The 530,847-nt window shown below is 36.1% G+C and overlaps 2 protein-coding genes across 2 annotated transcripts; both read right to left on the bottom strand.

The window, feature by feature from the left end:
- Nucleotides 1–33,742: 33,742 nt before the first annotated feature.
- Nucleotides 33,743–34,351, bottom strand: LOC150093787 (general transcription factor II-I repeat domain-containing protein 2B-like). Its single transcript, XM_090412516.1, has one exon. It carries the CDS (start codon nucleotides 34,349–34,351, stop codon nucleotides 33,743–33,745), a length of 609 nt encoding a protein of 202 aa, XP_090268642.1.
- Nucleotides 34,352–44,379: 10,028 nt separating this feature from the next.
- LOC150093786 (uncharacterized) lies at nucleotides 44,380–419,282 on the bottom strand. The gene is made up of 13 exons (XM_090412515.1): nucleotides 419,049–419,282; nucleotides 386,878–387,091; nucleotides 365,345–365,490; nucleotides 338,347–338,464; nucleotides 313,642–313,896; nucleotides 300,847–300,939; nucleotides 176,585–176,802; nucleotides 154,575–156,195; nucleotides 142,058–142,166; nucleotides 117,599–117,818; nucleotides 99,622–100,408; nucleotides 74,410–77,089; nucleotides 44,380–45,080 (listed from the first exon to the last, which is right to left on the bottom strand). Exons 1-13 carry the CDS (start codon nucleotides 419,094–419,096, stop codon nucleotides 44,990–44,992), a joined length of 6,600 nt encoding a protein of 2,199 aa, XP_090268641.1. The 5' UTR covers nucleotides 419,097–419,282; the 3' UTR covers nucleotides 44,380–44,989.
- Nucleotides 419,283–530,847: the final 111,565 nt, after the last annotated feature.

Below are 530,847 nucleotides of genomic sequence, written 5' to 3'. Positions count from 1 at the left end.
ACTCCCTGCGCTTCTATAAACAGCGTGGGCGAGTTTCCGAAATGAAGGAGAGAGTATTGTATGGTGACCCGTTATTAAGAGGAGTAATAGATGGGAGTGTAACTAAATCGTACTTGCCGGGTGCGAAATTTAAGGATGTAAGTGAGAGCATTAGAGTGCAAAAGCAGAGGGTGAAAGAAATAACAATTGTGGCTGGTACGAATGAATTGAAAGGTGATAAATTTTTTATGAGAGAGGACTTGAAAGTATTGTTAAAGGTAGCGAAAGCAAAGAGTGACAGAGTTAGAATGGTGAGTCTGTTACCGCGGTATGACAGAGAGGAGTTTAGAAGGAGGGCCATAATCGCAAATGATATTATGCGCAGGTTATGCGGACGGTGTGGTGTGGAATTTGTGGACGTGTGGAATGAGTTTGATGGGCGAAAGGACTTATACAAGATGGATGGACTGCATTTGAATGGACTTGGTGTGCGGAGACTGGAAAAAGTGTTGCTGAATGAAGTGAAAATGGATGTGCAGAACCAGGGAAACTAGAACTACCAAGGAGGGGGGGAAGTGGATATCCAGACATCAGTGAGACAGTTGAGTGTAAAAATGTATATAATGTACCTGAGCCAGCAATAAGGACAAAAAATGGGAATGGGATATTTAGAATAACGCATCAAGATAGGGGTGGGACAAAGGGAACACTGCAATTCATGTATACTAATGCCAGGAGTATTAGGAACAAGAAGGAAGAATTTTTGGCCTTGATTGGCTCTTCCTGGCCACAGGTTATTGGCATTAGTGAAACATGGCTGACGGAAGATGATATAGTTAGTGGGATAGAATGTGTAGGTTATAGTATGTTTAGGAGGGACAGAGAGAATAAAATTGGGGGAGGGGTGTTATTGATGATAGCTGATGAACTGCAGCCAAGGAGAATTGAAGTATTGCAGGATAGTGAAAGGAGCTCATTTGAGGCTATTTGGTGTGAGAATGATACTGGCAGAATAAAATATACAGTTGGGTGCTGCTATAGACCAGGTGATGGAATAGATGGTGGAGATGGTATGCATAAACAAATTGATGAAATGAGTGGAAGGAGGGTAATTATTATGGGGGATTTCAACTATGGTAACATTGATTGGAAGGAGGAGAGGACACATGTGAGGAAGGAAATGGATTTTATTCAGTTATTAAGGGATAACTATCTGAAACAGCATGTAATTGAAAATACTAGGGGTGTGAGAGTGCTTGACCTGGTAATAGTATCCGAGAATTTGACTGTAATGAATATGACCATGTTGCCACCTATTGGTGAGAGTGATCATAAGGTCTTGACCTGGGAGGTGGCTAAAGGTGTGAAATTTGTGATTAAGACAGGGCATATGTGGAATTACCGTGCTGGCAAATATGACAAGCTTAGGAGATTGCTTGGATCAGTGCCATGGCATGTACAACTGCAAGGGCTGGACGTCGATAGAGCATGGAAAGTGATCAAAGAGCATTTACAAGAGGTTATGGCTGATTGTATACCTAAGGTCCGAATAGTGAAACAAGGAGGGGTTAAATGGATGAATAACACCATTAAGCTTGAGCTGCAAAAAAAGAAACAACTATGGAGGGAATTTAAAGAAAGGGGTGACCTGCAGGCACACGAACGGTATAAAGTACAGGCTAGAAGGGTAACGAGTGTGGTAAAAACAGCAAAAGCCGATTATGAAAGAAAACTAGCTATGCAAGCAAAAGAGAATCCCAAACAGTTCTTTCAATATGCTGCAAGCAAGAGAAAAACCGTACATGGCAAAATGATTTTAAGGAATGACGATGGTAAAGAGTTCACTGAACCAGTCGATATAGTGGAGTTACTGAGCGCGCACTTTGCAAAAGTATATCATCCAGGTGGTGACGTTGAAAAAATGAAGGAACCATTAGTTTATATGGGAATTGTGATGAATGAAGTGGAGGTGAATAGTCTATTACAGAACCTTAATGTGAATACATCTGTGGGATTGGATGGTATACCGGCACGGGTCTTGCATTAAGCGGCTAATGAATTATCAGTGCCCTTGACCATGTTGTTTAATCTGAGTCTCAGGTCTGGCTTAGTCCCGAAGGCGTGGAAAGAGGGGAAAATAGTTCCACTGCATAAAGGAGGATCCAAGACTATGGTTGCAAATTACCGACCGATCAGCATATCAGGAGTCATTGTCAAGGTGTTGGAGAAAGTAGTCAAGGGAAAAATACAGGAATGGATTGATGAAAATGAGATACTGTACAGAGGACAGCATGGCTTTGTGAAGGGTAGATCATGCCTCAGTAACTTGCTCAAGTTTTATAACAGGGTGACGGCTGAACTGGATAAGGGAAATGGGTTTACAGTGATACTGCTGGACCTGGCAAAGGCGTTTGACAGGATACCACATGGAATTCTAATCCGTAAACTACAACATATGGGAATGGATATAGGGTTGGTGAGATGGATAGCTGGGTGGTTGATGGAGAGATATCAAAGAGTAGTTTATTCAGGAGTAGAGTCCAAAAAACGGCCTGTGACTAGTGGTGTGCCACAGGGTTCTGTTCTTGGACCACTGCTGTTTAATCTGTTCATTAACGATATAGGGAATGGTCTAAGTGGGACAGTTCATTTGTTCGCTGATGATGCAAAGTTGGGTAGGGCGATAGTGAATGCAGAAGATGTCAAAGTCTTGCAAGATGACTTAGATAGATTGGAGTTCTGGACTAAGGAGAATGGATGTCAATTTAATGTGACAAAATGTAAGGTTATGCATTTCGGAGTGAAAAGATTAGCAGCAGTATACCACATTGGTGGAACTGTACTCCAAGAGATTGATGAGGCCAGGGACTTGGGAGTGTTGGTGGATAGGGAGATGAAGTTTAGGGGGCACATTGCGAAAGTAGCTAAATCAGCTCATCAACTCACTTGGTTGTTGAAAAATACCTTGACGAGCAGAGAAAAACAAGTTATTGTACCTCTGTACCGAGCCCTGATAAGACCTCATCTCGACTACTGTGCCCAGATTTGGTCACCTCGGTTCCTTCTTGATGGGGAGGAGGTTGAGAGGATCCAGAGGCGAGTGACTAAGATGATAGCAGGTCTATGGAATGCACCATATGAGAACAGGTTGAAGATTTGTGGGTTGCAGAAACTGGTTGATAGGCGAAAAAGGGGAGATATGATTGAGACATTCAAATTGCTAAAAGGATTCTATAGGATTAATTCAGATGATATTTTTGAAATCAGGACTGGTGGTGGGAGAACTAGGGGACACCCATGGAAGCTGGGCAAGAGCGTGGTTAGCAGGGGTGTTAGAGCTGGGTTCTTTACTTTTAGAGTTTTAAATGAGTGGAATAAGCTGCCAGAGTCTGTTGTGGGTGCTATGACAGTGAGCGAGTTCAAGGCAAGGTATGATAGATACTGTGAGAATGTTGAACAGCTGTGTGAACATGATGTTTAGGGCCTCCCTCGATGAGTCTAAGGACTCCTGGAGTAGCCCGTGGTAATAATAATAATAATAATATGATTATGATATTAATCTGGGATGACCCAATTTTTCAACAATTTTCCAAACAGATAGGCCTGCAACATGGTATCCTATCACAACACTTACACTTCTTTCCAATTCTGTCAGTTCCCTTCTCACAGCAAATTCACCTAGACACAGTTGTCCTGAGTTGAGAGTATCATATTCCTCCAATTTATACCTGAAACAAATACTTGACTCGTTATATGACACAATGAATCTTGAGGTGTCTGTCGAAAAGTTCCTGTAATTGGCAATTAGACTGAAATTTAAGTCAATTTCCTTGGCATAGCACAGAGGATGCAAATGCTACATTCCCAAGACAATTTTATTATTCCAATAGTATATATATTACATCATAGTCAATAATATTTGCGATATATACGGCTGATTTTACCGTGAAAAGTATTAATATCAGTTACAATTATTTAATTTTGTGACATATCAATAGGAGGTATTGGATAGGCAGCTGGTGTAGATGAAATTCGATCAGAAATGCTTAAGTATGGAAGTATGAACGTTTGCAGTAGCTATGCTGCATAATTCAGATGGCCTGCTCAGATGGATTAATTCCCAATGATTGGAGTAGAGCTCTCATAGTACCATTGTAATAAAAAAATGGATAAAACTGCATGTATGAATTACAGAGGAATTTTGCTGCTAAGTGTTTCAGGAAAGATTTATGAAAGCATACTTGAAAAGAGATTGAAAAAATTGTGCAAGAGAAACCTGGAGAAGAACAAGCTGGGTTCATACAAACAAAGATTGTCGAGATCAAATTATGACTTTAACACAAAGTTGAGAAATCGTGGGAATATGCTAAGGATCATCATATAGAGCAATTCATAGTCTATATTTTAGTTTGTCAGTCAGGAATTAGATTTGAAGGAAATATAGGAAGATTGTTTGATGTAAATCAGGAGTAATACAAGCATGCACCTTATCTCTACTCTTATTTATCATCTATATGGATCACGATATGAAAGAAATTTGATTCAACCTCATATAAAGAATTGGAGATGTCAATTAGTTCCTTACTTTATGCAGATGATGTTTTACTACTAAACACATCTCTTGCAAGTATCCAGGATTTACTAACTAAATTGAGTTACAGCTGAAACAAATTTGGCATGAAAATCAGCAAAAGACCAAAACTATAATATAGGCTGGAACATAGAAAATTTCAGCTCAATTCTGAATGGAGATCCTATATAACAAGAAAAATATTTCAGCTATTTAGGCACAGTTTTTAGTGAAGATGACAAGTTAAATTTGGAAATAGAAAACAGAATAAGAAAAGCTGGTATGGTGAGTAACCAACTGAATAAGTTTATATAGAATAAGAAAGAAATTAGCCGAAACATCAAACTAGCATTATAGAAGACAGTGTAAGTTATTTATCTGAGAGATGGGTTAAAAATAAAGCAATTGGTCAAATACTAGAGACCACATATATGAGGGCTCTGAAAATAATTAGAATGAATCGATGTCATCAATAGCAGAGTCATAATTAAAATGAAGATATTAGAAAGGAACTTGATATTATTAGCATTCAAGACTATGTCAGCAGAGCTAATCTAAGGCGGTATGGTCACTTAAATAGAATGCATAAAGAAAAATTAGCAAAGCAAGTATTTGATGCCAAGATGGCAGGAAACAGATACAGAGGAAGACCAAGGTCTATGTAGATAGATTCGGTCAGAAGTGTCTTAGAAGTACGAAATATTAGATATGACAATACTGGAGTGCTCACAAGAAATGCATTGAGTTGAAAGAAAATTGTTAATAGGAGATTAATAATAATGTCAACTTATCACGTAATGCTGTCTTAATAACCTGAACACCCATTTAAGGTACATATCAGGAAACTGATTATAATTATTATATTAGTAGTAGTAGTAGTAATAGTAGTAATAGTAAAAGCCTGTGTAGCTTAGTGGAAGAACGTTTCTATCCTATGTGCTAGTGAACCCGAAGAAAGACTTTAGTGATAATCTAGTTGCCGACTAGGGGAACTTTTTTCTAACATTCCTCGAGCGCTCTTGCTCTAAATTACGGGTAAGTGGACTTTTTGCGTTCAGAAACTCCGGATTTTCGAGAAGCTATATGAAGCTATCATTGGAGATTGAACTGTCCACTCAATCTACAAAAGTTAGATATGGCTAAGACTATTTACCCTAACACTAATATAGATTTCGGATGTTTCATTTTCAGATTATTCCTCCAGAATAATAAATCTGGTCAAAAATATATGTGCCAGTTTTTGTGTATAAAATAAAAGCCTAACTCACTACCTTTTAAACAAAAATGAAACACTAGTTCTCAAGACAGTTTCTCTGCCACGAAAACTATGGTTTCTCGTGACTTAGAACCCATAGAGATAGAGAGCGTAACAGGGGTGTGATATTAGAAATCAAAGGTAATATAATAGGGCACGTTATTTGAATAATATTTTTAGGAATAGAGTAAATAATTATGGCATCATACAAAATGGTGAATAAGTTTAATAAAATCTAGAAGAATAACGAAGTGCCTCAAAAGTCTCATTTGGATGAATAAGAAAACAGGCAATGAAAAAAAATTTCAAGTTGTCTGACCAGAAATAATATATTCATCAGCTATAAAAATGAGAAAAATTAAACAAATCATTGAGATGAAAACATTAAGAAAATGTGATGGTATAACAATTTAAATAAAACTGAGATTTTCTAATCGGATAAAATTTTAATTGTCCTTTAAGAAATATTTTTATTATTATTAGATGACACCTCCATGGAGTCCAAAGACGCATCGAAGGAGGGGACCTATTCCACAACTCCCCGTCTCCGCTACTACTTTCACATGTACACCAACGCCATTTACCGTCAACCACCACCACTACTAGTATTTTTACAGACAATCACGATCATCCATGCCCACGTCGGGATTCGAACCCTCAGCCTTTTGACTGGAGAGTGGATACGCTAACCACTCGGCCAACCAAGCTGGTGTAACATAATTTTTTATCAGACAGACGATAACACAAGGAATGAAGTGTAAAATGTTTGTTCAGAAGCCATATATTTCAGCTTGAAAATTAGAGGTAAACTTCAGTGGCAACGTTAGTTAATTACAAAGTAGAATGATAACAATGAATTCATTTGGAAAAGTGAGAGTTATGTGATGTTATTCATAAAACAAAATAAAAGTGTAACTGCATTATTATTTATTAATTAAATATAGTATTAATTAAAAAAAATTATGGACATGGGAATTCAATGAGACTCAGATATCTCGGATAGTGAAAGGCAGTTATTTTGATTCAAATTCCGACGGTGAAGGAAGGCTTCCGTGCTTTCTTTAAATAAACATTTCAATTTATAGCGAAAGAGGTGGAGTAAGTGCAGTGGCGGCTCGTCTATGAGAGCTACAGGGCTGCTGCCCCTCCAGTATAAAATGAGAGTTCCTGTTTTATTATCAACGATCTTAAATTTTTATATATTTATCCAAAAACCGTTACTTTCTTGTTTGTAATACAGTATCGTTAGATAGTATTTTATATAATTCATTTTTTAGCATTAGTTGTATTTTGCAATAATCAGTGTGCTGTGCGGGACAGGGCGAGTATCAGTACTGACTAGTACACTCAACGCTGGAGCTGCATTCAATGTAGATCGCACCAAACCGCTACCTAGCGGGGGTAACGCGTGATTTACCTGCAGTTTGGGCGCTGGTAGAATTGCAGCCCAAGATAAGTTGCTACTACACGAGCACAAACAACACAAATTATCGTCGTTGTCGTTATTGTAAGTAAATATTATGCGGTTTTTCTTTTTTCTATTTAATTCTAGCAAGTAATTTATATCTTTGTAGAAATGAACGAAGAGAAGAATTCTCTTAAATATTGTTAAATTCTGTTATATTTTAATTTTATGAATGATATTTTTATGTTGCTTTTATTGCTACAGTTCCACCACTACAAATTCTTACCAGCTGCCAATGAGTAAGCGCTTTTCAGACTAAATGATATTTTAGCGTGCAATTCTCACATTTTCAGATTTCCTTTTGATGATGTAAAATTGGTGTTTGTGTTTTCTCTTTTTTAACGAACGGTCAGTTTATCCGAAGTAAGAAAGGGAAAAATCACAAGGAACTTGATAAACGCAAGAGAAGAACGTTTATCTTTTGAAGATAGAAACCACTGTAATAGTTGTTTATAGATATAAATGTAGCCACAGCATAATATTTCTTAAGTATGCTGGAAATAAGACTTCCTACCAGGGGTTTCTCGTGCATAGGCATTGCTGAACTGCAGCACCCCCAATTTTTCTCGATATAAAAAAAAATCAGCTAACGCCTTTTTATTCCCGTATACGGGGAGTAGGCGAGGCCATTTAGCCCTATCTAACTTTTGGAGACTGAGTGGGCAGTTCAATCTCCAATGGTACCAATCAGAGATAGATGGCCCAAGGCTATCACTAATTAAGCGGTACTCAGTGAAGAGAGACGGCTCAAATGTGCCGCCATCTCGTGGTCCCTAACCCAAACAATATATTTAATGTCTGAAAAAAAGTGGGTTCTACGGTCGATTTTCTTGAGTTTACAGGACGAAAAACCCGAGTTTCCGGGAGGAAAAACCTGCTTGCCCGTGCCAGAGATCGACTAACTCGGGAACCGGTCGAAAAAAGGCTTAGAAAAATTTCCTCTAGTCGCCGACTAGACTCGAAACCAAGTCTTTCTTCGTGCGGCCAAGCGCTGTGGATGGCAAACGCCACATCCACTGAGCTACATAGGGTCTTTATATTTATTAATTTATTTATATTTGCTTGTAATATTTAATTTTATCATCAGCAATCCTATACAATTCTCTTATTTTGTATAAAAAATAAAAAAAATTATCTTGTAGCACTTAGGAGGGTGAAGGATGCTAGCAGCACTGTGTTTACCACAGTGTCATATTGCTACGCGCGCAAGCATATGCACGTCATAGTGAGATGCGAACTATTAGCGTAATGCGGCACTGTCCCTCGCGCAGTTCCACTGTTGTCTACATGCAGTTTGCGCCAGTGGTAGAATGTTCGTAGTGCTTATCGTGTTTACTCCGTCTCTATAAATATTTGGACATTACAATTAAAGGATTTAATTGTCAAGTCCAAAAATTGTAAATCTATTCCTTTATTTACAATCAGTGGCGGATGGTGGCTTGAAGTCGTGGGAGTGCCGCAACATTAGAAATATATATACACACTGTACAGTGTATACGTATTTGGATGAAATATCAAAATTATGGCAAAAATTAAAAAAAAAGAAAATTAAACATGAAAAAATATTGTTTATTATCAAGTTATTATCGATAAAATTATGCAGTTTGGTATAATTCAAAATTACTTAAAAATAAAATCCATTCTTCTTGTTTTGTTTCGAGCGAAAAGGTCAATAACTTTTTCCTTGATGTTTGTGTGACTGTTGAAGAATTTTTTTTCTCCGTTGAAATCATCGCAAATGCATTTAACCTATCCTGATTCACAGTGCTCCTCAGAAATGTTTTTATTCTCTTTAATGTTGAAAAACAGCGTTCAGGCTCTGATGTAGTCATAGTAATTGTCAAGAGAATTTTTATCAATACAGTAATTTCACTAAGAATACAATCTAAATTATTTTCTGTTATAAATTTTAACAAGTCTATTAATTTACAATAATCATGCATGTCGGGTGTACTGTAGAATACTCGAAGTTTCAAGTTTTTTCTTTGTTGATCATGGGATATGCTTCAGTGGTCAATTTTATTTCTTCTGTAGGCAATTTATTCAAAATTAGCTAATTTATCCTTGTTAAATAATTTAGCAGTTACTAAATGTTTAGTGAAAGAATAATACCTTTCCTCCATATCAAAACATATGCAGTCACATACTTCCTTTGATTCAGCATTGAGTGTCTTTGAAGGATTCTCACAGTACTTTGAATTTCTTATTGTCAAAATAGCAGTTATAAAATTTGCTATATATATTCATGTACTTTCAATACATCAATTTCACGATATTGCATTTGATTGTAAATCACTTCAACATAAGGCATTATCTGATGAAACTCTCTACTACTGGCATTTACTACTGGCGCAAACTGCATATAAACAACAGTTGAACTGCGCGACGGACAGTGCCGCATTACGCTAATAGTTCGTATCTCCCTATGACGTGCATATGCTTGCGCGCGTAGCAATATGACATTGTGGTAAACACAGAGCTGCTAGCGTCCTTCGCCCTCCGAACTGCTACAAGATGGCTTTTTATTATTTTTTATACAAAATAAGAGAATTGTATAGGATTGTTAATGATAAAATTAAATATTACAAGCAAATATAAATATATTAATAAATATATTTATATATCGACAAAAATTGGGAGTGGGTGCTGCAATTCCGTAGTGCCTATGCACGAGATGTCCCTGATTACAATTAAAGGAATGGATTTTATTTTTAAGTAATTTTGAATTATACTAAACTGTATAATTTTATCGATAATACGCAATATTTTTCATGAAACAAAACAAGAAGAATATATTTTATTTTTAAGAATTTTGAATTATACCAAACTGTATACTTTTATCGATCATAAACAATATATTTTCATGAAACAAAACAATGGAATGGATTTTATTTTTAAGTAATTTTGAAGTATACTAAACTGCATAATTTTATCGATGATAAACAATATTTTTTCATGAAACAAAACAAGAATAATATATTTTATTTTTAAGAATTTTGAATTATACCAAACTGTGTAATTTTATCGATAATAAACAATATTTTTTCATGTTTAATTTTTTTTTAATTTTTTACCATAATTTTGATATTTTATCCAAACACGTATTGTTTATTATAAATATACATACACACTGTACTTACAGTGTGTATGTATATTTCGAAGTTGCAGCACTCCCACGATTTTAAGACACGAAATCGTCGGGAGGTGGACCACTCTGGGAAACTATACAGTTTCATATATCGTTTTGATGTTAAAAAGTGTTTGCTGTAGTTGATGCGGCATAGAACATATAATGTGAGCACCTCGTAATAAAGTTTTGATATTGCCATCTTCTGTGAGAGATGGTGAGCAGATTACTGTTGCATGTAAAGTCCAGTGAGAGTAGGCTTTCGACAAACGGAAGTAATTTCTTCACTTGATGATTGCTAAGAAGGATGATGTCTTTTTCTGTTTCCATGGAAAAAATTAATTCTCGGATATAGATTTCTTTATCTTTGATTAAAAAGTAGATAATGTTTTTTTTTGTTTTTTTTTTCCATTATTGGACCAAATCGCAAAAACGTAGTGTGTATAGCGACTGCAAACTGAAGGTTGTGGGTGAATGGATCAGAAAATAATGTAGTCTAAATATTCCAAATATATCTTGAAAAGAGCAGGGCAGGACACAGTGGACTTCCCATGGCAATTCCTTCAACTTGACTACAAAACTTGTTTTGACATAGAAAATATTTCGAGTGCATAAAAAAATCGACTAGTTTCACTATAGCTTGCGGAAAGGCTTGTGAAAGCAGATGTACTGTGCACCTTCTAGAGATAAGTTGATAAAGAGCGATTCTATATCGAAGCTCACAATTAAATCAGAGGGAAGATTTTTCACTTTATCTAGAAAATTGACTGAATTTTTTTATGAAAGAGTGGGCGTAACCAACGTGCTAATATGGCAATGTGATAAGTAGGAGAATATGTGTTGTCAACAATGGCATCAACTGCCGCAACGATTAGCAAACGTAGGGTGTAATCTTTCTTTTGTTGGCCTGGTGGTGGACGCATCGGGAAAAGATTTGGGCCCTACATTTGAAAAAGGTGCCGACATTCTTCTTCATCCCATTGTTGACTTTATAGATTCTCCTACTTCTTGTACGTTCTTCTGTGATTCAACACGTTTATGTAAGGCTCAGTTTCGTTGTATCACGTACGGTGAAAATCACGCAAATATTACATCGAAGGAACCGAGCACAGGACCTGCAAAATACATCAACTGCGTTGGATCACACCCTGCGATCTACAAAGTGTGAATAGAATAGCTGGTCTCCAAGAAATTGATAAGCCAAACCAGGGATTGCCTGACAACAAGATAGAGAATAAGCATTCAACATCCAATCAGAAAAAATCCGAAGACGTACGAAAATCTATACAAGCACACGCCTCATACAAGGAAGTAGTGGCGTGTAAAAAAAGGAACAAAATCTGCACCTCAGCAAAAACCGGAACCCACAGGATTCGATAAAAGTGTCATGTTTGCAACTATTCTGCCAGACATAATACTCCCAACCTTAGTCAAGATGCCAGAAATATCTTCGTGAGACAAATGCAATTCTCATACTAAACAATGATGGTTATGGAATGTAGAATCCTTATTCCATTCAGATCATTTTCTGGAATATCAACCGCCTAGGAAACAAATGCATGAGCCTCAAGAATTTACAACGCGCCATAAAACCGACTAATCCTAGTAAACGACATGCATCTCAGCCCAGCCGTCAATCCCAAACATGGGAATTACGTTATGTCTCGTGAGGAATAGGAGATGTGGGATGGATATCTTTATCAAACAGAGCATTGACCACAGCGAAATCGAAAAATCCTCAACTGCTAACGTTGAGATCATGGGAGTGGAAAAATCCAGGTAGCCAGTGCAAACAGTCTGTAAATCTACTGTGTGCACGAGTTGCACCTAGCAGCAGCACCTAGCATGGATTCGCAAGACCACTAATCGAAATGGTAAAATCCTCAACGCTTTCGCCACCACAAGGAATATCGGGACTGTGGGAACTCTAGATCCCCCCCACACACACACACACTGTAGCACAATAGGACGTTCCGATGCTTTAGACATAGCCATATTCCGAAACATCGCTCACAATACAAGGCGAATTCAGTGAATGACTTCGGTTCCGCCCACACTTGAGTACTATCTCATTTAGGCTTAAAACAGAAAAATATACCTGCTCATCCATCAGTAATCAAATGGAGAATGCTACTGGAAAACTGATAAGAACAGCCCTCGAAACTGATACCTCCGCCATGACACACTCAAACACCAACCGCCTGACAATCAAGAAGCTTATCTGCGAGAAGAAAAGAGCCAACACTGCTATCAGAGGACGCTGGCCCCTGCAGACTGACACGCCCTCACCAGAGCCACCTATTTAGTTCGGCAATCACTGAAAGACCATCGGCGCCAACAGGGGAAAAGAAACTGGTGTCCATAAATACCGTTGATCACTCACTATGGAAGATGACAAAAGCTCCCAGAAGGGATTACAAATCCCTCCCACTAATCCATGGTGAAACAAGTTTGTTCTATCATGATGCCGAGAAAGCAGAGCTTTCACCAACAGCTTATAAAAACAGTGCAGCTCAAACTACCAGTATGTATATTTAGATTTCGTGAGAAAAGTTCACCCCAGCGTACGCCACACGCTAAGTCGCGCAAATAATCCGAATGAAAACCATCTAATGTAACGAACTGAAATGTTTCAAGAAACTGAACAACAGGGAAGCACAGAGCGTAGACAGGATTTCCAGCAAGATCATTAAATTACTACCTAACCCGTAAACTCTTTATGCACTTTATAGCGTGATTAATGAAATGCTAAGATTTCACTACTTTCCCCAAGCCTGAAAGACGCTGATATAATATTAATCCCCAAACCAGAGAAAGGAACGTAGTTCCCTTAGACCTACCGCCCTATTAACCTGATCTCCTGCCTAGGAACGATTGCGTAACGGGTGATGCTGACAAGATTGCAGTACTTACGAGAGAAAATATCTGATACTCATGAACAATTTGGCTTCTGTGAGAAACACTCCACTGTACAACAAATCGTCAGGTACTGGAAGACGTCAATGTGGGATACAATTAGAGAAAGCACACTGGTGCTGCCTTTCTTCTCATTGCAAAAGCTTTTGGCGAATTCTGGCCTAGAAGGGCCACCATTTAAACTAATCGCTGTCAAACTCCCATCAGACCTGACTAGCCTCATCGGTTCCTGTCTTGAGGATCAGAAGCTTCGTATGAAACTGCAAGGAATCAGATCATCCAAATGCAGAATTACGGCAGGAGTTACCATACTATCACCATTGCTCTTCATCTATTGGCTGACATCTCCCCTCACAGCCTCCACAATAGTGGCTCTGTACGCTGACGACACTACAATAATTGCCTGATCCCTGAGGCCAATATTGGAAACTCAAAAGCTCCAGGCTGTTATCGCAGAATTAGAACTGTGGTTTAGGAGATCACGGGTCGACGTCAATGGAGACAGTAGTGTTACTGTCCTGTTTACGAGGAAATGGGGCACACCACGAAGACCAGGTCATCATGCTTGATATCCCTTGGCAGTCAGTCCCCAAATATTTAGGACCTGTACTGTATACAGCTAAACAAAAGACTCTGTTTTGCATCCCAAGTAGATTATTCCTGCTCAAAAGTAAACAAGCCAGAGGACAACTTCACCCGTTACTGAACCCATACAGTCGAATAGGTACGAAACAACAGCTGTTCCATTACAAAACGGTGACTCACCTATACTGACGTACAAATCACCAAACTCGGGAGACACGGAGGACTCGAATTCAAAATAATACAAATCATACAACACAAGTGCATGCATCTGCATGGCGTTCAATGCTCCATGGTTCATGAGGAGCAAGTGCTTAAGGAGAAAGATGGAACTTCTTAATATGTTTAATGAACTGCTGGGGTATGTCTGTCATAGGAATAATATTGTGAGGAGGTACATACATTTCGTATGGGTTCAATTTGTACAAATAGAAAGATAAAAACAAAATATATATATATATAAATATATATACTAAACCTAGATACTAAAAATCACAAATTTAAGTTCAGATTGTCTCTAATCCATTGGACTGCGTCAGGGGAAGTCTGGAACAGGTCCGTCAATGTGCCCTTAAAACACCCAAGTGTGCAGTGTTGGATAATATGATTGACGGTCTGTTGATTGTCCTATGTTGGGGATTGATGCAAACCCCAATTGTACATCATGGTAGCACATCTGACATGGCCTGTCCTCAGGCGGTTGAGTGCGCTCCATTGCCGTCTGGGCAGGAGCTTTGCCCTGCCCAGGAGTATGTAATGAGGTGTCCACATTTTATTGTTGAAGTAAGCCAGCGATATGTACCTGGTTGCTAAGCTTACCAGATCGGGTTGCGGGACTTTAAGCAAATAGGTGGTAGATTTTGGAGGTCTTCGTGGATGGGTAAGTTGCTATATCCCATACATTTTATCTGCTCTCTGTTAGCGGAAGCTTTCCTTCTTATGTCTGGTGGTATGATGTTAGAGAGTGTTGATAGCCATTCAACAGGTGTATACTTTATGCAACCGTAATAATTCTCATGGTATCGTTAAGTTGCACATCGACATTGCTGAGATGGTGACTCGAATACCACACTGGAGCAAAATATTCTGCACAAGAGTACACTACGGCATGGGCAGCAGATTTTAAAGTGTTGGCTCCTGCGCCCCCCCCCCTCCCCAGCCCGAACACGCAACTTACTGATGATATTATTCCTAGTTTTTAGCATTTCAGAGACATTCTTCAGGTGTTTCCTAAAGGTTAAACAGCGATCTAACGTGACTCCGAGATATTTTGGGTTGGGGTTGTGCTTCAAAGTTTATCCTTTGAATGAGACCTTCAGCCGTTTATCAGCTTGATGACTGTTCAAGCGAAATGTGAAAACGTCAGTTTTAGTGGGATCGGGCAGAGACGCCATTTGGTGTAATAGTTGTACATCACTTCATGGTCAGAACTGAGCAAACACACTAAGCTCAGTTCTGACTAAACAACAGACTCAGACTAAACAACACCTCCTACAGATGTTGTTTAGTCTGAGTCGCCATCGCCAGATCGTCTGCGTATGTGAACTTTCGGATAAGGTTTATGGCATGTAACTAATACATAAATTAAAGAGAAGTGGAGCTAGCAGAGTGCCCTGTGATAGTCCATTTTTTTAGTACTTTAAAGGGACTATTTTACCATTCATTTGTACCTTGAATTTCCGCTTTGATGTTATGCACTTTTGGATGTTAATCATCTTTGGGTCTTGTAATTTGTAAATTTCAGTATGAATCCATTCACCCAAACTGTCTCGTATACAGCAGTCAAATCTATGAATGCTACTGAGGTCTTAAGGCCTTTTTGAAAACCAGCTTCTATATGTGTAGTAAGAGTAAGTACGTGATCGCATCAGCTGCGAAAGTCTCTGAATCCGGCTTGTTCATGTGGTACTATAGCATTAATCAATGGGTAAATTCGATTATAGATTAATCTTTGTTCAAAAAGCTTATAGGGGAATGCTTAGTAAAGATATTGGTCGTTAATTTGCTGCATCAATGGGCCCTTTTCCAGGTATCTTCAGGAATTCCTTTGGGATGTTCTGCTTTGTGGAATATTACAGAAAAACTGCAAAAGCCATTTCTGAGCGTTACTTCCAAGATGTTTAAAAAACTCAGCAGCTTTGTCTGCTGATTTGTTATTTTTCAGTGATTTAATTAACTGAATCAGTTCGTTTTCGGTGAATGGCATTGCGACGTGGTTTCGCACGTCTTTGTTTGGCACTTCTATATAAAAATGGATATATTTAGTCCTAATTTCTTAGGAATATGATGCATTAATCTTTACGTTGTTAGATGTTTGCTGGATTCTAGTTACTATATCTTTAGGAGTAATCTCCGTGACTACTTTCTGCTTAGAAACTGATGCAGCTCCGAGTTTTCGAAGTAAGGCCTAAGCCTTGCGGCTAGAGTAGATGAGGTCTAAATTTACAGTTGTGGTTTACCAACGTTGGCGTCGTTGTTCATGAAGCATTTCTAAAATTCTTTTTTCCAATTCCAGGATTTGGATCTTTTTTATTTTTTTAATAGCTCCTCAGTTTCAGGAGCTCAGCATGGGGTTTATTGTTTTCGGAAACCTCTTGGTATACATCGATTTACAGCACCTATCAGTACTCCTACAAAACGTTTGTAATTTTATAACATCCGTTGGGTCCAACCTGAAGTTGGACCCAACGGATGTTAGATTCAATTTGTTTAGAGAACTGTTTCCAGTTAGCTTTGCGAAAATTCCATCTTGGTCTTTCCACAGATTGTATAATCGGGATTTGTATTCCTATAGTGACTATAAGAGGTCGATGTTGAAATCATGGAAAGTTTTCAAGTACTTTCCTATCAGTGGGTAAAGGATTTTCCTAGGTGTTACAAGTGACAAAGTAGAGTTCAGGGGTTGAGTCAATCTTCCATCTACCTGATTTAAAAGTTCCAGAGTCTTTTGCATCAAAAACCAGGATAGCCCAAGACTTTCAGCCAATTTCATCAGTCTAGTACCGTTGATATCATTTATAGAATAGCCCCAGGAGTAATGTTAACTATTAAAATATTCTATGCAGATTTCTGGATGTTGGTGAGCAGGAAGAGCTGGGATAGACCAAGTTTGTTCTGATGGTTTGTAAACTGACACTATGGTTGTGCCAGCTGCCTTTGCCGTGATGATATCGATGTTATTATGATTAGAAAACGATAGTATTTTGCAGTTTTCCATGTTCTCTCTCATGTATATAGCAGAACCATATATTGGTGATAGGATGTAGCCTAGTGACCTGTAGCCAGTGATATTAACGTTTGTAGTAATCTCATCTTCTTTGCTGATATATAGTTCCTGGACAGAGATTACCTCAATTTTATTTGTGTTGCAGATTTTCCCAAGTAGTTCACTTTTGGCTCAGGAGCCACCGTCTATATTAATTGCAGTAATTGTAGTTAATTCAGTTTCCCTTTTTTTTTGGTCAGTTTTGAAACCTTCTCGAAAAAGGTCTGCTTCGTTTTTTCCTGTTAGGGTTCCTTTTAATTTGCACATGTTAGTCGGAAGGTCAAAAAAATGACAGGATAGGCTCTCAATAGTCGTGAAAGTTTAGCCGCCAAAGACGTTGTCCATGTGCACCTCCTTGTGGTGCACCTGGACGACCTCCTTGAGTGCAATTCTATCTCGCCTCCTTATGGTGTACACTGAGTCATGCTAAAGAGCTAGAGCAACTGGTGGCTAGACCATTGTGCAATCGTACAATCTCCTGACCATACTTACACGTGGATATTCAAAACCATCACAATGGTTCTTCCCAGAACCAGAAGACAAGGAACATCGGACATAGTATCTGTATCGGACAGTTAAATATTGAGGGTATTAGCGCAACAAAGTGTCAGTGTCTTTCTAGACGCCTACGTGGCGAAAACATCGATCTACTTATTCAAGAATCACATATCGAATCTGAAGACCCAGCTAAATTTAGAGCAACAATCACTGGTTACGATATTCTTGGAATAACTTATAGTTATTGCTACGGACATAACATATGTCCGAAATTATATTGAGAATGCTGTGCTGATGACCTCTTCTATTGATGACGAAATCCATAATATCGCTGTTAGAAGAGGACATTACGATTGTGAATGTGTATAAACCATCTGCAACCACTTGGCCAAATGATGTCTTACATACATATCCCCATCCAATGGTGTACTCTGGAGACGTCAATAGTCACCATACTTTTTGGAAATATAACTGGAATGATCAAAATGGGGAAACATTAACGGAATGGGCGGACCTACATCGTCTCCACTTGGTTTTTGATACCAAGGAAAAAGGCACCTTTAGATTAAGAGTCTGGAATAAGTAATATAACCCTGATTTGACATTTGTCTCCACTGATAGTGAAAATCAACTTTTATAGGTCTCCAAACGTATTCTTGATGTTTTTCCAAATAGTCAACACCGTCGATCTTAACGGAATTAAGCACCCAAATTCCAGTGATAACATCATTTCCTAGACCAAGATGGAATTTTCAAAAAGCTGACTGGAAAAATTTTACTTCGGACCTTGATACACGTCTAATAAGAATTCCCCCAACCCACAAAAAATATATACGGCTCACTGGAGTAGTCATAGCAGTAGTAAAAAGATACATTCCTCGAGGATACCGAAAAGAATATGTGCCTGGATGGACTAACGAAAGCGAATCCCTGTATCAGGAATTCCTTGAGAGTACGGCTCCTGAGATAGGAGAACTGCTTCATAGCCTCAGTGCTGCTCGTAGGGAAAATTGGATGCATTTAACTGAGAACATGGACTTTAAACACTCTAGCAGAAAACCAAGCTCCTTTGTACTAAAGAAATCTTGATCTGTTGACCCAAATCAGATAGCTGCTTTTATTGTTTTGCTTTCTAGAACCCCTATAGATAAAGAACATACTAGAGAGGTAACTGGAACTCAAAAGAACCTACAATTCTCCTTGCCTTTTTCTTCTGAGAAAATATCCTTGGAGCTTTAAAACATCATGAGGGAAGGCTTCTGGATTCGATAATATACATAATGGATTCCTGAAACATTGTGTACCTTATGCTGGATTGTGGTTAGCCAAATTCTTTAGCGACATATTTAAAAGTGGTTATGTCCATAGGAAATTTAAAAGGACAAAAATCATTGCTATGTTAAAACTTGGTAAGCCAGCAGACAGAAGTGAAAGCTATCGCCCCATAGCCCTTTCAAGTGCAACCTGCAATGTTCTGGAGAGACTGATTTTGAATAGGATCAGTGGGAAAATTTTGGAATGCATTCCAATAAAACAAGCGGGGTTCAAAAGAGATCATAGCTGCACATATCAGGTCCTTAGCTTAACAACTTACATTGAAACAGAGTTTCAAATGTGTCTGAAGCCTACTGCAGTCTTTGTTGACTTGACAGCAGCCTAAGATACTGTCTGGAGGGAGGGACTCGTATATAAATTCCTTAAGGTCATCCCATGTAAAACACTGAGCCACCTCGTAAACAAATTACTGTATTATGTGATGGATATTTCAAGATAGTAAATGGGGTCAGTATCAGTAAATAGAGAGTGCTTAAAAATGGGCTACCACAGGGCTCGGTGCTAGCACCACTGCTTTTTAGCCTTTACATGGCAGACATCCTTGAAATAGTTAGCAGATACTTTGCTCATGCAGATGATTTAGCTTTGGTGATCAATAACAAATCCATAGAAAGAACTGAAGAAATATTGATGATTGAAATGTCGGCCTTATAGCAGTTCTATAAAAAATTGAGATTAACACCAAATCTGGTAAAACTGAATGTTCTTGTTTTCGCCTTAATAATAGACTTGCAAATAAAAAACCACAGATATATGTTGATGGGATATTAATCTCGTTTAATCCGACACCTAAATAATTGGGGATAACTTTGAATAGAGCTCTGTTATATAAACAACATATGATTATTATCGCTGATTTGTACGTACTAGAAATAATATAGTCCAGAAGCTCTGCGGTACTACATGGGGCTCAAGCGCCACAACTGTACGGTGCACCGTTTTGGGACTGGTTTACAGTTCAGCAGAGTAAGCAGAGTTCAGCATGGTGCCCCTGTTTTGCCTAATAGTTACCATATCAACAAATTAGATGTTAAACTTAATTTTACTATGCGTTTTTAATAACGGGTTGTATCAGAAGCACACCCTTCCAATGGTTCCCCATTCTGAGCCATATTTCTCTTCCAGAATTACGACGACAGGAAGCTTTGCTTCGTGAATATAAAAATAATCTTAAATAACAAAAACCTCCCAATACATGAGTTTATTCCAGATGCTTTATCTGATAAATTAAAATCCAGAAGACCTGCCATGAGGATCGCCTGTTATCTTTTCAGTCAGAATGTCAGCTAGATGAATAACTGGGACACACTGTGGACTCAAGCAGTATCACCTGAAGTCCGTAGCTATAAAGATTCTTCAAAAACCATCTGGATTTGACATGCCCAGGAATATATGGAAAACTGCTAATATGATCTATACAGGTCACGGTGTATGTGGAGACTTAGTGTCAAAGTAGGGAAAGATATCGAATCCCCACTGCTCTTGTGGAGTCGAGACAAACCACCAATTATTTAGTTCAGGAATGTGAGTTAATGGCATATCCAGGTGAACTAACAGATATTTTTGACCTATCCCCAGAGGCGATCAATTGGATTAAAAATCTAAATGTAAAAATATGATTAAATTATTGTTTGGTGCTTGTCATATATTTAATGCCTGTATTTTATCTGCTTGTCTATGTTTTACTTTATATTTATAATTTTATATATTTGTATCTTATCCATATTCATATGTATTTCATGTTATTCCCTATCGTATGGCATATAACCATGTGTATATGCCAGACGATAAATAAATTAATAACCACAAGGAGGTATTTCACGACAGTCCAGCACCTGTGTTTATTTAAAAGTATAGTGGTTTCAAAGGGAAGTTTAAAATTTGGTTCTGTAAATTTGTATGCCATACTCGGACTCCTGAATAACTTATTTATTGATAGTTTTGGCCCGCTATCAGTGAAGTGAGGATACTGTATTAAAATTCAGATATCCGACAAGTTAAAAAATAAAGTAAATAATTTAGAGTTAAAAACTTAATAATAAGGTGTTTCGAAATGTAACTTTAGAAACTCTGAAGTTACACGTATGTTTTCAATTTGTATGCCATACACTCACTTCTGAAAAACTTTGATTTATTGATAGTTTTGGCCCACTATCAGTGAAGTGTAGGAGTCTGTATTAAAATTCAGACATCCCAAAAATTAAAAAATAAAGCATTTAATTAAGAGTTAAGAACTTATTATATATTGGGTTTTATCCTTTATCCAAGTGTTAGCAAACAAAGTTTGCGCCTGAAGTACTTTCAAGAGTGAGTCAACTCTTGGTAAAGGTGGTATAATTCTCATCACTTGCTTAGTATCTCCCATATTGCAAAGCACATCTCCTTGCAGACATGTACAATGCTATGCATTAAGGGAAGGACCACTACCCAGACCGGTTTCGGCCTTTATTTAGGTATCATCATTAGAAGCTAGACCCAGATGTGGTGGTGGTAGTAAGGTGGAAGTAATGGAGAAGTCATATTTACTTATCCGAATTGATAAAGGGTGTCACACCCTATTATTAAAATTCTCTGGATTAGAAATAAATTTATGGAAGTTTTTTCCCATAGCTATACTTCAGGTGCAAACTTTGTTTGCTAACACTTGGATAAAGGATAAAACCCAATGTATAATTAGTAGCATAGTCATGTGAAAAAACTTCCATAAGAGTGAAGAAGTTAAAATACGGTGTTTGTAAAGTTATTAGTTAAACGTATCTTTCAATTTGTTTGTCACGAGCAAGATATTTTGCGATATTATTCTTATTTTAGCTACTAAATCTTTTCTTGTAAAATAAATGCATTAAAATTTGATATTAGAGTTAGTTATAATTTTGTATGAGTGCAGCAAAATGTTGTAAGGTGTTGTATGTTGACAAACATTGATTACGAAATGTTAATAATTAGTGAATGTTCCGGTTTAATTCACGTTGCCTTAATTATTAAATGAGATTACCTCAGTGTGAACAAATTATATTCTAATTTCTGGCTGTTTCATAATGAAATTATAATTAAAAAAACGTTTCTGCACTGTGAAGAAAGAATTTGTTTCAAACCCAACGCTGGAAAGTAGTAATTGCATTACACAATGGTGAACATGAGCAGAATTTACTTACTTGCTTATCCGAGCATGAGTGGTAGCGAAAGGAACGTAATCGAACGTTTCCAGGTGTTCATCTATCCAGGGAATATAAAAGGAACACAGCAGAAGAAAGCCGAAAAGTTTCTGTGTCTTCAGTATATGAAGACTGGGCAGATATTAGAAGAAACGTTAAAAATAGAAGACTAAGAGAGAGGATATCCTTATATGAGCAAGTTTGAGTGCGTATAAAGAGATAAGTATGAAGTTTTAGTAGTGATTAATCCGTATAGGATATATATATTTCAGTTGACGCTGAAAGGAACTTTATCCAGTTCGTATAGAATGGGCCCGGTTAAGTTTATTTAGAATTCTCAGTCTGATATGCAGGACCGTACTTCGACTATTCCTGAGGCGCTAGAGTGCTCCGGACACCCCTCCCTCCTTGTTTGGGCTCTTAAATTGGCTCTAATTTTTGGGGCCTCCAGCTAAAGATTCGTCCGCCTGTGTCTAAGTACGGCCCTGCTGATATGTAATTTCTAACTGTTGCCATGTTCTAGTTATTTCTGCAGACGCTTTCATATAGAAAGCAAAGATTGTTCTGAAGTGTTAAACTGTTAATATGATCTCGAGAAGAATGTTGACTTTTTTAGAATGACTTAACTTTCACATGGAAAGTTAAGTCATTCTAAAGTGATGAATTTTTGGTAGTTTATTCAATGGAGTTTGCTGTTGATTTCATATAGAAAGTGAAGGTACTGGAGTGCATTGGGTGAAGCTATGATATATTTTCTTCAGTGTTATGTGATTTTAAGATGCAAAAAGAGTTATCTTATGTTTCTGTCATATAAAGAGCAGTGTTTGTAGTAGTTTTTCTTCTGTGTAAAGTCAAGAAAGAATAAAAATTCTGTAGGCGGTTCCAAGATTCAAGACGTTTTGTTCATAGAGGATAATAAGGGTTCCTTTATGTGATAGAGAGGAAATTATGCACATTTAAGTGTTTTTCTTGTTGTTATTTGAAGAAAATACACTGGCAACTGCGTCCACTATTTCCCTAGGTCTTTGGTTTTATAAACTACTTGATCAAATTTCCATTACTATAACACTCAGTCTGCAGTATCTTGAAAAATAATAATTCTCCACTGTAGCCAATTAGAAATAGCTGGCTGAAGACTCTCCCTAATTTTTAAACTGCACCTGCTGAAGAGAGACAAATAAATGTCACCTTCTCGCGGTCTTAATGCAACGTGAAAGTACTCGCATGAAATAATGCGAGTGCTTCGGTCCATTTTCTTAAGTTTTCGGGATGAATGAAAAATCCGCTTGCGTGTGCCAGACATTTGCTAAATCGGGAATAGTTTTGTTCAGACAACATAGTCAGTGACTAAAATCGAACGTCTTTCGATTTTCGTCGTTGACTATGTTTTCGATTTCAGTCGTTGACGTTCTGAGACATTCGGTTTTAGTCTTTCGACTAAAATCGAACGTCTCAGATCGTCTTTCTACAAGCTTTCTAGGGCTGTGGATGCAAGTGTTATTTCCACAATGATAAACAGGCCTTTAGCTTCAACCCAAAATTGATAATCCTGCATTTAGCAACATTAAACTAACACTCATTAATATTTCATCATAGAATCATCCTGTTCAATCAGTCTGCTGGAATTTGCTATCTGAAATGTTTCTTATAATACGTGTACTGATATCTCATCCAAAACAAATGGATAACCTCTACCTTTTTTCAACCCTATCTTATCATGTAAATCTAGCTCAGAAACCTAACGAGTTTAATGGAACTGTATACGTTAATAAAAGCTATAAATTATTAACTTTGCTGTGGCAACCTTGCATTCGACATTATTCCAATGCTATCTACCGCGATCGTTTTTCTTTTTACTTGCCACATAGCAAAGGAATTCTCTCAGATTTAATTTAACCATTTCAACTCGTCTCATTTTGCAGTATAATGTCCCTTCCACACCATTTTTCACTTCCCTTTAGTGTCCGTACTGTTTATGTGATTTTGCATCAACTTTCATGCGATATAACATTTCATTTTTCTTTACCATGGATTTCTTTTTTTTCTCAAGGAATGCAGACAGTTATAATTTCCTTCAAACACCTCCTGGCCCACATTCACGCACTACTCATTTATCTACCATCTAGTTTCTCATACTATGGCACAACTGCAAATTGCCTTAGCAGTTTATCATAAACAGCTGTGATATAGTTCTGGATACATATGTCTCTTCTTAGTGAAAGCAGTCACTTCCCAATGCAGAACTGAGTTATCACTTTCCTGTGCCAGTTAGAGGCAAAATACTCTAATGTAATATTTATGCACCACAAAAGACCCTTTCCTAACATGCTATATAAGGATGTTCTGCCTCAGTAATTTCATCAATTTCTTTCCTTCTGAAGTACGGTTTCTGATCCTTCCTTTCTCTATCCCCATAGCCCTTCCTGTATTGACAAGGTTAATTCATCTGTGCAGTTTTGAGTTCTCTACAGTTGACACTTCTCTGCAGCAACTTCCGATTGAGTATTTTGTCTCACAAACAAAAAAGCTAAATCTATTTATTTATTTATTTATAATTTTCTTTTTGCACACAAAGCCTCAAGGCCTACAGTAGGACTAGAGCCACTATCACTCTTAATCCCATTTTCTACTCCAACTGGCTGTAATGAATCTGTAATCACTTGCAATAATCCCCATCTTTTTATTGTCTGTCTTCTCATTACATTAATTCTTTTACATTATTTTACACATTAGATCTTTAACTTTTTACTAAAAACTCCTAAGTTTTTCACAATATTCTAAACTATAATACGCATTGATTAGCTAATTGTTTCCGTGTATATTTTATTATCAATATACATTTGAGCACACTATGAGCATTATATAGGAAGGATTTTTTGAAGGCATGATAAAAATAATTATACAGGGTGGCCATAAAATAACTTTCCCTCTTTGTTGGCATCTTTAGCTAAAACCAATAAAAGGAATGAGACCAAACTTTATATTGAGAATTTTGAAGGCATGGGGAGATGATTTCAGTGAAAAAAAGATTTAGTATCAAAAGTCGCCGATAAGGTAAATTTTGGCGCTGGCAGAGCCGAAAGTAGTCAAATATTTACAGTAAACGCAGGTAAAAAGGATTATGCAAATTTTACTGTGCGTACGTGATAGCAGCGCCACCAGTTCCACTTAAAAAGGGATTGGGAACATTTAGGCAGTTATCCAAATGACTGACGAATTGTGGTCAATATGCGTCCTACCTTGCCTCAGTGTGCTTTACTTGTTAAGTTGCTTTACCTTAAACAGTGCAATGCCGTAGCGGCCCTTCGGGAATTTAGAAGGCTTCATAACCTGCGTACAAATCCTGTTTCAGCTGTAGCACTGAGAGCTATGATTAAGAAGTTTGAAGAAACTGGATCACTAAGAGTTGACCTGGCAGAGGACGGAAAGCAGTGCAAGATAGGTCAGCACATTCAAAATCGTGTATGTGGTCCAGGGGACCCGTGATTCTGATGAATAAAACATTATTTCCTGTGAGTTAAGTCGCTACATTAATTTCTGTGTCTCTCGCAAGTTGTTGTTTTAGTTTAATTATTATTATCATCATTGTAACGTGCCACATAACCAGCAGGAATGAGTAAAGTGGCTGTCGCTTACACCATCGAAATGTTATTATTCCATTTTTTCTGCCTTTAATGTAATTATCTGCTTGTTTTCGGCTCCCCCAGCGCCAAAATTTCCCCTATCGGCGACTTTTGGTACTACATCTTTTTTTCGCGGAAATCATCTCTGCATGCCTTCAAAAGTCTCAATATAAAATTTGATCTCATTCCATTTATTGGTTTCAGCTACAGATGTCTCCAAAGAGGGAAAGTTATTTTATGGTCACCTTGTATTTTAAATCAAGGTATATCAAATAAGTTAATGTTTAAAATCATCGCAAAAGAAAAAGGAAAATCAAAGAGTTTATTTATCTAGGAAGCTTAGTGGAAGTGTCATGTGAATCACCTGAACTAAGCGGCTCGAAGAACGACCTAGGTTCGATTCTAGTCACCAACTAGAGGAGCTAAGCTTTCTAAGCCTTCATTCGAATAATTCCCTATTTAGTCGAACTCTGACACGGAAAAGTGGGTTTTCTTTTGGAAACTTAGGTTTTTCATCCTGTACACTCATGAAAATCGACGGCAGAATCCATACTATTTCACACAATAACATATTTTGTTAGGGTTAGTTGTCTCTATGTCGGATGCTGCTTATAATTAGTAAGAGATTATAATTAGTGTGTAGCTCAGTGGAAGTGGCGCTTGAATCCTCTGTGCTTGGCTGGTCGATGTTAGACCTAGGTTCAAGTCTAGTCGCCGACTGGAAGAACTTTATCTAAGCCTATCTTCGACTGATTCCCGAGTTGGTCGATCTCTGGCATGGGCAAGCGGGTTTTTCCTCCCGGACACTCGGGTTTTTAGTCGCGTAAACTCATTATTTCAGACAGTAACATATCCTGTTAGGGTTAGGCGCCAAGAGATGGCAGCACTTGTTTGCCTGCCTATAACTAGTGATAGACATGGACTATCTATATCTGATTGGCTACCGGTGGAGATTGAACTACCCACTCAGTCTCCAAAAGCTAGATAGAGTATAAAGGTCTCGCCTACTCCCTATTAGGGATAAAATGCATTAGCTGATTTTTTTAATAATCAGTGTTGGGCCAGCTATCTCTGATTGGCTACCTTTCAAGATTGAGCTTCTCCAATTAGTGTCCAAAAGATAGATATAGACAAGGCTTTTATTCAGCTGGAAGAACTGTCCGGAACGCATTCTGGTAAACTTTTCTGGACCGTTCTGGCTAAAAAAAAGCCATGAATATAGATATGGCTAAAATATAAGGCTATAAGGAAATAAAAGGCATCAGCTGACTTTTTTTTAAATAAAATTTTCCTATTAAGATAAAGTCAGTGGAATTTGAAATGTATTCTCATTGCAATTTAAGATTTAAGGTAATATGTAAGAATTAGGTGAAAATTCTGTTTATATTTAAATATTAAATGAGTAAGTGTTCTTCTTCGTCTCTTTGATTGTCTGATTCCAAAGATCTCACGCCTTTTATTCTTTTATATGGAGATATACTTTTAGATATTTAGTGGGCACAATTCAAATCCACAGGCAGTAATCTAGCGTTGATGAAGCAAACGCTACGTCCAATGAGTGATCTACACTTGCCTCTTGCATTCTTCACAGAAAAAATATTTTCCATCAAGTAAATGGAGATGTGATCGAAAATATTGAAAAACAACTCATTACTTGCTCTTCCAAAGCAAATTGAAAAACAAAACGAAGTAAACGGTTTCTCTTTCTTGGAAGAAGTAGATAGTCCCCGTATAATTCTTGCAAGAAAGAAGCAGCAATTTGAGTCTCTTCCAGTATCTTTTAATAATGGAGAACCCCAGATACAATGGGGTTTCTCTTTTTTAGAGAACATACGCGTCTAGTCTTTTCAATGACGACTTCAAATTCGACAATTATATATCACAGTTGCTAATCCTATGCCAATGCAAAGTCCACCCACTGTTCTTACATTAGAATAGTCACGTAGAAATTTTCTGCACTAAAATTTCTCGATGCTGTACAAGAAAGGATATTTCATTTAAAAGATAACCACTCTTTTTTTTCACATATTAACTTCAGGCAAAATCTCACAGATGTTGGTTTTCCCCTCTCTTTTTTAAAAAATCTGCATTCTCTCAGGTGTTTTTCACAGAACTGAAGTATGAAGTGAACTGCATCAACTTCTATATTTTCCTCATAACATATCCTTGTGTTTACACAATTCATGCAAATATGAGGGTGGTCTAAAGCGTTTTCGGCTTAACAACGAAAAAACGAATTTATTGGTCGATTGGTAGTAGAGCTCTGCTACTAATGGCTCAGCAAAATGTTAAGCAAGTTTGAGCGCGGTAAGTAGTTGGAAAGGGATCAATCGTTCGATGCTGTTGGCACACTCTCCCTCGATGAGTCTTTGGACTAACTGGAGGTCACAATAATAAATTCTTCTCATAATCTGATTTTGCCTTCCTTGCCATGCTGGTAACCTTCCTCTTTATACGGAGGCTGTTGAATGAGTTATGAATATATTTAAACAGAAAACAGATTAGCTTTAATCGTCATCTTTACATGTTCTTTTTTGAAGTAACTACCGTGAGACGCGATGCATTTGTCCCAACGTTGCGTCCACTTCTTAAACACATGTGAAAGTCCGTTTTTTGAGAGTTCTTTCAAAACCGCCTCCGCAGCTTTTACACATGCTTTGTTGCTTTCGAAATGGCGGCCTCTTAGTGGTTTCTTGAGCTGAGGAAACAGCCAGAAATCGCACGGTGCGAGATCAGGACTGTACGGAGAGTGTGGTATGATATCTATGTTGTTCTTCTGCAAAACGTCCACTACTACACAACCAGCAATATGTGGCCTTGCATTATCGTGGTGAAAGAAGAAGACATTCTTCAGCAATGGACGCTTCCTTTTGACGTGCTGTCCCATTGTTCGTAAAACATCCGCATTGTATGAGCCGTTTACAGTATTCCCGGGTTCTACAGCGTGTTGGTAAACAATGCCTTCGTAGTCAAAAAACATTATGGTCATAACTTTACCAGCCGATTTTACAGTTTTTGCTTTCTTGGGGGTAGGCGAAGACGGATGCTTCCATTCACTGCTTTGTTGTTTCATTGTAGGGTCATAGCGATACAACCAAGCTTCATCTGCTGCAATGATGCGTTTTAAGAAGTTGTCGCCTTCTTGTTCCAGTCTTTCTTCCCATTCTGTGCACACATCCACTCGATGCTGTATTTACTCCGGTGTCAAGAGTTTGGGAATCCATTGGGCGCAAACACGTTTCAGTCCCAAATGTTCAGCCATGATTGAGTGAACACTTCCCACAGAAATATTCAGGTCAACATGCAGCTGGCGTACTGTAATTCTGCGATCCTCCTTGATGATAATCGCTGCTGTGTTGATCATTGTCTCTGTGATGGACGTTGAAGGTCTTTCCTCACGTTCAAGATCTTCCACATTTTGCCTTCCTTAAAAGTTTTATGCCAGCGAAAAACACTAGCCCTCGACATTGCTTCATCGTGGAAAGCTTCGCGTATCATATTAAAAGTGTCCGATGCCGATTTTTGCAAACGCGCACAAAATTTAATCGCATAACGCTGTTACAAAGACGCTTCCATTTCGATGACTGGTCGCGGTTCGTAGGCGCGCCGAAACAACCTTGCGTTTAGTCACGTGACACTCTGGCACATCAGCCTGTATACGCCATCTATCAACCTCTTTTGTTAATACAGACAGCAACATTTCTTTATTCCACAGAAATTAATATTGTGATGAGTGGTTTCGCGACAGTAAAATTAGTCTTATTACTTATTGAACATCCCTAGTATATATACCTTCCACAGCATTTTCTTCTGCAGCTTGTGCTTAATGATATTACTCATCCATCTAACTCCTATCCAATTAATCCTCCTTACAAGGTATACAATTTAATATTGCTTCCTCTAGATGATCCTTAACTATATCCCATGCACTACTAACATCCTTACCCTGCAGTGTTTTATGCCATAGTACAGATATAAACTTCTTAAGCATGTCATAATCACCTGCCTTGAAATTCTCAAATATCCCTTCTTAATAGAACATTCCTCATGCTTTACACTTTCCGAAGTCAAGACCAAATGAATACTTTCACCAATTGAAGTCAATGGTGTCACTTTGGTTATGGATAACTCTTTTGATCCTATGAGCAGGTCCAATACATTCCCTCCTCTAGTCCTCTCAATCACATGCTACCTTCTGTCAGCTGGTGTATAAATTCTATTTCCTTTCTGCCATGTGATCTTTCTTCCTTCCAGTGTATATCTCCATAGTTGAAGTCCCCCATAGTAATCACTCGACCTGTACTCACTGTACTAATTTGGAGATGCATGTCTTCCAGATCATCTGTAAATCTCCCTGGCCTATAGCAACAACCAACTGCATATTTCGTCTTACTGGTCTTCATCTCACACCAGATTGCTTCAAATAAACAGCCATTCTCCCACATGTCTCCTGTTCTTTTCGATTGCAATTCATCTGCTATCATCAGCAGTACTCCTCCTCATCCTATCTTCCCTGAAAATGCTAAACTCTTCACCTTCGGTCCCTGTAACTTCATCATCTGTTGTTAGCCAAGTTTCACTAATGCGTATAGATTTTGGCAAGGTTGCAGTAATCAATGCCAAAAATTCCTCCCTCTTGTTCCTGATCCTTCTCACATTAGTATATAAAAACGGCATCATCCCTTTATTCCCCCACCTACCTTTGTTTTATGGATTGACTACCGTATTCAATATTTTTGCTTAAGAGTCTAGATTGCTCACTTGGTCATACTCACACTCACTTGCTTCCACCCTAATTGCTTACGTTTCTCTGAATTTGCAAGTCAGCATGCTCGGTGAACAAAGCTCTCTCAAGACACCTAACACCAAAGCCATCATTACAATTACCATCACCATGATTACAACATTGTAGTATGACAAATAACACGTATCAAACAAATGAAACTAAATAAAATAATTTTCACCTCCTCAAATCCTGCAGAACAAATTAAAAAAATAACACAGATCGATAAAGTTTATGGATCTATGTTATTGTTAATAGGCTTAATTTTAGTCACTAACACGATGAACGTTTTCGTGCCTATACTTTTTATAGAAGAGTTCCGAGTTATTTGATCTTTGGTATAGGTGGGTGAAAGTATTACAATTTTTCTGAACTGTAATTAACATGCATTTAAGAAATTTTGTACTTAGAAGCCGTTCAGTGTAATAGTAATAGTTAGAATTGGGAACATCAGTAATGATAAAGTTGGAGACCTGCTTGCTGTTATTACTGATAGACAGAGCTCACTATTCCTTGGGGGGGGGATATAAAGACATAAGAGATTTATTTTTATGCAGTTGATTAATATTTGCGGCCTTAAAGATAACGTCAATATTGTGGATCATTTTAAAATAAAGCCCGTTTTCTATTTTTAACAGAAATTAAACTATTAGTTAAAATTACTGTTAACCTTACCTATCGAACCACACATGATGTGTTATCTCATTAAATCCAACATATGACAGATTGCAAAACCAAGAATAGATAAATGTCATGAACAATAAGAAGAAAGGGAATTATCAACATATTTCTTGGCAACTTTGAATTCTTAAAAAAAAGAAAAATACGCTGCCATTGGTATTTGTATCAAAGAATAAAAGTGTATGGAATTAAAATTGAAGTTATAAAGTTGGTGTAGATCGGAGAGAGAACCTGGGTTCGATTCCCGTCCGTGACATGAGGAACATTTATCTGGTCTCTTTCGACTAAAGGTGAGTTAGCCGGTCTCATACGGAGATATAGGGGTTTTTCGTCCCCCAGAACAGGAAAACTGGCCCCCGTGAACACACATGGATTGTTGTTGTTGTCGTCTTGTCCTTTGAGGAGTCTTAGATGTTTCCGTGTGCTCCTTGTACTGCTTTGGCTATGTCGATGATTCTCCCCCCACCACACACACATGGATTACAGTCATGAATACATCACAGCCATATGCCTGTTCTGAACCTGGAAAAAATTGGGGGATTGGGGAAAGTAATGGTGAACTATCCTGTAAAAATCTCACCAGGAATGCTTTGTGGGCAATGCCCACTATGGTCGGCTGAAAGGGAATATCAGAAGAGTAGATTTGAGGTTGGATTGAGAGTGGGCTTTGTGCTTTGCCAGTTTGTACGAGGGTGGTCTGAAACGTTCTCGGCCTCGACTATACATGGCAACACTTCGGTACATCTGTCATAAGCATCCATGTGAAATTGCAAGTCATTCTATCAAGTAGTTTGTTTTATGCAGCTGTCTGAGGCAAAAGTGTTGTCTGAATCCCTTGAAATGGATAAAATTCTTTGTAAAAGAAGGTTTAACGCGAAAAGAAATTCCTTCGAAGTACAGAAACTTTTATGGGCACACCTCCTTTATTTTCGACAATTAAGAAATGGGCTTCCAAGTATAAACGTGGCCGTACCAGCCGTGAAGATGATCCACGTGAAACACGTCCAAAAAGTGTAACACCACCAGGAATCATTAATCAAGTGCATGGTATGGTATTGGATGTCCGGCGAGTCAAAGTGCGTGAAATTGATGAGACTATAGGCATTTCAAAAGTACATGTAGGATATATTTTGCATGAAGAATTGCAAATAAAATTTTGCAATGCATCTTGCGCAAATGAAGCGTTGCGCAAGATGGGTGCTGCGCTTGCTCACAACAGATCAAAACCGCCTTCGCATGAAAATATCTGAACAGTGCATGGAGGATTTTAACAAGAATAAAACTGATTTTCTGCGTCGATTTATTACTATGGATGAGACTTGGATTCACCATGACACACAATTCAAACAACAGTCAAAACAGTGAAAAGAAGCCAGTTGTTCAGCGCGAAAGAAAAAGTCGGTTCCATCAGCAGGAAAGGTCACAGCATCAGTGTTTTGGGATGCTAAAGGCATTTTGTTTACTAATCATCTTGAAAAGGGTAAAACAGTAACTGTGGAATATTATTTGTGGAGAAAAATTTGTGAGAAAAGATCCGGTTTGCAGAATCAAGAAATCATCTTTCATCAGGACAATGCAACTTCCCACAAAAGTGTTTTCACAATGGGAAAATTAACGAATCTGCACTATGAATTGTTGGAACATCAACCCTATTCCCCAGATTTGCCTACCTCTGCAGAGGCTCTACCAATCGACCAACCTTTGCTGGCATAAACCTGAGCAGGCCAAAAGAAATCCCAAAGAGTTCTTACGTTATGTAGCAAGGAAGAGGAAGAATGACTATGGAAGATGAGTGATGGTGGTCATGAGGAGACAGAAGCATATAAAATAATTGAGTTACTGAGTGACCACTTTGCAAGCATATATCTTCCTAGTGAGGTTACTGCTTCAGCCTATGTAACAGCACCAATGTGGGGAACAGAGGTGGATGAATTGGAGGTTCTTAGGATATTGCATAATCTCAAATCAAAATTGACAGGATATTAGCTAGGGTTTTTGCAAGAATGTGCAAGGGGAACTAGCAATGCCTTTCAAATTTTAGGAGAAAATTTTTATTAATAGGAGGAAAAGAGGGATATGATAGCAACATTTAAGTTTCTATCATATCTTATCTTAAAGGGTTTTATGGGATAGATGCAGGGGAAATGTTTCAGCATTTGACAAGAGGGACCAGAACAATAGGGTCATCCCTGAATGTTTCCTCTTACTTAACTTCCACGGAATTCCCCTTGTACTCTCCCATTTCTTATAATGAAAAATTTATCATCCGACATCCTATAACGCCCTCTCTGAAGGTTATTGATCTCTAATACATCACTCCTCTTTTTTCTGTCTTCCAATAATCATCTTTTCACCATATCCATAGCTTCATAATCCCTTTGGAACCCAGGAGACGAAATCGACGCACACTAGTCCAGATGTAGTCATTAAGAGGATTTGTAAAAGCTAGAGTCGCTTTATCTCAGAATTCCTGAAACCTTTGAAGAAAAGATTCTCTCACGTTTAAAACTACTGTCTTGAATACTCTTTGTTAATGAGCGCATTGTTTTCTCGGCGATATTGAGAGAAGTTTGGGAAATGAACTAAAGTTCCCCTCTCTAATTCTTCAGCGAACAGAATCAATTTCTTTTCAAATGAAATAACTTCCTCTAGCATTGAAAAAGCAGTATTGCCTTGTAACTTACAACTGAGATGATTCAGTTGTGATGTAACGTCCACCATAAAGTACAATTTTTGCAACCACTGATCTGTTAATTCTGGATATTGAACATCACTGTTGCCGAGGAATAATTCGATTTCATTTATGCAAGATGCAAAACGCTTTAACATGTCGGCTCCGGAAAGCCATTGAAGCCTGTTGTACTGGTGATCTGCATACTCACTCTCTGTTTCACTTAGCAACTCTTTAAATTGTCGATGGTTAAGTACCTTTGCTATAATGGTGTTGGTAATCTTAATTATCAATTCCCTAATTTTACCAATTTCTTCTGTAAATGTTTGTGCACAAAGTTCTTCCTGGTGGTGTATACAATGGAAAGTAATCACTTCATGATTAATTTCTCCTTTTGAAATTGAAACAAAACCCTTTTTCTCTCCCGTCATAATTTTTTGCACCATCGTTGCAATTGACAATTTTATTGAGTGGGATATGATTTTTTTTTCCATGCAATCAAGGATGGCATTTTCTGTCCTCTCCACGCGTTTGGCCCTTGAGTGGCAATAATCCCAGAAGTTCTTCTCTCGGACTCACAGATGATATATACCGCACAAAAAGGGATACTTGGGCTGTGTCCTTGATGTCGCAAGACTCATCTACCTCAATTGATAAAGCTGAAGCCAATTTAACGTCTTCAACTTGTTGGTCACATTTGAGGACATTGTAACTGTCCTATCTGCTACTGTTTTGGCAGATAACGGTATGTTTTTAATTTTATTTTAAATCTCTGCTGTTTTTGAAATCCCGAAAAAGTTCTTCAGATGCATTAATAAAACATTTTATGTATTCACCATCTGCGAATGGTTTTCCTCTCTTAGCGATCTCCAGACTCACTACGAAGCTTGCAATGTTAACATCATTGGCAGACTCTTTCCAATAATTAAATACAGAACTTCTGCTCTCTTTCTCGTGTCACCAACAGGATATTTTCTGACAAAATATCCACTTCAAGACAAAAAATGTTTTGTCTTGAAGTGTCTTTCCAAATTTGACTTTTTGTTGTGCACCAGCTTTTCTTGGCAAATAAGACAGGTTGGAAGGCCATCTGAGTTCGAGATAAATGCGAAAGATTCAGTCCATTCAGTTTTAAAGTCACGATGTTCATCTGTTGTTTTTCTTAGTTTTTTCTTCGTAGCCGTGTTGAAAAGCACCCTAAACACATTTTATTTAACACGTTATATAAATACATTATATAAAAAGAAAAGAAAAAAATAAGTGATTATTCAAAATAATAAATGACAATAATTCGAAAATATAATTAAAATAAATCTCACCAGTAACACGTTTTATTTAACAGTTGCAAGTGAAATAAAACACACCGCGGTAAATCGCGACCGTCAACGTAACTAAATATAATAAAACCAATATATATATATATATACATATATATATATATATATATATATATATATATATATATATTTAAAATAATTGCCAGGTTGCCTTTATCACCTTAATGCAGTTTCTGGATGCACCCAGCCAAAAGAGAATACTAAGTTGCAGAAACAGCAAAGCGACACAGACTCCGCTTTCATATTTCGCCATTGCCAACGTTGCCTTTCCCAGTAAAGGCAGCCCGTGCACTCACTTATTAGTCACTTTGTTGCCCTGCAAATGACCTCAGATGTCGAGGCACCCTAAAGCCTAATCAGTCACTTTGTTTGGCTGCCCTGCCTACCATGTACTCAACCATCCCCTCCACGCTCGCTTTCCCCTCCGACATCGCGCATCTTAGTGCCACAAAGTTTTGCGCGACCTATAAAACAAATGAAATCACCATTATGTGAATAATAAATAAATGAAACTATGATAGTTTTATTTTCATTTTTACTTCAGAGCCACATGTACGTACCCAAAGAGCCGCAGTTTGCCGACCTCTGGTCTAGTAGATATCAGTGAAAAACCTGTCTAATAGAGAAGATGTGAATGGATACTAAATTGGTGATATGGATAGGAAAATGGTTCAGGGAGAGATATCAGGTGGTGTATGGAGGAGCAGAATCCAGGATGAGGCAGGTGACCAATGGTGTGTCTCAGGGCTCTGGGCTAGGGCCATTGTTTAATTTGTATACAAATGATATAGGAAATGGCTTAAAGGGAGCATTCGGTTGTTTGCTGATGATGCAAAGTTTATGTTGAAAGTTTGCAGGATGATTTAAATAAGCTGGTAGAATGGGCAAAAGGTAATGGATGCCAGTTCAAAGTGGAAAAGTGTAAAGCTATGCATTTTGGGATTAAAAGATTACCAGCTGTGTACTACACTGATGGAACAGTACTCCAAGAGATTGATGAGGCTAGGGACTTAGGGGTGTTGGTAGATAGGGAGATGAAGTTCAAGGGACACATTGCTAAGGTGTCCAAGATTGCACACAGGATTACTTGGTTGTTGAGGAACAAACTAACATCCAAAGATAAAGAAGTTATTATTCAAATTAAACATATTTGGTCGTTTGGAAATTAAAAATACAAACTTATTTAATACTGACCATTTACAAATATCTTACATTATACACTACCAGTTTCGCTAGCAAACTGTCTAGCTTTTTCAAGGCATTCACAGAAAGACATGAAAACTACAAATGCAAATTAAAAGGATAAAACCGTTGTAAACAAACTAGTAGCTAAGGTTACACGTTCGCGTGACAGAAACTGAAATGACTTATTCTTATTATCACGCATGTGTGTTTGTTGTAAACAATGTAATGTGATTACTTGCTAGCTGTAGTTCAGATGGATTTAGAGAGATCAGGTTTTTCCACGAAATGTTTAGGATGGTACCCTGATTTCTGTTGAGGTTTCCGCCAGTTTTTAACACTATTGTAGCTTCCTTGAATAAACAATGTCTGTAGTCGCCATCCAGATATGGCATGGAGCTGTTTTACCACGCTATCATGTGGTTACACGTACAGAAATGATGTGCTAAGCCGGAAGAGATACTTCTGTTATGGTTTACATCACCAACATGTTCTTTTTGTCTGATTTCTAAACTCCGTGAAGTTTGTCCGATGTAGGCAAGACCACAGGAGTAAGGAATGTAATATACTCCTGGATATTTGTAGAATGGCACTTTATCTTTTGGGGATCCTAAAACCTGCCTGATGCTGGTGGTTGGTTTGAAGACCACTCTGATGTTGTAGGCTCTTAGTATTCTGGCTATTTGATAAGAAATTGACCTGATGAAAGGAATCACTACAGTAGAAATGTGCTGAGAGCTTGATTCTTCTTGTCTGGGGTTGTCACTGTATAGATATTTTTTGATGATGTCTGGAGGATATCCATTTTGTGATAATGTGTTGGCTATTAGTGAGAGTTCAGTCTGTGTATCCTCCTCTTCTGATCTAAACTTTCTGGCCCTATTTTTCAACATGTGAATAATGTTCAGTTTGTGTGTCTTGTGATGTTTTGAAGTATAATGAAGATATCTTCCAGTGTCTGTAGGCTTTCTGTAAATAGATAATTTGACACTATTTGATTGTTTCTTTATCAAGATGTCTAAAAAATGCAGTTGGCTGTTGTTTTCCACTTCTAGAGTGAATTTTATCTATGCCCTTGATGACATTTCTAGATGCTAGCCAGTCTAGATGTTGTATCCCTTTTCACCAATGTACCAGTAGAAGAGGTAATAAACATCATCCAAGATATCTTTCCTCTAGACATCAACAGATGTTTAGACACTGCCTTCAATCTAATTTCTTCAAGGTTAACAACACTATATACCAACAGTTAGAAGGCCTAGCAATGGGAAGCCCACTATCACCATCTTGTGCAGACCTTTTCATGGAAAAACTTGAAAAAGAAATTCTCTCCACAATCTCCCCTAGACCATCTATATGGTGGAGATATGTTGATGATATTTTCATTATATGGCAAGGCAGCTTAGAAAACCTAAAATCGTTTGTGGATAAAATCAACTCAATACATAACAAGATAAAATTCACTCTGGAAGTGGAAAACAACAGCCAGCTGCATTTTTTAGACATCTTGATAAAGAAACAATCAAATAGTGTCAAATTATCTATTTACAGAAAGCCTACAGACACTGGAAGATATCTTCATTATACTTCAACCCATCACAAGAAACACAAAGTGAGCATTATCCACATGTTGAAAAATAGGGCCAGAAAGTTTAGATCAGAAGTGGAGGATACACAGACTGAACTCTCACTAATAGCCAACACATTATCACAAAATGGATATCCTCCAAACATCATCAAAAAATATCTATACGATGACTACCCCAGACAAGAATCAAGCTCTCAGCACATTTCTACTGTAGTGATTCCTTTCATCAGGTCAATTTCTTATCAAATAGCCAGAATACTAAGAGCATACAACATCAGAGTGGTCTTCAATAAAACCACCAGCATCAGACAGGTTTTAGGATTCCCAAAAGATAAAGTGCCATTCTACAAATATCCAGGAGTATATTATATTCCTTGCTCCTGTGGTCTTGCCTACATCGGACAAACTTCACGGAGTTTAGAAATCAGACAAAAAGAACATGTTGGTGATGTAAACCACAACAGAATTATCTCTTCTGGCTTAGCACATCATTTCTGTACGTGTAACCACATGATAGAGTGGTAAAACAGCTCCATGCCATATCTGGATGGTGACTACAGACATCGTTTATTCAAGGAAGCTACAATAGTGTTAATAACTGGCAGAAACCTCAACAGAAATCAGGGTACCATCCTAAACATTTCGTGGAAAAACCTGATCCTCTCTCTAAATCCATCTGAACTACAGCTAGCTAGTAATCACATTACACGTTTACAACAAACACGCACGTGTGATAATGAATAAGAACAATAAGTCCTTTCAGTCTCTGTCACACGAACGTATAACCTTAGCTAGTAGTTTGTTTACAATGTTTTTATGTTCCTATTAATTTGCATTTACTAGTTTTTATGTCTTTCCTAAATGCCTTGAAAAAAAAAGCTAGACAGTGCTAGCAAAACTGGTAGGGTATAATGTAAGATATTTGTAAATGGTCAGTATTAAATAAGTTTGTATTTTTGAGGTTATTATTCCCCTTTATAAAGCGTTGATACTTTCACATTTGGATTACTGTGCTCAGGTCTGGTCACCTGGATTCCTTGGAGATGAGGAGGCTGTGGAGAGGGTTCAGAGAAGAGTGACTAAGTTGATAAGCAATGTAAAAAATGCTCCCTACATTGAGAGATTGAGAGCTTGTGGATTGCAGAGGTTAGTTGATAGGTAGAGAAGAGGGGATATGATAGAATCATTTAAATTACTGAAAGGTTTTTATAGGATTGTAATTTTATATCTTCCATCACTATCACACAGCTGAAAGTGATGGAAGAACAAGAGTATCATCCCTGGAAATTAAAGAAGAGTGTGATTAACAAGGGTGTGAGAACAAGGTTTTTTTTTGCCTGGAGGGTGGTGAATGAGTGGAATTCATTGCCTGACTTAGTTGTGAGTTCTTCGTCTGTAAATGAATTCAAGAAGAGATATGACAGATATTGTTTTGCTAGTTTGGGTCTTCTGTGATGAGCTACTGACTCCATGGAGATACCCGTAATAATAATAATATTTTATATTGTCTATCCAGTTCATTCTAAGTCGGCCTCTTTTTTGAGTTCCTGGATTGTTCTTCAAGAACCTGTATTTGGAGACCATTAGATTTGCTCATATGACCAAGCCAGATGAATTTTTTCCTTCAAATCTTTATGTTATCCTTTGTATCGGCGAAAGAAATGATTCTTTGCCTTACGTCAAAACTTGACATGGTCAGCGTATGGTATCTTAGGAGTCGTCTATAGCACCTTATTTCAGATGCCAGCAGCCTCTTTTCATCTTCTTTTAATGCATTTCTTACACAACGTAAACTCTTTTAATCTACAATTCAGAGGGCTGAAAAACAAGATGCATCAGCATTTGAAGTCAGAGCTGAGATTGAAATTTTTATCGACAAAATTAAAATGAAGCAAAAATGAAGGATATTTACCTGCCACTACTGAAAACTTACTGCATAATTTGATTAATGACTTTCTGCGATATTCACAACTTTAAAATGAATTTTATAATATAGTAATGGAATACATAAAAGAATGGATTCATTCTTTCAAACAATTTAATTCTATGCCATGGACACCACCAAATAAAACTATCAAGTGGAAAAATGTTACAATAGCTTGACAACAATAAATTTAGTGTCCACATTAGTACAGGTCGTAGACCCAGATAATTAAAAAAAATTCTACTACCTGAAAGTTAGACTGAAGAAAAAATTGTATTTTGGAATGACTGTCAGACTTCTGTTTGTGTTTAGATGGAAAGAAATTTTCCAACATTTTTATAATGAAACATTTCTTTTAAAAATATGAAAACCTTTGTTAAGTTTATTTTGATACTGCTTGGATCAATTGCTTCAGTAGAAAGTTTCCTATTTAGTATTTATTATGGAACTAGGAAAAAAATAAACTGCATATTGAGTGCCACTGTAGTGCAATTTGAAGAACAGTGGAGCATTGCACACTTTGATTGGAAAAGACATGGGATCAATTCTTGTCATGACGAAGGGAATCTTTATATGGGCTTTTTCAGTTGAAGGTGAGTTAGCCGATTTCACACGGAGGTAGCAGAGTTTTGTCTCCTGGAAATTTGTCAATCCCATGTACAGATATTATATGGGCTTTTTCAGTTGAAGGTGAGTTAGCCGATTTCACACGGAGGTAGCAGAGTTTTGTCTCCTGGAAATTTGTCAATCCCATGTACAGATAAAGCGGCCTTCAGAACAAATGCAATTTACAGACAAAAAAAACAACAACAACTGTTGTTGGTAATGATCAGCGGTACATGGCGATGGCAGTAGCGTCATAGTAGGAGAATCAAGTAGTAGTGGAGAGAACGAGATGTATTATGTATTTAGTGAAGTAGAGTGCCCTCCCGTGATGAGTCCTTGGACTCCCTGAAGGTGTCGCATAATGACAGCAAAAGTAAAATCATTGATTACCATTGATACAGTAAAATCAATGGTAATTATAACAACCTATGTCTAAGGAATAAATGATGATTTTCATGAGTATGAGCATAAAGCAAAAACAATATTGAAAAGACACATTCTCTTGAAAAGTGTATAGGAGACAAGAACACACCAATAATAACTACAGCAGAATTCCAAGAAACAGAAACATTTGGGATTTCAGGTGTGATAATGGGTAAATTTTGAGGTGATTTTATGTATTTTTATTGGAGATTTCACTTTATTATTAAAAAAAAAAGACAGTATTTTGTTTTATTTACCACTTTAACTCTTCATTACTTATTACTTAAATAGCTGCTACTACAAAAAAAAACACATAGCTACTTTTTTAATCATAATAGTTGAAAAAGAGCAGTTTGTTAAATATCTAATTTTGCTCTAATTTGTATTAACAATTTTCATAATATTTGAATATTTTATTTATTTTTATTTTTTTTTTTTGGGGGGGGGGGATCTCGAACCCATCCCTCCCTCCACAACTGATATCCCATTTTTTTTTTAATTTTTAAATTATGGTCACCCAAAACTATAGGACAACTTGTATTTCTTCTGTAGTTGTTAAGCTTTTGGAGAAATTGGTAGGAACTCGTATACAGAACTGGGCAGCTTAGGGCAATATTATTTATGCAGGCCAGCATGGATTTGTTAAGGGGCATTCCTGTTTTAGTAATCTGGCTGCCTTTTAGAATAGAGTATCAAGAGCAGCAGATAAGAATAAGGCATATACTATCATCTTTTGAGATTTTGCAAAGCCATTTGACAGGGTGCTACATAAGTGGGTTTTTGAGTTGCAACATATGGATTTGGATATCAGGTTAGTGGATTCATTGGTAACTAACTTTATGATAGGTATCAGAGAGTTGTATATAAGAGGGCAGTATCAGTGAGTGGGAGGGTCACAACTGGAATTTTACAGAGTTCAGTACTGCTCAACTTTTATGTCAATGATATTGTCATTGGCCTATAGGAAGATATTCAGATGTTTGCAGATGATGTGAAGCTTGGAAGAGTTAAGAGTGCAGACACCTTGGTTCTTCAATAAGATTTGAAGCTGGAAAGGCAAACAATTAATGGTAATGTCAGCTTAATGAAACTAAATGTAAGGTTTCAAAATTTGGGACCCACAGATGAGATGCTTCATGCTCACTTAGTAGAGATATACTGGAAGAAGTGGAGGAAGCAAGGAATCTTGGGATGATTGAAATAGAAATTTGAAGTTCAGAGGACTTATTGCAAAAGGCTTTGAAGACAACTCAAAGAATTGCTAAAATATTTAGGAAGTAATTGACCATGAGAGATAAAAGGGTATGGTCCATTGTATAAAGGTTTGATCACAAGAATATTTGTGCTCGGATCTGGTCACCAGGATGTAAAGGGGAAGAATTATCCTTGGAGAGGGTGCAGAGCTGCAAAACAAAAATGATATCAGGATTATATAATGTTGGTTATGACAATAGACTGAAGGCATGCCAACTATACAGTTTGTCTGGTGGTAAGGCTTATATGTTGACTTTATAGCTGTATTTTTTAAAGGAAATTATAACATAGACTACTATATTAACTAAAATAAATGTAACTAATATTTCCATATTTCAGCAAAGTCAAACTGGCATCATCAGGGAATAAAAATCATAAGATATATGTATGCAGATACTACACTAAGTAATATGTAGTGTCTGGATGCATGAAGCATGTCAACTGAGAGTAGACCTAAAGTCATAAATAATGTCCCCTAGTGTGGAGGATGAGAGTTTCCCAAATTTGTGGCAGTTTCAAGCAACTAAATTTGTTGAGGTTAGGATAGTTTTGTAAGGTAGAAGCAGATTATTATTATTATTATGTGACACCTCCAGGGAGTCCAAAGACTCATCGAGGGAGAATGTGCCAACAGCATAGAACGATTGTCCCCTTCCAAATACTAGCTGTGCTCAAACTTGCTTAACTTTTTGCTGAACCATTAGTAGCAGAGGCTCTACCAATCGACCAACCTAGGAAAAGTTTTTCATAATCATATTTGCTGTGATGAAGTAAAGTAGCTTTTTTCCAGTGTATTCTATGGCTGGTGTCTAAAGCATGGTCAGCAAAGTCCTGAGTGGCTGCAGGGATGGAAACAGATATAGTCCTTATGTTCAGCAATTGTGATGTTGGCTGTCCTGCCTGTTTGGCCATAGTAGGATAGTTTACAACTACAAGAGACCTGGTAAACACTGGGTAGGTCTAGAGACTGTGGCTTGCCTTTGGTGGAGCAGATAAGGGATGCTAATTTTTTATATGGTCCGTAGGTGGTTGAAAGGTTGTATTTTTATAAGAAAATACAATCTTTTTATAAGACCCTTTCACACATCTGGGTAAATACACTATTTTCACTTTCTCACTCTTCACTTCTTCCAACAGTACATACTGTATTTATTGCTATTGAAATCATTTGAACTTGGGAGAATTATGGTTTCTTTTACTTTTCTTTTCTGTTCTGTTTTTCAGTTACTTCCATTAAATTTCTGATTTCAGCACCTAGAAAGCTAAGTAGTGACATGGTTATCAATCACACATTTTATGAATGAATCTCCATACCACATAATAAATTTAGTTTAATCCTTTATCCAAGTGTGAGAAAGTATCTTCAGGACTGGGGTAAGGTATACCACATAATATCCTTATTTTTATAAACCTTTTTACCTATCTGATTATTGTGAAATTTTACCTGATTCAGTGCTTTTTTTTTGTTTTGTTACTTATTCTTCTCCCTTCTTATCCTGATGCATCTCAAATCGCTTTTCAACTTTTTTTACAATTCCCTTGTCTGTCCAATAATTTAATTTAGTCTTGATATTTCCAAAGTGGCATGATTCTGTTTAGTGGGGCAAGCAACCTTGTTAACAATTTCACTAATATTCCTTTTGTTGCTTATTTGTTGTTCTCAGCAGGTTTTGGTGCAATTTTATAGTACTACCTTTAATATTATAGTATTCCAACAAAATATCAGGGAATACATCAAATTCTTTTTAAACACAAGAAAATCAACAGTAATATTACAATAAAAAAAACTAATTATTATAGGAAAATAGAATGTTAAAACAGACAAAAATCACTAATTTCACAGCAGTGTTAAATATATTGACCACATAACCTCGAAGTATAGTTTTTCTTTGTCCCCCCCCCCCCCCCCATTAGCAAAGTTTATATTGTTAATTTTGGAGGATGTCATCATGCAGCATTAAATAATGTATATTTGGTTTTGGGAAGAGGAAGGCATTTTTCTTTATTTTATTAATTTTCTATTAAAAATCAGCAACAATTTTCTTTTATAATATAACCATTGTGTCAAAAAAAAAAAAAAAAAGTATACATTGTTACTATGTTACCAACTGCAAGCACAGTTAATATAAATAATAATGGAAGTTTTGTTAACAGATAAAGTTTAAGGTAGCCAAGGGATTTCTTGATATATAAAAAAAAGAAAATACAGTAATCTCTCACTTATCCAATCACATCTGGAAATCAGTTTGCTGGTCATATATAGCTAAGTGTATGACTAACTAAAAGTACAGTTACCTAGCATTGTGCTATAACAGAAGCTGGTTGACATGCTAACCCATTCAAGGACTGGTTAACTGAAGGTGTTGTAATATGAAGGTCCGATAATTGAGAGATCATCATATATATGAAGTTAAAGGCAATACAAAAGGAAAAAAATGCTGAAATAGCACTTTATAAAAATTAGGAATAACAGACTACAATAAATACTATGCTTTGCATTAGTTAAGAAAAGAGAGATCTGAAAATATTTGGTTTCTGTGGATTTCACAACATTCTATTTTTTTTTTTTTTTTTTTTTTTTTTAGTTAGTTGTTGCACATTTGATTTTTCATATACATTTGCAAAACAGTATTATTGGTCCTGGCTAAAGGCCTATTTGAATTTGCCATATATCTGAAAATTCTTATTTCTGGCACTTGGTTTAGTTGTATAAATACAATTCTTTACACTTGTTTTTCATGGAAAAAAAAAAAAAAAAAAAACGGAAGTTCTAAGAAACAGGCTTCTTTTTATCTTTAATTTGTTTCTTATCTTCTGACAGCTTCTTGGTTGGTGAAGTCTGTAAGCATGAAGTTAGTGTCCTATTAAAGAAAATTATATTAAATTATTGCTATTGACATCATTATCACAGGAAGATAACTATACCACACATATCATAGAAAAATTCTTTCAAATTTCTTGAAATATTCATTATTCAATTTTTATTCAAAAGCTGATATTAACTTCCATGCTCACTAAAACCTTTGTGCCATTTCAAGAATGGTGCATTTCTAAATCTTGATTCCCTTTCATCCTGTTAATAATCTCCTACACATGTATCAAGAAACTTCTCTGACCAACTTTTATTTTAATCGGTATCTTTTTATATAATATTTGCCAAGCCCTGAAAATCAAATTCCTTCAAATTTATTCTTGTAATTAGCATTAATATTCACCATAACATAACTAAAATTCAATGATAATTCTGGTTGACCATTCTTCTAAGTAAAACAGAGAACATATTATTATTATTACATAACACCTCCAGGGAGTCCAAAGACTCATTGAGGGAGGGCACCTATGATGCTGCAGAAAACATAGGAATTAACATTTCATATTTACTGAAATATTGAATAATTTTAAGCAAGTCTGCAGTGCTTGAGTGACAGGTGTTTCTGAAGTTTTATTGTTATACATTGTTATCTGAACATAAGCAGTTCAGCAATGACTCCAAAGAATGAGAAAGCAATGACTGCTGAGATGATGTTTTTCAGGAATTTTGTGAGAGGCAATGTATTCATTAGTGCAGGTGAGAGGATTGTGGATGGTAGGCAAAAATAGTGAAAGAATGAGTTAGTGTTCCAAAAAAAAAGTGCTAGAAGTGTCAAAAGTAGGAGAGAGAGAGAGAGCAATGAGTGGTAAATGCTATTGACGAAAGGGGTAAAAATGTGTGTTGGGGAAATGTAGACAGGAATACAGCTACAGGACAGAGTGAAGGAGAATGAAATATGAATAATGAGAGATAATAATAAATTTAGTTTAATCCTTTATCCAAGTGTGGGCAAACAAAGTTTGCGCCTGAAAATATCTTCAGGACTGGGATAAGGTAGTACAACACCGGGCAACTCGTAGCAAAGGTGCACCAAGCTAACATCACTCCTATCTCAGTATCTTCCATAATGCAAAACACATCTCCTTGCGGATATGTATAATGTTAAGCGTAATTTAATAAAAAGGTGGCACACCTTTTGGCAACTCCTATAGGTAAAGATGACCTTGCCATTGCTTCTGCCTGGTATCTCCACCTCTGTGCCTGGCTCCTACTGAAGAGACCTCAATAAAGGTCGAAACTAGTCTGGGTAGTGGCCCTTCCCTTAATGCATAACATTATACATATCTGCAAGGAGATGTGTTTTGCATTATGGGAGATACTGAGATAGGAGTGATGTTAGCTTGGCCCACCTTTGCTATGAGTTGCCCGGTGTTGTACTACCTTACTCTAGTCCTGAAGATATTTTCAGGTGCAAACTTTGTTTGCCCACACTTGGATAATGGATTAAACTAAATTTATTATAGTCTAACCAAGTGAAAAATAAACTTTCAAAATAATGAAAGAGAGATAATATGGAAGAAATGGTGAAAAGTGAGGAGAATGGTGAAATGGACATTCTAAGAGAAATTGCAAGCTTATGCAGATTCTTTTCACAGAAGAAAGCATGCATTATACAAAAGAAGTCTTTGATGAATCCTAAAGCACAGAAAAGAAAGGAGAGATGAGAGGAAAGAGAATGTAGAATATAAAATAGCAAGAGAAGATGAGCACACACAGAGAGAGAGAGAGAGAAAAAAAACACTGTATGGCAAACTGATGATTAAGAGTGTGCCTAATGAATCATGATGAAACTGTGTTCTCCTGGTGAAAAGACTGCAGATGATAGGAATGTAAAGAGGGGGAAAATGAAAGAGTCATAGTTCTCACAGGTAAAAATAGGAATGATTTAAAATGTAACTAGTAAGGAATAAGAAACACACACACACACTGGATTCCAGTTAAATGGACCACATTGGGAATAGCATAATTTGGCCCAATTTAGCAGCTGCCCCAATTAAATGAAACTGCATGAACATAAGACAAAATACAAGTTTTTTGTTTATTGTATAGCAAAATTACTGACTTAAACAATTACTTTTAATTAAAGTCAAACATGTACTATAAAAATAATTTCATTTATATATTTATTAAAACATGCATGCAGTTTTTAGCAGTCAATGGCATTGCAGGAATTGACCAAGTGTCTTTTTTTTTTTTTTTTTTTTTTTTTTGATGGGCTGCAATTAAACAAAATCAGCATATGTAAGGGTAAGCACAGATATAATATTGCCTTACTGCATGAAACAGCATCATAATCCAATAATAAATTTTTTAGCATCCTGAGTAGTCACTCATTCCAGCTAGAGAGTATCATCCTCACACACTCTCTTTTCTTCTAACGTCCTCTGATGTTTTGCTTAAATTTCCTCCTCAAAATCTTCATTTTCATTATAGCATTGAAAACTACCATCAATGGATACAAACATTTCATGGTTTCTGATGTGGTTTACGTCTAATGGGATGTCATTTTCACTAAACTGCACTACCTGTAAATGATAACTTAAGTGTTGATCACCTTAGCACCTTGCCCTGTCCTGATTATATTTTAGGTGCAAAGTTTGTTTGCTTACACTTGGATAAAGGATTAAAGCAATTATATAATTTCTTGGTATCTTTAATTTATAGTACAAGCAAGTGGACAAACTTCCAACAACTACCTCTAATCCAGAGTATTTTATTAATAAGGTGAGACACCTTTTGGCAACTTGTATATGAAAATAAGACTTCTGCATTACTTCAATCTTAGTATCACGGATTGAACTGAGGCTCGGCTATTGCTGTTACCCTCCTGCCATGATCAGAGCTTTAATTGCTCAATAACACCTTATCCCTACACTGTCCTCTACAGATAACGGGGAAGATGAAAAGCATTTTTGCTTCGCCCCTTTAAGCCAGTCCTTATAAGGACTTAGTATCACCTAAAAAATTAAAATTTGGTGATATGCGATCATGGTCAGTGGTGATTAGTGAGTTTTGGATTTTGTGAATGTTCATTGATAGTGGAGTGCAAGGTAAGGCTTTTAATGGAATTTTCCCAGGCCCTCTCCTGTTCTCTACCATGTGCCCGTCAGTAGTCTTCCGCCTCTTGTAGGAGATTTCGACTGGCGGTCTACACTTGGTGGAAAGAAGGGACAAGACAAGTCCTAAATTTCACAGCCCCCCCCCTATTAATTGCTACTGCTTTGTGTGTTTAGCCAACGCTCGATATTACTGGTAGTCCTCTGCGGCTGCAGGATTCTGTACAGAATTTCTGCTGGCAGGTCTAGACCCGTGGGATTTCTACTTGCATTCATACGCAATTAAATTGATATGAGCATACCTGACCTAGACACTATCACTGACTTGCTCGATGAAAAGCTGACTCTTATACTCATAAATAAACTTCAAAAAAAGTTCAAGCTTAAATGGCCTGCAAGTATGATCGATCCCGACATCATCATTGACTCGCTCGATAAAGAGCTAGCACTCACTTTCGTTAAAAAGCTTATTAAAAAATTTGAACAAGAATGGTCCAGCTACCTAAACTTATATTCTTTACCCGGGGTTGATGATGAGGAGAATGAAGACTCTCCTCAAATGGAGGAAAAGCTTGATCTAGTGGTGTCTGCCTATAATCCCTCTGATCAAGGAGAAACCCACGCTCGTAAGAAGCACAAAACTCTCACTTCTGAACCAACAAATGATGTTGGTATGGATGAAGACGCTCCCAATTCAAACTCCTCTGCCTCCCCCAAATGAGAAGGTGCCACCAATCATCCTGATGGAAAAGCAGAGATAGACAACCCTAAGAACCACCATGGCTAACCTGCAAATAAATTATAGATTGGCCAAAAATGTAGATGAGGGCATAAAAATTCAGCCTGCCACAGTGACTGACTATAGAAATCTTATAAAGGAAATGGATGCAAGAGGAATACAATATCATACATTCTCACTTACCTCTGAAAAAAATCTGAAAGTGGTGCTTCGAGGAGTTTCCGAAGTTATTGACCCGGATGAAATAGTCACTGACCTCAACTTGCAGGATCTGCCTCCCATAAAGGTCAGTAGAATGTTTAGATCAAATAAGACCCCTATGCCTCTAGTTCTTGTAGAGATCCATAATATTTACAAAGACATATACAATCTAAAGTCAATCTGTGGACTTAAAATCACCCCAGAACCACTGAGAAAGAGAGCATCTTCTGGGCAGTGCCACAGGTGCCAAAAATTTGGCCATGCCCAGAAGTTGTGCAAAGCCCAGTACAGATGTTTAAAATGTGGCGAGAATCGCCCCACAAACACTTGCACCAAACCAAAAAACCACCCCCCGGCTAAGTGCGGTGGTCCTCATCCCACTAACTATAGAGGGTGTATTCATCACCCCAAAAACAGTCAACATAACTCATCATCATGGAATGACCCAAACAGTCAATATAACTCTTCATCTAGTGCGAGAGCTCCAGAAATTCAAACTCCCCAGTCCCTTAAGAGTGAGAACATGGCAACAGGTGCTCACCCACCCTTAACTGAGCCCCTCAAGAGAATGAATCCTCAACATCAAACGAGAACATATGCTGATGTGGCCCGCTCCAAACAGACAGTTCAAAACCAGAACCTGGCTAATCCACATTGAAATCTATCAGCTATTATCACCTGGAAATATGCTGCAGGATTTTAGCAACTCAAATCCATCCACAATCCTTCATATTATCTGCACTCTCTGATGCATAGGAAAAAACTCACTCCAGATTCGCTTAGGATTATCGCTTGGAATGCAAACTGTCTCAAAAACAAAGTGTTGGAAATCCAGGAATTCAATAATAGATATAACCCAGATATATTACTAATCAACGAAACTCACCTGAGGCCTGTTGACAACCCCAAAATCAGAGGGTATCAGTTTTATAGAAATGACAGACTTCAGTTTAGAGGTGGAGGTACAGCCATCCTTATCAAAAACTATATAAACCATCATTCAATAGCCAACCCTGCAACTACCTCAAAATCACAGGCATTAATGTCATCACGAACTCAGTTGGAAACCTAACAATGTTTGCTGCTTACAATCCTCCATCAAAAACATTGTTGACCTCAGATCTGGATGCCATCCTTGGAGTAAAAGGACCGGTCCTCATCACTGGAGACTTCAATGCAAAACTTCTTGCCTGGAGCAGTAAATCTACCAAAAAAAATGGCCACATACTCTTTAACTACTCAAGTTCCAATTGTATATCTGTGGCTAGTCCTTCAGCCAACTCATCTCAGTCCAATTGGCTCCTCTGACGTCCTAGATATAGTTGTCCTCCAAAATGTCAAATTGCAGTACAACCTGGATTCACTAGACGAATTAACCTCTGACCACAACCCTATTCTGCTCCAATTAGGCAATTAGAAGGGACTATTCTCCCCTGCCTCAGACCTTGAGAAAAATTATCCAATTTGCTTCCAGACTACATCGGCCCTGTTCCTCACATTAACTCCAAGGAAGAAATCAAATCTGCAGTCAATAAACTTGCTGAACAAATCAATGCAGCCTTATCATCTGTCACATCAAATACACCTGCTTCTAAGCCTAAACGACTACCAGAAGATATTATGAACTTAATCAGGGAAAAAATAAGGCAAGAAAGCGATACCTTAATACAAGGACTCCCCAAGATAAAAAGTTACTCAACAAATTGAAGTGAGAAAGAGAGATGCACTAAAAGCCCACAGAAGCAAACTATGGGAAGATAAATTAGCTTCCATTTCACCTGGTGATCAAACTGCTTGGAAACTATTAAGAAATATCAAAAACAAAAATAAAACTCTTCCCCCTCTCAAATCGAATATAGGCATTGTTCACTCAGATGTTGAAAAAGCCGAAACTATAGTTAAAAATTTAGAAAAGCAGTGCAGTCCTTCATATGATAATCTGAACTCCAATCATATTTATAAAATCCACTGCCAAGTCAGATACATGCTAAAACGGTGTGATACCTGTACCAGCCAACTCACACCTACTTCTCCAGCCAAAATCCATGACATCATACAGAACTTAAAGAATAAAAAAAGCTCCTGGACCTGACCACATTCCTAATAAAGTTATTAAACTGCTGCCCCGAAAGGCCATCATTCATCTTACAACAATAATAAATGCCATGCTCAGATTTAAATACTTTCCCTATGCTTGGAAGTTGGCAGATGTGGTTCCTATTTATAAGCCTGGTAAGGACCCACAGCTGCCACAAAGTTATCGTCCCATCAGTCTGATTTCCAATTTGGGCAAAATTGCCGAAAAAGTCATCCTTTCCAAAATTCAAGTTTCTGTAAACAAATTAAATATCTTTCCTACAGAACAGTTTGGTTTTCATAAACTCCACAGCACTACTCAACAAATCCATATACTAATTGAATACATTACCACCAGCTTCAACTGGCACCAATACACCTGAACAGTTTTTCTTGACTTAGAAAAGGCTTTCAACAAACTATAGCACTTTTGACTCCTATACAAGCTGATTTTAGCCGGCATGCCATTGGATCCACCTCATAAAGTCCTTTCTTTCTGGAAGACGCATGCAAGTTAAACTAAATGGGATATTATCTACCCAGCGATGGATCTTGGCTGGAGTGCCTCAAGGATCCCTCCTGTGCTGATACTTTTCTCGATTTACATGGCAGACATCCCGCATAATCCGATGTCATCTATCATTGCCCTCTATGATGACGATACAGAAATACTGACTGGATCTCTTAAACTGCATCGTGTCACCAAGAAACTACAAGATAACCTACTGAAATTGGAGCATTGGTTCTCCATTTGGAGATTGCAAGCAAACCCTCAAAAAAAAGCAGTGCTCTGCTGTTCACTAAAAGTTCAATATCTCTTAAAGAAGACATCTTCCTATTTAACATCAAAATTCCCTGGAAAACTGAAGCCAAATATCTTGGTGTACCTGGATAGAAAACTAACCTTCAGCCCGCATACAAAATCCTCATGTGCAAAGGTATCAAAAGTCATCGCTCAGCTCTATCCTCTTATCAATAGGAACAGCAAACTAGATATTAAAATCAAATTGCTCCTCTACTACCAGTTGATGATTCGTCCCATTACCACTTAGGCGTCCCCCACCTGGAGCCATACTTCAAATTCAAATATCCTTAAACTGCAGAGACTGCAAAACAAATGCTTATGCATGATTTTAAATGCACCATGGTACATTAGAAATGTTCAACTTCATCGAGACACAAATATCCCTTACATCTAATCTTTCCTGCAATCTCTAGTAGTAAAGTACTTCTCAAAATCGTCCTCACACCCAAATGAATTAGTTCAACAAGCAGCAAATTATGATGAATTGGATTTATGCAAATATAGAACACCTAAGGCCATCCTAGTTCCCTTTAAGGATCTATATAACTTGCCCAACTCGGGCAGAGCACGTAGCTCATAAATTTTTCCCTACACAGTAACCTTATCAGATAGCAGGGATTCTAAAAGCATTATGCCTCACCCTTAATAGACAGTAACGTTCTGCATTTCTGCTTAGTATCACCTCTGGGTCTGGCTGACAAGACCTCAATAAAGGTCGAAATTGGTCTGAGTAGTGACTTTTCCCATAATGCACAGCATTATACATGTCCATGAGGATATGTGTTTTTGCATTATGGGATACTAACACAAGTGATATGAAGTCATCAGCTTCTATATGCGAGCTGCCCTGTCCTGATTATATTTCAGGTGCAAACTTTATTTGCCAAGTATATAATTTCTTGGTATCTTTAATTTACCTCAGCAATTGTAAAGAATTAGAAAGATTTTCTTGATTTCCATTGAAATTCCATGTCCCAACTCATGCGAATTCTTAAAAAATTCAGATATTATCCAAGCATCTCTCCATCTAATCTCTTTAAAACATCAAGGTCTAGCTTTTTTTTTTCCCAATAACTAGCTTTAGTTTACTAGTTCCTGACATATTTACATCAGTAAATATGGTGGAGTGAATGTGTGCAAAAAGTGTAAAGAATGTGAGAATTTATTATTATTATTATTTGACACTTCCAGGGAGTGCAAAGACTCATTGAGGGAGAGTGTGCCAACAGCATCGAATGATTGGTCCCCTTCCAACTACTAACCGCACTCAAACTTACTTAACTGAGCATAAAGAGTGCTTCAGGTCGTGTGAGTGATATCGTGGTTGAAAGTGAGAATCTAGATAACAGTGATATTCGAGGTATGAATGGTGATATTTGCAAGGTAGTACCTGATATTTGTGAGAGTGGCGTTGAAAGTGATAATGAAGGTAAACATACAGAACGATTGAATGAATCATCAGAGGATAAAAATGATGACACTGATGCAATGAATGAGATCGCTCTATTACGCAGAGCGACATAGGGCAAATCAGCAGCTGGAGTGTTGGCAAAAATGTTACCAAGTGTACCGACTAATAATCGGCAAAAGTATTATAGAAAAAATAAGGGTATGATAATGAGTGTAAACAAAATGAAATAGCGTGTGTTGTATGGAGATGCCTTAGTAAGAGATGTGTTAGTTGAGTTTAACAAAATCGTACAACCCTGTGTGAACGTTAAGAATGTAAGCGAGTCAATTAGAATGCAAAAGCAGTGGATGAAAGAATTGATAGTGATAGCAAGTACAAATGATCTGAAAGGAAACAAAAAGGCTATGAGTGAGGATGTGAAGGAACTGCTTGAGGTAGCAAAATATAAGAGTGAGAGAGTTAAGATGGTGAGTCTGTTGTCGCAGTATGACAGTGAAGAGTATATAGAAGGAGGACCATAATTGCTAATGACTTTATGCGTGAATTATGTTTGATGAGTGGTGTGAAATTTGTGGATGTGTGGAATGAGTTCGATAGGCAAAAGGATTTATATAAAATGGATGGTTTACATTTGAATGGATTTGGTGTACAGAGACTTGAAAAGGTGTTGTCGAATGTAGTGGAAGTGAATGTGCAGAATCAGGGAAATTAGAGTTATTAATGGAATATTAGGAATAGAAATTAAAAAATTAGACCAGGTGATGGAATAGATGGTGGAGATAGTATGCATAAGCAAATAGAAGAAATGAGTGGAAGGAGGGTAATTATTATGGGAGATTTCAACTATGGTAACATTGACTGGAAGGAGGAGAGGACACATGCAAGGAAGGAATTGGATTTTATGCGGTTATTAAGGGATAACTATCTGCGACAGCATGTAATGGAAAATACTAGGGGTCAGAGAGTGCTTGACCTAGTAATTGCATCTGAGAATTTGGCTGTAACGAATATGTTACTACCACGTTACCACCAATTGGTGAGTGTGATCATAGGGTCTTCACTTGGGAGGTGGCTAAAGGTGTGGAATTTACAATTAAGACAGGGTACATGTGGAATTATCGTTCTGGTAAGTATGACAAGCTTAGGAGATTGATTGGTTCAGTGACATGGCATGTACAAGGGCTAGAAGTTGATAGTGCATGGGAGGCGATTAAGAAGTATTTGCATGAAGCAATGGCTGACTGTATACCTAGAGTCCAAATAATAAATCAGGCAGGGGTTAAATAGATGAATAACACCATTAAGCTTGAGCTGCAAAAAAAGAAACAGCTATGGAGGGAATTTAAGGAGAAAGATGACTGGCAGGCACATGAACGACATAAAGCACAGGCCAGAAGTGTAACGAGTGTGGTAAGAAAACCGAAAAAGGATTACAAAAGAACATTGGCCATGCAGGCTAAAGAGAATCCTAAACAGTTTTTTTGATATGTTGCAAGTAAAAGAAAAAATGTATATGGCAGAATGATTTTAAAGAATGCCGATGGTAGGGAGGTAACCGAATCAGTTGATATAGTTGAATTACTGAGCGAGCACTTTGCAAGAATATATCATCCAGGTGGTGACATTGCAGAAATGAATGGAGCAATAGATTATAGGGGAATTGTGGTGAATGAAGTGGAGGTGAGTAGTCTATTACAGAACCTCAATGTAAATACATCTGTGGGATTGGATGGTATACTAGCTCGTGTCGTACGAGAAGCAGCTAAAGAATTGTCAGTACCCTTGACCATTTTGTTTAATTTGAGTCTCGTGTCTGGGTTAGTCCCGAGTAGGTGGAAAGAGGGGAAAATAGTTCCACAGCATAAAGGAGGTTCCAAGACTGCTGTTGTAAATTACCGACTGATTAGCATATCAGGAATCGTTGTCAAGGTCTTGGAGAAACTAGTCAAGAGAAAAATATAGGACTGGATAGATGAAATGGGATACTGTATGGGGGACAGCATGGTTTTGTGAAGGGTAGATCATGCCTCAGTAACTTGCTCACATTTTATAACACAGTGACGGCTGAACTGGATAAGGGTAATGGGTTTACAGTGATTCTACTGGACCTTGCCAAGGCCTTTGACAGGATACCACAAGGAACTCTAATCAGTAAACTGGAGCAGATGGGGATGGATATAGGGTTGGTGAGATGGATAGGTGGGTGGCAGATGGAGAGGATACCAGAGAGTGGTTTATTCAGGAGTGGAGTCCAAAAGACGGCTTGTGACTAGTGGTGTGCTGCAGAGTTCTGTTCTAGGACCACTACTTTTCAATTTGTTCATTAACGATATAGGAAAGGATCTGAGAGGAAGTGTTCATGTTTGCTGATGATGCAAAGTTTGGGTAGAGCAATTGTGAGTGTACAAGATGTCAAAATTTTGCAGGATGATTTGGATAGTTTGGAGGACTGGGCTAGGGAAAATGGATGTCAATTTAATGTGGCAAAGTGTAAGGCTATGCATTTTGGAATGAAAAGATTAGCAGCAGTATATCACATTGGTGGAACCATACTCCAGGAGATTGATGAGGCCAGGGATTTGGGAGTGTTGGTGGATAGGGAGTTGAAGTTTAGGGGGCACATTGCAAAAGTGGCTAAATCAGCTCATCAAATCACTTGGTTGCTGAAAAATACTTGAACAAGCAGAGACAAACAAGTTATTGTTCCTCTATATCGAGCCTTGATAAAATGGAATGAATCTTACGAGAACAGGTTGAAGATTTGTGGGTTGCAAAAATTGGTTGATAGGTGGAAAAGGAGTGATATGATTGAGACATTCAAATTACTGACGGGTTTCTATAAGATTAATCCAGAAGATATTTTTGAGAATAGGATTGGTGGTGGGAGGACTAGGGGCCATACATGGAAGCTGGGCAAGAATGTGGTTAGCAGGGGTGTTAGAGCTAGGCTTTTTACTTGGAGAGTGGTGAATGAGTGGAATAAGTTACCAGAGTCTGTTGTGGGTGCTATGACCGTGAATGAGTTCAAGGAGAGGTATGATAGATACTGTGTGAATGTCAAATAGTTGTTCTTCACATGATGTTAGGGCCTCCCTCGATGAGTCTGTCGACCCCTTGGAGTTGCCCGAAATAATAATAATAACAATAATATTTGAACAACATAACACTGTTACATGATCCATACAGTGTAGTGTGTTTCATAAAACTGGGAACTATTCGATGTGGCACAATAGCCCTATTTAATCAGTACTGCAGGTGTCACCAGCACTAACTTTTTGAATCAAGATTATGTAATTTTTCTAACACTCCACGTGGTGGAGGTTGCTGGCCAGCCCATGGCATATAAAGGAAGCAGATTCTTGTTATATTTTTATTCTTTTGGACATGTCTAAATATGGCTACCACGATTAACCAGTGGAACAATTAAGTGAAATCTACCGTGTGTGTGTATCATTTTATTGTAATATCATACATCAGAGGGTGTTCAACCAATTGTACATTAGTACTATGGATGGGTAGAAAGTTGAGGAGAATGAAGAAACTGTTAAACTTGAATTTGAAGACCTGTAGATTGTATGTCTATGTGATTTTCCAGAAAAAGCTGTGCAAGAAATTAATGAAGAACAAAGATCGCTTTGCTGTGAGTAAAAGCAAAGGATTGTTGAATAGTAGTTGTACATCAGCAAGAAATTCAAAATAGAGTAAACCTGTTAATTGACAGATCATTAATCAAGTATTTTTAGGAAGCTCTTAGGGGTCCCACCCCAAATGTGAGAACAGTATTCAATGGTTGGAAAGATTTGTGATTTGTACAGAGTTACCTATTCCAAGATAAAGTAATGCCTTGAGCAAAAGAGGAAACCTAATTTTTTTTTTTGGATATTGAAGAGAGAGAGAGAGATAAAAAAAAAAAAAAAGAAAAGAAAAGAACATTGAGTTTTAATAGCAATGAAATTAGCATCCCACTGAAGAATCAGATTTTGGATTGAAGAAGTTGAAAAAAAGAGTGCAGTGAACTAGTGTCATCAGCAAAATTATACTTCACAAGAAATCGTATTCTTGTTTTTACACAAGTGTAAGCAAACAAAAGTTTGCAAGTGGAGTATCTTCAAAACTAGGTTACTTGTATGTTGAAGCTGTTGACTTCATATCAATTATCTTGGCATTCCATAATGCACAGCACTTCTTTTATGTGTATTTTGCTATGTCACTATCTGGTTTTGACATTTACTCAGGTCTCATCAGTAGGATCTAGATCCATAGTTTTAATAATATGGTGATACAGTAATCCCTTGATTATTGCGCCTCTAAAATTTGATTAGTGTGCTTATATACATCTTAAAAATAAATGTTACAGATTTTAAAAATTTTCTATCTATGCATTTTTATGGCTAACTATTTTAAAAAATAACTCACCAGAATGAATTAACTTAGTTACCGATTTAAAATATTTTACAAAGTTATTTTTAATGGCATACTACACTACTTCCATGTACACTATGTTCCAAATTTTTACCGCCAAAATTTATATCGTCTCTGCTATAGTATGCCCACAGATTCGAGACCCTTCGACACTTCTGTGCATGCCACAAAAAGGAGAATCCATTCCGATAATAGGGTAATCAATCCATCTTCTGGGATGAGTTGTTTATTATTACACGTCGGAAAATTAACTTCGCTTTTATGATTGTTGTAGTTTTTAAAGTGATAACTATTTTACTTATATAACAGTTGGGAAATTTTATCTATAAAGCACGTGATTTCGCATGTTGGCGACCAATTCAAACGTGCTTCATTTCTTTCTCTCCTTCAATGATAACGTCCAAGAGTTAATTAAATCTCATTCTGAAGAACTGAGTGATTCTGACCTGCTAAATTTAGATGCACAGCGGGAAGATCCCGAAGAATATGAAGAAAATTTAACCACTGATAGTCAGCCAAAATAGATTTCACAGAAACAATTTGAAAATATTTTTTGTAGAATCGAAGTTTTTAAGCAGCAGAGCTTAGAGGCTGACCCTGATGAAGAGAGAAGCAGTAAAATTTGCAGAAGAGTAGAAGAGGCAATAGGGCCATACTGTCGGTCATATGAATAAAAGAAACAAAATGCCCGCCAAACTAGATTAGCTCAATTCTTTGTTAAGAAGTAGAATAATAACATTTATATTCTGAATATGTTTTATTGTCTTTCAGCTATATGGTTTCTCTTTAACTAGGCCATGAGAAATACCTTAATTCTTTTTTAAATTAAAATTTTAATTATAATTCGTTTTATATAAAACGAATTATACTCTTTCCCATAGGTTATTGTATTCGATTAATGTGCCTGTTTAAAAGAACGCATTAGGCGCACTAATCGAGGGATTGCTGTATTATTAAAATACTCTGGATCTAGAGTATTTTAATAATATGGTGATACTTCATTTTACTACTATTATATTATTATTATTATTACTCGAAGACCTCACGGAGTCGAATATTAACCTGGGAGGTCCTTTTATCACACACACAGCTCACCATACCATGTCTTAAACACACTCAAACTCCTTGCAGACACCACGCTCTCAGGCATGGCATTCCGATCATTCACAACTCTGCATGAAAAAAAACCTGCCTCTCACTCCCCTACTCACACCCTCTCAGTTTCCAGGGATGATCTCTGGTTCCTCCCACTATTTTATGTAGAACTTCCCAGCATTAATCCTATAACAACCCCTTACCAACTTGTAGGTCTCTATCATATCTCCCCTCTTCTTCCTGTCCATCAGACTCTGCAAATTACATCTTCTCAATCTTTCCTCATACTCGACATTCCAGAGGTCAGAAACTACCTTAGTCAGTTGACTTTGGGCCCTTTCCAACATCTCTTCGTCCTTCTGAAAGGTGACCGAATCTGAGCCCAATAGTCCATGTGTGGCCTAATCAATGCCTTATACAACAAACAAGAATCTCCCTACTTCAACACGTCAGTGTCCTCCGCATCATTCCCAGAAGAATTTGTGTTGTCTTCACAATTTTGGCTGTGTCCCATAAATTTCAGATCCTTATCCACTATCACCCCCAGATCTCTTATTTCCTCCACCTCCAACAATATATCCTGCATCCCTTCTTTGTTTTCCAAATTTTAAAACCTTACATTTTGCAACATTAAACTCTCATCTCCATTTCCGTGCCCAATCACTCAATTTATTCAAGTCTTCTTGTAAGGCCGCAACATCTTCACTACTCTTCATGGTTCGTCACAACTTTGCATCATCTGCAAACAACTGAATATCTCCATTCGAATCTTCACCAATATCATTAATGTACAAGTTAAACAGTAATTGCCCTAAAACAGACCCCTGAGGTACACCACTAGTGACTTTCCTTTTCCTGGATATCGCTCCCCCATACACAACTTGTTGATATCTATCAGATAGCCAGTCTCCAATCCAATGCACTAGTCTAATATCCAACCCCATTTGCTCTAGTCTGACTGTCAACTTATCATGAGGTACTCTATCAAAAGCCTTTACGAAATCCAAGTATATTACTGTGTATCCTTCTCCTCTGTCCAAGGAAGCAGTCACTTTATTGTAATAAGTAAGTAGATTACTAAAACATGACCTCCCTTTAGCAAATCCATGCTCTCCATCAAAGATAATACCATTGTTGTCAAACCAACTCTGGATTATAGTTCTCACAAGCTTCTCCAACAACTTACCACAACACCTGATGCACACATAGGCCTATAGTTTGATACTTGAGTTCGATCACCTCCTTTATGAAGTGGCATAATCTTGCCCTCCTTCCTCTCCTTAGGAACTTGACCAAATGCAAGACTCGTATTAAAAAAATATGTCAAGGCAGGTGTCAACTCTCTGGCACTTTCCTTCAGAATACGCGGTGATATATTATCAAGTCCCACAGCCTTATTAACATCTAGTTTCCTCAACTCCCCATACACCTCTTGCTCACAGTCAGTCTCTTCTCCCCATCATCAACTGCTCTCAATCTCTCCATGAAGTCACATTCACAAGATTGAAAGACCTTTATGAACTGCTCATTAAGTATCTCCACCACACATTCTGCAACAGCCATCTTTATACCATTTTCTCCAATCAATGTCATCCTTCCATAATCATTCTTTCTTTTGCTGGCTACATATCAAAAGAACTCCTTAGGATTCTTTTTGGTTTCATTAGCCAACTGCTGTTCATACCTCTCTTTAGTTACCCTCACCAACCAAGTCACCCTCCTTGCTTGGTTATTTCCACTTCTCTTATTGCTGCCTCCACAATTCCCTTTTTCTCTGTATCACATGCTTAATCTCTTCATTCATCCATCTCACACCTACCTTATTTAACCTTCTCACCCTTGGAATCCATTTAGACATTGCATTTACTAGATAGTTTTTGAAAATTCCCCAAGCTGCATTGATTTCTTTTCCAGCTAACTCCTCATTCCATGCTACACCTGCAAGCTGTCTCCTGAGCTCTTCATAATCACCCACCCCCTTGTAGTTCCACATATACCCTTTTATATCACACTGCTGGCAGCCACCAGGTAATCACCAATTGGTGGATGATTTGACACCTCATTTATAATTACATCCTCTGATGAGATGATCAAATCCAAGACCCTCAATCCTCATGTGCCCCTCTGTTACATACTGTCTGAGGTAGTTATCCCTCAAAAACTCAAGAAATTCATTTTCTTTACTTCCAGTTGCTATCTCATCATTCCGGTCTATGTTGCCATAATTAAAATCGCTCATAATGATCACCCTTTTCTTATTTGCTTGACTAATTTGATTATACATTTCATTATCGCCACCATCCACATTACCTGGTCTATAACAACATCCAACCAAGTATTTGATTCCATTCACCTCTATCTCATACCATACTACTTCAAAACCACTGGCACTATTTCCCTCTTGCATATCAACTTTGAATGAACATAACTCTTTCTCTATCATCAATAGCACCCCCCTCCCTCTTTATCCCTTCTACCCTCACAAAACACACATACCCTTCCATCTCTATTCCTGTCAGGATGTCGTCCTCTTCCAACCATGTCTCACTAATTCCGACAATCTTTGGGTGAACAGACGCAATTAATGCAACCATTTCATCTGCCTTGTTTCTTATACTTCTAGCATTTGTATACAAACACAACAGCTCATTTCTGGATCTACAGCTAGTTCCACTCATATCACTCACTCGATGTGATCTCCCCATGCTTGACTGGGGTGATTTCCCTTTCTGCTTATTCATTTTAAAACCCTTTTCAATTCCAACTGTTTCCTCTTGATCCCAGGCCATCCCATTTCTTTCCTGTCTACACATGCTCTCACCTCCTCTCAGAGCATCCACCTTTCTCACGCTGTGTACCCCTGTCCAACATGAGCCTCCCCATTTGCCTGCTCCTCTTGCACACCCATTCTCTCATTTTCTATACTCATACCACTCACTTCCCCATTCATAACCACCTCTTCAATCTATCCTGCTCTTACACATCACTTCCTGCTTATTCTGATTCATTCTCTCTACTCACTTCTCTACCTTCCAGTAGCAGTCTTTCTAAGCGACTCGCACCATAACCACTCAAATGCAGTCCATCGCTCCCATACAGTTCACTTCATCCTTGAAACTCATTCCACACATTAACAAACTGTACTTCCATGTCCACACACATTTCAGCCAGCATATCATTCATAATCCTTGCTCTTCACCTCATCTCACCACACTCATACCTAGGCAACACGCTCACTACCCTTCCTGCACTATTCTCTTTTATCCTTCTAAACAGCCTCCTGATATCCATTCTGATGTGTTCTTTGTCCTCTGTCAAATCATTCGTTCCTATTAAAATCATCAACTCCTTTGCTTGCTCCCTCCTCATCACCAATGCCTCAATCACTCTACTCATTTTACCACCTGGAAAATATACCTTATGCATCCTATCATCCAGCACACCTTTAATAATAAAGTCGCCATACAACACCACTCGCTCATCTTTCGTTAACTCTTTCATGATATCAAGATTTGTTTTAATAGTTTTTACCCAAATTTTCTTAATTTCATTCCACATCCATTTCATCTCCTGCCTCATCCAATCCAATTCAACTTCTGAATCTCACGTCACATTCTCTCTATTATTCAAGCTTTCTAATTTTCTAACTCTCGACCCCTCCTCTTCTCACTTTCACTCTCATTCATCCTTCTGTGTTTCTGTACTTTCGGTTCAACATGCATCCAACTTTCGTTATTATTCATGCTTTCGATTTTTTCCACTTTCGATTCCTGCGTTACGCCATTTCCAGTTTCATTTGTTATCTCAATTTCATTCCCTTCCACCACTCTCACCTCACTTTCGTCCTTTTTAACATCCATTATGGTTTTCAGATCACTCGTTTTCTTTTTTTACTGATTTTTTTAACATTTTTTCGCCTCTCTCTCTCACACCATCCTTCTCTTTCAAATGTGCTCATTTTCCCCATGACATTCTTGTTACTAACCCTTTTTGTCATCAATTTCATGTTAGCATTCATCAATTCCTCGTTCAGGTCACCCCTTGCACACACCCTCCTTCCAACTGCCCTAAACATCCACAAATCATTTATGTAATCAAAAGAGTACATATAGCACACCTCACACTTAATGAAACGACTGAAGTCTAAGTTAAAGTCATGGAATGACAAAGCTGCTGTCGTGTGTAATCTGCCGGTTACCACTCTAAAGTCTAATAATAACAACGAATTTGTAATTAAGTTTAAGCAAAGCAAAATCCCCCACACTAATAATAATGGTAGCACACAACTTTTAGAACAGCTCTTACTCAAACAAGCACTCATATAAACTTAATTATTTCAAGAATAACTTATCTGAATCTGGAGCTCTTCTTACACATGTCTGCTAATCTTGACTCAGAGCACCCTCCAACCAAGTATTTGATTCCATTCACCTCTATCTCACACCATACTGCCTCAAAACCACTGGCACTATTTCCCCTCTTGCATCTCTACTTTGTATTGACATTCCTCTTTCTCTATCATCAATAGCACTCCCCTCCCTTTTTACCCCGTCTATCCTCACGAAACACATTATACCCTTCCATCCATCTCTATTGCTGTCAGGATGTCGTCCTCTTCCAACCATGTCTCACTTATTCCGACCTGAAGAAACCTTCCAATATGGAAGGTTTCTTCACTGAGTATCTTCTTGGATCTAGCTTGCACTGATGAGACCTCAATAAAGGTTGAAACTAGTCTTGGTAGTGACCTTTTCCATAGGTAAAAGAAAGTGTGCTGTATTATGTTATACCAAAACAAAGCCTCTTTATATAAAGAGCCTAGTTGTGAAGACACTTTATGTGCAAACTTTACTTGTCTGTGCAGGCCTGGTTGGATGAGCGGTTAGCATATCTACTCTCCAGCCAAAAGGTTATGAGTTTGAATCCCACTGTGAGTATGGATGTTTGTGATTGTCTGAAAATACTAGTGGTGGTGGTGGTAGTGGGCAGTAGATGTTGATGATGTGGTTTGCTGTAGTTGATGGATTTGAGTGGTAGAAATGGAAAGTTGTAGAGTAGGTGCCCTCCCTCGACAAGTCTTTGGACTTCCTGGAGGTGTCAAGTAGTAGTAATAATAATAATTTATTTAGCTATCTGTACTGAACTGATAGTCATGTTAATTAATCCTGATTAAGTGTATGTACTTAGGAAAGTCCTCATTTCAAAGTTCTTCCAAAACAATTCTGTGCAGGAAGAGACAAACAGTATGATGACTCATGAAGAAGTGAGTTAATGCCCACTCCAGCCATAATATTAACTGCAACAATGAAAGACTAGCTTAAAGGTGTAATCTTAGCTATCAGGCTAATTTCAGTTCAGAGTTTTAAATACACAAAGGCTTTATATTTTATTTTTCTAAGTTATATGCTTAGATATTTCTGCAGAAGCTTGTAGTTATAAGATTTCTGAAGAAGAGAGCAAACGTTCTCAGCCAGTTTACGAACAAGAAGAAAACCTCTGAAATAATCACTATAAAATTTGCCCTAAACAGTAAGTAACAAATATTTTAACTGGTAAATGGTCATAGATGTTTTAATTTATTGAATGACAAGTATATTTGTAAATTATTAGGTGAATTATATTTATTTATTTGTAATCAGTAAAAGCCCCAAATCGACAGAAATGTACTACTTCAGAGTGAACGTCTTTTACTGATCTCAAAGTTAAATGCTAGTTCAAATAGTTTAGACAGTTTTATTTCTGCACTATGCCTTTTCTATAGATATTTTTATGGGATCCACTAAACTGAACATCATTTCTTCACATCATTCTTTAATTCAAAGCATATAACAATACAAACACTTGGGGACAAACAGAGCTATTTGTATTTTTGTTTGTACAAACAGTTCAGCTTCAAATTTATAAAGCAACTTCTCATTCTCCTCTTTCATTCCATTTACTATTTATGTTTTCTGGAAAACAGCCTTTCTAATGTTTTTTTTTCCCTCTAAGGACCTCCAGCTGTTCAAGAAACACAAATAGGTTCATTCAGTTAACCATTTGCCAGTACATGCACACACATATACATATATTAAAAATTAATCTCAATATTTTATTTTTTATTTTATTTCAGTTCTTTGGAGTATTACAATCCAATGCTCCTGGTATCAGATGTTAATATCATTAATATATTTAATGATATTAAATATAAACAAATATATTAATATATTTGTTTTAGTCTAACAGTTAAATTATGACAGGATAAATTGTAAATATGTAAATGAAAGTGAATGATTATAGCCACATCCAATATCTAAGGGTAGTAGTAGTAAGGCTATCACAATACTATCAGTTGGGAGGTTGATCATGTAGTTTTGACACTGGTGGCCAGGAAGGTACAAGCTTAATGGAACAAAAGAGATGATGTGAAATGACAGAGCAGAGGACTATGATAAATTAAGTAAACATACTGGTGATATGGTGTGGCTTGATCAATTGAAAGGGAGAGAAATCAGCAGTAGCTGGGAGATGAATCTGAATTCAGTTACTTACGGCAATATCAGATTGTATTCTTAAGTTAGGAGAAAAAAATAAAGTGTGGGTGCAATAGATGGATTATGCAGGAGCTTCTGAGAAAGAGAATGTTATTGAGAAGATAAAAATATCAGGATACCACTCAGCAGCATGAGGAGGATAAGGGCCAGGCTAGGACAGTGATGAGTGTATTAAAGAAGGAGAAATTAGCATACAAAAGGAGACTAGCTAAAGCAGTAAAGCAATCCCCTAGAGAATTATACAGTTATGTTGCTAGTAGAAGAAAGGGTGAATGTGGAAGACTGATTTATGTAGGGAAGCAGAGTTAGGAGTTGTGCTGAAAACAACAGGAAGGAAGAGTGACAGTTCAAGAATGAACTGTAAGTCTTGTTGAAAAAACAAAAGTCTGGCAACAGAAACAATTCTAAAAGATTACAAAGGAAAAATAGCGCCACTATACCTGGTCAACGGTGGCCAACTATATGCTAATATGCATATCAGGTGTAGCGGTGAAGCCAACATGTGACATAATATGGTGTCTGTGACTAGTGTATTAGATAGTGAAGATGCTTATACAGTGATTTATCTGGATTTTGCAAAAGCATTTGATAGAAGTACCACATGATACACTACCATTATAACTGAGCAAGATGGGGATGGGTAATACACAGTTAATAGCTTGATTAGAGAGATGGTTGATTGGCAGAGGCCAGAAAGTTGTGTATGGAGGTGCAGTGTCCTGAAAAAAAGAAATGACGGGGGGGGGGGGGTACCAGAGGGTTCTGTTTTAAGACCACTGTTATTTAATTTATGTATCAATGATATAGCTCAAGGTTTGAGAGGAAATATTCAATTGTTTGCTGATGATGCTACAATTGATAACAGTGAAAATGCCAAAGGAAATTTATCACAGTTGCAAACTAAAGCTGCAGCATATAAAGGAAAACTTCTCACAGAATCAAAGCAGTTTTTTTTTAATACTTATATTTGTTAAAAGTCAATCCCACTCATAAAAGGTTGCGGATCTATAACACATTGGATGGGGCAAGAGTTCTCTACACCATAAGCTCTATTCATAAGCATAAAATGTTGTCAAGCCACTCCAGGCTTCCAGTAATCAAGGATCTCACAACAGGCAATGGACATCATCTGCAAATAAAAGATATTTGAAAAAATCCATGACATAGTTGGCATGGATTTTTTCATGGATTATCCAAAGTGACAAGAAGGATAAAGAACAGAGTGTAGAGTGCAAGGTGTTGACAGTTCATCTTAAGATTTTCTTGTAGTTTAATTCACAACATAAAACAATTATAAGAAAATGAATAATATATTAATTCACTTAGTTGATATGTGGTTTCATACCCAGCATCTTCAGAACATAATGTTTGTCTCAATATGCAAACAACAATAATTAGTTAATGGAATTAGTTTAAAACTGTAACAGACAACATAGAGCACTGAAGTCTTAACTGGTGCCATCTGTTGTATAAAGAAGAGAGGTTTATAGGTATTAATTTGATCTTAAAATGATCATCTCCCAGATTTTTGGTAAACTGATAATAGCTATATTTGTTGAGATTTTGAGAAAGTTTTTATGGCTGCTACTGATTCTCAAAACAGCTTCTCTGACTTTAAATGACTTCTATGCAGCACTTTGAATTTTTTCTCAATCTAATCCTGTGATGGGGAGGGGTGTCCAAAGCACGGTCTACCAGCCCCAACTTGCCAAAACAATGGTGGCAAATGTATTTTTTATGATGAACCCATAGTTGTCCCATCCAGTTGTTTGTATATCTTTCCTTTTCATGTGAAATAACAAGCATGTACTGTAAATTTTAATAATTCAAATTTATCAAATCAAGGATCTCAGTTAATGGTACTTTAGTAAATAGTGAAGTAATATCGAAGATAATCATTGTCTAAACTTTTTTTTTAGGATATGTTTTTTTTTTTTTTTTTAAACACACATTTAAAGTTAACAGAATATTTTTTACAAAGAAGGAGGAGCTTGTGGGGAGGGGGAAGTGATTTAGATGACTGGTGATCAAATTTGTTGGTAGGAATGCTTATACCAACAACTAGGCATGGGGATAAATAAAGGTTTGTGAATGTGTAGTACTCCATATATTTGGTAGTTTTACATGAAAAGGCTTGTGCTTGTTAACAGTTTCTTTGGGTCAAGATGTAACTTTCTTCAGTAATTTAACAACTTAATTCTTTTGTGTATTAGAAGGATCATGATCTATGATTTTGTATGTAGAATTACCATGTAGAATATTATGCATTTTGTTATCATATTCCATTTGGTTAATTATTACAACAGCAGTGTTCCCTTTATCTGCTTTGGTTATACCAATGTTCTTGTTACTGTACAGCTCTTTTGAGGCTGTAATTTCTTTATGTGGAATACAGCTTTGGGAAGTTTGGATTTGGTCAGGATGTTTGCTTCACCCAAACGAATGTTACTGACTATTAAAATGGGTGGGTCGTATATATTTTTAATATTTTACTACTAATAATAATAAGATCCCACATAACTCAGCCATAGCCAGTCCCAAACCCAGCTGAGAAAGGAGGAGGGTTTGGCAAAGGGTTAACCCCGTTTCCAATAAAAACCAAATGATTATGGAAACTAAGAATCCTGAACAAACCATAAGTGATGAAGGGAACAGAATACTCCACAAGACACCAGACAGCAAGTATCTCAGCTGGGAAGTTAAAACAGCAAAAATGAAGTCTCAGAGTCTCAGAAAAATAAACAAAGAATGGATAACACAAAAAACTTGGAATTTAACTGAGGAAAGGAAAAGAATAAAAATACTATAAAACAGTAAAAAGTCCAAAAGACTATTAAATATATAAAGAAAAATATAATTCTGTTGACAAAGTAAAGAAATTAGCCAGAATAGATAAAAGGTTTAGTATAGAAAATCTGGCAATGGACGGGGCAACTTAATACATATATGAAATAACGCAAAAATTGTCTGGAAAGAAAAAGAAATTGGGAACTTGCATAAAGGATAAAAACAGAAAGTTGTAAACAAAGGAACAGGAAGTAAAAGACTTCTGGAAATAGTATTTTAGTGAAACTTTGACTGTAACAGAAAATGATGACAAAGTTAACACAAACAACTAAAACAGTTAGAACAGGAAGAATGACATAAATTAAACATAAGCACTGAAAAATCACCCCAAATGAAATAATAAACGCAATAAAGAAACAAGTCTGGAAAAACATGGAAATGACAACATATACATTGAATTACTAAAAGCAGATAAAGGCATTGCTGTGAATGAGTTAACTAAATTATAAAATCTGATTCTGGAAACTTAGAAAATACCAGATTTGTGGAAAGAAGCAGTGATAATGAAAATACCAAAAAAAAGAAGACGTGACTGCCTGGCTAGTTGGTCGAGTGGTAAGCGTATCTGCTCTCCAGCCAAAAGACTGCGGGTTCAAATCACACCGTGGGCATTGATGTTTGTGATTGTCTGTGGAAATACCAGTGGTGATGGTGGTGGGCGGTAGATGCCATTGAGGTTAGTTGTAGTTGGTGGAGACAGAGAGCTATAGAGCAGGTGCCCTCTATCGATGAGTCTTTGGACTCCATGATTTGGACTCCATGTCACGTAATAATAACAATAACAAAATATGAAAACTGAAGAGGAATTAGCCTTCTATTCTGTGCCAGGAGAGATATTTAGCAGAGTATTAATGGAAAGAATGAAAAATGAAATCGAAGTAATACTGAGAAAAAACAAGCAGACTTCAGAACTGGAGCTGTAACAATACAACAGATTTTCATTTTGAGAAACATTAAAGAACAAACTTTAGAATTGGATGTCCCCTTGTACTTGAATTTTATAGACTTTGCCAAAGCCTTTGATTGCATTAACAGAGAAATCCTCTGGAAAATTCTAAGCATGCATAGCATACCAAATAAGATAATTAATGCTATCAATCAAATGTATGAAAACAGATCCTGAGTTTTGGTGCAGAACTCTGAGACAGAAGCCTTTCCCATTGTAACCGGAGTTTGACAAGGATGCGTACTGTCTGGCCTACTTTTCAACATAGTGATAGATTGGGTTATGACCAAAACCAAAAAAATCAAAGCTGGCTTAAGATGGAAAAATATAACTTGCCTTGAAAACCTAGATAATGCAGATGACAGTGTTCTGATTTCTTCTCGTTTCACTGATTTGCAACAGAAAACAGACAGATTAAGAGAAAATGTATCTTCAGTAGGCTTAAAAATAAATAAAGATAAGACTAGGCAACACAGAAGTGAAAGATGTGACAGACATCTTGGGGCAACAGTCAGCCAAAATGGTGGCACAGATGAAGATATTAAACAGAGAATAACTAAAGCATGCAATGCTTTCAGAAGTTTATAGCCAATATGGAAATCTGCAGCATACAAGATTAAAACAAAATTGAGGATCTTTTTAAGTAATGTTAGATCTGTTTTGCTCTATGGAGCAGAAACTTGGAAAATAAGCAAAATGCAGGAACAAAAGTTAAAGTTTCCAAACCAAATGTCTTAGAAAAATTTTAAAAATTTATTGGCCAAACCAAATATCAAATAAAGAACTATATAAAATAACTAACATAAAAAGTATTCAGGAGGAAATCAAATTGCATAGATGGAGATGGACGGGATATGTACTCAGGATGAACCACAATGACATTCCGTGGGTGGCTGTGACTTGAACCCCTGAAGGAAGGCATAGGAGAGGAAGACCAAAGCTCACATGGCAAAAGATTATTATTATTAACCCAAGATCTCAAGGAGTCAAAGAGTCATCTGGGAGGATGATGGAGAAGGAAAGAAATGAAGCTGGATGGGGGAGCTGGTTAGAAGTAAGAACACTGGCTCTGGACAAAAAGTTGTGGAAAGAAAGGAACTTAGCCTTATGTGCCATTGGGATGAAGAGGATAAATAAATAAGTAAGATCCCACATTCAATGGAAGACATTATTTTAAAAAATTTTGGAACCTGTCTAGTTTAATGGCAAAGTTATGATCTTGACTTCTTCTGTTAAGGTTACCAATTATAAGTTCACAATAATGTGATCCTGATGAAGTTGCAGTCAGCCTGTTGTACAATATTAGAGGATTTTTAATTTCTTCAAGTTATGGTGTTCTTGTTGAGGTTTGGGCTTCACAACTTTCTTTATATATAATCTTTCAAGAAGAAAATAACTTTTGCGTAGGACTTTAGTTTTGTTCCAATGAATTCTATGCCAAGTGGATAAGGAATGGCTAGCAAAATCACTTATCAGACTTTGAAGTAAAATATACTCTCAATGTTATTCTAGAAAAATCTGAGCTGACTGATCCATTTGCTCATAATAACAAAGGCCACATGAACAAGGGAAATTCCAGGAAAAGAGAGAGAGGAGGATATTTGTCTTTCAGAAAGGCTAGGAAAGAATTTAGTTTTTGAACTGGACAAAAAGAAACTTATAGGTCCATTTGGCAAAGAATTCTTTTAATTTTTTCTGACAGTCCTTTAATATATGGAATTGAAATTCTACAAACTTCTTTTCAAGGAGGATTAGGATGAAGGCCATAATTATTAACTATTTTATCAATTATTTAACCATTAAAGATGATCGTAGTTCTAATAAATGACAATTCATTATTTAAAAGAGAATCAGGAGAACATAGCTTATGTGCACGGTGAACTGAAGCTTTATTTACCAATGTGAATTAGTTTCCTGTATATAGATATATATACTGAGAACTGTAGACTGTCATTAGGAATAAAAACATCCAGAAAGAGAAGACAATTCTTATCTTCTGCTTCAAGTGTAAATTTAATTCTTGGGTTTACTGAATTAATTTTCACAAAAAATTCAAGAAGTTCAGAAAAGGAAGAGTTCCATAAAGCAAAAACATCAATAAGATATCTGTATCAAATAAATGGCTTAGGAGAAAAAAAATGTTGAGAATATATTATTGAAAACATTCCATAAAATAATTTGCTTGAGTAAGGGAAATGGAAGATCCCATTTCAGGTCCTTCTGTGGAATTTTATGACATATTTTCCCTTAAACTTCCCTACATTCCATATTGCTAAGTAGATCCTGACAAGCATGACAGCATAAATAGACGATATAAGATGAGTGTTAGTTCTGGAGTGCAAATACCGAGCACAACTGGCAGGAAGGCTCATATTACGAAAATTGTGAGAACATCACAATGGATTATGGCAATGATGATGAGAAGGACCTTAACATACAGAAACAAACAGGTTATGGTTCCCTTGCCTTGATCAGAATATCTTAGAGAAGGTCTAGAGAAGATTCACAAAATCGGTGTTAGGTCTAGGGAATGTGAGATATAAACACAGATTGAGGGAATGCATTGCAGATCTCTGTGAATAGAAGGGTTATGACCGAAATGCACAAATTGGTGAGAGGTTGTTACTAGATTAATGTGGATGAAATTTTTCATAGCGACAAGGGTAACTTTATTGTTTCCCTGGAAACTGTATAAGGAGGGTGTGAGAGTGTGGTAAGTGGAATGCAATGAGTGAAAGTGCAGAAACTGTAAATGTGTTTAAGGCATAGCTTGATGATGTTTTTGCGTGAAACGTGTGAATCTTTACAATGAGTCTTCTGATTCACTGTAAAGATTCGCATGGATCATAGGAGGTCCACATGCAATAAAAAAGATAATCAAACTGTGCCTTGAACCTATTCACAGTTTCTGAACTCACTACACTCTTAGGCAATGAATTCCACTTAATGAGGATATTTTTGATGAAAGAACAGAGAAGGCATAATGGTGAGCTGTTCATGATATAGTGGGAAGTGATTCTCCTTGGTCATTCACACAAGAGGAAAAGATCAATGCAAATCTAGATGGCATCATATGAATGTGTGTGTGCGCGTGCATGAGAGAGAGAATTTCAACAGCCTAGTGAGACACCAAAAAGCTCTACTGCTACCTTAGCAGGATGCAAACCCTCTGCATCTGGTCTCTCTCAGTCTGATTTTAACCCACTGATGGCAATTTGACAGATGTTGCAGACTAAATGTAAATCTGATATCTGATGACTCATTTGAGATCATCATACTGGTCAAGGATTTAGACCTAGAGTGGCCTGCTCCAGCCTCAGAAGTCATCGTTGATTCTCTTAAGAGGATAACCTGGTTTTCTTTTATCTAATGATTTGTAGTTTAAGGCTTGTTTTGGTAATCTTTCTGTTCCATCCATTTATGTTTATATTTTTTAATTTTTTTCTATTACTGATTCCTGGTTTAATTCTTTCAACATTTCTTCTTTGCTTTTGTGATCAAATAGAGTATACTTTATAGTTTTTCTCATAAACTTCATTTCAGCTGTTATTAATCTTTGTCTTTTTGTTTTATTGTCCAGATTTCACTTCCAAACAATAGGACTGGTAGGGCTAATGTATTGCATACTTTTAGTATGGTTTGTTTTTGTACTAGGTTAGGTTTAAATATAGAATTAATTACGCCTGTTATTTTAAAATATTTTGCAATTTTTAGATTTATATCTTTTTCATTTTCATATGTAATCATACATCCTAGGTAGTTAAATGAATTCACCTGTTCTAAAATATTATTATCTATTACTATTTTAGTTCTTACTGAATCTTGTCCTTTAAGGCCATCATTTTTGATTTTTCCGGTGATATATCATTCCATAATCTTTGGCTATCTCATTTAAATTTAAAATATCTTTCTGTAGTTATCTTCAGAATTTGTAATTATTTGGCCATCAGCAAAAAGGAGAGTGTAGGAGAAAGTTTAATACCTTGATGGAAATTTTTATTCCATTTTATTATTATTTCATTTAGATACGTATTAAAAAGAGTTGCTGAAAAGAGACATCCCCGTTGGACTCCTTCGTTTATCTCTCTCGTATATGATAGCTCATGATTTAATCTAATTTGTATTTGATTATTTTCATATATACTTATAACTTTTAGAATATTATTTGGTATTTGTCTTTCTTTTAATATTAAATAAAATGCTTCTTTTAACTTTGTCAAATGCTTTTTCAAAGTCAATAAATGTAATACGTGTTTCTAAATTGTATTCTCTTCTTTTCTCTATTATTAATTTTCTGCAAAAGGCTGGGTCTATACATGATTGTCCTTTTCTAAATCCATTCTGTACTTCTAAGATAAAGTTTTCATTATATTTTATTAGTTTGTTATTTAAAATTCTGCTATATATTTTGTATTTTTGAATTTTTTTTATTAAGGAGTTCTGTGTGGAACAAGGAATGAAGGTCACATTCAGCCATTCAGTTAGAGCAATTGTTTGATTCAGGAAAGTGGAAGCAGCAATCAGAGCATGAAAAAGAGGTGCAGAAAATGCAGAGTCGCTCTACCAAAGTGTCAGAGATAAACTGAGGGAATTAACTTTAACCCATAAACACCAAAATTCCTAAGGAAGACAACCTTGCTCACTGAGTAATCACAATGCAGAAATCAACCCTCCAAGATAAATAATTAAGGAGGCCAGAATGGTCACTGGAATTAAGAGAACAGTAAAGGAAGCATACAACAAAGTGTGTGTGGCAAGGAAATCCCAAAGCAGAGCAGATCACAGAGGGGGATCCTAAATATAGTCATTTCTGGCATGTCACATCAGATCTGACTACTGTCCAGAACATAGTCTAACAGCTGAGGCAGCCAGTAGCTGCTGAGGCATTAACCAAAGCTCCATGAAAAACAACACATCAAACCTTAGTGCAAGCAAGAAACCCGAATCAAGGACAAAAATGTTAGTAAAGTGGATGTGATTTTTTTAAAAATATATTTTTTTATTGATTTTGTTAATTTAGTATTCAATGAACTCAATTGATTATATACTTGGGTGGGTGACAATTATCCAATGTTTACATTAAATGAGAAAACATAAAATTATCACCTTTTTTTCTTTTCTTGAAGATAATGAATATACTCAATATAACATAACACTAATCACTGCTTGTAAGAAAAATGAGTTCACCTTGTTGTCTCTGTTGAAGTTTTTGTTACTTCACCACTGAAGCTTTTAGATGAAGAAAGTTTCCTGGAGGTGGTACTGGTACATGTGGCAAACTGCATATTGGATGAAGTTATTTTGTTTCTTTTCCATAAATAAGCAATTTTTGAGTTAACTTCTTTCTTCTTGGGAAGAGTTGAACTTTCTACAAGTGCTACTTTACTAGATATATCTACATTATTTACTTTTGCTAGGCTGACAGAAGTATCAGAAAGAGAAGCAGGGCGTTCCTTCTTTCTACTTACCTCATGCCTACACATACAAGAACTATTTGATTTTTTAACAGTTTTACAAAGTTCTTTCCTTTGAGAAGATAAATGCATTTTTTTCATAGTACTGTCAACACTCTGAGAGAGCTCACATTTTTTTGAAGTTACCTTCCGTAACATGCCACATGGAGATGTATGAAGATCAGGTTCACTCTTTTGTGATCGAACCATTGATGGTACATTACTTAAGTTAATAGGAGAATTTGAGTCTGATGAAGACCCTATATCACATGTTTTCTTTGTAAATGTTCCTTGTTTAATTAACAGCTTGTTATGCTCTTTTGAAAGAACACTATTTTTATTGTTAGCACCTGCAACGTGAGTAGAATTTTTTACTAAACTTGTATGAAACGAATTCACATTTTTCGGCAATCCTTTTCTCAAAATGCAGTAGGTTCTTCCCTTCATATTTCTTATATGTTGTTTAGTTGCCATTTTTGTACTATAGTGAATTGTCGATCTTGTATCAAGGGATTTCTGATTATGAGATGCTCGAAGTGTCGATGCTCTCGTTGGTCTTACATTTGATGCAGGCATTCCATCACCATTCTTTGTAGGTGATTTGTTTATTTTAGTTTCTGCATCACCTTTGTTTAAAACCAACTCTTTATCACCATTTCCTGTAATTACTTTTGCTAATTTTTTTTGCACTTGAGTTTCTGCAATTCTCCGGATAACTGGCTTCACTATTCTAGCTCTGCCCTGAATTACTTGCTTTTTTGTTAGTGATGACTGCCGGTTATCCTGTAATGTATCAAAACTACTAATCAGATTTTCCATACTGTCATTTTGATCCTCTTTACTTAAAGAACTATGTAGTTGTCCATAAACAGTATCAGTAGAGAGCATGGAACCTTCATCATCATGTGGAAGTTCTTCTTCAACATCAGCATCTGAAGCTAAAGTGTCTGATCCACCTTCTTGACCATCTTCAACAGTTACTTCTGCAATATCTTGATAACCAGATGGTGGTTTTACATTATCTAAATAATCTGAATTATAGCTACTTTTCATGCTACCAGTCATAATATTTGACAGTTCACGAGAATATACTTGCACCATAGCAGTCGCTGCATTAAGTCTCTCAAATAATTCTGTGCTGTTCTGGGCACTTGAGCCATTAGCCTGTGATATGCTTCCCAATATGTCTGAATTAACACTACTTATACTACAACAACTATTTGTCATGGAAACTTCTTGCATTACAGATGGTGGTTTAATGTTGTCTAATACTTCATATGTATCACTATTCCTCATACTACAATTTTCTGCCTCATTATTTGATAGTATCTTTCCGTAATTTGTAGAAATTTCAGATTCTGTATGTTGTATAACTTGGGCTGCTTCTGATTTGTAGTGAGTTGAAACAATTTTTTTATCTTTGTAGTTTTTAACATTTAGATAGTCATCATCACCAAATTTGCTACTCAGTGACATCATATCTGATAATCCACTACTTGTCATACTTAGTGCTGCTACATCACTCATCATGGATGGAGGATTTAAATCAGGTAGGAAACTGCAACTACTCTGAGTAAAATCAGTTATAGAATCTTCCATCTCATTTCCAACTCTTTCTGCTATTTTAGAGGCCTCTGTTTCAATCTTATCAAATTCATTTAACCCTTTAATAAGCATTTTTGGATCAATGTGATCACTTGTATTAGGAATAATAGAATTTTTAGGTTCTGTAAAATAATCACTCCATAATGGTACACACATTTTTTGTTGTATATTGTTATCTATTTGAGTAACTTCTTCAGCTGGTTCTGAAATTTTGCTAGTGAAAACATTTTCAACTTTGTTAATAGAAAGATGATTTTCTTCTTCTTCTTTGATATTTTTTTCAAATGATGTTTCATTATTTAAATAAACTGCATTACTATTATAACTTAATTTAAAATTATCTTTTGGACTTAAATGTGATATATGATTACACGACATATGGGATAATATTTTTTCTTTGACATCTGTGCTGCTATCAATTCCAATTAGATGTCTAATTCCTGGAATCTTTGCAGGCATTTCATATTTGTATAATTCTCTCTGAACATCATTAAATGTTAAAGATTTTCCACTCTCACATTGAAAAAATGCATCAGATAATGGTGGTAAACAGTTTTCATCAAAGGTAATTTGCGACCTTTTTTTCATTTTTGCTATATTTGATATATTATTATCTGCATATAATGCTGGAGATGGCATCTTCTCTTTAAATAAATGCATTTTGTTTTGATCATTAGAACTTTCCAAGAGAGTATTTTCAGAATTAATAATTTCCTGATGATTTGGAACAGTCACTTGATAAATAACATCGATACCATGATCTGATAGTGGTTGTTCCACTTGAAATTTCAGGATTTTATGCGGTTTTCCTGAAACATCAAAAAAAGTTAATGAAATAAAGAGACCAGGTAAGGATGTTCACATGTTAGAAAGAGAACTAAACTAATGTTTAAACTAAAATAAATGAACTAAATGATGTTTATATATATAAATATTTAATTAATTTCGATAGAAAATTTGCAATTTATAAATCACATCCAATGAGAAATAATCAGTATAGAATAAAAACAAATATAATTTTATTATTTATGAATTACTCACAATAATTTATATTTGAATCTGGACTATATTATTATTACTGCTAATAACAAACCTCCAAAAGCACCAGCAGTCTAATCACAAGTTGTCTTATTTATCTTATTTAACCAGCAATATATCATATTCAATCTTAATTTAATTCACACTCCAGAACATACTTATCAAACATGTAAATAAAATCTACTCCTTACTGACGTCTTTAGCATCCTAATACAACTTCCAGGTATGGCCCTCTTGTGCTCCACTCTATGTTTAATTCTTCCAAATTACTTCTGTAAGATACCTTCACCAACTTGAACATCACAATCATATCACCTCTTTTCTGCCTTCCCACCAAACTTTGCAATTTATATTTCCTTAACCTCTCCATATTACCTAACTTCTCAGAGTTTTTCTATGCTGATAGAAACCAAGTGACTAAACAACTGTGCACATAAATAGCATCCAGCAAGTATCGGTTCTTTCACTTATCAAAATACCCTCCTCTCCATGCAACAGCATACTGTATATGCTGATATATGGGGAGGTGGGAGTGAGAGAACAAGCAAATGATATGATTGTATTGAATATTAGTTTTAGAGAATGAAAGACATTTGGCAGGCATTCCATTACCATTCTTTGTAGATGATTTGTTTATTTTAGTTTCTGCATCACCTTTGTTTAAAACCAACTCTTTATCATCATTTCCTGTAATTACTTTTGCTAATTTTTTTTGCCCTTGAGTTTCTGCAATTCTCCGGAGGGAAAAAAGTTACTAATCAAGGTAAAAATTATGAGCAAAAGAGTCAAGATCGTGACTCTTTTGCCAGAGTATGACAGAAATGAGGGTTCAGTCCTTGGGCCATTTATTGTTCAATCTATACATTAATGACATCAGGCAGGGTCTAACATCAGATGTGCAATTGTTTGCTGATGATGCAAAGAAGATAAGAGCAGGGCAATCAGGAATGCTACTGATATTCAGCACTTAGAAAATTATTTGAATAGGCCTGGAAATTTGGGAAAACAAAAATGGCTATCAGTTTAATGTTAGTAAGTGTAAAGTTATGCACTTTGGTATGACAAGATTTCCAGCAGCATATTATATTAGTAAGGTTATGCTACAAGAAACAGAGGAGGCAAGAGATCTTGGTGTATCGATGGAGAGGAATTTGAAGTTCAAAAGTCACATAGCAAAAGTTGCAAATACAATTCAGAGGACAATTGCGATGTTGAAACAAAGCTTGACATCTAAGGATAAGGAAGTCATTTTGCCTTTATAAGACCACACCTGGACTATTGTGCTCAGATTTGGTCTCCGGGATTCCAAGGGGATAAAGAAGCTGTGGAAAAGGTGCAAAGAAGAGCTACAAAGATTATATCAGGATTATGGGATTTAGATTATGAGGACAGATTACAAGTATGTGGATTACAGACTCTGTTAACAGGAGAAAGATATAATAGAGGTCTACAAACTTTTGAATGGGTGTTATAAGATATTTTGAATTTAAGGACTGAATCATTTGCAATTGCAGCTCTCTACCTTAGCTCACTTCTGTCATATAGTGTGGCAAAAGACTCAAAATCTTGACTCTTTTGCTCTTATTTTTAACCTCACAACAACTTCTTTTATAAATTAAAGATGCCAAGAAATTATATTCTTGGCTTAATCCTTTATCTAAGTGTAAGCAAGCAATGTTTGCACATAAAGTATCTTCACGACTCAGCTACTTGCATATAGAGGCTAATGACTTCATATTAATTGCCTTAGTATTCCATAATGCAAAGCACACACTCTTTCAGATGTGTATAATGTGATGCATTATGGTAAGGGCTACTACTCAGACCAGTTTTGACCTTTACTGAGGTATGTTTAAGTGCTGGAATATATCCCCTAAAACTCTGAATGATCTACAAGATCACTTTTAAATCTATGTGATCCTAAAGGATCACTACTAAACTCATTACTCCTGAACTCAATCACCCAAGGGCAGGAAAATCAGAAGTGGTTCCATCCCCAGTTACAGGCAAAAACTTAGCACCAAGTAGAACCTCTCTACTCTCCAGGAAGTAAGCAAACTCAATGACGAACATTAATATATTTCATCAGTGGGAGCCAGACTCCCCCCCCCCCAAGAAGAGATACCAAGGTTGATATAATGTAGAAGTCATACATTACCCATATATGAGGGGGGGGGGGTCTGGAAAGTCTGATACACACCTAGAACAAAAATGATATTAAAGCAAGTGATATAACCACAAGAAAGAACATACTAGTAGCAGAGTTATGAAGATAACTTTATGTTCTTATATCTTTTGCATGTCACTTGCTTATATCACTTGCTTTAATATCATTTTTTTTTTTCTTGGTGTTCATCAGAACTTTTCGGAACCCCCCCCTCTCCCTCATACAAGTAGCAAAAGGTATCACAACTTCTTATTAGAATACTCTGGACTAGAGATAGATGAAAGTTTTTTTCACTTGGTTATACTATAAATTAAAGATGCCAAGAAATTATATTCTTGGTTGAATCCTTTATCCAAGTGTAAGCAAACAATGATTGTGTGTGAAATATCTTCACAACTGGACTAAATTGCATTAAACCTGATATATAAACCAGCGATATCAAACTCAGCTTCTTGCCCTTATATACAGGGTGTTCGGGATAAATTTGACATATTTATAATTAATTATATTTTTCCGTAAGTTACATGTATTAACACACACTTCTCTTCATTTAAAAGTTTGGACCCTTCTTCATTCATATACAAGATGTCAGAAAGGATGGATAGCTGGAACCCACCTGAATCATGGAAGAGAATAACTTGTATCATGATGATTCGTGCCCGCCATCAAAATAAGGATATTACGACTGTTGCCCAATGCTCCCTGAATACAGTAAAAACAATCAGGCATGAACTAGAGACTTGCAATGGTGACTACGAGGATGTAGCAAGAAGAAAGATCCCTAGCAGACGATCTGATTGCGTTCGTACAGCAGAATTCCTCGCAAATCTGCAGGAACAGGTGTTGAAGAACCCTGGCATTGGAATTCGGGCTTTGTTCGTGGAGTTGCTAACTGTAGTCAAGCCCTGGATAACAAGGGTAGCCAATGGTAGGCCGTATGTATGGCAGCAGGATTCGGCCCCTTGCCACACCTCTGGGAAAAGTCAAAAATGGTTGTCTGAAAATTTCTACGACTTCACCAGTCCAAATGTTTGGCCTCCAAACTCCCCAGACCTTAACCCCATGGATTATTTTGTATGGGGTGCAGTTGAAAAAGACACCAATCACACTTCCAGTAATACAAAAGCCCAGTTAATGGATAAAATTAAAACAGTTTTTGCGGCCCTTCCCAGGGAGACTGTAGCATCAGCTTGTTCGAGGTTCCGAAGCAGAATTGAAGCTGTGATCGATGCTAATGGTGGTTATTTTGAGTAAATCTTGTTGATAGTATTGTAATTAACTCTGCCTGTAATGTTTTTTTGTCAATTCATTAAATTTAATAGATACAAAGAAGATTTTCTTTTTCCTTACGAAACTGTCAAATTTATCCCGAACACCCTGTAGATGATGTTGCACTCCTAAACACATCCAGTAAAAGTCTCCAAGATTCTCTAACTAAATTGCAAATATATTATCCATATAACAGCTGTAACAAATTTGGCATGAAAATCAGCAATAAAAAGACAAAAACTATGAAAATAGGGAGAAACACAGAAAATTTCAGCCTCATTCTCAATTAAGCTGAAGGCTCAACCTATATAACAAGTAAAATATTTCAGCTATTTAGGCACAGTTTTTGGTGATGATACCAATAAAATGTGGAAATAGAGAACAGATTAATTCTGAATGGGAACTAACAGGAAGCAAATTTCAAGTTGGTGAAATGCTAATTATCAAGTTTCCATAAAGAGTTTGAAATCTATTCATTGAAGTCTCAGGAAAGATCCACAAATCTGTACTTTGAGAGAAAATGTAAAAATGCATTAGTTATTTTATTTATTTATTTTTTTTGGTGGGGGGGGCTAGGGGATAGTTTGCAGATTAGTATTTACAACAGCATATGAGTTTGTGCCCACAGTAGAAAACCAAGACAGAAAGAGCACCAACTACTTTGAGAGCATATGTTGCAATACAGGTGGACAGGAATCATATTTAGTGGGAGGATGATAAAAGTCTTGGTAAGTAGTCTGTAGATCATTTGCAGTCTGTGAGAAGTTCTAGTCACATAAGCCATAGCAGTAGCCAGCATAATTCAAAAACCTTTATAAATTGTGATTTTCTCAAAGAATATTGAAAATCATATTTATGTATGTCTAAAAAAAAATGAATATTTTTCTAGGCTGCATTCTTTGAACCTCTGTCTTTCCCCATCCTCATATGTATGCATGACAGTTGATTTTGTAAGCTTTGTCAGTAACTGAGTTTGAGAAGAAGACTCATCCAACAATAAGCCTTTGGCTCCAAGGAGATGCCCAAGAAAATGGTCAAGTCAAAGGCATTGCCAATTCCCTAACACATTCTCATAATACACAAGCTGATAATATCACCTAATCCCAAAGTTGTATTCACATCAAGGTTCTGTAATATCCTATGCACCATCAAATCATCTATCTCCATTTCCACATCAGCCCTTGCCCATGTTACTGTATCCTCTACCAGGATGATATACCACAGCAAAGTGATCACTTAATAATTTAACTATTTCATCTGTTTCAGTTGTCTCTCTGAATTAGCATTTAACAAAATTATACTACTGTAATCGCTCTTTCTTTTTACTTGCCACATGCTGAGAGAATATCTCTGTGAGAATATCTGTTTGTATCCTGATTTTGCCTTGTTTACCATACTGGTTACTCTTCCAACATGTGCTTTACACTGCTTATGTGCTTGTGATCACCTTTCTTGCCTCACTAACTTTTTTTTTTTTTTTTGCAGCTTCTGTTAATGATGTTATTCATCTATTTAAATTCCACTTGATTTATCCTCCTTTCTCTAGGCATGCAGTCTATGATTTTTTTCTAAACACTCCTTTACCGTCTCCCACGAACCATTAACATCCACTCTTTGCAGTCCCCTGAGTTTGTCATAATTACCAGCTCTGTAATTCCACATACATCACTTCTTAACTAAAATTTCACATTTAGCCATCCCCCAGGTCAAGACTAATCACTCTCACTGATTGGTGGCAATGTGGTTATCTTGGTTACAAACAAATCCTCTGATGCAATTACCAGACCTAGCATGCTCAAATCTCTGGTACTTTCCAGCACATGCTGCCTGAGATAATTATTCCTTAGTAACTGCATATATTTCCTTCCACCAATGTGTTCTTTCCTCCTTCCAATCTATAACCATACATATAAACTTAGCTTAAAAGGTCCCTTGTCAACTCACTGTTGACACAATCACATACACCACAGATACTTATTTATATTCTCTGTTTCTTGCTCCCGATTTCTCCTTCCCCCCACCTGTAGATCAAGTTTATAAGATTCTAGACTCTAATTCAGGTTCAACACAGGTGACTAGGTTGGACAGACTATATCCCTTATCACTAGTCCAAACTAACTCTGCATACAGGCTACCTACCTATAACAGGTCATTATACATCTCCCATACCCTTGTGTGATTTTATGGTGTTCTCCAACTTCTCTGTCTATAAATGGAATCTGTCATCCAGAGGAGACCAAGATATTCATCTTTGAATTAAACTTACCAAAGAATTATATTCTTGTTTAATCTTTTATCCAAGCGTAAGCCAACAAACTGTGCAACAAGTTGTGAAGTATCTTCCCAACTAGGCTACTTGTAGAGGCTAATTTATTTATTCGTATGGAGTTTCCTCCCTTTTTCTCTCCTGTCCCTATTGGGGCAAGTTGAGCCCCCTCATGGGGGGGGGTTAAGTATTTATGGCTGTAGATCCGTGCGTGTTTGCAAGCCGGCAAACAGGGCCCCGGTTTGCCTGCTTGCAGGATGAAAAACGCCAGATAAGCTGTCAGAAAAAACCCTACTGCCCAAGACCGGCTAACTTGGCTATGGCTGAGGAAGATCCTCAAATTCCTCATGTCTTCGACAGGAATCAAACCTGGGACACTCCTTCCCCAGTCATATGTTTGCGAAGCACAAAGCCACTATGCTAACCGTGTGGACTACAGAGGCTAATGATTTCACATCACTGCATTAGTATCCCATAATGCAAAGCACACACCCTTTCATATGTGTTTAATACTATGCATTATGGGAAGGGCCACTACCCTGCCTAGTTCTGACGTTTATTAAGGTACTGTTAAAGTGCAAGGGTATCCCTCCAAAAACTCTGAGTGATCTACAAGACCACCCTGAATCTCACTGAGTGAATTGAAAGGATCACTGCTAAGTTCATAACTCCTGACTAGAATTATTCCAGGGCAGGAAATTCATCAGTGGCTCTACTCACATACCACTCTACTCTTCAAGAAGCAAATCACATTAGCAGGAGCCAGACCCAGAAGAGATACCAAGGTTGAATTAATGCAGAAGTCATATATTTCCCATATACAAGCAGTGAAAAGGTGTATCACCATATTATTAAAACACTCAGAGATAGCAGTAGAAAGTTTTTTCAGTTGGTTATAAATTAAATTAGCCAAGAAATTATATATATATATATTTATTTATTTTAAAATATTTTATCCAAATATAAGTAAACAAAGTTTGCATGTGATGTATCTTCACGACTAGACTTCTCTACACAGAGATACTAAGGTAGTGATGTGAAGTCATTAATTTATGTATACAAGTAGCCTAGTCATGAAGATACTTCACATGCAAACTTGTTTGCTTATACTTTAATCATATATTTGATTAAAAAAAGCCCTTTATTTGAAAGAAATATTCATCATGTCAGTAAAGAGAATCAAATATGTCTTTTTTAGAAATGGATAAAGTCATCTGCCAACTTAACACTATAAGTGGCATATACATATCAGATCTACTGGATAACAAACTAAATGATAAGATTATTTATGAAAGCCTGTATTGTGATTTATATTCATAATATTAATACAAATGGTATATCCACATATAAAAGAATATTTTTTAATTCAGCAAGATTCTTCTTCTCGCAGGAAACTTAAAATTGTTCACAAAGATTATTATAATAAAAGAAAATATCTTATAAACCGATGTTAAAAAAAAAAAGCAATAATATCAACAATGAATTGGACATTGGAAGTTTAATTTTTCACTTGGTTAGAGTATAATAAATTTAGTTAAATCCTTTATCCAAGTGTGAGCAAACAAAGTTTGTGCCTGAAAATATCTTCAGGACTGGGGTAAGGTAGTACAACACCGGGCAACTCCTAGCAAAGGTGGACCAAGCTAACACCACTCCTATTCCAGTATCTCCCATAATGCAAACACATCTCCTTGCAGATATGTATAATGTTATCCATTAAGGGAAGGGCCATTACCCAGACCTTTATTGAGGTCTCTTCAGTGAGAGCCAGGCCCAGGAGTGGAGATACGAGGCAGAAGCAATAGCGAGGTCATCTTTAATTATAGGAGTTGCCAAAAGGTGTGCCATCTTTTTATTAATTACTCTGGATTTAGAGAAAGATGTTGGAAGTTTAATTTTTCACTTGGTTAGACTATAATAAATTTAGTTTAATCCTTTATCCAAGTTTGAGCAAACAAATTTTGTGCCTGAAAATATCTTCAGGACTGGAGTAAGGTAGTACAACACCGGGCAACTCCTACCAAAGGTGGACCAAGCTCACACTTGGATAAAGGATTAAACTAAATTTATTATAGTTTAACCAAGTGAAAAATTAAACTTCCAACTTCTTTCTCTAAATCCAGAGTAATTAATAAAAAGGTGGCACACCTTTTGGCAACTCCTATAGGTAAAGATGACCTCGCTATTGCTTCTGCCTGGTATCTTCACTCATGGGCCTGGCTCCCACTGAAGAGACCTCAATAAAGGTCGAAACTAGTCTGGGTAGTGGCCCTTCCCTTAATGCATAACATTATACATATCTGCAAGGAGATGTGTTTTGCATTATGGGAGCTACTGGATAGGAGTGATGTGAGCTTGGTCCACCTTTGCTATGAGTAGCCTGGTGTTGTATTACCTTACCCCAGTCCTGAAGATATTTTCAGGCGCAAACTTTGTTTGCTCACACTTGGATAAAGGAAATTTATTATAATGAATTGGACAATAATATGTTCCACATTATTATTATTATTAGAGAAGATGGATAGATACAAGATGTATAGGAGGTGCTTTTATCCAGAATGTCAAATGATCTGGGGATCTTTGCAGACAGGAAGCTAAAGTTCAGGAGACACGTTACAAAAAGTTATAAAGGTTATCTAGAAAATTCCTGTCATAATGAGAAGAACACTCGCCAGATTTTGGATAAGATGTTAGTTCCAGTATATAATTTGATGTGATTTAAATAGTGATAAATATAGTATGAAGGAGGATATGAAAGGATAGCTATGAGAAGCAAGAAAGAAAAGTGAGAGAGAGAGAGAGGGGACTGTTAGTTTGTTACTGAGATATGATAGCACTGAGTTAAGAAGGATGGCATGATAGTAAATGATTTGGTGAGCATGACTGTGCAGAAGAAATGGGTGTATGTTTTTGAATATGTGGAATGAGTATGATGGCACGAAAGACTTATATAAGAGGGATGGCCTGCATTTGAATGTATTTGGCACCAGGCTCTTGGAGAAATTATTGTGGTGAGATCTAATTAGATCTTAGTTAAAGGCCAGTGAAAGTTACTGTTGAAAAGAAATTTTATTTTTATAGTAAAGTAGTGATTTGGATTTATGTTTTGGTGTAGCATTGTTTACTTTTTATAGATTAGCATAACTGAGTGATTGTGGAGATTTGTGTGTTTGAAACAGGCTTTTATCATTATTATTTTTGAACTTTGCAGTGAATGATGACAAAATGGCAGTATAAACGAAATTGGGGAACATGAAAATCAATCATAATTAATGGTGTGGACTTTTCAAGGGTGGTGCATTGTCATGAATGCTACATGTATGCATGATGAAATGTGAATAGTGTGTTTGTGGAGAGACTGAACATGAGATGAGAGAGAGAGTATGGATATATCGAAAGTGTAATATCCTGTTGGACTACAAGTTATAAGTAAATGCAAAACTTGCTAATCATGGAATGTAAGAGTGTATTATTGCAAGAGCAAATGACTGTACGAGTTACAGAATGGAAGCAGTTACAGGAGCAAATGATTGTATAAATCACAGAATGGAAGCAAGAAGAACTACAAAAATGAAAGCAAGTGCCACTGTGGAAGCAAAGGAACATCAGAATGAGGAAATGAATGATAGAATGACAGATAGCATAACTGCCTGAATGCAAGACTTGAAAAATGAGTTGATCAGAATGAGAGGTGAAATGAAAATTATGCATAGTGAGATGGGAAGTTTGGTGGATAAGAATGGATGAGTACAAAAAGTTAGAACAAAGGAAAGCAGAGAAAGAGAGGTGATGAATGACTTGAGAGGAGATTCCATTATTAGAGGTGTGATAAATGAGAGATTCGATGAGGTGTGTTTTCTAGGAGGTAGAATTAGCAGAATAATTGAAGCATTAGATATGAAAAGCAGGCAAGCAACTGAGTTGGTGGTTAATGTTAAAACAAATGACTTGTTTGGACATAAAGTGCATGTAAGAATGGATATCAGTATACTGTTCAGGAGAGTGAAAGATAACAGTGTGTTGTCTAGATATGTTTTCAGTGAAGGTGGCAAATTAAATAATAGAATGGACAACAGAATTTGTAAAGCTGGTATGGTAATAACTCAACTGAATAAATTTATAGAATAAGATAGAAACTAATCAAAACACTAAACTAGCTGTACAAGGCAAGACAGATGTTCAAACCAGTTTTTACTTATGAATCTATGAGCAGGGTTAGAAATAAGTACTTGATCAAGGACTGGAGACCACAGCTAAAAAAAAAAAATTAGGGGATTGAACAGATAGCATCAATGGTATAATCACTTTAAAAATGAGGATATTAGTAACTTGGCTTTGTTAGCATTTAGAAACCTATGAGTATATCAAAACTCAGGTGGTATGATCACTTAAAGAAAGTGGGAGAGAAAAAATTATCAAAAAAAGTATTTGTTTCCAGGATGGTATAAAAAGACCTAGAGGAAGACCAAGGTCTAGATGGATTGATATGGTAAGAAGTGACTTAGAATACCAAAATATAATATATGACAGTGTTGGAGTCCTGACAGATAACAGATTTATTTGGAGGAAAACTGTTGATAGAAACTCAGTAATGTTGTAAACTTTCATGTAGTACTATCACAGTGCCAGTGGTTTTGAGGCAGTATGATTTGAGATAGAGGTGAATAGAATGAAAAACATGTTGGATGTTGTTATAGATCAGGTAATATGAATGGTAGTGACAATGAAATGTATAATCAATTTAGTCAAGCAAATAAGAAAAGGGTGATCATTATGGGCACTTTTAATTATGGCAGTATAGACTGGGATAATGAGATAGCAACTAGAAGTAAAGAAAATGAGTTTCTTGAGTTTTTGAGGGACAACAAGGACACACGAAGATTGAAGGGTCTTGGATTTGATCATCTCATCGGAGGATGCAATTATAAATGAGGTATCAAATCACTCTCCAGTTGGTGAGAGTGACCATGAAATGATTATCTGGGTGGTTGCCAGAAGTGTAAGGACCTCTATAAGAAAATGGTATTTGTGGAACTACAAGGCTGGTGATTATGAAGAGCTCAAGAGACAGCTTGCAGGTGTAGCATGGAATGAAGAGTTAGCTGGAAAAGAGATCAATGCAGCTTGGTGAATATTCAAGAACTATCTAGTAGAAGCAATATCTAAATGGATTCCAAGGGTCAGAAGGTTAAATAAGGTAGGTGTGAAATGGGTGAATGAAGTTATTAAACATGTGATGCAGAGAAAAAGAGTATTATGAAAGCAGCATAAGAGGAGTGGTAATAATTAATTCCATGAGGATTACAAAGAACAGGCAACGAGGGTGACTTGGTTGCTAAGGGCAGCAAAAGTGAAGTATAAGCAGCAGTTCCAAGGTAGCTAGCAAAAAAAAATGATTATGGAAGGATGACATTGATTGGAGAAAATGGTATAAGGACAACAACTGCAGAAGATATAGATGGGATATTTAATGAGCAATTCATAAAGGCCTTTCATTCTTGGGAATGTGACATTATGGAGACTTTGAGAACAGTTGAATGATAAGGAAGAGAGACTGATTGCAAGGGAGCAAGAGGTGTATGGGGAGTTGAGCAAACTAGATGTAAATAAGGCTGTGGGACTTGATAATATATCACCATGTATTCTGAAGGAATGTGCCAGGGAGTTGATGCCAGCCTTGACATATTTTTTTTAATACGAGTCTTGCATTGGGTCAAGTTCCTAAGGAGTGGAATGAGGGCAAGATTGTGCCGCTTCATAAAGGAGATGATAGAACTCGAGCATCAAACTATAGACCTACCTGTGTGTCAGTTGTTGTGGTTAAAGTGTTGGAAAGGCTGGTGAGAACCACAATCCAGAATTGAGTTGACAACAATGGTATTATCTTTGATGAACAACATGGATATTCTACAGGGAGGTCATGTTTTAGTAATCTACTTACTTATTACAATAAAATGATGGATTCAATGAACAAAGGAGATGGATATACAGCCGTACACTTAGATTTTGCAAAGGTTTTTGATAGATTACCACATGATAAGTTGATAGTCAAACTAGAGTGGATGGAGATGTGGATATTAGACTAATGCATTGAATCAGAGATTGGCTATCTGATAGGTATCAGCAAGTTGTGTATGGAGGAATAGTATCCCAGAAGAGGAGTCACTAGTGGTGTGCCTCAGAGTCTGTTTTAGGGTCATTGCTGTTTAACCTGTATGTATTCAGTTGTTTGCAGATGATGCAAAGTTGGGACGAACTATGAGTAGAGCAGATGTTCTAGCTTTACGAGAAGACTTGGTCTATTGTGCCCAGATTTGGTCACTTGGTTTTCAGAAGGACGAAGAGATGTTGGAAAGGGTCCAAAGGCGACCGACTAAGGTAGTTTTTCTAACCTCTGGAATGTCGAGTATGAGGAAAGATTGAGAAGATGTAATTTGCAGAGTCTGGTGGACAGGAGGAAGAGGGGAGATATGATAGAGACCTACAAATTAGTAAGGGGTTGTTATAGGATCAATGCTGGAGAAGTTCTACAGAAAATAGTGGGAGATCGAGGGAAAACCAGAGGTCATCCCTGGAAACTGTATAAAGAGGGTGTGAGTAGGGGAGTGAGAAGCAGGTTTTTTTCGTGCAGAGTTGTAAATGATTGGAATGCCTTGCCTGAGAGTGTGGTGTCTGCAAGAAGTTTGAATGTGTTTAAGACATGGTACGATGAGCTGTGTGTGGGATAAAAGGACCTCCCAGATGAGTCTTTAACTCCATGAGGTCTTGGGGTAATAATAATAATAATAATAAAAACATGAATAGATTGAGTGAATAGGCATGGGAGTGTGGATGCTAGTTCAATGTTGCAAAATGTAAGGTTTAAAATTTGGGAAACAAAGATGAGATGCAGAATTTATGCTTGGTGGGGATATATTGTTCGAGATGGTGGAAATAAGAGATCTTGGGGTGATGGTGGATAACAATCTAAAATTTAGAGGACATATTACCAAAATTAAAAAGACAACATAATGAATTCTGAGGATGATGTGGAAGACACTGACTTGTAGAAGTAAGGAGATTCTTATTCCGTATAAAACTTTGATTAGGCCACACATGGACTACTGTGCACAGATTTGGTCAGCTGGTTTTCAAAAGGATGAAGAGATGTTGGAAAGGGTCCAGATGTGACTGACTAAGGTAGTTTCTGATCTCTGGAATGTTGAATATGAGGAAAGGTTGAGAAGATGCAATTTGGAGTCTAGTAGATAAGAAGAAGAGGGTTGATATGATAGAGATGTATAAGTTGGTAAGGGATTGTTATAGGACCAATGTTGAAGAGGTTTTTCATAAAAGGGTGGGAAAGAGGTCATCCCTGGAAGCTGTATAAGGAGGATGTGAACAAGGGAATGAGAAGCAAGTTTTTTTGCATGCAGAGTTGTGAATGATTGGATAGCCTTGTCTGAGAGTGTGGTCTCTGCAGAGAAACTGAAAGTGTTTAAGGTGCAGTATGATGAGCTGTGTGTATGACAAAGGGACCGCCTAAATGAATCTTTGACTCATGGGGGTTCTTAAGGTAATAATAGTAATAATAATAATATGCTATACATCCTTAACAGTACGTATCAGGGGTTTGATGATGATGACTTCTGTGACATAAACTTTGCAAGCAGCAGATGCTAAATGTCTATGGGAAAGAGTGGAGTGAACTAACATGAAAAATATCATTAATCAGCTTAATTGTTTGCTACTGTAAAGTATTTTTAGTGAGCTCTTAGGGACATTATCATAAATGTGAGAACAGTATTCAGTGATTAGACATCTAATTACCCCAACAGAGGTAATATAACCTTGAGTGAAAGAGAAAAAATGTAATTCTTGTATGCTGACAAGATATTTATAACATGCTTATACAGAGAAAGATTATCTTAAGAAGAAAAATTTCATCTTATCCAGAGATTTGTGCATGTTTCAGAAATAATACTGGAAGAAATAAATTTTTTGAGAGAGATAAAACAGGATTGAGTTTTAGTAATGATATCAGCAATGTTATCAAAATCACACTACAGAACAGTTTGGAGACCAGATTTCTGGATTGTAAAAGTTTATTTCTGGAAATTTTTTGTGAGTTGTGTAGCTCCAGTTGACTACAAATCCAATAATTGTGTATTGGATTTGTAGTCAACTGGAGAAGGCCATTAATATATAGAAGAAAGAGAGTAGATGAAAGAATAACAGAGCCTTGTAGAACCCACCATTTGTCACAAAGTTTGATTGTAATGATCCATCACATTGCATTCAGTGTGCATCCAGACTGTATTCTGACTTCTGCAACTGGCAAGTCAGTTGAAAAAGCTGCAATGCAGACATCTCTGTGCTAAATCCAGTGACATGCTTTAGAGATATCAAGAGTTATGACAAGATTTACAGAATTTTCTAAAGCATATGTTCATTGGTGGGTGCTCTAAGCAAGATCTCCATTGACTGACATTGGCAGATTCTATGCTGTCAATCATTTTTTAGTTAAGAGGCTTTCAGGTAGTATAAAAGTTGTGTTAATGGTTTTCTCCTTCACTTTAGAAAGAAATAAAGTAAGAGAAATTGGATGGCATTTAGATAATAAAGAGATGTCACCTTTCTTAGGAATAATGATCTAATATGGGCTATATTCCAGACTCCAAAATAGTGGAATAAGAGACAAAAAAGGTGAAAAAGAATAGGAGTCGTCTCTGGAGCATTTAATATTGACATTGTGTGTGAAGAGAAGGACGAACTATACATGAAATACCCACAAACAAAAATAAATTGATTAAACACCTGGGGGCCCCTAGTCAAAAGAGATGAAAGATCAGTTATTATCAAAACATCCTATGCTCCCAAGGATCTGTGAAGCAACCCAATTATTTGCAAACGACATTCCTTTGGGACATTCCCTAATATGTATAATTTTTTATGTAGGTAAAACAAATTTAAGGACATCATCTTAAAACTTACAGATATATTAATAAGTGTGGAATTAGCAAGCCTTTTCTCCAATGAGTGCCCAAGTGAAAAAACTTCACTACTTGGACCATACTTTTTTTTCCCAGTTTGACAAGTACTGTGGGCAGAAATATAATCATCTATTTTGTAATGGCTAGCAGATATGTTCCAGGAGACCACTGAAAGGTATCATCATCATCAAATTCCTGCAATGTACCCTCAAGGGGTGTACAGGATATGATAGTACTACTACATGAAAAATTTACATCGTTACTAACTTCCTATCTACAATTTTCCTCCAAATCAGTCTGTTACTTGTGAGAACTCCAACATCATCAGATCTTATATTTCTATCGTCTAAGGCACTTTGTACCGTATCAATCCACCTATATCTTGGTCTTCCTCTGGGTTGTTTTGCTGCCAACCTGGCAGAGAACACATGTTTTGCTAATCTTTCTTCGCCCATTCTGTTTAAGTGACCATACCACCTGAGATTAGCTCTGCTAACGCATTCCTGGATGCTGACAATGTCAAGTTCTTTCCTAACATCCTTGTTTTTAATATGATATTGCCATTGATGCCATTTGTTCATGTCTATAATCTTTCTCAGGACTCTCATATCTGCAGTCTCTAGTCTTTGGTCAAGTGTTTTACTTCTGACCCAGCTCTCAGATCCATAAGTTAAAACTAGTTTGAACACTGTCTTGTATACAGCTAATTTAGTGTTCCGACTAATTTCTCTTTTATTCCATATGAATTTATTCAACTGACTTCCTACCATACCAGCTTTGTTGATTCTGTTGTCTATTTCCATATTTAATTTACCATCTTCACTAAAAATCGTGCCTAAGTAGCTGAAATGTTTTACTTGTTCCACAGGTTCTCCATTCACAACACAGTTGACATTTTGAATGATTCTGTCTATTTTCATTGTCTTTGTCTTTTTATTGCTGACCTTCATACCATATCTATAACAACAGTTATTCAATTTAGTCAGAGAATCTTGCAGACTTGTAGCGGATTTATTTAGAAGTATAACATCATCCGCATAAAGCAAAGAGCTGACATTAACATCTCCAATTTTGATATCATGTTTAATACCACTTTTCTTCAGAATATGATCCATATAGATAATGAATAACAGAGGGGATAATGTACATCCTTGTCTCAGACCAGATTTAACATTAAACCATCTTCCTGCACTTCCTTCAATTCTAACTGCTGACTTACAACTCAAATAAAGACTAAGTATTGCTTGATATAATGCCCCATTGACACCATATAACTGTAGCGTATTGAATAGCTTCTCTCTTGGCACCTTGTCATATGCCTTTTCCAAATCGACAAAACTTAAATAATACAGATCTTTGTTATATTCCCATGCTTTCTCGACTATTTGTCGTAAAGTGAATATCTGATCCTGACAGCCTCTATTTGGCCTAAATCCAGCTTGTTCTTCCACAATTCTTCTCAACCGTTTCTCAAGTATACTTGCATAGATCTTACCAGGAACACTCAGTAGGGAAATACCTCTGTAATTCTCAAATTCAGTTTTATTCCCCTTTTTATATATGGGTACTATGAGAGCTCTACTCCAATCATCGGGAATTCGTCCCTCTGTCCAGGCTTTCTGAACTATGCAGTGCAACCACTGTAAGACTTTTATACCACCATACTTCAGCATTTCTGGTCGAATATCATCTACTCCTGCTGCCTTTTCACATTTCAAGTCTTTGATGGCTTTTTCTACTTCAAGTATGGATATGTATTCCTGACTGCATGCTTGGTCAGTGTTTTTCACATTGTGATGTCATCACTGCCTTGTTTCATTTAGCAGTTTTTCAAAGTAATTACTCCATACTTCAAGGATATCTTTTTCTCCCGTTTTCATGTCACCTTTATCATCTCTAACTCCTTTTACAGCACTCTTTACTCCATTTTTACGCTTGTTAAAGATACCAAGCAATTTTAAACCTGGTTTTACTACATTTCTCCCAATTGAGCAAACAGACAAAATATCAAGTTTGCACCTGCAATTGATGCAAGACTAGCTGATCCCACAGGTAGTGCAAGACCAAGGCAACTCGTGGTAAAGGTGGAGCAAGCTCTGATCACTAATCTTAATATTTACCCTTAATGCCAAAACACATCTCCAATAAGGGGATGTATGATGTTTTGTATTAAAGGCAAGGGGCCACTACCCAGACCGGTTTCGACTTTTATTGAGGTCTCATCAGTGGGAGCCAGGCTAGAAATACCAAGATTTAGTAATGCAGAGCTTATAAGTATTTTACCAAAACAAGTTGCCATAAGGTGTTTTAACCTAATTAAATAAAAATCACCAGGAGGAGATCTAAATGTAGAAAGTATTTTTAACTTGGGTATAATTATGTTAAAGATACCAAGCAATTTTAAACCTGGTTTTACTCCATTTTTCCCAGGTAGTGGAAAAGGTAGTGTTCCAAGGGTAGTGGCCCCTTGCCTTTAATACAAAACATCATACATCCCCTTATTGGAGATGTGTTTTGGCATTAAGGGTAAATATTAAGATTAGTGATCAGAGCTTGCTCCAACTTTACCACGAGTTGCCTTGGTTTTGCACTACCTGTGGGATCAGCTAGTCTTGCATCAATTGCAGGCGCAAACTTGACATTTTGTCTGTTTGCTCACTTGGGAAAAATGGAGTAAAACCAGGTTTAAAATTGCTTAGTATCTTTAACATAATTATACCCAAGTTAAAAATACTTTCTACATTCTTACGCTTCTTCAACAACCTCCAGAATATTTTGCCACCTTCTTGATAATTATTTTCTATATTCTTGCCAAAGTCCTCCCATGACTTTTGTTTAGCTACTTTTACACAGTGTTTAGCATTCTTGCATTTGTCTCTGTATTCTCTAAGAGCAAAAGCTGACTAATTTGCCAGGAACTTTTTAACTTCCTGTGTCCACCATGGAGTTCAAATTTTTCTATCCTTGCAGACAACTTTACCACATGCCTCTCTAGCTGAATCAATCAGAGCTTTCTTCAAGGCTTGCCACTAAATCGCCAAGGTTTGATTTCTGTTTTCAAACTCTTTCATTTTTTTTTCAATAATCTTTGTGTATTTTAGTCTACAGTTCACATCTGAGAGCTGCTCAACTTTTATTCGCTTTAAAACTTTCTTACATGTTATTCTTTCAATATGAAATTCAATTTTATCCTGCTCAAGACTAAATAGTGATCACTTCCAATTTCAAATCCTCTGTACACTGTGGTGTCCTGCACCAGGGAGAAAACATCACTCTCAACAATAACATAGTCAATGAGACTTTTCTTATTCCTTGCCTCTTCTCTCCATGTGAATTTGTGCACATTTTTATGTTGGAATATGGTGTTAGTAATAACCAGTCCATGTCCTGAGCAGAAATCCAACAGATATTTGCCATTATTATTAGCTTTGCTCTTTTCTCCAAATTTTCCCAAAATATTCCTGTATGTCTCATAATCATTTCCTACTCTGCTATTTAGATCTGCAACAAGGACCAACTTTTCCTTTTTCATTGTGTCAGTTGCTTTTTCTAAAGCCTCAAAAAATTCCTCCACTTCTACCTCAGTAGAACCTTCTGTGGGACCATAGGCACAAATAAGTCTCATTGTCCAGTTTCCCATTCTCATATTTGCCCACATTACTCTACTTGAGACTGACTGCCATTCAAGAAGATTAGCCTCGTACTTTGTGTTGAATACTATGGCTACTCCTTCTTTTCCTTGATTGTCATTGCCTGAATATAACATTTTGTATTTATTGCTCAGAAAGATCTCACCAGTTTTTGTCTTTTTTGTTTCAGTCACCACTATTATGTCGATCTGGTACTTATCTAATTCCTCAGCTAGCTCCATTTCTTTGCCATTCAGGCTTCTTATATTGATAGTACCGATCTTTAATTCTGGTGATGTTGAGTTGGGATTTGTTTTCAGATTTGTTCCAGTAGCTGACTTTTTGCTGTTTGCCCTGGTTCCCTGGCGAAAACAACGGGGCCTTTTAATGTTTAATGCTGGGCGACGTCCCAGCCGGCATGAAATTTTGTTATGTTGTACCATCATTTTTTATTTTGGTTTAACCAATAAGAATACAATTTGGTTGGCTAAATCCCAAATTGCCAGCCCATCCTCGTTCGTTCAGTATCCAAGTAGATAACCAACAGGGTGCTCCACGAGAAGGTGAGGATTGGGCATTAGGTCAGAGGCCCTGGTCGGTTCTCCACATTCCTTTAAAGGCTATGTGGAGGTCTCCTCTCAGTCATGCAGCTTTGACCCTTAAGCACCTCTGAAAGGTATCATACAAAATATGGTTTTGTTATGTTGGTGATATTTTCTTCATCTGGCAGGGAGCCAAAGAAATACTTAATTATTTCACTACTTATCTGAATGGTTTAAATCCTAAAATTCATCTTTCACTGGAAATTGAAGAAAACAGGTTACTTACATTTCTGGTTGTATTCATTTCAGTAACCAAGAAAAACAGATGAACATTTGCAGGGGGGGGGATTCAACACTCACCAATATTTACATTCCACTTTCCACCATTACCCTTCTCTGAAATAAGATATAAAAATCCTTATATATAGATCATGTACTATAACAAGTCCTTGTGTAGAGGCTTAAGTGCTGTGAGGACATTATGTGAAGGTTTAATGGATTTTTTACAACACTCAAAAAGAATTAAAATAGAATTTAATACTTCCTATATTTCGTCCTAGTCACTAGGACATCTACGGGGATTACAAAAACAATTAATGTAACATGCACACAAAAACTTACAATACTAAGCCCAACCACGTGGGCGACACTAAAGTCCTAAAGGGCGCTCCACCTAGATAGGACTTTAGTGTCACCCACGTGGTTGGGCTTAGTATTGTAAGTTTTTGTGTGCATGTTACATTAATTGTTTTTGTAATCCCCGTAGATGTCCTAGTGACTAGGACGAAATATAATAAGTATTAAATTCTATTTTAATTCTTTTTGAGTATAATAATACTATAACCTACTAAAAAAATGGTTACAGTTTTAAAACAGTTCATGACATCCTACAAAAATTATCCAGTGACTCTTCCAACAGTCAAGAAGAAGAATGAATGCAGAGGTAGAGTCATCTACTGTACATTAAAAACACAGATAAAATGGCTATAGTGCAGAAACAGATGCATAGCCATGAAAAAGATTTCCTCAATCCTAGCTTGTTCTTCTCCAAGTCTCAATTCAACAATTTTTCTTGGTCTATTCTCAAGTATGCTTGCATACTTAAGAGGTTAAGAAAAATCTTGTACACTTAGTATCTCTGTAATTATCATATTCAGTTTTTTTTCCTATTTTATAGGTTTGCACTATAAGAGCTACTCTAATAATCTGGAATTCAACCACTGTAAAGCTTTTCATTGTCAAATATACCTCTATTTGAGGCATTCACTGAATATCATCTACTGCAGCTGCCTTTCCACATTTCAGTCTTTTTTTTACTTTACTTGACTATTCTCATTGCATTTATTTTGAAAATTTTCTACCATTGTTTTGTCACTGTTTTTTCATTTAAGGTCTTTCAGAGTAATCATTCCATGCATATGCAGAATGTCTTTTACTTCAGTTTTGTATCACATTTTTCACCTTAGATCCCGTTTGCTATACTCTTTTTTCCATTTATAACTGTTCAGCAACCCTAAGAACATTCATTTTGCCACCTTTGTGATATTTATCTTATATATTCTCTGCAAAGTTTTCCCATGACTTTTGTTTAGTTACTTTTACACACAGCTTAACTTCCTTACATTTTTCTCTGCATTCTCTTATAGCAGCATCTGCTGACATACTTATTGTGCTTTCTTTTTTCCAAGGAATGCCTTTTTAAGTTCTTATTTTTTATTCTTATAGACAACTTCCCCACACTCCATAGCTGAATCAATCAATGTTTTCTTGAGATTGTCACTGAGACTCCAAGAGTTGGTTCTTGTTTTCAAACTCATTCCACTTTTTCTTAAATAATATAGTTGGGTCTACACAGTTCACCTATAAAAGCTGCTTCAATGTGACATTACTTTTATTCTGCTTAAAACTAAGTTATGATCATTTCCAATTTACCTCTATACTCTTGTATCCTGAATTGAAGATATCACCTAGCAATGATAATAAATACAATCAATAAGATTTCTTTTCCTTGTATCTTCTCTCTATGAGAATTTGTGCATATTTGTGTTAAAACATTGTGACAGTGATAGCTAGTCTGTGTCTTGAACACAAATCCAGCAGGCACTTACCATTATTATTAACTCTGCCATTTTCTCCAAATTTTCCTGAAAGCTTTTAATATGCTGGGGATTTATTTTCTACCCTGCTGTTAAATCTCCAACATGGACCAGCTTTTCTGTTCTCTTTATGTTAGCTGCCTTCTCTAATGACTCAAAAAATTCCTTCACTTCCTTAGGAGAATAGAATATTCTGCTGGACTGCAGGTGAAAATAAGTTTCACTGTCCAATTCCCCATTTTGAAATCTGCCCACATAACTGTACTTGAAATTGCCTGCAAATAAAAAAAGAAGTTTATCTTTGCATTTGGAGTTGAAAGATGCTGCTGCTGCTACTCTTTCCTTTCCTGATCACTATTGCCTGACTACATCTTATATTTATTATTTAGCAGGATCTCTCTCCTGTTTTAGTGATCTTCCTCTCAGTAACACCAATTATGTCCACATGCTACTTTTCTCTTTTTTATGCCAGTTTGCCTTCTTTTCCATTGATGCTGCTTATGTTGATTGGTATCTATGCTGAATTCTGCCATTTTAATTGAATTAAAATGGCAGAATTCAGCATAAATACCATTCAACATAAGCAGCATCAATGGAAAAGAAGGCAAACTGGCTAAAAAAGAGAAAAGTAGCATGTGGACATAATCTAACATTAGCAAGGACAATGCTAAGTAGTAGGTGAAGTAATGCAATGCACACCACTGCCATTGAACTCTGGAACAGTGGAAGCACATTCTCTGGAGTGGTATCATGCTTCACCATCTGGCAGTCTGGGTTTGGTGGATGCCAGGAGAATGCTACTTGCACAAATGTGTTGCACCAACTGTGAAGTTTGGTGGAGAAGCTATTATGGTCTGGAACTGTTTTTCATGGTATAAGCTGGGTCCCCTAGTTCCAGTGATGGGGAATCTTAATGCAGCAGTGTATAATGATATTCTAGACAATTCTCTGCTTCCAACTTTATGGCAACAGTTCAGTAAAGTCTGTTTCTTGTATCAACATGACAATGCCCCAGTCCACAAAGTGAGGTCTGTGCAGGAATGGTTTGAGGAGATGGGTGTCGAAGATGTGACAGGCCTGTACAGACCTGACATGAATTCCACTGATATTGGAATTGGAATTCCACTGGAATGCCAAATGCGAGCCAGGCTAAATCACCTGACATCAGTGACTAACTACTGTTTGAATTATGATGTATCATATATACACACAAAGCAATCTTCATATTTTATATATTTTATCTTTAATGCCATTTATTATAATTTTTTATCTATTTAATCTAACATGTATTGATTATGTATACTAAAATTCTTACATCTATATTTCTTACAATAAATTTTATATTTATGACTTTTAACATACCATCTAGCATATGATTTTCTATTTGTTGTCGTTTTTCCCCTGATAGTAATAATGCAGCTTTTTGGAGTTCAGCAGAAGAAATCATGTTAGGTTTTAATTCAACATGTTCTTCAATTTGTAATTCATAAGGCAAATGATTTTTTTGCAAAAAATAATTACTTTCAGAAGGCACTAATGTGTTCACAGCTGCAGCACAAGAAAATTGTTCTTGGTTAGGTTTCTGATATTTATGGATATCAAGAAATGGAACCGTGGAAGCATTATTTGCATTTTCATCAGGATATTCACTCTCTTTGTTGAGATCATCACTAACAGCACCTAAAGAACCATCTGCTTTGTTGGTGATTACAGCTGGATCATGCAGATGTGTAAATGCAACATTAGATTCAGATTGCCTATAAATGTTTTTAGAAGTATGTTCAGGAAACATATTGTATATTAAATTTAACGATTTATCATTTTTGCTTGATGTAACTATGCTCTCTACTTGAACACTAGAAGCCGTAGTCACTACAAGAGTTGCACTGGAAGACACGACGGAGCCAGATATGTTATAAGCTGAACATTTTGCTCCATCTCTAAAATGTTTCATGTTAGAAGAAATTTCCCCTTCCTGTAGGCAAATGTGATTTTCAGAATGGTTGGGAGAAATGTGAAGTTTATCACAGTTGTTTGGCATGCCTCTTTTCATATTCAAAGTCTTCTTTTCTCCTTGGGCTGTTAATTCTGACAGATGTGATTTTCTTTTTTCTCTTTCTTTTACAGCAAATGATTCACAGTCTGGTTTCTGAAAAAGTGTGAAAAACATAAAAAGTTTATCTTAATTATCAAATCAAATTGTATTCATTGAATACATTCATTTATTGTTAAGTATTATAAGTTCATTATAAATAAAAACAGATTAAACTGGAGAGTTTTCAAACTTTTACAACTGAAACCTCCTTCAGAAAGATGTTTTAAGTATCACTCCCCTCTTTAATAATAAAAAATGCTACTTCATCAAAAATGATTGGCACTGGCTATTTCAAAAAAAATACATGAAAATAAATAAATAAAATAATGATATAAATAAAAATTAATATATGCTTTAAAATATGCTTCCAATTCTTTTCTTTCTTAATCTGTGATATATGCAATATACCTAATGAAATATTAACTAAAAAAAAATTAGTCATTGTGGATGAAATATATCAACCATCTTAAACTTCGTACCCATATTATTTCAATGATATATTAATTCTATTTCAATTTAATGGGGCAGTGAGATGGATTAACACATATTTTTGCTCATATTTCTGATACATAAAGATATATGTTATATATAATATACCTAATGGATTTTAAGAGAGAATGTACAATGCACATTAATACTCTTAACTTCACATGCATGTTATGATGGCAAGTCTTCATGCCATGCTTAATATGTGATGATATTGAATTTTTACACAAACTGTTCTCTACTGCACTTCAAGCTGTATTTGAACCAAATTTTAGAACAAACAAAGGTTTTTATTCTAGCTTGTAGAAAATGCAAATCAGATTTGTCATTCAGAGTATTTCTCAATAAACAACAGTAATAGTGAACATTAATTCAATATTTTAAATGTATGTGAGATAATATGCATGACATGTAAAATACAGTGTAATTAAATTGAATTGATTCTTCAGTTAGCAAAAAAAAGCTTGAAAATTAAATCAAGTTTAACTCACTTTAAGTATTAAGATGATTTTTTCTATTAAACTACATTCATTTTTCATAAAGTACATACATTTTTATTTGTTCAACAAACTCTGAGCTAGAGTTTCATATTGCTTTATGGCAGTTATAAAATATTTAATTATTTGGCAACTTTAAATGATTTAAGCAATCATGAACCCTTACACAGATCCCTTCTTTAATATATAAGGCTCAAGTACATGTGAGAATGGCTGAATCCCCTTTATTTCCAAAGATCTTATGGGATTTGAGTGCACTACAGAGGTATCAGCTGTGCAAATGAGTAAAAATCCAAATGCGATCTAACATAGAGCTTATTATATAGAGCAGGGGTCGGCAACCCGTGGGCCGCACACAGCCCAAACGTGTATTTTTGGCGGCCCATAAAAGGTTGACCATACTTACATGGCATGTGGCCCGTATGTTGAATTATTTAAATAATACATTTTATAATATGAATAATAAATTAAAAATAATTTTATAGCTATACTTCTTGATATCGCCGTGCAACTTGGTGCGAGTCAACCTTGTGATCATCATGAGTGGGGATAACAAAGGGACTTCATCCGATGACAACTGAGATTTTGGCACACATTAAAGAATGCATTTTCGTTAGAAAATATCCAAAAATTTTATTGATGCTTACCAAAAAAGCAGGGAAACACACATATTGTGATGCACAAACTATATTACTTTGTTTTTACATGATAATAATTTTTCATTGAGTTTCATTTTCATGCTTGTTTCATATCTCGTACTATAAATATTTCTGTTTTTTAAGACTGATATAATAAAAATTGATAGCTCAAATATTTTTTCACTTACTATTTTCACTTAATTAAATGCTTGCGGCCCGATTATTAAAAATAAAAGTTGAATGTGAGTCTGAAAAGGTTGCTGACCGCTAATATAGAGCATTGGTTCCCAACCAGTGCTATGCGTACCCTTGAGGGTATGTGCTGGGTCGTTCAGGAGTATGCAACAAATAATCAGTAATGGCGGAAAAACAAGTAAAGTAAACATTTTACATTAAGATAGGCACTGAACAAAAGTGTCAGTATTTAAAAACAGCTATTTTAAAAACAAGGGGTACAATTTATAGAAATGGGTTTAAAAGGGGTACACAAGTGAAAAAAGGTTGGGAACCACTGATATAGAGTGTAAAGTAACTTCATATCAATACCTTAAGATCTTGTTCCAGACCTTGTCATTCCCAGTCCAAAATGTCATGTGAACATGGGTCTGATTCATAATTGTTCAAGAGCCATGATTAATTAAAATCTAGCATGGCAGGCATACTAAACATATCTTAGGCAAGTCACATACACTTCAGCTAGTAAACAGAATCATACTGTGCTGTTTTTGTACAGTCAAACAGCCAGCCTGGTTGGCATATCCGCTCTCCAGTCCAAAGTCTGTGGGTTCGAATCCTACCATGGGCATGGATGTTTGTGATTGTCTGTGGAAATAATAGTGGTGGTTGGGTGGACAGTAGATGCATTGGTGTAGAAGATGCAGTTTGCTGTAGTAGGTAGATTTGAGAGTTGTAGAGTAGGTACCCTCCCTAGATGAGACTCTTTCGAGGTGTCATGTAATAATAACATATCACGAGACTGTTTTTATTACTGAAGGCAACCACGATCCTGTTGCTGTCATTTCCAATGAAAAATATAGTCACCAGAAACATGGCTGCTGCCATTCACTGACAAATATAATTGGTAGCTCCCAAGATGAAGTCCACAATAAGTTTGTAATGTTTAGTGACAAGAGCAAGTAAGTGGTTTACTTCTAAGTGTGTCAATGAATGCTGAACTTCTGGTTTGAGGGAATGTGGATCAGGAGGGAAAACATTATTTGAATGACACCATGTAGTCAACTTGCTAATATCCAAAGAATTTTTGTCAACAATAACAGCTGTCATACTGCACTAAGCCAAACAGCAGTAGTGAAGGTAATCATAAACAATAATAAAGGTAAAAATTAGTGTATGTTATTATTATTATCTGAGACCTCTAGGGAGTCAAGGACTCATTGAGGGAGGTTATACATCACTCAAACCATGCCTTCCCTTAAATTCATTCACACTACATGCATTCACTACTTATTCTACTCAATCACTGCTCTGCGAGAGAAAAACCTAGCTCTTGCTCCTTTCTTGATTGTGAACAAACTTAACTTCAATGGATGCCCATATGTTCTCTTTCCATATAATGAAATAATACCATTTCAGAAATTTATAGATCTCTATCATATCATCCCCTCTTTCTTGTTAACCAGTCTGTAATCCACAAACTCGCAATCTGTCTTTATAATCTAAATTCTATAATCCCAATATATAATCTTTGTAACTCTTCTTTGTACCCTTTCAACAGCTTCTTTATCTCCTTGGAACCAAGGACACCAAATCTGTGCACAATAGTCTAGGTGCTGTGTTATTAAGGCCTTGTAAAGAGGCAAAATGACTTCCTCATATTTATATGTTAAGGTTTGCTTCAACATTGCAATTATCCTCTGAGATGTATTTGCAATTTTTGCTATCTGACCTTTGAACTTCAAATTCCTATCCACCATTATGCCAAGATCCCTAGCCTCATCAGTTTCTTGTAGCATAATCCCGCTAATATAATATACCACTGGAAATCTCATAATTACAAAGTGCATAATTTTACACTTACTACCATTAAACTGATAGCTATTTTCATTTGCCCAAATTTCCAGCCTATTCAAATCATTCGGTAAATGCTGGATGTTTAGTTGCATCCCTGATTGTCCTGCCTATTTTTGCATCATTAGTAAACAGTTGCATACCTCCTGTTAGACCCTCTCTAATGTCATTAATGTAAAGAATTGAACAGTGATAGCCCAAGGACTGAACTATGGGGTACACCACTAGTAGTCTTAAATCTGACAGATTCACACCAACCACATACCACTTTACGATATTTGTCTGTTAACTATCCCCTGATCCAAGTCAAGAGTTTATATTCTAATACCATATTCTCCAGTTTATGCAACAGCCTTTCATGTGGCATCTCGAATGCCATAGCAAAATCCAACATTATCAAAGTGTATACTCACCTTCAATAGTGTTGTGTCAACTGTTTATGACATTTGTTTCATTAGAAGCTGAGTTTATAGTGCCAAGAATGACAGTGTGTTTTGATGAACGTAAGTCGTCATGATATTCATGCTGTACGTGATGAATTCTCGCTATCAATCGCTTCAAAACTTCGAGATAAAACTCACCATTGACCATTTGGCCAGACGGAACAAATTCTTTGTGGATAATGCCCTTGGAATCATAGAAACAAATCAGCATCATCTTTACTTTTGATTTCTCCAAGCAACTTTTTTTTGGATGCCCTTCTTCTGGTGGTCTCCACTCAGCACTCTGGCGTGTTGTTTCAGGCTCATACAAAATTTTCAGTGACGAAACATGGTGGGGGAACAAATCGCGAATTCAATTTACGAAGGCCCAAACTCTCGGTCAAAATGTTGTGCACAGTTGATTTTGGAATCCCCAATTCATCTTCAATCAATCTCACGGACGATTTTGGATTTTCTTTGATGAAATCACACACTTTTTTGGATGTTAACCGCTCAGTCCAGTTTTTGGACGGCCCAGCTTTTCCTCGTCCTCAAGTGTCTCACAATCACTTTAAAATCGCTTAAACCACTCGTAAACTTGAGTACAGGATAAGCATTTATCACCAAATGCTTTTTGAAGCATTTGGTGCGTTTCACTAAAACCTTTACCAAGTTTAACACAAAAGTCAATTGCAGCTCTCTGTTTGAAACTCATTTTCTGATTGTTCATCAAAACACACTGTCACTCTTGGCACTATAACTCGGCTTCTAATGAAACAAATGTCATAAACAGTTGACACAACACTAATGAAGGTTGCCACTTTCGACAACAAAAAGATACAACATGTGGCGCCACTAGTTTCTTCTATTTTCGAAAAGTTCAGTTTCTTTTTGGACAGAGGGTGTATACGCTCAATATATAATTAAATGTATTCATATAAATTAATTCATTTTAAAAAGTTAAAAACTTCATGCAATTTATCTGCATCTAAAACCTGTCTGAGGATATATGGCTCAGACAGATTAGTGAAAAAATCATTCCTTTCTTGAGTTAAGTGCTGGCACTCCACCAGAACACGATGAATGGTGGAGTGCCAGCACTGTTAAGTGCTGGCAGTGCAACAGTTCATATACAAGTGGGTCATAAGCCCCAGTAAATACAAATTCAGATGTAAAATGACTGTGACCTATGTGTAGCTTAGCAAGAACAACTTCTTGCTAAGTTGTTCTTGTTGGTTATAAATTAAATTTAAGATGCCAAGAAATTATATTCTTGGCATCTTAAATTTATCATTTATTTAGAGGCCAGAAACTACCTTAGTCAATTACCTCTAGAACCATTCCAATATCTCTTCATACTTTTAAAAACGAGGTGACCAAATCTGTGCACAGTAGTCCATATGTGGCATAATCAAAGCCTTACACAATGGAACTAGAATCTCCTTACTTCAGTGTCTTTCACATCATTGGCAGAATTCATTGCATTGTTTTCACAATTTTAGCAATGTGCCTCCTCTAAATTTGCCTATCATTAGATCATCAGACTAGAGTAAACTATCTAGAAGTAAACATGGGAATGGGTCAAGGATCAAGATATGAAATATACACCCCCTCAGAGGAAAGGCTAACCAGAATTCTATGGTACTAGGTGGTAAACCAGTTTCATTAACTGGTGAAATACCATCACTTTGCTTATGTATAGAGAGCTGTTGGTCATTGTTCATAACAGTGCTTCACAGTACAAACAACACCAGAGAAAAATAATTTATTCATCTTGCTGATATTTCACTGGATTTCTTACTACCATCCTCAGACCACAAAATTTCAAATGTAGTAGACACTGCACCTGGGTTTCTTGTCAATGAGTTAAGAGGTGAAGAGGATACAGAGGTGAATGACCAAGCAGGTCTATAGAATGAACCTTATGAGAACAGGTTGAAGATTTGTGGGATACATGTGTGAAGGAATGTCAACACATTCCTTCATACAGGAAGGAAGGTTAGTTTAATGTGGCAAGGTGTAAGGTTATGCATTTTGGGGTGAAAAGAATACCAGCTGTATACCACATTAATGGAACTGCACTCCAGGAAATTGACAAAACCAGAGATTTGGGGGTGTTAGTGAATAGGCAGTTAAAGTTTAGAGGGCACATAGCAAAAGGGGCTAAAGCAGCTCATTAGATTACTTGGTTACTGCAAAAATACTATGATTCGCAGAGGCAAACAAGTTATTATTTCTCTTTATTGGGCCTTGATAAGACCCCATGTTGACCATTCTGTGCAGATCTGGTCACCTGGGTTTCTTGTCAATGAGTTAAGAGGTAGAGAGGATCCAGAGGTGAATGACCAAGATGGTAGCAGGTCTATAGAATGAACATTATGAGAACAGGTTGAAGATTTGTGGGATACAGAGTTGATGGGTTAACAGGCAGAAAAGGGGTGATATTATTGAGACATACAAATTACTGAAGGGCTTTTATAAGATTAATAGAGAAGAAATTTTTTAGAACAGGTCTGGTGGTTGGAGAACTAGGGGCCATCCTTGGAAACTGCAAGTGTGTAGTTAGCAAAGGTGTTAGAACTAGGTTTTTTGCTTGGATGAATAACTGAACTTCATAGAGATGCTTATACAATAACCATAATAATGTGGCATTTTTATAAAAATACAAGTATATCAAAGGTCAGAATGCCTTTTATTAAAATTTTGTCCCACTTTTTGCTTATATCCTTGAGATATAATTTTGTTTGAAACAAAATTATATGAGGGTGGTCTGAAAAGTTCTCAGCCTCAACCATAGATGGCAACACTATCAACAAGATTTTTTTTTTCTAAGTTGGTACATCTGTCATAAGCATCCATGTGAAATTGTAAGTCATTCTATCAAGTAGTTTGTTTTATACAGCTGTCTGAAGCAAAAGTGTTGAATGTATCCCTTGAAATGGATAAAATTGAGTATGCGGTTATAAAATTCTTTGTAAAAGAAAGTTTAATGCCAAAAGAGATTCATTCTTAATATGATTCTGCCATTGATGATCAGTTCACTCCCCTAATTTTTCTCAGAACCCTCATATCTGTGGTCTTTGATCAAGTGCTTTATTTCTAACCCAACTCTCAGATCCATAACTAGTTTGAACACTGTCTTGTAAACTGCTAGTTTGGTGTTTTGGCTAAATTCTCTCTTATTCCAAACTACAAGCCTTCAATGAGAGAAGTGGTGGTCTCACCACCCAAAGACACTCACGAACATCTATATTTGCACTGTAATTCAAACTTATAACTTGGGATGGTAGAAGCAATATATGAGGGTGGTCTGAAAAGTTCTCGGCCTCAACCATAGATGGCAACACTATCAACAAGATTTTTTTTTCTAAGTTGGTACATCTGTCATAAGCATCCATGTGAAATTATAAGTCATTCTATCAAGTAGTTTGTTTTATATAGCTGTCTGAAGCAAAAGTGTTGTCTGTATCCCTTGAAATGGATAAAATTGAGTATGCGGTTATAAAATTCTTTGTAAAAGAAAGTTTAACGTCAAAAGAAATTCATTTGAAGTATATAAAAGTTTATAGGCACTGTTCTCCTTCGTTTTTGACAATTAAGAAATGGGCTATAGAGTTTAAACGTGGCTGTATCAGCCTTGAAGAGATCCATGTGAAGGACGTCCAAAAAGTGTAACAACATCAGAAATCATTGATCAAGTGCACGATATTGTATTGGATGGCTGATGAGTCAAAGTGCATGAAATTGATGAGACTATAGGCATTTCAAAAGAACGTGTAGGATATATTTTGCATGAAGAATTGCAAATGAAAAAGCTTTGTGCAAGATGGGTGCCGTGCTTGCTCACAGCAGATCAAAAACACACTCGCATGAAAATCTCTGAACAGTGCTTGGAGCATTTTAACAAGAATAAAACTGATTTTGTGTGTCAATTTATTACTACGGATGAGACTTGGATTCACCATGACACACCAGAATTCAAACAGTGGACAGAAGCCTGTTGTTCAGCACCAAAGAAGATAAAGTCAGTTCCATCAGCAGGAAAGATCATGGCATCAGTGTTTTGGGATGCTAAAGGCATTTTGTTTATTAATTATCTTGAAAAGGGTAAAACAATAACTGGAGAATATTATTCCGATCTTTTAACCAGACTAGATGAAAAAAATTGTGAGAAAAGACAAGGTTTGCAGAAGAAAAAATCATGTTTCATCAGGACAATGCACTTGCCCACAAAGGTGTTTTGTCAATGGGAAAATTAAGGGATCTGCACTATGAATTGTTGGAAATAGGGTTCCCAAATCTGGGAACTCTATTTCCCAGATTTGGTTCCCTCTGACTTCTATCTCTTCCCAAAGCTAAAACTCTTCTTCGCTGATCAGCGTTTTTCTTTGAATCAAGAGGTAATTGTAGCTGTAGAGGAATATTTTGCAGATCTTACTGAGAACCACTACAGGGACGTGTTGGAGCATCACTGGAATAAATGTATTAGTCTTAAGAGAGATTATGTTAAAAAATTAAAATAATTTTGAAATTATAAATTCGTTTTTTCATTGTTAAGTCAAGAACTTTTCAGACCACCCTTTATGTTTGTTTCAGTAGCTGTTCCAGTTACTGGAACAAACTCTAACTCATCAGCTAGAGGAAGAAAAAGAACAATAAACCCAATGTCAGAAGAGCTAAAGACAGGAACCATCATATAAGGAGAGTTAATGGAAATGAAATTAATCTTGCATAAGAACTGAAACTTACAAAACCATGTGAGACCACAATGTATGAGTGTGGGAGGTTGTTATATTCAGGCAATAACAATCAAGGAAAGGAAGAAGTAGCGATGGCATTCACCACCAAACAGGAAGAAAATACCTTTTCTTGAATTCATTCACACTGCTTGCACTCATCACCTCCAAAGGCAAGACATTCCAATCATGTACTGCTCTATGAGAGAAAAATGTAGCTCTCATCCATTCATGATTGGATTCATTCTCAACTTTCATGGATGAACTACTGTCCTTCCTTACATAAAATGAAAAATTCCAACTCTTTGTATCCTTTCAGATGTTTGTAGGTCTCTATCATATCACCCCTCTCTCTTCTATTTGATAGTATCTGCAAATCCAGAAATTATTATTATTACGCGACACCTCCAGGGAGTCCAAAGACTAATCGAGAGAGGGCACCTACTCTACAACTCTCTATCTCCACCACTCAATCCACCAACTATAGCGAACCACAACTACACCAATGGCATCTACTGCCCACCACTCTAGTATTTTCACAGACAATCATAAACATCCATGCCCACAGCGAGATTCGAACCCACAGCTGTTTAGCTGGAGAGTGGATACGCTTACCACTCAGCCAACCAGGCCGACAAATTCTCAATCGGTTCTCATAATCTACATTTTGCAATCCTGATATGATCTTTAAACACTTGCCTTTTCAACTTCTGCATCACATTGAAAATCAGATAACCAAATCTGTACATAATAGACCAGGATGAAGTCATATCAAAGACTTGTAAAGAGGCAAAATAACTTCCTTATCTATGTTCATTGCAGCATTACAATTATCTGAGTGGTATATGCAATCATTGCTATACCCCTGAACTTCAATTTCCTATCTAATAAAACTGCAAGATCCCAAACCTGATTGGTTTCTTCTTGCATAATCCTGCCATATAATATACCGCTGGACATCTCATCACACCAAAGTACATAAATTTAATCAACATGAACAGAAAGTCATTCTAACATGCCTGCAATTTCAGACTATTTAAACCATTCTACAAGTCTACAAATGTAAGGAGTATCTGAAATAAGAGAGCTGAGTTTGTTGCATTGATTGAATCATTGATTGAAACCAAATCTGTACATAACAGACCAGGATGAAGTCATATCAAAGACTTGTAAAGAGGCAAAATAACTTCCTTATCTATGTTCATTGCAGCATTACAATTACCTGAGTGGTATATGCAACCATTGCTATACCCCTGAACTTCAATTTCCTATCTAATAAAACTGCAAGATCCCAAACCTGATTGGTTTCTTCTTGCATAATCCTGCCATATAATATACCGCTGGACATCTCATCACACCAAAGTACATAAATTTAATCAACATGAACAGAAAGTCATTCTAACATGCCTGCAATTTCAGACTATTTAAACCATTCTACAAGTCTGCAAATGTAAGGAGTATCTGAAATAAGAGAGTTGAGTTTGTTGCATTGATTGAATCAGTATGCCCATAGATAATAGGTGTAAGTGAAACATAGTTGTCTGAGAGTGAGGTGATGTCAGGAATAGAAATGGAAGGATATACAAATCAGTATATCAGTTGTTAATGATTGCAGAAGAATTGTGTTCCACAAAATGTGGAAGTTGATAGTACATGTGCAGATTTTGAATCTGTGTGATATGATGTTGAAATTAACAGGCTAGTATATCTGATCAGATGCTGTCTTAGGTCAGGGAATGTAGAGAATACTGTTTGCAAATTGGGCAATAAGGTGATCTTGATGGGAGACTTTAATTATAGGAATAGGGAATGGAAGGAGGAGATAGTGTATGGGAACAAGGAGAGCAAGTTTGTTGAATTTCTGAGGGATAAATATCTTAAGCAGCATGTTACTGAAGCAACTAGAGGCTTTAGCATTTTGAATTTGGTGATAACTTCACAAGATGTAGTTGTTAATGAGGTATCGATACTGCTGCAAGTTTGTGATAGTGATCATGAGGTACTTGTGTGAAGTGGTGAAAGAAGAAAAGGTTACTGCCAAAACAGGATACATTTGGAATTATAAAGTAGGTGATTATGGAAAGCTCTGTAATTAACTAGTATCAATATGTTGGGTAGATGAACTGTGCAGAACAGATGTTGACAGTGCAGGGAAATTCACAAGGCAGAATCTGACATAAGCAATGTATAATTGTAAGATAATAGGTGTAAGTGAAACATGGTTGTTTGAGAATGAGGTGATGTCAGGAATAGAAATGGAAGGATATACAATTTTCCGGAAGGATAGGAAGATGAAAAGAGGAGGGGAGTGCTGTTAATGATTGCAGAGGACAAAAGAAGACAACTTCAGTGGTACGGACATGTCGAGAGAATGCCATCAAAAAGACTACCCAACCTTGCTCTGTATGCAAGAATAAAAGAAAAAAAGAAAGACCAAGGACTAAATGAATAACAACAATAAAGGTCAACTCTGGATTACAAACATATAGACAGCTCACCAGCCACGCAAGAAACCAAGACTCCTGGAGGTTGTTGTGGAAACATGGAAGATTCAACCCATCCCCGACGGAAGAGGACAGTAAGTAAGTAAACTGTATGCCAGGGTTAAGTGAGTAAATAGAGTAGGGGTGAAATGGATGAACAGTGAAATCAAGCAAGCTGGGTTAGAAAAGAAAATGTTATGGTGGAGGTAAAAACAGCTGGTGGCAATCAGATCCATGAAGAATATGAAGTGCAGGCTAGGAAGGCGATGAGTATGGTAAAGAAAGAAAAGGTGCAGTACGAGAGGAGATTGGTCAGACAAAGGTTGAATAAGTACTTTATTAGCATATATCATACTGGTGTAAATTATGCCTACTACTAGAAATGTGCACAAGAGATAGCTATACCTTTGACCTGGTAATTTAATGAAAGTATTGTACTGGGTAAGGTTCCTAAGGAATGGAAAGAGGAGAAATTAGTCCCACTCTACAAGTACAGGGTGTTCGGGATAAATTTGACATATTTATAATTAATTATATTTTTCCGTAAGTTACATGTATTAACACACACTTCTCTTCATTTAAAAGTTTGGACCCTTCTTCATTCATATACAAGATGTCAGAAAGGATGGATAGCTGGAACCCACCTGAATCATGGAAGAGAATAACTTGTATCATGATGATTCGTGCCCGCCATCAAAATAAGGATATTACGACTGCTGCCCAATGCTCCCTGAATACAGTAAAAACAATCAGGCATGAACTAGAGACTTGCAATGGTGACTACGAGGATGTAGCAAGAAGAAAGATCCCTAGCAGACGATCTGATTGCATTCGTACAGCAGAATTCCTCGCAAATCTGCAGGAACAGGTGTTGAAGAACCCTGGCATTGGAATTCGGGCTTTGTTCGTGGAGTTGCTAACTGTAGTCAAGCCCTGGATAACAAGGGTAGCCAATGGTAGGCCGTATGTATGGCAGCAGGATTCGGCCCCTTGCCACACCTCTGGGAAAAGTCAAAAATGGTTGTCTGAAAATTTCTACGACTTCACCAGTCCAAATGTTTGGCCTCCAAACTCCCCAGACCTTAACCCCATGGATTATTTTGTATGGGGTGCAGTTGAAAAAGACACCAATCACACTTCCAGTAATACAAAAGCCCAGTTAATGGATAAAATTAAAACAGTTTTTGCGGCCCTTCCCAGGGAGACTGTAGCATCAGCTTGTTCGAGGTTCCGAAGCAGAATTGAAGCTGTGATCGATGCTAATGGTGGTTATTTTGAGTAAATCTTGTTGATAGTATTGTAATTAACTCTGCCTGTAATGTTTTTTTGTCAATTCATTAAATTTAATAGATACAAAGAAGATTTTCTTTTTCCTTACGAAACTGTCAAATTTATCCCGAACACCCTGTATAGTTCTAGGATAGAAGTATACAATTATAGACCAGTCTGTATAAGTGCAGTTTTAGTCAAGGTGTTGGAAAGATTGGTTAAGAACAGAATACAAGATTAGGTTGATGAATATAGTATTCTTTATGGTCAGCATGGATTTGTAAAGGGTGGATGTCCTGTTTTAGCAATTTACTTGCATTGATAAGGTAACGAATATGTTAGATAAGGGAGAATCATATACAATGATATTCTTGGGCTTTGCAAAAGCATTTGATAGATTCCCACATAAGTTAGTGTACAAGTTGCAGAGAATGGGAATAGATGGTGATTAGATGGATTGGTGATAGGCTCTCTCTCTCTCTCTCTAAACGATACCAACAAGTTGTATATGATGGAGCAGTGTCTCAAAAAAAGGAGGATAACTAGTGGAGTACCCCAGAGTTCTATTATTAAGTCCCCTGCTGTTTAATTTGTTTGTAAATGATATCATGTGGACTGACTGGGAATCTTCAGTTGTTTGATGATGATGATGCTAAGTTGGGGAGAATTATAAATAGCACTGCTGATGTTAATTCCCTTCAAGATTTGAAGAGACTTTGACTTGAACACAGGAGTGGGGCTGTAGTTTTAATATTAAGAAGCGCAAAATGTTGCATTTTGGAGTGCAGAAACAAGGCTGTGCACTATATTGATGGTCAACAATACAGTACACAGAAATTGGATGGGATTCGAGATCTGGGGATGATGGATGATAGTGTACTGAAGTTTAGGGGCAACATTTCAAGTCAAGTGTTATGAAAACAATACATTGCATTGCTGCTGTGATAAGCAATATGTTTACATGTAGGGATAAGAAAGTGGCTGTTCCACTGTATAAAGCACTGGTTAAATCACACTTGGACTATTCTGCTCAGATCTGGTCACCCAGTTTTTCAATGCAATGTGAAAACTCTGCAGAAAGTTGTCCAGAGACGAGAGTAGGACAATATTAGTACTCTGAATGTTGATTATGGAGAGAGATTAAAAGAATGTAAATTACAGAGTTTGGTTGATAGGAGGAAAAGAGTCGATATGACAGAGATGTTTAAGTTAGTGAGGATTTTATTCGATTAATCCAGAGGGGATTATAAAAACAGTAGAAGGTGAAAGGGGAAGAACCAAAGGTCATCCCTGGAAGTTATGTAACAGTGTGGTAAGAGGGGAGTGAGGAGTGGATTTTTTACATGGAGAATTGTGAGTGAATGGAATGCATTACCAGAATACATGGCAGTTGAATGAACCTCCCACAATGGGTCTGCTCACTTCATGGAGGGTGTAATAGTAATAATAATAAAGTTGGTTGCATTCCTGATTATCCTGCATATCTCTGCATTATCAGCAAATAGCTGTATTTTTCCTCAAATCCTTCCCAATGTCATTAATGTAAAGATTGAATATCATTGGACTAACGACTGATCCCTGGGGCACACCATCAGTCACCTTAAATTTTGCAGATTTGCACATATACATTACTTTTTAATATCTTTCAGTCAACTACTCTCTTATCCAAACTAACATATAATAATCCAATTCCCCCTTGTCTAACTCAACTGTAACATTATTATAAAATGTGAGCATGTTGCTCAAACATGACTTGCCCTTAGTAAACCCAGGCTGTTCACTGGGTTTACTAAGGGAAATTATAGATTCTGTTAATCCATTTCTTCATGTGATCTCTTATCGATTTTTAAAAATCGTCATCACCACCACTCCAATAATACCTGATAGGTTGATAATTAGACATGCTAGTCTTTGCATAATCCCTTGTGCAATGGTATTATTGTACATTCTTTCCACTCCTGCGGAATCTTTCTTGTGTTGAGACTCAAATTACACACCTGAATCAAGGGCACAGTCAGTTCAGCTAAATACCCTTTTAGCATCAGTTCAGTGTTGAAATCCCACCAGTTCCTATTTGTGAATTCTTATTCAGTTTATGCATCAGCTCTAGTACGTACCTGTTCCTCATACACTTGGGTCTCTTCATCCAGTTGGGCTCCATGTTGTACGAGATACTATCAAAAAGAAACCAGGCTGTGCAGGATACTTAGCAACAGATTAAGTTACACTCTCATGCTGCCAGGTGTCAGTGGCATAGACATTATTGAGTTAGTCAGCCTTCCATGTGGCATTGAGCTGTGCGCACTGGAACTCATGTAAAACATGTTATACTTATCTTTTTTGTGGCGTTCTATGATTTTGGCATGAATGCAAAATTAGAACAAAGGGAAAATGTACAATTTTGCATAAAACTGGGGAAATTTGTCACAGAGACCTATGAATTACTTTGGGCATATGAAAATGAAGTCATGAGCCAAACTCAATGTTTTGAGTGGCACTCATGTTTTAAGAAGGGCAGAATCAGCTTGGAGGATAACCATCCACCAGCACAACCCATGAAAATGTTGAAAAACTTTGACAGATCATCCATGCAGATCGATGCATCACCATCCAGGAAGTTGCTGACAGAGTTGGGATTTCATATGGAGCAGCTCAAGCAATCATCACAAGAAATTTGAACATGCATTGGGTCACTGCCAAGTTTGCTCCCCCCCCCACCAAATCTCTTGACTTCTGACCAGAAGGAGCATTGTGTGAATGTTTGTCAAGATCTTCGTCAAAAGGCCACTGATGACCCAACCTTCAATTCAAGGGTCATTACAGGGGATAGGACTTGGGTTTACAGCTATGACCCGGAGACAAAACAGCGCTGTCGCAGTGGAAGAGTCCACATTCCCCATGACCAAAGAAGGCAAGACAAGTCAGGAGTGTGACAAAGAGCATGTTGATTGTCTTTTTTGACATTAAGGAGACTGTGCACTAAGAATTTGACCCATCCAGTCAGACAGTCAATGCAGAATTCTACTGAAACATTTTAAGGCAGTTGAGAGAAGACATTCGTCGCCAAAGACCACAACTGTGACGAAGCTGCAATTGGCTCCACCATGACAATGCTCCCTCCAATAACACCTTAATAATGTGAGAGTTTTTTGGTGGCCAACGGCATGGCAGTTGTTTTACATCCTCCTTACTCGCCAGAGTAAGGAGGATGTAAAACAACTTCTTACTCACCAGAGTAAGAAGGATGTAAAACAACCCCTTATAACTTCTTTTTTATTTCCAAAAATGAAATTGAAGCTGAATGGGCAGTGGTTCAACACTGTTAAGGAGATCCAAGATGAAGCACAACGTTTTAAAGTGCTTGATGCGCTTCAACAAAAAGACTTCTAGGAAGCATTTGGAGCATGGCAAAAGTGGTGAGAACGCTGCATGAACTTGGAAGAGGACTACGTTGAAGGGGTTGTGTCCAAATTTAAATTGGGTAAGTTGTAACAATTTTATTAGCCTAGTCTGGTTTCTTTTTGATAGCACCTCGTATATACAACAGGTTAATAGCTTTTAGCATAATAAGCCCTCATTAGTTGAACAATCTCATCTGCATCCACCACCCACAAACAATATTTTCTTGGATTAATAAGATATTTAATTAGTTCCAATGGTGAGAAACTTAACATTTAAGATTCTGATAAAATATTTCTTTGGCCATTTCTTAACTTGCCTGAGAACATAATGAATACAAAAAAATTAGTTTAAAGCACAGTTTGATGAACTTTTTTATATGACAATAGGGAACTCCTACAATGAGTCTTTTAACTTCATAGATGTTAATTTTTGTTATACAGGTAGAAAATTACAAATCTGAAAAAAATAGAGTTATTAAAATCTAGTAATTTTTAAAATATGACACTCCTTAAAAAAATTGATACTACAAGATGAATTCTACTTCCTCTTCACCATTGAATGTTAGGGAAAAAAAGATATTTTAATCAATTAATAAATAAATAAATATTAATTAAACAATCAATTTAATCAAGATTAGTTTTAATTAATTGCTGAAGTTTTCTGCTTGCTCCTTCATCCTCATTTTCTGCTTCTGTCTTCATCAAAAGATGTATTCTGATAATTCAGTACAATTAAAGTTCCATTATTAGCATCCTATTAACAATGCAGACAGCTGATACTCTGCCAAAGAGAAAGGATAGCAATTGGTTCATGTACTGCATATAGGCACAAAGTCCCAACCATTCTGGATTTTTACTTGCGCTATAAATATGAATTTAATGTTGAAAGAATGCAGAAGAATAAAAAAATATGTTGCTATAATAAAACAGATAAACACACAACCAAATTATACTTGACAAGAAATCACATTCTTGTTTTTATCCTTTACTCAAGTATAAACAATTCATAAAAGTATTAGCATGTTATATATCCATGGATGAGCGATATGTAATTATACAATCAGTCAACTGCACCCATAATTTAACCAAACTAGCAAATCGATTCACTAGAGAGAGTGGTTTGGATGATTGAAGGAGTACTGTGTGTGTGTGTTACCTTAATTTGCATGCTGGCTGACTCACTTAAGACATTATAGATACATCCAAACTTCATGGTTTTCTTTATTTATCCTATTCTATCCAAAGACTACATGCATTTCTTGTGTGTGTGTGTGTGTGTCTTACCTTAATTCTTATGCTGGCTGATTCACTTAAGTCATTTAAAGGCATATCCAAACCTTCATAGTTTTCTTTATTTATCTTATTCTGTTCAACAAGTACATGCATTTCTTGAACTCCACTTATGTTTGGAATGTTAAATTCAGGTTTTAAGCACTGTTTATTATCCATGATACTCGTTTTCTGCATTTCACTTGTAGTGCCCATTTCCAAATTTCTTGAAGACCTAAATGGGATAAAGAAGTTTTAAAGAATAATAGTAATCATATTACTATGATTTAAAGTAACATTAATGATGAAAAATTAAGGCTAATCAAATGAATTAATTTTATATATAACTTTACTACTTCAGTATCTGTTAGTAATCCTGAACATCTTTCTCAGAGGAAAGACAAATTAATGCTATGTAACACCAGGAGTAGAGGGAAAATTTCACTGCAAAAATTAGTTTATGATTTGGCATAATTTTAAGTAGTAAAAATCTCATCTCTGAGCCACAAAATTTGGATCCATTGTAGGATCCAAATTGGACCCAATAAATTGCACATAAAGCTTAATGTCACATGTTGAATTTTGAATGATGTTAGGGAGTTAATCATTGACGTCATTTTTAATATCCAAGCGATATGCTCATGTGTACAATTACAAATTACGATATAACACTAACTCGTTGTGGAAGATTTTCTCCAGTTTTATAGTATAAGAATTCATCATTCTTTTTTTTAAAAAAATTCTTCTTCCCATTCACTCAGCTGTATACCATTTCCGGCCCCTCAACTTGGTGGTATCAGAAAATTTATTTCAATGAATGCACTCTTATCATGCTGCAGTCCCCAAGTATCCTATTTCCCAATTAATTGGTTCTTCTAAATCATTTTCCCTTTTTTATTACTATTAACTAACTTTTTTCCACACCATTTATGCATTGTATTCTTATTCGGACAAAAGTTTCACGCAAGAATAAAAAATCCATAAAATATTCTATTTGAGATCTGAATATTTTTCATTGAAAACATACAATTTTTTATTAAAGTAAACACATTTACTTACAATTATAATAACAGAATTAACTCATGTAAAATATTCTTTATTAGTAGAATTTTCACCTGAGTATCACAGGCATCATCAGTACAAAGGCTAATTAAACAATAACTGACATATTCACAAGGCACCACCTAAGTAGCTAAAGTAAGATAACTAAAAACGGTCCTTAAATTTCCTAAACTTATTTAAAAAAAAAAAAAAACTGTGTGTGTGTGTGTATTTCACATGTATATACAATTACAAAAGTTAGGAAAGATTAGCTGATTTATAGAGTACTATCTCCCACAAAGGGGATAGACGTAGACCATCGGATTTATTTACGTCAGGGGAATGAAGTAATGTTTCACATGTTTCTTTGTAAAGCTGTTCCATGAGGAACCGACTTTTGTCTTGTTCCAATGAACTCTATGTCTAGTTTTGATGGCATGCTCTGCAAGTCCAGACTGTTCAGATTCGAGGTATTGAATATACGACTTGTGTTCTTCTAGCCAGATAAGAGCAGATCTTCCTGTTTGTCTGAAATATGATAACCCACAAGAGCAGGGAATCTGGTAGACAACACCTTTATTGTTTAATTAGCCTTTGTACTTGTACTGATGATGCCTGTGATACTCAGGCAAAAATTCTAATAATAAAGAATATTTTAAGTGAGTTAATTCCATTATTATAATTGTAAGTAATATGTCTACTCATGGTATTTCCTTATTGAAACTTATAACTACATTTAGTTTAGTAAAATAGTTTATTAGTTCTGCAATGAGCTGCAATAGCTCAGTCATTAATGAGAATGTCCTTTGGTTGGAAAGACCTGGGTTCAAACCTCATCTAGGATGTAACGAATCGTTCTAAAGGTTTTTTTTCAACTAAAGGTGAGATAGCTAGTCTCATAAAAAGGTTGTAGGGTTTTTTCTTCCAAAATTACAGGTTGAAATCCCACAAAACAGACAAAATTACACAGCCATACCTGACTGCAAGAGGTCTTACAGATCATATGCTAAATAAATAAATAAGCTCTACAACCTTCAAGAGATAAGATCATTGTTTATTCAGTATTACAATTTTGCATTTCTAGGGTTATTCATTGGTGAAAGTGACAATGAACTGATTACTTGGGTAGTGGCTAGCCATATAGGACTTCTGTGAGAAAGGGATAAATGTGGAACTATAAGGCTGGTGATTATGACAAACTCAAGAGAGACAGCTTGCTGCTATATCATGGAATGAAGAACTGGATAGAAAGGAGATTAATGCTGTTTGGGACAGGAGGTCAAATAAAGTGGGTGTGAAATGGATGAATGAAGAAGTGAAGCATGCAATCTGGAAGAAGAAGACATTATGGAGGTGGCACAAGATGAGTGGTAGTAATAGTCAGTTGCATGAGAAGTACAAAGAGCAAGCAAGAAAGGTGACTCACTTGCAACAAAAGTGCAGTATGAGCAGCATTTAGCTAATAAGGCCAAAAGAAATTCTGGGAGTGTTTTCAATACATGGACCACAGAAGAACGAATGATTATTATTATTTTATGGGCACCTCCATGGAGTCCAAAGACTCATTGCAGGAGATCCAACTATCCACACAAAATCATACCTCTCGTTGAGAAAATGGTAGAATGATAGCCATGATAGCCACTGAGAAGTATATAGTTGTCCTTGTTTCATCCCTCATACCATTCCACCAAATGAAATCTCCCCAGTGTCAATATAGTACATACCTCTCAATAATTTAAACATCTCAATCATATCACCTCTTTGTCTGTTTTCTACCAGACTCCTTATAATGCCTGCAGTACTAATATAATTTTTGTTATATGCCTCTGCACCTTCTCTCTATAGTAACTTTATCATCTGCAAATCCCAATAACCAGATGTGACTATAGTATTCCAGATGCAGCCTGATCAAGACTTTATACAATGAAATTACAATTCCCTTATCTTTACTAATCAGCATCCTCCTCAATACTGCAGCAACCCTCTGTTATCTTCACAACCTTTGCAGTATGTTCTCTGAACTTCAAATTTCTATCACCTATACCAGGATCCCTTCTATCCTCCACTTCCAAGTATGCTATCTCCCATCTATAGATCCCAAATTTCAAAATCTTATATTTAGCTCTGTCAAACTATGATCAGTTCCTTAGCAAACTACTTTAAAACACATGGTAAAATCCCATCTAGTCCCACTGCCACTAAGAGTGCTCAGTATTTGAAATATATTCATTTGCTTCTAATTCTTCAATCTTGCCTATCTTACAAAGAATAAAACTGGCTTTATCATGATGAAACATCTTAATAAAGAGATCATGTGTCTTCCATAATCTGATTTTTTATCTACAATTCCTGTTGGATTTCTCCTAGTCACCCATTTTATTTCAAATTGCTTTATCACTTGAGGTAACAATTTGCCACCACTGCTAAAAATGTTTCTTAACTAGCTTCCTCTCCTGCCTTATAATTTGACATAAATTTCTTTCTCCTTGATATTTTTGTATACCTATTCATCCTCCAAGGACTAAATGAACACTCTCCACCAGGGGCAGCATGGTAACTCAGTCATGATCACATCCAATGATGTTATGACTAAAATTCTTGATTTTCATGTTTATTCAACTATATGCTGCCAAGTTATCTGTCCCTCAAAAAAGTTCTATTTAATCATTTATTTTTAAAAAAATACAAACAGATGTGCATGCAGAAAATGGATATATGGCTGTAAAGTTAATATTAAAAAAAAAATAATAAAATTCCACTGACAAGTTCTTTAGAACTTTAAAATGGGCTAAAATATAAGCAATTGAAAAGCTTTTTTCCAAACATCCTCTGGTCACAAAAGCACATCTTATAAATCAAACTTTTAAAGAAACCACTGTGATTAGCTGTATATCTTCTGTATGATGAGGTATTGGCAAATTCCAGAACAAAGAACTAGAATGAAAAAAAAAATGGTGTATGGCCACAACTAATCCATGCTATGTTTCACACTTGATTATAAAAGCAATTTTATTTTATCATTTATTTATTTTTTATATCTGACCTACACATAAAAGGTTACAAGTCCTATAGCACTGCAGTGCTGTGTGTATGTGAGAAAGAGGGTAAAAAGGGAAGAGAAGAAATTTGTGCAAATTATTATTATTTTTTTTTTTAATAGCTGAAAGTTATGTTCTTTGGGGAAGGCAGAGTGGAGGGGGATTGTTCCACAGAATAGTAGATGGAATGAAAGAAGAGGTAGAGAAGTTAGTTCAGAAAATCTCAAGCTGGAATGTAAATGAGGGTTGGTAAGTAGCAGCTTTTTATGATTTGGGAGGAAAGTGGAGGGATAGTGGTCAATTCAGCAGAGTCTATGAGAGTATCTGTAGAACAGGCATAAGATAGAAACTGAACATCAATGGGGGAGAGCGAGAGAGAGAGACACTGAAGCATATCTGTGAGTGGGATTATTAATTAACCAGATTTCCCTCTTTTTGATAGCATGGTGCAATCTTAGAGAGGATTTTAGTGTGCTGCCCCATATATCTGAGCAATATTCCATGGTTGGATAGATTTGGAATTTCTATACCGTTAGCACCTGTAAAGATGTAAAGTAGTGTCTTGAGCAGAAAACCACACCAATTTTTTTTGGCAGCTGAAGAAACTATGGATTGAAATGTGTTTGTGCCAGGAAAGTTTGGAGGTATAAGTCAGTCCAAGGAGGAAAATCTGATTGTATCTGGATATCATGTTATTACTGAAGGTTAGGGAAAGGAATGATCTCTTTCTAGCAAGCGATCAGACAAGACTGAGTTTTTTGTGGCATTGAGGTCTACAAGACTGTTCTGACCCCACTGAGATATAGCTAGGAGATCAGAGTTTAGGAGATTGATCATGGTGGATCTTGAGGGTTCTAATAATTGGGGGCACTACAAATGAAAAAGGAGGAATGCAATGTACTGACAAATCCATGAGAAATCAATCTGCAAAGCCATGGAGAGGATTTGAATCTGTCAAGTCATTTATATACAGGAGGAAAAGAGTGAGAGAGAGTATAGAACACCCAGGTACTCTGGCATTGGTGGGGAAATCTGAGGAGAAGAAACCATGACCCGCAATGAGTGACTAGTGAGAAAGTTGGTGATCCAGTTACAGAGGGTGAAAGGCAAACCATAAAATGGCATTTGCTAAGTAGATTCCTGTGCCAAACAATCAAATGTTTTGAGATGTAGAGAACAACTACATTGATTTTTTCCATGGCTTGAGTCCAGAGGTGGATGGTGAAGGCAAGATCAACTGTGGATTGAGAGTAGTGGAATCCATATTGCTGGTCACTAATTAATTGGTGGGTCTCCAGATGGGATGGTGGTGGTGCACAAGTTGGCTGTTTATGACCTTCATAGTTTTAGAGAGAACAAAAGTGACAGCAATGATAGTAATTTGGTGGCTGACTTCTATTCCCTTTCTTTGGAATGGGCTGGTTGTGGGCCTGTTTCTATGCTGTAGGGTAGATGCCAGTTGAATAAGATAGACTGAAGAGGTGATACAAGATAGGTGTTAGCTCTGGGGCACAAGTTTTTGACGCAACAGGCAAGATACTATCAGGACCAGATGCATTGTTTGTGTATAGGTTATTAACGATTCTTCAGATTTCTTTCTAGTAGGAGAATATGGGTGATATGGAGTGAGTGTTTCTCAGTAAGGTGGGGGATGCTTTGTCCTGGTCATCAATGTAGGAATTTGAAGAGAAGAGATAAGCCAGTAAGTCAGCCTTGTCTTTGGCTGAGGCGGCTATGGCCACCTGGATGTGAGAGCAGAGGAAACATGGATGAACACAAGTTGCACCAATGACCTTGACAAGAGTACAGAAGGCATGACTGCCAATTGGATAAGAGGTAAGTTTTGCTCATCTGGCCCTTTCAAAGTCTAATTTGCATTCGTTGATTCTTTTACAGCTGTTGTGAGATGTGACATAGTAGAGTGAGCAGATGGAATTTTGGTATTCAGCCACTCATGGTATGCTGAGTTATTTAATTGTACTGCATTGGCACACTTTTTTAAGAACCAAGGCTTGGATGGTGGCCAAGGATTTAGGTGGAATGAGGAATGAATACTTTCATTCCTGTAAGGTGGGTTTCTATTATTCGGTCTGAACAGGTATTTAGATTGACAGAATTAAAGCAGTAGTCAGACCATGCATGATATACTGCTTCAAATATATTTTACATGTATGATATACTGTGGATGTCAGTTCTCTAAGATGAGAACTGACGTTTACAGTATATTTGGAAGGGGGCTTGTTAAGAAGAGATCTAGTGTGTTGGGATTGTCAGATATTTTGGTAGGGAGAATGATGATCTGCATTAAGTTGTTGCTAATGGCAAATAACTTGGCATCTCTGCCTGTTTGGTTGATGAAACTGGAGAAGATAATTCAAAAAGGAGTAGTAACAACAATGGATTTCATAAGACAGAAATGAATTACATGCATACTAGAGTGATCACAGTACAGTACATGCAAAACTGATAGATAAAAAAATTACTGTTTTAGCTTGGACGATATAGAAATGCTTCAGCACTCCTTTCAAATAAGTGCTCAAATCTGACATAGCATCTGTAACCTATTGGTTGGGAGAGTGATGTTCTATCTATTTGTCCAACCAGGCTAGCATATAAGGGAACTCCATTTTGGGAAATGCTTAGATACAAATGTTCTAGGCAGCATATAATGGAGAAACACAGAGATAAAGAGTTTTTGGATTTGCCTATAGCATCAGAAGGTTTGAGTGAGACTGAGATGTCAGCCTGTCCCTAGTTAGCAGTATGTATCTAACATGAGGAAGAGGAGTGAATAGTAAGGTAGAAGTCTCAAGGAGAAAAAGAATTTACATGTATTAGAAGATACATGATGCTAACAGAGAGCAGCCTTAGAAAGAAGAGAGATCAATGATGCATGGGAGCTGGTGAAGAAATCTTTGTTAACAACAATGGAAAATTGTATACCTTGAATGAGAAAGAAGAAAAGATTTGGGATAAAATGGATAACTAAGAAATCAATTAGGACTTGCAGATGAAAATGAGGTTATGGATAAGAGACCACTTACATGAGGAATATTAAGATTCAATCTAGGAAAGTAACTGGCATGGTAAAGAAAGAAAAACTGGAATATGAGAAAAGACTAGTATTATAGAACATGAAAAATCCCAAGGAGGTCTTTCCTTTGTGAACAGTAGGAAGAGAAAGGAGTGTGAAGAGAAAGATCTGTATGGAGCAGGAAGTCAGATTAATGAAGATAACAGTCTGATACTGGTGAAGCAATTTTTAGAGCTGTTTAATTCTAGTGAAGCAGGTTTTATACCAAGAGGATGAGAAGTGAATAAAGTAGAGGCATTTTACAATATTAAATACATCCATACTCACTGCTTTGTTGACACCTACCATTCTGCATTGTCAGCAAAGTGGCAGATCTGAAAGAATAAGGAAGTGATAATCACAGTGACCTGAATGTTTAAAGAAAGCCTTGCAAATGGAAGTGCTAAGGGATGAAAAGGAGAGTGAGATGATGATGCCACTGCATAAGGATGACAATGATATCCAGTCTGTAGCCTGGGCGAGGACCTCTCCCATTTCAAGAAGGTTGTGGCTTCCCCCATGGTGATCCACTCCATATTAGGAGAGTGTAGCTCAGTGGACGTGGCATTTGCATACCACAGTGCTTGACCGCATGAAGGACGACTTGCTTTCGAATCTAGTCAGCGACTAGAGGAAATTTTTCTAAGCCTTTTTTCGACCGGTTCCTGAGTTAGTCGATCTCTGGGATGGGAAAGAGAGTTTTTTCCTCCTGTAAACTCAAGAAAATCGACCGTGGAACCCACATTCAGACATGAAAAATATATATTGTGTTAGGGACCACGAGATGGTGGCACTTGTTGAGCTGTCTCTCGTCACTGCATGCGGCTTAATTAGCGATAGCTTTGGGCCAGCTATCTCTGATTGGATACCAGTGGAGATTGAACTGTCCACTCAGTCTCCCCAAGTTTCATACGGCTAAACGGCCTCGCCTACTCTCTATATGGGAATAAAAAGGCATTAGCTGATTTTTTTTTTAATATATATTTGTATGAATGATAGTATGAAGGTGAAAGATAATCACAAACATCCCTGCTCTAGTTGGGATTTGAATCCACAGCCTTTCGGCTGAAGCGCAGATACACTAATCACTCATCCAACCAGGCTGACTACATAGGGGGAGTGGTTGTAAAATGGAAATATTGAACTATTGAGCAGTTTTATGTCTTCTGTGGTTGATAAGCTATTTTAGAGAAATTAGTATGAGCTTGTACACAGAATTGGACAGATTACCAAACACAAAACCACTTCCATTTTATAACCACTATCTATGTTAGTGGTTATAAAATGGAAATATGCTTGTGTGATTAATGTATTATTCCTGCCAATTCCTTTGTTCTATTTCCTGTCATTTCTTTTGTTTTATTTATTGAAAGTTTTTTCACTTGGTCATCATCATCAAATTCCTGGCATGTACCCTCAAAGGGGTGTACAGGATATGATAGTACTACATGAAAAATTTACATCATTACTAACTTCCTAACTACAATTTTCCTCCAAATCAGTCTGTTACTTGTCAAAACTCCAACATTATCAGATCTTATATTTCTATCGTCTAAGGCACATTGTACCACATCAATCCACCTATATCTTGGTCTTCCTCTGGGTCGTTTTCTTGCCAACCTGGCAGAGAACACTTGCTTTGCTAATCTTTCCTTGCCCATTCTGTTTAAGTGACCATACCACCTTAGATTAGCCCTCCTAACGCATTCCTAGATGCTGACGATGCCAAGTTTCTTTCCTAATATCTTCGTTTTTAATAAGATATTGCCACTGATGCCATCTGTTCATGCCTCTAATCTTTCTCAGGACTCTCATATCTGCGGTCTCTAGTCTTTGGTCAAGTGTTTACTTCTGACCCAGCTCTGAGATCTATAAGTTAAAATTGGTTTGAACACTGTCTTTTTTTTTTTTAATTTAGTGTTCCGACTAATTTCTCTCTTATTCCATATGAATTTATTCCGTTGACTTCCTACCATACCAGCTTTGTTGATTCTGTTGTCTATTTCCATATTTAATTTACCATCTTCACTAAAAATCGTGCCTAAGTAGCCGAAATGTTTTACTTGTTCCAGGTTCTCCGTTCAAAATGCAGTCGACATTCTCAACGATTCTGCCTATTTTCATTGTCTTTGTCTTTTTATTGCTGACCTTCATACCATATCTATTACAACAGTTATTCAATTTATTCAGGGAATCTTGCAGACTTGTAGTGGATTTATTTAGAAGTATAACATCGTCCGCATAAAGCAAAGAGCTGACATTAACATTTCCAATTATGATATCATGTTTAATACCACTTTTCTTCATAATGTGATCCATAAAGATAATGAATAACAGATGGAATAATGTACATCCTTGTCTCACACCAGATTTAACATTAAACAATCTTCCTGTATTTCCTTCAATTCTAACTGCTGACTTACAACTCAAATACAGACTAAGTATTGCTTCAAATAATGGCACCTTGTCATATGCCTTTTCCAGAGCAACAAAACTTATATACAGATCTTTGTTATATTCCCATGATTTCTCCACTATTTGTCGTAAAGTGAAGATCTAATCCTGACAGCCTCTATTTGGCCTGAATCCAGCTTGTTCTTCACCCACCTTTTCTTCCACAATTCTTCTCAACCGTTTCTCAAGTATACTTGCATAGATCTTACCAGGAACACTCAGTAGGGAAATACCTCTGTAATTCTCACATTCAGTTTTATTTCCCTTTTTATATATGGGTACTATGAGAGCTCTATTCCAATCATTGGGAATTCGTCCCTTTGTCCAGGCTTTCTGAATTATGCAGTGCAGCCACTGTAAGACTTTTATACCACCAGACTTCAGCATTTCTGGTCGAATATCATCTACTCCTGCTGCCTTTCCACATTTCATGCCTTTGATGGCTTTTTCTACTACAAGTATGGATATTTATTCCTGACTGTAGCCCTGTTGAGTGTTTTTTTACCAATGTGCTATCACTGCTTGTTTCATTTAACAGTTTTTCAAAGTAATTACTCCATACTTCAAGGATATCTTTTTCTACCATTTTCATGTCACCTTTATCATCTCTAACTCCTTGTACAGCACTCTTTCCTCCATTTCTAAGCTTCTTCAACAACCTCCAGAATATTTTGCCACCTTCTTGATATTTATTTTCTATGTTTTTGCAAAAGTCCTCCCATGACGTTTGTTTAGCTAGTTTTACAAAGTGTTTAGCTGATTTATTTGCCAGGAACTTTGATATGCTTTCTTCTTTTCCTTCACTGCCTCTTTAACAAATTTTATTTGTCCACCATGGAGTTCTGATTTCTCTATCCTTGCAGACAGTCATACCACATGCCTCTCTGGCTGAAACAATCAGGGTTTTCTTCAAGGCTTGCCACTGAATCTCCAAGGTTTGGTTCCTGTTCTCAAACTCTTTAATTTTTTCTTCAATAATCTGTATTTTAGTCTACAGTTAACATCTGAGAGCTGCTCAACTTTTATTCACTTTAAAACTTTCTTACCTGTCATTCTTTTCAATATGCAATTCAATTTTATCCTGCTCAAGACTAAATAGTGATCACTTCCAATTTCAAATCCTGTGTACACTGTGGTGTCCTGCACCAGGGAGAAAACATCACTATCAACAATAACATAGTCAGACTTTTCTTATTCCTTGCCTCTTCTCTCCATGTGAATTTGTGCACATTTTTATGTTGGAACATTTTGTTAGTGATAACCAGTCCATGTCCTGAGCAGAAATCGAACAGGTATTTGCCATTATTATTAGCTTTGCTCTTTTCTCCAAATTTTCCCAAAATACTTTTGCATGTCTGACAATCATTTCCTACTCTGCTATTTAGATCCCCAACAAAGACCAACTTTTCCTTTTTCATTGTGTCAGTTGCTTTCTCTAAAGACTCAAAAAATTCCTCCACTTCTACCTTAGTAGAACCTTTTGTGGGACCGTAGGCACAAAAATGTCTCATTGTCCACTTCCCCATTCTGATATTTGCCCACATCACTCTACTTGACACTGCCTGCCATTCAAGAAGATTAGCCTTGTATTTTGTGTTGAATACTATGACTGCTCCTTCTTTTCCTTGATTGTCATTGCCTGAATATAACATTTTGTATTTATTGCTCAAAAAGATCTCACTAGTTTTTGTCTTTTTTGCTTCAGTCACCCCTATTATGAAGATCTGGTACTTATGTAATTCCTCAGCTAGCTCCATTTCTTTGCCATTCAGGCTTCTTATGTTGATAGTACTGATCTTTAATTCTGGTGATGTTGAGTTGGGGGTGTGTTTTCAGATTTGTTACCATAGCTGACTTTTCGTTGTTTTCCCTGATTCTCTGGCAAAAACAACGGGGACCTTGTTTAATGCCGGGCGACGTCCCAGCTGGCATGAAATTTTGTCATGTTGTACCATCATTTTTTATTTTGGTTTAAGCCAATAAAAATAGAATTTGGTCGGCTAAATCCCAAATTGCAGCCCATCCTTGTTCGTTCAGTATCCAAGTAGGTACCCAACAGGGTGCACTACGAGAAGGTGAGGATTGGACATTAGGTCAGAAGCACTGGTTGGTTTTCCGCATTCTTTTAAAGGCTAATGTGGAGGTCTCCTTTCAGTTATACAGCTTTGACCCTTAAGCATCCCTTGGTTATACTATAAATTAAAGGTGTCAAGAAAACAGATGGCATCAATGGGTATCACATTTAAAATGAGGATATTAGGAAAGAACTTGCCATTGTTAGCATTGAGGAATGTGTTAGTAGAGCTAATCTCAGGTAGTAACTTAAACAAGTGTTCTTTGCTATTTGGAAATTTGACCAATAACAGATTATTGTTATCAGAAGTTAGTAATGGTGTAAATTTTTCATGCAGTACTATGATAATTATTCTGTACAACCTCCCCCCCCCCAAAGGTACATATCAAGAATTTGATGATGATGATGATACTATGGAAATGTCTCAGCTTAAGTCTCATAGATCTAACCAATAATATTTGAAACTCATTATTGCAAAAAGTAAAAGCTGAAATCTTCACTAAAGTGAACTGAATTTTCTATGAAATGACATCGCAATCTAAAGACAAAGAAAATGGTGGGAAATCATACACTGAGGACAGAATACAAGGAGTGGCAAGAAATATTCATGACACAAAAAATTGCAACCTGAAAAGTACAAATGCAAACAACAAGATACAAGAAAGAACTAGAAGAGCATGAAATTAAACAAATCTAGAATTAATCTTAAAATTTTCAAAGATTACATTAGTTAATGTCACTTACCTGAAATTTAAATGAACGTTGAATCAATTACTGCAAATATGTGTAAGCTGAAAATTTTATGTTTTTACAATTAAAATTGAAAATTTAAGTCAAAAATTCTAAATTAGAAATTTAGAATTTTTTATCTTATATGCAATTTTTTTTATGCATAGCATTGTACATGTCCATGAGGATATGTGCTTTTGCATTATGAGATACTAAGGCAAGTGATGTGAAGTCATTAGCCTCTATATACAAGTTGCCCAGTTGTGAAGCTACTTCACGTACAAACTTTGTTTGCTTACACCTGAATAAAGGATAAAACCAAGAATATAATTTCTTGGCATCTTTAATTTATAACCTAAATCTGTTAAGGTTTTCTTGTTTCAATGATCTAATTGCCTTTTATGATAAAGTAACAAGAGTGGTTGATGAGTGAAATGTATATACTGGAATTCTTCAAGCTTCTGCAAACAATTTGACATATCATCACATGACAAGTTGATATGAGATCGTTGATATTAGGTGACAGTTTTATCCCACTTCTCCCTTTCTCCATGCAATGTGAGTAATATATTTTAAGGGCATGATGGAGGCTTGGGGTCTCTGATTATATTTAGAGACCCAAACCTTTTCCATTTGAATTGACCATTTTAGCAACCTGCAGTAAAACATTGATGCAGGCTGGTCCGGTCTACAGCTAGTACATAGGCAAAAACCTGTCAGCGATAAGCCAGGAGACTTCCCGGTCAGCTGGAACATAATCCCATTGTCACCTATTCTGCCAGGTCATGCCTGGAGGGGAAGTCTAAATAGTGGTATATAAGAGGCATGCTATGTGTCATAGAGACTGGTTGCTCTATGTATGGATGTCATATCATACTTCATCTTTTCATCTATTTCATAATCAAAAATGATACATAAGCAATATAAAAAAAAATCCTTAAAACTAATTTAAACAAACATGACAAATCAAACAAAATATATAAAACATGCCAAAATTCCCACCAAGACACCAACTTGATTAACATCTGTGGCACAAACAACTCTATAAATGAATAGACATCTGAAACCAAACTTACTATTCTTGACAGAAACCCCCTCCCAAACTGCAGCTACAGCAACTTAGTACACATCAATGTCCAAATTACACGCTGAATGATTCTTTTCTCCACAAAGTTGGCCCTGTACACTTATGAGATACTACATGCTTTCAAGGGTCTAAAAGCTATGCTGCTAGTCTATTGGAAACAGAACAGGAAAGCTTGGGTTACACAAACATTTTTATAGATTGGTACATAAATTATTTTTGTCCTACTGTGCTTTGCTTCTGTAAAGAAAATGATTTGCCAGCCAAGGCATTGCTTCTCTTGGATAATGCCCTTGGACATTCTCAAAACCTTGCTGAAGTAAGAACACCATTAGATGTCAAGGTTGTTTACATGCCCCCAAACACAACATCGCTTTTGCAACTGATGGATCAGGGGATTATATCAATCTTTAAACTATTACTTCATATAACATTTATGGAAATGGTAAGAGTCTTGGACATTCAGGAAAAACTATTAAAGACTATTGTGGTCATTCGATATTTTGAAAGGCATTAACAACAGCAAGGCAGCTTGGAACGAAGTGTCAGCAAAGTGTTTAAAAGGAGCATAGCGAAACTTCTTTGCATTTATGCACGACTTCGAGGAATTAGAGCAAGAGGAAAATGTTATTGAAGACGTTACCAAGCTTGCAAGAAGTGGGATTGGATGATATTACAGCTGAAGATGTGACAGAAGTCTTAGAGAGCCATGATAAACCACTTTCCAATGAAGATTTAAAAGAATTAACCACACAATTAAGTCAACATCCAAAGGAGGAGAAAGAAAACGAAGAAAGTCCTCTGAGAGATATAAAAAAAGGCCGATTTACAGCATATCCTTGCAAGCATGGAGACATTGACTGATGAATTCTGTGAAATGGACCACGATTGGGAACGGAGTGCGAATGTAGAAAGGAATGTAATCGCATCTATTCGACCTTACACCGAACTCCTTAAAGAAAGAAAAAGAAAATCTAGGCAGTTAACACTGGATACTTTTTTCAAACAAAATGCAGGTGATCTGAAACCAGGAACTTCAAGAAAGAAATATGTAATATCTTTTCGAAGTTTCATATTTTTTGTATATAATTTTGTTTTGTTTTTGTTATTAATAATTTTATTTTAACAAATATATGTATGTATTATCAAAGCTTTAAATATAATAATGTTACACATACTTCATGTGCATATTTTCTGCGTGGAACATAACTTTGTACCTCCCATTAAAATTGAGTTTTATGCCAATTCGGTTTACGGCTGTTTTTTCAGGAACGGAAGTGAGGCGTAAACCGAGGGCTGCCTGTACAAAGTTTCTTGGATGCTGAGAAGGCTATTGATGTGATGTGTTTTTTGCCAGGAAAGACTGGAGGTAAATGTTAATCCAGGCAAAAGATCTAATCTTGTCTGGTGATTTATGTATTATTGAGGGTAAGGATAGGTGAGTTGGGATCTCTCTCTTTTATGTAAGAAAAGGCAAGACTGTGTTTGGTGGCAATGAACATGACAAAGTTGTTCCTTTCCCCATTGAAGGATAGTATGTAGATCAATGTTTAAATCTTTAGTTATAGATGATCTTGTAGCCTGAGATGTCAGAGTACTCCCTGGTTTGTCAAATGAGTAGGATGAGTGGAGAGTACTATTGTCTGCAAAGCTGTGGATAGGATTAGTGGGTATTGTGAGGAAATCATTTATGTACAGGATAAGAGAGTAAGTGATGGGACAGAGCCTCAAGGCACTTCAGCATGGGTGGTATAACTCAAAGAAAGGAAGCTATCTACCATGACTCACAGACGATGACCAGAAAGAAAGCTGGCTACCCAATTACAGAGGTGGCAGGGAGACCAAAGGATGGCAATTTGTTTATTATGCCTCAATGCTACACACAGTCAAAAGCTTTGCAAATGTCGAGGGAGACTGCACAAGTTTCTCCAAACTTTCCATGGCATGTGTGCAATGGTGGGTGATGTAAGCAATGAGGTCAGCTGTGGATCTTGAATAGGAATCCATACTGGTGGTTGTTGATTAATTGGCAAGCCTCTATGTAGTAGAGGAGTTTGTTATTGATGACTTTCTCCATTATTTAGGAGAAGACAGAGGTGATGGCAATTGGTCAGTAGTTTGATGGTAGCCTTCTATCGCTATTTTCTGGGATAGGATGGATATGAGATTGCTTCCATGCATTGGGATAGGTACGAAGTATGTATAATAAATTATAGATGATTCAGGATGGGTATCAGCTCTGAAGCACAATGTTTGAGAACAACTGGAGAGATGTAATCAGGATCAGAAGACTTTTTAGTACCCAAAATATTTAGTAGTCTTCTGTCGTTTTGGCAAAAAACTATAGGAAGCATACACAGCTTGGATTCCAGTATGAAGGAAGTGATTTCCCTTGGTCATCTATGCAGGAGTTCAAGCAAAAGAGTGATGATCCTAGCCTCACAATCCTCTCACAGAAAATAGCGAACAAGAAATACAGGCAACAAGATCAGTGTAACAGACATTCAAATATGCCATATCATATCCTTATAAAGAGGGATAATAACCTCTTTACTTCTGATTGTGCTTCAGCAATCAGAAGTAGAGACAACAATCAAGAGGAATATTGCAATCCAATGGAGTGCAATATTCCTTCTGACCTTCAACTCTGATCCCATTATACCCAAATGTCTAGCCTCAACCATTTCCTGCAGTGTAGTTAAATTACATTAAAGTAGTGCATGGCTCAAATTTTTCATTCTTGGTGCATATTTGCACTTTGCCTCATTAAACTGGAAGCTTAGCCTTGCATCACCAACAAACAACTGGATATTATCTCCTCTTCCCTCCAGTCATTCTCAGTATCATTAATGACACTAATGATAACAATCCAAAAAAGTTAAATGACAACAGTCCAAACAGCCATTCAGCAATTTGTAAATTCCAGCTGTATTATCATGTGGCCGTTCATTATCCAGCTCAAATGTGTTTTTATTATAACGATTGCTAAGCAAGTCTTAGCCTTCACAAAACTGTGCTGTGAGTACCAATATTCCTACCCATACATTCCTGAATTCTGCTTTGATTAATGCTCTAATACTTTAACCACAACTTTTGAGATACTGATAGGTTTGTAATTCAATACTTCTGTCTTTTAGCCTCTTTTATACAATGGAACTATTTTGATCTTTTCTGCTCTCCTGGAACTGTACCAGAGTTGACTTAAATTAAGCAGTCTGATTAGAGGCACTATTAATTCTCTAGCACATTTTCATAATACATGTATCAATATCCTATAAATTTTTTCTCTTATATCTAGTCCATAAACAGAAGTTCATAAGATCTATAGCACATCAGTGCCGAGTGCAGATAAACAGATAATAAGAAAGATGAAATTTTTTTACATGTTTTTTGAATAGCTGAATGTTGTAATCTTTGGGAGAGAAAGAGAGCAGAGGTAGAAGAAATGCAAGAGGAGGAGGAGTTGGCCTGATAAGGTTGGAGGTGAATGGTAAACGTATGTTGACTATAAGCTGCTCTTGTAATTACAGTTTTGGAAGAAAGTGGATGAATGAGTTGCCAATTCAGTAGAACACTGACTGTGAACATACCAGTTTCTCTCTCTCTCTCATTCACACACATATGCTTGGTTTCTATCTTATGCCTCTTCTATAGGTACTACGAGTGATTTTATGAGAAAAGAGTCATCAGTTAATATGATTACTTCTTCTGAACTGCATCAAGTAGTGCAAGTAAGGTACAGGGTAAATCAACCCAAATGTGTGACAAGTATTTGATGTTTGGGTGGATTTGAGATTTATACTATGCAAGTAGTTATACGGGTGAAAAACAGCACATTGTACAGAAAATACACTGAGTTCTTTAGTGTATAGGCAGAAGATAGGCTGAGATGTGTTTGTGCAAGAAGGCTGGAGGTGCATGTCAGTCCAAGAAGAGAAATTTGATCACGTTTTAACATCAGTTATTGAAAACCAATGTGAAAACTTTCTTGTGGAAATTATACAGGATTGTGTTTTAGCAGCAGTGAAGTTCACAATGTTATTCTCACTCAATTGCAGTTGAAGTGAAGAGATCAAAATTAAATGCATTTGTTATGGAGGATCATGAAGCTTCTAATGAGAAATGAGTGGGAAGAGTAGAGTATGCTGTCATCAGCATGGTGATGTATAGGATTTGAAATCAGTGGCAGCAGATCATTTACACACAGAAGGAAGATAAAGGTACAGAACCGTGAATATTCTTGCATTGAAGGAGAAATCAGAGGAGAAGAAAACTATTTATAATGACATACAGTAAGCAACAAGAAAGGAAAATGGCAACATAAACTCAAATTATTGAAGGCAGGCCATAGGATAGTGGTTTGCTAAGCAGACCTGTGCCAGACCTGATGAAATGATTTGAAACGTTGAGTGACCATGTGAGTTTCTTCAAACCTTTCTGTGGCTTGAATGATAGAGGATCAGCTGTGGATAGAATCTGTCACTAATTAGCTGGTAGATGCATTGGCTGCTGATGATCTCCACAGTTTCTGAGAGAATGTAGATAAGAGCAATTGGATAGTAGTTTGTTAGCTGACTTTTATCCTTTCTTTGGAATGGGATGTATGCAGGCTTCTTTCTAGAATGTAGATAGATAGATAGATGCTAGTTGAGTAGGAAGTATTTAACAGGTGATATAGGTACTCACAGTTCTGATTTCTTTCTGACAAAAAACTATTGGTAGCATGGAGCAAGTAGTTCTTGGTAAATTGGAGGTACTTTATCATGCATTGGAATTGGAAGAGAAAAATTATGTTAGATCTGCCTTGTCATTGGTGATGTCACAACAGTATCACCTGGATGTGAGAGTGCTGGAAGTGTGGGTAGAGATGAACCCGATGGCCTTGTCTAGGAACCAGAAAGCTCGAATACTATTAAAATAAGAGGCAAGTATAGGTAAGGCATTTCAAAATTGACTTTAGATTTCTAGATAGATTTTTTGCATTTGTTAGGCTGCAACTTAGGCTAAGTATGATGCTGGTTTTTCATGGATTGCCTTAGAACACTCACTGAAGGACAAGGCTTGAAAAATAACAGGAAATAACATAAAATAAATTATGAAAAACATAACAAAAGCAATCACAGAAAACATAAAGAAAATCAAGGGAAATAACAAAAAATCACCACAAATAAAACACATAAATTAAAGATGCCAAGAAATTATATTCTTGGTTTCATCCCTTATCCAAGTGTAAGCAAATGTGTGTGTGATGACTGGGCTATTTGTATATAAAGGCTAATGACTTCACATCTAATTGCTTTGTATCCCATAATGCAAAGCACATATCCTTATGGATAAGTATAATGCTATGCATTATGGGAATTTTGGGTGGAGTGAGGGATGAAGACATTCTGTCCAGTTATAATTATTTCTATTATTGGATCTGAGCAGGTGTTTGGATACAGAGAAATGAAGTATTCAGACAATGGAAAAGAGGAGTAGAAGTGGAAAATATTTTATGTACTTCAATTTTTTTTTTTTCCTGGCTGGATTTTTGTTGCTTTTTTCATTTTTTTCATTGTTTTTCATGCTTTTATTAAAAATAATTTTTGGGCAATTTTTTGTAATCTGAAGTATAACAGTATCTCAACAAGATGTCCTTTTGTATGTGTTGGAATACAATTAAATAAAGAGTAGAGGCATGCGATGGAAGGCGAAAGCCTCACAGACATATCACCCGCATAGATGAAACTCAGTCTCCTGACCATGCACATGGCCTGAACAATCCCCCCCCCCTGCTTTCCACTATACTTAAGATTCCCTTGTAGATAACAACTGGCAGAGTAAGTGCCAGCATTTATCACTAGATTAGCAGGAACCTTCAGATTTGTTAGTATTAGGTTCAGTCCCATGTACTAATTAGTAGCCATCGGCAGAACCATTTTACTGCTGTGCCCTCAAATGGGGAGGATCTAGGTTCCTAGTGTATTTTGCATGTTCTTGGGGACAACCATAATGCAAGTGAGAAGAGAGGGAGATGAGAAATGGAGTCATTGCTCTGAAGACCAAACACAGCAGTAAGCCATTTCAGGTCTTCAATAAACAAGATGGTGGTGGTGTTTCACCAAGCAATGAAAGACATCTACCACCTAGAGGGTTTAGCTGGCATTTTCTTAAACAAGGAAGGTGTGCCTTTGCAGCAAATACTTCTGGAGAGGGGGGGGGGGGAAGGATGACTTGACTACGAGAGGCTAAGGCCATACCATAACATTAAGATTCTGCATGACCTCAAATTCATCTACTTCTATTATCACATCAGTCTGTATCACATCTCAGAGCAATATCTCTGCCTGACTAGTATACCCTTGAAAAGTGTCCACTAAGTAATTCAAACTACTTTTTTTTTTTTTTTTGTATAAGCACGTTAACTACTTTTCTTATTATACATTCTTCACATTTTGCTTTTTTGGTACTCCTGCTTATTGATGCAACTCATCCAGCTAACTGATACCTTGAGTTACACTTGAATCTCAGCATACATACAGGAGGTGATACCTTCCTTCCAACACCTCTTGACCTTCCCATGCACTGCTTCAAGTTGTATCCTAAACTTTTTCAATCTCCTGTTCTGTAGTGGTCCCTGATACACCTTTTCTTAACTGAGATTTACAAATAACTGGCAACCTCCCAAACAGTGGCAAACTGGTGAACAAAGCGGGCGTGGGAAATTACTTGAGCACAGCCGATGAACCATTAATTCATATATATATATATATGTTTTTTTTTTTTTTTTCAGAAAGAAACTGCTTTTTGACATAGCAGATATTTAGGTCCATTCATACATCAACCCAATGGGAAATTCCTGGTTCAGCAGGCTGGATCAAGTCTGCATAATCACTCCCCCCCCCCCCTAAAATTAGAGGCAATAGTTATCTTGGTTATCAACATCTCTGATGCTATTGCCAGATACAGCACTCTTAATCCCTGAGGGTCCTCTCCATCACAAACTGTTTCAAATTACTTCTTATAGTTGTATAAATTGAAATTCCTTCCTTCCAAGCTCTTTCTGTTTTTCAGCATATGTTCCCATAGTTGAAGTTCCTGTAATAATTTGCTGATTTGCTAGTTCATGCCTCCCCCCCCCCACCACACATACTGCTTACAGCAACAAATGAATATGTTTTTATTGTGTTGGTTTCATGCCGGGCTTCAAATATTCTGCCTACCATATCTTTGCTCTCCTGCTCTTCTATTAGCAATATCTCACCCGCAAATCTGTTTTTTTTTTCTCTCTCTCTCTCTTCTTCCAGTTGAAAATACTACACCCTTTACATTCTAATCACCGTCCATCAACTATCTATGACCTAAACAATGCCAAAAATTCCTCTCCCTTATCCCTAATTATTTTTTTAAAAATTACTTCTGGTATCCAATGCAGTATCCAATTGGGTCTGCAACCACTCTTAGATCTTGTACTGACTATTGCATTCAAATTTAGGACATGAAAAATGATGAAATTTCTCAAATCCCAAATTTCAATGCAGTAGTAGTCATACGAGTAGTTATCCATCCCTGAGGAGAAAAGCCAAACTACTCCCCCCCCCACCTCCAAGAGCTCTAGTTTTTCTGAGTCTGCACTACCAAATTCTCATGAAATGACACTTTCTCCAGACACCTAACTCCAAATTCATTTCAGTGAAATCCATCAGTCATCCATCCATATAATTTGTCCTGCACAGTGGTGCATTCAGGATTTAATCTTGGGGGGGGGGAGTTGAGTAGATGATTTGGGAATACACAGTGCACATCACATACGACCTATACTGAGCATCTGCAATGGTCACCAATACATGATACCCATGATCTCCTCTGGCCCAGCTCGGGCAAATCAAGTAGCACTCAGTCCATCCAAGCACTACTTCATTCAGCTTGTGTTCACAGCGGCCATGATTCCCGAAAGCTATAGGGTATTCCAACCTTATGTAGCAGCAATTCATAAGTAGTATAGAAATAGAAGACACAACACAACATAAAATTTTAATTAGGAAAAGATTTTTGGAAAATTTTCTAGAGTTTTTTCCCTTTTTCTGTGGGGGGTGCCAGGGCCCCTTGACCCCCTCCAGGTGCGGCATTGCTCCTGTGCAACTAATACATTTAAATATTTGCTCTTCTTCTCAACTTTCCTCTATCATACTATGGCAGCAGACTCACAACCTTTGTTCTCTCATTCTTTTTTTTTTATAACTCATTTGGGAATAAGTAAAATTAATTTCTCTACAAATTATCCTAGGCAGTATGTAAAGGAGGGCATGTGAAGATCAAGTTTTAAATCTGAACATTTCATCAGAGGATGAGATTACGAGTGTGGGTTCGCACTTCCCTCCAGGTAATGAGAGTGATCACCTGGGTAGTGGCTAGCCATATTAAGGCTTCTGTGAGGAAGGAATTATAAGGCTAAGGATTATTAGACAGCTTGGAGCTATAGCATGGAATGAGAAGTTGAGCTGTGCTTGATCAATCTGTGAATGCATTCCAAAAGTCAAAAGGCTGAATAAGGCAGGCATCAAATGGATTAATGAAGGGATTAAGATAAATAATGGTAATAATCAGGTGCACAAAGTGTATAAAGACTAGGCCAGGAGAGTGAATCAGTTGGTTAGGACAGCAAAAGTGCATTATGAGAAGAAATCAGGCAAGAAGAATGATTATGGCAAGATGATGCCAATGATAAAATTGGTAGACTGGTAACAATCTATCAATTTCATATACTAGGTTTTAACTTCATACACATACACTAGGTTTTAACTTCATACACATACACTAGGTTTTTGTATTTCATACACATATACTAGGTTTTAACTTGTATGTGTTTTTTTTTATACTAGATGTATTTGCTTGACATGTTTTGCCATCTATATGGCTAATAACATTTTCAAGAAGTTGCTTAAAATAAGTAATAAACCTACAAAAAAAAATAAATGTTTTCCAACAGCAGCTAACATCTATAAATTGAAAGGATTAGAATAATAGTCCATCAATAGTCAGTCAATAATAATCTATCATCAAATCCCATCTGCTCCAGTTTAGTTACCAACTTAGGTTTTGTAGCATCCTATCAGAAGCCTTAGCAAAATCAAAGTATACCACTGTATATGCATCTCCCTAGTATTAGACAAGGGAGATGCATATACCACTGTAGATGCATCTCCCTTGTCCAATACTAATGGTAGCTATCATTATGGCAAGTCAGGACTGGCAGACTAAACTTTGGACACCCCTTCACACAGGATTAAATGGAAGAAAAACTAATGTGCTATTTAAAATTCGTTAGAGATCCGAAAGATTATTTTTTGAGTCAGCCATGGCTATGAAGAATTCTAACCTGAACAAATATGGTTGCATTAATTTGCCAACAATTTGGGAGACTGTTATCTTAAGAGCAACTCCTACATAGCTGTCATTTTTTAAAAAAATTAATTATTTATTTTACAACATTACAGGTATCAAAATAGGACTTTAGATCTTTTGTCCATTACAATTGTATTGTTTCACTTATTCACTATCGTGTATGGCTATGTTGTGCTCTGATGATGCTGATTTGAAATTCAGTGAAATATAAGCAGTTAATAAACCATCTTTTTTATAAAAAGATGGTTTGTTTGGTGCTGCAAATCAAGTTATACAAATAAGTAAAAGGCCTAGCCAATTCGGCCAAACATTTCTTTAGAAAAAAAAAATGCACACACACACACACACACACAACCTTGCTAAGTGCAAGGTTATGCTTCTTCAAATATAAGGATACTGAAGACAGAGTACTGTTCCATTCCATCTTCCTTTTGTGTTAAGCTTAATAGCCAGGTCATGGCCAAGTAACATAACATCTTCAAAAGCAGATTACTGCTTATGATAGGAGGGTAAATCCTATCAGCATTGTTGGATATGTTTGTAAATTGTGTGTTCTTCTGGTCAATTTGCCTCTTTTTCAGAATGAAAAATCTAAGTTTATGAGAAGAAAAACCTGCCAGTACTGCATGGGACGGGTAGCTCCTACATGGGATCTGAACCCAGGTCTTCCCAAACAAGGAGCATCATCAAACCAACCGAGCTATGGAGACTCTTGTAGAGTATTCTGTTAGTGGTAATTTTCTACAACTGATTAATGAAGTATTCAAATAGTCCTGGGGTGATGGTAGCAGAGTTAAAGTTTGGGGGGGGGGACACTGCTAAAGTGATTAAGTCATAACATCACATAACTGCAGTATTGAAGGGAATACTAAATAGTAGGAATAAGGAAGATTCTTCCACCGTATAATATAATCTTTGACTACTGTGCTGCTTGGATATGGTCACTTGGATTCAGAGAAGGGTAACTCATATGATATCTGGAATTGTGAATATGAGGTGAGACTGAGGAAACAGTCTTCAAAATTTGAGTAATAGATAGGGGAGGGGAAGAGAGAGAGAGAGTGGATATGATAGAAACATATAAGTTGGTGAGGAGATCATACAATATAGACACATATGGGATTTTACAGCTCATGGTAGGTTAGAAAGAACTTGGGATCATACCTGGAAACTAAGTATGGTCAAAACACATCAGTCCAGGTTCTTCACATGGCATGCAGAAACTATCTGAAACGGGCTACTAGTGGATGCTGCGAGTGCATCGCATGTTTTCAAAGAAAGAGATGATAGGTAATTAGATATTGTATGACCTGGAAGAGGTCCTCTCTCAATGAGTTCTTGATTCCCTGGAGAATTTGCACAACAGTTTTAATAATAATAATTTCTTTCCTGTGAATTTTAACCTTGTGAAAAATAATTTTTTGAGTGTTGCATATGTTATATTACTTTTATCTTCATTTTATGATCCTGATGAATTTGTTAAGAGAAGTCAAAGAAGCCATGTAAATTTAATTCTTCATATGAAATAGCACTATCATTATAGCTACTTTTCTGTTAAGTAATTAGAATCTCAAAATATGAAAACAATACTTACTCTTTATGTGCAATAGAGTTATGACCAATTTCAGAAAGAAAATATTCTTTAGAGCAGTTTGCTAACTCATAAATCTCTTTATATGAACTGACTTCCTTTACAGATTTTCCTATAAAATTTTAAGAAAAATATGTTTTCAATGCATAGTATCATAAATACAGGAGTCCTTATTAGTCAACAGTTTGCATAGGCTGCAGACAATAGTTACTATGAAATTCACATGTAAGCATGAAATCTATCCATTCAACGTCTTTTATATTGGTGTGTAAGTTGACATACTTAGAGAAATTAAACATGGAAATTTTTCCTTTCTTCACCTAAAGACAAGCTTTCTGCACTCAATCTTCCAGATCCCACGGCATCCATTATGAATAACATAAATTTTACGCCAAGAACCATGAACGGAAACTGTTTGGCCTAGAAGAACATGCTATCTATACTAAACATAGTTTTCTGAAAGAAAACTAAGATTTTACATGGCAGTAGATTCCTTATAGAGCACTTATATAAAGAGAGTTGTGAAACTATTCTACACCGACCTAACTTAAACAGATCTGATGGCCTTCGGTTATCCCTATAATGGGAAATATTATTGCATCATTTTTATGCAAATTCCTGATTATTATATTATTGTATTTTTTAAAATAAATAACTGGGAATTTTAATGCCATAGTGGTGCTTTTTGAAAATGATTCTTTAACTGTAATTTTATATTGTGTTCCATTTTCAATGTACTGAGAATTCCTATGATACATGGATGAAAATTTTATAGCTAATAAATTTATTTCATGCAAGTTTAAGTTTCCGTGTTTAATTTTTCTAAATGCGCAAAAATGTTCATCAAAGACGATCCCGAAATATATTATTCATACATCAAGCCATCATGATGCCGTACATAGCATCATGTATGACTCAGTCACTTTCAGTTCTAATGGTGAGATTGCACAATGCATACTTGTTGCATTCTGCTGTTCTGTTATTTGTTTTTATTCTAAATAGACAGAAATAAATAGTGGATTACCTAAATGGGAAAAAATTTTTAAATTTATATTTTATTTAAAATAAGATTCTGACCTTCCATAAGAACTCAACTCCTATTCAAAAGCACAGTTTCGTATTCAAAAATGAATGGTTCATTAATGAATAATGATGAACCATCAAATTGAAAAATTCAGTGCCAGATAACTACCACTACCTATGCAATTTTACCATACAGAGAGCAGTCTGTATTAAATAATTTTCTTGCCATGTTAAAAGCTATCACAAATATAAGATGATATAGTGTTATAAAATCACAGTCATTGACCAATATACATTTTTGTATATTGGACAATGGCTGTAATTTTAGCAGGTACTATTAATCAAATATAATTATCTTAATTTTTGAAAAATAATTCTCATCTTTTCTATATTACTATTTCCAATATTAAAGCTAGATATGTAAAAAAAAGTAATGATTTTAATCTTAAGAAATAACAGGATTTCTCTTAAAGATTTGTTTCAGATTTACTGAGATAAACAAAAGAAGTGAAAATTTTACCTATACTCTAAATTTAAAATACATCCCTTTTTTTATGACGACAGATACAATAGGGAAAAGAAAAATTTTGACGACAAAATGGGAAAAGAATATGCCAGCAATTTCCCAATGATCAAAATAAATTGATTATAACAGTTGAAGAAATAGTCTAAAAAGGCTTAAATTTAGCATTGTAAAGTTATAGAAATAGAGGATATTATAAATCTATGATTATTACTTAATCAAATAATTGAAACTGAATTTTAAATTGAAAAAAATTCCAAATTGATTATACTAAAATTTTATATTTTATTTATAATTACAATCATCATCATCATCATGGCCTCCATGGAATCGAAAGAGTCATCACGGGGAATAGGAGGTTCCACCATCACAGATTCATGCATGCACACACACTCACCATTCACTTTAGATGGATTCACTTTATCAGCTAGGGTTTTGTGAGAATGTGCAAGGGAACTGGCAATGCCTTTGACTAGGCTCTTTAATTTAAGTTTCAGCTCTGGCAGAGTTCCAAGAGGGCAAAATAATTCCTTTGCATAAGGGAGGTTCTAAGACTGAAGTAGCAAATTATAGACCAATCAGTATCACAGGTGTGGTGGTAAAAGTACTAGAAAAATTGGTAAAAAAGAGAATTTTCAAGAATGGGTAAATAAAATACAATACTGTGTGAAGGTCAACATGGCTATGGGAAGGGTCAGTCATGCCTTAGTAATTTACTAACTTTTTATAATAGAGAAACAGCTGAGTTCAATAAAGGAAATGGTTACATGATGATTTTGCAAAGGCATTTGACAGAATACCACATGGAATTCTGTTACTCAAATTAGAAGAAATGGGGATGGATATGATACTGGTTAAGTGGATAAGAGGGTGGCTGCTGGAAAGTTTATGAAAAAGTGGTATACGGAGGGTCAGAATTGAGGTGAAAACAGGTGACTAGTGGTGTGCTTCAAGGTTTAGTGCTAGAACCATTGCTGTTTAATTTGTACATAAATGATATATAGAAAATATAACCTGAAAGAAATTATTCAGTTGTTTGCTGATGATGCAAAATTAGGCAGAGTAATAGTTAATCAAAGCGATGTGGACAGCTTGCAGGACGATTTCAATAGGCTGTCAGTATGGGTAAAAGTTAATGGGTGTCGGTTTAATGTCAAGAAATGTAAAGTTATGCATTTTGGGATTACAAATAGACTACAAGCTGTGTATCACACTGGTGGCACTTTACTCCAGGAAATAGATGAAGGTAGAGATTTAGGGGTGGTGGTAGACAGAGAGTTAAAGTTTAGAGGGCATATTACTAAGATAGCCTATAAGATTACTTGGTTATTGAAGAACACATTAACAAGTAGATGTAAGGAAGTTGTTATTCCTCTTTATAAGGACTCGATACACCCACATCCGGATTACTATGCTCAAGTCTATTCCCTTGGGGTTTCTTGGGGATGAAGAAGTGGGCGAGAGGATTCAGAGGCGAGTGACCAAGATGGTGAGTGGACCGTGGAATGTTCCCTATGAGGATAGATTGAAGGTGTCTGGACTGCAGAAGTTGGTTGATAGGAGAAAAAGGGGAGAATACAATAGAAACATTTAAGTTGCTTAAAGGGTTTTATAAGACTAATGCAGGGGAAATGTTTCAGCACTTGGCTAGAGGGAGCAGAACAAGGGATCATTCCTGGAAGTTGAATAAAGGTGTGGTTAGTAGAGGTGTGAGGACTAGATTTTTTGCTTGGAAAGTTGTGAATGAGTGGAATGTGTTGCCAGAGTCAGTTATGAGTGTTTTGTCCTGTTAATGGGTTCAAGGAGAGGTATGATAGATTGGGTCTTCTGTGATGAGTATTTGGATTCCATGGAAGTGCCCATATAATAATAATATTTCCACACTCAAAACATCTAATCTTCACCTCCCCTGCTCATACACTCCTTCACAATTCCAGAGATAGTCTTCTGTTATAGTCCTATTTTTCTCCATTCTATGAAAAATCTCACCCATGTTAACCCAGTAAACAAGTAACTCAATACACAAGGCTGCAAACTGTATTTCCTCAATATTTCTTCATACTGAACATTCTAGAGAGAGCAGAAACCACCTTAGTCAATCATTTGTATACTGTTAGATCTGAAACAGGCGACCTCGTTCTACATGACATCACCATTCCAGAGTCTAACAGAAATTAACCATAATTTGAGCATACGTATCATTTAGCACAGTGTAACTATGTTTTTGAAGGAAATAACATCTTGCAAACTAAATTTAGAACTGTTTAAAATAAAGTTAATGTATCTATATATCAAATGTAACTGTAAGTCAATAAAAGGGGCAATTGTAAGAGTGATTTTCAGTAATATTCTACATGTAAAAGAATGCCAATAATTCGGCAGGATGGGCAAAGGTTGCCCAAACGCTACAAGAGCAGCGTAAGTGCCCGTGGGTGGTACATCTGAGAAAATTTCATGATGCATACATTCCCGGAATTAGAAAGCCTCGTATGAGGATCCGTGAAGTCACCCAGTCGGGGACCAATCGGCAGGACAATAGGAGAAATCAAACGCGGAAAGGTGGCACTCTTGGGGAGTGTATAAAACCCGCAACACTGAATTGACCCCCTCCCATTTTGTTTGTTCCTGTATTCTCACCATGTGCTTCAAGTGTTCATCGTGGTTCAGTTATTTTTAAGAGCTGACCTTTGAGAAGTTCCAGCATGGCACCGCCACAGCAAGATTGAACACAGGCCGTCAATGACAAGAAGCGTTGACGTAAATTCACAGCAAAGAAACAGCGCCCAATTCAGGAAGAGCACGTGAATCCCACGTGGCGGTAGAATCATGAATCGGGCGCTGTTTCTTTGCTGTGAAGTACTTATCTACACTGTTTCGGTTTTTCTCGGAGAGAACTCCGAGAAAAACCGAAACAGTGTAGATAAGTACTTTCATATGTTCTAGCCCCTTTTAGAGAAATTGACTAACAGTATGGAAAAGAGTGTATTTTGAATTTGTGATAAAAGGAAGTATGAAGAATTGAAATTTATGTGAATAACTGTATACCTTTGAACTGAATTTTAAGAACTATTAGTTTATTAGATATTTTGTCATGATCCACTCGAGGGAAAATATTAATGTGCTAAATGCTTAGTTGGCCTAATGAAATGCAAGCTAAAATGTTAAATACGTTGAGGAAATTGAATTGTAAAGATTTAGAAATCAATGTTTATTTTTAAGAATGAGAGAGTGAGAGGAAAGTAAGAGTTTAACTTAGTATTTATATCTATTTTGTTCCTGTATTATATTAAATAATGAATTCATTAAAATTGTTTGATAACTTTCATGGTTGTATTTCTGACCATGTTGCCTGACCCAGACCTTTCATAAAATTACGAACCTGTGATCATATATGTGCGTGGGGATATCCCAATCAAGAAAGGAAGGGGGGGGGGGGGCACGACTGCAAAAAAAACTAGAAAACCTAAGGCTTCTGAATTTTAGTAAATGATATTAGTAGCACCTGATGCCCTATAATTATCCTTAGGCTGAGTTTAACTCTACCCTTAAGGCCCAGGCTGGTGCAGTAAATAAATTTGCCTGAGTGAATAAGGATAGCTTATAGTGATCAGGGAACAGGTATTTCTGGGGACCCAAAATTAAGAAATTTGCTAGATAAGCGATAAGATCACATATTCAAGTAAGATAGACGACTTAGGGATACATGAAGTTAAAGATAGCAGATAGAAGCCAAAGTATATATAAGAAAGTAAATCATGTAAAGAATAATATAAAGGGATAAAGATAGCGATATAACAAATGGCCCAGATTAGAAACGTAACAATACCCTTTTCAATATATTTTCATCCCCTTGAAATCCTGATGACCAAATCTGAGCAGAATAGTCCATATGCAACTTGATTAAGGACTTGATACACAGGAGCCATAATCTCTTTCCATCTACATGTCAAAATCCTTTGCATCACTGATATAAACCATTTGTGATGTCCTCACAATTTCAGCATGTGATCCCTGCACTTTAACTCACTATCCACCATTACTCCCAGAACCCCTCATTTTCTCAACTGTGATCAGAATTTTTTCCACCAATTGCATACCTGATATCCCATTCTTGACTAACAAATTTGAAAACCTTACACTTTGCAATATTGCATTGGCAAATTTGCATTATCTGCAAACTATATACCTTTATTTGAACTTCTCCCAATATCATTAACATAAAGATAATGGGAGAAGTTTAAATGGAGTTTTTTTGTGTGTGTGGGAGTTTCATTCTCATACAAAAATAAATAATAATAATATGCACACTGCTAAGTGGGTAACCGATACTGAAATTTGAAGCAGAGGTAGCAGCTAAGGGCAACACTGTCAGAGACCCCCTAGTTGTATAAAAATTGTCAGTTCATTTCCTGCAACATGTGAATTTATGCATTCTTGGTAAAGTTTGAAGTGAAAAGAAATACTAAGAATTCTATAGAATGGAAATGAAGGAATACTGAAAATTGCAAAAGGCAACATAATACATGTGTTGATGAGATATTTGGTTGTCTGCTGATGTCAAGTCCATTCAAGAAAAAAATTAAGTTTTTATCTTAGAAAAATGGTAGTTTGTCATTTTAATATTACCAATGCAAAATGAATATTGACTTTGGCATGCAAAGTGAATTTTGTACTTTGTGTGCAATCATGTGCCCTTCACACAGTTCTTTTGGTGGAACTATGCTTCAGGAAGTGGATGAGATTTTCAATCTAGAGTAATAGTTAATAGACACCACCTGAAATTAATGAGGGAACATTGCAATAACTGCAAAGACTACATATTGCCAGAAAGAACACTGACAAGAACTGATATACAGAAGTTGTGATTAACCAAGATTTTGTACCAGTATATACCTGCACAAAACTTTGATCACACCATACCTTAAATTACTGTAAGCAAATTTAGTCGCACAGTTTCTAGGGCGATGAGGAAATATAAACTACAGAGCCTTGTGGATAAACAAAGGAGGTTTCCACTCCAACCTCCTAATATGAACCTCCACACATCAGAGGTTTGCAAAATATATAACACTTAAGTATCTATGTGCGTGTGTGCGTGTGTGTGTGGGATGAATGAAAAAAGATGGTGACCTTTCATGGTTGGAGAAGAGGATTACTAGATTAAGAAAAAATACTAGATAGAATGCAGAGAGAGACCTTGTTCTGATGAGCCAGCAAGGAGTGGATTTTTTGCCACTCTACATATCATGGGTGAGTGGAATATAATGCAAAAATATATTTGAGAACATGAAGAGTGCAAATGAGTTTATGGTAAAAGATCTAAGAGATCTTTCAAACTGTGCCATATGTTTCTTTTTGGATCTAAGAGACCCACCACAATGAGTCTGTTGATTCTAATGAGGTCTCTTGAAAGCAGAATGCCATCAGAAAAATATGAGTCAAAATTATTATTATATGGGGCATTTCCATTAAGTCCAAAAAAAACCCCATCACATGAGGCCTACATTATTCACACAAAACTATCATATACCTTTCCTTGAATTCGATCACGTCTAAATACATATGGCTGTTACTGGCAAAACATTCCACTTGCTCACTACTCTCCAAGTAAAAAATGTAGTCCTCTAACAAAGTTTAAAAATTTCTTCAGCATCAATTTTTAAAACCCTTTTATCAACTTACATGTTTCTATCATATTCCCCTTTTTATAGCTATCATCTAAAATTTGTAACCCAGAAACTTTCAGTCTATCTTCATGGAAAGAAGAGTCCTTTGGGATTCTCCTACTTCGGGAGAATCCTGAATTAAGTGACCATCATCTTGGTCACTTCCTTCGGGATTCTTTCCGCCTCTACCTCATTCCAAATGAAGCATGCAACCAAATTTGTGGCACTCACAGCAACTTCTAGCAATCCACTGCACTCATTCGCCATTCTCCAAAGAAAAAAATGTAATCTGCACACCTTTACTAACCATATTCTTTTTCAGGGGTGATCCTTAGCCGTCTCTATTCATCATGTATTGAAAAATTTCTTTTGTGTCAATCCTACAAAATCCTTTTTCGTAATTTATAAGTTTCTATCATGTCTCCTCTTTTTCAATTATCAACTAAACTTTGCAACCCACATAACCTTCAACCTATCCTGGAGCAATCTGCAGACCTGACACAAGCTTGGTCACTTGTATCTGGATCCTTTCCATCACCTCCCAATCCCCAAGAAATCAAGTGATCAAATCTGTGCTGTAGTTAAGACACAGCTTAATCACAGCCTTATAAAGAAGGATAATATCCATGACACGCTGTTTCAGGTAATTATGCCTTAGTAAATGTATAAATTCCATTTTCATCTCACCATAGTTGAATCTATGGCGAGATGTGTAGTCTTAGTCTCCCATAGCTAAGGCTACACTCATTGTGCTACTCTGCCACTGCACTGCATCTACATCTTTCTGTTGTTCCCCCCCCCCCCCCCAAGTCTATAACAGCAACCAATAATATATTTTTTCCTATTGGCCTGTATCACACACCAGAGAATCTCAAATGAACCACCTCTCTCAAGCCAAAAATCCACCTTAACTTTTATTTTTACTGGTTAAAGTTCATCAGCAGCTGATGAACTCCTCCTGTCCTATTCTGTTGTCCCTGATAATACAATACCCCTTACATTATATCACTTTACTAACCATTCAGATTTGAAACCTGTGAAACTGCATTCAGCATTGCATAATCATTTTAGTACAGGCATACTCATTTGTTTCAGGGATGGCTGAGCTCACACTTGACTGCATCCTCCCCTAGTCTCTCTGATTTTGCACTTCCAACCTCCCACCTGTACAAAAATCTCTGTCCAAATATCTAACTTCAAAACCATTCAAATGCAGTCCATCAAGCATATACAAGTCCTTTCAGCCATTTTGACTACTGGCTTGGATCAGTGGGTGGTTGAGGATAGATATCAAAAAGTGGCGTGTATAGGGTGTGGATCTGCCAGATTTAAGGTGCCCAGTGAAGTACAATAGGGATCAGTCCTTGGAATATTGTTGTTCAGCATTAATGATATTGTGAACGATCTGACAAGAGATGTTCAACTGTTTGCTGATGTTGCAAACACAGGAGTAAATGATAATGGTTGTCAATTCAATGTTAATAAGCATAAAGTTATGCACTTTGGCATGAGGAGATTTCCGATAGCATATTATATTATGTTATGCTATGAAAAACCAATGAAGCTAGGGATCTTGGAGTTATGGTGGATTGAAATTTGAAGTTCAAAAGTCACATTGCAAAAACAACCCAGAGAATAATTACAAAGCTAAAATGAACACTGATATGTAAGGGAGTCATTTTGCCTCTTTACAAGGCCTTCATATGACCACATCTTGACTACCGTACACAGATTTGGTCTCCTGGGTTCAGAGGAGAATAAAGAAGCTATGGAAAGGGTACACAGATTTGGTCTCCTGGGTTCAGAGGAGAATAAAGAAGCTATGGAAAGGGTACACAGAGGTATAAAAATTCAAGATTATATTGGGATCATGGAATGTAGATTATGAGGACAGATTGAGAGAATGCGAGCTGCAGACACTATAAATTTCTGAATGGGTGTTATAGGATATCATCTGATGGAATTTTTCATTAATGGAAGCTAGGGAAAGAACATAGTAGTATCCATGAAAGTTAATTTGTATAGTTAAGAAAGGTCTGAGAGCTAGATTTGTCTCTCACAGAGCAGTGAGAGAGTGGAACAGTTTGCTTTTACAAGTGGTGAGTGTATTCAGTGTGATTCAGTGATTTTAAGAGAAGTATGATAGCTGATGGGTAATGTATAGCCTCTCTTGGTTGATTCCTTGCCTTTCTTGAGGTCTCAGATAATAATAATAAATTTTCTTATCCCATTTCTGTTGCATTCATTTGCTTATCTTTGATTTATCTCTACAGCTTAATTTCCTGTAGTCCAAATATACAAACAGTGAGGTTATCTTGATTAGAAACTTCAATGTTCACAGCTTAAACTGACTTTCATTCTCTATTGGTCAAACTGGAAGAAATGTGGAGTAATGATGTAACGCATACTATCTACCCACTTGAATACCAGATAATCCACTGAAACTTTTCTTAATCAGGTCTCCTTTTTGATATCAGCTCTCCTTTCAGACCATAACCTCATCTACGTTTCCTTTTCTATAGAATGGCTTCCAATTTCTCTCTCAATAATATGCCCTTTTGCACAACAATAATGATAAATGGGAATCATCTCTGATTTTCATTACTTCTTTCCATGGTCTGGTAGCTCTGACCAAATTTCCATATGTGAACACAAGCAATGGATAAGTTTGGAGAAACTTATGCAGTTGCTTTTGATATTTCTAAGGTATTTCTTTGCAACTGGAATAGAGGTCCACTTACCAAGCTACTATCTCAGGGTTGCTAGTGTCCTCTCCAGTCATTCCATACTTGTCATCATTGTGGATGAGTTCCTCCATATTTTTCTCACCACTGCAATAGTACTCAAGAACTTAGTATTTTCACCTATATATGCGTCATTACCCTGAAATTATATCCATGGTTTTGTTAATGACAATACACACCACTCTTTGTTTTACAACCTTGTAGTACTCAAATGATTAAAAAAAAAAATCTTAGATCTTTCATAACCAATGCTTTAAATACTGTTCTTTTTGCCATTCTCCAATGCAATAAGGAAAACCTTATTAACATCAATGTTAGCAAAACACAGTCCTATCTGCTTTTTTTCTTTCGGGCAAAAAAGATTTCACATCACTTCCCCTTATCTATGATAATAACCAGATCTTCAAGACAAGACTAGATTTCTCTTCTAGAACCTTCAGCTTCCAAAAAATTTGGTGTTGTTTTCTGCTCAAGACACTACTTTTTATTTGTACAACTAGTATTGCTACATAAATCCCAAGTTCACTCAATCTTATGATGTTGTTCTCATTCAAAAAACTAAAAATGTTTGATGCTGTCCAGAAGAGGACATCATTCCCCCACTTCCATTAAGCAAGAAGACATGCAAGCAAGTTGGTCAGCATCCATTCATTATCAAGCTTCAAATTTGGTGAACCCACTTCTTGTCCTCTTTCATCCCATTTACCCTTACTCACTGGAACATCACCCCCCCTTTTCCCCCTCATTTCCCCAAGGATTACAACCAATCTCCAGATGTTCAAGAAACACATGAACAGGCCTTCCCCTTAACCATTTGCTCATAATAGATTAAATTAGTGCTTGTGAGTCATGCGAAATCATGTTGTATTAGACTTCAGGGTCAGGCACCTCACATGACATAATTTACATTGACAATTCAATAGAATAAAAACAGCATAAATAAAATGATAGCTTAATGAATATTAAACTGCCATTTAATTCATTAAACTCCAATATTTAGTTTAGATCAATGAGACATCATTGGCAGTACAACATAAAACTAATAAATTATATTCTTACAACATAAAACTAATAAATTATATTCTTATTATAATCCTTTACCCAAGCATAAGTAAACTTCATGCACACTTTTATTTACTTATGATAAATTATTAAAATAAAAATATAATTTCTTGTCTAGTGTAAATTTCTAACCAAGTTAAAAAAAAAAAAATTTCAACTATCTCTGTGGTCAAGAGTATTTTAATAATATGATGATACTCATTTTGCTGCCTGCAGATGTATATGATTTCTACATTGATTTAGCTTTCAAAATCTTCACAGATCTAGCTCCCATTGATGAGACCTCAACAAAGGTTGAAACCAATAATAAATGTTAGTGGCCCTTTCACAGAAAACACAAAGTGACTAGACTTAAAGCCTGAAGTTCTGTGGGTGCTAGTAGGAAGCCCTGCCTGCTAAACATATCAAATAAGTTCAGTTCTTCATATCTTGGGGAGTTTCACACAACAGTATTTATTTAGGATAGGTTTTTTTTTTTTTTTTTTTTTGTTGTTGTTGTTAAAAGTTGCATGCTTATGCTTGTTTTAATGAAGCATAGTTTTTTTTTTTTTTCCTGCATTTGATTCTGTGAATGGTGTCCATGGTACACTCTGCTTGACTGTACATAATTGTGATGGTGGATTTTTTATGTTCTTCCAAAGAGATGTTGGCAGATCTTCCACGTGCCCATAATAGGCCAACTTGTAGGTGCAAGAAACTTGTAACCAAAAGAGGAAAGATTTGGTCTTTTGGATAGCAGATAAGGGCAGCCAACTTTACATAGGATTTGAAAACAGTATAGGAAATTATTTCTGTAAAGACCTGGTTATTTTTTCTGAGGTGCCTGGATACAGGAAATTGCACTAGCATTATTGTAATTTGTATGTTGAGGATTTGTTAATTCTGTTAGAGCTGCATCCATTAAATAAAGTGTGGCACATATGGTTAAGTTCAGATGTGAAGGATGTTTAGTTAGAAAAGAGGGCTGATGGCTGTTAGCTAGTTTTTATTTATTTATAATACCATATTATTAAGAGGATTGGGGATGATGAGAATGTCTGACTGTATCTACCTGTGTGCATAAGTTTTCATACCATTAAACTGACAACATGGAAATCATCCACTCACTGGTATTATATGCACTTACTTACTACTACTGCTTTCATTTGTTTTTGAATTTTTTAAATTTGAATTTTATTTTATTTATATACATATTTATACATCAATGCAAAATTGTAATCATTCCAAAATTTAACATTTAGTGTTTTTTTTACCCTCTTTGTTCTAAATTTTCATGCAAATATGTACTTTAATTTCATTTTTTAAAATCTTCACTAAATAGCCTAAACAAACAGACCAAGAGCATGTTTTGCACATCTGTGTGTTTTGATTTGCATTTTTCACATGTCCATATAAGATATGTGAAAAATGCAAATCAAAACCAAATTGTGACCTGATTCAGCAAAATATTATGCCTTTCTAATATATATATATAGTAATCTGTTTATCAAACAAAAACTTACCATGCCTGCTAACAATGTTATCTGAAAACAGAGGTCTTACTCTAGTTTCTTGGCTACTTTTTGTCTCTATATCATTTGCTACTTTGTGTGTTTCTTGTTTTGCTTTGGAAGCCTCATTTTGATGTTCTGCTACATCATTTTCCTTTCTGACACCATTTCTTTCAATGGAACTACCATTAGATTCATGTAGTTTTAATGCTTCATTATAGCATTTTAGACGATCCACAGACTTAGAAACAGCAACATCAGTGACTTCACCATTCAGAACTAAACTACACAAGTTAGGGACACACACCTTATTAAAACATTTCCTGTTAGGTGAATCTGTAAAATGTAAAGAATTTTCTTCAAAAGGATTAAATGAATGAGTTAATGCACTTATATCATTTGCTGCATCAAAAGAATTAGAAACTTTTTCAGACTTCACTGAATCACAATGTCTATCATATTTAGATCCTGCCTCAATTTGAGATGTATCGCATGGCATATTTATTTCTGAAGACTTACTACCATTTGACATGCATCTGTTAGATAATATTTTGGAAACATTATAGTTTTTTGAAAGTGATGTGTCAAGAGCTATTTCACTTTCCATAAAGGATGAATCTCCACTTTCTTGAATATCAGGAAGCCTGTTTGTAAGGAACCTCATATTAGATGAAGAATATCTAGCACCTTTTGCAAACATTTTAGGTGTTTCTCTGCAATTATTATAGTATAGGGATTCCAAATTCATATTTCTTCTACCACAATAATTATTAATTTGTGCAGGTGATAATGGATTATCACCTATATTTTGGCACAACCATGAAGACACAGTAGGAAAGCAGTGATCGTTATCTGAATCTGAAAAGTCTAAGGAATTTTTTTTATAACTTAAAGTATTAGTATGATTTTCTGAAGACTTATGGTCAATATCTGATTCTAATGCTTTTTGTTTCCTGGCAAAAAGACAAGGCAAATTATTGGTACTAGTACTCCCTTTATTGACACATTCTCCACTCATATGGTCACTGCTAATATTTAATTCCGGGGCACTACCGAATGACTTATTTGACAAAATGTTTTTTAAAGTTGCTAAACTGCCCTTTGAAATCATTCTGTGTCTAGAATGAACTAAATTTTTTAGCATACCTACTGCTCCCATCTCCCATAAGGCTTGCTGATCCTCGATGCAATGTGAGGATAAATTCCATAAAGTCCCACATGAATTGCTGACAATTGTCAAGCTTGGAGATCGTAAATGTCCTAATAATATCTGAAAGCATTTGTGTGTCCTAAGAATAGCCCTATAATCTTCTCTTAGTGCAATATAACTAGATATGTTTCTCAACACTCCACCACCATTTTCAATAATAGATAGTGTCTGTGATGAACTCTTGTATGTAAGAGTACCAATAAGAAATGTTAATGATCCTTCCACATTACAAATATCAATTTTATTCTTATTGCAGTGAGCAGACAAATTCCATAAAGCAGAGAGCATGCTTTTTAAAGTTGTTTCTTTTGTAACCATTAAAGCTGCTTTCATTAAAGCTGTAACTACACCAACATCTCTAAGTGATTTCTTGCTACAGGAGTCTGCTCTCCAAGAGAGATTACGTAGCACACTTGCAGTTACCTATATATATATAAAGATATAATAAAAAATGTCAGGATTTTATTAAATTTTAAATCAGTTATATACTTAATTGTGACATTTTAATGACCAAACTCAATTTTACACTTTTCTTTAAAGCTTAATCATAACACTGGCAAAAAAAAAAAAATAATAAATTCAAAGCATTAAATGTTGGATTAATAATTTTATGATAAAGTTTCTGTGAATGTTAATGTTCCTTCCACATGATGCAATATGCTAAGTGAAATTAAAATAGTCAAATCTCTAGGCAATTAGTAAAAATATGAAATAAAATTAATAAAACATAAAAAATAGTATGCCTAAAAAAATTTGAATAATCTCGCTTTACCAAACATCTGGGAGACAAAAGACTTAAACAGCTGAAAGATCAAGATTCTCTCATTTTATCAATATAGGGCACTAGTTTGGACAACAGGATTACATCATTTTGAATCCAGTCTGTTTAATTTGTACCAGCATGCACATACATATCTTTACATCCATGGAAATGCCTTGGCAGCCAAGCAGAAATATAAGTTAATAATTTAATAAAAAGTTATTATCCCTAGCTATGTGTTTCTTTCTCAATCAATTTCATGCTGTGCACTCCCATCAATATTGTCCCAATTAAACCTGTCCCAATAGGATATTGGGACAGGTTTAACTAAGGATCAGTGCCCGCTAGAGGGCCAGACGGATGGTTGTGTTTTCAGAGAGGTCCCGAAAGCTAAGTACAATTTTGAGTAAAAATTAGAATATAGGTTAAAATCATAACGTAATATTGCCTAATTTTGGTAGCTTGTTGTGTCTGTGGGATTTTGGTGTGAATTCCGTTATTTAATTTAGTATATAACGTTACGTTTCATAGATTTGAATATGACGCCAATGCGACGTAAGATAATGGCGTCCAAAAATATGATGCCATTGTTCAAAAACTAGAATGTGAGAGAGTTTGTCCAATGTGATGTGTGTGGGATGCAGGCATTCCCGAATGAGGCTGGAATTTGGATTGAAAGTGATAGTGGTGGGAGAATGTGCAGAAAGTGTAAGCAAAGTGAGGAGTTGAAGTATGTGTCAGGTTGTGAGATAGTTATGGTTGAAGAAAGTCAGAATTGCCAGAATGTGAGTGAAAATAGTGACTTGATAGGGAATTGCGATGTACAAGATGGCAATGAGAGCGGTGATCTAAGAAAGAGTGAAAGCAACCATACAGAGAGAGAAAATGGTTTAAATGATAAAAATAATGAGGAATTATTTGTAGGAAGTAAGATCGCTAGGTTGCGCGCAGTGATACAAAATGCCAGCGGCAATTAGAGCACCTGCAAAACTCTTCCCAGAGTGATTCGGCTAACGTAAATAAACAGCGTAAGAATGGGAGAGTTTATGAAATGAAGGAAAGAGTATTGTATGGTGACTCGTTATTAAGAGGGGTGATAGATGGCAGTGTAACTAAATCGTACTTACCGGGTGCGAAATTTAAGGATGTAAGTGAGAGTATTAGAGTGCAAAAACAGAGGGTGAAAGAATTAATAATTGTGGCGGGTATGAATGAATTGAAAGGTGATAAATTTTTTATGAGAGAGGACTTGAAAGTATTGTTAAAGGTAGCGAAAGAAAAGAGTTACAGAGTTAGAATGGTTAGTCTGTTGCCACGGTATGACAGAGAGCAGTTTAGCAGGTTATGCAGACGGTGTGGTGTGGAATTTGTGGACGTGTGGAATGAGTTTGAAGGGCAAAAGGACTTATAAAAGATGGATGGCCTGCATTTGATGGACTTGGTGTGCAGAGACTGGAAAGAGTGTTGCTGAATGAAGTGAAAATGGATGTGCAAAACCAGGGAAACTAGAACTACCAAGGAGGGGGGGGGGAATGGATATGCAGACATCAGTGAGACAGATGAGTGTAAGAATGTATATAATGTACCCGAGCCAGCACTAAGGACAAAAAATGGGAATGGGTCATTTAGAATAACGCATCGATATAGGGGTGGGACTAAGGGATCACTGCATTTCATGTATACTAATGCCAGGAGTATTAGGAACAAGAAGGAAGAATTTTTGGCCTTGATTAGCTCTTCCTGGCCACAGGTTATTGGCATTAGTGAAACATGGCTGACGGAAGATGATATATAGTTAGTGGGATAGAATGTGTAAGTTATAGTGTGTTTAGGAGGGACAGAGAGAATAAAATGGAGGGAGGGGTATTATTGATGATAGCTGATGAACTGCAGCCAAGGAGAATTGAAGTTGTATCGCAGGATAGTGAAAGGAGCTCGTTTGAGGCTATTTGGTGTGAGATTGAGACTGGCAGAATAAAATATACAGTTGGGTGCTGCTATAGACCAGGTGACGGAATAGATGGCGGAGATAGTATGCATAGGGAAATTGATGAAATGAGTGGAAGGAGGGTAATTATTATGGGGGATTTCAACTATGGTAACATTGCTTGGAAGGAGGAGAGGGCACATGTAAGGAAGGAAAAGGATTTTATTCAATTATTAAGGGATAACTATCTGAGACAGCATGTAATTGAAAATACTAGGGGTGTGAGAGTGCTTGACCTGGTAATAGCATCAAAGAATTTGACTGTAATGAATATGACCATGTTGCCACCTATTGGTGAGAGTGATCATAAGGTCTTGACCTGGGAGGTGGCTAAAAGTGTGGAATTTTCGATTAAGATATGTGGAATTACCATGCTGGCAAGTATGACAAGCTTAGGAGATTGCTTGGATCAGTGCCATGGCATGTAAAACTGCATGGGCTGGATGTCGATAGAGCATGGGAAGTGGTCAAGGAGCATTTACAGGAGGTTATGGCTGATTGTATACCTAGGGTCCGAATAGTAAAACAAGTAGGGGTTAAATGGATGAATAACACCATTAAGCTTGAGCTGCAAAAAAAGAAACAACTGTGGAGGGAATTTAAAGAAAGGGGTGACCTGCAGGCACAAGAACGGTATAAAGTGCAGGCCAGAAAGGTAACGAGTGTGGTAAAAAAAGCAAAAGCGGATTATGAAAGGAAACTAGCTATGCAAGCAAAAGAAAATCCCAAACAGTTCTTTCAATATGCTGCAAGCAAGAAAAAAATTGTACACGGCAAAATGATTTTAAGGAACGACGATGGTAAGGAGGTCACTGAATCAGTCGATATAGTTGAGTTACTGAGCGCGCACTTTGCAAATGCATATCATCCAAGTGGTGACATTGAAAAAATGAAGGAACCATTAGTTTATACGGGAATAGTGATGAATGAAGTGGAGGTGACTAGTCTATTACAGAACCTTAATGTGAACACATCTGTGGGATTGGATGGTATACCGGCACGGGTCTTGCGTGAAGCGGCTAAGGAATTATCAGTGCCCTTGACCATGTTGTTTAATCTGAGTCTCAGGTCTGGTTTAGTCTCAAAGGTGTGGAAAGAGGGGAAAATAGTTTCAATGCATAAAGGAGGATCGAAGACTACAGTTGCAAATTACCAACCGATCAGCATATCAGGAGTCGTTGTCAAGGTCTTGGAGAAAGTAGTCAAGGGAAAAATACAGGAATGGATTGATGAAAATGAGATACTGTACAGGGGACAGCATGGCTTTGTGAAGGGTAGATCATGCTTCAGTAACTTGCTCAAGTTTTATAACAAGGTGATGGCTGAACTGGATAAGGGAAATGGGCTTACAGTGATACTGCTGGACCTGGCAAAGGCGTTTGACAGGATACCACATGGAATACTAATCCATAAACTACAACATATGGGAATGGATATAGGGTTGGTGAGATGGATAGGTGGTTGGTTGTTGGAGAGATATCAAAGAGTAGTTTATTCAGGAGTAGAGTCCAAAAGACGGCCTGTGACTAGTGGTGTGCCGCAGGGCTCTGTTCTTGGACAACTGCTGTTTAATCTGTTCATTAACGATATAGGGGAGGATCTAAGTGGAACAATTCATTTGTTCGCTGATGATGCAAAGTTGGGTAGGGCGATAGTGAATGCAGAAGATGTCAAAGTCTTGCAGGATGACTTAGATAGATTGGAGTTCTGGGCTAAGGAGAATGGATGTCAATTTAATGTGACAAAATGTAAGGTTATGCATTTTGGGGTGAAAAGATTAGCAGCAGTATACCACATTGGTGGAACTGTACTCCAAGAGATTGATGAGGCCAGGGACTTGGGAGTGTTGGTGGATAGGGAGATGAAGTTTAGGGGGGCACATTGCAAAAGTAGCTAAATCAGCTCATCAATTCACTTGGTTGTTGAAAAATACCTTGACGACCAGAGACAAGCAAGTTATTGTACCTCTGTACTGGGCCTTGATAAGACCTCATCTCGACTACTGTACCCAGATTTGGTCACCTCGGTTCCTTCTTGATGGGGAGGAGGTGGAGAGGATCCAGAGGCGAGTGACTAGGATGATAACTGGTCTATGGAATGAATCATATGAGAACAGGTTGAAGATTTGTGGGTTGCAGAAACTAGTTGATAGGCGGAGGAGGGGAGATATGATTGAGACATTCAAATTGCTAAAGGGATTCTATAGGATTAATTCAGAGGATATTTTTGAGATCAGGACTGGTGGTGGGAGAACTATGGGACACCTATGGAAGCTGGGCAAGAGTGTGGTTAGCAGGGGTGTTAGAGCTGGGTTCTTTACTTTTAAAGTGGTAAATGAGTGGAATAAGCTGCCAGAGTCTGTTGTGGGTGCTATGACGGTGAATGAGTTCAAGGCAAGGTATGATAGATACTGTGAGAATGTAATTGCATAGTTGTGTGGACATGATGTTTAGGGCCTCCCTCGATGAGTCTAAGGACTCCTGGAGTCGCCCGAAATAATAATAATAATAATAATAATAATCTCTTCAGTCCGAACTGTGCAAACTTTCCTGGCCTCATTAGCATATCAGATCTTCAATGATGAGGATGCAGGTTCAAATCCCACTATGGACATGGATGTTTATGACTGTCTTTAGGTGGTCAATGAATTTCATGGCGTGTGAGATCAATGCTCCACTTACTGAAGGCATGAAGTGGCTTGAAAAAAAGTTCCATGTTGTCTCCAGAGCACAGTTTCTGAACTATGTAAAAAATAAATAAAAATAACAAAATATAAATTTAATAAGAACATTAAAAAAAAATCTTCAGCCCACCCATGGTACTAATGTATTGTAGGTTTCCAAAATTTTTCATGGGTGGAAGCCACATAAAAATATACTTTGCAACACACACTGAACTGGTAACCATGACTCTTTTCAAAAGCTGAATATTCCCAATGTCATTAATGTACAAACTGAACAGCTGCAACCCAAGTAGAGAGCTCTGTGGCAGACCACTGGTCACCTGTCTTTACATTGATTCAACTCTACCATATTTTAATCTCAGATGACTGGCCACCATCCCCTCCCTATCCATGTCACCATCTTCATGTCCATACCCATTTACTCCAAGTTAAATAATATAATTCCTTGAGATATCCTGTCAACTCCCTTTGCAAAGTCTAGCAATATCATAATATAGTCATTTCACTTATTCAACTTAACTATCACTTTACTGTAGAAAGGAAATAAATTACTTGAGACAGTCCTTCACAAAGCTATTCTGCAATCAACAGAGTATCATATTTGTATCCATCAATTCCAGTATTCTGTCCTTAACAGGTTTTCCAATACCTCAGTGGCTCTGGAGATTAACTGATCAATCTTTGTGCCTGTTCAATGTAAAGGGACTATTTTCCCTCTTCCTACCTCTTTGGGACTATGCCAGTGCTGAGACAAACAACACTGCCATTTCTCTTGCACTTTCCTGCAACACATGAGATAATATATTCCAATTCCATAGCTGTGTTCAAATTTTGCTTTCTTAATATTCAAAACACTCCACTTTATCAATCCTATCAAGAACCAGATTACAAAGCAATCACTCAGTAATGCAACTATTTCTTTCATTTTTGATCAGCATTCATTACAGTTAATTTTTCCACTATCATTCTTCCTTTAACTTGCATCTCAGTGATGACGAGGAAGACAAAATGATATTAAGATTTTGCCTTCCTTACCATCTGGCACACCTTGTGTAATGATGCTACTTTGTACTGCTTGTAAGCCTGCTGATCACTTTTTTCCTTATATTCCCTTCACAATATTCTTTTTTTAGCAGCTCCTGTTTCATGATGCTACTCTACTTATAAATTACAGATCCACAATTTATTCTCTTAATCCCAGATATGTATTCTGATGCCACTTCTCTTAAAAACACTCCCTGACCATTCCCTATGCCCTACTAGCATCCTTCTGTTAAATTGTGATTGATTGAAAATATAGAAATTCCAATCTATTCATAATTTAACAATCAGAATCAGAGAAATTGAGTAGATATATGTGTTTGTCTTTGAGTATACAGTAGTGTAACCTTGTAAATATGTCCAAGTTCCATACTGTACAGTTTTCCTTGCTAATTATGTTAATATATAACTGAATAAGTGTATCAGACATTGTTTAATTCACATTATATTATGATATCAGCAAGCTATCCATGACCGAGTAAAGGTCCGAAAATTGTATGATTTGCATTGCGTCTTGTTATAATTAATTATCTATGTGAAATGCCTTTGTCAGCCCAATACCAGTATCAACCAAGGTCAGGGTCCTGTCATCTTTGTTCACAATGAGTTACATATGGCAATTTTGTCCCACCCTTCTGCTTGGGTGGGATCGGTCAAGTTTTCAGACCGTTACAGCATAACTTGCGTGGAATTCGAAAGGGAGTGTCACCCAAAGTCCAGGAGTAGCAATATGAGAAGGACAGTTCGCCCCGGCGATCGCATACCAACGGTGCATGAGAGGGATAAGAAGAGAAAGTGGCCGTTACGACGTTTGACCCACGTGAGTAAGGATTTCAACGTTATGTGAATATCGTGGAGTACGGGAATCCCCGTGACCAGCAGGAAATAAAAAGATCAGGAGCACCCCGCTCGCTCTCTTGTTCCTGGATCGAGTCGCATTGAGTTTCCCAAGGTCATAGGTTGGATGAAGGTGGCAGAGCCTCCACTCTGGAGCTGGTTGGATGATGCATGAGGGAGACAGTAGACCCGAAATTCCGTAGATCTGCAGCCGAGCCAGTCATCCATAAAAGGAGGAGCCATGCACTCATCGTACGAAGACTCAGAACTGTCGACAGCCAGAAGAGCCACTTGCCACTGTTCTCAGCTGAGGAAAGGAAAAGGGACATCCCATTGAAGAGGGCCATTTTTCAACAGGACGACAACGGAGATAGATAAGTAGAAAATTTTCATTGCTAGTTGTGGATGAAAGGAACATGGTTAAGTGATTAAGTTAAAGAGAAAGAATTAATGATATCTTAGGACAGGACTGTAGCGATTAGACGATAAGGACCCTGAAAGATAATATGTTGTAGTTTCTTAGCAGTGCTGAGTTGTTGTAATGATTAAGGGAATGTTGAGATAGCTAAAATATGGTTTTGAAGATTAGCTTAGAGAATTAAATGATACTGCTACTAAGGATTTGTAATAATTTAATGATAATGTTGATACACAAAATGGCATGTTGGTATCTAGTGTAGAGCTGAGCATTACCACTAGTATTTAGCTGTGTAGCAAGGATTTATTGATTAATGTTATTGATAACGATAATGCTGATGCACAAGGTAGTCTGTTAGCTTTCAGTGCAGAACTGAGCATTACCACATGTATCTAGCTGTGTAGAAGGATTTATTGATTAATGTTATTGATAATGATAATGGTGATAACAGTGCCGATGCACAAGATACTCTGTTAGCATTCAGCGTAGAACTGGGCATTACCATATGTATTTAGCTATGTAGCAGGAAATTATTGATTAATGTTATTGATAATGATAGTGCTGATGCACAAGAGTCTGTAAGCTTTCAGTACAGAACTGAGCATTACCTTACGTATCTAGCTGTACAGAAGGAATTGTTTGATTAATGTCATTGATAATGTTTAATATGGAATGATTGGGCCCAGTCAGAGTTTAATATCCTAATTTGTATGTATAATATATATTGTTTATTAAATCTATGTTTTCTTTAACCTAATCAAGTTGTCTGTGTGTTGGAATCTGATGCACTGCTTATAAAAAGATTAATAAGAACCTCAGAAGGAAGTTAAGGAATAAGATCTTGGCCACGTCTGCAAACTTAGGATAACACGGGTGTTCTTTCCTGAGATCATTTCTCTTTTAATGTAACTTACAAAACTTATTAGTCCTAGGAGGTGCCGTTTCAAAAATAACTATCTTAGAACTTCTTAAGAAGTTGATCTCAGGACCCTGAGACATCGGGATTGACTCCTCCCAGAGCCAATTCTCTTGTAAACTAGGCCTGTCACGTGTTATCAAAGAAAGTCTTATCTATATCGTTACATGAGAAACACGAGAGTGAATTAAAGTAAAGACATACGTTGTAACACTTCCTTCGCAAACTCTCACATTATGGCACTGCTCCAAGCTGTCTCCTGAGCATGTCATAATTGCTAGCTTTGTAATTCTGTATATATTCTTTCTGAACTGAAAATCCTCCTAAGTCAAGACTGTACGATCACTCCACCAATCAGAGGTAAAAGTGGATAGATACCTCAGTAATGGAAAAACACTAGGTCCCTTCTATCACATGCTGTTTTAGTAACTTCCTTACAGTAGTTGCATAAATCCCCTTTATGTGCCCTATATACCATACCTCCTTCCAATCTATGTTTTCATATTGTTGAAGTCTCTCATAATGATTACTTACCCTCCCTGATCTACAGCATCAACCGACTATATATTTTATCCTACCAACTTTAATTTCACGCTAGATAACTTTAAATGCACTCCTTCACCCCACTTTTACACCTGCTAGTTGCCATTTTTTCTACTATCATCAGCAATATTCTTCTTGCTATCCTGTTCTTTCTATGCTTATTGAAAATTCAGTATTTATTCATTTTATCACATCTCTGCAACAATGTCTTTCTCCGTCAACTAAGTCTTGCTATTGCCTAAAATTTTTTTTTATTATCAGTTCCCCCCCCCCACACACACACAACACACACAAGATGTTCCAAGACTCTCATTTTAAAAATTTATGGAATTTACAACCGTGTTAAAAAAAAACTTTTTTATTATCCTGACATTTTGATCTTCACATCAAGATCATCATCATCTGGAGCATACATCAATATACAAGACAAGCTGAGTTACATTATTAACTGTAAGCTAAAGAAACATTGATTCGATCACATGTTATTCTACTGGCATGACCTCTAGTGAAAAAAAAAAAAAAAAACATCAAGCTAAATTCTATTATTTACGATGACAGGAATAAACATTCTTTCAGATGGTTTTCTTTCAGAAACAAATTCTATTTTAGTGTTACAATTCTTATTTTTGCTTTTAAGATACTGGATTTTCTACAGTCCTGTTTATAGTTGTTCTTAGTGACGAACGTTTTGTGGGTCGAATATATACCTTCCATATGTTTAGGATTTTTAGACCATCGTTATTGTTCAGATTGGGTGGTTGATAATAATCTCACGTGATTCCTTGAATTTTCATTCATACCATGTTTTAGTGCGATGTAGACAGCTAGTGCTTCTCCAGTCAATTCTGTGTAAGGAATTCAGGGCATGATCAGAAAGGCCAGCTTCACCATAATTATTATATTTAATGTGTCGTTTATGTTCTTTTTGTCTGATAGGAATTGTGCATCCTGTTTCTCCTATAGTTTTTGTGTTGGGTGGTGATAGGAGGTCATTCCCCCTCCTATATCAAAAACACACAACACTTCTTAAACATGATCAAAGACATTACATTAAAAAAAGAATATTTATTAGTCAGTTTTGATATCTCTGCCCTCTTCACGAATGTCCCAATCAATGACACAATCCTTCTCCTACAGAACAAATTCCCTCCAGATATCACAGCACTCTTTGCGCATGTATTATGGTCGGGTTATTTTGCATGGCAAAACGCCTTCTACTTACATAAAGAAGGCACAGTCATGGGCTCACCATTATCCCCCCCCCCCCCAATGCTAACTTTTACACGGAACATTTTGAGCAACTTGCCTTAGGTTCCTCCCCTTTAAAAGCCAAAGTCTGGCTTAGATACGTTGACGATGTTTTCGCGATCTGGTCCCATGGCCGCCAGACATTAGACACATTCCTTAGCCACATAAACAAACAACACAAACGCATACAATTCACAACTGAAATTGAAAAACACAACACACTTCCGTTTCTGGATACGCTTGTCACATGTCTTCCCTCTGGCAATCTTTCCTTTACTGCTGTTTACCGGAAACCGATACATACGAGACAATATATACACATAAACTCCTACCACCACCCAACACAAAAACTAGGTGTCATCAACACGCCAAAAAACAGGCACAGAAGATCTGTTCCAACAAACAGGCACGGAAAGACGAATTTAAAATTATCTTTAATACTTTTCAAAAAAACGGATACAGCCATTTGGCAACTTGGCAACAGCCCCTCACAAAATTCTCTACAAAACCTCAATAAGAAACAAATACAAACCAGACTACAGTAAAACTATAACCATTCCCTACATTAAAGGAACATCAGACAAAATAAACAGAGTACTACGAAAATACAACCTCAAAGCCATCTTTAAACCTCCTGCAAAATTAAAAAGCTTACTCAACTCATCCAAAGACCCACTTCCTCCACTAGCCACCCTGGAGTATACCGGATTTATTGCACTTGCAACATACCATATATAGGAGAAACAGGATGCAGAATTCTTATCAGACAAAAAGAACATAAATGACACATTAAATATAATAATTATGGTGAAGCTGGCTTTTCTGATCATGCCCTGAATTCCTTACACAGAATTGACAAAGAGCACTAGCTGTCTACATCACACTAAAACATGGTATGAACAAAAATTCAAGGAATCATGTGAGATTATTATCAACCACCCCAATCTGAACAATAATGATGGTCTAAAAATCCCAAACATATGGAAGGTATATATTCGACCCACGGAACGTTCATCACTAAGAACATCCAGTATCTTAAAAGCAAAAATAAGAATTGTAACACTAAAAATAGGACATCACTGTTTCTGAAAGAAAACCATCTGAAAGAATGTTTATTCCTGTCATCGTAAATAATAGAATTTAGCTTGATGTAAATTTTTTTTTTTTCCACTAGAGGTCATGCCAGTAGAATAACATGTGATCAAATCATTGTTTCTTTAGCTTACAGTTAATAATGTAACTCAGCTTGTCTTGTATATTGATGTATGCTTCAAATGATGATCTTGATGTGAAGATCGAAACGTTGGGATAATAAAAATGTTTTTTTAACACGGTTATAAATTCCATAAATTTTTAAAATGAATGCTGATCACTGTGTAACTCTAAAAGAAAGGATGTTCCAAGACCCGTGATACGATATGATATAACAGTGTTGTGTGTGGACAAGTGATTAAAAGAAGAAAGGAATATATTCTTGACGATACATTTCACTCACCAATCACTCTCCATGGAAAGAACTGCTTCTCACACCCTCCTTATACAGCATCCAGGGATGGTGGCCTCTAATTCTACCCTTGTTTCTCTCTACTCTATGAAAAATCTCCTCCATATTAACTTGGCAACAGCCCCTCACCAACTTATGTCTCAATGATATACTCTCTTCTTTTTCTACTCAAAAGTCTCTGAAAGTTGCATTCCTTCAATCTCTCCTCATATCTGACATTCCATAAACCTGACACCAACTTAGTAAACCTTCTCTGATTCCTCTCCAATACATCCTCATACCTCTAAAAACTAGGCAACCAAATCTCTGCATAGTAGTCCTCATGTGGTCTGATCAAAGCCTTACACAGGAAACCATAACCTCTTTGCTTCTGCATGTCAATGCCTTCTTCATTACTGCCATAATCTGTTGGATGTTCTTACAGTTTTAGCAATATAACCCCTAAACTTCAAGTCTCTGTCCACTATCACTCCCAGATCTCTCATCTCCTCTGCCATCTTCAATATAGCACCATTAATTGCATACTCTGCATCTCAACCTTGCCTACCAACTTTCTAGACCTTGCAAAGTGCAGGGTCTTTTTCTTTTGCAACATTAAACTGATAGTCCCATTCATTTTTCCACTCACAGTCTGTTCAGATCCTTCCACAAAGCCACAACATCTGCTTTACTTCTCATAGCTCTTGCCAAATTTGCATCATCAGCAAACAGCTGTACATCTCCAGTTAAACTAGTTGCAATGTCATTAACGTACAAGTTAAACAATAATGGTCCCAAAACAGATCCTTGTGGCACTCCACTAGTGACCTTCTTCTTTTGGGATTCCAGTTCTCCATACACAACCTGTTGATAACTGTCTGACAACCAATCAGTAAACCGCCATATATGCATCTGCTTTATCAAGTGAATTTGTCACTTTGTTGTAATAGGTAAGCAGATTGCTGAAACATAACTAACTTCTTTAACATTTTAATAACAAATCCAGACACACACAGATTAGCCTATAATTTGTAGCCCCATCCTGCCCCCCCCCCCCCATTGTGAAGTGGAACAATTTTTACCACCTTCCATTTTTTTGGGATTTATCTCCAGTTGCAAGACATGTTAAACAGGTGTACCAAAGGTGCTATTAACTCCACAGAGCATTTTCTTCAAGACATGGCAATATGCTGTCGAGTCCCATTGCCTTATTAACATTGAGTTTACTTAATTCCTCATATACTTCCTGCTCATTCAGCATCAGTCCCTCCTCCACCATACCCTCTACACTCCAGCTTTTTATGCTGTTCCCTTCACAAGGATGAAATACACTGATCAACTGATCATTGAATACTTCAACTATATTCTCCGCATAGATTACCAATTTGCCAGTGTCATCAACTAGCATCATCCTCCCATAGTCATTTTTTTTCTACTTGCCACATATCGAAATAACTCACTAGGATTTTTCTTAGCTTGATTGGCTAATTTCTTCTCATACAGCACTTTTTCTGTCTTTACCATCTGACTCACATTTCTGGCCTGTTCTTTGTATGCTTCATGCAATCAATCATTATGAACATTCATCTTATTCATCTAACATTCTTTTTGAGATTTCATGCTTCATTCATTCATCCATCCATTTCACTCCTACCTTGGTTAGCCTTTTCATCTTTGGAATACACTGAGGCATTGCAACTTCTCCCACTCAACTTCTCTTTTCCCTCTATAGCTCTCAGTTGTCTCCTGGGCTTTTCATAATCCCCAGAATTGTAGTACCACATATATCCCTTCTTTATAGAAGTTCTCATATGACTGTAACCCAGGCGATGACTTTATGGTCATTCTCACCAAACAGGAGAAGATTAGAAACCCCATTCACAGTCATCCTTTGATGATATAACCAGATCAAAGACTTCCCGCATATACCCTCTGTTACATATTGCCTAAGATTGTTGTCAGTTAAGACCTTGAGGAATTCATTCTTCTTATTCCCTGATGCTATCTCTTCATTTCAATTGATACTGTCATAATTGAAATCATCCATAATGATCATCCTTTGCTTGCCATTACGGCAAGTTGCCTATACATTTCTCCCTGGCCTGTAGCAATACCTTACTAAATATCTCATTCTATCAACCTCCACTTCTTACCATACTGCTTCAAAACCACTGCTGCTTTTTTTCCTTGTATCTCAACCTTGTGCAGACATAATTTCCCTGCTATCATCAGCAGCACTCTCCCTCCCTTCTTGCCTTTCCTATCTTCATGAAAAACATCATATCCCTCCATTTCTATTCCCATGAAGATGTCATTCTCATCCAACAATGTTTCACTTATTCCAACTATTTACAAGTACATAAACTCAATCAATGCAACAATTTCATCTCCCTTATTCCTGATACTCTTGACACTCATAAATAAACATAACAATTCACTTCTTGTCTATAACCATTCCTACTCATGCTGTTCCATGTCTACCATGTCTCCCTGACCCCACTGGCTCATTCCATTTCCCTGTCCAACTTGCATTCTTGTTCTCCCATTCTCCTCTCCATTCACAACCACATCAGTCTCACCTGGTCCACTCTCTTGCTCATTCACATCATTTCTGACTTCACTGATACCTTGTTTGCATAACTCATTACATTTTCTTCTAGCAGCAACCTTTCCAAATGATACACTCCAAAACTATTCAGATGCAGTCTATCGTTCTTATACAGTTCCATTCGTACTTCGAACTCATCCCACACATTCAAAAACTGCACTCCTTTCTCTTCACATATTTCCGCTAACATTCCATTTAAGATCTTTGCTTTCTGCCACAACTCATTATTGTCATACCTGGGCAACACACAAACTACCCTTCCTACCACACTGTTGTCTTTCACTCTCCTCAATAATCTCCTGATATCGAGTCTCACATTTTCCCCGTGCCCAACCAAATCATTTGTTCCAGCCACAACCACTAACTCTCCCGGATGCTTACTTTTCATACACAGCACCTCAATCACCCTGTTCATTCTCCCTCTTAACAGAGGGAGATTGAACTTTGTGCATCCTCTCATACCATAATTTTTATGGTAGAATCTCCATATAGTGCTATTCTTGAGTCATTTGCTACCTCTTTCTCCCCACTATCTTTTATTTTATTCTTTCACACTCTTCCATTTGTATCCACTATATATCTAATTTCATTCTGTACATGCCTCATCTCATTCCTCATCTTAATAATTTAATGCTTTAATTCTTGCATTCTGGCCATCGTTCCCACTGCTGCATCATCGCTATTGCAACTTGTAACAGTAGAGAAGTAATGTGTAGAATGAATAAAATACCAAACTCGTAGTATGGTGGCAGTGTATTCCAGCAAGCTCTCTGGTCAATTTTCCCACAAAACTTTTATAGTTTCTGCACGAAACTTTTATAGTTTCTGTATTTGGCTTTGAAATGATGTTGAATTTAACATCCGCTTAATTTATATAATTTTGCATCGCCGAAATGAAGCCTTTAGCTCTTTATTTTAGTAAATACTTTACGCACCAACCGAGAGTTCACTTAGAAATTACACCTCTCCGATGCTTTGAGTTCCCTAGTACTGAGAGTTCTTGCTCTCTGTTAGGTTTCTGCCTAGTCAGACTAGTGAAACCTATCAAAATGGACCAATGGAAGGCAATATATGGACGATTTTAGTGTTGGTGCTTTTCCTATGAGGTTCAGCTAGGGCATCTCATAGCATGGCAGCGGTGTATTCCCACAAGCTCTCTGGTCAATTTTCGCACAAAACCTTTATAGTTTCTGCACAAAACTTTTATAGTTTCTGTATTCGGCTTTGAAATGATGTTGGATTTAATATCCGCTTAATTTATATAATTTTGCATCACCGAAATTAAGCCTTTGGCTCTTTATTTTAGTAAATACTTTATGCACTGACCGAGAGTTCGCTTATGGAAAATACACCTCTCTGATGCTTCAAGTTCCCTACTACTGAGAGTTTTTGCTCTCTTAGGTTTCTTTCTAGTCCCTGATGAAAACCAATGAGTTTGAAACAGCTGTCAGACTAGTGAAACCTATCAAAATGGACCAATAGAAGGCAACATACAGATGCTTTTAGCGTTCGTGCTTTTCCTATTAGGTTCGGCTAGGGCAACTCGTAGTATGCCAGTGGTGTATTTCCACAAGCTCTCTGGTCAATTTTTGCACAAAACTTTTATAGTTTCTGTATTTGGCTTTGAAATGATTTTGGATTTAATATCCACTTAATTTATATAATTTTGCAACGCCAAAATGAAGCCTTTGGCTCTTTATTTTAGTAAAATATCAAGATTTTTTGAGGTAGAAGAGGCTGTGGACCTGATGTGCTCATGCCAGGATACAATACATGGGAAAGTAAACCTAAAAAGAGAAAACTGATTGTGGGTGATTATCAAAAATGAGAAAGACTGAAGCATGGTCTTTCTTCTGGGCAATGAGACATGACTACATTTTGGTGGCATTAAAATTCACCAGGTCATCCTCATCCTACTCAAGAATAGCAAGGAGATCATGATTTGTAAAAGCTGGCAATCTGTTCACAAAGGGAAGGAGGAATACAAGAGAAGATGGAAGATTCAGAAGAAGAAGGCCATGATGCCAGATCTGATCAAATGCCCTGAGAATATCAAGAGCAACTACTTGAATTTCTCCAAACTTTTTCATGGCCCATGTCCAAATGTAGGCAAGGCTGGTTAGGAGGTCTGCTGTGGAACAGGACTGAAAGAATCCATATTTGTGATCATTAAATAATTGGTGTCCTTCCAAGTTGTGAAGCAGTTGCTGTTGATGAGTTTTTCATTATTTTTGAGAGTAATGAAGTCAGAACAATTGGGCAATAGTTTGATTGATTTTTATTACCCTTTTGGAAAGTGGCCGGATAAACATTTGCTTTCAAGTTGCTAGCTAGATACCAGATGAGTATGACAGCTTGACGAGATAATACAGGATGGTTGGAGCACAATTTTTAGTACAACTGGAGGAATACAATCAGTTCCAGGAGATTTACTGGGATCAAGGCTACAAAGAATTTTTCTGATGTCCCTGTGGCAAAATTTCAGATAAGGCATATGTGGATAGTTCATGGAACAGTGAGAGGAGATTTGCCTTTGTCATCTATACAAGAGGTGTAGGAAAAAATTGTTGCCAAAAGGCCTGCCTGATCATTAGGAAATGTTACCATTGTAAGTGAGAAAGTGAAAGTGAGAAAGGGATAAATGTGGAAGGATGGAAGTTACATCCCACAGTCTTGGTGAGGGATGAAAAGAGACTCAACTAAAATATAAACAAGAGACAATCCTAATCCATTTGGCCTTTACAATGTCTGCTTCAGATTTGTTGATTTTGTTTGCAGTTGTTATGAGGTGTAGTATAAGGTGAGTGAAAGACTGGAGTTTTTCACTCACCTTAATTATGAACATCATACAGCATATGCCCAATGACTCCAGTCATTGGGCATATGTTGAATTTTTTGCTTGGGCATTGGCACAATTGTTGGAGTACCAAGGTTTGGATAAAGATTGAGGATTTTGAGTGGAATGAGGAGTAAAAGAACTCTTTCCAGTGAAAATAACTTATTAGGTCAGAGCAGGTGCCAGGATCAGAAGAACAGAAATAATAATCAGAATGGAAATAAGGAATAGAAATCCAGAAGGTTGTACTAATTATTACTGTTGTAGTGCTACAGGATATAGGGGTGAGAATGACCAGGAGAAGGACAACCTGTAGAAAAGGAAGCATGGATAATCGACCTGCCAAGAGAACTAACATGTTCATATATTTAGAGGCAGAGCTGGTTAAGAAAAGGTCCAAGGAAAATGAATAGCCCAACTTCCAAGTTGTTGGATAGATGCCATATGAGTATGACAACTTGAATATAAAATGGGTTTAAGCACAAGCTTTCAGTGCAATGAGAGGAATACCATCATAAGGCCAAAAGACTTATCGATATCAAGGCTACTTGAGTATTTTTCTGATATCCCTCTGGTGAAATTTCACGAGGTACACTGTGAAATGGTGGGAGGAGATCTGTCCTGGTTATCTATACAAGAGTCGGAGGAAAAATCCTGATGTCTCATCTCTGTGAGACACAACCAATGCACCACGAGGATGAGAGAGAGAGAGAGAGGTGAGGGTGGAAACACAGAAGGATCAAACGTTTTTTGCAACAAACAGCCTTGGCTAGGAACTAAAAGGCTTGACTGCCACTTAGATAGAGAACAGTCTTTACTGAATTTAGTCCTTACAAAGTTTGCTTTGGATGTGTTAATGATTTTTTGAAGTTATGAGCTTACTTTTAGATGAGTGAGTGGCTGGAGTAGACCATTCAAGCCATTGGGCACATTTTGAAACTTTGCATATGACCTGAATTTTTAATCACAACTGATGGCAAACTGGAGGTTGGATGAAGGTTGAGAATTTTGAATGGAGTGGGGAATACAATTATTCATTGCACCTACCAGAAATGAGATGTTGAAATCCTGAAGCTAGCCCCCCCCTTTTTTTTTTTTATGATGACTTCCACACATGAAAGGTCATAAGTGCCATTGTAGTGCCGCAGGATACAAGGCTGAGTATGACTGGGAGAAGAACAATCTGTAGAAAAGGAAACATGAACACAGTTATGATCAAACATCATAATCAAAAATCAAAATCTGACAAGAGTTTGAAGCATTCAAACTCTTGTCAGATTCATAGGGAGAAACTTCTTCATAATGTGTTTACATCATTTATTACCCTTGAAACCTTTCACACTCCTTCCTTCAATGGAAAAACTAAGTTTAACACCTGCCTAGATTCATAATTTTGGTTATCAGTTATGGCCTTCAATATGCTAGTGAAATGTCAGCAACTATTCTTATATACTGTGGAACCATCTGACACTCGTGTTAATTGTTTGCTTTGAACTTCAAACATAATTTTTAAAGACTCAAATAATTTGGACTTTTTTCTTGAAATGCTTGAATGGGAACAGAGACATTTTCTTTATTTTGATGAATCCATGAAGCCATACTCCTTTCCATTTTTTCCCATAATTGCTAACTGAATAACAGAAACTCAAGATGCTTTCACAGGCATAGCACTATCATATGAACCTTTAATTTTTTTTCTTCTTTCAGTATTTGTTTTTGATGGTATGAAGTGTTCATTCACTAATTTCATATCTTCAATTTTTTACTCAGCTTTTACTTCTTTTTCTAAGATAATAGCTTTTCTTTATTTTCTTTGAAGCTTTATTAGCATTCATATTGCAGGGTTCACTAAACTGGAAAAAATATACTATCATCTACAAAATGTAAATTAAAATCTGAAGATAAGCAATGTAGAACAGTTCTACTCAAAGTTGAAGTGATATTAACAATGAATGCTGTAAGGCTTTCGAAACAGACAGTTTCTTGTACAAAGTTTTTGTGTGAGGTAACTTCCTGACTAGGCTACTTGTACAAAGAGGCTGGCATATTTGCAGTCAGAAGTGTATAATGTTATGCATTATGGGAGAACTTAGACTGGTATGACTTCTACTTAGGTCTGGCTTCTACTGATGAGCTCTCATTAAAGGTCGAAACTAGTCTGAGTAGTAGCCCTCCCATAATGCTATGCATTATGGGAGGGATACTAATAAGCTAATATTTAAGTTGCAGCACATGGGTTTAGATGTCAGGTTAGTCAACTGGATTCAGGATTGGCTGTCTGATAGGCATCAGAGAGTTGTGTATGGTGGGGAAATTATAAAGGAGGCAGAAGGTTACAAGTAGTGTTCCACAGGGCTCAGTACTGGGACCTGTATTGTTTAACCTTTATATCAATGACATTGTCAATGGATTGCAGGGGGATATTCAGTTGTTTGCAGATGATGTGAAACCAGGAAGGGTTATTAGTACTAGTGCAGATGTGGCAGCCCTGCAAGAGGATTTGAATAAACTAGACAGATGGGCAAATGAATGGGGGATGCCAGTTTAATACAGCAAAATGTAGTCTTGAAGGAAGCTATTGAAGGGAGGCTGCATGCTCGATTGGAGGAGCTGTACTGGAGAAAGTAGGGGAGACAAGAGATCTGGGGGGTGATGATTGGTAGAAAATTGAAATTCAGGGAGCATATTGCAAAGGTGGTGAAAGTAACCAAGAGGATTGCTACAATACTGAGAAGGATGCTGATCTGAAGTGGTAAAAGAGTTATCATTCTGTTGTATAAGACCCTGATCAGACCACACTTAGACTACTGTTCTCAAATTTGATCCCCTGGATTTGAAAGGGATAAATTAACTGTGGAAAGGGTACAGAGGTAGATAACAAAGATGGTTTCAGGACTGTACAATGTTAGTTATGAGGATTGGCTGAGGGAATGTGGATTGGATAGAAGAAGGAGAGGTAATGTGATCGAGACTTTTAAACTGCTGAGAGGTAGTTACTGGGGAGTTCTTTTGCTTGGTGGAACAGCGGGAAGGAGTGATGACAAGGGTCATCCCTGGAAGTAACGAGAGGAAGCTGTGAGCTGTGAGGAGTGGTTTCTTTGTGTGGAGGGTGGATGAACCGTGGAATGCATTGCCTGATAGAGTGGTGAGAGCAAGAACAGTCAATGAGTGGTATGATAGACTTTGTGTTTCCTAGGAAGAACCTCCCACGATGAGTCTCTTGACTCCATGAAGGCCTGAATAATAATAATTATGGGATACTAAAGCAACTGATGTGAGGTCATCAGCCTCTACAAACAAGTTGTCTAGTTGTGAAGTTACTTCAACACACAACTTTGTTTGCTAACACTTGAATAAAAGGATTAAAAAGAATATTTTTTTTCTTTTCAAGCTTAATGTAATGTAACAATGATAAAAGTTTTCAAAAGAACAGATATACAAGAGGCACTCACCTGTTTTAGATCTTCACTTGTTGATTCCAGCTGCACAACTAATGCATTCATAAATGACTTCATGGAACAAAGTAATGATTTATTTGTATTACTTCCAAAAGTCAAATTTGTCAAAGCCATTGCTGCATAACGTCGAATAGTACAGCTGTATCTGTCACTGGTATTACCCGAGATCTTATGGTCAGCTTGAACCAACTCTGCTATTGCTTGAATACCACCTATAAAAATTAGTATTGTTCATTCTCAATGTCTATTATGGTTAATAACGTATGCGTAAAATTCACTGCAATTTTTCAAAAACATCTTATGATCCATTATGTAGTCAACTAAATGAAAAGCTGTTTTTATGTTGTCCAATCTCCATGGACTCAGACTTATTATGAGAAATCTCACTCAATAAGCAGCATATCTATTTTGTTGAACCTTGAACTCATTCACACTCCCAAGCATTCACAACAAATTACAGTACTGTACCATTTACCAACCATTGCTCAGCCAGTAAAGATGATCCCCTTTGGCTGGAAAGAGATGCATTCGAATTCCATTTAGGATATGAATGTTCATCATAAGGAGTTTTCAACTGAAGATGAGTTATCTATGTCTCATAAAGGGGTGGTATATGGTTTTCCATCCTGCAAAAAAGACAAATCAGCCACCCAAACACATGCAATTAAAAGACATAATACACTGGATTCCAAATCCAAAATAAACAACCAATCTGTCTTCTTTGCCACTCCTTTACACAAGTATCAGAGATATCCTGTTGTTCTTCCCCTCACACCTCACTCTTTTTATAATCCACTTTGTATTAAAATGGTAAAATCCCCTCACTAACTTAGAAACATCTGTCATATCACCTATCCACCAAACTCTGCAATTTACATTCCCTCAAGCAATATTCAAGAGTCCTGATATTGACTTAGCCATTCTGGACCTTTTCCAGTGTTTCTATATTGTAATGGAAACGGAGTGACCAAATTTTATCACAATAAATCCATGTGCAGACTGACCAGTGCTATGCTTTATATAGTGACACACCAACTCCTTTTCCCTGTGTGCTTACACTGTGCTCTTTATCATAACAACAGGCACTGTATATGTTTGAGACATTTACAATGTACTCTCTAAATTGTAAATGTCACTCTGTTGTCCTCTACATCTCAAATCTCATCCGTTTCCTGAAAGCCCACTCTACCAATACTGTAGACAGTCTTATATCTCTACACTCCATAGTGCAACATATTGCACTTATTAACATTAAAACTGCATCCCCACTCAAATGTCCAAGCTAAAAATCTATTGAAATCATCCTGAAGGGAGTTAACATCAGCATCACTTATCTCTCCCAATTTATCAGCAAACAACTGAAGATCCCAGTCAACCCACATAAAATATCATTAATAAATAAGTTAAACTGCAAAGGTCCAAGAACCATGAAGTATACCACTAGTTGCCATCCTTTTCTGGACCATGACCTATTACATGCAACTCGCTGGTATCTTCTTTCAGAAGGCCAATCTCAAATCCATTTCTTTTTTTTTTTTTTTTATGTAACTCCCACCCATATGAAAGGCTCTAAAAACATATACATCAGGATGGATGAGCAAAGGGTTGTACCTGCTGTTTTGTACTCCATAACATCTTCTTTTCCCATACTACTGGTATGATTTCAATATTAATCAATTTCACTCCTACTTAATTTATTTACCTAACTTTTGATATACAGGCTCAGCTATACATCTTGTGTCATATGTATCCTAATCAATTCACATACTCTGCCAACCTCTTTTCCTCACAGCCTATCGATCAATTATAAAACTTCATTTTGTTTCCTTCATACTGCAAAAAACAGTTGCTCTTTTGTTAAATGGCATCTATTAAACTGAAACTGAAAATGGTACATGAAAATGTGCATTTCAATCTGTTTCAGGAATAATATTTTCCCACCACATCTAAAGCAAGTCGTGAAAGGCACAACAAAGTTAGCAATTTTGGATATGATAATAAAACTGGAGGGGTGGGAGTCTTTGTGAATTAAGTACTAAATGATCATGTGGTCTGAATTGGGGGGGGGGATGAGAAGAAACAGTATCAATGAGAAAAAGACAACTGTCAAACTACAAGAAATAAGACTGTGAGAGAGAGAGAGTCAGTGGAATTATCACAAAAAAGGCAATTAAGAGAAAGGAGTTTCCAAAACTCATATACAACTTTCAGCACCTATTATATCTCTCCTTAAGAGATTCACTGAAGAAGCACCTATCATAGCTCACAACACTAAATGGGTATACCTTACTTTGTCCTCTTGTATTTATTCCTATTGCAAATAGAATGCTTCTTACATTCTACATCCATAAATATAATATCCTCCATCATCTAAGTCTTGCTAGTGCCAATAAAATTGAAACTAATGACAAACTTTTTATTCTTATTCCAGATGCTTCTGGTATTCATATTATTATTATTACCCAAGACCTCATGGGGTCAAAGACTAATCTAGGAAGTCCTTTTATCAAACACACAGCTCATCATCATACCGTCCTTTAAACGCGCTCAAATTCTCTGCAGACACCATGTAATCAGGCAAGGCATTCCAAGCATTCACAACTCTGCATGAAAAAAACCTGCTTCTCACTCCCTCTTTATACAGTTTCCAGGAATGACCTCTGGTTCTCCCCTGAACTCCCACTATTTTCTGTAGAACCTCTCCAGCATTGATCCTATAACAACCCCTTACTAACTTGTAGATCTCATCTCTTCCACCTGTTCAGACACTGCAAGTTGCATCTTTCCTCATACTCGACATTCCAGAGGTTAGAAACTATCTTAGTCAGTCACCTCTGAACCCTTCCCAACATGTCTTCGTCCTTCTGAAAACCAGGTGACCAAATCTGGGCACAATAGTTCATGTGTGGTCTAATAAAAGCCTTATACAATAGAACAAGAATCTCCCTACTTCTACAAGTCAGTACCCTCTGCATCATTCCCAGAAGCCTTTGTGTTGTCTTCACAATTTTGGCGATGTGTCCCCTAAATTTCAGATCCTTATCCACTATCACCCCCAGTTCTCGTATTTCTTCCACCTCCGACAGTATATCCCCACCAAGCATAAATTCTACATCTCATTTTTGTTTTCCAAATTTTAAAACCTTACATTTTGCAACATTGAACTGACATTCTCATGCCCAATCACTCAATTTATTCAAGTCTTCTTGTAAAGCCACAACATTTTCTCTGCTCTTCATGGTTCGTCCCAACTTTGCATCATCTGCAAACAACTGAATATCTCCATCCAAATCTTCACCAATATCATTAATATACAAGTTAAACAGCAATGGTCCTAAAACAGACCCCTGATGCACACCACTAGTAACTTTCCTTTTCCTGGATATCGTTACCCCATGCACAACTTGTTGATACCAATCAGATAACCAATCTAATATCCAACCCCATCCGCTCTAGTTTGACTATCAACTTATCATGCCGTAATCTATCAAAAGCCTTTGCAAAATCTAAGTATATTACTGTGTATCCTTCTCCTCTGTCCATGGAAGCAGTCACTTTATTGTAATAGGTAAGTAGATTACTAAAACATGACTTCCCTTTAGCAAATCCATGTTGGCCATCAACGATAATACCATTGTTGTCAACCCAATTCTGGATCCTAGTTCTTGCAAGCTTCACCAACAACTTAATCAACACCTGACACACAGATAGGCCTATAGTTTGATGCTTGAGTTCTGTCACCTCCTTTATGAAGTGGCACAATCTTGCCCTATTTCCACTCATTAGGAACTTGACCCAGTGCAAGATCGTATTAAAAAAAATGTCAAGGTCAGCATCAACTCCCTGGCACATTCCTTCAGAACATGTGGTGATATATTATCAAGTCCCACAGCCTTATTTACATCTAGTTTGCACAACTCCCCATACACATCTTGCTCACTTACAGTCAGTCTCTCTTCCCCATCATCAACTGCTCTCAATCTCTCCATGAAGTCACATTCATAAAATTAAAAGACCTTTATGAACTGCTCATTAAGTATCTCCACCACACCTTTTGCAACAGCTGTCTTTATACCATTTTCTCCAATCAATGTCATCCTTCCATAATCATTCTTTCTTTTGCTGGCTACATATCAAAAGAACTCCTTAGGATTTTTTTTGGCTTCATTAGCTAACTGCTGTTCATACCTCTCTTTAGCTACCCTCAGCAACCAACTCACCCGCCTTGCCTGTTCTTTGTAGTCCTCATGGAATCGGTTATTTCCACTTCTCTTATGCTGCCTCCATAATGCCCTTTTTCTCTGTATTGCATGCTTAATCTCTTTATTCATTCATTTCACACCATCCTTATTTAACCTTCTCATCCTTGGAATACATTTAGACATTGCATCTACTAGATAATATTTGAAAATCCCCCAAGCTGCATTGATCATCTCTTTTCCAGCTAACTTCTCATTCCATACTACACCTGCAAGCTGTCTCCTGAGCTCTTCATAATCACCCCCTCTCCATTGTAGTTCCACATATACCCTTTTCTTACAGAGGTCCTCACAATGCTGGCAATCACCCAGGTAATCACCTCATGGTCATTCTCACCAATTGGTGGGTGATTTGACACTTCATTTATAATTACATCCTCTGATGAGATGACCAAATCCAAGACTCTCAATCCTCGTATGCCCTCTGTTACATACCGTGAGGAAGTTATCCCTCAAAAACTCAAGAAACTCATTTTCTTTACTTCCAGTTGCTATCTCATCATTCCAGTCTATATTGCCATAATTAAAATCACCCATAATGATCACTCTTTTCTTATTTGCTTGGCTAATTTGATTATACATTTCATAGTCACTACCATCCACATTTCCTGGTCTATACCTACATCCAACCAAGTATTTCATTCCATTCACCTCTATCTCACACCATACTGCCTCAAAAAACCACTATTTCCCTCTTACATCTCTACTTTGTGGACTTTCTCTATCATCAATAGCACTCATCCTCCCTTTTTACCCCTTCTATCCTCACAAAACACATCATACCCTTCCATATCTATTCCTGTCAGGATGTCATCCTCATCTAACCATGTCTCACTTATTCCAACAATTTTTGTGTGAACAGACCCAATTAGTGCAACCGTTTCACCTGTCTAGTTTCTTACACTTCTAGTATTTGTATACAAACACAACAGCTCAGTCCTAGATCTACAGCTAGTTCCATTGATACCACTCAATCGATGTGATCTCTCCATACACGAACTGCAATATTCCTTTTGGTCCACAACTACTCTTTCTTTTTGTAATGACTCTTCCTTTAAATTCGACTTGAGAAACTAGATTCAGCATTTTTTATTTTTATCATTTCTATTCTCACACTTGCTCATATTGCTCAAGGGTGTCTGTATGAAAGTTGTTTGCATACCCCCCCCCCCCCAAACAACAACTATAATTTCACCAGTTTTTTCAAATACAATTCATTAGTCATATATAAGTCCCTTTGTCCATCAAATTCACTTCATATGTCTACAAAATGCACACCATTTTCCTCCTTGACAACTCATGCATTGACTCATTAGCAATCATGGCAATGGAATTTCACTTGCACTTATATCATGACAACAGAATTAAAATCTTTGCTCTCTTTCAAACACATTTCTTCCAGTTCTTTCCTTCTCTCATTCCACACTTGTTTTAAAATTATTCATACCTACCAACACAATCAGTTCTTTCAATTTCCTTCTCTGCATTCTAACAGCATTACTAAGATCCTTAATCTTTCCACCAGAATTTCATCAAGAGTATCATGGTAACACTGATACAATATTCTCTTCTCACTTTTCCTCTCTCACATTTTCCATTATCTTCAATCTCAACCTTGTTTCTTTTCCACTCACGATGCTTTCCTCAGTTACTTGCACTAATGTTCTGTTCTATAAAAGCCTATATGTTTTATTATGATGACATCACCAGTCTCTGATCTTTCACTACATTGCACAAAATCTCTCATGTTAAATTCTATAAACAATGGCATTATACTTGAAATTCAAATTACATGTTTAATGGCACATAAGATAAGGCCTAGACATAGTAAACAATAACAGATTCACATAAACAGTTTCAATACAATTCTGAGTTATTTTCAAAGAGAATAACGAACTTTTCAAAAATAGAAGAAATGAGTGGCACCACCTGTTGTATCTTTTTGTTGTCGAAAGTGGCAATCTTCATTAGTGTTGTGCCAACTGTTTATGAAATTTGTTTCATTAGAAGCTGAGTTATAGTGCCAAGAGTGACAGTGTGTTTTGACGAACGGTCGGAAAATGAGTTTCAAACAGAGAGCTTCGATTGACTTTTGTGTTAAATGTGGTAAAAGTTTAACCGAAACACATCAAATGCTTCAGAAAGCATATGGTGATGAATGCTTATCCTGTACTCCAGTTAAGAGTGGTTTAAGCGATTTCAAAGTGGTCATGAGACGCTTGAGAACGACGAAAAGCCGGGCTGTCCAAAAACTGGACTGAACGAAGTTAAAATCACAAAAAAAGTGTGATTTCATCAAAGAAAACCTGAAATAATCTGTGAGGTTGATTGAAGATTCCAAAATCAACTGTGCACAACATTATGACCGAGAGTTTGGGCCTTCATAAATTGAATTCCTGATTTGTTCCCCAGAAGTTGACTGACGACCAAAAAATGTATCGAATTGAACACTGCAAGGACCTCATTAAAACTGCTCGTAAGGACTCAAACTTACTTGAAACGATCATTACTGGTGACCAAATGTAGTGTTTCGAGTATGAGCCCAAAACGAAGCACCAGAGTGCTGAGTGGAGACCACAGGAAGAGGAGCATCCAAAAAAAAGTCACTTGGAGAAGTCGAAAGTAAGACAATGCTGATTTGTTTCTACGATTCCAAGGGCATATCCACAAAGAATTCGTTTCGCTTGGCCAAAAGGTCAATGGTGAGTTTTATCTCGAAGTTTTGAAGCGACTGATAGAGAGAATTCGTCGCGTACGACATGAATATCGTGACGACCAATCGTTCATTAAAACACACAGTCACTCTTGGCACTTTAACTAACAAATGTCATAAAAAGTTGACACAACACTAATGAAGGTTGCCACTTTCGACAACAAAAAGATACAACAGGTGGCACCACTAGTTTCTTCTATTTTCAAAAAGTTTGGTTTCTTTTTGGACAGAGGGTGTATTATTTTGTCACCAAATTTCCAATTCCACTAATTACAATTCCACCCTATTATATTATTGAAACATAGTACTTTATGTCAGTGAGATACTATTATATGGGAGTTTATTTTTTGTGTACGATTCTATTTTTTTTTTTTCCCCACAAGATATCAAGTTAGTAATGTAGCTTAACTTTAGAACACTTAAAAGCAATAAAAACTCTAATTTCAAGTCATATGGAGTCACATTTTTAATAATTTTCTTTTTTTTTTATCAAAACATCTAATATTTTCATTTAGTATCTATTTGCTGTGAAATTTTTGTTTTTTCCAAGAGGGTTGAGACCAAAAACAGTAATTTTATTTGCTAGTGCCTTGTCAGTGTCTATTAAAACACTGAAGTCATACATTTACAAACTAATTACATCATGAGTATGTGTTTCAATCTTCTTAGCCATACCATCAGTATCTTTTATTGCATTCCAAACTACAAATACATTGCTTCCAAATGGTCAAACAGAAAAAACAACAACAACAACAACAAAAAAAAAGATTGACTGGAGCCTCATAACTTGGTGTTAAGTTGCTCATTATACTTATCGACAATTTAAAACATGTAACTGAATTTAATTGAGGCAATTCTAATATATTTTGATATGTTGAATTCAAACCTATGAGTCAAATAATACCATCATTTATTTATTTTTAAAGATGCATATGCTCTTAATTTTTTGGAATACTTTATTGTGAATTAGTCAATAATAACATCAATTATCTTTGCTTAATTACCCTTTTGAAGATGTAACTCTCAAGGTACAGCATTTAACATAACTGTATAATGAATGGAGGCACATGGTTTGAGCATATTTGAACTTCAAGGAATACTGCAACACAAACTCTGTCTCTTAGAGTTTCCACTGGCACTCAAGATGGCTCTAAAGTTCTTATTTCTATAATTATATTACATTGTTATGTGTGGTTCATTTATAAGTGTTAATCAATGATAGAATACTTGGATGACAACACAGAAAGAGCAGCATACTTTCATTACTTAGGGTGTGGAATGCAGAATTACAATAAAAGTAGGCTTTTCATTATTGTTGCCCATCTTGTAAAGTTAACTGGACTTAATGAATTCAAAGAAAAGGCACGTCTATGATTTTAAGTATGTCAATGATTTTGATAAAATAAAAATTGCACCCAAACTTAGAATCTCTCTCTCTTGAGATCCCACAGTACCTACCTACTTCACTATCATTGCAAATACTGCAATGATAAACCTTCTGCTTCATAAGGACAAGAACAGAAGAAATTAAAAGATCTTGCTATTGAATTTATCTAAACAACAACCTGAACTGCTTGGATCTCATTTTATTAGCTCTAAAACAAAATTCTAGCTCCGTATTCTGAGCCAAATATTGAAATTTGTAACTATCATGATATCATTTTATAAAAATGAATTAAGCTCATGAGAAGAGGACTGGCACTTGTTTGTGGACTTGTCTAATAATAGTAACAAGGAGCATTCTGTGTCTCTTAAATGTGCACTAAGTTTGAACAAGATTTTACATCAAGTTTGTGGGTGTAGTGATGGTGAATAAACACTAACATTAAACAGGGTTTTATCCATCTGCTCGAATGAGCAAGCCCTTACAAGTGAATGCCAAGTATTGTCAACAACTTATTTGAAAGAAACACTGACCATAGTTTGGCTATAGCCATCCCCCCCCCCCCCAAAAAAAAAGTTTAGAGAAAAATAAATCAAGCACTAGAAAAGCGACTTTCAATCCCTGTCAAAATTGAAAAATTTCTTTAGTTCTGCTAAAAGATCTATTGTACATTTTGCATTCTTGACACAGCTGAAAAACAAAACAATCCTAATTAGACAAAAGGAGTATAAAAGCCATATAAATCTTCTACATTATGAAAAATAAGTCTCTCTAACTATGACACTGATACTGAACATATAATCAACAAGCAAGCACAACTATTATAACTGACCAAGTTATGGTGTAATCTCTGATTTTCCCTTTCAGTCGTTTCTGACCGTAGGTTAGGTGACTCTGTAGGCATTGCCCACAAAGTATTCCTGGTGAGATTTTTACAGGGTAGTTCACCATTGCTTTCCCCAACCCCCAATTTTTTTCCGGGCTCAGGACCGGCATATGGCTGGGAAGTATTCATGACTGTAATCCATGTGTGTTCACAGGGCCGGTTTGCTTGTTCTGGGGAGACGAAAACCCGAGTTTCTGGGTGAAAAAAACCCCTACCTCAATATGAGACCGGCTGACTCACCTTTAGTCAAAAGAGACCAGATAAAGGTTCCTCACATCACAGATGGGAATCAAACTGAGGTCTTTCTGACCAAAGGGCTTCGTCTATACTGACTAAGCTACAGAGGCTCTTATGGTGTAATAAGAAGTTTAAATAAGTTTGTGAACCCATAACTCTCTCAACTCTGTAAATCTCCACTCAACCAACACAATGCCGGCCTGGTTGGCCGAGTGGTTAGCGTATCCGCTCTTCAGCCAAAAGGCTGCAGGTTCGAATCCATGGATGTTTGTGATTGTGAAAATACTAGTGATGATGGTGGACGGTAGATGGTGTTGATGTCGATGGTAGTTGTGATTCGTTGGTGGATTGAGTACTGGAGACAGAGTGTTGTAGAGTAAGTGCCCTCCCTTGATGTGTCTTTGGACTCCATGGAGGTGTCATATAATAATAACTAAAAAAACATTCAGGATATACACCAAGGATACCATGAGCCCAAAGAGCACCTTCTACAAATAACGTTTTATTTGTTGAGATATTTAATGTAATTTTCATGAAAGTTCATTTCTTTTTGGTTAAATGATCTGATTAGAGTTTTCCATATATCTGGTAAGATTAGGCCTTGATTCTTATTTAAGTTACCTGTTGAACAGGCGACTGCAGCAGCTTCTTTAAATGTTCTGGAATGGTAGTTGTCTTCTATGTAGGGCATATGACTCATATCCCATTCAATATTATGGTTGGTAGAGGCAAAGTGTCAAGAAAGGCCTGATATACCCTGTCTGTTATTCCTTACATGGCCTATGTGTTCTTTCTTTCTTGTATCAAAACTTCTAGATGTCTGTCTGCTGTAATTAATACCACAAGAACAAGGTATGCTATAAACTCCAGAGCATTTGTAGAAAGGATGGCTATCTTTCGGTGATCTTATAAACTTTTGAATGGTCTCAATAGGTTTGAAGGTTACTCTGATATTATATGGTTTTAGAAGAGCTAATTTTCTGGATATGGCACTAACAAATGGAATTGTTATAGAGCTGATGTATTGGGTTTCTACTCATTGTCTTTGCAGTATGTCACTAAAGAGAATCTTGTTGAAGATTCTTGTAGGGTAGCCATTTAGGGATAGATCTTTGGATATTTTCATTAATTCTTCTTGTAGGTTGCCAGGGTGTGTGGTACACTGTATAGCTCTTTTTTTGAGCATATGGATAATGCTGAGTTTCTGGGATATGTGGTGAGACGAGTCAAAATGGAGGTAGCATCCAGTGTAAGTAGGTTTTCTATATACTGACAGGTTGATGCTATTGTCAGTTTGTTTCTTAATAAGGACGTCTAGAAATGGAAGTTTATTATCTTTTTCTAGTTCCAATGTGAACTTGATGGTGTTGTGGAAGCAATTAATTTTGTTTAGATAATCTTTTAATTCTTCTTTTTTGTGATTCCAAATAATGAAGATGTCGTCAACATACCTAAACCATGTGGTTGGTTTTGGGGTAATTTGGGATAAAATTTCAGTTTCTAGATTTTCTAAGAATAGGTCGGCACAAGAAGGAGAGAGAGGGCTACCCATGGCTAATCCAGTGAGTTGTTTGTAGTAGGTTTTTTGCCATGTAAAATAATTTGAAGTAATTTAAAATAATTTTCTAATCAGATCATTTAACCAAAAAGAAATGAACTTTCATGAAAATTACATTAAATATCTCAACAAATAAAACGTTGCACTTGCAACACGTGTATTATATCATTGTATCACACACAGTGATAACTTTATATAATTTTTAGAATTGTCGGTTAGTTTCCTAGTTTTTGTTACTTTCTATTGCTTACCAGTGTATTCCTTTGAAAATGCTGACAGATATCAGTAAGTGAAACGTTGGATATTAAACTAATATTTACTTGACTAACATACAGAATTAATACTAGTAGTCAAGAAAAAGGTCATAATATGCATAAGTTTAGTTCGTTACTATTTTTGTTTTTCAATATATCTAAGAGTAAATTACACAATTGTAGTATCTTTAAATTAAAGATGCCAAGAAATTATATTCTTGTTTAATCCTTTATTCAAGTGTAAGCAAACAAAGTTTGCATGTGAAGTATTGTAAAATCTTTTGTGGTGAAAAATAGAAATATTTTTCACCTATATCGATTTTACATAGGCCATAAAATGCATATAATTAGAAATATATGTAACCTACTGTAAGGTAATAAATTTTGTAATATAATGTTAGAATAACTGAATGTAGAACCACAAGCAATTGTAACTAAAAAGCTCAGACAGGATCAGGTCAACAACAGTCTCAAAGGTCACTGAATTAGTTTTGCCACCAAAACCTAACATAAGTGTGGGTGATAAGGGCACTTCCAGTAAATCCAGGAATTTTTTTTTGGAGGGACGGCCAATGATATAAAAGGCGGAGATTGAGGGGCGAAAAGGCTCTCTCTTATTTTTTGTTCCTGTGGCAAGCTTTTCGAGGACAGCAATAGTCACGGTGTCCCACGAGCAGCAGTTCCAGAGATCATGGGGAGTTCACTGGCAGTATTACAAGATATCCCTCCATGAAATTCTTCGATGAACGTACCGATCCACACGCGTGCATGCTGATTTGTAGCAGCCAACGAAGTTCCTAACATCGACAAAAAATGCATTAAAGTTACAAGGAAGGAATCTGCAAGACGACAACTGTCGGATAGTGTCCGATCACAGCCGTTGTGCAAGGAAAAAAAAAGGAGCCAGCGGAATTCACCCTTAACCCTTTTGGATTCAGGACTGTACAATGATATAGTGAGCTTGTAAGTAGATTGCTTTATGTTAATAGATTGTGTGTACAGATGATAGATATTGATTCTGTTTAACTAATGGCATAATGTGTTGAAGAGGTCAGAAAGCTGAACGTGAGTTTGAATGCACTTAAAAGAATACTGTAGACTTGAATAGTGCTTGTATTACATAATGCTTAGAACATGTCTAGTATAATTTTGCCTTATGTTAGTTGTAATGAGAGTAAGGTTATGCGTGCTAAAATCCATCCACGTGTCTAATTGAGTTTACTATTTATTTTGTATATAAACTGTCTTAGTTAGAATAAACATGTTTGGTTTTGTTAATAGCTTGCCTGATCTTTGCTAGCCAATACACTGTCTCATAAAAACAAATTGAACCTATGTGACCTAAGTAAAGTAACAGCCACAACTGAGTAATTCGGAGTTGCTTGAGAAAAAAATTGATTTAAGGATTATTATACGCACTTAGCTAAATTATTCTCTTGTATGTAAAGGAAAGATATAAAATTCTTTTACACGATCCTTAATGGTGTAGTCGTTAACAAAAATAAATTTTTAAGGATTAATACATTTGAATTATAGCAACGTAGATTAATTATTTGGTCGCAGCCAGAGGCTTTTCTTCAGTCTACGATACTAGCATGTGTGAGAGTATACTTTACGGCATTAAGAGGGGGAAGGGGGAATAAGCTAAGTAGATTACGAAAGGACTAAAGTTAAATAATTGTATTATACGTGAGTTAGAGATTGGAGCATATTGGCATTTTGTGCAAGCTCACGCAATCACGAAAATTACAAAGTAAGAGGGGAAACACACTGAGTCAAAAAGTAACGTAATTAACAATATCATAAACTATAAATAAAAATACGTATATAAAAATGTTACTGTATCTTCACAACTAGGCTATTTGTATATAGAGGCTAATGAATGACTTAACATCAATTGCCTTATTATTTCATAATGAAAATTACACACCCTTTCAGATGTGTATAATGCTAAGCCTTAAGGGAAGAGTCCAGACTTTTGAGCTTTGTTGAGGTGAAAAAGTAAAGGGATGCAAATGCCTCTGAAATGTATTGGCAGTAAATCCACTGAATTTTTCTAAAATACCAAAAAAAGATGCATCATAGGTGTCTATTAGTATAGTGGTGTAAGAGAGCCTAATAGTATTAAGAGAAAGAAGACAGATAGATAATATTGCATAAAGTTGGTGGTCTACGCCACCTAGCCAAAATTTGATATCTCCTAGAATCAGTGGTGAGCTTTTGCAGCCCCCTCTCAACACACACCAAAAATACTACAAAAAGTCAAAACGACGTATAGGGAAATAAATTAAAACACTATGTTAATTTTTGAAGTAAAACTTTAATTTCATTCTAAAATGTTATTTTTTTTTGCTTTTCTGTTAGCAAAATCGTCGATGACATTGGCAAAGTCTATTTCATAGTGATATAGGTAATTCTTAATCAATTTTATTTAGAAAAACTCCTCTCACAACTAGCAACACTTACAGCAATTGTGAGGAAAATTTGCAGTAGTATTACAATATTTGAAAATGAGTTCTCGAGACTGTATTTTAGAATTAACTGCAAAAGTTCAAAAAGGTTCAAGCGTAGCTTGTGGGGGGGGGGTTCAAAAAAGGTTCAAAGTGCTGAACTTTGAACCTTTCTGAACAAGCTATAAATGAACCCCCCCTACAAACTATAAAGAAGCTTCATTCTAAATACAAAAATCGTCTGATTGAACAATGAAATTTCCACAATGCAATATTGTAAAGCATTTGCTTGCTGGTTTTCAAATTTATGTTTCTTTCTAACCTTCCATAAATAGTATTTTAATTCATTAATTATAAAAATCAAAATTCTCTTCCCATTACTGATAGGTGGTGGGTACTGCAAAAAAGGAACCTGTTCTGTTGTAAGTAATGGAATGCTCAACACATTACATAACCTGTTCCAAATACGCAGCGCAAGAAGGTAGCTGTAGAATACATGTTCTACAGTTTCCAATCAGTAATAGATGTCATAAATTGGATCTCTGATGTTCAAGTACTTCCATTTTGACTTTTATTGAGGTCTCATCAGTGGGAGCCAGACCCAGAAAAGATACTAAGGTTGAAATAATGCAGAGGGTATATATTTCCCATATACAAGTAGTGATAAAGTATATCACCTTATTATTAAAATGCTCTGAATCAGAGATAGATGTTGAAAGTTTTTCCACTTGGTTAGACTATGAATTAAAGATGCAAAAAGCTGTGCACCAGAACTAATACACCTGTCCAATATCATCCCTACACTAATTTTATACTCAGCTGGCTCTTATCCCAATATGTAGAAGAAAACGTGTATCCAACCTATTTCAAAAAAGGAAGATAAAAGTGTGCCAAATCACCTATCACTCTCACTTTATCGCCAGTCAACTCACAACCTAGAGACCCACATATTAATTCACTGACCACCAGTATGGATTCTGTCACTCTAGCTGATAGCTTAGTCTACATCATCTCCCATTGGAGATGATGACATGTTATAAAAAGGTTTGGAGCAACATGACATTTCGAGGACATAAGCCTGCTCAGCAAATTATAATCCTTCAGTCTATCTTCTCTGTAATTGGATAGCCAACTTTCTGGTTATTCAGTGCATGTTATAGTGAATGGCTTCATCTCTTTGAGCTTCATCATCAATGCAAAGTGCCTCCAGAGCTAAGTTCTGTCACTTGCCAGAACTGTTATGCCTATACATAACAACCTCTGCTCTCAATTACCAATAATCATATCCAATGCTTTGCTTATGATAGTAATACACCACTATTCATCCTATTTAAATGACAAATGATGCAGTTCAGAAACATTCCAAGCTTCATGATCACCTGCGACCAGTTCCTTAAACACTGATTTCCATTGTCAGATATTGTGAAGAAGAAAAGTTTCAATGGGAGGATAGCGTGTGTGCTGCCTCGTTTTGACAATTATGAGTTAAGTAGACGAGCGATGATAATGAATGATATGACTGCAAGAATGTGCAAAAAAAGAAGTCTGGAATTTGTTGATGTCTAGGGTGTGTTTGGGGTCAACAAGGTTTTGTTAAAAGTAGATCCTGCCTTAGCAATCTATTAACTTTTTATAATAGAATGACATCTGAGTAGGACAAAGGAAATGGTTACACAGTGGTACTTCTGGATTTCGCAAATGCTTTTGACAGGATACCCAATGGAACGCAAATTGGAGCAGATGGGAATGGATACTAAACTCGTGATTATGGATAGGAGAATGGCTCAGAGAAAGAGAGAGAGAGATACCGGAAGGTGGTGTATGGAGGAGTAGAGTCCAGGATGAGGCAGCCTCAGGGCTCTGTGCTTGGGCCATTGTTGTTTAATTTGCACATAAATGATATAGGAAATGGCTTGAGGGGAGATATTCAGTTGTTTGCTGATGATGCAAAGTTGGGTGGCGCAATAAAAAATCAAGCTGATGTTGAAAGTTTGCAGGATGATTTAAATAAGCTGGTAGAAGGGCAAAAGGTAATGGATGTCAGTTCAATGTGGAAAAGTGTAAAGTTATGCATTTTGGGATTAAAAGATTACCAGCTGTGTACTACATTGATGAAACAGTACTCCAAGAGATTGATGAGGCTAGGGAGTTAGGGGTGTTGGTGGATAGGGAGATGAAGTTCAGGGGACACATTGCTAAGGTGTCCAAGATTACACATAGGATTACGTGGTTACTGAGGAACACACTAACATCCAGAGATAAAAAGATTATTATTCCCCTTTATAAAGCATTGATGCTTCACATTTGGATTACTGTGCTCAGGTCTGGTCGCCTGGATTCCTTGGAGATGAGGTGGTTGTAGAGAGGGTTCAGAGGAGAGTGACTAAGTTGGTGAGTGATGTAAAAAATGCTCCTTACATTAATAGATTGAGAGCTTATGGATTGCAGAGGTTGGTTGATAGGCAGAGAAGAGGGGATATGATAGAGACATTTAAATTACTAAAAGGTTTTTATAAGATTGATGCAGGGGAAATGTTTCAGCTGTGTGATAGTGATGGAAGAACAAGAGGCCATCCCTGGAAATTAAAGAAAAGTGTGGTTAACAAGGGTATGAGAACGAGGTTTTTTGCCGGGAGGGTGGTGAATGAGAGGAATTCATCGCCAGACTCAGTTGTGAGTTCTTCACCTGTAAATGAATTCAAGAAGAGATATGATAGATATTGTTTTGCTAGTTTGGGTCTCCTGCGATGAGTCTACTGACTCCATGGAGATACCCGTGATAATAATAATACCATCAAATGCCTAGGTCAAAGATAACTTGGTCACCTACATTACTATCAAAACAGAGCCTTGTTTCTCCCCCCCCCATTTTTCCCTTTCACCAAAGGATTTTTGCTCAACTATCCTTACCTTCAAGTAATGCACAAATCAATAAATAGGATCTGATCTCTTTCAATGAATTAACAATAACCTGCAGTCTCTCCTGACATAAACACATTATATCAATAAGTCCTTTGACCTCCACAAAACTAGGCATTCTGAAGATGCCTACTTTTCATTCAGATGCAATGAACTTGTTCTCCCCTCCTTCTATTATTCCATCTAATCTCTATCTTCCAAGAACAGTCTTCCACATGAAGTGTTCTCCAACAACCAGAACTTTCAACTACCAAACACGAACAAGAGGAACTTATCACACATCTGTGTTGTGTGTCAAGAACTGAAGAAATATTTCTCGACACATGGCACTGATAAAGAGTAACGAACAAATTAATCCGAACATTCACATTTTAAAGAAAAATTTTAGTTTTGCAAGAAAATAAGTACAAAAATTAAACTCCAACTTTACCTAATAATTTATGTGTGCTCCTCTGTTCCTAATAAGTTCATTAATTTGCCTAGATATGGACTCTACCAAAGTAGAACACATTTTTCTTATTTCTGCATCGCGAACCCATACTTTTATAATGAATTGTATTAAGTTATCCTTTGAATCAAAATTTAATTTTCTAAGTCACTTTTTCAGTATAGCCCACAAATTTTCTATTGGGTTAATGTCAGGCACATTTAATACTGTCAACAGGCACAAGTGATCCTGGACTGTCATGTGTAAAAAAAAAAAAAAACCAGAACATTTTTATATCTGAGTGTTTAGGATGTTGAAGGTGGGTGGGAGATGTCTTCTCAGCCACTGATTTGTAAACATAGGGTATTCGCTCTCCTTGAGCAAAGAAATGGCTCATCTGAGAATATGACTTCCTTCCACTTCTCAATAGTCCAATCTTTGTACACTCTTGCCCAGTGGAGCCTCTTTTTCCATAGCCATCGTCAAGTTGTTTATCTTTTTGGTCTGTCGGCAGTCCTCCCCTGCTTCCAACACTCTTAGACAGACTGTCATGTCAGAAACATTAATCCTACTAGCTGCCAAGTCTCTATTTAAGTCTATAGCAGACGATCTTGGATTCATTTTGCTTTTCCTAACTAGTAAACGATCTTGAGTAAGTGTAGTTTTCCTTTTTTGCCCACATTTTCGTTTTCTGTCAGGAGAAAAGGTACCTGTCTATCTAAACCTCTTTAAAATCTCATTAACAGTACCCAAATCAACACCACACATTCATTGCCAATTTGACTTTGAGTCATGGATGTGCGCCGAGAAAGAGTACATATTTTTGAATGCTTTCTTGGAGATGTATCCATTTTATAATTAAAAGAAACACATATTAACCACAGTGAAAATTATTTAATTGTAAATATTTCATCCTAAGTATCTTAAGACATCATCAGTACAGTAGTTTAAAACAATAATAGGAATAACATACAGTTAGGGCACATGATTAAATATTTACAATTAAATAATTTTCACTGTGGTTAATACGTGTGTTTCTTTTAATTATGATCGCACTACAGATTTCGTTATTTAAAAAAAAATATCCATTGTATAGCTACACAAAATGAATAAAACACTATGAATGTCAACTTGTTTACACTATTAGTAAACACTAGAATGTTTATTAACAATAGAATCTCATTAAAATTATTTGCGGATGATGGATGATGAGCGGAATCACAATTCCGCTCATCATCCAGCTCAGAAATCTGGCATTATTAAATCACTAGTTTCCAGAGCACACAAATTCTGCTCCTCTGAAGAATCTTTATACCAGGAATTAGAAGTAATCAAAAATACAGCCATCCTAAATGGATATAATCCAAAAACAACTCAAAAAATCATAAGTCACTTCTCCACATATCAAACCAGACAGGAAAAAGTCCACAGGATTCCCATACCTTACGTCAAAAGCATCTCCGAACGTCTTTCTAAAAATTGTGAAGAAATACAATTTTGCCACTACTTACAAACCTATCAACCAAATTTACAACTTGTTACCTTCTCCTAAGGACAAACTCTCACCATTGATGTTGCCTGGCGTTTATGAGATTCCATGCTCATGCAAATTGTCTTACTTTGGACAGACAGGTAGGTCTGTTCAGAAACACATCTCGGAACATCAAGAACACATTCGTCTTTTTAAACCGCAGAAATCTGGCCTCTCTCAACACGGAATTGAAAATCCAAACCATAGGATCCATTGGGAAAAGTCTAAACTTTTACATAGATCTTTATATAAACATGAACGTTTATACAAAGAAAGTTCTGAAGCCCTACTACACAGACCAAACTTAAACCGCAACGACGTTCTTACTATTTCTAAAGTATGGGAAATTGTCATACAAAATTGTGTTAAATAATTTTTTTTTTTTAACTTCTGTAACAGGTTATGCACGTTTAATGAGATTCTATTGTAATCATGCACCCTAACTGTATGTTATTCCTATTATTATTTTAAACTACTGTACTGATGATGTCCTAAGATACTTAGGGTGAAATATTTACAATTAAATAATTTTCACTGTGGTTAATACGTGTTTCTTTTAATTATGATCTCACCACAGGTTTCGTTATTTAAAAAAAAATATCCATTTTATAGCTACACAAAATGAATAAAACACTATGAATGTCAACTTGTTTACACTATTAGTAAACACTAGAATGTTTATTAATAGTGTATATAAATATCTAAAATATAAAAATGTATATAAATATATAATATATAAAATATGCAGAGACAATAATTGTAGAGACAGTTAAAACATGCAGCATCAAAATAGTGAACTAAAACCAAAACTGAAAATAGTAAACTGAAACCAAAAAAAAACCAAACCAAAACCAAAAACTTGGCTTGTTTGAATTAATTTTTCACTATATAAGTTACTTATGTTCATTTTTGGGAATATGATATATATATATATATATATATATAAAGAAGGAAAAAAAAGAAACAGAAGAGTTAGCAAAATTGCATGTGGATTTAGTCAACTGAAGAAAGTCATTGATGTATGGAAAGAAGAAGAAAGTAGGTAGAAAAATAGAGCCTTGTAGTTGGTCAATTAATTTGTGGTTTATTGGCACAAGGACAGCAAGGGTCGAGCCTTATGGAACACTAGCATTAGCTGCGAAGTTCGAGAATCAAGATTCATCTACTATCACAAATCTGCATCCAGACAGAAAGCTAGCAACCCGGTTGAAATTCAGAATACAGACCACACAAAGGAAGCTTACTTAATAGGCCTTTGTGCCAAGCCTAAACAAATGCTTTAGATATATCAAGGGCAACCACTTGATATTCCCCAAACTTTTCCATGGCATTTGTTCAAAGGTGGATAACATACGTAAAAAGAGCTCCAGCTGATCAACAGTACTGCTCATCATTTATTAGGAGAGTGTATTCAAGGTAGCATAGAAGTTTAGTATTGTTTCCTTAATTACTTTAAAAAGAACAGAAATGAGTGAAAGTGGATGAAAATTAGGAATGGATTGGATATGAGTAATTTCTAGTCTGCAAGATATGTACTACTAGAATAAGAGTGAATAAAAAGGCAAACAAACACAGAATAGGAGTCAACTCTGGAGCACAAACATTCAGCATAAGCAAATGCCATCAGGACCAAGAGACTTTTATTGGAATATAATCTGGACAATTCTGATTTCTTACTGGCAAAATATTAAAGGGAGTATTGAACGTTGTGTGTTAGGAATGGTATAAGCAAATCACCAAGGTCACGGATGCAAGAATTAGAGGAAAAGGCACCAGGAGATTGGTTTCTTTATCTGTGAGCAACAATTCAATGGAACCATCTAAGGGCAAAAAAGGTGGAAGTACAGTTATATAAAAGGAACAGCAAACAGCTTTGGAAAGAGACTAGAAACCAGGATTGTAATTATGTGATGCAAGTTTTCTTGCTTTAATTCTTTCAAAATCAGTTTTTAGATATGCTAATAATTTGCTTGCAGCTATTTCAGGTTTTAGTAATAAACAAAAAAGGAAGATTGGAAATTTGATGAAAGTCAATTATAATATGCTTAGTTCTTCTCCTGAAATGCTTTGCAGAGCAAAGCTTAGAAGTGGGTGGAGGGAGCAATGGAAATTTAGAATGGACTGGAGAATAAATTTCTTTGGTGATTAATGTCAAGATCAGAAGACAGGAAACATTAATTTGATCAAGGAAATGAAGCAGTGAAGTCATAATCTTCCCACTTGACATTCTTTTAATAGTAGACAACATGCTGATGCAAATGACTATGTTAGTGTTGCTTCATGGAAGAAAAAATTAACACCAGTTTGTGGTCTAAAACTACCTTGAAGACATACACAGCATATTTAAAAGGACCACTAGTGAAGAAGTGATCTAGATCTAATGTCATGGTTAGATAGTGGTTAGGGTTACCTAATATTTTGGTAGGCATGTGAACCATTTGTGTAAGATAACTGATAACAAATATTTTGGCATCTCTATTTGCTTGATTTGTGTGGTTGGATTAGAAACATTTATAGAAAGGAAATGAAAAGATTCAGAGTGGCATTATGAAAGTAACAGACAAATAAATATGACAGAATGCGGTCAAGAGATTTTAGCTAAAGAAGATCAAAACAGGAAATTCTAAGTTAGAAACTCACCGACATGGTATACACGTAACATATGCATGCAACTTTGAGATGAAAAGAGACAAACTGTGTAACTAGGAAACAGACGAGATCAATGAAGATGTAAATATGATTGAGGCAGAACTAAGATCACAATTTGCAAAGAGAACAAAATGATTTTTCAGGAGGTTCATTTTTATTAAAACTGAATCCATTTCTCTTTGTTTGGCTTTTCATGATCATTTAGAGATGATACTGTAAAAGACATGGAACAAACAGTAACTGATTCCTCCAAGTCATACACATGGAGATTCTTTCAGCTTTACACTGTGATTAGCATTCAATGCACAGAATTTTGGAACCAAACTACCATGTTTCGTGTACTTACTGTTAAAATAAAATAACACTCAACATTTTGGCCTTAATATCAAGGTCATCATCAGGAATACATACGTGTGAGAGAGAGAGCATGTAGACTTTGCCAGTTCACAAATATGCGAGTTTATAAGGCAGAAAACTGGAATAAGTTCGTAACAATTATTTTAATTCTCGTATAAAGGCTTATACATTGGTTGCACATGATTACTAAATAAACTTGAGGAATTCACAATGTATACTGGAATATAAATTAAAATAAACTTTAATATATTCTTCCTATATTTCAGCGACGTCACATTGCCATCTTCATGGGAACATAAGATTAAGACACGTGCACGCAGGCACTAAAAACAGCAAATGAGGTCGAAGCGAGGAAACTACTGTTTTTCCTAAAGTCCTGATGCTGGCCCCTAGCAGGCTATATTAGGTATTCTTGGCCATTGCGCTGACGTTCTCAAGATGTATGTCTCCCAAATTTGGGGCAGTCTCATGCATCCAAATTTGTTGAGGTTTGGCATGTTTCTTAGGGCTGAGGCCAATTCTATGAATAGTCTTTCAAATTTATACTTGCTGCGGTGTATTACTGTGGCTTTCTTCCACCATATTCTGTGGCATTTATCCAGAGCATGGTTTGCAAGCTCAGAGTGGCTGTACTAGTGAAATCGGATGTAGTCCTTGTGTTCTGAAATTCTGATATTTGCTGTCCTGCCTGTTTGGCCAAAGTAGGACAGCTTGCAGCTGCAAGGGACCTGGTATACACCAGGTAGGTCTAGGGGAAGTGGTTTATTATTTTTTTTTAGGTAATTATTTTAGGTAACAACATAATTTTTTCGTTCTAATCACACACGCTTTCTTCAGGTGTAAACATACAAACTAGTAGATAAATAGTAAAGGCTAACAAAGGTGCCAACCACTATGTAGTTATAGAAGAGACTGATGTATTTTAAAACATTTCTAATTGTGTGTGCTGCTGCTTTGTTCAGTAAGTTGTGTGTGTCTGTGCATGCGTCTGGCTATGATGTATTCAAACAAGTTCATATTTGGACTTTAAATGTTTAGGATCTAATGTCATTTCCAATGATTCCTAAATTTTTATCTCGGTTATGTCACAGCAACTGTGTAATAGTTAATCCCATAACACTTGATATCTCATTGCTGAAGCATCTTATGGGTCAGATGAAGAGTGCACATGTGATGACAAAGGTGAGGCCTCACCACTTCTACAGTAGTCAATCAGCTAAAGAACCTGTGTAGCTCAGTGGATGTAGCGTTTGCACCACGGCGCTTGGCCGCACGAAGGAAGACTTGGTTTCGAGTCTAGTCAGTGACTAGAGGAAATTTTTCTAAGCCTTTTTTTGACCGGTTCCCGAGTTAGTCAATCTCTGGCACGGGCAAGCGGGTTTTTCCTCCTGGAAACTCGGGTTTTTCGCCCCGTAAACTCAAGAAAATCGACCGTAGAACCCACATTATTTCAGACAATAAATATATTGTGTTAGGGACCACGAGATGGGGGCACATTTGAGCTGTCTCTCTTCACTGTGTACCGCTTAATTAGTGATAGCCTTGGGCCATCTATCTCTGATTGGTACCAGTGGAGATATCTATTATTATTATTGCATGGGCACTCCCATGAAATTCTAATCACTGTGGGAGACCCAAAATATCAACACAATATCTGTCATACCTCTCCTTGAAACCATTAATAACAAAGCACAACTAACTCAAGCCACCCATTCCATTTCTGAACATCAACACCACATCTGGCTCATCTAATTACACAAATCAGGTCTGGCACTGCAAGGAATTGAAAATGAATGCTTTCACACAGATCTATGTAAAGATATGAAAGAATATTCAAAGAAAGTACTGAAGCTCTCTCCATAGAGACCATATCTTAATCATAATTACTGCCTTAGAACAGTATGCGTGCTGTACTGTTCTTTTGTTCAAATTCCTGACCACTGTTTTTCGCTCTCACTGATGATGTCCTACGATATGCAAGAACAAAATATTTATAAAATAATTTTTTTTTCTGTGACATATGTGTGACTGTTTAATTAATATTTTATGTAAACTGTAAATGAAAGGGGGCATCAACTTGTGTGTTAAGGTGATGTGCAACTGACAATGATTCTGATCAGCTACTATTTAACAATAAAGCAAATAAACAATAACTCCTAGCATGCTTTGACCAGAATGGTCGAAGGCATGCACAACCCTATTTTGCGAATGTTATTGCATAATGGAATTGAATAATGCCATCATGAAATAACAGTGCCAAAATAAGTGGAAAATCATGGACCTTTTATTATTTTCAGAAGAATGAGAAAAGGTCTTGGACAAGTAGATTAGGGACAGAATGTCTTCGAATCCACAACCTGTTGGTTGTGTCCCAAACCCAGTGCGAGCAGGAATGTTTGAATGTGTTCAGGTAAAATATGAATTTGATTGTCTGGCATGAATCCACCACTATGCTTATCAGAGGGCTGAATTGGCTTGGAAAAGTTCCAAGTTTGGTCTCCAGATTATATAACACTTAGCCTTATTGTAGTTATGTGCCATCCAGTAGTTTTCGACTCTTAGTGATCCTGTAAACCAAGGCTCTCCATCCCACTCGGTCTCATCCTTTCTTTCAGTAAATTAAGTTCAAGTTGGTAAGTTCTTTTATGTTGTTCATCCAACTCTTTTGTGGTCTTCCTTTTTCTTTTCATTCTCTCCATCTTCTCCAACATAACTGCCTTTTCCAATGATTCATCAGCTCACATAATGTGACCAAAGTACAGGTATCCCTTGATTAACACGATTAATTAATTCCTCAATGTTACCGCATATATCAAAATCGCGTTGATCAAATATAATAATCAATGGTAAAAATTACAATTTGTTCATGATCGATTACCTTATTAATAATTCGGAAAGATAAAAAATGAATACAGTGTAAATGTTAAATAAATGATTTTACCTATTAGTTACTGCAATTTTTTTTTTAAAAAAACGTTATCAGAGAAATATTCCATCCAGTTCTTTGATTGTTATCTCCTTTGAAACATCATCTTCACATTTCATTTGTGAAGATGATCGAATCAAACACGTCGTTGTTCGATTTCAAGACGATCGTCACTGAAATCTTTTGAATCCAATAATTCTTTAACATCTTCTGCATCAACACCATCAAAACCAAGGTCTTCACCAATTGCAACAATTTCTTCAACCATGTTGATCACAGGATTTTGAAAACCACCTAAGTCATTAGCACATTCTGGCAAAAGGTTTTTCCAAACAGCTCTCATGCAGCTAGAAGACACTTGCTCCCACGAGTCATGAATGTTTTCAATTGCGTGTTTAATGTTAAAATTTTTCCACAATTCTTGGAGCGTAATCACATTTTCTTCCTTTGTGTTTCTACTGCCTTTGAGAATTTCTTTTTAAGAAAATAGGCATCTGAAAGTTGCAATATTGTCCATGGATTGTAGAAATAATGTCGTATTTGGTGGAATTTTGGTAAATTTAAAGGCGCACGTAATTAAAACTCTTGCATATATAAAGGGATTGTCGCAATTAATTTTGCTGCGTTAATCAAATACCACGCTAAGCAAAACCGCGTTAAACAAGGGATACCCTGTACATCAACTTCTGTTTAGAGATCATCGCCTCCAAGGAGCATTCTGTCTTTTTATTCCCTAAAAATCTCTTACTGCTCATTCTTGCAATCCACGAGTTTCTTCATAGTCTCCTCCACACCCATAATTCAAATGAATCAATTTGCTTTTTATCTTTCTTCTTAATAGTCCAGCTTTCACATCTATACATCACTACTGGAAATACCATTGCTTTGACAATTCTAACTTTCATGGCCCTTACTCATGCTTCTATCTTTCATAATTTTTGCCAGGCTTAACATCACTTTTTCCCCCGTGACTATCGTTCTTTTAATTTCATCTTCACATTTACCATCATTTCTGATTCTGGACCCAGTAAATCATAACTTTCAATGATTTCTATTTTATTTCCCACTATTATAAATTCATTGAAATTGCCAGAAGCCATCACTTTTGTTTTGCTGATGTTTAAATTAAGCCCACTTTTATTACTTTCCATCTTAATCAATAGAATCAATTGTTCCAGATCTTCCTTAGTGCTATGAGGGTTGTATCATCTGCATATGTTAAATTATTTATTTTTCTGCCACCAATCTTAATTCCAACTGGATCTTTGTCTAAATCAGTCATTCTCATAATATATTCACTATAAATATTAAAACGGTAGGGTGACAGTATACAACCATGCAGCATCCCTTTTTCCACTCGAACACTGCATGTTTCTCCAAAGACTGTTTTTACTGAAGTTTCTTGGTTGTCATACAGCTCTCATATCAAGAGAATTAGATGTTCAGGTATTTCCATTGATCTCATTACAATCCATAGTCTGTTGTGATCCATGAAATCAAAAACTTTCTTATAATCAAAACAGACTGATCTCTAGTTCCTCCACCTCTCCTAAAGCCTGCCTGTTCTTGTGTCATTTCTCTATTCACATATGGTTCCAACCTTTGTTGGATCACTTTCAGCATAACTTTACTTGCATGCTGATTCAAGTGATGGTTCTATAATTCTCACAATGTTTGGGATTTGATTTTTTATTTTATTTTTTTGAATTGAGATGAATACTGATGCTTTCCGATCACTAGGCCAGTATATTTTCTTCCAAACCTATTTTTCAATCAATATATTCACTACTTCATCCCCAGCTGTTCTCAATAATTCCACTGACACTCCATCAGCTCTTCCTTTTGGCAGCTGTTCTATTGTCGATATCACTTAACTTTTCATCATTATCATGAGTTCCTCGACAAATTCTGCTTAAATATTATCTTTCTTGTACAAATCCTCTACATACTCTTTCCATCTTTTTTCCACTGCTTCTTCTTCCATCAGATATTTTCCCGAATTACTTTTTACAACTTCTAATCTAGGGATAAACTTCCCTGTAACATTATTTATTTTTCTAAACAGATCTCTTTTTCTACCCATAATATTGCTTTCCTCAATTTCCTTGCAACTTTTGTTTAAATGTTTTTCCTTATCTTTCCTAGCCCATTTTTAAAAATCTGCACTCAGTTGTCCAACTCTTTCTTTGTTTCTCTGAAGTTTCATTTTTCTTCTTTCCTCTGCTATTTAATAGCTTCTTCTGACAACCATTTACAACCGTTCTTTCTTGTTGCTTTACTTAGTCTTCTCTGCTGCTTCTATGATGGTACATTTTGTTTCCTCCCATAGTTCTTCTAATTCTCTTCCTATTTTCTCCGAACTTTTTAATTTCTTTCCTACTTCTACTTTAAATACTTCACTTATAGGATTTAAATCACATCTGATACTGTTCTTTTGTTTCTTCTTAGTCCTTAATTTCAATTTAACTTCAGTTATAATAATTCATGATCTGTCCCACAGTCTGCACCAGGTAGTGTTTCTGCTGCTTGGATAGCACTTTTCCACCTTCTGCTGGCAACGATATAATCTATCTGATTTCTGTATTGTTCATTAGGTGAAGTCCATGTGTACAATCTTCTTTTATGTTGTTGAAAGCAAGTGTGTTTGCAATAAAGCAACTCTTTTCTCCTGCTTCATTACTCAGTCCTAAACCAAAATTTCCAGTGATGCCTCATTCTTCTTTTTCTTCCACTTTTGCATTCTAATGACCTAATATATAGAGAGAGAAAATCTGTTTTATCAAGACTGTATTCTACTTGTTGCAGGGTGCTGTAAAATTCTTTAACACTCATTTGGTGCATATACCTGTATAAGTGTAACATTCACTGGATATGCCTTTATTCTAATTAGAATTATTCTATCGGACACTGGATTGTAACCCACAATGTATTTTCTGTATTCTAACTATGAATGATACTCCTTTCTTCGAAGGTTTTCGTGTCCAGAGTAATACACCATGAAATCATCAGTATCAAAGTGACCCATTCCTGTCCATCTCAGTTCACTGATTCCTAACATCTTAACTCGAGTTCTTTTCATTACTTTCTTTATCAGTTCCAGTTTTCCTTGATACATGCTTCTTACATTCCATGTTCCTATTTTATGTAAATCAGTAAAGTGGAGGCATTTTCTTCTGAGATTAACTCTATCAGAAGTTGAACTTCCAAAAGGTTTTGATCCAGCTTCACCATTCTTGTTAACGTCACTGGAAGTTCCTCTCTTATAAGAGAAACACTTAGTTTGTTCACAGTAATAATACTAATGCTTTTGTGGGTAGGTGGATAGTAATATAAATCTTTATGAGCAGGGAGTTGTTAAAGTGGAGGTGTTGTTCTGATAATTTACTCATACTTTACTATATAATAAAGTGACAGTCAAGTTGTATACGTAATGATGACTACAGAACTGGCTATAAAACTGGCTGGCTATAGACTACAATATGGGCTAGAGCTACAGCTGTTTAACTTGTATATTAATGATATTGTTAGACGAGAATGCAAAATTTGCATATGATAGATACTACATGAAAAGAGAGCAGTGATCAAGAATGAATCTGCTTTGGCATTCGTTTAGTAGTACGAGTGGACTTTGGTATTGCTGTTAAAGATGTCAGTTTAATGATGCTAAGTGTATGGTTTCAAGAACCTGCTAGCCACATATTTTACAGGATGAAATCAACTGCAAGAAACTGAGGAGACAGTTTCTTGCAGTTGAGGAGCATATAATGCAAAGGACAACAGATTATAGTAAGTTGTAATCCTTTGAATTATATGCACCATGTGTCTTATACAGTGTGTTCCCCTGAACAATGCAGTATGGCTAACACTGATGAGTAAGGATAAGGAGATTACTCATTACTACTCATCAGAGTAGCTCCTCTTTATAAGGACTCGTGATCTAACTGATGAAACAGCGGGGTCATTGTGCACCATTATCTTACATCTGATTTTATATTAAACCTTCCTATGGCTCCTTCAATTCTAACAGCTGTCTTACAACTTAAACATGGACTATATATATTTGCTCTGTAGAAGTCTGTTTATCCCTTATAGTCATGCAAGTGCTGCAAAGACTGCACATCATAGAGCTGCTATGATAAGAGGTATGCTTACATGTAGGGATAAGGATGTGGTTATGCCACTGTATAAAGCACTAGTCAGACCACACTTGGACTATTATGATCAGATTTAGTCATTTAGTTTTCTCTGAAGTGGAAACATTAGAGAGGGCCCAGAGAGGAGTGACTCTTGAAAGAACGTGAATTACAGTTTGGTGGATAGGAGGAAAAGAGGTGATATGATAGGGATGTTTAAGTTAATGAGGGATTTTATCAGATTAATCCAGAAGGGATTATAAAAAAAAAAGAGCAGAAGGTGAGAGGGGAAGAATCGGAAGCCATCCCTGGAAATTATGTAAGAGTGTGGTGAAGAAGGGTGTGAGGAGTAGATTTTGAACATGGAGAATTGTGAGTGAATGGAATGCATTACAAGAATATTTCCATGTTAACTGAGTTGTATAAGGTCTACACAACTCAGTTAACTGCAAACAGAAAGATGGTATGATTTTAAATAGATTTTGGCATATCAGCATTAACAACAGGAATCACCACAAAGAGTGCCACTGTTGCCATACATGTACGTGACTACCCTTGTTATCTGGGTCATTTTAGTTTGTGTCTCCACTGACTATGTAGTATTAAATTGCCTCTGATAATACTATCTTAAGTTAGCAAAATGTTGGCTGTAAATAATTAATTTTAGCTAGTATATTATTTATTTGCATTCTAGTGTCTATTGTAGTTTTCTATTCCAAAAACTTTGACATGAATAATAGCATTAGTGAAATATGTTATTAACGCAGGGAGTGTTAAGGATCCTAGGATTCAGTACAATAAATATGTTGAATGAACCTCATACGATGAGTCTGCTAACTCCACGGAAGGTGTAATAATAATAATAATAAAAAAAAACTGTAGGTTTTTTGTCTTAAAGTGAAAATCTGATCATGGTTACCTCTATTTGGCCTGAACCCAGCCTGTTCTTTCCAAAGCTTCTCTTCCACAATTTTCCTAAATATCTTTTCAGATACGTTTGCATAAATCTTACCTAGCTCACTATTGAAATTTCTTCATAATTTTCACATTCAATTTATTTCTTTTTTAGAGATGGGTACTTTAAGAGCTCGACTTCAAGCATATGAAATCTGATCTTCGAGTTACACGCTGTGGCCAAATCTTCTATACCTCAATATCTAAGCTAACGTAATTTACTCCAGCTACCTTTCCATCTCAAGTATCAATATAAGTATACTCCTAATTGCATTTTTCTATTCTTTCTACCACTGTTCTGCCACTGCTTATTTAACAAATTTTAAAAAAGTTACTCCAGACATCCAGAGTAATTTTCTTGCCAGCTTTTAAATCACCTTTACCATATGTTTCTTTGATTCCTTTTACAGTATTCTTTCCCACATTTCTAAGTTTTTTCAATTACCCTTGGAACATTTTGTAACCTTCATTATTTATCTTCTATATTCTTACCAATGTCTTTCTGCAATCCCTGTTTAGCTGAGTTGGCTTAGCTTCTTTTTTTTCCCTTCTCTCAAGGCACCTGCTGATTTATTCACCTGCTGGATAGGAAATCTCAATATGTTTTCTTCTTTTCCAGGACTGCCTCTAACTTCTGGAATCCGCCCCCCCCCCTAAGTTCAGATTTTTCTATCCTTACAAAATATTCACTACATGCCTCACTGGCCATTAGAAACCTGAAATGTGCAAGGGCAGCCAGAATAAATGATATTCAACTAGAAGTGCTCAAATATGGAGTTATAAAAGTTTTGCAGTGGATAGATATACTGCATAATTCAAAAGCAGAATTACATATGACCAAAATTCTCATAGCACTACCTATAAAAAAAAAGGAAACATCTTCAGATTTTGTCATTAGGACTTCAAAGGTTGGTTCTTGTTATCAAACTCTCATTATTTCTTCAATAATATTAGCACTCAAGACTTGAGGTCTACCATTCACTTGTGAAAAGCTGCTTGATCAATTGTTTTTAAAACTTTTGTGTATATTTTTCCTTTGAAAAGAATATTCAGCTTTACCCCTGCTCTAGACTAAATAGTAATCACATCCATCCCCCGTATACTTTTATCCTGAAACAGCATGAAGATATTGCTATCAACAATAAGTCTTATTTCCCATATCTTCTCTCTCTCTCACCCCCCCCCCTATATTCTTTATGTTTGAACATGGGATTAGTAATGATTAGTGTATGTCCTGAAAGAAATCAAGCAAGTGCTTTCCATTATTGCTATTTTCTTCAAATTCTTTTTTATATATACTTAGCATTCATTTCCTACTCTGCTGTGTAAAATCTTCAATAAGGACTAGCTTTTGCTATTTCTTACAAAAAAAGGGCTATAGGATACACAAAATATCAAAAACAAACTATTATTTGCTCCCTTGCTCACTATACTGAATACTTTTGTGACCAGTCATGTTCTTTTCTCCTCTACAATAATCTGATAATAATATGGAAGGGATTATTCCATATCTTGCACTTAAAGACAACATTTCAGTGTTTTGATATTGACTTTCTTATTAGTATATAAACATTCTCCAGAGTTTTCTATCACAGCAAAAACTAGATGACAAAATCTGTGCATGACTATCTAGATGCGTTCTGTTTAAACTATTATTATTATTGTAACGATGTCTCCATGGAGTCAAAAGACTCATCGTGGGAGACCCCACATTGACACACTAACCATTATTTACACAATACCTATCATACTTCTCCTTAAATTCATTCACAACCACCTCTGGCAATGCATTCCACCCCTTCACAACCCTCCAAGTAAAAAATCTAGTCCTAACACCCTTGTTAACCACACTCTTACATCATCTCCAGGGATGGCCCCCTCATTCTCTCCCTTCCTGCAGTGGTCTTAAAATTGTGAAGTCATTAACCTCTATATACAAGTATATAGAGGTTAATAACCTATCATATCTCCTCTGCTACATCTATCAGCTAGTTTTTGGAGCCCACAGATCTTCAATCTATCCTCGTAGGGAACATCCCACAGACCTGCAACAATCTTTGTAACTCGCCTTTGAATCCTCTCCACCATTTCTTCATCACCAAGAAATCCAGGTGACCAGATCTGTGCACAATAGTCCAAATGCGGTCTTATTAATGTCTTATAAAGTGGAACAATAACTTCCTTATCCCCGTTTGTTAGTGTGTTCTTCAACAACCATGCAATTTGATGTGATGTTTTGGCAATCTTTGCAATATGCCCTTTAAACTTAAGTTCTCTGTCCACAACAACTCCCAAGTCCCTTGCTCATCAACTTCTTGTAGTTCAGTTCTGTTAATATAGTAAACAGCATGTGATCTCATTCTCCCGAAGTGAATCCATCACCTTACATTTAGCCACATTAAACTGACAGTCATTTACCTTAGTCCATACCGTCAGCCTATATAAGTCATCCTGAATTGACTATAGCTCTTCCTAATTTTGCATCATCAGCAAACAAGTGGATATTTCCTTTCAAAGTATTCCCAATATCATTGATGTACAAATTAAACAACAGAGGACCAAGCACTGAGCCTTGAGGTACACCACTAGTCACTTGCCTTCTCCTGGACTCAGCTCCTTCATAAACCACTCTTTGATATCTATCCACCAGCCATTCTCTAACCCAAATCACCAGCTTCGGATCCATACCCATTTGCTCTAATGTATGCAATAGAGTTCCGTGTGGAATCTTGCCAAATGCCTTTGCAAAGTCCAGCAGTATCACTGAGTAAGGATTTCCTTTATCCAACTCTACTGTTACTTTATTATAGAAAATAAGCAAGTTACTGAGGCAAGACCTACCTTTCACAAAACCATGTTGCCCTTTATAAAGTATCATATTGCTGTCCACCTAGTCCTGAATTCTAATTTTTACCAATTTCTCAAGGGCTCACCCGAGGTACCTGATGCTGGACCATACCTTATTTTATGTAATATACATCTGTTATATTATCTATAGGATGGTCCCTACTCTTATTTCTTTCTATCCTTTTCTTCTTTCTTGTATCAGAGTAGTCTATTAGAGTAATCGAGGGCTAGGGGTGATTCTTTCAATGTTTCTACTTTTTTCTCTTCATGCATAGAAGGCAACGGGAAACCACTATGCTTCTACTTTTTCCCTAGTTTGGATGAGCAGTAAAGATCAAAATGACGAGCGATGCACAGCTCAGGATGGGTCCCATGGGTCCGAAACTGCGCAATTGGCTACTAGGGAGGTCACTTGTTCCCGTATGGATATGGACCAGATTGTATGTCAGTCATATGAATCTTCTTTACTAAAGCCTGCGAGAGGTGGAGAAGTGGAAGATGGAAAGTATTCATGTGGAAAAGGGGCTAAAATTAATTTTCGCATTGGATCTTGGAATGTGAATACCTTACATCAAACTGGAAGATTGTAAAGATGGAGATGCTAAGATTGAAAATAGATGTTCTGGGAATGGCTGAGGTGAGATGGAAAGGAAAAGGAGATTTTAGAACAGAGGAATAAGAATAATTTACTCAGGAGGAGAAGAGCAACATCAAGCAGGTGTTGGAATAATATTGAATAAACGAGTGGCAGGATGTGTGGAAGGCTACTGGCAAATCTCAGACAGAGTTTCAGTGGTAAAGTTGAAAGCAAAACCAAGAAATATTCTACTTATCCAGATATATTTACCTACTTGTGATTATGAGGATGAGAAGGTAGAGAGAGTTTATGGCGATATAGAACAGGGCTTGAAATGTAAAGAAACAAAAGATATAATTATAATACAAGGCGATATGAATGCAAAAATTGGAAGAGGAAGGGAGGAAGATATTGTTGGGATATTTGGATTGGGAATGAGAAATGAAAGAGGAGATATGTTGTTGGATTTCTGTAGAAAGAAAGCATGATTTAGCAATTATGAACACTTGGTTTAAGAAACATCCAAGAAGATTGGACACATGGAAAGCCCCAGGGGAGGATATAAATAGTAGAAGAAATCAGATAGATTATATTTTGAAAAACAAAAGATATAGAAACATTATAAAAGATGTGACAACATATCCAGGAGCAGACTGTGATACAGATCACATATTGTTGTCAACTAAGATAAGGATTAATCTAAAAAAGGTAACTACAAGGAAACGGAACAAATCATGGAACATGGAGCGGCTGAAGATACCAAGTACTGCGAATGAATTCTCAAAGAAAGTAGAGGAAGAAATGAACGAGAGAAATATACAAGAAAATGATGATGCAAGTGAAAAATGGAAGATTCTGAAGGAAAGCATAATTTCTGCTAGAATTGCATTTAGTCAAAAAAGAAGAGGAAAGAGAGAAAAGAAAGAAACCATGGATGACGAAAAATATTTTGAGGAAAATAACACAAAGAAGAAAGTTAGTTAATAGTAAAACAGAGGAGAAAAAAAAGCAGTATAAAGACTTGAGTAGGGAGATACAAAGAGAGATAAGAAGGAAAAAGGAAGAGTGGTTAGATGAAATAAGTAAAGATACAAAGGCAGAAAGAAAAAACATAAAAGGTGTTTATAAAAACATTAATATGATGACAGGAAGGAGAAAGATGCTAAGGACTGGAGCAATCAAGAATGAAAGAGGTGAAATTCTGATAGAAAAAAATAAGATATTACAGAGATGGGAAGAATATGTAAGTAAACTTTATGAAGACAGGGAAAGAGGAGAAAATCAAAGGAAAGAACATAGTGGGCAGAGACTGTGCATCATGAGGGAGGAATTGAATCTAGCAATTCAAAAGATGAAAGAAGGAAAATCGCCTGGAATAGATGGTATACAGATAGAACTTATAAGGAATATAGGTGAAAAAGGTATGGAAGTTTATGGCAAATTATTAATGGAATTCATGAAGGACAAGAATTACCAGAGGAGTTTAGAAGATCAATTTTTATCCCCATTCCAAAAAAGACGGGAGTTTTAGACTAACATTTTTAGAATGATAAGTCTTATAACTCACACAGCAAAAATTCTGGTGCAAATAATTTTAGAGAGAATTAGGAATAAAATAGAAAAAGAAATGAATGAGGAACTAGAGAGGCTATAACTTGTCTAAGAATTATTGGGGAGAAGACACTAAACCATGGTGGAAAGTTGTTTTGGGGATTTCTAGATTTTGAAAAGGCATTTTATACAGTGAAACATGAAAGGCTTTTTGACATTCTAGAAAATACTGATATTGACTCTTATGACTTGGAAATTTTAAAGAGATTATATTGGTCACAAATAGCATCAGTATGTGTAAATGGAGAGGAAACAGGAGAATTCCCGGTGGAGAGAGGAGTCAGACAAGGATGCAAGTTGTCACCATTATTGTTTAACTTTTATAGTGAACAAATGTTTAGAGAGGCACTTGAGGGGGTAGAAGAAGGAATAAAAATAAACGGAAGAATCATTAATAACTTAAGATATGTGGATGATGTAGTGGTGATGGCAGAAAGTGAAAATGGGTTACAACAAATTATTCAAAGAATTGAAAACTCTTGTAAAAAGTATGGACTAAGAATTAACACCAAAAAGACCAAGATAATGATAATGGGTAGAAATATAGGAGATAATGTAAAAATAAGATGTAGAGGAAAGATTTTTCAAGTGGAAAGATTTCAATATTTAGGTAGCTGGATCTCAGAGAAAGAAACTTCAGAGTTGGACATTAGAAATAGAATAGGCAAAGTTAAATCGGCATTTATGGAAATGAAGAGAATTTTAATAAACAAGAACACTAAAATAGGCGTTAGAATTGGAATAGTTAAAGCAACAGTTTGGAGTATTGCAAGTTATGGAAGTGAGTCATGGACACTCAGAAAGAGAGATATGGAAAGAATTAATGCATTGGAAATGTGGTGTTATAGAAAGATGGAAAAGATTAGCTATACAGAAAGAATATCAAATCAAGAAGTTTTAAGACGAGTTGGGATGGAAAGAACACTGCTAAAGAATGTTATGCAAAGAAAGACCAGATTTGCAGGATATCTTCTGAGAGGTTCTTCGGGACACCTGACTATATTACAAGGGAAAGTTGAGGGAAAGAGAAGACGTGGAAGACCAACTAGAGAGTGGTTTAATGACATTGCGGAATGGACTGGTTTAAGAATGATGGAAGCGATAGACAGAGAGAAATGGAGAGGCGCTGCACATCTGCTGCAACCCTCTTGCTAGAGGATGTTACCAGACGACGATGACCAATTTCTCCAAAACCTTAACCACCACTCCAGATATATTGATTGGTCTATAATTTGCAACCTCGGTCTTAGAGCCTCCCTTGTGCAGAGGAATTATTTTCTCCTCTTTCCACTCTACTGGTAGCCTGGTTAGAGGAGGTGCTAATTCTCTTGCACATTCTCGTAACACATAGGCCGATATGCCATATAACATAATGGCAGTGTTGGCATTAAGGTTCTGTAATATATTAAGCACCTCAATTTCGTCTATCTCTACACTCTCATCAGTCAATAACACGTTTGACACTGCACTATCACAACCAAGATGGTACATGTTGCAAAACGATCACTAAGCAACTCAACTATTGGATTTACTTCTGTAATTTCCCTACCATCAACACTTTTTAAAGTAATCTTTCCATGGTTATTCTTCCTTTTACTTGCCACATAGTGAAAGAACTCCTTATGAGAGAAAGCTAGTGGATTCATCCGCTAGCTTTCTCTCATAATTAGCATTGGCGTTCCTTACCATACAGGTTACTCTCTTTGCCTGTATCTTGTACTGCTCATGGGAATGCTCATCACCTTTTTTCTTTATACTTCCTCCACAATCTTTTCTTTATCTGCAACTCTTGCTTAATAATATTATTCATCCATCTTACTCCTACTTGATTTCTCCTTCTGACTCTGGGAATACAATCTGATACAGCTTTCTTTAAATACTCCTTGACAATCTCCCATGCACTATCAACATCTCTCCCATTCAAATTCTCATGCCATAGCACTGCTGAAAGCTGACTTCTCAGCTTGTCATAATCACCAGCCTTGTAATTCCACATATACCCCTTCTTAACAGAATATTCAGCACATCTTACAATCTCCCAGGTCAAGACCACATGATGATCGCTTTCCCCAAGTGGAGACAGTGTAACTAAATTACTTATTGATATGTTCTCCGATGTTATGACCAGTTCTAACACTCTAGAATCTCTTGTCCCTTCCATTACATGCTGTCTCAGGTAGTTATCTCTTTACAATATAAACTCCATTTCCTTTGTTTCTTGTGACCATTCCTTCTTCCAATCTATGTCCCCAAAGTTAAAATCCCCCATAATATTACTCGACCTTCACTCATAGTGCTAATTTGCCAACACATACTATCTACATTCTCCCTTATAACCCTTGGATTATAGCAACAACCGATTACATATTTCACCTTGTTGATCTCTATCTCACACCAAACAGCTCTGAATGAACTGCCCTCTACATACCTGTCACCTTGAGGCATGTCTACCTTTTTTGGCTTTAATGCTTCATCTATCATCGGTAACCCCCCCCCATTCTGTTATCTCTGTCCTGCCTGAAAATACTGTACCCCTTACATTCAATCCCTATAACTATATCATTCTTAGTTAACCAAGTCTCACTAATTCCTATAATTTTTGGCCAAGTTGTACTAAGAAATGACAAAAATTCTTTGCACTTATTCCGAATACTTTGAGCATTAGTATACATAAACTGCAATACTCCCTTCCTCCCATAATCCCCGTGTGTGAAATAGCCCACTGTTAATTTTCTGCAAACAATTAATCCCAAATTCACAGCGATTAATGACTTAACAGCTGACTCTATCACCTGCCTCCCTAGCAAATCCCATTTCCTTGTTTTTGACCATTTACTCTATCCTTTATCAATAAATGTTCTAAATACCAAGCACCCAATCCATTTAGGTGCAAACCATCTCTCTTAAAATACTCCTTCCTTTTATCAAACTCATCCCAGACATTCAAAAAATGAATATAAACTAGAACTAGAATAAACTAGAATAGCCTTTCAAGTCTCTAACTTTTCAACTTCCTCCTTATCATAGCAGCAACATGCTATATGACTTTACAACTTTTGTAATACATTCTCTAACCTTTATGTTCCTATCAATTATCCTCTTGCCCCCTAGATGTCAAATCATGCAGGGCTCTGTAACACCATGGTAAAGTAACACCATGCATGCAGCATTGCATTGCACTTCAGGATACAAACCCTTGCACAATGAAAATGTTAAATGGCAATCCACTTACCTCTCTAAGCTACCAGCTTTTAAATCTTTCTGGAAAAAACATAATGGTTACATAACTCTTCTCAACATTGCTTACATCATCAGAAATAACTGAATATCCAGTTGCAAATTACATGCAATATCAATAACATCATATAATAATAACCTGCAGTTTGCTTCCTTTTCTGCGATATTGTTCTCCCCACCTACGTCACTATTGATTATCTATTTCCAACTAATCTTGAACGCAATTTGACAGAGCAATTGGTCAAATAATTTCATGAGCTACAAAAATATCACTGCATACAAGTCTTTCTTATCAAGTGAATGTATCACTTTTGTTATAAAATATGAGTTAATTGCTGAAAGCAAGCACTCCCTTTTATGAACTGAAGCCAACCTTCATAGAAAATTCTGCACTTCTTTACACTCAATCTTGGGATTTAGTCCTAACCAACCTTTTCAATACATTAACCACAACTGGAGACACTAGTCTATAACTGGAAACCTGTTTTAGCATCACTCATGTAAGCACCACAGTTTTATTACCATGAAGTCCACTAATATAGATCCAACTGATTTCATTCTAGTTGCTAAAGCATTTCTATTCTTTCTTCTCCACAATATATAGAGAGAAGTATGAAATACTCTCACAGAATACTCATCAAATAATCCCGCATCCTCTGAAACTGATCACTATGTTGATGTTTGGCAGAAAAAACACATCTAGAGATAATTAACCAACTAAATTTATTTAGCTAATTAAATTAAGAAAGTATTTCACCTTGATCATCAATGCATTTTTGCAAGCACAAAGAAATTCACTAAGCACATGAATTCAAGCATCAAATGAAAGGCAAATACAGACTGGATGTGAAAGGCTAGATACTACAGCCCCTATACAGGACTGTGGGATCCTGCTTTTCACATTAAATAATTTAATATTCCACCTTTCCAGTTTAATATGTAGATGACATGCATGTATAAACAGACAGTCATATGTACTCCAAAACTCTATATTTCAATAATATTGTATTAATATTATAATTTGGTGCACCACCCTTTGGGTGGTGGACCAAAAAAACATTTATATAGTATAAGCATGGAATTTATATAGCATAAATCCCATGATATGAAAGAGCAAAAAAGTAGGGTAGGGAGAGGTATTTGTTCACTTGCAAATGGAGAGGTGAATATTATGAATGAAATAAATGAGAGAGTGGAGGTACAACACGAACAGGGAAATGGGGGGAGTCAGGGTGGATGGGGAGAAACTTTATGAAACATGCAGGTGCTGAATTCAGAGGTGAATGTGTAAGCGGACAAACAGATTGAGATGGCCTGGGATGGGTGGGAAGAGTTTAGGTGTGAGGAAAGTTGTAGAATTGGTGGTAATATAGAGGAAGTGACTGGGGAAGGTATTGAAGAGTCACATCATAGGAATGACGTTCGAAGGACTTGTAGAAGCAGTAATGATTTCTTATGTTTACTCACTAATGCTAGAAGTATTCGAAATATGGGGAACGAAATTGTTACTTTGCTTGAGTCTGTTCACCCCAAAATTGTTGGTATAAGTGAGGCGTGGTTAGATGACGATGACATCCTGACAGGAATAGAGATGAACGGATATGATATTTTTCGTGAAGATAGACAGGGAAGAAAAGGAGGAGGAGTACTGTTAATGGCAGCAGATGAGTTGTGCCCATCTAAGGTGGAATTGCAAGGTGCAAATAGTGATCACGGTTTTGAGGCAGTATGGTGTGAGGTAGAAGTAAACAGGATGAAATATTTAGTTGGGTGTTGCTATAGACCTGGTAATATGGAGGGTAATGAGAAGAAAATGTATAGGCAAATTGGGCTAGCTAGCAAGAAACGAGTTATCATTATGAGCGACTTTAATTATGGTAATATAGACTGGAAGCAAGAGACTGCATCTGGGGGTAAAGAAAATGAATTTTTGGAATTTTTGAAAGATAATTACCTTAGGCAGCACGTAACGGAGGGTACACAAGGATCAAGAGTATTGGATTTGATCATCTCATCAGCTGATATTATTATAAACAAGGTGTCAAATCTTCCACCAGTTGGTGAGAGTGACCACGAGGTGATCACGTGCAGGGTGACCAGTCATTCGAGGATGTCTGTTAGAAAGGGATATATGTGGAATTATAAGACTGGTAATTACGAAAAGCTCAGGAAACAGCTTGCAATAATAAATTGGAAAGAGGAACTGGATGGAAAGGATATCAATGCTGCTTGGGCCATACACAAGAACTACTTGGTGGAGGCAATATCAGAGTGTATTCCAAGGGTCAAGAGGATAAATAGAGTGGGTGCAAAATGGATGAATCAAGAAATAACGTATGCAATCTGGAAGAAGAAGGTATTATGGAAGAAACACAAAATAAATATTTATAACAACCAGTTGCATGAGAAGTACAAAGAGCAGGCGAGGAAGGTGACTAGCTTGATAAGGGTAGCAAAAATGTAGTATGAGCAGCAGTTAGATAAAGAGGCCAAAAAAAATCCTAAGGAGTTTTTTGATATGTCGCCAGAAGAAGAAAGATTGTTGAAAACAGAGGAATGATAATCGCTGCGGAGGATATAGTTGAGATATTTAGTGAGCAATTTCTAAAGGTATTTCATTCTTGTGAATGGATGTGCAAGGAAGGCGGAAGCGTGGGCGGCCAAAGAAGAGTGGAGGGAGCTGGTAGAAGAGGACTTGAAGATGAAGAACTTGGATGTGGTGACAGCCCAAAACAGGAAGGTGTGGAGGAGACTCATAACAAACAGTGACCCCACTTAAGTGGGAGAAGCTGTAGAAGAAGATTTCATTCTTGTGAATGTGGCATCATGCAGAACTTGAAAGCAGTGGGAAAGGAGGAGGAGGAAGAACTGTTAGTAAGTGAACAGGAGGTATATGAGGAATTGACTAGACTTGATAAATAAGGATGTGGGACTTGATGCTATTTCACCACGTGTCTTGAGGGAATGTGCCAGAGAGTTAACAACAGCTTTTGTACGTAGGCTGTTCAATAAGTAATAAGACTAATTTTACTGTCGCAAAACCACTCATCACAATATTAATTTCTTTGGAATAGTATTAACAAAAGAGGTTGATAGATGGCGTATACGGGCTGATGTGCCAGAGTGTCACATGACTGAACACAAGCTTGTTTTGGCGCGCCTATGAGCGATTAAATTTTGTGTGCATTTGCAAAAATCGGCATCAGACAAGCTTAAGAAGTTATCGCCTTCTTGTCCCAGTCTTTCTTTCCATTCTGTGCACACATCCACTCGATGCTGCATTTGCTCCTGTGTCAAGAGTTTGGGAATCCATCGGGCGCAAACACGTTTCAGTCCCAAATGAGTGAACACTTCCAACAGAAACATTCAGGACAACATGCAGCTGGCATACTGTAATTCTGCAATCCTCCTTGATGATAATCGCTGCTATGTTGATCATTGTCTCTGTGATGGACGTTGAAGGTCTTCCCTCAAGTTCAAGATCTTCCACATTTTACCTTCCTTCCTTAAAAGTTTTATGCCAGCGAAAAACACTTGCCCTCGACATTGCTTCATCATGGAAAGCTTCGCGTATCATGTTAAAAGTGTCCGATGCCGATTTTTGCAAACGCACACAAAATTTAATTGCATAACGCTGTTACAAAGATGCTTCCATTTCGACGACTGGAACAACCTTGCGTTTAGTCACATGACACTCTGGCACATCAACCCGGATACGTCATCTATCAACCGCTTTTGTTAATACAGACAGCAATATTTCTTTATTCCAAAGAAATTAATATTGTGATGAGTGGTTTCGCAACAGTAAAATTAGTCTAAAGGAAGATCGTGCTTTAGCAACCTGCTTACTTATTATAATAAAGTGACAAATGCGTTGGATAAAGGTGTTGCATATACAGTGGTATATTTAGATTTTGCAAAGGCTTTTGATAAATTGCCACATGATAAGCTGGTAATTAAATTGGAACGGATGGGGCTGAACAGTAGATTGGTTTGCTGGATTGGAGATTGGCTGTCTGATAGGTATCAGCGAGTTGTCTATGGAGGAGCGATATCCCAGAAGAGGAAAGTTACTAGTGGTGTATCTCAAGGGTCTGTTTTGGGTCCATTGCCATTTAATTTGTATGTAAATGTTATCTGGAGAGGTCTGAATGGTGATGTGCAGTTGTTTGCAGATGATGCAAAAGTTGAGGAGAGCTATCAGGAGTAGAGTGGATGCTATAGCTTTGCAAGAGGACTTGAATACACTGGCTGAATGGGTAAATAAGTGAGGATGTCAATTCAATGTTTCAAAGTGTAAGGTTTTGAAATTTGGGAAGCAGAGATGGGGTGTAAAGTACACAATCAATGCAAATATCTTGGAAGAGGTAGAGGAAATGAGAGATCTGGGAGTGATTGTAGACAAGGACCTAAAATTTCGGGGACATGTTACTAAAATAGTGAAGACAACACAGCGGATAATGGGAATGATGCAGAGGACATTGCCTTGTAGGAGTAAGGATGTTATGGTTCCTTTGTATAAGGCTTTGATCAGGCCACATATGGATTACTGTGCACAGATCTGGTCACCTGGTTTTCAAAAAGATGAAATTGCATTGGAAAAAGTTCAGAGGCGATTGACTAAGGTGGTTTCTGGTCTCTGGAATGTAGAGTATGAAGACAGATTGACAATGTCGGGGAGGTTTTGCACAGAATGTGAGAGGATAGCAGGAGAACAGGAGGTCATTCCTGGAAGCTGTATAAGGAGGATGTGAGCAAGGGAGTGAGGAGCAGGTTTTTTTGCATGGAGAGTGGTGAGTGATTGGAATGCTTTGCCCGAGAGTGTGGTGTGTGCAGAGACAGTGAATATATTTAAGGCACAGTAGGATAAACTGTGTGTATAACAGTGGACCTCCCACGATGAGTCTGACTCCATGGAGGTTTTTATAATAATAATAAAATAATAATAAGCAGTTGTACAGATGATAAGCAGTCTTGGGCAAAAAAATGATACCAATTATAAAAATCAAGTGGATATTAGACCCAGCATTATTTCAGCCTTTTGGCTCTTTATTTCAGTTAAAAAAAAAAAAAAAAAAAAAAAGGATAAGTTTTTTTGGGGATGAACAGGCTATGGTTCTGATATATTTATGCCAAGAAATTCTTAAAGTCTAAGTCAGGCCAAGAGGAAAAATGTGATTTTGTGTGGAGATGTCAAAGTACAATGAGATCTTTCTGGCCAGATATAAGAAATAACTCTCTTTTGAGCATTAACTTTGGTTTGGTCTAACTGAGGTTATTTTATTCCTAAAGCAGTTTTTAACAATTTAACAAAAAATTGTTAAATATACAAGTAATACACTATGCTTTACATTCATTACTGAATTCTGCTTTGGTTAATAAAGAATCACACTGTGTGTACTATCAAGAAATTTTCCATATAAAATTCCATATACTTCTCATGTGATAAATAGTTCAGAGATAGTTCACTGTACAGAGAAAAACTCTGTTCAAGTGGATTCTTCATCATGCAAAGACAAAACTCGTTGTAGACAATTCAAGTATAATACTCTTTGACAGATAATAAGTGATTATTATTATATATATTTTAAAAAGGTTAGGATGACTGCTCATAAACCACTATGAATAATATACTGCAGCCAAGTCATGAAAGCTCAAAGATCACGGACCCAAAAGTTTATATTACATTTCTTTTGAGAAAACATGAATGAAAAAGCAAAATACAAAGAATACTAGTGAGTCTGAAAATACAAAGAATACTAGTGAGTCCTCCACTTTTCTGCTATCTTTATTCTAAGGCAAGCAAAATGAATTCAGAAACAGTAAATCAAAATACAAAGCAGTTATTCAGAATATGAGTCCTGGAATGCATGCACATTTTGATTAATCTGCAGTTCAGTGAATCAAGTTAATGGCTACAACAAAATTTATGCTGTAAATAGAAAAGATTTTTAAAATGACAAAAAGTTAAAATTACATAACACTGAATTAAAAATAAGTATTTTTCATTGAATGACACAAGATATTTTCACCAAACAAATTTAAAATTTGTCTGATTGGCAAAATATATATTCAAGTTCAATAATGCACAAACAAAATATCTGTTGAACATCAAAACATCACAGCATGTAAAGAATACACTCATAATTTATTAGTTTCTTTCCATTTCCATTGGGCATGGATGTTTGTGATTGCCTGTGAAAATACTAGCGGTGGTTAGCGGTGGATGGCATTGGTGTAGATGATGATGGTAGTTGCGGTTCGTTGTAGTTGATGAATTGAGCGGTGAAGACAGAGTTGTAGAGCAGGTGCCCTCCCTCGATGAGACTTTGAGGATGCTAAAGGATAAGTACTCTTGGACTCCCTGGAGGTAATAATAATTTCTTGAACATCACATAATTTATATGGGTATTTTTTAAAATGACATGATATGATATCATAACTAAAATAGTAATTATTTCCTATATTTTACCAAAGGTCAAATTGGCATCTTCAGGGAACAATACACAAGTAAAAATACATGCACCAAAACATTTATTGAGTGAGCTGAAACAAAGGAAAAAGGGTTGGGGGAGAGAATGATAAGTACTCTTGGCCATTAGGCTGAAAGACTAAAATGAAATGTTTCCCAAATGTTAAAGCAGTTTTATTTATCCACATTAATTACAGCTGGGATAAATTTTTGTGGCGGAGACAAACTCAACAAAAAAGTCTTTAATCATCATCAAATGCCTGATATGTACACTCAGGGGATGTACAGGATAATTATGATTAGTACTATGAGGGTGGTTTGAAAAGTTCTCGGCCTCGACCATAGATGGCAACACTATCGGCAAGTTTTTTCTAAGTTGGTACATGTCATAAGCATCCATGGTAAATTGCAAGTCATTCTATCAAGAAGTTTGTTATGTACAGCTGTCTGAAGCAAAAGTTTTGTATGTATCATTTCAAATGGATAAAATTGAGTATCGTGTGGTTATAAAATTCTTTGTTAAAGAAGGTTTAATGACAAAAGAAATTCATTCGAAGTTCATGGGCATGATTCTCCTTCGTTTTTGACAATTAAGAAATGGGCTGTCGAGTTTAAACATAGCTGTAATAGCCTTGAAGATGATCCATGGGGTGGACATCCAAAAAGTGTAACAACACCAGAAATCATTGATCAAGTGCACAATATGGTATTGGATGACCGGTGAGTCAAAGCGTGTGAAATTGCTGAGACTATAGGCATTTCAAAAGAACATGTAGGATATATTTTGCATGAAGAATTGCAAATGAAAAAGCTTCACACAAGATGGTGCCATGCCTGCTCACAGCAGATAAAAAACGCACTCACACGAAAATCTCTGAACAGTGCTTGGAGCATTTTAACAAGAATAAAACTGTTTTTGTGCAACGATTTATTACTATGGATGAGACTTGGATTCACCATTACACACCAGAATCCAAACAGTGGACAGAAGTCAGTTGTTCAGCACCAAAGAAGACAAAGTCGGTTCCATCAGCAAGAAAGGTCATGGTATCAGTGTTTTGGGATGTTAAATGCATTTTGTTTATTAATTATCTTGAAAAGGGTAAAACAATAACTGGGGAATATTATTCCAATCTTTTAACCAGACTAGATGAAAAAATTCGTGAGAAAAGACCCAGTTTGCAGAAGAAAAAAATCATCTTTCATCAGGAAAATGCACCTGCCCACAAAGGCATTTTGGCAATGGGAAAATTAAGGGATCTGCACTATGAATTGTTGGAACATCCACCCTAATCCCCAGATTTGGCTCCCTCTGACTTCTATCTCTTCCCAAAACTAAAACTCTTCCTTGCTGGTCAGGCGTTTTTCTTCGAATCAAGAGGTGATTGCAGCTGTAGAGGGGTATTTTGCAGATCTTACTGAGAACCACTATATGGGATAATGTAAAGGATGGGATAATGGTGCTGAAGCATTGCTGGAATAAATGTATTAGTCTTACAGAAGATTATGTTAAAAAATAATTTTGAAATTATAAATTCGCTTTTTCATTGTTAGGCTGAGAACTTTTCAGACCACCTTCGTACATGAAAAAGTCACACCATTACTAACTTCCAATCAACAAATTTCCTCCAAATTAATCTGTTGTCTGTCAAGATTTCAATATTATCAGATCTTATATTTCTGTCTTTTAAGGTGCTTTTTACTGTATCAATCCATCTACATCTTAGTCTTCCTCTGGGTCTTTTCCTTGCCAAACTGGCAAAGAACAATTATTTTACAAATCTTTCCTCTATTATTGTGTTTAAAGAAATAAACAGAGATTAATTAAATCTGAAATTAGCTGTACCAACACATCTGAATGCTAACAATGGCAAGTCCTAATATCCTCATTTTTCATGTGATAATGCCACTGATGCCATCTGTTCACTTCACTAATATTTCTCAGAACTCTTATATTACAGGTCTCCAGTGTTTGATCAAGTGTTTTATTTCTAACACAGCTCTCAGATCTATAAGTTAAAATTGGTTTAAACACCATCTTGTATAGGGCTAATTTCTTCTTCTTCTTATTATTATATTCTTATTCCATATAAATTTATTCGGCTGACGTCCTACCATACTAGCTTTACTAATTCTGTTGTCTATTTCCATATTTAATTCACCATCTTCACAAAAATTGTGTTTAAATAGCTGAAATGTTTTACTTGTTCTACAGGTTCACATTCAGGATACAGTTCATGTTTTCATACCAAATTTATAACAACAGAAATAAATTTGCATATTTTCATACCAAATTTATTACAACAGTTATTAGTTTAGTTAGGGAATTTTGCAGACTTGTACTGGATTTATTAAGAAATATAAGATTATCTGAATAAAGTAAAGAGCTAAGATTAACATCACGAACTTAGATATTAGATTTAATATCACTTTTCTTCATAATGTGATCCATATAGATAATAAATAATAGTGGAGGTAATGTGCACCCTTCTCGCACATCTGATTATACCTCAAACCTTTTTGAGGTGTAATCAGATGTACCTGTACCTACTTCAATTCTAACTGCTGAATTACATCTTAAATAGAGTATGTATTGCTTGATATAATGTTCCATTTATTATTATTATTACATGACACCTCCAGGGAGCTCAAAGACTCATCGAGGGAGGACACCTACTCTACAGCTGTCTCTAGCACCAACGACAGTGAACCACAACTGCACCAACGTTGAGAGTTTATTTTTCACTTGGTTAGACTATAATAAGTTTAGTTTAATCCTTTATCCAAGTGCGAGCAAACAAAGTTTGCACCTGAAAGTATCTTCAGAACTGGGGGTAAGGAAGTACAACATCGGACAACTCGTTGCAAAGGTGGAGAAAGCTCTCATCACTCCTATCTCAGTATCTCCCATAATGCAAAGCACATCTCCTTGCAGATATGTGTAATGCTATGCATTAAGGCAAGGGCCACTACCCATACTGGTTTCGACCTTTACTGAGATCTTGTCAGGGAGCCAGCCCCAGTAGTGGAGACACCAAGGCAGAAGCAATGAGCGGTCATCACAACCTAATAGGAGTTGCCAAAGGGTGTACACCCTTTAGCAACTCCTATACTGAGTAAGGAAATACCTCTGTAATTCTCGCATTCAGTTTTATTTCTCTTTTTATAGATGTGTATGAGAGCTCTGCTCCAATCATCTGAAATGTAACCCTCTGACAGGCCTTCTGAATTATGAAATGCAGCCACTGTGGAACTTTTATACTCCTATATTTGAGCATTTTTGGACAAATTTTATCTACTGCAGCCACCTTTCCACATTTTAAGTTTTTGATCACTTTTCTACTTCAAGTATGGATATGTATTCCTGGCATTTCTACCATCATGCTGATACTGGTTGTTTCATTTAGCAGTCTTTTCAAGTAATTACTCCAGATATCTATATATCGTTATCTTTACTTTTCATGTCCCTTTTATTATCTCTGATTCCTTTTACAGTACTCTTTTTCCCCTCTATTTCTAAGATTTTTCAATACTCCAGAATATTTAGCCACTTTCCTGATATTTATTTTCTATGTACTTACCAAAGCTTCCCCAATGACTTTTATCTAGCTACTTTTACATAGTGCTTTGCTTTCTTACATTTTTTTCTGTATTCTCTAAGAGCATAAGCTGACATATTTGCCAGTAACTTTTGATATGCTTTCTTCTTTTCCTTCACTGCCTCTTTAATTTCCTGAGTCCACAATGGACTCAGGATTCTGATTTTTCTGTCTTTACAGACAACCTCACCACATGCTTCTCTTGCTAAATCAATATTTTCTTCAAGATTTGCCATTGAATCTCCAAGGTTGGTTCTTGTTTTCAAATTCTTCCATTTTTTTTTTTTTTCAATGATGTTTGTGTATTATTGAAACAGTTCATCTCTGAAAGCTGCTCAACTCTGATTCGTTTTAAAACTTTCTTAGAGATTCTTCTTTTCAATATGAAATTAAATTTTATCCTGCTCAAAACTAAATAGTGATCACTTCCTATTTCAAATACTCTGTATACTTTAGTGTCCTGCACCAGTGGAAAAAACATCACTATCAGTAATAACATAGTCAATGATACTTTTCTTATTTCTTGCATCTTCTCTCAATGTGAATTTGTGCACTTTTTTATGATGGAACATGGTGTTAGTGTTAACTAATCCATGTTTTGAACAGAATCCAGCAGGCATTTACCATTATTATTATTAAATTTGCACTTTTCTCCCAAACATTTTTATATGTCTGGTAATCACTTTCTGCCCTGCTGTTTAGATCTCCAACAAGGATCAACTTTTCCTTTTTCATTGAGCCAGCTGCCTTCTCTAATGCCTCAAAAAATTCCTCCATTTCTTCCTTGGAAGAACTTTCTGTTGGACCATAAGAACAAATAAGTCTCACTGTCTAGTTCTCCATTCTGATATCTGTCCACATCACTCTACTTGATATTGCCTGCCATTCAAGAAGATTATTATATTTAGTGTTGAATATTATGGCTACTCCCTCTTTTTCCTATCGTTATTGACAGAATATAATATTTTGTATTTGTTGCTTAGAAAGATCTCACCTTTTTTTGTCTTTTTTAGTGTTCTGGGATCTGTTCTGGTAGCCAATTTTTCACTGTTTGCCCCGGTTCCCTGACAAAAACAATGGGGGGGGGGGGCTTGTTTAACTTTGCGATGCCCCAGCTGGTATGAACTTCTATCGTGTTGTACCATCAATGTGACAAAAAGTCTTTAATATGGATATTTACTTCTATGAGGTAAGGTGGCTCTTTCTCAACAGATTTGAGCCAGTATGGATTACAGTATGTATGGTTTACAAGACTTCAGTGGTCATAGTGGATAACCTTTAAGTTAAACACATTTGAGACTAAAAGATAATAAAAAATAATAAACAACTTATGTATATTGTGCAAGCAAATACAGTAATTTACACAATAAGAAATTGAGATCTAGGCTGACTTAGTTCTATCTTTTAGCCTAATGCCCAGTCATGCCAAAAGAACAACCACATCAGTCTTTTGTCTTTTTTTTAAAAAAAAAATTGCTCATTTGTGTATGCGTGTGTAGAGCTCGATATGTAAAATTCTGCATTGCTATGCAAAAAATATACTCACCCAAGACTCTCCTGCATTATTTTTAGTGATACCTATCTTTGATATCTACTAACAAAGAGCAGGGTAGTATAATTACCTTTAATCATGGCAGAAAAAAAAAATGCATAATAGTAATACTAATTTGCTATATTCATGGAAGATATGTTATAATGGTGGAACTGTTTGTCATTCTAAAAAAAACTTCTCAGTTTTTCAAGTTAAAAAGATTCTAAGTATAAAGTCTGCAGCTACTCACCAGCTGGCAAAATCTACTCACCATATGCAAGTGATCAAGAATATCTGTCAGCTCTGTGTGTGTGTATTAAAATTGTTGATTAAAATTATTTGTTGTCAGTTATTTATTTATTTTTTTTTGTTTCACATTCAGTAGCCGACTATCATATCTTGCATTTGTGGCTATAGCCACAGTCATCATCATAAAGGTTTTTTGTTGGCAGTGTAGGTAGACAGTTCACTCATGTTTAGAAGCTTAATGGAGTAAAACAACACTGGAAAAATTATGAAAAATATGATTTAATTCTTCCAATATTGTGTCTCAGTCACAGAGACATCTTCAGGCAGTACAATATAAAACTTGTGGCACACAAACAAAACCAACTGAATCATATAAGTGAAAGTCTAGAATCCTAATAGCCCCCCCCCCCACTGGAGGCTTCAGATGTAAACTCAGATCTTGAATAACGTTTCCTATTTATTCCATTTTTGGAAGTTTTATGCATTTGTGTTACAAAAAAACAATTGTATGATATATTGTTGACCAGGAAGGGGCGGAGGAGGGCTGATGGGTACATTTGTGAATATATCTGCCTGTATAAGTGGGTTTCCTGTATACTGTGCAAGAGAGATTATCATTAGGAAGGCAAGTCTCTAGGATGGCTAAATTATTGTTAGGTTAATTTTTCTACCATGAATTGGATTCTAGGATATCTGTCACTGATGTTCACAAACATCCTCACATATTAACAATATGGTATCTTTTTCTTCTTCTTGAAAGTTTATTTTTCACTTGGTTAGACTATAAGAAATTTAGATTAATCCTTTATCCAAGTGTGAGCAAACAAAGTTTGCGCCTGAAAGCATCTTCAGGACTGGGGTAAGGTGGTACAACACCAGGCAACTTGTTGCAAAGGTGGAGCAAGCTAACATCACTCCTATCTCAGTATCTCCCATAATGCAAAACACATCTCCTTGCAGAGATGTATAATGTTATACATCTCTGCAAGTCATCACCTTACCTCAGTCCTGAAGATACTTTCAGGCTCAAACTTTGTTTGCTCACACTTGGATAAAGGATTAAACTAAATTTAGTATAGTCTAACCAAGTGAAAAATAAACTTTCAACATCTTTCTCTAAATCCAGAGTAATTTAATAAAAAGGTTGCACCGTTTGGCAACTCCTATAGGTAGAGATGACCTTGCTAATGCTTCTGCCTGGTATCTCCACTTGGGCCTGGCTCCCACTGAAGAGACCTCAATAAAGGTCGAAACTAGTCTGGGTAGTGGCCCTTCCCTTAATGCATAACATTATACATCTCCGCAAGGAGAAGTGTTTTGCATTATGGGAGATACTGAGATAGGAGAGATGTTAGCTTGCTCCACCTTTGCAACAAGTTGCCCGGCGTTTTACCACCATACCCAAGTCCTGAAGATACTTTCAGGTGCAAACTTTGTTTGCTCAACTTGGATAAAAGGTTAAACTAAATTTATTGTTTTCTTCTTCCTTTTCCCCCTCTTTTACCCTGCAGTGTCAAGGGGTTTCTATTCATTTAACCACAACCATACACAAAGATAAGGTGGTTAGCCGTATGCCTAACTGGTGTATCCTATGCCTATAGAGGCATTGAGTTCTCAAGGCTGGTTTGCCTGTTTGCAGGATGAAACTCCCCCCCCCAGATAAACTGGGGAGAAAAACCCTGCAGTCCACGCCCCAAGACCGGCTAACTTGGCTATGTCTGAGAAAGGCCGGTTTGCCTGCTTGCAGGATGAAAAACCATGCAGTCCAAGTCCAAGACCAGCTAACTTGACTATGTCTGAGAAAGAGCCTAAGCTCCTACGTCAGCGATGGAAATCAAACTCAGGACATTCTTTTCCCAGGCATATGGTTGTGAAAACATAGTTACTCGGCTAACCACATGGACTCAATATGGTACCATGAAAACTAATTTCAAGTGGGGCTTAAAAGCTGTGCAGAGGTTATATTTCTTTAAAATTCTAACTATTTTTTTCTGATGTGCTTCAGATGTAGAGGAAGGTGATGGCATTGCTAAAATCCTTTTAAAGAGACGGTTGTGTATTGGGAGGATTGAATATTTTTTTATTTGATTCTGTAGGAATTCTTAGCCATTAGATGGAAGGGTATTGGGTATATATGCTGGTGTAAGAGAGATCTCATTGGAACAAAGAAGAATGTAGACTCTATAGGTTAGTTTTGATGATACTATATTGTTGACGGGGGGGGGGGGCTGATTGAGTCATTTGTGAATGTATCTACCTGTATTATTATTATTATATCCCCCCCTCCAGGGAGTCCAAAGACTTATCGAGGGAAGGCACCTACTCTATAACTCTTCGGCTCCACCAACCGCAACTACCTTCATCTACACCAACCACCATCACTAGTATTTTCACATACAATCACAAGCATCCATGCCCATGGCGGGATTCGAACCTGCAGCCTTTTGGCTGGAGAGGGGATATGCTAACCACTCGGCCAACCATATAAGTGGATTTCCTGACTATGAAGGAGAAGTTATCATTAGGAATGTGTGTGTGTTTGCTAAAGTCTCCAGGATGGCTAGATTATTGTTAGGTTCATTTTCTATCATAAACTGGATTCTAGGATATCGCCAGCTGATGTTCACAAAGTCCCCATATTTCAACAATATGAAAACTCGTGAAAACTAACCAACAATACAGAACTTACAGTCTTCTCGTACAATTAATGTTTCCCAAACTGGGAGACATTAATTGTACAAGATACTTGTTTAGAACTAAGTTCTCATGTTGGAGAACTTAGGATTTTACACTGCACTCCCTGAAGAAGTCTCTGTGAATGAGATGCAATATTGGAAGAATCAAATAGTATTTTTAATCCCTTCCTGGTGCTGCTTTTACTCTATTAAGTCTCCAACATGAGTTGGAGGCTTAATGGAGTAAAAGACTAGCCTTTACACACAGCTGGGTAGACAGCCATAGCCCATTCAAAAAAAAAAAAAAGTAATTTTTATAAACTTTACAAAATACTGAATGTTAATGCCTCACCCAAAATGCATAATATTTATTTATTTTTTATTTTTGTCAAAATAAGCTGATTTTTTTTTTGTAAATCACATATGCTGATTATCAAAATGAAACTTGTAACATATAGTTTTTATTATGATTTCATTTTTATATGTATTCAAATTATATCACTTATTATGTGCTTTAAATTCCTTAAGTGATAAAAACTAGAATTACTATTAAAATATCACTGAAGGCTAAAATTACAGTTGCAAATAAAAACAAAGCAAGCAACACTGGAAGTAACATTCTGATTCTAAATTCATTACACAGAATTCTTTTTATGCCTATGAAAGTAATATCTTCCATTTGCAAAACTAATCACCTCATATCAGGATTCCCACCTTTCTTAATAGTGTTGTTCATGGTAATAATATCTTATATCTTGGTGGAATCTTTCACCAATGATGGAAATTCATCCTCATCTGAAAAATGTGTATGGAGACTTTTCTGTTGAGGTGAGTACAGATGCTGGATCAAACACTAAGAGTAGTGAAACTGAGGTCAGAGGCCTTAAAGCAGCCAGCCAGATAGTAGTGACAACATACAACAAGAATTGTATTCATCAAGGGGATCACTTAATCACAACTCACAAATTGTGCAACACAACCGGTCTTAGAAAATCAGCGACGACTATCATTAATGACCTCAGCCATAGCAAAGTTTGCACATGGTAAGTCTTGAAAATGCTTGGCAATGAACACAAAGCAACCTGAAAAATGATCTGTATGTAACTTCTCTAGTGCTATGAGAATGATGCAGAGGCTTTCCTGTCATTCACTGTTGTAGATAGATGATAAAATATAGGTTCAACATTACAACCCTGAAAAAATCAGACAGCTGAAATCACATCTTTTCAATTCACCATGCAAGAAGAAATTTTCAGAAGGCAGCCTTCTGTGGACAAAAACATGTTTTGGAACAAAGAAGGAATCTTGTGAACTTTTTGGAGAGAGGCACCATGATAAATACAGAATGGTACATGGAAACATTACATAAACTGAACAATAGATCTGTAGAGATGTATCTGTGTTTGTGCTAAAGAAAAGTGCCCATCAGAAACACAAAGGAAGTCTTCATGATGACTGATCACAGAACAGTTTGTAAACAAGGGATGCATCTTCAACATTTCGCTGTTGATCTTTCTTATATCACTTACACTACCACCCTCTAACTACCATCCATACGGTCCTCTGAAGAGTGCACTCCAAGGATACCATTTTGAAGATTAGGAGAAGCTGAAAAAGACTGTTCATGAAGAGCTCCAACATTCAGAGTAAAGACGTTTATGGGGTCAGCATACCAGTATGTCATGTAGCAAAAGCAAAGTGTATAGAGCATGATGGCGATATTGAAAAATGGCAGAATACTTATGAAAGATGAAGGGTTAATCCATGTAAAGGCCACTGTTAAATAAATTATAGTTCCTGTAATGCCCCCCCCTCATATATATTTATAGAATATCCAAAGAGGTAATTCAGTAGAGTTTAACATACATTCTATTATTGCTATCACACTTTTCTTTTTAAATCCAAATCTTTTACAAAATTCTCTACTAGGCTCAATTTTTCGCATAAAGTATCAATGTTCATTATATTTAGGTAAATAGTTATAACATTGCTGAGAATTCTGATGACAATTAATGCAGAAAATGAAGATATGGAAAATGGTCAAGGAGTGTAAGATGGAAGTGATATCAAACTGCATGCATAGGTTATTGAGGATGAATTGGATGGGAATTAAATGGATGAGTAGCAGCATTATTAAACAGAAGCTGCAAAGAAAAAAAAATGTTGTGAAATGAATATAAAGAAAAAGTGTTCAGCAAGTTCATGAGCAGTATAAAGCATAAAGGCAAGAAGGGGTGACAGCACTGTAAAAAAGGCAAAATCAGATTATAAGAATAAAGTACTTTGCAATGGTCACTTCCAATTTCAAATCCTCTGTACACTCTTATATCCTGAAAAAGCATGATGACATCACTATCAACAATGATGTAGTCAATGAGGATCTTATTTCTTGTCTCTTCTCTCCATATGAACTCGTGCACATCTGTATGTTGAAACATCGTGTTAGTAATGACTAGTCCTTGTCCTGAGCAGCAGTCCAATAAATACTTACCCTTATTAGCTTTGCCCATTTCTCCAAATTTTCCCAAAATGTTTCTATATGCCAGGTGGGATTCATTTCCTACTCTGCTGTTGAGATCTCCAACAAGGACCTCTTTTTCCATTTTCTTTATATCAGCTGCCTGTTCTAATGACTCAAAAAATTCCTCCACTTCTTCCTTAGAAGAACCTTCTGTGAGACCATAGGACAGATTAGTTTCATTGTCCATGTCACCATTTTGAAGTTTGCCCACATAACTCTACTTGAAACTGCCTTCCAATCAAGTTTATCTTCATGTTTGGTATTGAATGCTATTGCTACTTCTTCCTTTCCTTGATCATTATTGCCTGAGAATAACATCTTATACTTATTATTTAGTAAGATCTTACCTGTTTTTGTGTTCTGTGTCTCAGTAATGCCAATTATGGTTCTTTTCCAATCCTTTTGCAGTTTGATTTCCTTTCCATCAATACTCCTTATATTGATGGTTCCTATCTTCAGTTCTTTTGATGTTGGGTTTACTCCTCTAGCTCTTGAGTTGGAGCTTGTTCCAGTAGCTGACTTTTCACTGTGACCTGGTTCCCTGACAAAAACAGTGGAGGCCTTGTTTAACCGGGCAATGCCCCAGCCAGCATGAAATCTCATCACGTTGTACCATTATATGCATTTGTGGTTTAAGCCAATAGAGAGAACAATTTGGTCAGCTAACTCCCAAATTGCCAACCCATCCTTGTTCATTCAGTATCCAGTAGATACCTATAATAGTGAGCACCACATGAAGGTGACGATTGGACATTAGATCAGAAGCCCCAGTCAGTTCTCCGCATTCCTGAAAGGCAATGTGGAGGTCTCCTCCCAGTTACTTGGCTTTGATCCGTAAGCAATCCCTAGTTTAGCATTAATATAATGAAATATTTTGGGGAATAAATACTTCTTTCTCAACTTTCCAAGTTTTAATATCCACTATTAATGGACAAATTCTGCACCTTCACTGGGCTAATTACCACTGTCTGCTGCATATCTATTTTAGGTTGCTGTTTTGCAATTACTTTGTGGTAAAACAAGCACTCTATACAATAAAATGATATGTGTACACCTGTCCTATCTTCTAATTAATCATATTCCATTATGACAAAATAAGAGATAATTGACAAAATATTTGTAATGACCAGCATCCCTTACTTATTGCATCAATATGCAATAAGTAAGATAAACATATGAAGAACTATTTACAACATAAAACATGAAACAGAAGCAGCATTATGTAAATAAAACCGATGATTAAACAGAATCTTCTGACCTTTTTTTTTTCTTCTCGACTAAAAATGTTCACTCATCATGAACAAACAGATGAGTGCATTTTTCAAGCTCTGAACATACATGTTACTAAAAGGATTTTATAAATAGATGCTGAAAAAATTTTTCAAAACATGACAAGAAGAGTGAGAACAATGGATCATCCCTGTGCAAGAGTGTCACCAGGAAGAATGTTGGGACTACATGTTTATCTGGGGAGTTGGGTGGGTTGGCAGAGATGGTCAGGAGTAATTTGTCAGTGAATGATAGGTATCATGGGAATAATGTTAATTGTATGGGTCTCCTGCCTGAGTCTTTGAACTCCATGCAGATAACCATAATAATAATTTCAATTGCATATATGGTACAGAAACACTCATTGATAGGATCTGCTATTTTTATTTTATTTATTTTTTAATGTCAATCCCACTCATCCAAGGTGCAAACCTCCAGTACATTAGTATCTTAGAGAGACTAAGGGGTTAAATAATTCTGAAACTCTGCCCTAGAGATCTAACATGGAACTTTTCTATGTCACTTTCGATCCAATAAGTTAGTGCCATTACAACAGACAATGAAAATCACCCATTACATAAAAACAGCAAACATCCATGCCTCAGCGGGATTCTAGTTGGAGAGTAGATATGCTACCCACTCAACCAGGGTGATGAGGCCTTTACAAATAATGTTTTCTTGCTCAATTATCCATCATATAAGCAAAGTGAACAGCAATGCAGCAAAATTCCTTATTATGCCATTTTTATGGCATTAGTGGGATTTGAGTGATGCTGGCATAGTGGATGTTCCAGAATGATACTGTTGGAAACAGTCACGTTACTTTTACTTCATATTTTTATGGTTTATATGTTATAAAATAACAGTACAAATGGTAATTTCATTAGCACCCCATATCTGGGAACAGTGTTTCATTATACTTACTATTATTAGATTCATGTCTCGAGAAATTATCTACAACAGAATATTAGTGTGAGCATAATAAAATATTGCACAAAATTGAAGAAGCAAGTACAACTATGAGAATGAATTATTTACTTATTTTGTTAAGTTTTCTAAATTTTATTTACATTTTTTATATTCAATGTTCATTATTAACATAATATAAATTGTTCAGTGTTTAATGTTCATTTAATTAAAGAATGAAATTGTATTAAGTATTGAGGTATAAATATGAATTTAGGATATTTGTAGGGTTCATTGCCTTTGTTACCATACATTGTACTTAAGTCTATTGGTGAAACTCTAATAATAATACCTGTTAGTCATAAGTTTAATAATAACTTATGCAATTTATTATTTCAGAAGCACTGGAACAATAATGGACAGAAAATAAAGTATCAACATAAAATGTGGTTTTGGAGTTAGGTGCTTGGAGAAAATGTTGTTCCGTGAGAGATCGAATGTGTAAAACCAGGGAAACTAGAGAAATGGGAGGGTTGAAGCAATTAAGCATATGTCTTCTAACCACCCTTTGGACTACTTATTGTGAGTGCAGGAATCTTCTTCTTCTTCTTCTTCTGCAGCTTCTCCCACTTAAGTGGGGTCACTGTTTATTATGAGTCTCCTCCACACCTTCCTGCCTTGGGCTGTCACCACATCCAAGTTCTTCATCTTCAAGTCCTCATCTACCAGCTCCCTCCATCTCTTCTTTGGCCGCCCACGCTTCCGCCTTCCTTGCACATCCATCTGCATGACCCTTCTTCCCACATATTCGTCCTCCCTCCTCATCACATGACCAAACCATCTCAACCTTGCCTCCTGTATTTTCGCTCCTAAGTTCGTAACTTTCACTGTTCCCCTGACATAGTCATTTCTCAGATGATCCTTTCTGGTCACACCGCACATCCACCTAAGCATTCTCATCTCTGCTACTTCCATCCTGCTAATGTTATTTTTCCTCAGGGCCACAGTTTCTATAGCATATGTCATAGCTGGCCTCACTACTGTCCTATAAATTTTGCCTTTCAGATTGATCGGCACCCTCTTATCACATAACACTCCAGCCATCTCCCTCCAGTTCCTCCAACCTGCTTGTATCCTGCATCCCACTTCCTTCTCACCTCCTCCATCTTCTTTCACTGTCGAACCTAAGTATCTAAAGCCTCTCACCTTCCTGATGACATTTCCTTCCAGCTCCAGGTCTGTCTCCTGGCCACCGCCCACTGCGCAACACATATACTCTGTCTTACTTCTGCTCAGTCTCATACCTCTCTCTTCCAGTACTTTTCTCCATCTTTCCAGTTTAGTTTCCGCTTCTTCTCTTGAATCTACACACAGCATTGTCCAAGGTGCATCTTCTCTCACCTTCTCTGTTACCACCTCCATCACAATATTAAACAGAAACGGACTTAATGCTGACCCTTGATGCAAGCCAACTGTTACTTGAAAACTTTCTGTCTGTCCCAAACAGGTCTGAACACTTGTCTTCATATTTCTGTACATTTCCTGCACCAACCTGACATTTCTCCGGCACCTTCTTCTCCCTCAGACACCTCAAGACTTCTTGCCTTGGCACTCTATCGTATGCTTTCTCCAGATCAATAAATACCAGATGTAGCTCCCTTTGTTTCTCATGGCAGGAATGACAGTGTCAAAATAGCCACCCCTGGGATAAGTAAGTATGAGTACAGGAATGAATGTAGAGCTGGATGCAGTTTCTCAGGTTTCGAATCTGAATGAGTAGGTAATAACATTATGTAAGAGTAACTGTTAGCCCAAGGATATGCATGTACACGAATGTCTGAAGTATTAAAAATAAAGGAGAGGAGTTTTAGCATTGGTCAGCTCAACTTGGTCAAAAATTATTGGCATTGGTGAGACCAGGACCTGGGCAGGAGGAGGGTATTATTAATGATAGCTGAAGAACTTCAACCAACAAAAATAGAAATGAAGAAAGATTGCAGATTTGATGGAAATGGTTCATTTGAGGACGTCTGCTGTGAGATAGAGGCCAAGGACAAAATATATCGTTGATTACTGCTATAGACCTGGGGATCCAGAAGATGTGGACGACATGCATCAGCAGATTAGCACGAGTACAGGCTGAGCAATTATCATGGGAGACTTCAACTAGGGTGACAGAGATTGGAAGAAGGAAAGAGCACATGGCAAAATGGAAATGGTATTTATACAGTTACTAAGGGATAGTTATCTGAAACAGCATGTGATGGAAGGGACTTGGGGGGGGGGGGTTGAGAGTGTTGGATCTGGTAACAGCATCAGAAGATCTAACTATAACTGCGGTAGCAACTCAACCTCCAATCAGAGAAAGTGACCATGCACTTTTGTCCCGAGAGGTTGCCTCAAGATGTGGAAATTTCAGTCAAGAAAGGGCTGATGCTGAACTACAAAACTGACAAAATTCAGAGGCAACTTGGAACAGTGCCATGGCATAAGAAACTACATGGAATGAATGTCATTAGTGCATGGGAAGTGCTCAAGGATTGTTTGAGAGAGGCAGTATCAGAGTGCATATCCAGGGTTAGAAGGCTAAACCAAGTATGGATTAAGTAGATGACTAACAATATAAAGCAGGAGTTGCAAAAGAAAGAAAGCATTGTGGAAGGAATATAAACAACAAGGCAGCATACCAATGAGCAGTATAAAGCATAAGCAAGAAGGGTGACTATAGTATTGTAAGGAAGGCTAAATCAGATTGAGAGAATTAGCTAGGCAGGCCAAAGTAAATCCAAAAGTTTTTTTTTTTTTTGCTATGTAGCAAGTAAGAGAAAGAATGATTATGGAAAGAGAGCTTCACTCAGTGCTAATGGCAGTGATCACTTTGCAAGGGTATATCATCCAGGTGGCAACTTTGCAGTTACTGAGGTAACAGAGACTGCTGTGAGCATTGAGATAGATGAACTGGAGGTAACTTGGTATATATACTGAAAAACATTAATGTGAGTACAGCAGTGGGACTGGACAGCATGTCAGCTTGTGTGCCATGAGAATGTGCCCGTGAACTGGCAGTGCCTCTGACAAAGTTGTTTAATCTAAGTCTCAGCTCTGGCAATGTTCTAAGGAAGTGGAAAGAGGGTAAGATAATTCAATTACATAAAGGTAGCTCCAAGACAGAAGTAGCAAATTACAAACCAATTAGTGCCTCTGGAGTGGTGCTTTAAAGTACTGGAAAAGTTGGATAAAAGTAATATTCAGGAATGGGTGAATAGAAATATGATACTCTATAGGGGCAGCATGGCTTTGAAAAAGATAGGTCATGCCTTAGTAATTTATTCACATTTTATAATAAGGTGGCAGCAGAACTGCATAAAGGAAATGGCTACACCATGATACTGTTGGACTTTGCAACGGCATTTGACAGAATACCACATGGAAAACTATTACATAAGTTGTAGAAAATTGGAATGGATATGAGGCTGGTGGCATGGATGGGGGGGGGGGGGGCTGATAGACAGACATCAGATGGTGGTGGTGTATAGAGTGGAATTAAGGCAAATGAGGATGACTAATGGAATGTCCCAGGGCTCTGTACTAAGACCATTACTCTTTAATTTGTACATTAATGATATAGCAGAAGATTTGAAAGGGGGATGTATCCACTGATAATGCAAAACTAGGTAAGGCAATAGTTGATACAGATATCTTAAGGATGATTAAAATAAATTGGGAGTGTGAGCAAAAGATAACAGTTGTCAATTCAATGTTACAAAATGTAAGATAATGCACGTTGAGATGAAAAGATTACACACTTCATATCACATATTGATGGTACTACTTTAGAGGAAATTGATGATGATAGGGATCTGGGGGTAGAGATTTGAAATATTCAAATCTTTATTCATGCTGAATGGATACTAGATTGGATGCTGAAGAACACATGACAAGTAAAGATAGGGATGTTATTATCATCCCTCTTTATAAGGCTATGATTCGGCACATGTTGACTACTTTGCACAGATTTGGTCATTTGTGTTTCTTAGGGATTGGAAGGTGGTGGAGAGGATTCAAAGACAAGTGACCAAGCTGGTGACAGGTCTGTCAAATGTTCTCTATGAGGATAGACTGAGGGTGTATGGGATGTAAAATTTAGCAGAGAGGCAAAGGAGAGAAGATATGATAGAAACTTATAAGTTACTAAAGGTATTCTATAAGATTGACACAGAAGAAAAATTTCAATACATGAGGAGTAGGGACAAAACAAAGGGTGTTTGGAGGTTGTCTAAGAGCATGATTAGTCAAGGTGTGTGGACTAGGTTCTTTACTTGGAGAGTGGTGAATGAGTAGAATGGATTTCCAGAGGTGGTTGTGAGCATCCCAACAGTGAACAGGTTTAAGGAGATCTATGGTAGGTATTGTGTTAATGGATAAAGTAGACCTCCCACGACGAGTCTTTTGACTCCATGGAGTGCCCATATAAATAATAATAATCTAAATTTCAACTTCCTTTCATATCAAAGAATCCACTGCCATCATTCACTCACATGGCTCCCTCACAGAAACCAGGGATTCATCTTAAATGATGTACTGAATAATAATCTAAATTTCAACTTCCTTTCATATCAAAGAATCCACTGCCATCATTCACTCACATGGCTCCCTCACAGAAACCAGGGATTCATCTTAAATGATGTACTGAAGTCATTAATCAGATCTCTGATACATGTGTGCATGCATCATTGAGGCATTGTGTTTATTGTGACTATTCTAATTATTTATCTGAATTTTCTTTCATTTATAACAATTTCTTCATTTATCACCCTGAAGAAGCTACTGGTCCTTAGTATGCACATCTGTATAATTGCTTGTATATAACATTGAAGACCACTAAACCCAGTTCTTTGTTTTGTTCTGTTTTAATAATCTAATTTTATTATATAAATAATGCACTCATATTTTTTCATAATTAATTATTAAAAGTAGGCATTTGGCAAACCATGATTTGGTCAAATAACTGGATACCAAATATTCGGCCAAAGTATATTGAATTAAATTTTGTAAACAAATGTTAAAAAAAAATATACTCATTAAAAACTGATAAAAATTTTTAATGTGGATATATTTTTGTTCAAAACTTTTGATTATAAAATTTAATTCTGCATGCTTTGGCCAAATCATGCAGAATGAAGAAAGATTGAAAGATGTAAGCAATAATACTTTGCCTAATGATGTAAAAAATAAAAAAAAGAAAAAGTACCATTCTTATTTCATAACCAAACATATATAAAAACTTGGAAAGTTTTCAAAAAACGACAAGACAGCTTATGAGAATATAAACCAATGTATCAAAGTTGCCTTAACTTGCACTACTTAAAAGACAAAAGTGTTGCCTAGGCACCCATATATTCACCTTTTATTAAGGATTTTAATTGAAGTGTCACTAGCATGAGAGCTGCTTCAAAATTTGGTTCCCATACGAGACAAAAACTCCTATTCAATACCAAAGCAATTGTGTGTCAAGAGTAGTATTTTTCGTAAGTGAGCCATGGTTAATGTGTAAGATTAATTATCATTTCGGCCTATATATATATATATATATATATATATATACGAGGGTGGCCTGAAAAGTTCTCGGCCTAACAAGGAAAAAACGAATTTATAATTTCAAAATAATTTTTATTTTTAAACATAATCTCCCTTAAGACTAATACATTTATTCCAGCAATGTTCCAGCGCCATTATTCCATCACTGTAGTGGTTCTCAGTAAGATCTGCAAAATACTCTCTATACCTGCAATCACCTCTTGATTTTAAGAAAAATGCTGACCAGCGAGAAAGAGTTTTAGTTTTGGGAAGCGATACAAGTCAGAGGGAGCCAAATCTGGGGAATAGGGTGGATGTTTCAATAATTCATAGTGTAGATCCCTTAATTTTCCCATTGCCAAAACACCTTTGTGGGCTGATGCATTGTCCTGATGAAAAATTATTTTTTCCTTTTCCAAACAGGGTCTTTTCTCCAAATTTTTTTTGTCTAGTCTGGTTAAAAGATTGGAATAATATTTCCCAATTATTGTTTTACCCTTTTTAAGATAATTAATAAACAAAATGGCTTTAGCATCCCAAAACACCGATGCCATGATCTTTCCTGAATGGAACCGACTTTGTCTTCTTTGGCGGTGAACAACTGGCTTCTGTCCACTGTTTTGACTGCTGTTTGGATTCTGGTGTGTAATGGTGAATCCACGTTTCATCAATGGTAATAAATCAATGCACAAAATCAGTTTTATTCTTGTTAAAATGCTCCAAGCATCATCATCTTCAAAGCTGGTATGGCCACATTTAAACTCGGCAGCCCATTTCTTAATTGTCAAAAACGAAGGAGAAGGGTGCCCATAAACTTGAATGGACTTCGAATGAATTTCTTTTGGCATTAAGCCTTCTTTAACAAAGAATTTTACAACCGCACGATATTCAATTTTATCCATTTCAAGGGATACAGACAACACTTTTGCTTCAGACAGCTGTATAAAACAAACTACTTGATAGAATGACTTGCAATTTCACATGGCTGCTTATGACAGATGTACCAACTTAGAAAAAAAAAAAAAAAACTCTCTTGCCGATTGTGTTGCCATCTATGGTCAAGGTCGAGAACTTTTCAGACCACCTGCATATATATATATATATATATATATATATATATATATATATATATATATATTTGGTTATGAGATTTCTTTAATAACCCTCATTTCTGTTTATTAAGGATTATATACATCGCTGAAATGAAGACTTTCAGGCTCTTTCAAAATGCAAAAATAAATTTCTTGCTTTCCATAAATTTATAAATCTATCAAACATTAAAAGCAGAGCCAAAATTCTTCAATTTGGCATTAGTAAGATACTGAAAGAAAGAAATTATGGATCCATCCATATTTTATAACAAAATGAGAAAAATTTACCAGAGCTTATGAAAACATAAATTTCTCATCAGCTGTTTGGTATATTTTCAAAACTTTTAAGCTTTTTGATATTTCATTATAAATTACAAATGAATCTATAACATCCTCCATGAATTTATCTCACACATTCTGAATTAAAGTATTTGCTCAATACTTGAATATTTAGTCTCCTTAATTGTTTACTTATGATGAATGTAACTTTTTTTTTTCTGACATGAAATTGCTGTGGTGTATTTAACATAGGGTTGATGATCTTTTAAGATTTCTGTATGGAGAACAAATTCATAACACCTATCAGGCCTGTGAAACCTAATCAATGCAATAAAGAACAAGAACTTGTGAAAAGCTCATTTCCTTTAAACAGTGCACACCAAGGCAACTGCGATGGTGAAGGCTATGTTCACATAAGCTCTCTGGTAAATTTTAAAGCTTTTAAATTTCTTTCTACATGTGACTATAAAATATGATTGGATCCATAAAATTATCTATTTCAATATAATAAAACTTTAGATTTGTTTCTATATGTAACTATAAAATATGGTTGGAGCTATGAAATTCTATTTCACTATAATAAAAGTATTATTAAATTTTATAGGGAATATTTATAAAAAAAAAACAGCATAAAATCAGATCAAATATTTCACTTATTTCCTCACATAACAAAATAAAATATTGTTATTAGTGTATTGGCACCTCCATGGAGTGTCTGAAGACTCATCATGAAAGACCTAAACTATCCATACAATCTATCATACCTCTCCTTGAACCCATTAACAGACAAAGCACTTACAACTGACTCCAGCAACCTATTCCACTCATTCACAACTCTCCCAGCAAAAAATCTAGTCCTCACACCCCCTACTAACCACACCTGCAGTTTCCAGGGAAGACCCCCCCCCCCCTGTTCTGGTCCCTCAAGCAAAGTGCTAAAACATTTCCCCTGCATCAATCCTATAAAACATTTTAAGTTCAATGTCTCTATCATATCTCCTTCTTTTATTCCTATCAATCAACCTCTGATCCACACATCCTGAATCTATCCTCATAGGGTCCCACAGACCACTCACCATTTTGGTCACTCGACTCTAAATCTTTTCTACTGCTTCCTCATCCCTAAGAAACCCAGGAGACCAGACCTGAGCACAGTAATCCAGATGTGGACATATCAAGGCCTTATAAAGTGGAATAACAACTTCCTTATCTCTACTTGTCAGTGTGTTCCTCAATAACCAAGTAATCCCATGAGCTACTTCAACAATCTCAGCAACATGTCCTCGAAACTCCAAATGGAACTTTTATTTTAAATAGTAAATTTAGGGACTAATTATGGATTTATTAATTAAAATGGATTTGTGATAAATTACGATATAGGAAAAGAAATTTTCGGAGTTTTTGGGAGAAGCCTACATCTGGTTTCTTCATAAATATTCCCCTTCTGAAAAAATTCTTTCGATGAATATGCTGGTAGCTGGTGCCAATAGAAATTTTCTCTGAGAAATTGTACTGTGGAATAAGTTTATTCATTAGCCCTGGAAATTTTTTTTTTTTAACAATTGAGTATGGCCTGTAATCCAATGTAATCAATTTCAATCACAGCATAACTCAAAGATTTTGCCTATTGTTGGAAGATTTTCCATTTGGTTATACTATAAATTAAAGATGTCAAGAAATTATATTCTTGGTTTAATCCTTTATACAAATATCTGTATCCTTTTTTTCCTTCTTTTTTTATGATTATTCTTTAATGCCAAATAATGTTTGCTGTTTAGGTGGATTTACTTTAGACTTTGACGGCTTACTTGCACTTGCATTGAGGTTTAATATTTCAGTTTCATTTTGTTGTACAAATTCATTGCTATGCTTGAATTTACATGATTAATCATAGATGTGTACTTCAATTTTCTGTATCAACTAGATATTTTGTTGTTTGCATATTTTACATCTTCACATAAATCATAAAACTTTCATCAAATATTGATTTTTTTTATTATTATTATTCACAGCCAGGTAATTTTTTCCATTTTAATAGTTTATAATATAATCAACTTTTAAGACCGCATAATATAAACTAAAATAAACACTCCAAAGAAAGTGCTGATTTGTCACAATCTTTCTACTGATTTGGCTGAAGCTAAATATTTGAAAAACATGCTAAATCATCAAAATACTGAAGCAAAATAAATATTTGGTACATCCATAATTAAAATCAACTTTGGTTGCTTGGCACAACAGAATGAAGCACTTCTGTATACCTTAGAAGAGGTGAGCCTATGTAAAGTGATTCCAAATAACATGATTAATTTCCTGACATGCACCCAAAAGGGATTTACAGACTACGATACTTCTGCACAAATAAGCTTACATTATTACTAATCTCCTATCAACAAATTTTTCTCCTAATTAGCTATTACTTGTCACCACTCCAATATCATCATAATCTAACATTTCAGTCTTCTAAGGCAGCACTTCCCTAACTGCGGGCCATAAGTTTTGTTGAGGGGGTGGGCCGTGAAATAATGAAAACAAATTTAAAATATTTTAAAACTAAGTAGATTTTTTTTTTTATCTTAAAAAAATCACACATTGGTGTTGGTTCACAAATTTTGCTTCCTGCAAAGTTTTTACTTGCTCTATAGGTTCTCAACTGAGAATGCAAGTGAAGTTTTTCTGTTTCAACCTATTTTCATAGTTGTTTTTCTTCTTTTTTTTTTAATTGCCGATTTTCATGCCAAATTTGTTACTGGGTTATTCAATTTAGTTAGTGAATCATTGCACTGGATGTGTTTAGAAATACAACTTCATCTGCATAAAGCAAAGAGCTAAGTTTCATATCTCCTATTCTAATATCAGGTTAATGCCACTTTATGTCAAAATGAGATCTATATATATGATAAGTATGAGTGGAGATAGTGTGTACCCCTCTCTTGATGGATTTCTCATAACAAGTCCTAAGATTTTGGAGATGCCCAAAAATAATAAGAAGAAATGTACAACATGCTCTGCTTTGAAGTGAAAAGGTTAATAATTCCATATACAATCCCCATTATGGAAAATAATGATATTCTCATCAATCAACTCTATTTTACAAGGCACTACAATGCAATCCTGCTTATAATTTGTGTGTACAAATTAGTTGAGATTTGAGAGCAAACTTCCCCACTCAAAAAAAAAAAAAAAAAAAAAAAAAAAAAAAAAAAAAAAAAAATCAGGGAAACTGATTACAGAAATGAGTTATTGGGGAGATTATAAGTGCAATATTTTTGTTTGAACTAAAAGCTAACAAAGAAGATGCTATTATTTTGACTATTGCTGTGTACCAGAAAATAGAGAAATATCTTTGTTATTACAGCAAACACATGGAGAGAATAATCACTAGGCATCCTTCAAAAACACAAAACAGTTTAACACTGTAAAAATAATCGTAATTAAAATTCTGAATATTTTTATGAATTGTTTATGTTAAAATGTTTATTAGTTTTAGTTTCATAACACGCATTGTCGGCACTTGTGATGTGCCCATTATTGAAATTGTTTTGTCAAAAGTGATATGTAAAGAAGTAAAAAAATTGATGTACTTACCAGATTTGATATTTGTATTACTTAAAAGAATTTTATTGTAATTTAAAATTATCAAAAGTTGTGTTTATATGAAGACATTCTCTCGTCACTAATGGAGACAATGTGTCAGCCATTATTTATACCTAACTTCTTGCTTGGATGCTCGCCGAGAAGCTGGATGTGTGATTGACAGCTGACAAGGAAAGCGTTCGGTATCTGAGTAACGGCTGTAAACAAGAGAGCATTTGGAAGGAATTTAGAACACAGGCCGGCAGATATTTAGGTTCGGAGGAACTTAAGTTTTTTATGTGACAGTCGGAAGAAAATTAATAGTATATTCCTAAAAAGGAATCTTGGAACTATTAAGTTTTAATGTGGAATAAGTATGTGGATAAATAAAAGAAAATATTGCTATATGCATTTTAAACGGAATATTGGAGAAAACGCTAACTGAAAGATTTATAGGAGATTCCGAAAAGGAAATCGTAGAACTGCAAGTTTTTTTTTTAAATGGAAGAGTTAAGACTGTAAATAAGCATTAGTGAATAAAAGAATAAATTGCTATTTACGTTCTAAACGAATGTTCGAGAAAACTCTGATTAGGAAGTTTCATCTGTATTAAGGACGCCGGATCTAACTATTATTTCTACTGGAAAAGAGACAGAATTAAGTCAGGAAGAATTAATGTGTGCTACATAAGTGATGAAAAAGGAACCTGTGAAAATGAAGAATAGAGTCAATATATCTTTGGAAAAGGGCCTTGACAAAGAGAGAAACTGGCTATGAACATTTTGTCATTTTGAAAACAAAGTGTTTAGTCTTAAGTGCAAGTTTATTTTAAAAAGGCCTTGGATCCAATTAATTTGTAGTTATGTAATATTTGTTTGAAGTGCATATATATTGTTTTTGTTATATTAAATGTGTTTATTTTGTATTTTGGTCTTGAGTCAGTGATTATTTGGATTCTGAAAGAAAGAGTTAAGGTCATTGCACCAATTGGAGTGAACCCTTGTGAATATAATAATATATAGGTACACTCAGAAATAAAAAAATAATTGTTAGAAACAGAGATCATCTCTATGGTAGGATTAATATTAAGATAATATCAATGAATATCATCTATATAAAAATCCACCAATTATTAACACCACCATTAACTTGAACTAAGGAAGTGCTTCTCAAACTTTCAGTGTCTGCATACCCCCTTTTAAAGTTTTAGTAACATGTAGTTCCCCCCCGCTGAAGTAAAAGCAATTTGAGAGTCATATTTCATTCAACCATGAATAATTATAAAAGAATTTATATTTTAATATTTGCATTATAATCAATTATTAACATGAAACTTTCTTTTAAAATTATTGAATATATTTTTAGTTATATGAATCAAATATACATACAGTAGCAACAAAATTTATGAAATTTAAATTTTCAATAATATAAAAGTTTAATGAGATAACAAATTGTTTCTGTTTACTGAAATTCAGTAAAATTTGTTATTTTCAGCCATAGACGAGGCTCCACATCAAAGTTTTTTTTTTTTTTTTAATGAGGTTCACAAGCATGAAAAGTATCAATAAAAAGACTAAAACTAAGAAAATAGGCAGGAGCATAGAAGCCTTCAGCTGCATTCCGAATGGAGATCCTATAGAACAAGTAAACTATTAGCTATTTAGGCACTGTTTTTAGTGAGATGGCAGGTAGACAACAGAATAAGCAAAGCTGGTATGGTGGGTAGCCAGATGAATAAATTTATATGGAATAAGAAAGAAATTAGCCAAAACACCACACTAGCAGTATACAAGACAGTGTTTAAACCAGTTTAAGTTATGGATCTGAGAATTGGGTTAGACATAAAGCACTTGATCAAAGACTAGAGACCACAGATATGAGGGTTCTGAGAAAAATTAAAGGAATGAATTTATAGTATCAATGGCAGAATCATATTAAAAATGAAGATATTAGAAAGAAACTTGACATTATTAGCATTCAAGAATGTGTAAGCAGAACTAATTTAAGGTGGCATGGCCACTTAAACAAAATGGTTGAAGAAAGATTAGCAAAATGGATTGATGGCAGGAAAGCACCCCAGAGGAAGACCAAGGTCTAGGTGGACTGATTCGGTCAAAAGTGGCCTTAGAAGCACAAAACGTCAGATATGACAATATTGGAGTGCTCACAAGTAATAGATTAATTTGGAGGAAAATTGCTGATAGGAGATTAATAATAATGCAAGCTTAATCATATAGTGCTGTCATAGTAACCTGAACACCCCTTGAAGGTACATATCAGGAAATTGACTTTAAATTTTTCAGGAAATGACAACGTATACTAAAATATTAATTAAAAAACTTTAATCGATACCTTCCAATATTTCGGCAATGTTACATTGCCATCATAACATAAAACTGTGATATGTGCATGCAGGCACTAACAACGAGCAAATGAGGCTGAAGAAGCAACTGGCATTGGTCCTAGAGTCCTAAAGGTGTCTGCAGTGGGCTAAATTGGGTTGTCTTGGCTGTTGGGCTGCTGTTCTTAGGATGCAAGCTTCCCAAATTTGGAGCAGTCTCATGCACCCAAACTTGTTGAGATTTGGGAAGTTTTTTTAGAGCTGAGGCTGATTCAGGAACAATCTTTGATATTTATATTTGCTGCGGTGTAGTAAAATGGCTTTCTTCTAGAGTATTCTGGGTGGGTATCTAGTGCATGGTCCGCCAAGTCCTGAGTGGCTGTATTGGTGAAATCGGATGTAGTCTTTGTGTTCGGATAACCTGCTTGTTCGGCCGTAGTAGGACAGTTTACAACTGCTAGGGACCGGGTATACTCCAGGTAGGTCTAGAGAAAGTGGCTGGTCTTTGGTGGAGCAGATAAGGGATGCCAATTTCTTATGTGGTTTGTAACAGGTAGTCAGGTCATATTTTTTTTAGGATTTTTGTGAGTTTTTCAGACATGCCCCGGATATATGGAATGGTGATAGATTTAGAGTAATCTCTGTTATATATATATATGTGTGTATATATATATATATATGTGTGTATATATATATATATGTGTGTATATATATATATATATATATATATGTGTGTGTGTGTGTGTGTGTGTGTGTATATATATATATATATATATGCAGTTGAAACATTTAGATTTGGGGCAGGGTAGTTGCCATCCAAGTGACGGTATGAACCACACTGCAGGCACTGCCTCTGTACTTTGGGATAGTTTACCATAACTTGGGTTATACCAATGTTGACAAAATTTGGTACAGGCATCTTCATATCCACATATCCACTGTGAAGGTGACATCACCAAAAAACCAGTTTGGATCTTCACCTGATAAATGCTTTTACATGTTACTAATTTTACTCCATTTTGAGAATGTATGTATAAGAATTTCATTACCGTTCTCTATATATTCCATTGGAAATCTTTCGATTTTTACTGTTTTAACCTGGCTTTTCACTATTACAGGAATTGCTGTGCTACCTTCAAAAGTAAAACCCTGTAATAGTTTATCCTTTGTTTCCACATCTTTAACTACAATTAAATATTTCCCTGTGCCATATGGCATGAAAGAATAAACTTACTAGCACCAACTACTAAAATTCCCTTATCAATAAATGGGGGAAACGCTGTGTTTGGAATTATGGCCATGACAGACTATATATGATGCCCTATAATTGTATGAATGTTTTACTAGCCAACTGACTTGTTTCGTGGTGTGAAAAACCCTACAGCTCTAAGGCTATTAAAGCAGAATGTTTGCTATATTCCAGAGGATTAGTTTAAAAAAAAAAAAAAGTGTTAGAAATCCATAGAATGAACTTTCCCAAACTTTGTCATCATTTCCACTTAAGTTTTTTTATTTTAATATTTACCCCTCCCCCCCCAAAAAAAGTCGAAATATATCGAAATGAGTATTAGATTAATCTACCCTATATATATAAAATGATAAGTCTTTTTATGTAACGTTTTTTGTGTCACGTTTTTTGTCAAGTCATTTGAAATGTTTTGAAACTCAGGGGCTACCCTGAGTGTCGAGTCTTCGAAATTCGAGTTATCAGAATTCAAGGAAAACCGGCGGCCTACCAGTCCGGAACCGGGGGGGGGGGGGGAGAACACACCAAGGTTACAAAAACCTTGATGTTTTTGTAACCTTTCTTCTCCCCACCCCTCCCATTTTTATATGAATCTGGAATCCTCCTACTGAAAGACTATAAACCTATTATACTAATGTGTGATCTAAAGTGTTGTTATTATTTGGTAATCTCCATGGAGTCAACAGCCTCATTGTGGGAAGCCCACTCAACCAGTAACATGTCTATCATAATGAGCATTGAAGTTATTTACATTACCTGCACTCAGACAATGCATTCCACTCACTAACAACTCTCCACAAAAAAAAAAAAATCTACTCCTCACACCCTTCTTCACCACATCTTCATACAACTTCCATGGATGACCTCTTATTCTTTTCCATCCTAACATCCACTCTTTTTATAATTTCTTCTTCTGTATTAAGTTAGTTAAGGGATTTTGATAGAATCCCTTAACTAACTTGAAGGCCTCTATCATATCTCCTATTTTCCTCCTATCCACCAACCTCTGTAATCCACATTCTCTCAAATGCTCTTCATAACCAACATTCCAGAGTTCTGATATCACTTTGGTTATTCATCTTTGAACTCTCTGTAGTGTTTCCACATCACAATGAAAACTAGGTGACCAAATCTGAGCACAACAGTCCATATGTGGTCTGACCATATAGAAGCACCACCTTCTTATCAGTACATGCCACTGTACTTTTTATCATAGCAGCAATACGATGTGCAGTCTTTGCAATACGTGCAATGTGCCCTCAGAACTTTAGTCCACTGTCCACCATCACTCCAAGATCCTGAATCTCATCCACTTTTCGAAGTACAGTTCCACCAATATAGTATGCAGCCTCACATCTCTGTATTTCAAAGTGTAACACCTTGCATTTATTAACATTAAAACTGAAGCCCAACTCAAAAGTCTATTCAAATCTTCCTGTAAAGAATTAACATTAGTGCTACTCCTGATAATTTCACCTAACTTTGCATCATCAGCAAGCATTTGAAGATCCCCAATCGATCCACATGAAAAAACCTACTGTTTAACAAAAGTTAAACAGGATGGGCCTAAGAACAGAACCCTGAGGCATGCCACTGGTCAACCTTCCTTTTCTGAGACACAGCTCCATCCTTATCCACAACCAGGACAAAGGCATGGCTAACTCTTTTGTACATTTTTTTAAAAATATGTGGCAATATGTCATCCATTCACGCAGCCTTATTAACATATAATCCGAGAAACATACACCTCCAATTCTTTCACATTTAATTCTCCTAATTCTTGCCTCCCTTCTACATGTTGCACAGCATCATTCGCACCACTATGATATACAATGATGAAGTGTTCGTTAAATAATTCCACTAAATCATTTGCTATGGCTACTTTGCTACCATAGCTCTCCACCAGTATCAATCTGCCATAATTATTAACTATATTGCACTTCTCTCTTTGTTCTGACCATCCCCATTTCCCTGATCCTGACTCTGAATTTCATTTATATTCTTATGATCCTCACCATTTTGCACTGCATCACTTTGATCTGCTATATTCACTTCCTCAACTTTGTATCCATCCTCTTCCCATCCTTCCACAACCTGCTTCTCAACCTCTCTCTGACTGTTAGTGGTACTTATTTTGTATGGATCCTGTGTACTCTTATTAACAATAATCACTCCAAGTGACCAACATCAAACCCATTCAACTGAATTCCACCAACTCATTCTAACTTCCTTTCAAATTCATTCCATACATTAACAAATTGAACATTCTCCGCCTGAAACAATCCAGCCATTTTGTCATTCGGTATCATTGCTCTCCTTCTCAGTTCACTACTGTCAGATCTGGGGCAACAAATTAACCACTTTCCCAATGACACTATTATTCCTCACTTCCTGCAACAACTTCTTTAAATCCCTTTCCACATTCTTTGTCTTACTATTCAAGTCATCTGGATCCTCTACTACACTAATTCTGACACCCATTCCTTCCTTCTATGCCAAGCATCTGATTTGTTTTATTGTACCACCTGTAAAACATGTCTTGTGCACTTCATCTTTTACAACACCCTTAATGATTGAGTTGCCACATAAAGCAATCAAATCATCCTTAGATATTGGTTTCTTCTTATTAACTTACTTATTATTTACACCAGTTATGCTCTTCTTTAAACATTCAATTTCTCCTCATTACATTTAATTTGACTCTTCATTTTCAGTAACTCTTGCCTAAGCTCTTCCACATCACTTCTATTATTAATGTCACAAGCACTCGCTCCCATCTATTTATTGATTATTCCTGGTAACACAGTTCTCATTTTTGGAAAGTCCTAACTTTTCATCGCAATTCTCACATACTATAATATCATTCCATCTAACACTTCATAAGTGTTTAATATTTTTTGGATCCATACATGAAACAATTGTCACATCTTGTCCACTGCAAAAAGTCCAGGGAAAAACTTGATCTCCAAGTTGACACCTTCCACGCTGCTTCCACTGCATACACTTCTTTGCTGTCACTGCTGCTATATTTTGTAATTAATGAGCACTTCCATATTAATCAAGAAAAAAAAAGAAGCGAACACTTTCGGAACCACAATACAATGATAATATCTAGTCTAGCTATCACATAAAAGCACTATTATACAAATCTACACCAATATAATTTAGGAAAAAAAAACACTTTCATAATTTATTAGTACAACCTATCATTCCAATGAAGATGAATTATAAGTTATGATAGGTATAGAAACCATATTCTAGAGACCACATATGGTAATTTTTCCCCAAACTACATCATCAATTTCCTGATATGTGTCCTCAAGGGATGTTCAGGTTACTATGACAGCACTACATGATTAAGTTTACATTATTATTCTTCATCTCCTATCAACAATTTCCCGTAAATCAGTTAATTACTAATTAGCACTTTGGTATTGTCATATCTAACATTTTGTGTTTGTAAGGCACTTCTGACTGAATCAATCCACCTAAATCTTTATCTGGGTCTCTTTCCTGCCATCTTGACATCAAACATCTGTTTTGCTAACCTTTCCTCTCTCATTCTATTTAAGTAGCCATACCATTTTGGATTAGTTCTGTGCCAACATGTTTGTGAATGCTAATAATGTCAAGTTCCTTTCTAATATCTTCATTTTTAATACGATTCTGCCATTGATGATCGGTTCACTCCCCTAATATTTCTCAGAACTCTCATATCTGCGGTCTCTAGTCTTTGATCAAGCGTGCTTTATTTCTAACCCAACTCTCATAGTTTGAACAATGTCTTGTAAACTGCTAGTTTGGTATTTTGACTAAATTCTCTCTTATTCCAAACTACAAGCCTTCAATGAGAGAAGTGGTGGTCTCACCACCCAAAGACATTCACAAACATCTATACTTGCACTGTGATTCAAACTTATTTATAACTTTAGATGGTAGAAACAATATATGCGGGTGGTCTGAAAAGTTCTCGGCCTCAACCATAGATGGCAACTATTTATGTTGGAGGTTTAATGGATTTTTTACAACACTCAGAAAGAATTAAATTAGAATTTAATACTCCTATATTTCGTCCTAGTCACTAGGACATCTACGGGGATTACAAAAACAATTAATGTAATACAGACATATTGGTAAGCTTTGATATCTCCTCTTTGTTTACCAATATTCCCTTAACTGACACTTTATCTCTCTTAGAAAACGTTTTCCCCTCTGACATCTTAGATCTCTTTTCTTTTGCCATCAACTCTGGGTATTTCTCTTGGAATAACAAAATCTACAAGCAGATAGAAGGAACCGCCATGGGTTCCCCCCTCTCACCCCCCCTTACCAATTTCTATATGGAAGATTTCGAAAAACGAGCCATAGACTCAGCCCCACTCAAACCTTCTATCTGGCTAAGATATGTAGATGATGTGTTCTCCATTTGGCCTCATGGCCCAGACACGTTAGACTCCTTCCTCGGTCATCTCAATAGCCTACATCCAAGAATCCAGTTTACTATGGAAAAGGAAAAGAACAATTGTTTACCCTTCCTAGACACCTTAGTCACGCGCCTGCCCAATGATACACTTGCCTTCACTGTATACAGAAAACACACACACACAGGCAGATACATTCACAAACTCTCCCACCACCACCCCTCACAACAATATGGCATCATTAAAACCCTTACCAAGAGAGCCCACAATCTTTGTTCCAGTGGAACCGCCCTCACTGCTGAGCTTAACCACATACACAGAACTTTCCTCTCCAATGGCTACAGTGAACATAGTATCAAAAAAATAATCAATTCCTCCCCCATTCCCCGTCCCTCTCGTCAACAAGAATTTAAAAATGCCATCACCATACCCTACATCCGAGGCACTTCGGAAAAAATAGCCAAGATACTAAAAAAGTATAACCTACACACAGCATATAAGCCCTACCGCAAACTTGCTACCCTTATCCGTTCTACGAAAGATCAGCTCCCCCTCTCTCTCTGCCTGGAGTTTACAAAGTACCCTGTTCCTGTAAGCTTGCGTACTTTGGACAGACAGTCAGATCAGCATCCATCCGCCTAGAGGAACACAAGTCGTACATCGTTAAACACAACTATGGCCATTCAGGCTTGGCTGACCATGTTTTGGACACCACCCACAGAGTATCATGGAAGAAAACCACCATGCTCCACCACAGCAAATTCAAGAAAGAGAGACTTTTCTTAGAAGCAGCAGCAGCTCTCAGAAACCAACCAAATCTTAACAAATACGGTTGCATTAAGCTTCCGAAGATTTGGGAAACACTCATCACCAGAGGTCCCACCTTACATTCCAGGCCACCTACTACCGCCCTTAGAGGGCGCTCCACCTAGATAGGACTTTAGTGTCACCCATGTGGTTGGGCTTAGTATTGTAAGTTTTTGTGCGCATGTTACATTAATTGTTTTTGTAATCCCCGTAGATGTCCTAGTGACTAGGACGAAATATAGGAGTATTAAATTCTAATTTAATTCTTTCTGAGTGTTGTAAAAAATCCATTAAACCTCCAACATAATGTCCTCACAGCACTTAAGCCTCTACACAAGAAGCATAGATGGCAACACTATCGACAAGATTTTTTTTTTCTAAGTTGGTACATCTGTCATAAGCATCCATGTGAAATTGTAAGTCATTCTATCAAGTAGTTTGTTTTATACAGCTGTCTGAAGCAAAAGTGTTGTATTGAGTATTTTACAAATTTTACAAAAGTGTAAAATTGAGTACGCGGTTATAAAATTCTTTGTAAAAGAAAATTTAATGGCAAAAGAAATTCATTTGAAGTATATAAAAGTTTATAGGCACTGTTCTCCTTCATTTTCGACAATTAAGAAATGGACTATAGAGTTTAAATGTGGCTGTACCAGCCTTGAAGAGATCCACGTGAAGGATGTCCAAAAAGGGTAACAACATCAGAAATCATTGATCAAGTGCACGATATAGTATTGGATGGCTGGTGAGTCAAAGTGCGTGAAATTGATGAGGCTATAGGCATTTCAAAAGAACGTGTAGGATATATTTTGCATGAAGAATTGCAAATGAAAGAGCTTTGCGCAAGATGGGTACCAGCTTCTCACAGCAGATGAAAAACGCACTCGCATGAAAATCTCTGAACAGTGCTTGGAGCATTTTAACAAGAATAAAATTGATTTTGTGCATCGATTTATTACTATGGATTCTCCATTACACACCAAAATCCAAACAGCAATGAAAACAGTGGACAGAAGTCGGTTGTTCAGCGCCAAAGAAGACAAAGTCGGTTCCATCAGCAGGAAAGGTCATGGCATTGGTGTTTTGGGATGCTAAAGGTATTTTGTTTATTAATTATCTTGAAAAGGGTAAAACAATAACTAGGGAATATTATTCCGATTTTTTAACCAGACTGGACGAAAAAATTTCTGAAAAAAGACCCTGTTTGCAGAAGAAAATGACATATCAGGACAATGCACTTGCCCACAAAGGTGTTTTGGTAATGAGAAAATTAAGGAATCTGCACTATGAATTGTTGGAACATCTACCCTATTCCCCACATTTTGCTCCATCTGACTTCTATCTCTTCCCAAAACTAAAATTCTTCCTCGCTGGTTAGCGTGTTTCTTCGAATCAAGAGGTGATTGCAGCTGTAAAGGGGTATTTTGCAGATCTTACTGAGAACCACTACAGGGAATGGGATAATGGCACTGTAGCATAGCTGGAATAAATGTATTAGTCTTAAGGGAGATTACGTTCAAAAAAAAAATTTTTTTTTTGAAATTATAAATTCATTTTTTCATTGTTAGACCAAGAACTTTTCAGACCATCCTCGTATATCCACTTAATTAACCAAGAAAATATTAAAGGTTGCAAATCTGTTATGCATTATTACTGTGGGTTGACTTAGGATTAAATAATCTGAAATGCTACTCTACAAACTAAACATGGAACTTTTAAAAGCCATTTCATGCATTCAATAAACAGGGTGGCAGTTTCACAATGGATGATGAACTTCGTCTAACCACCTAAAAACATATGTAGTGTAAATATGTACTTCAGATGAGAGCCCTAGTATGAATGTTGAAAGGGTTTAATAACTTGAATCAAATTTTCTTTTTCAAATGTTGTAAAACTCAATAAATTTCCAATATTCTGATTTCTTGAAAAGTGTATAACATTAAAAACAAACACTTCTTAAAAATAAGAGATCAATGTAACAATTTTACTCAAACCAAAAGTATTCACCAAAAAAATGGTTTCAGAACAGATTCGGCACCTTCAGTCCTGTTTTCTAGTCTCAATTTTTAAAGGAGACATGAGGTCTTCTTTTCTTCCTTTTAATGAGCAGCATTTTGTAACAGGTGAAAACATTTAGAAATAAGTAACCTAAAAATGGATTTAGATATATAAGTTTAACGTTTCTCTCTCTCTCCTGTTCTATCTGTTTATCTATATATGTAATACATAAAATAATGTGAAATTTTTTCTTGCTTATTAACAAATAACAATTCATATGGCAAAATAAATCAAGCTGCAATGACAAAAAAAAAAAAAAAAAAAAAAACCTATGTTATAAAATAAAGAAACTAAATTAATCAAAATGGTAACCAGACAAATAGCCAATATGTCATGCATTATTACAATTTGAAATAAAAACAAAGAAAAAAAAATTAAGATAACATGTTCAGTAAGTCAACTGATTATCATAGACTATTATCATATGTATATAGTAAGAATGTAATAGGATAATTCTTAAAATACTTCTTGTATGTGAAGTCTTAAATATTACAAAATGCTTTTATACATGATTTTACAGTACACAAGATTGTCTGTTTTGGTGTTTATTATTATATAGCACTTGTATAATGTTCCTAAAGTGCATTGTGCTCTCCTTAATCCCTGTAAAACAAGAATTATGGAGAACTCTTCAACATAAATTTGGCAGCAAAGTAGTACACAAGCAAATTCACACTGGGTCAAATATTATCTACATAATATATATATATATATACATATCTATATCTATATATATAGATATATATGTATGTAGAAAGTTTTTTACCTTGGGTGTAATATACATTAAAGATACCAAGAAATTTTATATTTTATACAGAGAGTAGTTTATTCAGAAGTCCAGAAGACGGCTTATGACTAGTGGCATACCACAGGGCTCTGTTCTTGGGTGCTGTTTAATTTGTATATTAATGATATAGGAAAGGATCTGAGAGGAACTATTTTGCATAATCGGCAAACAACTGTTCAGTTGTTTGCCGATTATGCAAAATTGGGTAGAGCAATAGTTAATACTGGTGATGTTAAAATTTTGCAGGATGATTTTGATAGGCTGGCAGTCTAGGGGCAAAGGAGAACAGATGCCAATTCAATGTGGCAAAGTGTAAGGTTATGCATTTTGGGGTGAAAAGATTACCAGCTGTATACCACTTTGATGGAACTGTATTCCAGGAAATTGATGAAGACAGAGATTTGAAAGTGTTAGTGGACAGGGAGTTAAAGTTTAGAGGGCACATCTCAAAACTGGCTAAAGCAACCCATCAGATTACTTGGTTACTGAAGAATACTTTAATGAGCAGAGACGGGCAGGTTATTATTCCTCTTTGTTGAGCATCACTTGGATTTCTTGGTGATGAGGAAGAAGTGGAGAGGATATAGAGGCAGGTGAACAAGATGGTAGCATGTCTATGGAATGAACCTTATAAGACAGGTTGAAGATTACAGTGGTGTTAGGAACACCACTGTAGAACTGGAGGTGATGTCATGATGTGGGGTATGTTCTGTTGGTTGCAAAGGAATGGGTCCCCTGATATTGCCACAAGGTTGGGTGTCCTCTAAGAAGTATCTGAACATTGTTGCTGATGAAGTCCATCCTGCAATATTGACCTTTTATCCAGCAGGTGACAGTTGTTTCATGGATGATAATGCTATTGTCCATTGGGCTAGAATTGCTCAGCAGTGGTTCAGTGAGCATGACAGCAACTTCTACCATGTTCCATGCCACTATAAACCTAGATCAAAACCCCAGTGAGAATGTATGGGACATGTTAGAAAAACAGATTCAGGATCAAAGTCCTCTTCTGCCAAATCTGGACCAGTTTAATGACTGCCTGGTGAATGATCTAGATGCAAATCAACATCTGTGGAAGCATGTGGAATCCATGCCAAACTGCATGTGGTTTAATTCAGGCTAAAGGAGATCCAACATAGTATTCAATAAAAGTTTCAGTGGGCAGTATGTGTAGTTAAGAATATTCAGTGAACAATTCATCAGGGTGTTCTTCAGCATGAAAATCTTAATTAATTCCTCATATACCTCCTGTTTGCTCACGTAGATGCAATTCAACATCTGTGGAATTGCATCTACGTCTACAACATTTGCATCTAGATCATTCACCAGGCAGTCCTTAAACTGGTCCAGATTTGATGGAAGAGGACTTTGATCCTGGATCTGATTCTAACATGTCCCATAGATTCTCACTGGGGTTTTGATCTAGGTTTATAGTGGCATGGAACATAGTAGAAATTGCTGTCATGCTCACTGATATTTTAATACGTCTTAATGTTCCAGAGTTGGTGGTAGACTTGGCATGCCTGTTTAACAAGTCTTCTCTTGCAAAGCATAGGAACAAAGGGAGTGGAAAAAAGATAAACTTGTTCCATTTCACAAAGGTGGTGATCACTGTGGCTACAAATTATAGGCCAATCTATATATCTGGAGATATCATTAAGATACTGGAGAGGATTAATGAGAGCTAGGAATACAGAAATAGGTTAATAACAGCAGTATCTGTAATTCTCAGCATGAGCTTTTTCAAGGGAAGCCATGCTTTACAAATTTGCTTATGTACTACGACAGGTTAGTTCCAAGGGGTTGAAAGAGGGTAAAATAGTTCCACTACATAAAAGAAGCTCCAAGACTGATGAAGTAAATTATCAACCGATCAGCATATCAGGAGTTGTTAATGTACTGGAGAAGTTGGTCAAGAACAAAATACAAGAATGGATAGGCAGAAATGGGATACTATATGGGGGGTTGGGGGGGGGACATGGTTTTGTGAAGGGCAGGTTGTGCCTCAGTAACTCGCTCACATTTTATAATTCAGTGACAGCTGAGTTGGATAACGATAATGGGTTTACAGTGATACTAGTGGTGTACAGATGGGCTCTATTTTGGGGTCGTTGTTGTTCAACTTGTACACATTAATGATGATAATGGGGCAAGTTTAAATGGATATATAAAACTGTTTGCAGATGGAGTTTGAAATTTAGGAGAACAATGAGAAATCAAGATGTGGCCTTATAGGAGTACAGGTACTCCATAGAGTCAAAAGACTCACTGCAGGAGACTCACACTATCCATTAACACAGTGTTTTTCAACCTTCTTTCATGTGTGTCCCATTTTTTAATATTAATTTTTGTGGTCCCCCACCTTCCCCCCTTGCAATTCTTGTGTAGAGACATGCTGACAAAACTCATAAAAGTTAGCAAAACAAGAAAGACTAGGAATTAATTAAATTTTTTAACTATTCATACAAATTTAAATATGCTCTAGGCATTACTGCACAGACTGTTGAATTGCATAGGCCTTTCGGAAACATTCATGATTTCATCATGGGAAGTTTCAAATGTTCTGGAAATGTTTCTGCGAGTATAAATAAGGCTTCAAATGGCAAGACGGCAGTAACATTGCAACAGTGACCAAAAGTGAGAAGTCGATGGTCGGTGTTATTTTCCTCCTATGCTCCTACACAGCAAAAGAGCAACACATCAAAGTTTTATTTGTAACTATTGAAAATCATTTAACAATCCTGATGAAGAATTTTAGAAACTATTTTATAACCAACAATAACATAATGACAATGTACAAGTGGGTTAGAAACCCATTTCAAATTAACGCTGAAGGTTTCTCAATTGAAGAGGAATAATTTATAGACTTCACATCAAGTGGCGAAATCAAAAGACAATTTGCATTTAAATCGCTGTTTGAATTTTGGGCCGGTGTTGATGATGAATTTTCTGCACTAAAGTCAAGAGCTTTTCATGTACTTTTGCCATTTCTAATATCTTATCTTTGTGAAATCGGGTTTTCTGCAGTGGCTGCCTTAAAAACAAAATATAGATCTCGGTTAAATATAGAAAGAGAACTAAGAGTATCAATTTCCAATGTATCACCATCATATGAAAAGCTTTGCTCTGCAACACAGTCCCAAGGAAGTCGTTAATTTTTAGATTCATTGCTATTGTTTAGTTTTAATTAGTTGCTCGGTATATTTTGCAATAATGATATGTTCCTGTAAGCATAACTAGTTTATTCAATACAGTGGATTTTATACATTTTATTATTTTATTTTCAGAGTGTATTTTATGTTTTTATATTGTTTTTGTGTCATAAATAGTTTCATTAAATGGTTTCGTTTCAATAAAGTAGTTTTTCCTCTGATTTCAACTTTCTTTGTGCCCCCCCCCCAAAGGGGGGTGCATCCCACAGGTTGAGAATCACTGCATTAACACAATACCTACCCATACATCTCTTTAAACTTATTCACTGTTGCGACACTCAAAACCACCTCTGGAAAATCCATGCCACCCACTTACCACTCTCCGAGTAAAGAACCTAGTCCACATATCCTTACTAATTACACTTTTAGACAACTTTCAAGTGTGACTCATTGTTTTCCCCATGTACTGAAAAATTTCTTTTGTGTCAATCATATAGAATCCCTTTAGTAACTTAAATTTTTATCATATCCCCTTTCCTCCACCTGTCAGCTAAACTCTGCAACCCACACACCTTCAATCTATCCTCATATCCTCAACAGACCTGTCATGAGCTTGATCACTTGACTCTGAATCCACTCCACCACCTCCCAGTTTCCCCTAGATAGGACAAATATATCTCAATCATATCTCTAGGGGTTGTTACCTGGTTAATGGGGAAGACATTTTTCATAGAATGGGAAAAGTGATAGAACTAGAGGTCATCTCTGGATACCGTATAATATTTGTGAGCAAAGGAGTGAGGAGAAGGTTCTTTATATGGTGAGTGGAATGTATGGCCTGAGTGTGGTGAACACAGACACACTGAATTATTTTAAAGCACAGTTTGATGAACTTTGTGTGTACCTTTCACCATAAGTCTTTGACTCTGCCATTAACTATAAAAGAAAATGAAACGATGAAAAATATAAAAAAAAACCACTAGTGCCTATTATTTCCCATAGAGAGTATGCAAAACCATTTTGCAGTCAATCTATACTGGTAGCAAAGACTATCACTAATTTTAAATGGTATCCAGGGAAGAGGCTATAGTGCTGCCATCTCCTCATCCCCCAATCCAAACACAATATATTATTGTCCAAAATCATGTTCTTATGGTCAATTTTTGGCTTGAGTTTATGGGATAAAAAACTGCTTGCCATGCCCAGAAATTGACTAACTCAGACTCACAAACTTATTGAAGACAGAATTAGAAAAAATTTCCTCTCTTACTATTAATAGTAGTAGTAATAATAATAATAATATATGATAGGAAATAATAATAAATAATTATTAATGGAATTAAAATAAGGATATGAAAGAGGGTGAAAATGAAGTGAAACAGTTAAGAATGAGTGAGATTGAGAGAAATATGAAAGACTGTGGTATCAGAAAAAGCAAAATGGAAGACATGCAAATTGAGATAGGTTATGTAGAATTTAATGCTAGACTAAGTGAGTGAGAGAGAGAGAAATGAAAAACAACTAGAGAATGGTTTGAAAGAGAAGGCAGATGAAAGAACAATGTGCATGATGGAAAGGATGTAGCATGGTATGGAGAATCAGTGATTTGAGGTGTAGTGGATGAACAATATATACATGAAAGTTAATAAAGTCAATATTTTCATTTTAATTAATAAAATATTTTTTATTATATCAATATATTCATTGATAAATATATAAATATCAATAAAAGATTTCAAATGAATGTAAAGAGCAATATGATAATTTGAAATCTTGTTGTTATATGGTTACTCCTTTATTTAAGTAGTTGAAATTTCTGGAACAGAAAACTATGTAGACAATGGGATGTAAATAAATAATTTACTAATTATTTACAACCAAAGTTTTGCTAGTATTATCAGAGGCAATTTAACACTACACAACTCATTGAAGACAAACTAAAATGACCTTGATAACAAGGACAGTCACATGCATGGAGGGCAACAGTGGAGCTCTCCATGGTGATTCCTGTTGTTAATGCAGATACATGGATAAGTGTGCCAAAATCTGTTTAAAATCATGCCATCCATTCTGTTCCAGTTAACCGAGTTCTGCAGAACGTGTGCTGCTTCCAGGAACAGTCTCTGTGATTTGAAATGGGATTTGTGAAGTAGCCTGGATTTCTTCATTCTTATGAAATAGTCTTTCTCTATGGCATGTTCAGATAGTCTGCTTTTTTTGGTTCTCCATTCTGGATGTAATTTTTGTGTTCTTTTCTTCCTTACTAAAGTAGTTGATCCTGCCTGTCCAAAATATTGAGTTCTATACTGGCAGGGGATGCTGTAGTCACCTGGCAAGGAGAGAGGGTCTAGGCAATCCTTAATTTGTCTTAGGCAGGGTAGAATCAGAACAACAGTTCTGATTAGTAATTAATAAAATAATCTGTTCAACACGTGTGTTTTTGTGTCCCTAAATTTACAAATAAGAGTTCGGATTCTGTGTACAAACCACTCAGTTTACTGTTGTGCCTTTGATGTAAGGCAAAGATATAGTGAATATATAGTATGGTTTAAGGGGTGAGTTTGTTGTTCTTTTTAAGGAGTCCGGCCAGAATTTTTTTTGTTATATCCATTTTGTTGGAATAATGTGAGTAGAGCCTGTTGTTCAAGGTGCAGTGTTTGTCTAAATGATGAAATTTGCTCTGCCCTGGAGGCTAAGGTTTTAAAAATTCCAAACTTCTGGACAGGATGGTGATATGAAGTGGCATGTTGGTATCTTGCTGTGTGTGTATGTGGACTTACGGTAAACTGAACATATGAAGGACCCATCTGCTTGCTTTGTACCTAAAGTATCCAAGAAGGCAAGAACTCCTTTTTCTTCTTTCAGAGTGCAACTGATTTAAAGATGGATATTATTGAAGAAATGTACGAAGTTAGACAGAGCCTGTGGCCAATGTGACTAAATGGCTAAGACATGACATCACTATACACTTCAACTATACTTTGGGGGGGGGGGGGGTAGAATTAAATGCCAAAGGCATGGAGCCCATTGCTACGCTATCAATTTTGGACAAGAAGACTAATGTGTTATCTACTGGAACATTTGTAGACACAGCCTATGGGCAATGTGGCTAAATGGCTAAGACATCATCTATACACTTCAATGATACTTTGGGGGGGGGGGGGGCAGAATTAAGTTCCAAAGATTCAAATGATTCCATGTATAAGTCTACAATAGGTGGTGAAAGCAGGGACCCCCATTGCTACACTTTCAATTTGTTTAAAGAGCTGATTGTTCCAGCTAAAATACACTGATTTAAGGCAGTGCTTAAAGAGTTTGCTCAGGTGGATAAATTTTGGACAGGAGGACTAATGTGTTATCTACTGGAACATTTGTAAAAAGGAATGTCATTTTATTTGATGTCTTCATTGAGTTGTGTAGTGTTAAATTGCCTCTGATAATCAAACAGCTTAAGCTAGCAAAATGTCAGCTGTAAATTATTAGTAAATTTTTATTTACATCCTATTTACATCCATCATGTTTGACATGAACAACAGTAACAGCTATGGAAATTTAAGCATGGAATTTCAAAGTAGGTTTTTTTTTTTTTTAAAGAGTGAAGTCTACTGGAATAAGTGATACCCAGATGCCCTTTCTACACAGAATGAGTAAAACAAACATCCATTTATCTGCTCAGTCAATCACACTGGCTAAATGTTATTGACATCAATATTGAAATAAATCAATTTACTAAACTGCTAATATTCCACTGGATTTGAAACTAATGTCAAAGTTTAGACAAAAATATTTCTTCCTATACACAAGGCACTCATAAATCAGGTATTTGCAGAAATAATTCAAATTGTAAGGACATGATAAAAGAAATTTGCATTATGTCAGAGGTAGTCTTAAAATTACCATCTCCCACATTTTTTGGTAAATTTATTTAGCCATACTTATTGAGATAAGTAAAGTGCTTCATAGTTGATGTTGACTCTTACATCAGTCTCTAAGACTTATGAAAATTTTATACTGCATTGTAGTCTTCTTCCATTTAATCCTACGTGATGTAGGATTTAAATCCAAAGCATGGTCTACTCATCTTGTCTTACAGTAATGATGACAACAAAAGAAATTTTTATCTTCTTTAATGCAGATATTAACAATCTTCCTATCTGTCCATAGTAAGCCAAGATACATGCAGAGGGAATTTTATATACTCCAGAATGTGCTAATGAAGTTAGTCCTTAGAAGAAGGTGAAAGTAGCCAGCTGGATGCAAGGTTTAAATGTGGTATGGATATTATATTTGTTAAGTGCTTGGATTATCTTTTCAGATGTACCTTGAATATACATGGGAAGAATAGTTGGATTATGATTCCATGTGCCAGGTGAGGAATGGAATGTAGTATTTTACTTATTTTATGGGGGTTGTGGCCATTAATTTGTAAAGGTGAAGCAAAGGTAACTAAGTAACTAACTTCTGTCAAGAGCTCTATCATTAGAATAAATAGATCTGGCTCTTTGTGTCAGTTCTTGAATAGTACGTTATTCTTGGAATGAATGATTACTTGTGTAAGAATCTCCCAGTATTTGCAGATTTTCAATTAAAAAAAAAAAAAGGAAAATAATCATTTGAGAGATGTATAACTAATTTGTCTGGAGAAGTCTTTTTTTTTTTTTTGTTTGCTTGTTTCTTTATTACTGTGAAGAGTATTTTAAGATTTCATCTGTATGAATGTACTAAACATGTATGTAATGTGTCTAGGCCATGGAACCAAATCACCAATGGGCCTAGACAATTTTTTTTTTGTCTCAAAACTGTTAGTGTGGCTCTGGTATGGAGATAGCAGTGTTGAGTACTGCTGCACTTAGTGTTGAGTGTATGAGAGTACAGAGAAGCAAGATAGTAAAGTTTCAGATATAACTAAATCAAGAAGTGATATACTGGAGAATGAGGGTGATTAGAATAGGCTACACCTTATGTAGGTAGACAGATAAAATATGAGGATAGAATGGGAGGGTTTTTTGAGGGGAGGAAAAAAAAGATGGGAGGAAGTTGTTTAAAGTTCAGAAGGAAGACAAAAGCAGGGTGAGAAGCATTTGTTTCTATCTGGTGTGAGACGGAGGCCAACAGGCCATCAGTTGTTAATGTCAGGAGATGCAAAGTAAGATAGAGATAAGGTGTATTAGCAAATTAGTTCAATGAATGCAGCACAAGTAATCAGGAAGATTTGCTATGGGGAAGATGGGAATGAATAAAATGAAACATGGGTGGAAAGATGTTGAAAGCTTTTCCACTTGGTTATACTATAAATTAAAGATGCCAAGAAATTATATTCTTGGCTTCATCCTTTATCCAAGTGTAAGCAAACAAAGTTTGCATGTGAAGTCACTTCATGACTTTTATTTTATGGGTGAAAAGAAATGGAATTCATAAGGAATAATTACCTAAAATAGCATGTAATGGAGGGAAAGGTGGAAGAGCATTACATCGAGCAGTTGAAAGTTTTTCCACTTGGTTATACTATAAATTAAAGATACCAAGAAATTATATACTTAGTTTAATTCTTTATCCAAGTGTAAGCAAACAAAGTTCATGCCTGAAGTATTTTCAGGACTGGGGAAATTCATGGTAAAGGTGGTATGACCTCACATCACTTGCCTTAGTATCCCATAATGCAAAGCACAATTCCTTGCGGACATGTGTAATGCTACACACTAAGGGAGGGGTCACTACCCAGACTGGTTTCAACCTTTATTGAGGTCTCATCAGTGGGAGCCAGTTGGGCAACTCAGTATGACTTCTGCATTATTTCAACCTTGGTATCACCTCTGGGTCTGGCTCCCACTGAATGAGACCTCAATAAAGGTTGAAACCGATCTGGGTAGTGACCTTGGAAATGTTTATTATTTATCATTTTTCTTCTCTGTAATGAAATTGTTTTACACCAAGCATTAAGTAATTACACAAGAATTCAATTTTGATTGGTGCAATGGCTTTTAACTCTATTCCTTTTAGAATCCAGAAAATTATTGACTCAAGACCAAGTAAAAAATTATATACATTTTAAATAAAATTACATAAATAACTACAAGACTAATTGGATCCAAGGCCTTCTAAAATAAGTCTACTTTAGATATCTCCTTATCTTAAAATAATACAGTCATTCACTCTCTGACTTTTTCTGTAACTGATTTGTTTAACATATACTTAATCATGTCAATCAGACTAAACACTTTGTTTGCACAACAACATGGCCATCAATAATACCATCCATAGTATTATTGATGACCATATTGTGCCATTCCTTCTACTAATTTGACAAACTTTGCTGATCTCAAACTTTTCAAGATTCGAGATCTTTTACAAGGAGTGCCTAAAACAATCTCTACTTTTTGTGGGGGGGGGGGGGAAACCTATCTTAACTTGGATAATAGCCAGGGTGCTAGATAAGACTACTTTCTTCTTAGGCTCAAAATCTGCTACTCTAGCCTTCCCTAGCATAAATAATGTCTTTCACTTCCTCAGGCTCAAAAAAATCTGGTATTCTTTTACCATGCAGCTACAACTTAATCTCAATAAATACTAAAATAAAGAGCCAAATGCTTCATTTCGGAGATGCAAAATTAAATTATTGATGACCATATTGTGCCATTCCTTCTAGTAATTTGACAAACTTTGCCGATCTCAAACTTCCCAAGATTCGAGATCTTTTACAAGGAGTAATATTCACTTAATTTATATAATTTATATACTACTCTCACATGTGTAGTAGTGTACCAGAACCAACAGTGGACAGTTCACCCAATTAATGATCCTTTTCTCAGAGATTTACTCCAGTCACTTTAAGCTTACTCTAAGTACTGTTTCAGTTTTGTTTTTGCTGGATACTTACATATTTATTAACATACCCACACATGACCACTTATTGGTACCTGCATAAGCAGTTACCACTATCCGTCCCAGCAGTAGCTCATCCTTAAAACACTTATACTCAGAGCTAAGGCTATTTGTTCTAATGACACAGATCTCACAAAAGAACTGAGCAATCTTCAAGACTTTTTTTTTTGAACATAAGCTACAAATCACCAAGAAAAAAGGACAGGCTACAGCATGCCTCCCCCCCCCCCCCCAAACCCTTCGACACCTAAGACACAAGATCACAACAAAACTATTCCCATTCCTTACATCTCAGGGGCATCTGAAAATATAGCTGAAGTTCTTCATAAATATATTAATCATGTTACTTTCAAACCAGGTAGCAACAATTATCTGTTCTCTGAAGAATCAGCCTCATGATCTTGCAGGGTTGTCCAAAACACGGCCCGTGGTGCAATTTTGTGCGGCCCGCCTGTAGGTTTTGATTTTCACAAACAAAAAAATAAAATAACAATTTGAACCGAATGCATATTAGATATTTTAATTCTATCACTAATGATGATCTCGATGTGGTTATTTTATTTGGTGTTTTTACATCACTATATACCCACGTGTTTTTCAAATATTAGATGTGTCAAAGAAGTGTTCTTACACTGTTTTGTTCTAATGCACATGCTCCGGGTGCTCACGGGGAACGTGAGCACACGATTAGTGCACAATTAGTGTTGTTCATTTGTTCAGCTATCGAGGTTGTGTTGCTGCTGCTCACTAAATTACCAGATATGAATTGGATGTGGCACTTGGATAATTTTTTTTTTTAATGTAGCCCTCAAATTACCTAAGGTTGGATGGCTTTGCTTTAGTGTATAAGGTTTCTTTGGACTGGCAGATCATGCTATGGATACTCCTTCACACAGACTAAATGTGAAGACAACTGTGCAATACAGAAATCCCTATGGGTTTGCAACTATTTTAAGAATCAGCATCAATTATGAAACATATTTCTATAAATATGGCCCATTAATTTGCCTTAGATCTAACAAATAGTCAATTCTAAGAGACCACATTTAGCTTGACTTCTCAGTAACTTTTCTTTTACTTCAGACCTAGTGCTTTGATAGGGAATTAGTTCCTTTTCAGTTACCATTTTAAATGTTTCTGCACTTGGTTAAAACTTAGTTTTTTACACTTGGTTAAAAATTAAATTAAAAATGTGAAGAAATTATTATTATTATCATATAGATCTCCATGAAGTCAAAAGACACATTGTGAGGGCTCCATTATTCAATTGATATCTAGCATACCTCTCCTTAAACTCATTCACCGATAAAGAACTCACAACCACGTTTTGCAATAAATTCAACAGACTCACCACCCTTCATGCAAAAAAATCTAATCCTAACATCCTTGCAAACCATGATCTTATACAATTTCCATGGATGACTCCTTGTTCTCCCTTCCTGTCATGTACTGAAAAAAAAGTTGTGTTAATCCTATAAATCCTCTAACAACTTATATGCTTCTATCATGCTCCCTCTTTATTGCCTATCGGCCAGTTTCTGAAGGCCAGGGACTGTCAATGTATCCTCATTGGGAGCTTTCTGTAGACCAACAATGATCTTTGTCACTCGCCTCTGGATCTGCTCCACCACTTCTTCATCCTCATAGACTCTGGGTGTCTGGATCAGTGCACAATAGTCCAGATGAGGCCTTATTAAACTGTTATATAGGGGAACAATAACCTCTCTCTATATCGCTGCTTGTTAGTGTGTTCTTCAACAATCACATAATTGATATGCTGTTTTTGCTACCTTTGCAATATGCCCTCAAAACTTCAACTCCCTGTCCACAAGACCCTGGTCTCATCAGTTTCCTGCAGTTTTCATTTCTATTAATATAATATAGTACACAGCTTGTGATCTCAAAGCTCATCATGTTACTGGCCACATTAAACCAACAGCCATTTACCTTTGCTTATACTGCTAGTCGATTTAAGTCTTTCTGTGAGATTGCTACATTATCTTCATTTACCATCAACTTTTACCAGTTTAGCATCCTCAGTACACAACTGAATATTTCCTGTCATATCATTTCCTATATCACTAATGTACAAATTAAATAACAGAGGACAAAGTACTGAGCCTTGTGGTATGCCACTGTTCACCTGCATTCTCCTGAACTCAACACCTCTATAAACCACTCTTTAATATCTGTACATCAGCCACCTTCAAATCCAAATCACCAGATTCATATCTACCCCCATTTGCTCAAATTTATACAACAGAGTTCTATGTGGAATCCTGTCAAAGGCCTTTGCAAAGGCTAGCAATATCACTGAGTAGCCATTTCCCTTATCTAACTCCATTGTCCCTTTATTATAAAAAGTAAGCAGATTACTAAGGCAAGACTTACCCTTCAAGAAACCATGTTGTCCCTTACAGAATATGATATTTCTATTCACCCAGTACTGAATTCTGCTTTTCATCAATTTCTCCAATACTGTGACGTTGGTCACAGTATTGGAGTCAAATGATGACTAGCTTATCATTTGCTACTTCTGTCTTGGTGCCTCCTTTATGCAGCGGGACTATTTACCTCCTTTCTATTACATTGGCACCTTCCTGGTACCGAAGCTTAAATTAAATAGCTTGGTGAGAAGGGTTGTTAATTCCCTTGCACATTCTCATAATACATGGGCTAATGCACCATCTAATTCCATAGCTTTGTTCTCACTGAGGTTTTCAACCTCTATTCTCCCATCACTCAATGTCACATTTGGCATCGCAACATACCACCTAGATAGTTGTTGTTGACATGTGCCATCCAATTGTTTTCAACTCTTGCTGATCCTGTGAACAAAGGCTCTCCCATTCCACTTGGCCTCTTGTCCTTTCTTTCAGTAATTGTAAGTTCAAGTTGGCAAGTTCTTTTATGTTGTCCATCCAACTCTTTTGTGGTCTTTCTCTTCTTCTCATTTCCTCAATCTTCCCCAACATAACTGCCTTCTCCAATGATTCATCCGCTCACATAATGTGACCAAAGTACATCAACTTCTGTTTAGCGATCATCGCCTCCAAAAACTCACAAACAGTCTTTATGACTGGTTGTGAGTCAGAATCATAAAGACATTCCATCTTTATATTCTCTAAAACCTTCTTATTGGTTATTCTTGCAATCCATGAGTTTCTTTATAGTCTCCTCCATGCCCATAATTCAAATGAATCAATTTGCTGTCTATCATTCTTCTTAATAATCGAGCTTTCACATCCCTACATCACTACTGGAAATACCATTGCTTTGACAATTCTAACTTTCATGGTGTTATTCACACCTCCATCTTTCATAATTTTTGTCAGGTTTAGCACAGCTTTTCCCCCCATGACTACCTTTCTTTTAATTTCATGTTCACACTTACCATCATTTCTGATTCTGGACATAAATTAACTTTATAATGATTTCTATTTTATTTCCCACTATTATAAATTCATTGAAATTGCCAAAAGCCATCACTTTTGTTTAAATTAAGTCCATTTTTATTACTTTCCATCTTAATCAATAGAATCAACTGCTTCAGATTAGTGCTTTAGTGCTATGAGGGTTGTATCATCTGCATATATTAATTTTTTTTTTTTTTTTCTGCAACTGGATCTTTGTCTAAATCAGTCATTCTCATAATATATTCACTATAAATATTAAAAAGATAGGGTGACAGTATACAACCATGCTGCACCCCTTTTCCTACTCGAACACTGCATGTTTCTCCAAAGACTGTTTTTACTGAAGCTTGTTGGTTGTCATACAGCTCTCATATCAAGAGAATTAGATGTTCAGGTATTCCCATTGATCTCATTACAATCCATAGTCTGTTGTGATCCATGCAATCAAAATCTTTCTTATAATAAATAAAACAGATGAATACTTCCTTCTGAAATTCTCTTGTTCTTTCCATAATCCATCTCATGTTTGCTGTTTGGTCTCTAGTTCCTCTACCTCTCCATAAGCATGCCTGTACTTGTGGCATTTCTCTATTCACATATGGCTCCAACCTTTGTTGGATCACTTTCAGTATAAATTTTATTGCATGTGAAATTAAAGCGATGGTTCTCTAATTCTCACAATCTCTGGGATTTGATTTTTTTTGGAATTGGGATGAATACTGATGTTTTCCAATCTCTAGGCCAGTATATTTTCTTCCAAATCTGTTGACAAATTTCAGTCTTCATTCCTAACTGCTCTCAATAATTCCACTTACACAACATCAGCTCCAGCTTTTCCTTTTGGCAGCTGTTCCATTGCTGATATCACTTCACTTTTCATTATCATGGGTTCCTCAACAAATTCTCTACTTTCAAATTCTGCTTAAATATTATTATCTTTCTTTTACAAATCCTCTACATACTCTTTCCATCTTTTTTTCACTGCTTCTTCTTCCATCAGACATTTTCCCAAATTACTTTTTACAACTGGCCTGGGTTGGCCGAGTGGTCAGCATATCTGCTTTCCAGCCAAAATGCTGCGGGTTCGAATCTCGCCATGGGCATGGATGTTTGTGATTGTCTCGATAATACCAGTGGTGATGATTGGAGGTTGATGGCGTTGGTGTAGCTGATGATGGTAGTTGCAGTTCGTTGTAGTTGGTGGATTGCGTGGTGGAGACAGAGAGTTATAGAGTAGGTGTCCTCCCTCGATGAGTCTTTGGATTCCCTGGAGGTATTACATAATAATAACTTCTAATCTAGGGATAAACTTCCCTGTAACATTATTTATTTTTCTAACCAGATCTCTTGTTCTATAAAATTGCTTTCATTAATTTCCTTGCACCTTTTGTTTAGAAGTTTTTCCTAGAATGTTTTTGAACTCAGTTTTTGGGTTAGACCTCAGTTGTTTAACCCTTTCTTTGTTTCTCTGAAGTTTCATTTTTCTTCTTTCCTCTGCTATTTAATAGCTTCTTCTGACAACCATTTACAATCTTTCTTTCTTGTTTTACTTAGTCTTCTTTGCTGCTTCTATGACTGTACATTTTGTTTTTTCCAATAGTTCCAATTCTCTTCCTGTCTTCTTCAAACTTTTTAATTTCTTTCCATATTCTCTCTTAAATGCTTCATTTATAGGATTTAAATCAAATCTGATACATTTTGCAGGGTTGTACCTAGATGGTATGCCCCTGCAAAATGCAGTTTGGTTTGCTACTGTTACTTTCCAACCATCAGCACTTTTTAAAGTCATCCTTCCATAGTCATTCCTCCTTTTATTTGCCACAGGGGCTCTTTAGGATCTAAAGCTAATTATGAGAGAAAGCTAGCTTCGCCAGCTAGCTTTCTCTCATAATTAGCTTTAGAATTTCTTTATATCGTACATGTAACCCATCTTGCCTGTGCTTTGCACCACTCATAGGCATGCATGATCACCTTTTTCCTTACAATCCCTCCACAACCTTTTCTTTGCCTGCAACTCCTGCTTAAAGAAGCTATTCATTCATGTAACTGCTACCTAATTTATCCTTCTGACTAGGCATACATTCTGATATTGCTTTCTTCAGACACTCCTTGACCACCTCCCATGCACCACCATCATCTCTCTCCAAATTCTTATGCCATGGCAATGCTGAATGCTGACTCCTCAGCTTTTCATAATGACCCGCTTCATAATTCCACACATACCACTTCCTAACAGCACATTCTGAATGCCTGGCAATCTCCCAGGTCAAGACTACATACATAATCACCTTCCCTAAGTGAGGCAGCTTAGCCAGATTGTTTACTGTTATTTGATGCTATGATCAAATCCAACACTCTTAAACCTTGTGTCACCCTTACATGCTGCTTCATGTGATTATCTCTCAGCAGCTGTATAAATTCCATTTCCTGTGATCCTTTCTCCTACGAATCTATGTTTCCACAGTGGAAATTGTTTATTATTATTATTATTAAGAGAGGCATCCAGGGAGTTAGAAACTAATTGAGAGAGAGGCCACATACTAAATCACCAGCTATGATACTTGTTCTTGAATTCATTCACACTGCTTGCACGCGCACGCACGCACGCGCGCACACACACACACACACCATCCAATGGCAATCCATTCCAATTATGCACCACTCTATGAGAGAAAAATCTAGCCTCACCTTCCCCCTCCCCCTTTCTTAGCAGCATTCATTATCAGCTTCTAAGGATGCCCTCTTGTTCTTTCTCCAACCTCCACAAAATGAAAAATTCCATCAGCTGAAATCCTATATAACCATTTCAGAAGTTTGTAAGTCTTAATCATATCACCCCTCTTTCTCTTGTTTGTTTGCTAGTGTCTGCAGTCTATAAATTCTAAATTTGTCTTCATAGCCAGTATTCCACAATCCTGATATAATTTTTTAACACCCTCCTCTGCACTGCATCAGAATCACAATGGAAATCAGGAGAACAGACCTGTGCACAGTAGTTCATGTGAGGTCTTATCAAGGTCTTGGAAATTGGCACTCTTATCTTTATATGTAAAAGTTTGTTTCAGTATTGGAATTATCTTTGAGTTGTATTTGCAATCTTTGCTACGTGGCTTCTGAACTTCAACTTCTTATCTACTAATCCAAGATCTCTAGCCTGATCATTTTTTTCTAACATAATCCCACCAATATAATACGATATCTAATCATGCCCAAGTTTGTGACTTTACATTTACTGACATCGAACTGACATCCATTTTCCCATGCCCACAATTTCAGTCTATTCAAATCTTTCTGCAAGTACTGCATATCAGCAGCATTCTAATTACCCTACCTATCTTTGCATCATCAGCAAATAGCTGTATGTTACTTGTCAAATCCTTTCCAATGTAATTAAATGTACAGATTGAATAACAATGCACCAAGGACTGATCCTTGTGGTACACCACAGGTTACCTTAAATCCCTCATATATCACTTTTTGATATCTATCACTCAGCCATTCTCATATATAACCATGCTAATATTTTATAATCCAAACCCATATTCTCAAATTTATGCAACAGTCTTCTATGCTATATTCTGACAAAAGCCTTAGCAAAATCCAAAAGTATCATAGTGTATCTATTCCCCATGTCTAAGTCAGTGGTAACATTATTATAAAATGTGAGCAAGTTGCTAAAATACTGATTGGTCATTGGAAGTTTTTTTTTTTTTTTTTTTTTTTTTTTTTTTTTTTTTTTTTGTGGAGCTTTATCCACCTTTACCATGAGTTGCCCCAGCTCTGAAGATACCTGAAGGTGCAAACTTTATTTGCTTACACTTGGATAAAAGATTAATTAAATATATAATTTATAGTCTAACCAAATGGAAAAAAAAAACTTCCAACATCTTTCTCTAATGCAGAGTAATTTAATAATAAAGTGTGACACCTTTTGACAACTCATATAGGTAGATATGATTTCTGCATTGCTTCAACCTTGGTATCGCTTCTGGGTCTGGCTCTCACTGAAGAGACCTCAATAAAGGTCGAAACCAGTCTGGGTAGTGATCCTTCCCATAATGCATAGCATTATATGCCCACAAGGAGATGTGCTTTGCATTATGGGATACTAAGACAAGTGATGTGGAGCTTTATCCACCTTTACCACGAGTTGCCCCAGTCCTGAAGATACTTCAGGTGCAAACTTTGTTTGCTTACACTTGGATAAAGGATTAAACTAAATATATAATTTACTGATTGATTGATAGTTGGATATATCAGTCTTTGCACCACCCTTGTGCAAGAGGGATTACCATATACTCTTTCTGCTCCTGCAGAATCTTTCCTGTTCTGACTCAAATTATATAGCCTGGTCAAAGGAATAGCCAGTTCAGCTGAACACTCTTTTAGCACTCATGCTTATATCCCATTAGTCCCTATTGGTGAATTCTTATTCAATTTGTGCAACAGCTCTAATACCTCCTCCTCATAGACCTGAGTTTCTTCATTCAGTGAAGAGGTAACAGTGAAATCAATGTTGCATACACCAGATTGATAGCTTTTAGCAAAATGTGCACTTATTAGTCGAACAACCTCTTCCTCATCTGTCACCCTTACATCATCTGCATTAAGAGTTATTCTTTCATATTCATTCTTTTACTTGTAGCATATCGATAGAATTCTTTGGGATTCTCTTTAGCTTGCAGAGCCAGTTTCTTTTCATACTCAGACTTAGCTTTCCGTACATCAGTTGCGACTCCTCTTGCCTGCTGCTTATAATGTTCATAAGGACATCATCCTTACGCACACGGTATTCCTTCCACATACTTTTCTTATGATTCTCTTGCTTAATAAGATTACATATCCATTTGACTCCTACCCTATTTATTCTCTGAACTCTTGGGACACATTCTGATATTGCATCATTTAAGTATTTTTTAAATGCTTCCCATGCACAGATACTCTTCCCATCCAGCTACCGATACCATTGTGCCAAGCTTCCTGTTTTGTTAGCTCAGCATGTAGCCTTTTTTGAATGGAAAATTCATAAACTTAGCCACTTCCCAAGTAAGTACCGGGTGATCACTGCCACCAACCAGAGACAGAATAGTTATGTCTCTTAATGAAATGTCCTGTGACACTAACACTCTTTGGCATCGAGAAAGCTGGTTGAGAAAGTTGTCTTACAACAGCTAAATAAATTCAATTTCATTCTTCTCATGAGATTTTACTGCTACCCAGTCAATGTTTGGATGATTAAAGTCTCCCATTATGATTACTCTTTTCGCACCCATCATCTTTATTTGGTGATGCCTTTCTTCATCACTAGCAACCGATCCAACAGGTCTGTAACAACATCCCATTATGTATTTGATATTGTTAAATTCCACCTCACACCAGATAGCTTCAAACTCACTGCCACATGAAATACTGTTACGAGTATTACAATCATAGGTCTCAACACTAACTGGATTCAAGGCATCCAACATCATTAGCAGCATATCCCCTCCTCTTCTATTCTCTCTAAACTTCCTAAAAAATACCGTACTCTTTACACTCGATACCAGTCAGTAGATCTGATTCTGATAGCCAGGTCTCACTAATACTTACAATCTGAGGTCCCAACATATTGACCAAGGCAACAAACTCCACTGTTTAATCCCCAATAATAATTACTCAACCTGCACTTATCGTGATAATTTGCCAGTGCATGTCATCTACATTCTCCCTTATATCCCCTGGATTATAGCAGCAACCAATTATATTTGTCTTGTAATTATATATATATATATAACCTCAAATGAATTACCCTCTGCATCCCTTCTATTCTTTTTAACTTCAATTCATCTGCTATCATTAGCAAATCCCCCCCCCCCCCATCCTGTTCCTTCTGTCCTCTCTGAAAATACTATATCTTTTGCACTCTATTCCTATATCATCCTCGGTCAATGTAGTCTTACTAATGCCTATAAATTTTTTGCCGAGTTTGAGCTAGCCAAAGCCAAAAATTCCTTACCCTTATTTTGAATACTTCTGGCATCAGTATACATAAACTGCAATATCCTCAATCCAACAATCTCCTTTACACTTTGTGTTGCTTAGCCCACTAAAGTTAAGAACCTGGGGTGCTACATTTAGCATCGCATGATCACTCTCCACTTACTAACCTCTAGGTCTCCTGGACCCACACTCACCTATATTCCTCCTAAACATTCTAGTTTCCCTGACTCTGTGTTTCCAAACTCTCACCGAACAACACTTTTTCAGGATTCCTGACCCAAACTCCATTCGAATTCAAGCTAACGACTCTGTATAAATGCTTTGTTCCTTCCATCAAACTCACTCCACGCATCCACAGCATTCCTTCTGCACAATCTGCTCACTGTGCAGAAGACTCATAATCATAATAATCACTTTGTCTCAGCTTGCCTCTATCATACATACATGGCATCAATCACAACTTTCTCACTCTTATTTTTCGCATGCACCAGCAACACTTTCATATCTTATCGCATACCAAACTTGCCACCTGCTAAATCACTTCTAACAGCCAAAATAAACATCTCTTTCACCTTCATGCTTTGCATCCTTACAGTATCAGTAACATCCTTAATCTCTGTATCACGAAAGCACTATTTCATCACACTCTCCTCAAGCACTCGTCTTATCAATGAATCGTCTTACAAAATCCGATCCTTATTCTCATGCTTTCACTCACTCATACTCTGCTTTTTCTCCTGTTGCATCTCCCTTTCTTTCACTTCTGTCATACCATTCACCATGCATTTCTCTAACCACTCAATCTCAAGTTTTGTTCTGTGGAGAAATTCACATAAGTTAGCTATCGTTTCCATTACCATCTGATCATTCTCTTCATTTTCCAATACTTCATTCATATTCATACCACTTATAAACCAACTTTGACAATTGCATTATTATGCATTTTGTCTTTCAACTCACTGCTATCATTCATTCTTCTTACTCTCTTCACACCTCTGGCATTCGTTCATGAAGCACTTACAACAAACACATCCTCCAGTTTCATTCTCCTTCCTTAAATCTCTCACTCTAGCAGTGCGCATACATTTCACATATACTGTAGCAAACAAAATCATGTACGTTAAAATTTGCCTGTCAATGGTTCGCACATCTGTGCCATTCCTCAACAATACAGCATAAAATAAAACAAAACCTTTGAAAATTACAGAATTAGGAACACTAAGCTTACAGTTAATCAAAGAAATACTCATAAACATAGCAATACAAAAAGAATGTGTTAATTATCACTAAATACTTTCAAAAAGAACTTATCTTTCAACATCAAAAATCATATGTGCACCTTCTGCTCTCTTGTGGAAAGTTCCCAAAAAATGTATTTTGTATTATGGGACACTAAGGAAATTAATGTGGATTCATTAGCCACTATATACAAGCAGCTTAGTCATGAAGAAACTACACATACAAACTTTGTTTGCTTACATTTAGATAATGAATTATACAAGAATGTAATTTCTTTGCATTTTTAATTTACTTTATAACAAAGTGTTACACCTTTTAATTACTTATATAATCAAATTTCTGATATATACCCTCTGGGGGGGGGGGGGAATGTACAGGATAATTATGATAGTATTACATGAAAAAGTTACACTATTACTAACTTTCACTCAATAATTTCCCCCCAAATTAATTTGTTATCTGTCAAGACTCCAATATTATCAGATCTTATATTTCTGCCTTTTAAAGCACTTTTTATTGTAGCAATCCATCTACATCTTGGTCCTCCTCTGGTTCTTTTTCCTGCCAACCTGGCAAAGAACACTTGTTCTGCTAATTATTCCTCTCTCATTCTGTTTAAGTGACCATACCACCTGAGATTAGCAGTACAAACACATTCCTGAATGCTAACTCTGGCAAGTTCTTTCCTAAATAATATATGCATGTAAACACAAGAAAGATATTTATTTAACCAAATATTTCAGTCTTGAAATAGCAGACCATCTTCAGTGGCACTACAAGAACAGTTTTAAAAAAAAACACAAGGTGGAATCCACACCGAAATATTTGGTTAATTAAATATCTTTCTTGTGTTTACATGCATATATTATTCAGTCTTTATGTCACAAGTATCCTTAAAACATCAAGTTCTTTCCTAATATCCTCATTTTTGATGTAATACTGCCATTGATGCCATCTGTTCACTCCGCTAATCTTTCTCAGACCTCTCATATCAGGTCTCTAGTCTTGTATCAAGTGTTTTATTTCTAATCCAGTTTTCAGATCCACAAGTAAAAACAACTTTGAACACTGTTTTGTACAGCTAATTTAGTGTTTTGAGTAACTTCTTTTTTACTCCATATAAATTTACTCAGCAGACTTCTTACCATAACACTTGTACTAATTCTGTTGTCTATTTCCATATTTAATTTACCATCTTCACTAAATATTGTGCCTCATCATCATCATCAAATTCCTGTCATGTACCCTCAAGGGGTGTACAGGATATGATAGTACTACATGAAAAAAATTACATCATTACTAACTTCCTATCTACAATTTTCCTCCAAATCAGTCTGTTACTTGTCAAGACTCCAACATTATCAGATCTCATATTTCTATCGTCTAAGGCCCTTTGTACCGTATCAATCCACCTATATCTTGGTCTTCCTCTGGGTCGTTTTGCTGCCAACCTGGCAGAGAACACTTGTTTTGCTAATCTATCTTCGCCCATTCTGTTTAAGTGACCATACCACCTGAGATTAGCTCTGTTAACACATTCCTGGATGCTGACAATGTCAAGTTCTTTCCTAATATCCTCGTTTTTAATATGATATTGCCATTGATGCCATCTGTTAATGGCTCTAATCTTTCTCAGGACTCTCATATCTGTGGTCTCTAGTCTTTGGTCAAGTGTTTTACCTCTGACCCAGCTCTCAGATCCATAAGTTAAAAGTGGTTTGAACACTGTCTTGTATACAGCTAATTTAGTGTTGCGACTAATTTCTCTCTTATTCCATATGAATTTATTCAATTGACTTCCTACCATACCAGCTTTGCTGATTCTGTTGTCTATTTCTATATTTAATTTACCATCTTCAGTAAAAATCGTGCCTAAAGTAGCTGAAATGTTTCACTTGTTCCACAGGTTCTCCATTCACAACACTGTTGACATTTTCAATGATTCTGCCTATTTTCATTGTCTTTGTCTTTTTATTGCTGACCTTCATACCATATCTATTACAACAGCTATTCAATTTAGTCGAGAATCTTGCAGACTTGTAGCGGATTTATTTAGAAGTATAACATTATCCGCATAAAGCAAAGAGCTGACATTAACATCTCCAATTTTGACATCATGTTTAATACCACTTTCCTTCATGTGATTAATATAGATAATGAATAACAGAGGGAATAATGTACAGCCTTGTCTCACACCAGATTTAACATTAAACCATCTTCCTGTACTTCCTTCAATTCTAACTGCTGATTTACAACTCAAATAAAGACTAAGTATTGCTTGATATAATGCCCCATTGACACCATATAACTGTAGCGTATGAATAGCTTCTCTCGTGGCATCTTGTCATATGCCTTTTCCAAATCGACAAAACTTAAATACAGATCTCTGTTATATTCCCATGCTTTCTTGACTATTTGTCGTAAAGTGAAGATCTGATCCTGACAGCCTCTATTTGGCCTGAATCCAGCTTGTTCTTCACCAAGCTTTTTTTCCACTATACTTGCATAGATCTTGCCAGGAACACTCAGTAGGGAAATACCTCTGTAATTCTCACATTGTTTTATTTCCCTTTTTATATATCGGTACTATGAGAGCTCTACTCCAATCATCGGGAATTCGTCCCTCTGTCCAGGCTTTCTGAACTATGCAGTGCAGCCACTGTAAGACTCTTATACCATTTCTGGTCGAATATCATCTACTCCAGCTGCCATTCCACATTTCAAGACTTTGATGGCTTTTTCTACTTCAAGTATGGATGTATATTCCTGACTGCATGCCTGGTCAGTGTTTTTTACCACTGTGCTGTCATCACTGCTTGTTTCATTTAGCAGTTTTTCAAAGTAATTTACTCCATACTTCAAGGATATCTTTTTCTCCCATTTTCATGTCACCTTTATCATCTCTAATTCCTTTTACAGCACTCTTTCCTCCATTCCTAAACTTCTTCAACAACCTCCAGAATATTTTGCCACCTTCTTGATATTTATTTTCTATATTCTCGCCAAAGTCTTCCCATAAGTTTTGTTTAGCTAGTTTTACACAATGTTTAGCATTCTTGCATTTGTCTCTGTATTCTCTAAGAGCACAAGCTGACTTATTTGACAGGAACTTTTGATATGCTTTCTTCTTTTCCTTCACTGCCTCTTTAACTTCCTGTATCTACCAGGGAGTTCTGATTTTTTTATCTTTGCACACAACCTCACCACATGCCTCTCTGGCAGAATCAATCAATGTTTTCTTTAGAGTTTGCCACTGAATCTCCAAGGTTTGATTCCTGTTCTCAAACTCTTTCATTTTCTTTTCAATAATATTTCTGTATTTTAGTCTACAGTGTATATCTGAGAGCTGCTCAACTTTTATTCGCTTTAAAACTTTCTTACATGTTATTCTTTTCAATATGAAATTCAATTTTATCCTGCTCAAGACTAAATAGTGATCACTTCCAATTTCAAATCCTCTGTACACTCTGGTGTCCTGCAGCAGGGAGAAAACATCACTATCAACAATAACATAGTCAATGAGACTTTTCTTATTCCTAGCCTCTTCTCTCCATGTGAATTTGTGCACATTTTTATGTTGGAACATGGTGTTAGTAATAACCAGTCCATGTCCTGAGCAGAAATCCAACAGATATTTGCCATTATTATTAGCTTTGCTCTTTTCTCCAAATTTTCCCAAAATATTTTTGTATGTCTCACAATCATTTCCTACTCTGCTATTTAGATCCCCAACAAGGACCAAATTTTCCTTTTTCATTTTGTCAGTTGCTTTTTCTGAAGCCTCAAAAAATTCCTCCACTTCTACTTTAGTAGAACCTTCTGTGGGACAATAGGCACAAATACGTCTCATTGTCCAGTTCCCCATTCTCATATTTGTCCACATTACTCTACTTGAGACTGACTGCCATTCAAGAAGATTAGCCTTGTATTTTGTGTTGAATACGCTACTCCTTCTTTTCCTTGATTGTCATCGCCTGAATATAACATTTTGTATTTATTGCTCAGAAAGATCTCACTAGTTTTTGTCTTTTTTGTTTCTGTCACCCCTATTATGTCGATCTGGTACTTATCTAATTCCTCAGCTAGCTCCATTTCTTTGCCATTTAGGCTTCTTATGTTGATAGTACCGATCTTTAACTCTGGTGATGTTGAGTTGGGGTTTGTTTTCAGATCTGTTCCAGTAGCTGACTTTTCGCTGTTCGCCCTGGTTCCCTAGCGAAAACAACGGGGATGCTTTGTTTAACCGGGCGACGCCCCAGCCGGCATGAAATTTTGTCATGTCGTACCATCATTTTTTATTTTGGTTTAACCAATAAGAATACAATTTCGTTGGCTAAATCCCAAATTGCCAGCCCATCCTCATTCGTTCAGTATCCAAGTAGATATCCAACAGGGTGCACCACGAGAAGGTGAGGATTGGACATTATGTCAGAAGCCCTGGTCGGTTCTCCGCATTCCTTTAAAGGCTATGTGGAGGTCTCATCTCAGTTATACAGCTTTGACCCTTAAGCACCCCAATATTGTGCATAAATAGCTAAAATGTTTTGCTTGTTCTATAGGTTCACCATTCCGGATACACTCGATGTTTTTAGTGTTTTGCCAATGAAAATAGGCAAAACACTATTTTCAATGAAAATAGTGTTTTGCCTATTTTCATTGTCTTTGTCTTGTTATTGCTGACCTTCATACCATATTTATTGCAACAGTTATTCAATTTAGTTAGGAAATCTTGTAGACTTGTACTGGATTTATTCAGAAGTATAACACCATCTGTACAAAGTAAAGAGCAAAGATCAGCATCACCAATTCTGATATCAGATTTAATACCACTTTCCTCCACAGTGTGATCTACACAGATAATGAAACAACAGTGGATATAATGTGCACTCTTGTGGAACATCTGATTTTACATCAAGCCATTTTCTTGTATCTCCTTTGACTCTAACTGCTTACAGCTCAAATAAAGGGGACATTATATCAAGCAATACTATGTAGTGCTTGATATAATGTCCCCTTTACACCATACAACTATTTTGAACGTTTTGAAGAGCTTTACTGTCGGCATCCAGTCATATGCCTTTTCCAGGTCAACAAAACTTAAATACAAATCCTTGTGATGTTCCCAAGATTTCTCAACTATTTGTCTTAAAGTGAAAATCTTATCCTGAAAACCTCTATCTGGCCTGAATTCAGCTTGTTCTTCACCAAGCTTCCCTTCCACAATTTTTTTAGTCATTTCTCAAGTATACTTACATAAATCTTATCAGAAACACTGAATAGTGAAATACCTCTCTAATTCTCACATTCAGTTTTATTCCCCCCCCCCTTTTTTATGAGAGTTAAGCTCCAATTCTGTGGAATTTGACCCTCCGAATTATGCAATACAACCACTGCAAAACTTTATACTTGCATATTTGAGCATTTCTGGTGAAATTTCATCTACTCCAGCTGCCTTTCCACATTTTAGGTTTTTGATGACTTTTTCTGCTTCAAGTATGGAGATGTATTCCACTGCATTCCTGTTGGGAGTTTTCTACCATCATACTGACACCACTTGTTTCATTTAGTAGTCTCTCAAAGGAACAACTTCAAATATATAGAATACTGTTATCTTCAGTTTTCATGTCACATTTATCATCTCTAATTCCTTTTACAGTACTTTTTCCTGAATTTCTAAGATTTTTTAATACTCAACATATTTTGCCACCTTCCTCATATTTATTTTCTACGTTCTTACCATGACTTTTCTCTAGCTAGTTTTACATAGTTCTTTGCTTTCTTATATATTTCTGTGTATTCTCTAAGAGCACGAGCTGACTTACTTGCCAGGAACTTTCGATATGCTTTCTTCTTTTCCTTCACTGCTTCTTTAACTTCCTGATATCTTCCATGGAATTCTGATTTTTCTTTCCTTACAGACAACCTCACCACATGCCTCTCTAGCTGAATCAATCAATCAATCAACATTTTCTTCAGGATTTGCCATTGAATCTTCAAGGTTTTTGTTCTTGTTTTCAAATTCTTTCATCTTTTTTTCAATGATGTTTGTGTATTCGAGTTTACAGTTCACTCAGAAAGCTACTCAACCTTCATTCATTTTAAAACTTTCTTACACACTCTTCTTTTCAATATGAAATTAAATTTTATACTGCTCAAAACTAAATAGTGACCACTTCCTATTTTAAATCCTCTGTATACTGTTGTGTCCTAAACAAGTGGAAAAACATCACTATCAACTATAACATAGTCAATGGGACTTTTCTTATTTCTTGCATCTTCTCTCCATGTGAATTTATGCACATTTTTATGTTGGAACATGGTGTTAGTAATAACTAATCCATGTCCTGAACAGAAATCAAGCAGGCATTTACCATTATTATTTTCAAATTTTCCCCAAACATTTCTATATATCTGGTAATCATTTACTACTCTTCTGTTTAAATCTCCAATAAGAACCAATTCTTCCTTTTCCATGGAGCCAGGTGCCCTCTCTAATGCCTCAAAAAATTGCTCAATTTCTTTCTTGGTCTCATTGTCTTGTTGTTCAGTTCCCCATTCTGATATCTGCCCACATCACTCTACTTGATATTGCCTGCCATTCAAGAAGATTATCCTCATATTTAGTATTAAATACCGTAGCTACTCCCTCTTTTCCCTGATTGTAATTGTCTGAATATAACATTTTGCATTTGTTGCTTAGAAAGATCTACTTGTACATGGGATATATATATGACTTCTGCATTACTTTAACCTTGGTATCTGGAATGAGATCTGATCCACAGAGTGGAAAGGTATCTGATCTGGTATCTGATCTGATTGTATGGATTGATCTAATTAGGTATCTGAGTCATCTGACACTTGGTTCAAGATAAGGTAAGTCATCATCTCAGATTATTCACTTCACATCATATTGTGAATCTCTCTTGGATCGATTTTTTTATTTTGGATCATGATTCACTATTCCACCAACTTTCTAGCCTTTGGATATTGTTAAGAATTCGGTAAGCATATCTTAAGCATATTTTAACTGCTATCTTTCCTTACTTTAACCATTCCCAGCAAAAGCAGGAGTGAATGACAGATCTGAACTTGGAACCTGGACAATGAACAGGAGCTCAAGATGCATGAGCAGACTAAGATGGTCCTCGAGAAGAAATGGCCACACTGTTTCCCAAACACAGTACCCAATCCAACTCTCAATACACCAAACCCAGGCCAACAGCAGGCCTCAGAAGAAGCTAGCACACCTATATGGTTTTTAACAAGTTCATGGCAGAAAAAAGCTCCCAGGAAAACTAATGAAAACACAGAAATCAACAGAAGAGCAGAATACCACTCGTCATATTGCGAGACAAGGTATACAATGGACTACAGTAGTCTCAGCTTTAAAAATCTGTTCAACAACAGGCAGTCAGTGACTGCCACGTAATCACCAGATTCATGGATGAAAAGAGTCACACACCTTCACCTTGAGAGAGAGAGAAAACCTGAAGGTGGTGCTGTGTGTTAATACTGAACCAAAGAAGTGGTAATTAATCCTCAGAATTGCAGACTACAGCCCACTAAAGTAAGCTGCTTGTGCTGGTCAAAATCAGTAAAAAGCAGTGCGAGATCTTTGACCTAACTACTGTCCGCAACCTGCTCATCAAGCCTAGAATCTATGCTGAAGGGCATCCAATGATCAATGCCATCACTGTCAAAAATTTGACCATTTACAGAACTGCTGTAAGGAGGAATTTTGCTGAGTCATGTGGGGGAATCTTGCAAAGACTATATGCAAGAAACAGAGAACTACTAATTACAAAGGATTCAGAGTATACCCAATCTCCAATTGGCCAACCAACCCAGGCCCAAGATGTAGTAAAAAAACCTACCGCAACCTGCATGGGAACATGCCCCATATATGTCTAAAAAAAAGCAATAAAACTAGAACCTCGACAAACAAATGACCCGGGGGGGGGGGGGGGGGTGAAATAAAACTGCCAAGTTTGCAACCATTCTAGCAGATGATGTTTTTTATTTACTTTATTTTGTATGATGATACAATGGGCATGAGCCCCTTTCATAGGGAGGTAAGGAACCATCTCAATCATCCCTATTATCCCGGCTCGGGACCAGCATAGCTGACAAATCAGACCTATGCTGGAGAGACAACCATAAGTATTCCTTGCTGTAATCTGTGTGTGTTCATGAGGCCAGTTTGCCTGTTCTGGGGGGCAAAAAAAATGAGTTTCCGGGTGAAACCCCCCCAGCTCCGTATGAGACCAGCTAACTCACCTTTCATCAAAAGACACCAGATAAACGTTCCTCACATCACGGATGGGAATCAAACCCAGGTCTTTCCAACCAAAGGGATCATAGATGACATTATTCCATTCATATCATTTTTTTGGAATGCCAATGGCCTAGGAAACAAAATGCATGAGCTTCAAGAATTCACAATGCCCCATGCTGCTGACCTAATCCTGGTAAACAAAATGCATCTCTGCCAGATGACAATACAAGGTTCAGAAACTACATTTCATATCTTTGAAAATAGGCCTAACACCAAAGGCGGTGGCACAAGTATCTTTATCAAATGCAACATTGAGCACACCGAAATTGAAAACCCTCAACCAGTATCATTGAGATCACAGGAGTGGAAATCCAGACAGCCAGTGCGGGGAGCCTGGAAATCTACTCCATGTACAACTCTACACAAGTAATTTGTACTCTGAAGATGCTGATTTGATATTTAGTGAAATATTATTATTATTACCCAAGATCCTATGGAGTCAAAGACTCATCTAGGAGGTCCTTTTATCAAACACACAGCTCATCATACCGTGCTTTAAACACACCCAAATTCTCTGCAGACACCATGCTCTCAGGCAAGGTATTCCAATCATTCACAACTATGCATGCAAAAAACCCTGCTTCTCACTTCCCTACTCACACCCTCTTTATATTTCCAGGGATGACCTCTGGTTCTTCCCTGATCTCCCACTATTTTCTGTAGAACCTCTCCAGCATTGATCCTATAACAACCCCTTAATAGCTTGTAAATCTCTATCATATCTCCCCTCTTCCTCCTGTCCACCAGACTCTGCAAGTTGCATCTTTTCAATCTTTCCTCATACTCGACATTCCAGAGGTTAGAAACTACCTTAGTCAGTCGCCTCTGGACCCTTTCCAAAATCTCTTCATCCTTCTGAAAACCAGGTGACCAAATCTGGGCACAATAGTCCATGTGTGGCCTAATCAAAGCCTTATACAATGGAACAAGAATCTCCCTACTTCAACAAGTCAGTGTCCTCAAAATCATTCCCAAAAGCCTTTGTGTTGTCTTCACAATTTTGGCTATGTGTCCCCGAAATTTCAGATCCTTATCAACTATCACCCCCAGATCTCTTATTTCTTCCACCTCCAACAATATATCCTCACTAAGCATAAATTCTGCATCCCATTTTTGTTTTCCAAATTTTAAAACCTTACATTTTGCAACATTGAACTCACATTCCCATGCCCAATCACTCAATTTATTCAAGTCTTCTTGTATGGCCACAACATCTTCTCTACTCTTCATGGTTTGTCCCAACTTTGCATTATCTGCAAACAACTGAATATCTCTATCCAAATCTTCACCAATATCATTAATATATGGAGGTGGAGGAAATAAGAGATCTTGGGGTGAGAGTAGATAAGGATCTGAAATTTAGAGGACACATTGCAAAAATTGTGAGGATAACAACGAATTCTGGGAATGATGTGGAGACACTGACTTGTAGAAGTAAGGAGATTTCATTGTAAAAGGCTCTGATTAGGACATACACGGAATGCTGCACACAGATTTGATCATATGGTTTTTAAAAGGAGAAGAGATATTGGAAAGGGTCCAGTGGTGACTGATTAAGGTAGTTTTTGATCTTTGTAATGTCAAATATGAGGATAGGTTGAGAAGATGCAATTTATAGAGTCTAGTGAACAGGAGGAAGAGGGATGATATGATAAAGGTCTACAAGCTAGCAAGGGGATGTTATAGGATCAAAGTTGAAGAGGTTTTACAGAAAACGGTTGGAGATCAGGGAAGAATCAAAGGTCATCCCTGGAAGCTGTATAAGGAGGGTGTGAGAAACAGTTTTTTTGCATGCATAGTTGTGAATGATTGGAATGCCTTGATTGAGAGGGTGGTGTCTGCAGAGAATTTGAATGTGTTTAAGGCATAGTATGATGAGCTGTATGTATTATATGACAAAAGGAACTCCTAGATGAGTCTTTGACACACTATGGGATCTTAGGATAATAATAATAATTATAATGCTTGATTTGTAAGTTACAAGATAAAACTAAAGGATATACAGGAATATGATTTAATTGAGAAAAAGTGCTGCACATTACCTCAAAATGTGATTTATCATCTATATGGATCACATTATGAAGGAAAGTAGCACACCTGGTATCTTAACTGCAGATGTTAACTCAACTCCAATTTATTCATATAACATTCTTATACTCCTAAATAAATCCAGTACAATCTGCAGGATTCACTAACTAAACTGAATAACTGCTATAATAAAATACGGTATGGAAATTAGCAATAAAAAGGCAGTGACTATGAAAACTGGAAAACACTAAAAACATCAGCTGCATTCTGAATGAAGAATCTATAAAACAAGTAAAATATTTCAGCTATTTAGACACAAGTTTCAGTGAAAATGAAAAATTAAACATGGAAATAGATAACAGATAAGCAAAGGTAGTGTGGTCAAAGTCAGCAAAATTGTTTATTAAGGGATAAAAGAGAAATTAACACTACACCCTCTGTCCAAAAAGAAACCGAACTTTTCGAAAATAGAAGAAACTAGTGTCACCACCTGTTGTATCTTTCTGTTGTCGAAAGTGGCAACCTTCATTAGTGTTGTGTCAACTGTTTATGACATTTGTTTCATTAGAAGTCGAGTTATAAGTTGCCAAGAGTGACAGTGTGTTTTAACGAACGGTCGGAAAATGAGTTTCAAACAGAGAGTGCGATTGACTTTTGTGTTAAAGTTTATGAGTGATTTAAGCGATTTCAAAGTGGTCATGAGAAGCTTGAGGATGATGAAAAGCTAGGCCATCCAAAAACAGGACTGAGTGAAGTTAACATCCAAAAAAGTGCGTGATTTCATCAAAGAAAACCCAAAATCGTCCATGAGATTGATTGAAGATGAATTGGGGATTCCAAAATCAACTGTGCACAACATTTTGATTGAGAGTTTGGGCCTTCATAAATTGAATTCACGATTTTTTTCCCACAAGTTGACCAATGACCAAAAAATGTATTGAATTGAACACTGCAAGGACCTTATTAAAACCGCTCATAAGGACTCAAACTTCCTTGAAACGATCGTTACTGGTGATGAAACGTGGTGTTTTGAGTAAGAGCCCGAAACAATGTGCCAGAGTGCTGAGTGGAGATCCGAAAAAAAGTCGCTTGGAGAAGTCAAAAGTAAAGACAATGCTGATTTGTTTCTATGGTTCCGAAGGCATCATCCAAAAAGAATTTGTTCCGTCTGGCCAAACGGTCCATGGTGAATTTTATCTTGAAGTTTTGAAGCGATTGATAGCAAGAATTCATCGCGTACGGCATGAATATCATGATGCAGGCAGCTGGTTACTTTTGCACGATAATGCACCATCTCATCATTTGAACATTGTGAGATAATTTTTGAGCAACCAAGTCTGTGTGTTGGATTACTCGCCATATTCACCTGATTTAGCACCCTGTGACTTCTTTCTCTTCTCCCGACTTCATTTGCCGATGAAAGGAAAGCGATACGACACCACTGAAAACATTTAAGCGGCAGTAACTATGACCCTCAACAGTATCCAAAATACTGATATAAAAAACTCATTTAACGAATTAATTGACCTTGGCAAATGCTGTATCGAAGCTGTGGGAGAGTATATTGATTGAAATAAATGATTTGAATAATTATAATTGGCCTGTTTTTTATTTTCTTTCTAAAGTTCAGTTTCTTTTTGGACAGAGGGTGTAAATTAGCTGCATACAAATGCTCAAACCAATAAAACAGTTCATTAAAGACTGCTGATGAAAGCTCTCAGAAAGACGACTAGGGGAGTGAACAGACATCATATTAAAAATGAAAACATTAGGAAGGAACTTGGCATTCAGGAGTGTATAAGCATAGTACCATATTTGAAAAGGGATATAAAACAATGTGAGAATTAGAGATGAATTTCTCTACTGAGCATTCCTGGTAAGATTTATGTAAGCATTCTCCATAAAAGGCTTAGAAAAATTATGGAAATGAAACTTGAAGAGCAGGAACAAGCTGGATGCACATTATACACATTAAATATAACCATTATGGTGAAGCAGGCCTCTCAGACCACGCACTCAACACCTTACACCAAATCAACTGGAAAAGCACCTGCTCTTTACACCGCACAAAAACCTGGTACGAAAGGAAATTTAAGGAAACCTACGAAATCCTGATAAACCACCCAAATCAACAACAAAGATGGCATGAAAATTCCAAGGATCTGAATGACACACATTCAGCCTACCTAATATATAAGATCCAGCATAAGTCAGGACTCTAGCCAATCTACAGCTAGTATTAGAAACCATTCCATACCAACTGGCTGGAATGTACATGATGTTAATATATGTATATAGATACTTATTGTGCCCAATGTATTTCTACAACCAATAGATAACACCAATAACAGGACTCTAGTGTTGATGTATAATTTTTTTATATTTTTTATTTATTTATTTTTTTTTTCACCAGAGGTCAGGCCAACAATTGTTGTAGCAGTTGGTCAATGTCTTTAACAAACCAGTTTGATTGTAGTGTAGCTTGTTTTCTGTGTATAGTTGTCTGCTCTAGAAGATGACCTTGACATAAAGGTTGAAACGTCGAATGTAGATTTTAGTTATATTAAACTAAAGTTTTTATTCAAACATGGTAGTTGTCTCCATAATTTTCAAAAATGCATTCGGATCACCGTGTAAGCTTAAAAGAAAGGATATTATAATCAGATATATATCAAACTTAGCTCTTTGCTTTATGTAGATCATGTTATACTCCTAAACAAACTGAATAATAGTGGTAACAAATTTGGCATGAAAATCAGCAAGAAAAAGACCAAAACAATGAAAACAGGTGGAACACAGACTTTCCATTGTGATAGTAGTGAATGGATATATATATATATATATATATAATTAAAGCACACAACTAGTTTTATCTTCTTAGAAAACTTCATCGGGTGTATTATATGAAAAGAGACATACAAAAGAACACTGCAAGAGAATAGCTATAAATTAAATAGCCAACGTATTGCTAACATTTGAGGCATCCCGGATACCACAGTATTGATAGGCATACATACGGAATTTCCTCTCTCAAACTTTGGCATTCAAGAGATCATGAGTGTGTGTACATGCCTAACAATATTGTGGTATCTGGAATGCCTTCAAATGCCTGTAATACAGTGACTATTTAATTTATAGCTATTCTCTTGCAATAATTTTTTGTACATCTCTTTTTCATGTAGTTTTTATTTTTATCTCTCAGCTTCTAGTAATTTAATAATGCTCTTACTCGGATTAATGATTTACTTGATCCTTCAGTTGAGTAAATCCATTATATATGTATGTGTGTGTGTGTGTGTGTGTGTGTGTACATGGTGGCTATAATTAAAGAGGAGGTGTTCAGAGCTCTGAAGCAAAAGTATTGGACGAAATTCAACCAAACTTGGTGTAAGTACACTCTGGAACATAGAGTTTTGATTTACACAATAAAAAAAATATTACACATTTCTGCCATCAGGGGACATTTGGCATATAAGCACATGTTATGGGATTAATTAAACAGTAATGGCTAGAAAGACACAACAAATCAATTTTCGTGACATATTGAACCACAACTTACAGATGTGGTTCAATATGTCCTCCTTTCAGATGTTCTAAGAACGGCATTCTGTGAATGACGACAGCAAAATGCAACAGATCCGTATTGATTTGCCTCACATGCTGCGTAATTCTGTCTTTCAAGGTTGCTAAAATCAGAAACATGTCCTTAATACATGATGCATTTCAGATGGCCCCACAACCAAAAGTCACAAGAGTTGAGATCAGGTGAATGAAGTGGCTATGCTGTGAGAAATGCACAACTAATACTCCGTGTTCTGTGAAGTATTTTCATAACATTCACTGTACTGGCAATCCAATGTAAGTTGGTACTCCATCCTGCAAGAATATGGTAGAGTCAAGGCATCTTTGCTGCTGCAGTTGTGGAACAACAAAGTTGTGCAACATCTTTCAATACCTAACAGCAGAGACAGTAAAAGTCACTGGTCCTATCAGCAAAATTCTTTGAGAAAGTATGGACTGATAATAAACAATGCAGTAAAAAAACACCACAGTGTGACTTTCAGTGAGTAAAGGGGTCTGATGGAACACGAGGATTATTCGCAGCCCAAATGTAGCAATTGTGTGAGTTAACATTACCATTCAGCTAAAAATGTGTCTCATCACTCCACAAGATCTTCCACAGCCATGCCTCATCCACCTCCATTTGAGCTAAGAATATCAGAGCAAACTGCAGTCAAGTTTCTCTGCACAATGAAGCAAAGCTTGAGTATGGAAGATCTTCTCGGGGGAAAAACCTCAACATTTGATGCAGGATTTTCCACAGCTTGACTAGCAATGCACATTCTGATAAGGTAAGATCCTTAGCACTTCAGTCTTATGAGAATGATGTGAATCTGTTTTGGTCTTCCTTATATCTACCAACTCGTCAGTAGAAACAGTGAGTTTATGCAAATATCATGTGATTCCAGTGCCAATTGTCTGCTGATGGCAGAATTTTGTACTGTTTTCTGTAAATCAAAACTGCATGTTTCAGAGAGCCTCCGTAGCTCAGTCAGTATAGACGAAGTCCTTTGGTCAGAAAGACCTGGGTTCGATTCCTGTCTATGACGTGAGGAACCTTTATCTAGTCTCTTTCGACTAAAGGTGAGTTAGCCGGTCTCATACGGAAGTAGAGGGTTTTTTCACCCGGAAACTCGGGTTTTTCGTCCCTTAGAACAGGCAAACCAGCTCCATGAACACATATGGATTAGAGTCATTAATACTTATGACAATACGTGGAAGAGATAGGTCCTCACCACATGTCGTTATGACCGTAGTTAACAATGAGTCGCATCGTGGTAGTCCCGTCTAGATAGGAGACGACACATAAATGGGAATGTTCCAGAGTGTACTTGCACCAAATTTGGTTGAATTTTTTCAAATACTTTTTTTGCTACAGGGTTCTGAACACTCCTCTTTAATTATGGTCAACCACCCCCACGTTCTTTAAGGTAGAGGAAAAAAATATTTTTTTTTTTTGCTCATGAGCTTTGAAGACAACACTTAGTTGAAATGGCTCTTACCCCATAATTTTTTTTAATCTTCTCTTTTTAAAATTTTATAGCTTATCCTTGATACGAGACCATCATGAAATCACTATGTATCTTTCGATTTTTAGTCTGCATATTTCGATTTCTGCATTTTTAGCTTCCATATATATTTCTCTCTATTTTGACTCCCTTTTTTGAAAAAAGTTCTAATTATTAATTCAAATAATAGTTCTAAATGGTTTATAGTTCATTTTAGTGATTTAAAGTTCAGTTATATATATGTGTGTGTGTGTATGTGTGTGTGTGTATCGATATATTTCTGATGCTGTTCTATACGAGACCATCATGAAATCACTATGTATCTTTCGATTTTTAGTCTGCATATTTCGATTTCTGCATTTTTAGCTTCCACATATATTTCTCTCTATTTTGACTCCCTTTTTTGAAAAAAGTTCTAATTATTAATTCAAATAATAGTTCTAAATGGTTTATAGTTCATTTTAGTGATTTAAAGTTCAGTTATATATATGTGTGTGTGTGTGTGTGTGTATCGATATATTTCTGATGCTGTTCTATAAAAAATTAATCTTGAGGATTCTATAAAGGTACATCAAAAATTATTCATTTCATATTACTTTCCTTTAAGTTATGTCTATAAAATACACATCATCAATGTTTTAATTTAACTGGAGTAAAAAAAGCCAATGATGTAAAATAGGCAAAATAGCCATAAGTATCAATATCAATTAAAACAGTTCTAGAAAATAAAACACTATCTACAGCTTCAATGGGACACAACTCATCCCACTGGACATGACATATAATTATCCAATTTCTCTTGCATGTTAGGCCCAATAGCCTATCATAGCCAAGAATGGCTTCTTGTAAACCTATGCAGTTTGCACACTACATTATGGCTGTCAACCTGCATGTGTTTACATCGCCAGTTTTTGCCTGTCTTGTGAGATAAAATCCCAGAGTTTCTGGGAAGGGAAACCCCCGGCAAAGATTTTTCCTGTCCTAGATGGGATTTGAACCTAGGTGTTTCCAACCAAAGAGTATTGCTGAAACTGAAAGGGCTACAAAAACTCTCCACATATATGATTATATATGTTTGTTTTATTTTCACACCAATAACATAATATCAACAAATAATTTTCTGTTTTTTTTTTTTGTTTGTTTTTTTGTCATTCCAGCTATGAGACAGTAAAGAGAAAATATATCTAAATGTGATAACAGTTGCTAATGGGTACTTATATCTACACACACACACACAATTCATAAACTAACTATTGTTAAGAAATATATAATTCAGTTGGAACACGTTTTAAATGAGTTGCATTTCAAGAGAAGTCACACTATGTGTATCTGGGTATTGTATATGTAATATGAACAGGGCTTGAAAAATACATTTGGTAGTGGTGATGTTCTGACAGCTGACAAGTAGCTCCAGACTGTACAAAATGGAATGTTTTTTGTTTAATAAAAAATTTCTAAATGTTTTTCCTTAATTTAAGAACTACACTTAATATAAAGGATATTTTAGTAATAATAATAACGTATCAAGTTATATTTTCCAAAAAAAGAAAATTAAATTAATGCTGTTGTCATTGTTTTTCCTATTCATATTTTTTATGACTTTGCCAGTTTGGGTCACTTTATGGAACTCCTATTGACCCATTATGACATATCACTAAAAAAATGGCAGCAGGAGAGGAGGGAGGAGTCTAGTGAATAAACTTTTTTTTTTGTGGTGAGTAGGTAGAATTTTGCAAAATTTGTCGAGCCCTGTATATGATATGTATGTGATATCTGTTATTAATTCTGGTAGTACTAGAATGACTATATAAATTCCACACCAGGTATTCTTTTTTTTGGAGGATGATTGTGCTACCGACAACAGATAAATGAAAGCCTATGAGTGTATACATTATTACTATTCATTAAAGAGTAACTATTTTGTCTTATACATGTATATAGGAATCTTTGAATTTTTTAAGTTATAAAAAGTTTACTGAAAACTGAAATCCATTTGAAGACAAATAAAAAAATAAAATAAACTTCACAAGACAAAAAAAAAAGTATTTATCTAATCATGCATACAAATGCAAACAAGCAGTTTAGGCAATAATGAAATACAGGTGTGCATTATGACACAGCTACTCACCTCATTCTTACTAATTTTTTTTTTTTTTTTCATTGATAGCCTCCAAAGTCAACTGGTATCTGAATGAAATATTATTATTCTGTTCCTTGTAGATCAATTTTTAACACTGATTCCAAATCAACACTCATAATTACAATCTATGTATAACATCTTACGAAGCATATCATTAAAATATCTTCATCATTTTAGTCTTTTTTTTTTTTTTAATTTGGATATACATATGTAACAAATATCTTGCAATGTAAAAAAAATAAATAAATAATATTACCTCTTAAGAGTATTATAAAATATTTTTCCTGTTTTAAGATAATGAAATATAAAAAATATTAGATCAAATCCCTTGTATTTTCCAGAAATTCAAGACAGTTAAAGTTTACATAAGAATAATACGTAAAAGTATTATTCCTATCTAATTCAATAATTTTCCTTTTTTCAAAAAACTATATTAAGATTGATTTGATCAGAACTCACATCAGAAGAGATAAGAGAAGACAGTTATACAATCATTAAATAAAACTGATCACTACTAAATTAAACTGATATTTATGCTCTTTTGTTTACTCATAACACGGTAAATGTAAGTGTACTGAAAAACATAAATGATGATATTTTGCTATTCATTAATAAAAGTGGATATTCTTAACATTAACCTAAGTCAATGTGTATAAATGTCTTTTGCTACAGAGGTTTTTATAATGAAACTGTATGCTATCACAAATTACCAGTTTGTGACAGAGGAAAGATTAGCAAAACAAATGTTCTTTGACAGGTTGGCAGGAAAAAGACCCAGAGGAAGACCAAGATATAGGTGGATTGATACAGTAAAAAAAGACTTAAAAGACAGAAATATAGGATCTGATAATATTGGAATCTTGACAGATAACAGATTCATTTCGAGGAAAATTGTTGATGGGCAGTTAGTAATGGCATAACTTTTTCATGCAGTAGTATCATAATTATCCTGATACACTCACTGAGGGTGCACATCAGGAATTTGATGATGATGATGTGATTTATTATCATCCAAAACATAAATACGAACTCTACTCCAGGAACCCACAGTACTAAAGTATGACAGATTTCTAACCTTTTGGGAGTATGATGACCATTAAAAAAAACTATATTTTATAATGGAATATTCTTTTGTTACCTACACAATAAGAGCCAAATATATGTCTAAAAATTACACCTTATTTCTTTATTTATTTACCAAATTTGTTGAGTAGTTCATTTAATTAAAATCAAGCAACTACACATCTGACTGAGTACAGGACTACAGATTTGAACTAGTATTTGTCATTATGAACTGTTTAATTTTTTAGAGGAGATGAATTCTGATGGAAAGCACATTTCATATTTGCTAATTATTGCTTGTTTCAGATTTATGATGAAAGAAGAGATTTTTAACAGTATGTGTTATATTCTTTTGGCTAACTTATTCACAAACTACAAAGGTCACTGTCGCTTACTTTTAAAGAAAGCAGTAACACTAAAAGTGAAACAGTCAATCAAAATGAATATTGGTTACAAAAAATAAATCACATTTTACTGTGACAGGAAATATAAATCGCATTTATTTTACTATGAGTGTCCTTATAATCATCTGAATTGTAATATTTTTAGGAAAAGTCATGCAAAAAAGGATACAATGTTCTTGAGCAGTTAAATAAACAATTAATAACCGTTTGTTAAGTAATGAAAGACATTATATGCAAAAGTAAACAGCTTTTTATTTATTAATTTGTAGAAACAATAAGTAGTCTGAGATCAGAATTCTGTAATTTTTTTTAAAATTCTTATAAAAAATGAAAGATAATGTGCACTATTGAAATTAACATCAATATTTTCTCAAAGCAGATAGGTATACAGTTTTCATTAATTTTAAGAATAATGAATAGTTTTAATAGGTTATTCTGAAGTTGTTTCATTTTATTTTTTCTACTGTATGCATTTTATATACAGGTAACCCTTGTATAACACGGTACTTATACAATGCGGTTTCGATATAACGCGGTCTACAAATTGTAGTAACCCTTCTTCAAAATGGTATACTTATACAACACGGTTTCGACAAAAACACAGTCTAAAAATTGTAGTAACCCTTTATCTTTTCATATATTTTTCACCATGCGACTTAAAAATCAAATTTTATCTTCGTTAAATTTGTATCTGCCAGTATCGCACATGTAGTTATAAGTAGCGAATGTATATTCGAATTTATATTTATGCATGCACATCAATTGTTTACCATATAAAGTGTTTATTGTTGAAATTTTCTGTTTTCTGCCAGGCAAGCGCATTAAAAATCATAAGTGTGTTAATCTCAAGCTGAGCACTTTATTTTCTGGTGAGTTACATAGATAATTAATATGTAATGCTCTTTTTCATGTAAAAAATGATTTTTATAGTAATGGCCACAAACTGCAATAACCAACATTGAAAAGAAAATTCATTTCTCTCGAAGAAAAAAAAAATTAAAATCATGGATCGGTTGAAAAATGGAGAGAAACCAGAAGTTGTTGCAAGGACTTTGAATTTAAATGAATCAACAATTCGAACAATCAAGCAAAATGAACACAAAATCCGAGAAAGAGTTATGCTGGGTCAATGGTACGTGCAAAGCGCATTGCTCGATATTCTAATGGAAAAAAATTGAGACATCTCTAATGATTTTGATAGAAGAATGCACTAAAAAAAAAAAAATTCCTTTGGATGGAAATCTTATTAAACAAAATTCTCTCAAAGTTTATAGACATTTATAATGCAGACCAGGTGTTCGATGTGGGTTATATTGGAAAAAAAATGCCAAAACACATGTATATTTCGAAAAATGAAAGATCAGCTCCTGGATTCAAAGTTTCCAGAGACAGAATTACTCTACTGTTTTGTAGTAATGCATCAGTTGATTACATGACAAAACCAACGTTTATCAACCGATCCTCAAATCCTCGTGCTATGAAAGATTAAAATATGCACTTTATTTTATTTTGCCTAAAACATTTATGCATTATGTGCAATGAAGTTTATGTACAATTTGTAATTTTTATAATTTTATGCTATGTATTTGTTTCATAGTTTATATGTTTTCTTAACTTACATGAATTACCTGAATTAAATAAAAATATATTTTTGTTGGGTATGTAATTGTTATTTATATAATATATAAAAAAAAACAATTTCAGAACATAACCCTACTTTTTCTATATGATCTGAGTCTCGCATAACATGATTTATATAACGTGGCATTTCTATGGAACCTAACATCCATATTATACGAGGATTGCCTGTACTTTATAAAATGCATACAGCTGACTCCGATCAGCAAACTTTCACTGGCCAAAAGAATAGTTTGTTATAGAGAAAGGTTAATTATAGTGAATTTTCCTTTAACACAGTATCAAAGCTTTGGGGCTTTAGTTGGGACAAGGTTTCAGTTTTTTACTTTGTAATAGTGAGTGAGTGATGTACAACAATAATTAACAATACAGAATTTAAAGTATTTCATCAAAATGTACACAAATCCACCACCTTAAATCATGCAATGAACAATACAGCAAAAGCTATTAGTTTCAACGTAGCAATAAATTATTAAGTTTGTATAAGGAAGGGGTGGGACTATCTCAGTGAACAGTTACAGGATAAAGCAGCCCAATTAGTGCTACTTGCACATTCTTCAATGTCACTAATACCTAATTTCTTTCTGAGATGTCCCTTTTTAATGTTTCTGAACCCAATACCATCTATTCATTCTTCTAATGGTTCTCAAAAATTCTGATATCAGTGGTGCTGTCTTCAATTATTTTGTCGTCGTCGTCATCATCAAATTCCTGATATGTACCCTCAGTGTGGGTATAGGATAATTATGAAAAAGTTACACCATTAGTAGCTTCCAATCAATAATATTCCTTCAAATTCTATCTTTTAAGGCTCTTTTTAGTGTTATACTTTACTATTATGTTTGACTTTTATCAATCCATCTGCATCTTGGTCTTTTCCCTGCCAATCTGGCAAAAAATGCTTATTTTGCTAATCTTTCTTCTTCCATTCTGTATAATTATTTTGTTTCTAATCTAATTAAAATTACAACAGTCATAAATAATACCAGTACACTTTGTAAGAGGTGAAAAAATGATTTAAGTGCCTCAATGGTAATTTGGTCATTAAATGTGGATTCAAATCTCATTATGAGGTGAATTATGTATATAAAGGAAGGTTTTTTCCCCCTCCAAGTGAAAGTGAGTTAAGCCAGTCTCTTATGAAGATTTTTTTCTAATAAACAATAATTATTTATTGTTTATTAGAAACATTTTTTCTAATAAACAATAATTTTCCTCCTGCAAAGAGCAAATGTGTCTATAAACACTTGCAATTAATAAATAAAAACACATTTAATGGAAGAAGAGGGAATTAATGGATTGTGGAGTTCAGATGAATTGATGAGAGGCTTCCTGCAAACACACGGATATCTCAGGTAATACTAATAATCACATGCAAAGAATGATAAAAGTAAAAAGCATTATTAAACACCATATCTCTGCAAGTGATCTATATTTTTGACAATAATTTTGTGTATGTATAACATAACACATGGTCTGATCATTCAATAACTTGCTGCCAGAGCACTGCTTTTAATTGAGTCATGAATGGCTTAAGATTTCAAATTGCATTTTCTGAGATTTCTGCCTTTAAACCTTCCCCTCCCCCCTTTCCACGTTTGTTTAATTACTAGCTTGCAAATACTGCAGTTGGATATAAGCAAGAAAATACGAAATTAAACATGATGTTGCATATTAATACATCAAAACAGTATATTGAAACACTGAGAAATATATTATAAATTTTAAATAGAATTTCAATATATTATAAATACTTATATTATAAATTAAAAATTAAGAGAAATGAAGGATGGTTTCAGAATTAGCAAGTTTTTCAAATAGAATAAGTTGTTTCTCTTCATGCTAAACGGGAGAAAAAAAGAAGCTTTTGTTACTCTGACAAATTCAAGTGCATAAATCATCCTTTCCCTCAATTAAACTGTTTCTTTTCAATCATGGAGAGATCAACAAAATTTATCATATCTGTCAAAAGAAACTACATAAAACATATCAAGTAATAAACATGAAATATAATTTTCAATATAATCTTTATAGTTTAATTATGCATTACCAAAAGTAAAATAACATGAGAATGCACATTATGAGATTTTCTCTGGTATCTGAAAAGAACCTCAGAGCACATATAAACAAAAAATAAAACCAAACTCTGATATAGGCAATTAATAAGATTTATATAAAAATACTATTAATAAATTATATTTATACAATTTCCAATAAATATATGGCAGTTAGTAGTCAAACATTATAAATATATGACAATTAATATTCAGAAATGAAATCAGAATAATGGATATAGATCCTCATCCATACAACTATAAAAATGATCATTCTACTAGGATGGTTCCACACTTTTATTCATTCATTTATTTATTTAAACAAAAAGGCTGTAATATACTGGGACAATAATAATTAAGATGTCTTTCAATTTTAGGAATAAATAATTTAATTGCAATCAGAATTAAAATAATAATTTTGTCATATATATGTTGAAAAAAAAATTGTATGAAAGACACAATTCCTGTTGATGGCTTAGAAGAAGAAGAACCCGAACATAAAATTCCTATTTTACTCTATACAAGGAGAATAGTTCTATAAAATGAATAATTATATGTTATTGCATTTGTAAGATTTTTAAAGACAAATGCTAATTATGCATACAATACCACAACCCTTTTCCTGAATTAGAAACACAAATGCAGCAAAATGCAGGATTTAGAAGTATTAATACTAATCATAGATACTTTTTTCATATGTTCCAATTTCATTCTTTAATCAAATAACCTCTTTTTAAGTTTAATGCAGTACTATAGTCTATAATTTTTGTTTAGGATACCAACTATTTCTTGTTTGGTTTTATATATTATATTCAATTCTGTTTTGTTTGTTCCTATTTTTTTAGGAACTATTTTGTTCCTATTTTTTTTTTGTGACTTTTTCTTGCAGTGTTAATATCCATGTTTCACTTCCCCAAATAGAATAAAAACAATTATTATATTTATTTAGAAATGCATTTGTTACATTTAGAAAATATTCCATTTGTGTTGTTTAAATATAACAAAAGATGAATACGGCATTTTGACAAAATAGCATAACATGAACATGACAACAGCAGCTAAAACTATATGGCTGAAATATAGTTACGTATATGTAAAAATATGTTATATATATATATATATATATATATATATATATATATATATATATATATATGTATGTATGAGTGTATAACAGTCACAAGGCAACCTATTTTTCATCCTGTATACCTGAAATCTAGATTATAAAACAGAAATTACCACTAAATCCATTTTAAAAAAAAAGAAGCTATATGATGACTAAGAGTAAACCAGTGAAATCATTAAAACACAGATATATAAATGTTTTTTCCTTCAAAATAAACATCGTATCAAAAATACTTCAAAGATTACCAATACAATGGTTTATTCAAAATACACCAAAATATTTAGAAGGTATTACTGTTCTTTTTGGCTGAAAAGTATTTAATGATAACATGCTATAAAAGTCTAACAAAGTGGCATTACTTCGCATGAATGTCAGGATGTTCTGAACAATTAAGTGCAAAAGAGTCAGACAGACTTACCTAACTGACATATTGTCCGCCTGTGATCTTCATCAAATGAGAGTTTCATTATTGCTGCAACTGCAGGGACAGGACTGTGTTCAATTGCTAATCCTTCAAAAAATATTAAGTAAAATCAGGATCACGACATCTAAATACTGTATATTACTTAGTATTATCTTTAAATGCAACAATTTAGTATGACTCTATATATTTTAAAATATGTATAGTATCCAGAGTTATTCCCATCAGATTAACTCTCTCTCTTTTGTTTGAAATATTATGGAATGCTTCAATTATCTGTACCAAATTTAAATCCTTTTTTCGAATTTTATTTGAATAAGAAACAACAAATCATAAAGCATTCAGATGTGGATGGAGAGCAATTCACTTAAACAAAGTGTTTCACCAATATGAAAATGAATGAAAAGGATTTTTCAATAATTTTTGCACTGGATTAAATAAAATTTCAAAAGCCTAATTCTGATTAACTTTCAAAATATAGTTTATGTCCATATGTGCTGCTCTAATGCTGCCTTGAATTCGCATAAAATAATTATAATTTTAATATTCTTCTGCTTTAACATTCTAAAGCAGAAGAATCAAAGTTGCCAGAGGCTTTACACTACTATTTGCCTTGGTAAATAACCAAATGTAACATTTTTATGGCCTCACATGAGACCATACAAAATGCAAATATTTTTTCAAACCATTGCAATAATCTATGCAATAATATTAGATAATTGTTTGCCTGCTTAAGAGTTTGTATTCCCATCCCGATCTAAGTAGTTGTCCAGACACAATTCAACAAAATGCTCAATGTTGTAGAAAAAAAAAGAAAAAAAACTATCAGAAATCTGAAACACAAAAAAAAAGGCACATGATATCCAACAATTCAGAAGTCCTGATCAGATGGCTAGATTGACTCATAGTACCCATATTCAAAAAAGAGAAATAAAACTGAAATGTAAGAATTATATCCAAGTAGGATTTACACAAGTATGCATGAAAAGGAGACTAAGGAAAAATGTTCAAGAGAAACTTTAGGGAAAAACAAGCCTGTTTCTTGCCAAACAGAAGCAGCAAGACCAGATCTTTACTTTAAGACAAATGACTGAGAAGTTTTGGGAACATAACAAGAATCTGTGTGAAGTTTTCCTTTAGTTTACACAGTGATGAGAATTCATTTCAGTAAATTATGGAAACAACCATGTTAGGAATAATTACTTTAATTTCCTCACATTTTTAATATAAAGGTCAAAATGTCAGGAAATTAAAGTAATTATTTCTAGCATGGTTATAGTCTCCATAATTTCCTGAAATGAGTGTACTGAAGTTTTGTAGATCTGGAAAATGCATATAAAGAGATGGCAAGATAAAATCTGTTCAAAGCACTACAATTATGAGGTGTAAATGGGACATTATACAATAGCTTGTAAGGCAAGCTAAAACTGCAGATGTACAAAGAAGATGGTTTGATATTATTACTATTATTACACCCTCCATGGAGTCAGCAGACTCATCGTGAGAGGTTCATTCAACTGAACAACATATATATCATATAGAATCTTAAAATCCTTAACACTCCTTGCATTAACAACACATTCCGGTAATGTATTCCATTCACTGACAATTCTCCATGTAAAAAATCTGCTCCTCACATCCCCGTCCATACCACATTTTTACATAACTTCCAGGAATGACCTCTGGTTCTTCCCCTCTCACCATCTATTCATTTTATAATCCTCTCAGGATTAATCGATAAAATCCTCTCACTAACTTACATATCTCTATCATATCACCTCTCTTCCTCCTATATCCACCAAACTCTGCAATCCACATTTCTTCAACCTCTCTCCATAGCCAGAATTCCAAAGTCCTGATATTGTCTCAGGTCTTAGTTACTTGCCTCTGAACCCTCTCCAATGTCTCCACATCACACAGAAAACCAGGTGACCAGATCTGAACACAATAGTCCAAGTGTGGTCTGACCAGTGTCTTATACAGTGACACAACCACTTCCTTATCTTTACACGTTAGAGTACTTCTTATCATAGCAGCACTACAATGTGCAGCCTTTACAACGCTAGCAATATCCCCTCTAAACTTCAGTCTACTGTCAACCATTACTCCCAAATCTCTAATCTCATCCACTTCCTGCAGTACAGCATCATTGGTATAGTACACAGCCTTATATTTCTGCACTCCAAAATGCAACACCTTGCACTTATTGATATTAAAATTACAACCCCACTCTTTTGTCCAAGTCTATTCAAATCTTCCTGAAGGAAATTAACATCAGTAGTGCTACTTATAATTCTTCCTAACTTTGCATCATCAGCAAATAACTGAAGATCCCCAGACAGTCCACATGATATATCGTTTACAAACAGCAGGGGCCCAAGAACAGAACCCTGGGGCACACCACTGGTTACCCTTCATTTTTGAGAAGGGTAAACATACACAACCTGCTGGTATTGTTCATAGAGCCAATCTCTGATCCATCTAATCAATATCTATTCCCATCCTCTGCAGCTTGTACACAAATTTATCATGTGGTAATCTATCAAATGCTTTTTGCAAAGTCTAATAATATCACCATATATGATTCTCCCTTATCTAACACACTTGTCACCTTATCATAAAATGCAAGTAATTACTAAAACAGGATCTATCTCTTACAAATCCATGCTGACCATCATAAAGAATGCTATGTCCATCAACCCAATCTCTCCAACACCTTGACCACAACTGCAGTTATACAGACTAGCCTATAATTGGAGACTTCTGTCTTAGAACCATGCTTGTGGAGTTGTACTATTTTGCCTTCTTTCCACTGTTTAGGAACCCTGTCCACTGCAAGACTTTCATTAAATAACCAGGTCATTTTATACTCTTCATGGGGTCCGATCACCACATTGTACCTACTCCATAACATTTTCTTTTCTAGCAGCACTTGCTTAATTTCACTGTTCATCCATTTAACTCCTTCTCTTATTTACTTGCTTAACCCTTGGTATGCAGTCATACATTACTTTTGTCAGATACTGCCTTATGAGTTTCCATGCATTGTCAACATCTTTTTTGCTCAGTTCATCTATCCAACGTACTGATGCTAACTGACTACAGAGCTTCTTATAATCACCTGCTTTATACTTCCACATGTATTCATTTTTGGCAGTGACCTTTTCTTGTTTCATCACTTCCCAAACAAATACCTCATGATCACTCTCACCAACCGGCAGCAGTGTCAACACTTCATTAACAACCACATCTTGTGAATTTATCACCAAATCCAAAACATTAAAGCCTCTAGTTGCTTCATTCACACGCTGCTTATCTCTCAAAAATTCCACAAACTCACTCTCCTTGTTCCCATACACTATCACATACCTGTCTTGCAAAGTATACCTGATAGGATGCTGTTATTGGCCAGTCTATATTCCTGTAATTAAAGTCTCCCATCAGGATCACATTCTATTTACATGCCCAGTTAATTTGCCTAAACATTTCACAATTGGCATTCTCTGCATTCCCTGGCCTATAACGGTATCCTATCAAGTATACTAACCTGTTTATTTCAACTTCACACAGATTCAAAATCTGTGCCTGCATAACCAACTTTGCAGATGCGATTTCTATGCAATCATTAACAGCACTCCCCCCTCCTCTTTTCACATTTCTATCCTCCTTCTGGAAAATTATATATCCTTCCAGTTCTATTTACAACATTACATCCTCCTCAGACAACCAAGTTTTGCTTATTCCAATTATTTTTGGACATACCGTCTCAATCAATGCAACAAACTCAGCTCTCTTGTTTCAAATGCTCCTTATATTTGTGTATAAACATAAGAATCACTGCTGTGTTTGAGGCCATTCTACCAGCACAAACATTCTCTATTCTAGCTGCTATACCACACCTCTCTCTCTCTCTCTCTTTGGTTTGACCACTCCTGTTTCCCTGATCCTGACTCTGATATCCATTCCTACCTTTCTCATCCTCACCTTTATGCATTCCATCATCTTGTGCTGCTGCAATCACATCTTCTATCTTGTATCCATCTTCCTCCTGCCATACAATCTGTTGATTTGTGCTATCCTGCTTCACAGGTAGACTCTGATCATTTGCTACATTAACTTCTTGATTCTGTGCCTTCTCAGAAAACAATAGCCTTTCTAAAACACCAAACCCATTAAAATGCAATATATCAGCTTTATACCATTCCAATTTCCCTTCAAATTCACTCCACAGATTTACAAATTGAGCCCCATTTGTCTCACACAACTCAGCCATCTTACTATTCATTATCTCTACCCTTCTTCTCAATTCACTGTTGTCATATCTGGGCAAACATGCCTACGACTTTCCCAATAACACTATTCTTCTTTACCTGCTGAAACAACTTCCTCAAGTTTCTATCAACATTCTTTTTCTCCCAACTAAGTCATTTGTGCCCACGACTCCCACTAATTTTGATGCCTGATATTTCCTTTTCTGCAACACACCAGTTATTTGCTTCATTGTTCCAGCAGGAAAGCATGTTTTGTGCACTTTATTAATAATCACACACCTCTAATGATCGAGTCCCCATATATACAACTTTCTTCATAATATTAACTTTCTCCTTCTCCATATAATCAGTCAATCTCTCCTTTAGTTGCTTAATATCGTCTTCCAGATGTTTCATTTCGCTTTTCATTTTCACTAACTCCTGCTAAAGCTCTTCTACTATGGTCCTGATGTTTATTCCCATTTCTAATCGCTCTAATCTATCCAGACACTTTTCATACACTTTCCTTCTTCTCGTTTACCCAAACATCCCACAGATCTTTCACATTTTTTGGTGCATACATATAGTAGTTTTTGCAACACATCCACTGCGAAAAATCTAAAACAGAGCCACACTTTAATACAGAAGTCTTCTGGACCGTTAACGTACATTTCTTTATGGACACCATCTTTAGAAGCTGAAGCAGAACACCAGACAAGTAGCAAAACTGAATGACCTAATTCAATAATTTACCACTCGACTTTTGTGGCCAATAGTGGATAATTATAGTGATGTACACCTTATGTGAAATGATATTTTCATCATAATAATAACACACATAAATTTGATTTATAATTTTCATTATTTATGTAACATCTAAGCAATATTTTGACCGAATTTGTTGAATTTTGACCACTAAAGAAGTAAATATAAGTAGAAACTAATAAAAAATTAACTTTTTATTTTTTCAAAAACCTTGATTTCTTGTAACTCATTTCTGGAGCCCATACCACATGTATAACTAAAATTTTTGTTCCAATTAACTGACAAATATGCTAACTAAAAGACAAAAAATAATATTTGGTTATTCCACAGAAATACTGCAGAGCCTTTTTTTAAATAGAGCTAAAAATGGTCAGGACACAGGGTTCTTTAAGTCCCAGTAGGTCTAAGACTCAAAGTGTTAAGGAATGTGGAGAACTGACTAGGGCTTCTAACCTAATATCTAACCCTCACATTCATGTGGCTCATTAGTAGGTATCCACTGGATATAAATAAAAGAGAATGGCTAACAATCTAGGATTAGCTGACTAAATTGTACTCTCTGTGGGCTTAAAGTAGAAATAAACATGATGAGATTTCATTGGCTGGGGCATTGCCTCACTAAACAAGTCCATTTTTGTCAGGGAACTAGGGTAGATAGTGAAAAGTCAGCTACTGGATAATACACAAACACAACATCAGAAAAACTGAAAATAGGAACCATCAACATAAGGAGAATCAATGGAAAGGAAACTGAACTTGCAGAAAAAACAGAAAAGTACCATGTGTATATAATTTGTGTTACTGAGACAAAGAAGAGTAAAATAGGTAAGATTCTAAAAAATAAAAAAAATAAATATAGAATGTTATATTCAGACAATGAGGATCAAAGAAAGGAAGGGATAACGATAGCATTCAACACCGTTGGAAGGAAATTTCATGTAAATTAATGTGGGCAAACTTCCAAATGGAAAAATGGACAATGAAACTTATTTGTGCTTATGGTCCCACAGGAGGTTCTCCTAAAAAATGGAGAAAATTTGCAAGTCATTAGAAAAGGCAGCTGACATGAAAAAAAAAACAGAAAAGCTAGTCCTTGTTGGAGATCTAAACAACAGAGTAGGAAATGAGTCCCAAGCAAACAGAAACATTTTGAAAAAGTTTGGAGAAAAGGGCAAAGCTATTATTATTATTATGGGTATCTCCATGGAGGCAGTAGACCCAAACTACCGAAACAATATCTATCATACCTTTTGTTGAATTCATTTACAGACGAAGAACTCACAACTGAGTCAGGCAATGCATTCCACCCTTTCACCACCCTCCAAGCAAAAAATCTAGTTCTCACACCCTTGTTAACCACACTTTTCCTTTATTTCTAGGGATGACCTCTTGTTCTTTCATCACCATCACACAGCTGAAATATCTCCCCTGCATCAATCTTATAAAAACCTTTTAGTAATTTAAATATTTCTATCATATCCCATCTTCTCTGCCTATCAACCAATCACAAGCTCTCAAGCTATCAATGTAGGGAGCATTTTTTACATCACTCACTAAATTAGTCACTCTCCTCTGAACCCTCTCCACAACCTCCTCATCTCCAAGGAATCCAGGTGACCAGACTGGAGCACAGTAATCCAAATGTGGAAGTATCAATGCCTTATAAAGGGGAATAATAACCTCTTTATCTCTGGATGTTAGTGTGTTCTTCAATAACCAAGTAATCCAATGTGCAATCTTGGACACCTTAGCAATGTGCCTTCTGAACTTCATCTCCCTATCCACGAAACCCCCAAGTCTCTAGCATCATCAATCCCTTGGAGCACTGTTCCATCAATGTGGTACACAGCTGGCAATCTTTCAATTCCAAAATGCACTTTTCCACCTGAACTGACATCCATTACCTGTTGCCCATTTTGCCAGTTTATTTAAATCATCCAGCAAACTCTCAACATCAGCTTGATTTTTTATTGTGCTGCCCAACTTTGCATCGTCAGCAAACAACTGAATATCTCCCTTCAAGCCATTTCCTATATCATTTATGTACAAATTAAACAATAACACAGAGTTCCAAGGCAGACCACTGGCTACCTGCCTCATCCTGGACTGTGCTCCTCCATACACTACTTTCTGGTATCTCTCCATGAGCCATTCTCTTATCCATATCACTAGTTTAGTATCCATCACCATCTGCTCCAATTTGCATAACAGTGTTCCATGGGGTATCCTGTCAAATGTCTTAGCAAAATCCAGAAGTACCACTGTGTAGCCATTTCCTTTGTCCAACTCAGATGTCATTCTATTATAAAAAGTTAATAGATTGCTAAGGCAGGATCTACCTTTTACAAAACCATGTTGACTCCTATAGAGTATCATATCCTGATCCACCCATTCTTGAATTTTGTCTTTAACCAACTTTTCCAATACTTTTACCATCACTCCCGAGATGGTGATTGGTCTGTAATTAACTACCGCAGTCTTAGAGCCACCTTTATGCAAAGGAACCACTTTGCCTTCCTTCCACTCCCTTTGGTTATTTAAGTTAAATAACCAAGTGAGAAGCATTGATAATTCCTTTGCAATTCCTTCTAATCCTACAGCAGTGTTTGCATTTAAATTCTGCAATATACTAAGCACCTCTGATTTATTAACTTCAATTCTCACATTAGTTATTGCTACAGGTACAGAGATATCCTCACTTGGGTGATAAACTTTTGAAAAGTGATCACTCAGTAATTACATCTGAACTGGTCACCTCAATACCATCAGCACCCACTAAGGTTATCCTTCCAAAGTCATTCTTCCCTTTACTTGCCACATAGCAGAACTCTTTGGGATTACCCTTGATCTCCTTGTAAGGTCTTCTCAAAATCTAATTTAGTTTTTCTTACTATGCTGATAACCTTCCTAAGCTTAAGCCTTTTACTGCTCATGGGTGTACTACTGATTGCCTTTCTCCTTGTAAATTCTCCATAACATTTTATTTTTTTGCAGATCAAGCCTGATACTACTACTCATCCATCTAATGCCTACTTTTTTTTGTCTTCCTGACCATGGGAATACATTCTGATATTGCCTTCCTCAGACACCCACTGATTATATCCCATGCACTGCTAACATCTTTCCCCTGCAATATGTTCTGCAAACTGTTGAAATGATTATCTTAGTTATATTTTTCTGGCACTCCTAGGCCCGTTGTTGACTACAGTCAAGCAAGTGCTGAATGGCAAATTTATAATGAAGCAAATCTATACATTAATACTATGATTCTTTTTTATTATTTTATCATGGATTAAAATACCAAAATATTTTCATCATCATCAATTTCTTGATATGTATCCTCAAAGGGTGTACAGAATACTAAGACAGTACTACGTAATTAAGTTTACATTACTACTGATTTCATGTTAACAATTTTCTTTCAAACAAATCTACCATTTCTCAGCACTCCAGTATTGTCCTTTCTAATATTTTGATCTTCTAGGACACTTCTGACTGAATCAATCCACCCATATCTTAGTCTGAAAGTGATACCACTTTCTTTTATAATGTGATCCACATAAATGATGAATAAGAGTGGAGATAGTGTGCACCCTTCTCTTAGATCTGATTTTATATCAAACGATCTTCCCTCATATTTGAGGATTTCTGGTCAGATATCACTACTCCAGCTACCTTTCCCATTGCAGGCTTTCAATAGTTTTTCTACCTCAAGTACTGATATGTGCTCCTGTTTTTGTTACTCTTAAATATTTTCCATAACTGTTCTGGCATTGCTTGTTTCATTAAGAATTTCAAATTAATTACTCCAGACATTACAATATCTTTATTTTTCATGCCATCTTTATCATCTTTAATTCCTTTTACAGTATTTTTTTCTCAATTTCTAAGTTTTTTTCCAGTCTCCAGAACGTTTTGCCACCTTTCTGATATTTATTTTCTATATTCTTACTATATTTCTATATGAAGTCATGGGAAGAGAAGTTTCCCATGACTTTTGTTTAGCTACTTTCACATTACTTAGCTCTCTTACATTTTTCTCTTTATTTTTTGAGGCATCTGCTAACTTATTTGCTGGAAAATTGCAGCATTCTTTCTTCTTTTCCAGGAACATTTTGTGTTTGCCATGATGTTATTTTTTTTCTCCTAGTAGACAAATTTACACATGCTTCCCTAGTGGAATCAATTAATGTTTTTTAGAGTTTGTTTGAATAATGTTTGTATAGTTGAGTATACAGTTCAATAAGTAATAAGATTACTTATAAGTATAATATACAATAAGTAATAAGATTACTTATAAGTATAATATACAATAAGTAATAAGATTATATTTATACAGAAAACAGATTACCTTTAATTGTCATCATTTACATGGTCTTTTTCGAAGGAACTACTGTGAGACGCGATGCATTTGTCCCAATGTTGCGTCCACTTCTTAAACACATGTGAGAGTCTGTTTTTTGAGAGTTCTTTCAAACCGCCTCCTCAGCTTTTACACATGCTTTATTGCTTTCGAAATGGCGGCCTCTTAGTGGTTTCTTGAGCTGAGGAAACAGCCAGAAATTGCACGGTGCAAGATCAGGACTGTATGGAGGGTGTGGTAGGATATCTGTGTTGTTTTCTGCAAAACGTCCACTACACAACCAGCAATATGTGGCCTTGCATTATCGTGGTGCAATAAGAAGCCATTCTTCAGCAATGGACGCTTCCTTTTGACGTGCTTGATGATAATCGCTGCTATGTTGATCATTGTCTCTGTGATGGACATTGAAGGTCTTCCCTCACCGTCAAGATCTTCCACATTTTGCTTTCCTTCCTTAAAAGTTTTATGCTAGCGAAAAACACTTGTCCTCGACATTGCTTCATCGTGGAAAGCTTCGCGTATCATGTTAAAAGTGTCCAATGCTGATTTTTGCAAATGCACACAAAATTTAATCGCATAACGCTGTTCCAAGGACGTTTCCATTCCAAAGACTGGTCACACCTCGTAAGCGCGCCGATGAGCACTTGCGTTTAGTCATGTGACACTCTGGCACATCAGCCCGTATATGCCATCTATCAACCTCTTTTGTTAATACATACAGCAACATTTCTTTATTCCACAGAAATTAATATTGTGATGAGTGGTTTCGCCACAGTAAAATTAGTCTTATTACTTATTGAACAGCCCATGTACTTATTCCCTTGCAGTCTGTGGTTATACTGTATGATCATTTGACCAACTGCAACCTTTATTAATCCTTGAACAGCCTCTCACTTTATCAATGAGTTGTTTCCAGTCATGAGTCTCACTTTATCAATGAGGTGTGATAACCACTGCTGAGGTGGTTATCACACCTCAACATAAAGAATGTTATACTCAAAGCACTGCTGTATGTGATCATCCTAGGATTTCTGAGATATTATTAAAAGCCCATCTGATTCCCATTACTATCAATACAGCTGAATACAGATACTCTCTCCGGTAGTGAGATGTGGAACTGGACATTTCATTTTTAGTGAACACCATTTAGCATGGAGATATTTCTAATAGTTTAGCAATAAAATGTGTATAGCTTCTTTTCAGTCATATAAAGACTCATCCTGTTGTTTGTCAGCAGGTTTCGTACTATAATTGCAATTTATGTATAAGGCACAACTTAATTACCTATTGAAGTTGTACTACAGTATATTGCAAAAATTATATGACTTCTGCTAAACAAACTTATTTTCACAAACCCTCAAAACACCACCTCTGTGATAGATGATGTCACCCTCCTGGATAATTTCCACTAAACATTAGACAAATTTGTTACCAAATTCTTCAACCAAAAATGGCATTTGGATTCTTCTAGTGATGATAGACATGTGTTGGTTTCAACCTACATTATAATTCCAAAAGTGCTCTATAAGATTCTGACTAGGACTCTGTGCTGGTTAGCATGATCTTTCACTCCTATTGTTTCAATTTATGTTGTATAGCACTTGCACCATGCATGGTGTATTACCATATTGACTTACCAGAACACTGTCAACTTGGGAGACTGTCATCCTAAGAGCAACTCCCACATAGTTGCAATGTTTAATTCTACAATGTATAATTAGCTATTCACAATTCTGCATAGCATTGTAAATTGGCCATAATTCCTATAGTATTCCAGCATCATTGCCAGTATGCAAAATTAAGCATCACTTAAGGTGCATGAAGTATTCATAAAAAAATTACTATCATTCAATTTTTCTAATATCTGTTATAACTAATGGCAAAAGATGGTGGCAGTTGTTTCTTCCAAAAGTTAGGGTTAAAAGAGCTCTGCCTACTTCCAATAAGAATAAAAGATATTAGAATTTTTTTTTTTTAATATAATTTTTCTAATATGCTAGTTTCACTGACTGGGTAAAATCTCCTTTTCTATTAATGGAGTTGAATCACTGAGATGAAACGTCCAAAATATATGAAAATTAAGTTAAGCACAATGCCTGTTATCTGTAGGTCCAGTTATTTTGTAACATTGTATATGTAAACGATAATCTTGAAAAAGTTAATTTTAATACACAAATGAAAGTACAGTTAAATTCTTCTCTTTTTGTCAACTTTTACCGGCTGTTGATTGACCACCGATCTGCAAAAGTTGATTTTTAGACTGATCTGCAATCTAAAAATCATAGGTTTCAGTCCTGGTGGGATGTTTGTAAATCTTCTTCACATAAGCTCCTTCAACTAATTGTCAAATGCTGCCAATCTAATTCAAAATTCAATTTCTAGATATATTTTACAGAAGGTGCAAGCATTTTGGTCTTGCTTTGTACTTCAGTTTGCATATACACATATAAAAGTTATGCTCGATGGACAGATTTTGATATTGTGGGAATTTTACTGAAGTAAATCCACCTCAACTGCGGTTTCAATTGAACAATGAAATGAAACAGAATCAGGAAGAAATGCAGTGCTTTATGATCCTACAAGCACTTCCTTACTTATTTGAAAGAGTACTTCAAACATCATTAACATACTTTGCCAACTGATTAATTTTAATGGTATAGATGAGAACACAGACTAATCAGAAAATAACTATTTATTAACTTATTGCTGATATTTTGCGTATTTATATCTAGATACCCCTGCACACAGGATCAATTAGAAAAAAACAAAAGGGCTGCACAGAAGCTTTTAGAGGTTGTTCCTAGAATCAACAGAAGCCTTGAAACATATTCGAAATCTCAACAAGTATGGCTGTATAAATTTGCCAAAGATTTTGGAGACAGTTATCTTAAGACCAAACTAATACCTGTTTTCTCAGTTTTTTTTTTTTTTTTCAACATAGATGGCATTTAATTAGGACTTTAGTCTTTGTGTTGCACGTTACAATTGTTCCAATTAGTCCCACTGTTATACCAGATTGTGGTTGTCTCGCAGACTGTGACAAACTGTTTCTGTGCTCTGAAGATGCTGGATAGAATGCCAGTAAATTATCAGCAATAAGTTAATAAATAGTTATTTTCTAATCAGTCTGTGTTCTCATCTATACCATTAAAAATAATCAACATGTATGACGAACACATAAGCTTTCCACACATTACTTTGCAGTATGCAGGATAGATGAGTAGTTAATATATCCACTCATGATAAAAAGTAAATACCAATGGGGAAAAACCAAATGACAACTAGTTATATTTAGAAATAGTAATAGTAAAACAGAAATTTGATTTGAGTCAATGAAATTAAATGAATAAAATGAAATATTTAGAAACAAGAGATTTAATACAAATTTATCATTAAGCATTTGCACCAGCATACTTTTATCACCCAAGCCGATTTCAATATCTCTCAGATAATCTGAGTGACTCCATATTTGTTCTAGCAACTGCAATACTCGTGCTTCTCTTCTGCCTTTTCTGTCATCTGGATGGGCACAAACAATATTGTGAAGTGCTTGTCCAGCTCTTTGTCGAGCCTCTCTAACAGCCCGTCTTGTAGTATACACATCTTTTACAGAGGCTGGGACATCTTTGTTTCTTTCTTGTAGTAGCTGGATAAGCAATGGAAAGCAACCTGAAGAAGAAACACATAGTCTAATAATGTTTCTATGAACATAACTACAAACAATACTAAAAAAGAGATAATTCAAAATAAGCAGTTATTTAAAGTTTATTAAAATAAAAGTTAAAAACTGATGATTTGAATAAACTATAATACAAAGCAGTCATGCAAATTTAAACTACCACAAATAAAATTAGAATTAAGTTATACAATATATTCCTATTAACTGTGCGTATGGTGCAATGAATGATACTCTATGGAATTCACCATCTATATCAGTTCAGAACTAGTCCACGGCAAAAAAAGAAATTTTCTTATTTATTTCAAAACAATCAGAATTTAGAAACAATATTTTTTCAGACAGAATAAAGAAAAGTGAACTCATCTTCAAATTTTTGTCCCAATTTCAAATATTTGTATGTAATAACCTTTTCAATCATTTTCATCCAAGTCATAGTTTTAATTGTCACATGACAATTAAAACTATCACATGAAAAAAAAACTATCACTAGAAATCACATGAAAAAAGGATTCAATTCAATTCAGATATTTCCTCCTCATCTTTCTCTTCCTCGCAGATTCCTATATCATTGCAATGTTTCACACTGTTGTTGTCCAATCTTGAAATATTTGAATTAAAAAAAAAAAAAGGCTGCTAGCTGTTATGGTATCCAGAAAATTCACTGAAAACAATTCGTTGGAAGACAACTTACTGAAAGGCAATTTATCAGAAAAAAAATTAATCAAAAAAGCAATTCATCGAAAGGCAATTTATCAAAAAGCAATTCATCAAAAAGCAATTATTCGACAACACAATTTATTGAAAGGCAATTCATCAAAAAGTAATTATTCGACAACACAATTTATTGAAAGGCAATTCATCAAAAACCAACAATTCATCGAAAAATCACAATTTGCTGAAACTACATATCATTGAATGAACAGTTCATCAAAAAATGAATTATAATGCATATGAAGTGAAGTGTATTTATCAAAAAGAACTGAAGTTTTTAATGGATTAAGTTGAGATGTAATTGAAGCTTGGCACAATATTCTCTTTATATATGTTATGTAGATGTGTGGAAATTTTTTTTTTTGATGGATATTCCTTTCAGTCAGTATATGCATTTTGTGTATTTTAAGTGTTTTTATACAATCTGGAAAATATTATGTAAAAAGTGTTTATTATTATTATAATTATTATTCCCTCTTATCCTCCTCTCTCCTCAAATGAATGGTTGGTGGGGTAGTAATGCTATTTTACTAGGGAATAATTAGAGAACAAGATGGTTTACCATTGTCTTCTTTATCCAGTGTTTTATGACCATAGGTATGTGCATTCATGGGGACTGGTTTGTGGTTCTTGAGTTTCCAGGAGTAAAACCCTGCCATCTCAATATGGGACCAAATTATTCATCTTCAAATGAAGAGGACTGATAAAAATTTTTCGCATCATGCATGGGATTCGAACCCAGGTCTTTCTACCTAAAGGGCTTCGTTTATACTGACTGAACTGTGGAGGCTCCATTATTATTAGTAGTAATAGTCTACACACACACACACAACAGTTATATGGGGTGAATTTTACTCTGATTTGGTATTTGAACACTTGACAAAAATTTGTCGAACTGGTCCAATTTTCAGTTCAACTATATTCGAGGCTACAAAGGGAAAATATTTCAACATTTTATATGGCAATAGCTCTCTGACTTAGTGGAAAATGCACAAAAGATGTAATTTGTAAAAGCACAAGAAGTCTGTGTAGTTTGGTTTTAGTTCCAACAGGATCACTTTTATTAGAAAATTTTAGTAAAAAAGTTTCAAACTGATATTAATAATTCCACTCTAGCTGGATGAAATTTAATGAAATTTTATAGTTAAGATCATTTTTTTGTTGTGAAAAAATTAGGTAGAACTAAATTTTTTGTCTAGAGATAAATCACTATCTACACAATGAAGTAGTAGGTATGCTTGCAGAATAACGTTGTAAAAAACAATAAAATAATTATGACATCTCAATGACATGACCACCTATGTATATGTTGTCTAAATCTTTGGTGACATTAGGTATTCTTACCAAATACTTTAAAACAATAGTTTTCAAGAAAATTCATCTTTTGATGAATTCTTTCATAATTCATAGAAAAATTATCAGTGAATTATTTTTTTGATCAATTACATTTGAGACAAATTGTTGTGCAATGAACTACCGTTCGATGAATTGTTTATTCAATAAACTGCTTTTTTGATGAATTGCCATTCATTAAATTATTGTTCAATTAATTGTTTATTCAGTGAATTGCTTTTCTGATGAATTGTCGTTCGATGAATTTTCATGAAACCACTCTGTCAATAAGAAACAGTACAGAATAACAAATGAGCTAGCTGTTATCCGTGCATGAAACCATTTACAAGATAATATATGCAGGATGTGAAAATTGAAAAGCATTTTTCAAAACAATGATGTCCCACTCTGTTTTAAAAGGAAGGCATTTAACCAGCATATACTTCCAGTCATCTCATATGGTTATGAAACTTGGTTGCTAACAAAAACACTGGCAAAAAATTAACAACTCAAAGAAAAATGGAGAGGTTGATGCTAGGCATCACATTAAAAGATAAGCGAAACACCTGGATAAGAAGCCAGACCACATCTGACATCATTCTTCATCACAAGCAACTAAAATGGAAATGGGCTGGACATCTATCCAGAAGAGAAGATGAGCGATGGACCACCACACTAATGAACTGGATTCCTAAAGAAGGGAAATGAGACCGAGGATGTCCTAAAAGGTGGAGTGATGAATTGTCAAATTTTGTTGGGGAAAACTGGTCAACCATTGCCAAGAGCAGAGAAAGGTGGAAAAAACTGGAGGAGGCCTTTGTCCAGCAGTGGACAGAAAATAGCTCAAAATAAGAAGATATGCAGGATGTTTTTTTTTTCTTTGTAACTCAATGTTATAAAAGCCTTCAAATTTAAAAAGATCCACAAAGGAGAATATCTGCTATAATTTATGATTATAACAAATATTTTCATGTTTTTTAGTAAAGCGGAACACAACCATAATTGGATCCTCAGCTAAAAATTATTAAAGACTGCAGCGTACATGAAAGAGAAGTAATCCATAAACACCAGTGATCTTTTTATTTATTTATTTTCTTATTTTAAGTGCACTCTTCAAATAGAAAAACCCAAGTGTCAATCTCACCATGAAGCATGAAGCAAAATGGCATAATAGATAATAAATACATTTAAGCCATCCCTGGCATAAAAACACACCATAATCAGACTATATAAACCAACTTTATTATACAGAAGTGAAAACAGACCATAAAAAAAAAAGATGAAAAACAAATTAAAATAGCTGGAATTTCTCAGAAAAACAGCTGAATATATATGTATATATGATGTGGGACCATAATACAAATAATCTGCAAATATAAAACTGGTTAAATATTACATCAGGAAACAAAACAAAAATGGACAGAATATCTAAACTGAATGGACAATAGCAGTCAACCAAAATTACTGTACAGATACGAGGGGGGAGGGATGGAGGCTGTAAAGTTCTGATAAACACCTAGAACAAAAATGATATTGAAGCAACTCATATGACCACAAGAAAGAACATACTAGAAGCAGAGTTATGAAGGTAACTTATATTCTTTCTTGTGGTTATATCAGTTGCTTTAATATCATTTTATATTAAAATAAAATAAATAGAAAATAGAAATAGAAAATAAAGAATTGGAATATCAAGAAAATTGGAACAAGCCACTTGGCCTAAAATCCACAATAGGTAGAAATCTTTTACATAGCTTTCTTACATTTTTCTCTGTATTCTCTCAGGATACTTGCTGACTTGCATGCTAGTGACTTTCTATATACTTTCTTCTTTTCCAAGATGACTAAGTTTTTAAGTCCATCTTGATCAGTTGGGCCTCTCTGATTATGCTCTTAACATTACACCAAACTAATTGGAAAGAAACCTGTTCCTTACACCATACTAAAACGTATGAACACAAATTTAAAGAACCCTGTAAAAGTTTTATCATGAAGTTTGAATTACTAATTATATGAAGAGCCAAACTCTCGCGGGCCCTGTAACCCCTAGAGAGCGCGTCCCCTGGGTGGCAGATAGGGGAGCCCACCATGTGTGTGTGTGTACATGGGCGTGTGTGTGCATGTGTGTGTGTGTACATGCGCATGCATGCATGTGTGTGTGTGTGTGTGTGTGTGTGTGTGTGTGTGTGTGTGTGTATATATATGGTGGGGTGGTCCGAATATACTGAATAAGGACTCGTGGACCAACAGAGCCATAAGGAGCAATCATCTTGATTGTAAGGGAAGCGGCACTCCCATGGACCCCTAGCTGGATCTATCCTCTCCTTCTTCTACTTTGAGGAAGATCCACTTACTTTAATCTTTCCTATAAGGCCTTATCAGCCAACTCTTCTTATTTTATGACCCTTATGCTATTAGAGTAATCGAGGACCATGGGGTCTTTTCATTTCTGGCCTTACAACTATGCCCTCTCTATAAACCTTACTATAATTCTTCTATAATCTACTCTTTCCCATTCAATATACCCTATTCCTCCTATGGGTTTAAATTTGGAACAAGGCTAGTTCAGAAGCCTTAAGGTAACAGCCCTACCACTGAACTATTCCATCGTCAGGCTAGTCCCCTGACATGGAGAACATAATCCTACTTGTAAGCTGACAGAAAAAGATAATCGGATTGAATCTATGGGAAACAACACTGGAATGGAAAAGGTAAAACAAAAATGGAAATGACAAAATATAATACACATAGCAAACTGGAATGTAAGAGGAATAGCATATTAGCCATAGAATTAGAATAGAATTAGAATAGAAAAGAAATAGAATTAGCCAGTTATTAAATGAAAGAAATTTTAAAATAACAGCAATCACTGAAACAAAAAAGAAATTAAAAGGAACTATGAGAACTGAAAATTTTAATGTGATATACAGTGGAGTCGACAGAGACCAAAGAGCACAAGCAGGAGTCATGATTTGGATTCAACTCCCTTTCAAAACAGTTAAAACATTATAAATTATGGAATGAAAGAATAATAGAAGCTGGAATAAAAATAGATAGAGGCTATTTAACAATAATTGGTTTATATGCCCCAGAAGAAGGAAGAGAACAGGATAATATTGATTTTTATAATCAGCTACAAAACATATATAATAAAATAAATAAAAATGATTACATAATTTTAGCAGAAGACTTAAATGCAAGAATTGGAAACACGAAAATTAATAATAATATAGGAATACATGGAGAACACACTCTAAACAGAAATGGTAAAAAATTGATTGACTTTGTAGTTTATAATAACCTAAAAATAATGAATTCCTTCTATAAACATAAAGACATACATAAATATACTTGGGCAGCAAGAGGATGGAAATCAATATTAGATTACTTCATATTAAATGAAAAGACATCAAAATTTTCACTAGATGTTAGAGTTCACAGAGGATATGAAATAAGCAGTGACCACTTCCTTTAAAATAAAATTAAGATTACTACCTAAATGGCCACAAGTAACAAGAACGGAAAGAAAAATTGAAACATTTGTTTATAAAACTAGACTATTGAATGACACAAATGTACAATGGCTATAAGAACAAAGAATTAACCAATATCTAGATAAAATAAAACAAAATGAAGAAATAGAAATAGAATGGCATAATATAAAAATGATACTAAATGCAGCAGCAAATGAAAGCTTAGGAAAGACCAAAAAATTCGATAAAAGGAAAAAACTGAAGATCTGGGATGATACAATCAAAGAAATAATTAAAAAGAAAAAAGAAGCCTATCAGAAATGGTTAAGCAGTAAAAGATTAGAAGATGAAATAGATTATAAAAGAATAAGAGCCATAGCTAAAAGAGAAGTCAGAAAAAGACATAGAGAATCATGGAATAAATTTGTTTCTAATTTAGAACATGATTTATATAAAATAAGACCCAGTGTATATAAGATTTTGAAACACTTAAAATGCAGATACCAAAGAAAACATAAAATTAAACACTGAATTGAAATTAAAAGAATTTCTAAATTACTGCACAGAACTGTAGACAGACAAATATTTTAAAAAAGACAACTGGCAAACAATTAATGAAAATGAAAAGGAAATAACTGAAGAAGAATTATTAATCAGCCTGAAAGAAACAAGAAACGGAAAATCACCTGGAGAAGATAAGCTAGGTTCAGAACTATATAAATACGCAGGAACAAGATTCAAAAAAAGACTCTTATTATTTTTAAATAAAATTTACTCAACTGGTATTCCCCCCCCCCCAATAGAATAGAAAAAAGCAATTGTGATTCCTATCTTTAAGAAAGGTAATAGAGATGACCCTAAAAACTATAGAGGTATCAGTATACTAAATTCCTGTTATTACAAAATATATAGCAGAATCTTAAATGACAAACTAATGAAATCTTCCGAAAACTTTATTCTAGAAGTACAGAATGGATTTAGAAAAGGACGATCATGTATAGACCCAGCTTTTTGCCTAAAATTAATAATAGAGAAAAGAAGAGAATATAATTTAGAAACACATATTGCATTTATTGACTTTGAAAAAGCATTTGACAAAGTTAAAAGAAACATATTATTTAACATATTAAAAGAAAGACAAATACCAAATAATATCCTAAAAGCTATCACAGGTATATATAAAAATAATCAAATACAAATAAGATTAAATCACAAGCTATCATATACGAGAGATTAACCAAGGGGTCCGACAGGGATGTTCCCTCTCAGCAACTCTTTTTAATATTTACTTAAATGAAATAATAATAAAATGGAGTAAAAATTTACATCAAGGAATTAAACTTTCTCCTACAGTTAAACTTTTAAACACTTTCCTCTTTGCCGACGACCAAATAATAATTACAAATTCTGAAGATAACTTACAGAAAGCTATTTTAAATCTAAATGAGATATCCAAAGATTATGGTATGATAATATCAAGAAAAATCAAAAACTATGGCCTTTAAAGGACAAGATCCAGCAAGAACTAAAATAGTAATAGATAACAAGATCTTAGAACAGGTGAATTCATTTAACTACCTACGATGTATGATCACATATGAAAATGAAAAAGATATAAACGTAAAAATTGCAAAATATTTAAAAATAGCAGGTGTAATTAACTCTATATTTAAACCAAACCTAGTTCAAAAACAAACCAGACTAAAAGTATACAATACATTAGCCCTACCAGTCTTAATGTATGGAAGCGAAATCTGGGCAATGAAACAAAAAGACAAAGAAAGATTAACAACAGTAGAAATGAAGATGATGAGAAAAACTGCAAAGTATACCCTATTTGATCACAAAAGAAACGAAGATATTATGAAAGAATTAAACCAAGAACCAGTAATAGAAAAAATTAAAAAATATAAACATAAATGGATGGAACACGTTCAAAGAATGAAAACAGAAAGATTACCAAAACAAGCCTTAAAGTACAAGCAATTAGGAAAAAGAAAACCAGGACGTCCTCTTAAACGATTCAACAATGACTTCTAAGGCCGGAACACGCCATGCTAGGCATAAATCCTTGATACGCATGATGATGATGATTAAGAGCCAAAGGCTTCAATTCGACGGCGTGAAATTATTTAAGTTATGTAACTTAAATAATTTGAACGTGAAATTATTTAAGTAACTTCAATAATTTCACGTCGCCGAATTGAAGCCTTTGGCTCTTCATATAATTAGTAATTTATTAGGACACCTTCTTGGCAATTCTTATAGTAGGGTATGTAAGTTCTGTTCGCTACAACTTGGTATTATCTAGGTCTACCTACTCACTGATGAGATCTCAATAAAGGTTGAAACCAGTCTGGGTAGTGACCTTCTCTCATAATGTAGAACAGTAATACAGCTCCTAGGAGCTGGGTTTCACATTATGAGTAAATACCAAGATGAGTGATCGTAGCTTGCTCCACCCTTACTATGAGTTGCCCCATGTTGCACTACCATATGGACTATTCAGGTATTTGCTTTCGCTTGGACTCGCCTAACTTTATATAGTTTCTATATTCGGCATGAAACTCTTTGAGTTTCTGATTCGGCTATGAAACAATATGGGATGTAATATCCCTTAACTTAAATAATGAAGTTTGAATTTTTCTATTCTTGCAAACAATCTCACCACATGTCTCCTTGGGCTGAATCAGCATTTTCTCAATAACTTGTCATTGAGTCTCCAAAGGTCTGATTTTTGCTTTGAACTCTTTCATTTATTCTTGAATAATATTTGGACATTTGAGTCTACAGTTCATCTCAAAAAGCTGGCTGACTGATTTCTTTTAGAACTTTTTTATTTACTTTTCATTATAATATTCAATCTTATCCTACTCAAAACTAAATGCTGACTGATCACTTCTTATTTCAAATTCACTGTATATTCTTATATCCTGAATCAGCAATAAAATATCACAATCTACATAACAGTCAATTTTTTTAAATCAGCAAGACTTTTTATTTTATATTTTCTCTAGATGTCAATTTTGCAATGCTGGAACATGATGTCAGTAATTAGACCATGTTTTGAAAAGAAATCCTGTATATATTTATGATTATTATTAGCTTTGCTCTTTACTGCAAATTTTCCCAAAACATTTTCATTGTGGTATTCATTTCCTATTCTGCTATTTAGTTCTCCCTCAAGGACCCAGAACAAAAATGATATTGAAGCAACTCATATGACCACAAGAAAGAACATACTAGTAGCAGAGTTATGAAGGTAACTTATATTCTTTCTTGTGGTTATATCAGTTGCTTTAATATCATTTTATATTAAAATAAAATAAATGCTATAGCCACTCCTTCCTCTCCCTGATCACTCCTGCATGAATATAACAACTTATTATTTTAGCAAGAGCCTGTGTAGCTCAGTAGAAGTGGCGTTTGCACTCTACAGCACTTGACCACATGACGAAAGACTTGGGTTCGAATCTAGTCGTCGACTAGAGGAACATTTTCTAAGCTTTTTCTCGACCAGTTCCAGAGTTAGTTGATCTCTGGCACAGGCAAGTGGGTTTTTTCTCCCGGAAACTTGGGTTTTTCGTCCTGTAAACTCAAGAAAATCAGACGCCTAGCCCACACTATTTTCAGACATTAAAAATATTATTAGGGACCACGAGATGGTGGCACTTGTTAGCCGTCTTCTTCACTGCATACCAATTAATTAGTGATAGTCTTGGGTCAGCTTTCTCTGATTGGCTACCAGTGGAGATTGAACTGCCCACTCAGTCTCCAAAAATTAGATAGGGCTATAACGGCCTCGTCTACTCCCTAAGCAGGAACAAAAAAGGCGTTAGCTGATTTTTTTTGGATGATTTTAGCAGAATCTCACATTTGTGTAGTTAACACCATAGCTGAATTGACGTTTCAACTATGGTTTAAATCTTGTTTCATTTAATTTCAAGAACTTCTGTGATATTTGGATCTGAACTTAATCATGTGATACTGAAGGACATATACAGGATAGTGCTAAATTAGAACAACAAAATTTTAATTAAGTTACAGATCTTTCAGGAGAATATAGAACTGAATAAAGAAACAGCATACTTGCATGTAGTCCTTAGGCTGCAGAAACAGCAAGAGATTAGTTGAACTGAGAACAAAAAAAAACAAGAGGTCCAAAGTCAAATAGAAAATTGTAAGAATGAAGGAGATAAAGAGCACAAGCAGATAATTTTTATGGCAATTCTATGATAAGAGGAGTACTTCATGAACGAGCTACAAAATCTTGTTCTCTGGTGCAAAAATTAATAATGCTGTCAGAATGTAGAAAGGGAAGGTGAAAGAAGTGATTATTTTGGCTGTAACCAATGACCTGAGAGGATAGAGTTCTCTATGAGGGAGAAGTTATTGGAAGAAGTGAAAAATGAGAGCGAGAGGGTGAAGTTTGTGAGTCTGTAGCCATGCTACGATAGAGGTGAACTGAGGAGAGTGATGATAGTTAATGAATCAATATGCAGGTTGTGCAGAAGGAATGATGGAAAGTTTGTATAGCATGAGTTTCATGGACAGAAAGATCTCTACAGTGCTGATGGACTGCACTTAAATGGATTTGGAGTTAGGTGTCAAAATAGAGATTAGTTCACTGAGAGTGTGGAAGTGCAAAGTCAGGAAAGCTAAAGACATTAGAACAGATTCAGAAAAGTGTATGTGTGTGTGTGAAGGTACCTATGAAGTGAATAAGAGTGTGAATGAAGAAAAAAATGTGAAATCTAGTTTCTCAGGCAACAATATCAAATGGGTAGTCAATTCAGGATGCAAAGGTGGTTGAGGCCTAAGGGAATGCCACAGTTTCTTATATACTAATGCTAGAAGCATCAGGAATAAGAGGAAGGAGTTTTTGGCATTGGTTAGTGCAACCTCACTAAAAGTTATATGCTTTAGTGAAACTTGGCTAACAGCAGACAACGTAGTTAAAGGATAGAATGTGATGGATTTGGTATTTTCAGGGAGAATAGAATAGACAGGACAGGGGATGGGATATTGCTGATGAGAGCAGACAAATTCAGTAACAAGAGTAGGAATCAGTTAGGCAGATGCCAGTTCTTTAGATTTATTAATCTGGTGTGAGATTAAGGTTAATAGAACAAAATATAAAATTGGTTGCTGCTACAGGCTAGGGGATGCCAGGGGTGATGTGGAAGACATGAAAAGGAAGGAAACAGAATTTATACACTTACTGAGAGATAGTTACTTGAAGCAGAATGTGATGGGGGGGAGGAATCGGGGTACGAGAGTGATGGATCTGGTTACAGGATCAGAAGACTTGTCTATAACTAAGATGGCTACACTACCTCCAACTGTGGAAAGGGATCATGTAGTCTTGACTTGGAAATTAGCAAAAGATGTCGAAATTCCAATTAAGAAGGGGTATATGTGGAACTACAAGGATTATGATACACTAGGAGACAGCTTGAAGCAGTACCATAGCATAAAAATCTGCAAGGGAAGGATGTTCACAGTGCATGGGGGATAGTCAAGGGTTATCTGGAGGAATCAATATCATGCTATATACCCAAGGTCAGTAGGTGAGCTGAAAAAAAAAAGTTGTAGAGGGTATACAAGGGGAAAGGTGACCAGCTAACTTGAACAGTAAAAGGATCAGGCAAGAAAGGTGACCAGCATGGTAAGGAAGGTAAAATCAGATTATGAGAAGAAATTAGCAAAGCAGGCAAAAGGAAATCCCAGGGTTTTTTTCATTATGTGGCAAGTAGGAGGAAGAATGACTATGGAAGGTTAGCTTTAATGAGTGTAGATGGCAGAGAGCTAACAGAGGCAGACAAAATTGTTAAGCTACTGAGTAACCATTTTGCAAGTGTATATCATCCAGGTGAAAATACTATTATGGCAGAGATGACAGTAACTGATGTGAGAACAGAGGTTGATGAATTGGAGGCACAGTATTGCAGAATCTGAATGCAAATGCAGCTGTGGAATTGGATGGGATATTGGCTTGCATTGTAAGAGAATGTGCAGGGAACTGACAAGGGTACATGACAACTGGGCGACAGTCAACTGGGTGATAGCCAGGTGGGCAACAGTTAATTGGGCGACTGTCATCTGGATGACAGAAACAAATTTTTGCGCGCTAGCAGGCATATGATTTGGCGAATTTTTTTTTTTCTTTTTGTAAATATTGGTAAAATATATATAAATATAAATATGATTAAGACTTATGAGGTATGAGTTATAAGTTATGAACTATGAGTTATGTGTTATTTCAACATAATTGAAAAAAAAAGACTAAAAATAATTCAGACCTAATGACCTAAGCTTACCTGCATGAATTTGCCTCCGATATTCTAATATTTGATAAATTAAAAAAAAAATTATTTTTTTGAAGAATTGATCATTCGAAAAACTTACTTTCGAAGAATTCATTTTCAAAGAGATGGTTAAAAAGAGTGGTACGAAAATGATTTAGAAATGGTATAATTGCACAATATTAAAATATAAGAAAAAATACAGTTTTTTAATTCATCTATTAATATTATTTTGTAATGAACAAACATATTTACACATGTTACATGACAGCAGATGACAGCACAGTGGTGAAAAATGACTAGGCATGCAGTTAGGAATATATATCTATACTTGAAGTAGAAAAAGCCATCAAAAGCCTGAAATGTGGAAAGGCAGCTGGATAGATGATATTCGACCAGAAATACTCAAGAATTGAAGTATAAAAGTCTTACAGTGGCTGCATAGTTCAGAAGGCCTGGACAGAGGGACGAATTCCAGATGATTGGAGTAGCGCTCTCATAGTACCCATATATAAAAATGGAAATAAAACTGAATGTGAGAATTACAGAGGTATTTCATTACTGAGTGTTCTTGGTAGAATATATACAAGTATACTTGAAAAACAGCTGAGAAAGATTGTAGAAGAGAAGCTTGGTGAAGAACAAGCTGGATTCAGGCCAAATAGAGACTATCAGGATCAAATTTTCACTTTACGATATAGTTGAGAAATCATGGGAATATAACAGAGATCTGTATTTAAGTTTTGTAGATTCTGGAAAAGGCATATGACAAGGTGCCAAGAGAGAAGCTATTCAAAACACTACAGTTATATGGCGTCAATGGGACATTAGATCAAGCAATACTTAGTCTTTATTTGAGTTGTAAGTCAGCAGTTAGAATTGAAGGAAGAATGTTAAATCTGGTATCAGACAAGGATGTACATTATCTCCTCTGTTTATTCATTATCTATATGGATCACATTATGAAGGAAAGGGGTATTAACCACCCAACTGGCCAAGATGTATATATACGTCCAGGTTACCATGGATGTGAAGTGCATATTAAAATTGTAATACCATTGATATTACAAAAAAATGAAATATATGATGGATACAAAGTGTAGAGGAGTGACGCATTTTATCCATATTGATGGCGACGTGGTTAAACCTGATATCAAAATTGGAGATGTTAATCTCAGCTCTTTGCTTTATGCGGATGATGTTATACTTCTAAGAAAATCAGCTGCAAGTCTGCAAGATTTCCTGACTAAATTGAATGACTGTTGTGATGGATATGGTATGAAGGTCAGCAATAAAAAGACAAAGACAATGAAAATAGGGAATCACTGAAAATGTCGACTGTTGTGAACAGAGAACCTGTGGAACAAGTAAAACATTTCAGCTATTAGGCACGATTTTTAGTGAAGACGGTAAATTAAATATGGAAATAGACAACAGAATCAACCAAGCTGGTATGGTAGGAAGTCAATTGAATAAATTCATATGGAATAAGAGAGAAATTAGTCGGAACACTAAATTAGCTGTATACAAGACAGTGTTCAAACCACTTTTAACTTATGGATCTGAGAGCTGGGTCAGAGGTAAAACACTTGACCAAAGACTAGAGACCACAGATATGAGAGTCCTGAGAAAGATTAGAGCCATTAACAGATGGCATCAATGGCAATATCATATTAAAAACGAGGATATTAGGAAAGAACTTGACATTGTCAGCATCCAGGAATGTGTTAACAGAGCTAATCTCAGGTGGTATGGTCACTTAAACAGAATGGGAGAGGAAAGATTAGCAAAACAAGTGTTCTTTGCCGGGTTGGCAGGAAAAAGACCCAGAGGAAGATCAAGGTATAAGTCGATTGATACAGTAAAAAGTGCCTTAGAAGACAGAAATATAAGATCAGGTAATATTGGAGTCTTGACAGGTAACAGACTGATTTGGAGGAAAATTGTAGATAGAAAGTTAGTAATGATGTAAATTTTTCATGTAGTACTATCACATCCTGAACACCCTTTGAGGGTACATGTCAGGAATTTGATGATGATGATTCTAGTTATATGCAATACCATGTAAATATTCTGTTATATTTTCCCTATCTTAATTTATAACTTTTTTTAAAATATATTTTTCATCGTAACATCTACATTTGTGCTGCTGTTGAAAACCTGCTACTGCTCTTTCATAATCAACATCATATGTTTCTTGAATTTTTTGTGTTCCATTTATAAAAATCCATAAATTTGAATGACTTGTGCTGCTGCCAATGCTCAATTACAATTTTTGATGACAGGTTTCCGCAAAATTATGGAGCCCTGGTTCTATTATTCCTTAGACAACCTGTGTATGTGTTTGTAAACGATTCTAAAATTGATTCAAATTCATTGGATAAATTATTCTCAAGTTCAGAAATAGTGTAAATTATATCTTGTTCTGGAACGAAAGCAAGTGAAGTGATCATTTTAGAATTTAAAGGGAATTGCGCATTCAGAATTGTATCTGGTTAAAAGTTTGCATGAAGCTAAATGCTTACGAAGATTTTGTACGAGATGAAAAAAAAAGTAACCATTTATGTTAGCTTGCAGAATTACTATACGTAAAGCTTGATGAATGGCAATTTCATAGTTAACATTTATATTTTCGAGATCTAGTAATGGCCACATTTCATGTATCATATAAATAATTTTGTGTATGTTTCAAGTCTTATTATTATTTGAGTCACCACCACTAGAATCTGGTGGTGACTCAAAACATCATGGGGTAGCTGTGATACTGAAGACAGCTCAGACAAGAAGCCTTCTTGGTTATAACCCCATTAATGATAGGATACTCTCCATTATTGTGTATGTTTCAAGTCTTATTATTATTATTTGAGTCACCACCACTAGAATCTGGTGGTGACTTAAAACATCATGGGATAGCTGTGATACTGAAGACAGCTCAGGCAAGAAGCCTTCTTGGTTATAACACCCCATTAATGATAGAATACTCTCTATTAGACTTAAGGCTCAGCCTACCAATGTATTAATTATGGTAGTTTATGCACCCCACACGGATAGGCCTGAAGAGGAGAGTGAATAATTCTATGAAAACTTACAAACTGTTTTGGACCACCTACCAAGGAGAGACATACTGTACATCTTAGGAGACTTAAATGCAAAATTGGGAAAGAGTATGAAAGTCAGGCCGGAGTGTGGCATGTTTGGTCTGGGTGAACTTAACACCCATGGTGAAAGACTGTTGGAATTTGTCCGTGCTAACAGATTAGTTATTACCAATACCTGCTTCCAGAAACATCCACGACGGACCTATACTTGGACATGTAACAGTGATAGGTGAACGCGCCAGATTGATTACATCCTGGTTCTCCAGCAGTGGAAGACAAGCATCTCTGATGTGCATACTTGTCCTGGAGCAGATTGTGGTACAGACCATCAACTGGTAAGAGCCAAAGTAAGACTAAGACTCCAAAAACTTCCAAGTCAGGCATATTCCACTAGATTGGATGTTAGAGTAATTCCTAGTGGATTCACAGAAGAAACATCAACTTGGCTGGATGACTTTTTGGAGACCAATGAGGAAATCTCACCAGAAATGCTTTGGGAAGGAGTCAAGATGATAATACAGGATACAGCGAAGACGTATCTGGGCCCAATAAGAAAACCAAGAGATCCATGGATATCAGATTCAACATGGGAACTAATCAAAAGAAGGTGGTTGGAAAAACAAAGAGAGACAGGGACTGAAGAATACAAGAGATTACATAGAGAAATTAGAAGAGCCATCAAGCAGGACAAAAAGTTCAATACTAATAAATGCTGAAGAAATAGAGTTATAGATGAGAAGGCATAATTATAAAAGGATGTTTTATTTAGTTCGTGACTTAAAGCACAAGTTTAAGCCTAAATTGAATGTCATCAAAGACAGGAATGGATCATTACTAACAGAAGAGTTGGAAATCAAAAACAGATGGAAAGAATACTGTGAGGAACTGTACAGCAGAGTGGATAAAGAAAATGTGGTCTTCCCACCAAGAAAATTTTGATTTGGAACCTCCTCCACTTAGGCATGAAGTTGAAAGAGCAGTTAAGCAGCTCAACAGCAATAAGGCCCCAGATGCAGATGAAATCACAGCAGAGTTAAGGCCACAGGGGATGGTGGGATAAGAGTGTTTCATAGATTGATTACAAGGATATGGGAGACATAATCATGGCCTAGAGACTGGAAGAAGTCAGTTTTCATACCACTACACAAGAAAGGTGATATGAAGGCATGCAAGAATTATAGAACTATTAGTTTGATATCCCATGCAAGCAAAATTTTATTAAAGATCATGCTAAATAGGATTGAGGCCAAAGTTAAGGCAGAGAGGCCCGAGGAACAAGCAGGTTTTAGGAAAGGTAGGGGCACTAGAGATCATAGAAAAATATAAAGAATTCAGACTCCCTCTGGTAATGTGTTCCTTAGACTACTCTAAAGCTTTTGACTGTGTTGACCATGTGAAACTGTGGGAAATAATGAAAAGAATGGGTTTTCCTCAACACATTATCAGGTTGATAGCCAACTTGTATAAGGAGCAAGAAGCCACAGTAAGAACAGGTGTTGGATTGACTGACTGGCTTCAAGTTGGAAAAGGAGTTAGACAAGGATGTTTAATTTCTTTTCACTTGTTTAGTATATATGCAGAGGACATCATGTGTGAATCATTGGATGAGCTCAGGACAGGAATTAGGATAGGAGGTAGATTGATCAGTAATCTGAGGTACGCTGATGATAAAGTACTCCTTTGTAATGACATGGAAGAACTAGGACTAATTCTTGACAAAGTTAACAAGATCAGTAATAACAGAGGACTTCAACACAATTCTAGCAAGACAAAGATCATGGTTCTCAAAGGAAAAACAAACAGAGAAGCTCTTGAGAAACAAGTGTATCTTAATGGAGAAAGAATTGAGGAAGTCAGCAAGTTTGAGTACCTGGGATCCATTATTAATGTGAAGAATTGCTGTTCAGAAGATGTCAGAAAAAGGTTAGGAATGGCTAAAACAACAGCCAGAGATCTGTCTAAAATCTGGAAGGATGGATCTATCTCCATGGGAACAAAGTTGAGGATTTTAGATGCAGTTGTTTTTCCAACAGCGACTTATGGATGCGAGACTTGGAACCTTAAGAAGTCAGATAAGAAACGGATATCTACTTTTGAGATGTGGTGTTACAGAAGGCTGTTGAGGATATCATATACTGAAAGGCATACAAATGATGTTAGAAAAGATTAGTAGAACTTTAAGGCTCCTTAAGGATATTGACAGAAGAAAGTTAAAATATTTTGGACACATAGAAAGGATGGAAGGAGGACTTCTGTGAACAGTAATAGAAGGTAAAGTTCCTGGAAAAAAAGAGGCACGGGTAGACCATCAATGAGATGGATGGATGGAATGTGTATGGAGTGACTGATCTTCAGAGAGTTGAGGCTGCCAGAAAAGCAAACAACAGGACTACATGTCAAGGCCTGGTGAGGAACATCATTAAGCATTGGAGTGACCATACGGCATCTGTAGATGCCCAGTGAACATAGAGAGAGTTCAGAAATAGTGTAAATTATATCTTGTTCTGGAACGAAAGAAAGTGAAGTGATCATTTTAGAATTTAAAGGGAATTGCGCATCAGAATTGTATCTGGTTAAAAGTTTGCATGAAGCTAAATGCTTACGAAGATTTTGCATGAGATGAAAAAAAAGTAACCATTTATGTTAGCTTGCAGAATTACTATACGTAAAGCTTGATTAAGGGTCAAAGCTGTATAACTGAGAGGAGACCTCCACATAGCCTTTAAAGGAATGCGGGGAACCGACCAGGGCTTCTGACCTAATGTCCAATCCTCACCTTCTCGTGGTGCACCCTGTTGGGTATCTACTTTGATACTGAACGAACGAGGATGGGCTCGCAATTTGGGATTTAGCCGACGAAATTGTATTCTTATTGGTTAAACCAAAATAAAAAATGATGGTACAAAATGACAAAATTTCATGCCGGCTGGGGCGTCGCCCGGTTAAACAAGGCCCCCGTTGTTTTCGCCAGGGAACCAGGGCGAACAGCGAAAAGTCAGCTACTGGAACAAATCTGAAAACAAACCCCAACTCAACATCACCAGAGTTAAAGATCGGTACTATCAACGTAAGAAGCCTGAATGGCAAAGAAATGGAGCTAGCTGAGGAATTAGATAAGTACCAGATCGACATAATAGGGGTGACTGAAACAAAAAAGACCAAAACTGGTGAGATCTTTCTGAGCAATAAATACAAAATGTTATATTCAGGCAATAACAATCAAGGAAAAGAAGGAGTAGCCATAGTATTCAACACAAAATACGAGGCTAATCTTCTTGAATGGCAGTCAGTCTCAAGTAGAGTAATGTGGGCAAATATGAGAATGGGGAACTGGACAATGAGACTTATTTGTGCCAATGGTCCCACAGAAGGTTCTACTAAGGTAGAAGTGGAGGAATTTTTTGAAGCTTTAGAAAAAGCAACTGGCACAATGAAAAAGGAAAAGTTGGTCCTTGTTGGGGATCTAAATAGTAGAGTAGGAAATGATTGTGAGACATACAAAAATATTTTGGGAAAATTTGGAGAAAAGAGCAAAGCTAATAATAATGGCAAATATCTGTTGGATTTCTGCTCAGGACATGGACTGGTTATTACTAACACCATGTTCCAACATAAAAATGTGCACAAATTCACATGGAGAGAAGAGGCTAGGAATAAGAAAAGTCTCATTGACTATGTTATTGTTGATAGTGATGTTTTCTCCCTGGTGCAGGACACCAGAGTGTACAGAGGATTTGAAATTGGAAGTGATCACTATTTAGTCTTGAGCAGGATAAAATTGAATTTCATATTGAAAAGAATAACATGTAAGAAAGTTTTAAAGCGAATAAAAGTTGAGCAGCTCTCAGATATACACTGTAGACTAAAATACAGAAATATTATTGAAAAGAAAATGAAAGAGTTTGAGAACAGGAATCAAACCTTGGAGATTCAGTGGCAAACTCTGAAGGAAACATTGATTGATTCTGCCAGAGAGGCATGTGGTGAGGTTGTGTGCAAAGATAAAAAAATCAGAACTCCCTGGTGGACACAGGAAGTTAAAGAGGCAGTGAAGGAAAAGAAGAAAGCATATCAAAAGTTCCTGGCAAATAAGTCAGCTTTTACTCTTACAGAATACAGAGACAAATGTAAGAAAGCTAAACAGTGTGTAAAACTAGCTAAACAAAAGTCATGGGAGGACTTTGGCAAGAATATAGAAAATAAATATCAAGAAGGTGGCAAAATATTCTGGAGGTTGTTGAAGAAGCTTAGGAATGGAGGAAAGAGTGCTGTAAAAGGAATTAGAGATGATAAAGGTGAAATGAAAACAGGAGAAAAAGATATCCTTGAAGTATGGAGTAATTACTTTGAAAAACTGCTAAATGAAACAAGCAGTGATGACAGCACAGTGATAAAAAACACTGACCAGGCATGCAGTCAGGAATACATATCCATACTTGAAGTAGAAAAAGCCATCAAAGGCTTGAAATGTGGAAAGGCAGCAGGAGTAGATGATATTCGACCAGAAATGCTGAAGTATGGTGGTATAAGAGTCTTACAGTGGCTGCACTGCATAGTTCAGAAAGCCTGGACAGAGGGACGAATTCCTGATGATTGGCGTAGAGCTCTCATAGTACCCATATATAAAAAGGGAAATAAAACTGAATGTGAGAATTACAGAGGTATTTCCCTACTGAGTGTTCCTGGCAAGATCTATGCAAGTATACTTGAGAAACGGTTGAGAAGAATTGTGGAAGAAAAGCTTGGTGAAGAACAAGCTGGATTCAGGTCAAATAGAGGCTGTCAGGATCAGATCTTCACTTTATGACAAATAGTCGAGAAAGCATGGGAATATAACAAAGATCTGTATTTAAGTTTTGTCCAATTGGAAAAGGCATATGACAAGGTGCCAAGAGAGAAGCTATTCAATACGCTGCAGTTATATGGTGTCAATGGGGCATTATATCAAGCAATACTTAGTCTTTATTTGAGTTGTGAGTCAGCAGTTAGAATTGAAGGAAGTACAGGAAGATGGTTTAATATTAAATCTGGTGTGAGACAAGGATCTACATTATCCCCTCTGTTATTCATTATCTATATGGATCACATTATGAAGGAATGTGGTATTAAACCTGATATCAAAATTGGAGATGTTAATGTCAGCTCTTTGCTTTATGCGGATGATGTTATACTTCTAAATAAATCCCCTACAAGTCTGCAAGATTCTCTGACTAAATTGAATAGCTGTTGTAATAGATATGGTATGAAGCTCAGCAATAAAAAGACAAAGACAATGAAAATAGGCAGAATCATTGAAAATGTCAACTGTGTTGTGAATGGAGAACCTGTGGAACAAGTAAAACATTTCAGCTACTTAGGCACAATTTTTACTGAAGATGGTAAACTAAATATAGAAATAGACAACAGAATCAGCAAAGCTGGTATTGTGGGAAGTCAATTGAATAAATTCATATGGAATAAGAAAGAAATTAGTCGGAACACTAAATTAGCTATACAAGACTGTGTTCAAACCAATTTTAACTTATGGATCTGAGAGCTGGGTCAGAAGTAAAACACTTGACCAAAGACTAGAGACCGCAGATATGAGAGTCCTGAGAAAGATTAGAGGCGTGAACAGATGGCATCAATGGCAATATCATATTAAAAATGAGGATATTAGGAAAGAACTTGACATTGTCAGCATCCAGGAATGCGTTAGCAGAGCTAATCTCAGATGGTATGGTCACTTAAATAGAATGGGAGAGGAAAGATTAGCAAAACAAGTGTTCTCTGCCAGGTTGGCAGGAAAAACGACCCAGAGGAAGACCAAGATATAGGTGGATTGATACGTTACAAAGTGCCTTAGACGATAGAAATATAAGATCTGATAATGTTGGAGTCTTGACAAGTAACAGACTGATTTGGAGGAAAATTGTAGATAGGAAGTTAGTAATGATGTAATTTTTTCATGTAGTACTGTCATATCCTGTACACCCCTTGAGGGTACATGGCAGGAATTTGATGATGATGATGATGATGAAAGCTTGATGAATGGCAATTTCATAATTAACATTTATATTTTCGAGATCTAGTAATGGCCACATTTCATGTATCATATAAATAATTTTGTGTATGTTTCAAGTCTTATTAGGTAGTAAACAATATAAAACACAGAAAACAGGACCTCCATCCTTTCTAGACAAAATAACAAAAATATGAGCAAAAGAGGGGGAAAAAATAAAAATGTGCCATCTGCAAATAATTCATTCACTCTTTGGCTCCACACTACATGACTTTCCCGACCAAAAATATTTATTAACTCATTTTTTGCATGGGAAATTCAATATAACTTCTATACAATTTTGTAATTATACACAATAAAAATAAACTTAATTATATGTGAGTTTTTTTCAAATTTTATGTTAATACCATTAACATAATACCTTTTAACTTGTTTCTCAAACAAAATTTATTTAAATTTACTGGGTAATAGATCAATAGAATAGCATTGCATATTTGATCTATTATTTCATCGTCCACTTGGCCATCGCCCAGTTGACCGTCACCCAACTGACAATGCCTCTGAGTAGGCTGTTTAATTAAAGTCTCAATTCTGCCAAAGTCATAAGAGAGTGGTAGGAGGGCAAAATAATTCCTTTGCATAAAAGAGGATCTACGTCTTTGGTAGCAAATTATAGACCAATTGGTATCTCAGGGGTGGTGGTAAAAATACTGGAAACGTTCGTCAAAAAGATAATTCAGGAATTGGTGGATAAGAATATTATAGTCTGTGAGGTGAAGCATGGCTTTGTGAAGGGTTGGTCATGCCTTAGTAATCTACTAACTTTTTATAAGGTTGACAGCAGAGTTGAATAAAGGGAATGGTTACATGATGATACTTTTGCAATGTTATGCAAACTGCAACAAATGGAGATGAATATGAAACTGATAATATGTATACAAGGGTGGCTGATGGTCAGGTAACAAAAAGTAGTATATACAGAAGCAGGAGAACGCAGGTGGCTAGTGGTGTGCCAAGGGGCTCTGTGCTTGAACACCGTTTAATTTTTATATAAATGATATATGAAATAATTTGAAGGGACATATTCAGTTGTTTGCTGATAATGCAAAGTTGGGTAAGTGAATAGTTAATCAGGCTGACGTAGAGAGCTTGCAGAATGATTTAAATAGCCTGACAGTATGGACCAAAAAACATAATGGATGTCAATTTAATGTGGAAAAGCGTAGTTATGCATTTTGGGATACAAAGATTGCAAGCTGTGTACCACATTGAGAGAACTGTACTCCAGGAAATTGATGAAGGATTTGGAAGTAGTAATAGATAAAGAGTTGATGTTTAGAGGGCACATTGCTCAAGTAGCCAGGGTAGCACAAGCAAGATTACTTGGTTATTGAAGAACACACTAATAAACAGAGATAAGAGAGTTATCATTCCTCTTTATAAAGCCTTGACATAACCACATTTGGATTACTGTGCTCAGGTCTGGCCATCACCTGGGTTTCTTGGGAGATGAAGTGGTGGAGAGGATCTAAAGTGAGTGATATGCTCCCTTATAGGGGGATATGACAGAAACATTTATATCATATTCCCCCCTGCCCCTTTCTTAACAGATTTTATAGAATCAATGCAGGGGAAATATTTCAGCACTTGGCTGGAGGGGTCATCTCTGGGTTTCATAAGAGTGTGGGCATGAGGACTTGATTTTTTGCTCAGAAAGTGGTGAATGAATGGAATGGGTGGACTAAGTCAGTTGTGAGTGCTTTGTCTGTTAATGGTTTCAAGGAAGGATATGATAACATATTTTGTTTGGTGAGTCATAGGACTCCATGAAAGTGCCCATGCAATAATAATAATAATCTTGAACAACCAGAGATAAGATAGAAAATTTAAACCAGTAAAAAAGGATTGTGACTTCGAATGGAAATATGACAGTACTTTTAAACAATTTATTTTTGGTTTTAATAATAAATCATTGCCACTCCTCTTTAATATCTATATTACTAATATTATAAGAGAGCAGAGGGAAACAAACAGATTTAGCATTCACATAAATGATTACACCAACATCAATACAATTTTATTTGCCGACAATAAAGTTCTAATTGAAGATAATGAAGATTCACTACAGCGAACAGCTTTTTCATTAAATGAAATAGCAAAAACACCTATAAGGAAGCACAATATGGAAATCTTCACTTCCAAAACCAAAGTCATGGAAATTTAAATGCTAAGACCTAATTAGAAGCAAAATTGCATCAATGATGATACTATAGAACTTGGCACCCATTATGAGGGGGGGGGCAAGAGGCCCTGCCCCCACCAAAGAAAAAGGAAAAAAACACTAGAAAATTTTCCAAAAATCTTTTCCTAATTAATAAAATTCATTTTTTTAATTTATGTTGTGTTGTGTCTTCTATTTCTATACTACTTATGAATTAGTAATCATTGCAGATGTTCAGTCATAGGTTGTTTGCGATGCAATGTGTGTATTCTCAAATCATCTACTCAACTCCCCACCCCCATCCCCAAGATTAAACCCTGAGTGCGCTACTGATCTCTAGGCTACCACTTATCTTATTAAAGAGAGAAAGACATGCAACACAAAATAACCGGTTTATAGGAATAACAAAATCTATCGATCAGATATTCAATCCAAATTTAATAAGCAAGAAAACAAGAATAAGAACCCATAACTCAATAGCAAGCCTAATCTAACATATGGTTCAGAAGCCTGGAGCATAAGTCAAGCAGATAGAAAAAGACTGATAAGTCTGATATATCCAGCTGTTTTTTGCATGAATGATTTTGCATAAATGAAATTCATGCAAAAAACAGCTGGATATATACTAGACTTCAAAAGAAATAGTGATATCTTAAAGGAATTTGGGGTGATATGTGTTATAGACTACATCAATCTTTATAGAGTGAGATGGAGACAACATAGAGAAAGAATGAGTGAAGGAAGACTCCCCAGAGAGAGAGAGAGATATCGACCTCAAGGGAGAAGGAATAGATGATATCCTTTGAAAATATGAGAAGATACTGTAACAGGTCACTAGGCCTATTACTGGAAAGGAAGAAGAAGATAATAAATTATATCTTTGTTTCAACTAATTGTTTCAGGAGAATGAAGATTTTCAAACATGTTTATTATAGGTTTTAATTGGAAGAAATGTTTACTATAATAACATTAATTAGTATTTTGATATTGTTCAGCAAGTTTTTCACCAAGAGACACCTCATAGCAATAGGGTATTTCACTTATAAAAGGGCAAAGCTTAATATATTTTGTTATTATTGGGATGAAAAAACTAATGTTGGCTGATATGATAGCAGACATAAATCAATTCAGCTACTAAAAATTGATTTTTAAAATGTTTATATGTTTACACTTTATATTTAACTAAAAATTAATTAGTGATTTGTGTAAATTAATTTAAATGTACATAATTTAAACCACAACATCCCTTTTTTTAAAAGACTCTGAATATGTCTACTAATGTCTCCAACTGAAACACACCTGATTGCCTCATTGCAATGCAGCTAGACTGATTAGTTGACATAGCTAAAAGGCCACGAGTAATATCTTCATTGTCATGTGAACCAAGCATAGAAAGAAGAGAGTATATCATCTCTACCTGAAAGCAAAGTTCAACATCAAATTATAAATAGATAATTCAACTTTACTTTATTATTATGAAATCAAGCACATAAAAGAAGAGAGTATATCATCTACCTAAATGAGAAGTATAACATTAAATGGTAAACAGATTACACAGGCCTGCGATGTAAAAGTTGTCTGAGAAGTAATAATTGATTCTTATAGATTTTTAGGTGCTAAGTTCAGAAAAAATAGTAAAAAAATTTCATCACCCACCAATTTTACCTAATTTCTAATTTTATAAGTTTTATTCGTAGTATTTGGATTTAAATTCAGTACATTAGTATTCATTTTCATTCTCCTTTATTTACAGCTAATTAGTTGTATAATGCTTTTTTGAAGTGCCTTTTTATGGAAAATAAAGAAATTTCCACGAAACTTTTTATTCTTAAGATAGGAGAGGGAGGGAGGAATGTAAATAAAAGTGCAGATGGCTATTTTGAATCTGATTCACTGAGATGGATGACTTTCCTGTTGTCACAGACACATTTTCTTGTGTGATTCTTTAGTTGAACTTTAGTTCAACTAAGGGTATCATATTTCTGAAAGGTGGCATATTTTTTAAGTTAGTGTGAAGATTTAATTTAATGTATTTGCAGTTTTTAAATGTTTTTACATAGTGTTGTGTAATAGTGTTGATGTCATTCGTTAAAATTCGTTTAACTGGTGTTTGTAATGGCTTCAAGAGGTGTTTTAAGTGGTGTTTGTAATGGCTTCAAGAAGTCAAAAATTCACCTAACAAAGAGGATACATCAAATACCCATGCTTTTTGTGCAAGTGGGACAGCCGAGATCTAGAGCAACATTGGATAAAGAAGGAATGGCCAGAAAGAGTCACATCAGAACCTGGAAGTAAAAATGTGTTACATGAAACTTTGGTTGCTCTGGAAAAAATCCTTTTACTCCCACTTCACATAAAGCTGGGACTGATAAAGCAATTTGTCAAGGCTATGTTGAAAGAAGGAGAGTGTTTTAAACACATCTGTGCAATATTTCCGGGACTATCTACAGCAAAATTGAAAGAATGTATTTTTATCGGTCCAGACATCAGGAAACTTATGAAGGATAAACTGTTCGAAGAAAAAATGGCAACTGTTGAAAAAGAAGCATGGAAAGTTTTGAAAGAGGTGGTGACCAAATTTTTAGGAAATCACAAGGACCCCAACTATAAAATGATTGTGGAAGACATGCTACAGAAGTTCAAGGATTTGGGATGCTCCATGAGCTTAAAACTCTCAACTCTCATTTAGACTACTTTCCTGAGAATCGAGGAACTGTCAGTGAAGAGGAAGGAGAGTGATTCTATCAAGACATCAAGGAGATGGAAAGAAGGTATCAGGGCAGGTGGAATGTCAACATGATGTCAGACTATTTCTGGATGTTGCACAGAGATGACCCAGGAAAAGAATTTCACAGAAAAAGTTCAAAAAGAACTTTGAAGGAAAAAGAAAAAGACATCACAATGGAATATAAAATATGTACTAAAGATTAATCTTTAATTACTTTAATTTAAAATTTTTTTTCCAATACTTGCATTCCAAAATTGTTTAGAGAAAATTTTAAATGCTGTTATTTTACTTAATATAATGCATTTTAAAGCTATTTTACTGTAACATTGAGATCCATTTGGTGAAAAATCCTTATGTGATAGAGAAAAATGGAAGAGATATTTGAAATCAGTGGTCAAAAATAAATCAGAAACAGTTAATAGTTTCCAGACAACTTTTCATGACTCGAATTTTGCAGGCCTGTGTTATTTAACCAAATCAATGGCCTTCTGACGTGTATAGTATTATTATTATTATTATTGGGTTAAACTTCACAAAATGTATAATGATAAATCTTCAGGTCAGTGACATATACCAATTAACAACTCAAATTTTAAATAAAATTTGAAAGATTAATATTTACAACCCAAAAGATTACACCTCCTCTTAGTCTCATCACCTATTACCTTGATGGACCTGTGATTTCAGTCAGGATTTCTCCGTGACTGCAGGTCGTAAAGAGTCCAGCTATTCCTGTCTTGGGCCTTTGTTCTCCATTTTCTTCCGACTTTCTTAATCAGTGGTTCTTCCCACCTTAAGGCTGGTCTTCCAGTTTTCCTTTTGGTATCTCTCGGATACCAGTTTGTTACTCTGACTGTCCATCTGTTATCTTTCATTCTGGCGAGATATCCTGTCCATTTTCTTTTGCTGTTCTTCTCATCACCTATACTAATTTTTATCATAATAATAATATGCAAGTAAGAAATCCATGCATCACAACAAAGTGCTTTATGTGCTTATTTATAACCTACTGAAATTAATACTCAACTTCAGCAATACTCTGATTATTGTACTGCTTAGATAAAGATTTCAGAGCCTGGGAACAAATGGAAGTTCAAGGGCCCTCTCTTCATCTACCATCATGTATATTTAGCATTTCAGCAATCCAGATGAATATGTGTGTGTGTGTGTGTATACATGAACACACACACTGACATTTATTGCTAGTGACAACACAAAAAATTATTTAGCAGAGCACTACAGTCTAGCTATGTCCACACAGACTATACCCACTTAACAAAATAAGTAAGCAGGAGCAAAGTTCAGCAGATTCCTGCTATATCAGGTGTATAAATTTTCTATTATGGCTGTATGAAATGGCAGGATACAGAAATAATGAGATAGCATTATGTATCCATAGGGAGAAGATACTGAGATTTTGAATATTTTTCTGGAAAAGGCAACAATGATTGTGGTTGAGATGGCAAATCAGTTGGCTCTTAAGTCTGAAGATATAAATGAATTAATGAATTTGTATAAAAAGGAACCTACCATCGAAGAACTTATCAAAATGGCAGAGCAAGAATTGTTGAAGAACCTCCTAATCTATATTTACATTACATTGGGTAACCTCCATGAAAGATTTCATATCATCCTTTGTAAATACAACAGTAAACAATCATTATTAAGGAAGTTCAAAAGTTCTTGAGGTGAAGAACACTATTGCCTTTTGTCCAGCAATATTTTCCTGCAAATAATACTTTATTTTCTTATATCATGGACTAATCACACAGCAGGAGCCATGATGTGGTGATATTAGCAACTCCTATTTAGTGCTATTAATAATAATGAGAAAGGAGTTTTTTAATTATTCCTTTTTTCTGATACATAGCATCAATTTGATGCCGTGTGTGAGCAAAAAGAACAAATATCCCTCCTTCAGTGACTAAACATGATACTTTTTCAAGCCACTTCAAACTACCAATAAGCAGGGTAGTGGTCTCATACTGAATGATGAAAAATCATCTACCACCTAAGGATGTGACTGCAGTCCTCTTTGCACTTAATCTTGTAATTATCATAACAATGAAAGTAATAAGGCTTCATATAATACTGTATAACAATTCAATCTTTTCATACTAATTAACGCTGTGTCAATAAATTTTAGGAAAGATGCCAAATTTTATCAAATCTTAACATAGGATAGTTCAATGAACCTATCCAGCTAACCTAGATAAATAAATCAATTACAGAAACAGAACAAAACAGTAGCTACTAAGAACAAGTGTACTTGACATTATGCTTAAACAAGCAAAGGATTCAAATGAGAGACAGAATTAAATTTTGTAGTACCAATGTACAGCTAATTCTCTTTTTACATGATTTCGAAATAACACGGTTTAGAAAACAAAAATAATTCTAGTTTTACATGGTATATTTTGATTTAACACAGTTTAAATGGTACTTATTTTTAAAATTTCTGTTTGAATTCAGTTCTGTTAAAAAGGGTATTTCCATTATAATTATCATTTCCGAGAAAGGTACATACGTACTTAAACTTGAATTTTGGGGAACCACCTTGATGTTTTAAATATCAGGGATTACTCTACACTACAGAATGTAGACAATTATGATGACAACTAAAAAATCAATTTTTGTAATTACGATTCCATAAAGTTAAGCTGACAGATGATCCATTATATTCCTTGCCATTGATTCCTGGAAGCAAAAGGGTGCCATGCTGATTCCTCGAAGTTAAGTTGGTCCATTAAGGGAAGCCTGCCTAATATAAAGCTGCTTGGAAGGAGTTAAGCTGTTTGCTAAACAATCATTTCTTGTTTACAATTCGAAATATTTACACTTGTGTTTTGTTCATGAAAGTTTTGTTCGTGCAATAGAGTTATACAGGTATGTATTAAATTTTGAAGTTTTGTACGCATAATATAAAATTAGTACAATTAATTATTGACTATTTTCATAATATTACCCCATTAATCATGACGTCAGATAATTCGGTTAGACAGAAAAAGAAAAGGAAAGCTATTTCTTTAGAAACTAAGATCCAAATTTTAGATTGTTTAGCAGCTGGAGAAGGTTCAACATCCTTAGGGAAATATTTTGGATTGAACGAAGCTACCATGAGAATGATTAAGAAAAATTAAGAGGCCATTAGAAAATCTGTTCTTTATGGAACAAAATTAGGTGCCAAGTCATCATCGTATACGAGAGACATTATAAAAGCGAAGATGTCGATACAAGATTGCTCACAAAAAGGAATACCTTTAGTCGGAAATGTCATCAAACAGAAAGCATAGGGTTGCACAAACAGATTCAGGAAAAGGAGCCAACAACAACAAACAACAATGGTGATTTTTCTGCAAGCACAGGTTGGCTTACAAAATTTCTCAAAAGATATGCACTTCATAACATAAAAATAAAAGGAGAAGCTGCATCTGCAGATGAGCCGGCAGCTATGGAATTTCTTTCAAAACTGTCTAAAATTATTGAAAATGGTGGCTACACTCCTGGTGAAGTTTGGAACCCAGATGAGACTGGCCTTTTTTTGGAAAAAATGCCAAGTAGAACTTATATAGCAAAATCACAAAAAAGTGTTTGGCAGCTTTAAAGCAGTTAAGGATCATGTGACTCTACTATTTTGCAGCAATGCCTCAGGGGATTGTATATTAAAACCATTACTCATTAATCGATCTCTAAGACCACGGGCAATGAAAGGTGTTGATTTTAACACATTACCAGTGCACTGGAAGGCAAACAAAAAAGTTTGGGTTAAAAAAGAAATTTTTTTTAATGAATGGTTCCATCAATGTTTTGTTTCAGAAGTTAGATGCTATTTGAGAAAAAAATCTTCACTTTAAAAAGTTTTATTAATTATAGACAATGCCCCTGGCCATCCTGTTTTAGAACACACCCAAATGTGGAATTTTATTTTATGCCACCTAACACAACATCCTTACTACAACCACTAGACTAGGATGTGATTGCTACTTCAACACTTACTACATAAGAAGAACATTCCAATACATTTTGGATAAAATAGATAAGGATAATTTATTGATAGTTATTGATATGTGGAAAAAATTTCTATTATGGATTGCATCAAACTTGCTAAGTTGGCATTATCAGAATTGAAACCATCAACTTTAAATGCATGGTGGAAAGCTACTTGGCCAGAATGTTGAAAAAAAAAAAAAAAAAAACAACTCTGCACCTTTGCATACAACTGAATATCCCAATATCATCAGATTAGCATGTGCAGTTTGCAGAGAAGGATTTGATGATTTTTCCTCTGCAGATATTGAAGAATTGGTGATTGATGAAGCTGTTAGTGATGACGAAATAATAGAAGTTGTCCTTGAGAATCTCGACAAAAAAGAAAATAGTGATGATGAGGAGATTCCACTCACTGCAGGAATAATTAAAGGGCTTCAAATAGCTAGTAAATTGCAAAGTCATTTTCTTACACGTGATCCAAATACTGAACGAGCTGAACAGCTTAAACGTGAGCTGCAGTCATGTATGGTGTGATAGAAGAATTATACATAGATCTAGTCAAAACAGAATCGCAACGATTAATTATAGAGTTTGTGGTAAAAAGAAAAAAAAATCAACCTTCAGAATTATTGGAAATTAGTGCTAATTTAGTTCCTTTTATTGAAGAAAACATTTCACCATTGCAGTATGAAAAGGACGGCCAAAGTGTTTCAAGTGATAGAAGTGATTTAATTCCAGTCTTACACAAAAGAATGCTGCTATTTTCAGAAAGTGACAGTAAATAAAATTTAACTAATAACCATATGTGCGGGTGTATTTGGGCCTTTTCGAATTTTTGTTTTATTAGTGACACACTATTTTCTTTAAGGATACATATGTATATACTTTAAATAAGCATTTAAAATAAAAAATATTCCATTAAAATTAAATAGCGTTTTATCCAATGGTTTTCATATGTTTTGTGTGAAAATAACTTATTGTTCGTATTGGGTTTTCACATCTGGAACCATTCATCTATTTTTTCATATGCACTGTATTCTTTTCTACATGGTTTTTTCTGGAACCAATTTACTGTGTAAATGTAGAATTGGGTGTACTAATAAACAACACAAAGTATATTCACTCTTGATATAACACCCAATGCTGTAGACAAAAATGAACACTTTCAGAGAAAAATATATAAAGTAAATATATTCATTCCTGCATTGCCTTACCTCTTGATTATAAAAGTGGACATAGGATATTACAATCGAATGAGGTAAGGCCCCTTGATAAGAGAAGAATCATATATTCATTATGAGATAGCTAAGAAAATAAGAATACATAATTTGAAGTCTTTCTTTGATATTCTTCTCCCTACCTTGATTAACATCCAGAAACCAAAAATTGCTAAAACTCATGTTCAAACTACATCCAGTCAGTGGTCTGAAAAAATTTCCATCATTTCAAAATTTCATGAAATCCATGTGTGTAGATGTAGGATTAAAATGAAGTATATAAAATTTATATTTAATGAGAAGATAGACCTGTTAGTAGATCGCAGCATATTCTATAGTCTCATGTTAACACTGCAGAAGACTATCTGGAAGCGAAGAAAAGTAGGCAGAGATCAATGTTGTCAGCTTAATTGTGATACAGAACTTGGTAAAAGGTTTGAATTATAACTAACTTAAATTTTGATATTTCATTTATACTCATAGAACAGCTTACAAGGAAATTAAATTAATAATATCAGCCTTCTTGACAAACTGAAACTTAAGCAAGCATATTTTGAAAAAATAAAGATGCAAAACTTACGTGAAATATTACACAAAATTTTCACCCAAGTCATAAAACTGAAAAATTTTAAATCAGCATAAAATTAAAAAATTGATCAATACACAAGCACACATAACTGAGGAATCAACAATGTAAACATGGTAATAACACATGAATAACGTATAAACTGTGTTTATACGTTATTCATGTTTTTTTATATACATACAAGGTGTGTTTATATATATTCAAAAAATGACTGAACTTTGGCTACAAAGACTTCATTACTCATTTTACAACATTTTAAGCATTGTCCCCTTCAAAGTAGTTCCCTCTACTGGCAATATGCCATTTCCAACGTTTCTTCCATTGTTGAAATGCTTCCTGGAACACACTTTCTGTGATGCACGCAGTTCTCTTATCGCATTTTCCTGAATCTCTTCTATGGTTTGGAATCAACATCCTTTCAAAGTAGTTTTAAGTTTGGGAAACAGGAGAAAGTCTGCTAGGGCTTAGTCTGGAGAATAGGGTCAATGGGGCAAAGCAGATGTCTGATGTTTTGCCATATAACTGCGGATGAGGAGCGATGCGTGAGCCAGTGCATTGTCGTGGTGCAACATCCAAGTCTGGTTTTCCCACAATTGAAGCCTCTTCCTGCACACAACATCCCTCAAACACGCTAAAGCTTCCTGGTACAACTTTTTGTTTACCATCTGACCAAGTGGTACAAATTCATAATGGACAATATCTTTTCAACCAAAAAACACAACCAACATCACCTTGATCTTTGACCTACTCATCTGTGCTTTTTTTTGGTCGAGGAGACCCTTACCCCACCCACTGTGATGATTACATCTTGGTTTCAAGATCATTTTTACCAAGTTTGCAGCAAAATTTCAACATCATAGCCATAAACCCATGTCTCATCTCCTATTATGATGTTCTTAAGAAAGTTTTTATTACCATTTGCATTGGCAAGCAATTCCTGGCTGATTTCAACATGATCATCAGTCAACAAACACAGCATGAATTTAGCACTGACACAACACATCGGAAGTTTTTCAGTCAAAATTTGATGGCAAGATCCTATACTGATGTCCACTTCATCAGCAACTTCTCAGACAGTTAAACAACGATTTTCACGAATCACAGCACAAACTCTCTCGACATGGTTATCATTGTCTGTTGATGTGGAAGGTTGTCTAGGCCTCGGATCTTCACTGACCGGTGTTCTACCCTTTTTTTAAAATGCTTGAACTACTCATAGCACTGTGTTCGGCTCATACAGTCCTCCCCATATGCTTGGTTAAGCAATTGAAATGTCTCTGTAAAATTTTTACCAAGTTTGCAACAAAATTTCACACACATTGTTCTTCAAGCTCTTTCACTGTCACTCTACCTGGTGTGTGTGTGTGTGTGAGAGAGAGAGAGAGAGAGAGACTTACTCAGTCTATCTGGAAGGTATATTATACCTTACTAAACTGAACACTTACCAACTCATCTTCTACTGTAGCTGACACTTTCCTCTTCTTTCATAATCCAATTTTGCATTCCTCACCATGACCATCACTCTTTCACCTTACTGTTTATACTGATCCTGAGTCTCATTACTATTTTCAAGATATCACATCCACAACATTCTCCTTTTATGCAGCTCCTGCTACCATGCAATTTATTTTCCTAATTCTGAAGATGCAGTCAGAAATAGCTTCCTTCAAACACCCTTTGAATTTTTCTCATACATTGTTGATTCATTTACTAGGCAGTTTTTCTCACAACAAGGCACTACTTCCAGCTGCTTTCTCAGTTTATTATTATCATGATCTACCTTGTAATTCTACATAACTCTTCTTAATCAAAACTTTCACACACACTGTCACTTCACAAGTCAAAACTATATGAACACTGAACTGGAAACATAAGCCATCTCACTTATTAACAGATCCTCCGATACTATTAGGAGATCTAATGTTCTTGTACTATGAATCTTCTCTCGTATGATGCTTAAGATACTTATCACTCAGTAACTCTATAAAATCCCTTTCCCATATCTTGCATGATTTTTCTCTCTACATTTTATATTCCCATAACTGAAATCTCCCACAGTGACAGTTCTTGTATCTATAAGATTTATCTGTCCATGCAGGTCACTGTCCTCTTCAGATGAGTCTGTAACAACATCCTGTGTATTTTAGGATGCTAACTTTATCTTTCCCATTTCCTGTATTATTCATACTGCCTCCAGTGTTGAAGATTTCTACTCTGGTTTGATTTAACTCCTCTACAATCATTAGTAACACTCCCTAGCTTTGCCTATCTTGTCACTCTTTCCTGAATACATTGAATCCATCACATTCTATTCCGGTAATGATGTCATCCTCTATTATCCAGGTCTCATTAATAAAAATAACTTCTGACATTAGTGACTAGTTCTAATAGGAAGCTGGAGTTGATTTCTACCCAATGTATTTCTACAGCAGTTTTCGCTTTTCTTTCTTGACAAAAAAACTGTCTCTTGGGGCCATTTCTAACTTCTAACTTTCTTTCTTTCTCTCCCACACACACACACACACAGCCTGTGTGTCATAACAATCATAATTACATCATTAAATTGCTGACAGCTATCCCCAGTAGGTTCACATGATGCTACGAATTGTGCTATATGAAGAGTTTGCATTATTACTAGCTTCTTATCAATAGTTTTCTTCAATTAGTCTGTGTTTGTTAGTACTCAAATACTGTAAAAGCTTATATTGCAGTCTTCTAAGAACTTCAAACTACATCCATGCACCTACATATTAGTCTTCCTTTGGGTAATTTTCCTGTTAATCACATATCATAAACCTATGTTTCCAACCTTTCCTATCCCATTCTGTTTAAGTGACACATCACCTGAGATTAGTTCTGCTTACACATTCTTAAATGATTATTATTATTAACACCACATCTCCATGGAGTCAAAAGACTCATCGCAAGAGGTACACACACACTGTTACACACAAAGCCCATCAAACCATGCTTTAAACTTATTCAATGTATCTCCACATTCACCACGTCAGGCAATACATTCTACTCACCAACCACTCCCCATGCAAAGAACTTGCTCTGCTCACACCCTCCTTATACAGCTTCTAGGGATTCCCCCCTTGTTCACCCCCCCCATTCTATGAAAAATTTCTTCCAGATTAACCTGGCAACAACCCTTTACCAACTTAAATGTATTGATCATATTCCCTTTCTTCCACTTTGCAAACTGCATTCCCTTAATCTATCTTCTTATCCCACGTCCCAAAGATCAGTTACCACATTAGTCAGTCTTCTCTGAACCCTTTCCAATGTGTCCTCATCACCATGAAACTAGTTGACCAAATCTGTGTACAATAATCCATATGAGACCTGATAAAGGCCTTATACCAGTGTTTCCCAGATTTTTCCTATGACGGAACACTTCACAAATCCTGAAATTTTCATGGAACACCTTGATTATTTTGTAATGTATTAATAATTACTTAATTATAAAGAGCTAATAAGCTTCATTTCGGCAATATAAACAATATTTTAAATTAAGGGGATATAAAATCCACATTGTTTCAAAACCGAATAAGAAACTCAAAGATTGGAATCAGAGAGTTTCATGCCGAATATAGTAAACTATAAAGTATCAGCGAACACTAGCATGAGCTAATGCAAGTGACCCTAGTACGTAGTACAATACCGGACGACTCATTGCAAAGGTGGGGAAAGTTCAGATCGCTATTCTTAGGTATTTTCCATAATGTAAAAACACATTTCCTAGGAAATGTATGCTGTTATTACATTATGGAGGGAGGTCACTACCCAGACCGGTTTCAGCCTTTTTTGAGGCTTCATCAGTGAGTAGCTAGACCATAATACCTAAGTGTATATGCCTAAGTGTACAGCGAAAAGAACTTAATATACTCTGCTATACGAGTATCCAAAGAGGTGCAACCATTAAGTTACTTAATTATAAAGAGCTAATAAGCTTCATTTCGGTGATATAAACAATATTTTAAATTAAGGGGATATAAAATCCACATTGTTTCAAAACCGAATAAGAAACTCAAAGATTGGAATCAGAGAGTTTCATGCCGAATATAGTAAACTATAAAGTATCGGCGAACACTAGCATGAGCTAATGCAAGTGACGCAAGTGACCCTAGTACGTAGTACAATACCGGACAACTCGTTGAAGGTGGGGAAAGTTCAAGCTATACACTTAGGTATATACACTTAGGTATTATGGTCTAGCTACTCACTGATATAGCCTCAAAAAAAGCTGAAACCGGTCTGGGTAGTGACCTCCCTCCATAATGTAATAACAGCATACATATCCTAGGAAATGTGTTTTTACATTATGGAAAATACCTAAGAATAGCGATCTGAACTTTCCCCACCTTTGCAACGAGTTGTCCGGTATTGTACTACGTACTAGGGTCACTTGCATTTGCTCACGCTAATGTTCGCTGATACTTTATAGTTTACTATATTCGGCATGAAACTCTCTGATTCCAATCTTTGAGTTTCTTATTCGGTTTTGAAACAATGTGGATTTTATATCGCCTTAATTTAAAATATTGTTTATATTGCCGAAATGAAGCTTATTAGCTCTTTATAATTAAGTAACTTAATGGTTGCACCTCTTTGGATACTCGTATAGCAGAGTATATTAAGTTCTTTTCGCTATACACTTAGGTATTATGGTCTAGCTACTCACTGATGAAGCCTCAAAAAAGGCTGAAACCAGTCTGGGTAGTGACCTCCCTCCATAATGTAATAACAGCATACATTTCCTAGGAAATGTGTTTTTACATTATGGAAAATACCTAAGAATAGCGATCTGAACTTTCCCCACCTTTGCAACGAGTTGTCCGGTATCGTACTACATACTAGGGTCACTTGCATTAGCTCACGCTAATGTTCGCTGATACTTTATAGTTTACTATATTCGGCATGAAACTCTCTGATTCCAATCTTTGAGTTTCTTATTCGGTTTTGAAACAATGTGGATTTTATATCCCCTTAATTTAAAATATTATTAATAATTAATTAATTATCAATACATTACAATATTAATAATTAATTATGGCATAATCATAAAGAGTATTAGTACATTTATGTATACGGTGTGACATGTTGACAAATATAAAATTACATTTAAATCAGTTATCAATCATTGGACTAATGAAATCTTGTAATCAAAACTACAATATGCTACAATATGCTACAATGTAGCATATTGTAGTTTCCTCAGGCCAATATCATTAAATTAATTTGTGCTGATTTTCATTGACATATTCCATTCTGATCACCAAAAATTTATAATAATATTATAAGCACTTACGAGTGAATGCAGACTTTTCTCCTGTGTGCTGGTAGTTTTCTCCTCCTTTTGTACATCCTAGAAATCGCTGTGTAGGCTGAAGGTGGATGAATCACTATCTGTTGCGTCACAAACACCTTCAATAAGAGATTTCTTAACACCAAAATTAAACAAAGTCCCTTGTCTCTTATTCATATTAATACGTTCGCTGCCAACTACGAGTATACTTGTAGTTCGCATACGAGTTTCACAAGCCAACTACGAGTATACTCGTATGTCGATTTACTGACCTCCTATGCCAAACACGAGTTAACCCTTAGTATAATTACCTTAATTTGGACCCTTGGATTCTGAATAAAACTGAGCGCATGCCTGGGGGCTTGGTAGAAGGGAAATAATTTCAACTAAAATATAGTATATTATATACGTGTGCCTCAGAAGCCAACTACGAATATACTCATATGTCGATTACCAACCTCCTATGCCAAGCGCGAGTTAATCCGTAGTATAACACATAATTTGTAAATCAATTTAAAACTAATAAAATCAATAAAAATAAAAACCAATCAATAAAATAAAAAAAACAATTTATTCAAATTAAGAATGGTATATTTTAAAACAATTTTCCATGCACAATGGTGGTTTTTCCTGGCAAACAGGACAATAATAACGTGTTTCACATCATCGTTTGTTTCGTGTACACATATGGCATGGCTTTGTCGGGCGATTCTTTTTTTCTGTTGGTGGTAAAATTTCCAAATAATGAAAATGCCTCCTGAAATTCTCTGATGCTGTAAGCTCATCCATTCCAACAAAAACTGAGAAAAATTGATCTCTAAATTTTAACGCAATCATTGCATTTCCAGTAATCATGTTATAAAATGTATGCACATTTTGAATGTATACCTCAAAAATGCGTATTGCCAATTTCTTTGGCCATCTAATTGTCTTTTATAAGGTGGAATAGTAAGAAAGCATTTGATCAGAAAGATCAGTGCCTGACATACCCAAATTATAATCCCTAACGATATTTGGTTTTAAATGAAATTTACCATTCCGATTTTGCGCTTTAACCATTTCAAATTTGTGCATATTTGAAATGGAAAGAACTTCCCTCTTATCCCTCCATTTGCTGACTACAACAGGATCTCTTCTTTGCCAGACAAATTCCCCTTTCTTTAGTTTCTTCTGAATAACATCTGGTGGATTGTTTTTCCTATTATTTCTCAGCGTTCCACACACGTACGTTTTTCTGTCGGTAAGCAATTCCATCAGAGCTACAGAATTATAAAAATTGTCCATATGCAATGCATAACCACTGTCTAAATATTCTTCCATCAAGTGGAATACAATATCATATGCACGATCCTAAAGAGGATTCAGATTTTCCTGTATAAATTTTTATTTTTATCACCAATCCATTCGATTCGCATAGTTCATAAAATTTCACGCCATATTTATGTTTTTTGTTTTTTTTTTGTATTGCAGAAACACCAGTCTACCATGCCACAACACTACTGACTCATCAATACATAAGTTTCTGTCTGGTGTATAGCTATTTCGCATTACACTATTAAAATGATCTAGAACTGGTCTTAATTTGTGCAATTTATCATTAGCTGCTTGGGAATTATCTGCGAAATGAAAATGACGCAATAAAATTTGAAATCGATTTTTGGCTCATTTTAGAGCGCCAAAATGGCAAATTGTAAAGTTCATTTCTACTCCAATAATGCTCAATAGACAGTAAATTACAAGGACCCATATGAAGTAAAAGTCCGAGAAATAATATTCATTTCAGGTGTATCTGTTGCTTTCCACTTTGAAATTCTTTGACTTTTTTTTGATCTGTGCTCGGCTTTGCACAATATTTTGTAAAGCATATAAATTGGTTTGTTCTACTAAAATTGTCAGAAAATCTTCAGAAAAGAAAAGTTTAACTAATCTTTTGATACTGAAATTTCCAGTGTCAATTTTAAAACCTTCAGTTTCAATAAAGTCAAATTGTGGGGGCTCTTGTTCTGAATTTTCCCAATAAGTAGATGTTGATGTATTTGGCTGGATGCTAACTTCATCTTCAGAAGTTTCTTCATCATCTGAGTCACTGCTAGAGTCATTTGTAGGATCATCTTCGGAATCGGAACCAAATATTTCATGGAATTCATCATCGCTCATATTAGCATAAGCTTCTACTTCTATATCAGTAAGTTTTCTTTTACTGGCCATGGCGAAATTGAAGGTTCTTAGAGACCAGAAACTAAAACTAGACTAGATGCAATAAACACCGTCATCAGTGCATGTAATATATAGGTGGAAATGATATGAGATTACTCGTAGTTGGCCTATGAAACTAAATTTTGTCTGATAAGTCAGCTACGAGATTACTCGTAGTTGGCGTATGAAACAAAATTCTGTCTGATAAGCCGGCTACGAGATTACTCATAGTGACCTTGAAGACGCGAAAGCGCTTGGCATGCGGGAATAAACTATGCCCAAGGAGCGTAGCAACGAATGTGTTAAAATTTAAATCTGTAGGCCTATTACTTTTAAAAAATCATGGCACTATGGTTTCAAAACAAGCACTTTCACCCTACAATACGAACTTGCGAAAAAAGTATTCAGTATTACTAGATTTGAGAACCGGATACAGACTACCTTGGTCTTCAAATTCAGTGGAAAAATTTTCTTTATACTTCCTTGCTGATTGGTCACTGACATGTGACCAATCAGCAAGGAATATGCCCCCCATTATTGTAATCGGCTTGCAGGCAATTTTTATGACCAGTCATAAACAGCGGTATTCCCTTTCTCGAATGTTGAAAGATTTCAATGTGTGAAAATTAACGATAATTCATGAATATTTCCATGTTTAAAAATATGCGGCTTGGTCACTGACATTTGCAACACAGATGTTATTTCATTTAGTTTTGAGAACAGAGGATATGCCGCCCATTGTTGTAATCGGCTTGCAGGCAATGTTTACGACCAGTCATAAACAGCGATATTCCTTTTCCTGAATTACCTCCATGTTTAAAAATACACGGCTTGGTCACTGACATCATGGAACACTTATTCCCTTTCCGCAGAACATAATTTGGGAAACCCCGCCTTATACAATGGAACCAGAACCACTTTATTTCTGCATGATAAGGTCCTCCATATTATTGACATAATCTGATGTGACGACTTCACAACTTGTGCAATAAGACCTTTGAACTTAAGATCCTTGTCCATCACCATTCCAAGGTATCATCTCCCTCAACTTCCTCCAAAGTTTTCTCAGGAAGAATATAATGTACTTTGCATCACATTGTTGCCTACCAAATTTCAGAACCTTACACTTTGCAACATTAAACTGATAGTTCCATACTATAGCCCACTGACAACATATTCAAGTCATCCTGGAAGGCCACAACATCTGCTTGATTCCTCATTCACTCTCCCCAGTTTTACATCATTTGCAAACAATTGTATATATCACCAGTTAAACCCATCCCAATATCATTAAGATACAAGTTAAAAACACAATAGTCCAAAACAGATCCCTGTGGCACACCACTAGTGTGTGGTATTTAGCTCCAGTTTAGTTACCAACTTGTGGTATGGCAATCTATCAAAAGCTGTTGCAAAATCTAAATATACCACTGCATATGCATCTCCCTTGTCTAATACATTTGTCATCTTGTTCTTCTTGCTAGTACCAAGCATATTGGTAAAACACAACCTCCCTTTAACAAACTTATGCTGACAAGCAGCAAAGAGAATACCTTTGCTATCAACACACTTTTTGTGTCATAACTTTCACTAATCCCTTAACTACAACTCCAGATATATACAGACAGGCCTAATATCTGTGGCTTAGCCTTATCACCATCTTTGTGAAGTGTAACCATTTTACCTTTTTTCCACTCCTTTGGGACTTGTGCTGTTGCAAGACTTTTGTTAAACAAGTAGTCCAAGACAGATGCTAACTGCCCAGAATATTCCTTAAGATATGTGGCAATATCTCATCAAGTCCTATTGTTTTATTGACATCCAGTGTATTGAACTCCTCATGCCTCTTGCTTGCTCACCAGTAAGTCTTTTCTCATTTTTCACTTTACTTGAGCTTCTCATTTCATATTGAGGAATGAAACACCCTGATGAACTGCTCACTGAATACCTCGACTATGTCCTCTGCAGCAGTTACCAATCACCATTTTTATCCATTATCTTGTCATAATCATTCTTTCTGCTTGCTGCATATTGAAAAAATTCCCTCAGGTTTTTCTTGGCCTGATTTCCTAATTTCTGCTCATAGTGCACTTTTGCAGTCATTTCCAAGTAAGTCACTCTCCTGGCCTACTCTTTATACTCTTAGTGCTTCATGCAACTGATTATTAGCATTATTCATCTTGTGCTCCTCCAAGGTGCCTTCTTCTTCTTCCAGATTTCATGCTAAATCCCTTCATTCATTCATTTGACACATACCTTATTCAGCCTTTTGACCTTCAGAATACACACTGATGTTGTTAAGTATTTCTTTGTCAGTTCCCCAGCAGAATTTATTTCTTTTCCGCTAAACTCCTCATTCCATGCTATAGCTCCAAGCTATCTCCTAAGCTTTTCATAATCACCAGCCTTGTAATTCCTTCCTCATCATATGGCTAGCGACAACCAAGGTGATCATTTCATGATCACTATCACCAACTGGAGGGAAATGTGAAACCCTACTCACAATCACATATTCTGATGAAATGATCAGATTTAAAATTCTTGATCCTCCTTTATATACTGCCTAAGACAGTTGTCTCTCAAGAACTCCAAAAATTAATTTTTCTTATTCCCAAATGCTACCTTCTTCATTTCCAGTGTATACCGAAGTATTTAGTTTCTGAAATGAAGGAAAGAGTGTTGTATGGCGACTCGTTATTAAGAGGGGTGATAGATGGCAGTGTAACTAAATCGTACTTACCGGGTGCGAAATTTAAGGATGTAAGTGAGAGTATTAGAGTGCAAAAACAGAGGTTGAAAGAATTAATAATTGTGACGGGTACGAATGAATTGAAAGGTGATAAATTTTTTATGAGAGAGGACTTGAAAGTATTGTTAAAGGTAGCGAAAGAAAAGAGTGACAGAGTTAGAATGGTTAGTCTGTTGCCGCGGTATGACAGAGAGGAGTTTAGGAGGAGGGCCATAATCGCAAATGGCATTATGCGTAGGTTATGCAGACGGTGTGGTGTGGAATTCATGAACGTGTGGAATGAGTTTGAAGGGAGAAAGGACTTATACAAGATGGATGGCCTGCATTTGAATGGACTTGGTGTGCGGAGACTGGAAAGAGTGTTGCTGAATGAAGTGAAAATGGATGTGCAAAACCAGGGAAACTAGAACTACCAAGGAGGGGGGGGGGGGATGGATATGCAGACATCAGTGAGACAGATGAGTGTAAGAACGTATATAATGTACCCGAGTCAGCACTAAGGACAAAAAATGGGAATGGGTCATTTAGAATAACGCATCAATATAGGGATGGGACTAAGGGATCACTGCATTTCATGTATACTAATGCCAGGAGTTTTAGGAACAAGAAGGAAGAATTTTTGGCCTTGATTGGCTCTTCCTGGCCACGGGTTATTGGCATTAGTGAAACATGGCTGACAGAAGAAGATATAGTTAGTGGGATAGAATGTGTAGGTTACAGTGTGTTTAGGAGGGACAGAGAGAATAAAATGGAGGGAGGAGTATTATTGATGATAGCTGATGAACTGCAGCCAAGGAGAATTGAAGTTGTATCGCAGGATAGTGAAAGGAGCTCATCTGAGGCTATTTGGTGTGAGATTGAGACTGGCAGAATAAAATATATCAGTTGGGTGCTGCTATAGACCAGGTGATGGAATAGATGGTGGAGATAGTATGCATAGGAAAATTGATGAAATGAGTGGAAGGAGGGTAATTATTATGGGGGATTTCAACTATGGTAACATTGATTGGAAGGAGGAGAGGACACATGTGAGGAAGGAAAAGGATTTTATTCAATTATTAAGGGATAACTATCTGAGACAGCATGTAATTGAAAATACTAGGGGTGTGAGAGTGCTTGACCTGGTAATAGCATCTGAGAATTTGACTGTAATGAATATGACCATGTTGCCACCTATTGGTGAGAGTGATCATAAGGTCTTGACCTGGGAAGTGGCTACAGGTGTGGAATTTTCGATTAAGACAGGGTATATGTGGAATTACCGTGCTGGCAAGTATGACAAGCTTAGGAGATTGCTTAGATCAGTGCCATGGCATGTACAACTGCAAGGGCTGGACGTCGATAGAGCATGGGAAGTGGTCAAGGAGCATTTACAGGAGGTAATGGCTGATTGTATACCTAGGGTCCGAATAGTAAAACAAGTAGGGGTTAAATGGATGAATAACACCATTAAGCTTGAGCTGCAAAAAAAGAAACAACTGTGGAGGGAATTTAAAGAAAGGGGTGACCTGCAGGCACACGAACGGTATAAAGTGCAGGCCAGAAAGGTAACGAGTATGGTAAAAAAAGCAAAAGCGGATTATGAAAGGAAACTAGCTTTGCAAGCAAAAGAGAATCCCAAACAGTTCTTTCAATATGCTGCAAGCAAGAAAAAAACTGTACACGGCAAAATGATTTTAAGGAATGACGATGGTAAGGAGGTCACTGAATCAGTCGATATAGTGGAGTTACTGAGCGCGCACTTTGCAAAAGCATATCATCCAGGTGGTGACATTGAAAAAATGAAGGAACCATTAGTTTATACGGGAATAGTGATGAATGAAGTGGAGGTGACTAGTCTATTACAGAACCTTAATGTGAACACATCTGTGGGATTGGATGGTATACCGGCACGGGTCTTGCATGAAGTGGCTAAAGAATTATCAGTGCCCTTGACCATGTTGTTTAATCTGAGTCTCAGGTCTGGTTTAGTCTCGAAGGTGTGGAAAGAGGGGAAAATAGTTTCACTGCATAAAGGAGGATCCAAGACTACGGTTGCAAACTACCGACCGATCAGCATAACAGGAGTCGTTGTCAAGGTCTTAGAGAAAGTAGTCAAGGGAAAAATACAGGAATGGATTGATGAAAACGAGATACTGTACAGGGGACAGCATGGCTTTGTGAAGGGTAGATCATGCTTCAGTAACTTGCTCAAGTTTTATAACAAGGTGACGGCTGAACTGGATAAGGGAAATGGGTTTACAGTGATACTGCTGGACCTGGCAAAGGCGTTTGACAGGATACCACATGGAATACTAATCCGTAAACTACAACATATGGGAATGGATATAGGATTGGTGAGATGGATAGGTAGTTGGTTGATGGAGAGATATCAAAGAGTAGTTTATTCAGGAGTAGAGTCCAAAAGACGGCCTGTGACTAGTGGTGTGCCGCAGGGTTCTGTTCTTGGACCACTGCTGTTTAATCTCTTCATTAACGATATAGGAAAGGATCTAAGTGGAATAATTCATTTGTTCACTGATGATTCAAAGTTGGGTAGGGCAATAGTGAATGCAGAAGATGTCAAAGGTCTTGCAGGATGACTTAGATAGATTGGAGTTCTGGGCTAAGGACAATGGATGTCAATTTAATGTGACAAAATGTAAGGTTATGCATTTTGGGGTGAAAAGATTAGCAGCAGTATACCACATTGGTGGAACTGTACTCCAAGAGATCGATGAGGCCAGGGACTTGGGAGTGTTGGTGGATAAGGAGATGAAGTTTAGGGGTCACACTTCAAAAGTTGCTAAATCAGCTCATCAACTCACTTGGTTGTTGAAAAATACCTTGACGAGCACAGACAAGCAAGTTATTGTACATCTGTACCGAGCCTTGATAAGACCTCATCTCGACTACTGTGCCCAGATTTGGTCACCTCGGTTCCTTCTTGATGGGGAGGACGTGGAGAGGATCCAGAGGCGAGTGACTAAGATGATAACAGGTCTATGGAATGAACCTTATGAGAACAGGTTGAAGATTTGTGGGTTGCAGAAACTAGTTGATAGGCGGAGGAGGGGAGATATGATTGAGACATTCAAATTGCTAAAGGGATTCTATAGGATTAATTCAGAGGATATTTTTGAGATCAGGACTGGTGGTGGGAGAACTAGGGGACACCTATGGAAGCTGGGCAAGAGTGTGGTTAGCAGGGGTGTTAGAGCTGGGTTCTTTACTTTTAGAGTGGTAAATGAGTGGAATAAGCTGCCAGAGTCTGTTGTGGGTGCTATGACGGTGAACGAGTTCAAGACAAGGTATGATAGATACTGTGAGAATGTAATCACATAGTTGTGTGGACATGATATTTAGGACCTCCCTCGATGAGTCTAAGGACTCCTGGAGTCACCCGAAATAATAATAATAATAATTTCTCAATGATAGCATGAAGATTAGTGTAGATGAAATGAAAGATAACTGAAAGTGGCAGATTCAGTAAATTAGTAGTTGAACGATAAATGAATGATAGGCAGCTGTTGCTTGTGTTATTGTAGGTTGAGCAGAAATGGGAGGAAATGACTGATGCCAATTCTGCTATCATCAGTCATTTCTGCCATGCGAGAATGTAACTATAGAAAAAGACCATCTATCTGCAATTTTTTTTTTTTTTATGAGGTTCTCATCCACAAAACATTATTAGTAAACCTGTAGCATGAGTAGGCTAAGGATTTTTTTTTTTCCATTTTTATAAATTTTATATATTTTTTTGTAATTTTTTATTTTTACATAGTCTGGAAACCTTGCTCTAGAGACTAAACATGGAACTTTTTAAAGCCACCTCAGGCCTCCAAAAAGCAGAGAAGTGGTCTCACACTGAGCGATGAAATTCATCTCTCACCTAAAGACAATCACAAACATCCATGGCAGGATTCAAACCCATGACCTGTTGTTTGGAGAGCTGGTATGCTAACCACTTGGCCAACCAGGTCAGGTAATGCAGTGACTGAACAGCCTGAGAGAGAGAGAGAGAGTGTGTCATCAAGTTGAAATGTGCTCTTCTGGAAATCGAGAATTTTTAGAGATTTATATGATGCACCACTACAAATGTAACAGCAGTCTCCTAAGGTTGGGCAGATTTAGGATCTATACAGAGTTATTAGCTGGACAGCTGAAAAATAATGTCTTGAGAGAAAAAGGATGCAATGTTTTTTTAGAGGAAGAGGATGTATAGAAGTGGTGTGTTGCGAGGAAAAACTAGATGTAAGCATTAGTCCAAGAAGAGGGATCTGGTCTTCATGTTGAACTGGTTATTATCAAAGGTACATAATGTATGTGTTTTTCATAAAAAAAGACAAAATTGTATTTTGGAAACAGCGAATGCGACTAGGTTGTCATCACCCAACTGAAGTATGGTATGGTATGAATATCATGCATTATATGTGAAGAATTTAAGGAGACAAAAACACACATTCAAGTAATTAGTTTACTTATAATTGTGAAAATAACACTTGATGTTTCAACCTCTGTATCAAGGTCATTATCAGGAAAACATAGATATGCACATGACACTTCACAAAAGTAAGATAAATCTGAATGCTTTGTTAATTGTTTAACCTAGCCTATCCTCTGGTGAAAAAAAAAAAAAAAAAATAAATAAATAAAATAATAATAAATAAAAAATTATACATAAATATAAATTAACAAATAAAATATATTTTTATACATATAAATATAATAATACACCCTCTGTCCAAAAAGAAACCAAATTTTTGATAAAAAATAAAACGCACGCCAATTATAATTATTCAAATCATTTATTTCAATCAATATACTCTCCCTCAGTTTCGATACAGCATTTGGCACAATCAATTAATTTGTTAAAAGAGTTTTTTTATATTGGTTTTTGGGATACTGTTGAGAGTCATGGTTACTACTGCTTGAACGTTTTCAATGATGTCATATCGCTTTCCGTTCATCAACAAATGAAGTCACAGGGTGCTAAATCAGGTGAATATGGCAAGTGATCCAACACACAAACTTGGTTTTTGCTCAAAAACTGTCTCATAATGTTTGAACAATGAGATGGTGCATTATCACGCAAAAGTGACCAGCTGCCTGCATCACTATATTAATGCCATATGCGATGAATTCTTACTATCAATCGCTTCAAAACTTCGAGATAAAACTCACCATTGACCGTTCTGGACAGGCCAGGAGGAACGAATTCTTTGTGGATAATGCCCTTGGAATCGTAGAAACAAATCAGCATTGTCTTTACTTTTGACTTCTCCAGGCGACTTTTTTTTGGATGCCCCCTCTTCTGGTGGTCTCCACTCAGCACTCTGGGGCTTTGTTTTGGGCTCATACTCGAAACACCACGTTTCATCACCAGTAATGATCGTTTCAATGAAGTTCGAGTCCTTATGAGCGGTTTTAATGATGTCCTTGCAGTGTTCAATGTGATACATTTTTTGGACATCGGTCAACTTGTGGGGAACAAATCGTGAATTCAATTTACGAAGGCTCAAACTCTCAATCAAAATTTTGTGCACAGTTGATTTTGGATTCCCCAATTCATCTTCAATCAATCTCATGGACAATTTCGGGTTTTCTTTGATGAAATCACGCACATTTTGGATGTTAACTTCGCTCAGTCCAGTTTTTGGACGGCTTTTCATCGTACTCAAGCGTTTCACAACCACTTTGAAATCGCTTAAACCACTCGTAAACTTGAGTGTGGGATAAGCATTCATCACCGTATGCTTTTTGAAGCATTTGGTGCATTTTGGTAAAACTTTTACCAAGTTTGAAACTCTGTTTGAAACTCATTTTCTGACCGTTCGTCAAAAAAAAAAACACTCAGTCACTCTTAGCACTATAACTCGGCTTCTAATGAAACAAATGTCATAAACAATTGACACAACACTAATGAAGGTTGCCGCTTTCGACAACAAAAAGATACAACAGGTGGCGCCACTAGTTTCTTCTGTTTTCGAAAAGTTCAGTTTCTTTTTGTTCAGAGGGTGTATACAGATGTTAAAATAAATCTAAATAAATAAAAATAAAGTTTTATACCAGAACTACATCAACACATCTTTACAGTCCTCTCATATTCAAGTTTCTCGTGTTAGTATTCTGCCTTCATGTTCTGGATATTACATAAGTTGCAGATGGGTCCTCCAGATTCCTGGAATTACTAATCCATCATCTGAATATAAAGTAAATCTAATCCAAAGTAAAGTAATTACTCCAACATGTGGTTTTTTTCTTCATAAATTCTTCACAATGAATGCTGACCAACATGTAACCTTAAAAAAAAGAATCATATGAAGACCAATGTTGGAGACACTGGATATAAAGTTTTTGAAGATTTTGGATGTTTGAAAAGTTCAAGATTTGTCATATGAGTAGAAGGATTAGAGCATGTCATTATCAGCAAAACTATGGATAGGGTATGAGGTCGGTAAGAGGAAGTTGTTTATATATGAGGAATAGGATATACCAGCCACCACTACAAGCAACCTACAATTCAAGAGAAAAAAAAAAAAATCCACCCAATTACATGAAGCCCTCTATGCCAGATCTTATCAAACGACTTGAAAATGTCATGTTCAAAAGCAAGGTTTCTCCGAACTTTTTCATGACATGTTTCTAGAAGTGTACAATGCAAGCAAAGGGAATGTTGTAAGTTTATTTTCCACTTGGTTAGACTATCATAAATTTAGTTTAATCCTTTATCCAAGTGTAAGCAAACAAAGTTTGCATCTGAAGTATCTTCAGGACTAAGGCAACTCGTAGTAAAGGAGGACCAAGCTCTCATCACTACTTGTTCCAGTATCTCCCATAATGCAAAACATATCTCCTTGCAAACATGTATAATGCTATGCATTAAGGGAAGAGCAACTACCCAGACCGGTTTCAACCTTTATTGAGGTCTCATCAGTGGGAGCCAGACCCAGAAGTGGTGTAAGGTGTCTGGGCAGTGGCCCTTCCCTTAATGCATAGCATTATATATGTCCACAAGGAGATGTGTTTTGCATTATGGGAGATACTGAGACAAGGAGTGATGAGAGCTTGATCCACCTTTACTATGAGTTGCCTCAGTCCTGAAGATACTTCAGCCGCAAACTTTGTTTGCTTACACTTGGATAAAGAATTAAACTAAATTTCTTATAGTCTAACCAAGTGGAAAATAAGCTTCCAACATCTTTCTCTAAATCCAGAGTGATTTAATAACAAGGTGGTACATCTTTTGGCAACTCGTATAAGTAAATATGACCTCTCCATTGCTTCTGCCTTAGTATCACCACTTCTGGGTCTGGCTCCCACTGACGAGACCTCAATAAAGGTCAAAACTGGTTCGGGTAGTGGCCCTTACCTTAATGCATAACATTATACATGACCGCAAGGAGATGTGCTTTGCATTATTGGAGATACTGATACAAGGAGTGATGAGAGCTTGGTCCACCTTTACTACGAGTTGCCTCAGTCCTGAAGATACTTCAGGCGCAAACTTTGTTTGCTTACACTTGGATAAGGGATTAAACTAAATTTATTACAAAAGGAAGAATGCTGTGGATCCTGAGCGGTAGAATCCATACTGGTGATCACTGATTAGCTCTCATTTCTCTAGATAATGATGAAGTTGACCGTTGATGACCTTCCATCACTTCTGAGAGAACCAAGGAAAGGTTAATAGGGTGACAGTTTGATGGAAGACATTTCTTTCTTTATCTTTTTTTTGGAATGGGCTGAATGTGGTCTTGCTTCTATGCTTGGGAGTGGACACCATCTAAAGAACAGGTGTTAGCGTAGGAGCACATCTCTTAAGTATAAGTGGGGAGAGAAATATGATCAGTTCAGATCAGAGCCTTTTTGGTATATAACTTAAGCTTCTTGAACAATCTATGCAGTGTCTGGTCTAACTGGAGGCAAGCTTTATCTTTATAAGTTATGCAATAGTGGCACCCGAGTTAGAAAGTGTATGATGGAGAGCAATTGCAATGAATAGCCTCTGCAGTGGGCACAACTGTTTGTGCAAGATTCAACTTTTCTGTATGTAGCTCTTTAAAAGTCAGACATAAATGTTAATATTTGTTTGTTTTGTAATTGTTATATTTACTGTAGGCTGAAAATGAAATTAGAGTTTTTGTCACAAGCCACTTGCAATATGCTGTTCTGCTCTCTCTTTCTCAAGTTGCCTTGGCATGCTTCTTGGAAAACCATGGCTTGGATAATGGGTGAAATTTCGAAATTGGGTAGAGAACGAAGACCTGCATTCCCAATGAATATTTTTTGTAACATAATCATGGCATGTATCTGGATTTGAAGAGCGGAAACAGTAGTATGACAATGGAAAAATGTCTCAGAGGTTTTCCTTCTTGCTAGTGTTGTAATGGCAAAGAATGTGAACTTGGGAATGGTTGAAGAAGGGGATTTCACTAGAGATGAAACTTGTACATGATTACAATCCGAGTTACTAGGAGATGAGGTTACCACAACAGCATAACTGGAAAAAAAAATTGGTTAAGAAAAAGATCTAGGGTTTTGGGTGAATGGAGAGAATTGTCTTTGTGTTCTGGCTGGTACATGAACAATTTGCTTTAGGTCAATACTGATAGCAAAAATATTTCAGCTTCTCTTTCAACTTGGCCTGTGGAATTGAAAAATGGGTGCCATTAATGTCCACAGTCATAGTTGTGATAAACATCCATAAATATTTGATGATTTTTGTAAAGAGATTTTTCATAATTTTGTAATCCATGTAAGAATCTCATACCTTTACTGTTTTCTCATCCATAACATTTCTTATCTGGGGACAGCTTTTTTTAATACTTCTGGCTATTGTGAGTCGGTCACAGCACAACTTCAGTCACAATATGAGTAATGTCATTTCAAAAAATGCATGTTACTGTGATATAAAAAAAAATTCTAATCGTCTTTCAAATATAATTTTATCAAGGTAAGTAGTTTGACTATTATACTAATATATATTTAAATTCCGGTGACTGTGTAGCTCTGTGGAAATGGTGTTTGCTTCCATAGTGTTGTACTGTCTGAAGAAAGATCATTATAGGTGTGAATACTGTAGTTGGCAACAAGAACTTCTAGGCCTTTCTTTGGTCTGTTTCTGAGTTGGTCGATCTTTGGCATAGGGAAGTAGGACCCCCCCCCCCACTTCCCATAAACTCTTATTTTTAACTCTGCAGCTCAAGAATTCAACTGCAGAATACACTATTTCAGACATAATGATATAATATACCTCTTAGGATTTAGGATCATGAAATGGTATCACTTGTCTGCCATCTCTCTCCTCTGAATGCCTTTATTTTTTGAGAGGTATGGCGCACAAGTGATGCCATTTTTAGGTGCATTTTGCAAATTGCACCTGAAAATGACAATCCAATACTCAGTTTATTATATTCATTGTGAGATTAAAATTGATACTGGAAATTTAATTTCACAATGTCTCATGAAAATTAGTAAAATACTATAAATATGTTGTGTTTATGATTATCATAAAAATAAAACAAAATAAACATGTTACCTTGGAAGACAGAAGTCCAGTATACGAATGATGTGAATTGGCTGCTGCAGTAGATGAGCTAAAGCTCATATCAGAGATATCACGGTTAACTAACATTGGAAAAGAATCCTGTTCCCCAATGAAACTTGGAGCACTAATATAAAAAACTGCAATACAAATAAAACTTTACATTAACTACAAATCAAGAAATAGAATGTTTATTAAAAATACTTTAAAATACATCATGACATATACTATTTAAATTTAATTATTTAAACACTGTGTTCTTAGGCAGAATTTACACTGAAGAATTTGTGTTTCAACTGATACATATACATTTAAATGAGAAGGCAAAAAAGAATTCTGTCAGCATGTGTCATGGTAGATGGATTCCTCTCATCAGGTTTCCCCAGCAATGCAAGAGTACCCCAGAGTTTTGTTCTTTCCCCACTCTCTTCCTCTTGTATATAAATGACCAGCACTGTCTGACTTCCAATCTTATCAATAGGTTTGCTCATGACAATACACTGCATTTCTCCTTTTCATTTGACAAACCCTGTCGTGCTCAAGCATTAGAATCCTCAGGATCCACAATGACCATTATCATGAACTCTGATCTTCTAGTTATATCTCAATGGAGCAAGGATAACCTAGTAGATTTCAGTGCCACCAAAATTCAGTCCAGTCTGATATCTCACAAGAAAGAGCTCCCATCCCTTGCCCTTATCTTCAATAATACACAGATATCCAAACATGATCAGATTTCCCTTCTTGGACTGCCCTATACCTCAAACCTTTCCCAAACCCATTTCAACCATAGCTTCTACAGCCACCAAAACTTGGTGTATTTTTATCATGCAAGATACTACTTCACACCTTTATAGCTGCTAATTCTATACAAATCCCAAATCTGCCTAATGACAGAATATTATTCCCATATTTTGGGCGGTGCACCAAAACTCTAAGATTACTCGATTCTATCCAGAAGAGAGAATTTCGGTTTAACGATCTCTCTCTCTCTCTCACACACACTCACACAGATGTTCAGTTTCTGCCTTGTACTTTCAGGGACAGTGCTCTGCTGAATTAGCCACTATTATGCCTTCCATTTCCTCTAAAATCATTAGAATAAGAGCTACTGCTAACCAATACCTTTTACAGTCTATCTTGAAACTCACCGAATCAACTTCACTGTCTCCTCTTTCATTCTATCTACTTCTGTTCTTTGGAACAGCCTTCTCCATTCTGCCTTCCCCAAACAATAAAACCTTCAGTTGTTCAAAAAAAAAAAAAAGAAATGTAAACAGATATTCCTCTTTTCTTCTTATCCTCTTGCCTACACATGGTACTGATCTGCTATTCATCACAAGTCTTGTATCTTTTGTGTGAGGGTCAAATATATTATATACATATAAAATTTTTTTAAAAATGCAATGGAATATTCCCTAATATTAAGTAGCATACACAAGATATAAAGTGGACTTTTTTTTTACATAGGTTTATTATTAGGTTTAATACACTGAATACACCACAGAGAAACAATAAAATGCAAGTTTATTCCTATAATTGTCTCTATAACACAGACATAATCAGGGATACAATCTTAAAATTGTAAAAGCACACACAAAAACACTCAAACAATAACTGGAAAAATTAAGACTAAAAGCCTAACGTCTTATGAGAGGTGCACAGGTGCTGTTAAGTGGGAGAGGCCTAAGAATTAAAGTTTCCCAAATCCTGGAAAGTGTGACATACCCATATTTATTCAGATTAGGCTGGTTTAACAAATCTGTTACTGAATTCTAAGAAAAGTCTTTCAAGTTTATATTTGTTGCAGTGAAACATAATAGTTCCCCTCCCTTCCCCACATTTGTTTCTATGCAAGGTATTCAAAGTATGGTCAGCCAGATCAGACCAATCATAGTTATGGCAGCAGATGTATTTCTTGTGTTCTTTAAGGCTAATGTTGGCAGATCTCTCTCAGTTTAACCATAAGAAAATTTGAAAGAACAAGGAACCTTGTAACCTGGAACAGAGAGGGGATGGAGTGGATCCTTAGAGGAGAAAGCTGATAAGGATAGCCTAGCCAGCTTCAGATGAGATTTGAAAGCAATACAGAAATTATATTTTTTAGAGTTCTGGCTATTTTTTCTAAGGTGCTCCTGATATAGGGAATACTAATAGTATTATTGTAGTCTGTACAGAGGTGAGGAGAAGGAAGTGAAAAACAATTTGCTAATATTTTTAGACCATCAGACAGGATGGTCTGGTAAATACAGGAGAGTTCAGCTGAAAGGGAAACCTTGATGAAATAGGGTTCTGAAAACATCATATAGTTGGGAGGGAAGGGTAATGATGGGAAAGTATGTGTATGTATGTATCTATCTGTGTGGATGGATTTTCTGTAAACTGAGGAATAAAGAATCTTTCTTTTCTTTCTCAGTTTACAGAGAAAGGTGGGTTTCTTCAAGATACTATGAGTCACTGCTCATTTCAGTGTTCAAGGAGAGGTATGATAAGTAAGTATTATGTAGTGTCTGGACCTTAATAATAACAATAATAACAGATTTTTTTGTCTTTCCATCAATTATAAAGTTAAAAAAATTTCTCCATAGCAGTTAAGTGAATGTAGTTAAATATATATATATATATATATTAACTCTGATGAAGGCCGCCAACACCTCATAGACTGGTCGCAAACTTCTAATATCCATGTGTGTTATGATGAACTCGAAAGAAAGATTATCAAATCTAGAGAAATATCCCTTGATTCATCCCATATTAACAACAGCCTTAGCTACAATCTTTGTGATGTACACATTGCCACTGTGATAGCTCATGCACATAGTCAACTTCAATTGGAACTCCAGCATGCAGTCCAGTTTTAAAATGTACTATTGTCTTTTATACTAGATCTGTTAATGTAATTTTATCATGTCTCTGTTATTTTATATAATTCTTTGCCTGTGATACCTGAAGAAGTTGATTTATTCAACGAAACTAGTAGTATCTTACCATTAAACATTATTCTTTTTCATTCTCGGTATATAGTCATTCAAATTAATTTTTTATAACATTATCTACCGAGTAAATATGAACAAATATATATATATATATATATATAATTACAAGAGGATTAAAAAAATACCTTTTTAATCCTCTTGTCGCCATACTGAAGAAATGAATAATGTTAAAGGCAATATATCTATACCATACATAAGCTCAGTCTTTCAAAAATTAGCCAAAGTTCTCAAAAAATATAACATTAGAACTTTATAAACTCCGCTTCCTAAGATCTGCTCTCTAGTGAGCCATCCAAAGCCTAGCCATCACAATCTAAAATATCCCAGTGTATACAAGATATGGTGTGACTGCGACATTCCTTACTTTGGCCACACGGATAAGTCTATTGAATTGCCAATGGAGGAGCAAAGGAGGGACATCACTTACAAGAGAACACGTGCCAGTGCTTTATCCAGCCATATCCTTTTTTTTGCCGATTCTGATGATCAAAACCATAGTCATACAATCCTTTGGGATAGATCTAACAACATTTTCCGTTGCCAATGATGAATTGGAGAGAAAAATTGTAGAATCTAGAGAAATCATCCTCAACCCTGTAGATTTAAATAATAATTTAAGCTACAACCTCCCAGACTGTCATTCTGTTGTGATCACATACTGGTGCTCACGAGATGCTATATACACGTACTCACCCAACAATGTGGCCAACGAAGGAACAGCTTTGAATACGTTAACTACAACATTTTCACATTAAATATGTATAGTGACATTCCTGTGATGTTCACAGTTTTTATCTTCAATGTTTAATGTAGCCTCAGGTGCTCAATTTAGTGAGTACGGGCGTGGCAAACCTGAGGCACCTGATGCTGGATCATGCCTTACTTCATGTAATATACATCTGTTATATTACCTGTAGACTGGCCCTCCTCTTCCTCCTTTGCTTCTTTCTTTCTTCTCTTCTTGCTCCTTTCCCCAAATGCTATTAGAGTATTCGAGGGGAATCTTTCTATTTTGCTGTGTCATTTCGTCATGTGCTAACAGGCCATTATCAAACACTGTAACATGATCAGGCCATCAAAAAATGTTCATACCGCATAGTCTGTCGCACGGGTTACCAAGGGACACGTTTGGGTTTTAGACAGAGGGACCTGTTCGAAAAATATGTTACAGTCTCCATTAGACACCACTCATCAGCACTCTGCAAGAGGAAACTCCATCACTGTGCCTGCTACCCATTTGGGAAGGTGTTTAAGGGCAGCACAAAGAAATGGTTCTGCAAAAGGACGGAAATGGCAAAGACAATGGCACCAGACTATGTCTTTAAGCAACTGGAACATCTTCTCTCTGACAGGGAAGGAGTTGGAACTGGTTAAGGAAGCCAAGCGCTACTGGCTAGACTTAGTCGAGCTTTCTTCGACCAAGAGGCTCTGGAACTGTCGACCTGGATAAGGGATGGAAGCTCTACTACGCTGGTGTGAGCCCAACAATGTCTGCTCAGGCAGGTGTGGGGATACTCACAAGCCCCCAGCTATCAGATTGTGTTACTGAGTGGATCCCATTGTGGGGACAGATATGTGTGTTAAGACTTCAGATGAAAAACCATGATTTGGCTGTGGTGCAAGCCTATGCACCTAATCTGGAGTCAGAATACTCTGACTTCTTAGAGGAAGTGGATGCTGCTTTTGACAGGGTGGCAGACATGGAATCAGTCCTGCTAATGGGTGACACATGTTGAAACAGATGACCAGACATGGAGGGGTGTGGTTGGGAGGAACGGCGCACCTGACCTTAACGCGAACGGGTTGAAATTATTGGATACCTTCTTCCAGCACCGAGAAGTCCATAAGTATACCTGGTACAGGGATACACTAGAACAAAGGTCTCTGATTGACTTCTTTATAGTCTCAGCAGACCTATTTTCCTCAGTGTTGGACGTTCGTGTGAGAAGAGGGGCAGAACTGTCAACTGACCATCACCTTCTTGTGTGCACTCTACGTCTTCAGAAACCAGACGCTACCATCAATGCTGGTAGGCCTAAGCAGCTATACTGCGTGAAATGGGAGGCATTGGTGGAAAATGAGGCTGTGAGGAAGAATTTTGCAGATGACATTTCCTCCAGGTTCAAAGAGATTCCCAAGCATACTGCAGATGTTGAGGAGGAATGGAAGCTGTTCAGAACAGCTATCACTGCCTCTGCAGTCTCATGCTGTGGCAGAAAGCGGCTCGGCATGGCAACAGGCAGTGAGAAAAGGACACCTTGGTGGAACCAAGAAGTCTAAAAAACTGTCCGGGCAAAAAAGGAGTCCTACCTAACATGGCTTAGGGTCAGGTCACCTGAGATGCGTTTGTGGTATGCTGAGGCGCGAAAAGCTGCTGCTGAGGCAGTAAAGACAGCAAAGCAGAAGGCTTGGGAATTCAAGAAATCAAAAAAACTGTCCAGGAAAAAAGGAGTCCTACCTAACATGGCTTAGGGTCAGGTCACCTGAGATGCATTTGTGATATGCTGAGGCACAAAAAGCTGCTGCTGAGGCGGTAAACACAGCAAAGCAGAAGGCTTGGGAATCCTTTGGAGAAAGATTAGATTCATCCTATGCAAATGCAAACAAAGTATTCTGGCAGACCATCCGCCACCTTCGCGGGAGGAAATCGTGCACAGCAAGGGCAATTAAGGCCTCTGATGATGCACTTTTAACAACCAAGAAGGATATCCTCAACACAGATGGAGGGAATACTTTGAGAGCCTTCTTAACACGGGTGGCCCAGCAGTTGTGGACATCCAAGAGGTGCAGATCGGGGCAATGACTAGTCTCACAGCAGAAGAGGTCCATTTAGCAATAAAATCGCTAAAATCGGGAAAGGCTGCTGCCGATGATGAAATTCGGCCCGAAATGCTAAAAGCCTTAACACTTGAATTTGTCAGGCTGCTTGGATATCTGGGCGAGCACCAAAGCAATGGCAGACAGGCATAATAGTACCAGTCTTCAAGAAGGGAGACCAGAATGATTGTAGTAACTATCGTGGCATCTCTCTGCTCAGCCTGCCTGAGAAAGTGTATGCTAGGTGCTTGGAAAAACGGTGTGGAGCATAGTTGACTCAAAGTTCCAGGAAGAACAATGTGGCTTTCGTCCTGGTAGAAGCACAACTGAACAAATCTTCACTTTAAGGCAAGTCTTTGAGAAATCTTGGGAATATCCCAAGAATGTCTACACATGTTTTGTGGACTTGGAGAAGGCATATAACCGGGTTTCTGGATAAGGTTTGGCAAGTAGTACAGGAGTATGGAGTGGATGGCCAACTATTAGCTGCCATCAAGTCCCTGTATGAATGCCCAGAGATTTGTGTCAGAGTAAACAGCACAAAGTCTGAACCTCTCACAGTCTTCATTGGTCTCCACCAAGGGTGTGTTCTGTAACCCCTCCTTTTCATAATATTTATGGACTGCATTGATAGGCACAGCCGAGGCAATGAGTGTGTCAGAATTGGAAGATGTAGCATTGGATGTCTGCTTTTTGCAGATGACCTAGTTCTGCTTAGCTCTTCCACAGATGATCTCCAACGGACCCTGGATAGGTTTGTAGTTGTCTGTGCAGACGGCGGAATGAAGATCAGTGTGGCCAAAACTGAAACATTTGTGTTCTCAAGACAGCCATCCCAGTGCACTCTACATGTAAGTGGAGTCACAATGAGGCAGGTGGAGAAGTTTAATACCTTGGGTCCATATTCACGAATGACGGAAAATGGGACATAGAGCTAGATACTCAAATTGGCTTAGCAAGCTCAATATTGCAGGAACTTGGCCGTTCTGTAGTTTCAAAGCAGGAGTTAAGCCAGAAGGCAAAGCTGGCTGTCTTCAATACAGTCTATGTCCCCATCCTCACCTATGGTCATGAGAGTTGGGTAATGACCAAAAGAATGCAGACACAAATCCAAGCAGCTGAAATGACGTTCCTTCGGGGGGTTGCGGGGTTGACATGACTCGACAGAGTCAGAAGCTCTGCAATTCGGGAAATCCTCAATACTCAGCTGCTGCTTCTCTGTGTTGAGGGATCACAGTTACGTTGGTATGGGCACCTGGTCAGAATGCCACAAGAGAGGCTCCCTCAGCAGGCCCTCTTTGCCAAGCCAGAGTGTGGGAGGCCATGTAGAAGGCCAAGGACTCGCTGGATAGATTATAACCAAAACCTTGGGTGGACACGTTTGGGAATCCCACCAGAACACCTGAGCTTGGTGGCAGAGGATCGTGACCATTGGAAGTTCCTCTTGCAGCTGTTGCCCCCACAACCCAATTAGGAAAGGTGGGCCTTGAAGATGTATGTATGTATGTATAATGTTTTTTCTTTTCTTTTATGAAAACACCTGAAGAAGGCTGTAAAAAGCTGAAACTAGTCGTGTGATACCATTAAACCTTTTTCCTTTACTCTCGGTTTATGTCATTCAATTCTTTTAATATATATATATATATATATATATATATATATATATGAGGGTGGTCTGAAAACTACTTAGCCTAACAATGAAAAAACAAATTTATAATTTTAAAAATTATTTTTATTTTTCAACATAATCTCCCTTAAGACTAATACATTGATTCCAGCAATGCCCCAGTGCCATTATCCCATCCCTGTAGTGGTTCTCAGTAAGAGAATCACTACAGGGATGGGATAATCAGATACAGCTGCAATCACCTCTTGATTCGAAGAAAAACGCTGACAAGCGAGGAAGAGTTGCAGTTTTGGGAAGAGAAAGAAGTCAGAGGGAGCCAAATCTGAGAAATAGGGTGGATGTTCCAACAATTCATAGTGCAGATCCCTTAATTTTCTCATTGCCGAAACACTTTTGTAGGCGATTAAAGATGATTTTTCTCTTCTGCAAACCGGGTCTTTTCTGGGGAATTTTTTTGTCTAGTCTGGTTAAAAGATCGAATAATATTCCCCGGTTATTGTTTTACCCTTTTCAAGATAATTAATAAACAAAATGCCTTGAGCATCCCAAAACATCAATGCCATGACCTTTCCTGCTGATGGAACCGACTTAGTCTTCTTTGGCTTCTGTCCACCATTTTGACTGCTGTTTGGATTCTGGTGTGTAATGGTGAATCCAAGTTTCATCCATAGTAATAAATCGATGCACAAAATCAGTTTTATTCTTGTTAAAATGCTCCAAACACTGTTCAGAGATTTTCATGCGAGTGCGTTTCTGATCAGCAGTGAGCAAGCGTGGCACCCATCTTGCACAAAGCTTTTTCATTTGCAATTCTTCATGCAAAAAATATCCCACACGTTCCTTTCTTTTAGTGTTGCAAAGTGATCAGCATTCATTTTAGAAATTATGGACTTTAAAACTGGGTTATAAAGAACTATTTTTAATTTCCCGATGTTTCAACCTTCATATCAAGGTCATCATCAGGGGTATATACAAATATACAAGGACAAGCTGAGTAACATTTCACAATAAGATAAAGAAACAATGATTTGATCACCGGTTATTCTACTGGCATGACCTCTAGTGAAAAAAAAAGATACAGATAAAATTTAAAAAATTAATTAAATATTTAGAAACTACATCAAAGCTAAATTCTATTTAAGATAACATGGGAGAATTTACATCACACCATGTTTTGGTGTGATGTAAACAACTGGTGCTTTTCCAGTCAGTTCTATGTAAAGTGCTCAGGAAATTAAAAATAGTTATTTATAACACGGTTATAAAATCCATAATTTCCAAAATGAATATCCTACACGTTCTTTTGAAATTCCTATAGTCTCAGCAATTTGACACGCTCTGACTTGCTGGTCATCCAATACCATAATAAATTTAGCTTAATCCTTTATCCAAGTGTAAACAAACAGTCTGCACCTGAAGCATCTTCAGAACTGAGGCAACTTGCAGTAAAGGTGGACCAAGCTTTCATCACTCCTTGTCAGTATCTCCTATAATGCAAAGCACATCTCCTTGCAGACATGTATAATGCTATGCATTAAGGGAAGGGCCACTACTCAGACCAGTTTCGACCTCTATTGAGGTCTAGTCAGTGGGAGCCAGATCCAGAAGTGGTGATACTAAAGCAGAAGCAATGGAGAAGTCATATTTACCTATGCAAGTTGCCAAAAGGTGTACCACCTTATTATTAAATTATTCTGGATTTAGAGAAATATGTTAAGTTTTTTTCCACTTGGTGAGACTATAATAAATTTAGTTTAATCCTTTATCCAAGTGTAAGCAAACAAAGTTTGTGCCTGAAGTATCTTCAGGACTGAGGCAACTCATGGGAAAGGTGGACCAAGCTCTCATCACCCCTCGTCTCAGTATCCCCCATAATACAAAGCACATCTTCTTGCAGACCTGCATGATGCTATGCCTTAAGGGAAGGGACACTGCCCAGACCTTATCACCACGTCTGGATCTGGCTCCCACCGACGAGACCTCAATAAAGTTCGAAACCAGTTTGGGTAGTCGCCCTTCCCTTAATGCATAGCATTATACATGTCTGCAAGGAGATGTGCTTTGCATTACTGGAGATACTGATACAAGGAGTGATGAGAGCTTAGTCTGCCTTTACTACGAGTTGCCTCAGTCCTGAAGATACTTCAGGCGCAAGCTTTGTTTGCTTACACTTTGATAAAGGATTAAACTAAATTTATTATAGTCTCACCAAGTGGAAAAAAACTTCCAACATCTTTCTCTAAATCAAAAGTAATTTAATAATAAGGTGGTACACCTTTTGGCAACTCATATAGGCAAATATGACTTCTCCATTGCTTCTGCCTTAGTATCATCACTTCTGGGTCTGGCTCCCACTGACGAGACCTCAATAAAGGTCGAAACCGGTCTGGGTAGTGGCCCTTCCCATAATGCATAGCATCATACAGGTCTGCAAAGAGACGTGCTTTGCATTATGGGAGATACTGAGACAAGTAGTGATGAGAGCTTGGTCCACCTTTACCACGAGTTGCCTCAGTCCTGAAGATACTTCAGGCGGAAACTTTGTTTGCTTACACTTGGATAAAAGATTAAACTAAATTTATTGTAGTCTCACAAAGTGGAAAAAACCTTACAACATCCAATACCATATTGTGCACTTGATCAATGATTTCTGGTGTTGTTACGCTTTTTGGACATCCATCACATGGATCATCTTCAAGGCTTGTACAGCCACGTACATGCCTTGAACTTTAAACTTGGCAGCCCATTTCTTAATTGTCGAAAACAAAGGAGAAGAGTGCCCATAAACATTTATGAACTTCAAATGAATTTCTTTTACCGTTAAACCTTCTTTCACAAAGAATTTTATAATCACACAATATTTAATTTTATCCATTTCAATGGTGTACCAACTTAGACAAAAAAAAATCTTGCCGATAGTGTTTCCATCTATGGTGGAGGCCGAGAACTTTTCAGACCATCCTCATGTAAATGTTACGGGCTAAGTGACTAATAGGTCATTATTTATAATACCCAGTCATTATAAATAATGACTAAAACAGCCACGCAGCCTGATAAATATTGATTCATTTATTTAATTGACCAGACATTAATTGCTGGTGAATGTATCTACCTGTATGTGAAGGTTTTCTGTAAACAGAGAAAGCTAGGGATCCATCAGGCTGGCATGTAATCCGTGTCTAGGAAAGGGAGATTGTTATTGTTTTCCTTTTCCAAGGTAAAAAAAAAACTACACATAAGGTAGATACATTCACCAGCAATCATTCCCCGCCTCCCAACAACATGGGATTATAAAAATCCTATATAACAGGGCAAAATTAATCAGTTCAGATAACATTACCCTAACTACTGAACTTAACCATATTCTTAACACCATCGTAGCCAATGGCTACAACCCCCAAAAAATCCAACAAATATTAAAACCAATTAACCACAACCCTCCTCCCCTTTCATAACAGAGATTACTGTAAATTTATTACCATTCTTTATATCTGGGATACTTCTGAAAAGATAGCAAAAATCCTAAAAAAAATATGGCCTGACAACTTGTTACAAACCATATAAAAAATTGTCATCTCTTATCTGCTCCACCAAAGACCAACCACTTTCCCTAGACCTACCTGGAGTATACCAGGTCCCTTGTAGTTGCAAACTGTCCTACTACATATAAGCAGGCAGGACAGCTAATATCAGGATATCTGAACATAAGGACTATATTTGGTTCCACCAATACAGCCACTCAGGACTTGCTGACCATGCTTTGGACACCCACCACAAAATATGCTGGAAGAAAGCCACTTTACTACACCACAGCAAGTATAAATATGAGAGATTATTCCTGGAATCAGTCTCAGCTCTAAAAAACTCCCCAAACCTCAACAAATTTGGATGCATGAGACTGCCCCAAATATGGGAAGCTTGCATCCTAAGAACATCAGCCCAACAGCCAAGACAAACCAATTTAGCCCACTAGGGGGCACCTTTAGGACTGTAGGAGCGACTTCAGTTGTTTTCTTCAGCCATATTTGCTTAGTGTTAGTGCCTATGTGCACATATCATTATTTTGTGATCCCTGAAGATGGTAATGTAACGTTACCAAAATATAGGAAATATTAATTATGTTTTTTAATTAATATTCTAGTATATGTTGTCTTTCCCTAAAATCTGAAGTTGTATTACTAACATATAAGTTTATCTACAAGAAGTTTTTTAATTAATATTCTAGTGCAGTGGTGGCAAACCTATGGCATGCCAGAGAATTTTGTTGGCACGTCAATGATTTACATGTGATATCCTTTTATATGCTTATAAATTATTCAGCCTTTTTTTTTTAATTGTTACAATACGTACAAGTTAAATTTTGTTTTACAGGAGAGAGCAGCTATGAAGACAAGAATTTGATTGGTGCGGTATTAACAAAAGATCACGCGACCCAAAGACAAATGGAACTGACAATTTTTGAGTTGAAATGTTAATTCTCTTCAACCGAATTCCATAACATATGCAACTGTCATAACAACATTCACTATATATTTCTTATTTTTAAGACATTCATGATGGGGTGTTGTTTATCTTTCCGACAGAACTTCTCATTACCGGCGGGCTCAACTCACACAAAGTTTCAACCCATGATTGGTTTTTATTGCCTTGTTTGCATTTGAGCTAGAAGGGAAACTCACACAAGCATTATATGGAATGTTTCAATTCGCGGTAGAATTTTATTTGAAGTTAGCCTTTGTGATCTGTCATAATGCCATCGAGAATTTCAAATGCAATCAAACAAACACTTACATGTAATTGAAAAATTGGACAATAGTTTTAGTTAGATACTGTGTTTCTGGTGCAACACATGGTTTTGTTTGCCTATACAGTGTAGTTTCTGTGAGAGGGGTACATGTGCTTCATTAGTTAAGCACCGTTTTTATTGCAGCTGTCTCTAATTGCACTATTTGTTGAGAAATATATTACACAGACTGCAAAAGCCTCTGTACCTTATTCAGAGAAACAATAAAACTTTTTTTTTTTTTTTACCAAAACAAGCCTTAAAGTACAAGCCATTAGGAAAAAGAAAACCAGGATGTCCTCTTAAATGATTCAACGATGATTTCTAAGGCCGGAACAGGCAATGCTAGACCTAAATCTTTGATATGAATGATGATGATGATGAATAAAACTTTTTTTTTCCCTTGCATCTGCAGTATATAATGGCTGTTGAGGAGGGCGTGTTGTTGTTTGTGTGGGAGGTATATATGCAAAACCTTTTAATGTCTTTTTTTCGTAAAGTGAAATCAGAGGTGCCAGTTATACGCGAGGGCAAGTTAAGTTATATTCGACGGTAAGCGTTCGGCAACAAGTCTCCTTCTGCTGGCTGCTTCCCCTGCTCCACTAACTTCTATGGTGAGTTACAATATTTATAAATATTTTAAAACATATTTTTCTCACTACCGTTTTTTTTTTTTTTTTTCAAACCAACATCATTAAAATCAATTTAATAATGCAATAATCAATTTTAATACTGAATAATATAAATTTTTAGTGATCAGAATGGGATATGTCAAAGAAACTTACCAGAAGTTAATTTAATGATGTTGGCCTGAGGAAACTAAAATATTGTAGCATTAGTCCTGTGATTGATAACTAATGTAAATGCATGCTTTTATATTTGTCGACATGCTACACCATATACATTAAGTGTATTAATATTCTTTATGATTATGCCATAATTAATTTTTAATACTTATTTACTAAAATAAATAGCCAAAAGGCTTCACATCGGCGATACAAAATTATATAAATTAAGTGGATATTAAATCCAACATTATTTCAAGGCCGACTACAGAAACTATAGACGTTTCTTGCGAAATTTGACCAGAGATCTTACGGGAATACACTCGACAAATTCCCCACGAAAATTCTATAGTTACTGTAGTTGGCTTGGAAATATTGTTGGATGTAATATCCACTTAATTTATATAATATTAATACTCATGTAGTTTAATGTATGAACTTTAAAAAAATGGGAACAGTATTTACGAGTAAGTTTGTTGGGACTGAGCCCTCTAATAACAGTAAGAATAAATAAAAATACAATCTACTGAAAAAGATTTGAGAACGACTGATCCTTAGGATTTCCTGACTTTTCCCTTTTCTAATCGCACGTGCGTTCATTATGCATTTCGCACCACGCATCCGCCAGTAGGCAGAAATAAGCAGCGGCTAGTGCATTATTGTTGCATATGTGCACTGTTTTGTTTTTGCTACTGTAAATGGGAATTATAAAGATAATTTAATTTAGGCATATAATAAAATATTGATTTTTTTGAAACTATAAAAAATGCATTTGATTTAAGTTGTGAATTATTTTGTTACAGTTTTACCGAACATGGCTGGCGAAAATAAAAAAAACGAAAATTATCACAGTCAAGCAGCAGAAGGTTCCAAAGCTGGTGGACTGAAGAGTATGGCATGATTAACAAAGACAATAAAAAATATGTGTTTTATGTTCCGGGACAGTTGTGTGCCAAACGTCGTCAGTAAAACGTCATTATGAGACAAACCATAAATCGCTCCTTGAGGAAAGCAAGGATGAACAGAAAGAAGTTATTGCTTGGGCAATTAAAAATAGGAATATCCAGTCAACAACCCTAATGAAATTTATCGGCAGTCGTTCAAATATAACTGCTGCTAGTTTTTTTTGCCTCAAATGTAATTGCTAAACACGGGAAACCTTTTAGTGATGGGTAATATACAAAAGAAGCATGGTTAAAATGCGCACCAGTTCTCTTTGAAGATTTTGAAAACAAGGAAAAAATTATTCAAAGAATAAAAGATATGCCTTTGGCTAGAAACACGGTGAAAGATAGAATCATAGAAATGGCTAAAAATATAACTCATCAGCAAAAAACAGATATAAAATTTTCTGGTTTAATTTCTCTTTGTCCTGATGAGAGTACTGACATAACTGGATCAGCTCGTTTAGCAATTTTTATTCGTTATTGTGTTGGGAATAACATCAAAGAAGAATTGATAAGTTTAACATCATTAGCAACAACAACAAAAGGAATAAATATTTGCAATGCAGTTGTAAATGCACTTGCTGAAAGAGATATAGATCCCTCCAAAATTGTATCAGTAACTACTGATGGTGCTCGCAGTATGACTGGAGAGGAAAATGGGTTCGTCGATTTATTTACCAAATATATTGGACATTCAGTTCTGGGTTTTTCATTGTATTATACATCAGCAGGTTTTATGTGCAAAGGCTAATTTCAAGCCACTGAACATTGTAACAAAATTGGTCAATTTTATATCGGCACACGCTTTAAATAAACTAAAATTTATAGAATTATGAAATGAGGTAAACTCGGTATGTACAATGGTTTACTTATGTACAACAACGTCCGATGGTTAAGTCCTGGGGAAGTTCTTCAAAGATTTGTTGAGTGTTTAGATGAAGTCAGACTTTTTTTACATAATGAGAAAATCATCGAAAAATAAAAATACAATTAATTAATGAACGTCGAATGGCTTTCGAAATTAATGTTTTTTACTGATTTGTGTTTACATTTAAATGTTAAATGTCAAACTGCAAGGTGTTAAGAAGACAATTATTGTCATGTTTGATTTAATCAAAGCATTCGAAGCTAAATTACCAATTTTTAATCATGACATCATTTTGAATACCTTCCGATATTTTCCAAATACAAAAAAAGTCTTTGCAGATCTAGAATCCCATGAAAAAACAGATCAAGTTAAATTGACAAAAGAGTTTTCAACAGTTATTCAGTCGATAATCAACGAATTTTCTTCAAGATTTACGCAGTTCAGGCAATTTGCAGAGACATCAAAATTTATTTTGCATCTAGACACAACATCAACAGATAAACTCAATTTGGAGATTTTCGAGTGGCTGAATTTGGAATATATAGAAATGCAACTAATCGATTTTCAATCTAGTTCTATATTATTATTATTATTCCGGGCAACTCCAAGGAGTCTACAGACTCATTGAGGGAGGCCCTAACATCATGCCAAGAACAACTATTCGACATTCACACAGTATCTATCATATCTCGCCTTGAACTCATTCACGGTCGTAACACCCACAATAGACTCTGGCAGCTTATTCCACTCATTCACTACTCTCCAAGTAACCCCTGCTAACCACATTCTTGCCCAGCTTCTATGTATGGCCCCTAGTCCTCCCACAACTAGTCCTATTCTCAAAAATATCTTCTGGATTAATCTTATAGAAACCCTTCAGTAATTTGAATGTCTCAATCATATCACCCCTTTTCTGCCTATCGACCAATTTTTGCAACCCACAAATCTTCAACCTGTTCTCATAAGGTTCATTCCACAGACCTGCTATCATCTTGGTCACTCGTCTCTGGATCCTCTCCACCTCCTCCCCATCAAGAAGAAACCCTGGCGCCCATATCTTGGCACAGTAGTCTAGATGGGATCTTATCAAGGCTCGATACAGAGGAACAATAACTTGTTTGTCTCTGCTTGTTAAAGTATTTTTCAGAAGCCAAGTGATTTGATGAGCTGATTTAGCCACTTTTGCAATGTGCCCCCTAAACTTCAATTCCTATCCAGCAACACTCCCAAATCCCTGGCCTCATCAATCTCCTGGAGTATGGTTCCACCAATGTGATATACTGCTGCTATTCTTTTCACCCCAAAATGCATAACCTTACACTTTGCAACATTAAATTGACATCCATTTTCCCTAGCTCAGTCCTCCAAACTATCCAAATCATCCTGTAAAATTTTGACATCCTGTGCACTCACAATTGTTCTACTCAACTTTGCATCATCAGCAAACAAGTGAACACTTCCTCTCAGATCCTTTCCTATATCACTGATGAACAAATTGAAAAGTAGTGGTCCAAGAACAGAGCCCTGCAGCACACCACTAGTGACAAGCCGTCTTTTGGACTCAACTCCTGAATAAACCACTCTCTGGTATCTCTCCATCAACCACCCCCCTATCCATCTCACCAACCCTATATCCATACCCATCTGCTCCAGTTTACTAACAGCTACTCCAAACACATTACTGAAATAATTCTAAATCAAATGATGGTCATCATTTGCCATTCCACTCAAAATCCAAGACAATTTTCCAACCAGAGTAACAAAGTAGTAAAAAAAAAAAAAAAAAAAAATCAGCATTTCATAAGTGGTTTGAGAGCAAAACTCCACCTTCACATTCAGTCTGCACTGCAGAACACAACAGCTGCAAAATAAAGTAACAAATAAATTCCAATTTGATCATGAAAGAACCAAATGCAAAAAACTTGCTACATGTTCAAAATGGCAGCAGGGCCTTCTCATTTACTGTCAGGGCCAATGAGTACAATTTCTGTTTTCTTATTCTCACCTAATACACATCCTAATGGTACTAACATAAATATTACTCAAAGATAAGACAGGCCTCCCCTCCCTCCTGGTATCATTCTTCTCCTCCTCCCAATCCTTCAGAGAATCAGATAATAAGGTGAGTTGCTATCAAAGTACATGCTGACTAGTCATATATGAAACAAAAGAAATGAGGTTTTCATAGGTGGAGTCTACAATAACAGACCAATGTGCATTTCTAAAGGGTAAAAGTGAATGGAGACCAAGTAGCACATAGACAGTGTATGTGATTTTGAGCAGGAATTAAAGGCATGAAAGTTCTCAACAGCACAACTATCCTAACTCTACTCGAGTAGGTTACCAGCAGCCAAGAAGTGAAGTGCACTTAGGTTTACTCCTTGTGATTTCCTTTTTTTCTTTTTCAGATGGACATTTATTTCAGCCTTTTGAGCAATGGGAAAGAAATATACGGAGAAGACAAGCCTCAATTAAAGAATTTAATAAAGTAATGAGCAACCCACTTCTTCCCCTGCACAAGACTCTCATAAATCCACCTAGTCTTTGACTAAAATCAAGAAACCCTTTCTGGTCCATGGACAAACTCTCTTCAGCTGCCTTACCATCAACACTTGGCATGTGGAGACAACACTAGTCCAACAATTTTCCAACAAACACCTTCCTGGATGAAGATCCCTGGGCTCTGCAGCCCAGTTTTGCTCTTCCTTAGAAAATTTGGTAATCTATCAACAAGATCAGAACTAACAAGGGCAGATGTGGCTGCCTCCTACATAAATGGAGACTGTCAAACCACCCTTATTGTGATTGCTCTCCAGTAGCCCAGATGATTATTCACATTGTGAATGACTGCCCAAGGCACCAATTTCATGGTGGTGGCGGCTTCTAAGACATCCATGAGGTGATGGGTGAAGCCCTGGATTGGCTGGACTGGACATAAACTTGTAGCTGCTTTGAATTCCTTTTGCCATAAGAATAAATAAATAAATTAGGATATAAATTTAACAAAAAAAAAACATATTTTCCCTGCTAAATACGTGTATTAAATACAAACATTTATATACAAAACATATTTATATGCTAATATATCAGTATGTTAACATACATGATGTCTGCTATCACTGAATTAGATTCAGATTTTATACCCATAGTATATGATTACCACTGTTTCAATAATTTTTAACTTCAACTTTTTATCAAAATAGGAATGGGACAAATGGGCTTCAGCGATTCATATATACTAATGCAAGAAGTATTAGGAACAAGAAGGATGAATTTTTGGCCTTGGTTGGCACTTCCAGGCCACAGGTTATTAGCATTAGTGAAACATGGTTGACAGAAGATGATACAGTTAATGGGATTGAATGTGAGGGGTATGGTGTGTTCGGAATTGACAGGGAAAATAAAATGGGAGGAGGAGTGTTACTGATGACAGCTGATGAGCTACAGCCAAGGAGAATAGAAGTGGAACTGCAGGATAGAGAAAAGAGCACATTTGAGGCTATTTGGTGTGAGACTGAAACTAGCAGAACAAAATATACAGTTGGGTGCTGCTATAGACCAGGTGATGGAATAGATGGTGGAGATAGTATGCATAAGCAAAATAAATGAGTGGAAGGAGGGTAATTATTATGGGAGATTTCAACTATGGTAACATTGATTGGAAGGAGGAGAGGACACATGGGAGGAAGGAATTGGATTTTATGCAGTTATTAAGGGATAACTATCTGCGACAGCATGTAATGAAAAATACTAGGGTCAGAGAGCGCTTGACCCAGTAATTGTATCTGAGAATTTGGTCGAAACAAATATGACCACATTGCCACCAATTGGTGAGAGTGATCATAGGTCTTGACCTGGGAGGTGGCTAAATGCATGGAATTTTCAATTAAGACAGGGTACATGTGGAATTATCAGGCTGGTAAGTATGAGAAGCTTAGGAGTTTTATTGGTTCAGTGCCATGGCATGTAAAACTGCAAGGGCTGGACGTTGATAGTGCATGGGAGGCAGTTAAGAAGTGTTTGCATGAGGAATGGCTGACTGTATACCTAGAGTCCGAATAATAAATCAAGTAGGGGTTAAATGGATGAATAACACCAAGCTTGAGCTGCAAAAAAATAAACAACTATGGAGGGAAATTAAGGAGAAAGATGGCCGATGGGCACATGAACATTATAAAGCGCAGGCCAGAAGGGTAATGAGTGTGGTAAGAAAAGCAAAAGCGGATTATGAAAGAACATTAGTCATGCAGGCTAAAGAGAATCCCAAACAGTTTTTTTGATATGTTGCAAGTAAAAGAAAAAATGTATATGGCAGAATGATTTTAAAGATTGCCGAGGTAGGGAAGTAACCAAATCAGTTGATATAGTTGAATTACTGAGCAAGCACTTTGCAAGAGTATATCATCCAGGTGGTGACATTGCAGGAATGAATGCAATAGATTATATAGGAATTGTGGTGAATGAAGTGGAGATGAATAGTCTATTACAAAACCTTAATGTCAATACATCTGTGGGATTGAATGGTATACCAGCTTGTGTTATACATGAAGCGGCTAAAGAATTGTCAGTGCCCTTGACCATTTTGTTTAATTTGAGTCTCGGGTCTGGGTTAGTCCCGAGGGGGTGGAGAGAGGGGAAAATAGTTCCACTGCATAAAGGAGGTTTTCCAAGACTGCTGTTGTAAATTACCGACCGATCAGCATATCAGGAATTGTTGTCAAGGTCTTGGAGAAAACAGTCAAGAGAAAAATACAGGATTGGACAGATGAAAATGGGATACTGTATGGGGGACAACATGGTTTTGTGAAGGGTAGATCATGCCTCAGTAACTTGCTCATATATTATAACACAGTGATGGCTGAACTGGATAAAGGTAATGGGTTTACAGTGATTCTACTGGACCTTGCTAAGGCCAGGATACCACATGGAATTCTAATCAGTAAACTGCAGTATATGGGGATGGATATAGGGTTGGTGAGATAGATAGAAGGGTGATTGATGGAGAGATATCAGAGATTGGTTTATTCAGGAGTAGATTCCAAAAGACGGCCTGTGACAAGTGGTGTGCCACAGGATTCTGTTCTTGGACCACTACTTTTCAATTTGTTCATTAACGATATAGAAAAGGATCTGAGAGGAATGTTCATTTGTTTGCTGATGATGCAAAGCTGGGTAGAGCACTAGTGAGTGCACAGGATGTCAAAATTTTGCAAGATGATTTGGATAGTTTGGAGGACTGGGCTAAGGAGAATGGATGTCAATTTAATGTGGCAAAGTGTAAGGTGAAAAGATCAGCAGCAGTATATCACATTGGTGGAACCGTACTCGACGAGGCCAGGGATTTGGTAGTGTTGGTGGATAGGTAGTTAAAGTTTGGCGGGGCACATCTCAAAAGTGGCTAAATCAGCTCATCAAATCACTTGGCTTCTGAAAAATACTTTAACATGCAGAGACAAACAAGTTATTGATCTCTGTGTCGAGCCTTGATAAGACCCCATCTAGACTACTGTGCCAGATTTGAGTGCCAGGGTTTCTTCTTGATGGGGAGGAGGTGGAGAGGATCCAGAGACAAGTGACCAAGATGATAGCAGATCTATGGAATGAACCTTATAAGAACAGGTTGAAGATTTGTGGGTTGTAGAAATTGGTTGATAGGTGGAAAAGGGGTGATATGATTGAGACATTCAAATTGCTGAAGGGTTTCTATAAGATTAATTTGAAGATATTTTTGAGAATAGGACTGGTGGTGGGAGGACTAAGGGCCATAAATGGAAGCTGGGCAAGAGTGTGATTAGCAAGGGTGTTAGAGCTAGGTTTTTTTTACTTGGAGAGAGGTGAATGAGTGGAATAAGCTGCCAGAGTCTGTTGTGGGTGCCATGACTATGAATGAGTTCAAGGCGAGGTATGATAGATACCGTGTGAATGTCGAATAGTTGTTCTTGACATGATGTTAGGGCCTCCCACAATGAGTCTAAGGACTCCTTGGAGTTGTCTGTAATAATAATAATAACAATAAAAAATATCATCTTGCATGCCGACATATAGCATAAGTCTTAAGATGTGTAATAAAAGAACCAAAATTGATTTATAAGGCAAATATTATTGGCATGAGCACTTGATCTTTTGTAATTGTTAACAATACAAGGTACTGAATACAAAGGCCAGATTAAGAGTATTGGTTTCATGCTACAATATAGAGTTCTTGGCTATTAGGCAGTGTATATTTTGTATATATACGTACCTGATGATAATTCTAATACAGTTAAAATATAAAGTGATATAACTTTAATTAAATTCTTAAATTCCACCACTGTAATTTCTATAACTCAAAAATATGAATAATGCTGCTTTTATTACTTTGTGTACCCTACTCATATTGCAGTCAATTGTTCTTTTATACAGTATATCATGTACTCTCAGGAGTTCTTATATGAAACTTGCCATATGGATGAAAACAAGATAATTTTGCTTTAAGCATATAATCCAAACCAGACCAAAGTTGAATTTGGGGACTATACTTTAATAAGAGTCCTTTAAAATAACAAAGTTTATCAAAATTCAACAAATGGATTTAAAGACTGAACATGACTTTGTGCAACACACACACACACACACACACACACACACACACACACACACACACACACACACACACACAACTATCGAATTGGAAAATTTATAATACATATTTACATTATTTTTACCTCTGTCAATGTCAAATGACCACTCTTCTTGATATAATGATGAAGAAAACCCACGATGCCGATGTGGCAGAGTTGCATATCTACCTGGAAGATCAAAACTTTCTTCAGCAATCTGAGATGATACTCGGGCACCACAAGAGGCTAAATTGAGATTTCTGGATTCACTACTAAATTCTCTTTGCCCAATATTGGTTTCGCAACTTAAAGGCAATTCCTATTTTACAAGCAAAAAAAAAAACAAAAAAAATAAGTCTATAAATATACAATTTGGAACTTTAAGCATTCATTTGCATAAATTTATTCTTAGCAAGTATACAAAGGTTACCTTTCAACAAACTTTAAAAGTAATACCACTCAAAAAAGGTTTGAAATCAAAATTCCCTGTACATCTTGGGACAGGCTGTTTAGTTTACAGATACGTCTAAACATCTAAGTATTAATGTAGGTATTCAAATGTCAAATTCAATTAAATAAGCCATGTAGTCCCTATTGCCATAATCTGTTATGTCCGTAAGCATAAAATGGTTCTAACATTTGAACCCACCTCAAGAGATCAAACATTAAACTTTTTTAAGGTATATTCTGGTTTTCAAACGACATGATCTCAAACAGGGCAATGGAAAATTGTCTCACATATGAAGACTAACTAGCATGCATAGTCCAAGCCCGTTAGAGCAGAAATACTATCCATTTTGCAATCCAGGCAGTCATACTAAAGAATTCATTACCTAAGGAACGAGACTGCTTGCAATGAATCCGTTAACTCAAAAGAGACAGTTATCATCACTAACAGTGGTCTATCATATAATCATATAGCTTATACCTAAAGGAGTCAGTAATGAATGCACACAGAGAAATATCTTGATATACCTAGTTGAGCTATAAATACTATTACAACTTAAACAGCAAATAAAACTTTAACCTATCACTAAATCATTTACAGATTTCAGCCCATACAAACCATATATGTATAACATGCATACAGCAGCACTCAATTTTCGAAATATTTTCCTTTTGCTTTATCATTTGATGGGGGCACACACAACATCCAACAGAAACATTGCTGCTGTTCGCTCCAAATCTGGTAATTATTATTATTATTATTACCCCATGGAGTCAAAGACACATCTGGGGGTTCCTTTTATCACACACACAGCTCATCATACTGTGCCTTGAATACATTCAAACTCCTTGCAGACCCACACTCTCAGGCAAGGCATTCCAATCATTCATAACTCTGCATGAAAAAAACTTGCCCCTCACTTTCCTACTCACACCCTCTATAGTTTCCAGGGATGACCCCTGATCTCCCACTATTTTCTGTAGAATTTCTCCAGCATTGATCCTATAACAACCCCCCTTACCAACTTAAAGGTCTCTATCATATCTCCCCCTTTCTTCTGTCCACCAGACTCTGCAAATTACATCTTCTCAATCTTTCCTCATACTCGACATTCCAGAGGTTAGAAACTACCTTAGTCAATCGACTTCGGACCCTTTCCAACATCTCTTCATCCTTCTGAAAACCAGCTGACCAAATCTCGGCACAATAGTCCATGTGTGGCCTAATCAAAGCCTTATACAACGGAACAAGAATCTCCCTACTTCTACACGTCAGTGTCCTCTGCATCATTCCTAGAAGCCTTTGTGTTGTCTTCACAATTTTGGCTACATGTCCCCTAAATTTCAGATTCTTATCCATTATCACTCCTAGATCTCTTATTTCTTCCACCTCCAACAATATATCCTCAACAAGCATAAATTCTGCATCCCATCTTTGTTTTCCAAATTTTAAAACCTTACATTTTGCAACATTGAACTCACATCTCCATTTCCATGCCCAAATCACTCAATTTATTCAAGTCTTCTTGTAAGGCCACAACATCTTCACTACTCTTCACGGTTCGTCCCAACTTTGCATCATCTGCAAACAACTGAATATCTCCATCCAAATCTTCACCTATATCGTTAATATACAAGTTAAACAGTAATGGCTCCAAAACAGACCCCTGAGGCACTCCACTAGTGACTTTCCTTTTCGTGGATATCGCTCCTCCATACACAATTTGTTGATACCTATCAGATAGCCAGTCTCCAATCCAATGCAATAATCTAATATCCAACCCCCATCTGCTCTAGTTTGACTATCAATTTATTATGCGGTACTCTATCAAAAGCCTTTGCAAAATCTAAGTATATTACCGTGTATCCTTCTCCTCTGTCCAAGGAAGCAGTCACTTTATTGTAATAAGTAAGTAGATTACTAAAACATGACTTCCCTTTAGCAAATCCATGCTGTCCATCAAAGATAATACAATTGTTGTCAACCCAACTCTGGATCCTAGTTCTCACAAGCTTTTCCAACAACTTAACCACAACACCTGACACACAGATAGGCCAATAGTTTGATGCTCGAGTTCGATCGCCTCCTTTATGAAGTGGCACAATCTTGCCCTCTTTCCACTCCTTAGGGACTTGACCAACTGCAAGACTCGTATTAAAAAAATATGTCAAGACAGGTGTCGACTCCCTGGCACATTCCTTCAGAATACGTGGCGATATATTATCAAGTCTCACAGCCTTATTAACATCTAGTTTACTCAACTCCCCATACACCTCTTGCTCACTTACAGTCAGTCTCTCCTCCCCATCATCTACTGCTCTCAATCTCTCCATGAAGTCACATTCACTAGATTGAAAGACTTTTATGAATTGCTCATTAAGCATCTCCACCACACAAATTGTTAAATTGTGAATGAAACTATGTTGTGTAATTTATTTTTTTTCATTCACATTTAACATTGCTTATTATGTATTAATCATAATTTGTATAAAGATTACTTATTGTTCCTTAATTAAAGATTACTATTTAAATATTTATTCTAAACTTAACCTACTATTAATTTATTAAATAATAATATGTGTAGAAATTTATGATAACTAAAATATATATGTAAAGTAACGAAAAGTGTATTATAAATAATTGTATACGTAATGAAAGAGCTGATTAAGTAGCTCAAATATTCTGTTTATTCTTATTTGTGAAAATTTAATGTTATGTAATCACTTATGTAAGAGTAGAGCGTTGTATTATATTAGTGAAATGTTTACGTTCATGCGTTGTCATGGAGACGCATGAAATAAACAAGCACGAGTCGAGGAGTGCGTGACCTTGGAACCAGAAAGGAGAAAGGGGAGGCAATAAGAATTTTATAGAGGAAAAGAAAAGAGTTTTGCGGCGCCTGAAGGAAGGTACGATACAAGCAAAGAAGTGAAAGAAAGATTATAAATTCTTTAGGGCAGAAATTCAAGAGCATAGTATTTAGAAGTGAGCAAAAAAACGTAGTGAATCTTATACTCAGCTGCAAGTGAAATCAGCTGTGGTTAGAGAGGAAAATTGATGTCGTAATCGGATAAATAAAGAACTGGACATTCAATGGGAAATTCTGATTAGTTCCAGTTAATCTTGGATTACGTCTTAATTCTGTGTTGCCTGAGAAGAATATAATGAACTTAACTTGTTGTAGAAAAGTAAACAAGGAAGGATATCAGTACCTTATTGCTGTTTTTTTAGAGTAGTGAAGCGCGATTAACAGTAGTTCAGTTAAAGCGTTGGAGAATTTTATTTAATGTGTTCCGCTAGCTCAAATAAGTTAATTCATAAGTGTGCTCGCAATAAATTGATGTATTGAAGATTGTATCTGGTAAGAGTAGTCATACATGTTTGTTTATTCTAACATTAACTATAGCGTATCTTCGAAGTTCAAGGTCCGAAATAAGATTGCTTGGAATAATGTCTACCTTGATTAGTGCCTGCTGTGAATTTAAACATTAAGTACAACTGATAGATGTGTGCAGACTGATCAAATGAGAAGTTTTGTTTTATTAACTTGAATTAAGAAAATTTATAATTTTGAAGCAGTGAATTGTATGTTAAAGTTTAGAACATTGAATTGGAATGAGTGACTTAGCAAGATGTATTAAGTTATTTGTATTGTTTCATTTAAAAGTAGAATTCATGTATTTGCTATATATCGTATATTAAATGTTTTATTTTGTTAATCTAAATATTGTGTTTGCCTGAACTCCCTTTTATTGCACCGTTGATAAAAAATTCAAATCTTGTGGGTGCCCCAAGTAGAATAATAATAAATGATTCGGCCTAATGAGAAGACTGCTAACTTAATTAAGAATTGATCCTACTATTTTATATAGACTAATCTAAAAATAGGGTGGTGCATTATAATTATAAATTTCTCTACTTTTGGATCGGTGATCAATTTGTAATTAGTTATTATATTGATAAGAGTGACTTGAACCAAGATGGCGGATTTAGAACATAACATGAAAATAGAACGTCACGACACCATCATCTACTGCTCTCAATCTCTCCATGAAGTCACATTCACTAGATTGAAAGACTTTTATGAATTGCTCATTAAGCATCTCCACCACACATTCTGCAACAGCTGTCTTTATACCATTTTCTCCTATCAATGTCATCCTGTCATTCTGTAGGCACCAGGGGGCGGAAAGAAACTGCTGGTGTAAAAAGGTTAGAAGAGATATAAGGAAGTGGTGAACAGCTGATGCATGAAGAATACAACACTCAGGTCAGGAGAGAGAGAGACCAGCAAAATAAGGAAAGCAAAAGTTGAATATTAGAAGAGATCGGCTATGAGATCCAAGGAAAATCCTAAGGAATTCTTTCCTTATGTGGCCTGTAAGAGGAGGAATGATTGTGGAAGAAAGACATTGTAAACAAACATGGGAGTGGAATGAATGATGCAGAAGACATAGTAGAGTTGTTTAATGATCAATTTATTGTGGTATTTCATCCTGGAGAAATATGTTTGAATATAGAGAGAGAGAGAGATGGAGAGGGTTCAAGGTTTAGAAGTGAAAGAAGAGAGTGTTTTAAATACTGAATACTCTGGATGTCAATAAAGCAATGGGACTGGATTGGACTTGCCCATGGGTCCTGAGGGAATGTGCTAAAGAAATGACAGCTCTGCTGACTTAGTTTTTCAATGAGAATCTAGCAATAGGTAAAGAGCCCAAGGAGTGGAAGAAAGGTAAGATTGCCATTGTAGCAGAATGAAAGTGTCAAACTATAGACCAGTTTATATTTCTTCAGTTGTTAAGATTTTAAAAAATTAGTGAAAAAAGTCATTTCCTTAAAGAGTGCTCATGTTTTAGTAATCTGACTGCCTTTTATAATAAAGTAAAAAGAGCAGCTGATAAGAGAAAGGTTTATACTGCAAAAACATTTGACAAGTTGCCATGTGGTAAGTTGATATTTGTTACAGCACATGTTCAGATGTCAGGTTAGTGAATTCGAGTGGGAATTGGCTGTCTGATAGATATCAGAGAGTTGTATATGAGGGAGCAGTAGTAAGGAAGCAGACAGACAGTAGGTTTCCAAAGGGCTCAGAGAATACAGGTTGAAGAACTGCAGGTGCTTGAAATATTGCAGAATCACATAAATGAACACAGCAATAGGATTAGATGACATATCGGCCTGTGTGTACTGAGAATTCCAAGGGAATTAACAGCTCCCTCAGACCAAGCTGTTTAATTTAAGCCTCAGTACTGGGAAGGGGCCAATGGAGTGGAGAGAGGGCAAAATAGTCCCACTGCATAAAGGAGGCCTCAATAAGTAGAAAATTATAGGCCAATCAGCATCTCAGGAGTTGTGGTTAAGGTATTTGAGAAATTGGTGAAAGATGGAATTCAGGACTGAGTGGAGAGGAATATGATACTCTATTAGGGACAACATGATTTTGTGAAGGGTAGGTCTTACCTTAGTAATTTTTTTACTTTTTATAATCGAGTAACAATCAGCTGGGATAAAGGAAATGGCTACTCAGTGATATTCTTAGATTTTGTAAAAAACATTTGACAAGATTCCACATAGAACTCTATTCCATAAATTGGAGCAAATGAGGATAGATATGAATCTGATGATTTGGATTAGAAGGTGGCTGATGGACAGATATCAAAGAGTGGTTTATGGAGGAGCTGAGTTCAGGAAAATGCAGGTACCACAAGGTTCAGCACTTTGTCCTCTGTTATTTAATTTGTACATCAGTGATATAGGAAATGATTTGAGAGGAAATATTCAGTTGTGTGCTGACGATGTTAAACTGGGAAGAGCAATGGTAAATGAAGGTTTAAACAAATGGCAGTATTATTATTATACGGGCACTTCCATGGAGTCCGAAGACTCATCACAGGAGACCCAATCTATTATATCTCTCCTTGAACCCATTAACAGACAAACCACTCATAACCGACTCTGGCAACACATTCCACTCATTCACAACTCTCCAAGCAAAAAAAAAAAAATCTAGTCCTTACTAACCACACTTTTATTCAATTTCCAGGGATGACTCCCTTGTTCTGCTCCCTATAGCCAAGTGCTGAAACATTTCCCCTGCATCATTTCAATAAAAATCATTTAAGTAACTTAATTGTTTCTATCAAACCCCCTTCTTTTTCTCCTATCAATGAACTTCTGCAATCCACACACCCTCAATCTTTTCACATAGGAAACATTCCACAGGCCACTCACCATCTTGGTCACTCACCTCCGAATCCTCTCCACTGCTTCCTCATCCCCAAAAAATCCAGGGGACCAGACTTGAGCACAGTAATCCAGATGTGAGTGTATGCCTTATAAAGAGGAATAACCACTTCCTTATCTCTACTTGTTAATCTGTTCTTCAATAGCTAAGTAATCTTATGGGCTACCTTAGCAACATATCGTCTAGACTTTAACTCTCTGTCTACCACCATCCCTAAATCTCTAGCTTCATCTATTTTCTGGAGTACAGTGCCATCAATATGAGACACGGATTGTAATCTATTTATCCTAAAATGCATAACTTTACATTTCTCAACATTAAACTGACACCCATTAACTTTTGCCCATACCGACAGCCTATTTAAATCAAGTTCTCTACATTGCCTTAACTATTACTCTATCTAATTTCACATTATCAGCAAACACTGAATATTTCCTATATCATTTATGCAAAAATGAAACAGTTGTGGTCCCAGCACTGACTTCACCTCGAATCTGCCTCTCCATATACCACTCTTTGATATCTATCCAATAGCCACCCTATTATTCATTTAACCAGTGTCATATCCATCCCCGTTTGTGCAAATTCCAGCAAAATCATCATGAAGCCATTTCCTTTATCCAACTCAGCTGTTATTCTATTACTAAGGCATGACAGATCCTTCACAAAGCCAAGATGACCCTCATACAGTATCATATTTTTATCTAACTATTCTTGAATTCTCCTTTTTACCAATTTTTCTAGTACTTTTACCACCACGCCTGAGATACTAATTGGTCTATAATTTACTACTATAGTCTCAGAACCCTCCTTATGTAAAGGTATAATCTTGCCCTCTTTACACTCCCTTCGAACTCTACCGGAGCTGAGACTTAAATTAAAGAGCCTAGTCAAAGGCTTTGCCAGTTCCCTTGAACATTCTTGCAAAACCCAAGCTGATATCCCATCTAATCCCACAGATGTATTTACATTGAGATTCTGCAATACCCTAAGAACCTCCAATTCATCCACCTCTGTTCCCACATTAGTGTCTGTCACACAGGTTAAAGTAGTAACCTCACTAACTCAACTATTTTATCTGCTTCTGTCTCCTCATGATCATCATCATCATCACTCATTAAGGTTAATCTTCCATAGTCATTCTTCCTCTTACTTGCCACATAATGAAAGAACGGTTTGGGATTTCCTTTGGCCTGTTTGGCTAGATTCTTCTCATAATCTGATTTTGCCTTCATTGCCATACTGGTCACCTTTCTTGCCTAAGCCTTGTACTGTTCATGAGTTTGCTGGTCACCTTTTTCTTTATATACCCTCCACAGCATTTCCTTGTTCTGCAGCTTGCGCTTAATGACATTACTCATCCATCTAACTCCTGTCTGATTAACCCTCCTAACCTTAAGTGTACAATTTAATATAATTTAATCCTCTCAATGACCCTTAACTATATCCCATGCACTACTGACATCCTTACCCTGCAGTGTTTTATGATTCAGATTTAAGCTTCTTCCTAAGCATGTCATAATCACCTGCCTTGTAGTTCCACAAATATCCCTTCTTGATAGAATATTCCTCATGCTTTACAATATCCCAAGTTAAGACTGCATGGTCACTTTCACCAATTGAAGGCAATGTTGTCACCTTGGTTATGGATAGCTCTTCGGATCCTATAACCAGGTCCAATACTCGCTCACCCCTAGTTACCTCCATCACATGCCGTCTTAAGTGATTAGCTCTTAGCAGGTGTATAAATTTTATTTCCTTCCTGCCATGTGATCTTTCTACCCTCCAGTCTCCATAGATGAAGTCCCCCACAATAATCACTCAACCTGTACTGTATGGGAAGTATGGCTACCAGTTTAATGTGTCCAAGTGTAAGGTGATGTACTATGGGAAGCTGTGTACTATACTGATGGAACTGCTCTGCAGGAAACTGATGAGGCCCGGGATTTCGGTGTGATTGTGGACAGGGAGTTAAAGTTCAGAGAGCATATTGTGAAGTAACCAAAACGGCGCATCACATTATGTGGTTGTTGAAGAACACACTAACAAGCAGGGATAGAGATGTTCTTCCCCCCTATATAAGGTCTTAATAAAGCCACATCTGGACTACTATGCACAGATCTAGACTCAGGATTCCATGAGGATGAAGAAGTTATGGAGAGAATCCAGAGGTGAGTGACAAAGATTGTGGCAGGTCTGTAGAATGCTCTCCATGAAAATAGATTTACAGTCTGTAGGCTTTGAAAATTAGCTGATAAGCAAAAAAAGACACATGATAGAAACATTTAAGTTATTAAAGGAATTTTATATAGAGGGGATATGATAGAAACATTTAAATTACTAAAAGGTTTTTATAAGATTGATGCAGGGGAAATGTTTCAGCTGTGTGATAGCCATGGAAGAGCAAGAGAATTTCCTCCCTGGAAATTAAGGAAAAGTGTGGTTAACAAGGGTGTTAGAACGAGGCTTTTCACCTGGAGGGCGGTGAATGAGTGGAATGCATTGCCTGACTCAGTTGCGAGTTCTTCGTCTGCAAATGAATTCAAGAAGAGATATGATAGATATTGTTTTGATAGTTGGGGTCTCCCGTAATGAGTCTACTGACTCCATGGAGATACCCGTAATAATAATAATAACAACAACAACACTGGCCAACAAAAAAAATTTTTTTTTCTGCTGATTATGATCTGACACTTGTTTTTTACTAATTTGGGTGCGGTGATTTCAAATATCAAACCCATTTTTCTCTATCACGTCAGGTTTTTCCTCTATGGCATTTTCATTTTGCTAATTTGTAAGTTTTTGATAGTTTTAAGGAGGCAGTACTATTTAGAGGATCAAAAAAATCGATTTTTTAATATTATTTTCTGAAAGTATGTACTTTTAAAAATCTGTTCCTAACTTTTTATCAAGAAATTCAAAAAATTCCCAAAGATATAGCCTATTATTCAAAGCGGTGCGCAGATCAGAATCGGAGCGCTCACCACTCTCGCTTGTTAGTAAACGAATAAATGCATAAGAACCTGCAATGGCATGTACTGGCGCTTTGAATGCGAGAGAGGCCGATAACCGAACTAATATATTTAGGTAATGAAAAGTAGGTGATGACAACTGCCTAAAACAAATGAATGCTATATGTGTCATAGCAGAAAACGATCGAAATCAGTCAATTGTTAATCGATCGTGAAAGTATGATGAGCGCTTATAACGTTTCAATAAAGTCTCTGGTTTTTTTTGTCTTGTTAATTGCATGTTAGTCGGCAATGACAAGCCGCTTCGTTTACTAACAGTTTGTTTAGTCAGTAAGGTCAGCAAGTTTGTTTACTGACCTCGGCGCAATGGTGTAGTTTAGACCTTTCTCCAGCAGTGAGAGTTCACCTTGGGTGAGATTGTAGTTTGATTGGTTGATAACCAAGCTGTGGTCCGATGGTGGTTGGTTGCTCCTAGCTTCGTTTGTGGGTGATCGGCTGTTCTTTTCGTTATGGCATCCTGATTGTCTTGTGCTTTCATATTGTTGTAGTGCTTGAAACTTCATTAGTTTTTCCTTGTTTTTCGGTAATAGGTATTTGCCTGAGTCGTCTGTGATCCTGTCTAAAATATCCCAAATTTCTGGATTAACGTAGTTGGATAGTTCTAATGTAAGTTGTAGAACTTTGGCTTGGGTAGATGCTAGGTTTTTTCGTGCCTCGTGGATCTGTTCTCTTAACAAAGCTTTTTTCAACCAGGCATAGATACAGAGCGCTTTAGCTGATTTAAACTTCTTTAGTTTAATGCAGTTGGATATTAAGTTGCTGTCTCTACATCATTTCAAAAAGGCAAGTCGATTGATTAACAAGGAAACACGTATCTTTAGCTTACCGTAGAGGCTGCACTGCTTGTCGGTCACATCTCCATGGATTATGATGACTCTGTTAAGGTTACACAGTGATCAGCATTCATATTTCCGAATTTAGGGACACAAAACACACACGTTGAAATGATTATTTTACTTATTAATAATAAAATAACAATTTGACGTTTCGACCCCTGCAATGAGGTCATCATCAGAAGGATACATGTGTATATGGAACCAAGCTACATGCTCTTGCAGTCTGTATATGATGACTGCCTCTGGGCATTTAGCTTTGATCATATAAATTGTCTGTAGTCTGTATATGCTACTGTCAAACAGTATACAGAGAACGTATGAGCTGATCTAGAAGCTGCATCTACAGTCTCATTTCCCTTAATTTCAATGTGCTTGTGAATCCTGCACAACTAAACATCAAAATTAAGGGTTTTTGTTTTGTATAACAGGTGTGATACCTCAGAGAACACTGGATGTTGATTATACATTGGAAAGGAGATAGCCTGTAAAGAGCTCAATGAGTTTGTATAAATTACACACTTTTGGTACTGGTTTTCTTTTATATGCAGAAGTGCAAACTGAATGGCATGAAATTCAGTTGTACTGCTGTATAATTACTGCAATCAGATGTGATCTGGTAGGAAATGCAGTAACACAACCAATGCAGGTGACCAGTTCCTGAGCCATCAGTACAGATGGGCAAGAAATCAGAGTGGGCTGCTCTGTGTGCATTAAACAATTGCAGGTAGACAGATGATGGAGTATGAGAATTCTGTAGATGACAAAGCGAGAGGTCGTAGTGTGGAGTGCAAACCTGTCATGAAGGGATGCTGTTATGTTTGGTGTGGGCAATGATTTCACCATTCATGCCAACAGCTTGCATAGTCTCTTTTGCATACCACATACCAAAAGGACATATGGCAGTCTGACATGTGTGATATTGAGTTTCCCAATGAAGAGAAAAGAGATTAGTCCATGTAAGATTATCTTACTTAAGATAATCTTACATGGACTTAAGGGCATACTTAGGAGACAACTGTTTCCATCTAAGTGACAGAGCAAATTCATTTACTTCAACATACAGACTTTGAGTGGGTGATGTGTAAAAGGCACCAGTAGCTGTATATCCTGATGATGGATGAGATCCAATCATTGAAGTGGTTCTGCCATGCAGAACCACAGACTTGAGATCCATAATACACAGAATGTAAGTTTTCTGTCAAAGATGAGTCCCAAAAACTCAGCTTCTGTTGCTACTGGAATTACAGTAAGTTCCATTCTTAATTCAGGATCTGGGTATAGTGCATTTTCAACAGAAGTGTACACAAAACACTTTTTTCTGATGAAAACCTGAACTCATTACTAAGCGCCCATAGAGAAACAAGATCAATTGTTTGCTGAAGTTGTCTTTCAATTACCCTCATGTTACGAGAGTGACAATAAATTGTGAAGTCGTCAACATATAGAGTATTGTCTACAACGAGAGAAAGCTGTTCAGTGACGGAGTTAACTTTGATAGGGAAAAAGTCTTGCAGAACACCCTGTTCTTCTTGATATAGCTGAGAGTGTATTTCCCACTCTCAGTTGGAAAGCTTGCCTGGACCAAAAGTTCTTAATAAATACAGGAAGGTGTCCTCTGAGACCTACGTTATAGAAATCTTTTAATATCTCATATCTTCAGGCTGTGTCATAAGCGTTTTCCATGTCAAAGAAAAGTAAAACCAGATGTCCTTGCTTCAGGAATGCATCTCTTATACAAGTTTCAGAATGAATGAAATGGTCTGAAATTAAACGATGTCTACTAAAGCCACATTGTGTATTGGAGAGAAGATCACTGCTTTCTAAATACCAGAGAAGCCTGGCATTAACCATTTTCTCTAATATCTTACAGAGACAGCTAGCAAGAGCAATAGGCTGATAATTATTTGTTTGTGTTGGATCCTTTCCTGGTTTTGGGATAGCAATGACAACTGACTTATGCCAAAAATCCAGACACTCTTCCTCCACAAGTATTCTATTGTATATTAATAGAAGGAGATCCATAGAATATGATGGAAGATGTTTTATCATTTCATAATGGATGTAGTCAGGCCCTACTGCACTAGGGCGAGACAGTAAAAGAGCTCTTTTTAGTTCTTCCTTAACTACTTCCTTTAGGCTGATTGTATGGCTCAAGCCCATTGGTAGAAAAATTTAACCTTTTTTTTTTTTTTTGCTGTTCTTTCAGTATTAAAAATTCAGGAGGATATAAAGCTGTTGCTAAGATTCTGGCAAAATTTCTTCCCAAAGTGTCTACAATAGTTTTGGAATCAGCAATAACATTTTCGTTATGGTCTAAGATAGACCAACAGTGTGTTCTGTATCTACCTTTCATTTTACGGATTTCATTCCATAAAACATTTTACGCTGATCATTTGATTAATGATGAGGTAAATTGGATCCAAGATTGTTTTCGACTCTGATGTCTCAAATAACGTACTTTGGGCTGAGCACTTTTTAAGGCTATTAAGTTTAATGTGGTGGGGTATTTACGAAATATACCTCATGCTCTGTTTTATGTTGAGCCCATACACAAGAGGTTGGCTGATCAATACATTATATGATACAGTACATTAGTACTGTATATGGGTAGTGGGTTGGGAAAGGAGGAACTTATTTACATTTGATTTAAAAGCCTGTAAGTTGTATTCCTTGGGAAATACATCAGGTGGAAGACTGTTCCACAGTACACCAGCAGCAGGGATGAAGGAGAAGGGAAAGAAACTTGTCCTATGGGTTTCAAGGTGTACTGTTAAAGGATGTTGGGCGGCAGCTGTATGTGTTCCAACAGGTAGTACTGAGTAGGAGAATTATTGATGCTATTTCAGATGAATATTTGCCATGAAAATATTTATAGGATACACATATCCCAGAAACCAAAAAAATCTGTGCAAAAATGGGAGGAGTGAGTTGGTAAGAGATGGGTCATTAATCAATCTAATTGCTCTCCTCTGTATTCACTCAAGCATTTTGAAGGAGCTCTTAGGGGTTCCCATGTCAAATGTGAGAGCAGTATTCAATAGCTGGAAGGATTTGTATAAGATTATTAACAGTTTAGAGGTGAAGCAATGTCTTGAGTGAAAGAGAAATCCTAGTTTTTTGGAAGCTGAGAATGCAATGGCTGTGATGTGTTTATGTCAGGGTAATTCCAAGAAGAAAAATCTTATCTTGTTTGGAAATTTGAGTGTTATCAAAAATAATACTGAGGGAAAATGGTTCATTTTTTGTGAGAAATAAGACAGAACTGGGTTTTACTAGCACTGAAACATGGTTATCTGAGTCCCATTGGAGGATGGCTTGGAGATTGGAATTGAGGGCAGTGGTGGTTGATGTTCTGTAGGTTGAAGTGAGTTGTGTAGAGTGAGGTTTGGTCAAATGAAAGGGAGAAGTGCAATGTGCTGTCATCTGCAAAACTGTGTATTTGGGTTGGAGGTCAACTTAAGTAGGTCATTGATATACAGAAGCAAGAGGGTTGGTGAGAAAACAGAACCTTGTGGAATCCTGGAATTAGCTGGATGGTGAGAGGATAATGAACCATCTACCATCACACATAGGGTGCGCCAGAACAGAAAGCTGGCAATCCAAATGCAGGAGTCCTGAGATAGCCCAAATGATAGGAGTATGCTTAGTAAGCCTTTGTGCCAGACCTGGTCAAAACCTTTAGAGATATCAAGTGCACTTGAGATTCGCCAAATTTCTCCATGACATTTGTCCATAGATGTGTGATATATAAGAGTAGATCTTCTGTTGATTGCCAGCAACAGAATCCATACTGGTGGTTGCTTAATAGCTGGGTGTCTTCGAGGTAGTGTAGGAGTTGAGAATTGATCTTTTTTTGCTGTCTGCAATTCTGGGTTCCACAAAGGCTTTGGACAGAGTGAAAATTGAAATGATGTTCTTGGAATGGAGGCTGTTGCTGCTGCCTGGAAATGCAGCCTGTTACATACTTTACTGCTTCATTAATAGATCTTTGACTGATGGTATCAACATCAAATTTTGCAAGATGGGAAAAAGTATTCCAGTCAGCATGGTCCATTTGCCATATGGGCATCCATGTAGGGAAACATGAAGACCCTATGCAAAGAACAGGAAAGTGATAAGTTCCATATATGTTTTCTTCAACATCCCACAAGCAGTGGAAGAATGGAAGAGGAGCAAAAGAGGAGCTGTAAGATAAATTGCAGAATATAAGTGGGTAGGCATATGGAAGAAAGTATTGAGTCTATTATTCGAAAGGGAGAGGTCATTGTTGACAAGGATTTTTTCAATGATTAGGCCTTGTCTATTTGTGTTGCCAATATCCCACAGAGTATTGTGACTTTAATAGTCACAATACTCTGTGACCCATAAGAAGTATGGGTTCAGGCAGTTGCAGGATAAGGGGATCAGGATCAATTTAACTCAGCACTTGGTGGTAAATAAATTGAACAAACTGAGAACATACAATAAGAAATCCCACAGATAGGCAAATCACTACTGTTTCCAGAGCACCTATTAAGTTGGACTTGATGGAAAGGAATATGACTGCCCACTAACATAGCTACTCCTCCATGAGTAGGACCAACTCCAGTTCTGTCCAAGCATATAACAGTGAAATTCCTTAAGATAGGGTCCTCACTGGGTCTTAAGTATGTTTCCTGTAGACAGAAACAGAAAAGTTTGCATTTCTGCAACAAAATCTTGATATCAACAATATTTTGGCAAAGCGCACAACAGTTCTATTAATTTTCTTATCAATAATTTTCTTATTGTTTTAGCTTTATAGACTTGTCTAGTTTTCAGGAGATTGATGGCCTACCTTTGTCAGGTTTATATTTATCAGTTATTTTTGGGAAGTATGGAAGGCCAGTGTCCATCTCTTCCTCTAAAATATTTAATACATCTCGTGTATCAGGGTTAGTTGGCAAGTTTAATTTACCTTCAGTGGATAACAAACTATCCATTTTTTTGTGGGGGTGTCTGGTGGTTTATTTTTAAGTGATATCTTTGGCATAATTTTTTTGACAAATGGGTTCTCATTGAATGGAACCATTTTTGAAGTTGTCTCTGGAGTAAGACTGTAGGTCATGTAATTGATGTGCTCAACAGACAAGCACTCACGATTATAAAGTTCAGGTATGGTGAAATTATCAGATGGTGGAATAGACGTGTTTGAGATGCTGGTGACACTTTCTTAACTGCCACCTTTTCAGCATAAGAGGATCTCAAAACAGGTGTAGCAGTGGTTAACTTCCTTTTTGCATCCTGATATGATATATTTTATTATGTTTAAATTATTTGTATTTCTTTTTCATCTTTCCACTTCTGACATACACAAGAGTAAGCTGAATGATCTTCTTGACAGTTGACATATTTGGCTTTTTTGCAGAGCAAGATTTGTTATCATGCTCTTTACTACCACACTAAGAACAGATAGTAGAGCCACAACAGGCAGTTTGGGCATGCCCATATTTCAAACATTTAAAGCATCTTAGCAATGTACGCTCTATGCTTTTACAGATGTTGGAGGCTAAGGTGCATCAAAAGGAAGGATGATATTCCTGGTTTGAACCATGTGACCATCCCTACATATCAGGATGCAGCTCACACCTGTCACTCCCTGATCTTTAAGCTTTGAAGATCTCCTCATCAGGAACATCAAGGAGATATCATTCCTATACAAGAATTTGGTGTTTTATGTGGTGTTACTGTGATGACTGATATTCCACCCATTGATGTTCCAAGTAGTTTCTAGAAATGTTGCTGACACAATGTGTTTCCACAAGGATATCACCAGAACATAATTTCTTAAGTTTGGGAGATCCTGCCAGTCCTTCCAAACCCTGTTGAATAAGGAAGGGTGACATTTTCTCTATTTGCTTTTCACCTGTTATATGGATGATCAAAAACACTGGAACATTTACACTAGTATCATGTATCTGTATCAATCAGTACTTGGCTGGAACTATGTTAGAGTCCCTGAAATATTCGAGGATGAAGAATTTATGCTCAAGGGGTTTTTGGTTTGGTGTGACGTGGATGCCCATTAACCAGCAAGCAATGACTTGCTGGTTAATGGGCATCCACATCTAAAATTACCAAAAGTTAGCATTCATGAGGCTTTGCAATTTACATTCTCTCAATCTGTCCTTGTACTCCACATTCCAAAGGCCACTGACCACTCTTGTGAATCTTCTCTGGAACCTTTCTAACATATCACCATGAAAACCTGATGATCAAATCTGTGCACAATAATCCATATAAGGCCTTGTTACAATGCCATTGTAACCTCTTTATTTCTGAAGGCCAGATTCCTCTGCATCATTGCCATTATCTGCTGTGATGTCTTCACAACTTATGCAATGTGGCCCCTGAATTTCAGGTCCTTGTCCACCACCACCAGATCTCTCATCTCCTCTACCAAGTGTATACTTTGCATATCATTGTTGCTTACCAAATTTCAAAACCTTATACTTTGCAATATTGAACTGATATTTCCACTAATATGCCCATTCATGCAATCTATTCAAGTCCTCCTGTAAGTCCATAACATCTGCTTGAATGTGCATTATGTTCTCCAGTGATATGCAAACAGCTGCACATCACTAGTTAAACCCATTCCAATATCATTAATATATAAACAACAATGGTCCCAAAACGGACCCCTGCAGCACACCACTTCCTCTTTTGGGATACTACACCCCCATATACAACTTTCTGATACCTATCTCACAGCCAGTCAACGATCCAACTCAAAAGTTTGTTATCCAATCCTATCTGTTTCAATTTATTTAACAGCTTGTTGTGTGGCAGTCTATCAAAAGCTTTTGCAAAATCTAAGTATATACCACTGTACATGCATCTCCCTTGTCCAAGGCATTTGTCACTTTCTTATAATGCATAAGTTAGTGAAACACAATCTTCCTTTAACAAACCCATGTTGATAACTACAGAGAATACAACTGTTATCAACCCATTTCTGTATCCTACTTCTCACCAATCTCTGTAGTACTTGCACCAACTCCAGTGAAGATATACAGATTAGCCTATAATGTGTAGCCACAGCCTTATCACCACCTTTATGCAGTGGAACAATATATCTTCTTTCCACTCCCTTGGAACCTGTGCTGTTGTAAGATTCTTATTAAACATGCATGCCAGTGTGACTGCCAATTCCCTGGAACATTCCCTTATGATACGTGATGATATGTCATCAAATGTTGTCACCTTATTGACATCAAAGTATTTCCTCAAATACCTACTGGTCAATCACAATTAAGCCATCCTTTCCTATGCCTTCTAAATTTAAGTTCCTCATGATTCAACCCTGATGAGGATGAAACATGCTTATAAATTGATCACTAAATACCTCAACAATGTTATCTGCAGCAGTTACCATTCTATCATTTTTATCCATTAACATCATCTTACCATAATCATTCTTCCTTCTACTTGTCACATATCTAAAAAAACTCTTTAGGGTTTTTCTTTGCCTGATTTGTCAATTTCTGCTCATGCTGCACTTTTTGGTGTCCTCACTAAGTCAGTCACTCTCCTGACTTGTTCTTTATACTCTTCATGTAACTGATTATTATCATTATTCATCTTGTATTGATTCCAAAGTACCTTCTTTCAGATTTCATGCTTAATCCCTTCATTCATCCATTTTACACCTATTGTATTCATCCTTTTGACCTTCAGAATACATTCACATATTGATGCTATATTATATTTCTTTGTCAGTTCCCAAGCAGCATTTATTTCCTTACTGCTCAACTCCTCCTTTCCATGCTACAGCTCCAAGCTGTCTCCTAAGCTTGTCATAATCACCAGCCTTGTACTTCCACATGTATCCTTTCCTCACAGAAGTCTGCATATGGCTAGTCACAACCCAGGTGATCACTTCATGATCACTCTCACCAACTGGAGGAAAACGTGAAACCTCACTCACAATTACATCCTCTGATGAAATGATCAGATCTAAAACTCTCAATCTTGCATGCCCTCCTTTACATGCTGCCCGAGATATTATTTCTCAAAAACTCGACAAATTCATTTTCCTTATTCCCAAATGCTATCTCTTTATTCCAGTCTATACTACCATAATTAAAATAGCCCATAATAATTACACTTCCTTTGTTCACTAACCCATGTTGTTTATACATTTCTTCATCGCCACCTTCCACAATCCCTGGCCTATAGCAACATCTAGCTAAATATGTCTTCCTGTCAACCTCCACTTTACACCACACTGCCTCATAACCATTGCCACTATCTCCCTCTTTCATGTCTACCTTATGTGAACATAATTCCCCTACTATCCTCAGTAGAACTCCCCCCCCTCACTTATTGTCCTGTCCTTTCTATCGTCGTGAAAAGAATAGTATCCTTCCCTTTCTATTCCTGTTAGGATATCATCTTCATTCAACCATGTTTCACTTATTCCAACATTCATAGAAAGAAGCAAGTGAGAAAATAGTCTACAAAAATATAAAAATTAGAATTTGTGAATAATTTGGGTTTGAGGCTACACTGTGTGCAGCCAGTTTGTTTAGTGCTCATGTAAAATTGACGATTTTTATGTGTATTATTTGTATTATTGTTCTTAGAAAATTAGTATTTTGTAGTATACATAGTATTTGGTGTTTTCATAACAAATTTTTATTGAGATATTGCAATATTAAATAAAGCTGTGAAATGGCACCAAAAACAGAACTTTAACAAGAACAGAAAAGCCAAGAACAACAAGGCTTGCCCTATTGAAGACAAAACTTGACTCAAGATAATGAAAATGAATTAGCCTCTGAAATCATAAAATTAAAACACAATATTAGACAGATGATGCAGGAATTACATGAAATAAAGAGGCAATTAGAGATACATAGGGAGGACAAGAAAATTAAGCAGCAAATTGAGAAACAACAAAGCATGAAATTAGATAAGATATTGCATAATGAAAATAAGATGGGTAAAGTCGATTATAAAAAAGAAGGATATTATATGGTATGGCAACTATACTATATCATACCATATAACATGGTATGGTATAGTTGCCATACCATAATATATGTTGTAATATTATTACAAAAGTTGGAGCATATCCATTTCCATTTGCTCCAACTTCTGTAATAGTTTTCCATGTAGTACACTGTCAGAAGCCTTTACAAAGTCCACCAGTATCATGGTGTAGCCATTTCCTTTATCCAATTCCACTGTTGTTTTAATATAAAATGTGAATAGATTACTAAGACAGGACCTACCCTTTATAAAGCCATGCTTTATAACACTATTACAAAAGTTGGAGCATATACATTCCCATTATAAAAAGAAAGATATTATATACTATGGCAACTACCATAAAACATGTGATTGATAACCAGGTTAATATTTAAAGTTTTCCCAAAGCAAAAATTAAAAATGTAGCAAATACAATTGAAAAATAGAAAAGAAAATCAACAGAGATGGTAATTCTAGTAGGTATGAATGACTTAATGTGATAAGTCGAATATGAGACAGGAAATGAAAGGATTGCTGGAAGCAAGAGTGAAGAGCAACAAAATGACAATCCTAAGTATATTACCTAGATTATGATAGAAATGAATTAACAAGGTCTATAATGGCAAATGAGTCGACATGTAGGCTGTGCAAAAGGAATGATGCAAGTTTCTGGATGTGTGAAGTGAGTTTGAGAGAAAAATGAATCCGTATAAGAGGGATAGCATACGCCTGAATACGTTTGGTATCAGAAGTCTTGACAAATTACTAATTGGTATGAAACCTAACAGAGTCAGGGAAACTATCTTATGATGGGAGGAATAGTAAAAAACTGAGAGAAAGAGTGGGTATTTGTGTAACTGTGTTAATGATAGGAACATGCATTATCATGGAAATAATTATGAAGATTGAATGATTGTAATGTTCATCCAGTTTGGACTTATTAAACATGTGCAAGAATGTCAGCATAAGTAAAGCATTACATAGATAGAAAGATATGCAAGTTTTCCATCTGGGTCACACACACTACAGAAGTGAGCACACAAAGAGCATGCAGGATTTTTAGGATTTTGTCTGTACAAGAATGCCAGGAGTATCAGAAACAAAGGGGTAAAGTTTGTTGCAGAGTGGTGAGCTATACTATAATGTCACAAAATATCTATGCCCATAGCTGGATTCAAACCCACAACCTACTCAGTCATACACACTATCTACTTCGCTGACCAAGCCTGCATTTATCAACAGTGATGCTATTAAAAACTTAATTTACAGAAAGGGGATTCTCCTTATCTGTATGTTTCCTGTGTGTGTGTGTGGTTTAAAGGAATGGAAAATGCATTTATTTAAACTTCACATAGTGATTACCATGTAGGTACTAAGATGCCTGACTATCTTCAATAGTATTTACTGTGAATTTATTAAGCTAACTGATATTACTATTTTTATAAAGAAACTTCATGTTAAATCATTTGAAATAAGAAACAAACATGCAAAAGAAAGTTTATAACAAAAAGAAAAAAAATGCTTTAATTGATTAGAAAGAAGTCGGGGGAATGATAAACATGCAGAAAACATGAAACTTGTTACCATAATGAAAGACCAATTTAAAAAAAAAATAAATGAAATGCATCTCAAGCTAAATTTACTAGTTGCTAGAAATATCACAATTTGTTAATGTTTACTTGACAATATCCAGTGAAAATTCTATTTCTTTCCATCCCCGCCCCCTCAAGCACGATTGCTTCATTTTCTTCAAAACGGTACTAATTAGTTAATGAAACTCAGTGGTCAACTATTACATTGCTTCATATCAAGGTTTATGAAAATATATAAATCCATTAACAATTTGGAGAACATGAGTTGCATTTGCAATGGTTGCTTGCCAGTAGGTCCGATTCTTAATATCTACTAGCAATACTGAAACATGCAATAATTCGATACTTTACAGATATATGCTTAGATTTGCATGTCAGCATGACAAATGTGCAAGTCTGTGATAACGAAGTGACTTCAGTTAGTTAAAAGATAAGAACAGATTATGAAAGCCAGAGCACTTTGGGCTTGCATATTAAAAATATAATATGTAAACTAGCTTGCTTATTGACTTCTTAATTTAAATTATTCTTTTATTATGCAAAGTTGTTTTTTGTTGTTTTTTTTCCAACAATGTAAAAAGGCATAAGTATTGATGTACTGGTATAGCAGACTGTTGCTGATTTCTTAGCAACAAGTTCAGGCACTGATCTATAAAATTTTGGGAGTTAAAAACAAAAAAAAGGGGCTGCTTAAGGGTTAGAGTTGAATAACTGAGAGGAGACCTCCACATAGCCTTTAAAGGAATGTGGAGAACCAACCAAGGCTTCCTTCTAACCTAATGTCCAATCCTAATCACCTTCTCTTGGTGCACCCTGTTAGGTATCTACCTGGATACTGAACAAAAGAGGAGGAGCTGGCAATTTGGAATTTAGCCAACCTAATTGTATTCTTATTGGCTTAAACCAAAATATAAAATGATGGTACAACATTAGAGAATTTCATGCTGGCTCGGGCATCGCCAGGTATTTTTTTTTTTTTTATGTTGCACCCATACACAAGAGGTTGCTTGATCAACCTATAATACATTAGTACCATGTATGGGTAGTGGGTTGGGAAAGGAGGAACTTGTTTACATTCGATTTAAAAGACTGTAAATTGTATTCCTTGGGAAACACGGCTGGGGAAAGACTGTTTCACAGTGCAGCAGTTGTAGGGATGACAGAGGAAGAAAAGAAACTTGTTCTGTTTGTTTCTAGGTTTACAGTAAAGGGATATTGAGCAGCAGCTGTACGTGTTCCAACAAGCTTAGTACTGAGTATTTCCAATGAAAATATTTCCAATAACAAATGTGCAAGTCTGTGATAACGAAGTGCAGTAGTGACTTCAGTTAGTTAAAAGATAAGAACAGATTATGAAAGCCAGAATTTTTAGAATATACATACTGCAGAAACCAAATGTCTGTGCGAAAGTGGGGGGAGAGAGAGTTGGTAAGAGATGGGTCATTAATAAGTTTATGAAAGTAGTCTGAAAAGTTCTCAGACTAACAATGAAAAACAAATTTATATCAAAATTATTTTTATTTTTCAACATAATCTCCCTTAAGACTAATACATTTATTCCAGCGATGCTCCAGTGCCATCATCCTGTCCCTGTAGTGGTCTCAGTAAGTTCTGCAAAATACCCCTCTACAGCTGTAATCACTTCTTGATTCAAAGAAAAACGCTGACCAGCGAGGAAGAGTTTTAGTTTTGAGAAGAGACATCAGTTGAAGGGAGCCAAATCTGGGGAATAGGGTGGATGTTAAAACAATTCATAATGCAGATCCCTTAATTTTCCCATTGCCAAATCACCTTTGTGGGCAGGTGCATTGTCCTGATGAAAGATGATTTTTTCCTTCGGCAAACCGGGTCTTTTCTCATGAATTTTTTCATCTGCCAGCCCCTCCTCATCTGTTTGGTTAAAAGATTCGAATAATATTCCCTGGTTACTGTTTTATCCCTTTTCAAGATAATTAATAAACAAAATGCCTTTGGCATCCCAAAACACCGATGCCCTGATGGAACCGACTTTGTCTTCTTTGGCGCTGAACAACCGGCTTCTGTCCACTGTTCTGACTGCTGTTTGGATTCTGGTGTGTAATAGTGAATCGGTCTCATCCATAGTAATAAATCGATGCATGAAATCAGTTTTATTATTGTTAAAACGCTCCAAGAACTGGAGTGTGAGTACATTTTTGATCTGCTGTGAGCAAGCGCAGCACCCATCTTGTGCAAAGCTTTTTCATTTGCAATTATTCATGCAAAATATATCCTACATGTTCTTTTGAAATACCTACAGTCTCAGCAATTTCATGCACTTTGACTTGCTAGTCATCCAATACAATATTGTGCACTTGTTCACTGATTTCTGGTGTTGTTACACTTTTTGGACATCCTTCACGTGGATTATCTTCAAGGCTGGTACGGCCATGTTTAAACTCGGCAGCCCATTTCTTAATTGTCGAAAATGAAGGAGAAGAGTGCCCATAAACTTTTATGAACTTTGAATGAATTTCTTTTCGCATTAAACCTTCTTTTACAAAGAATTTTATAACCGCACGATATTATCCATTTCAAGGGATACAGACAACACTTTCACTTCAGACAGCTGTATAAAACAAACTACTTGATAGAACGACTTGCAATTTCACATGGATGCTTATGACAGATGTACCAACTTAGAAAAAAAAATCATGCTGATAGTGTTGCCATCTATGGTCGAGGATGAGAACTTTTCAGACCACCCTCATAATTGCTCTCCTCTGTATTGAGTCAATCATTTTGAGAGAGCTTTTCAGTTTTCAGGGTCCCACTCAATATGTGGAAGCAGTATTCAACAGCTGGGAGGATTTGTGATTTGTATAATGTTAACAGCTGTTCAGGGGTGAAGTAATGTCTTGAGTGAAAGAGAAATCCTAGTTTTTTTGAAGCTGAGGATACAATGGTTGTGATGTGTTTATGCCAGGAGAGGTCTGATGTGAGGGTAATTCCAAGAAGAGAGATCTCAAACTGTCTGGAAATTTGGGTATTGTCAAAAAAAGGATACTGGGAAAAAATGGTTCTTTTTTATGGGAACTGGGTTTTATTAGCATTAAAATTGATGAGGTTATCTGCCCATCGTAGGATGGCTTGGAGATAGGAATTGAGGGTAAGGTTTATCAAATGAAAGTGAGGAGTGTAGTGTGCTGTCATCTACAAAACTGTGTATTGGGTTGGAGGTCAATTGAAGTAGGTTGTGGATATATAGCCAGAAGAGGATTAGTGAGAGGACAGAACTCTGTGAAACCACAGCATTAATTGAATGGTGAGAGAATAGGGAGCCATCCACTATCACACACACATTGTGCATCCAGAAGAAAGCTGGCAATCCAAATACAAGTCCTGGGTCAGACCAAATGATGGTAACTTGTTTAGTAAGCCTGGTTAAACAAGGCCCCCATTGTTTTCGCCAGGGAACCAGGGCGAACAGCAAAAAGTCAGCTACAGGAACAAATCCTAAAACACACCCCAACTCAACCTCACCAGAGTTCAAGATCGGTACTAAGATAAGAAGCCTGAATGGCAAAGAAATGGAGCTAGCTGAGGAATTAGATAAGTACCAGATCAACATAATAGGGGTGACTGAAACAAAAAAGACAAAAACTGGCAAGATCTTTCTGAGCAATAGATACAAAATGTTATATTCAGGCAATGACAATCAAGGGAAAGAAGGAGTAGGCATTGTATTCAACACTAAATTCGAGGCTAATCTTCTTGAATGGCAGGCAGTCTCAAGTAGAGTGATGTGGGCAACATGAGAGTGGGAAACTGGACAATGAGACTTATTTGTGCCTATGGTCCCACAGAAGGTTCTACTAGGGTAGCAGTGGAGGAATATTTTGAAGCTTTAGAGAAAGCAACTGACACAATGAAAAAGGAAAAGTTGGTCCTTGATTGTCAAACATACAAAAATATTTTGGGAAAATTTGGAGAAAAGAGAAGCTAATAATAATGGCAAATATCTGTTGGATTTCTGCTCAGGATATGGGCTGGTTATTACTAACACAGTGTTCCAACATAAAAATGTGAACAAATTCACATGGAGAGAAGACACAAGGAATAAGAAAAGTCTCATTGACTATGTTATTGTATAGTGATATTTTCTGTCTGGTGCAGGACTCTCGAGTGTACAGAGGATTGAAATTGGAAGTGATCATCATGTAGTCCTGAGCAGGATAAAATTGAATTTCATATTAAAAAGAAGATCATGTATGAAAGTTTTTAAGGGAATAAAAGTTGAGCAGTTCTCAGATGTAAACTGTAGACTAAAATATACAAACATTATTCAACAAAAAATGAAAGAGTTTGAGAACAGAAACCAAATATTCAGTGGCAAACCCTGAAGAAAACATTGACTGATTCAGCCAGAGAGGCATGTGGTGAGGTTGTCTGCAAGGATAGAAAAATCACAATGCAACACAGGAAGTTAAAGAGGAAGTGAAGGAAAAAAAGAAAGCATATCAAAAGTTCCTAGCAAATAAGTCAGCTTGTGCTCTTAGAGAATACAGAGACAAATGTAAGCACTGTGTAACTAGCTAAACAAAAGCCATGGGAAGACTTTGGTAAGAACACAGAAAATAAATATCAAGGTGGCAAGATATTCTGGAGGTTGTTGAATAAGCTCAAAAATGGAGGAAAGAGTGCTGTAAAAGGAATTAGAGATGATAAAGGTGATATGAAGCTGGAAACAAGGCCGTCACCCGGAAATTAGATCGCACCCTGAGGCAAACAATTAAATATTGCTGCTGATGGATTATAAGACAAAAATATAAAAAAAAACCTCCAATTGCTATTTTGTTTTTATTACAACTGAAACACTAATGCAAAACGATTACATAACAATATAATGCTCTACAGAGATATCACACAATAAAGCTGTCTAGTCGTACCAACTTAGTGTGAACGTTAAGGATGAAAGCGAGTCAATTAGAATGCAAAAGCAGCAGGTGAAAGAATTGATAGTAGTAGCAGGTACAAATGATCTGAAAGGAGACAAAATGGCTATGAGAGAGGATTTGAAGGAATTGATTGAGGAAGCAAAAGAGAAGAGTGAGAGAGTTAGGATGGTGAGTCTGTTGCTAAGGTATGACAGTGAAGAGTATAGAATGAGAGCCATAATTTCTAATGAATTTATGCGTGGATTATGCAGGAGGAGTGGTGTGGAATTTGTGAACGTGTGGAGTGAGTTCGATGGGCGAAAGGATTTATATAAGATGGATGGTTTATATTTGAATGGATTTGGTGTACGGAGACTTGAAAAGATGTTGTTGAATGTAGTGGATGTGCAGAATCAGGGAAATTAGAGCTATTGAGGGGGGAGAGTAGATATGCAGACTTTAGGGAGACAGTTGAGTGTATGAATGTGTGTGTAATATGCCCAAGTGAGTACGAAAGACAACCAATCAGAATGGGATAGTTAGTATAAGGCATCAAAATAGGTATGGGACAAATGGACGTCTGCAATTCATGTATACTAATGCCAGAAGCATTAGGAACAAGAAGGAAGAATTTTTGGCCTTGGTTGGCACTCCAGGCCACAGGTTATTGGCATTAGTGAAACATGGCTGACAGAAGATGATATAGCTAGTGGGATTGAATGTAAGGGGTATGGTGTGTTCAGGAGTGACGGGGGGGGGGAGTGTTATTGATGATAGCTGATGAGCTACAGACAAGAAGAATAGAAGTGGAACTGCAGGATAGAGAAAAGAGCACATTTGAGGCTATTTGGTGTGAGACTGAAACTAGCAGAACAAAATATACAGTTGGGTGCTGCTATAGACCAGGTGATGGAATAGATGGTGGAGATAGTATGCATAAGCAAATAGAAGAAATGAGTGGAAGGAGGGTAATTATTATGGGAGATTTCAACTATGGTAACATTGATCGGAAGGAGGAGAGGACACATGGGAGGAAAGAATTGGATTTTATGCGGTTATTAAGGGATAACTATCTGCGACAGCATGTAATGAAAATTACTATGGGTCAGAGAGAGTTTGACCTAGTAATTGTATCTGAGAATTTGGCTGAAACAAATATGAACACATTGCCACCAATTGGTGAGAGTGATCATAGGGTCTTGATTTGGGAGGTGGCTAAAGATGTGGAATTTAAAATTAAGACAGGATACATGTGGAATTATCAGGCTGGTAAGTATGACAAGCTTAGGAGTTGGATTGGTTCAGTGCCATGGCATGTAAAGCTGCAAGGGCTAGATGTTGATAGTGCATGGGAGGCGGTTAAGAAGTGTTTGCATGAGGCAATGGCTGATTGTATACCTAGAGTGCGACCATTAAGCTTGAGCTGCAAAAAAATAAACAACTATGCAGGGAATTTAAGGAGAAAGGTGACCGGCAGGCACATGAACGGTATAAATCGCAGGACAGAAGGGTAACGAGTGTGGTAAGAAAAGCAAAAGCGGATTAAGAAAGAACATTAGCCATGCAGGCTAAAGAGAATCCCAAACAGTTTTTTCGATATGTTGCAAGTAAAAGAAAAAATGTATATGGCAGAATGATTTTAAAGAATTACGATGGTAGGGAGGTAACCGAATCAGTTCATATAATTGAATTACTGAGCGAGCACTTTGCAAGAGTATATCATCCAGGTGGTGACATTGCAGGAATGAATGAACCAATAGATTATACGGAAATTGTGGTGAATGAAGTGGAGGTGAATAGTCTATTACAAAACCTCAATGTCAATACATCTGTGGGATTGGATGGTATACCATCTCATGTCATACGTGAAGCGGCTAAAGAATTGCCAGTGCCCTTGACCATTTTTTTTAATTTGAGTCTCGGGTCTGGGTTAGTCCCAAGGGGGTGGAAAGAAGGGAAAATAGTTCCATTGCATAAAGGAAGTTGCAAAACTGCTGTTGTAAATTACCGACCGATTAGCATACCAGGAATCGTTGTCAGGGTCTTGGAGAAATTAGTCAAGAGAAGAATACAGGATTGGATAGATGAATATGGGATACTGTATGGGGGACAACATGGTTTTGTGAAGGGTAGATCGTGCCTCAGTAACTTGCTCACGTTTTATAACACAGTGACGGCTGAACTGGATAAAGGTAATGGGTTTACAGTGATTCTACTAAACCTTGCTAAGACCTTTGACAGAATAACACATGGAATTCTAATCAGTAAACTGCAGCATATGGGGATGGATATAGGGTTGGTGAGATGGATAGGAAGGTGGTTGATGCAGAGATATCAGAGAGTGGTTTATTCAGAAGTAGAGTCCAAAAGGCAGCCTGTGACTAGTGGTGTGCCACAGGGTTCTGTTCTAGGACGACTACTTTTCAATTTGTTCATTAACGATATAGAAAAGGATCTGAGAAGAAGTGTTCACTTGTTTGCTGATGATGCAAAGTTGGGTAGAGCAATAGTGAATGCACAGGATGTCAAAATTTTGCAAGATGATTTGGATGGTTTGGAGGACTGGGCTAAGAAAATGGATGTCAATTTAATGTGGCAAAGTGTAAGGTTATGCATTTTGAGGTGAAAAGATTAGCAGCAGTATATCATATTGATGGAACCGTACTCCAGGAGATTGATGAGGCCAGAGATTTGGGAGTATTGGTGGATAGGGAGTTGAAGTTTAGTAGGCACATCGCAAAAGTGGCTAAATCAGCTCATCAAATCACTTCGTTGCTGAAAAATACTTTAACAAGCAGAGACAAGCAAGTTATTGTTCCTCTGTATAATATGTATATAAGACCCCATCTGGACTACTGTGCCCAGATATGGGTGCCAAGGTTTCTTCTGGATGGGGAGGAGGTGGAGAGGATCCAGAGACAAGTGACCAAGATGATAGCAGGTCTATGGAATGAACCTTAAACAGGTTGAAGATTTGTGGGTTGCAGAAATTGGTTGATATGCAGAAAAGGAATGATATGATTGAGACATTCAAATTACTGAAGGGTTTCTATAAGATTAATACAGAAGATATTTTTGAGAATAGGACTGGTGGTGGGAGGACTAGGGGCCATACATGGAAGCTGGGCAAGAGTGTGGTTAGCAATGGTGTTAGAGCTAGGTTTTTTTAACTTGGAGAGTGGTGAATGAGTGGAATAAGCTGCCAGAGTCTGTTGTGGGTGCCATGACTGTGTGTGAATGAGTTCAAGGCGAGGTATGATAGATACTGTGTGAATGTCGAACAGTTGTTCTCGACATGATGTTCAGGGCCTCCCTCGATGATTCTGTCGACTCCTTGGAGTTGCCAGTGATGATAATAATAATAAGCTCTTCTAAATTTAAATTATAAGCTATGTCCGCCTCTATCGATATAGTTGCTAGACCAACCAGTCTTTCTTGGGTCATTGCTGTTCGCAAATAATTTTTAATCAGTTTAAGCTTGGAAAAACTTCTTTCTACACTTGTTAGTATAGCAATGGTGCCTACCGCAATATGGCTGAATATATTGGCTGAGTGCACTTATTAAGCCGCACCATGAGGCAGACTGCCTCTATGCTACACTCTGTTGACGGTACTGACTGGAGAAAAAGATATCCTTGAAGTATGGCGTAATTACTTTGAAAAATTGCCAAATGAACTAGCAGTGATGACGGCACACTGATAAAAAATACTGACCAGGCATGCAATCAGGAATGCATATCCATACTTGAAGTAGAAAAAGTGATCAAAAGTCTGAAATGTGGAAAGGCAGCTGGAGTAGATGATATTCAACCAGAAAATCTCATGTATGGAGGTATAAAAGTCTTGGCTGCACTGCATAGTTCAGAGGACCTGGACAGAGGGACGAATTCCAGATGACTGGAATAGCGCTCTCATCGTACCCATATATAAAAAGGGAAATAAAACTGAATGCAAGAATTACAGAGGTATTTCTCTATTGGGTGTTCCTGGTAAAATTTATGCCAGTATACTTGAGAAACGGTTGAGAAGGATTGTGGAACAGAAGCTTTGTGAAAAATAAGCTGCATTCAGGCCAAATCGAAGCTGTCAGGATCAGATTTTCACTTTACAAGAAGTCGTGGAATATCACAAAGATCTGTATTTAAGTTTTGTAGATTGAGAAAAAGCATATGACAAGGTGTCAAGAGAGAAGCTATTCAAAACGCTACAGTTGTATGATGTTAGCGGGGCATTATATCAAACAATACTTAGTCTTTATTTGAGTTGTAAGTCAGCAGTCAGAATTGAAGGAAGTACAGGAAGATGGTTTAATGTTAAATCTGGTTTCAGACAAGGATGCACATTATCCCCTCTGTTATTCATTATCTACATGGATGACATTATGAAGGAAAGTGGTATTAGACTCGATATCAAAATTGGAGACGTTAATGTCAGCTCTTTGCTTTATGCAGAGAGCTGACATGTTATACTTCTAAATAAATCCGCTACAAGTCTGCAAGATTCCAAAGTCACAAAGGCAATGAAAATAGGCAGAATCATTGAAAATATCAACTGCATTGTGAATGGAAAACCTATGGAACAAGTAAAACATTTCAGCTACTGAGGCACAATTTTTAGTGAAGTTTTTTATTATTATTATTATTATTATTATTATTATTATGTGACATCTCCCTGAAACCTCCAGGGAGTCCAAAGACTCATCGAACAATTGAACCCTTCCAACTACTAACCACGCTCAAACTTGCTTAACTTTTTGTGAGCCATTAGTAGCAGAGGCTCTACCAATTGACACCAATCTGATAAATTAAATATGGAAATAGACCACAGAATCAACAAAGCTGGTATAGTAGGAAGTCAACTGAATAAATTTATATGGAATAAGAGAGAAATTAGTCAAAACACTAAATTAGCTGTATACAAGACAGTGTTCAAAGCAATGTTAACTTATGGATCTGAGAGCTGGGTTAAAAATAAAACACTTGACCAAAGACTAGACACTACAGATATGAGAGTCGTGAGAAAGTTAGGGGCATGAACAGATGGCATCAATGGCAATATCATATTAAAAAGGATGATATAAGGAAAGAACTTGACATTGTTAGCATCCAGGAATGTGTTAACAGTGCTAATCTCAGGTAGAATGGTCACTTAAACAAAATGGGGGGAGGAAAGATTAGCAAAACAAGTGTTCTCTGCCAAGTTGGCAGGAAAAAGACCCAGAGGAAGACCAAGATATAGGTGGATTTAAAAGGTAATAAGAATCCTATACACCCCTTGGTGGTAAATATAAGATCTTACAGATGGCATCAATGGCAATATCATATTAAAAAGGATGATATAAGGAAAGAACTTGAGATTGTTAGCATCCAGGAATGTGTTAGCAGTGCTAATCTCAGGTAGAATGGTCACTTAAACAAAATGGGGGGAGGAAAGATTAGCAAAACAAGTGTTCTCTGCCAAGTTGGCAGGAAAAAGACCCAGAGGAAGACCAAGATATAGGTGGATTTAAAAGGTAATAAGTGTCTTAGAAGATAGAAATATAAGATCTTACAATGTTGGAGCCTTGACAAGTAACAGATTGATTTGGAGGAAAATTGTACATAGGAAGTTAGTAATGAAGTAAAGATTTCATGTAGTACTATCCTATCCTATACACCCTTTGGTGGTAAATGTCAAGAATTTGATGATGATGAAAAACATTTTTTTTTTTTTAATGTTATGCCCACTCAAGAAAGGTCGTAAACTATAGTACATTAGAGCTGTAGGTGGGTGTTTAAAAGTTTACTTTAGTTGTAAAGGATATGCGATCAATGTTCCGCATCTTTCAACTGAATGTGTTCTCATTAAGGTGTGCCTCATTGCAGAAGTAAAAGCAAGTTTTTTGGGGGAAATCATAGCGCCGCGGTCTGATACCAGACTGTCTTAGCAACGTCCTAAGAAATACCTATTGTCCCTGACAGGATTCAAAGTTCTTTCGTAATGTTTTAATTAAAATTTAAAACTCGTTGCAAAATAGTCGCAAAACAATAAAAATTACTATCTAACCTCAGTAAAATTTTTTCATTAATTTCAAGACCAGCCCTTAGGGTCAAGCAAAATTAGTCCAAGCTAGAGCAACACATTTACAAGGATGGCATTCTATTAGTATATAAAAAACATTAATCAAGCCAACAAAAGAGGAAGGGGATAAAATTTTGGCTGGGGAGGAGAAAAAAAACCTTAAGTCCGATATTACCTGCATAGTTTTGCTGCTCCCACTAGTATCAGACTTTTTCATATCCATGTTAAGAAAGATTACGATACCCGCAATGCCCAACGTCAATTAATAAAAAATATTGTAAATTACAAAATGAAGTTACGCTTATCTGATAACGTAAGAAGTGAAATAATCATGTTTCATCATATATACAAATACAGCACGCATCTAACTTGAACACACAACACAACATGACAATCTACAATAAGCATACACTGCGTCGTTCCATAACAACGCTAATGCGAAAAGAGCGCCACTACCATTCTGCAATTGCCGAGTATATGAGAGTTTTTTTTTTTTTTTTTTTTTTAGGATCATTTCGTCGTTTCTGCTATAACGTGTGTCTGTAGTATGCGAATTTGTTCATATACGATAGATGAATAGGAGAACAAAATCATCAAAACACGAAATCACGTCAGCTCATACACGATTTTTCCCAAGTGGACTATGCCTGGTGCTACCAAATTACAACAGACGAGTGTAGTGACTCAGAGAAATACGTGAAGCACACACACATTATTGTTCTCTCTCTTAATCCAGTGTACCCCGTGCATTGCCCTACAACTGTATATCGCGCTGCTCTTCCAAGTTTGTGTACTTTTTTTTAATAGAACTATTTAATGTAGCATCCCAAACATAAGTAAGCGTCCCGTTTTTAAGAAACCAATTAGTGAACGAAAAAGAAAAGCCTTTAGTACTCATGATAAGCTTGAATAAGTTTGAGCAGTAAGACAGCGGACTTGCGAAGCAGTGAAAATGCGACTTGTGTAAATGGCAGTGAGATGAAGAGATGAAAGCGGAATTGGTAAAGATGATGCAACTCTTAATGCATAGAGTATTAAATGTATCAGAAATGAACTGAAAATAATTACGGATTAGTATGGAAATTTGAGGAAGAATGGGACGAAAGATTTGAAAAAAATATCTAATGATTTGAGAGCAGTAATGTGATGAAATCAGTAATGAAAAGGTGCACAAGGTTTGTTTTCCGGGAGGTAGAATGAGCAAGATGATCCAAACATTGGATAAGAACAGCATATGAGCAAAAGAGTTGGTAGTGATAGGTTGGCACAAATGTTTGACTGGTAACAAGGAAAATGTAAGGATGAGTGTCAGGAGGCTATTAAGGAGAGTGAAAGATAATATAGTGAGTAGTCAGCGTGTTGACCAGGTATGATGATGAGGAGTTGAGAAGGAGGACAAAGATGAAGAATAGAAGCAGAGTTGTGTGCGGAGAAAGGAATTGATTTTGTGAATGTGTGGGATGAATATGAGGAATGGATAGAACTGTATAAAAGAGATGCGTTACATTTAAATGAATTTGGTGTGAGTCAGTTGAAGAGACTGTTGCTGCAAGAGAAAATAATTACTGAAGTAAATAGAAACAAGAGGTGTTGTGGAAAAGCAGGGGGGTAAGGTAGGAGATTTTGCTAATGGGGAGCTGAGTAGCACGAGTGAAGACAATGAGAGGGAAGTAACACAAGATGGACATGGAAATGGGGGAGTCAATGTAGACAGGGAGGGACTGTGTGAGAAATGTAGATGATGGTTTCAGATATGTGAGTGCACAAGAAAGGATTAAGATAGGCGAGGATGGGTAGGTGACATTGGGTGGGTTTAATATCCTTGATGATAGAGAGAAATTCACAGGGTATGTGTGCATGAGTCATATCTGAGAAGTGGGATCAGTGGGACTTGTTATAAAAACAGAAAAGAGTTAACGTATATGTTTACAAATGCTAGAAGTATTCGAAACAAGAGGAATGAAATTGTAGCATTGATAGAGTTCGTGTTGGAATAAGTGAGATACAGGAATAGAGATTGAGGGATATGTAGTCTTTCATGGAGAGAGACAAGGGAAAAAGAGAGGAGTGCTATTGATGATGGCAGAGGAGTTGTGCCCATCTAGGATGGAGATACAAGGAGCAAATAATGACAGTGATTATGAAGCAGCATGTTGGAAAGTGGAAGTGGACAGGGTGAAATGTTTAGTAATGTGCTGCTGTAGACCTGGTAAAATGGAAGGCACGGATAAGTAGATATTTAGGCAAATTGTTCTGGCTAATAAGAAAAGAGTTATGATTATGGACGGTTTCAATTATGAAAATATAGACTGTAATAAACAGACAACATCTTCAAAGAAAGAGAATAAATTCCTTGAATTTTTGAGGGACAAGTATCTTAAGTAGTATATAACAGAGATTACAGATGGTTCGAGGATCTTGGATTTCATTAGCTCATCAGAAAATATTATTGTAAATAAAGTGGTACCTCTTCCTCCAGTTTGGTGAAAGTGACCATGAAGTTATCACTTCAGGGTGATTGCATTGTGAAGTGTTAAAAAGGCATTGTGTGAGCAGCACAATGGCAGTAATCAGTTAAATCAGTTGCACCTTAATCACTTGGTAAGGGTAGTAAAAGTGCAGTATGAGGAACACTTAGCAAATGAAGCTAAAACAAATCCTAAGGAGTTTCGATATGTGGCCAGTAAAAGAAAAATTGATTAATGGAGGATGGTGATGATCAGTAATAATGGGAGAATGATAATCACTAAGAAGGATACAGTAGAGGTATTAAATGAGAAGTTCATTAAAGTATTCCCCAATTATGATTGTAACATAAAGCAGAACTTCAGAGCAGCGAGAATAAGAGAAAGACCACTGATGGTGAGTGAACAGGAGATATATCAGGAATTGAGATAACAAAGCCATGGGACTTGATAATTTATTACCACAGGTCTTGTTTCAGGGAGTTAACAACAGCTTTAAGTTACCTTTTTAAAATGAATTTTAGATTGGTCCAAGTTTCAAAGAAGTGGAAAATGGCAAAATTGTTCTGCTTCACAAATGGGGTGATAAAACTGAGACTTCTAATAATAGGCCAATCTGCATCACTAGAGTTGTGGTCAAGGTAATGATGAAACTAGTGAGGACAAGAATTCAGAACTTAGAACCAGCAACCCCTCGAAGGAACCTCATTTCAGCCGCTTGGATTCGAGCCCGCATTCTTTCGGTCATTACCCAACTCTCATGACCATAGGTTAGGCTGGAGACATAGACTATATTGAAGACAGCCAGCTTTGCCTTCTGGCATAACTCCCGCTTCGATACTAACGAACATTCAAGCTCCCGCAACATTGAGCTTGCTAAGCGATTTCGAGTATCTAGCTCAACGACCCACTTTCCATCATTCGAGAATATGGACCCAAGGTATTTAAACTTCTCCACCTGCCTCATTGGGACTCCAACTACATGTAGAGTGCACAGGGATGGTTGTCTTGAGAACACAAATGTTTCAGTTTTGGCCACACTGATCTTCATTCCGGCGTCTGCACAAACAGCTACAAACCTATCCAGGGTCCGCTGGAGGTCATCTCTGGAAGAGTTAAGCAGAACTAGTTCATCTGCAAAAAGCAGACGTCCATGCTACATCTTCCAATTCTGACACACTCATTGCCTCGGCTGTGCCTATCAATCCAGTCCATAAATATTATGAAAAGGAGGGGTGATAGAACACACCTTTGGCAGAGGCCAACGGAAATTGTGAAAGGTTCACACTTTTTGCTGTTTACCCTAACACAAAACTCTGGGCATTCATACAGGGACTTGATGGCAGTTAATAGTTTGCCATCCACTCCATACTCCAGTACTACTTGCCAAAGCTTATCCAGGAATCCAGTTATATGCCTTCTCCAAGTCCACAAAACATGTGTAGACATTCTTGGCATATTCCCAAGATTTCTCAAAGACTTGCCTTAAAGTGAAGACTTGTGCAGTTGTGCTTCTACCAGGACGAAAGCCACATTGTTCTTCCTGGAACTTTGACTCAACTATGCTCCTGCACCGTCTTTCCAAGCAGCTAGCATACATTTTCCCAGGCAGGCTGAGCAGAGAGATGCCACGATAATTACTGCAATCATTCTGGTCTCCCTTCTTGAAGACTGATATTATTATGCCTGTCTGCCATTGCTTTCGTAATCACCAAGATATCCAAGCAGCTGGACACACTCGAGTCAGCCAGAGAACACCGTCCTGATTTAAGACTTTCAGCATTTCGGGCCGAATTTCATCATCGCCAGCAGCCTTACCAGATTTTAGCGATTTTATTGCTAAATGGACTCTTCTGCTGTGAGGCTAGTCATTGCCCCGATCTGCACCTCTTGGATGTCCACAACTGCTGGGCACCCAGGTTAAGAAGGCTATCAAAGTATCCCCCCATCTGTGTTGAGAATATCCTTTTCGGTTGTTAAAAGTGCATCATCAGAGGCCTTAATTGCAATTGCTGTGCGCGATTTCCTCACTCGAAGGTGGCCGATTGTCTGCCAGAATACTTTGCATTTGCAAAGGATTCACAAGCCTTTTGCCTCTACAGCAGTTTTTGTGCCTCAGCATACCACAAACGCATCTCAGGTGACCTGACCCTAAGCTATGTTAGATAGGACTCCTTTTTTGCCCGGATAGTTTTTTGAACTTCTTGGTTCCACAAAGGTGTTCTTTTCTCACTGCCCGTTGCCACGCCGAGCCGCTTTCTGCTACGGCATGAGAGTGCAGAGGCAGTGACAGTTGAATAGCTGCTTAGGCCTACCAGCGTTGATGGTTGCATATGGTTTCTGAAGCCGTAGAGTGCACACAAGAAGGTGGTGGTCAGTTGACAGTTCTGCCCTGCTTCTCACACGAACGTCCAACGCTGAGGAAAATAGGTCTGCTGAGACCATAAAGAAGTCAATCAGAGACCTTTTTTCTAGTATATATCCCTGTACCAGGTATACTTATGGACTTCTCGGTGCTGGAAGAAGGTATTCGTTATGAACAAGCTGTTAGTACAGCAGAAGTCCAGTAATTTAAACCTATTCGCGTTAAGGTCAGGGGCGCTGTTCCTCCCAACCACACCCCTCCATGTCATCTGTTCCAACATGTGCATTGAAGTCACCCATTAGCAGGACTGATTCCATGTCTGCTACCCTGTCAAAAGCAGCATCCACTTCTTTTAGGAAGGCAGAGTATTCTAACTCCAGATTAGGTGCATAGGTTTGCACCATAGCCAAATCATGGTTTTTTATCTGAAGCCTTAACACACGTACCCGTCCCCCAATGGGATCCACTCAGCAACACAGTCTGACAGCTGGGGTGCTGTGAGTATCCGCACACCCGCCTGAGCAGACATTGTCGGACTCACACCAGAGTAGTAGAGCTTCCAACCCTTATCAAGTGGTGGAAGCTCTACTACTCTGCACATGAAATCTGACGAAGTCTATCTGGTAATGCTTGGCTTCCTCGACCAGTGCCAACTCCTTCCCTGTCAGAGAGATGTTTCAGTTGCCTAAAGCCACAGTCTGGTGCCGTTTTCGTTGCCATTTCGGTCCTTTTGCAGAAATTTGTTTGTGCTGCCCATAAACACTTCCCCAAACGGGTAGCGGGCCCATTGATGGAGTTTTTTCTAGCAGTGTGCTGAGAAGTGGTGTCTAAGGGAGACTAATATATTTTTCGAATGGGTCCCTCTGCCTCAAACCCGAACGTTTCCCTTGATAACACGCGCGATGGACGATGCGGTATGAACATATTTTGATGGCCTAATCATGTTACAGTGTTTGATAATGTCCTGTTAGGACAAGACGAAATGACCCAGCAAAATAGGAAAGATTCCCCTCGAATACTCTAATAGGATTCGAGGGAAGGAACAAGAAGAGAAGAAAGAAAGAAGCAAGGTAGGAAGAAGAGGGACCAGTGTACAGATAGTATAACAGATGTATATTACATGAAGTAAGGCATGGTCCAACATCAGGTACCTCGGGTTTGCCACGCCCTTACTCACAAAAGTGAGCTGCTGAGGCTATTCTCCTAAGTTGATCATAATTTCCAGCTTTGTAGATCAGCATGTAACTTGTTCTAGTGTGAACATCAATATAATTTGATACTTCCCAAGAAAGCTCAGCATTGTTTATGTCACCAACTGGTGGTAAAATAGTCATATTCTTAATAGTACTCCCTTCTGAACGCTGTGAACAAATCTAGCACTGTTTGACCTCGAGATCCTTCAACATGCTGCTTGAGAATGTCTCTCAACAATTCAATAAATTCTTCTTCATTCTTATCATGATATTTCTGTTCGACCCAGTCAATGTTTGGATAATTAAAGTCACCCATAATGATCACTCGCCCATAAGGCTAAATTAGAGACGCATTTCTTCGTCCCTTGCAACTCAGCAACTAGGTCTGAAGCAGCATCATACCATATATTTCGTTTTTTAGCCTCCAGATAGCCTCAAACTCACTGCTACATGGGGCATTGTTACCATCATTGTTGTCTTGCGTTTCTGCCTCAAACTGGACTTAAGTCATTTCATATCATTACTCCTCCTCCTCCTCTCCTATCTCTTCTGTGATTCTTAAAAATAGTATACCCATTGCACTCGATCCCAGTTACCATATCTGATTCTGATAGCCAGGTTTCATTAATGCCAACAATCTTAGACCACGTCATATTCACGAAAGCAATGAACTCAACCAATTTGTTTCTGATGCTCCTGTCGCTTGTGTACAGACATAACAAATTACCTAAGATTAGATATGCAATTTATTTGGCCTTGTCGTATAACATTCTCTTTTTTTTTCCTGACCAGAAATAATCAAAAAGTCCAAAATCTAAGCATATATTTCCACAGGTTCGTCAGATACATAACCATGTTCAAAGCCATTCATATCTTTATCACGTTTGCATACGATAGCTGAACCCCTTTCACACACATTTTTCCCATTCATCCCTTGATGATGTAGTTCCCTTACTCTCTCTCTCTCTCTCTCTCTCTCTCTCTCTCTCTCTCTCTCTCTCTCTCTCTCTCTCTCTCTGCATTAGGTCTCATACCAATAAGTAATTCTTCCAAGCTCTTGATTCCAAATGAATTCAAATGCAGGCCGTCTTTCTTATACGTCTTTTCTGCCATTAAACACATTCCTCAATGAACTGAACTTGCATATAAAAACTCGCATTCCTTTCCTCTACACAACCTGCTTATGGAATCATATGCTATCATTGCCCTTCGTAACTCGGCACTGTTGTATCTGAGTAGCAAACCTACAATTTTAACTCTCACATTTTTTCTCACTCTTTCCAACATAGCTTTCATATCCTCTCTCATTAGTGGCGTAGCTGAAGGGGGAGGGGGGAAGGGGGAGGTCCTCCACCGGCTGAACTTTGCTTTTAAGAAATCTTGCCATACTGTCTACAGAACAGCAACTGAGTGATGAAATAGACTTTGACGATTTTGCTAACGGAAAAGCAAGTAAAATAACATTTTAGAATGTTGGAATTAAAGTTTTACTTCAAAAATAAAAATAGTGTTTTAATTCATTTTCCTATATGTCGTTTTGACTTTTTGTAGTATTTTTGGTGTGTACTGAGAGCGGCGGCAAACTCAGGGATCGTCCCGCACGGCAAAAGCTCTAGCTACGGCACTGTCTCTCATACTATATTTGTCGCTAATAAATTATCAGTTCTTACCAGAACTACCATCTCTTTTACTTTTCTTTACTGGTTTTCAATTACATTTTTTAAATCTTTAATTTTCTTCCCCGGGAAACAAGAAGTAGTGACTCATGAGTCAAGCACAAATTTTAAGATTGAAACACCATACCATATCACTTCTTTTTCTTAGGTTTATATTGACTTACCTTGTTGTTGTTATTATCATAATTACTAAGTTCATTACTTCCTGCTGCTTCTTGTTCTGGAGGAATGGAGGCAAACCGGCAATTTGAATACATGCAATTAACATGCATAATACACTGGCCTCATAGCGTGAGTTTCTTCAGCAGTAAATCTTAATGAACCAAACTATCACGAATTTTAGTTGCCACCTGGTGAAGAAAATATGGAAATTAAGTACTGCCACATCTTGCTCCCCAACCCTGATGCAATATGTTATTGTATGAAATAGCATAGGTTTTACATCGATTCATGAGTTTACTGGAAGAAAAATTCTGAGTTTCCGGGAGAAAAAGCCTGCTTTGCAGTGCCAGAAATAGCCTAACTTATGAAATGGTCAAAGATAGAAAAACTTTGCTCTAGTGTTCCTAGATGGTGACTAGAATCAAACTTGGAATGCTTTTCTTTGGGTGGCTTAACATTTATGAATGCAAATGCTATTTTAACAGGGCCACACTGTAGGAGAATATTCTGGGCTATATTTAAAAATGGATTTACTATTATTACCTGATGTATCTGAAAACTTTCAAATTGATATTTTTGTTTACAAAATTCTAAATTAGATCTAATACGTGTACTCTACCTGGTTTATCATCCGAATGTTAAACGTTATCATTATGGGCATCTTCACAGAGTCCATATACTCCTCATAGAGACAACTGACATTAGCACTAATCATCATTTGCACTATACCTACAATATCTTTCTTTGAACTCATTCCCAAACAAAGCACTCACAATTGCATCTGGAAATTGATTCCCCTCAATCGCTACTCTTGAAGCAAATAATTTTATCCTCATGACCTTCCTAATTACACTCGTACTAAATTTCACATATGACCCTGGTTTTTCCAAACTAATCAAATACTGGGAAAATTTCCTCTGTATCTATCCTATAAAATCCTTAAGCATTTGCAGGCTACAGCCAGCCTCCATAACCTGCAATTCTTCGATCTATCCTCATACTAGCACAAATAAACATACCGCCATCTTGGTCACTTTCCTCTGGATCTATTCCGCCTCTCCTACCTTTCCAAGAAATCCAGTGACCAGATCTCTGAACATTAATCTATCTGGGGCTGTATAAGATATTAAAAGCGATACAATAACTTTTTTTTTTAATCTCTGCTTATTAGTATGCTGTAGATAGCTTTTTTTTTTTGCTTGGTTACAAAGTAAATTATATTTGTAGCCTTGGTCAATATGTTGGGACCTCAGATTGTAGGCATCAGTGAGACCTGGCTGATGCTCAGAGTCAGACATATTAACTGGTCGCGTGTAAAGGGTACAGTATTTTTAGGAAGGACAGAAAGGATAGGAGAAGGGGACGTACTGTTAATAATATTGGATGACTTTAATCCATTTAGAGTTATGACCGATGATGGTACTACTACTAATGGTATTTCTTGTGGCAGAGATTTTGAAGTCATCTGGTGCGAGGCAGAATCTAACAGGATCAATTCCATAGTGAAGTGTTGTTACAGACCTGGTGATCAGTTGCTAGTGATGAATAAATGCATCACATCACCAAATAGAAAAGATTAGCACGAAAAGAGTAATCGTAATGGGGAAATTTAATTATCCATATATTGATTGGAGAGGTTGGTAGCTGAGTAGAAGTGGCGTTTGCACTCTATTGTGCTTGACCGTACAGAGAAAGTCTTGAAGTTCAAATCTAGTCGCCGACTAGAGGAACATTTCTAAGCATTACTTTTATTTATTTATTATTATTTTTTTTTGGGCGATTCCCGAGTTAGTCGATCTCTGGTCGCGTGTAAAAACCCGAGTTTCCGGTTTTTTCTCCCGAAAACTAGTTTTTCGTCCAGTAAACGCAAGAAAATCGGCCGTAGAACCCACACTATTGTCAGACATTAAAAATATTGTGTTAAAATTAGGTACAACGGAATGGCAGCACTTGCTAGCCGCCTTCTTCACTGCACACCGATTAATTAGAGGATAACCTTAGGCCAGCTATCTGTGATTAGCTACCAATGGAGATTGAACTATCCACTCAGTCGCCAAAAGTTAGATAGGGCTAAAACGGTCTTGCCTACTCCCTATATGGGAACAAAAAGGCATTATCAGGTTTTGTTTAAATAAATATTGATTGGATAGCAGTAGAATCCCATGACAAGAATGAAAATGAATTTATTGAGCTGATGCAGAACAATTTCCTCAAGCAGCATGTGAATCACTGCGCACTAATTAATTAGAGATAGCCTTGGGCTAGCTCTCTCTGATTGGCTACCAGTGGAGATTGAACTGGCCACTCATTCTCCAAAAGTTAGATAGGGCTAAAACGGTCTCGCTTACTCCCTACATGCGAACAAAAAGGAGGTAGCAGATTTTTTTAAATATATATTGATCGTGTAGCAGTAGGATCTCATGATAAGGATGAAAATGAATTTATTCATCTGATGCAGAACAATTTCCTCAAGCAGCATATGACAGAAGGAACTCGAGGTCAAAAAGTGTTAGATTTTTCATTATAGTGTCAGAGGGTGTTTCATTTAAAGATATAACTATTCTGCCTCTGGTTGGTGATAGTGATCAGGCAGTACTCACTTCAGAAGTGACTAAGTTTATGAATATTACATTCAGAAAAGGTTATATGCTGAATTCAAAGCAGGAATTATGACCAACTGAGGAGTATACTGAGTTCAGTGGAATGAGATCGGTTGTTGGATGAGCAGAATATCGACAGTGCATGGGAAGCATTTAAAGAATACTTAAATGATGCGATATCAGAATATGTCCCGAGAGTTCGAAGAATAAATAGGATAGGAGTGAAATGGACGTGCAATCTTATAAGAAAGAGCTTCGTAAGAAAAGGGTGATGTGGACGGAATAAAATGTCCATAAGGATGATGTCTATTATGAAAATTATAAGCAGCAGGCTAGAACAGTCACAATTGTTGTACGCAAAGCAAAGTCGAGTATGAAAAGGAACTGGTTCTGAGTGCTAAAGACAACCCACAAGAATTCTCTCAATATGATACAAGAAAAAGAAAGAATAAACATGAAAGAATAACTCTTCTAAATGCAGATGTCGTGAGGATTATAGATGCAGAAGAGGTTGTTCAACTTATGAGTTATTTTAACAAAATTGTTTTCAACATTTTGTTAAAAGCTATCAACCTGGTGTACACGACATCGAGCTCACTGGTGCCTCTTCACTGGATGAAGAAACGCGGGTATATGAGGACAAGGTATTTGAGCTGTTGAATAAAGTGAATAAGAATTCAGCAATATGGGCTGATGAGATATCAGCACTAGTGTTGTTATTATTAGGATATGAAGGGTGTTCTTCTGAACTGGCTATTAAACAGCCTTTGATCAGGAATGGATGAATGGATGAATGTATGGTAATTCCATTGCACAAGGGTGGTGCAAAGGCCGATGTGTCCAACTATCGACCAATTAGTATCTCAAGAGTGATGTTGAAGATTTTTGGAAAAATTGGTTAGGGCTCGCCTTCATAAATGGATTGACAGTGAATCTCTACTTTGCAATGAGTAACATGGGTTTACTAAGGGAAGGTCATGTTTTAGCAACTTGGTCACATTCTATAACAAGGTTACCATTGAACTAGACAAGGGGAATGGATATATATATATATATATATACCATGATTTATACCATTTTTCCCCAGTATCTTTTCGACGATACCTAAATTTCCATACAGTCTGAGATCTCGCTTCTTGGAATCACCCTCACATCAAACCTCTCCTGGCATAAACATATCACAACCATTGCATCCTCAGCCTCAAGAAAAGCGATTTGTCTTTTGCTCAAGACGTTACTTCACCCCCGAACAGCTACTAACGTTATTCAAATCACAAACCCGCCCAACTATTGAATACTGCTCTCACATATGGGCTGGGGCCCCTAAAAGCTCTCTCAAAATGCTCGACTCAATACAGAGGAGAGCAATTAGACTTATCAATGATCCATCCCTTACCAACTCTCTCCCCCTACTTTCACACAGACGTATTGTCTCTGCAGTATGTATATTCTACAAATATTTCCATGGGAAATGCTCATCCAAGTAACATCAATAATTCCTCTGCTCAATACAAAGCTCAATAGAACACGTGCAGCTGCTGCACAACATCCCTTCACAGTGCACCTAGAAACAAACAGAACAAGTTTCTTTTCTTCTTCCTTCATCCCTGCAACTGCTGCCCTGTGGAACAGTCTCCCACTTGTGTTTCCCAAGGAATACAATTTAAAGTCATTCAAATCAAATGTAAATAAATTCCTCCTTTCCCAACCCTCTACCCATACACAGTACTGATGTACTCTAGGTTGACATACCAACCTCCTGTGTATGGGCCCACATAAAAAAAAAAAAAAATTATACTTCTGGATTTTGCTAAGTGTTTTGAGAGAATACAGCATGGTGGACTGTTGCATAAATATGCAAATATATATAAATATTGCAAAAATATGGTTTTGATTATAGAATATTAGAGTGCCTAAGAGAATGGCAGGGACGTGTGAGGCTGCAAGATTTAAGGTAACCAGTGGTGTACCAAAAGGATCAGTGCTCTGTCTGCTGTTATTCAATCCGTACATTAATGATATGGAGAAGGATATGAAAAGCGACATACAGCTATTCCCTGATGACGCAATGATAGGTAGGGTAATCAGGAATGTTGCTGATATGCAGTAATTGCAGAATGATTTGGATTGTGTAATACTGATTATGAAGACAGGTTGAGAATTTGTAGACTGGAGGCACTAGCAAACTGAAGAACGAGGGGAAAGGAAAATTGTATGATTGAGGCTTATAAGCTTCTGAAAGGTCTTACAGGATTTCTTTTGATGGAAGTTTTCAATTTTCAGGGTAGGGAAAGGAAAAGAGGGCATCCTTGGAGTGGAGAATAAATGGCGCTAAGAACGGGGTGAGCGCTAGATTTTTCTCTCATAGGGTGCTGCCTGATTGGAATGGATTGCCACTGGATGTTGTGAGTGCAAGCAGTGTGAATGAATTGAAGAATAAGTATGATAGCTTATGTGTGTAGTATGTGGCCTCCTTTAATGTATCAATGACTACATGAAGATTACCTTAGAGAGGCATACTGCTGTTATATGGCACATTAGACTACAAACAAACTACCATCATATAGAGAATTTCGTTGTGTAGCATATATTAAGCATTCATATAGGTATATTCGTAAGCAACGTATTAATTTACGTAAATTTTGCAAAAAACAAAAAATTTATAATTTTTGCAAATATAAAAGTTATTTTGAATACCTTGTCTTTAGGGAAGATCAGTCTGTACGGTTGATACTTATGTGCCAATTACCCTTAGACAGTAAGCATATCCTTAAAGGGATATTAATAGATGACAGGTCACTTTAAACCAAATAGAGGCAGGGAAAGCAAGGGATTAAGGGATTAATGATATTACTAATCACTTTGAACCAAATAGGGATAAGGTGATCTGAGAGGTTGGGGTGAAGAAACAAGTTTTCGTTTTAATGTGGAATTGTGGATGATTGGCAAGGGGTTTGTGGGTATGCTTATCTATAGGTGACAGCACAAGTTTTACTAAACTAATTTCACTGTTGAGTTCATGCCCCAACTTTTTTACCTCTTTCAGTAGTATCGTGTCAGCATGTCATCAGATTTTATTAATGTTCATGTTCTCTTGTCAACAGGTGAGTGCACAAATTTTATTACTCAATTGCGTTTATCCTGTTCCTAAACTTTTCTTTTTCTAAAATACGATTGCACTGATTTTTTAATTCTCAAGGATATATATTTAATGTAGAATTATGCAGAATTCATAAATCTCTCTCTCATCTGTATGTTTTAAACAATCTTTCAAAATACATCACGGTATTATTTGGTAAATAAAACCAAAAGCGCTTAAATATAATTTTTCAATAAGTTTAAAGTCACTGTTTTCTAATAATATTTTTTTAGAACAATTAATCTGCATGATATATTCTTTTTAAATATAACGTTATGGGTTTGTCTAACAAATTGTAATTGTCTTTCACAATTAGTAAGCAGAAAGTTTGCATTCTTCTTCTTTCAGGCCTTTCACTTGTCAGCAGCTGACTTATCTCAGATTCCACTCTCCATGATTCCTTCGGTCTTCATCCCGTAGACCTCTTTTTCCCCATCGCTCTCATTGTTTCCCCTTTTCACATAACCCTTGGTCTTCCTCTTTTTCTCCTTCCATGGGGGTGACCAGTTCATAATTCTCAATGGCTATCGTTCCTCTCTTATTCTCTGGACATGTGTCCATATCATTTCAAAGCATGTGGCTCTCTTTCTCTCTCAGTAACAGGTTATTTATCCTTCAACTCTGTTTGAAAATATGCATTACTCAGACGACCCCTCCTGGTATCTCTCATACTTCATCTGAAGTAATGTATTTCCACAAATTCTACTTTTCTACTTGAAAACTCACGTGAACACGTGAGTTTTCAATTAATCTAAGTTAAATCATTGTTCAAAATGAGTAAAATAAGTAGTTGCGTTATACCAATGAGTAAAAAAAGGAAAGCTGAAAAAGCAGAAATTTTTGAATCTACTTGTGATCCTGCAAAACAGAAAACTAACACCGAAAATACATTTGGTGAAGAGGATCATGAAACCAAAAGCGAAGATCCAGTGGTCAAAAGGAAGCAGATTCTGATAATGATTGGCCCAAATGATGGACACTTTTGCAGAAAATGACTTCTGCGAGAAAAACGAGTGGCTGTATGGTAAGAATAAAATGTTGGGCTGTAAAGTGTGTCGTGATGTCGGAATTCTTACCGTCGATAAACACATGGGAACGAAAATGTCAGCAGAGTGGGCAAATGGTAAAATCAGTGATTTGGGAGAATCTCGGAAACAATAGTTAATGTCATTAAGAAAAAAAGATTTATGATCAAAAGGAGAGTGCAGTCACAAAGCGTGCCAAAAAGTAAAATCTGAAGCAAAAAACGAAAGAGAAAGTTTTCCTAAATACTTTGTCTCATAATAAAGACATAACAGGAAAAGTGTTTTAAACCACTTACAAATTTGCGAGGAGAAAACAATCATTTACAACTTTGAACACGAAATAAATTTACAGGAACTTAAAGGCCTAAACGTGGGCTATATTCTTCATTCTGCAAATGCTTGCATTAACATTGTGCGCCATATCGCAAATGAAATGAGAAAAACATTAATAGACAATATAGTGAACTCCAAGAACAAAATATCGTTACTTATTGATGAATCGAAAACTGTGAGTAACAACATTAATTGTTATTGTTCGTGTAGTTCTTCCTGAACTTTCGGCTCCTGTGAGTCTTTTCCTAGATTTGATCGGATCATCAGATGTAACTGCTAGAGGAATTCTAAACTCTTTAATTAGTCACCTTGAGTGTTTAGGATTATATGAAGATTACTTAAAGGAGTATTTATTGTCTGTAACTTGTGATGGTGTAGCCGTGTTGTTTGGGGTGCATAATGGTGTAAGAAGGCTAATGCAAGAGAAGTTTCCTAGTGTTATTATCTGGCATTGTCTGTTAGTGACACAGTGAACAATGTGGCAGGAGTGAATCGCTTGACGTGTTTCATGGAAAAACTTTATGTAACTTATCATGCTTCACCTAAGAATGCTAGGGAACTACAGGAAGGCGCAGCGACTCTAGAACTTCAATTTCTTAAAAGTAGCAGAATTTTAAGCACTTGCATTGTTTCTGTGGTGTGGCAAGACTTTGAAGCCCTCGTCCATCACTTTCTGGAGGCAAAAGGAGACAGCAGAAAAAGAAGCAAAACAGATCGCTTTCTTTATGATGGCCTTTTAAGAAAAATAACGTCATGGAGTTAGTTCTTGATTTCGGCCTATGTGTGTGTGATGCTCTTCAAGAACTTAGTGAACTAAGTCCAGATTTACAAGAGAGAAACATTGACTTGTACAAAGCAGACAGGAAGATAAAGAATACAGTTAAACTTTTTTGAAGAAAGAATTGAAAATCCTGGTCTGTACTACAGTATTTCTCTTCAAAGTCAGAAGAACATGATGATCAAAGGTATTGAGGTCCACAAAAATGAAAGACACAGTCCTGAAACAAGTTCATCTGCTTTCTATAAAAGTATGAAAGAAGCTGTTAAAAAGCAACTGCTTGAAAGAGATGATGCTGATTTGCATAAATGTGCTAAGATTTTATATTCCAAGTATTAGCCAAAAAATCTTGGGAAGGAAGCATCTGACATTTGGTGAAGCTGAAATTAAAAACTTAGCACGCAAATTTCACTTAAATAAAAGAGAAGGAGTTCATGGTTTCCGTGAATATCTCCAAGAAAATAAAATCCCGGACATATTACCTCCTCTAAAGCACACTTGTACAATTGGGAACAATTACAATGTCTTCCAGTTAATGTGAAAAGTGTTTCACTGAGATGAATCTTATCGTAATTTCATTTGGTCATTTCTGCTTGTATGGACACCTTCTGCAGTGATGTTCATCAGAACAGTAGGACCTCCTATCACTCAGTTCAACCCTAGCAAATATATGGACTCATGGCTGTTCCAAGGTCATCATTCTGCAGTTGATTCCAAAATGCAAGAAGCGATCTAGAGACGACGAAGGTATATCGGAGGATATGTTAAAAGTGTGGAAGTTGCTGTAATAACATCTTCATGGTGAGTACTGGCACTTTTTTTCCAGAAAAAAAGCACCGTTTACAAGTATTTTCACAGAGATTTAAAATTAAAATATGTACTTAACTAGAAATATTCCACAAGATTTAGTTTACACTCTTAACATTTTTCTATGAGTTCAATAAGAAAATGTTCATCAAAAAAGAAAATGTTTGTTCAATAAGAAAAATTGCATCAAAATAGCTGGTCACTCAAAAGAGTCATAAGATTAGACACCATAGGAAGCGCAGCTCCATACATCTGATAAGGTGTTTGCCCAGATATGACACTGTGCCTCCCTAAACTTTACATGCATTCTTTTGTCACCAGATATACACAAGCAGTCTTCGCATAATGTTCGTAAATGTCCCAAAATAAAGAATCTCTATCAAATTGAATAAAATAATGAAAGTCTAATTTTACCATTGATGAATTTAGATGTGTAGCGATAATTTTTCTAATGACATGAATGCGTGGTAATTCAGTTTCCAAATATAGTAAATGATTATCAATGTCATAAATTTTTGATGAAAATCTCTCAGCTTCTTCGCAACTAATAGAGACAACTTTACTTCCACCATCTCCTGTATCATCGACCATTAGTTTCCTATCTTGGTCTTTTAGAATATTACAGTCTCCGAGGTCCAATTCATAGTCTACTCTTCTTTGCAAGTAGGTGCGGATGTCATACCTCTTCCTCCGTAACTTTTCCCAAGTGGTCCTGGATAACCACATTACAATGTAAGTATGTTATAAAATAATAATCAGTTTCCAACCTTTTAGAGCTATGTGAAGTGTTTTGTCTCGTGCTATTTTCCTGAAGAAAGAAAATTTCAAAGACTCTTGTGGCTCACCCATTATTTTACTTTACCAGACACAAGACACCACAGCACAATACGATAGCTGCACTGTATGAACGATTGCAGTAACTGAAAAGGCAATCGACTCGATTGTTATTCCTTATAGTACTGTTTACCTTGACCATTTCTTTGAAATATTTCTTTCACGCAGATGACTCATGGACACGTTTTTGCATTCTGGTGGATATGATGTTGATGTGATTTTATCTTAGTTTGTGACATCATAGGGCAAGCTTATCTCTGTGGCTCAAATGGTTTTCTATATTATTTATCTTATTATGTTAAGTATTTTTTCCAACATAAATAAAATAATTATTTATTATATTTATTATTGTTTCAACTGAACATTGGGTCTGATACTATACTTTTCATGCTAAATCTTCTCCACTAAAAATTCTGGCTATTAATTTAACATCCAATTCCTTGTGCTTCGAAACTACTTCTGTAGCTGAATTTTTTTCCCCTAAAAGTTGAACACAGTTTCTTGAAATATCTGAAAGTTGGCATGAGCATAAAAGGCATGACCTCTAATAATTCACTCAGTGGATTTTCAAAAAAGTCTCTGATTAGTTTGTGGCAAGAAATTTCACAAGATTTGTCTGCAAACTCACAAATTTCTTTTGGTTTTTCTATTATAATCTGTTGGATATATTCTAATATAGTAACAAATTGTCACCGTTTAATTCATTTTGTAATTTATCCATTAAAAAACCCACAATTACATTATTTGCTTGCTCTGTTTTTTCTTTTGCTTGCAGGATAATAATGTCATAAAGTTTTCAAATAAGTTTCGACTGTCAGTCACATGATTTTAAACTTTTATCATGAACAACTGTGTGAGAAAAGAAAATGTACCTTCTCTTCATTTTTGAAAACACCATCGAGAGTTACTAATATTACTTGGTCAAACACATTTTTGATGTAACAGTGACTAGTTCTGTGGTAAAGTCTTGCGAGAAATTATTTTTTTAAGAGAATTTTCGCTAAAGATTTTCCAATTTTTTGTCTGAAATCATAAGACAAAATGTGCTTAGTAAGATGTAAAAATATAAAAGAATAAATTACTGTTAGAATGCACCTGCACTTTAGACTTGTTTGTAAAACTTAATAGGAGTTAAGCAAGATTAGCGCAAAATACCACCAAAATCGTAACGTCAATTCTTTTATTGCTTCTGGCTAATCCAGGAATTCTCTTACTTAAGAACAAAGGAAGGAAAATGGAATAAAAGGCAATGCAGCACATGGTTCTGGGGTTTTTGGTCCTTGGTCTCATGCTTGTCTCTTCACCTACGGCTTCTATGCAGGTTCCTTCCCTGAATCAAAGAGGATCACTGTTTCCGATGCCAGATGTTTCTCTGCCTCCAGCTCGCTCTAGGCTCCCGGTAGCTACGGCAGAACCCCAGTACATACGACGAAGGAAAACTCTCGAGGATTGACCGGACGGAGGTCTCTATGTGTGTAACGGAATAAATCGGACTTTCCTCTCGAGATTGTTAGCAACTAAGCCATTATTTTGTTTGCACTATGTTATATGATTGTAACTCGAAATCGTAAAGCATTGATAGAGGTTACTTGTTAACCGGAGGTTAAATTGAATTTTGAATAAGGGAAGAACTTGTATTGTTAAGTATGTCTAATTCATAAGTTGCTTGTGATAATGTCTGAATTAGTATAAATTAAGTATTGAATGTGTTGGAGGAAAGTTAATGTGATCATTCTTAAAATAATTATGCAGGCGAAGTGGTGTCATAGAAGATGCTATTAATTCAAAGTATAATAAGTTTTCTGATAGTGAACGTACTACAGTTTATGTTGCTTAAATAGAATTATTTAAGCAACATAAACTTTAATAAGAGCTTTAATAAGAGCACTTTAATACAAAAAATAAAGTTAGTTTTTGTATTAAAGTGCTTTTGATTAAGTAATTATTGTATTAACTTTTATGTGTTTTGTATCATTTTCTGTAGTTTGATAATAAACATGGTTTTGTTTTGGAAATACCTGGTTCTCATTCCGTAGCCAATGCACTATCCCGAAAAATATTAACGAACCTACAGGAATAGAATATAGAAATGAGTCACGACTTGCTTATAAAGAATTTGTATAGAAGTGTTAAATAATTTCGTCATCTTCTCGCCCTGACTTTCAAACATAAAGAGATCAATTAAGTGGCTCAGTCGTTAAGATCAAATAAATTTCTTAATTGATATTGTGCAATTGCTCAGGGACTGTTATGTTAGACTTATTACATGAGGTCTACCTAATTGCAGAAAAAAGGGGGGGGCAAGAATAAATTTAAGTAAAGAAGTAGATAGAATAGATAAAGTAAAAATAAGGAAAAGTAAATATCGTACAATGGAGCAGCCAACAATGATTTATTAGGATTTAATAAAACTAATGTAATAGTAGGATAAGAAAAGAGAAAAGATAAAATTTACACTGTCACTCATGTCCAAAAATTGTTGGGATGGGAAAAAATAGCATTAGGTGTTGGAGGGTGACTACAGTCTTCCCTACAATGATCCCCCCCCCACCCTCACTCTCCTCCAGAATATGTCTGCTCTGTCAAGGGAGATCAGTGACCTCCCGTTTGCAGATGTTTGTTAATGATGTCAACCAAACTGATAACCACAGTGGTTATCAGTTTGAGATAAGTGATTTACACGTTCGAATTTTTATCTGTGAATATATTTGTAACGAATAGTTCAGAAAAATAAAATATGCATTTGGAAACTTATATGAACAAACGTTTTGTGTTGTTGATGTGTTTTTCCACAGTGAAAGGTTTACTCAGTTATTCTGTTTAGAAGTTGATATATAAAACCATAACTTTATACCTTAATGCAATTCTGTTTAGTTATTGTAAAAAGAAAAGAAAAAAAGTTAACATTTCTTTAGGAAAAAGTAATGAAGTTTAATGATCAAAAAATTACATCTATGCAAAGACCATATGTGTAAAAATTGGCGACAAAGAAATCTTTAAGCAGAATCATTAACACAGATCATGATACATCATAATACAAGAAAACATAAATGTAAAAAAAATATCACTACTACTGTGAAATTAATGCTGGGAACTAGAAAAAGTGTGGAAAACTAATATCCTATAATTAACTATTTTAGAAAAATGTCTAATTCTACCTATTGACATTGTTCGAGTTATCTGTAAACATTTAATCCACATACTCGAAAACCAGAACTCACAATCTCAATTAGAATGTTTGTGTCATTAGCATCACAGAAGGACTGTGCATAAACATCAAAAGGGAGGATATGAGTCATGATTAGACACCCTTGACTTTTACACTCACTCTAAAATTTGAAATGTTTGGAACTTTGTAACATAAAAATTTACAAAGTATACTACAGAGCTAATATTCATTTGAAATAATAATAATAAATAACTATTTATTTGTGCTGGCAAAAGAAGTTTGTAGTAAGAAAAACGCTAATGCAAGTCCAAATCCTTGTTTTTCTCATTTCCTTTGAATTTTTATGAGAAATATATCTCTTATTAAGAAATGTGGGAAAGCACGCTCAAAGCTACAGAGCAGTTTTCATGAATACAATGAAGTTGGGATTTTGAGCTTCAGTGGCCAGATGTTGATGCATCCTCGAAATTTTTTAATTTCATATCTCGACATCCAAAAAATCAGTTGTTGAAATACAATATCTTTGATGAGGTTTCAGTTATAAAATACTACTGCAAAATTTAAAGTAAAATAGAAAAAAACAACCCATCAGAATTTTCAGGTTGCAGTATTCCAAATGATGAAAACAATATGGGTGTGAATGTCAAAACTTTGAAAAGTTGATGAATTTCTTGCTTGCCGTGATCATAAATATTTATTCGAAGGTAAACAATTTATTTTTCTTTACAATTTTTTTTTATGATCAACATTGATGTTGCATATTGTTTTCAAGAAGAATGCTAACCCTACTTTCAGACACGTATTAAGTTTAAAGTCGTAATTTCTGTTTAGTTATGAAGGCAAAAAAAAAATTAAGAGTGCAAATTACCAAGTCTTAGTGCAATCTGTCACACTACAGTGTAAAATTAACAGAATAGGATAGCGGTGACTTTACTTTACTTCCCATGATGTCACTAAGTAGAGAACATCAGAATTGTGGGAAAAAACCATGAGACACAGTGCGAATGATATTAGGAAATGGAATGCCTTGGATTCATTTTGCTTTTCCTATCTAGTAAACGATCTTAAATAGCTGCGGTTATCTCCTTTCTCGCCAACATTTTCCTTTTTTCTGTTAGGAGAAAAGGTACTTGTCTTCCTTTCGCATTAATAGTACATAAATTAACACCACACCCATTGGCAATTTATCTTTGAGTCATGGGAGTGTGCTGAGAAAGAATACATATTCTCGACGAATATGTCAAAAAAAAGAATACATTTCTTGGAAATATATCCATTTTACAGCTATACAAAATTAACAAAACACTATGAATGTCAACTTGTTTACCCTATTAAAAACGCACAACACTATTAAAAAGCATCATAGAGATAGTTAAAAACGCAACACGTAACCAAAATAGCAAACTAAACTCAAAATCGAAAATAGTAAACTAAAACCAAAACTGAAAATAATAAACTGAAACAAAAATTATTGTGAACTGGAACAAAACGCAAACCAAAACCGAAAACTTGACGAAAATTCGGCTTGTTCGGATTAATTTTTTCACTACTGTAATTAAGATATAGAGAATAAGGATTCATAATATAAGTAAATTGCATCCTGTTGATTAGTGTTACAATTACAGTGGTATCTCGCTAATCCTAACAAATAAAAACTGTGCCCGTTCGGATTAGCGAAAAGTTCGGATTAACGAATTTTCCCTTCGTTGACTTAGTTGGTGAAACTAGTTGGTATAACTTAGTTGTTTATTATATACACTTGATCAATATAATCCCAATAAAAGTTTTTCCAGAGCTTTTTGGTCAAGAAAATTAAACGTTTTTTAACAGTTTGTTCATTTAAGTTTACACATTTATTTCACAGATATTATTTACAATGTTATCATTCTGAATGTTACATACAGAAATAGAAATTTTCACACATCACCAAGCTATTTGACTTTTGTTCCTTTAGATTTTCTGTCTTTTAAAATTCAGTTAACTACATATTATAACCAGAATAACTGAGTAAAATAAATAAATAAACTGTGTGTGAATTATTTTTCGACACTGTTCATTTCCATTAGACTTGTTTGTAGATAACTGAGTGACTCATATCCGGTTTTCAGTCCTCATTCAGAGCGTGAGAACATTAATTAGACATTTGTAAATAAATAATCAATTCCTTTCATAGACGTATCACAGTATCTTCAAAGGTATAATTTTCCCAGGGTTGTGCATTACTCATGATTTCTGATGTGACTAAATGTTTTCGAAATGATACAGGAATTGGTTACAATAGTGTAGGGTACCAAAGGTTTGCAATTTGACCTCATGTGATCAATGAGAACTAATTTATTCGAAACACTTCCTTTCATAGATGTGTCGCGGTTTCTTCAAAGGTAAAAATTTCCCAGGGTTGTGTTATTCATGATTTCTGATGTGACTAAATGTTTTTGAAGTGATACATGAATTGTTTACATTAGTATTGAGTACCAAAGGTTTGCAATTTGACCTGATGTGATTGATGAGGACTAAGTTATTCGATGTCACGTGTTGTAGTTATTGGTTTTCCATTGGTTCTGATTTTTTATAAATAGACTGTGGGCTCATTGCTTCCCGTTGTCTTTCAAGTATTTGGAATATCTGTATGCATTCAGAAGTTCGTAGTTCCAAAATGAGTTTTTCTGGAGAAAATGTAAGTTAATTTTTTATGTCATTTTTATGGCAATATCATTAGAAAATATTAACATTACTTGAGAATTTTTTTTTTAGTGACTACATTGGCGAATTTTGTCTATAAGGTCATAATGTGGTTTTTGCAATGGAAAATTAAAAATCATGTTCATGATTTTCAATCTGTTTTGTGTTAAGTGAAATCCCATAAGTTATTAATATATATATATATATTGTTATTAATTGGGAAAAGATATTGAGGTTGGTTATTTAGTAAAAATGTGTTAGTGAAAGAATATCGTAGTGTCGAAATTTGCAAAAACACATTATGATGAGTAACATTTATCTGAAATCTAGAAAATATTTATAAAAAAAAATTTTTAATGTCTGTTTTAGAGGGTTGATGTTTAGTAAAGTGTGTTAGTGAAACCATTGCATAGTGTCGAAATTGCAAAAACACTTTATGATGAGTAATATTTATCTGAAATCTAGAAATTTTTTTTTAATGTCTAAGTTTTTAATATATAAGTTTATAAGGTGGTTTTGCAATGGAAATTAAAAAACATGTTCATGAAAATACTTAAAACTGTTTTTGTGTTAAGTAAATTGTCCATAAGTCATTTTTTTTACTTTTTTATTTATTTTTTGTTTTGCTTGTTATTTTTGGGAAAGATTTAGAGGGCTGATGTTTAGTAAAATTGTGTTAGTGAAAGCATCACATAGTGTCGCAATTGTAAAATCATTTTATGATGATTAACATTTATTTATTTATAAAAAGGATTTCTGAATCTAGAAAGTAATTTTTTTTATTACAACGATAATCAGTCATTCGGTTTGTTAGTGACAGCATTGTGCATAATCATGTACCAGTTATTCTCGAAGTTGATTTGACAGATTCATTTATAGGTGAAAATGAACAACAACAACACACAGGTCATGGTGTTAATTCATGTGTTTCTCTTGCTGGTGTGGCTGGAAGTAGTGGTGACCCCCCACAATATTTGCATTCTGAATGAGAAACTAAAACCTCTTCTACCATTACTGACCCCTCACTCTACAGGGATTTTTATACTGTTTCAATGGATCAGTCACAGTTCTCTATCAAATATCAAACTCATCAATTGGAGTACCAAATTATATTTTGTGACCTTGAACTCCTCCCACCGGAATCGTTTTTTGAAATGTTTCAAGATATGCTTAATAAGATCATTCAGTGTTTATCGAGTATGAATTTTTTTCTCACGTTTGGTTGGGCGTTAGTGCATCCAGTTTGGAAGCAATATTAACCTGCCATTCATGTTGCTTTCTGAATTAACTATCCAAAGGATAGTTGATGCATTTTATGCTTTCACCCAATCAAAACATGCGTTTCTTTTGGCAAATGATCTTTCTATAGGTGTCATACTTATCAATATAAGTAATAATGATGATGGCAGAAACAATGTAAAAAAGAAGAACGCTCCTTAGCCTGGATGACTTTCTGAAAAAAAAAACAAACTTTGTGGAAATTTCCAACAAAGACAATCTTTGCATGGCCTGAGCACTTGTTCTGGGTGTTTCATCACACATTGATGGTGCCAAAACATACAGGCAAGTGCAATTAGATCATAAAAATTTACAAACAAAGAGGGCTTTATCTCTCCACAAAATTGCAGGGATTCTGCTCATTTCTTGTGGTATTCAAGAGGTGAGTATTTTTCAAAAGCATTTGACTCCAGAATACCAAATAGTAATTTATTCGGCAGATGCTAATTTTTCTGTGGTGTTTCGGGAGCCAAATGCAAATAACAGATCTGTCTCTTATTTCACTCTTCTCATTATGATTTTGTGCATAGTGTGCCAGCTCTGTTTGGGGTATCTATTATTGCCCCAGTTGTTTTCGAACATTCAAAAACGCAATCAAATTGCAAATGCATAAATGCTGAAATGTATGCATCTGCTGTCGAACAAACACCAGTCATAGTGTGCATGACCTTCTTTTGTGTGAGTCATGCAATAGATTTTTCTACGGCAACGAATGTCTGAATTTGCACATACAAAATAATATTTGTCCAAAAATCCATCGTTGTGGACAGTGTTTGGCTACTTTCTCTACAGATAAAAGCCAATTCTGTCCACCTGAAAATTACTGCCGCTACTGCAAATCAGAGCACCCAAAATAGATTTGTTTTGTGCAAAAATCGGAGGACTCACATAAGCAGGTTACTATGATTTATTTTGACACATAAACTATTGCTAAAAATCATCGTCATGTTCCAGTATGATGTATAGCTGATTTCGGTAGTCACGAACATGAGTTCTGGGGTGAAAACTGTGTGGGTCAGTTCCTAGACGAGTTGTTTTCTGTCAAGAATATCATCAAAAGAGGGCAAGATGGTAGGATCCTTCAGACTATCAAACCAAAATACGAAAATGTTTGTGTGATTGCACACAATTTTCGTGGTTTTAATGGGTATTTTATTTTGGAATATCTTTTTTCAAAAAATTTCCAACCCCGTGTAGTGTTTGACGGATCGAAGATACTTGCTATCTATTATGACCCTTTAAACATCAAATTTCTTGACAGTTTTTCCTACATTAGTGTCTCTCTTAGGAAATTACCAGCCATGTTCGATCTCCCAGAAGTTTGTAAGGGTTTCTTTCCTCATAAGTCTCACACATCTGATTCTCTGGATTATCATGGAGTCATCCCCGAAAAATCATATTTCCATCCAGAATTTATGAACAAAGAAACTCGTACAGAGTTCGAGACTTGGTACGAAAATCGGCTAGACAGTGAATGCTGTTTGAAAACACAGAACTTTTGGCTTATATGAAGGATGACGTGTGTGTTTTGCATGACAGCTGCAACACTTTTCGCACTCTCTTCATACAGCTCACCCAGACCGATCCGTTTCTCCATGACAATTGCAGGCGTGTGTTTTAGAGTATTTCTCCAGAACTTTTTAAAACCTAACACTTTGGCCATACTTCCTGATCGGGGTTACAGCGAGGAAAATATGCAAAGTCAAAAGGCTTTGGCTTGGCTCAAATGGCAAGAACCAACAGAACAACATAACCATATACATGCACATTCTGTGTGTGGGGGAGTCTGGATCAGACCTTATTTTGTCGATGGGAAATGTGGAAACATTTATTATGAATACTACGGTAGCTTCTACCATCGATGTCAGGAATGTTATAGACCAAATACTTACCAACCATACAGAAACACAAATATGGGCATCTTTTTTGAGCCAACAAAGCTTCGCAAAAACTATTTTCGTAGCAAAGGATTCGATATGATCTCAATTTGGGAATGCCAATTTAATACAGAAATTTCTGAAAACACAGCCATGAAAAATGTATTGTTGCTCTTAAAATTCCAGATCCCATTTCACCCAGTGCTCTGCATGGCGGCAGAACCGACTGCTACAAAATGTATCACAAAATTCACTCAGAAGGGGAAGTTATTTGCTATTTGGACTTCAATAGCCTTTATCCATGGGTAATGAAATACCAGGTATTTTCTATGGGGCATCCCGAAGTTATTCTCGATAATTTTGACTATTCTCCTGGGGTATACTTTGGTATTTGCCACGCAAAAATTGGAAGCACCTACTGATCTCTTTTTACCGGTTTTGTCCATCACAGTGAATGAAAAATTAATCTTTGCCCTGTGTGGAAAGTGTGCTTGCGAAATGGCCCCATTATGCTCTCATATGGACCAATCTTTTACAGGTTTTTGGTGCACAGAATTAGATTTAGCACGTGCTCTCGGTTATAAAGTTTTAGAATTTTATGAGGTGTGGCATTTTTCTCAAAAATTTGAAGGTGAAGAAAACTTCTTTGCTCACTACATTGATACCTTTCTGAAACTGAAACAGGAAGCATCTGCATGGCCTGAAGGTCAAAGCCGACAGTCTTATCTGAATGAGTTTTTGCTAAGGGAAGGTGTTATGTTAAATAGTGAACACATTAGTAAAAATCCTGGTAAATGTTCACTTGCTAAGCTTTGTTTGAATTCCCTATGGAGAAGGCTTGGTATGAGAATGGTAAGAACTCAGACCCAGGTGATTTCCTCTTGTGAAGACCTCGTAGAACTTTTTTTAGATAAGAGTAAAGTTATATAAGATGCCAGGTTAGTTTCAGAAGAGCAAATGATGGTTGCCTACTCTCCTACTGAAGGCACTGAGCCTGAAAATAGGAAAGGGAATGCTGTCATCTCCTTATTTGTAGCTGCCTACAGTAGGATAAAGTTATATGAGGTCATGGAACCTTTGCAAAGATGGCTTTTATACACAGATATTGATTCTGTCATTTTCAGTGAAAAACCGGGCAATTACTCATCGTCCCTGGGGAGCTAGGTGATGAACGGGATGGTGACTTTATAGTTAAGTTTGTTACCACAGGCCCCAAAGCTTATTCCTACAGAACACGGGGGGGGGGTAAGATTGTGACCAAATGCAAAGGCATTACTTTAAATTCTCGCATAGCCACTGAGATTAACCTGGAATCTATAATAGCAGCAGTAAGGGGTGAGCCATGATACATCCAAATTCCTGTACCATTTTCTGTCCATAGAGACAAATGGAGCTGTCAACTCAAAACGACCTCCATAACAAAAAAGATTTGGATACACTTTTGCAAAGTGCATAGTGTCAACAGATACATGCACTTTTCCCTATGGGTATTTTCAAGGATAATTCTTTACACTCACATACCCCATCAGCAAAAGATGCCATCTGTGGGACAGAAAACTAAACAACATTCTACCTGGTAGGTAAAAATCCATGATTGTTTCCCAACACCATAATTTGCAGTGCCGCCTTTCTCTTGTGCAGTTTTCACATCGCTGTTATTGTTACTATTATTCCACAATAGCTTCTTTCCCCCCCCCCCCTTAGAATTTAAAAAGAAAATAGTCGTTTTTCTCAAAAATTCAAATTTTTGAGAAAAACGACTATCTTCTTTTTATTAATTCCACTTGAAATTTCGTTTGCGTGTTAGTAGGAAATTTTCATACTGGTGTCACTGGGAAGGGTTCAGAAAAACATCTCTATGAACCCAAGAATTATACAATCAGGGATAACCGAGCCACTTAACAAAATACTGAAGCTTTCCTTTCTGTTTGCGCTGTTTAAGTACTTGTTTGATTAGATACACATCTTCCGGAAGTTCATTGGGTATATCAGCTTTTTGCAGTTCAGGTTCATAGGAAGTTCCCTCCACTATCTCTCCGTCCCGACCGCGAACTCTATATACTACAGGGTTTCTATTAATAACCTGAGCAACAGTGAACAATTCTCGTGTCCAGTTACCCCAAAACCCATTTCTAAATTTATGGATATCATCACTTAAAACCACACTATCACCTACTTGAAATTTTGGTTTGGTAGTCTCCTCTTGGGTTCCGTACAAATATTTCCAAACACGATCCTCGTTGTGAAAGTTAACTTCCGAAGGAGCCATACCGATAGTGCGGTGTGGTGTGAGGTTATAAGTATGTACAAGGGTCGGCAAAACTTTCGTATAACTTTTACTTTTATTATACGTCAGCCATTTGTAGATCTTTGTTTTCGATGTTCTGATAAATCTTTGTGCAATGGGTGCTTTCATTTCGCTCCTGGTCGTGTAGAAATGAATATTATGGTTCTTAAACAATGCAAGAACTTTCTTGTTGCAAAACTCTTTTCCTTGATCAGTGTTTATGTAATATGGCATTTCTTTAAAAATAGACTCGAAAGCATTAACAGCAGCGTCTGCTGATTTCTTCTTCAGTGTTCAAACCCACGCAAAACTGGAAAAACAATCAAAACACACAAGAAGGAAATACACGCCCCATTCTCTTTTGCATGGGATGACATATCTGCCAAATCACATTGAAAAGTGTGTAAAAGTGTCGGGACTTTGATTTGATTGCGCTTAAACTTTCTTCTAATGGGTTTATGTCTCACATAGGTAGGTTGTGTTGCTAACCAACTTTTCACGGTTTCATGTGGCAAATTTGTATGCCTCTGTAAAGCTTTGATAACTTCCAAAACTAACTACTGTATTAGGATTATAGTATTCTGCTAACTTTTCCATCACTAACAATAAGTTTTTTTTCTTTGCAGGTGAAAATCAAGAACCATCGCAAAGGTGGAAGATGTTTGTTTATACCTATACAGTACTATTTATACTTATGTATTTTGAACTGTCTATTGTCATATGGGAAGCAGTCTCAAAATCACTCAATCGCATATGTCTCATCAAAGGAATGTTACAAGAAAAACACCACATGCAATGGTGATATCTGTAAATTTCTATTTCTGCATATTACATTGTAAATAATATCTGTGAAATGAAATGTGTAAACTTAAATGAACACAATGTTGTCGTTTATGTGTTATGCAATTTAAATAAGATCACTTTTTGAAATCACACTGAATTCACACACAATTTATTTATTTATTAAACTTTAAGCTCTTAAATTTTAGACAAATCAAAATATTTCGATGAGTTATGAATAAAATATGAATTAGAATATGAATATAGAATAAAATATAGATGAGATATGAAAAAAAAGTGTGTGTATGAGGGACGTCACCATACAATTAAATTATTCAGAAAACCTAAACGCTGCCGTCATCTAGACTCTACTCTATGAATTCCTATAGTCTTTTAACAGGAAAGAAATACCCCAAACTGTATTGGAAAATTAGTACTGTCACCTATAGACATCCAAAGACTAAACTTGATGACAATGACGGATGTGTCACCCTGGGAAAATTCCAAGATATCTTATCTCAAAAACATCGCCCACAATTCCATAGGCAAACCAAAACACCACGTGATATCACAGGCATATGTTCCCCAAACACACCACGTGATGTCCCTGACAGAAAGGGAGCCCCAGCGAAATTCCAAGCATTCCCAACACTATCTTTTCACTATCCATCACCCATAATGCCATACACAAACCATTTACTTATTTACATCTCATAACACACACACATCCACGACACTGACATCGCTTCCCCCATTCATCCTATCCCTGTTTTTTTCAGAGTGTCTCACCAATCACATGAATCATTATCCACTAATATATCTTCCTTTTCCATTCAAAACAATAACGTCACTTATTTACTACTAACAAATTACATCACTTATCTCCATCTGATAATAACAAACATTCACGTAACGATTCCTTATCTTATCTTGATCTTGATCTGGTTAAAAGTGTCCCACCAATCACGACACGATTCCTTATCTATCTTCCTTTCCATTCAAAACAATAACGTCACTTATTTACAACTAATAAATTACGTCACTTATCTACATCTCATAAGAACACACACACTCACGACATGATTCCTTATCTTGATCTTGATCTGGTTCAAAGTGTCCCACCAATCACGACACGAATCCTTATCTCTACCATCACCCATAATTCCATACGTGAACCAAAACACAAGAACTGAAGCCATTGACACATATGCCCCCAAGGAAATTCCAACCATTCCAAACCCATGACGTCACACACACAATGACATCATCATCTCAACAACCAATCACGTCACGATTCCTTATCTTATCTTGATCTTGATCTGGTTCAGAGTGACCGGACTACTACTGAAGACGTTGTCGATTGTTAGTAGTGCAATTTATATACTGATATAATTGGTCCTGTATGGAAAGGTTATGAATACCATTCATGTATATTTTGAAAATGCTTGATGATAATATTGCATCTTGGGAGCCACCACGTTTGACTTGTATAACTGCATTATTGTTGGCATTTATTTTTGTTTTAACAGGTAATTCCTGAACCAGGAGTGCAGCTTTCCATGAATTCCAAACGGAGTATAATTTGTTTAGCAATATTTGATAGCCAAGAATATCGGATGCGTTAGACTGATGCGTTAGATGAATTTAACATCCTTATAACATTATAAGGATGTTAAATTTGGTTTTATCGAGAACTTTGTATATGGTAATATCTTCTAATAAATTAATAACATTAAAAACAATAAAAAATTCTTAGACTAGCACTTGCTTTGCTCAAAGACCTAAGGGAAAGTGCAGAAACAGTGGCAACTTCCTTAAAATATTAACATGAAAATATCTACAGAAGAGGTATAAGGCATAAGCAGAAAGTTATTGAGAAAGTGACTGGAGTAAGTTTGTAGCAATTAACTAGACTACCTCTTCTGGAGAGAATCGAGCACTGTTTAGATAAGATTTTGGTGCACTGATCCAAATGTGAGAACAATAGTCTAAAGCGGGATAGATTCGGGCAGGCGAGAAGTAGCCCCTGCTGCGGAAAATAACCCTTAATTGTTTGGAAAATAAGAGGGTTATGGAAGTTAAGTTTTGTGAACTATGTGATAATGTTTGCTATATTTAAATAAGAAGAATGGTAAAAATTAGTGAAGTATATCCTTAGAGCATGTATGCTGTACGCAAGCAGGGTTACATGGCACTTCATACTCTCCCCGTATACTCTTCACCACAGTTGACTGTTACATAATTTTGCAGATTATTATTATTATTATAATTTTAAATAGCAAAATGTTATTATATTTCATAAAATATTTTAATAATTAAATAAAACAGTATAAATAATAAAAGTAAGGAAATTTCATAGAATAAAAAAGGAAAAGAATCGCATTTAAATTTCCTTTTATATTTCTCTCTCTCTCTCTCTCTCTCTCTCTCTTATCCTTATAAGGAGTGGCTTAAAGGGGCGAAGCAAGAATGCTTTTCATCTTCCCCGTTATCTGTAGAGGACAGTGTAGGGATAAGGTGTTATTGAGCTATTAAAGCTGTGATCATGGCAGGAGGTGAAGAGCAATAGCCGAGCCTCAGTTAGAACTTCATTGGCTACAGCATTGCCATCCATTACCCTCCAAGGGTATTATTAATCATCGCATCTCACGGTCGATTAACCAATTTCTCCTCTAGATCCCGAATTACTCTCTCTCTCTCTCTCTCTCTCTCTTTCTGAAACAGTTCTTATAAGTAACATTATGTAATCATTCTGATACTGTAAGCTCTAATTGTAATAACACTTTAAAAAGAACATTATTTTAAAATAGTTTTAAATTGCATCATCAATTGGTTAATCAGCAGAGATTATCTGACATAAGAAATAAAAGTAGAAATATTTTTTTATGTTTCTTTTTCTTACAAAAAAAAAAACAACATATTGCTACTAATAATAACTAGTACTGTGCTGCCATCTATTGACATTCTCTGAAAGATGGAACCGTGAACTATTTCAATCAAGTAGTGTCATCTACCAGCAATAAGTGAAACTAAGATAATCTTTTGTTCTAAAGCATCTTTACAACAACGACAGTATTCAATAATTAATATTCGTTAATTACGTTGCATTTAATGAAAATTAATTTACATTATAGAGATTATCACTAATAATATATTTATTTATTTAGAAGAGGTAATTATGAGAGAAAAAATATCAAATTTGGAATGTCCATCGCATTCTAATAAAGGTAGTTGATCAGTTTTGATACTTTGATTAGGCAGGATTTACATTTGTTTGTTTTTATGTGGCATTTCAATGCTATCTCATGAAACCAAGCGAGTGAAAGAGAGAGAGAGAGAGGGAGGGAGGGAAAGAGAAAATAGCAGGAAAAAATCCGTACCCGCAGAAGAAAATAGTCTAAGGACACTTGGCATGCTGACAGAGTTTACCTCTAGCTGTATTTCATACTGTTACATCTGCAGGAAAATCGAACCGCTATGGAAAGGGCATTTTAAGATTTGCGCAGCCGCAGTGAAGTTAACTCTAAGCTGGAAGGTCGATAGGCATCATAAAGCTCTCGGACATGGAATTAATAATCTTAAATAGCCCTTAGACGTCGGATTATGGGTTTTTGTTTATCAGCAATGGCTCTTTTTTATTTAGGTATAATAAATAAATAAATAGTCTTCCACCTATAATTATTTTTCATTATCCATTAAGAAATTCATTTATTTAATTAACTGAATTTCTTATTTATTAATCTGGCAATTACAACAGCAATTTCATGTTAGGAATAAGTTTAAATGTAATTTAAGTTTTGAACTGTAATTGTGCATGCATACAAGAAAAGTATTTTATTACATGGAGTGTTCAGCCAAGGCATTGGTGAGCACAGAATTATTATGAACGTATTAACTAAATGAAATACGCGTTAGTCTTATTTTAAGTGCAGTTGTAGTCCTAATAACACACACACACACACATACACATACACGCACGCACGCACACACACAGCCCGTAATGAAAATAAAGAGGGAGCAATGAAAACCTTTCCTAAGCTAGGAGAGTGAGGGAGGGACTATTACATAAAGTTTGGAAACGAGTCTACTAAGTCGACTTGTTTGATAGTAACAAGCTTCTAGAGTAAATTTCCAAAAAAAGTAAACTTATCAAGTTTTCATAGGTACAAGAGCCTCGAGGGTCTTGTACCTATGAAAGTAGCCTTTTGGTTTTTTCGGTTGTTGCCTTTTGGTTTAAAAGAAAATACGTGGGTCCAAGTAACACGGTCAAGGACGCTAAGAATCTTTATAGGGACTTTTCAACTGAAGGTAAGTTAGCGAGTCTTATTTGAAGGTAGCAGATTTTCACTTCCGGAAACTCGGATTTTTCCCCTTTTTTTTTTTTTTTTTTTTTTCCATCCAATAAAGTAGGAAAACTGCCATCAGAGCATATGCAATTATCAGACATAATACTCTGGCCTCATAGCTTTAGTTACTTCCACCGTAACTGCAGATCTATTATTCCTGAACATCAGAAATAATAGACCAAACGACCAACTTAAAAACTATGAAGGTTCAGGTTTCGATATCATTAATTTGAACTCGATAAGAAATAATACCTAAAATTTCTAGAAGTAGTCTCAAAACTTGATTGTTTCTTTCTTTTGGTCTCCTCTTGAATTTAATATCAGATTTAAGCGTTTCTGTTACTGCTAGAAACACTGAGTAGGCTTCGTGTGAAAATTGCGTTCATCACTATCTACAGTTCGAATTAGATCTTTAAAACTTCATAGTTTTATCTGTGAGGGATGGTGGGAAAACGATACTTTGTTCTTGGCTAAAAATTGTTGTCCGACAATTCTGCGTTGAGTTTTTCTGTGCAATAATTTTGCAACCAGTTCGGCGGGCTTCACATGGGTCATTTGCAATTATAATCTTCCATTAAGTAAATTTGGCTTGAAGACTTTTTTTTTTGTGCAGTACCCTTCATGGTTCAACGAAAAAATCAGTGATCATGCTCTTCAGGCTTTTTTTGGATGTGATGATGAAGGACCTTTTCTGATGACACTGTTTATAGCATTTTAAAGGTCATGTAAGCAGTCTAAAAAAATTGATGCAAACTTTTTTTTATTATTTTGGCTTTCATATCGCGCATTTCAAAAATGTTAGATCACAATAAACAACTAAGCAAATAAACATATTTACATTTAAACACTGTCCGCATAATGGTGCGATACAACAATATCTAGCGGCAGAAAGCAAAAGACCAATTTCAGAATTTTGGGCTTTAGGTCTCGTAAGTAAAATGGCAGCCGGTGACTTGATAGCTAACAGGACGATATAGCGCTAGTAATCATAGTCACTGAAAGCGCGAAACAGAATCGAATTTATACCAATCAAAGCACTGTACGTGTGCAATTCCAAGCGACAATGGCGGGATCCTAATACGCAAGGCGTTGCCATATACACTGCAAAGTAAGCATTGCCAGTATAGCATTATAGGAATACAAATGAGCTTTTTGTTTCCTGAAGTAAACTGAAAGCTATACTTCTGAATACGTTTCATAGACTTCTTCGAGATATTTAATATTGCAATATAAATCTGGAAATTTCACTTCTTGATTTACTTTCGTTCTTCATTGTTTGTAAATATTTGCTGAATTTCAGTTTTCTTGAATTTGTCGTACAGAGTTTGATTGATTGAGAGAGAGAGAGAGAGACTATTGTTTGGAGTATCTTCATTGCCATATTTCCCTTCAAATTCTTTTCATTTGTTTTATACTTTTCAAAAAGAATATTTTTTGATGAAGACCGTATGCCATTTTCCCCTTATGATTTGAAGCAGAAATACAATTTGTAAATGGGACGATTTTTAATCGGGGAGATTAATGCATTTCTTGAATGCATTTTAATCTCAAAACAAACTACTGTCGTGTACAGTCATGGATACTTCCAGCAATATCTATAAGGTGATATTAGCCAAGCCAGTTTTATCCGTGAGTCACGTCTCTGTTAAAATGCATTGTATATCTCTTTTCATCAGCGACTGAAGGCTTATACACGAGGCTATATTTAACCTTGAGCGAAAGCCTTACTGTCATGGGTTACAAAATTGGTCTATTATATTTTCAACGTTAACATTTTCAACTGGCTTGCAATTGTTATGACTTCTTTTTTTTTAATTTTTTTTTAACTGATACTTTTTTAACAATTCATTATATTATAAAATGATAAATTGGTTGATTTCTTAACTGAACAACAATTTGATGATACTCTATTTCAATCTAAAGCTTCATCTATAGCCTCAGAATGTAACTCTGGGTGGTGTTTCTCTCCTGATGGTCTGGTTCTTAGAAGACTCTCCCGTAGACATGACTTCATATCACCCAGTTTCCTATCCATAATACCAAACTACATACTAATGCAATTTATTTGATAGCATAGTTAGCTAGAATAAGGAATAGGGGAAACGTTTTTTAAAACAAACAGTTTAAAAAACGGAACAAAAAAAAATGATTATTAAGTGCACTAGAGAGAAAGGTCTGAATATCATTCTCGATCTTCGTTTAGAATTAATTGCCCACGTTTAAGTCACTCTGCTCTTGTTCATCTTGGAATGAAGAGTCCATCCTACATTACCAAAAAAAAAAAAAATAAAGTAATACATCTATAATTATAATAAAATCAGGGGCGGCTCGTGCATAGGTAGTGCGGAACTGCAGCACCCCCAATTTTTCTCGATATATAAATATATTTATTAATTTATTTATATTTACTTGTAATATTTAATTTTTATCATCAACAATCCTATACAATTCTCTTATTTTGTATAAAAAAAAATAATAAAAATCCATCTTGTAGCACTTAGGAGGATGAAGGACGCTAGCAGCACCGTGTTTACCACGTGTCATATTGCTACGCGCGCAAGCATATGCACGTCATAGTGAGATGCGAACCAATAAGTTAATGCGGCACTGTCCGTCGCGCAGTTCCACTGTTGTTTATATGCAGTTTGCGTCAGTAGTAGAGTGTTCGTAGGGCTTATCATGTTTACTCTGTTTCTTTAAATATTTGAACATTATAATTAAAGGATTTAATTGTAATGTCCAAAAATCGTAAATCCATTCCTTTAATTACAATTAAAGGAATGAATTTTATTTTTAAGTAATTTTGAATTATACCAAACTGTATCATTTTATCGATAATAAACAATATTTTCATGCTTAATTTTTTTTTTAATTTTTAAAATAATTTTGATATTTTATCCAAACACGTATACACTGTACTCACAGTGTGTATGTATATTTCTAAAGTTGCAGCAGCCCCACGGTTTCAAGCCACGAGCCACCACCGAAGAAAATATTATGTTTAGTTTACAGTACTTACTAAGCCTGGTGTAACCTAATAATACTTTCATATTGTCATGGCAACAAGTTCGGCTTACGTCTGTTACGTTACGGTGTAAGAGTAGTCATGTTTCGACCGTCGGCATCACATGTTTTCGAGAAAGAAATTGACTACTTAGCCCATAGTTTATTGTTGGAATCGTCATCATTACTTCAAGAAATTTACATTTTACTTTCGCGTCCAACTTCCACTACGGGTGTGTTGACAATATTTTTTTAATTTGTGGGCACACGACGTGCATCCTTTGGATGGAAAACCCAGGATCGAATCTCATCAATGACACGAGGAAGCCTTCTCTGAAACAAAAGGACTTGCTCAAATGGCAGTGAGTTAGCTGGAGATGGTAGTCAGTATGTAGAACAGACAGACGAAGCAATTCTGCATGGAGGATCATGATTAAAGACAGTTGAAAGGATCGAGGATCTGGATCAAAACATTTCTCGAAGGAAGACCTAATTTAGGTGAATATAATATAGAGACTGAATAAATCTGGAACCTAGTTTTAAGAGCTGTAAAAAATGTGATACCTGAAAAAGAAGGAGCTTGAGCAGCAAATCCGGATTTAAGCAGCAAATTTGGGTTGCATATTCAGAATCTATGGATAATGATGATAACCAACTAACTAATCAAAGTCTTTGGACCATTAAAGTGAAGTTGAGCGGATGGATTGGATCACCTAAACGTCCCCGAAATCCTCAATACTATTAATAAGCGAATAGTTTGACTAATTGATAACTTCTAATTTCTCTCTCTCCTTCTCTTTCTTTCTTTTTCCATGCTTTTTCAATTGAAATAGTAGTCCACCATGTTTCGATTCTACTGTACATCAAAGTCCCGATTGACTTTCCTCTCATTTCTTTTGAGCATTCAATATAAGTAATATTTTTAGAGTTGCATCGGCCATTTGGCAATTATTATTGCCACCGTTATCTCGCTAGGTGCACCCAGAGGAAGTCAGTATAGTGGTACGTATATGTGAGAAGTGCTAAGCATAGAGTTAGGTTGGTTTACTCCCAGAAGCGCATAAAGCTATTAGTGTATTCTTTACTAGCGTATTCTCTGCAAACTGGCGTGTTCTCTGGCCATTTCTTTAGCGGGATGTACAAATATTTTAGAAGTGTTTTCATTTGAAAAACACTTCTAAAGGTTCTGCGCGTTGGAGATGGGATTCGAACCATGGGGTGTTTGCAACGAAAGATCATTTTTGGGTTTCTATGAATGACTATAACGTGTTTTCTAATCCAGTACAACGTACAGTTTGTAAAATAAAGTCATTAAAGAGAAATTTTACTCCCTACAACTTCCAGATTTGCTTCACTTAACATATGTAGCGTTAATTCCAAGTTCAGTAATATCTATTGCCATGTCGAATCTTCTGCGACCCCACAGCTACTTCATCTTATTTTAAATTATATATATATATATATTTATTTATTTAGTTATAGTTAAGTGAGTTAAGTCAGTTAACTTAAGTTACTTAGTAAGTAATTAACTTAAGTAAGTAAGTTAAGTATAGTTATAGTTATAAGTTATAGTTAAAACATATTTAATATAGTTAAAACATATTTAAAATCTGTTTAAATTTTTTTAATTATTACATATTTTAAATTGAAAACAATTTTTCCATACTTAATATGACAGAAACAAACTGTCGAGGATATTGCGATGGTTCACTGTAGTAGCCAGTTTTTCTTTACATGTTTATACTGCGTGTTAGCGAGAACGGAAAAGTTCTACTTTAAATAACTAACGTAATTTTAAATGCCACACGGTTTGCTGAATTGTAGTATGATTTATGATTGTGCAGGTGGGCATTGTGACATTTCTAAATTGCGCTGTTCAACAAAATAAATGATACGGATTTTCTCGTGTTTGTTCCGTGTCTGTTATTCCTTAATAAGAACTAATGATGTAAAGGGTTCATAAACATGCTACGCGTCGCTGTTGCATGAGGAGATTATCGCAAATAAATTTTACACTTCGTAAATTATGCTTAGGTTTACTAAACGACAGAGGAATAGTTCGTTTAACTAAAAATGAAGTAGGAATTTCTGTAGTCTGACTTTCCTGTAATACTTCAAAGAGGGCAAATATGTACCCACCAGCTGGGACAGTTTCGACAGATATTAGGTGAGTTTTGCAAAATGCTATTAGATTCGTTTTATTTTTCTATTCGTCCATTGACAGCTTTTTGGTACTGGTAGATGTTACTGAAATTCAGTAAATGAAATCCAAAGAAAAAAATTTGTCGATCCATCTTAGTTTTTGTTTCAATAGGACCATTTGTAATTAATAATTAGGCAAGACAATATTATAGGCCTACAGATAGATATACGCTAAAAACTTCTTTCTCTTTCATAAACCGCAATCTTAGTTTTGACACAGCTTGTCTTTCGAAATGACGATAATCATTTCTACTATACATATATTTCTACTATACTCTATATATATATATATATATATATATATATATATATATGACTTAACTGTCGTGGCAATGGCATATACATCTACATGATATTCGCCGACCTAGTTGGCCGAGTGGTTAGCATATCCGCTCTCCAACCAAAAAGGCTACGGGTAAGAATTCCGTCGTGGGTGTTTGTCTTTAAGTAGGAGATAAATTGCATCACCCGGTGTTAGACAACCGTCCCGCTTATTGGAGTTTATTTATTTTCTAACTACGCGCTGAAACACTGCTCCATACCTGAAATATGGAGCATACCTGAAATATGAAACACTGGAGTCCAGTGAAGTCCAGTCCATATAACTCTGCTGACACCATGCACCTTTAAAAGCTTCAGTATCCGCAGTAAATGCTTGTATAATGTGGTGTTCATGAAGTAGCCATACCAAGTCTTGATTTTCAGCATAAGGTAGTCTTTCTCATGATAGAGGGTAGTGAGTGGTTTCCCAGCACCCACACTTGCACATCAATAACGACTAATTATAAGGTCAGGCTTCCTCAATCCACTGTTAGTCCTACCGTACTGCTGTTATCCAACCTTTGTTCGTCAACCTATTCTCTATAACTATCACTATTCCATTCTGTCTTCTGATCCATACTCCACGTATGCGATAACAACATTGAGCAACATGAGCCAAAGTTTCTATATTATGAGAGCCTACTCTGCAGTTCTTGTCATCACTTCTTCCCCGAGTTGTACGAGTTCGAGACGTCAGAGCAGTGATTCTCGTCCTAATTAAATCTATATATCCAAAGCCAAGTAGGAAGCGAGCTCTATCCTCGATCCATTAATGCTGAGAGGGAACATGTTTAGATTCTTGTAATGTAGCTCCATCTACTGAATGGGGCAACATTAAAGTCCATCTCCTTTGTTCATCCAAGGCAGTCGTAATCGATGTCCTTCATCAAGTACACATCTAGAGCTACGTCTGTAATCATCTTCAATACATGAAGTGTTAGGGGCAGCAAGACATATTTCTGACGAGGAGATAGAAATTTTCTGTAATCTTCATAAACGTATTCTAGTCACTAACTATCGCAATGAGGGATTACCAAGCTCTCCATGGTTTACAGCGGCATGCCAAAATAGTAGTAGCACATCGCGAGGAAGACGTAACCACGAATGAACTGCTAAGCGAAGTGCTACATCCATCCGGGATAGTACTGAGAGAGTCCAGGAAGAAGGAAATAATTCTGGATGAAGACCCTCTGTTGAGGTTTAAGTAGAGCTTTACAGAGAGAAGAAAAAAAAAGATTCTTCGGAAAGAAGAAAACACTAAGGTATCTCCATTCCTCCAGAACGGAGATAGAATGCAAGGACATTCTGTACAGAGAAAACTCGAAGTACTCAACCTTCAATTTTTTGTCTCTACCTGATGGGACAAGAGAAAGCGTACTCGACTTTGTCACATTGATGAACTTGAAAGAAGTCGACTGCTTGGTTGAAAAGATCCTGCAGGTCTTCTCTACTAGAGAAGACCTACAGGATCTTTTCAAGGTCATCAGCAGATGCCATAGCATTTACAGTAGTTGTATCAAGATATGGCTTGGAAGAGAGCAAAGAAACTCATCAATAATGACACAATTGAAGAAACTAAAAGAAAGAGAGAGAGAGAGAGAGAGAGAGAGAGGAGGTTGAATGTTAATTTTGAGTTGAGCCCAGGGTGATTGTAAGGAAATTTGCATAGTAAATATCTGATATGTAGATAAGGAAAGCTTCTGAACATTCTGCAATAGACAGCGCTCTAAGTATAGCTTGAAGGGATACACTGTCGAAGGCCTTTTGGAGTTCCAGAGACTCCATAAAGAGATGCCGAATTTGGCTCAAGATTCAGAAAAAATAGAGGAAACAATAGAGAGACCCTCAGCACAGCCATATGCAGGAATGAAGGCTCGGCCTAAAATCATGTTGGATGTATGAATGCAGACGTTAAGCTAGCAAATTATGAAAAAGAACAGGAGCAACTGTAATTGGATGGTAGCCAGATGTCACAGATGCATCTTCCTCCTTTGGAATGAACACTGTTCTTGACTGGCAAAGATACGATGGTAGACATTTGGTAAACAGATGTAGATCAATTAAATCTTGCAAGATAGGCAGAGGAACCCGTCGAAGCTTCGCAGCAGTAAAACCGCCTGGCCTCGCAGCTGACAAATTAGTTGGAAGTGAAGACTTTATTTCATTAATGGAAGATGAACGGAAAACTTCTGCTTCTGGAATGGACCTTGAAATAGAAGGAAGGAGTGGAGAAGAGATCCCTCCAAAATCGGACAAACTCCTCGTGGGGGTACTCCTCTCATTTGGGGTAGAAGGCGATGCTCCACCCAGTATTGTTCAACACAAACGCCTTTATCTTATATAATGCTTGGATGTGGGAATAAAGACACTTTCTCTCTTCATCTTGGATCGAACAGATGACGAAGCATGATTCTTAACTAACTGGGAAGGAGAACGTTTTCTGAAAAATTCCGTCTTTAAATAATGATCCACCTTTACTGTAATAGATACTTCACTGAGTGACAGTCTAATAATATTCTTTGAAACTCTATACTGAGGGAAAGGACACTGATCCCGAGATTTAAGGCATACTTGAAGAAGAGATGGAAATTTACTGGCTTTAATTCTTTCTTGAGACGATAGCGGTGAAGCAGAAGGTATTGAGGTATTTCCTGCTCTTGTGAGATCTTCTAACATAGATGGCTGCAGTCGCATCACTAATTCTCTGTAGAATGGTAATTTACGATGCAACCTGATTGCAGCTATTGTCCTCTACTAGAATATCCACCAAAACCTCACTGATATGAGCTATATCTTTTGTAGCTAACGATGATTCACTGAAAGCAAGATGATATTCCACTTCAACAGTGCCTTTGCACGTTTCAGTACACATTTCAGCTTTAACAGCAACGGGATTTTGCACGGCGGTGAACACAGCGGTCTAAAGACTGATAGAGGTAATAAACGTCTCGTTAAGATTCTGGGAAGATAAAGTGTCTTTGAGATGATATTGATATTCCTGGTTGGACTAAGATATTTGATAGATTTGATTTGATATATATATACTGTATATATATATATATCAAATCAAATTGTTGTCTGAAACAATCTCGGCCTCGACCATGTAGTTGGCAACACTATAGGCAAGATTTTTTTTTAAAAGTTGGCACATCAGTTATAAGCATCCATGAGAAATTACAAGTCTTTCTATCAAGTAGCTTTTTTTATACAGCTGTCTGTATAAAAAAAGTCTGTATCCCTTGAAATGGACAAAATTGAGTATCGTGCGGTTATAAAATTCTATGTAAAAGAAGGTTTAACGCCGAAGGAAATTCATTCGGAGTTCATGAAAGTTTATGGGCACTCTTCTCCTTCGTTTTTCGACAATTAAGAAATGGATTGCCAAGTTTAAACGCGGCCTTACCAGCCTTGAAGATGATCTGCGTGAAGGACGTCCACAAAGTGTAACAACACCAGAAATCATTGATAACGTGCACAATATAGTATTAGATGACCGGCGAGTCAAAGTGCGTGAATTGCTGAGACTATAGGCATTTCCAAAGAACGTGTAGGATATATTTTGCATGAAGAATTGCAAATGAAAAAGCTTTGCTCAAGATGGGTATCGGGCTTGCTCACACCAGATCAAAAACACACTTGCATCAAGATTTCTGAATAGTGCTTGGAGCGTTTTAACAAGAATAAAACTGATTTTTGTGCATCGAATCATTACTGTGGATGAGACTTGGATTCACCTTTACACACCGGAATCCAAGAGCAGTCAAAACAGTGGACAGATGTCGGTTGTTCAGCGCCAAAGAAGACAAAGTCAGTTCCATTAGCAGGAAAGGTCATGGCATCAATGTTTTGGGATGATAAAGGCATTTTGTTTATTAATTATTTTGAAAAGGATGAAACAATAAGTGGGGAATATTACCACGATCTTTTAACCAGACTAGACGAAAAAATTCGTGAGAAAAGGCCCGGTTTGCAGGTAAAAAAAATCATGTTTCATCAGGACAATGCACCTGCCCACAAAAGTGTTTTGACAATGGAAAAATTAAGGGATCTGCAATATGAATTGTTGAAACATCCACCATATTCCCCAGATTTGACTCCCTCTGACTTCTATCTCTTCCCAAAACTAAAACTCTTACTCGCTGGTCGGCATTTTTCTTCGAATGAAGAAATGATTGCAGCTGTAGAGGGGTATTTTGCAGATCTTACTCAGAACTACTAAAGGGACGGGATAATGACGCTGGAGCATCGCTGGAATAAATGTATTAGTCTTAAGCGACATTATGTTGAAAAATAAAAATAATTTTGAAATTATAAATTCGTTTTTTCATTGTTAGGCCGTGAACTTTTCAATCTACCATATATACATATACCGTAAATTCCGGCGTTTAAGTCAACTTTTCGGCATCGAAAAAAAGTACTAAATCTTTTAGGTCGACTTATACGCCGGGTCAAAAATTGATTGCTTTCCAAGAATAAACTAGTACGTATCACACTCTGTTAAATTTATTAGCAATATACAAAAAAGGGTAAATAAGTAAAAATATTTCAACTTATATCAGATTTATTTACAGAAAAAAATATTTACATGTTATATAATTATTTATTTACAAAAGAAAATAGGTAGATAATTACATAATTAAAATTTAATTTTCACTGTCTGAATGTATGAAAAGTTCATTGAACTCTGGTTCTGTAATTTCTTCGAGTATATCGTCATATAAATTGTATTCGTTTTCTATATCAGATTTAGCATCAATTTCGTGATCATTCTAAACAAATTCATCTTCCGAGCTATCTAATTTGTTAGATATTGCACATTTTTTAAAAGATTTTATTACTGTACCTGGTTTTATTTCATCCCATGCTTTCGCTACCCATTCACACATAGTTACCAAAGACGCATTTGTCCTCCTTTTGTGTAACTTTTCTCTCCTTCTTGCATCCACGTATTCCACTGTTTTCGTAAACTGTCTTTAAATGGCTTGTTTATACAAACATACAACTGTTGCACTAGTGAAGTTAACCCACTTGGAATCACTGCCATGTTGGTATTATTCTCTTTTAATAAAGATTTTGTGCTCTCCGTTAAATGGGATTTGAACATGTCCCACACTAAAAGACTGTTTGGATGTTTTGATGCACCTTGTCATGTATTCCAAATATTTTTTATCCACAGCTTAACTCCTGCTTCGTCCATCCAACCATTCTCATGAACATGGACAAAAACGTTTCTTGGAATTTTGATCTTTGTCATTGTTTTTCTTTTAAAAATTATCATAAGTTTTAATTTAGTACCATCAGCCATACAAGCAAGTACAACTGTGAAACGGCTTTTTTCATGTCCAGTTGTTTTTAAAGAAATAGTTTTACTTCCTTTCAATTCTACTGTTCTATTCCCGATCATGCCAAACATATTATTATTATTATTTCGGGCTATTCCAGGGAGTCGTTAGACCCATCGAGGGAGGCCCTAAACATCATGTCCACACAACTATTCGACATTCTCACAGTATCTATTATACCTTGCCTTGAACTTGCTCACTGTCATAGCACCCACAACAGACTCTGGCAGCTTATACCACTCATTTACCACTCTAAAAGTAAAGAACCCAGCACTCACACCCCTGCTAACCACACTCTTGCCCAGCTTCCATAGGTGTCCCCTAGTTCTCCCACCACCAGCCCTGATCTCAAAAATATCCTCTGAATTAATCCTATAGAATCTTTTTAGCAATTTGAATGTCTCAATCACTCCCCTTTTCCGCCTATCAACTAGTTTCTGAAACCGACAAATCTTCAACCTGTTCTCATATGGTTCTTTCCATAGACCTGCTATCATCTTAGTCACTCGCCTCTGGGTCCTCTCCACCTCCTCCCCATCAAGAAGGAACCGAGGTGACCAAATCTGGGCACAGTAGTCGAGATGAGGTCTTATCAGGGCTCGGTACAGAGGTACAATAACTGGCTTGTCTCTGCTCGTCAAGGTATTTTTCAACAACCAGATGAGTTGATGAGCTGATTTAGCTACTTTTGTAATGTGCCCCCTAAATGTAATCTCCCTATCTACCAACACTCCCAAGTCCCTGGCCTCATCATTCTCTTGGAGTACAGTTCCACCGATGTGGTATACTGCTGCTAATCTTTTCACCCCAAATGCATAACCTTACATTTTGTAACATTAAATTGACATCCATTCTCCTTAGCCCAGAACTCCAATCTATCTAAGTCATCCTGCAAGACTGACATCTTCTGCATTCACTATTGCCCTACCCAACTTTGCATCATCAGCGAACAAATGAACTGTTCCACTTAGATCCTTCCCTATATCGTTAATGAACAGATTAAACAGCAGTGGTCCAAGAATAGAACCCTGCGGCACACCACTAGCAACAGGCCGTCTTTTGGACTCTACTCCTGAATAAACTACTCTTTGATATCTCTCCATCAACCATCCACCTATTCATCTCACCAACCCGATATCCATTGCCATATCTTGTAGTTTGGCTACTTTTGCAATGTGCCCCCTAAATTCATCTCCCTATCTACCAACACTCCAAAGTCCCTGGCCTCATCAATCTCTTGGAGTACAGTTCCACCAATGTGGTATACTGCTGCTAATCTTTTCACCCCAAAATGCATAACCTTACATTTTGTCACATTAAATTGACATCCATTCTCCTTAGCCCAGAACTCCAATCTATCTAAGTCATCCTGCAAGACTGACATCTTCTGCATTCACTATTGCCCTACCCAATTTTGCATCATCAGCGAACAAATGAACTGTTCCACTTAGATCCTTCCCTATATCGTTAATGAACAGATTAAACAGCAGTGGTCCAAGAATAGAACCCTGCGGCACACCACTAGCAACAGGCAGTCTTTTGGACTCTACTCCTGAATAAAATACTCTTTGATATCTCTCCATCAACCATCCACCTATCCATCTCACCAACCCGATATCCATTCCCATATGTTGTAGTTTACTGATTAGAATTCCATGTGGTATCCTGTCAAACGCTTTTGCCAGGTCCAGCAGTATCACTGTAAACCCATTTCCCTTATCCAGTTCTGCCGTCACCTTGTTATAAAACTTGAGCAAGTTACTGAAGCATGATTTATCCTTCACAAAGCCATGCTGTTCCCTGTACAGTATCTCATTTTCATCAATCTATTCCTGTATTTTTCCCCTGACTACTTTTTCCAAGACCTTGACAACGACTCCTGATATGCTGATCGGTCGGTAATTTGCCACCATAGCCTTGGATCCTCCTTTATGCAGTGAAACTATTTTCCCCTCTTTCCACGCCTTCGGGACTAAACCATACCCGAGACTCAGATTAAACAACATGGTCAAGGGCACTGATAATTCCTTAGCCGCTTCACGCAAGACCATTGCCAGTATACCATCCAATCCCACAGATGTGTTCACATTAAGGTTCTGTAATAGACTAGTCACCTCCACTTCATTCATCACTATTCCCGTATAAACTAATGGTTCCTTCATTTTTTCAATGTCACCACCTGGATGATATGCTTTTGCAAAGTGCGCGCTCAGTAACTCCTCTATATCGACTGATTCAGTGACCTCCTTACCATCGTCATTCCTTAAAATCATTTTGGCATGTACAGTTTTTTTCTTGCTTGCAGCATATTGAAAGAACTGTTTGGGATTCTCTTTTGCTTGCAAAGCTAGTTTCCTTTCATAATCCGCTTTTGCTTTTTTTATCACACTCGTTACCTTTCTGGCCTGCACTTTATACCGTTCGTGTGCCTGCAGGTCACCCCTTTCTTTAAATTCCCTCCACAGTTGTTTCTTTTTTTGCAGCTCAAGCTTAATGGTGTTATTCATCCATTTAACCCCTACTTGTTTTACTATTCGGACCCTAGGTATACAATCAGCCATTACCTCCTGTAAATGCCCCTTGACCACTTCCCATGCTCTATCGACGTCTGATCCAAGCAATCTCCTAAGCTTGTCATACTTGCCAGCACGGTAATTCCACATATACCCTGTCTTATTCGAAAATTCCACACCTTTAGCCACCTCCCAGGTCAAGACCTTATGATGGTGTGAATTGAAATGGAGGTGGTTTCCGGCATGTGTGTGGGCTTGTGAGGTATCTTCGTGGCAATTCTGTTGTGGCTTCTGATTAATGTGAGATTTGGGAGATTGATGGATTTGTTCTGTTCTGTTTCCATGGTGAATTGTGGTCTGTTGCCAGGGTCGTTGAGGGATGTTTGTGGGGCGGAGATGTGTGGGGGTTTGCCAATGTATGGAATATCGTCTACGTATCTGCCATAGAATCTGCCATTTAGCGACAACAAATGCCCAAATTTGGCAGATACATCTTGCAGCCTTGACATAGCCCTACAGTCATTCCCACAATGTTCCGACGATGGTCAGACGATGACCGAAACGGTCCACACCCCGTAAACCCTTACCCCAGTTTCCACATAAGGATACCCTTCCCCTTCCTTCCCCCCTCTCCCCACAACAAAATAATATAAATATATATATTTATATATATGTTATTAATTGTAACCCGGGTTCCCAAACTTATTTCCCGTGTCCCAAGTACATCCCCATGTTCTTTCCCTCTCTTCCCCCCCTTCCACAAGTGCTTGGATTTAGAAGGCATCTTTAAACCAAAATCAAGGTATGTACATAATTTTTCAACATTTTTTATTCTGCCATAATTGCCTTCTACACTCGCCCGTAATGTCCTAAATTATATACCCCCTTTGAGTTATGTTAGCCAATGTATTAAATATAAGGGACACTCCTAAACAAAAACAGGCTAAAATATAGCCGTTAATTATATTAATAGTGTTTTAGAGGAGTAGCATGGGAAGTTCCCAGAAATTATACTTAATACTTTTTTATGATTAAAAGGAAATACAGCGACGACGAAATAAGGCTGCGAAAGATAATGGAGATAGACTTGTTAAAATATTTTAACGAGTGAATCGCTGTTATCTTTCGCTATCACAAAATATGTTTAACACACACGTGTATCCCTGTTATCTTTTGGGATGACAACATTTTTATGACTGTCTGCAAACATTTCCCTACTTATAGTCGATCAGTGGCCTTTCTTCACGAAGAGCGTTTTAGAATATCAAAAATTATGCAATATCTTCAGTAATTTTTCCCTATTTTACAACGTTAAAAATTGTAAATTAATCTTAGGGTTGTTTTTTTCTGACAGTTGAATTTAAGTTGGCGATTAAATTTTAACTGTCAAAAGAAAGTGCACAGGCAAAAAAAATGTCTGTCCATCTCAGTCGGTATCCAACTATTCCCTCTGGTAGGAAAGATCCTGGGTTAGAATTCTGTCTGGAACGCGAAGAACTTTTATCAAGGATTTCAGCCTAAAGTGGATTAGTCGGGCTCACACCGGGGTCATAACCTTTCCACCATACTGGGTGGAAAGGATTTGATCCCGAAAGGCAAGTTAACCGGCTAGAATAACACAATACAATTAACAGACATAAGCCAATGTCCCCATTTCCTTTGTTAATTCGACAACCTAATTTCAAAACGACTTTTTTTTTATCTCACTTAAAGTTGATTTTATTTTTACTGAAATTGAAATTATGATAAGGTTATAATAATAATTTCTACAGTGAAATTATCCTGTAGAGAAATCTTCAATTAAGTAAATAATAATTAATTATCAGGTTAAATCCCATTCTTAAAGCAAGCATGGTAATATTCTCATTACGAACAGCAGGGAAAGTTTGGTGTTTGATGAAGTTCTATTGGTATTTTGATGGGAATTACACCAGGCTGTTTGCAAACGTCTTTTAATTACGTCGTTTTCCTCAATGACTATTCAGCTGAAGACAAGCTAATACGCAGTTTGAAAGCGTTCATTAAGATTTGTTTAAAGCTGCCATTAAGAGTGTGTGTGTGTGTATGTGCGCTGTTTTGGAATACTCAAATCACAAAAATAATCAAATAAAATGAAATAAAACAAGCAATTAAAACACTTATTTAACCGATTTGTTAACTGACTCAAAGAAGAATTATTCTTCTTTTGTTGTTTATTGTAAAGAACAAATTCCAGAGATACAGACAAAGAGTTTCATATTCCATTTGATTAATATCCTCAATAATGCAATCAATGGTCGAATATTGACATATATATTCATTCTCAATAGCGCTTGCAAATCGAAAGCATTCTTCTGACTTGAATTGTATGTCTTAAGCATGTCCAAATTGTGTTGTACCACATTTGAACTACTGCTTGCCATTTGAAATAACAACCGAATCAACGAAGTCTTTGAGGCCAGCGTATTATGTCTATTAATTGAGAGTTATTTTCTGGACAATTTGTTGGATAAACAATTCGCGTTTTCGGGAGTAAAAAAACCCTTTCACCTCCTTATAAGACTAACTTATTTTCAGCTGAAAAAATACTTATATAAAGGTTCTTCGTGTGTATACAGGATTTGAACCCATCTCTTTCTAATCCAAGGGAACCGTCCTTACTGAGCGAGCTATGCAGGTTGTATGTAGTTATAGAACCGTTATCTGCAGTTGTAGTTTGGTGTGTGAAGACTTTTCATCATTTCTTTATGTGTTTTTCTTGAAATATTCTAGACAATTCAACAAGTCTTCAAAGTTGATATTATCTCTCAGCTTTGTGTGTGCGCTTTCATGTAGATTTTTATGCGTTTGTTCTTTCTAAGAGAAACAAATTCTTTCAGCTCCATCTGGAATCAATGAGAGTTTGAAAGGCTCAAATTTGAACCCTCTCAAGAAAGCGAGGTACACTTTCTTATATTTTCCAGTTGAAATTATTATCACGACCCAAACGAATGGAAAAAAAAAGAATTTGTCGGAAACCTTTCTTCCATCAAACCAGACAAATCACCAATGATCACATTGAGATTAAAAGACAAATGTAAAAGCCTATCATTGATATTATTATTACGTGACACCTCCAGGAAGTCGCAAACATCCCTATCCACGACGGGATGTTTGTGCTTCTCACATGTGCTTCTCATAAACTTGTTGTCTCTTTATTAATGCTAAATAACATATAACAGGCATTGTTTCATAAACTTATTTGAAAAGAAATCTAGTTTTCCTCCCGAGATTTGTATCTGAATTCTTTCCTATTAGCTGAAAGGATTTATTTCTGACTATCAGAATGTTCCAATGGTTCTAACGGCTGCACAATAGAAAGTTATTATTGTTGATGTTAGTTTGAGTTGTAGTCTAAACAATTAAGATGAACGCATTATGACTTTAGACTGCATTTGTTCTTCAGGTCAGTTTGCCTGTTGATATTACAAAACAGATTACGTAGTCATATTCTATTATTTTCTATTAATTTGCGAGCTCAATCACGTTTACCTATAAACAAATAGCGCAAGACGCTTGCGAACTTAATTTCCCAACAAGTTTAATAATCCAATCCAGGAAAGGTTGTGGACCTATGATACACTCACACCTGCAAGTGCACTAAATGTTACATAATCAGTAAGATTCTAGAGACCAAAACAAAACATGGCACTTTCGGTCTCTAATAAAAGATGAGTCTCTCTCTCTCTCTCTCTCTCTCCGCCACTCAAAGATAACGTTGATAAACATTTATGACCAATACACTATGGTTTTGAGTCCTACTGTGTCCATAAATGCTTTTGAATGGAGCGTGAATATAACAAGCTACTTGGCACTCGAGCAGATTTGTTCACTGATCTACTTCCTGGAATGTTTCCTGCGGCCCGTGCAACTTAGATGTGCACAACGTTTAATCGCATTTTTTCCCTCCCGTAACGCGTTCTTTTGAAACGTCAAAAAAAAAAAAAAAAAAAAAAAAAAAGCTAAATACATCACTGCTGAGTAAGATAGATATCCACAAAACGTTTTTGTCGAACTTCAATGGAAATGCAACTGAAACATCACCAGCACCATTTCGCATTAGACGACCTCCACATGTTAACCGTTTCTTTTTTTTTTTTTTAAATCAGATGATAGAGGTTTCATTACTGGAAGATAAAATATTACAGAGGTCACTTAGACGTTTCTAAAAGGAAAAAAAGATTAAGTAACTGCTGTCTTCTACATCTGATATAGCATGCACGTATCGATTACATAAAATATTTAATTGACATGATTAAGAATATTCATAATGGCGAATATTTGTTTAATGCTTCCAGTATGAAAAATCACTTCTGCTTCTTAAATATTAAAGTTGGAAAACAAATTACTTGAAGAGGGATGAAAAGAACCAGGTATATGATGGGGAGAAGGTTGACTTCTGTAGGTAACAGGAACGTTGAGAGAAAAGGAAATAAATGTTGTTCAGAGAGAGAGAGAGAGAGAGAGATTCCTGCACACATGCCTCAGGAGAGTCATAAATTTAGTTAACTTATTCAATATATCTTGTACAGTATTTTTTGCGAATTTTATAATTTATCAAAACTCCAGAAAAACAAAATAAATTTAAAACAAACTGCAGTAGCGTAGAGGTCAAATGCCACTAGTCATCATTTATCAAAAACAAACAAAAAAAAAACAGTCATGGCATATATTTTCATTGTAAAATTATTATTATTAGTAGTAGTAGTAATAGTAGTAACTATTTATTTGGAAGAGACTAAATTTGTGATATATGCAAGTTAGTTGATGACTCTGAAAACAAAATAACAACATGTCACTGCGTAAAATATAAAATGAACTCCTCTTGATTGTGTTTTATTATAATAAGGAGCTGTTCACACAAAGGATAGTCTTGTTTTCTTAAAAACCAACCATTGAGTAGAAGAAATCCACTTAACTAACTGATGTCTCTCATAACTTAACTAACACTTAACTAACTGATGTCCTCTCTCATAAAAATTTTTTATGAGAGAGGACTTGAAAGTATTGTTAAAGGTAGCGAAAGAAAAGAGTGCCAGAGTTAGAATGGTTAGTCTGTTGCCGCGGTATGACACAGAGGAGTTTAGGAGGAGGGCCATAATCGCAAATGACATTATGCGTAGGTTATGCAGACGGTGTGGTGTGGAATTCGTGGACGTGTCGAATGAGTTTGAAGGGCGAAAGGACTTATACAAGATGGATGGCCTGCATTTGAATGGACTTGGTGTGCGGAGACTGGAAAGAGTGTTGCTGAATGAAGTGAAAATGGATGTGCAAAACCAGGGAAACTAGAACTACCAAGGAGGGGGGGGGAATGGATATGCAGACATCAGTAAGACAGATGAGTGTAAGAATGTATATAATGTACCCCAGCCAGCACTAAGGACAAAAAATGGGAATTGGTCATTTAGAATAACGTATCAATATAGGGGTGGGACTAAATGATCACTGCATTTCATGTATACTAATGCCAGGAGTATTAGGAACAAGAAGGAAGAAATTTTGGCCTTGATTGGCTCTTCCTGGCCACAGGTTATTGGCATTAGTGAAACATGGCTGACGGAAGAAGATATAGTTAGTGGGATAGAATGTGTAGGTTATAGTGTGTTTAGGAGGGACAGAGAGAATAAAATGGGGGGAGGGGTGTTATTGATGATAGCTGATGAACTGCAGCCAAGGAGAATTGAAGTTGTATTGCAGGATAGTGAAAAAGCTCATTTGAGGCTATTTGGTGTGAGATTGAGACTGGCAGAATAAAATATACAGTTGGGTGCTGCTATAGACCAGGTGATGGAATAGATGGTGGAGATAGTATGCATAAACAAATTGATGAAATGAGTGGAAGGAGGGTAATTATTATGGGGATTTCAACATGGTAACATGGATTGGAAGGAGGAGAGGACACATGTGAGGAAGGAAAAGGATTTTATTCAATTATTAAGGGATAACTATCTGAGACAGCATGTAATTGAAAATACTAGGGATGTGAGAGTGCTTGACCTGGTAATAGCATCTGAGAATTTGACTGTAATGAATATGACCATGTTGCCACCTATTGGTGAGAGTGATCATAAGGTCTTGACCTGGGAGGTGGCTAAAGGTGTGGAATTTTCGAATAAGACAGGGTATATGTGGAATTACCGTGCTGGCAAGTATGACAAGCTTAGGAGATTGCTTGGATCAGACGTCGATAGAGCATGGGAAGTGGTCAAGGGGCATTTACAGGAGGTAATGGCTGATTGTATACCTAGGGTCCGAATAGTAAAACAAGTAGGGGTTAAATGGATGAATAACACCATTAAGCTTGAGCTGCAAAAAAAGAAACAACTGTGGAGGGAATTTAAAGAAAGGGGTGACCTGCAGGCACACGAACGGTATAAAGTGCAGGCCAGAAAGGTAACGAGTGTGGTATAAAAAGCAGAAGCGAATTATGAAAGGAAACTAGCTTTGCAAGCAAAAGAGAATCCAAAACAGTTCTTTCAATATGCTGCAAGCAAGAAAAAATCTGTACACGGCAAAATGATTTTAAGGAATGACGATGGTAAGGAGGTCACTGAATCAGTCGATATAGTGGAGTTACTGAGCGCGCACTTTGCAAAAGCATATCATCCAGGTGGTGACATTGAAAAAGTGAAGGAACCATTAGTTTATACGGGAATAGTGATGAATGAAGTGGAGGTGATTAGTTTATTACAGAACCTTAATGTGAACACTTCTGTGGGATTAGATGGTATACCGGCACATGGTCTTGCGTGAAGCGGCTAAAGAATTATCACTGCCCTTGACCATGTTGTTTAATCTGAGTCTCAGGTCTGGCTTAGTCCCGAAGGGGTGGAAAGAGGGAAAAATAGTTTCACTGCATAAAGGAGGATCCAAGACTACGGTTGCAAATTACCGACCGATCAGCATATCAGGAGTCGTTGTCACGGTCTTAGAGAAAGTAGTCAAGGGAAAAATACAGGAATGGATTGATGAAAACGAGATACTGCACAGGGAACAGCATGGCTTTGTGAAGGGTAGATCATGCTTCAGTAACTTGCTCAAGTTTTACAACAAGGTGACGGCTGAACTGGATAAGGGAAATGGATTTACAGTGATACTTCTGGACCTTGCAAAGGCGTTTGACAGGATACCACATGGAATACTAATCCGTAAACTACAACATATGGGAAAGGATATAGGGTTGGTGAGATGGATAGGTGGTTGGTTGATGGAGAGATATCAAAGAGTAGTTTATTCAGGAGTAGAGTCCAAAAGACGGCCTGTGACTAGTGGTGTGCCGCAGGGTTCTGTTCTTGGACCACTGCTGTTTAATCTGTTCATTAACGATATAGGGAAGGATCTAAGTGGAACAATCATTTGTTCGCTGATGATGCAAAGTTGGGTAGGGCAATAGTGAATGCAGAAGATGTCAAAGTCTTGCAGGATGACTGAGATAGATTGGAGTTCTGGGCTAAGGAGAATGGATATCAATTTAATGTGACAAAATGTAAGGTTATGCATTTTGGGGTGAAAAGATTAGCAGCAGTATACCACATTGGTGGAACTGTACTCAAAGAGATCGATGAGACCAGGGACTTGGGAGTGTTGGTGGATAAGGAGATGAAGTTTAGGGGGCACACTGCAAAAGTAGCTAAATCAGCTCATCAACTCACTTGGTTGTTGAAAAATACCTTGACGAGCAGAGACAAGCAAGTTATTGTACCTCTGTACCGAGCCTTGATAAGACCTCATCTCGATTACTGTGCCCAGATTTGGTCACCTCGGTTCCTTCTTGATGGGGAAGAGGTGGAGAGGATCCAGAGGCGAGTGACTAAGATGATAACAGGTCTATGGAATGAACCATATGAGAACAGGTTGAAGATTTGTGGGTTTCAGAAACTAGTTGATAAGCGGTGGAGGGGAGATATGATTGAGACATTCAAATTGCTAAAGGGATTCTATGGGATTAATTCAGAGGATATTTTTGAGATGAGGACTGGTGGAGGGAGAACTAGGGGACACCTATGGAAGCTGGGCAAGAGTGTGGTTAGCAGGGGTGTTAGAGCTGGGTTCTTTACTTTTAGAATGGTAAATGAGTGGAATAAGCTGCCAGAGTCTGATGTGGGTGCTATGACGGTGAACGAGTTCAAGACAAGGTATGATAGATACTGCGAGAATGTAATCACATAGTTGTGTGGACATGATGTTTAGGGCCTCCCTCGATGAGTCTAAGGACTCCTGGAGTCGCCCGAAATAATAATAATAATAATAATAATAATAATAATAATAATAATAATAATAACAATAATAATAATAACTTCTCAAACTCTCTAAACCATAAAATAATTGCAGAGAACGTGAGTGCATCGCAAAGTGGTCATAGATTGTAAACTTTGTCGCACATTAAAAAATTACAATAATAATAATTATTATTATTATTATTGGCGATATCCAGGGATTCAAAGACTCATCGAAAGGTTATACATCACTCATTCCAACTGTTACACGTTCTGTTAAACTCACTCGCCACTTCAACAAGCAAATTGTTCCATTTACACATTCATGCTCTGTGAGAAAAATCTACTTCTTGTTTCTTTCTTAACCACACACAAGGTCACTTTTGGGATGCTCTCCCTTATCTTCTTAACATCTTTATTAATATTATGACGAAAAATATGAAATCAGTATCTCTCCAATTATCGGTATTCTATAACATCCTTTCAGAACTGTATAGACTTCTAGCATATGGCTCCTCTTTCGCCTATTTACTAGTGTTTGCAGTACACTTACCCTCAATCTGTACTCATAATCCAATTCCATTCATGACGATATCATCATTTTAACTTTTCTTTGCACCTTTTCTACAAGCTCTTCTTTATCACCTCAACACTCAAGAGATCAAATCTGTATACTTTCCAAGCACCATAGTTCAATACAGTCGTATCCAGGCCTTGCAAAAAGGTAAAATGATTTCCTTATCCATACAATTCAATACTCCTTCCAGCATTGCAGTTATCCTCTGAGTTGTACTTGTTTTTTCCATGTGAGAAAAATCAACCTGTAAACGCCATATATCAATAGCATCCGTGATTGCTTTGCCTATCATTGCATCGCAAACAATCTCCCGCCAATCCTTCCCCAATATCATTAATGCATATAGTGAACCATGCTCCAAGGATCGATCCCTAGGATGCGCCATTGGTCACATTAATTTTGGCAAATTAATCTCCCCCCCCCCCACACACACCACTTTCGGATACCTTTCCGTCAGTCATTCCTACATTCAATTGAATGGTTTATGTTCAAATCTCATATTTTCCAGTTTATGCAACAACCTTTCATGTGGTATCTTATCAAATGCCATAGTAAATTTTAATAGTATCATAGCGTATCCATTCTCCTTTATCCAAATAGGCCGTGCGATAATTAGAAAATACGAGCAAGCCTCTCAGGCATGATCTCCCTTTAGTAAACCCATGCTGTTATTTGCAAAGTATTGCTTTTATGTCAACCCACTTTTGTATGAAAGTTCTTACAACCATCTCTCAAATAGAACATTGGGGACATATTCGTTTTTGAACTTACTCGCAACGGGAATATTATATATTTCTTTCATGCTTATGGAATTTTTTCTGAGCTGTCATTCAAATTATGCATGTCAAGAGCTCAAGCAGTTCAGATGAACATTCCTTTAGCATAGACGTGTGTGTGTGCTGATATCACATCTGTCCCTATTGCTGAATTTTTAGCAAGGCCATGCAATGGATCTAGAGACTCCTTTTCATGCACCTATCTCTTCATCCGATGCAGCAGTAGTCCTGCTCCACGTTGCATACGCGTGGTGGATAGGCATAGTCAAGTGTGCGCTCATTATATAAACAATGGCATCAGCTTGGGTAACACAAGCGTAAATAGTATGGGTGGCACTTCTGACCAGATCAAGATCTAGATAAAATAAGGAATCGTGATGTGATTGGTTGTTGAGATGATGACGTCATTGTGTGTGTGACGTCATGGGTTTGGAATGTTGGGAATTTCCCTGGGGGCATATGTGAATTATGGGTGATGGTAGAGATAAGGATTCGTGTTGTGATTGGTGGAGTAATTCTGACAGATCAAGATCAAGATAACATAAGGAATCATGACATGGTTATGTGTTGTTTTCAGATGTAGATAAGTGATGTCATTTGTTAGTTGTCAATAAGTGACATAATTTGTTAGGTGTAAATAAGTGACGTTGTTGTTTTGAATGGAAAAGGGAGATATATTAGTGGATAAGGAATCGTGTCGTTATTGGTGGGACACTTCTGACCAGATCAAGATTAAGATAAGATAAGGAGTTGTGACGTAATTGTTAGTTGTAAATAAGTGACGTTGTTGTTTTGAATGGAAAAGGGCGATATATTGGTGGATAAGCATTCGTGTTGGGATTGGTGGGACACTATGAACCAAATAGTAGGGTGAAAGGGGGAGCGACGTCAGTGTCCTGGATCTGTGTTGTTAATAGTTGTAGATAAATAAATGGTTTGCATATGGCATTATGGGTGATGGATAGTGATAAGATAAATTTGGAATGTTTAGAATTTTGCTGGGGCTCCCCTTCTGTCAGGAACATCACGTGGTGTGTTGGGTTTGCGTAAAGCATTGCAGGTGGTTTTTAGAGATAAGCAATCGTGTCATTATGTGTTTGGAAATTTTTTGCAAACATATGTCTCTCTGTGATATCACATGGTGTCTTGGTTTGCCTATGGAATTGTCGGCGATGTTTTTGAGATAAAATATCATGCAATTTTCCCAGGGTGACATCCATCCATCATTGTCATAATGTTTTGTTTGCCTGTTGATGGCTGTACTAATTTTCCAATACATTTTGAGGTATTTCTTTCCTGTTAAAGGGTGGGAATTGTTAGAGTAGAGTCGTGATGGCGGCAGTGATTAGGCTTTTCTGAATAATTTAATTATATGCTGATTTCCCTCAAACACATATACACACACATTAGACATGAAAAGTCGCTAATGTATCCATGTTGATACTCTAATATGTACCTTATGATTATTCTGATGAATAAAAAACTATTCAGTAATAGAATTATGCTTACCAAAACATACGAGCAGTAATTATTGAAATTACAATTATCAATTGTTATGTTTAAGTTAAAACAAAAATTAATTTACATTTCTTTCCAAAATGGGAACATCTTGGTACTATCTAGGTTTTCTGAATATTCCAAATTGTTGATTTTTAACATAAGTTCACAGCTGAAACCTGAAAACTATTTGTGTATATTTGCTGATAAAAGAATACACAGAATGTTTAGGGAGGCATGGTGTCATTTCCAGACTGACACAATATCAAATGTATGGATCTGTGCTTACCATGGTATCTGATTTAAAAACTCTTTTGCATGACTAGCTATTTTGATGTAATGTGACCAAGAAACAGTGAGTAACAAAAATTTTATTCATTGAACTCTTTGGAAAATGTTAAGAGTGTAAACTAAATATTGTGAAATATTTTTAGATAATTACATGTTTTTCGATATTTTCTCAGTGAATATACTTGTAAATAATATTTCAGCAAAATAAAATATGGATTTGTAAACTTAAATGAACAAATATGTGTGCTTTGTGTTTTTCTACAGTGAATATTTTACTCAGTTATTCTGATTAGAATTTGATATTTAAATCCATAACTTTATACCTTAATGCATTCTGTTTAATTATGGTAAAAAAAATCACTACCGTGAAATTAACACGTTTGCTGACACGCTACTTTGGCATGGTCTGTTCCCATACACCAAGCAATTTCTCTTCTTCAAGGTCAGTATGATAATCTAGTTGCCGGCGGTAAGTGTCATACGAGTATACTCGTAGTTGGCTTGTGGAGAGCATATACCATCTATGAGAATACACAGTTTTGATGTTAGCTCCACAAGCCAAGCATTTTCACTTCTTCAAGGTCAGTACAATAATCTCATTGCCAGTGGTAAGCATCATACGAGTATACTCGTAGCTGGCTTCTGTAGAAGGTTTACCAATTACAAGTATACTCGTAGTTGGCAGCAAACGTGTTAATGCCGGGAATGGGGAAAAAGGTATTGAAAACTGATATCCATGTAATTGATTATTTTAGAAATTGTCTAATGCTACTTATTGACATTCTTTGAGTTATCTGAAAACAATTCGTTCACGTAATCAAAAATCCGAACTGTTAGAATTTGGTTGTTTTACAGAGAGACAGCAGATAATTAACCCAAAAACGTGACTCAAACTCTTAAAGTTTGGTATAGAAAAAATATCTGTACCCTCCAGATAACACATATACTAATTTTACCTTTCCCCACACAAAGTAAGATAAAAACACACCAACAGTATATCCAACAGCATGCGAAAACATGTCATTGAGTTATCTGTGCAAAAGGTTCATTTTTGAAGGAACGGTCAGGGTAGGGCATAGTAAGGGTAAACAGTACTATAAGAAAAACCATAGAGTCGAGTGACTTTGGATTTAAGGTAATCATTCATCCACTGCAGTTGCTGTTTTGTGTTGTGGTGTTTTGTGTTTGGTAATGTAAAAATAACGTGTGAGCCACAAAATTCTTTGAAAGTTTCTTTGTGAAAAGTTCTAATTGTTTAGAATTTTGTAACAAAAAATTAACATAAAATATAAGATTAGAGCTAATAATCAGTGAAATAATAATAATAATAATAAATAACTATTTTGTGGTGCCATATGAAGTAATCTAAGAAGAAGAAGAAGAATGAAGGAAAACGAAGATGAAATATCGACAGTGGGTGAAAATACGAATTTTCAGTTATCATTGGAATAACTGATTGTCAATTTCTTTTGAATACGGCTTCAAATTTATTTCCTAAAGAAATTTGTATTTCTGATGGAATTATTGTAAGATATGCATTGACAAAATCACCTTGTTGTTGGAAAGAATTACATGAAAGAATTAAAAAACAGAATTCTTGGTTAATAAAATATAACCATCAGCTGAATTGGAAATTGGTTCACTATCTCTGGACAAACTAAGAAATTAGATGATAGAATCAACATGCAAATATCAAATATTACTCGCCAAGGGAAGAGAAAAATCAAAAACATTAACGAGGTTAATAGGGAGGCCTGTTCTTGATTTAAATGAAATTGGATGCCCAAAACGTGAAAACATAATGTGTACTTTTAAATGCTTTTGGAAACATAATGAAAGATTCTGTGCTTTTAATAATGTCCAGAAATATGTATCGGTTTCAATAAAATAAATATGCAACACTTAATTTTATTACAGTAATAAATTCCCAATGATCACCAAATGAAAATTAACTTTCAGATGAGAGTCACATTATCAAAAACCACATGATGGCAATTCCACAAGCATGGAAAGAACCTTTGAACAACAGTGCAAATTTAACAATAAGAAGATTAAAGAACAAAAATAGATTGTATTTTTCACTTTATTTAGTTTCTGTATCTTAGATTCAGTAAATACAATTTTTAAATAATATTTCATTCAAATAAAGTGTGTAAATTTAAATGAACAAATTGGGTGTCGTTGATGTGTTATACAAATTTAAGTAAGACCATAACATTTTTTTTGAAAATCCACTCAGTGAAGCTGTGTCAACTCTTGGAAGCAAAAGGAAATGGGTATTAAATTAATAGGCAGAATTTCAGTGGAGAATATTTCATCTCAAAAGTGACAAAAAAATAAAAAGGTATCATAGCATGCAGATAACAAGTGAATCAACATGCATATATATAAAAAAATACTTGCCATTGGAAGAGAAAAATCAAAAAACATTAACGAACTTAATAGCCAGACCCATTTTTCATTTAAATATATACCAAATGATGAAAACAATATGTGCATGAATTTCAAAACTTTGAAAAAGCTGATGAATTTCTTGTTTGCTGTGATCAGAAATATTTATTTTAAGGTAAACATTTTTTTTCTTTTCAAATTTTCTTTCTTTCTTTCTTTCTGTTTCGTTTGAAATAAGAATAAATAATTATTTATTTGTATTGGAAAGAATATCTAATATAATAATTGTGTTAAAAAAAATATATATATATATATAAATATCCCTACTCTGAAATAAATGTCAGGCTGAGAGGACAACAGTCAATTGGGACTAACGGATATGAGTTTTACATAGTTGAACTATGTAAAAACTATAGTTCAACTTGTTTTGAAATGTCATATGGAGAAAATCACATGAATTACACGTAAGAACCAGTGGCAAATCATACACTATAAACATCAGCGCAAATTAAAATCAGAAGAATAAGAAAAAAATACTGTCTTTTTCACTTTATTTAATTTCTGTATGTTAGATTCAGTAATTACAATTTGTTAATAATATTACAGTCAAATAAATGGTAACATAGAAATTAACAAAGTATATATTACAGAGCTAACATTCATTTGAAATAATAAGAAATAACTGTTTATTTGTTGTGCTGGCAAAAGACGTTTCTAAATGAAAATGCTGCAGAGAATTCAAAACCTTGTTTGTCTCATATCCGTTACTTAAAATTACTAATGCTAAAGAAAAAAATAAATTAATTTCAGTTACAGAAATAGGTTAAGAGCACAAGGAATCGCAGGTAAAATTAATAGTCAATATTGGTTTCTAAAAAAATAAATGTAAGCATTAATTTGCTACAGCAATAATTTCCCACGGGAACCAAGAGTTCCAACCTCAACACACGATTTCTCACCTATGTACAACAATTTGGCGACACCGGATAAGAAAGATATCTTTGAGATAATACTTAATGAGAAATCTACAGTGTTGGAAAATAAATTCACATACATTTTATTTATTTATTAATTTTGCTCAGTTATTCTGCTAGAATATGCAGTTCAACTGGATTTTAAAAGTAAAATACAGAAAATAACCCATCAATTTGAAACAAAAAATCATTTCAATTGTCAGAATTCCATACTCTAACAGCATTCAAAATTCGAAACCGGAAATGACACTTGCCCTAAACAAAACGGTGCATAGGCTTTCTCACCAAGGTTGGAATAACATTCCATGAGCAACTGTGAGAAAGAATTAATACAGAGAACCAATTGGATGTAATCTAATCTAATTAAGTAATCTAAATTAAGTAGTCAACTAGCTTTTCTGGTTATTTACAGAAATATCTTTCAACTCCTATGTTTTGTATGTTTTTGTGCTTTGAATAAATGTTAGCCCCAGTAACCTATAATGAAAAAGTCAACTTCATTTTCAGACTTGTGTTTGTGTTCTTTGCTATGAATATATGTTAAAAATCAACAATTTAGAATATTCAGTAAACCTAGATAGTAACAATATGTTCCCATTTTGGAAAGAAATGTAAATTAATTATTTTTTAACTTAAACTTAACAATTGATAATTGTAATTTCAATAATCACTGCTCGTATATTTTGGTAAGCATAATTCTAATACTGAATAGTTTTTTTTCCATAAGAATAATCATAGGGTACATACTAGAGTATCAACATGGATACATTAGGGACTTTTCATGTCTAATTTGCGTGTATGTGTGTGTTTGAGGGCCATCAGCATATAATTAAATTATTCAGAAAAGCCTAATCATTGCCACCATTATTACTCTAAGAAGTCCTACCCTTTAACAGGAAAGAAATACCTCAAAATGTATTGGAAAATTAGTACAGCCATCAACAGACAACCAAAGGCAAAACATGACGATAATGTGGGATGTGTGTCACCCTGGGAAAATTGCATGATATCTTATCTCAAAAATATCATCCACAATTTCATAGGCAAACCAAAACACCATATGATATCAAAGAGAGACATCTGTTCCCCAGAAATTTCCAAACACAATGACATGATTGCTTATCTCTAAATATGCAATACACAAACCCAACACACCACTTGATGCCCCTCACAGAAGGGGGCCCCAATGAAATTCTAAACATTCCAAATTTATCTTATCACTATTCATCACCCATAATGCCATACGCAAACCATTTATTTATCTACAACTAATAACAACACAGATTCAGGACACTGACGTCGCTTCCCCTTTCACCCTACCCCTATTTGGTTCATAGTGTCCCACTAATCTCGACATGAATGCTTATCCACGAATATATCGCCCTTTTCCATCCAAAACAACAACGTCACTTATTTACAACTAACAATTACGTCACGATTGCTTATCTTATCTTGATATTGATGTGATCAGAAGTGTCCCACCAATCACGACACGATTCCTTATCCACTAATATATCTATCTTTTCCATTCAAAACAACAACGTCACTTATTTACAACTAACAAATTATGTCACTTATTGACAAGTAACAAATGACGTCACTTATCTACATCTGAAAACAACACACAACCATGTCACAATTCCTTGTTTTCTTGATCTTGATCTGTCAGAAGTGCCCCACCAATCAGAACACTAACCCTTATCTCTACCATCACCCATAATTCCATACGCAAACCAAAACACAAGAACTGAAGTCATTGATACATATGCCCCCAGGGAAATTCCTTACATTCCAAACCCATGACGTCACACACACAACGACGTCATCATCTCAACAATCAATCATGTCACGATTCTTCATTTTATCTTGATCTTGATCTGGTCAGAAGTGCCACCCATACTACTAGCTTACTGTTTCATTCAGTAAAGGTATTTTCCAACACTGATAATCGTAGCATAAAAATAAATTTCTTTTTTCGGTTGCTTTTAGCCGTGGACACACCGAGTTACCTTTTAGTACGATATTCTAAACTTTTCTGGCCTGCACTTTATCTATTTAATAACTTCTGTCACCCTTGTTCTCATGATATTCATTCCACATCATTCTCTTCTAATAGTTCGTTTACTTAATAAGGTTGCACATCCATTTCACTCCCATGCTCTTTCTTATTTGAACTCCAAGGATATATTCAGATATCACATCATTTAAAGTATCCTTTCCATGACTGCTGTTATCCTTCCTATTCATTATGTTATACTATGGTACAGCACATAGTATTCTCCTGAGTTTTGCATTAATTGGGACTTTGTCACCAGTTGTCGTCACCAACTGATGCAATACAGTTTCCTGCTTAACTGCAATCTTTGTGCTATATTGAGTCAGATGCAATGATGAAATCTAATGCTCTTTGACTTTGAGTTTCTTCTTTCACATAATGCTTGAGAATTGTCTCGAAACAGCTCAATAAATTCTCCTTCATTCTTATCATGAGTTTTCTCTGCTAATCAAGCAACGTTCAGATACTTTAGGTCATCAGTACTGATTACTCCCTTTACCAATCGGGGCAAAGGGAGTAATTAAGCTATGCATCTCATCATCCCCAGGCTGAACCACCAGGTCTGTGACAACACCCTGCCATATATATCATCCTGCTATCTTCAGCTTCACACCAAATAGCCTTAAACTTGCTAATACGCAGAACATTATTGCTATTTCTGCTTCCATGGGTTTCTACTCTAATTGAAGTCAAATCATCTGATACCATTAATAATTTTCCCACTGCTGTCCTATATCTCCTTTCCTTCCTAAAAATACATCTGACTCTGAAAGCTAGGTTTCACTAATGCCAACAATCTTAGGTCACAACTTATTCACCACAGTAGTAAACCCAAAACCTTTATTCCCAATGTCCCTGATATTTGAGAATGGAAATAAGTTCTTTCATGGCTTAGTACAGCTGGACAATATTCTCTTTGCTGTTCCCTTTCCACCCATACACATATATATATATACACTTAAAATGTGTGAACCCAAAGCGTATGTGCCCATTCCTTTACCAGATGCATAATACTCATTTACATTCATATCATTATGGAGTCAGAATACCTTCGCTGCACGTGTGCACACATTCACATCGTTCCTCCTATGATGAATGTCCCAGATTCTCCCATGACTGATACTGAATCCGTTTAAGTGCAGACAATTCCCTCTTATAAGACTTTTCTACCATTAAACGAACTGCACACATCCCAAAACTCATACTCATTTCCTCACACAGCTTGGCCATCGAATAGTTTGCTATCATAGCCCTCATTCATAAATTAGTGCTGTAATATATTGGTACATGCAGACTAAATTTTCTCTCTTCTTCTAGCAGTTCTTTCATATGCTTTCCCATAGTATATTCATCACAACTCAAATCATTTCCGATAATTACTATTCATTTACTTTTATTTTCTGTTTATCGATTGCATTCGAGTAATCGTTAATTTTAGCTCCCGGAGGGCTGGAGGTAGTGACTCTGTCGTCGAATAATTTCATATCACCATACCATATTACTTTTTTTTCTTACGTTTTACTTGAGGTATCTTTTATTATTATTAGTGTTGTTGTTGTTGTATTGTAGAGAAAACAAAGGAGTGTTCCCTTCAACTGCAGGAGGAATGCAATCAACAGCAGAGGGAATGAAAAACAAAGAAAACAACAACGAAAACCCAGGTGAGCCAACTTTGAATGCATTACTTGAAAATAGATTAAAAAAACTAAAAGACAGTTTAATCGATTTTGTTGGAGAACTATTTGAAAAACATACCATACATATTACCGAAAAATTTAACCAATACTACTACTATGTTCACTGGGCATCTACAGATGCTATACAGTCACTCCGATGCACGGTGATGTTCCACACCAGGCCTTGCCACGTAGTCCTGTTGTTTGCTTTTCTGGCAGCCTCAACTCTCTGAAGATCAGTCACACCACACACGTGTCATCCATCCATCTCATTGATGGTCTATCCCTGCCTCTTTTTCCAGGAACTTTACCTTCTATTACGGTTATGTGAAGCCCTCCTCCCATTCTTTCTATGTGTCGAAAATATTTTAACTTTCTTCTCTCAATATCCTTAAGGAGCCTTAAAGATCTACTAATCTTTTCTAACACCCATTCATTTGTACGCCTTTCAGTATATGATATCCTCAACAGCCTTCTGTAACACCACATCTCAAAAGCAGATATCCGTTTCTTATCTGACTTCTTCAGGTTCCAAATCTCACATCCATAAGTTGCTGTTGGAAAAAGAACTGCATCTAAAATCCTTACCTTTGTTCCCATGGAGATAGATCAATCCATCCAGATTTTAGACAGGTCTCTGACTGTTGTTTTAGCCATTCCTAACCTTTTTCTGACATCTTTTGAACAGCAATTCTTCACATTAATAATGGATCCCAGGTACTTAAACTTGCTGACTTCCTCAATTCTTTCTCCATTAAGGTACACTTGTTTCTCAAGAGCTTCTCTGTTTGATCTTTGTCTTAGATCATCCATGATATTTGTCTTGCTAGAATTGAGTTGAAGTCCTCTGTTATTACTGATCTTGTTAACTTTGTCAAGAATTAGTCCTAGTTCTTCCATGTCAATACAAAGGAGTACTGTATCATCAGCATACCTCATATTACTGATCAATCTACCTCCTGTCCTAATTCGTGTCCTGAGCTCATCCAATGCTTAACGCTTGATGTCCTCTACATATATACTAAACAAGTGAGGAGAAAGTAAACATCCTTGCCTAACTCCTTTTCCAACTTGAAGCCAGTCAGTAAATCCAACACCAGTTCTTACTGTGGTTTCATGCTCCTTATACAAGTTGGCTATCAACCTGATAGTGTATTGAGGAAAACCCATTCTTTTCATTACTTCCCACAGTTTCACGTGCTCAACACAGTCGAAAGCTTTAGAGTAGTCTAAGAAACACATTACCAGAGATAGTCTGAATTCTTTATATTTTTCTATGATCTGTCTAAAGTAAAGGATCTGATCTCTGGTGCCTCTATCTTTCCTAAAACCTGCTTATTCCTCGGGCATCTCTACCTCAACTTTGGCCTCAATTCAATCCTATTTAGCATGATCTTTAATAAAATTTTGCTTGGATGAGATATCAAACTAATACTTCCATAATTCTTGCATGCCTTCATATCACCTTTCTTATGTAGCGGTATGAAAACTGACTTCTTCCAGCCTCTAGGCCATGATCCTGTCTCCCATATCCTTGTAATCTATGAAACACTCTTATCCCTCCATCCCCTGTCGCCTTAATTAACTCTGCTGGGATTTCATCTGCACCTGGGTTATTGCTGTTAAGCTGCTTAACTGCTCTTTCAACTTCATGCCTAAGTGGAGGAGGTTCCAAATCAAAATTTTCTTGGTGGGAAGACCACATTTTCTTTATCCACTCTGCTGTACAGTTCCTCACAGTATTCTTTCCATCTGTTTTTGATTTCCAACTCTACTGTTAGTAATGATCCATTCCTGTTTTTGATGGCATTCAATTTACGCTTAAACTTGTGCTTTAACTCACGAACTAAATAAAATATCCTTTTTTAATTATGACTTCTCATCTGGAACTCTATTTCTTCACATTTATTAGTATAGAACTTTTCCTTGTCCTGCTTGATGGCTCTTTTGACTTCTCTATGTAATCTCTTGTATTCTTCGGTCCCTGTGTCTCTTTGTTTTTCCAACCGCCTTCTTTTGACTAGTTCCCATGTTGAATCTGATATCCATGGGTCTCTTGGTTTTCTTATTGGGCCGAGATACGTCTTTGCTGTATCCTGTATTATCATCTTGACTGCTTCCCAAAGCATGTCTGGTGAGATTTCCTCATTGGTCTCCAAAAAATCATCCAGCCGAGTTGATGTTTCTTCTGTGAATCCACTAGGAATTACTTTAGCATCCAATCTAGTGGAATGTGCCTGACTTGGAAGTTTTTGGAGTCTTAGTCTTACTTTGGCGCTTATCAGTTGATGGTTCTGTACCACAATCTGCTCCAGGACAAGTATGCACATCAGAGATGCTCTTGTCTTCCACTGCTGGAGAGCCGGGATGTAATGAATCTCGTTCCTTGACCTATCAATGTTAGATGTCCAAATATAGGTCCGTCATGGATGTTTCAAAGCAGGTATTGGTAATAACTAATCTGTTAGCACGGGAAAATTCCAACAGTCTTTCACCATGGATGTTACATTCACCCAGACCAAACATGCCACACTCCATCAAATCACTAACTGGTTAACCGAAAACGGCATATATATAAATCCTGGGAAAAACAAAGCTAATGATATTCAAAAATCCCCAAACCCTGCCCATAGAAATTAAATATCTCACTATCCGACATTCATTCACCCTCCTATACACAAAGTGCTGAACCTAAAACCACAACCATCACACAGGTGAAAACAACACGCTATCTCGGACTTCACTTCGATGCTGATGAAAGTTGGAATAGCCATATAAACTACCTACATACCAAGCGTAGGATAATAGCAAGCAAACTATACCGATTAAAAGACATTGTCCCAACATACATAAAAATACTACTCTATAAAGCATCATGTGAAAACATTTTAAGATACGCAATCACATCATATGAATTTTGCGCAGACTACAGACAACATGTTACAATGGTTGCAAGATAAAATGGTAAAACTGATATTCTGGGAACAACCCACACTTATGCAGGCAGCACAGACAGAACACAAAATTTTTAATGTGAAACTCTTATGCCACTACGCAATCATGTTAAAACATTACTACAGCCCAACCTATAGAGTAAGCAGAACAACATATCAGATAACAAGACCACAGTCAACAAACCACATAACATATAAATACAACAATCACCATGGCAAACCCACCCGAAACTTCTACGTACCTGACATGATAAACAAAATGCCGTTCGACGACAGAAATCTAGGGACATACAGAGAGCTGAAACAGGCGCTATATAAACTTTATAGCGAGAATGAAAATTAGAGAAATTCCTGTTCCTCTCTCTCTCTCTCTCTCTCTCTTCCCCTCTCCCTCATGCGCACGCACGCACACACACACACACACACACACACACACACACACACACACACACACACACACACACACACACACACACACACACACACACACACACACACACACATACAAAACCTATGACAAACCCCTTTCAATAAACATCACTACACGGACAAAGCAAATACACCATGTCTAAATCCCACCCTACTTGCAAAACAAAAGTTAAACTGTGTAATAGCAGTTGAAGTCTTCCAAGCACGTACCAACAAACAGTAAAATCAACACCTGGCTTGCGTCCAGTATAGAAACATAACCACGAAACGATCGCCATCTATTATCTTCCTCAGATAAGCTCTGCAAAGCTTCGAGGAAGAAATCAGAAATCCCTCCTAAAGAAATAAGAAACAATTATTATTATAATTATTATTATTAATTGTGTATATGTATATAGGCATATAAAAATAACTATGATATTTATACTACATACTGAATTATTATTATTATTGCAACTTCCGTTTTTAGTGTTTTAAAGTGTTTTTATTTTTGCAAGTGTTTACAAGGTGGTTCCACTCAACAATCTGAAGATGATAATGTATAAATTATTGAAATCCGTGAAGTAGTTTCAAATTATGTGTATTGAAAATTCAGGTGCAGATAGTGGTCAACCATGATAGAGGAACAAAGTTTAACAAACCCATTGTTAACGGGTAATAGCAGTTCAAGGAATTAAAGGGAAGGTGAGTCATGAAGTGCAATAAATACCCAAAGGATGGTAAGCCCGAAGGAAATTACATAACTTGTAGAAAAAGCCTTCGAAACTTCATTTTATATGTTCTTGCCATTCCGAATGCACCTGGAAAGAAACGTCCAGTGCGTCCAGTGTGAAACGTGACGAATAATGAAAATGTTCCTGCTGCAGAGAGAATAAAGAAATACAGCCATCAACAACAGGGGATAATTTGACAATTGGCACATTTTACATGCGGCAAAACAAGACGAAGAGCTTAAAAGAAATAAAAAATACATTGTCACTCGAAAACAGACCAGAAGATATAAAAGACTAGCTAATTGCGTTTGTACAAAACATTTTCGATAAGTTGAACGAATAAATCACAAAACAAGTTTAAAGAATAAGGCTTTATTAAAAGTAATAATTTTGCAGCGGAAGATATCTTACTAACTGTAAAAGGTATTAAAAATAGTATCACACGTAATAACCGAAAGACAACACACTCTAATAATTTCCAATAATTCTTAACTCACAATCTCACCTAATGCAAGCAATGTACTGACATGGTGAAGGTTCTTTCTGTAATGCACGTAAACATCAGAAGAATTCCAAAATATTGGCTTATGCTACAATACAAGTATCTAAAGAATCATATTGATAGGATTGATATATTAGTCCTAACTGAAATATCAGCTACTAAATGTAAATTTAAGCATGCTGAAAATATTTGCATCGAAATAATACGCGTACTTTAGCAACAGCACATCTGGTGTTAAATTCTATTTATAGATCACCGCACTTAAACGCGTTAGAATTTCTACATGAATAACCAGTTAGCTTTCATGCTCATAACCATCCGCGACTGAACATTTAATAATAATTAGTGATATAAGCATAATCGTTATAAATATAAATCAGAAGCACAATGCACAATAATTATACTCGCTATCTATGCATACCCTATTATTAGAAACAGAACAGAACATTATATGGTCCCCTTGTTGGATATGGTCCTTTCAGTCAAGAAGCTACACGAATAGAATAAAACAGATTTGAGTCACGGTCATATGTAAAAGACCATACCATTAGAAAGGACTTGTAAAGCATGCACAAAGTTCTGTAAAAGTGGTTAAGGGTAGAAATTCTGGCACCTTCTTAAAAAGAAATTGCTGAAGTGGTTTGCAGCTAGACATGAAAAGATACAGATGCATCGACAGAAGGAAGAAGTGAAGCATATTTTATGATCCGAAACAGAAGAACGAAGCCACGCATTAGAATTTAAAGCAAGTTTTATTCAGATATTTTTAAGAGTAGATCAAGGATCAAGGAACAAAGCATGGAGAGGAAGCATCAACAGATAAAACTGCAATTAACAAATTTGCGAGACATTTTGAAGAATTTTATCAAAGTTATTCTCCTTCCCCAACTATTTAACTTCAACGGAACTGGTCCTTCTAGAAAAGATGTCCAAAAGAACACATATTATTAAGGAATAAATGGAAATGCCTGAATACCTGCATCGAAAGATTGTCTAGCTTGGATATTGAGATCGATTGATTCTAGAGATCTTAAAATGTAGCTGTTCCTTATCTCTTATTTCCAAGAAACCAAGAATGTTGAAAAATGTGATTAAGTCTCGATTTTCAGTGATTTATTAGATTAGTAATCGAAAAATATGGATGACCCGCAAAATTTATCAAGACTGGACTGAGAATATTTCTGCCTTCGGTAGAGTGAAAGTGAAAAACTTCAAAGTGAAAATCTTGAAAATCTTAAAAGTGAAAACTTGGTGAAGAAGGCTCTTATTTATGAATAATGCATCAGCTGATAAAAAGGAACATTTTGTCCCCAAAAGCTACCTCATTGATTTAACCAATGGATCGATATATCATTACAAACCTTAAGAAGTTAACTTTCGAACGACTGATTGATAAAGCAAAACTTGAAACAATTATTTTACATTGAGGTGGAAGATGTGAAACACTTGTCTAGTTTCATTCACAAACCTCTTTGAAGAAGAAACTCTCCACGTCAACAAAGAAACTGCGCCAGAACATGTATATATACAATATCTCACTATGCAAAACTCGAAGGAAATACTGTTGATGAAGCACAGTGAAGTCATTATTGTCTATGTGATCCTGGATGACAGAACACTGAAGGCTTGTTTAGAAAATGATTCTCATACTGAGCTATATACGCTTTCCTGAATGAGTTATTGAAAACAAAACAAGCGAAAATTCTTTCTGTAATAAGAACTTAACCCAGTCTTCCTCTCTATCTTTAGGAAAAAAAAAGAAAAAAAAAACAGTGTTAAGAATCTATCGCTTCCACTAATGATGTGAAAGCGATAGAAATAAATTTTTTTTTTACTGTTTCCACACACTTACTAGAGCATTATCATCACAAGAGGGAGACACTTCGTCTTCTCCCTCCAAAAATAAACGCAGAGAATCTGAACACACAAGCAACTAGAAAATAACTGAAGAACTTCATTAATAAAACTGACTTTGTTTTCACTTGTTTCACTGAAGATGCGGCACTGTAGATGAGCTATTTTGTGTTTTAGAGCTGTTATTAAAGAAAATTTTTTCATTTAAATTTTTTTATAATTTTCAAGTTTTTTTATTATTAAAATACAATGGATAGTTGTGTTTCTGTTAATTATATTTCGTTTTTTGAGCAGGTTTAAAAAAAACATTTTTCAAAGAAAATTTTCTGTTAATTTTATAAATGAAAGTTTAATTCACAGTTATATTTATTTTAACATGTATAAATAGTTTCATTTATAACATGTATAAATGAAATTTTGGAAAAGGAAGGATCACGAAACCATTTTTTCATATTCTGTATTAGAGCACCATCTGTATCTTGTATCACCATAACAACAACATGAACAACATTTAGAGAATTTTATTGAAGAAAGAAAATTGAAAGATACCGGCAATCCGATCACACACAAATTAAAGACAACTGGTCTTATAGACTTAGTTGCTTCGGCAGTAATTTCAAGCAACCACAGTCTAATATTTCAGATTTTTAACGTAATATTAACTGAAAAATTACGGACCTAGACGTTCATCATTCTTTGGTGTTTTCTTTGATAAATCCTTAAAATGACAGTTCACTCTCTTAAACCCAATGAAATATCCATGTATAATTTAGTTATCATAATAAGCATGCCACTTATAATTGCTATTATTATAAATAATAAATTAGTAGTAATCGTACATGCTGCTTCTTATCACATATTGCGTATGTTTACGAACTATCAGTCTTAAAGACTGTGCGTTCAATATTATGGTTTTCCGGTAGCACGTTTCATAAACTCAGATCTTTGGGCTAAAGATCTGAGTTTATGAAATTTGGGTTCGAATCTCGCCTAAAACACAAGGAAAATTTTAGCTGGGTAGGCCAAATTTTTCCCCTATAGATTGATGCTTTTTTTCCCTCTTACACGACAAATCTTCATGAAAAGAAAAAAAACATAGTTTACATAATACACTTACCACATAAGCTTAGCTGCTCTACGTTAATTCAGTTGATAGCGATGATAACCTATGATTGGAAACACCTGAGTTTCGACACCATCAGTACATGAAGAACCGTTATAAAGCTTTTTTTCAATTGAAGTTGGTGTTAGTCAGTCTTATATGGCGGTGGCAAGGATTTTCCTCCCTAAAAATCGCATTCTTCATAATGAAAAAAAAACAACAATAGAAGAACTTAATAATAATAATTATTATTATGATTATTACTTTACACCTAAAAGGACTCCTCGCTGAAAGGCACGCCATTCCACATACACGTAATTCCACCATCTACACTACTAATCTTTTTCACACATAATGCACTATTCATCTACACTCACTAACAGTACGTGTTGTCTGTAAATTACGTGTGTTCTCTGGCTGACTGACTTGCATGTACATGGATGAAAAATTCGGATTTCCAAAGGAAAACCCTGCTACCTCCTTATGAGATCTGATGATTGTCTTTAAATTGAAAACTTCCAAATAACAATTCTTCTTGTTACGTTGAGAATCGAACTTAGGTATTTTCCAGTCGAAGGGCGTAATTTCCCGCAGTTCTTCCAATTGCTCTAGACATTTCCCAGTTTTGGAAGACCTAGGTTCGAATTCTGTCTAGGACATGAGAAATCTTTATAAGTATTTTGCAAATGAAAGTGATTAAGCAGTCTCACATGAAAAGTGCAAGGTTTTTCTAGACCTAAGCTTTTTTATCCATATTAAAACAGATATAACCCACTAGCATTGTAGCCTTCACTGCTTAGAATATTATTTATTTGAACTAACTAACGTTAAATCTTACCAATAAAAATCTCTATTGAAAAAAAAAAAAAGAAGTTATTATGGGCAATGATCAGACTGGTTTCAAAATGCTACACTGGTAATTCTTCGAGAGACTTGATTCGAGAAATTTGTGTAAAATATTAAAATAAGTACTGTTCTCATTGCTGCACTTCATTTATTCTGTAATATTTCTTTGTTTCAAAACGGATTTCATTTTGAAAGAGATTATTTCATTATATGAGATTCAGCATTAAAATACGCACACCGGCCACTGAATTAGAAACCTTTATGCAGATGTACGTAAATGTCACTTACGCAGAGTATATATAATATATATGCCGACTTGGTTGAACGAGTGATTAGCGTATCCGTTCTCCTGCCAAAAGGCTGCGGGTTTGAATCCCGCCATGGGCGGATTCAAACCCGCTGAGAAAATACTAGTGGTGGTGGGCAGTAGATGGCGTTGGTGTACATGATGAGGTTCGCTGTAGTTGGTGGAGAGCTGTAGAACAGGTGTACTCCCTCGACGCGTCTTTGGACTCCCTGGAGGTGTCACGTAATAATAATAATAATAATATGCAAGGTACTTGATCATAGTACCTTGAACATGTTCAAGGTACTATGATCAAGTACCTAGAACATAGTACATAGAACATGTTCTAGGCAAGCAGGCTACACATACCGGCCATTCAATTTAATTGAATGGCCGGTATGTGCAGCCTGCTATTGGAGAGGTAAACATAAAAGAGGGGCATCTTTCAAGGAGACTCATTATCTCCTCTATTGTTTATATTGTCATTGATCCCCTTAACTAGAATTTTAAATAAAACTGCTCATGGTTATCAAACTGCGCAAAAGAGTGCAAAGATATCTCACCTTTTATACATGGACGATCTGAAGTTGTATGCAAAATCAGAGAATGAACTCGGATCGTTGCTAAACACTGTGCACATATTCAATCAAGATATATCAATGGATTTTGGCTTAGACAAATGTGCAATTGCTGGAATAACAAGAGGAAAGTTTGAAGATATGAACGAAATCGAGCTGCTCAATGGTGAAATAATCAAAGCAATAAAATTCAAAGACCGCTACAAATATTTGGGAATTTTAGAAGCATCACAAATTCTGCACAATAAGATCAAAGAAAGAACTAGAGCAGAATACATAAGACGATTAAGAAAACTCGTTAAATCAATGCTTGATGCTGGAAATTTGATAAAAGCAATTAATACCTGGGCCATACCTGTTCTGAGATATTCAGCAAGCATTGTTGAATGGACCCAGCTAGAGATGGAAGATTTAGATCGAAAAACTCGAAAATTAATGACAATGCACCATGCCCTCAATCCTCGCAGTGACATTGATAGGCTCTATCTGTCACGCAAAAAAGGAGGTAGAGGATTATTACAAGTGAAGTAAGTTATTGAAGAAGAAAACGAAATTTAAATGATTATCTGCAGCAAACAACGGAAAAATTTCTAATTGAGGTAAGGAAAGAGGGTTTATTTAAACCCATGGAGACAAAATTGGAATACAAAACCAACCAAGTAAAAGTGAGAACCGAAAGATGGAAAAATAAGGCATTGCATGGAAAATACCTTCACAGCATAGAGGACAGCGCTGACAGCAACTTGACCTGGCAAATGGTTGAGAAATGGAGCACTAAACAAAGAAACAGAATCGGTAATTTTTGCAGCACAAGAACAGGCCATTAAAACCAACGTTATGAAGGCAAAAATACAAAAAATTCAAGAAGACACTAAATGTAAATTGTGCAAAGAAAAGGAAGAAACGGTAGACCACATTATAAGTGGATGCAGCAAAATCGCACAAATTGAGTACCGTAAAAGGCATGATAACGTAGCTAAGATAATCCACTGGCATTTATGTAAAAAGTATGGGTTTGAAGTATCTAAAAACTATTGGAAGCATAAAGTTCACCAGAAAGTGGTTGAGAATGAAAAAGCTAAATTACTCTGGGATTTCAAAATCCAGACTGACTAAAGCTTGGAATGTAACACACCCGATATCACAGTGGTTGAAAAAAGTGAAAACAAGGGTGTTAAGTTTATCGAAATATCAGTACCAGCAGATAGTCGGATTGACAACAAAGAAAATGAAAAAATTACAAAATATCGCGATTTGCAAATCGAAATTGAAATTGAACGAATCTGGCAAAAGAAAACGAAAGTTGTTCCCATTTTTTCCCAAAGTTGTATTATTATAATAGGTGCTTTAGGCGCCATCCCTAAAACATTGAAAAAACATCTAGAAGCACTCGAGTTAGATGGATTAAAAATTGGGCAGCTGCAAAAGGCCGCTTTGTTCGGCACAGCTTTCATTTTCAGAAAGTATCTCCACAACTCATAGGCCCTTGGGTAGGGCCCGAATTAGTGGAATATAATCAGCCTTTTCTTAAGACTGAGGAAGCAAATCAAGCTTTGATGAATATTATATACATATATCAGCTACAATTCAAACCCATACTCTTATGCCAAGCTGCCTTTGATAGTGTTGTTGTGGTATAATGTAACATCTTCAACTTGAAGCCTCGATTTAAAAAAGTTCGGGAAATCAAAACGTGAACAACTAAATAAATAACAAGTCTAGCTTGAACACATTTAGAATATTAACTCACTCATTCAGAGAGAGAGAGAGAGAGAGAGAGAGATTACCACGATCCGTGATGTTACTTTTAAACACCTCGTTCACCCATTTCTCAAACAGAAGCGAACGGATATTAATGAGTTGGTGCTTTAGTGAACTTCTCAGATTTTCAATCATTGAGAACATTCTTCAGGATTAATAATAGAAAGCGCCGTCTTTTAACGAATTTCTTTTCAAACTAATCAAACGACGAACTGAAATATTAAGCCTTCAAGAACTTTAAAATTATAAAAAAATGAAAGAATTTCTTTTATAAATAATGAACATACAAGAATAAAAAAAAAAGCCAAGTAGAGCACAGTTAATTGCGAAAGTGTAATTTCCTAAAATATTAGTTTAGACATTATAAAATGACTAAACCGTAGAACGCAGTTAAAGAGGTAGTTATGCGGTGGAAAGAAAAAGATTACTTTGAAGTACTTTTTATGTAAATGCACAAACAACATTCATGTCAGAAATTCCATTCTTTTCTCGGTTTCTTTAATTCATCTTTCTTGACCACGTTCCTCTGGATTTCCATTTGATAATAAAGGAGATTGCATGAAAGAGCATTTCATTTATTACTTTCCTTGACCATTTTCATACCAAACGCATTGTTGTGGTATCTCGTGGATTCTCTCTTCCTTAAAAAAACTGCTTTTTTCATTTCTTATCTGAAAAAATTCCTTTACGAAATGAACTTTTTTAATTACTGTGCAAATGCTGACACATTTTCTCTTTTGCTCCCACATATTAATATGTATGAACAGTTCGTCACTGGAATATCAGAGAATAAGGAACAACAAGAGGAAAATCTTTTGGGAAACTGTGAGGTGTGTATTTAAATTTTTCGATAACAGACTGTCAGTCAAGTTACGTTACCACCGAAGTCTGGAAAACTTTGCAATTTTGTTTCTTTATTCATTTCCTGTTTTAGCATAGAAATTAAAATTAGATGCTGAAATATTCAAACCAAATCAAAATCTTTCATTTTTTTAATTTTTTTTAAGTACTGTTCTTACTTAGTCACACGCTTGGGCTTAATTTAACTATTTATAACTAAAATATTTTAGTTATAAATAGTTTTAGGGACGTGGGTTAGCATTCCATCTAGACGCGAAGAATCTTTATATAGGCTTTTATTGAAGATAGTTGATCTTGTACTGCAGTGGAAGAGATTTTACTCTTGGGAACTTTGTTGTTTCTTCATCAAAGCTGGCAAACCGGCCAGATAATACACTCAGGTGATAGACATAATACCGGAATGTCATAACGATAGTGTTATCGTTATGACATTCAGGTGGAGGATCCATTCATAAATAAAACTTATTAATGAAATTTACTTTACCTAAGCCTCTTCTGCATCTATGCTATTCTAACAGACAACTAGACTAGTGTATACTTTATTTATACTTCATAAACAAAATTTAAAATAAAAAAACTGTGTGCTACTATATCATATTCTACCAGAAGAGTGGGTTGTAACTATTACCGCATCCATATCGAGCAAACTAAAAATATTCCTGAAACCTATATATTTCAAAGAAGCGTTCAGCAGTTTATTATTGAAATAGGAACCATATTTTGCTAGAGAGTTGTTGGTTTTGTCTGGATCAAAAGTTTCTTCCCTTCATACGTTAGAGCAGTATTTGTTCATAAGCAGTGGACGATACAAAATAGAAGGCTAGACTCTAAAAATGTAATATTGACAGTTCATATCGATAGTGTTGTAATACTAAATTATGGGTGTCCATATTCTACTTAAAGTCATTCCTGTTCAAAGGAATGAATATGAGGATTACGTCATCCCATTCCTTGGAACTTTTCTTGAAGATTCAAAACATAAGGCAATTGTGTTTTGTGGCAATCAAGGTCGAGTTTATATTCGTAATATGGCGAATTAATATTATTATTATTATTCATGACACTAGATTGAATTATATATTAATAGACTAAATCAATGTTACCCTCAGATAAGCTTCACACAAGTTTCAAGAATGCACGTTATAATATTGTATCTCATCTACATTACAAAAAATCAAAAATATATCATTTATTCTAACTCAATATTGTCTTGTACATAACGTACTTTATTTCCACAACACTTATACATGTACACGGACTAAATATAGCCTTGTGTATTAGCTTTCAGCCGCTGATGAAAAGAGATATACAATGCATTTTAACAGAGACGCGATCCAATGAAACTGGATTAGCTAATATCGCATTACAGATATTACTAGAAGCAGTATACATGACTGTACAAGACAGTTGTTTGCTTTATTTATGGGAAATTTTATGGAGATTTCTTAAAATGCATTCAAGAAGAAATGCATTAACCAAGAATGTATTTCTGCTTCAAATCATTAATGAAAAAAAAAACAGCGTACGGTCTCCATACAAAAATATTCTTTTTGGAAGCTACATTATAAAAAAAAGAAAAAGAAAACAAACGAAAAGAATTTTAAGAGAAATATGACAATGAAGATACTTCGAACAAGTCTCTCTCTCTCTCTCTCTCTCTCTCAATCAAATTCTGTGCGGACAAATTCAAGAAAACTAGAATGCAGCCAAGGTTTACAAGAAATGAAGAACGAAAGTGAATCAAGAGGTGAAACTTCCAGATTTATATTGCAATGTTAAATATCTCGAAGAAGTCTGTGAAAAGTTTCATCATGAGGAGGTATAATTTTCCGTGTACTTCAGAAAAATGCGAATGTTTACATAATAAAGGATCACCAGAAGTTATTGTAAGAAAAAAGTCAAGCCTACCAAGAGATCTGTATCTTACCAGACTGGATTTCGTTTAAGGCAATTAAATAAAACAAATCCGTGTGTATTTTTCAAATGATCCCAAATGGCAAGCGTTCCTTGACACTATGCACTGGTTACATTTATGTGAAAAATACAATGAATAAACACTACTTTAAAAATGTCTGCAGTAATAATAATACCTATATCACTTTATATGGCAATATATGGCTTATACCATATCCTATCAATGCTTACATTGCAGTGTATATGGTAACACCTTGAGTATTAGGACCCCGCCTTTCTCGCTTGGAATTGCATACGTACAATGTTTTGATTGGAATAAGTTCGATTCTGTTTTGCGCTTTCAGTGACTATGATCACTAGCGCTATGTCGTCCTGTTAGCTATTAAGCGTTAATTGCTAACAGGACAGTTATTAAGTGTTAATTACTGGCCGCCATTTTACTCTTAGGAGACACCACCTAAAAGTTCTCCGATTGTCTCAAATGCTTGTAGAATCTATGAAAGTTTCGTAACTTGACCTGCGAGTTTACGAGTATACAATCCGTGGCATCCTCTAGTTGCCTTCGCTTGCACTACTTAAATGCAACTCGGGGATGCTGAGGATTGTATTCTCGTAAACTCTCAGGTCAAGTTACGAAACTTTCATAGATTCTACAAACATTCTGCTTTGAAATAATGTTGGATCTAGTATCCACTTTGCCTATGTAATTGTACATCGCCGAAATGAAACCTTGTGGCTCTTTCTTTAAGTAATTACTTTTTTCGCACCGACCGAGAGTTCACTTACAAAATATACATTCCTCTGACATTTCAATTTCCTTAGTACTGAACGAGAGTTTTCACTCTCTTAAGATTTCTGCCTTAGAAGAGCTCGTAAGCATCCAGGGACAGGTGTTTTCCGGGGTGGCTTCTATTGGGGCCGTGTCGGTGAATGCTTTTCCTTCGAATATGAGCAGTTCTGCTCAGTGGAAAGGTATGTTTTTTAAGTGGTGCAAACTAAGGCAACTCGAGGATGCAGAGGCTTGTATTCTCGTAAGCTCTAAGGTGAACTGACGAAACTTTCATAGTTTCTACAAACTTGGCTTTGAAATAATGTTGGATCTAGTATCCACTTTGCCTATGTAATTTTACATCGCAGAAATAAAGCCTTATGGCTCTTTCTTTTAGTAATAATCATTTGTATTCAGTAATTAATTACTGAAAGTATATTTAACGTATATTTAAATATACGTTAACACTTACAGTATTATTAATATCAAAATTGTGGAACAACAACAATACATTAAACTGCATGATGTCCATAATATACATTTGGGCATATGAATTATCATAAGAATGAATGAATGGAGTCAATCAACTATTTGCAGAAAGACGTCATTTCTCTCTCATATTGTAATGTACAGTATAATCGTTAACTATTGACGTTTATTTGGAATTATCAGTTATGAGTATCTGGGTTCGATTTGTATTGTCGTATTAGAGTAATGTTTATAATGACTTTTTAATACAGGCGATTTATCTGTTTTATACAGAGGTGGAAAAAGTTTTCTTCCCTAAACCTAGGAATTTTCACCGCACATTCACACACACACACTAGTGAGATTACGCACATCTTTTTTAACAGTCATGGTAAACTCTTCTCTTGTTCTTTGGTTGTTTAAGCGTTAATCGAACTTACTTACTCCTGGATTACTGTTTCATATTTCTATTGAATACTAAGCAGGTTAGTGATTTTACAATACAGCAACATTCAAGTGCTGACGTTGTCTAATTATAATGAAATTTGAGAAGTCTGGATAGTTTTAATCAGTTACTAAATACGAACGTTGATTAAAATTCACCTATCCAGAATAGCAATTAGTAATGGATGGATGGATGGAAACAGCGAATCAAAATTATGTATACTAGTTTTGTGGCGGGAACATAATATGGAGGAGGGTGATTGTACTGGTATCAAAAAAGGACCTGCAACCTTTTGGGACCTGCGTATCTTTATACGTGGTAAATACATTTCTCCGTATTGCTTTGGCACAATTTCGAAGCTCAAAACAGCATACAACTTTTGGCCAGGAAAGAAATTGCAAGGGGAAACATGCTATCTAAAAGCTAATTTATTATAACATTTTGTGGTGCAGAATTGTTTTAACTAACTGAAAATAACGGTAGAGGCAGTGAGGAATACGATGCGCAGATCCAATTCTTCTCGCCACTTTGCATCAATTAAAAATATTCAAAAATAAAAATTGAAAATTACAAAAAGATCGAAACACGAGTTGTGTACAAATTTGAATTTTTCAGAGTGGAGTTTAGTAACATGATATATTTTTATGATATCATGTTACTAAATGACAATTCGCGACATCGTTAATATGAATCTTCCAACCCATTCTCATTACTACTGTCCTAATTTCTTACATTAACTAAAAAAAACTATCCAATGAATCAGGAACTTTTTTTTCACCCTTTTGTTTTCTAAAAATAAATAAATTAAATTAAACTATCAAAATTCAAAGAGGGAAATAAGTTTAGGTTAATAAAAATAAGGAAAGTAATTCAAATATTTAATACAGCTATCCGTTGATGCAGCAAAATATTTTCGGTCTTTTTTTTGAGACCTTTCATCATGAGATTTAAATCCATCGGGATGGCAGCAGCATGAACTCCACGAATTACCTAAATCTACCATTTATGCGTGGATGTACACGTAACTATCATCAAATGTGTCCAAGGTCAGTTTGTCAGAGGAAAAACTGCAGCACCAAGTGGAGAAACCAGTCCCATAGCCAAATTTCAATATCTTGAAATTTGGCTATGGGACTAACTGGAGTTGTATAATGGTGTTATAACTTTCTTACACCTAGAAGTTAAGATTCTTTTAGTAGGCGTAGGTTTCTGTGGTTTAGTATTTCAAGAGAAAAATTCCGGTATTGGGATCGCATGTTTATTGAGATAAAAATAAACAAAGCCCGACAAGTTTTCAAACGACATACGTTTGACAAGTAAGACAAACGTATGTCGTTTGACTTACTTCTTCAGGAGTTAAAGATAACTAAACGTTTAAACACAATAAATGAGAAAATTACTCAAAATAGTCCATTAGATGTTGTTATGGACGTCTAACTGTTCATCAAATTAAAAAATCCGAATGCAGAATCGATACATGCGTTCATGCATGCTATGTTTGAACAATGCTGGATGCTGTCACGTTCTGTTGTTCACGTTCACACTGTCCAAGGTCTGACTTAGGTATACTTTTTATGAATTATGATCAAACTTAGTGTAGAATTAGGCCTTGGTTTTTGTTGCATTGGGTTAAGATTATTCTAAGCATATTTTCAGCTTCTTTAAATTTCCTTGTGAAACAGTTTTTTTTAATATAATACATGCTTTTTTATGCCAAAGTACATTGTGGACAGTGGAAGTTGTGTGATATGCCAGGACTGATTTAAGTTCTCTCCTTTTTTGTACGTCTTTTTTGATGCTCGTTCATACGAATTTCTCCAGATCTTCCCGTTCTTCTTTTTAAGATTCTTTTAATTTAAGCCTCCAATAGTCTTCTGAGCTTTATTAGATGTCTTACCAATACGATCCAAATTGCAAAATCCAAATGAAATTTGCAACAAAAGCAATTTTTAACACTCTTTAGGTAGAAACACCTATGTATGCATGCATGGTGATTGTAATTGCAGAAGAAAGTGGTACTGGAAACTTCGGAACAAACTGAAATTGATATTCTGTTAATATAATGAACATAGCAATCCCACAACGGAATCCTGATAAATAAATCGCCATATTGCTTCGAACCTTACCGATTCTTAAAATTATGTAAGTGTTTTTTTACTGTTTGTTAATTTTTCTTTACTAATTGTTCAGTGTTTTACACCTTTTTTATTATTTATGCGAAGAATTTTTTTTGTGAAGGAGGGAAAAAGAAGAGGCACATTTCTGAGAATAAATAAATAAAATTATATTATCTAATATAATAAACTTCATCAGAAATTAAACAACATATTTTTATTGGTATCTGTAGAGCTCTTTATATATTATTTTAACAAGAAAAGTGCATCCAATCTAACAGGAATGCAATAATTTGTTTGTTTAAATCATGAGAGAAGATTTTGTACTCGAGTATAAGCAGCGAAGAAATATGTTTTAATGAAGGTATCGAGCCGAAACTTTGACCCACGTTGAGTACATATGTTCTGCCGTTCTACATATCGAGTTGTTGTGCATAGAAAAGCGGAAGAAGAGTGTTCGTGACGGAGATTCCAAGGTAATCATGCATACCTTCTTTTTCACCAGTATGCCAAATGAACCGTTGTTTGAGCAAAATTTCATTACCTTGTTAATATAAGTGGAAGTTTGAGTGAACTTGGGTTTTCTTAACTAGATTACTGTCCTTCGGGAAGAAAGTTAAAGCATCTGCTCGGGAAAGGGGATGGAAGAGGTAAGAAAGGCGTGAAATGGAAAAGACGAGAGTTGCTGACAATGAAAACACACAAATTATTTTCTTTTCTCTAGATGAAAACTTCTTCAATAAAATCTAATTATCTCATCATACAAGAAGCGACGATATGCAGAAATTAGCAACCGTGATGCAAGGAGAAGCTCAAATTGTTAATAAATTAACTACGAGAAAAATTGCTTTTATTGGATTAACCGATGCGTTCATTGATTACACATAACTTAAGACATTGTTAGTGAAGCCCACCCACCCACCAGAACGTGCTCTTTTCTATTTATATCGCGAGAGTATTAATTATCAATTTTTACCCAGGGTAACGTTAATTCCACTTTTACAAATAAACTGGGATGTTTTCCCGAGAATAAGTTAGCTTTATATAAAGCGATTACGAGAAACGTTTAAGTTTCTTCGCGAGAGTTTGAATTGAGAAAGTTTTGAAGCGTTAAAATAATTTTTGCAGAGATTTTTTTTTTTATTTATCTAAACTTATTTCTAAGATTAAAATATTGTAGATTTGAAGAAAATTTATTTTAAGAGTCTAATCGAAAGTGAAAATGATTTCTTGTGATAATTTAAAATTTGAAATATTTCTGTATTGTTCTGTTCGATTTTAAATTCGGTGATCCAGGATATAAAGCTATTTTCTTGTTATACTGTATTTAACATTTAGAGAATGGTGACTTTCTGTGGATTCTATGGTTGGCGTCGGGGCATTTATTCAAAGAAACAGTTCTCATCCTTATTGTAAGACCATAGGAAAGGAGAGTTATTATATAAAAGGTTCTGTACATATAGAGATTGAAACTCTGTTGAGTTTCTATCTCTATATGCTTTGATTTTTTTGTGCGTGGAGTTTCTTCCAAATAAATAAGAATCGCATTTAAAATAATTTGCTTATCGAAATAAGTTGGTTTTTATAAATAGGATAATTGTAGATACTGGATAACTGGTTAAAATTCATCAACGACATCATTAACTACTTCACTACCGATTCTGCAGTTTTTAATGAAAATGAAAGTACCATTAGATATATATAAAAATAAAAAATCCCCTATAATTATCTGGTCTATAAAAACCTAATTAGAAACTGAAGCAGTCATCAGTTCTCATACAGCCAGTAAACACACAGGATTTCTCTAAGAAGGAAAGCAAAATTTAACTTCTATATGAGTCCATTCACATCACAGCGAAATTAATAGCTTTAGTTCTTTTATATCCTTAGGAGACATTTTAACTTCAGTAGATACAAAAAAAAAGCAGAATATGAAATGATGTAAAGTACATACCAGAAAGTAGACTGAACATTTTTGCTACAGAGAACCTTATTAGTATGCATCGTAGTGTAGAAAGTACAGTCTCAATGCAATTTGCTTTACAGTGCCAGTGAATACGAAAGTTAACATGTCTGGAATGTTGGTTCAAATTCCAGTAGTGGAAATGTTTGTTAAAAGTCCTTAGGTAGTGGATAACTCTCATTTTAAGGTGTAGCATTATCACCACTTTGCTTATTGAATATTGGGTCTCTAGAGTTGAACTGCTGGTTTATATGACACTTTGTCCGCACGTAGTATTAACGTGCTAAGGTTTTCAGTTTTTCGTGAATTGGATTATCACTGTAAAAAGTGTTCGCAAAGGGGTTCTTATTCTCTTGTGAATGTTTATACTTTGATAATATATCTAAAAAGGTTAAAAAGGGTGAAAAAAGGAGAATAAACAATTTTCGAGGATCCCCATTTTATCAAAAACATAACAAAATGAATAAATGTTTGAAAGTAAACATTTCGGGTAAATACAACCGATGAACTTTGAATATTTATGTATTTCCACAGATTTCAATAGTCAAATTCATTACTTGTTTGTCGGATATAATCCGATCGATTGCTTGTGGCATCAGAATTAAAGTAAGAGAAAAAATATTGCTTAGCCTATTAAAACCATCATTTCGCTTTAGTGTTGAACGGTATCTTTTCACTAACACACCCTCTTAAAAAAATACCTTTTTTTTGTATCCAGAAGATTTACTCGAATTATATTGATTAGCTGCTGGTTAGTAGTCCGTTTGTTTAGTTGGTTAATTAAGTTCTTACCGAATAGACTAACACAATAAGACGAAGGGTGGTTGTTGTTTAGATCACGCTAAAGCAACTAGGGATAGAGAGAACAGCATTATGTCTGTAAGTTGCGTGTGATCTCAGGACAATTGCTCTTTTTTGTGATGGATAAAAACTCTTTTATCTCAGTATAATATGGCTAACTTAGCTTAGAATTAAATGAAAATTCAAGAACATGCTAATATCGATGAACTAGACTAATGTTTAGACTCGCATGGTCTTAGTTCTTTCTTATCTCTTATCAGAGAAGAATACGTTGAATGAGTTTTTGTGATGCTTCCATTCATATGAAAATGTTTATTTCTTCTTGACTTTCTTAGAAAAAATTACATGAATACTTTCAGTTCTTAAAAATTTCGCGACTTAAGTTTTTCTTTAACCACATTCATGCAAAAGCACACTAGTGTTCTGTATTGCAAAATCTAGCGCGAAGAAACTGTTAAGGAGTTCTTGAGAAAACTTGGCCCACTCCTACTTCAGAAGAAGGATAAGGCCTTGTTTTTTTTCTGGAGGGGAATGTCTAGTAGCAATGCATCTCCCTATTGCTTCCCAAACCTATTTTATGGGGTTCAGATCTGGGGAGCGTGCTGACCACTCGATTCCATTAATATCCTCCAGAAGTACCTCCACTGCTCGTATACGATGTGGTGTGCCATCGTCATCCATAGCGTCCATTAGGCATAATGCCTCCCCACACCATGACTCCAGCACTGCCTTATCTATCCCTTTCAAGAGCATTCTCATGAAAATTTACGCCAGATTAACTGACGCCTAGAATCGGAGGAAAGACTAAAACGACTCTCATCTGTAAAGAGCACATTAGCTCATTGGTGTCTTGTACAATTTTTATGGATAGAACACCACTGACAACGTGCTGTACGATGATCTGTAGATAAAGGGACGCAGACTAGAGATCTTCGGACGTATAAGTCTGCTTCTCGCAGACGTGTTGCCACAATTTGTCGAGATATCCGCGTACCTGTGCTTAAATGGAGCTGACTTGCAAGCTAACCTGCTGTGCTTCGATTACGTTTGTTTTGCTGGTATAACCAAAACTCTGTTATCATGCTCCGTAGTAGAGCAAGGGCTACTCTTAGCAAATTTCTGGAGCACCTTCTATTGGTTTGAAACGCTGTCTAGAGCCTTGATATAACACTGTGTGAGATTAATTCTACACTCTCTGGCAATATCAGTAATTTTGCGGCCTTCTTCAAACTTTCCAATAATTCTTCCCCGCATGAAATCAGAACTAGCACAAATTATTTCTTCTATAAAATTAATCTGTATCAAGTTTTGCTATTAGTAGTGCGAGTTGATGCCCACAACTGCATCCTAACTATACTAGTAATACAACTGAAAATAACTGGCTTCCTCCTCGTTCTTCTCCCGAAAAAGCACTTAACACCTAAGAACTAAGTTTAATTTGTCCCTAATTGAATGAATTTAAATATAATCTTATTTAGAAAGTATGACGTAATGATTATAAATTTCATGGGTTTCTATTTAAATATTATGATAGTTAATGTAGTGATCATTATAAATTTATGAATTTTAAAAGATAGGAATGAAAAATATTAACGAAAGAGTGTATATAGGTGGATTACTCTAATTTTGTGTTGAAAATGATTAATATCAATCGGTTATAAAGTTGAAAATTTTCTTCACTGTGAGAAGGCATTATACTGAAGCCGGTAAGGAAGACTGAAGATATCTATTGCTCCCTCTAAGACCTCACAATAGATATCCTTCTATAACAAATTATTCTGAAGAAAGGAAGAATGCAAATTAGTTTACAACACCTAGTTAATATACAGTATGTTTTTTTCTCACTGTGTTTTTCACAGAAATGCGCATTCTCATATATATATATATAGGTTTGTGATGGTAAAAATATTCAGTTTTGTTACGTTTTCTTTATTTCATCATAAAGTTTTGCCCAAAACACCTGTGGTCTTATGTTAGAGTTCTCTAAAATTTCACTTGCTAATGTGCGTTGTTTTTACTGAACTTTATAGTGAGTTCATGCAAAGTTTACAAGTTTGCTCTACAAGCGCAGTTTACAAGCACGTATGAGGTTAAGGTAGGCACGCTCTTCCAGAACACGTCTACCTTAACTATATCTTAATATATTAAATATTAAACATGGTACAGGTAATATCCATTTATATGTTATGGAGAGATATTACATCCAAACATGATAATAATCTGACACATGGAATGTGCCCGGTTATCAAAGTATAGGGTCATTTCTTTGCGACACTGTGTGTTGGGCGTTAAAATCGAAGATATCATGAAAATAAGAAAACTCCTTTTGAAGTTTAGAAATGATTTATTTAAAAGTAATATTAAAATAGTTACATGTCTTAGTCTAGACAGTTAATTAACGCATAAAAAGAAAATATAACATTATAAATTGCATTTGCAACTAGTAGTGATTTTAGTAGCTGAATGTCTAATAACTGGCATCAAGTTTTTCCTGGCCTGCGATGTGTTAAAAATGGAAAGATAAATTTTTGAAAGGAACCTGGAAAAAATATTATGTTGGGTCTTTTTCAGTTCTAAGTTTTATATTGATATCCATCGAGCTTTATGTATGATTAATTAGTTATTAACGTCGATAATTAACGTGATTATGAAATGCATGTATTGCTAGATGCGTAAATTATAGAATTTCCTGCTTTAGCTGGAAGTTTTTTTTCCCTTAAAACATTTGTGAAGAGCATTAGAAGTGTGCTTAAATGCGTGAAATTACGTTCTTTAAATGCGGGAAAGCTGTAGCCCTTCGGAAAATTAGCGTGAGGAAGACTGCTTCGGGGATCAAAGATAGAGAGTGAAAAAAAGGAGGATGGAAAGGTAGGTTTGAAGCTGGACTTGAATCGATTAATTAATTGATTTTTACACGCATCGGAGAAAAGGGAGGAATAGTAAAGGATTTTTGTCCCCACTTAGTATTCTGTGGTTGGGCTGCATTGGGATTTGTACAATATTAATGATGGGTAACAAGTAGTGTGTTCAGTGAAAAAACGACACCAGATAGTTTGGATACAGAGGAGGATATTGATGCGATGCATTTGCTCCAGGAAAAGCTTTAGATGTAAGTATTTCAACAAGAGAAAATGACATTGTCTGAAATATTATCTGGATATTATCAAAGCTATACTGGGAAGGTGTAATATTTCCTTGTGAGAAAGAAGAGAGGATGAGCTGTGTTTTGAGAGCATTGAAATTTTTGTCTAAGATAGACCGCACCAAAGATAGAAATAAGATGGTTAATTTTGGCTAGGAAATTTACTGTAAATTGAGAGCAGCAGATTTCTTCATTGACTGATGTTTTCCTGGTGGAAAAGAGGAAATTTATAGTTAGTTGTTTTTGATATAGCGAAGGTATATAGTAGTTTTTGTCTAAGATTGACAAAATATGTCTTAAATATTGATCTCGCTGAACAGCAAGGAGATCGATATTAAAGGCATTGGGTATAGAAAATCGTCCAGTTGAAATGCTTTTCCACTATAAGGTGTTTCAAATCGAGAAAGAAACGGAGATTGCTGTTATCACAAAAAAAATGGGATTTGAGGTTTCTGAGGGAAGCTTATTTTTGTATAGAAATCAGAGTGTGAGTCAAGGTGCAGAGGCTTTGAATATTCCAGCATTCAAAATCATACACCATTACATATAATCAAAGCCAAATTTATTAACTGGCGATCCAGTTGCAAAGACTGAAAAGCAGACGATAAAATGGCAGTTTGGTAGTTTTTATCTAAAATAGATCACATCAAAGACATAGAAATAAGGTGGTTAATGTTGGCTAGGAAATTTGCTGTAAATTGAGAGGAGCAGATTCCTTCATGGACTGATGTTTTCCTGGTGGAAAATAGGAAATCTACAGTTAGTGGTTGTTTGATACAGCAGAAGGTCTTTCTATGGTCATTTATTCAAGAGTGTTTGGAGGAGAAGGATGATTCCAGAAAGTCAATTTTATATTGAAATGGTGTCAAGTTTATATCAGAGACAGAGGTCGAGCGAGAAAGAGAGAGAGAGAGAGAGAAAATGGTACAGACGAGTAGAAGTAACGCTCGATTATTATTGCAACGGAGAAAATTCAATTTACAAGTGAAAATCCAGAATTATAGAATCTGAATTATAAATAGAATTATAGTTCAACTACAGTACGAATTTGTACTATTACGATTTCAACTTTTCACGAGGGAGATTATCAAAAAAATAGTAAACTAGTTAGTAAATGTTGTTTCATAATGAGAATCGTTGAAATTTTTGCTTTTTTGACCATTTAGTTGTTATCATTTTGATATGTGTATCATATTATTATTATTATTATTATTATTATTATTATTATTATTAGACCAAACAAAAGAGGAAGTGGCATTGTGGCATTTATAAAAGAAAAATACAATGTGACAGAAAAACAAACTCACTTCGAACATGCAGAAACACTAATTTTGGAACTCACAAATAGCCACAATAGTATCAAATAAACAATAAACACAATATACAGACCCCCAGATAATAATCCACTCAGTTTTCTTGACGAGTTAGAAACATGGCTAAGCGGCATCGAACCGCGTACAACACACAGGCTCATCCTAATAGGAGACATTAACATAAATACTCTTGACCACGCTTCTTCAACCACTAACACATATCTTGATATACTAAGTCAGCACAACATAAACCCTACCATTAACTAACCAACAAGAGAAGAAATACTCAATAACTCACTAACACAATCATGCATTGATCATCAGTAATTAACGTCAAAATTGCCGATCGCTACTTTGTCTCAACTTCGTTCTATTACGTTTCCTACTCCCCTCCCTCCCACCACCACAAAAGTGGACAAAACTCTCTCATACTTAAAAGCATTGTCGATAACCAAGTAAAAAATACAGATGGAATTCCCTACTTAAAATAAACGATCCTGTAACATTATACGAGAATTTTCAACTAAAGTTCACAGAAATGTACAAAAAAGCAACAAAACCTACACAAACGAGGCGACAAACAGACAACAATCCATGGATAAATGACGACATACTAAATACTCTTACTGAAAAAGAAAATCAATGGAAAAAACTTAAAAAGTCACCCAGTAACATTTACAAACACAGACATTTACAAACCTTATACAAAAACACAAGAAATAAACTAACAACAAAAATTCGTAGGGCAAAAAGACGCTAAATCCATGAAATATAACGACAACATTAAGCAAACATGGGCTACACTCAACGAATTAGTAACCCGAAAAAAGAAAACTTCAGCACAAGATTTTATTGCAAAAAGCTTCGGTCAGGACACAAACCAAGAGGAACTAGCAGACTCATTCAACTATACTTTCACAAACAACATCACAGAACTCAAAAAAGACAAACCACCAACGATCAACAAAAAACTACGGACACAAAGTCAACAACAAACGATGTATTTTCCACCCATAACAAAACAGGAACTGAAAGAAGCAATCCTACAACTAAAACCAAAGACCACTCCAGGAATAGACAAAATAAGACTCACAGACCTTGTAACACACTTTGAACAAATAAATCCAATACTTTTGAAACTCGTGAACATAATATTCGACACAGGCATTATTCCCCAACAACTAAAAACAGCAGTAATTACGCCAATATATAAACACGGCAAAAGAAACGATACTCAGAATTACAGACCCAATAGCTACATTACCAGTCATCTCAAAAATTCTAGAAAAAATAACACACACCAGACTACAGAACTATTTACAGGAGTACAACATCATCTCACAAAACCAATATGGCTTTCAGAAAACAAAAAGCACCATTACTTTATTAGAAGACATCGCCGACACAATAAACAAAGCTCTCGACAAAAACAAGTACGCCGTCCTTATACTGCTGGACCTAACCAAAGCATTTGACACACTTGAACATGACATACTACTCACCAAACTATACTCAATAGGTATAAGAGGAACACTGCATACATGGTTCAAGAACTACCTCTCAAACAGAACACAAGTAACAAAAATAGGTACATGTCACAGTCGGAGTATACAAGTAAAACACGGTGTACCTCGAGGTGCCATATTATCACCCACTCTATTCAATATATACATTAACGATGTTCATAACATATCCATAAGAAGTCAAGTATTTCAGTATGCAGATGACACTGCCCTACTAGCAATCCACACAGACATCAACACGGCTCTCCGCAAAGCACAACAAGACCTAAACGAAATCACAATCTATTTCCACCAAAACGCAATTCTAATCAACGGCACCAAAACACAGATGTTGATAATACATAACCCAAGAATCATACGCCCTGCATCACTATCGATACATTGTCACACATACCGTTGCATTAACAACAAAAATACCTGCCAATGTTCCGAAATCAAATCTGTAACACACGCAAAATACCTCGGTCTCTATATAGATTCCCACCATATAGAATACCTACACACCAAACTCCAGATCATCGCAACAAAACTCTTCCAAGTTAAAGACATTATTCCACTCAACATAAAAAAACTCCTATATCACGGTATCTGCGATTCCCTACTAAGATACGGAATAACAGTCTATGCAAATACATCAAACAGCCACCTAACAAAATTAGAAATATTACACAGGAAAATCGTGTCAACAGTGATCTGGACACCTTACACGCAACAACCAATATCCGACAACCACATGGCGATACACATAATTTTGAGAATAAAAAACCTGAAACACTACATGACATTAACAAGGAATTACTTAAACATCACCTATCGAAACAACAGAGACACATATCGTATAACACGACCTACAACAACTCTCTACATCCCCACACCCTTCAACAAACTCATACGGTTCTTTTGTGAGATCACATCAGATACCCAGGAAACTCAACACCCTACCAAGAAAGTTAAAACACGTAGATAAATACAGAACATTAAAATACGAACTCTTGAAAATATACCAACAAAGTTAAGATATCATTAACACTAATATACACATCACAAATCACTAGCATCTAATGCCTACATCCCATACCTAAACAGTAGCAACAACACAAATAGTGAAGGCTAAATCCCACTCTCTTCATAAAAGCTAACCCAAGCTTCGAAGTAGGTGGGATTAACTTGCCTCACTCATCTACAAGTAATCCTTATAAACAAATGCAGAAATTTGTTTGTATAATCACTCTTTCTTAAACTTTGAAAAAAAAGTATACAAAAAAATCTGTATAATCTTCATTGTTAATATTAGAACATGTGTTGTAAATACATAATATAAAGGCAAAAAAGTATTATTAAAAATTTTAATTGAAATCCAATGTAGAAATTGCAGCACTTAGTACTGAACTCTGTAAAATTATAAGGTGCAATGTCACACAAGATGTTTATTGTATGTATAAATATTTTAGCAATCAGTAAATTATAAATTATATTCTAAAATTATAAATTATAAATTATTATTATTATTATTATTATTATTATTATTATTATTATTATTATTATTATTATTATTATTATTATTATTAGAAAACCGCAGAGATGTAGTTTTAAAATTAGGCAGTGCAATTGATATCCCCCCTACATCTTAACGATATTCAGGTCGTAAATTGGATTTCTAGGAAGAGCAAAAAACAAGGCTTGCCACGACCTGCACCAGTCATAGTTCATCTTACAAGCAAGTCCACAAGAGACAATCTCATAAAAGCCAACAGACATAAAAAACCAGTTGCCAAGGACTTGAACGCATTGCAAGACAATATACTAATCTTCCTATCCGAATATTTAACACCATTCAAACAACATTACCAAGCAAGAAAAGCAAAAACTGAAAAAAATTACCAATTTTTGTGGATCAGAGAGATGTCAAGATATTCTTGAAGAAGTCACAAACTTTAAAGCCGATACAAATCAAAAGCTCAGAAGACATAGAAAGACTGCCAGGGAAAAAAAGTTTCCTTAGTTCAAATAGAATACCACAACAAAAATGAACGTGAACCATCAAGACAGATGTAATAACACCAGAATATATCGACAATTTCACTTTGATCAGACCTTTCAGATCATTCATTTGACCTCTCAAACATCAGCCTACTTCCAACACAGCAATCAAATCAATAAAAAATACCTAACCGGCGTCATCCTCAAATAAGCTTATTAAAAAGCTTCGGGGATGCAAGCTGAGACATTACATCTCAACCGAGATCAATAGAAAGAAAAAAAAGTATTCATTACATTGAAGTGCCGTAGTTACAGCGCTAAAATACATTAAAAGCAAAAATTGTAAAATATATATAACTTACTGTTATGCTATAAATGCTGTTAAAAATGTCATCTTATTCAACTGCAAACTATAAATTACCATCTATACTAACTTTATTAACACATTATACAAAAAAAAGGAAAATTTGTATGAAACTCATTGTGAAAAAAAAAAAACTAGAACAACATATTTTGTAAATGCATAATATGCAATTATAATTTTAATAATAAAAATCATTGAAAAAATTATTATTATTATTATTTTATTGATAATAATATGCCAGTATAATTAATTAGAAAAAAGATATTTTTCTTTTTCAGTAGTGAATTATAGAAAATAATAGAACAATATTTCGTTTTATTATTGAGATTGAATGAAAGAGCAACTTCACTTAAGGGTAAGTCGGCGATCTACATTTTGGGAAAACACGAGTTAACTCGCATGATGCAATACTGATGAAATAACATTGTAGTTTAAGTTACACACAATTTGCTATAATTAGCAGAGAAACTTAACAAGAAACATGTACTATCTTAAAGCATTTATTCTGTACGTTATCTAGAATGAAAAGTCTCAGAATTAATCTTGTACATTTTCTAACAAGATCATAGATCTTTTGCATAATATTTTTCATTGTGCCTTCACAATTACCTTTTTATCACTGGTCGTTTATAAATGCTCATAAAAGACCAAGAACTATAAACACTGTTGGAAGTAATTTAACAGCTCTTTGTTTTAATCATTTGTGGTAGTTTAATGCAAGGTTTGCAGATATCTAGCTACCTTGCTGCTGCTGTTTGTCACTAGAGATAGTTAATCCTCGTAATAGCCAAGCTTGTGACATACCACATATGGTAACCCATTCCAGTATGCAGTAGCCATAATGGTATCTTCAGTATATGCGTAACAGTTTAGTTTACATGGCTTAAATTTTTAAGTAAACTAGGTTTCGCTTTGTTAGCTGGTGATAAAGAAAGGTAGAAGAGATAACACTGGATTCTCATTTTTCTAATCACTCTGTAGCTGTTCATCGAAGCAGATAATGAACAAAGGATAGCACAGCGCTTGAGTGCTTGTTATGAAGATGCATCATTTTTACAAAATTTACTTTCTTACATTAATAAACCTTCGACAAAAGAAAAGAAGCGAAGTTCAAATTAAGCAGAATGATACTTTAGTTTCAGAGCTACTTAAGAAACAGGTCATTAACAGACATGTAGATCATTTAAAAATATATCATTGTTCTTACATTATAATATTTCGAGTTTTTTTGTGTTTACTTTTTTTAAAAGATTGTAGAATACACAAAGGTCATTGCTTTACATCCTAGGGAACGGATATATATATACTAATTATTCCACTATAAAGAATTCTTTAAAAAGTGTAAATGCTAATTTTATACACTCTGAAATGATTCTAATAAAAGTCTTTGTGAAAAGGATACGTTATTTTTGTTTCCAAAATCAATAATATTATTACTTTTCTATATTATGATAATATAGCTTACAAAACTAATTATTCCAGACATTTCAGAATCATTCATAATAAATTCACATATAACAATAACTTTGAAATAACTTTTATAAACTGCAAACAAATGACGCAGACAATTGAGATACATTTCTCGTAATGGGATATTTAAATAATAATGAAATGACCTAAACGAATGCAAATAGATGAAATAATGATTGAAACGGACGAAGCATGATTTAATGAAGTCTTACAAGCAAACACAGTAGTAGGAGGCATAACATACCAGGGTGGGGAGAATAAAACGTTATGATAAACACCTAGAACAATGACTGGCTTGTGCGACAAGGAAAATACTTTTTCTCAGAGAATTGCAAATGATGCAGCAGCAGCGTTGTAGCAAGAGTTACAACGCTGCTGTAACAGTTCGCGGATAATATGTAGAATAATGTATAAGTTACATGATTCTACCTCAATTTCTTCATGGCGATTATCACAACTTTTCGGCACACCCTCGTAAGTAGTGAAATGTCCTTCGTGGTCAATTAAATTGGGATCGGTTGACGTAGTCTAGAAATTACTAAGGCAAATGGACAAAATGGACATAGTCTTAATCATAATTAAGGTATATTCTTCCGACGGACATAAGATTCGATGTAATTTGTCATGCGTGTTCTCAGGAAAGTTTCTTTATTTTTTTGGAGAAAACACCCAGTTTTTGTTTTCCTTTTTTTTAATACCTTCGACCACATTCTAGATCATATTCCTAACTCTGACATTAAAAATAGAGTAACACAGTCGCATTTACAAACGACGACAAAGTAGATGAATCCTAAAAAGTTCTTCATCCTCGACATAATCCAAACATATTATTACGTGACACCATCAAGAAGTCCAAAGACTCATTCGTTGTTTCATGTCGGCTCTTCGATATTTACTACTTACTGATTATTGATGAATATTGAGGACTGACCATCAGGAGATCAACTGTCGAGAGGTGACTTTGGTTGAATTGGTTTTTGTATCCTATCCTTATGATCCATCACAATCTTCTGAAATCCTGTTTATGGACTGTTCTGCAGGGCGAAGTGGACAGCACTGTGGATTCGAATTCCATTGTGGGAAAGAATTTTTGTGATGCTTTTAGGTAGTGTTTAAATTTCATCAAGCACCTAGTTCTTGACGAACTTGTCATAAATATATAAAACGAACAAAAAATACAAAATCTCTCTCTCTCTTTAACAGAAAGGAAAATAAGAAAAGTGGATTATTTTTTCGATATCATAGATTTTTGTTTCGTTATCTTGCCTTTTTGTAAATTTTTTTTATGAAAAGCATTAATTTTCTTTTCTTTTCTAGATGACATAGATGTAGATAGAGATTTAGCTCAAAAATATTTAATAGCTAAAGACTACTACTTATATGTCAGACGGTACTTTTTTAAATAAAATATTAAAAAAATATTAAAATTATTAAAACGTGTCATTTAATTTATAATATTTCGTTTTAACTAAAGATAAGTTTCAATTTTAATAATACTTTTTTTTTGTCTAAAACATACATTACGTATGCATGTATCCATTGTCGGTTTATACATTTGCTACAGCTTGTGGCCTCGTAAAGGGGGCATCTGCCTCAGTGTAGATAACCTTACATTTACTCAGTACAGGGCTTCTTAAAAGTTATAGTTTAAAGGCTAGAACAACCTAATCCGATTCCCCATATACTAGAATAGATTACACAGAATATAGTCAAAGTATCAATTTTAGATTATATACATAATCTAGCCTAGAAAAAGAAAAACGTATCTGGGATATTCCTTTGCTCTCCACGAACAGTGAACAGTGATAGTTAATGTCAACCATTTTCTCTATATATCTGAATGAGATAGATTGAATTTTTTTTTTTTTTTTTTTTTTTGTTGTTTGTGAAATTACGGAGAGTTTACAAAAAATATTTTGGAAAAATCTTCCCTTCATCTGAAATTATTGAATCCTTACGAATGAAAAAAAGATGCAGTAAGTGGGACTTTCATTTCATGGTTTTCATCAAATGCTTTCTGCTATGCCTGAAATGCCCTTTACCCGATGGAGTCATGTTTCGAAGAAGGATAATTTTCGAGTGTTGGATATGTACGTGGGTTGTGTACCAGTATGCAGTTTCTAAAGCATTTCTAGAAAATCTTATCAGGAAAAAATGTAGACAAGCGGTGTTCATAAACCTAACGAATGTTAAATTAGCATATTATTTTAATCTGTTCGTCATTTCGAAAATTCATTTCCTGTACATTCACTTAGGCGTATATGCACTGTGCACTTTAATATTGCATCAAAATTAATAGTAGGAAGTTTATTGGATTGAAAAATTCTTTTAATATATTACAGTGAAATTTAATAATATGAATAAACTGCAAAGAAGTAAAATCGAAATGAAAACTAACAACAGCAAGAAATTAAATTACCCGCAGGACTTGAGTACTAAAATTTTGCAGAAGATATTAAACTGTGTTTTCATAATGTACGATTTCCTCAGATATGTATAATGGAATTATACATGAGCGCGTGCGAATGTGTGTTTAGAGGGGTAGCTTAAATTGGAAAATCAGAAGATATTTTAAACTCCTATTTTCTATTAGAGACACGTGTCTGTCTTGTCTTTTAGAATTAACAACACATTGTCATTGAACCAATATTGCATTACTGAGTCCTTATGAAGATATTTTTATCCTCTCTTTCTCTCTCTCTCTCTCTCTCTCTCTCTTAAATCTAAGCAATAAGCTTTACTTTCCAAATATGCATATTTATTCATCATGTTTAAAATTATTTCTGGTTAGATGCGCAATTTCCACGCATTATTCTTCAAGAGCCATTTACCCATTCATCAAGTTCCTTTATTTGTGATTTTCAGACGAAACTCCCACGCAATTATAATTACTTTTCTAATTCATAATTCCAATAAATGTAAAATTTCCTGTTTTAATCATATTCTCCGCAGAAAAAAAGTTTCTGAATATAACGAAATCAGTTACACAACTCTATTATCTTCAGTGTTGTCATTAAATCAGAAAATTATGACTTTATAAAACTTTCTTCTTAACTGAATTTTAGCCTCCAGTAAATTCCAGTGCGTGGCTAATTGCTTTTTCAAATATCCACTCCAAATGTGTTTAAATTGTTAAGTATTTATGCCATTCTTATTTAAAGAGTTTCTAAAAGAAGTAACCTATTAAGCTAGTCTGCATTGTGGTATTTATTTAATAAATCATAATTGGAATAGAAATTAATAAAGTAAACTCGCTTTAATTCATTTAGAAGGAAAATTAGAATTTCAGTCAATTTAATAAATTAACGGTTTAGAAGTATCTTCTTTAAATAAATAATATTATAACACACACGTGCACACTCGCGCGCGCACACACACACACACACATACACACACAAAACGCGGGTTTGTGTTTTTGAGCGCATCCTGACACCTGAACAGCAAAAGAATTGCTTTGAAGGAAAATAAGACAGTTACCAAATTCTACTTGGGTGTAACCTACATCTCAGTTGCAGGGGAAAAAATGATCCTTTCACAGGGAAATAATAGAATGGGCTCATAATAAGAAAGGTAATGACGTGATGTAGCACCGGGAATTCGATGTCAGACACGCCAAGAGGTGGGCTGAATTTCTCCACGTCAAGAACACTGTCCACTATGAATGAAATACCCTTCATCCGCTGACAGGTCGTGTTGCGAGGAGGACATTTTTCTCTTTTATTTTTGTTATTATTTTTTTCTTTTTTGTGTATGTGAGTGTGCATGAGTACTAGCATATCTGCTCATGTTTATTTTTATCACATCTTCAGGGGGAAAATAATAAATTTTTGAAATACATTACGTAAAGATGTCGAGCAATCATGTATTAATGCTGAATTGTGAATGTCCGATTCAAGGACATATTCAGTATTCTCGTCGAATGATCATTTTACAGGTTTTTCAACTACGGTATCGCATACAAATTATTTTTGGATTCAAGGAATGGGTGTTGTTTTACACTGCTTTAAATTCTTATTTTTGAAACATAAAATTTACCTTTAAAAATAAGTCAAACACCATCTTGAAGCAGAGATTTAATTTAATAAATATGCGCCTCAAACTAACTATAATGAAATGCGAACAAAAAATTTCCATCCTTTTTTAATCGTATGATTAAACTGATTTTCGCATTATTAAATTTTTTTTTATTTCTAAAACGTTTAATACTCTTTTTTTGTCTAAGAGTGTTCACGCAAATAATGATACTTGGAAATACCTCGACAAACAACTCTGAAAACTCTGTTGTAAAACTACGCAGAGTGAACTTGTAAAGCTGGTTAATTTCTCAATAGCATAATATGCAATGCATATCAATATAGCACCTTATAATATGCAGCTAATATTGATTTATAAACAAAAATTCGCAATCCCTTTATTATTATTATTATTATTATTATTATTTATATGAATTTTTATATGAATTTATATGAATGGATTTAGAAAAGGACGATCATGTATAGACCTGGCCTTTTGCCTAAAATTAATAATAGAGAAAAGAAGAGAATACAATTTAGAAACACATATTGCATTTATTGACTTTGAAAAAGCATTTGACAAAGTTAAAAGAAACATTCTATTTAACATATTAAAAGAAAGACAAATACCAAATAATATCACAAGTATATATGAAAATAATCAAATACAAATAAGATTAAATCACGAGCTATCATATACGAGAGAGATAAACCAAGGGAGTCCGACAGGGATATCCCCTCTCAGCAACTCTTTTTAATATCTACTTAAATGAAATAATAATAAAATGGAATAAAATTTTACATCAAGGAATTAAACTTTCTCCTACAGTAAACTTAAACACTGTGTTCTTTGCGGACGACCAAATAATAATTACAAATTCTGAAGGTAAACTACAGAAAGCTATTTTAGATCTAAATGAGATATCCAAAGATTATGGTATGATAATATCAATAGAAAAATCAAAAACTACGGCCTTTAAAGGACAAGATCCAGCAAGAACTAAAATAGTAATCGATAACAAGATCTTAGAACAGGTGAATTCATTTAACTACCTACGATGTATGATCACATATGAAAATGAAAAAGATATAAACGTAAAAATTGCAAAATATTTAAAAATAGCAGGTGTAATTAACTCTATATTTAAACCAAACCTAGTTCATAAACAAACCAGACTAAAAGTATACAATACATTAGCCCTACCAGTCTTAATGTATGGAAGAGAAATTTGGACAATAAAACAAAAAGACAAACAAAGATTAATAACAGCAGAAATGAAGTTTATGAGAAAAACTGCAAAGTACACCCTATTTGATCACAAAAGAAACGAAGAAATTATGAAAGAATTAAACCAAGAACCAGTAAAAGAAAAAATTAAAAAATATAAACATAAATGGATGGAACACGTTCAAAGAATGAAAACGGAAAGATTACCAAAACAAGGCTTAAAGTACAAGTCATTAGGAAAAAGAAAACCAGGACGTCCTCTTAAACGATTCAACGATGACTTCTAAGGCCGGAACAGGTCATACTAGGCCTAAATCCTTGATATGCATGATTATTATTATTATTATTATTATTATTATTATTATTATTATTATTATTATTATTATTATTATTATTCCACAGAGGTGCACGCTGAAATTCAGGGGACTCCCCACTGTTGCAAATATTCTGTTAATACTAATTTACATACAACAAACTATTACTTCTCTTTTATCCCCAAAGGAAAAGTACTCTAATCTTTTCTTTAAACATTAATCTTCTTTGATTAAAGTACAATACTGAACGCTGGAATGCGACATACTAAAGATAACTCAAACCTTTGGAATTCTACAGCTTCTTCGGACAAAGCTTCAAATTCTTCATAGAGGTTGTTTGGTGAATTACCTTCGAAGCAACTAAGGCTATGAGATCAGTGCATTATATCTGTGAATAGTGTGTCATTAGTTTTACCATTTTGAGCATTGAAAACTCCTGGTTTCCTGCAGTGAAAATTCCTGCTACCTCAGTATGAGATCTGCCGTGAACTTAGTTCATATGAAAAGCCCATATAATGGTTCCTCTCATCTTACATGGGATTCGAATCCATGTCTTTCCAGCAGACTTCAGACAGGGAATGCGCTTATATCCTCAGTGCATGCATTGATAGATTACCCTCACAAAGTCAACTGTCTGCTCTGTTTTCTTTTACTGTACAGTCCTATGAATCGTTTCATTTCGTGTAATCAATTTAAACTTGAATATGAAGTGTTTTGGTTTCCTCTCTCAATGTGATATTGATATTAAGAAATTTATTAGAGCTATTGAAAAATTGCAGATGACTTTTCATATATGAATATTACTGCCAGAGCCTAAAATAGGAGATTGGAATAGCATAAACCATGTTTCTTTTCAAGAACCGAAATCTCGGCTTATTCAATTTTTGACCATCGATGTTAATATACAGTAGATACTAAGGGTTTTCAACTACTATTTTTTGGGTGAGGTCAATATAGAAAAATTTGATTTTCATTCCCAAATTATTTCCAAATTTCTATTACCTTTATTTAAACAGTATTCAAAGTTATGTCTCTTTTAGACATAAAGATTTAAAAACCTCCCACGTTTATGGCATTTCCTCAATGTGAAATATTTGAATTCATTATTATTTCATATATTTTTGTATTTCTCCTATTTCATATATTTTACGTATTACGAAATAATATTATATCTCTATTTTAAATATTATTACTTCAAAGGAGGATAAAATATATTTTTTAACTTCGTACCACATTCCTCTTCCAACACTGATTTGCACTCTTATCTGATGCTTACTGAAATGAAGATTTCATAAGGTCTTGTTCATTCATTCGCGAGTTTTACTTGTGTTCTGTATGACTCATCACGTATAGAGAAAAATAAACTGAAATATCAGTTTTATTAATGGAACGAAATTGTCTACAGTAGACATCCACGTAACAGTACATGTTGAGACCGACAACTTATTCGAATACCGAAGTAAATGGCCTATAAAGAAAAGGAAGAGACGCCTTATTTCAGTGTAACAAATTTGAATTGCGCTACTTTTCAGTTCTCTCTGGCCACCAAATATTCCTTGCTGCATCTGTGAAGTTGGTAATATTACTCTTTGCTATTTTGAACCCGGATGTTTTGTCTGTTACATCTCGAGCAGGCCAAGCAATACACAGGGACCCGGATGCGAAGTATTTTAGTGGCTCATATTAACCATTAAATAATAATTATTTAATTAAAATGGTTTACTTAATAACACATTGTAATATTTTAATTAATCGCAATACTTAATTAAAATATATTATTTTCCAGAATTACAATAATTTAATAAAAATATATTTCTATTAAAAAATATTATCACTGATTGAAGAATCAATAACAAAAATAATCATTAATAATAATTGCCATATAAACAGCCATGAAAAATTGTAACATAACACTGACTGTATAGTAAATTAACTAGTTTTAGATCTCCTGTGGTTCTAAAAGTTCTGTCAGTATTGAACAGCTTCCATAGTAAAATATGTGGTAACAGGGCAGCCATCATTGCCGACATCAATCGAAAAAGGCGTGAATTACATTATCCCATTGGTGCCTTTCATACAGAACAAAATGTCGTACGCGTGACCTACATTGTGAATTCAAATTTCCTTTTTTTAAAATATTTGTTTATATTATGTGAAAAATATTCTATGTATTAATATGTATTGTATTTCATGTATGTTATTATAGGTATTGATAAGGCTGTGAAAAGTGTTATATATGTATCCTGAATTTTTGTCTTTTATGATGCACACAGTAAAAACCAAAATCGCCTTGAGAGCCACAGAGAACCACCTCGCGAGCCAGGATTTGGCCACTTCTGGTATATATTATTAGTTAAGCAACTTGCAATGTATTTATTAATTAAAGATGTATTTATAACTTCTACATCAAGTTTTATTTAAAGAAAAATCAATAAACAGTGAGCGTTTCGAAATATGTTGGGATTACAGGTGCAACTTATCCGTTGCTCTCTCCTCCCACCTATTTGACCGTTTCAAGTTTTCAATGTCAAGGCTTCTTGAAGAGTGATTACCCAATTCTAAATTTGGTTAATACACATGTGGGTGATGCCGACTTTTAAATCCACCATTTCGATTCGTTTCGGTTTTAAAAAAAAATATTTTTATGTCATTACACTAGATGAATAAATTTAATTTGAATTTATTTGTACATTATCATCGCAGTTAGGTAATGTATCAAACAATACGATCTGAAATATTGATAACGTCAATTTAAAATAGCCGCATAATAAAAATAAACTGCAAGCAAGACTCACATACTTCATTACAAGTGCAACTTAATGCTAATTAATATTTTCAGATCGTTATTTTTTCGAACTCCTTAAAGTCTGGTACTTTCAAAATTTTGAGAGTCCATGAATACCTAATCAGAGTACTGAAACAACAATTAGTAATTTGGCAACATTTTTGTAATTTATTTCCTTGTGTTTTATGCGCTTTAATTCGTATGAGCGTGGGAATTACCTGCAAAGACTCGAAATTTGCAGGAAATTTCCGGATGTGCCTGTCAATACAGTTTCAAAATTTAAAATCTATGTACAGATTCAAATTAAGTGGGTAGTAAGAACGTTTGTCATAACAAATTGATGTTAAGTCGTATTTAAAAGTTAATTTTGCACAACTCAAACATCTTCAGAGCCTCGCTGACACCTGAAACGGAAATTCATAGCAACATTTTTTTATTTTTTTTATACTTGAAGACTTTATTTTTAATCTGGTGTTTTATATTGAATTCTTTCTTACAATGGGTATCTATACCGGGTATCTGGAGAGTTCATCGAAAAGGCAATTAATCGAAAGACAATTAATCGAATGAACAACTCATCGAACGACAATTCGTCGAAAATGCAATTCATCGAAAAAACAATTTACCGAAAATTTTAACTTTTCGAAAATGTTGTGATAAAAGTGATTCCTTTAGAACAAATACCGAACCGTGCAGAGTGAGAAAGCAATGCTACTTTAATAGGGAATAATTATAGAACAATATCGTTTCTGATTGTCTTTCTTGTTTGATAACTGTTTCATGTCTGTTCATGGGACTGATTTGCTTGTTTCCAGGAGTAAAGCCCAGTCTTTCGACTAAATGTTTTTTCGATGAATTTTCATGGAACCGTCCCACTTTTTTTAATTCGGAGGGAATAAAATTGTTTTAGTATTTTGGCGTTTAGCCCTAAATGTAACGGTTTTCTAAAGTACGGCAAGTTTCACATTTTTGCAAATTAAGCATTCATTAAAGATAGATAAAACATAAACGGAAGAAAATCATACATTTTTTTGAAGTTATTGGCAATCGAAAAAACATATTTGGTGTTGTTCAAGAATGTGAGAGTGATCAAACGTAAATGAAAGAAGATTTTTTGGGGAGAGAAGTGAAAAAGGCGAGTGCTTTTCCTTCATCAACACTAAGATATTTTCTTCTCATAGGAGAATATTATAAACTAAACTAGAGCCAAAAGGCTTCAATTCGGCGATGCAAAATTATAAAAATGAAGTGGATATTAAATCCAGCATTATATCAAAGCCGAATATAGAACCTATAAAAGTTTCGTATTTTTATAAAAGCATGAAATTTGACCAGAGAGCGTACTGGAATACACTCGCCGATATTTACGAATTGCCCTAGCCAGACCTTATAGGAAAGATTATCGCTGTCCAAGCGTCCATATATTCCCCTCCTATTGATCCATTTTGAAAAGGGTTCACTGGCCTGACAGCTGTTTCAAACTGGTTGATTTTCGTCAGAGACCAGGCAGAAATAGGAGAAAATAAAAGAAGAAGAATAGTATATTTTCAGAAAGCACTAAAAGAACTGATTATTTTTATATTTCTACCAGGTATGTATTTTTAGATGTCTTAGATAACTGGAGTGTGTAGACGTGCTTTGATAGACATTAACGAGAAAGCCTACAGTCAGCATTCTGGAGTATTATATGACATTTACTGCAATCGCTAGAAAGACTTGGGTTCGAAATTTGGACTAGGAGAGCCGTCTTCAGGCGATGGTTAGTTAGTTAGTTGCAAACCTTATAAAAATCACTTAAAAAATACACCTCTTCGATGTTTCAAGTTACTTAGTACCGAGAGTAAGATTTCTGCCTGGTCTCTGATGAAAACCAACCAGTTTGAAACAGCTGTCAGGCCAGTGAAACCTTATCAAAATGGATCAATAGGAGGGGAATATATGGACTCTTGGGCAGATCATATTTTTGGGCGATCATCTCTCCTATAAGGTCCGGCTAGGGCAACTCGTAAATATCGGCGAGCGTATTCCCGTACGTTCTCTGGTCAAATTTCATGCGAAACTTTTATAGTTTCTATATTCGGCTTTGAAATAATGTTGGATTTAATATCCACTTAATTTTTAGAATATTACAAATATTTTCATTTATGTTAGCAGTTATTGAAGTTACATTTATTTAACAGAATTTGAAGTAGGCGATAGCACTCGTGTATCAAACATATATAGCAGGATATAGTTGTATTTGTGTGAATGTGGTTGTGGATGGGTGTCATTAAATATTTCTTATGAAAGTGGAAGGGTTTCTTCACATTTAGGAATTAATGTTCTAAAATTTTCACGTTTTAGTATCCATTTGTGGGGATACAAAATCCGAGTTTCTGTATGCAACTAACTAACTAACCATCGCCTGAAGACGGCTCTCCTAGTCCATATTTCGAACCCAAGTCTTTCTAGCGATTGCAATAAATGTCATATAATACTCCAGAATGCTGACTGTAGGCTTTCTCGTTAATGTCTATCAAAGCACGTCTACACACTCCAGTTATCTAAGACATCTAAAAATACATACCTGGTAGAAATACAAAAATAATCAGTTCTTTTAGTGCTTTCTGAAAATATACTATTCTTCTTCTTTTATTTTCTCCTATTTATTGGTTTCTTTGAGTCTTTGTATCTCTTTCTTTTTATCAGATCAAATGTGCTTATCGAATGATGTCGACCTGAAAAATACAAAATTAATATATTGAAAAGGCCATTTGAAAATAGTAACTGAAATTCCATTATCTTTTCAAACGAAGCCAATAAGTTTACTTTTATTCTGTATGAGAAGAACGTGGAGAAAATTTTAAACAAATTGTAGCTTAATGTAAGCGAAGCGTATGATTAATTAATTTTTCCTCACTTTGAGTACTCTTCATAAGGTTGAATGCAAAGAAATCCACTTTGCCTCCGGTTAGGTCTACCAGATGTTTTCTACTTGGGAAAGCTTGCCTGACGAGACTGCACGTTTTAGTATTCATAAGCAGTCTTTTTAAGAGTTTTAAACTTTAAGTTTCTTAAGTGAATGTATGCTTTTCCATATTGTGCATGGGATACTGCTTTTGTTTATTGAAACTCGACAAGATCTTAACTCTCTTTCGCTTTCTTGAAGTAAGTAACAGCACTCATGCCATCCGAATTATGGTGTTTATTTGATGAGCTTCGCATCAGAAAAAAAGAATTCAATGACTTATTTACTTCGTCAAAAAATAGCTGTCGCATACAGCGGAAGTTCCATTGCATTTTGTCTGTATAATTGAATTCCCCGAACATTTTTTTTTGTTATCTTAAAATTTTTCGTAAGATTTTTTTTTATTAATCTACGTGTCCTTTTATTTCTTACGAAATTACACCGAAGACGCTCTGGGTTACAGAGGATGAAATATATATTTTACTTTTTATCTCTAGGGAAATTAAGGAGTCTATTCTTTGGGAGATTGCAGATTTATATTTAATATTTCCAAATGTTTTCCAAAGAAGAACCAGTCTTTTTTCTGATCGAAGACGAAGGGGATTTTGCTCATTCCAAAAATTACGAAAACAAGGAAGAAACAAAACAACTATTTCGTTACCAGAATGATAGATTTGCTATGACAAAGTTGAAATGATATTATTCTGGTGGCTGACATTTGTGATCTTTGTACATGACAGAAATGTATACTCGATAATACGGGTTTGATCGAATACGTTGCTACGTCTTTACTTTTATTTGGAGAAAATCTCACCTGTTCACGTCAAAATGTTGATGGGACGTCCATTTCTTGATTGAAAAAAAAGCAACATTTTTTTATGGATGAAGGAAACAATCTTCTAAGAGATCTAAAGAAATAAAATCAAATGATCAAGAATGATGAAACCGTCTTAAATTTATGAAGGGTCGGTTATTGGAAATTAAGGTTGAATCAGCCACAACTTCGATATGGTATTACTGTATCACGGTTTCTTGTAAATAGAATGTAATTTATTTCCAGCAAATAAAAAATATAAAACAAAACTTTCCTTAGTTACCAATATTGTAAAAAAATATGCTACCACATTTTTCTGCTGGTATATGCGAAGTGATGTCGGAGTCATTTTTTATGTATTGATCCCATACACTACAGGTCAAAGTCAAAGGGCCTATGCGCACAATGAAGTTTATTGACCTTTTTCTTATTTTTTTAAGAATTGCAGGATGTAGTTGTTTGGAAATATCTCTTGTGGTAGACTGTTCTAGAAGTAGATGGTGTAAAAAAGGAAGAGAAGAAAGGTAGTTTCATTGTGTTTGCAGATGAGCAGTAAAGGGATGTTGGCAGCTACTGTTCTTGTATTAACAGATGTAACAGAAAGTGGAAGAATGCTGATTACCCGTTCAGTGAAGCAGTGACCATTGAAGTACCTGTAGAAAAGACACAAAGCGAAACATTGCGTCTGTGATATAAAGTTGAAGTGAATCTGTAAGAGAGAGAGAGAGAGAGAAAGAGATCGTCTATAGGCAGAATTGTTGCCCTCTAGACAGCGGCAAAATTTTTAGATAAGTTTAGGTCTACTCCTGAACATCTGAGTAGCAAGCATTCTTGGCGTGAGCGGATTTGGGATTTGTGTATAGTTAAAAGCTTGTTAGCTGTAAAATAGCATCTTGAACGGGAAAAAAATGCCTATTTTTTGGATACTGAGGAAGGTATTGAATGTGATGTGTTTGAATGTTCATCCAAGCAGAAAGATCTGATCTTGTCTAGGGATCTGTATATTACTCATTTTGAGAAACCATGCTCACTGCATGGTTTGTCAAATGACTAGGATAAATGGAGAGTACTATCGTCGGAAAAACTATGGATAGAGTGAGTGGTGATTGAGAGTAGGTCCCTTATGTACACGAAAAAGGGGATAGGTGGTAAGACAGAAGTGCAGTGCTCTTGCATAGGTTTGTGAAGCTGCTCGAAGAGAGGACGCTCTCAAGAATGAACCGCCAGACAGGAAGCTAGCATCCCAATTACAGATGGAGGCAGGTAAACCGAAAGATGACAGTTTGTTTCAAAGACCTCGATGTCAGACATGATCAAAAGCTCTGAAAATGTCAAGAGAAAGAGCAAAAGTTTCTGTGAATCCAAACGTTTCCATGACACGTGCAGTGGTGAATAAGTGACGTTAGTGAAGTCAGTTGTGGATCTTCAATAGGAGAATACTGGTGGTCTCTGGTTAACTGGTTGGCCTCTAGGTAGCGGAGAAGTTGGCTATTAGTGAATTTCTACATTATAATTTGGAGAGGAGTGAGATGATGGGAATTGGTCGGTAGTTTGACTGTAGACTTCCATCTTCCTTTTCTTTTTTTTTTTTTTAATTAGCTGGATATGTGATTGCCTTCCACACGTTGGGATAAGTACCAATTTGAGTTGTACATAAATATGTTGTTAAAGAGCGGAAACAAAACCGGGATAGAGAAAGAAAGCAAGGACATTAACGCCACGGGTAAAATAAAGCTGTGGGAGGAAGGAAAGACAAGGATTTACAACTTACTTATGTAAATCGTGCTCGCTTGTTTCAACAGTATTTTCTTTTTAATTAAAATTTTACTTATTTCTAATTTCAACAGTATATTTTTCTGAGTTTAATATTTATAGCACACTAAAATGAGGTTAGGAGTCATTATTTTACATTAAAATGGGATATTGCACAAAATGCATATTAATAATATGATTTAATAGTCTCAGGGGCTCACTTTAGTGAGTACGAGTGTGGCAAACCCGAGGCGCCTGATGCTGGACCATGCCTTACTTCATGTAATATACATCTGTTATATTATCTGTAGACTGGTTCCTCCTATTCCTCCCTTGCTTCTTTCTTTCTTCTCTTCTTGCTCCTTTCCCCGAATGCTATCAGAGTATTCGAGGGAAATCTTTCCTATTTTGCTGTGTCATTTCGCCTTGTGCTAACAGGACATTATCAAACACTGTAACATGATCAGACCATCAAAAAATGTTCATACCGCATCGTCCGTCGCGCGGGTTACCAAGGAACGCGTTCTGGTTTTAGTCAGAGGGACCCGATCGAAAAATATGTTACAGTCTCCCTTAGACACCACTCCTCAGCACTCTGCTAGAGGAAACTCCATCAACGGGCCCATTACCCGTTTGGGTGGGTATTTAGGGGCAGCGCAAAGAAATGATTCTGCAAAAGGACGGAAATGGCAAAGACAAAGGCACCAGACTATGGCTTTAGGCAACTGGAACATCTTCTCTCTGACAGAGAAGGAGTTGGAACTGGTCGAGGAAGCCAAGCGCTGACGTCTAGACTTAGTCGGGCTTTCTTCGACCAAGAGGAGAGGCTCTGAAACTGTCGACTGTTAGACTGTGTTGCTGAGTGGATCCTATTGGGGCACGGGTATGTGTGTTAAGGCTTCAGATGAAAAACCATGATTTAACTGTGGTGCAAGCCAATGCACCTAATCTGGAGTCAGAATACTCTGCCTTCCTAGAGGAAGTGAATGCTGCTTTTGACAGGGTAGAAGACATGAAATCAGTCCTGCTAATGGGTTACTTCAATGCACATGTTGGAACAGATGACCAGACATGGAGGGGTGTGGTTGGGAGGAACGGCGCCCCTGACCTTAACGCGAATGGGTTGAAATTATTGGACTTCTGCTGTACTAACAGCTTGTCCATAATGAATACCTTCTTCCAACACCGAGAAGTCCATAAGTATACCTGGTACAGGGATATATACTAGAAAAAAGGTCTCTGATTGACTTCTTTATAGTCTCTCTATTTTCCTCAGTGTTGGACGTTCGTGTGAGAAGCGGGGCAGAACTGTCAACTGACCACCACCTTGTTGTATGCACTGTACGACTTCAGAAACCAGATGCTACCATCAACGCTGCTATACCTAAGCAGCTAAACTGCGTGAAATGGGAATCATTGGAAAATGAGGCTGTGAGGAAGAATTTTGCAGATGACATTTCCTCCGGGTTCAAAGAGATTCCCAAGCACACTGCAGATGTTGAGGAGGAGTGGAAGCTGTTCAGAACAGCTGTCAATAGCTCTGCACTCTCATGCTGTGGAAGAAAGCGGCTCGGTGTGGTAACGGGCAGTGAGAAAAGGACACCTTGGTAGAACCAAGAAGTTCAAAAAACTTTTCGGGCAAAAAAGGAGTCCTACCTAACATGGTTTAGGGTCAGGTCACCTGAGATGCGTTTGCCGTATGCTGAGGCACGAAACGCTGCTGCTGAGACAGTAAAGACAGCAAAGCAGAAGGCTTGGGAATCCTTTGGAGAAAGATTAGACTCATCGTATGCAAATACAAACAAAGTATTCTGGCAGACCATCCACCGCCTTCGAGGGAGGAAATCGTGCACCGCAGGGGTAATTAAGGCCTCTGATTGTCCACTTTTAACAACCGAGAAGGATGTTAAAACTGTACTGCTCATCTGAAAACACAATGAACTTACTTTTCTTCTCTTCCTTTTTTACACCATCTACCTCTGGAACAGTCTACCACAAGAGATATTTCCAAACAACTACATCCTGCAACTCGTAAAAAAAATAAGAAAAAAGTCAATAAAATTTATTGTGCGTATAGGCCCTTTGACCTTGACCTGTTGTGTTTGGGATTAATATCCTCCACAGATGGAGGGAATACTTTGAGAGCCTTCTTAACCCGTGTGGCCCAGCAATTGTAGACATCCAAGAGGTGCAAATCGGGGCAACGACTAGTCTCACAACAGAAGAGGTCCATTTAGCAATAAAATCGCTAAAATCGGGCAAGGCTGCTGGCGATGATGAAATTCGGCCCGAAATGCCAAAAGCCTTAAATCGAGAC

This window comes from Typopeltis vanoorti, chromosome 23, assembly GCF_054136105.1.
Source record: "Typopeltis vanoorti isolate ZY-2024b chromosome 23, IOZ_Tvanoo_1.0, whole genome shotgun sequence".
NCBI lineage: Eukaryota > Metazoa > Arthropoda > Arachnida > Uropygi > Thelyphonidae > Typopeltis > Typopeltis vanoorti.
This window is presented reverse-complemented; position numbering and strand designations above follow the sequence as displayed.

Coding starts and splice junctions, on each gene's coding strand:
- LOC150093786 (XM_090412515.1), bottom strand. CDS start 419,096: ATGGATATGAAAAAGTCTGATACTAGTGGGAGCAGCAAAACTATGCAG. Junction 387,092..419,048: donor GGAGCAGCAAAACTATGCAG/GTAATATCGGAC, acceptor CTTGTAAAATAG/GAATTGCCTTTAAGTTGCGA. Junction 176,803..300,846: donor GCGGACAATATGTCAGTTAG/GTAAGTCTGTCT, acceptor TAATTTTTATAG/GTGGTATTCAAGCAATAGCA.
- LOC150093787 (XM_090412516.1), bottom strand. CDS start 34,351: ATGGTGCAAAAAATTATGACGGGAGAGAAAAAGGGTTTTGTTTCAATT.